The following is a 476,389-nucleotide window of genomic DNA, read 5'->3' on the forward strand; positions in this document are numbered from 1 at the left end:
TCATTGGAAAGAATAATTGCTGTTGTGTTCATTTATTGATGAAAGCGATGCAGCCCTGGTCAGTGGAAACTATGGTGATCGAATGGATGCATAGTCACTTAGACTTTGGAAATTCCCCCATGTCTCTTATGATGAGAAAGAAAAATAGAACAGGACTCGCCTCTCATTTTCTGAACTTTATTAGAGTTACAGAATTAGCTCTGTCTGTCTGGATTAGGCTAGCTTTATGCAAAAAGACTCTTTAGATTTGGGTACTTTTTACAAAGTGAATTCACCGTCTTTATGAAGTTTGTCACTAACACGAAGTGCTCTAAAATTTTCAGGTAGATTAAAATTAAAAGCAATTTTACTTTATGACTCAGGACTTTGCTACCATTGAGCAAATGGTTGCAATGGTAGTTCAGTCCTTTTCCTCCTTACCTAGATGACAAGTTTCTAATATCTGCAGCTTGTGAATGGTTTAAAAATTGACACCTTTTTCTTTCCACTCAACTTTCCACTTTGGTTAAACTTCAGTAAAAGGCTTAACTCTCCTGAGAGGGGTATCCGAGTACAACTGACATCAGTTTTCCCCCATTATTTTGTAGGACATAAACATTTCTAGACTAAATATCCTTTAAAAAAATGGTCATATATGTGGACTTATTGGTGGGTTTTTTTTTTTTGAGAAACTGGATTTTGGCTTTTCATTAGCTGAAAGCCATAATAGTCAAAATAAACATAATGTATGAGTTTGTATGAGTTTAATTTTTCAAATTGAGTTAATGAAGTAAATTCAGTTGTCAATTATGTTCGGTGTTACTGAGATTTACCTGTATGAAATGTAGACTGGAATCAACTCTAATCACTGTGACTGGTCTGGACAGTTGCACAAACATCCTTGCTCTTATTAATCTGGACCACAAGATGGCGCCTTCTGCTGAGTTTCTCTTGTTCGTAGGAAGCTGTCTGCTTCAAGTCTCCTTCCTAGTGTCCGTAACCAAAAAAGCCTCCGGTGTAACCAGAAGGGATCTTTCAGTTTTAGTTACTGCCGTGGTTACAGTTTCACATATAAAAGAATAACGTCTCAGGTTGCTTGGCTGTCATTGTCATCTGTTGCGTGACAGAGGAAGAAGTCCTGTTTATGTCCCGAAGGCCTGCAGCTCGTCTGATTTCACTTTTTTTTTTTTTCTGATGCATCAAATGCATCAAAGTCACGCACAGCGAGAACTTTCTAAATCTGCAAAAGTGGGCAGAGGGAGCAGCGCATGTTGCTTATAGCTGCTGCGGTGCTGATGTAATGTTTCATTATAAGTCCTTAGTGAAAGTCCGGTATTTTACTCCTAGCTTAATCCACAACTGACAATTTCAAGCTCAGCTAAATAACTGGGGGTTTTTTTAATTAATATTTTGTTTCATAAAGGCTCACATTTGATGATGGACAGTTGTCCCAGTTCCTTTTATCCAGAAATGCTTCTATTTACTTTAATGAAAGACCACAAAGGCCCACAAAGGACGGTAAATAGGAAGACGGAATGACGTGCAAACCATATAGCTGAGAATAAGGAAACCAGTCCTTTCTCTTTTCTTTTCTGTCGTGGTTGCAGAAGTAGGCAGTGAGTTTTTACAGCTAGTGCAGCAGTAAAAAAAAAAAAAAGAAGAGAAAAAGGCTGCAGTAGCAGAATAAAAGGATATAGATGTATAAGATTCTTTTTTTTTTTTTTTTTACATTTAATTCAGTACTGTTTTGTGCAATAGCAATTCAGGATGCCAAGTGTTTTGTTTTCACCAAACTGAATTTATGTTAAGTGTTATGGAAATGCTGACTCAATCGGCACAAAAAAAATAAGAAACAGCTGAAAAAAGACTTAATAGATATGTCACACAAACAGAAACGCGCGCGCGCGCGCGCACACACACACACACACACACACACACACACAGTACATCGTCACGATCAAATAAACTTGAGCACAATTTACGCCAGCTACAGAAGAAAGTCAGATGTTGGTGTTAATATTCACTGATGGAAATAAAGTCATGATATAAATGCTTTATCTCTCAAAAAATGGGTTTTTACAGTACAGCTAGGAAACTTTGCGACTTACGTTTATCAGAAAGTGGGAAACTGTTCAACTGTTCGTTTAACTGTTAGATTTCATCAAACTATTTGCTGTTGAATAACAAAGGACCAAAGAGCCCCAACTTGTGGAACCTCAGGCGATTTTGGCTGCTGCAGATTTTACATTTCTCATGTTACAACCACTGTGTTTTATTTCCATTTTACATGACAGAGTAACATAAAGTAGCGTAGCACTGTGAACACTGTTACCCTGAAACCTGTAGATAGGTAAACAGAATTCTCCTGTCTATAATTTAATATAAGATTCACTTCCAGCAGAACAACAATCCTAACCATACAGCCAGAGTGACAATGGAGAGTTCTAGATAAGTAACAATGGCTTCATGATTCAGCAAGGTCCAAACATATATCCAAATGAGAATCTGTGGCGCGGTTTAAAGACTAAAATTTACAGGTGTTGTCAAATACGGATGTAGTAATGTTTCTAGATGGCCATAGTTGATAGAAAATATAATCCTAAAGGTTTCCTGCAGTGAAAGTGTAAATAGACTTAAACTTATATTGGACTTTTTCAGTCAAAGCACTTTACAGTAGGACCACACTCACGAAATTGCACTCAAAAACATTTATGCACCAACACACACAGTGCCCATGGGCACTTTGATGCGTGGAGGCTGGAATCAAAGCTGCAGTCCTCCAATTTCAACTACCGAGCCCCAGAAATAAAGTTCTGTACTTCTCTGTCTCAGAGAAGCTAAACACATATAGACCCAATAGTTTTCAGATTTATATGAAACATTGTTATCAAAGTCAAAATTATGCCCTATTTTGTGTTGATCTGTCACAAACAAGATGCTTTTGACAGATGCTTACTCATTCACATGAAAGGACTTTTAACAGGATAGAAACAATAAAGGAAGGAATTACTGTAAAATGACTAATCCCAAAATAAAGAGCTGAGATTAGCATTGTTGAAGGGATTAGGTAGCATAAAGGTTAGCCTGGAGACACTGATTTGTGCTAATGCTATGGCTAGGTCTAAAACAGGTGACATTATACTCTTAAGTTTACTGCTTTGACTCCTAAATAAGGATGTAAAAAAAATAATAATAATAAAAAAACAAGTGAAATACAGATGTTTTGTGTCTAAGTGTTTTAAAATATTTCAACCCAAAATACCAAAATGGTAAAACCGGGTTTAACGAAGCATGTATGTAAAAAACAAAAAAATGAAGAAAAGAAAGTGAATTTATCTCTCTGTGGTGGTCTTGTTTTCACTTGAACAGCTAAAAGAATGAAATTACATCTAGGGCTGAAGCAGGAAATGAAGAAACAGCTCAAAATAAATGGGTGGGGAAAGGAAAAGAAAGGCTTGCAACAAAATACTGCAATAAGAATATAGAAAACGAGAGAGGATGCTGCAAAACCTCAGCAGGACGTTAGATTCTGTCTCGGCGTAGAAAAATGAACCGAGCAGGTGCAGTTTCGATGTCGAGCTCTGACCTAAATGTGGCGGCAGAAGGGGGAAAATTGTAGAAACAAATCTGAAACTGAATTAGCATTACCGTACCAGAGCCCCTTTCCCCACCATTTCCTTCATGCTAGTGTTTTTAGGAGCAAAAGGCGGGAAAAAACCCAAAGAAAAATAAAATCAGTTATTCAAATCCATGGGGTGTTAAGTGTTACTTTCCACTGTGAGCCGACTGGAGAACGGCAGAATTAAGCCTTTGGCTGAAGACAGTCATCAGAGAAAACCACAAGCCTCAGGTTGTGCCCGGCTCTCGCATGTGCAGATGGGCTCACAATCATCAAATTGTTAATTTTTTTAAACCCCATGTCTGCCTTCCTGTGCTAAAGTGGTTGATTTTCAGCCTCTTTTTTTTCTTTTCTTTCTATTCTTCCTCCTCCAGTGTGAGTGGAAGCTCTGTCGCCTTTAAAACAACACGTGGGTGAAGTCATTTCACGAGAGCTGCGAGTTAAAAACAAAACCGAGAACTTCGCTCAGACGACCACAGGCGTTGCCAGGAAGGCTTTCAGCTCCACCCTGTGGAGTCTCCCACACATAGAGCTTTGTTGAAGCACACCCTTCACTTTTACACACACACACACACACACACACACACACACACACACACACACACACACGAGAAACACCAGAGAGGCCTCTCGTCTCTGTCTTTTGCCCTTATTTGGCTACATCAGGTCTTTGAGCTAAACGGAAAGCATCAGATCAGTAAACGAGGTGTGGAGTACAGGTTTGAGTGAGAACTATTTGTCTCATCAAAATGTCATTTGTGCTTTTTCTGAAATGGACAACACAGAGAGGGGGAAGTAGGAATGTCAGAACGTAGAATGGACACGATCAATAAAGCCCCACGCATGATCAAACCGATGTGTGTCAGAGCTCGCTGACAACACTTCCTCTCTCCGGCAGACCAGAAAGCAGCTATAGAAGCGAGACCAGCTCACCGTACCGAAGGCTTTCGATTTCTTTTAAAAGAAGCAAGGCCTCACCGGTCTGACCCAGTTCAGTCGGGTTTTTCTGGAATACAGTAGAATTGAAAAAAATAAAATTCTGTTTTGTTCCTGGTAACATGTAGGACCGCACAAATGTTTTCTACTTCTCTTTTGTTGTTGTCAAAATCAATCTTTTAGAGTTTTAGGTCAAACTCATTTCCAATTTAGGCCATATCGAGATCATGAATAGCCCACTAGCAAAATGTTAAAATATTAATAAATATCTGTGTCTGGAATCAGTGAATACTTTGTGAAACATGGCAATACACAGATAAAAAAAACAGCTTTGTTTTGATTGATAGAAAAATATTTAAGAATACAAGAGTATTTTTGGAGATTATTTTTTATGTTTTCCTCAAAAGACTTAGAGGGCCACATAATAAGCCGAGGTGGGCCGGATTTGGCCCACAAGCCTCGAGTTTGACATATTTTAGATTATGAAATGCTTCTTAAAATCTGAAAAATATAATTTGGGGAAATACAAAAACAGTTGTCAATGATGATTGTATATATGGGGGGGGGGGAGCTACCAAAAGCAACCTGGTGCTATGTGGGAAAGTTTCAGACACATTAATGTTTAAGTGGTTTCAGGCACTGACCCGGTTTAGGTGGTTAGTAATAAAGTTGAACTCAGTTTTACAAAAACAAACAAATAAATGTGGCTAATCACAATTAAGCTGTGATCTAATAAAGGAAATGATTTCTTTGAGTGTATTTTTTTTCTACATAAATGAAAAAAGATGTTTAAAAGCATCTTTTTTTTTTTTATTTACCAAGGTTATATCTCTGTGTTATTAACATTTGTTTCATAATCTGAAAGATGTAATTATGACTAGAAAAACCCCCCCAAAAAACTAAAAGAAATCATGTAGATGTAAAAAAAACAAAACAAAAAGAAAAACAAGAGATAAAGCCAAACAAATGAACTGGGTCTCTTGAGAGTTACTATGGAGACAGAGGTTCAGAGGTCAGGCAGAGCTAAAGCTGGATTTTCTGCTTTGTTGTTTTGTTTTTTGGGGTTTTTTTGCAGTTTTTAAATAAGTGTATTGCATTACTAAGGACAAGAACTTTCTCCAGCATGAAGTTGAGGTTGGGACGGTAAACAGGTGCAAAATCCTTTGAAGATAAATGAATCTGTTACGACTGCATCATATTCCCTGGTAATTTAAGCATGTTCATTCTGTAAAAAACACATTTCTGGAAATAACCGTTCATTTTCCCTGAAGAACAGGACTTACACTCTGCCACTACACAATATAAAGTTTCAAGCATACAAGGAGAGAAAACCTTTGTACAAAACAATTTACAAAAATCCTTCTGGATTGTACTCGCTTACCCAAATCCATCTTATTTACAACAAAACAATAAAAACAGCTCCTTCTCCTCTGAGCTTCCGTGCAGCTTTAGGGACAACTAAAAAGCAGCTGGTGAGCTGATCCCAGGGCCTGCGAAGGAAGATAAGGTTGGAGTAAATCAGGGATCATTTGGTCGCTAATAAGCCAACATTGAGAGGACATAATGGGTGACATGTCTGTGTGCGCTAGCTAAAACACGGGCAGCACCATTGTGAACAAGACAAAGATACAAAATGGACGCTTGACTGACACCAGCTTTATGTGTATTCCTGTAGTTGAGATAAATGTATTATTCTGTCTTCAGGTAAAATAATAATAATCCGTTGGGAAAACATTCCAGAAATGCTTTTGCAACACTTACCTGACCTGTTTGTCAAATTGACTCCCAAATTTCAGACATGCTGTTTGGCGAATGACGACTGAAAAGCCGGTTGTGTGAGGCACTATTAGGCCAGAATGAAATAACATGTTTTGCTTTTACTGAAGCTGAAAAACAAAAAAAGAAACTCAGAGCCATCCAAGCTCTGAGTCAATGCAATTTAAAAAGGGTTGGATGGAGCGTGGATTATTAGAGGCAGGTAAATCTGGTAATTATCACTTCTCTTCAGCTCACCTTGTAACGGTTTAGGTCTAGGAACTGTGCGCTGAAAGTTTCAGTTTTCTGACAGAATCCTGCTGCTTTTTCTTCCACATTATCCACTATTGCAAAGAGTTCTCAATGTAATGTACTCTAACAAGGTTCCACGGGCCTGTATCACAGATCCACCACAGTAGTTAGCGGTCTCTTTCTATTCGTTGTGCGAAACCCAACCCACCAGGAGTGTTTGTTACTGGTCTCTGACTTTCGCGGTATCTATGTACTCAAGTTTTTTGTCCACTCTTGGTGCCACTCTGCTGCAGTTCTCCAACGGCGAGCTTTTAAGAACTTCTTTCCTCCACTACCTAACCTCCTTTCTATGTGTGTGGGTAAAAATATGGGGTCTTTAACTGTTGCAAAGCGACAGGCGGCCTCTATCACCTCATACATACCCAAAGGGAAACATAAAGTCATGGATTAATAATTTGAATTCTTAGAGACTCTGATCCCTTAGTTGAGTCTAAATGGATTGTTAGGGAGTACCAATGACTGTGCCACAGGTTATTTCTTTGATAAGATTTTTGTTTATAACCTGGAACCTTTCTCCTACTGACGAATGTTAATTTTTCCGACTACAATAAAATTCACACGTCAATAAATGGCCGGTACTGAATACACATCTCTCTGGTTCTGAGCAGATCAGTTTCAGTTCAGTGTACATCTCCTCGATCCAGGAGGGACCCGGGTGGTTCGGCGGCGTCGACACCCAGCTGCAGCTTTCTGGGGGTTGGGAGCAGGGAGTGGAAATGGCTGACGGCCTAGATAAGGTCTATCTGGAGAGGCAGCCTTGGGTTGGGAAATCATCGCTCCGCTGGTCACAAAAGGAGATGGGATAACTTCCTAAATGGCAAATCTATGGATGACTGAACACAGACAAGACATGTTCCCCATGAAACTGGAGTATTCTTCCCTCACAAAGACCACAGAGATGTTTGTCGCGCTACCATCACAAACTCCATGAATTTTATGGGCATTTTTAGGTGGAAGGCAAATACAAAGTAGAGCGAGATTGCGAATTATAGGGAATAATTTTGGTTTTCAAAACTAAAAATCTGAAAATGTATTGTATTCCTTGCTGTTCTTGATGTTCTGTAACAAACCTCTCCAGAGAGGAGCTGGATTCATACTGAGATTACATTTGAGGTTTTAATAAAAGGTTGTGATGTTGCATCAGGAAGCCTCAACTTTGTTTACTTGTTAGACGCATTCAGAAGACAATTTGCTATATTGCAGTTTGTTCAAGACGTCAGATTAAAGCGGTGAAAACAAATAACATTACAAAAAAGTGGGCTCTATTTACTATTTAGAGAACTTCTGAAAGCAAGCAGCTCTATAAAAAGATAGAGAACTAAATTTGGCTTCCAAATGGAACTACTTTTGAAAGCCATGTGTCATTTTGCTTCTACTTCGAATTTCCACACAACTTTGTTTTGATCCAGCCTCTAAAGTCCCAGCAGAATTCATTACTGATTCTGGCTGGTATTATAAAATGTAAAGCACAAAAATTACAATAAAATTGGTTATTTTTGGTATGAATTATTACACCCAGCAAAATGTGTGACTATAAAAGACTGAACTATGATGTTCATTTTATAATTTCTGCAATAAAACCTGTTTTTAATCAACACTTTTTATGTTATTTTGCAATCTGCAGATGTTTTATTACGGAAGCTGCTAGCTGGCTTTTATTAAGAAAACATCCGTTTTATTTTCTGCTTTATTTTTAATGTTTGGCCAGCATTTTTATTTTGTGGGATAAACATTTTAACAGTTAAAGTAAAAAAAAAGAGAAAAAGATACATTACTTTTGTTAACTCCATGAACTGAAGAATGAGAGAAACAGTTTCCTTTAGCTGAAGCTAACAGCTAGCTTAACTTAGCCTTAAAAGCATTAATAGTAGTTACAAGATAAGTTTATTAAATCTCTTGGCAGTTCGCTTCAGAATATTCCAGCCAAGACGTTATCTACTTCAATCAAAGGTATTTTTATGACTTTATTTTTCATATTATTTCCACCTGGCGTGTTTATGACAAACATATCTTTCTGTTCTAGTTCTGAAAGTGCGGCAATAGTGTTTTCAGATAGATGCAACATCACAACTTTTTATTTAAACCTCAATATGTAGTTCTGTGCCAAACAAAAGGTCAATCAACCGTAACCCGGTAGTCATGAACGTTACTCCAGTTCTTATTCATCAAATACCGTTTCCTCACGCATAACTTATCACAGAAAAATGAATGGCTGGATTCTTACGTGCTTTTTATTTATTGTGAAACCCAAACTCTGGGTTTGGAAAGCTAGAAATAAGAAGCAAAAAAAGATATGAAAGAGTTGCCAGGAGAAGTGAGAATAAGTTAAAAAAATATATATATATTGCAAAAGCAGCACAGAAGAAAAAAAGTGTATGGTATAGATTGTGAAGCAGAAATACACACAACTAAAGAGTGTTTCCTGTTAACCATTGCAAAACAGCTGAAAGACCTAGAGTAATGTGTTGCCCAATAAAGCTGCTCAGGGTTATTTCTGTTAAGCTGAGAAAGAGGCCAGTTTTCTTTACTCTGCATATTAAGATGACCTAGATTAGATAGTAAACTGTCAGAGGAAGAAGAAGAAGAAGAAGGAAAAACTGCCATTACTGTGACATACAGAAGTTTTAACTCTGGTTAGTGGAGGATATAAGAAGCATGCTTTTTTATTTTGTCATTTTATAAGTAAAAATAGAGCAAAGGGATCTATCTTATTGCAGCAACATTTTTACATTTAGGCTTTAAGTGGGTGGTTGCTGTTGTAACATCAACGCAGTTCACTGAGAAAAAAAACAACATTCTGGTGAAATGTGACTGTAGCACAGTCACCGTAGGAATGGACTGGTGGGAGACGCTCACAGCCAGACGACCTCAATCAGAAATGACCCGGCTTCACGGTTTACAAAGAACATCTGAAACTTTAAGATCAACCTGATCTATTTTCGTTCATTTAAAACCGCAAACCAACAGTTCATATACGCCGTAATCTGCCATTTTGATTTGTAATGTAGAGATGTCAGACAAACGGTCAACAAATTAATAGTAGTTTTCACGTAAACATGTTTCATTGAGTAACACTGGCTAAGCTAATATTAGTTGTTTAATCATTCAGTCCATCTGTTTTGGTAGTCAATTTAAAATCAAAATTGTAGAAAATTACACCAAACAATCATTAGATCTACTGGTGCTAAAATAATTATGTCTATTTAATATTACAGCATTAGAGTGATAACTATATATAACATTTATTGTTACTTTTGATATGACATAGAATAAAAACCTGCTAAAAAAAGTACAACTTTTTAAGAACTTGCTGCACAGGATATTATCCCAAATCTGGCCTTTCTGCTCTTTATGGGAATGAATGAGTGTTAAAAGCTTCTATATGCTTATAAGTTACTAAGACTACCTGCTCAGGTAGAGTCTGCAGGTGGCTGCTCAACAGACGCACTGCTTGAAAGCTGCATTTTAAGCTGATTTGCTCCTTCAGTTTACACACTTTTACGGAAGCAGGAATACTTCCAAACATCCGCACATCCTCTCTTTCTTGTAAGAGAGGGAAAAGCCTTTCTCCAGCACACAGGACCAAAGTGTGGTCACTCTCACACGTTCGGTGAAATCGGACTAAAAAGGACTTTTAAACCACAGCAACGCAGCGGGAAAAATGTAGCAGGGTTTGAACTTTTTTCTAAATGTCACCAGCTAGGACTTACTCAGATGATCAAATAGTGCTGAAGAAAGCCCACGATTTCAGTCAATCTTGTTAAAATGGCCGCTGAGAAGCCAAAAGGACTTATTAGGATCTGCCTGGTTAAAAACAAAAACACAATTACACTTAAACAAATTCACATTTTTGAGTCCGGTTGGAACGTGTGGCCCTTCAGTCCCTTCAGAAAGGGAGAGATACATTTTATAAGGTGTGTGTGAAGACTGCCTCATCAGCAAAAGAAAGATCTGTACATTTTTGTTGGAAAATAATATGACAAATTACCAACATGAAAACACTGAACAACTCAGAACAAAGACAGTGTTGCTCTAACGAAATGCTCTTTTTCAAGATTAGCATCTCCTCACAGGAAACGCTCCGGCAGCCCTAACTGCAGCATCTCACTCTTTAGATGTTCTGACGGGTCTCATAATATTAAATATACGTGGCACACGTGGAGCAGAGAGTCATAAACTTCAACTTTTAATGTTAACATACATCGGAGACTCGCTCACATCTCCACCTGTGAGGAGAAAGAGAGTCGCAGTGTGTTGTAATCCGTTTCCACTTTGTTCAGAAACAATTGCAAAACTTCAGGCTGAGGATCAGACGGCAAGACCTGAGCGACAAACCAAACATAAGGGGGAAAAATAAGCGGCTTCACTCATTATTTAATTTAGGATGACTTAAAAAAAAAAAGTTAAATGTTCTAGAGGTGGCAGTTTTTTTTCTTTTTCAAAAAAAGAAAAAAAAAACTGCGTCTGCAAAGAGAGCGCCTGTGACTGTTAAACCTCTTCCTGTGGTTGCATCACGTGGCGGTGGAGGGTTCAAAAGGAGAGAGCTTCTTCTTCTTCATCCACTCCTTGGACAGACAAGAAGACACCTGCGAGGTCGGAGGCGTGGGGGGAACCGTCGATTTGAGCGCAGACCGAAAAGACTAACAAAAAAGCAGGGTGAGGTAAAGTATGAGGGATGCTGCTGTTTTTCCATTTATTAATTTAATCCTGATTAATGGAAGAGGTGTTTTTATCTGTCAACTGAGTTTTTTTTTTTTTTTTTTTGCTTTCCTGCTTCTTAAAGTGTTTTTTTTTTTATTTTTATAAATGATTTTGATTGGGCTTAAAGTTAATTTTGTTTTTTTTTACTAACAGCATTTAAGACGGAAACAGTTTGCTTTGATACATTTACATGTCACAGCTAAATGTATCCGCATGATTTATGAAGTTAGCTTACTTTCAAGCCAATGAGCTGATATTTTAAGCCTGTTTTAACCCCACTTTAACTTCTAAGCGCACTGACCAGCTCAGACAGAAAAGCTTACTCATGCCTTACAAAATGGCTTCCTCGAGATAGCGCTTCCTCTGATGGTTTGCTTCTGATATTTGCTTTAAAACGGCTGTAAATCAGAAAAACGCCGGGCGGGGTTCCTTAGGCTGATGATTTTTTTTTTTTTTTAACCACGTTTTCTCTGCCTTTTCTTTTGGCAGCCTCATTTGCATTCGAACCAGCTATCTGTAACAGTAGGCGACGCATGTGAACGTTTTAAAACAAATCAGGAAGTGAGCGCCTTCTGGTTTCGCACTGAAGCAGTTGAGCCATAAGGTTTCTGGCTGGCAGACTTCAGACGTTGGGGGAGGGAGGGAGGTCGGTTTGCAGCTGCGCGAGCGGCTACAGGTGCAGAAGAAGAAGAAGAAGAGGAGGAAGTGGGAAGTGGAAGTGGACCGAAGACCAGAGAGGAGAGCTTGGATGTACAGTGCAGTCATCCATAAAGTAGAAAGCACTACTAAACTCTTCGCCAAAGTGTAGTGTTTCCTACTTTATGGATGAGTGTACTGTTGGCTTCAGGGAGAGCCGAGGAGCCGCCGGCGTCACGCAGGAAGTCGGCGAAAGAAAAGAGGAAGCTGCTTTGTCTCGCGGGGCCACACGTTACCCAGAGTGTCGCTGCAAGTCGGTTCACATGGGCAGAGTGTGGCGCCGAGCGGAGCTAGCTCCTCTTTGTTCTCTCCATTGTCACCTGTTTGGAAACAAAACATGTGCATGGTAAATGATATGCAATCTGTACGCCATAAAATAATAAAGATCAACTGAAAAATAAATCCTGCGTCACGCGTTTCTTTTTTTGTGTTTTTCAAACAACACCAGCTTTTTCTTTCTGTGAAAATATACATATTTTATTTCAGTAAAAAAAACGATCCATATTGAAAGAATTCACCACATTTTCAAGTCAAGAAGTCCTTAGTGTACTACAGTTTTAGGTAATAGTTCGCCAACGACACTGCTTGGACATGCAAAAAAAAAAAAAAAAAACAGAAAAGAAAAGAAAAGAGGAGCAAAATAAAATCTGAAAAATTCTCAAAATATATACAGATAAGCTTCCAGAAAGTGTAGTAAAAAGAATAATAATAAATATTATTATAATAATATATAAAAAGGTTAATCTTACAGTGGTTTCAAACAATGAATGTAGATAAGGAGAGACAGAAAGATTTTCTGCGACATATGAAAATAATGAAATTATAACGCGGATCCCACCGGTTTGTTACAGTACATACACACACAGCTTCGTTCCCGCAGAGGCGTCGACACAGTGGACATGTCTGCCTAAAACTGAAATGTGAGAGCAACGAAAATAAGGCCGAACATGGGTAGAACATGCATGCGAACATCCTGTAAACAACATATTAAGACTAAACAAGGTCTTTATGTAAGGCTAGAAATGATCATCTGAGCTAAAAAAACAAACAAAACAAAAACAAAAGAAAACTTCATCTACATGGGTCTCAGTCGGAGCCAGTCAGCAGAGGAGCCTCTCGTGTTGCTAGACAGCAGGCGAGAGGACCAGACTGGTGCGTTAAAGGCCGTTTAACACATTACAACTATCAGCTGTACATTTCGGCAACTTTCGGGAGCGTCCAACCCCTTGTTAAAACACAATAGAAGAAGAAGAAGTAAAAGAAAAACCCCCACAAACAAACAAAAAGCATTTAGTACTGCCTCTGGCTTGCATCTATCCCGGCTATTCAACGTCTAACGTGTCTTTGACGACCCGCTTTCTGTTTCTGCTCTTGGCATCGTCGTGCTCCCTTTACGAAACCAGGAGAAATTGAAACATTCACAGAACGAACCCTAAAAAGAAAGAGAAAAACAACAACAGTCGGGTGAATCATGCTGCTGGGAATATTCCGCCTCTCTCGTAAAAAAAGCGAAGCACCTAACGTTTTGGCATATTCTGCAGCTTTACGACAGCCAGAATGAACAGGTGCCTCAGCACCGAAAGGAACCCAGTGATGAAAAACATGAGGAGCCGCCTGGCAGCCCTGCGCAGCAGAGATGGAGGGGAGAAAATCAGAGTGAGTGTCGCAGGTGGGGAAAAGTAAAAAAAAAAAGGGGGGGCCTGCTTTGCACATCTGCACTCAAAACTCTTCAATTACAGCTTTACTTTAATACAGCTGCAATAAGCCCTACATAAACAACACAACACGGTTCTAACTCTCTAACACGGCATTATGTATTGCTAAAGTCAAGCTAGTCAGCACTGCTAACCACACTGCATATGCTAATCATCAACATTTACGTTGCAACGCTGCAAGCCGGAGGTGACAGTAGAAACTTATTGCGGAGTCTATCACAGTACGGCAACATCACAAGCCTTCAGTGCAAACGCTCTGCTTCAATGCAGATCCAGGAAGTGATGTTCCTGCTAGCTAACATTTAAGAAAAAAGAAAAAAAAAAAAAAGCATGCTACATTCAAATTAGAATGAACCGCTAACATCTGACAGACGGCTCGCTGTCCCTTCAAATGACATTCTGTCCTTTGCTGTTTGGAGAGGAGTTAAACTGTAACAAACTGACGTGTGGGTAGTGTGTGAAACTGAGATGCCAGGATGACAGATGAGTCGGTGTGCATTAGTGGACTAAAGGTAGGAAGTGTCAGTAGTTGCTCTGGTTTCCTCCACATCTTTTACACTGTGATAGTAGAGAGAGCTTGGTTTATCTTTCTCTAGAAGTTGGTTCTATTACCTTCTCTCAGTTCATTTAAAGAACACTGCAGATTTTAGTGGTAACTGAATGCTAGTTTGTAGTAATAATCAACAGATGCTTGATGTCTGGATGCTGCAGATCTGCCTACTTCTCTCGAACACACCCTAAACATTCAGGCCATCCGGATTTTTTTTGTGTGTGTGAGAAAGGCATCTCTGCTGCGGATTTCATTTATAGACACACAAGCAAATGCCTCTCTCTCGCTCTAAAAAAATAATAAATAAAATATATTTTATTGCAGTGACCTCAAAATGAAAAGTTTTAAATTGAGTACATACCAATTGGTTGTTTTTTTGTGAATGTCCCACTGTAACAAACACATGCAGAGTCTGATAAGCTACCAGAAGCCCAGGCATCATAAACATTTTGAGATTATTTTATTTAAAAATCGGGTGAGAACATATGGGCAACACAGAGGTGAAGTACTCAAATTAAAACTTGGATTTCCATATTTTTTTGTGAGAATGTGCCACTGCAATAAAGGCTGAATTTATTTTAAGACTTTTTATGCCTGCAGGGCCTGAATATATATCTACATCTGTACCTACGCTCACATAGACAGAATCTAGAGGCTGATGATGAACCTAGCTCCAACTGAAACTAAATAACTATTTCATCTTGTGGGACTCGGCCACGTTGACCCAATAATCCCCATGTTGGCTACTAACACATCGATTCTAGGGAAACAAATGAAATAGTGACATGCTTTCACATTCATTCAACCTCAACAATCAGAAGAGCCCTGCTGCCTGTGACAGCTCTAAGCTCACCGGTTAGCTTCCCGCACAGTGCTAACAATTACAAATAAATACGATTTTGTACAAAGTAACATGGAGGGAGAACAGAGACAATATAACTCCGCCCCATCAGGATGGATAGTGCATTTTTAAACAGCCGCAACAGAAAAAAAGAGCAAAATTGCTGGTTCTTTCTGTCGGCTCCAGATAAATAAGGTGGCACCAGCAGATGAGCGCTAAAGCTAACGCCGACCCGGTCGCTGGGAGTCTGGGTGACGTCTGGTCTTCTAATCGACACTGCTCAGCATTAAATAAGTCTAAATCATTCTTACGTGTTGGTATGTTATTGCTGCGTCGTTTAACTGCGACAATTTGATAAAGCGCAAGAATTTAGAATAAATATTTGTGAAGTTTGCTCAGCTCAACATGCATGCGTACATGCTGCAAGAGGATATTCTGCATTGCCGAGTCCTCTATCTTTACTCGCTGGTCTAAGGCAAAAGTTTAATAACTGATGGTTAATGCATCAGTTAGTTGCGAACAGCATTGATTACCACACGAGACTCAACAGTATAGACAGAAAAAAGTGCTTCAAACGTGATACGAGTGTTCCGAGTCTCATTCTTTCTTGCTGGATCCCAGCTTCTTGAACAGTTTCTTGCCTTTGGAGAAAAAGCCTTTCTTCTTCTTGGCCTGCACGGCCGACGCTGAGGGAGCTGGGGTGTCCGGAGGAGAGGAGCGGACCTCCGCTGCAGCTGGATCGGGAGCAGGGATCAGGTCTGGGGTTGGATTCGCGGCGGCTTCCAGCTGCGGCTGCAGGTCTGACGGCTCCTTCCTGTTTGGGTTCGAAGGTTCAGCTGGGGGATGCAAAGCCTCTTCTAGCGCGGAGGGGACCAAATCTTGCGGCTCTGAAGAGGAGGTGCAAGTATCCTAGCAGAGATAAAGCCAAGCTTTAGATGATGAGATGTATATTGTAAACTGTCTTTCTTACTGTTTGTACTGTACTTCTGGATGGGGTAAGCTTTAAAAGGAAGACTGTAAAAGGAAAGGTTTTCACGTGTGTTTCAACAGTTCAGGGATAGATAAATATAGATAGATATAGATGTAAAGCAAGGCAGAAAAAGATAGAAGGTAGAAGGTAAACATAGAGAGAAACGGAGAAAGATGAGAGACTGAGAGAGATATTTGTAGAGAGATAGAGAGGGAGACACTTTATTTATCCCGGGGGTAATCAGCGTTGGTGGAGGATGTGAGGAACTACAGAGGAGGTACCGACCAACTGAAGACACTTACGATCAAGTCTCAAAGTGTACAGATCGTTTTTGCTTCTGCAAGAGGACATGCAGGACAGAGGAGATGCAACAGGCAAAAATCAGACAGAGCAGAAAACAAAAGCACAAAGTAATCATGCACTTTCACAGCGTAAATAAGAGATGGCAATTTTTCATGTTACCGATTTGAAAAGATGGCAATAAAAATGACATTTTTACTAATGTACAGACGGACTGAGGTACCTGCAATTCTTTCCTGGGTTCTGGTGCCGGTTGGGCACTGATCGGTTCTGGAGGAGGAGGTTCTTCTGGGAAGGCTTGCAGGAAGTTGGAGGGCACCAAGCCTCTGTGTCCGTTCAACTCTCCCTGAAAGATTAGATGACATGGATTCTCTCAAAAAGCCAGACTTCAATCTTTTTCGCTGTTCATTTTTATGACAAGGCTGCACAACGTCAGGGAAATATTTAATGGTGATTTTAATACTTCCAGCTGCAAAGACAATATTAATTACCAATAACCCAAATATTTCTGAGGCTTTTTCTTCTCTACTATTATTGCAAAATTCTCCATGAGCTGCAGCATCTCTGACTGAAACAATGCGAACAGAAATATTCCCATGACGATTAGAATCTGATGCTGTTTTTTGAATTTACACATATGTAAATTCATCTTTTCTGATTCCACAAAGTAACTACATAGACTAACTATAAGTTAATTTAACTATAAAATTGCCTTATTTATAAATATTAAAGCTAAAGCGGAACTATTGCACATTTTCTTTTGCACAAATGCTTACACAATCCTCTTAGCTGTTGTACAACTTCCTTCCTTTTGCATTTTCTTTTTAATTTGCAACAACAGGCTCTACAGGAGCTAAAGTTGACACACCTCCCAAAGTTCGGAGTTTTGAAACTTACGTAGAAAAAACCATCTTCGTCCATGTCACCAAACACGTGTATGGTGTCTCCTGCGCTGAAAGTCAGCTCGGCCTGAACAGAAATTTCACAGAGAGGGTTTGCCGTTACTGAATATTTTAAAGGCGTGGCATGGAAAGCAGCTGTTCACGCGCAGGTCAAACCTCTATGTCGGTGTTGGGGGAGCTCTCTCGAGGATCGTAGTCAAAGACGGCGACCATCCTTCGAGCCCCGGAGGCCGGTTTCCCTGTGGCTGCTGGAGCCGCGCTGTGGCTGGGATCTGTGGGCCACACGGTTCAATCAGAGCCGTTATCGAAGAGAATCAGGCAAAATGTTTGTCAGCCCGCAAACACACAGCTCTGTTTGTTCATGTCGGACTCTTAGCATCATGCTACGCTGAGGAAAATTCACTCCACTGCACAATTCACAGCAGGAAGAAACAAGAAATTAGTAATCAGTGTTAGAATTTTCTACTTCTATGAAGAAGTCAACTCGAACATTTGTCAGGCGATGATTATGGACACGAGCAGAAACGGTTGCAGATTTAAGCATGCCACTTGAACTTGGAAATGAAAGGAAGAGATAGGAAGAATTAATTGACATTAAGAACCAGTTGGCCATTCATCCATGCCTTGCAGGTTTGTGGAGGGCAGAGGTCATTGGGTGAGAGGTGAAGTAAACCCTGCTCAGGTCGCCAGTCTTTACCAAGGTTTCTGCAGGTTTTACCAACTAAACTGTAAGACTTTTTAAGACCACTTTGAGAACTTTATGAAAAGTGAAATTTCTGTGATCTTTTGTATCTCTTGGCAGCAGCTTTGGACTTCTCACGTAGCCTACAACCTTAACTCCCATAGGGCCAAGCTTCGTTGCACTGAATGCATGTAGCATCGTGTGGGTTGGCAACAGAATCGAGTCAGTGGCGAAGGCAAACTTTGTCCAGCCATCTGCTGACAGATTTATAGTTACCCATGATAGAAGCAAAAGACCTAGCTAGCTAGCAAGTATTAGCAGACACAGAACACAGTGAGAGATTATGTTTTCACACAACTCAAACTTTTGTCTATTACAAAAGACAGTCTCGTTAGAAAAAACCCATATAGCCACGACAAAATTAAAGTTGTGAATAACTTACATTTTCTTTAATGAATATAAGACTGTTGGAGGCCTTGATTTCAGATTTATGAATTTAAAACTTTTTAAGGATACTTGGACACTGTGATTACCAGACTAATTAACCTAGCCCTTCTTTTGGAGGAAGCCAGAGTACCCAGAGAGAACCCAGGCAGGCAAACTCCAAGCAGAAAAACCCCCAGGCTGGCATTCAAACCTGCTACTAACTGCTTCACCGTGCAGCCCTAGTTGATCATCTTACTGCTAAAATTGCTTCCAGCAGCTGAAAACTGCTGTTTGCAAAACATGCTTTGTATTTTCTGAATGTCAAAATCAGGCAGCCTATAATAAAAAATGGGCAAATCTGAGCTTTGCATTTTAAGCTGCTAAAATAGTGACATTACACTAAGCAGAAAATGTTAAAAAACAAATAAAAAAAAAACAACCGCAGGTAAAGCATGCAGCGCACACTGAAACGCCGTCTCATCATGCAGGCACACCGGAGCTGACAACAAACCTTGACTGGAGAAGTCTATGCTCTCCTCCCAGAGCGCTGCAGACTCCACTGGAAAAATATGGAGAAAACATAAGCAACACTACACAATCATTTTGACGGACTGAGTGAGATTGGTGCTGTTTGAAGTCACACCAGCTTCACACTGAGAGTTAAAGGACACAAGCAACCACATGCTTGGTTGAATGCTATTGACTTCTCTTTGGTCACAGCCGTTTAACTCACATTCTGGCTCAGTCATGGATTGTTATGTGACAGACTGACACTAAAAGATGCAAAAACTGCAAAGTGCAAGGAAAACGATACTTAAGGATGATTTTCATATTCTTTTACAAATAAATCTCAGAAAATTGTGGAAGGGATTCATATACAGATCCTCTGACTGAATTTCACAGGATTTACGGTATTTACAGCGTCAGGTCTTTGGGTTATTTCTCCATCAGCTTTGCACTCCTCAAGACTGACATTTTCCACCCATTCTTCCTTCAAGGTAGTTCAGGTTTTCCCTGTTTGGATGGAGTGGAAGCAGCAGGGCTCACCACGGATTCTCTATTGGATTTAGTTCTTTAGACTTTGAATGTGCCATTTAGTCCATCACTGGCTTCCTGCAGCTCAGAGAATAGACTTTAAAATACTGTTGACAGTTTATAAATCACTGAACTGTTTAGTACCGAAATACATTAAAAGATCTGCTGCTGTTGTAGCAACCATTCAGACCACTCAGGTCTTCTGGTTCTGTTCTGAATTGCCAGAACCAAACATGGAGAAGCAGCATTCAGCTTCTATGCAGCACAAATCTGGAACAAACTTCCAGAAAACGGTAAAGCTGCTGAAACACCGAGTTCCTTTAAACCCACCCGTTAAGTTTGCTTTTGATTTATAATTGATCTATATATTTAATATATAGTTTCTGATGATCTTGATTAAGGAACTTGACAAATTAATGCTCATTGCTGTTTATTAATTGGTTGCTGCATGATGTGTTTTTATGATATAAAGAACTTTGAAGTGCCTTCCTGCTGACTTGTTCTAAACAAATAAACATGAATTGCTGCGCATAGAATAGCATCTCCACATCATGACGCTGCCACCTCCTTGCTCATAGTGAGAAACTGCCTTGTGTTGGTCCATCACATAAAATCCCGATAGACACAGAAGTTCGATTCAGCTGTGACAGACAGCCAGTGCGTATACTTTCATATCCTTTCGTAGACGGCGTGATGGAATCGTGTTGTGCTACATGCTACGTTGTCTGTGTGAAGCTGGCCACAAAACATGTGTGAGTGGGTTGACACAAAGTTACGGGTGGAGATCACAGAGCACAAATGTTTCAATCAGTGAGAATGAAATTGATTTACAGCAGAGGATCAGGACAATTGAAATGTTCTGGGGGCTTATTGGTTAATCAGCAACACCATGTGACATCTTGTGTCAGTCATATTACATGACTGAGAAAATAAATCAGCAACCAAAACAGTGGAACTCTAGGTGCAGAGTATAATAATATATGCCCTAAATGTGGGGAAGATGCATGATCTTTATGGCCATTTCAGCCGTTTTTCTATTTTTTTTTAAATCCCTTGCAGCGGCTGAGTGATAATCACCAACTGAAGGAAATGAGACAAATGTGAAGAAGACAGAAAGAAGCAAACCAGAGAGAGAAGAAGAAAGAAGAGGTGGAAGCCGCAATCTGCAGCGAGACACACCTTTCTTGGATCGTCTCGGTTTCGGCGGTGGAACAGGGCGACGCGGAAGCTGTGCATATGTGCGAGTGCCTTAATGAAGTTTTAGAGGCCAGAAACAATAAAAGAAATGAAATAATAACAATAATAATAAAAAAGAACAGGAAAGACACAGATGTTTTAAAAGAGCAGCCCAGACAAAGCTGACGATGAGAAGCCAGCGAAGAGCCATGTAGACAGTGACAAGCAGCAGAACACACAGCAGTGAGAACAAGTGGAAGTGAAAAGGTTAAAAAAAATCATCTGCAAGTACGGCTCTGGGTAGAAAGCAGGAAACAGAAGCAAAGTGTTAGCTTGATTTGTGCTGGTTTTCTTTCCACCATTCACCACAGACAAACACTGACTCATTTTATTTTTCACATGCCTGCAGAAACAGGGAACATAGATTTTGTGTTCAGTTAGTTCAGCTGATATTATGAAGCCTCCTTGTGGCTCCGAGTCAGTCAGAAGGCTACAGACTACATGGAGCTTGTTTTTCCTCCATTACAAAAAATATGTGATTTTATTTTCTTTAATGAATTAAAATTATTATACCATAAGAGAATATTCCATTTGCTAAAATCCATTAAAAAAAAAAAAAAAAAAATCAAAACATGGCGCCAGATTTTTTTCTTCTGAGCAGCCATTTTCACTTACCACTTCAACATGGAAAGCAGTGACTTTATGGAACATTAGTACAGTCGACACATTACAATGCAACAGTCATGAAGTAGGACTTGAGCACGTTGTCACATACCGATCTTCTCCATAGAGGTAGCCGTGGACAGGAAGCCCTGCTGCAGTAGCTGCTGCTGGGTCTCCTCGTCCTCCACCTGGATCTCAGACACCATGTTACATGGAACGTAGCCCAGACAACCCCCTGACTCCCCCCGGTAAAACCCGTCCGCGTCTTTCTCTCCATAAACCTGGGATGAAGAGAGAGACAGAAGATCTGCTGCAACTTTCTACATCAGACTTTATTTAAAGGCGGAGTATTATGTGTTCTGCAGGTGCATAGTGCCATTATATAGCAAAATTAAGTAACTATGTTACATTCAGTTGTTAGAGAAATGCTAACTATGTCAAATATGACTTCATAATTTGACGCCTTGAAATTGGGTATCTGTCTCTTTAAGAAACTCTTGCTCTTTCTGAAACGCCGCCTTCGAGAAGTCATTACAAAGTCGCTCTTTAATTAACTCTTTAAAGTTTTATCCAGCGACGCACTGAGAAGTAGCTCGTATAATCAGAACAGCAGAAGTGCAGTACCGACAGGGGTTTGCTAAATGCTGCTGGCTAGTCTGAAGGAGCTGAGAGGGGAGGAGCTCCTTCAGCTTAGAAGCTCGGAAACTGCAGCTCAGCTGAATGGTTGCCACGCTAGTATTTCTCAAACATGAACAAAAGAATCAGAGTAACACATCAAGTATGTTTTTGATGAAGGAACAACATTATAACACAATGTAAAGCTCAAAAAAGGTCAATCTTACATAATACCGCCTCTTTAAATGTTCAGGAGGGACTGAGGAAGCTGCACACTTACTTTGATGATCTGTCCCTCGCTAAAGGGCAGCTCCTCCTCTGCAGCATCAGGATTAGGAGACATGGTGATGGGATCATATGGAAAAAGCGCCACAAAGATGCGTACGCCACCGTCTCCTTTTATCTTCGGAGATTCACCTGCAGGAACACAGTCATCACGGGCTGAACTAAGAATTACCGACATTAAAAATATGATCCGCACATAAAATCAGTTTCAATTAACTGCTGTACTTCCCCTCAGTTAAACACAGACATATCTAATAATAACATGTTATGTTCCATCCTCATTTGCTATAACACATTAGCAGATGCTGTGATACTTACACTTCTGATGGATTCTCTTAAATCTAGGTTGTGTTATTTTAAACTCGTACTTCGGAAAACCCTGTGTGGTTTATAAAATGCAAATAATTTTGTGCAGGATCCATAATGTAGTTATACAAACATTTCAAAGCTTATATAAAATGTGCATCTAAGTACATAAGAATATAAACATAAAGTGAAATTCCTTCAGGGAAATGTATAGACTCATATATTTCAATCATTTACCTCTGCCTGCTGACTTGAATAAAGGAAGGTAGTTACACAAACATCAGCAGATTCAAGTTCAGTGCTGAAAACCCAGAGACATAAAAAGCAGCATAGCAGAGCAAAGAAGCTGCATTCATATTCAGGATCTGCATAATTCAGCAGCAGCCCACTTTAAGGAGGCAAACCATAGTTTCTTCAGTGGGATATATTGGAATCAAACTGCTACTGCACTGACACTGCAGAGCCTAACACCAAAACATCTTCATCAATAATATTTCATAAAACACTTTCTGTAAATATGCACCACTGATTCGAGGGTATGTTTAACTTAAAACTCAACTTTAAGGTTTCTTTTCACATTTATAACTTAAAACTCAACTTTAAGGTTTCTTTTCACATTTATAATTGATTACAAAAATACACATTTGTACAAAAACAAGTAAAAGATTTACAAAAATAATAAAAAAATATCTCAATTAAAGCTAATCTAAGGGCTTATTTAACGTTGTGGTTTTTCTTTATTGGTCCATTTAAAGTATTTTTCTTGTTGCTACTTGTGTCTTCCTGGTTTTGTATTTAGTTTGCTTGTTTAGTAAAGTCTGCACTTCATTTAGACATCACGATCCACAATCAGTGATGATTCTGATCTTCTGCTTTCTGTCTACTGTTTTTATAGAGTTCAGCTGTGAAGCAGGAATCGTTGGATCACTTCAAGCTTCGCTCTGCTGAAGAACTTTATGGAAATGCTGACTTTTTGGTCCAGCCGGAGTTGGCTGAAAACTGGCCTGACCAAAAACTCAACACAGAATCTACGGAGCATTATCAAGAAGAGGAGGTAAAGCGTGCTGTTAAATCAACCAGGGTTGATTACCGCCATGCCATGGTGCATTGATGCAGTAATTCATTTAGAAAGGAGATGTTATTAGGGAGATACAGAACAGTACATGAGCTTAAGCTCCAGTAGATCTACACTCCTCTATTAAAACATTTTTCCTCCCATTTGTCTTATGTCTTTCAATTTTCAGACAGGCTGAATTTTGGGTTTGGTTAAAACTAGTGGTGAAACGCGATTGAAATTGTTAATCAAGCTAACTACAAGGACGGATCGATCGCAATTCATCACATTTAAATTGAAGAATATACTGACAAAATAAGCAACATTTTAAATTCAAAACCCTTTTTTTTCTGCTAAAAAAAGGGTTTTGATTAAACAAATTTTGATTTATTAAACAAATAATTTACCAGCAAAATATACAACAAATATCTTTGTTGTTGACAGATGAGTTCAACAACAGATATATTTATTGTTTTCAATTTAGGTTATTCAGCTGTCAGACTGAACACAAAAGTGTTTCTGGAACTCCTGATGACTAATGGAACTTCTTGGATAAAATAATTCACTAGAAATATGAACTGTGGACGCTGACATTTACAGAGGGGACGTCTGTGCTGATGCAACCTGTTTGGAATTGAGATGCCATTTTTACACAGATCAATAAGCCAAGTTAGGCTTGAATGGCTTCAGTGAGGCCAGTTCCTTTCAGCACAAGTTGAACACAGCACCACTCTTTTCCAACCTCCCATCAGATAATTTTTTGAAGCAAAAATGTATCCCTCGCAGGCCAAGAGAAGCGGCTTTGTTGTCTGTTTGCAGACATATCTTGTGCATAAGAAATACAGGTGTACCAGAAACAAAGTACAAAGGTTCCGGCTCAAACCTTTTGCATGTAAAATAACAAAAAAAACCCAGAAAAAATGCAATTAATAGGGCATTCGCACTAGCACGGTTTAGTAAATTTTAGTCAAACTCAAGTTTGATTCCCTAGGAAGTCCGGTTCGTTTGGAAAGGTGTGAATGCATCAAACTCTGATGTGGACTGAAAAAGCGAACTCTAGTGTGTCTACAAACCTACATCTTAGTTTGGTTGAAGTGAACTCTGGTGAGGTTCGAATGCATATGTGGATGCAAACGGCCTGCAGACCACTCAAGAAGCAGGAAGTTAACTATAGCGCAGGGCATTCTGGGTAGCTACAACCAAAACAAACACACGAAGGGAAAAAAAGAGAAATCCTACAGCTGGTAAAATCTCACGCCACTCCATTTTTGTTTACATTTCGTGAAGAAGGAAGTTATGCTCGTGTCTTCTTCAGAGGCTTTTAAGTTATTTCCTTCAGTGGTTCTTGTTGCAGCGGCACCACAGGCGAGGAGGTGAAACAGGTTTTTCAAAGTGTTTGGGTCGTTTGATACAATGCAGTGTGAATCGAACCGTAGCAGCTGAAAAATGCAATAGATGTAATTTTGTTCCCCCATCAAACAGTCTTCCGGGTCATCAGGTGAGAAAACACCCTATTTGTGTCAAAATTTAAATGTAATAAATTCTATGTAATTAATTAATCAAAATTAAAATCTTGACCCTAGTTAGAATAAATGTGTAAAGAATTAATACATAATATATTATTGATGATATTCTAAGTTATTGAGATGCCCCTGCACATTAACATTGCTTAGTTTCACTGAGCATTTGTGCACCTCCCCCACCGGCTGCTACGAGCCAACTTGGCCCAGCACTTGTCCTTAAAAAAGGTAATCAAGCTAAACCACTGATCCTAAGCTGTGTGAGCCTTTTGACAAACGTGCACTTGTTCCTGATCTGCAGCCGCACATCAGAGCAAACAGTGTTTGACCCAAACCAAAAGTCAATTATTCACACTTTGGCCTGCACTGTAAAATTAAAAAAAACACATCCACAGACGAGCGCTTGTTGCTCAAGACGCCACAGAAGATGCAAAAAAGCTGCTTATTTTATACTGAGTCTAAAAAGGAGCACAAGACATGAGGGTGGCGGTGAAAGAGAAATTTTGAAGAGCTTTAAGCTGAACCCGTCTCATTATTGAGGCAAGAATCACAAGCAGACTACTCACACACTTTCACATCCTTACTGATCTCTGAGCTACGAGGGCAGAACTTCTCTCTGATCTCTTCCTCTATCTGTACATGTGTAAAATAAACATCAACCAGAAAAGGTCAGGTTTCAGATTGATTGAGAAGAGAGTGAAGGAAATGCAGTGGAGGAGAAAAGGAGAGGAGAGGTGTTGCACATCTCTAATACAGGCAGCTTCTTTTCTGGTTAATCGAGGTTACTATTTTAATGTCTGTCACTTCCTCCTGTCATGACAAGCCACTTTGGCTTAAGCTGGTTCTCAGTTTAGCATTCTCCACAGCACCTTCTTCTCCGTAACACCACCCTCCCTCCTCTCAGCCCTCCCTTAATGCACAAGGTACTAATCCGACAACCTTCATGTGAGAGAGGGGGAGGCTTGCCAGCTTACTAGCATGTCAGGATCTCTCCATACAGTCCCACTGAACCCAGAAAGGAGGGAGGAGCTGCTGACCTTTGTGCTGCCTGGTGTGCGAGCTCATTGGTCTAGAAGAGAGCTCTGCCTGGCCACCTCTGGATGGGCCTGCCACAGCTGGAGGGATCTGACCGGGCTCCTGTTCAAAACAGGAAAAAAAACCCAAAAACAAATATAAGGAAGTAAAATTCAACACACAAGCCTGTCTTTTGTTTTAAGTCAGCACTAGGGACAGGTTGGTTACTGGTACAGGGTCCGTACGCTTTTCTCACAGTAATATTCAAGCATTTTCAAGGTAACGTTTTCAAACTTTTCCAGCACCGCACTTTGGAGATAAAAAAACGATAAAAATGAAAAAAAACAGACAGTTTTAATTCACTATTATACGACATCATTTACTGCAGTTATTAATAATGCCTTGCAACATTATTAATAACTTAGTTATATCTTTTAATATTTCTATATTAAAATTAACTTTTTATGTTTTTAAATTTCTCTCTCACACCTGACTGATCCAAGAACAAAATGATAATTTAACATAAAAATCCAACAATCCAATCCAGTAATGTTGTTTAACTTATAAAAGAGAAGCCTACCTGAAGCCTACCTTTATTTCAATGATCAAAAAGCCATTGAGCCATTAGGAATAATAAATATTCATGACACTGAAACAATGTGATCAAATCGTGTTACCTTCCTGCTGATGATTAAACACAATATACGAAGAAAGTTAAAACATCAATCAAGATGAGTTTAGTCTGATTTAACGTCAGACAGTGAGAAAAAAATTGCATCTGTCTTTTGTTTTTTAGGTGTATGAAAATATCTGGTTTAAGCTGTGAACAAAGTTGTCCATATTTAGACTTTAAATCAAAGGTTGCACTTTATTAGAAAACTGTGCAGTTTGAATACCAAGCACTTTCCAAACCACCTAGTTCAAATTCAAGTATTTTCATATAAGATTTTAAGCACTATCATACAAACTCTGTTGGTAACACGATGTGCAGAGCTTGTAATAAATTACAGCTAAGAATGAAAAAAAAAAGTCCAACTTGACTTTAGATGATAAAGAAATTGAATAAATGAAAGAATCTTTTAGCAGAAAGACACATTAAAGCAAAGCATATAAAGAAAATAACTTTTTTAGGTAGTTTTTAGACAAATCCTGGATGTTAAAGTGCTGGAAAGTTGCACAAATTAAGAGATATTCCACAACAATGCTAGTAATGAAGTAGGCTTGAGAGGTGAGGTTATCCTCTAAGGATCTAAACAGCCACAGGGAGAGACTAGGGCTGGGTCAACACAAGGACTACGTCCACTGCAGTTACCGCTGCTTCGGCCTTCAGTCCTCTGTGGTGAGGCGGTTTGCCGTGCTCCGCTGGAGCCCCCTCAACCCACCACTCGGAGCTCATCTGCTCCAGCACCACCTCCCCGCGCCCGTACTCGGCGGGCTCTTCATTGTCCGTGCCATACTCCACGTCAATCTCCGTCCTGCGGCCGACCGGCGACCTCACAGTCCGCAGCGTCTTGCTGACTGGGTAGGGTCTTGGCGGGGTAGGGCCATGGTCGGGGCTCTCCACGGCGGCGGTAGCGGCAGCCATCTGACTCCTGAGCATGGCCTCCCTTCTAAGGCGGTCCCCTAGCCCTTTGAGCAACGCTCTCTCTTTGATAGTGGGGGTGAGTTTGGGCGGACAGCGGGCTGAGACTCGCCTGCTAGCGGGACTCGGATACAAGCTTTCGTCTTCGGGATAATTTACAGTGTCGACCGTGTCAGCGTAGCGCACCCTGTGCTGTGTCTTTGGCTTAAACTGCAGGGGTTCTTGTCGGACAGAAGGCTCTTTGGCAAGGGATCTGGGATCCCTGTTGAAGTGGTGGTGGTGGTGTGGGATGTGTGGGTCGGGGGGATGCGGGTAATGGAGATGCTCAGAGTCTCTAGAAAGAATGGACCCTGGCCGAGGCTTGCTGCGGTGGAGTAAAGGCTCTTCCTGACTGCTATCCTCCTCCTCCGTCACCTCGGCGATGCTGAACAGCTGCTTGCACTGCAGGACCTGAGGAGGCAACTTAAGGATCCGTTCAAGAACGTCTTCGTCGCTGTCCGGCGTCTCCAGTTTGCGTGACTGCAGCGGTTGTAGTTGGATTGAGTCAAACACGGAGTGGTAAAGGTGTGGGGTCAAATAATTACCATTATCCAAGGAAAAATAATTTAATAAAGATGTTCAGGCATGCAAAGAGAAAGAAGAGGAAAAAACAACAAAAAGGATTACAAACAGACAAATACGCAACAGAAATGAAAACGTGAGCATAAAAGGGACCTATTATGCAAAATGTACATTTAGCACATTTTTATGCTTCCCTTTCCGTGTCAACATCTTATGAAATCTGCCCACGCATTTAAAATAAAATACCCAGTTGGTCCTTGGCAATAAGTTACAAATTGTTTGGATTCTGGAAAACGAGGACTTCAAAAACCTCCTGATTGTTAAGTCACATTCAACGGGCACTGTGTGTTAACATAGCAAACCCAGCATGTTTGGTTAGGTGGTTTCACCTATGTGTGCGCTGATCAATGGCTTCTGGAACAGACAAGTGTTTTGGTTTTGGTAAGTCATTTGTAAGTCAATCCGGAAACCACTTGCTATATTCTTTTTGGTTGGGCAGGAGGCTCCCCCTTTGCTTTTCAAAGATGAACGGTTGTATAAACGGCCATCTGTTAGCAGCCATTTTCACATGCGAGTGTAAACATTGAGTTGGCGGGGGAAAGTGGCCAGCAGTGGCTTATTTGAATTTAAAGTGACAAGAGGGCCAAAAACATCTTGTTCTGAACTGACCAGGCTAAAATCTCAGAATGATTTTGTCCAAAAAAAAGTAGCTTATCCTAACCTTTTCAAGGAAGCATAAGAGGTCAACTTTAACAAAAAGAAGCACACTCACACCCTATAAAAAAGACAGACATTGTACCTATGCAATAGAAAATACATTAGTAATTAATTTCTTTACCCTGCTGGCTCCCACTGTGTACCCCCTGGCCTGTGCTTCTCCAAGGTGGTCCGAGTAAAGGTCTTCCTCCTCCTCCTCCAGGATATCTGACAGATCTGAACGGCTGTTATCTGCATGGTAGTCGCTGTGAGGCTCCATCAGGCTGTAACTCTGAAGGAAAACAGTAGTGAATTCTGCTGCTTCATGAAAGATGTAACTATTTTAGCTCTAATATTTTTAAATCACTCTGCTGTAGCTCTGGCTACATTTAAACACATAGTATGTATTTTTTACTAAATGTTTGGGTAAAAACTGTTGAAAATCATGAGCTCAGAGGTGTATAAATATATCTTTATGTAAAACAAATAGTCAGAGCGTACCTGCTGCCTACTAGAGTAAGCCGGCTCCTGGTCTTGCCTCAAGAACTCCTCAATGGACACCAGCCGAGTGTTCTCCGGTTCCTCCTCCACCTCCGACTCCAGTGGCGAAGTGCTGAGTGGTCGCAGGACATTAGTGCTCTGCGGGTTCAAGAGGTCAACGATCGGGGCTTTAGGCGGACTTGCGACGCGCTCAGGGGTCCCAAGCTTGGCACAGGGGTCCTCGATGAACTCTGTGATGGATGGGAAAGGACGTATTGTCCCGGGGCTGTCGGTGTCTCTGCGGAGATCCAACACTGCCGCTGGCGCCACAATCTCCACTTGAGCAGGCGGAGGTGGCGTCGCTGCTGCTGGAGACGGCTGAGGTGCTGTGTTGATGGGGGAGGCCACATTAACCTGAGGAGAAGAAACACATTGATGATAACGTCTGTTAATAAGGAGTGCCAATTTTAAGTTTCAGTGGCTGCTTGTCAATCATATGCTTCACATCAATATTTTACTCTAATTAGCATTTTATATGCTTGATATTCACTTTTCCCACAGTAAAACTCAAGCATGTAAGGTTCCAAAGCTATCCAGTGTCACATTTTGGAGATAAAAGCAATACAAATGAACTAAAAAACAGGTTTCAATTCACTATTATATAATTTATTATTGTTATTAGCCTTAATGTCTTGTGATTTTATATACATTCTACAGCAGGAACAATAGAAACTAAAACATATCAAAATGTTATGTTTTGAAACATCGTTCTCACACACACCCTACAAACCTGATTGATCAGAAAACAAAAAATAATTCCCCAATTTCAATAATGTTGTGTAGCGCATAAAAATAAGCTAACCTTTATTTCAATGACACAGATCAATAAGTCATTGAGCAATTAGGAAGTAATAAATATTCAAAAATAAAATTAAAAAAAAATTTGCTCAAGTTTCCTGGCATTTAGCAAATAGAAATAATTTTCCTAATTCAACTGATGTAAAACAAGTTTATTGGAAAGAGTCTTTTGATTATTTTTAAATGTCTGGGTTCAACTGTAAATAACATTTTCCAATTGTAGGCTTTTAATCAAACATTAGATTGCACTAATTCCAAAACTGTGGAGTCTGAATATCAAGTCTTTTCAAGAACTTTACACGAAGATCAAGTACTTTCCAAACCTCGAAAACACCTAATTGACATTCAAACGATTTCAACAATTTCAAACCCTGGACATCAGATTTTCATTCCTATTCTATTGATCAAAAGTTGGCAGAGCATTACCACTGGAGGAACGGCGGAGGCAACGGGTAAGGCGGCCTCACACATAGTCAAGGCAGCAGCAGAAGTCGGGTCGGCCCAGGCTTTCACATAGGAGGCAGATAACAGACAATCTTGTGAGTGGAGAGCATGAGGCAGGTTGGCAGCAACCTCCACTGCGGGGCCAGGCCTCTGTGTGCCTGATGGCAGAGTGTTGGGCAGCGCAGAGACTTTGGCAGCAGAGTTTCCATAAGACGGAAGTGGGGATAAGTTACTGGGGGCTACCGAGGGGCAGGGGAGGCGTGGCACAACTGGGGCGGTCGGAGTCGGGCCTGCCATGACGGCGGCCAGCTTGGAGGGCACGTTTACTGGAAAAGAGTCGCAGGATTCCCCGTGGGCAGACATGGTGCGAACAGTGAGCTCCTGAGCCACCTGGAGGGCCTGGATCTGAGAGGGGCCTAGCAGAGCACTTCCAGCTGTCGGCGACGCCACTTCCAAGACCTTTGACAGCAAGAATAAATTTCAGACTTCATATGCTTTTCCCACAGTAAAATTCAAGCGCTTTGCAAGCATTTTCAAGGTAAGTTTTCAGACTTTTCCAGCACCACCCTTTGGAGATAAAAACAATACAAAAGAACTAAAAAACACATTTCCAATTCAACATTACAATATATAATTTATTACCGCTATTAACAATATCTTGTGATAGTATTCTACATTCTACAGCAGGGACAAGTAAACTAAAATATAACATAATTTTATGTTTTGAAACGTCTCTCTTAACCACACTCTATATACCTGACTGGCCCAAGAACAAAACACTAAATTAACAAAAAAACAAATCCACTAATTTCAATGAAATTGTTTAATGTAAAATATATAAGCTGACTTTTATTTCAACTTCACAGATCAAAAAGTCAATGAGCCGTTAGGGAGTAAGGAATATTCATTATGTTGAAGCAATTCAAACATATCGTGTTAAAGCTCAAATTAAGTGCTTAAACACAATATACAAAAAATGTTAAATAAAAGAAAAAACTGTTCTCACTAAGTTTTCTGGTCTTGAGCAAATAGAAATAATGATAAATAATTTAAACTGACCAAAAACATGAAAAATTCAGTCTGATTTAAGTTCAAGTAGTGAGAAATAAAATGTGTGTGTGTTTTTTATTAGGTGCATGAAAATATCTCATGTAAATAATGTTCTCCAAAACAAGTTAAGGACTTTACACAAAAACTTTCCAAACCTTGAAAATACTTATATTCAAAGATTTCAAGCACCTGTGTGAACTCTGAAAATTAGCATTCACACACATTACATGATTATTTAAAATCCTTGCCTTCTTCTTGTCCGCATATATGGTGTATCCAGTGACCCGGACTCCGTTAGAGGTACCAGCAGCATCTATGGTGACCGGCAGCCAGCTGATGAGAGCGATCCCGGGAGAGGGGCCGGGCTCCAGCTGTACGTCCAGCGGAGCGTCAGGGGGACCTGCAGGGATTAAACGCATTACACCCCAGGGAACAGCAAACATAGTATCAACACTCATGTTTCTGTACTAAAAGCAGGACAAAACAGAGGAGCGATTCTTTTAACAGTAGGTACACCACACTAGTAAGCAGCAAGCTAGGAATCTAAATGCACAAGAAGGATCCAGATACCTGAATTCCCAGAGTGTGGGCATGGAACTTAAGCAAATTTGACAGATTGTTTAGAGAAATGTGACTCAAACCGTTGATCACAGTTCAAGAGCTGGCGGAACACAAGAGGAATGTGGCACCAAACACAAACTGACTTCAACAACAAAACAGCAGCAAAGACAAAGCTATGAGATAATAAGTCTGCTTTTCAAAAACCATTTTCTCAGACTCTTACATTAAACAGCTGATATCCTGAAGCATGTGAAACAGGCTTTGTTAAAATCATATTAATCTTATGGAATAAAACAATCAGTCTCAGTTTGATCAAAAGTCTGTCTTAAGGTGAAGAGGTCTTTTCAGGGAGCTTAAACTGTGTGAAAGCAACATCTATTCTCAGATTCTTAACATTAAAACTTCAAATTTAAACTGTATGATTTGGTTGGATGCAGAGGTCGCACTATTACTTCTTGTTCTCCGTCATCTTGACCGACAGTATAAAAAAAATAATAATAAATAATCGGTCATGTACTATTTTTACCCATCAAATTATAATCATATTATCGGCTATTAAGCCGCATTTTTATGGGGGTTTAGTTAATATTCACCTAGTTGAACCGTGAATCCAGACCCCATCACACATAAAGCAGATAAACGCATCTAACGTTTTCTCCATAGTGATAAAAACTACTGACTGAGGCCCCAATAACTTATAATAAATGAAATTAAACGACTCCACTTAAATTACCAGCACTTCACCTGCTGGGTTCTGAACGCACAGCCTGACAAATTCCTCGTGATCGCATCTACAGAGAAATCTGCGCTAGTTCATCGGTCAGTTGGATCTGTCTGATCCAAAGTGATCAACTGAGCTCTGCGAGTTCTTTTACCCTGTGCAGTCCGGACGTGCGCTTTTACGATGATCTTTTTGTGTGGTTTCTCTTCCCCGAAACGGACAGATGTTACGTATGCTGAGCTCCTCCAGAACGCCACTCTCCTTCTGGGCGCGGGTGGGTAACGTGAACAAAGAAGGCTCCTTTTATTGAAACTACAGGATGAGTTAAGTTTAATTCTTCGCAGCGGCGGAGCCCCGTCCGCACAGGTTCTGCAGCCGCAACGCACTGCGCATGTTACGGTCTAATTAACTTCTGCACCTTTATTTCCTCAAGATAAACTGCCGACTCCTCTGATTAGACTATAAATGGATTAGCACAACATTGCATTCTCATCATTTTTTTTCTGCTTTGTATGCACTGGAGACTGGAATTAAACGAGCCATTTCAACCAAAGGTTTGCAATGCGCTTCCCAACCAGACGCTCCAAAGCGTCCGGTCCATAACTCCCGGTTAGAAAGACACATTTAATTCAGTGTTCATGAGATGATATTCAGAAAGGATTTTTTTATTGATTGATTTCAGTTGCCTCTGCGATGAACTGTTTGTAAAGTCTATAATGCCTGCGCATCTCCACCAGTCAAGGGTGTTAATTGTAACCTATGAAATGACAGACGGGCTCATATTTTTCCGTCGTTTAAAGAAACAACAGGTCAAATTATTTCACTCTTTTTTTCTTTTTACACATTTCCTGATTTCAGACACTGAATAAAGTTAAATAGGAGAAAATTCTCTGAATTATAATTTGTGACCGTCAGCTATTGTGGACATAATTTAAAGAAATGAAAGAGCTTGAAGAAAAGCGTTAAAGTAAGTCTGTGTGGTATTTATCAAATCATATCTCCTTTGAATTCAGCAGAATATCAATATTGCAAAATAAATGAGTAAATGTTGCTCTAAGTAACTGGCAATTGCTGCCTAAAAATATCCGTTATGTGAGCTGAATGTGTGGTGGTTATAAAATGAGTCGTTTTTTAGTGATGCATGCAACTGCACATGCAAACAGAAGCAGTAATCTTGTCTAAAAATCGACAGCAACTGAATCTTTAACTTCTGAGTGAGTTCTTTCAGCTCTGTCATGAACGCTCCCCACCTACAGATGATACATAAATTATTGGATGTACACCAGAGGCCTGTGTCACCACTGATGTGTTGAAATCTGAATTACGTAATTACTTCACAGTGGGATTATTGTAAAAAAAAAAAAAAAAAAAAGCAGTATAAATTCTTAATCTGGATCAAATGTTTGAGCTAGACGATAAATACAGAGGCTTCCATGTGCCCAGCGTTGCATTATTTTGACTTGTATGGTGAATGGGGGGAGGAAACAAATTTAAACAGTGTCATGCATTTGGTCCTGACCTGCCATCAGCGTGCTGAAGCTGATGGTGGCGCTCCTGTGTTCCCGCCGCTCCGCAGGGAGCTCCCACGGCGTTCGGTGCGGCCGCGCCTCCACTTTGACCGTGTACTGCAGGCTGGGCGAGAGGTTATTGAGGCACAGCGAGTAGCAGCCAGCCTTCACCAGCTCACACTCCTCATCGTTCAAGGACACAATGTGCACATAGTTACTGTTGCTGGGCAGCCAGGTCAGGTTGGCGGACGTGGCGGTAACTCTGTCCACGTGCAGCTGCGTGGGCGCCACGCAGACGTCCCGGCCGACCAACATGCTGCAGCGGAGCTGGTCCGACAGGCCCTTCTCCGTCAGGCTCTGGACCGAAACCCGGTAGGCTTTGAGGTTGACGTCGAGCCGCTCCAGCACTGCTTTGGTCTGAGCGCCGAAGGGCACGTTCAGCCGCAGCTCCTGGTCGACGTACACGTTGTAGCTCCACACGTTGCCCCACCCGGCCGGCACCAACGGGGGGTCCCAACCAATGATGATGCTCTTGGCAAGCTGCTTGATGAGGGTAAGTTTCCGTGGGTAAGGCACGACGTCCACTCCGACCTCCTCCAAATCCAGGTCCAGGCCGTTGGTGAGGGGGGCCGGAACAGAAGAGGCCGACACCGAATCCGAGAGGGCGGAGGCGGCCGACGCCTCCGTCCTTTCTGAGGCGCCGACACCCAGGTGAAGGTGGTGCTGGTGGCTGGCACTGTGCAGGCTGCTGTCTAGCAGGGAGTTGTGCGACACGTCCCCGGTCTCTGGGTGCTGCGCGCTCATTACATCATCGTCTGACACACGTTCCACGAAGTTGGAGGGGACCAGCCCTCTCCGTCCGTCCATCAGCTCACCTGGACAACGGCAACGATTAAATATTAAACATCAGGTAAAATCAGGAACATTAAAGGGGCAGGTAAGTATTTCCCAGGCACATGCTTCCATTTTAAAACACGGTCAAGTAACTGTGTTACCCTCAGTTGTTATTAAAAATGCCATTGATATCAATTATGACTTAAAAGAAATTAGATTTTGATATTTAACCCCTTGACATTAGGCTTCTGTTTCTTTAAAAACTACTTATCTTTCTGAAACTCCACCTTTAGGAAGTCATTACAGCATTGCTCCTCTATGAATCCTCTAACAATGTTTCTACCAGCGTTGCACAGAGAAGTAGCTTGTACAATGAGTTCAGTAGATGCGAAGTTCTTCTAAGTGTTTGCTAATTGCTACTGGCTAGTCTGAAGGAGTTGAAGGTGGTGTCGCAGGGAAGGGGTGCTCTTTGAGGTGGAAACACTGAGGCTTGGAAGTTTCACATTAGAATTAAATTATTACCGGTAGCATGACTTTGAAACGGTTGAGCAACCAACATATTGGCCAGCCCTGTTAAGAAGCTATAACAGACAGAGTTACCTTCATAGAAACCATCATCATCCATGTCGCCGTAAACGTAGATGTATTCCCCAGCGGTCAAAGGCAGCTCCACCTCAGGATTATCATTCGGCCCATCATAAGGATTATAACTGTTACAGATAAAAACATCTTAATCTTCAACATTTATCTCAACAAGCTGTTGATGCAGTAAAAGAAATTGTGTTTAATTATTACTTACCTGTATCTGGCAATAAAAACCTGAAGCTTTGCTGCTCCCCTGCTGGCTGTGTACGGTGCCGGGGCCACATCGATGTCCAACTCCTCAACTTCACTGGCTGTGTCCACCTGAGGGAAACAATGCTTAAAATGGGTAAAAGTAAAGGGAATCAGTAATTGACACCTTCAAGGTGGGCAGGCTCAGCAGGAAGAGCTTTAATTTTAAATTAGTCACTAACCAACAGGATATCTGACGTCTTATTTTAAATAGTGGCAGCAATAAAAGATGCTGTATTTGTAGTTCTGTGGAAGATAATCACCCACAACTACTACTGTATAACCTTCATAATCCACAGTGCCGAGTGGATTATCTCACTAAATATAAGCTTTGGGGGCTGACGGGTGACTAGATAAACAGACCACCAACATGTAGGAACTCACTCTGTAGAGCCTAAGCAGCAATCCCCAAATATCTATTGGATGTGTGTGAGCAGACGTAGGACTTGCATAATCAGCTGCATCCGTGCTTGCATCAGATGACAGGCGGGTTCTGGCCGGAACCTTTGTATTTGCACGTTTCTGGAACATCAGTAAATCTGATGCACAAGCGACTTCTGCAAATAACAACAATGGGCGACAAAGCTGCTATTCTTGGCCCACTGGGGGTTAATTTTTGCTTCAAAATATTATCTGATGGGATGCTGAGGAAGACTATTGCAGTGTGTACGTTGTGCTAAAGTAGTATTTTTCCAAAAACGTTCCATGAATGATCAGGAGTTCCTTAAGTGCTTGAAAGCTGAATGAGTATGATAGAACTGTGCACTAATCTGACGGCTGAATATCTACAAGTTAAAAACAATACATTTCTTTATTGTTGGGCTCATATGACTATCTATACAATACCTTAGCAATAATAAAGGTTTTTAAATTGAAATGTCAAAATATGGTTTGATTAAAATGCAATTAATTGCAGATTATTTAATTACCAACCCTTCAACGAGTCCCACCACTAGTTTTAATTTAATTTCACAATTTTTAATTTAAAAGATTATTAATGAAATATAACTGAGATGGAACATGTACAGGACAACATATTTTAACACATTTTTGATAAATATATTTACTTTTCAAATAAAGTACAAATGACAAATATTTTAAAGTTGATGAGCTGCAGCATGAAAAATCAGTACAGTATATATATTGCACTTTTTTAGCCATACTTAAAGTGCTTTCACACTTGCGGGCAAACTGGGAATAACTGCCTTGCTCAAATGTACACCAATAAGTGGCAGAGGAAAGAGCTGAAGTCAAACTCACAACTTTCTAATAGGAAAGCCCTGGTGACTTACAGCCAGTTATTCCAGGTTGAATAAAAAAAAAAAATCCTTGCAGCTTACTGGTATCATATTAGCAGAGGTGTGACCAAGTCACTGCGTTGCAAGTCTCAAGTAAGTCTCAAGTCTCTGTCCTCAAGTCCGAGTCAAGTCTCAAGTAAAGACAGGCAAAAGTCGAGTCAAGTCTCAAGTCAGGAACCTTTAATTTCAAGTCATTTCGAGTCGTTTTTATTTTATTTATTTTTTATAATTTGCAATTATACATAAAATTCAAATAATAGACCATTTGTTCTTTTTAAAATATGTATTTGAGGTTCATTTGTGATCCTCTTATTCATCTGGTATTCTTCAAATCTGTCAGAAGTAAACAGATGTCAGAAAATAAATTACAGCCTTTCATGAATTACATTTGACTTCAGTTTACTCCTTCTATTCATAAATAAACATCAACACTACAACAATCATAGTTTTCAAAAAATGAAATAAGTATAAATGAAGTTATCACAAGTAAACTCAGGAAGGTCTGGTGCATTTATTTTTCTGCTTTTATTTCTAAGTATGTTAGTTTCAGTCCTCCGTAAGTATGGGACAGATATTCTAAACACAAAATTTATTTGGGACAGTCACTGTATTTGGTCTTTTTTTTTTTTTCCCAGCAAAGCTATACTACTTGGAAATGGGTTCTGTGCGACATGTGACAGTCACGCCGGTCAGTGCATTAAGTCAAAAGCAGTTGACTTAATGCACTGACTGCAGTAAACAATATATTGTCAATATAATTTCCCAACGTAGATGTCTTCAAATACACCAACCATCCTTAGATGATACTAGACCCGGCTCATCATCATGATGGGACACAGAGACTCTGTTCCCTGTGTTCAGGTCCAGAATCTGCTTTCTGTTCCGGAGCCCCGCTCACTATCCACCGGCTTCCTGAGCTAACACGGTGCACATTATTTGTGGAGGCATTTGAAGGACCGGATTTATGGTAAATAATCACCAATTTAACCCGGAGTACACATGCTAACACGAAGTTAGCTAAAGTCAACTATCTTACAGCAAAAGAAAAGCGCCACCTACCGATCTTTGTGAAGCTTCAAATGCCGGACAAAGTTGGACGTCGTGGCATCTCCATCCGATATTCTCTTCTTGCATGTTTTACAAGTTGCAGTTCGTTTTTTAGTCGAAAGTTCATAACCTACGTAGCCAAAAGAAATTACTCGCGGAAGCATATTCGAGCGGTTATTTCGTATTTCGTTCCCTGAGCTCTGCAGCTTTGCCGCGTTTTTTTAAACGTCCAAATCCTGTTAATTTGATTGGTTGTGCTGCAGCTACGTACACATACATACATAAGGAGAGAGGAAAACCATAGTGACGGTCTGCGCATATTGATACGGAATGAGGGACATTAATTAATGACGCCACTTTATAAATAATGTGTTTTAAATTTTAAGACTTTGAGTAAAAAATATCAAGTCTTTTCAAGTAAACAGCTTCAAGTCGAGTCAAGTCCCAAGTCAATGGCATTAAAGTCAAAGTCAAGTCCGAGTCTTTGAGCATTTTTTCAAGTCAAGTCTCAAGTCGTGATTTTAACGACTCGAGTCCAAGTCATGTGACTCGAGTCCCCACCTCTGCATATTAGACACATTTAATGGTCTGAACCAGTTTTACTTCATGCAGTTTCCGTTAATAAATGATCTCTTTTGCTTCACTGTGAATCTACCAGAAGTTACAACATCAAAATTGAAAAGAAAGTGCTGGGTACCTCATGCGTTGGGCTTGATTTGTGCGGACTGAGGTGGGTGTCAGATTTGGGGGTGAGGTGCGTGGTTTCCGACTTGGAGGAAGATCCCGACTTGCTGACGCTGATGGTGGGCAGCTCTCGGTGCTTGGTTACGGGCGAGCGCTCCACCCTGGAGAGTCCTGCTGCGTGCGGCGTGGACCCCCTGCGCAAAGCCGCAGCCACATCTAGCAGGAGAGAGAGGAAGAGGATAAAACATGTCCTTGCACGTTAACCTGGTTGTCTGTGACCTGCCAAGTGGGTGAGATCACTGGACGGCATGCAGGCAGCTCAAGGTTGAACATGGCTGATTAAAACGGTGCAGGGGGGGGAAGAAAAAAAAAAATCCGGTCTCCATCTGTCTGAGGTTGGAGGTCATGCCACCTTGTGTCGACGTGTATCACACCAGCCGTGTTAAGGGGCTTAACAGGTTCTAGGCTCCATAGACGTTTAAAATGCCGAGCGGCGACTCTCGCCGACATGTGATGATGGGAAACAAGAGCAGGCCCGGTAAACGATGACGGTGCGGGTGAGATGACGGATCGGAACGTGCCGTGCTTTAAGTGACAGCGTGACGAACAGAGACAAGAGAGCGTACCGAGTGGATCGTTACCCTCCGGGCAGGAGAGAGTGTCACCTCCCTCCAGACTCCAGAAGGCTATTTCACCCAGAGACACCATGTCCAGTGTGCCACCAGTGCAGTCTAAAACACATAGAGAGCACAGAGCAGCATAAAGACACCGGCCAACGTGGCGGGATGCAAAGAGACGAAAGGAGTGGCGCAGATAAGCAGTGTTGTTACATTTCAAGGCAGCTGTGGCTGGAAGTAATGTTAGAAATGCACAGAGAGACACAGAGAGAACGATAAGAGATTATAAGGATACACATTACTGACAGCAGCAGCCATTGCAACAATAGTGGGGGCCTAAAATAGATTTAAGTCAAACAAAAGTAAAAGATGCAAAAATCTTAATTAGTAAACAGAATCTACTTGTTTCTAGTTTATTCTCAGCATGATTGCAGCTGTTCTGTGAAGGAAAATCATCAAAAACACAGCAGACAAGTTAGGGAGAAGATTAAAGCCTCGTAAGGGGCGTTGTTGATTCAATATTAATCCAACCATGGTGGTATACATCACCATCATGATAGCACATCAGCAGCAACAGTAGCACCACAATTGTGCTCAATATGGAGTATAAAGGTTAAAATATGAAAATTGAAGTGTACTTAAACTTAATTCTCCTTTTCTTGTGGAAACTGAGATAATTCACATCACTGTTGAATCATCAATGGTAAGCATATTTGACCCACCTCACCAGTTGGTGATATTGCACAGCAAATAGCTGTTTCCCAACCACCAAAGAACTTAAGAAGATGAAGAAGAAGACAAAGACTACTTCACATCAACCTGTTTACATGCGACACAGAGCTGATACAGTAATGAGGTGGTGAGGACGTGCAGCATCTCGGCCTGCAGGTCGGTAAAAAAAAAAAGGCCCTAGCTGCTCATCTAGCTCATCAGGCTTGCTGCTATTCAGCGCTGTTCTTCATTAGCAGAAAGAGTGGGAAATGGAGGAAGAAGGAGGTTATACCGTAAACACTCAAAAGTCCCCAGAGCTCACGAAAGTGTTCCTCACCATGGCACAAACACACCAAATCAATATCGAGTTGTAAAACATTAATCCAACGCATTGATGAATCAATATTTCACCCATACTCGTCAACCAACACATGGTTATCAGCCTTAATCATAGAAGCAGCCAAGAGGCCCATCGCAGCTCTGGAGAAGCTGTAGAGATGTTCTGAAGGAGAACCTGTTGACGGATTAGTTAGTTGCATCACTCCACAAATCTGTCCTTTAAGAAAGAGTCACATTAAAAAGAAAGACATTGTTGGACAAAAGTTATCAGAAGTCTTGTCTACAGTTTGCCACGAGCTGACAAACGCGTGGGAAAAGGACTAAAGTTCAAAATGCTACATATGACCAAACCTCGTCTTCTACAATAAAATAGAGTGGTGGTAGCTTCATGCTGTAGGATTGCTTTTCTTCAGCAGGAACAGGAAATCTGCTAAGTGTTTTTGGGGAGATGGATACAAGGCGATCCAGTAAACCTATTACTTAAACGTCTATCCTTCAACCAGAGATACAATGAAATGATTTAGATCACATAGCAATAAAGCCACTGAGGAGGAAAAATCTTAAAAGTCCACTAATGATTAAAGCAGGAAGAAACAGACAGTAAAGGAAGACGTTTTGCAGCTCACCTCGTTCGGTAGTCAGGCCCATCCCGTTGGTCAGAACTGAGAGGCTGGGATTGTTGAGTAGGGTGGAACTGGCCAGGTCCACTTTGGAGGCCTGCAGCCGGAACTTCTCCAACTCCTGGGACAACAGGCCGAACTGCTCACTCTGACTGCGACATTTCTCCTCCAGCTCTCGTACCTTCGACTGCACGCAACACAGAGACATTTAGGGGACGCTACAGTAAAAATAACAAACGGCCACATCCACGTTTCAGCATATTTGGTTACCATTTAGTTGCTAGGTAACAGCAAACTTCAATATATTTTATTATGCAACAGACCAACACAACGTAATCCATGTATAATAAAATAAAAGGAAAATGGTACATAACTTGATTCATTTTGTTGTACAAATAAAACTCTAAAACGTGTGGAGTGCACTTATATTCTGCCTAGAATTAATGAGTAAAAAAAATCTATTTGCAATTACAGCAGCAGGTATTTTCGCTACTAGCTTTACACATCTAGAGACTGAATTGTTTGCAAAATAGTTCAGTCAGATTGAGTGGTGAGCATCTTTGAAAAGCAGTTTTAAAGTCCTGCTGTTATTGCAGACTGCAAGTTTAAATCTCCACTTTGACTAGGCCATTCAAACATATAAACACGGTTTATTCTAAAACCATTGCATTACAGCTCTGTCTGTATGTTCAGTTCAGACTCAAATGTTCAGCAGCCAATTTAGCATCAACTTTAACCCAGCTCAAGAAAAAGTATGATGCTGCCACTACTATTTTTCACGTTAAGTATCTTCCATTTAAGCTGATGATCTCTGCAGCTCTCCCAGAGCTGTTTTATTTAGGAGCATCAGTGTAAAAATATAAAAATAAGTAAGCAGATTTCATTTTGTTGAAAAAATTTTATAATTTTCCTTCCCCTTTGCAATTATTCTCTACTTTGTGTTATTATATCAAACACAATTCCAATAAAATACAAATAAGTTTATGGTTTTAACATAGTGACAGTCTGAAGTAACTCCAAGGTTGTGAATACTTTAACAAGTCACGGTATATGTCAGCGCAAAACACATTTTGGACGTGGCAAATTTCACACAACTAAGCTTGTCGCAATAAGCAATAAATCAGTTAATAGCCAGATAAACTGAAACAAACTCAATCATTTCAAATGGCACGGTTTAGTTCTTCTCATATCTCGCTTTCTACCACAGACTGGATGACAAAAGGCTTTTGCAAAGACTTTAGTTTCCATTTTATTTGTTGTTGTCGGGTGTTTTGTTTGTTTATTTTTCATATTTAAAATGTCTTCAAGTTCAAGTTTTAAATGTTCATTAAAACTTAAAGTTCATTGATCTTTGAGAGGATTAACTTGCATTATTATGCCGTTAACATCATATTACTTGGAAATAGTCTCAAAACAACAATATTATTGTTTATCGCAATAATAGAAATTGTTTCTTACTTCTTCCTAAACCTTTTCGAGCATGTTAAGACTATTGTAGTACAAAAATATGTGTCTTTTGCATTCCTTGTTCATGTGTGTGATTTTATACTTCTATCACATTCGAAACAAATAAAAAAAATAAACTTCTGGGACGATTTATCCTCCTGCAAAATTTGTTTTTGTGACGGGCCTAAACAAACTCAACGAACTTACAGGAGTTTTGGTGACTAGACAAATAACTTCAAAATAAAATAAAAAAACACTCTTTAAGTCACAAACACACATGACAAACATTTTAAAGATCAATGGGGAAAAAAGAGAGGTGAATAAGAGGAATGGGACGGTAATGATAGAAAATGTAAGGGGATCTTTGAGAGAGCACAAAGCGAGACATGTTGCTTCAGTCTCACACCCACTAAAACAGAGTCACTGAACAGGGATGTTTGCTATAGCTTTGCAAGGAGGGTTTGGGGGGTAGGGAGGTAGAAGGGGTTTCACACAGCTCAGCTCAAGTTTCTATATGCGGCTGATTTCACTTCCGGCTGTGGTGGGAGTTTTCAAGCGGGCTTGGTCTGACAAAAGCTGCAGGCTGAAACTGTCTGAACAACATTTCCTGTTAGCTCTCACCTACACATATCAGTGGTTACCTAAAGCCCGGGCACAAATCATCTTTTAAGCCCCGAGCGAAAATGATGACAAACAACAATCTGTTTTGTTGTCTACATGTAGCAAAGATGAACAAACACGATAAATGTGGTAAATGTTCTGGGAAGCTCTGTCACAGATCTGTTTCTGACCTCAGGTGATTGGTCTGATTTGAACTAGTTTAGTAACTCGACACTGTTGAACACAAAAGGCGGTAGGACTGTGTGCAGTATTGTGAGGGGGTTAAACTAAAAGCAGCTGAGGCGTGTTTTCCCAATTCAGTGAGCGACGTGGGAGGTTAGGGTTGGCGGATCATTGGTCTGAGGAGGTCAGGAAGTACCTGCATGCAGTCCAGCGTACTCTGGTTAGCAAGAAAAGGAAGCAAAGGACAAACAGAGGTTTACAAACACAAAACACATGCTTGAGAAAAAAAAGGGGATTCTGGAAGGAGCAAAATATATTTTAGTCAGGTAGAAAAAGCAGAAGTTTGAGTCCATGTTGTTGGAAGCCAGAATCACTAGAATGTCTCTTGGCCCTCAGCAGCCGACATCTGGCATTCGAATGAACGAGTTCAAGATCGGTATTCTCTCCAAAACACGTTTTTAGCAGACTGGGAACGGCTGCGTTTTGAGTTGGTGACAAAGCCTGCGCTCTCTGCAGAGGACAGAGACTTTCTCCTACAATTGTCTTGGGTTTAAAAAAAAACAAAAAAACGAGAGAGAGAGAAAGTGAGCTGAGCCGAGAAGGAAGGAAGGAAGCGAGGAACCAATATACTCTACCAGCTCCCTCTGGAACACGAGCTGAGTCAAGTCCTAAAATAAAACACACACTTTCTTTAAGGAACAAACACAAAGCAAAATGAGCAGCTCTGATGACAAACGTGTTCGTTGCTCAAATTTGGACAATGATGACCTTTTGCCTTTCAGTGAGTCACATCGCGATACAAGGACGCAAGAATTTTTCTTTTTTAAATTCAAAATTAGCAGCCAATCAGATGGGGTTCCTAACTGCCTAACGGCTGGCTTGAGTTATTTTTATACAAACTGTATTGCAGTGAAGTTCACAGCGAGTAAGAAAGTCAGTAAGCGACAGAGAAGCCATCTGTTCAATTCAAACGCAATGGAGCATTCAAGAGGAGATCTCTTGTAAAACCGTGGGCTCAGCTCTTTTACATCATTTCACTGCCTTTGTTATTATAATTTTTATAAATACCTAACTTCTCATAAGCACCCCAGGGGTTTGCAGTGGCAATAGAAGTGCTGCATGGTGTAAAATAAATGTGCTTATTTGGTTACATACTGTGTGCAGGAATCACAGTGGCGTTAAACAAACTCACCTCCAGCATCTGAACCACTCCTTCATGTTCCCTCTTGGCAAATAACTGAGCCTAATAAGTATAAAGATATAAAAGTTAGCTGTTAATATGTAAAAGAAAAAAAAAATAATTCGCAGCACAGTAGGCTATGTTGATTGTACGTTTTTTATATGCCCTAAGGTTGCCTCCTGCTGGACAAAACACCACATTTTCTTATAAAACAACATTTATCAAGAGAAACTTTTGTGAAATGCGCAGCGTTCATGACGGTGTGTTTCTTACCCGCTGTAACCTTTTGATCTCATCCTGTTTGAACTTAAGGATAGCCAGTGCCTGCTCATGTTCCAATTCCAGCTGCTGCCTTCGCTCGGCGACCTCTCGCATGTGCTTTAAGGGGGAGAAAAACCCCACAACAGCAACAACAATAAACAAATCCACTTCAAACACTGAAATTGTCTTGGTTAAGATTCAAACTGAAATCACACGACACTGCAAAAACACAAAATCTTACAGAGTATTTTTGGTCTAGCCTCTAATGGCTAGATTCCACTTGATTCCACTTGAAATAAGAACGGTAATTTTTAAGTAACTTTTTCAGCAAGATATAGGAGTTTATTTTAAGTCAATAATTCCTTAATAGCGATTTTAAAAAAGTACTAGTTCCATTGGCAAATTGTTTCATTTATAACATTTCTGGATTGTTTCACTTATAAAAAAGCATTTTCCTCTTGTTAAAAGTGAAATGATTTGGAACTAGTACTTTTTAAAATAATATTAAGGAATTATTTACCTTAAATAAGCTCCGATATCTTGCTAAAAAGGTACCTTAAAGTTAGTTTTGCCTCATTTCAAATGTATTAAGACAATTGCACAAGAAACTAGACCAAAAATACTTGGTAAGATTTTGTGTTTTTGCAGTGAAGAAGTATGAGACGTGCAATGGGACACCTTTAGGACCTGCTCTAGGTTCTCCAGTTTGGCACGGAGTCTCTGGTTCTCTTCGAGAACTGAATTGTGTTGAGCGGTCACTTCAGAGAGATCTTCCCTCAGCTCCTCATTCTCAGCCCGAGTCTAAGAGACAGCAACGCATTAACTGACTAATTCCCAGTAAATTCACTGCATCAACCCGACTGGGACAGAACTGGTTGAACACCGACCTGGTCGAGCAGCTGCGCCTTCCTCCTGAGGAGTTCTGCCTCCTCCTTTAGTTGCTCATTTTTGCCTCGCTCATCCTCAAGCTGGCTCTCCTGTTGGACACACAAGCCCAGTCTTCAGACTCACCTCGTCTTTAAAATATAAAGCAGCAGCTGACGGGAGAACCAAAGGATGTTTTCTTACTAAATCCAGACATCGCTTCTGTCGCTTCTTTACTTCATGCTCAAGATTTTCACATTCTTTTCTCTTCCTGCTCAGCTCCCGTTCCTGGACCAAAAATTATGACAGTTATTGATAATCAGTCCAAAATAATCTCTGAAAGGTGTAATTTAATATAATATATATAACATATAATGCAAGTAAAATAAAAAAAAATAAACAAACAAGTGTCTTGGAAAAGTAATGTTCTTTGCATTTTGCCACTTCAGAACCAGAAATGCTATGTTAGACCGACAGACAGTGGCTAATACGTGTGAAGTGGAAAGAAAATGATAGTTTTATTTATTTATTCGTTTAGAAATTAAAATCTTAAAAGTGCGGCATGCATTTGTATCCAATAAATTGGATACCCCGAACCAATACATTGTAGAATCATCTTTCTCTTGTAGCAGCAACTTGTTTAGACTTTTTCCTTTTCCTTTGCAAAGGTCCAGGCAGAGTGCAAAAGCATAAAATTTCAAATTTTACCACATTAAAATTAGATTTAGGCATGGATTTGATTGGGCCACCCTAACACTAGATGTGGGCATTATCGTTTATAATTTATCATTAATTTTTTTAAATCATGGCAAGAATGTCTAATTTATTGCTGTCTTGATAAATGGCAGTTATTGATGTTATATAATAAAAAAACAAAGTAATAGTTCCTTTTGCAAATCATAATTTTATCGTTATCACAATATCAAAATTGTGCTCCCTCTGACAGATTTTCTTTCATCACTCAGTTCCTTTATTCTTCCGTCGACTCTGACCAGCTTCCCTCTCCCTGCTGAAGAAAAGCAACATGACAAGCTTTCAGATTTTTTTATTTTATAAAATAAAACTCTCAGTTAACTTTAAATGATGCAACGTCTGTGTTGCTCTGTTGCATACAATCTAAATAAAACGTTAAATAGCGGTTGAAACCTGGCAACATGAGAAAACGGATGAGGGGTATGAATACTTTTACAGCGCACGATTATACTGTCATGCAAAACAGAATACATTGACTTTACTTTCCATGTTGACCTCTGATACAACACTGTAGAGGCATTACAAAGCTTACCATCCTCTAATTATTCTAAATGCAGCTTACATGCAGGAGAAGCAGAGCAGAAATCAGCTTATTTCAGCACGGCCACAGGGTCTGAATGAAGAAGCATTACCTATCGACTGCATGGGGGGGAAAGCTACAGAGCACACTGGCTAATTGCTGACCACAAGCAGCTGACTGGAAGAGATACTGCACTGTCACCAGCGATGACACGGCAAGACAATAAAGATAATTAAAACACAATCTGTGGTCCGATTTGGTTGATTGTGTGTCAGTCGCAGCATGAAGGACAAGAATGATGTGTACCGAGTCAGGATGTCCTGTTGTATATAGAGCAGCTATCCTTAAAGCATACACCATAGTTTTCTGCTCTTCCTTTAACTAGTCCAATGGCTGTCCATCAGGTCACCTGTGTTTACATGGTTTCCACAGGTTTCAAATTTAAGACTTTTAAAGACTTTTTAAAGGCCACAGTGAATAAAATTTAAGACCTACATCATGACGGAAATGTATAAAGGAAAATCAGATATTTTTCTATGCTCTCTACAGACTTATCACCCGTAGAGACAAGCTTTTTGCACAGAAATCATTTACCACTGTATGGTTGGCAACCATGCAAGCTAGCAAGGGTATATTAGCTGCAGCCTCAATCACCTTGAATCACAGAACGCAATTAAGATGTCTCCATATCACTCAAACGTTTGACTGACAGAACAGTCCTGCTGGAAAAATTTAAGACCTATGATTAACGTGTTTAACGCCAACTTAAATTTTTTTTTAATTAATTTGAGACATTTTAAGGCCCTAATATTAGATACAGGAAGTCAAGACTTTTAAAGGATGCCCGCACACCCTGGTTTACAGGAATCGTCACCACTGGCAGCAAATGTTTCAGAGCAGCTGCCTGATGTTCAGCTGTGGCCGGCGATCAGAGCTGCTCAAATTTGATCTTTTTTCCAGTCAGAACACATTAAACCCAGACACTAAAAGGTTCTGCTGACAATACTCTTCAGTGCAGATGCTGTTACTGAGTGAAGACAGGTCAAAGTTACCTACTTGCAGTATAGAAGTTGGAAGCTGAGGAAGCTGTTTAGAACTGTATTTTATACAGTACACATGCTATACAAAGAGAGAGCATAACTTTGAGGAATTTATAGGAAGGCTGAGCGGAGTAATGTAAACCTGCCCATTTTTATCTATTTGAGTTTCCAGCCTTTGCAGCAGAAAAATATGGATTTTAAAATCTAATCTTATGTTATAGTAAAGATTTATACTACCAAGTAGTATTATAAAATATGCTAATGTCACTTTAAAATGTCAATCCAGTAATCATTTTGTTTTTGCTTAAAACAATGAAATGTAATACAGAACAGCGAAACCTTATTTTACAGCTAAAACTCTCACAGAGACTGTGTGACATGCAAATTCACTCACCACAAAGGGCAAAGAAAAGATTTTGAATAGTCTGAGCGGTTTTGGTATTAAGAACTAAAGCATGAGGTCAGAGGAAGTGTCCGGTGGCACAGACTTTTGTGATTTTAATCACTCCATCACTTAATAGGAAGCCGTTTAAAAGCACTAGTTCAATACCTGGAAACTAAGAACATGATTGTTACAATAAATGTATAACCATCCACCTGCTTCAGTCTGTGAACAGATCAACAAACAGCATGTATGCAGATTATTTAGTTTGGTTTAAAAAAAGAGCAGATCAAGGTTTGTGACATGTTTGTAGAATGTTGAATTTAAAGAGATAATATTGTAATCCCTTCATTTTCTTTCGAATTCAGACAAATACAAATGGGAAACACGTCATTCTATGGGAGTACATCTTTCACAATCAGTCTTTTTACATATTTCATTGAAGAATTAAAGTGAGTGATAGTGCTATGTTAAAAAAAATCCCTTAAAGAATGCTGGAAATTAGCATAGGCAAACAACACCCTGATTCTACAGCCATTGTGACTACACATGATCTTTAAACAACCTAAACCAGCTCATGCCTAAAAAATTACAAAAAAAAAAAAGTTTTATTTTTTACTCACACAACAAGCAAAAGTAGTCTGCTTTCTGTGGAAGAGGGATCTTGTACAACATCTTGTTTTATTTAAAACATAAAAATGATCTTTCAGATTTGCCCAGCTAGATTTAGCTTGTGTCTTTTCAGCAACAAGAACAAAATGCCATCTGTATATACCGTTGGTTAATGGCCATACTCAAATCTGTTTTTCAGTAAAAATGTATTGTTCTAAAATGTATTGGCAAAAAATGTTGAAAAGTATGTATCATCTTCCTCCCACCTCACAGTGACATACTACTATCACAATAAATCCAAATAAAATGCATAAAAGTTTGTTGTACCAACGTAGTTAGCAACCTTTTGAATCACTAAACTTCTATCTGCTGCTGCAATAAGTTAAGCATTTAACCATGTTGAAGAGGTCCTTAGATTTGTGCTTAGTGCAGTTTATCGAATGCTAACCTATTTGTGACAAAGGTTATGCAAAACAAGCAAGGCTAAATTAAAATTGGAGGTAATGTACAGTTTAGATGAGATTTCTGGAACATGCTCTTTAAACCTGGTCTCAGCAGCATATTCACATTCCCAAAGCACTTCTGCTGCAGTTTGTAACTTTTACAAAAATATGTTTTTTACATATCTGTTAAAACCATCATCATGTCATGACAGCGTAGTATGAGACAGACAATATGTGAACAGACCGAGCTCCTCCGCCTTCTCCCAGTGCTACTATTGCAATCTAAACAAAATTCACCATTGTTAAAAACAGCCAATCAGAGCCAGGAGGAATGTCTTGGCACTGTCAATAATCCTCGCATAAGCGCTGCTCAATTTGGTAACCGCTAGAAACAACTTAGAAAACCGATTATTCGCTAGTTATCGGTGGCCCTGCTAACTAGCCTTAGCATTTGTGGCAGGCTTTGTTGTAGTGTACTAGCTGAAGCGTAGCGGAGAGCAAGCAAGAGAATGCGAATGGCGTGTACACAAGGGTGATTGACAGCGCTAAGACCCTACGCCTTGCTGTGATTGGTTGTTTCTGACCAGGAGTGGTGTATTTGTTAAAATGACAGCAGGTCCATAGGTGGAAGGCAGACAAGCTTGATTTTTTCCATAGATTATCTTGTATTATACTGTCATGACATAGTAATAATTTTAACAAATATGAAAAATACATATTTTTATTTAGAAAGGTTGATGTTTTTGTTGATGAGAACAAAAACAAAATTATCTTACCAGAAACTGTAGTCGCTGCTTCTCTGTGGGTTCCTCCTGGTGGGAGGAGGTCGGGCTAAGGCCCGGTGGGGGCGTCACTTGCAGCCACGACTCCCCCGCCTCTGCCGGAGTCTTCTCACACCTGGATGGAGCTTCATCTAATGCCACACACGGGGGCTCTCCTAAAACCTAGCAACAAAAAACAGCAAATGTATAGTCACTTGATGTAGCGACAAGAGCGAGCAGTGAAACCTAACTCTGCAAGAGGGGCTGGGGCTTAGATCCGAACGACCTTCCAAGTGGTCCAACTACAATCAAAGAATAATCCAGGGGAATCCCTTGAGCCTCCAACATGACTGAGACACATTGGCCGCAAGATTGTCCTCATTAATTAGCCAAAGTGTAGTGACTTGCATGTTTCACTGAGGATATTTTAGCCGGATTTGTTGCTAAAAAAAAAATAAGAAAAAAAGAAAACCCTGATATTATTCCGCAGCCGGAGGTGCAGCTGAAGGAAATATTTGTACTGGTTAAGGATCGGGAATCAGCATCTAATTTTAGAACAAACTGACTAATACTCTGAGTAAAACTGTGCTAGTGCAGCCAAGGCCGTGACCCAATAACAGGATCTAAGATGCTCTGCCACATGCAGAAAGAGAAGCCTATTCATTGCTTTACTCTTTTATTTTATACAAACGGTCTTCCAGTGTGTAGGGTACCGTTTCACTTGAAGCTGATAAGTGATTTTGACTTTTCAGAACCTAATCGGTGATCTGTCTATGCAGTTAGGCGAGGGTATCTCAGGTTTATCTTTTGGATAGAAGACCAGATGGTTTAGAGGCAAATGGCGAAAGGCTGCAGTAAATCCACTGGCGCCTGAACACGAGTCTCCTGCAGAAAGAACAGTTACGTTCTGTAATTTGTCCATTTGTAATTTGCCCAGGCTTAGGTGATTGTTGCAGATTCCACCACATTGTGGATGATGGCGCGGCAGAGATCGCTGTATCCTGGCAAATTTCCCATCTTGTATTTGGTCAGACATACTTACCCCAGTCAATCCTCAAGGGATTCCTACTAAGCTTGTAGCACTTCATACTGTACACACTGATTAGGCAAGTTTAAGTTGGTGCAATAAGATGATTTGCTCTTGCTTGTGTTTTCGGTGTAAGATTACCGCAACATTTTGATTCTCAGTAGCAAGCACATTTTTGCCAGCTTTTTATTACATAATGACCTGCTATTTTAAGTTAAAATAAGTCTGAAATAGGCATAGGTTGGTTACCAGTACTCAGGTATACTAAGGTTTTAAAAACTACAAAACCCTCTAATGTTCCTGTAATGAGACGGCAGAGAAAATGATAGAGTGATGGGATTTTCTCTGGTTGCATGGAGGTGCACTTTGGAGACGTTGTTACAGTTAAAGTTACATGGAGTCTGCATGTCCTCTCCTTGCAGGCACAGGTTCTGCCTGCATGGAGAACCCGTGCCTGGAGAAAGCCTGGGTATTCTGGCTTTCTCCCACTGTCCAAAAACATAACTTTTTGTTTAATTGATCAAAATTTCCCTTACTTACGAGCGTGTGTGTTTGTTTTTGTTTGTCTATTTGTGTTACCCTGTGATGGACAGACACAACCCCCATCCTGTGCACTGCACTGCTGGTGAGCTGGCTGAACAAAGCAAACAAAAAAAAAAGGCAGACTTTTTCCTTAGTTAAATGAAGGACACATTCAGCTGTATTTCTAGTATTATAAAAAAAACAGATAGTCATGAGATAAAAATTAAAAAAGGACCACGTCACTCTTACTAAGTCAATTCTCTTTGTAGTACATTTGAGACTTTTCTCTTTTAAATAAAAAAAATGACTGTGAAAGGAATTAGATTATGTTCTATAGTGTTGTTAAAGTGTTTCCTTGAGTAAAACTGTGGTACTTTCCCCTCAAGGTTATGATACGGTGAGAATCTCATGCTGACCCTTTCCTGTTCTGCTATGTTGGATGTTTCCAAGGGACACCGTTTATAAATATATCATATTCTGTAATCCTCACGTTGTTCCTTGCAAAAAGAGCAACTGTTTTTCTGAAATGACAGGTTCGAAGGGGATATAATCAGTGTTCGGGCACCATGAGATATAAACCTAACATGATTTAGGTGAATAACCTCAGAGAACCAAATATTATGTAAGCTCTTGTTTATACAGTGGTGAGGGGGGAAAAAAGAGCCCGTCTGATCAAAGCTTCTGTCATAAATGTACATTTGTAGGCACACTAACCTCACTAAGATTTTGTGTAGATATAGCTGTAATTTCGGGAATATTCTTTACTGGTGCATGCAGCACAATGTCAGCGTCAAGTTTGTTTAACATGATTATTTTTTAATAGTTTCAACTTGAGTCCCGGGCGTTTACCTTAAAAAAAGAAAAACATCCAAATTTCCCTCTGAAGTAAAATTTGAAATGATCCTTCAGATTCACTTGGACCAGAACAAAGGGATTACAAATAGTTTCAAAAACATGCATCTGGAATGTATTTTGAGGAAATAAAAAAAAAAGACGAGACAAGTCTTACGTTAGTACTATTCACATATGTTTACATTTGAATTAAAAGTCATGCATGGGAATGTTACTATTTTGATTTTATGGGAGAATATGTCATTTTTACTAGTTATCCATTTACCAAACGTATGTCTCCTTATTTTCCTGCTCAATGATCGTTAGTCAATCAATAGAAAATATGTTTAACAGTAGAGAATTCCCCCCTTTTTTTTTTTTTTTTTTTAGAAATGCACTCAATTATTTGACAAATTGAAACTCGCAAATTTTGAAACTGGCCATAAAGAAGTCTAAGAGTGTGGAAAATAGTTTACATTACTTTTGAAATATGCACAGAGACTTCTGTTTCATTAATGTTGGCAGTGATTGTCACAAATATATTATCAATATATTAATAATTCTGTCTTAACCTTAAGATGAACCTAGAAACCAAAACTTAAAACTGCTTTACAGCGGCTGTTCTCCTGCACAAGCAGCAGGGTATAAAATCCACTTGAAATGCAAATATTTAATTACTGCTTATAGATGGAAAGCCAGAAAAAATATTTAAATGCTTCATTTTATTATTAAACAAACAATGGGCTTAAAAAAGGAACCGGCTTAAAGAATGTATTGACAGGTCAAATTTTTATAAAAATAGGACAATCCTCAGCATTTTCATGCTTCCTACATGCCTATCTGTAACTGTGGGATTTTTATAGATTTTGGCCGATGTAACAATAAAACTGGATAAGAGTTATGTTTGCCTTTCAAGCTGAGCTGTGATTATTTTTGTATCATTCTAGACAAGTGCTAAACTAATTTAAAGATTGTGCTTACAATTATTAGAAGCCCGATGAGTGAATCTTCTTTAATCAGCTTGAAACTTATCCACAGAATGTAGTGCTGTAAATAGCGAAACACTTCTACATAAAGCTATTTTTACTTCTGGGATCTTGGAAAAATGTCAGAAGTGATCCCAGTACCAGAGAAGCACTGATCCGATCTTTCTTGTTGGGTGTAATTTCTAGTTTTCCTTCAGGCCAATTCTGATTTTGAAAGCATCCCCAGTTATGTATTAACATAGGATATGTTACTATTCATGTATCTGACTTGCTGATCGTCATTCAGAGGCGATAAAGTGAAAATGTTCCGATTCCAGCATCTGGCTTATTGACTGGTGCACAAAGTGAGCACTGCATTCTTTAGTTTACAATAGCAAATGTAATAAAACTATAAACTTAAAATGAACTCAGGTCGCTTGCCAATAAAAATATCACTTAATGAAGAGGACTAAAGAAATGATGAGTCTCCATTGTAATGCAGAGACCAAAGCAAGTCCCTCTAAACATGGTTGAGGTTTAGGTTCTGGTTGCCCACTCAGTCACACCGATGTGCTCCATGGATACTGCAGAATCGAGTACAACCTGGGCCCATGCCTACTAAAGCAGGGCCAGATCCCATTCAGCAGGCGCTGAATGCCATAAGCACATTGGTGTAATCCCTACAGACTACTGAAACGGGTAACTGGATCACTTCTTTTAAAAGCACCTTAATGGATTGGCCTGGCCGTTGATTGTCTTTTTAATGCGGAGCATATCGATGTCCACCTATCAAACGCTCTGTCGAGACGTCCCGGGTTTGTTCTGTCTAAATTCTGCATCTGGAGGCTCCAAATTAAGACAGTAACAAAACCCCAGTACCTGCCAGGCTGCCCTTCACTAGGCCTCATGCTTTCTGATTTGGAAGAAATTGGCAGTCAGTTAGGAAAAAAGGTAAGCGGTTGTTTTTTTTTGCACAGATTTACAAAAAAAAAATAGTCATTTACAAAAACAGCTAGGATATTTCAATAAAAACCTGCTAAAATGCAAGTTGAAGAAATACTGAAACTTGTTCAAATGTGTTAGAAACAATATTAAGGAAAGAGCTAATGATTTTAAGCATAAATCTAACATCTCACATCTTAAACCCTTTTTGCACAAACCTTTTTCGTAATGACGCTTATTTAGCTTTTTTCCCCCCCTACTTTTAGTCCTGCACAGTTTCGCATTCACACCGAATGGACCCCGTTGGAGTTAGCCAACCAGAACCAGAATAAAACAGCTGACAACTACACAGAAAGAGATGAGGCCTCAAGAGAGAAAAAAAGCAAACCTACCCCTTCAGTGTGATCTGTGGCAACATTAAGGTTTCCCTTGGCCTGCTAGTTATCCAGAGCAGGGCGAGATGGAAAAGTCTTTAGTGCGGCTGCAGTCTTACCTACCATCCAAAACCCTCTCACCGCTGCTACAGCAACAGAGAGCGGATTACTGGACTGTACCATTCTGTTGTTGGAGGGGATTAGAGTTCACACAACATGGCCCCTTTCTGGGTGTGCGCGTGGCATTGGGAGTGCATGTGTGCGTCCCACAGATGAGAGATTACCACAATCGGCATTCTCACTCGAGCTTCACAGGCAGAGTATTTATTTCATGGGCAGAGGAGAAATTTGCAATAACATTATCTGTAAATCAAATGAATGTCTTTAATGTTATGTAAAGTGATTTACATCCAAAGGGAGGCTCCAGCTTTAATACATGTTCCTCAAAAGGACAGCAAAACTAAAAATTTTGAAAACTGATGCGAGTGTTCATGCTTTATATACCAACATTATTATGAAGAGATAGGAAGCAGATTACACTAATGAGAAACATGTCTGAGGTTTTTGTCCACTTTAGGGTTGATACCGGAGTGTGCTGTGTGACAGAAGTGAGTACAGAGAAGATCAGCATCACACGCAGAGAGGATCAGAGTGTATGACTTTGGTAGCTTTGATCAGACCCAAGTTAAAGACAGGGAATCGCCTCATTATGGCTTGTGGGAGATTAGTATCAAGTCCAACGACAAGCCATTACATAACACTGAAAAAAACGGCATCCATGCCAATGTAAACAATGTTTTTGGAAAACCTCAGAGAGCGGCATTTTCCATCACCGACAACAACTTCAACCCCGACTGCACTGCAGAAACGACTGTTCTGATCTGCTCTGTTTGCAAGTGACAGCAATCCAAAACGGTGTCCAATTAGGACCGGACATTTACTGTGAGTACTCATAGCAAGCAGGGGTCAGCATGGAATTAGCTGTGTGTCGTTTTTTTTTTACCTTCTCTTGCCCTGCCTCTTTGGCGTTTTCCTCACACTTGTCTGTGCCATCGCCGTCAGGTCTGAGGCCGGGCCTTTGCCTGGACGAAGTGACAGACAGCTGCCTCTGAAGCCGCAGCACCTCCTTCTGAGACTCTCTAAGGAGTTTCTCATATTCCACCCGAGACGACTGAACAGAGAAATCCTGCAAAGGCACAGGAAGCAACATCTGAAATAATGTCAGAAAAATGGAACTAAATATGAATTATTCATTTCAATCTATATCCTAAACACTCAACCGATTTAAAGAAAAACTAATGATGTCCATTATGGTCAAATCTTTGTTGCTTTTACAGTTTAAAATGAATTAAAATAGCATTCTAACCCATGAAACAAATGTAGATATAAAAAGTTAAGATCAACTTGATTTCAGTTAGACAGATGTCAAAATTGAGTGTTGTTTGATTTGTTTAACGAGACATTCATAGACGTCCTGTCGTCACTGTGCTATATTTGTTCCCTGAAAACCTTTTTTGTTTTATAACCAACAGATGCTCAGATTAGGAAGAATCGGCTCCTATTTCCAAAAAGGCACTGAGACAGGCAGCCTGTTCCTGCACTGTCATCTATCTGTCCTCAGCAGTGACGCAGCCTCTGTAATACAGGCTTAGGTTGGATGGCGCAGTACAAAAACTGTCCAGCAGAGAGCAGCCTTGTGGCAGAGATGACAACTGAGGTTGAATGGAGAAGAGTTTGAAAACTTTGTTGTTTTAGCTCATTCTAGGCCAAATAATTTGACTTTGATTATTATGAAATAAAATGTATGTACCTTAGCTGGTCCGAGTCGTGCCTCGAGCTGTCTGCACTCCTGCTGCAGGGCAGCAATCTCTTTGTCTTTAGAGAGCAGTGCATCAGCATGCTGGGCCAGGTCACGAGCTCGTTGGCGGGCAAAAGCTCTTTTGTACTGCTCCACAGCAGCAGGTCTGATGAGCGAAGGAGGATTCACCTAGATTAGGAAAAGAGAACTTAGTGATAAAGTATTGAATACAATAAAAAACTAATTGAACATACAGTATATATACTTTTAAATTACACACAAAAAAAATCAATATTAGAAGACATGTACATTCGAAATGATTGCATCAGCCAACACTGGCAAAATTTAGCTCCCAAAAAATTTGCTGGATTACTGTCGGGTGTTATAGCAACTGACTTTCCAGTGACACTTTTTCATTTGCAATCAAATGAAAAAGTGTCATTTTTCACGTAGCACAATATTTATGTGCATAGAAAGAAAAAAAAGAAATAACATAATTAATGCTAATTATTTTATTGATCAAATCTGGGTTTTCCTCTAGTCATTTAGGCCATCTTCAAATTTTAAAATGAAGTTCACATTGGGAGAAAGGCTACATTGCCTCTGTGCCTGCTCTGCATGCTTTGTTCGCTTTGTTAAAAACGTCACACAGTGGCTGAAGCATGAGAAATTTAATTTTATGATCAAGTGAATCAAGTGATCAATTTTAAAATCAAGTGGTAATTTTCTTAAGCAGAATTCATTCTTTTGCAAGTTTTGTCCGGTTACACAATTAACTGGAACCTTGTGAAAACACATTACTGAACCGACTTATCAACAAGTTATATCAAAACAGAAACATTAGCCTAGCACAAAAAACGAACTGTTCAACATGAAAACATCATCAGCAGGAGCAAAACGGCGGGACAGTTTTGAAGAATGTAGCCATATGTGATGAGTCAGATAAGTAACTAAACAAGAGAGTGTGTGTGTTTTAGAAAATATAAAAACAACACTTAAGGATCCAACATATGGTGCAAAATTGAACCATTACTTTGCAATAAGCAATTGGTGTCTGTGGTACAAAAAGTGCCATCAGTAAGCATATGCACTGACTGATGGCACTTTTTAAATTTCGTTGTTCTTGTGACAATGACAATAAAGATTTATCTATCTATCTTATCTTCATGGACATTATCAACATAGACAGACAGCTGAAAATGCCAGATAACTGAGAAATTCAACCAAAGACTAAATCTATCAAGTTTGCATTAGATCAAGTGCTCAGCACAAGAGCCAGACTGACTGGCTGTGATCTCCCACAACACAGGTTATGTATCACGAAGACAGTCTATCATATAAAAGTATGTTGACAGGCAAAGCAGTGATATATTGCCATTACCAGATGGCTGAACTAAAATGGGAGAATCTGTAGAGACAGAGGCTGGAAGAACTATAGTCAAATGGGATTAAGACTTTGTGGCAGTCTCAGATCCAGCCTGGCAAATTCTGATGAGTAATTAGTTACTGGGACCAGTAGTCATCAGAGCTTTTTGGGAATGTGACCTTCAAACTGAGAAAGTTGTTAAAACAGATTCCAGGAACACCATCATGGCTAAGCCAAACTAACTCTATTTATAAGAACTTTTAAAACAGCAAAACTGACCAAAGTGTTAATTAGAGAATGGAACAGCTAAAATACCAAGAAAGGTTCTCAAGCACCCAGATAAAACACAGCATGTAAGCTCTGGTTGGCTGGTTTGACTGGTTTTTGTGATGAATAGTTTATTTCTTTGAAGTTAGAAGCAGCCTTTTTTTTAGCTTTTGGTGAGGCATTGTGACAACAATAAGCTGCATTTAATTTTATTTTTTAAGTAAGCAGTAGAAAACAAACTCCCAGCAAAAGAAAGTGTTGATATTTATCAGTGTGGTGTACCACTTTGAGGTTGGCCTCCTGTAGCTTGCGAGCTCTCTCTTCCAGTCTCTTAGCGAGAACAGTCAGCTCGGTGTTCTTTCTCCTCAACCGCCTGACCTTCTCCTCAGTCTCTGGGGCGCTGCTCTTTCGCTAAAAACACCAAAAACAAATATCACTATCACAAAGAGTCTGCAGTGAGTGGTCCACCAGCCAAACAAACAGGTTTTAAGTCATATGAGCTGAGGAGGGGTTTAATATATAGACATATCCTACCAATTTAAAGTCAGAACCCTGTGCTCCCACAGTACACCATAAAGACATCAGGCTAAAATATTTGACTGAATAAATTCCTTTAAAAAAATGAACAAAAAGTGTCGGAATATCTCTTTAAAGTGTTTTGTGGACATGGCCTAGTTTCTACAAAGCTTTTCATCAAGGGTACACACACAGTTATTTTTAGTCCTACCAGCAGGCCATTCTCTTCCCTCAGTGTGTTGCAACTCTTCTCCAGCTCGTCGAGGGCTCGCAGGAGTTCTGAGTTCTGACGCACCAGCAATCCATAGTCTGTCCCATTCTGTGAAAGAACCACAGCAAAAATATTCATTTTAGCATCTACAACCTCCAGTTTTTAAAAAAAAAATAGAGTACAAAACATTCTCAGGGAGGAACCAATTAGATATTGCACTGTGGTACTGTATTGTTAAAATATTTCACAGGTTTTTGCTTTTTTGTCATACCTAAATGTTTCAAGTCATCAAACAAGGGCAATCCAACTATTGACATTACAATCAAGCGTATACAAAATATTTGTAGGACTGTCTCATTGTCCTCTAAAGTAAAGAAGAAACTGTTATCAATCATCATTGACTAGTACTACAGTTGAACAGTTGCACCAATGCAGAAAAAGTAAGACAGGAATTTCCTTAAGCAACAAATATTACAGTAAGAACAGAAACCTTTACATTGCATTTTCTAACTCACCTTTTAATTTTTTAGTTCAATAACAGAATTATTTTCAAGGCTCCAATTGTGTGTTGACAAAGGTACATAACGTCCTAGATCATGTAGATGACAGAGTTGCTAATCTGTTAGTAATTCAGGATGAAAACAAGGCTGCAGAAGAGAACAATGGTCACTGTGCCTTAACATCCCGCTTGTAACTGAGACTGTACTATGTAGTTTATCAGGCATGTAGGGTAAGGTTCACGTTAGACTTTCAGCTCCCCTGCCTCGCTTTTAATGAGCCCTCAGACTCAGATGGACAGGTTGGAAATGAATACAGTGTCTGAGGTAAATGTTGATGAGTAAAAGCAGGAAAAAGGACATCCTCAAAGGAAAAGAGTAATGGACACATTTAAAATGTTTGAAGAACGTAGTCTTTATGTTGCCCATCGTTGGCAGCTGCAAACCACAAATTGATTAAAAACAGGAGAACTTCTGTGTGACAGACTGAATTTTACACAGGACAGGAGCATGCTGATTTCTCCTGGTATAAACCATCAGTAGATCAGCTGTGTTCATGTAAACATTACAGTTTTAATCTTAGCCTACAAACCTGTATGTATTCTAGAAATCAGTAGCATACAGTCAATACATTGCCCAATTCATTAAGGCAAAATCTTGATAAAAAGGTCACTGGTTTGTACATCATTGGAGATTTTGTCACAAAAATGCCAAGGAGCTGATACTTTACTGATGTTGTCATAGTTACTAGAGATGTGGTGTAATGACACAAAATGTACAACACAATCTGCTATTGCTTCAGTCAGAAAGGAAATGTGATCTTAATTCCTCCAAAAATAAGTATGTACTATTATAGTTATGATAATGACACTAATTGCTTATATCTTGTTGACATAAACAAAATTTAACAATGATCGGAATCATGACCAGAAATATTTCCAAACACCAGCCGCCTCTGAAGTTGCAACTTTTAGCCAGCTGACAGAGCTGGAGAAAACTCTAGTCACTTGGATACTTTTGATGGAAGTTCATAAAACAAAAAGACTGTAACCACAGAAATTTTAAGTTGTGATGTAAGTTCTGGGTATGCAGTACTTTCAGCGACTGGCCCAGTGTGCCGACTGTGAACATCTTGTTAGCAGACTTATGATATAAAACAGTTCTAGAAAGTCAACCTCTGATATCCAGTCAATGTTGATGACTGATTCGTTATGGAAAAATCTTGATGCAGCTTCCTGATCAAGATTATGTATTAATAGACTCTAGGCCTATCACGATAGCAAATTTTGCTGAGCGATTAATTGTCTCAAAAAATTATTGCGATAAACGATAATATTGTTTGAAGACCTTTTTATACTGATTTAATGAAAATGACGTAATAATCCATGCGATTTCCTGCCAAAGTTAGATACACAAATAAACAAAACAATCAAAAACAAAAATAAAATGGATTCTTAGTCTCCATTAACAAAAAATGTACTTGATAAAAACTAAACAACATAAAGCCAAAGTGGAAATAAATACTGCATTCAACCAAAAGAGTGCAGATTATGAAGTCTGTATATTATGTTGCCCTTCAGTAATAATTACATTTAAATAGAGAAGATGGGCACATCGACTACCTGATGCAATAGTTCACACTACACGATTTTTTGCTCCTATTTTTCCCCATACAACAATCTTAGAACGTTGGTCTTTCTAAGATTGTGTGGCGTGTTATGGTAGATAGTCTTGCTGCTCCGATCTAAATCAGGGGTTTAACTCCACCTGTTGAATGTGACAGGTAGCCAATCAGAAAGCGTGGATTCTCCTCCACGCTTTCTGAGGGGAAATTACGGAGGGGAATCCCAAACAGCTGACACGGCAACCTGAAGTCCAGCGGACATCGGAGATGATATGTGGAAACAACATTAATGTTTATTCCACATGCAAAGAATATAGAAATGACAAGGGGAGGAGTTGGAGTGAAATTGCTACTGCAGTTGATAAACCCAGTAACTTTTCAGCTGTTCTTCGTTAACGTGACGTAAATAGGTTCTAATGATTTTCATTCAGTCAGGACTTTACGCTGACACTAGAGCCACATGTATTGCAGGTAGATTGTAGTAAAGCATTGATTAATGCCTGGTTTTAAAATTAGTTCACTGAACTTGTAGCCACTATTTTGTGCCCATTGTTGGACACCACAGGGCAGGATCGAACCCGATCGAACCGTTATACCTAGGATTTCTGTCGGCTAATGTGTGGTCTGTCAGGTTTTGAAAATGGGCCGACAATCGGCCGACGTGTAGTGTGCGCTGGGCATTACACTAAGTAAAATGAGGAAGGGAGAGGTCAGTGGAGAGTACTGGAGTTGAGCCTTTTTTCATTCGGTGTCATTAACAGAAAAAGAAAAAGGCCGGAAGAGACGATAATGCCGATAATTGAAATGACGTCATCGATTTATCGTTTATCGCGACAGGCCTAATAGACTCCCTATACAATCTAAATTAGGTGCAAAAAGCATGCAGCCACAGCAAAGACACGGTCTGTCACTACAGGCAGCAGACAAGCCTTCCTTACAACCTTTAAAATCCATACAGACACATAGTCAGCAGGTTTACTTTTGCACTCCAATGCTCTCTGAGCAAAGCTCGGCTCAGATATCTTCAAAGTTTCACTCATTCTGTTAAAATGTGAACAACCTCACATGTTTAACAGTTTGATTTTGCACAGCATGTCATTTCACATTCACATCCTGGAGGAGCACTGTACGAGAATGACAACATTTTTAGGAGGTTTCAGCACCACAGATCGTCCTGTTGCATTAGGAATACACACCAAAGTAAGGCCGCATTATGTCTGTGAGTTAGCCACTCTAATTCTTTAGTACTCTTGATGCTGCAGAAAGTATAACAGCAAACATTCTGTGCTTTTGGTTTGACCACACTACTGAGCACACGGAAAACGTTATAACTGTGATCTAGTGGAGGAAAAAAAAGAGCTCACAATGTATGCAGAACCTACATCTTCAGTATGTCATTACAATGATCTATTAGGACATGAGAAGAAACTACTCAGAGCATTGAAAAGCTTTGAAAAACTCCAGCGAGCAGCATCTTATCATAGGACTATTTGCTCTGCTGATGAGCTGTGCATTTGTTTTCAGGGACACAGAAATAACGCTTATTCAACTTTACTCAGTTCATTTATCACTGGGGCAAGCTACACAGCAACAACACACACATACAGTAGATGGATACTATTAAAATTAAATATTAAACTTAGTATGTTAGAATTGCTTGATTACTAAAAGGGCATAAAAACACCTCTCAACTTAATGGATGAACCAGTCTTAACACAGAGACATATTATATTCTTTTCTTTCTTCTAAATTTAACATTACCAAAAATTAAAAAGAAAGTTTCCTGAAGATATTTTATTTTATTTTATAAGTACAACACTAATGTGTTGCCAAGTAACCATAAATTGAAGTAACAAAGTGATTTAAACTACTGAAACTCTAAACAACTTCCTGTTACTTGTGTCAGCTGTTATAATAATATCCAAGCCTTAACGTTGACATAACATAATCAGACACCTGTCGCAAATAAGTGGTGTTTAAAACTGTAATTAGACTAAATCAAATGGTCCAGGAACTTGCTTTAATTCCTTTCAGTCTGACTTATTTTTTGTTGTTGTTGTCAAACCGTTTTTAAAGTAGCTAGATACCCCTTGACTGTGTTATGGCTTGCAAATTGGTAACAAGATTCTACAGGGTGTTAGAAAATAACCAGTAAACACTGTTAATACTTAAAATCAAGCCAAATTTACTCAGTTGCAGAATTTAATGAAAATACACAGTCAATTTTAGCCGCCAAATTGTTGATAGTTAAGAAGATCTATCAACATAATAAAAATTTATTTAATAAGTTAGAAGAAGCTCATGTCTAAAATGAGAGTAGTTTTCTATCCATTTGGAAGACGTTGTACCAACATGACATTTCTATCTCTTCTGTTTTGATTTGAATGATTCTGGAGTCCATCCATGTCGATTTTCTGTTTCCTGCGAATCATAATGAAATACCCAGGGGCTTTTCCTCAGGCAAGTTACACCACTGCTTCACAGAAGCAGGAAGAAAAAGGCTGCAGGTGGTGAGGTCTGTCCAAGGCCGGCATACATATTAGTATTCAGCCAGTTCTCTCCCACAACCACGCTGTTTTTTTACTTATTTTTTTTACATGGACCTGGCTTAGTAAAGCTGGGCAGATGTAACTGAGTAGCAGGAGGGCAGAGGTCTCCCCACAAATGTCTGCCAGGAGATTGAGCCGGAAGCATGGCAGGAAAAACAGCCTGTAATATTTGGATTTGTCTGCTGTAGCATTGAACACTCAGAATATGCATACTGCTCTGACACCAGAAGCAACCGTATCTGCTGAGGACCCCAAATAATCCGATGAGTAGTGTCAGTTTTTAAATGTTTTAAATACCCATCTCTCTGAAGCCTTAGCATTGCTAATATATGTAAAAGGGAAAAAATTATAGACTGTTATGTCTTTAAAGTAGGCATCTCGCCTGGCTTAGTTGGAGATGCTGGACTGTTTTTCACCTAAGGAAGCTAAAATGCAAGGCAGATACAAAACAGTGTACTGAGGGTATAAATAATAATACGATGACATAAGAGGAAATGTTTCATTTTATTGTGCATTTTTGGTTCACGTAAATGACTAAATAAAATGTATACATCACGATGTAGAAATGCACAGAGCTACAGTCACAAATAGCTGTTCTCTGTCATCATGACTGATTTCTATTTATAGTGATTGTACTTTATGTTGTAGGAAAACATTTATAACATCTGAGCTTTTTATTGAGACTATAAAGCTTTATCATGGAGGAAATATTGACCTTTTCAAAATTTATGAGTCCATAAGCTGTTTTATGTGCATCTTATAGTTTCACTCCAAACAGCTTTGGGATTTTCTGGAATGCTCCTGTTTTGTCTTTGCTATAAAGAAGAGCAAAAGCTCAAAAAAGCAGGCGGACATCCATTTTATCCAATATTAGACACAAAATCCTTAATCTGATCATAAAGACTCTAAATCTCTTTTTATAAAGGGACACAAATTAAGATTAAAAATATTCAGATTTCAAGACCTGCAAGTCTTGGTAGAATATATTGAAGAAAGTTAAAACAATAGCATAACTGATTCTTTCACACAGAATAATAGAAGAATAATAGACCTTTTAGTAATCATTTTAGCACTAACTGTAAAATAATCTGGCTCAAAATGAAGCTTTGCATACATTCTGTGCATTTTGGTCTTCTTTATAAACGTTTTAAGCATCAACATAATGGCAAAACGGTGACAATATTTTATCTATTTATTGTTGCCTGAAAGAAAACAGTGAACTCTGGAGATGCAACAAGCAAAAACAAACAAAAAAAAAGGCTAACAAATAATTTTTTTTGGTAATCTTACATTCAGGATACATTTCCAGATTGTTCCTTTGCTTTAGATCTAAGGAAAGCTTTTGCATGGGATAAAGAAATTCATTGCTTTATAGAAATGCTAGCATCAGCATCTTTTAGTCTGACAGCTAGAAATCCCCCACTGGAACCCTCTGAGGAGTCTGGCAACAAGACAAAAGACAAAGACAGGCAAATAAGCACTCATGCATTGCCATGTGCGCTTCTTTGTTAGACATGATAGCTGAAGCAGCAAGAAGTGAACGTCAGCTGTAATTGTTGAATAGTAACCATGTAGCTGAAGGGTAAAGACGCGCCACATATTAAATTACAGTATCTGGTCTAACTGTGGCTTTCTGGTTCAATTTCATTGACATGCTCAAGAGATTAAATAATTAAATTACATTTCTTTAATTTGTTGTTTAATACAGCGATGTAGATCTCCTAGTTAATTAGTTCAGATGGAGAAAGGCCATTTCAATAGGTGTTCAATGTCTTCTTATGCTACTAGTATCATAGTAACAACACCTACCTATTAAAACACAAACAACAACAATAAATACTGGGGCCTAGTAAAACTCCAGAAAGATCAACCCCTCTGAAAAAACAGAGAGAAAAGAACTACAAAGCTGTTTGTGGTCTGTTTCATTACTACCAGAAGCCTCCCAATACTCATATATAAGTCATGAGGAATCCCTCTTAAGTGTCCTCTCAAATCCCCCCCCCTGCATTTATTACATCTCATCTCTGCAGGGTAGCTGATGCTGACAGATATTGAGGGGGGATTCTCATATGGAGAGAACAAAGAGCCAACATGGGAGTCCCCATTTCTTCCCCCAGGCGTTCTACCTCCAACCTTCCCCGTACTTATCAACCATCAAATGAACGTCTCCTGATTAAGCTTTAACAGAAATTAACATTGCTTTTTGAAATGTAGTTTTCTTGTGCCAAAATTGGAGTATATAAAAGCCACACAGAACACACACAAAACAAATGAATGTTATGTGAATTTACATTTGGAGAATATTGAGTAAATCCCAAAGTCCAACATGCTAATTCAAATTTTAATGTACATCAATGTAATCCAGTTTTCTGGTGAATGTACCAGTGTTGTTTCTGAATTACAGCCTTCTTGGGCTTCCCTTCTCAAAGCAATTATAACAGTGCCTCTTCAACAAAGTAATTAAAACCCATTTAAGCATGTCTTCCCCTTCATCTCACACTCAACATATTAAACTGCCACAGCCTCCTGAACCTCCTAGAGCCTAATAAAGTGCTGGAAGTGTATAAAACGTCTGGGCTGTTGAAATAGACGAGTAGAGAAGCGATGGAAGGGTCTCCCAAACGGCTTAATTCACACAAACCCTCCATAAGCGTCACAAGAAGACAAATCTTGATTTGTTAAGAAAATTACATATGCAAAAGAGCAAGAGAAACACCATCCCCAAACATAAAAGCAGCAATATTTATCCTGGTGTGGAAAAACAGCTTTGTAGAATCAACTAATATTTAAAATTCCCACTGATCATCACAACTCAAATATAAGTGCTTGCGAATCATAGCATATTTAACATCAAACAGAATGGATGAATCTTTTTAAAATAATTAATACAATGTTTTCGTCTAAACCTAAACTCTGTAATATGCTTTTTCCAAGTCATTGCAGCCTCTCTAGGAAACACATAAAAAGGTTAGATTTAGAAAACTACATTTAGAAAACCCTCCTCTTAGCTCTGATTGGTTGTTTCTGTTTCTATTACTATTATCTGTGCAACTCATATCGAATAAACTACAAACTATGGTTTGCAGAGCCAATCTAAGGTCTAAGTTCCAAAGGTCGCAGACCCCAGGACTAGATCACATGTACCAAATTTGGCCTGTAAGAAAATTACGTATGCCTATTGGACCTGGCTTGCCATTAAACACTTCAAAAATGACAAATCCCAAGATGTTTATTTATTTATTTTGAACATGCAATCAAAGGTAAAAACAGGAAATAAATATATAAGAAATACTCACGCCAACTGACATGAAATTTTACACAATTTGTTAGAAAAGGAACAAGGTCTTATGATTTCCTGCCTCTCTATCCTGCTCTGCATCAACATTTCAGTTAGGATTCATAAGCCCTCCTTAATTGTTGATATTCATTAGCATCAGTCAAGCAAGGCCACCAAAATAGCCAAATGATAGGTGGAAAACTGAAGGTTTCTGGGTAGGTGTGAGCCAGATTATCTGTCCACAAAGGTAAAGGGCAGACCTGTTGGTCTATCGTCATTTCACTAGAAGCTGAGTGCAACAAAATCCCACTGGTGAGGTTTCAGCAAATAAACCTGAATGGCAGAAGCAACTAAAACAGTGCACTGTGTTCTCTCTATTAACAAAATATTGACTGGGCCATCCTTCACACTTACTGCTCGCTCCACAGAATGAGAGCTGAGGTTTAGCAGCAGTTCTTTGAAATGCAGTGGTCAAGAGAAAAGGAATAGCAGGTAAAATGAACTCTATATCACAATTGCCTCAGATATGTTGGGTTGATGCAACATCCTAAACTTTAAGACTTTGATATCAGAATAATGTAATTTTAATACAAACTGCAAGAACATGAAGTAGAATGGGAACGTGATGAGCTTCTCCTTCATCTTCTGGTCGAAAAGCAATTACACTCATGAGCAAAACGCAAGCAAACATCAATTTAACCTTGACAGTACTCTGAGCGGAGGATCAAATTATATTTAAATGTCACACAAAGGACAGAGCTCTGGGGATGTGGCTTAACAAGCACTTCTTTTATATACAAAACATCTTCATATCAAAATATTTCTTCCTAACATTTGTGAACTGAAAGTGGATTCTGTAAAAGATGACTAGAAACATCAAAATATGTCACGTCCTTTGCACTGTGCATTAGGATAACAGCTGTCATCATTAAGACAGTGATTGCCTGTCCATCTTGGGCACTTTGGTCACTGTTCAACTTTAATTGATACACTGAACCAAAAGGAGAACAAGGACTTCAACATTCTTTAAATTCCTGATACAGTTTTACAGTGTACAAGTGATAGCCACCAGATTAAATGTACACTGTAAGGAAAAGTGACAGCTGAACAACACTTGTAACCTCTGTTTCACAAAGACTAAGTGCCTCATTGCAGCCAGACGGCAGCCAGACACTCAGGCATGCTTCAGCTAGAATATGGGGAGGAACCATTACCCCAGAGATTCTCTTTGCACTCCACAATCAATTATTTACACCACATAACATGGCTGGCCAATAAAACACACACACACACAGCCGCAGAGACATGTAAGTAAATGTGCCCACCAACACATGGTATGAAACCACTTAGCAAAGATCAGAAACAGAGATCGATCTTGTACACATATTAACCTTTAATGGACTTGTCACAAAAAATGCAAAGGTAAGTCTAAAAATAAATCTGCATCAATGCAAGAATTGTTGCTTCTCTTTTGTATCCTATGATTGTTACCTAAATTTTTTGGGATTCTCTAGAAGAAAAATTATCTGTATATAATAACTTCAACAACCACATGGCTGAAGACAAAACAGGTGAACTGGCTCACTCTTCAAGTCATGTCATAAATGTTCAAAACAACAGAAATATGCATATATACATTTCATACGGACCTAATTTAAATAATGTATAGTAAACGTTTCAGAACAGCAACCACACCTGAGTATCCCAGATTCTACATTTAACTTTTCAAAACTTACCGTGTTTATGCAGAGGAATGATAAAAATAGCTTTCAAGACAATTTCTTAACTCTGCCACACTAGACATGAAAACAGCATGACCTGATGCAGCTTTTACAGATTTTCTGCTGAACATCCAGTTATGTCATTTCACTCACGGCAGGGCTAAGAGATGTCGACAAGGTGAGGGTTGTAGATACCAGGCTTAGAGCCACAGATAATAAACCAGCATGCATGTTTAGTTTGGCTTTCTTTCCACGAAGAAGAACTTGTTCAGGGGACTGGAAATTTGGAATCCATCTTAAGTAAACAGCCTTTTGAAAAACAATAATTGACCAAGTGTCAAAGCTCTTCAGCTTATCACAGTAAAATTATTACCAAAGGTCACACCAATGTTTCTTTAAACAGAAGAACCTAGATCAAACAAAAATAAATAGTCTTGCTGTCATCAAGATTTTTTAAACTTCTGTTCATGCAGGATTTGTTTTTTTCCATTTTAGGGGTAGGCATGCCTCTACAACATCAAATAAAAAATAAAATAAAAATGAAAAACCATGGTGTAGTTTGCAGCCCCAGTGGCAATAAATATAATAAAAACAGAGCTACACCTAAGGTGGAGCCCTGTGGGACACCAGAAATAAAGGAAGTGGATAATAAATGTATTTTTCATGACCTGTAGCTCTTCACGTGTGAAGGGACCAGCTTCGATGTGTTGTCCGAGTTAAAATGTATGCATAATGTAAAGTGAAAACAAGACCAATGCCGACATAACTAACAAAAGCAAAAATATACAGCATGATGTGATTGCATCAAGTTGTAAAAGTAACATCTATTGCAACTTTTGCTGAAATAACAATAGAATTAAAATCTTATGTACTATTGTCTTGAGTTTGATTCAAACTAAAACAAAAAAAGAACATTGTATTATAGAGTTATTTAATATAGTTTGTAAACTGTTGTGTTGAGATCCCAGTAAAAAAAAGCCCAGACTGTTACAGTCACCTTAGCACCATCATTACAGGGGGCTGGGTTGCTTACCTGGCTTAGGTGAACAGACAGAAAATCACAGGTTGTAGAAATAATTTCCCGAATAAAACCCCCACTGTGAAAACACTGCGAGTTGTAAGGAAGCCTTATGGTGCAAACCAGGTGTTAACGAGAGCAGACAGACAACCTGACAAGTAGATAAGGATTGTTCACATTTAGTGGAGTTGTGCATCTTTGTTCCAACAGATAGAAACACATATTTGTATGGAAAGTTTCTCTACTGGTCGACAACCTATGCTACATCTAGGAATGATTATCTTTAAGGATCACTTTTAACTGTATTGCAAAACAAGAAAAAGTTCTTGCGCTTCTAACGCAAACATGTGGTTGGTCGTTATCGCAAAGTGTTCTGAACGCCTGATAAGTTCTTGTATGTAATCCCAGCAATCTTTTGAACATAAAAGATCACTTTTTCAATTTTAGACTGAAAAAGTGTCAAATCAAGGCTAGTTGTGTTAAATTCACAACTAATCCTGAAGAGTAATCTGAATGTGACAACCTCCTGCTGAGGAGCCAACAAATTGCAGACCCTTGCTGTGAAATGACCAAATAGTCTTTCCTAATGTGTCATTTAATGCTTCATCTCACCGGCTGCGGCCACACATTTACTCCCAGGTTGGGCACTGAGAGTTTATTAGGAAGCTTTTGTTTAGCTGCGATTACGTTGACAGGGTAATTAGAGAGACGGCGATGGGGAACACAGCAGGGAATATTGCGCTCAAATTACTAGCTTGATGAAGAAAGCTAGTAAGATTAAGGATACAATGAAATGGTCAAAAAGTGAAAGTGGAAAATCATAAAGAAAATATATAAAAATGCTGCTCATATGGCTGATTTTAATGCTAGGAAAGTAGTTATACTCATCACATTTTGTGTCATTACAAACACAAACTTCAATGTATTTTATTGGGATTTTATGTTTACACAAAGTAATGCATAAGTGTGGAATGGAAGGAAATTTTTTTACAAATAAAATCAAATGAAAATTTTAAAAATATGATGTCCTTGTGTGTATTGTTAAAAGAGAGCCATAAGGAATCATCGTTAAAGTTTTATCCTTCAGCGTTGACGTGACAGCTGCTCCATGTTGATGGGAATTCTGAAAGTAAGCTTGTTAGAGGTCACAAAAGATTTGAAAGTCGGGGAGAGGTCTACGTTCCCGCAGGACGACTCTAAACATACAACCAAAATTACAGTGGTTTAAATCAAAGCATATTCATGTGTCAGAATAACCTGGTCAAGGTTCAGATCTAAATCCGAGCTTTCAGAACTGATTTTTACAAATAGTCTCAGTTTAATCCAACTGGCTTTGAGCTGCTTTGCAAACAAAAGTTCAAAGTGTATGAATACTTTTACAAATACTGTATATTGCACAGTATTTCTCTATATTGCACTAAATTTTCCCAGTGAGGGACAACAAAGGGAATTATATTCTATTCTTCTATTCCATAACTCGCAGATATATAAAAAGTGACTCCACTGGATTCTTCTTAGTCTAGAATGAACTGTGTAATTCTACAACAAAAGAACATTTAGTAATAAAATCAAAAGGGTTTCCCCCGCCAACTCTAGCATCCAGTCTGAGTTGTGCCTTCTTTAAGGACACCCATACGAGTGAAAATAGCTACTAGGTCATCCTCAGTCAGAATAATTCCTGCCAAGTACAACTTTGCTCCAGATAACTTGTCTGCACAACTATACTGCTCACACTACTTCAGTGTAAACCTCATTCAAAGGCTTCCTGGATGCACATTCCTACAACCTTGAGGCATTCAGATCTTATTTAGTGTCAACAGTTGGTGGACATGATTAGATTGCAATGCCAACTATGTTGCTGGAATAAAAGTAAGAGGTAAACTCCCACATCTGTGATGGAATGAAAAGACACAAATGCTGCTTACCTTTCGTAATCCTTCCATTTCAAACCCATGGAGGTTTGCATAAAGTGAATGGTGCCTCTTTCCTAACAGCGACGTCTTTAAATGAGCAGGAGCTGGGATGTCCTTGTCCAAAAGCCCACGTTTCTTATCATCCTGCTCCCGAGACTCTCCGTGTTCCTGCTCGCCGGGTCGGCATCCGAGAGCTTGTGTCTCTTCGGGGCTCTCCATCTCTGTGCGTGTCGGTGCAGGTTCGGGCTGCTCAGGCCGAGCGCACAGGTCATACATCTCTCTATTTAAGCAAAAAGCGGCAGAGGGAATCTGCGAGACCAAATGGGGTCCACAGCTAAGTTTGACCCTTTTTTCCTACATGCTCTCTTCAGGTTGACAAGGATCACGGTTGTCCTGTTCTGCTGAAGTTTCAGAGGTAGTGCATTTTCCACAGCAAAGGTAGAATGTCTCAAATCAAGCACAGTTCATTTCTTGGCATTCTTGTGAGATACTAAACAATATGTCTCATAAATGTATTAATGATTTTATGTAGTGGAGACAGATTTAAGACAGTTCCAAATGAAATAGGAGCTTTAAGCAACATCCATGCAATTTGGAGAACGTGCTGTGACGTTCTCCAAATTGAAGACGTTCAGTTCCATGTTTCTCGACTCGGTTGTTGAAAGCTAGGAATTGATTGTCGTGGCGCTGTAGCAATCTTTTGCATCTTACTTCAAACATTTATCACGAAGCGGAGTACAACCGTGGCTTGTTTCGCTTCTTCTCGTTGCTGTCGTCTCAGAGGTTCGGCGGGGACGAGAAGAGGAGCACATGCAGGCTCGCTTTTTCACCGTGCATAATTTCCAAACCGCACATGCAGGCTCAAATCGAGTCCCAAACAAGGCTAGATTTACACCGGAAAACATGAAAAGAGTCCAACTAACAGGTCTCCATTCCTGGTCTCCATTCTTGCAGCGAGGCTGGGAGGTGGTTGGCACGATGACTCCTCAGCACTGTCGTCATTGACGCGGCGGCCGTGTCACAAAGCGTTTTAATCCAAATTCCACAAGACTCGACAGGGCTGCTTAATCCCATCTTATTTATATCGCAATAAAAGGTAAGGAACGAGGACGGAGGGAAAAGCCAGGGAGTCTAAGACGGCAAGTGTCGATGAGAGGAGGGGGCAGGGAGTACTGCTACCCTCGTCCTATCACAAAAGGCAAGCTTTGAGACGGGGCCCAATCATCACAGCAGCTACAACTCGTTTCCATGGAGATGACGCTGGAATGATGGTGGCTGCCTATTGATTGTGGAGAAGGCAGTGGGCACTGCAACAGAGGGAGGCAGGCAAAAGAACAAGTGTGCCCTGTCCAAACTGATATTTTACTGCAGCTCTTCAAAAAGAAAAAAAACCGCTTATCCACTGATTGAACTCACAGCTTCCTGAAAAAGCTTTAGACATGTAAATGTTTGTAAAGGTGCCGCAAGTCAGTGTTTAAATTACAGCAACCACTCTGCTGTTTAGTCTTGTAGTTTTAGAAGAATTATTTACACTATTCCAGCACAATAAAACTAAGTCAGAATAGTGATTTATTCCTGAACATCATAAGATCCACAGAGAAGAGAGGAGTAAGTCACAATCACATCTACTTGAACTCCCCCATGTTAAAATTCAATAGTTTTCTAAACTCAGTGTTGTCAGTCGTTTCTCACCTTATTTTTAAAGCTGATTTAAAGTATAAAAGCTTGCAAATAATAGAGCTTGATTTCTACCATTCATTCTTTCATGGATGGGCGGGCCGACATACAGACAAGTGATGCATGATCAATCAATGGAAAGATACAAAGGAGTTATCAGGTGTCTGCAGTCGCTCATTCTTACTTTTATATCTTTTACCTTTGTGTGAATATTCATCCTCAAAGTTTATCTTTAACTTGCTGTTGTCACATCTGAATTTCCCCACTGTGGGACAATATATTTATATTCTATTATTTTCTAATCTAATGAATAAGAACCTGCAGCATTAATGCTACCAGAACTTGTTTATAATTTTATTACCACCAATATATTGATTTTGAGTAATTCTACTGATCATTAGTACTTATGAAACCTTTTATTCTTACAATCATTTGCCATCATCTAACTTTAACTTAATTTGACGGCAGATGCATAGAATGACAGAAGGTATTGGAGCTGTCACTTCTCAACTAACCAGTTTACTGTAGTATGTTTATTCATTTAAAAGCAATTTACTATTTCTCGAAGTAAATCAAAGCAACACATTCAAAGCAATGTGAGATTGTTGCAACAAAGTACTGGAAAAATGTATAAAACAATAAAAAAAAAAATATCAAAGACATTAAATCTTGTGAGATTGAGTGACAGCCAGGAATACAATTCGGCAGAAATGTAAATGCAAGAAATATGAAAAGGTGGAGCTGAAAGTTTAAATCTACATAAACTCCACTTGTGACACACAAGTCCTTTGTTTTGCTCCAAGAACACCTTTTTCTTTGCTGCAGACTAGTTCATTATTCATAACAGTTTACCCACAACAATGAGCTTTTCCACCCTCATAGCAGAAAACAAGCCTGCTGTAAACACTTTCAGCTCCTCTTCGGCATTTTTACGGCTTAAATTTACTGCCTGACTGGTAGCAGCACCCACAGCGGCAACTCCACTAGCAGGGAATAACATTTTCCAAATTAACTCCAGCAGCCCACATGCAGGTTCATATTCACAATTATTTTTATTGTCAGATAACGGACTATTCGAAGTAGTTAATACGCACAATGGAAAGTATTCCAGTCAGCTTTTTCCAGGGAGCATCAAACCACAGACACTGCATAGCTGGACAGAAAGAAGCTATATTCAGGTCCGTCAAGATCAGCAACATTGGCATCCTGTCACTCAGACGTATTTTCACAAAGCTGCCTTGACAGACTAATAAGGCAGGTGTCGCTCAAATACAAACATCTTATGGTGAATGGCTTTCTGCTGAGCGCCAGAACACTTGGTATATTTGTTATTTATATTTCTTTGTAAAAGGCAAATCAGAGACTGTAAATGATAGTGGCTTCATTTGGATAGTTTTTCTTTTTTTCTTAGAAGTGGTTCAAGCTTTGATGAAATGCTGAATTTTCTCCTTTCAAATCTCATCCAAAGCAGGCTGACCCACTTCTGCCACTCAAACCTCCACCCACCTCCCTGCTCTCTGCACATGCATACAGATATTAATAATTGCTACATCAGGCATCTTCCAATTAACTGAATCAGAGTGATTTGTGTATTTCTAAAGAATAAGTGAAAAAGTGGGACCAAAAAGAAATGTCTGAAGTAACAAACATAAACTTCAATGTGTTTTGTTTGCCTTTAATGTGACAAAGTGATGCAACCATGAAGTGGAAGGAACATTAAATATGCTAATTAGGGATGCACCAATTGCAGTTTTCTGGCCGATCGCCGATTACCGATCTTTTAAAAAGCATAACTTACCTATTCCAATTCCGGCTAATACCATTTTTTGTCTGAAATGTTGCTCAATATATCAAGAAATCTGCTGAATTGGCAACAATGGGGTGACTATTGTTTACTGTAAATGTGCAGACATGACCTGGTCAGCCAGTTTGTCAGTCAAAAGCATAGTGGTTGAGTTTTAGACCATTGCCGAGGTTGATAACATCGGGGGATAAGATTGGCTTCACATGTAAAAATTGGTCGATCACCGATCTCCCAAAATTAAGGAAATCGGCACCAATAAATCAGCTGGCCGATAAATTGGTGCACCCCTAGTGCTACTCATTATTTGTACAGCTACTATACAGAGTAGTCAGGCCCTGTTACTCTGATACTCAACACAATCCAACCAACTGCTTTAAACCAGGGTAATAGAAAATCTACCTCCGGAACACAATAAGGCCATTACTTAAAACAAAGCTTAAAACAGCAGATTAAGTGTTTCAATGCTCCAAACTAACACAACCATAATATCCAGTTTGCCACTCTAAATTACCATCCAACAGCTTGTGGAGAGGAATGCACCTTCCTGTGAAATCTAATCTTGCCATTCTTGTCGATCTGTAATTTAGGAATCACAGAATCAACACAGCAAAACTCCAAACAATTCATATTTCCTGCCTATTCCTTGCTTTGTTTACACCTCAACAATGGATACGTAAAGATTTCCACATGGGAGACGCACATTTATGCCAATTATTCTACACTACTGTCTAAATTTACAGACCCACATTCCAGTAAAGACCATGAAGCAACTTTCAGCTACACAAGAAACAACAAAAGCTTTTCTGAGAAAGGAACCCTAGCCAAAACATTCATTCCAATTTTAAAGAATCCTGTAATGAATTATCAAAACGGCTGTCAACTTTGACACCTAAAATATAATCTAAAATTGAATTGCATAACCTATTTTGACCTAAAAGTCTCTATCAAGCAGAGCATTACTTAGTTCAAAGCAGTGCATTACAAGGTCTTGTACTGCAGTCAACAATGCAGAGTCGAAAACGCTAGTGAAGAGGTGAGCCAGAAAAGTTAGATGGGTGTGCTCAGTGGAAAATTGCATTTATAAAAACACTGCGATGGACGTTTGGATAAAACCAAGGTAGCATGAAACCTACCAACTGAAATGGTGTATTATACTTTCATCAAAGCAAGAGCAGTTTTTAGTTAACATTTCTAAATAGTGTTTGAAACAAAATAAATTCTTTTAAACCTTCCTTTATGAAAACCTGGAAAACTGGGACATTTAGTCTGAAACAAAAAAACATTTCCTTCTTTTAAAAACTTGCATCTTTACGTTTCAAGTTTACAAGGTTAAGCATAGTGATTATGATTAATCAAAGCACTACTCAGATAAAAAATTTTAATCGACTGACAGCGCTATAATTGTCAATGAACTGCTGAAGTCCGCTTTGGCTTGTGGTTCAGGGATCTTTGGCGTGAAAATTAACATATTCATTCAAAGAACTGCATTAAGGTGAAATCTACTCATCAAATCTAACTAGCTAAAGGAACATTAGATTATGTGGTTTGTATAGAATGGTTTCTCTTTATTGTATGGCAGACAACTAGAAGTGTAAACTCACCTCCATGTTCCTTCTTGAGCATTTGGTCGACTTGTCTGATGAAGAAGACTCCTCCCACAGGGATGGATGGTTATCCTGAACTGCACGGATGGTGTTGTTGGGGCGATGCATTTCCAGAGAGTTTATCTGACCCACACCCCTGACCTCGGTGGAGGTCCATGGCCCAGCAGTCTGTAACCTGCCGCTTGAGAACAGCTTCTTCTGATCAGGTTTGCACTTTTTGTTGTGTGAGGGCAAATCTCTGAGGGATGTTGTTTCCAGCTGTGCTCTGAAGCTGGTTAGGAGTGGTGTTGACTGACAGGGATTACAGCTGTTATCCCAGACCAGCTTCTTTGAGGATTTTTTGGCTACATAGTTGGGTGGTCTTGACCTTGGAGTCCCCTGCAACAGCCTCCCAGGGGCCTCTAGAAGGCGGCAGAGGAAGATGGCTTTCTCTAGCTCGAACTCTCGCCTGTGGTGAAATTTATAACCTGCCCGTTTCCCATTTATCTTTTCATACAGCGTAAGCAGCAACTGCTCCAGCTTTGATTGTTCACTGCCGAGATGAAAGCCGTCTTCCCCCGAGGACTGCAGCTTGTTTTTTATTTGTCCCTCTTTGGCCAGAAGATGTCTGCTTTGGTTTCGGTCCTTTAAGCAAAAACGCCTGGCTGACAGCTCCCTCACGGTCCTCTTATGTTCCCGCTCTGCCTCTCTTCGCAGGCTCCGAAGCTCCACGCCGAGCTGCCCGCAGGCCCACAGTGTTTGGATCTTCTCTGCCTCCAAGTCGGCCTGCAGCCTCTCCAGCTCTTGTCTGTAGTCCTTCTGGTTCTGGCATGACCTCTTGGACAACAGGGCCAGAGGGTTATCCCTATCTTCTCTCATGCTGCCTCATTCACAGCACAACATGCAAGTAGGGAACGAGTAGTTCTATATTTTTTTATTTCTATACAAGAGGGAATGTATCGAAGCAGGAAAGAGCAGCAGGTGAGTGATGGCTGGATGGTTAGCAAACATGCAGCATGCATTTTTTTTTAAAACACTGGACCAGTGGAAAGATGAGACTGTAGAAAATGTGGGAGAAATGGAAAAGTGATGCAGATTAATTTGTAAAAAAAAAAAAAAAAAAAAATCTAAAGAAATCAAATGAAAAATGTTAGTATTGTGATAGTTCAGATAGCTTAGGAATTTCTTCATGCCGTGGCGAGTTATGCAAAAATTAACACAAATAAATAAGAAAAGCCTGTAAAAACTCCTGCTCTAGATGGAAAATCTCCTCTTAAAACCAGCAATCATAGTTGGGTTGTTTACTACTGCCATTGCCTGCGAATATCAGCCTATTATATCCTCGGTGTTACTTTATAAACAGCAGAATGGCAAAAAAAAAACAAAATTACACGATTTAGCAGAAGTCAATTAAATATTTGTATCTTCCGTCTGTGTATCAAGTACTTATCTTTATAACTGCATTAATTATTATGTTATAGTATTTTAGCGGTGAGGATATATATTATATTACTATTTTTAAAAAAGGCAATAAAACCGGGTTTTTTTTAGCCAAAGCCATGATTTTATTCGTCTAAGCCATCTTGAAATAAGAATCTCATACCAACCTTTGCTAATTATCAACTATGGAAAAGGTTTATTGTCATTTTTAAGAAAAAAAAGAAAAAAGACAGAGTTTGGGGAATATTTCTTCATCCAGAGCTCTGACGAGGTTACAGCTCTATATATTTTTTGTCTGCTTCTGTTTGCTTTACAGACTCATGCGTTCATTCACTCTCCTGTTTTATTGGCTTTATCTGTATATTAAATATGTTGTTTCTTTTGTTTGTTTTTCTCCTGTTCATTATCACATATAGGATATTGTATGCCTCATCATACATTATCCTACATGACAGGCTTTTAAGTAATATTTTGCAGCTTATTTTAAGGGATTTCTAGAGTTGCTATATCTCAAATGACTTTTTCTTCCAATAAAATGCACCAAATATAATATTCTTACAAAACCGCCAAACAATTGACCATGTTTTATTTGATATATTCATTGGTGAAGTCATATTCCCTGTAATTGGACTGCGTATTTGTTCTCAAATTTAAAATGTAGCAGACGAGCACGTAGCTGTATTTTCTGACGAAGCAACAAGTTAATAGGCGAACTTTCCTTTAACGGTGCAATGAACCGCGCTAGTGACGCGTCAGTGGACGCTGCTAGACGCTGAGACGGAAACTTCGCTAACACAGGCTAATTAACAAGCTTAACTTTGAAATGCCAAACGGAGGCATTTTGTCAATTAGCTCAATTGTTTAATGTTACGCAGTTAAATAAAATAAAGCGTGTAGTACTTTAGGGTTGGCACGGCTAAATGCTAATACGTTTGATTAGCAACAGTTAGCTAAGTTTTCTAGCTAGAACTTGTATGAAACTCACCTCTTAGCGGACACTACTGTTACCGTTAACTTTCGCCAATGGGGACATCTTCTTTTAAACACGGCTCTTATATCGACATAAAAAGTTCATGCACAAACTCTGTCTCTCAAAATTTGTGTTTAAAGGTCCACAGAGTCATGCACTAAGAGGTTTGTTTATCTGCCTCTGTCCAACACACTGTCCCCGTCCACCGTTATCCTGTTGGCGAGCACCGGTGCTGCTTTCAAGTCTACTTTGCGACGTCGGTTCATAATTTTAATACCCGTGTTCCGTAACATTTTCGTCAATTAATCTCGACTATCATCATTAATACAATCAAGTCGAAATTTCGTGATAGTTTAAGGGATTAGCTTCTTCGCATAGTAGATTTTAAATAGGGTTCTGCATGACTTTTATCCAAATGTACACGTTTTAGTTATGCGTCCCTCAAGAGGTGTTTATATATATTTATGCAATTACATATGACCTCTCTCTAAGGAAAAAAGTTCTAAAAAGTACTTTAAAATTATTCGTCCATGTATTTTTAGCCTTAGTAATCAATTAGTTCACGTTAGATTGTATATACAGCATTATTGATAGTACTTGAACGCAACGCGCTCACAGCATTTATTTTAGTATATGGGACTTGAGTGACCACTAGTGGTTACATTCTGCAATTAAAGGTCAAGAAACAAACACAATATCTTAAAATAAACGAATAAAGAAATAAAATTTGTTGTAGTTGTAGAAGTAGTAGTAATATGTTAAATTGTCATAAATATAACCTAATAATAATGCAGAATATTCCTTCAATAATCCCAAAGCCTGTATTTTTTTTAAGTAGACCATATTTGAAGCATGCTTTATTGCAAAGCCTATTAAAAATGATACTTCTAAACCAAAATTAGAGCAAGAGTTACTTGAAATATGCTAATATGAAATATTTTTTGGCCAAAAAAAAAGCCCAGGTGCAAATTATTATTTATAGAATCCACAGAAAAACTTTGATTTCAATATCCAGGTGTTGGATGACAAGCCTATTGTCGATGCTATGAGTAACACCTGTGCATTATATACTGTAACAAGCCACAATGTTCTAATTGAAAACAACCCATAAGGGGAATCCAATCCGCCTGTGAATTACAATATAAACTCAGACTTTTGTCGGCATCATTTATTATGTTGTTTGCGTCTATACAATATTAATGAATGAAAAGACATTGGTGTAAATTTGTTGTAACTTTAACAATTTTTCCCACATGTTATCATTCTGGAGGAGAAACAAACACAAAAAAGGTCACGGCATATAAAAAAAAAAAAAGTAGTCGGAGAAGTTTATTTAGATTAAAAACTAGAAAATAAGGGTGCCAGATGGAAAGAGAAAAACCAATCCCTTACTCAGTCAAACAAATAAACAGAAGAATTCATACAAAGAAAACCTTATGTAGAAAATGTACATAAAATGCACATATTGTTCACATAAGTGTTTGATTAAATAACAGTAACACAGGGAAACCATGTCACTCTGTTCTCTGTTTTCATAAAACAGCTGCATACTTAGATTACATTACATATTCAGTATGCTGACTCCACTTACTAATGATAGGTCACCTCTGAAAGGTGGTTGCAGCTGACTCTATTTTGGGATGTCAAAGTAAAGGGGCGTCCAAATAAAATAAAACCAATAGAGTTTGTGAAACGTTTTCAAGATATTTGTAAAATAATCCTTGTTTCATTTTTTGATGATTGAACTGGGATTTATTGAGTGCTACAGTTGAATGCACAAATAAGTCGCTCAATCAATCTTCATATATGTTGACATTTAAATAAAATTGGAAATTCACATTTAAAATAAGTACATTCATGTATAATTGTTGGTATGTTTTAATAATTTAATATAAAGTTACTGTGCTGGTTAACCAATCAGAAGTTAGTCTGTTTGATGAACAAAGACAAACCATAGCACAGTGAATATGAAAAAAATAATAAATGGTGAAATAATACTTCCTTTAATTACTTCATTAAATATTTAACTAAATAAAATAAAACTTTATGAACATTATACATTATTTATTTAAAGCATGTATCATAGCTGTATTGAATTATCATATACATATATATTTATAAAAAAATTCTTTGATCGTTAACGTGTGAGAAGAAATTCAAGTAACATAAGAACAGTTCAACTAAAAGAAAAGAAAACCAGGTTCCAACTGCTGTATTTAATCAGCTTATTATCCTGTAATTAGGTCAGAAACTTTGCTGTAAACAGAAACTTGACCTCTTCAGTTGTCACCTTCCGACTTTTATGAAGATATAATCCACAAGAACACATTGTTCAATAAGATTCACATGACCTTGATGAAGTGCTTCACAAAAGGTAATTATTTGGCAAATATGCAGAAATGTATAAATCCTCCAAGGTATGTGCATGTCATTTCAATATCATGTCTAATTCCTTCAAAGCCAGTCTGGCTGCTGGGTGCTGCTTCTATCAGTAATTCAGTACTTTTTATTTTCTCGGTGCTCTTTTTCTGTCTTTATTGGCTTATAATTGGCATATTAGCATAATAAACCCATAGCAGTTTAGACAGTCTGAGCTGTGTTCAAAGGGGCACTATAGGAGTTTTATACAAATAGAGAGCTTCAGGACACAAGCCAGAGTTATCACTCAGTGCCCTTGGGCTGCTCGCTGTCTGATACCCATCTCAGTGCTCATGTGTGGCACAAAGGAGTCGAAAAGGACAGGCAGCCATTAATCCTGAGTCCTGCAGCTGTACTTGCTTTAATTATCTTCTGCCAGTTGAATGCAATATGTTGTCCTAAACGTATTCCTGATAAACATGTAGCCAAGCTCTACTGCAATGACATGAAAAATTAGCTACGACTAGATCACATTTCTGTGTGAAAAAGTGTGAAAGAATACTTGGACAAATTTCAGTGGCTTTCTATTACACCTCCGGTAAAACTAACACAGCACTTTGGAAAAAGAACATCATACAACTGGGTGTGATGTCTGGGTTGGCTTCACTGCCTCAAGGCTAATTGATTGTTTTCTCTCAACCAGAGAAAGAAGATATCCCTCCATCAGTTTACATCCTGAACCATGAATGCACTTGGTTCATTAAGGAAGTCAATGATCCAAAGCATACCAGAAAGTCCATTGCTGAATGGTTAAAAGGTTAAATACCCCACACAAATCAAGGTTTTGGGGTGCCCTTACATCCAATAGAGATGGTGAAGCATGAACTTAAATAGGGCATGTCTCCAAAAATGAACATCATTGTTCCTCAGTCCGTGTGCAAACTGTAATTTTGTGTTTTATTGTGCTTTTAGACTTCTCTCTGAATGGCCTTTAAGTCCATGCTCTTACATGGCTCTTCAGGTCTTAATAAGGTCTTCTGCTTTTGTTCTATGGTTGATACTGCCGGAGAATCATCCTTTCTCCATTTAGGCTCTTTATGTATGAGGTTGAAGAAGAATTGGTGAGTTGAATTCATGAATTCCATTTATTAGGACTAAAATACAGCGCTAGTCCATCATGCTATCATTATAATAGCATGAACAGAGCAAAATGGCCCCCAACAATATTTTCTACTTCTCTTTGTTGGCCTCCATCTAAGCTATGCCCTAAAGATGGGGTTCACTAATGTGTCATTTCCTTTAGCCTTAGCTTTGCAAGCATGTTATCTATGTGTGCGCTGTATGTATATACAAGCATCCAGATGGCTAAAAGCGATAGAGGAAAACACAGTATTATTTATTCTCAACACACACATTTTGCACCAAAACACATTCATCATGAATACAGAGCAAATCTATTTTTGAAACAATACGATTGCTAACAATTTGCCGTAGTATTAATACCTGCATGTAAATGCGTGAAGAGATAAACGTTGCACTTGTATTTGGAAACTGGACCCACATACAATCCAGACTTCTGGACCAGAAGGTCCATATTCCCTTCTGGTTGAAGTTTCCCACAATTTTACCCAAGGAAACTGTGTATTTGAGTTGTTGCTTTAAGATATGACCACATATCTGTCTCAATTTAACTAGAATGTTGACAATGAACCTATCCACATGGTACAAATCCATAAAATCATCATCGTCATCGGTTCCTTCCTGTTTTCAAAGCCAATATTTGGTTAAAGAGGATATAAAATTGGGGCCTGCCATGCAAAGCAATGGCAGGAACCTATTGCTATTCTCCCAAGAAAGGTTTCTTTTTAATATTATTATAATTCTTTATTTTTCATCCGTAACCGTTAATGCGGCTCATACCGCTGCGTGCACACCTACAAATGAGGTATCAAAACGTGCAGAAAATTCACGCCATTGGAGCTATTACTTTTGGTGGGATTTGGGCTTAACGTGGCGACATAATTCGCAAAAAAATACGAAAAAAACCCCATTATAAGTCAATGGGAAAAATCCTAGAAATACCCTATTTTTGAGGATTTTCTGTGTCGTCACGAATTCACGTAGAAATGCCATTCAAATTTCATTTTGTAGATACGTCTGTGATCTCTTCGGAAGTGAAGACTGCTCGTCGATACCAGTTACGGTTTGTCCACAATTTGTCTCTAAGCGACCCAAAGTTTCTCATTTTTCCTAAAATTAGAGTGCGTCTCTCACTGATTAGAGTGAGAGATCAAGACAACTTTTTCACCCAAAATAATTTTGAAATCGCCGTCACGCCCACAAATATCGCACGATTGGTATCAAAATCGGTCCTCACATTGATACGCATGTCTGCTCCGGTAAAATGTTTTCGAAATTTATCTAGACCGTACGGTTTTCTGTCACGGTGCTTCAGAGCAAAGTCATGCGACAGGATTTTCTAGGCTGTCTCAGGCTCTCTCACTAACAGTTCACACCTTGGTGAGAAACTTATTTAACATAGCAACGGAACTCAAGAGGCTATTGGCTGCTGATTAGGACTACAAATACGCATCACTGTAGTTCTATCTATAGTGGAACCCTCAGTTGAAACAGATCAGGACTGAACTGGCCTTTAGAACTACTTGCTGCTATGGGCTGTATATAACTGATTTAACTCAGTAACTGTTACACATGGGATTAGTTTGGAACTTTAAAATGAAGCATACTGAAAATTTCAAAATAAAAGCCTTGAATATTTTTACATGACGTAATTGCTCTTTTTGGCTTTATTTGACTTTTTCATCCAAAGCACTGTTACACATGGTATTAGTTTGGCCCTTTGAAATGAAGCATACTGAAAATTTCAAAATAAAAGCCTTGAGAATTTTTACATGAGATTATTGCTGTTTTCAGCATTATATAACTGATTTTATCCAATGGCTGTTATTCATGGGATTAGGTTGGCCCTTTGAAATGAAGCTTAACAAAAATTTCAAAATAAAAGCCTTGAATATTTTTACATCATGTAATTGCTCTTTTTGGCTTTATTTGACTTTTTCATCCAAAGCACTGTTACACATGGTATTAGTTTGGCCCTTTGAAATGAAGCATACTGAAAATTTCAAATTAAAAGCCTTGACAATTTTACATCAGGTATTTGCTCTTTTGGGCATTATGTGAATTTATTATCCAAAGCACTGATAAACATAGGATTAGTTTGGCGCTTTGAAATGAAGCTTAACAAACATTTCAAAATAAAAGCCTTTAATATTTTTACATCAACTACTTGTGTTTTCAGCATTATATAACTATTTTAACCCAATGACTATTACGCATGGGATTAGTTTGGCCCTTTGAAATGAAGTTTCACAAAAATTCCAAAATAAAATCCTTGACAAATTTTACATCATACTGAATGGTGCACGTCCACCTTACTTAACGTTCTTGGGATTCTCCACATGCTATTGATTACGTTGCAGCGTTCTTTAGCATCGATGCTAATTTCTAGCATGACAACGCCAGGCCCAAACCGACGGGCATGGTTTGGCAGGCCCCGGCTAAATTTCTTCCGAAATTTTCTAGTTGATTTTTAAGCTACTTCTCAGGGCAACACTAGTAAAAATGTTGTTAAACGGTTAATAGAGGAGTGAAGTTGCGAAGAGTATCAAAAAGACCAAGTGTTTCTTAAAGACACATGGAATAAATTATGAAGTCAAATATCTTTTAAGTCATATTTGATACATTTAGGATTTTTAGAACAACTGATGGCAACACATTTACTTAATTATGCTATAAAATGGAACAATGTAACTGAAAAACCCATAATACTGCCTCTCTAAAGATGGTAATAGAAAAAATAGTTTAAAAAAATGTTCTCTCTGTCTGACATAGAAATATAAATCGCCTAGGTAATCCTAACTGACCTAAAACTTAAAGGTCAGCCAGGGAATAAATATCTTGTTTCATCTGAATGTGTTTTACAGTAAACGTTTATTAAAACAATCATTTCTGTAATTTTTTTTTGATAACTTACCACCTTTAATTCCAACAAAGCTGTTGGGAACTTCTTTTAACACAACCCTTAAACCCACACAATATGGCACTTTAGGTAATTTGTATTCAAACAACTAATGGAGTACAGTTCTCTGAATAGGTTTATTCACAGAAATGACCAGAGGCAGGTACGGTGCTGACTTACAGCCTTTTATTCTCTAGACACTTGAGTCTCCCGATTTTTTAATGCTGACCTATCCTGTGAATTACTCTCACTATTCACCATTCTCATTATTGTTCTGTATGGGATGTGGCCCTCAAAGGAGAAAGAGGCATCTCCTTACTTAATTTTCAGCCAAGTACCCTTTGGAGTCTGTAGTTATGTAATACCCACAATGTTTTTGCTACCAAACTGTTTCACAACAAATGTGCTAGATTGAGTTTGTGAGTCTTTTTTTTTTTTTTATGAATCCCAAATTTTATGAATTTGGGACATAATATAGGAATAATGGAATAAGTTCACAATTATTTGTGTGTATCTCGCTCTTTTGAAGTCCATCATACCTTTCCCCACCTGGGGGACATGGAACACTAGCTTTCTTCATGACCCACTTCAAATAATTGTGCAAGACAAAAGTATCCGGATCTCTCACTGTCCTTGTTTGTGTCAATCTCAGATTTAACAAAAAACAAAACAAAAAGGGGTCAAAAATATGTCTTATGGCACAACTTGGTGAAAACTTCACGCTGTGAGATTATAGTACAGGTGATCGATGAATATGCTGCCACTCACAATGATCTGACCCATTGAGATTCTTCTAAAACAGACACCAGAACCCAAGTACAATAGGCTGACTTCACTAAAATACCAGCTTGGTAAAACTGATGCCTTCAGAAACGGTGGAAATCCCAACGGGGACTAACCAGTTTGATTACATCGTGGGTTTATTCTCCAGAAATTCAACGGGGGAAGAGAGGACAGAAGTCTTCTTCTTTCACGTCTTTTATTTATTCAGGTGCTTTGTTTCCCTTTTTTTCTGTAACAGACGAGCACAAATACCCAAGTCCACGGTGGGATGTACAGTCATCTCACAGACAAAGAGACATTTCCAGTCAAAGGTGTGGACTAATACTTCCTCCTATCAGTTTTGTTCACCGGTGGAAATGTGTGCTATGTGACCGGAGTTGAACATAAACTTGTCTATACATGCTGAAATAAAGGATGTGTTCCTGTGATTTTGTGCTGTCATGTGGAAATTTTGTTTTCCTAATATTATTACAAAAATAACTACAGACGCCTTAAGGTTATTGCAATGTAGTTGAAATAAAAGTAATCTGTCTCTTTTGTTGTTCTGTACATTTATCATCAATCTGAGGGCAATAACTAATTTCTTCTTGTAACTTTTCTTTTTCCTCCCTATTGAGCTCATGTAGCTATTTTCTCCTCTTACTCTTTTTGACACGCTCAATAATGGAATAATTACATGGGAAGCACTGATACTTATTAAATGTATACAGTATGTTATAAAATGTTTAGGCTACCAGTGTCTAATCCGTAAATACATTTTGAAATGAATGAGGAATATATCATGGAAATAAATGTATTCTCAGAATAATTTAATTGTAAATTGAATAATTATATTGGATATGTGCTCTAAAAATACCAACAGTGAAATAGTGAGTAAACAGACATTCTACTTAGTTATGAAATGAGACTAACACAAAATGTTTAGACTGCTTTTTTTCTAAATAAAAATCTTAAAACGTGTTTGGATTTTCATTCATTACATTACAATACTTTGCAAAACTACATCTAGTCTGTGATGTGTCGCTAAGAGATAAGGCATAAAAACAAAATTGTTGCAACAAAGCTCAAACTCAGTCAGTGGGCTGATGGAAAGCTTCTCTGAATTCATATGTTTAAGTCTTTCCCCAGATACTCTATTACTTTATGACTGGACTTTCTGCCAAATAAGTTCTGATTTATTGTAGCTCTGTCTTTGTTTAGTATCTTTTCAAGTCTCTAACACGTTTTCTTTCAGGATGTATACTAACTGTCGCAGCAAGTTAACAAGCATAAAACTGTGCATTAATAGATGCAAAGCAAGCACATTAAGGTAAACAACTTCCAATTAAATTGCTGTTTTTTAAAAAAATGTAGGACAAGACACACAAATCTAAATCTATGCGAATGCTAATGCCATTCGCATAGCACGCTAATGCTAATAGCTACACACAAGAAGATTTAGAAGCTAATGGAGCTGATGTTTCCTCTGGTGAGATACAGCTATTAATAGGTAAACAGACTATGCATTATGTCACCTAATAAGTGATTTGATAATGCTGCCATAAATCAAATTTATGTCCCTCGTGTTTTTTATTATGAATAAATAATGATGATAAAGAAGCTGCAACGTTGCATGTGTATACAGCCAGTACATTTTCTCCACAGCTCAGGAAGGATTAGTCTTTGGCAGCAAATGATGAGTTTGCTGCATGAGTCAGAAAAGTGTCGGCAGTTTTCTTCACACATTTGAAAGTAAAGCACTAAAAACTTTTTTTTTTTTTTTTAAACATTTATTTGCTTGTTTATTGCTTTCCATATTAAACACATTTGTATGTTAAGTCTTAAGACCAAAACTGAACATTTCAATCTACATAAAAAAGCAGAAAACTAATTCCAACAACAAAATCAATCAATCAATAAAAAATGGTGGATTAGTTTCTTTAGCTAATAAAGCTAGGCAGAGTTGATGGAAAGATAATTAGCTATATAGCTAAATACAGAACAATTCTGGAGGAAAATTTGTTAAAGTTAAAAAAAACATCTCAAAAGACTGGCAGCTGTAGTTGCAGCAAAAGGTGGTATTTAAATGGAAAAGCTGAATACAAATGCAGAGGCATACTGTTCATATTTTTAATTGTAAAAAACAATACAGTTATTCACTACTTTGTGTTGGTCTATCACATAAATTTTCAGTTGCATAAATTGACGTTTGTAGCAATAAAAAGTAAATATTTTCTACATGTCAGTCATGAGATTGAGTTTGCCTCAGAATCTTCCAATTTGGAGCAGCTCTCTGTAATGTGGGAGAGTCCAGTGCACAAACACGAACCCACAGCGAGTCCAAGCCACAGCCTTGCCTCTCTCTGCAACTGTGTGCTGGGATGAGCTGGACCGCACCTTCTGAGAGCTCCACCTGAAACTGGAGATGCTGGGATACCAGTACAGGGCTGGCTTACATTGTCTTTGTGTCTTTCACGCCCCTCCTGCTTCTTTTAATCTTAGACGGGTACAGGGCGTTAGAATATTAACATACAATGCTGTGGTTTTTATTGTTTTACGTAATCCCTGTCACTGAAGCCAGGTACTTATAGTCATCCAGCTCTAAGTAGATGAAAGACCTAAGACACGTAGTGCTGGATTCTGGAGTTCTCTGGCTTCTCTTGCGTTTGTAGTTTTTAATATTTTCTGTGGGATTTGTGGACTTAAAACTTCCTGCTGGTTCAGCTCTTTTGATTTTGCTTCTTTGTTTGTTTTGAGGAGAGGAAACCCATTTAAAAAATTTTTTTTCTATTTATTATTTTGGGTCAAGATTAATACTTTTACAACAGGTATGTATTATTTTTGTAACTTGAATGTAATGCAATGAAATTTTTCTCATGAGTCATATTTCTGGAGCTGCATTTTCTAGACTAAATTTGTCATAACTGTTTTTCATGATCTTTAAACAGTTGTTCAAATTCTGATTTCTTTTTATCACTTTTTTTGAGAAAAAGACGAGATTATGAAATCCACTTGCATGATGCGCTGCCAAAGGCACTGATTTTCCGCTCAAAAAAAGAGGAGATTCTTCCCATTAACGGTGGCTGGTGTTGATATTCTCCGGTCTATCTCAGACATTAGGGGGTATTTTTGTGGGGCCGAGATCTTTCAGCTATTTCTCAGTGCAGGGAAGTGAGAAGGGAGGGGAAGCAGAGCCGACACAAAAGGCAACATTATTCCCCAGCGGATTTGCGCTACATCCCACCATGAATGGAGTATTGAAAAACATAACATTGGGGACAAGATTGTTTTTCATCCCTCATAACTGAACCATTTGTCCCAGAGTTTCGAGTGGTGTGCTCGTACAGTTTTCAAGGGAGGCAGCCTCGGTTCTCGAGCGCCGGGGTGGTATTAAAATCCCCACCTCCCAATTGGATGTTCGTAGCCTTTGACTGTGTGCCTTTGGGCTTCTGTACCTCTTGTTTTGAGACAACTGCACACCGGATGAACCTGGTTAAAAGCTATTTACAGTCCTTTTGCATCAGCTCTTAGATAAGCAAAGAGTACAGAGCAAAGTGAGGAGGATATTTTAACATCCTCCTCGCTTCTTCCTGCTCTCTGAGATGAGAGGCGCCCCCGCGGTGTCATCGCGGGCCTAAGCGTTTCGGAGGATTCTAGTGACAGATTGCAGGAAGCAGCGTTTATGCCCGACGATGGGGGACCACAGAAAGCAGAAATGTCTTTGTGTGCTACCTAGGCCCGGAATGTCCACTATCTCAAGGGGCCAATATCAAATTCTCCCTTCATCATCCCCTAATACACATTCCTGGGTAAGGTCAGGGGAATTCTGCATGAGCGGAGAAACAAACAAGTCAGGGCAGACATTCACGCTGAGTTTTTGTAAATTACAGCGTGGCTCTCTACGGTCTCTTGGATGTTTGCATTTTAAAGTATCTGCAGGTATTTGCTTTGGCACAAACAGTGGATGTACATTAGACGGCAATAACTGATGGTTCAAACTTAATCAAAAAAGTGTGTTGCACTCCATAATAGATCAGTTGAAAGTGTGTGTCAGATATGTAATTTTTCCCCCTGTTGTATTATCAGACCGCTGCACCCAACTTTAGTGCATCCTCTAGAAGTTCTGAGGAGTTCGTTGATGTTACTATCTGACTGATTACTGAGTGATCCCTATGAATCCTGACATTCCCTTTCCGAAGGAAAATCCCCTGGAAAACACAGACAAAGATATCGGCCTCCAATTGTAACACAAGCCTTCTCCAGCTGCTCGTGTTGCTCAAAACCCCAAACCTCTTTCCCTCCATCCCAGCAGTCAGTGCAATTTAGCCTCCAAATCTGGGTTTGAAGGTGGCCATTTTGTGCACACAACAACAGCACATTAGTCCTGATTGGATCAGGAGTCACCAGCTCCTGATGTAGAGATGTACTCAGAGAACTTTTATGTTCATAAAGTGATCTCTGGAAATGGTGTCTCTTCGAGCTTACTGAAACGACCATCCAAACCCTGCTACATCACAGTGACAACAGCTGCAGGCCGTATCAGATAAAACAATCCAATACTATAATTAGACCACTCCAAACCAGGACAATAAATACTGATTGTTTTTCAGTTGTAGAAAAGTGTCTGCCACGCTTGAGGCTGTTGCAAGTCTGGAACACATGCAGCTCTGGACCCTGGGTGCCCCTGATGAGAGTAACTGAGAGTCTAACTGTGTGTGTTGCAGGCAGATGGTGAGTCAGACAGCCATGCGAGGCCAGCGTGGGGTGGAGAGCGAGTGCAGGTGCTGGAACCCGGCCGTTTGGCTCCTGGTGTCCCTGCTGGCTTCCTTTGTGTTGGTGCCCCTCGGCGTACTGAGACTAGGTAGGTCTGGTGAGGGTCTGGGGTACTCTGGGTTTATCTAAAAAACAACAACTAAAGCTACTTAAATATGTACTAACATGATATGTAATAGAGGTAGCAATATGGTAAAGCATAATACAACTTGAATATTTGTATTTTTATTTAAATGTCTTATGAAATCTTTAAAATGGAAAAAACATTCTTTTTTAAATTATTCACTGTGGTGAAGATTTAAAAAGTCAACACAAAAAACCTATATTATATATAAAAGCAAATCTCTCCTCTTTTCAAGTACCAGCCCATGTGTTGTTTGCCTGCAGTGCTATGAAAAATATTTTCCCCATTAAAGATTTCTTCTGTTTTTGCTGTTTTATCACACTTAATTGTTCACATAGTCAATAATGAGTTAATTTAATAAAAGATTAAAGCTATCCACACCAAATGGACGTTTTATTAAAACTGAATTTCATGGCGTGCCGTGGTGGCGTAGTGGTTAGCGCGACCCGTATTTGGAGGCCTTGAGTCCTCGACGCGGCCGTCGCAGGTTCGACTCCCGGACCCGACGACATTTGCCGCATGTCTTCCCCCCTCTCCTTCCCCGTTTCCTGTCAGCCTACTATCATATAAGGGACACTAGAGCCCACAAAAGACCCCCTGGAGGGGTAAAAAAACAAACAAACTGAATTCACCAGTCAGACTATCTATTGAGATCAACAACCCCGTGTGCTTTCAGAGAATGCAGTTGGGTTTCCAGAACCAAATGGGCGTGGCACGCAGCTCACTGAATTCACTTGACCGATGCCAAGACATGTGTGGGGTATCCCCAAAGGAGCTGGGTTCTATGTTTCAATGCTCTACCATTGTTTCAAATCCAGCTAATGCTTTTAATATAGGTACAGTTCTCATATTCACCATCCGTTACATGTGATTTCACATCAGATTCTGCAGAACATCATATCTCTCAGATAAGTTGGTCACTGGAAAATTGTACGGTGCCTTGCTTTGTGCACAATGTGGACTCCTGTTGTTTCTGCAGCTGTCTTCACGCTGTATAATATCCCTATATCACATTTGTTCTGCAATTCCAATGTATACTGGCAACCATTTGTGACTACCAAGTCGCATCAGGGTCATAGTGTTGGTGTCTGGGCCTTCCTAGTTTGATTGTAAACTGTAATGAACATGCGTAGATCACAAACCAAAGAGAGAATATTAAGGGGATAAGGTCATTAAAGTTCATCTGTTTGGAAAGACTTAAAAAAATCTTTTATTTCTTAGCCTTTGGGAAGACAGCAAACCATTGTGAGAGACAATATTCACAAATGGTGAAATCAAGGAAAAGTTGCTAAGTCTCTTAGGAGAGGTCTGCCTAACAAAATTACTCTAAGAGTGCACTGACGACTCTCAGCAACTCAATACAGCAGTCAATGTTAAATCAGAAACTTAACAGTAAGAAAAGAGACTTGGCAAATATAGCATCCACTTTTGTCAGTCCACTTTGAAATGGCTCACAAACCTCAACCAAAAAAACAAAACAAAGGTTTTCAAGCAGGCTTGTCAAAGTCTGGCTTTAGTCCGACAGAGATGCTATGACATGATGTTAAACAGTCTATTAATCTCCGAAGCCCTCCAGTGTGGCCAGCTAAAACAGTTCTTCAAAGAAGAATCGTTAGTCCAATGGTGGCACAGATAGTTATGAAGGGCTGATTGCTTTTCACAAAACTGCCAGATATGTGTGGGAGGATTATCCCTGGTGATCGTTGTCTGATATTAAAATCTGACTATTTGAAAAGTGCATAATTTAAAAAGAAAAAAAAAAAGCACAAACAGAAGCAATTTTAAACTTTCCCCCAAGCCCATATGTATGTGTATTTACATTTGAACTAGATTCCACTAATTCCATTAGATTTGATCTGTTAGCAAGAAAATCAGCTTTTCTGAATTCATATGAATGACACATGCAGTACTTTTAACTACCTGTAGTGGGAGTAGTTTACAAGTTGCTCCCATCCATCCAGGTACCCAACAACAGCCTATATTCACTTATCCTTGCTGGATCTTGGAGGACATTACTATAGGATATAACTGAAGGGATATTTAAGATTTCTTTTGAGGTGAGACTCATGTCTCCATTAGTGATGGTTGCCTTAACGACGTCTTGGTAAAGAGTTATATATGAAGATTGTTTTACGCTGCATTCATCAAAACAGACCATTATTCACTCACTTCAGCCTAAGCATAATAAGTATACCAACAATCATAATAAAGATTAATTAAATCTAAAGTTAATTATAATTTTTAGATATGAAATTACCCAGGCAGCACAGACCTTTCAACTCATTACCATGTCAGCTTGAGCTGTCCAGTTTTGAGATTATTTGGAAAATATGACAGAACTCAACCTTGTTTCCTGTTAAGATTTAGGAATATATATCTTGACAATTCATTGTAAATTCCATAAATTTATTATTATTATTATTTTTAACATATAACCTAATAAGCAGAAGGTTTTCAAAGGGCAAGGGGGACAGACAAAATATCTTGTAACTCGGGAATCAGCTACAGATAAATTAAAGTGGTGAACCATAAGAAAATAATAATAAAATAATAGTAATAAAATAAATAGAAAACAGAAATAAATGACAGGAATGATCACTGCCCACAGGCCCAAATGATAAAAACTATCAAAAGCAAAAACTGCCACAATTCACTGAATAAATTAAGTTTTTAAAATTTATTTTAATTTGTCATTAATAACTTCAAATTGGCAAAAAAGTAGATTAAACACACTTCCAAATCTACAGTCTTGTTTAAACACAGAGGGAACATTTCAGCTACACTGTCTCTTTTTTTAGTGTAAAGTTAGTAAATTGACGACCATGCTATATAAAAATGTTTTTGTCTACCACAACATAAAACCACTGCATAATAATAAAAAATGTTGGTTCCAAGAATCAAGGCCAAAAACTGGAAATGAATGGGACACATGAGCTGATTATTTGTGAATTTAGGCCGAAAACACACAGTAGAGTCCCTGATAGGACCGGTTGTACCTGCAAGCGAACTCCCTGTAGATGGGAGCCTTTGTGTCTGTGGGTACTGTCTGCCCCCTGCTTCCCTGTCAGACCTGGCCAAAGCCCTGCAGCCGTTTTAAAAGGGGGACACGATCAACGCCAGTCTGTGAAACAACCCATGCAGGGGAAAACCATTTGTTTACATGTGCTGACATCTGCGTACTGGTTTTATCCTATTGCAGAGTCTATAGATGTGAGCCTTGCTGACTTCTATTTTCTATTTCCAGGAGGCATGAAGATAAACAAACGAACTGTAACCAGTAAGTAACATTCAATTATTCATTTCTTTTACACATCATGCGCAGAACTCAAACTCTCATACAAGAATACAAGAGGTGAAGAATAACCAAGATGTGACGCCATAAAACAGCTTATGAAAGCTTCTGCTCAACTCTATTAGCACATTACTCATGCCTTTGTGTCACAAATAAATAAAGGAGGTTGGGAATTGACCTACATAAAAAGTGTAAGAAGTGATTGTCATACAAAGGTCATCCTGGTGTCTTTGTAAAGGTGTCGGAATCTGAGATACTAATCTGAAGGCAGTGGAATGTCCTTCAGCCGAGTTAAGAAACAGCTGTAGTCCAAACATTTTCATTTTTAAATGCACATGAACCAAGTAAATAAGAACATCTGTCATTTTTTAAAAGTTACATATATAATGGCTTGTATTTAGGATGCAGGTTCCTATTAGAAGTGTGTAAAACAAGACAGTGAGATGTGTGTTTGTGGAAATTATGGATCTAATTGGGAAGAGTTGAAAGGATTTTAGTTTTTGGAACTTGAGGTGTCGCCCCCTGCTGACCATTGCAAAGTTTTCAGGTCCAAAGGCCTTACTTACACCATCTGCTTGTTTACAGCAACAACAAAAAAAAAAGTAGAAAGTTTAGTAAACATCATTTCTGGGGCTTCATGTAGCTTTTCAGCTCACACAAACAGGAACATAAATGTAATATTTATTTGGCATACTTCCCAGGAAAAACATGAGCAGTTTTCCTGGTTTTATGGAACATGAGCTTTAAATTAATGCTCCAGAACACTGCTAATCATAAAACAAAAGTACGCCGCTCTTTTGTGAAATAAAGTGTGTAAATAAAAAACAGCTTTCAGTGGTTTTAGTTCTAAGCGTCAGCTAAATAAAACTGCTTTTCACTTTCATCTGTTGAAATCAGTTAAACATGTAATATGATCTCATTCACTTTTTTGTTATCTTTTTGGCTATATATATATATATATATATATATATATATATATACACACACACACACACGTATAGATTTGAGGAGATGGTACGGAGAATAAAATAAAAATGTCAGACTTTCTTGATGGCACTATAGCAAACATTCCTCTTGTTTTATGGAGGAAATTGCTGACTTAGCGTTTTTTTCCATGTCAGTTTAGTTTAATTAAAGATCCTCATTAGTCTTTATGATAGTCGAGGCTATTCTTCCTCAGGTCCACAAACATTACAATAAAATGACACTATTACAAACATTACAAAAAAAAAGAATATCACAAAATACCTAAAACACACAAAACCTAAAACTCATTTCAGCTACCTCAACAATTTCAAAGAAAAATATTAGAAACAAAGTAAGATTAAAACCCTTTAGAGGATCAGCGCAACATATTTAATCTTCAGCGCAGGCTCATTGTGAACAGGCTTTCTGCTGTGGTCTTGGTCCGTGTCTAGCGTTACAGGAAATCAGATACAGTAGATAAAGAGGACATTACCTATGGAAGGCCAATAGCCACCCATCAACAAACAACTGAAGATACCCTCTGACTTTTTGTTTCAGGCAACACGATGCAAACCTTCGAGAGGACGCAGTACCAAGGTGAGTGTGAAGTTATTGCCATAAGGGGGAAAAAGTGCAGTGCGAAAAGATTCATTTTCTACCATGGCAGCGTATCGGTGACTTTCTGACTGGGTGCCAGAAAAGCAGAGTACAGGAAATAGAGCAGTGCTTTGGGCTTAAACAATCTCATTTTCCCAGCTCTCCATTCTCCTAATCCCAAACTTATTTACTACTCCCCTTACTGGTTTACCGTTTTCCCTAATTGCGCAGGGACATTTCGTCTGTACGCAGATGTTCTCAAGCAGTTGCGTGTCACCTTACCTTTAACAATAGAGAGCGCAATGTCTTTGGACACAACCAACTAAAAACATGTGCCGTCTCTTCAAAGTCCAACTGGTGAATGGACGCAACAGGTGCGAGGGCAGAGTCGAGGTGCTCTACAACAGCTCGTGGGGCACGGTGTGCGACGACGACTGGGACATGGTGGACGCCAATGTTGTGTGCCGGCAGATGGGATGCGGAGTAGCCGTCGCCGTGGGGAGCAGCTCTCGGTTCGGACAAGGCACGGGACTCATCGCGTTGGATAACGTGGACTGCCGGGGAAACGAGGCAGACCTGAGTCAGTGTCGTAGCCTGGGCTGGGGTGTCCACAACTGTTACCACTATGAGGATGTGGGAGTTACCTGTAGAGGTAAAACTTGTTCAAACCTCTTTTTAAACAAATAAATTACAGAAGAAATCATTAAAAATGCTGCTTTTTCATTATTATTATTATTATTTTTTTTAGAACCTGTATTATTGGGGGCAAGAGGGTTTGCAGAGCCTACAACACCCACGGTCAAGTCTGGATTACGTAAGTATCATCTGCTCTGATAAAATAGATTTTGATCTGTTGCTGAACGTAAATGTACAAGGTGTGAATTCCTAAAATGAAAATTCATAAAATGGTTGGAAAAGCTCCAGAGAATTTTTATTCAATTCTATTCTGAAAAACGTGGCTATGCTAGCTGAATGTCACTTGCCCTGGCCACTGTAGGCAAAATCTGCAATATGCAACATCTACTCACGTCTAAAAGCTGACAGGACAATAACTTGTGTTTCCCGTCTGATTTTCAACTTTCTTCATCAGATGACCACTTAGAAAAGATATTGATATTAATATGTTTCTTGCAGCCAGATATGCTGGCAGACCTATTTTGTTTCAAACCTTTTTAGTGGTCATCTATGGACAAAAGGCCATCTGTTGCTTCAGGTCAAAGCATCAGCTTCTGATTAAACAAACTGCACATGCACCTGGATTTAATTCTCACTGCACAGATCTGAGCATGTGGGCATTAAGCCATCAAACAGGTTAGCATAAAGTTAATGACAGATGGATCACAGTAGCACTTTGTAAATGAAAAGCTTCATACCAAACCACAAACCTAAGTGTATTGGTTATAGACCAGAAGTACATTTTGTGGCATTTACATATGCAAGTCTGAAAGCATTTTCCTCCATCTGCTTTGGTCAGCTTGAATCTTTTGTCATTTTTTTCCTTTGAGAACTGCCTTGAATTCAGACAGCTTGGTTGGAGAGACTCTTTGTTAAGTCTTGGCAAGTTGTTGGTTTCCTTAGTCCTCATAATACTGTTTGTTCATCTGTGTTTGTAACAGCTTGTTAAGATGGCCCTTAGCGGGAGGCTGAAATAGGAGTCTGGAGGCAGGGGTAGTGCAACCAACCAGGTGTTTTAATCTCCAACATTTAACAAAGATGACTTCCTGCTTACATGGTCATGAGGTGTCGCAGCACCCGCACCTATTACTCCCATCATGTGGCCAACATGCAGGCTTTGTAATCCTGGGCGGTACCAATTAACACACTTCTTAAAAGACAGGATAGAACAAACCACATATACACCAAACAACTTAACAAAACAACCAATCTTCAACACATAAATAACAAACATACTTCATGGTTACATACTCATTGGCTATCTAAAACTACCCTCATATAAATATTAATTTATTCATCATTTCTAAAATACCTCAGGCTTTGTTCCCCCTCTTCCATCTGCACTTGGTCTCTTCCGGAATCTTTACCAGGTGTTCAGGCAGAGGTAAGCCTTAATCTACAAACATTTGTAATACATTTCATAATTACCATACCTACTTCATTTATATTATCCCCCCCAGGACACCCTCAATACCCACTGAGATGCCCTGCATAAAACACCCAATAAAATACTTCAATCTTATTTGTACCCGTCTCATTATCATTTGCACATAATTAAAGTGTTATCCTGACCAGTAATGAAGACCTTCATTACATTTCCTCCCCCCTCTCCATAAGCTCACAGTACCTTAACTTTCAGAAATCCTAGATAAACAGTCAGCTGCAGTGTTGGTTTTCCCAGCCTTATAACATACAGTGAAGTTATATGGTTGCAGAGCAAGGTACCATCCAGCAATCCGTGCATTTGCATCTTTCATCCGATGCAACCACTGGAGGGCCCGGTGGTCTGTTTCCAGAAAGAAATGCCGTCCCAGCCGGTAGTATCTCAAGGATTCGATGGCCCACTTCATTGCTAGACATTCCTTCTCCACCGTCGAATATCTGGTTTCTCTGTCCAGAAGCTTGCGGCTCAGAAACACCACCGGCTTCATCTCTCCATCCACTTCCTGCAACAAAACTGCCCCAAGACCCACTCCTGAAGCATCTGTCTGCAGTATAAAAGACTTTTCAAAATCAGGAGTGTGCAAAACAGAGTCTGTACAGATGGCATTTTTAAGATCTTCAAAAGCTTTGCTGCATTCCTCAGTCCATTGAATCTTATTTGAGGACTTACTCTTTGTCAAGTTATTTAACACAACTGAACGTTCAGCAAACTGAGGAATAAACTTCCTGTACCACCCGACCAAACCCAAGAAGCTCCTCACTTTCTTCTTTGTTGTAGGTACAGGGAAAGTACGAACCGCATCCACTTTCCCCACCTGTGGCCTAATCTTGCCAAAACCAATGATGTAGCCTAAATAGGCCACCTCTCTCTGGGCAATGGCACATTTCTGAGGGTTGATGGTCAGTCCAGCTGCTCTGATGCATCCTAACACTCGTTGTAAATGTAACATGTGGTCCTCCCATGTGTGACTGAACACCACCACATCGTCCAAGTAAGCTGCTGAAAAATCTGAGACATCTCTCAAGACATGGTCCATAAGTCTCTGAAAAGTGGCAGGCGCTCCCTGAAGACCAAATGGCATCACTTTAAATTGATACATACCAAATGGTGTCCTAAATGCAGTCAGCTTGCGGGCCTCCGATGCCAGTGCCACCTGCCAATACCCTTTACTTAAGTCCAGTGTAGTAATGTATCGCGCTCCTCCAACTCTTTCCAACAGGTCATCTATTCTGGGCATAGGATATGGATCAAACTGAGACAGAGAATTCAGGTAACGAAAGTCAATACAAAATCTCAGTGAACCGTCTTTTTTGGGTACAAGAACCACAGGGCTGCACCATTCACTGGTTGATATCTCAATGATGCCAAGGTCCAACATAAAATTGATCTCTTTCTCCAACTCTGGCACCAACCGCTCTGGAATCCTATAGCTCTTTCGTCGAGCTGGAGAATCCTTCTTGAGACAGACATTATGTTGTACCAGGTCTGTAAAACCCGGAACCTCTGAAAAGAGTTCAGGATCCAGCAGAGCTGCAACCTCCTCCTGTTGGGCTGCTAGCAAATGAGACAGATCAATCACACAGAGCTGTGTTTCGGTGGAGGGCAAAAACTTCTCCTTCACCTCCTCATCTTGAACATCACAAATCAAAAACTGCTGCCCTGATCTCCGACGCACCTGAAATTCTTTCAGTAAGTTCACATGAAATGTCTGATGTTTTTTCACTCTGTCAGGCATAAACAGTTCATATGTGACCTTACCCACTTGTCGCGTCACTTCATATGGGCCATGCCATTTGGTAAGCAGCTTGTTATCTGAGGTTGGTAGCAACAACAGGACCTGCTGTCCTGGTTTCAGGACCCTCTCTTTGGATTTCTGGTCATACCATTTTTTCTGGTGCTGTTGTGCTGTCTGCATGCTCTCCTGTGCCAGAGCTGTCATTTCCTCCAACCTCTGTCGCATCTTGACCACATATGCCACGATGTTCTCCTCCGCTGATTCGGGACGTTCCCAGTAGTCCTTCAGGAGGTCCAATGGTCCTCTCACTTGGCGTCCATAGAGCAGTTCAAACGGTGAAAATCCAGTCGAAGCCTGTGGGATCTCTCTGTAGGCAAACAGCAAATAGGGCAACCACTGGTCCCAATCTGCTCCTGTAGTAAAAACAAACTTGCGCAGCATGTTCTTTAAAGTCTGGTTGTATCTCTCAACAAGCCCGTCCGTTTGAGGATGATAGGGGGTGGTCTTAATTCCCTTCACTCCTAGCAACTTGTAGACTTGTTGTAACAGCTTAGACATAAAGTTTGTGCCACAGTCTGTCAAAACCTCTTTCGGTATCCCTACTCTGGAGAACAGTTGTATCAGGCAGTTGGCAACGTTGCTGGCTTTCACACACCTCAGGGGAAAAACTTCAGGATAGCGAGTTGCATAATCGCATATAACCAGGATGTACTTATTACCCGCTGAACTTCTCTCTAAGGGACCAACTACATCCATCCCTATCCTCTCAAAAGGAGTACCAATAATTGGTAGGGGCTGAAGATGGGCCTGAGAAATCTTCTTCCCTGAAGTAAGTTGACATGTTACACAGGACTTACAGAAGTGTGATATTTGAGTATACATTCCTGGCCACACAAATCTTCTGGCAATTCTACACAGTGTTTTCTGGAATCCCATATGTCCCGCCCATGGAACTGTGTGTCCCAGATTCATTACTCTCTCTCTGAATTGCTGTGGTAATGCTAGGGACTCTACTTCCCCTTTACACTGATACAAAAGTCCCCCTTTTACTACATATGTAGCATCCTCCAGAAAGCCTGCAGAGCCCTGTGCTTTTCCTTCCACCTGTGTGACCTTCTCAAACCAACCTTTTAAAGTTGGATCCTGCCGCTGAAGCTCACCCACACTAACCGGAAGATCAACATCTAATAGGTGAAATGGTTTAACAATGTTAGCTGTTTGTTTGACAGAACCTCTCATCTTTTCCCTTCTTCTTGCAGCCCTGGTTTTATAAGGTTTAACTGGTCCCATTTCCCACATTTCTTCAAAAAATGGTAACTCTCTCAAAGTGTTCTGAGCACTCTGAGCCCTTGTGGTGACCATATTGTGCCCTGCTGGCGGCCTTTTACTTGGGTACTCCATGGTTTGCTTTAAAAGAGCCCCAGTCACGTCCTGCGGGGAAAAATTTTCTGGTTGTGTGGGTACTAGTTTGGGAGGATGTAGTTCTGCCTGCTGAATGAGATCTGCAATAATGGGGACATCATTACCCAGAATAACCGCATACGGCAGCATTGCTGCAAGAGCTACTGACATAAAAAATGTGTGCCCTCCCACAGTCAAATAAATGTCAGCTAATGGATATTCATGTTTATCCCCATGTATGCAGCTTATGTAACATTTATCCCCAGTCCACCTTTCTCTAGGTATTAAAGAAGACAAAACCACAGTCTGAAACCCCCCTGTATCCAGCAACGCTGTTTCCCTCTGACCATTAATGAGAACAGGTGCAGTACAAGCAGCATTATGAAGAACAGATTTTGTAGGTCTAGGAACTGTGCAAAACAGAGATGGCTTCGATTGATTCGTACGGGGACAGAAATACTGGGTATGGCCCAGTCCATTACATACGTAGCATCGTATGTCTCGTTTGGCAGAACGAAAAGGGGCATTCTTAACAGAATCAGGTTTATATTCAGGTCTGTATTGATTCGAAACAAAGTGCCTACCACCAGAAATGTCTCTACTCTCCGACTGACCACCACCCCATTCATCCCCAACGGACTTACTTGCATGGGCAAAGTTCGAGTCCCGGCCGAAGGTACTACGTTTTGTCCCTCGTCTAGCCGCCGTGAAGACCTCCGCCAATTGTGCCGCTTTCTCTGCTGTCTTTGGGTCATGCTCCCGAAGCCACACCTCCAGTTCCGGGTTCACCATCCTCAGGAATTGTTCCAGGATCATTGTCTCAGAAATTTCTTTCACCGTTGCTTTGTCTGGTTTAACCCATTTAAAAAACAGTTCCTTAAGGCGCACATATAGTTCTTGTGGAGTCTCACCAGAGAGAATGTTCACAGACCGGAAACGTCGACGATAGGTTTCCGCCGTAATCTCATACTTCTGCAATATGGCCGCCTTGACATTATCATAGTCTTCTGAGTCAGCAAAATCCATCAAGACATAAGCACTTCGTGCCTTACCAGTCAATAGGGGAATTAGCCGAATCGCCCATTCCTCTCTCGGCCATCGGCAGACTTGAGCCATTCGTTCAAAAGTAGTCAAGAAATGTTCGATGTCGTCATCCGGTAGAAGAGGATGCAGCTTAGGTTCTCTGTGCACGCCGAAATCCCTCTCCGGCCCGACACGCCAAGAATGTTGACTCGTTCCGTCTCCTAGATCGTCCATCTCATCCTGAGGCTGCAGTGATCCAGGCTGTAGCCGGTCCCCGTCAGCCTCCTGCCTCAGGTCAGTCACCTGCTGCTGAATTTGGTGAAACTGGTGCTGCACCGACTTCCATCTGTGCTCTTGACGGGAAGTTTCTTTGGCCAGCTGCTGGTCCCGCACTGATTGAGACTGAATAAGTGCTTTCACCAAATCCGCCAACTCTTCAACCTTCTCAGGGTTACTGGGTGCCACGCCCACCTGATCAGCAGATGCCGTCGCTCCCTCATCAGGCTCCAGCTGTTGATCTTGTTTCCGCCTTTCCCTGTCCTTTGTCATCCTCAACTCCACCTTGTGACTCCAGCCCCAAAACTTCTGACACCACTTGTTAAGATGGCCCTTAGCGGGAGGCTGAAATAGGAGTCTGGAGGCAGGGGTAGTGCAACCAACCAGGTGTTTTAATCTCCAACATTTAACAAAGATGACTTCCTGCTTACATGGTCATGAGGTGTCGCAGCACCCGCACCTATTACTCCCATCATGTGGCCAACATGCAGGCTTTGTAATCCTGGGCGGTACCAATTAACACACTTCTTAAAAGACAGGATAGAACAAACCACATATACACCAAACAACTTAACAAAACAACCAATCTTCAACACATAAATAACAAACATTCTTCATGGTTACATACTCATTGGCTATCTAAAACTACCCTCATATAAATATTAATTTATTCATCATTTCTAAAATACCTCAGGCTTTGTTCCCCCTCTTCCATCTGCACTTGGTCTCTTCCGGAATCTTTACCAGGTGTTCAGGCAGAGGTAAGCCTTAATCTACAAACATTTGTAATACATTTCATAATTACCATACCTACTTCATTTATATTATCCCCCCCAGGACACCCTCAATACCCACTGAGATGCCCTGCATAAAACACCCAATAAAATACTTCAATCTTATTTGTACCCGTCTCATTATCATTTGCACATAATTAAAGTGTTATCCTGACCAGTAATGAAGACCTTCATTACACAGCTACATTTGCACTGAGATTAAATTATGCACCAATAGGTTGCATTTAAAGATTAGGTGACTACTGAATGGAGTTGGTTGCACTGGATTTTATTTAGGAGCATCAGAGTACAGGCAGCTGAATACAAATGCATACAACACTATCCAGATTTTTACTTGTAAAATATTTAGAAACTCATGTAAATACTACATGGGTTTTAATTTACTGTGTTGACTTATGAGTGTGGTTAAATTGGAATTTGTGTTCTGGCATAAAAATAACAAACCATACAGATTTGAAATTAAATGCCACCTGCTTTGTTGGATGCTTGTTTTTAAAATGCAGAAGCAGACCATAAACGTCTATTGAAACCTTGTTGACACAACAGGTATTCCCCGCTAAGTCATCACATTTCTTCACAATAAAAAATAGACATTTTAGAGATGTATCAGTCATTGGATTTGGACACATTTAGACAACATCAAAAGGCTTTGGGGATTTGGTGCACTGTATCCCTCTGGACTTCTTCTTGGAAGCTTCACAACACACGTGGAAAGGTCTCTTCAGTTTCAGATTCTTCTCATTGTTCGTCGGGTTTGGCTTTGTTGTGCTGGCCGTGTTATTTTCTTTTTTACATTCATTCCCAAGAGGATCATGGAGAAGCAGGGCTGAGTCAAATTCGGTGTACAATTGATATACGTACATATGACGTATTTAGCTAATCCTCTGGTGACCATCATGAAAGCAAGAGTAAGCAAGAGGTCTTCCAGATTTATGACACTTGCTACCTGATGGACACATGAGAATGTCTATTGTCTCTCCGTTTTGTCTGGGAAGAAACGTAAGGTGATAAAGTTAAAGTTTGGTGCTAAAGTTTTTTTCTTCTTCTTCTGTTCTGCCCTCAGTGTGTTTTGTCTCAGTTTTTTTTTGTACATGTATCTTAGACTCATCTTCTAAGCTTCCAGACACAAAATCTATCCGTTTGGTGCTCCAATCGCTCTAGCATAGAGTAAAATGTTCAGTTAGTGACTTTACTCCTTACTGTTTCCTCCCTCGTTCTTTTGGTTAGGCGATGGCACTGTCCGCTTGGTGAATGGCATGAACTCCTGCCAAGGTCGGGTCGAGATCTACTACCAAGGAAGCTGGGGGACGGTGTGTGACGATGACTGGGGGCTCCGCAACGCCATGGTGGTGTGCCAGCAGCTAGGCTGCGGCAGTGCGGTCTCTGCCCACACAAACTCCTACTTCGGCTACGGCACCGGGCTCATTCTCCTCGACAACGTCAACTGCTACGGCAACGAACAGGAGCTGACCAGGTGCAAGAGCCTGGGCTGGGGAAAGCACAACTGTGGACACCATGAGGACGCCGGGGTCACCTGCACTGGTACGATGCTCTAAGTTATGTTGGAATGGGACAGTAAAGTTATTCAGATCAGTGGAGGGTAATTTACAGTCATATTCAGTAAATTAGAATATGCTCTCCAGTGAGACTTTTGTCAGATTAGAAATTACCTTTGAAAACAGCAACCATTAGTATGTATTCACTTTTTATTAAGTCCACATTTCTGCCTTTGAAATGTTTTTATTGGTCTGATGTAATATTCTAATCTTAAATGTTGTGCTTCCATTTAGGGCTGAAATGATTAATCAGATTAATCACATTCATCATGATTAATCGGTTACTGAAATAATCGTCAGCTGACTTAGTAATTGATTACTTATTAACTGGAGTATATAGACTTAAAAAAGACCATTTGCAGAAAGGACAACATATTCAGAGCATTAATGAAACCAACAGTGTACAAAAACATATATTAATTTTGCATAAAAAACTGCCTGCAAATATGTTACCCAGTTGTGGCTTCACCTGGTTCAAATTCTGTAAAAAGGGAAAAAATAAAAAATACCTCATTATGCATCTTTTATTAATTAGTTAATCCAAAAAACAGTCAACAGACCACACTGATGTTAAGTCAGGCAGAAAGAGGTGTGTTTTTCACATGCTAATAGAAGTACTTTTTCAGCTGCAGAGGCTGCAAATAATCAAGCGTACATTAAAGGAATGCTGCGTTAAACAATAAAATTTTTAATTTCTAAGTTAAAACGAGAATTAAATTATTTGTTTTATTTAAAATCTCCAAAATGTGCCAATTTTTGCATCCAATTGTCAGAATAATCAATAAAATAATCACTTATTAAATAACTTAGTTGTACACCGGTATTGTTGTAGTCGAATCCAAACACAAAAATATTTCCCAAGTTATTTAGAGTTTAGTAAATACTTTATGTAATTCTGTCTGTAAAGTAATTACGTTTTTGTCATCTACATATTTCAGGATTAACTACTGTTCCGCCAGCAGTTACAGAATTACGAAGAATCATCTTGCAAACAACAGGCACCACAGGTAAATATATCATGCACTCTCAATAAACCACCACCAGAGGGAGCCATTTGTCCCTCTTGACTTTAGACAAATCATGGCGAGAGGTGCGGATTCATACAAATGTCTCTCTCAGCTCACAAGAGTTCACACTTACACATCTGACTGTAAATGTAATAGCATGAATCCATATGTTTTAATTTAAACTAATGATTATTAACCATTATTTAAAGTAAATATGAAATATAGAATAGGTTTGTAAGAGTTCAGCCAGCTGCTATCTTGAATGTATCTTTAAAACTTCAGAGTAGTTTCACTTGATTAGGACCATTACTAAACAAACCCTCCCCCACAAAAAAACAAACAAAAATGTAAACAAAAAAAAATAAATAAAGAATATACTGATCCGGAATAATTTTTTTCCTATCTTTCTTTCAGTCACAGAGAGAATTTCAACTACCACGCCTCCTACAACAACAACAACAACAACCGTAACCACGACTTCCCAAACCAAAGGTAATTTTCCATTTTATGTTCATCGTCTAGGAATAATATTCACACTGTATGAATTTATTTCTCCATTACTTCATATTGTAAAACCTGCAACTCATTTTATTGGGTCAATAGCCTATGATACATCATCATATAGTAGCCCATAACTGTGAACTGGAAGGAAAATGATACATGGTTTGCAAATGTTTTTTGAGGGTGATGTCACTGTACAACATGGTAGTGGCTGCATCATGCTGTCAGGACTATTTTCTTAAGCAGGAAGAGAGAAGCTGGTCAGAGTTGATGGGGAGAGGGATGGAGTATATTCATCTAATAGAATATCCCAGTAAAGGTCCAGACCAATGTCAAAGAAGGACAAGAAAACTGCTCTTTGCAGATGTTCTTCATCCAATTTGACTTGTTAAAAAGTTAAAGAGTGTAAATGACAATTGCTGGAAAATTGAAGGGGGTGAATCAGGGCCGGATTTACAAGGATGTGGGCCCATGGGCTAAAACTCGCTTTGGTGCCCCATTCACTAACAAAAAAATACTTTTCTATTGGAAATTATAGGACATTAATAGGTAGTTCTAAAGTATGAAGTGATGATACAAACTGATAATGGTAGGCTTAATATATCACTTGGCCAGTAACTCTGTTTTGTTCTCCCCCCAAAAATGTACCATAACTTCATTTTCAAATTTCTATTATTATTGTTTATATTCATACAAATCCCAAATTATTATTACAGCTCACAGACATGTGCATATGATACTTCTGTATAGTACAATGTGTACAAAAGATGCATAAAAAAACCCCCAAACAACATATTTAAAAAAATTGGTGGGGCCCCTCAAAAATTGGAGCCCTGGGTAGCTGCCCCAGAACCCTCCTGAACTCTGACCAAGGTGTGAATACTTTTGCACTACTTTACACAGATCTGTTCTCACACCTGTCTGTCCGCCTCCAGGCAAACCGACCATCCGTGTGATGAACGGCAACAGCAGCTGCCAGGGTCGTGTGGAAGTCCTTTACAAAACCATCTGGGGGACAGTGTGTGACGATGACTGGGACATGCCCAACGCCAACGTGGTGTGCAGAGCGCTCGGATGTGGTCCGGCTATCGCGGCCAAGACCCAGGCCTACTTCGGCTACGGTACAGGGCCCATCCTGCTGGACAATGTGGACTGCAGCGGCACAGAAAGCGACCTGTCCCAGTGCTTCCACCTGGGCTGGGGTCAACACAACTGTGGTCATCACGAGGATGCTGGCGTTATCTGTGCACGTAAGACCTGATCATTCTTGGAATTTCTATCAGGTTACGGTAAATCTAAGGACTTTTTTCGTCTTTATTGTGAAATTAGCACCAAAGCTGAGTAATAATTTCCACTGAAAGTGCATATTTCCCATCGACACAGTCATTTCTGCCTGCCTTGCTGAGCTGCCCCTCTGTGCTGCATGACTGAAGTTCTCTTAGGAGGAGATGGCACAGAAAGCATAAAAAAATAATAAAGTGAATGAGTCAAGGCAAATCAACCTCACTGACTGGCTGCAGGCCAAACATAGCTGCTTTACAGAAAAATCAGAAGCACACAGGCTCTTCTTCACACACTAAACAATCCCTTGCAAGGTATCTACAGGTCAAATTTAAGACTTTTTAAGATCTTTCTAGTGCCATCTGGAATTAAATTTAAGACCGAAAAAACTATAAACATAGGGGATGGTTGGGGAAACTATCTGCATTGCAATCAAGCATAGTAAAAGCTGTGAACCATGATGGAGGTAAAGACAAAGCTAGCTAGCTAGCAAAGATATATTAGTAGCTAGTTGCTGTCTGGAGTCATAGAAAACAATGAAGATGCGAATCAGACATTTGCCTGACAAAAATGTCTCATTGTTACCCCAGGAGGTGACAAACAGTAGATTATATAGTCCTATCAGGACAAAAATTAAGATCTGCAATTGACATATTTAAGGCCAACTTGCACTTTTTAAATGAATTTGACATTTTAAGCCTTAAAATTTAAGGGATTAATTTTGGACACAAATAAAAGACTTTACGGACACACAGACAGCACGCCTGTGGTGTTATATATATTAAATACATTAGAATTGCTATTTGTTGTTTTTGTGTGCAGGACTTTGTGTGCCATATAAATACATTTTATGCGATTTGAAACCGATTATGTGCGATTATGTTTTTGAAAAGGTCAGCCGTTTAATCTGGCTCTTCTCTCAGCTAGCAAATTGAAAAGATACATGCATCAAACTCATTACAGGAACACCGTTTTTTCAGAGGAATTACTTCATCCAAGTGGACCTTTGCATCATAACGTTAAAGGCAACCCAAGAGGCAAACAGTTTTCCATTATTGATCTGTGCAGTAATTAGAGGAGAGCGCCTTGCTAATGCTTGTGTGACCTGATATTTCCTGTGTACGTCCACTGGGTAAGAGAATCATTCTCCTTTCTCTGCTTTTCTCTTCAGCTCCCCCACAGTTGGACCCCTTGTTTTTAATCCCAATCGCACGTGACTTCCGGGTGACAGAAAGAACACCAGTGACCACGACACCCGCTGAAGGTAGGTACATCTTCAGGTACCTCAAACTAGCATGGAGTACAGCTTACGCGGCAAATCTGAATTGTCTATATCGACCCGTAGGAGCGCTGAGGCTGGTGGACGGCCAGCACCGGTGCGAGGGTCGAGTGGAGTTGTACCTAAATTCGGAGTGGGGCACGGTGTGCGACGACGCCTGGGACCTTCCCGACGCCCAGGTCGTGTGTCGTTTGGTGGGCTGCGGAGGAGCCACGCACGCTTGGGGACAGGCTCACTTTGGACCTGGCACAGGAACGATCCTGCTGGACAATCTGAAGTGCAGAGGCACGGAGGCCTTCCTGCAGCAGTGCTCCCATATATCTCGAAACGTGCACAACTGTGATCACTCCGAGGACGCCGGTGTGACCTGCTCCCTGTCGTGATCACAGCGTGACCTCGCTCCCATCTCCAGCCGTGCTAGGACTTGTACACATTATGTAAATACCAACTTTCACGTCATCGAAGGAGTACCCCATGCAATAATATACACAGTAAAGTCATAAATATTAAGCACTTTATAAATATGATATGAAACTAAATGTACACATTTCAGCAAAGCTTTTAATTGTTTTTTTTGTGCTAATATTTACTATATATGATCCAAGTACTCAAGGAAGCCCATCACTTAAGTCTGTTGAAGACATTGAAGGAAGTATAGAGATATGACAAATGTATGATAAAAGTACAAATGAAAGACTTGGTACTGTATGCTATAAACCAGAAGAATGCAAAACTCTGTCTTGTGAATTTATGAAATATATATGCAATCTTTGTGTTCTGCGCACCCTCATAAATAAATGTAACTAATGATCATTTTTATATATATATAAATATATAACAAAAATAAATGTTCTTATTTTTTGGTATGTATATTTGGTCTATTTGTCAATCTTTCAAACCCCTCTCACATATGTGCATTGTTGATCAAATGGACAGAGAACAGAGACTCCCATCTATCCAATCTGGCAAATGACAACTCTGAGCTACTCGTACTTTTCTGTGGTTTGCTAGTAGGGCTGTTCTTCTACCAGCAAAGTTGAAGAACTTCTTTGGTTGTATTATCAGATTACAGCCACAACCTTCTGTTATTTTATTAGCATTTCAGGTGTAGGAACAACAAAAAGTAGAAGTAAATTGACAATGACGTGTGGTTGTCCAAAGATTCGTCCACGACTGAAGAGAAATCTCAGAGTATGATGCTGCCATCATCTACACACAACAAGTGTCTTGTGTTCTTGTGAAAAATTGCAAACAGGATTTCTTATAGTTTTCTGTTCATAATGGCCGCCTTCTTGCCAGTTGTAGAACGTATTGTTAATGGTTGCTAAGCTGAACCCGTGGATCTCTGCAGCTCCTCTCCTTTACTTCTCTGATCAATGTTCTACTCGTCTGGCCTGCCTGTTTTGTATGACGGACGTTTTTGGTAGATTTGCTGATGCACCAGTAATTTGATCATCAATTAGATTATCGATTGAACGGTTACTTGAGGTCTTCAAAGTTTAGGATTTTTATCTATAACCTAACCCTGTGTTAGACTTCCTCACACCCTCCTTCCTGTCCTCTCTACTGTTCCTTGATGCAGTTTTTTTTTTGTTTTGTTTTCCACTAATGTTCTCTAACAAACCTTTGAGGCCTTCACAAAACCTCTGGATTTATACTGAGATTAAGTCACATATAGTGTAGACTTCTAAAGGCAGACAGTTGAACTTTAATTTCAGGGCATCAGTGTAGTCGCACCTTGTAGACTTTTGTGGAAAATATATATATAGTTTTTAAAGCACGTCTAATTTTTTTTTGCATAACTATTCACTCAAACTACGCTGGTCTTCCACTTAAAAATCCATGGAAAATGTGGAAAAGTTTAAACAATAAAGACATTTTATTTCAAAGTGTTCACTTAAGTCTTAGGCTGAAATCTTCCGATTTTACCTTTATCTGCTGTAGTTTTCAGTGAGTGTGGTTTGTTTAAACCACACTTAACGCTGTAAAGTGAACTGGATATTTTAAGTGCATCCAAAAGTAACTGTAAAGTTTTTTGTAACAATTGATCATTAATGTTTTATTGTAGTGCCTGTTTCACAAGCTGCAAAAAATTGCGTCTGCTGTATTTTAGAAAACCGCAGTGAGCTTCAAAGTTTAAAATGAATCAACGTATCAAAGTTACGTTGCAGTAAAGTCTGTACTGTAATCTCAAGCCAGGACAAGAACTGTGCCAAGAATCACATTAGCAGAACTTTACCAGTCAGCGTGGTTCCCAGTTTACAATAATTGGGATGTAATAATGCTGTGCTAATAACATATTCAGACACTTAAACTGTCTGCTAACTGCTGCGTTTTAATGGTCTGTGTAATTTTTACCCAGAAGTTGGAATTTCTAAGTACGAAGCTGAAAAACGTCTCAAACCCAAAAGAGCCTCTGAAGTCATACTTTTAAATGGAAAACTCCTATATGTCTAGGTGCGTTCCCAACTGCGTTTACAATTTCAGATTTCCATGACAGGATTGTCAACGGGAACGGCCCCCAAAGTTGGGAACCTGATTCTGAAGTAGAAGGACCCCTTCCCTCTAAATTTATTATGGCTGCCATGCATACAAATCACCTGGATGGCTCCAGCTTGAAAATGTTATTTTAGACTTGGACACTTTGTATGAATTTGTATGAATCAGTTTCAGGTCAACGTACTGTACAACGTCTGGTAGTTAAAGCCTTGCAAAAGTATTTATACAATTTGAACATTTTTAGATTTTGTCAGGTAAAAACATTTTTTTCAGACTAATGTAAAGTAATGCATAGTTGTGAAGTTGAAGGAAAACAATCATGTAGTTTTTGTATTTTTTAAGACCATAAATCTACAAAGAGTTGCACGCTTTTCTATACAGCCCGAACTGATTGCCACGAGGACTAAAATAATCTAGCTGAATGCGCTAGTGAGCCATTTTTCCTCTTAAAGGCAAAAATAAAATACGTGTCATATGAATTTATCTTCTCAAACAATAAACCAAATCATGCACTATTGTTTCTCAAACAAACAAAAATAATTAAATGTTTCTAGGTGTTCTGTACATCCGTTTAGACCCTTAACATAAAAAGAGCGATGCATTCAGGTTCCTGATTTATTTTTTTTTCTTTGAGGGTCTGGAGGGTTGATTGTTTTTATAGCTTTCGTCCGAGCGTCGCTGGATGTTTGTGATCCTATTATACTATAAATTTAGATGGACATGGTTAATTTACAAGAAATTTGTACTGTACAACACATTTTTTAAAAGTATTTTAAGATTTTGTCTGTAAAATTTGTCGCCCTAAAAGAAATGACATTCCTGTACTAGCTTCTGATTGGTTGGGGGAAATGGTTGAGGGCCCGCCCCTCCTTGCTACTCTGCTTCTCTGTGAATGCTCAGGTGAGTTAGCATGGGCACCAATGATGGAGGACAAGCTTTTTTTTCTGTAAAAGTCGTTTCTCAGCCATTTGCATATTGCTGTGAGTACATGAGTATGATTGACAGCAGTAACACTTTCCTCCTGGCTCTGATTGGCTGTTTTTGGTCAGGTGCATTGTTTCCCCCCCTCCCCCACGGTAATAAAAGCTCGGGGAGGAGGTGAGGAAGATCAGTCTTTTCACAGATTATCTGTTTTATATTAAACTGTTACGACATGGTGACTGTTTTAACAAGTATGTACTAAAACATATTTTAATAAAAGTTACATACTGCAGCTTTTAGCAAAAAAATAAAATAAAATCCGAAGTATCCCTTTAAAATGGGGTTGACGTCATCATTCCTACCAGAGTTAAATTTAATGCTCATTTTTTTATGAGGGTTTTAGGGACTTTGGGTAGTTAGCATCTTTAAGAAATCCACTCAAGTTTTACTTATTTATTTATTCATTTTTATCACGAGTAGGGCGTAAAATATTCATATTTTTCTTCATATTGCAACAGGGGCGTTTATTAGACACAACCAGGCTTTACATTCCTATAACAACAAAACATGTGCATATCGGTTGGTATGAAGAGCCTCTGTGGAGGTCTGTACCCCGTTCCTTCGGGTTCAGCTGCCTGGGTCGTTACATCACTCCGTGTGGACACGCCTTTTTGGGTGGCGACACAAGCCAGGGAAAGTGCTCGTGTAGGGGGAGGGGTGTCCCGTCGGCAGGCACACAGACAGTAGGCAGCAGCTGCGGCGACAGCACCCGGCACGGTTACACTGCGTTCAGACATCCACATTACAGCTCTCAGCTACGACAAAACACACAGCGGGCAGCACCACAACCGGCCTCTAAAATGGTAGACCGCGAGCAATTGGTGCAGAAAGCCAGGCTGGCCGAGCAGGCGGAGAGGTATGATGATATGGCAGCTGCCATGAAGTCGGTAAGTAAGACCTCTGCCGTAATGACCTTTCTTCTTTCAGTCCCATTTTGTGCGGCAATTACCGGACACGTCCGAGCCTGGGTGTGTGTGAGTAAGGAACGTCTCAAAGCTGCGGGGCTGACCGAGCTCGCGGGGGACGCAGGACCACCGCGCTCCGGTCTGGCACACGTTCACCTTGCCGGATCAGCCAATCAAAATTGGTGTATGAAACTTATGATTGAAGGACACATTTATGAGAAAGACTTGCCGCAGAGAGCGGTAAATCACAGCTAAAATCAGATCTGGGAACACATCATATTGAGCGGGGCTATAAAGGCCCGTCCCTGTTCTGTCCCCCACCCCTTCTACCTCACCCCACCGTTTCTCTCTCTCTGCATATCAGTGATCTGATCCACTATAATGAGATTAAAATCAGTGATTTACTGTAAATCTGCGGCTTTTTGTTGGCGCTGAGCTGCGGTGGATTGTGGCTGTCTGAATACGGACTGTTTGATCTTGGGGCGGTGCCTTTTCCAACAGGATCCTTCTCACACACACATACACACGCACACACACACACACACACACACACACACACCCACACACACACACACACACACACGGCCAGGCTGGTGTGATTTAAGCGCACTGAAGGAGGAAAAAAGCTCATACTAAGACATTAATGTGATCCGATTGTTGTCTGTCCTAATATATATAAAGGTATTTGTCATTACACAGAAAGGAAATCCAAAGTCTCCCATCGAAAGATTTTGCAGGAGAGGGCGAGCTATAGGTGGTACCATGATTTTACGATGATGTGACATCGTAGGATTCGCTGATGGTCGTGTTCCGGTTTCCACGCGACATAATGAGCCGTACATTTAGCTTGAAAAGCCACCGTTGTCTTAGCTGGACGAGGTCGGGGCACTCCGTTGCCGCTGCGCATTTTGCGCATAAGGGGAAAAGAGCAATGCAGGCTGAAGGTTGTTCGCAATCGATTTGCGCAGAACACATAGGAACCTGTCAGACGTGGGTGTCGGTGGACCGACGCCTTTTTCGCCAGATTTATCTCAGTGCAGCCCCCCTCCTTCCCCTCCCCACCACCGATCATAAACGCTGTTTTTTTTTTTGTTTTGTTTTTTTAAAGGACGCTGTGCGGCAGCCGCATCCCTGCGTCCCGGACCTCCTCCTCCTCCAGCAGGTTCCCACACAGAGGCGTGCCGCAGCATCTGCCAGGATGCAGCAGCACAGGCCCGCCCGTAGTGCACCATTTCACATGCAGCTTTTTATGCCAGCTGCACAAAGGCTGCTGCTCACCCGTTTTTTTCCCCGCTCAGCGTGTATGGACACTGAGTTCACATGGGAGTGGACAAAAATGAGAAAACTCTGTGCCAAAGCTCCTTAAAAAAAAAAAGTAATAGTCACAATAGAGTTCTGCGGGATCCCCAGTTTTATTTGTAATGAGTGTAGATCATGTTGGAGCATCTAGAGATGGGAATCCTTCTCACCTTTACACAATGAGAGACTAATTTACAAAACAAGACCACTTTAGATCAAAGAATGAACAAATATCAGCTGAGGCTTCCAGAAGTCAGACATGAGCTGTGAATGGCGGACGTCCATGTTGCTTATAGAACCGGCCTCTAGTGGCAACCAGCAGGGGCCCCGGCTCCACCCGTTCCCATTTATGCCGAGTCAGAGGGACAGAGCTGCCCCTCACCCAGCCAGTCTCTCTGCAGCACAGAGCAACGGGGCGTGTCTCCTGCCTCGCCCATCACTTGAAGGGAATCCCTTGCCACTGCAGCCATGGCAAAAAGCCTCAGTGGCAAAGGAACCAAATAACCAGGTTGGTGGAACATGCTGCACCCTCTGTGCTCTCTGAAGTACAAGGGATTAGGACCAAGCCCTACTAAAGTGGGTGAGAATGGGCTGATGTCAGTGCTGGATTTTAACCACTGGCTTTACAAGATCTGGGTGAATTAGATCTGAGATATTTTCCTGCATTGGTAATTGTTCTAGCCAACATTATTGGATTTTGAGGGCTGTTATTTATTATAACATGCAGCAGTCAGTTTCATAAAGCTAAAAGTTAAAAATTTAAGGCACCCTTAAAGGAATAGCAAAATAAAGTTATGTTAAAAGGTTATAAGAGTTTAATATCTTACATACAGCATATAATATTTATTTAGTAAAACAGTGCATTCTGTTCGTACCAAAAAGTTACTTTTTACCAGTTTGAAATCTAACGATAATGTCCATGAATCTGGAATTACAATTGGGTATAAATCGAGTCTGTAAAACTGAGAAAACTACAATGTCGCCGTATGGCCCTGTCCACACTGGAGCACATTTCTCTAAAGCTAGTTGTCGGTTTCAAAAACAATCTCGTCCACACAGAACCCGTTCTGGAAATGTTTTTACCACAGAGAACAAAATGCTATTCCCCCCTCCAGCCACATGATGGTTAGCATGGAGAATGCGCCCAAAGTCTCCGCGTTGTTAGCTGTAAACGCAACAAGACAACAAATATGCCAAACAACAAAAGGCAAATGGAATCGTTTGTGTGGAATGACAACGAAGCTGAGCTTCATTTCTGTGCAAAACCAATAAACTACAAGACAAATATGTTTTGTACGACTATGACGAGTTTGGGGTTGTATGTCAGGTTAGTGGTTGAGCTAATATGTCAGCGCTTTCATAAAAATGGTGTTTTTGCTGTCTTAGTTGGCTCTGTTGACACAGGGCACAAATGGTTGAAAAACCTTATGTTTCAGAAAAAAAAAACATTCCTATGTGGGCCTATTTTGCTGCTAGCATTTAGCAGCGCAACCTTTAGCAAATGCTTGCAACTAGAATATGTGCAGCATTGGTGTGACGGCTTTCTCAAGTCTGAGCTCTGATTCAGGCGGATTAGCTGTTCTGCACCAGGAGGCTAAAGCTAACGACAAGTGTGAGCGACCAAGACCAAAGTAAACCGCTACTATCTTACAACAGTTCAAAGTCTAAAAGGTCAGAGGTTTATCGGAACACCATTTTACAAACATTTAAACTGCTGTCATGAATATTATCCTCAGTATATTTCACACAGGAAGATCATTAATTGCTCACTGCCTCCTACTTTCATTTCCCAAGTGAAATAATTACTGTCTTATTATATATCTGCATAAACTGCAATGATCTTTTTAAGATAAGCTGTTTTATTATGTTAATAGTACCGCTTTCGTCTTCGGTCTTCTTGAGCTATCTGCTAGCATAATAAGTTAGCTACGGCAACACGGTAATAACCAATTTTAAGCTTTTGACAGAAACTCCCTTTAAATCCCACTTTTCGCTAATGAGATTTGGTGTCAACACTCAAAACATCACCGTATCACACAAATTATAAAAAAAATTAGGCCCTGGGATGCATCAATGACATGATTAATGACTACAGTATAATCGGTTTAGCGACAACATGTAGTATACCTCACGTAAAACCACACATCTGACTGTTTTTTTAGGCACATCCTGGTGCTGCTGTTTGTTATAGTTGTATTGTAGTGATGTGGGGATCAGGTTATCCTGACTGGTACAGATTTCATTTTCTATTTCAGCTCATACCTACAACTCCAATTTTTACAGATTTAGGTCATTTTATTCTAGAACTAAAACCCAGTATTATTATTAAGCTTTAAAGAGTACAAGTTATTGATCACAGAAAAATTGGCCAGTTTTCATCTCTGATTTATTGATTGGTGCAGCTCCGTTTCTGCAAATGCAATAAAATCCCCGCTCCATTTCATTCCAGCCTTGCTGAGTCCATTTGACAGTTAATTTGTATAAAAAGCTTTCAATACTACAGTAGGCTAAGAAGCTATTGCATCATACTACCCACATGGGCAAAGAGCAGCAGCCCTCTCATGCAACTACAACATAAGCTTGTCAGCTTGTCAGTTTTAAAGGATTGTTTTCTTCAAGTTGTGCTAAAAGCGTGTCCCTGTGTTTGCATCATGTGGCCCCCTCCGTTCATTTAAAGGCTCTTATCAGTTTCCTGTTATTGATCAGTAGTTGCATACATCACAAGTAGCCACATCTAGCATAAAAACATGCAGTACATTTAGGCAGCTACCAGTGATAAGATTCTGTTTATCTGACAATTACCAGCCCGATCCCAGTATCCGTCCAGTGTTTAACCAACAGTGCTTCGACGCCGTTTTAATGTGCTGACTCCATTAGTTTGAATTTATGCTCGCGCTCTTGCTCTCTCACACACACACACACACACACGCCGTGTTGGAGAGCTTTGTCTAAGAAAATGCATGTCCCAGATAGCCAGGACTTCCATCATACCTAATGAGCTACACGCATTCTTCTATAGAAGCTTATTGTTTTTATGGTGCAGTAGAAGATTTACTGAGCTGCATGCATTATATAAACGGATATTTAATGTAAGATGAGCTCAGTATGCTGATTAGGTTTTAGATAAATAGACCAATAGAACTGCGCACAGCATATTAAGGCCGTAAATCAAGGACAAATGTATGTTTTACTGATGCTTTCATTTGTTGCCGCATATAAAATCATACCGTCAGCATTTATAAATATATCTCTGCAGCAGATGTGACTGATCTTCCCAAGTCAACACGTATGTTGCAGATGCTAAAAATACGTCCTTCAGAGCAAGCGGGTGTGAATGTTCAGCATTACAGTATAATCCATACAGTAGGAGATGACATCAGCTCAGAGAGAACTGAGGGTCATGACCTGACATTTTATTTTCACTCTTAATTCTAAAAGATAGTAGCTATTTAAATTCAACAAAGCATAATTTTGAAAACAAAATATTTGAGAAAATAACCTTCAGAAAAGCACCAATTATGGTTTTACCCGTTGATACCAAATCCAATTTTTTCTTTAGGGTTCTGACTATGTTTCCATTTCTAAGAAAAAAAACCCAACAAAAACTGTTTTATCCAATAAACAGAACAAAGCTTGATCCCAAGTGAACATGATTACTGCAGCGGTACTAGTTCTAAGTCCAACAGAAACTGAAGAAATCACACCATCTACATTTATGCATCAAAACATTTGTCGTTTTTTAACCCATAGTAAACTATGTCAAAGAACGTGGCGTTTTGCTTGTGTTTTAACAGAAAAAAAAAAGTGTTTTCAGTTTTGATGCATGTAATGCAATAAAAATATACATTTTATGCAGAATTAAAAAGCTTTACAGATGCACCAATCAGATTTTTTCCAGCTGACACCAAATATTTTCTTTCCTCCTGAGAACTATAACATAAAATAGAAACAAATGTTCCTCAGGTTCTTTAATAAAAGTTCTAATTTAGAACATGAAATGAAAGAATTGCAAGACTTTGCCCTTTTATACTTTAAGCATGTGTTCCAAGGCTCTGACTGTAATTAAACATGCTTACATGCTGTTGGTTGATGTAATTTGAATCATATTTTCTATTTGCTTTATTAAAGGAACAATAGATATATCAATATACCTCCATTTAAAGTCTAACAAAAGTGGAACATTCTAGAAGACAATCTTTTGTCAGATATGAAACTGTCATTTTAATGTCTTTGAATTAAAATACAACTTCCATAAATTATTTTCCCCCAATTCTTACAAAGAACGTTGTTTAAGTTAAAAGCATGTCGGCGTTCAGGAAATATCCAATATGTTATAATGCCACAACGTTTTTCCAGTGAATTAAGAAAGTGTAGTTAACGTTAGCTTTACCCTGTTGTCATGCCTACATGATCACAATATGAAAACTATAAAAACCAAAACATGTAACGAAATAAATATTAAATGGGAGATTTATTTTTCTTTTCACGGCTTTGCCTGCCTTGATTTTCTCAGTATAAATGGTCTATAATTTCTCTGCACTGGTGCTGTGTAACACTGAAGTCTTATTTGTTCTCTGATTGCTTTTGCTACCAGCTACAGCTGTTATTTATGGACCCATGATAAGAAGCTAGTTTTTGTTTTTTTCCCCCCAATTTTGCACTTTTCACAATTTCATTTTATCCCATTTTCAGTATTTCCATAAGTGAACATCTTTTTCTTCTTCTGATTCCATCCTTCAGTCTGAGGGATGGATGTGCCAGACTTGGAGTCCCTCCTTGTAAGACAGAACTCCTAAATCTCAGTCTGGTTGTAAAAACAGCCAGTTTCGTCTCAGGAAGTTTCAGAGTGGCTCAGGGATTAGTTTTGACTCATTGGTGAGTCACAAAGTACTATAAAAACACCCACTGTTTCCACCTACATACACATCATCATCAAGTTTATTTGACAAGATCTAATGTCCTAACTTTCATATGAAGCGGTTTAACAGCTGCTTATTTTCTCTACTTTTTTTTCTTCTTTCCTCATACACAAACTCAATCACCAAGAGACGGAGTGGAAATAATTGTGGCATCCTCAGGCTTTTCCCTGACACACCTACCCAAACCAATCACGAGTAGTAACTATAAATAGCTCAGTTGATATCTTTTCTTCACTAAGGCATAAATTCTGTACATAAATAATATGTGTCCGTATTTCCTCTTAATACCATGGAAACTGAAGTGCAACTTTTAGGCACTTGGCCTGACAATTCAATTAATTCACAAATGTACAAAGCAAAATTAAAAACCAATTTAATCTCAAGGCACTTACAAAATATATCAGTTCAACTTTGATCTATTTTGTCAAATGGTGAAAATTTCTTATCTAAGGAAGCCCAGCCATTTGGATAGAGACACTGAATTTGCAGCAATCCCTTCTCCAGTGAGATTAGGTGGTGACGGTAGATGATTGACTTTGCAGCAATCCCTCATATTGATCAAGCTTGTGGATTAGAAAGATATAATTTCCTTTTAACAGAATAAACCACATTCTTTTTTGGCATCTTCAGCACCTTTCAAACATACAGAGCTGAACGTATGTGTAGAGGTGTGTTTGTGTTTAGTGGGTGTATGCGTGTGAATTTGCTACCTGGAGGTGCAAAGTTGTTTAGAAAGGTGAGAACAGTAGAAAGCCTGCACTAATGAGCACCTAATATCAGCAAAGGACTGCTCTAGAAGGCAGCAGACAGACATAAGGCACAATCCAGAACAGCCATATGCTCCATACAGAGAGATGTTATCAGTGAAACCAAAAAGTAGCAACTCCTGGGTCAAAGAGACACTGAATTAGAGAACTCGAGCGCCAAAACTCTATCTTGTACAGTCGCCCTCTTCCAGTCTCCATGGGGGCCCTGCCACCCATGCAAGGCACCAGCCCCTATAATGGTAGCCAGAAGTCAGAGGGACCATGGGAGGGGGCACATTACCACCCCATATGGTGAGCTAACACCAGGGAGATCAATGGGGAGGGATTTCTACCACAGCCCAGCTTTATCCCCGTGTCTTTCTCGACAGCTCCTGGAGGCATAGGGCCCCCAACAGAAATCCACCACTTCTAGACATGGCCAGAGAAACGTCACACCAAGGAAGTGCTCCACTTTAAAAAAAATATCTTACATATGATCTGAAACCCTGAATTTCTACCTTCAAAGCAACACATGCAAAACAAAAAAATAGATATGAATATATCGTATAGCTGGGATGCACACTCTCCAGCAAACAGGAACAAATATCTCGCCTTCCTCTATACCAGTCCAGAGGCCTAGTCAGGCATTCCTTCCTTTAATGAACAAGCCCTTTTTGTGTCTTATGGTTTGACTTAAACATTAGTTGTAATCACAGGAATAACTACTGTTGCATGTGGTATCGTAGCAACAAGGAGCTAGAGAACGCTCTTCTTACCACCAAGCTCTTTGTGGCTGATTCGGCTAACCCTATTCACGCCGTCAGTGACGTCAGGTCGTCCCTGGCGCCTTTGTGCTCTGCTGCTTGAAAAGGGGTTTGCAGAGAGGGTTGTCACATCAGGTTAGAGTAGAAGAGGGTGCAGAAGCAATTGAGCAGGAAACAAAAAGGGAATGCATGGAACACAAAGAAAGGGGATCTGTGGGATTGTGACACGCCTTCATTATGTGGAGAGAAACGTATTTAATGAAAGTATAAGGAGGTATGCTTTTAGTGCTACCCCACTTAGGCACTACAGGGCTTGCTCATACTAAGACTCATGCAGGGATTTATCATAGAGGAAGCTATTGATTGTCCTGCCTGGCCTTTGTTTGTATTAGCATGCAGATGTTTGGAAGTTTGACTGGCCAGTGTTGGGATGAGTCACGGCAGAGCAGGCGCGATTGATGATTTGCATGGGTGAACAGAGCTCCATTGTCATCCCAGCACCGCAGCTTCCGTTGGGGCCTTCTGCTCGCCCTGCAGCCCTCTGGAACAAAGGCAGCCATGTTTGTACTGATCAGTTGTTCAAGCATTGTTTCCCTGACCTCTGATTCTCCAGAGCTGACCCAAACCTGCTGGTTACATTTGCTGCAGGGTAAATAATCAATGGCTCTAACTGCATTTTGATGGATTGAGGTAAAGGATTGCTGAGATGGTGTTTTAGGTAGAACAAATGAAGAGGGTTGAGGAGGACTTTCTCCTTAGTGTTACGCAATTTGTACCTTCTTCTTGTTTGCATTTCCTCACACTTTATGTACAAAGGTTGGCATATTTACGACAGTTGTAATTTTTACAATATCTTAAGAAGTAACCGTCTTTAGACAAACTAATGTAACCCTCTAGAGCTCTGCGAGTATCTCTGTCTGGCAGGTTGTGTAAAAGATTCTTGGAGCAACTTCTAAAGGTCATAAAATGACTTAATTCATCCAGTGTCTTCTAATATACATTGACACAATTTTAGGGCTTTACGCTTACAAAGTAGTTTGTTCCTCTCCAACCTGGTTGGTCTTGTAATGGAGAATGAATGGTGGATTGTTTGCTTTGGCAGATTTAAAAAAGATTACTAGTAAATATGCAACTAGAAATGACTAATCAGTGGTTTTTAGCTTAAAGTAGTTACCAGGCAATCAGAAACAAAAAAATCTTAACTTTTTCAAATTAGTAAATTAATCTTATAACAGCAGAATGATGCAAGGTTAGAAACCATCCAGGGGTCGGAAGGGCCTTCAGTTCTGAGTTCTTCTCATGAGTGCATTGATTCCCTCCAAATATTCTGGCGTTCTCCTGCAAGTTAGCTTCATCTGCTACTCTAAATTGCCTCGGGGTATTTGTTTATGATTGCATGTGTCTGTGGTGGACTGGTCAATGTTTATTTCTATACTGAATGTTTGAGAACTGTTTCTCAAGTCATTTTAGCTGTGACCGTCTCAGATCTGCAAGCAACACAGAGTCATAAGTAGGATAAATGTTCTGCACTACAGCCAACTGCGGCAAAAGAATTAATTGTAATTTTTATTACTGTTATAGAAGGATGTCGGAGGTGTGTACTGTTTTTGTTAGCGTTTAAAGACTGTTTGATTTTATGATCGACAAAAATCCATAGTCATGCTGCACTTCTATTTGTATTTTTTCAGTCATCACTGCACTGGATAAATTGAAAATTTTCAATCATCATTATAGTGATTTAAGTTAAGCTACTAAACGTTTCCTTTAGTGTTGGCACCAAAATGTATATTGTAATGGAATAATGTATGGGACTGTATTACAGATTAACAATACAGCAAGAACATATCTCCGATTTACCATTAGATGTGTTCAGTTATAAAATCATTCATTTATTTTTGCTGTAACACTACAGTTAAAAGAGCCTTCCTACTGTGAAAACATCACCAGACACATTAATTCATAATTCAGCTCTATAGTTAAATGGATACATGCATCATTCTTTTAAAACAAATATTGGATTACATACTGAGCATCATAGACCTCTTACTTCCAGTTTTTTGTATATGGAATTACACCTTCTGGTCAGATTCCCTTTAAACATTTATTTGTTTACTTAATTCTGTTTGGAGTCACAGGGAGCCGGATACATTCTGTAGGCCATAAGTGGGGCACACCCAAGACAGGTACCTGGCCCCATCACAGAACCAACATAAGGAACAACTGTTTACTCCTACACTCACACCTAACCGCGATTTACAATCTCCAGCTGATTTAACAGGCATGTTTGTGTTCTGAGGGAGGAAACCAGGACACCCAGAAAAAACCCAGGCATGAGTGGGGAGAACAATCTAAGCCGATCTCCAAATAGCGTCAACTTGTGATCTGCCATCGCACCCTTTTGAACACTAGAGGAACTTTGAATCTTATTCTCTAAAAAATGTTTATTGGGTTTTTGAATTTGTAAGGAGGCCTGGTTAAGTTTGTTAAATTGGAAAACTTTTCTGGTCACCAGCTGGTTGGTGACAAAAATTATACAAACAGAAATATGGGCTCACCATCTGAGAAGTATTAATATACAAAAGACAGAAATAGAGTTAATTAGAATAATGGTTCTGTGCTCTAAAACTGCCGTAAAATGCAGAACTTTGATATGCATTATCCTCACAAATGTACTTTTACATTCTGCTGTTGGCCAGTCAACATTTAGTTTGCTATTGATGGACTATGCCTCCAAGTTGTTTTCCAAAGCGTGTTCTTTGTTTTATTGGTTTGCTGTTGAGAAGGAGTGATCATTGAAAGTAGCTCCTTTCTAAAAATCAGACAGACTCCTTCGGTTCCTTTATGCCACTGGAAAGGCTGTGGCCGAGTGGAAAAGGTTGCTTGTGGTTTCACCATTCTCACTGATCCCCACCCACCATGCTGCAGCCTTCACTGCATCATCATCATCTGCTCTCTCTGCAAGCAGCTTGTGGCCACTATCTCCTTCAGAGATAGAGAGGCTCTCAGAAACAAAGCAGATTTTGCAGTTACCATGGAAACTAGATTGCATCACAACTTGCTCTTTGCTCCCCCCACACCACTCCCTCGCTCCCTTTTACAATTTAAGCACAACTCAGACTGACAGCTTCTTTATGTATAAAAAAGTGGAAAGAATAGCAGAGGTTGATGGGTGTTGATGAAGGTAAAAGCTTTTGTGTGCTGAGAATTTGTTCAGCAGATGAGGACATGATTAGTCACATGCGTTTGCATCAACAGTGACTGTTGTAGCTGATAGAACAGGGATTAACAGATGCTGTGAGTCTTTCAAGTCAAATTATGCTCCTGCTTCCAAAGGGACTTGTACCCATGAAATGTCATCGCTGGTTCCAGTTGTTCACTGTGTTCACATCCTCTAGAAAGACACTACAGCTCCACCATGTGTTCTGTATGAGGATTTCTAAACCCCAAGACAAACGATGGGTTATTCCTCCTTTTTTTTGTTGAAATAGTAATAGAAATATTAAATTTCAAATTTTCTAATGTTGGTCAATGTTGCACCACTCATGGTGACATCACTTTGGAGTAGCTGTTTCGTTAGTTCTGATTGGTTCATAGCTTTTATGATTGAGACACTTGATCAATTATTCCCACTGGCTATTGATACTGTAGAGCTGTAAGGATTTTTGCTCTTAGTTTTTCTACTTTCAGACGGCTGCGTAACTATGGTAATAAGGTGTTGTTTTTACAACGGGGAGCTGCTGATTAGAACTTCAAAAGCTCAGATAACACCTGAACTATGAACCCGTATCCCACAGAAGTTGAAGAGGAGGGTCCATGAATGCAGAGCAGGACCAAAGAGTAGAGAGAGAAGCAGGAAGTTTAAACCACCTCATCTGTCGATCAACTTTTTACAAGATAATAGATTTTTTTCACTTCTGCTTGTAATAAATCTGAGCTCCTTTACTTTTTATACATAACTATTTCCAATTCTTTAAACCTATATTGTGAACAGTATATCTTCTAGTGAAAGCATTGCGAGGAGAAGTTCCTTGTGACTAAAACGGGAAGAAACAACACACTTTATGCTCAGAAAGGGTCTACAATGATGCCTCTGCTGTACATCCTCAAGGGGTTAAAAAGGATTAAATCCTCTAGCCAGATGCAGGCCGGTCAAAAAAATAAAACCCCAGCAGCAAATAGTCAATCAGGTGTTTCCATAAAGGATGATGTCAGATGCAGAGATTGTCGTCATCAGAATAATTTGGCCAAAACAATGTAGTTCATAATTGTGATGTGGAAGGGCAAAATAGATTGTTTTTTCTTACAAATAAAAACCATACATACAAACATCCACTCTAAAACAATATCTTAAACTTGAAACAAACAAGGTACCGTTCAACCCATTAATGGAGTCATACACTTAAAAAGCTGGCCAATAAAAACAATATTCAGAAAAGCATCCAAGAGAGCTGTGGTAGCTTTGGAGGAGCTGCAGAGAGTCACACACCATTGTTAAAAGAAAGTCCCATTAGTAGTTTGCCCTTAAAACAATGCAAGGGGACTCAGCAAGCATGTGGAAAGATGAGACCCATGTATATTCTCAGCCATCTAAGTCATGTCTCCTGCAACAAGCTTAAATCAAAGGCAACTGGACTTTCACTCACCTCTAGGTGTAAAAACGTCTTCAGGAAAACTGGAAAAATCTGGTTGCTTTTGATTTAAACTTGTTGTGTAAGGAAGAGCTCAGTCTTTTTTAACTGGCATACAAAATATTGTTTGGTAGATTTAACAACCCCACGTTGCCCTGAACACACCATCCCTACAATTAAAGATGGTGGCAACATGTGGATACACTTCTTTGAAGTAGACGGCAAATGGTTTAAATCAAAGCACATAAATATGTGAGAATAAGTAAAATACAGACCTACAGGAATTTGAATCACTGTTAACTGTAGGACTAGCTTTTATATACAGAGATTATAACCGATTGTTTTAGTAATCGATTAATCTCAAAAGATTTGGCACATTCTACAGATTTTTCACATATCCACTTAATTCCTTATTTGCATGCATGTTTTAATCGGTTTCCAATATTGTATAAAAAAGGCTTCATTCCTTTTTTTGCCTAAAATGCAACATAGAAGTCATTTAGTGAATTGGGTAAAACATTATCAAACAAAGGTGTAAATTGTATATTTTGTACAGTTTTGACTTAATTACTCCTTTGAATATTTTTTTTAGCAAATGTTTTTTTTTTTGAGTCCGTACACTGCAATTAAAAATTAATCGATTACTTCAATAATTGATTCATCACAATTATCGTTTCAGCTCTATTACAGATATTTTGTCACATTACTCAACAAAGGTTAACTTCTACATGTTTGTCGTGCTTTTCCTTTCAGGTCACAGAGCTGAATGAACCGCTCTCCAACGAGGAGAGGAACCTCCTGTCCGTGGCCTACAAGAACGTGGTCGGGGCAAGGCGCTCGTCCTGGCGCGTCATCTCCAGCATCGAGCAGAAGACGTCTGCTGACGGCAACGAGAAGAAGATTGAGATGGTGCGGGCATACCGGGAAAAGATCGAGAAGGAGCTGGAGACGGTCTGCCAGGACGTGCTCAACCTCCTCGACAACTTCCTGATCAAGAACTGCAACGAGACGCAGCACGAGAGCAAAGTCTTCTACCTGAAGATGAAGGGCGACTACTACCGCTACCTGGCCGAGGTCGCCACGGGCGAGAAGAGAGCCGCGGTGGTGGAGTCCTCCGAGAAGTCCTACAGCGAGGCCCATGAGATCAGCAAGGAGCACATGCAACCCACCCACCCCATCCGCCTGGGCCTGGCCCTCAACTACTCCGTCTTCTACTACGAGATCCAGAACGCCCCCGAACAGGCGTGCCACCTGGCCAAGACCGCCTTCGACGACGCCATCGCCGAGCTGGACACCCTCAACGAGGACTCCTACAAAGACTCCACTCTCATCATGCAGCTGCTTCGAGACAACTTGACGCTGTGGACGAGCGACCAGCAGGACGATGAGGGAGGCGAGGGCAACAACTAAAGAGTCCAAAACCTCATTCTGCCAAATCAACACAACACGCGCGCTCACAAATGATGACAAAAATAGTAATTGTTAAAAAGTTCTTAATTTAAACAAAAAACAACAAAAAACACACACAAAAAATGATGCGAGGGTGAGGGAACGTCGGCTACCATTTTAGCCGATGGTACCGACGTAGCTGCTGTTCTTTATTTTTCCACAAGTAAAAGCGAAAAGATCGTAGAAGGAGGGAAAACATGTTTAGTTTGAGAAATACGCTATGATTACGTCAGAAAAAAAAAGAGAGAGAAAAACACCCAAGAATGAAACTCCCTCCACGACAGCGTCTGCAGCATTTGCTAGAGTACCGACTTAGGTCACAAAGAGGTTCGTCGTCCATCGCGGTGTGAATAACAGTCATACTCACAACCGCCAGAGACTGACTAATCATGCAAATGAAGCGGAGCTGTCTTAATGTATTCGAGCGAGAGGGAGGAGCATTCAGAATTTCACTCCTCGATGCTTGAGCAGCAAGAAAAAATAAATAGCGCAAACCTTGAATGTCATGGCCTTGCTTAGTGAGAGAGAGACGGCGAGTGATAGTGAGTGAGAGAGTTGACGGGTTCCGGGGAGGAACGCGACCTCGTTAGGGATGTTAGGGTTCGTGGCGTAACTTCAAAGAAAGCGTACCGACATCTTTAGTTGCACCGCATCCACGGTGGTCGAGTGAAAAGCAGGTTATTTCTGCGGTTGAAGACGTAGAAAAAAAAAAAGGTTTTTGTTTGTTTGCTTTGTGTCAGGTATGTGTCCAGCTCAGTCACATGGTCAGTCATACTGTAACTAAAACTGCAAACTTATACAGTAAAAAAAAAAAACGAAAAAAAAAATAGTGCAGCTTGTTCCTCTCATGTGCTGATGTGCTTTCTTAAATAAATGACCCGTTGTTGGACACCTAACTCTTATTGTCAGTATTGTCATTACTGTAACATCTTTGATTGGCTCCTTGTGTTTGTGGGGAAACAATTTGATCCAGATGAGCAAATCAAAAGAACACTGACTGAAATGTCTGTCCGCAGGTAACGCTGTCTTTTCTACGAATCGACAGGATCTCTGAAAAGTCGCATCCTGAACCACAGACGTAAATAACGAACTTATTTGTGAGCAGAGCACACGCATTGTTAAAGCGGAAGTTGTACAAGTAGATTTGAGGTTTGTGGATTAACTTTGTTTTCGGTTTCTTCTTGGTCAAGAAAATGCACTTGCCTACTATACTGTCTCTTCAGTGTGAGATGATAACCGCTCCAATATTCTCCATAAAAAAACAATATTGTGCATGCTGGTGATGTATTTATACAGTAGCTTCGATTTATTAACTTATACTGTAGATGTTATGTATTCATATGAACATGGAATTATTAGACATTAATCAGATTATTTTCTATTTATTTCTCTTTTTGTTGCTATTGTTAGCTAGACCTTCTTTTAATCTGTGTTTTCTTTACTCCATTCGCTGAAGTGCGTTATACCAAAACAGTGATTGTTAACAATAAATTGAACTGTTATGGACATCGCTATGGTGACATGCATTTCTTGGTAAAAAGGGGGAATTATAGTTCTTACTTACATTCCTTTCAGAGTATATGTTCAGCTAATTCTGTATATAACAGACTGGCAGGTTGTTGTAAATGATGATGGGGCAGATGTTGGTAGCAACCTGCATCCAGAATGCATTTCCTATAAGCATCCAGAAGTATTTGCAGTAGAAAAACAGGGGCTTCAGAAATAATAGTTTTGGTTCATAAATTAAAATATGCTTCAGATTTAATGATATAAAGAGCAAAACACTAAAGTTACTTGTAATTTCACTCATAAAAGGCAGAAACTATTTCTTGAAACTCACCTAAAAGTGCAAAAATACGACAGTTTCAATCAGTGATCGCTTTTAAAATGGAGGATATGACTCACCACCCAGAGCTGTATGGGCCAGAGGGGCAGCACAGGACTAAAATAAAGAGAAAAAAAAGAGTTTAGCCAGTTGCACCCAGAATGAACTTTTGATTGCATATTCGCTTTACCAGTCAGTGGAGAGTGGGAGGCTCCCCAGAGTTGTACACACTAAAAGGAAGCGTATTATGCTGTAGCTGCTGGTTTGCAGCTTTCAGATCTGCTCTAAACCAAGGAGCTGTTTTCATCTTATTTTACAGTGGAGTCCAAACTGCATCTGGTCTTCTTTGTTCTAAATAAACCCGACCCAGAACAACATTCTTGCAAAACCTGCCTATAGAAATTGCATGTGCAAATTAAGAGACATAACACAAGCACACACAAACCTTGAAGTTTAAACGGACAAGTAAAAGGAAATGTGCTTGTCAAAAATGTTATTTGCTCCTAAAATATGCATTATATATTTACCACCAAGAAAAGGTCTGATTAGTTCAAGAAAGCTTAAAAGAAATCGTTTTCTGTGTGAGGTTACAAGTCACAGAATATTGCTAGAACAGAATGAAGATCTTGTCAATAACTTTTCCTAATTGAAATAACTACAAGGAGAGAACTGCATGACTGTTCTTTTACAGGCTAGACCAAAGTATTCTGAGTGGATGTGAAAATGTTGCTTTTCTATTATTGCAGTGATGGAGAAATTTTTGTCTGTTTTTTTAATATTTTTATATTGTTCTCCAATGTGTTTCCAATGTGTATACCATATTCTACTAGAATATTAGTACATTCTACTTATATTTTATTCAAAAACAGTCAAACTCACCAAACCAGTTTGACTGCTAGTTTAACTGGTGTATGATAATGTGTTCAAAGATTGGTGCACATTAGATTATAAATCATCCATTTATTTACAAAAACTCTTTGTATCACCTTTTTTCCCCGCCAATTTACTCATAATAAATCTTAAAAGGGGCACACGCATTATTTAGCATTTTGGGGAAATGTGCTGTTTATTTCAGTAGAACAATCCAAATTCTACATGCTGGACCTTTAAATGCCTCAAATATACAAGTTTTTTCTGAGACGTTCTATTCACACTGCGTTCAAAATACAAGAACATCCACTGAAGACTGGGAAGACCAATATGGCTACCAAAGCAACAGGTGCTTATTATTAACGACTACTACTGACAGTTTTTGACTTGTTAAATTAAAGTGACAGAGAGTGCTGTACAAACTTTATTTCTGAACATTTTCTAATGTTTGAGCTCATTAAATTGAGAGGAATACATTATTTCTTTGTAAAGCCACTGGGAATCAGCACAACAATTAGAACTGGTTTCCCGACTTGCAGCTAAAGCATGCTTGACATGCTTGACTCAGGTTATATCAAACAGCCTTATATACCATCATTCCATGAGGGGCTGCATGCTGGCACCCGTCTCTAGAAGTCATTACTTAGCCTTAAAAAGGCTAAAAAAGAAAAACATGATAATAAAGGTTGGTTCTGGAACATCTGGACATTATTGTGACAACAAGGAGTCTTCATAAAACAGTAAAGTTATGGTCAACCCTGAGCATCCTCTGCATGACACAGAAACGGTCTCTTTAATCAGATCTCTTGTAAAACAGACGGCTACAGGAGCTCCTTTCTACCCGCAACCATCAGCATCTACAGCAACTCTTTGAAGAAAATTGTATAATATAAGTTACAACCTTTAATTTTCCCTCTGGGATTAATAAAGTATTTTATATGACAAGAGGTGGTGTACACCCTGGACAGGTTGTCAGGCACAAATACACACAGGACAAACAACCACATACATACTAACAGAAAATAATCATGAGGACTGTAATCAATTCAACAGCAAAATTATTTAATGCAGTCATGTGTTTTGGGGTGACTTCGTCCTTTTACTTGTTTGCTTTTATTGACACTAATTTTGTTCCATACATGACGCTGAGACCAAGCAGCCAAAAATTCTGTCAGAGAATCTACATTAAGTAAAGAGTCTTATTAAGAAGTGCACATTAACCTTTGCAGTCCTGTCAGGATAAAACTGGCAAAATATCAATTTGATTCTTTTTTAACAGTTGAAATGAGGGCAAAATTTTCATCAAACGGTGTCAATTTTTATGTCCGTACCGTGAGTAGTTGAAATTACTGTGGAAGAACAGATAACCCCCCGCCCCAACATCTTTACTAACAGCAAAAGGTTAGTTCAGCTACTTCATTTTTCACTGTAATTGACAGTGCAGACTATTGATAGATTTCCTTAGAATAGATTTTTCCCAAAACTAGACGTCAGAGCAGATAATTCAACTTCCTCTAAGGAAAAATAAATACATCTTATTAAACCAGGTAGTAGTTCCCTGGAATAAATAGAAGATTGTGTCAGTCAAGAACCGTAATTAACTTTTCCACTCAGCAAGGGAGCGGTGATTATTTTAAACAGCTGGTGGGCATTAATTGGTCGCAGGGTAATCAACCCGAGCTGCTGCCACGGAGAATAAACAAGATGCCACCTGCTTTTAATCATTACAACTGCACAGGGATACAGATATCACGCTTTTAATTTGGTCATTGTATGATTAAAATGTCTTTTTTAAATCTAATTTTTACGTCATGACCTGATTTGTTGAGAACCAGGGGCAGAGGCGTGGAGTAAATGGTGACATTTATGAGAAACGATGATAAAACGGTCACTTACAAAAGAGCCAGAAGAACACATAAAGGAACCGAGTACTTGAAGGAACATGACGGGGTTGAACCAGGAGGAATGAAAGCAGGAGAGGCGAATAAATACTAGGAGGTTAAAGGCTGGAGCTAAAGACCGGGGCTGATTAGCTCATGAGTTGCAGGTGTGAGGGCACAAGGGTGCGAGAGAAAGTACCTAACTGTACCTAAACACAAAGAATAATTAAACATAACCAAATATATAAGAAATTACTGAACTGAAGCAAATTAGAGGACTGACTTAATAAAAAAATAAGGATAACCGCTACATGAGATTCGTCTTGCTCACAGTCATCATTCATAGTTTTGGTCATTTGGTCATTGTATCTGTGTTACAACAAATTTGAGTCTCATGAAGGGATTGGTCAGGGTTGTCCATACTTTTCTTGATTTTTTGTAAAATCCTTTTTTGCGCCATCGTCTCCAGAGGTTCCACAGTCGTCCCCAGAACAGAACCATTTTATATCCCTGTTCTCCTAAAGCTCTTTCCACTTTCTATGAGCATATTCTTGCTGTCTCTGCACAGTCTTTAATAACTCATTAGTGCTCCCCCTGGTGGATCGGTTCTTCCTGCTCAGTACCTCAGGTTTATATGTGTGGAAAGGCCAAAACAGTAATAAGAAACAGTTCCAAAACTAAAATACGGAGGTTTGTCGCTCTGGAAATATGTCTTTTAAAGAACTGTTAGACTACCAGCTTAGTTTTATTTCTTATGTCAGAGAACAAGTATTCTAGAAATTACTTGTCTTTAGCTTTACAATGTTAAAAAAGGTAAAGTGGGGGTTCAAAGTGTTTTCATTTAAATATGAGATAATCATATTCACCGTCCACTGCTTAGCAGCTTTTTTTTTTAGGTTGTTTCCCACCAGAACTATTTCTGTGTTTAAGTGTAATGTAACTTTCTTCTTTTATATAAATTTATGGAATAAGTGCAAAGCAAATCCATTCATTCTGATTCTAATAGTATAAAGTCATTCCGTTGGTTGGAACTTTTGCTGGACTCCAACACTGTTACTGATTCAGAGTTTCTTGGAAAAGTGAGCTGCTTAAGATAAGATAATACTGTTTGATATGTGTTTTAAAATTATATATATATTTTTAAAAAGTATATTTTTTAGACTCTATTCCTTAACCCATTATCTAAATCCATCCATACATATTTTCCATATTTTTGTCATCCATCCATCCACTGGATTTTACTGATTTGCATCATAGTCATGGTGAAATGTTGTATTTATACTATAAAACCGGGCAACTTGAGTCTGAGAAAGTATGAAATCTTAATTCTAAAATTTGTAAATTGGTTGTGATTCTACTGAATTGCTTTGCGGGGATGTCTGTGCGAGTGTGTGTTGGCTTTCTGGTAGGAATAACATTAATGTCAGCTTTAGAGCGCTCCGTCACTTCCTGTGTAGGATTTAGCCAGGCACTGGAAAGAGGATTCACACACTTTATGCTTCAGGTAGTGCTTGACTTAAATTTTTCTCCTCACCAAGTAAAAAAAAAAGAAAGAAAAGCAATCACAAAAATCTGAGGAGAATAAAAAAAATCTCCAAAACTTCAAATGTCACTGAATTAATTTCAGGATGACAAAAAGCATTAGGCTGCTAGCTATTAAGCTCTCTCTAGCAAGCTTTATATTGGAAGTTCCTCCTTGAAGACAAACTATCATTACTGTTCAGTCACCATAACAAAATTGCAATCAAAACATACAGAATATTTAGCCATTTCCAAACCTATTAGTACAACTATAATCAAATTGTCACAATTTGAACATTCAGTCAGCTTGTCTGTACACACCAAGATTACTCTAAGATTCCTAAAATTACTCAAGACTACTACAAGAGTGCAATGACAACTTCTCCAGCACAAAAAATAATAAATAAAATTACGGTTTTGAATTGGCCTAGTCAAATCCTGGGTTCAAATTATACTTAAATGCTGCCTTGAATTGACTTTTTCTGCATAAAATGGCTGAAATAAGTGAATTTTGAAAAGAAGCGTGGCCTGATATTCCTTTACAGATTGATGGCAGTTGTTTCTGTAACTTGTTCATAGGTGCAGCACAAGAGCCAAAACGGAAGCCATGTCAAGGGAGGTCTGTGCTGTTTGCACACCATGCTCTCTGTTGTTACAGAATAACATTTTAGAAAAGCATTTCTGGTTTGGCTGAGTGCAGGAAGTTAGGATCTGAGACCAATCCAATTAGCAACCTTGGATCCCTCTGCTACTTTACACAGAGCACTCCCCCGGTTTACGGCCTGGAAGGGTTCTGGATGGATGGGGAACGCCATGAATAATGCAGGCCTGCATTAAAAGCAGGGGGGAAGTTGTGATTCACAGAGGAGGAAAGGTTGACATGCAAAGTGTTTTAGAAACGGGTGCCTTGTAAGCCAGAGTCTGTCCGGTATTCATGAACTCAGCATAAATCATAAGTAATATATAATACGATTCTCCACTGGTAGGTTGATATTTATTATGGCTAATATAGTCACACGTTGTGAAAACAGCTGAGGTTAGTCTAATCATAGCAGACCTACTGCTCTCTTCAGGTCAAGAGGCATGAGGGGGAAAAAAACAAAAGAGAGAAAGAAAATTTTATTTTTTTCTGTGATCTACTCTTTGTAACCCTCCAACGTGCTGGAAGCTCAGTGCATAGCAGAGCCCTCTATAAATAGCTTTGGAGTCAGGAGTCGAGTTAGTGAGTGCATTAGAGAACAGGCACGTAAAGCGAATAACTGCAAGTCGATGTGGAGGAAGAACAAGAAGTGATGGAAACAACCGATCTAGCGATGATATCACAGGCGTCAGGTCTTATTTCACTCAGCGCTGTGAGACGCACACACACAGAATGACACGCACAGCTGGCTCCACTCATGCAGCTCCGCATGCGATTGACTGCAACACACAGATCTACGGGATGGTAGCTGGTTCTGTCTCAATATAGGAGGCCAAAGTATACAGGGTTTTTTCTCTTATACACACCTAAAGAACTGCTTGCTGCAGAACTGAATCCACCAGATGCTTCAGCATAAACGGGCACTGAAAGGCTCCCACTGTTGTTGATCAGAACCTTAACAGTTCACTCAGGTTCTGCTTGTTGGTTTGCTGAAGATTAAAGAAGATAAACTGGGCCAATAAATTAGTGGAAATTGGTGGAGCCACAATGCGACCTATTACCAATTCCTGCCATTCTATCGCTAGTATCTTATGAAAGTCTTTGCACCTCTTGAACTTTGTCACAATTTGTTACACCGACACCACAAACTGAAGTGTATTTTACTAGGATCTAACCTGGCAGACCAACACAAAATATACTTGATCCTGTACAGTTCTGAGTTTGTATGCAATTAGGAGTATCGGGAAAATATTTTTCAGATTCACAAGTGCTGGACATGTCCCTAAGAAGTTGCTCTTTGCCAACAGTGAGCTGTGGAGATTTATTTTTTATTTTACAGTAAATACAAATCCTTTAAAAGAACATCTTTCTGTAGTAAAAAACAAACAAACAAGACTCTGCTTTACGTCATATTAATCTACCAGGGAAACAGTCATGAATTACTAACTTGGACATTAGAATCGCTCTCTGATCATCTTGAAGAACGAGAATCTACACCGAACCCTCGTTTTTCACGGGGGTTGCGTTCCGTAAAGAACCGTGAAAGGCGAAATCCGTGAAGTAGTTACCTTTATTTTTTACAGTTATTATACAGCATAATTAAATACTCTACAGTGAACCAAAGAACAAAACCTGCTTTCAGGCCCAAGAATTTTTTAAACAAACAAACTTTTTAACAAATAACTACAGTAAAATAATCATTTTAATTATCAATAGTAGGACAAATTGTGACTCGCGTATTTCGCTGTTCCTCTGACTGTGACACTGCGGCCTGACTCCGCTCAGGTGTGTTTTTTCGAGAGAAGAACATAGTTATCGGTGTTTGTTGTCGCTCTTTTTTTCTTCTGGGCAAAAACATTTACCAAAATTTGCTGTAGTACGTATATTGAAATACCGTAACGTTATTGGCACACAGGTAGAGAAGAAGCGCGGAGACTGTTTAGCCAATCAGGACGCAGAATGCAATGCACTGTGGAAAAAAAACGGCACAAAAAAAATCCGTGAAGCAGCGAGACCGTGAAAGGTGAACCGAGTTATATCGAGGGTTCACTGTCATTTCAAAATACTTTGGTTGCATTTACTTTGTTGGAATTGTTAAGCATGCAAAAAAAAAAAAAAAAAAGTAAAAGTAAAACAAAGACAAAACATAGGTTTTTCTTTCAATAAATGTGCTAAGTTATTAGTGACATGTGATGAGGTGCAATGCTGGTGAACCACTGACTTAATCATAATCATATTTACAAATGTAGACCATCAGAATGTTATTGTTTACATAAGACAATTTCACGCATGTGGACAAAGCTGGAGGGCAAAAATCGATGGAAAATCAGTTCATATATTAAATGTTTTTAACCATTTCATTGGTGACGTACAGACAGGGGGAGCATGCTCTCATAGAATGGCAGTTAGCGAGAGGTTGCGCAATCCCAGGTGAGGCTCAACCCGCTGCTGCCTCACCAGCTGCGCTTCCGAGCGTTTGAATGGGAAACTGCGAAAATTCAACGATTTTGAAGAAAAAATAATCAAAACTGGTTAAGCTAAATAAAAAAACAAAACTTTGCAGTACAAACCACAAGGTGAAAATTAGCAATCTAAATTATTTTGTCATTATATTTTTCCATTGTGACATTACCTGTCACTGGTAACTATGGCAACCAGTGACAGTTTAAAAGCCCACTGTCTCCTTCTGCAGTCAGGTTGCGCGCGCATCCGTGGTGTTAACAAAAAATCCATCAGACAAGCCCGCTCTGAATATCAAACGAAACTGTGACATCACAATATGGCATCACAATATAACTCCAAAGGCAGAATTCTGACATCACCAGCGATTATATAAGCTCGTCACATCGATCTACCTTCATCACAGCCGTTTAGCAGCCGTTGTTGATACATTTCGCTTGAGAATTTATTTAGCAGTTCACAGTTAGATTTTCAACTTTGTTTGGTGCACATTTCTTTTGGAGATTTACATCAAACTTTACGTGAAATCGTTACTGAGTTTATAGAGAATTGATTTAGCTTACAACCTATAACAAGCAAAGTTTACAATGCAGTCCAACCAGCCTACAGTCGAAGAGGTTACATCCGACAACATTGTCGAAAAGGAAATAGAGCCACCCAAGACACCCAAGCGCAAGAAGAAGAAGGTGTCATTTGCAGTCTGGTGGGAGCTGCACGCAACTGAGGAGCAAAAAATGTCTGCTGAAAATATCCAACAGCAGGACGCCTCATCGGTGACTGAAAATGAATCGCTCGCCAAAGCACTGGAGGCAGTGGATCAGAAAGGGGACAGCCAGCCACCTGAAAGTGAGTCCAATGAGAAGAACCAGGTAACATTTAAAACCTGGTCGGAGGAACACGTCCCCATTGACCAAGAGATTTCTGCAGGAATCATTCTGCTTTCTGCAGGAAAGCAGAATGATTCACTGGTCATTGAAGAAGAGTCCAAAGCTGGAGTGCAGGAGACAATCAACATAGCAGAGAAGGAACAGCCCTCTAAGTCTAAGGAACAGCCACCAACGACGAGGCGCAAAAAGAAGAAAATGATACCACTTCAAATCTGGTTGGAGAAACATGCCATTGCTGATCTAAGTATTTCAGCTGAAAGTACTGGAAATGAAGATGTTACACTGGACACCAAACAGGAATCGATCTCTGTACTGAAGGAGACACCAGAGAAGGAACAGCCCTTTAAGTCTGGTGCTGAAAATGTTAAAAAGCAGGACACTTTTCTGCTTGAAGAAGAAGGTGATCAGGAAGATTCCTTAGAGAAGGAGATTTGCAAAGAGGAACCTGCAATTTCTACAACAGAACTGGTCACTGAAAAGAAATCCATCTCCAGATCACAGGAGAAAGTGGATCAAAAAGGGGACAGACAGCCACCTGAGATTGAGTCCAATGAGAAGAACCAGGTACCATTTAAAACCTGGTCGGAGGAACACGTCCCCATTGACCAAGAGATTTCTGCAGGAAATATTGAAAAGCAGAACGATTCGCTGATCGGTGAAGAAGAGTCCATTGCTGGAGTGCAGGAGACAATCAATATAGCAGAGAAGGAACAGCCCTCTAAGTCTAAGGAACAGCCACCAACGACGAGGCGCAAAAAGAAGAAAATGATACCACTTCAAATCTGGTTGGAGAAACATGCCATTGCTGATCTAAGTATTTCAGCTGAAAGTACTGAAAATGAAGATGTTACACTGGATACCAAACAGGAATCGATCTCTGTACTGAAGGAGACACCAGAGAAGGAACAGCCCTTAAAATCTTTCACTGAAAATGTTAAAAAGCAGGACACTTTTCGTCTTGAAAAAGAAGGTGATCAGGAAGATTCCTTAATGAAGGAGATTTGCAAAGAGGAACCTGTGATATCTACCACACAACTGGTCACCGAAAAGAAATCCAACTCCAAATCACAGAAGGAAGTGGATCAAAAAGGGGAAAAACAGTTATCAAAGACGAAGCGCATTAAGAAGACGCCACTGTTATGGAAATCTTTCCCCGAGTCAGATGCTTGCGTAGATCTTGCATTTTTTACTGAAAACGGTGACATCAATAATGGTCCTCTGCCAGAAAACCAAAGTTATCAGGCAGCTTTGCCCATCAGCGGAATAAAGACGTTTTGGAAAATGCTCCCCCAGTCAGAACCTCGCATAGATGTCAGTTTTGTTGCTGAGATTATTGAAACTCAAAATGTTTCAATGCCGGAACAAGAACGTGATGAGGCAGCTTCCTTGGCAAAGGAAAGTTATTCCCAGAAAACTGTGATTTCTACAACACAGATAGTCACCAAAGAGGACCAAGAAGGGGAGAAATTTCCATCTACGGGTAAGCCCAAAGACAACATCCAAAGAGAGAATTTAACTGAGGTTCTTGATAATCAAACAGCGGAAAATGTTCAAGGAGAGCGTTTACCTGAAATTCAGAATTTGCCCCACTCTTCTGAAAAGTGCATGTGTCTTGCCAAATATAAGGAGTCTGAATTAGAATATATCGAAGTACAGAAATATTTACTGCAACAGCTTGACGAGATGTTCAATATAAATCAAAAACTAAATGCTAAACTTAAACAGCAGAAAGATCTGATGAAGAAAGGACTCTCAGGGAGAAGACAAGTCAAGAATTCAATGGTTTCTGTTCAAGTTCAGACAGATTCACAGGACAGCCCAAAGCAGAAAACAGTCAATGATCAATCTGCTTCAATGCAAACAGAGATGGATGTACAGAAAACCAGCGATCAGTTAAAACCAGTCTGTCAAGCGATTTCAACGCAAACTGAGATGGATGTGCTGAAATCCAGATGTCCCTTGAAACCAGTACGTCGAACAATTTCAACGCAAACTGAGTCAGATGCACTGGAAACCAGATGTGAATTCAAACCAGTTTATCAAACAATTTCAACACAAACGGAGCTCTTTTTATTGCTAAGAAAACAGCCCTCTGAAAAACAACTGAATGAGCATCAGGATCAGCAGGCCGAGCTATTCAAGAAATCTACAGGTAGGAACAGGAGAAAGTCAGCAATTAAAGCTGCCTCTGAACTAGAGACCCTCAGTAATGAAAAGGATTCTGGAGCAAACAGTGAACAAGACATTTCAGTAAGAGAAATAGTTGGGGATCAGACAGCTACAATCAAAAACGAGATTCACAGAAATGAAACAGTCATCGCTAAACCACAGGAGGCGATCGAAGAAGAAATGGTCTCCACAACACAACTAAATGGGGACCATCAAGATGAGAAACAGCCATCAAAGAACTCTAAACGTAAGAATAAGAGAAAGGCAGCCATGAGAGCTGTCTCTGAATTGGAAAACCTCAACACTGATAATGTTTCTGGAGAAAACAGTGAACAACTAATAGTTTCTACACCAGAAACAGTTGGGGATCAGACGGCTACCATCAAAAACCTGATTCATTCAATAGAAACAGTAATCGCTAAAGTACAGCAGATCACTGAAGAAGAAACGGTCTGCATAACACAACAAAACGGAGACCACACAGATGAGAAAAAGCCATCAAAGCAATCCAAACGTAAGAACAAGAGAAAGTCAGCAATGAGAGCTGTCTCTGAATTGGAAAACCTCAAAAATGATACAGTTTCTGGAAACAACAGTGAACATCAAGTAGTTTCTATACCAGAAACAGTTGGGGATCAGACAGCTTATATTAAAAGCGAGATTCACGCAAACGAATCAGTCATCGATAAATTTCAGCAGGCGATCGAAGAAGAAATGGTCTCCACAACACAACTAAATGGGGACCAGGAAGATGAGAAAAAGCCATCAAAGAAATCCAAAAGTAAGATCAGGAGAAAGTCAGCAATGAGAGCTGTTTCTGAATTGGAAAACCTCAAAAATGATAATGTCTCTGGAGAAAACGGTGAACAACTAGTAGTTTCTATACTAGAAACAGTTGGGGATCAGACAGCCACCATCAAAGATGAGATTCACACATATGAAATGGTCACCAGTAAACCACAGCAGGCGATCGAAGAAGAAACGGTCTCCACAACACAACTAAACGGAGACCACCCAGATGAGAAAAAGCCATCGAGGAAATCTAAGCGTAAGATCAGGAAAAAGGCAACAATGAAAGCTGCCTGTGAACTGGAGACACTCAATAATGAAAATGGTTCTGGAGAAAACAGTGAACATCAAGTAGTTTCTATACCAGAAACAGTTCGGGATCAGACAGCTTATATTAAAAATGAGATTCACGCAAACGAATCAGTCATCGATAAATTTCAGCAGGCGATCGAAGAAGAAACGGTCTCCATAACACAACTAAATGGGGACCAGGAAGATGAGAAAAAGCCATCAAAGAAATCCAAACGTAAGAACAAGCGAAAGGCAGCAACGAGAGCTGTTTCTGAATTGGAAAACCTCATCACTGATAATGTTTCTGGAGAAAACAGTGAACATCAAGTAGTTTCTATACCAGAAACAGTTGGGGATCAGACAGCTTATATTAATAGCGAGATTCATACAAAAGAAACAGCGATCGCGAAAATGCAGCAGATCACTGAAGAAGAAACGGTCTGCATAACACAACAAAACGGAGACCACACAGATGAGAAAAAGCCATCAAAGCAATCCAAACGTAAGAACAAGAGAAAGTCAGCAATGAGAGCTGTCTCTGAATTGGAAAACCTCAGAAATGATACAGTTTCTGGAAACAACAGTGAACATCAAGTAGTTTCTATACCAGAAACAGTTGGGGATCAGACAGCCACCATCAAACATGAGATTCACACATATGAAATGGTCACCAGTAAACCACAGCAGGCGATCGAAGAAGAAACGGTCTCCACAACACAACTAAACGGAGACCACCCAGATGAGAAAAAGCCATCGAGGAAATCTAAGCGTAAGATCAGGAAAAAGGCAACAATGAAAGCTGCCTGTGAACTGGAGACACTCAATAATGAAAATGGTTCTGGAGAAAACAGTGAACTACAAGACGTTCCTATACCAGAAACAGTTCGGGATCAGACAGCTTATATTAAAAATGAGATTCACGCAAACGAATCAGTCATCGATAAATTTCAGCAGGCGATCGAAGAAGAAACGGTCTCCATAACACAACTAAATGGGGACCAGGAAGATGAGAAAAAGCCATCAAAGAAATCCAAACGTAAGAACAAGCGAAAGGCAGCAACGAGAGCTGTTTCTGAATTGGAAAACCTCATCACTGATAATGTTTCTGGAGAAAACAGTGAACATCAAGTAGTTTCTATACCAGAAACAGTTGGGGATCAGACAGCTTATATTAATAGCGAGATTCATACAAAAGAAACAGCGATCGCGAAAATGCAGCAGATCACTGAAGAAGAAACGGTCTGCATAACACAACGAAACGGAGACCACACAGATGAGAAAAAGCCATCAAAGCAATCCAAACGTAAGAACAAGAGAAAGTCAGCAATGAGAGCTGTCTCTGAATTGGAAAACCTCAGAAATGATACAGTTTCTGGAAACAACAGTGAACATCAAGTAGTTTCTCTACTAGAAACAGTTGGGGATCAGACAGCCACCATCAAACATGAGATTCACACAAATGAAATAGTCACCAGTAAACAAGAGCAGGCGATCGAAGAAGAAACGGTCTCCACAACACAACAAAATGAGGACCAGCATGATGAAAAAAAGCTATCGAGGAAATCTAAGCATACGATCAGGAGAAAGGCAGCAATGAAAGCTGCCTGTGAGCTGGAGACCCTCAATGATGAAAATGGTTCTGGAGAAAACAGTGAACATCAAGTAGTTTCTACACTAGAAATAGTTGGGAATCAGAAAGCCTCCGTTAAAAACGAGATTTGTACAAAAGAAACAGTGATCGCAAAAGTACAGCAGATCACTGAAGAAGAAATGGTTTCTGAAACCCAACAAAATGGAGACCACCAAGATGAGAGAAGGCCGTTGACTAAATCTACATGTAAGAAAAAGAGGAAGATGGCAACAAAAGCTGAACTGGAAACTGTTGTAAACCTGATAGAGACACATCAAAACTTGATCGAAAACACCAAGACACCAAAAACTGACTTAGAAATAATACCAGAGATCCCACAGACAGCGTTTGGGCAAATAGAGACAAAACCTGGCAAAGTTTCAGAAGATGTAACAGGTAAGGTTCCTGTAGTTTCCACAGAAGAGGAGAGTGGTCTAATGGAAACACAGAGAACATCCCCTCCACAGTCAAAGGTTACACTAAACGAACATGTAATTGAAACAACACCTCAGGAATCAGAAACTCAAGCAACTGACGAGTCTGCTGAGCAGGACAATAACCCTGAACAAGAAGAGAACCCCATAAAAAAGATTCCACTGTGGAAGCGTTTCATAAGGGCTTTATCTCCAACATCTCTGCGCAAATTCAAAGACAGATGTAAAGTGCATCCAGCGTAGACATCACTTTATGTCTCCAGTGTATTAGATTTAAAAGCGGGGTGGGGCCACGTGTGGGTTGGGTGATTGGCGGTAATTGGAAAAAGAGCCACTGTTGTTGTTAATTGGACATTTCAATATTAAAAAGTCAGGACTGCACGGGGGGAAACGTCTCCCCGTGTAGGTGTGGGTTCACTCCGGGCGCTCCGGCTTCCCCCACGTTCAACAACATCAGTACTCATGTTCATCCAGTGTAAGATTTTTATTTCTAATTCTAAACAGAAAATAAGACCAACATATTTATTACTTAAAGGGAGTTTCGGAAAAAGAAAATTTAAACAACGTGGAACAGAAAGAGAATTTTAGAAATCTAAACCTATAAAAATTGAGAAAAAGTTTGATAACTATTTATCTTTTTGGGCAAGATAAATATATATGTATACCTAAATATATATATATGCTAAATATATATATATGCTAAATATATATATATATATATATATATATATATATATATATTGATATAGATATATAGATGTAGATAGATCTCTATCCATATCTAAATCTATATACCTTCTAAATCTATCAATCTATCTATCTATCTAAATATATATAAATCTCTCTCTCTATATATATATATAAATATATATATATATAAATATCTATATATGCGTATGTATAAATACATACATATATAGATATAGATAGATTATCTATATCTTTATCTAAATCTATATGCCTTCTAAATCTCTCTCTCTCTATATATATATATATATATATATAGGTATCTGTCTTTCTCTCTGTAAATATATATAAATCTATATATAGATATCTAAATATATCTACATATCGATATCAATCTATCTACATCTCTCTCTTCATATATATATATATATATATATGTGTGTGTGTGTGTGTGTGTCTCTATAAATCTATAAAAAAATATATATATAGATATCCATATATCTAGTTATCTATATAGATCTATATCTACACCTATATTTATACATAGATATTAAGTATATCTACACCTATATCAATATATAGATATAGGTGTAGATATACTGTAGATATCTATCTATTGATATCTATATATAGATATCCATATATCTAGATATCTATAAAGATCTATATCTATATATATAGATGTAGATAATGCTCTCTCTCTACATCATCTATCTAGATCTCTCTCTCTCTCTCTCTATATATATATATATATATTTATCGATCCATATATATATATGTATATGTTTTATATATAAATACATATATTTTATGTTGATTGTTTGTGAGGCACACCTGTGGCGCGGCGGTAGAGGCAGTTTTACCATCACCTTCATAGTCCCTCTGTTTCTGATGTTCTCCTGTTTTCCCTCCTTCCAGCCTCCAGTGAGTTGAAGAGTTTAATTGCAGAAGGTACAAATGAGTTCCTCAGTCTGTTGGTCCTGAACTTTGGAGTAATCAGTCTCCCTCTGAACCTGCTTTCCTGGATGCTGATGACAGTGTGCAGACGGTGGCTGGCGTTGTCCATAATAGTCCCGAGTTTCTGTAACGTTCCCTTCTCTGCCATTGTTGCCAGAGAGTCCAGCCTCATACCGACCACTGAGCTTGTCTGATTTGTTTCTCCAGGCTGCGAAGGTCTGACTTTGAGATGCTTCCACCCAACACGCCACATCCTTCAATAAGACGCTGGTGACAACAGACTGGTAAAACAACCCCAGCAGCTTTCCACAGATGTTAAAGGATCTCAGCCTCCTCAAGTAAGTGCATCCTGGTTTGGGCCTCCTTATAAAGATAATTGGTGTTGCTTGTGTAGCTTGTTGTCCAGCCTCAGGCAAGATATTTATTGGTCTGCACGACCTCCGCCTCCACCCCTCCTATCAGAACTGGCCGTGGACTGCCTCTGACCCTCCTGAAGTCAATGTTCCTTTTCCTTGGATGTGTTTAGCTGCAGGCTGTTTCTGTGGCACCAGACATCAAAGTCCCTCGCCAGGCTCCTGTACTCTTCTTCGTTGTCTTTGATGCAGCCCATGATGGCAGTGTCATCAACATACTTCTGAGTGTGGCATGTAATATGACACGAATATACAGTATATACATAGACATTATTCTTATGCTACTGTTATGCTGTAATGTTTACATCTTTCACGTATTCACAAAATATCTGAAAACATTGTTTTCCCGTTGATTTTGTTTCTCATATGGAGGCTTTGTTTAAGTAAAAGACACTTTAAGATTATTAGTGGTTTGAGAGAATAAGTAGCTCTCCTGTGAATATTTCACCGATGTGCGATCATCTGAAGCAGCTTCACTGACGCTCTGTTATTAAGTCTGTAAAACAACCATCAAGATCCAGTTTGCTAGGCCTGAGTCACTCACAGGGCCTGGCTTGTTTCATTGCTCTCTTTTGCATGACTGACCATTGCATGAATAACTCAGTGAGAGGAAACTACAACATCGAGAGGCTTGATGTTTCTGTTATTATTAAACACAGCCCAGTGTGACTGATTAAACATCTCAGTGAGGACAGAGACAGCCGATGCAGAAGAGACCTTGTAGGTTTAATTTTCTTTATTTTCCGGTTCAGTGGCTTAAGAAACAAACACATTTTCAGATAAAAATTGGTTGCTTTCCAACCCAGTGACACAACGTTATTGGCAAGGGACACTACCAAGTGGATTTGAAGATGCAACAAATAACAGCTAAATTAATCTGTGAATGGGATCAAGCTGAGATGAGTCCTTCAGAGGAGTGTAGTCACAGCTCAATGAACTGGCACATGGCAGTGGTGCAGAGGTGTTTACACGATGTGCTCGGCTCAGTGCTGTGGACGGATGGGTGAAGAAAGCAGGGGCAAGCCACAGGCCCAATTTGGAAGAAACAGTAATATATCCCCCACTTATATTTACAATTACCAGTAGACAAAACTCTTATATAAAAGTGTGTGTGTGGGGGGTGTGTGTGTGTGTGTGTCGCTGAGTCACTGGCATGAGGACTGAGAGAGGTCAAGCCTGCCTCTTCTTTCTACTTCTTGGCCACGGCTCCTGAGCTCTCCACGTTTACAGGAATGGTGGTCTCAGAGTACTCCAGGGCTGGCTTGTTGATTGGAGCCTCCACAGTCAGGATGCCCTCAGGAGACAGAGAGGACGTCACCTTCTCGATGTTGGCAGTAGGGGGCAGACTAGAGCGGAGCAAAAAGGACACAGTCAAGTTTTGGGCTCTCAAAAGTACTGAATCTTTTCACATTTTGCCCCCTTACATCCCAACCTTCAAGGCATTTTATTATTATTATTTTTTTACGGATGAAAATCTTAGTGTGTCGTCCCACTTTATTATGTTGCCGCTAAATAAAATGCAGAGCTATGAAATACTTTCAGAGGTCAACAACATACAATATTATGCAATCCTGCAAACAAATATCTTTGTCAGAAAACTAACTTCGCAGTACACTGAACTGTAATTGAAACGTGACACCAATAAAGGGCTACAGATACTTCTGCGCAGTACCTATTTCAATCATTTAAAAAGAAATGCAGAGACCTTTAATACAAGAACAACAAGACAGTCAACACTTCACTATGCAATATATTAAAAGCAGTATTGCGTTACAGCCTGTAGGTGGCAGTAGAGCTCTGATAAACTATAGATTCGCAGAGGCAAGGGTTGATCGCCAGGAGGCCTGAAATCTAATGAATCAGTTATAAACTCGGACAGATCTAAAAGTAGACAGATGTAAGTTTTAACTAAAGCTATCAGTCTATTTTTTCTTTAAAACATAAAGATTTGTTGTCGGCTTATTGCTTTGTATTTTAATTATGTCATTATTTCAGATTACAAAGATTCCCAGTCATCCAGGACATGGCAAAACTAAAAAAAGGCTTAAAAATAAAGCAACTTAAGTTATAATTTAAACAGCCCATAACTTGTATTGGGAGCTATTACAATAATTCAATGTTTATGAGGAATTTTATTAAGAGCAGTTACTCATTAAAGCTTTTTTATTTTGAACCTTAAATTTTTGTAAAGATGTAGCAGAGATTAGATCAGTCAGACTGAACAAAACTCATATCTAAGCAACAATTGAATTTTAGTTTTATTTCTCAATAGTTTGCTTACTTAGAAAAACCCATTTAATGTGCATTACTAGCCATTTTTGGTCCTGCAGCTTGAATGTGGTTTAAAAACTTTTTAATCCACATTTTATGTTACATTTCACTGTAACTTTGCCGACCCCCCTCAAAAATTGGTCTTAAGAAATTTTCCTGTTTATGGTCCCCCCCCCAATAATGAGATGGGATTTACGCCCTTGAATTAATGATAGTTAAAAGTTACTTACGTGTATTTTCTGGTAAAGCTTCTTGACACAAAACCATGTTCATCCTTCCTTTCTTCATGCTTGGCTGTGAAACCGACAGCATAATTAGCATTTCGTTAGCTTAATTGTTTATTTTCACCATGTAATTAATGAGATTCAAAAGGTAAATTCTGTTTAATTTTGCTATTCAGATAGTTCTCTTAGTATTGAATGAAATCTACAAATCCTGGGTCTTCACAAGGAGGACTGAAGACATGATTAAGGAAATTAGCTTAAGCTGCGTCTCCTGTTTTTAAATCATGAATTTATGAAATTAGTGTGACAGGCCGAGTTCTTCTGCAGCTACAAACTTTAAAACTTGGTAGGTAGAAAGATGTTTTCTTGCCTATGTAGCTCTTTTAGTAATATGTCAGGGACTGTACCTGAAACTTACCTACACTTACCCTAGCTAATGGAAAAACAAGTTACTGGGAGATATTTTAGCACAAAAAAAGGGATAGAAGGAGAAAAAAAACTACCCTTTAGGGTTTTCTGGTGGTGGTAGTAGAGTCTGAATGTAGACTTGCTATTTTTTTAGTGTCTACGCTATGCTAACAAATTGTAAGCAGGATTTGATACATGGTAAGGCTACAGGCATTGAATAGTTTCTAAGCAGAACTGAAAAGGACCTTTGTCTGCAGATTCTCAAACTGTGGCACGAGGACGCCCTTTTGGGCTTTGGGTTACCTTCAGTGGTACTCAGAAATTGTATTGTCAAACATTTACAATTTTTGAATACAAAACTGATTAATTGTTATAAGGCAAGAAAAGTAATTTAAGAAAAGCAAACTCAAAAACTACAGTGGATAATATTTTTGCTAAAACAGGAGCAGACAGGATGCAGGACAACATTTGTGTCAAGGCACAAGCTAATCACTAGCAAAACAGGCTAGTAAATGTGCATTCGTAAAATTTTATATGTTGAAGCTATGAAGCTCACTAATGCAATCTGTTGAAAAGATTTTATAAGGTCAGAAGTGAAAGTAAACAACTCATTACAGCAGCTTTTGCTATCTTTTTAAATGTGTGGCAGCCATATTGGATTTTCAGGTCAGCCCAGGTGAGAAAGGTTTGACTTTCTTTTGGAAATTCACTTGGGAGGATCTTCCTGTTTTATTTGTCGAATATGAAACATGGAAATGAAATGCATAATTACACCAAAACAATATTAGAATAAGCTTCTACTGCCAGTGGATGACAGGATGTTTTGGCCTTCATTTTATTTCTGTCAAAACATAGAGTTACAAAATTAGTACGAGGTCTGAGATTAACTGGTTTAGTCCTTAGCACTCTAAGGAATAGTAAATATGACTATTTTCAATAGTAACATTCATCTCATCTTGTTCATAAAGACCTTTGCATTATTATTATTAATATTAGAAAAAGAAGAAGTGGTTTTGGCATTGCATGTCTGTGCTGCTTAAACACTGCCCCTCTTTCATGTTTGTTTACTGTGAAAAGGCAGATAAAGGCTGCTGACCTCAGACAGACTCATATCTACTCAATAGGACTAAACTGCTTGATATAAACACACAACTTCAGCTCAGCTTCTTTAGCAGCCATAAGTTGTGAGCAGGCCTACACCCGCTGAGGAGATAATACTTTAGTGTGTGGAAAAACAATTCTAATTAAGCTGATGATGTGAACGTTTAGACATGAAGTGCCAAATTCCCCTGGCATTGAATCACATGCTTTGTTTATCTCTGTTTTTCTGACCAGGTCCAGTGTCTAACACCAGTGAGGCTGGCAGTGAGGCAGTGGGACAGGATCCAGCTGTCCTTTTAAAGTAGCAGATAGCCGCTGTGACTCACAGTTAAGTCGCTTTGCTATGAGGACGGTCCTTTTGGTAATGCCATACAGGCGGCGGAGGGAGCAAGGCTTCGGAGATCAAGGTTATTACGGGATCTTACATCAGCTTTCAGTTTGCTTTAGTGTTTTGGTATGATGGAAGGGGAGCGAAAATAGCTAACTGTCTCCCACAAACTGCATATCTATGGGCTTCTGTCCCTCATGTCGGGGGGAGGGGCAGAATACATCTTGAGACAATATTCTGAGGCGAAATCATGACAGGATGGGTTAAATATTACAAAAGTTTCCTCCCACAAGTTGAACTGTGTGTTGTGATGTATTTAGAAGGATATCGGCCAAAATACTCCTCCCTTCCGTTGGGGTGGGGTGTCTTGAGATAATATCCTGAGTTCTCCTTATCCTGCAACTGGAATCTTATCCCAAGTCTTAAGGGAAAGTATTGTCCTCCTGCAGTTTAACCTCTTGTAATTCTTGCTTTTCCAACTCCTCACATTTTTCTCTGTGAAGAAAACTTTTAAAACAAGCACGCTGAAAAGGAAGGAAAGAAGGAATAAGTGCTCACCAGAAATTTCCAAAACACCGTCCTTGGTCTTCACCACCAGCTCCTCAGGTGAGAAATGGGGGACGTCCAGGGAGATCTTCCAGTTGTCCTGCGTCTGCTTGATCTCGGACATCCCGCTGCTCATCTGCCGGGACAGGGCCCTGGCTTGGTGGGCCATCATGTGGCCCGGGTGGTACATCATGGGGCCGGAGGGCATCATGATGTCCGGGCCCATGAGCGACGGCCTCATGTACCCGGGCCAGTGGGTGGTGGGGAACCCAGGGAAGTCCTCAAACACGGGCGGGAGGCCGAACGCCTGGTCGAAGATGCGGCTGGTTTGGTGCAGGTCCCGGAACGGGTCCCAGCTCGGGGTGCGCTGCATGGTGAAGGGAATGCGTTTCTCGGCCATGCTGTCTGCGGTCAGTCAGAGGAGGCGTGTCTGCAGAAGAAAAGCTCCAAACATGCTCCCTGCCTCTCGGCACAGCACCTTTATACACTTTGAGACACCAGCCCCCCGGCCGTCAAAACATCCCACCCACTTGAGCCCCACCGGCACACCTCCCCCAAAATGCCTTGGAAAGTGCTGGAACCTCTATTTGTGGCAGACGCAGCTTGTAAATAGAATCCAACAGGAGGGCGGTGCGTAGTGTCAGCTGCCGGGGGCTCTGTGGAAATCCTGTGAGTAAGCCCCTCCCCTCTCTGTTCTTCTGAAAGAAACTAGAAAAAGCTGGAGAGACACGGGATTGTTCTGGGAGGAACTAGATAAATTTGCATTTTTTATCGAGGGAGAGAATTTACCTGCATCAACTGTTAATAAATAATAACAATGAAGCCTTTTTAAAGCTAAGAATATAAAAAATATCAATGGAAAGAAAAAGGAAGGATGCATTGTATTCATTTCCAGTGCATTGCTCTACAGACTCAATGCAAGCAGTCAGTCTTTCAGTGGAACTGAAGAGGCCTCTGACTGAAGACTGTTGCTGTATTACAGTCTCATGAAATGCTAACAGCTCAATTTCCAGGCAGCAGAGAATATTATCTGCGCTAAGTCATCCTGGATGAAACCATCAGTTGTTGGTAAGATCTACTAATCCACCTCATTTGCTTCTGCTGCTCCTCTTTAAGTATCTTTGTGGTTGTTTGGTTAAAAAGCCGTACAGAGAGACGATAGAATCTTGCCGCGTTATAAATAATGAGCATTAGTTCATAGTAGTGATGGGATTTTCGGCTCCTTTTCGAGATGCGGCTCTAATGGCTCTTCTTACTGTGGAGAGCCGGCTCTTTCGGCTCCCAAACGGCTCCCCATATATATTTTTGACATTATTAATTAATTAATAGCTTAAACCTAATTTTATAATATTCTGTTTCATTATTGACATTGTTAAGCACTTATGATGAGTAAAAGTGCCGCATAACAATGCTATAGCAATACCGATGCGTGTGATGTCCGCATGTGCCTGTGCAGGTTGTTTTTCGAGCCTGCACGATAGGAAATGCTGACTTTGCACAGTCTGCACTCTGCCCTGGAGCTTGATGTAGCATTAAAATGAGTCCAAATCTTGCTCCGTTTTCTGTCACTCATTTATTTTCACCTATTCAGTTCTCACACTGACTCCCCTTCTTTCTGTCGTGCTTCTTGACCACTGAGTGAGTGTCTGTACATAAACACCTGCCGACGAACGCTATACAGCTTGGCCAATTGGTTTCCACAAAAAAAGTGGAGATAAACTTTTTTTTTTTGAGTGTTTTCCCGCCACATTATTAATTGAAACTATGTGTGATTGGTCAGATATGTGGAGCACACGCTTGACATGAGGGCAGTGGACCGACCGAGGGAAAAAAAACTCTCCGCTCTAGCACTGACAGAAGAGCAAAACGCGCAAGGAGAGGGAGAAGGAGGGGAGAGACAGCGAGGCACCGCAGAACAAAAACAAAAACGATGTGGGGAAAAACTATCGGCTCTGGGACTTGCAGAGCACAAGCACAACGACAGGGAGGCGGAGAGACAGCGATATACTGTAGAAAAAAACCCGGCTCCCAAATAGGATCCTAAAACGGCTCCCATTGTGGAGCCGGTTCCAATCGTTCACTTCAAAGAGCCGGCTCTTAGAGCCGGATCGTTCGCGACCGACACATCACTAGTTCATAGTACTACTTGAGCTTCTCATGTACATACTGTTGCCATTTTCACTGCTAAGAGTAACATAGCTTGCTCTTTTGATTACTGTCCTGTCTTGGCTTCTCTGTATAACTTGGAGAGCTCTTTTTGTTCAGTTTTGCTCATTTTGTGTTTTTCTAATCACCCTTTTCATCATCGGTGCCTTAAGCAGTTTGGGCTTCAGTAGCTGAACCACACGGGCATTCACCACTGTTTTCTTGTTGGGCCACTCTTCAGAAAACCGAACAGACTGAGACTACCTTCAGATTCACTCTCTAGCTGCTATATCCCACCAACTAGCATGTGCCACAAAAAAGAGTTAATCAGTAGAGCATTATGCCTTGAGAAGTGTAAAACAAAAGAGAAAATGCATAACGTAAAAGTTTGATTAATTCCTCATTTGTTTATTACCATGGAGCTTAGTTTGTACAATACAAAGAATGAGCTGAACAAAAGGGGCAATGATATACTTGACACACCGGTTGGGTTAAGTCTGCTTACACTAAGAGTTGTAAGTATGAGTGGAAAAAGACTCCATGAATGGGAAGGAAGACTTAAGTGATTGTATCACCGGTTTACTTGCTGTCCTACAGACGATGCTGTAGTTGTTGTTTTGTCATGGTACATCTTCAGTTGACGGACGTAACTAGCGGTGTAAATAAGATGTGGAGTTTTCTGGTGGGGACAAAAAGATGTTGTGAAAACAAAATGCTGCACCAGAGCTCAAATAGGAAAATTGAGCTTTTTCTCTCATTCAGTTGAAGCAAAAAAAAAGAAAGATGGGCCTGGAGTCTAAACAGGCTTGTTGTGGAATAGTTCAAGTCTGCACTCCCATTTCAAAGTCAGCCCTCGTTCATTTTTTTTTTTTTTTTTACTTTACTTTTTGATCAGCCACTTGTATGTAAACCAAAACTATCTTGTTTGATCATATTCTAATGCATGATCTACCTGCATCGGTGACAAAATGTCAAATAAATTAAACATCAAATAAATAAATAAATAAATAATCCAATAAATAAACATATAAATAGGATAAACTCGAGGTGAAAACATACGTGTGCCTGGACATAATTGAGCAGTTTTCCTCTAGAGCAGCCTGAGTTCAGGCTACAGACTACTCGCTGATCTTTGAAGACGAGGTTTCCACACACACACACACACATATACAGATTAGTAGAAAGAACATGGTTACGGGAGGAGAGTAAAAGTACGTAATACACAGCACCCATCCTCCCCTCCCTTCACACACTCAATGGCACCCTTCTCAGTTTATAAATCCTCTTCCAGGAGAATCTTTTACCGAAGTAACATGCGAAACACGCCTGCTTAAGCTAAATGGAATATACAGTGCATAGTTTACAAAGCCAGAACTTATCAGAGTTTAAATCTATACAGGCATATGTATACAATAAAAGTTATAATCATAAAAAAGTTTTTTTTTGTTCCCTCCAGCTGTCAAGTTCTCCTTTGTTCTAACTTTTGTTGATCTCTGCTATTCAATAAGAAGACGGGTTTGAAGGGATGAGCACATGATGGCAGGGAAAAAAACATCTGGAAGGTTTCCTTTTGGTAGGCTTTGTTTTCTATGTAGCTCCTGTTTGTTAATTTTTTTAGAATACATATATGTTTCTCTATATTCATGAAGCATGTGTTTGTTTACCAACTCCCTTCTGGTGGTGGAGGATGAGACGGAAAGTGCTAACCGACTGTGCGATTTGTTCCTTGGGCTCAGTCAATTGATGCTTTTTTTTTTTCTTTTGACATATGGAAATTGTTTTGTCTGTGTGATACATGATCGGAGACGGTTAGATCCAAATGAATGTGCCGTAGTAAAATACATAATGTCTTTGTTCAGGCTCTGTTCTGGAGACGGTGTTGTCCCTGATGGAGGAGTTTGGACTCTGGAGGGAAGATGCGCAACATCCTCCACCTGTCGGCGTTCAGAAGCCCGGGCTGTCGTAGCTGCTGCGGCTGTAGTAGCTGTGGTGGCTGCGGGAGCGGCTCCTGCTTCGGCTCCAGCTCCGGCTGCGGCTTTTGCTGCGGCTCCGGCTCCAGCTGCGGCTCCTGCTGTGGCTCTGGCTTCTGGTGCGGCTGTAGCTGCTGTAGCTTCGGCTGCGGCTGGACCGGGACGGGCTGCTGTCGTAGCTCGACGATGACGGACTGGGCCGGTAGTACGGGATCGGCCGCTTCCGAGCGCTGGTGCGGAGGGGAAGGAGGGTCAGGGACAAAGACGTCGGAGAAAGACAGCAGTGTGACAAGTTAGAATGAGGGAGGTGTTAAGATATTAGGCTGTTATCCGCAACGTGATGCTTTAGAGACAAGATCAGCAAGTCAAAGTTAGATCCCAGAAACAGTAAACAAGTGCAATTTCTAAAAGAGATGAGCTTTGTGGGTTATAAAAAGCTGATCATCCACACACTCAGCAGCAGGAAAATGCATTTTGTTAGTTAAAGCTTGAATAGATTGAGTTGTTAATAGCAATCATGGAATTGCTTCCTGTAAGGTAATCAGCTGTTAGCTCCCCAAAGAACCACCTTTCTTTCTCTCAGCGGAGGCCGTCACCCATACAGATCAACACTATGGGACGGATAAATGCTACCAAGGAGCATTTTCTTTTCATTCCAGCAGAACTGTGGAGTTTTTAACATTTTAGTTACCGTACATGGGCCGTACATGGGGACTATTCACTCCTGGCTCAAAAATCTGACTCAAAAGATCCGATCGCAAACTGGAAATGCTGACAATACTTTTCAGTGTGGAAGTTCTTACTGAAGTAGACGACTTAAAGTTATCCGTTTTTAAATATGAGGTTCTTTAAGACGTTTTCAGAGTTGTAATTAGGTTGTCGATAGGCTGTTATGTTTAAACAAGGATGAACATAAATTTGCTGGTTTTTTTGTTTTTTTTTCATTCCAGCTTCGAATTTGTTTTGACAGAAAATGCTGACAGCGTTCACATTTAAGGTAAAGATTTAAGGTATTATCTGGAAAGTACACACACACAGTCCAAATAGTTATGCTAATTGCACTAGTTGTGCTAACAGATACTAGAGCAGCTTATGATGTCAATTTAGTAATTATTTTGTTTGTTTTTATAAAATAATAAAATCTAATTTCAGCTGCACAAGTATGTAATGTGATGTCAGGCATTTTCAATAAAATATTTGACTAATTATTGCACTGTCAATAATAACATTTTCAATTAAAGCCAGATTGTATTTTGTTTGTTGTTTTAATATTTATTATATTGTAAATTTAGTTCCAGAAGATTTAAAATATTTAATTGTGCACAAAATCTTTGGTTGGTGCATATCCGAAATAAACATGGATGTTTGCTGAACAAGGGTTCAGACTAACATTTGTTTGCAGTTTATCAATGTCCGAATATTGTAACAAATAGCTAACAGAATGAACTCAGAAATGTTTTCAACTGTTTTTAATTGCCTGTCATTTTATATTAACTCCTGAGTTTGACAACATTTCACATTTATGGGAAAAGTCCAGGCAGTTCTGTGGTTTGAAGGAGTTTTTGTCAGGTCAGAAGGTTTTAAGATGAATAAATGCTCAACAGAACCTTCATCTCCTGCTTCTGATGCTCTGCCAATAACTGAGTAAATAGACCTTGATAGCATTTTAATGTTTGCGTCCCTGCGCTGCAGCATTAGTGCGTGATGTCAGTGGGGTGTAGCCTTAGAACCGAACTGTGAGTTTTGGAAATGTGATGAAGAAAAAGAGAAAGGACAAAGAAAAAAAAATAAGATGAGTCCAGGTTTACTCAGGGGAGCTCTGATGGTTTGATGTTCAGCTGAGCTTCAGGGGTCAGACTAGCAGGGCTCTGCTGCACAGCAACTGTTACCAGGGTAACAAGCCTGCAGCATTTGAATTCAGCAGCATCCCGTTGTCTCCATGTGAGGACCTTTAGGACTGAAGCAAACATGACAAGGTACACTCATTTCACTCATTAAGTCCGTCAACGCTTTCACATGAACGGGGAGAGAAACGGCAAAGTGGATTTAACAGAAGTGGGGGAATCTTCCTTTTTTCCTGCTCAAGTAACGGATTACAAGAAACAATACAATAAGTAGGAATTATGAGAATGAAAAAAATAATGCTTTAAAGTGAAGAAGAAACTAAACATATATGGCAGATAAAAATGATGCCTAACATGTTGTTTTTCTCAGTGAAAATATTTCTAATATTCCTATTGGGACAAAATTCATGGCAAATCTCTGAAAAACACACTGAGAAATCAAATTGAACCAAGAACTCGACATTGATCCATAAATTATGTGTAATAAATTGTTATCACACGGAAAAAATTATAGTACGGATGAAGAAAAGGCATATAAACGGAAGAAATCAGGTGAAATCTGTCAGTATTTAGAAACCAATCCTGCTGCTATGTGCAATTCAACATTAGCCGGTTTAATTTTAACTGGCGACCTATGAAAAGTTTTCTCATTACTGAATTATTACATAGAGTGGTACCATGGGTAAGGTAAAGGAAAAATAAATAAATAAACCTTCACAAAAACCTCTGGTAATACTTTATTTGACGGATTGTGAATAAGACTGTCATGACACCGTCATAAACATGACATAACACCTGACATGAACATGAGTAAGTCTTCATGAATATTTATGACTGTTGTCATAAAGTGTCATTTGGTAAATCATAACACTTTTAATACAAAGTTGACATTATTCAAACTGTCTTCGTTATGACAACTTGACATTAATCAAGAAATCATGATCTGACATAAATTTGTTCTAAAAGTATTACTGATTAAACTTTAGCTACTGATTAAACTTTAGCTTTAATAACATAAAGCTACATAATTTTTAAAGTTTAATGTCAAGTTGTCATAACAAAGACATTTTGAATAATGTCAACTATGTATTAAAAGTGTCATGATTTACTGAATAACCCTTTATGACAACAGTCATAAATATTTATGTCAAGTGTTATGTCATATTTATGACGGTGTCATGACAGTCTTATTCACAACCCGTCAAATAAAGTGTTACCAAAACTCCTACTGTTGCAAAACATACTGACCACGATTCTAAACCTCTCAGTGCCCCAACCTGCACTGTTGGGAAAACATAGCTTCACTATAAACCCATGGTCTCAAACCATTTTCCTCAAGGGCCAGAGATTTTTTTTTCCTGATGTGGTATCTGAAAAAAAAAATTACGCATACATCAAATACAGATTTTAGTTATACATCAGTCAGTCCTGAAGCAGTCGGCCTATTTTTTAATTCAGTTCAATTCATTTATATTTATATAGCACTAATTCACAACAAAGGTAGTCTCAAGGCACTTTACAAAAAACAATAAATTTCAATTCAATCATATTTACATTCCGATTTATCAAACAGTACAGTATGATAAGTTAGGGTTTCAGAGACGCTACAAAGGTTTCTAAGGAAACCCATCGGATTGAATCGAATCATTTACTTGCCACATTCACTCCTCCTGGACAAGCATGCATAGTTTACAGTTTTTCCTTTCTATTTGTATAATCAGGCAAGGTGTCTGATCAACACTGTCCATATTACTGGGTAGTTTATGGACAGATTTACCGAATGACACTTTATGACAACAGTCATAATGATTAACCTGAAATATTATGTTACAAAGTCCAAGTTTCCTCCTTCTAATTCTTTTTGTATGGCATCTCTTGAAGCTGCTGAACACGAGACATTTTCACACATGAGCAGGACATTTTATTGAAAGGCTGTGGATGTTCTATGATACCAGGATTTTTATTCTGGTGATAAAAAGGTGTTACCTGGTGATCCTCCGAGCTTCCATGAAACTGGGGGAATCCCTTCTTCTCTTCCTGATGGGTGAGTAGCTGCGTGAGCGGCGCCGAGCTCGGCTGTCGGTGTCGGAGCGGTTGGCGCTGTCCTTTTCTCTGCATGACAGACACAGACAGTCGGCCGTCAGAGCGGCAGCAGCAAAAAGAATCTAGATGGCGAGTCCTTTGTCCCGCCGGGCTTGCTGGGTCTCACCTGGAGACGTTCTGTCTGCTGTGCGGGGACTTGACCTTGCCGGTGCCCTTGTCTCTGGAGGCCGAGCGCGAGGACGAGCGGCCGCTGCTCCAGGAGCTGCTGCGCTGCCGGAGGTTGGCTTTGCTCCGAGACTCGTCGTTCTTCCTACCTGACACGTGTGAGTGGCGTCCCGGAGACACCGACGGGCTCTTGTGATGCGCCTGACCTCGATTAGAGCGGTTGTGACGCTTGGAGGAGTGGCCACCTTTTGTCCTGAGGGAAAATGCAACAATTTAATTAATTTGCTTTGTTTAGTTTATTAATGGAAATACGTATTCTGTTGTTTTGTTGACTTTCGTGCCTGAAATAAAATCAATAAATCAAATCAAACACACGATCGACACTTTTTAGCCACAATGCAAGCAGCAGATCAATGCAAAAATGTGAATTGACGGAGCCAAAAAAATTTATTAAAAAAAACTCTGTAAATATGTAATATTGTCTCCTTCATGTTTTTAACATGTACATTGTTTTCTTGTAAAAAGCAATATAAAAAACAACAGCCAGAAAAGGAACATTAATATTTACAATAAAAAAATGCAAATAAGAAAATTTCCAAAGAAAAATTAAAGTTAAATTTTTGTGCTTTATGTAGTCCCTCATTTCTCTGAAATAAAATTAGACATGCATTTTCGGGTATATTTCTCCCACTTCTCCCAGTACTGAACAAAAACGTCCATCTGTAGATTCACAGAAAATGTCATTTTTCAACCCTTTCATTAACAGTCGTTCATGTTGTACGTAAATTTTTTCCCCTCACAAATCTATTCCATTAAGTTGCGAAAGTTTCTATCCTGGATACTTCAATTTAAAATCAAGAGGAATAGGAAATTATGAAAACGCATAACTTTGTTACCCTCTTTCCAGAATGCAACAAATTTTAACAACCCTGCGGATGGCTGATCGGTGAGAAAAGGTAGAAAATGTCCAGCAGCGACTTACTTTCGCTGATGACGGGACGTCCTCCCTCTGTGAGAGTGGTTGTGCTGAGTGTGGGCCGAGTCGCTGCTGTGATCGGGGGAGTGGGAGCTCCTTCTCTGGCCTCTCTGGCCGCTTCTCCTCCCTGACGTCTGAGTTAAGGAGCTCTCTACAGCTGCGATCTTGCCATCCACACTCCCAGTCTCTTCAGCCTGGTTCCTGCTGGGGGCGCTGTGGAGTTTTTGCTCTTTTAGTAAAGTAGACTGGATGCCTGCAGAGCTTGCATTCAGCAGACGCAGCTTCTGCAGAGAAATTATGACCAACAAAGGAAAAAAAAGAGAAAAAAAAAAGAAATAGGACAAAAATAGCATCAGAATGTTTTCAGGCTGGTGATAAAGAGCTACGGTTTACTTGCCAAAAGAAGGTAAACATCTAAAAGAAAAAAGATCTAGGTTTTCTCCATATGGCTTATAGATAGTCCTCTATGGTGCAGCGCATGCAATACTTGACATGCAAAACCATAATGAGTTGAAAAAAATAAAAATAAGAATCGCAAAAACAAACAAAAGAACTAGGAAGAGAGAGGGAATAAAGAAAAAGTGAACCAAATAAGTTTTAGAGCAGAGGCAGAAAGTACAGAGCTACAGATTCTGGAGAATAGAAAGAGGACTTCTTCAGTTTTTTTTTCTTTTTTTAAGTAATGGCTAAAAAAATTAAAATGAAAGAAAACAGGAAGAGAAGACAACTTGACGAAACATCACAGAAATGGAAGGAACAAAATAAAGATCACAATTATTGAATCAGTTGAATCAGAAAACAAACTGACTGCTACTCAATTTTCTCTGTGTGTTTCCTGAGAACATTTGCTGAGATGTGAACAGCGACCCATTTTCATTTTTTTTCTTTTTTTTTTAATGGTTACTCTTGTTTAACTCCCTTCTGGTTAACATCCACTTACCAATAAAGTGGTATTCCCTCCTTTAGTAGGTAAGGTATGAAGAAAAGGGAAAAGTGGGGCAACATAAGTGCATCATTAGATTCACAAAATGCAAGAGAAAAAGACACAAAACCCTTCCCTGCCAGTGACTCATGAGACAATGCATGGAAATCAAGAGAAAAGAACTGAAAAGCAAAGAGGAGAAACCACAATGTGCAGGGAGTCCCTCACACAGAGCGTAAATCCTCCGGACCCGGGCGCTTTCCTAAAAATCACGCAGCAGCTGCCTGGTTCAAAGGTGAAATAAGTCTCTCTCTCTGTCTACAGAGGACCTGAAATGTTTGGACGTTACCGACTTCAGCATCTGGGCTCATGGAGCCCCTTAATCCAGGACATTAATTCTTACAAAAACAGCCTTGTTTATTTCCAGAGAGCTGCTCCAACAAAAAGCTACGGAGCATTTCATCCTTACTGATGTTGTCCAAGATTGCTGGAGCTGGCAAACCTCCATTGTAGTGACAGAAGAGTAAAAATGTAACCTTTTCATTGAGCTGAAGTGAAAAGCAATTCTTAAAAAAAATACAGTCATAATTATAAACCACTGTTTACAAGGGTAAGGCTAATTTTATTATATAAAGTTCTGCAAAAGTATCCAAAGTCCTTTGCACATTGTGTCATATCACAAACATAAACAGTTTATATTTGGGCTTTATGTGACAGACTAATGCTAAGTAGTGCACATAAAATTATTTTAGTCGGCTGATCAGATCAACTTCAACATGTTTATGGTGTTTCCTACATGACTTATTGTAAGTTGCTTGCCTATTTCCCTCCTTGCCCAGTTTTTGTAGCTTGAAAAGATGAGCATGTCTTAGCAAGCTTGCCATGTAGTTCAGCATATTTCTTTAAAATATTTCAAATGTGGAAACAAGCATAACAGTTTGTATGCTCACTCCTCAGGTCGTGTGTGTTTTCATGTTTTCCTCTTAAATTTCAGGATGACCGCTGTTTTCCAAAATGGCTGCCGTTTTTCTTTAGACTTAGACTTAGACTGACTTTATTGTCATTTTGCATGCACAGGGTGTATACAGAACGAAATTTCGTTGCTTACGGCTCAGGACAGTGTTTTGAGGTTCCAATGTTGTGAGGTTACTCCAGAATAAAATAAAATACAGTATAAAATATGAATATAAATATGAATATAAAATATAAAGTGCAGGACTGACAGTAAAATGGAAGTTACTTAGCTATGTATATGTGCAATTGTACATTTTAAAGTAATTATTGGCATAGAGATGTTATTTATTTACACAACTTGGATGAACTGTGTGTAACACTATATGTTTTTGACTTTGGCCATCATATTCATACAACTTTAAATTAATAACGTAACATTTCACAGGATCAGCAACAGTCATCTTCATGGTTAGCATTAGCTTCTACTCGTTTTTTATATGTTCAGCAGATTAGCTTTATCAGAGCTACGTTTCTTTTTGGTTAGCTGTGACCACCACTAGTAATATCAACTACTTATCTTAGTGTAAATATATAATATTCTTCACCATAACCATAAATAGAACAAGAGCAATAAAATATATTTAATTTCTATGGTTCAAAATGTGCATAAGTATGTGTGGTTTGATACCAAACACATTCATCTAATTCCAGGGCAATCATGACGTCCATCTTGAAAAGGTGTCTAGCAACCAAAATATCAACATAATTTTTTTTTTATGGGTCCAGTTATGCATAATTTGACACTGAAAGTATTTATCTGTGATGACTGTGGCAACCATTTTGAATTTTTCAGTGGTTAATTGTTTGTTGTTGTTTTTTTTGCTTGCTTTTCCTTCTACTTTACAGTCATACACTGTCTTTCTTTGATAGACCCAAACATTCATATAATATAATACAATGAAGTTTGTGGCTGTAATATGACAAAATGTGGAAAGCTTAATATATTTTTTTTTTTTTAACAAACCCATTGAAAGGACCAAAACGAACAAGTAATTAATGATGTTACAACAGTTTAAAAGACATATGTCCAAACTAAAAGCTGTTGTTTGTTCATGTGACCTTATGAACAGTGGTTCTTTCTATCAAACACATCTGGAACTTTCTTCACTAGTTACTCTGATAATGTTTTGATTGTTTGCCTTTTTTTTTCCAAATAAAAGTTGAACAAAAATGACATAAATAACTCTTTTTTTAAGTAACTGGTGTCCTGAAAAAGCCTGTTTTGAACGGGATGGTTTTGTTCAGAGACAGTATTTGTGTTTGTGGTACTATGAGGTCACAGCCATTAGATTTCTCTTTTTAATCTTAATTTTTATCATCATCGCACCACAAAATATGGTGATAAGATTCTACCCCATACCCATGTGAAGATTGATCCCAAACAATATTGTGAGTTTTTAAAAGCTTTTTCTTTGTTAAAAAAAAAACAAACAAACATTATAAAATCTACTTTGTGGGAAGAAACATTTTACCAACAAGGAATATTATGTCTTTGAAAGAAAATAAATAAATCTGGAGCTTCTTTAAGGGCTGAATGCATCCGAGACTCCATAGGGACCAACTAAGAAACACAAACAATAACTTTGGTCTTTTCAAAGGATTTGTTCGTAGGAGGAAACAATACGGCGATGTCGACATTATCCTTTAAACAGTGTCTCGTATTGTAAGCTCTCAGCAACAATAAAGCCTAGATTAGAGATTCACGAGGGCACTTAGGAACTACAACTCTTAATGCACTCTGCTAGAAAACAAAAGGTAGAAAGAGAGCAAACCTCCAAAACATGTTTCATAAAAAGCAAATTTAGCAGGATCTTCAGCATGCATTATCAACGGGCTGAACAGCTCAGTAAAACTAAAGATAGGACAAAAAGCACCGACTGATTGTTGCAGAAAGAGAAGCCGTTCTCCGCGGGAGAGAAGACAACTAAGCGGTGTAGTCAGAAAATATACAACCACTGGTGATTGTGATGGCGGTCAGAAACTGTCGGAGAAAAAAAATCAATATGGAGGAACTCAATAGACGAATGTACCAACTCACCAACAAACAGAGAAATGCCGGACAAACAGAATGCATTTTACCAAAAACAGAAAGAAAAGTAAAGTAATGGGACCTGGAAGATAAGAGCGGGATAGTGGACGTCTGAATGAGGTTAAGGAGTAAAGAGAAAAACCAGAGCTCTATGTAATCCAATCTCTCACGAGTCAAATCATAATTGATGAAGTCAGACTGATTTAGTTAAAGATCATTGGTCAACAACAGAAAGAGAGAAAGAGAAAGAGAGAGAGAAACATTGACGTCACTCAGGCTAGGGTGCTTGTCACATTCTCATCTGCATAAAGATCACGTGCGTAGGCAAAGCGTTACCTACCTTCCATTTCAATCAGTGACACGTATGCAATATCAACAAAAAAAGGAAAGAAAGAAAAAAAGGAAAAAAAAGGAGGAAGGAATGTTCTCCGCAGCGAAATGGGAAAAAGACAATGACCTCTTTTAGTATCACAGCTACATATTTGAGTCCAGAGACTGAGGAGGAATAAACAAAACAAAAAGTCAAAAGAAAATAGAGGGGAAACAAAAATTAAAAAAGAAGAATCCAGATGGAATTCAAAAGCAAACTAAAACCAGAAACAAAGAATGAAACTAGAGACTACATGATTTGCTGTCTTTTTCGCTTGTACAAATGCAGCCATATTTGTATCAAAACAGGGGAGGGAGAGAGTTAATTAGATTAGTGGAGCGAGGGAGGGGGAGGAGAAGGAAGAAGAGGAGGAGGGGCATGCAGAGCTGGTTGATGTGAAAGAGATGTGGGAAGAAAAATAACAAGAGTGAGACGTGAGTCACACTGGGCGCAGATGAACAGGTAGCAGAGGACGAGGAGGAGGAGGAGGATGGCAGAGTGTCGGAGGAGGAAGTCACTGCTAAGATGGACAAACTAAAAAGAGTCAGCACATTTCAAAGGGACCCCAGTCACATTTTGGCCCCGGAGGCTTCCCCAGCAGCAGCAGCAGCAGCTGTGAACCAGTGCTTCACTCAGGACTTTTAGATGCTGGCCCAGCTCTATTACAAAACCCCTTTTTCATTTAATATGTTTAAAACTATAAGCAGAACTGCAGCAACAAAGAGCAATCTGCTCTCCAAAAGCTTACACCTCAAATGGCTTGGGTCCCTTTTTAACATCATCACTTGTGTTAATAAGGGTGTTAGAAGTCAAAGTTATTTGAGGCTGTGTTCATTTATTTATTTATTTTTGGATACTCCTTAATAAGCAGCGAAAACAGAATTGGCTGCTTTTCAGACCCGTACATCCACCATGCAGGAGGCAGACCGCCGTAGGGAAACTGGGAGAAGCAGTAGCAAACGGGGCGTTAGTCCCTTCGCAAATTAAAAATTAAAAGCAAATAAAAATTGTCTTAGAAAACACGGTGTCATAAAGTACTCTTTAGAAAAGTATAAATTATTTGTGAATCTCTGCTGCTCTGATCAGAAATTAACCCTCTAGTGCCCTCCTGTGGCAGGGAAAGTGTCACACACCCTACTTCAGTAAGAGGACAATGTGAGGCTCACATTTCCTCTACCAAGCTAAAAAGACAAACTGCTTGCATGTTTCCTGTAACATCACACTGGTTAGGTCGTCCTTGATATAATGTCATATTTCACCAAATTATGGGCTGCATGTCTGCCTGAACCGCCAGCTGTAGAGTTCTATACAAAACAAAAAGAATCGTCTTCCAACATGACATCCTTTAGAAGACAATGTATCTATACTACTTTTGCAAGCACCTTATGTTGGTTTTTATTTTATTTTAAGTCCTCCAGCTGTATTTATTTATCAAAAATGAGAAGTTTTCTTTTTCAAAACATTATATAAAATGTGCTACTCTATTTAGATGTGCTGATGGTAAAAGTGGCTCTTTGCACTGTAAAGGTTGGGATTTTCTGTTATCTGATCGGACCAAATTCTAATAAAATGCATTAGAAGTTTGTGGTTGTAATGTGACAAAATATGAGAAATTTTCAAGTGTATTTCTTATTTTTTGCTGTACTGGCAAAATCTCTTATTTTAACATGTTTTAGGTTTCTCATAAAGGGAGTGACTGATTAGCGGTTCTACTTGTTAGCTGCTTCTTAAAGTTCTCCTGGGAGTTTTCTGCCTCCTCCATGGTGGATAGATGCCTCCAAAGGGACCTACTGCAGGAACACAAACTGTGCTGATAGAGAACCAAAAAAATCACGCAGCTTCAGCAATAATAATTAAAAAAACAGATCAAGAATCTTTAGCTTTTTAAAACCCTTCTAACTCTCGGCTGTGTTACATTGTGGCAGCAACAGATTATCTATTAAAGATGCTGCCAGAAAAATTACGACCAATTCACATGCTCCTCTTTCACTCCAGCCCCACTTCTTTAGAGATTTTTCAGTCTTCTTGAACGCATGAATTAGAAAGCGACCGGCTCCTGCCACCTTTTGGAAACGTGCACACTGAACTGGTGAGGTGTAGCAGTAAGGAGGAGCATGTGTTTAACGCCTGGTGGAGTTGTTGGATGCCTGGAAGAGAAGAGGAACTATCTCCTTTAGAAGAAAGACAACTGCATTGACAAGAAGAAACTATGACACATACCCAGTTAACCTACTTGATCCAGTTCCAAAGCATATGAGCGCTTTGGAAGACAGAGAGATTTGGGCATTTATTCATGGGCAAATATTATGTAAACCAATAAGGGGGAAGAAAACATAAAAACAGCAATGAATGAAATAAGCAGAGAGAGGAAAAGGGGGAAAAACAGGAATCAGATGAGACCTTTTAGACACATGCAAGCTGGAGTAGAAAAACGGGGATTTCAGTTCTCAGGAGGAAGTGTTTACAGTGTGTGCAGCCAAGTTTAGAGACATATTCATCAAAGAAATGGTATTTCACAATCAGCTGCTGTTAGATCCCCCAGTGACTGATGCCTTTTAAATTCATTCCAACGTCTCCAGGGAGCCTGCTGCAGTATTAATAATCCATTTATAGGAGGGAGGTCGTTTTCAGAAATGAACACAGGAGTTTAGAGCTCATTGGAGGAAACAAGGACTGGTTGTCTGATACGTGACTCTTTAAGATTTAGGAGCATTCTGTGCATATTTGTGTTATTATAAAGAACAAAAAAATAGTACTTAGGACCCATAAACACAAGTTTGTTTCATACAAGCTTTGCATTTACTGTGTCATATTTGAATAGAAAAGAAATAACAGCAATACAAAATGTATTTTCCCACCTGCAGATTTCTGCTGTTTCATCATCAAACAAACAAGGTTTGATATCAAAAATCAAAGATAAGCTCAGTTAAAAAGTAACCACATCTTAACATTATAAATGATTGAGCAACTATTGCAAACATTCACCATGACGTTTTAGCAAAAACTGCTTTTTACATCAATATGAAGGGACTTCAACCGTCTCCTCTTTGTGGACTGATTTACTTCAGCCATGTTGGAAAGTTTTCATCAATGAATGTCATGAATCCATCAATTACAGCAAACTGTCCAGATCCTGAAACAGTATTGCGTCCCAGATCATCATACCACCCACCATGTTTTACTGTTGGGGTGATGCTCTGTTTTTAAAAGAGTTGGTGTGCTGGGCTGTTTCTCTTCTCTCAATCTTTAAACAAAATTCTCATATCTTTTTCATAAAACCAATTACAGCAATTGGCATTCAGAGTAACTATGACTACTCTTAAGTGCAATGTAGCCCTATACAATGTTTAAAAAATATTTTGTTCTATTACTTATTAATTTAAAGACTCACGTGTTCACTTTGCCTTAATTTCAAACCTATTGTTTTGCTTTTCTTGGTATTTTATTTGTTCTTAAACAGCAAAGTTTTATTATCTCCTTGTAATTGTTCAGAAATTTGTTTGAAAGCGAATTCCAACTAAAGTTAGCATCATTACTATCATTATTACATTGCATTTACAGAAGTTAAAGACTCAGTGCAAAGAGAGTGTTTATGTCAGCTGATCTGTAGTTAGATTTCCTCCATCTCTCCCTGTCCGTCTCTGTCACGTTATTCTCCTTATTCTTTGAGATCTGCATGTTTTATTTAGTATTTATCTGGGCTTGGGTCCCACAGCAGAAGCAATACCCCTCATGGATGTGTTTGCTGTTCCCTATAGTAAAAACAACTTTGAACTTTGCCAGCATTTACATGGCAACCAATGTAAGATAAAACAGATATTAAATAGTCACTCATGGTAGTTATTTATGCATGTAAATTTGTTGTGATATCTGGAGTTACAGCTGGTTGCCTTTCATTAACTCAGCTACACATAGTGCTGAACATCCTCTGATATTGAACTTTAAGTGTTTAAATCTACTAAATGATGGGAAACACAAAGGCATCGGCTTGCTTTGCTAATTGTAGGTAGTAAGAACAATGGTTTTTTGGGTGTGATGTTTTTCCCAGATACAAATTCCTACAACTAAAAAGAATGAAATGAATCATTACTTTTACAAGGTCAGATGGTACTTAAAAAAGTTGAACCATTCTCTGTAACCAATAACTTGAAATCTTTGGAAAACAGAAGGAAGACCAAAATGAAGAAAACTAATTACCCAAATAAATGGTTTTACTTTTAATGTTTATTAATTACTTCTATCCCAAGTCCACAGCTGAAACGATTCATTTATGAGAGAAAAAAACTTATATCTGTCTATTAATAAAAACATATAAACCATAAAAGATTTACTATCCCATTCTGCATTATCTGTTTTTTTGAAACAGCGTTGCATTTTTAGCCATTAAAATATGACACAGCAAAAGTTTTACTTGTTTATTTTCCTCCAATATTTTTAAGACAGCAGCTGCTTAATTTAGAGATTATTATTATTATTATTATTATTATTATTATTATTACCTGTTTATTTAGTACGATTTGTGCGTGTTTAAATTTACCATCCAGGGTATCGTACGCTACTGTACTGACGAAAAGCACAGGAATCTTCCATCTCTTAGCTCCCTTACTGTGTCACTGGCAGAACACTGACATAGAAACAAACACAAAAATAAAAACAACCCAAAAACTACCAAAGAGACAAAAATAAAAAAAACAACAACATGGTGGCAGAGGAGTGAAAGAAAAGGAGCCAGAAACAAAGCAGCAGGAGCAGCAAATTTCACATATAGGGCCTTCTACACGTCAAAAATATTAGTGTTAATAATCTTCAGACCTTGTTTACATCCCAGAAAAACCTGAGAAAAGTTCACAACTAAATCTTCCTAATCCTTGTGTCTAGCTGACGAGAGCTGATGTAAACCAACACGGGAGAGCAAGTAAAGAGCTTTGCATAGACTGTGGCAGAGACCACTGAAGGTGTGGTGGGTGGAGGGCGGGGTGTGGGAGGGGTGGGGTCAAAATAGAGGAAAGTACATACATCATTCCCTTTCTCGCCCTCGGCGTGTGTGAATCTGGCCGCCTTGCCGTTGCGGCTCCGTCGGGTGTGGTCCCCGTTGTGCCACTTGGCGGGATTGTTCGGAGCCAGAGGCGGTGATGTGGCCGACGCCTTCTGTTCGTCCGTCTTGTGCTTGGAGTTCAGTCTGGAAGAGACACAAAATACAGACTGGTTTACAAACTGTGAAAACAAAAAAATTTAACTTTTTCACCACAGGAGAAATATAAATGAATTAAAAGATATAAAATATTTGGATGGGGTAAGTCTAGTAGACTCGTTTCGATTCATTACATTTTCAGCTGCTGCGGTTCACTTTCTCATTGCGCTATGTCAAACAAACCCAACTCCTTGAATAACCAGGTACTCTCTCACTTGTGGCGGTGCTGCACCAAGAACCACAGAAGGAAAAACACAAAAACTTCAGGAGAAGAGACGATCACAACTTCCTTCTTCACAAAATGTCATGAGTCAGATTTTAGCAGTTGTAGGATTTATTATTTTTTATCTTTGGTAAAAGACCACAAGCCATTTCTTCACTAGTGCCAGACATATGTGTTCATTTTGGTTGTATTTACCCAGAATGCCATGTGCTACAGTTTGCTTCCGGCTTTTTTCTGGTCCACTTGGCATTCACATGTGCAGCAGAGTTCACTTTAACTGAAGTGAGACCTACGTTTTTAGGCAGACCAGAATTAGCTTTTTTAGGTCCACATCAGTTTAAGTGTGCCTCCCCACACCTCCCAAACAAACCGGACTCCAGACAAACAAACTAGAGTTTGGTTATAGCGAACCAAACAGGGATGGTGTGAATGCACCGTGAGAGCTGAATTTTAAAAATACTTATTTCACAAGGCTGCATAATGAAGCACAAACTTTCCTAGTGAAAGGTGTAGAAGGTACTTGAATTTTTTTGAAAGCATAAACAAAAACAGTGTGAATGGGTGGTGCAAAAATACACACTTTCTGGAACAGAACATACAGAAGGAAATACGGCTTGCCCAAGAGAGGCACAAAGATTTAACACGCGCTAATCGCAACAGTGTATTTAACAGAACTCTAATTAATTAGCTCTGTACATTTTTCCAAAACGTTGCTCAAGTAAATGTAACTGAGTAAATGTAGCTAGTCATGACAGAGTGGGATGGGTTGCAGCCCCAGACAAACCGAGTGCCCAGTTTGCATCAATTCATGTGAAAATAACAGGATATAATGACGGCCCATGTTTCAAACAAGCAGCACCGAGCATCCAGAGTCTAAAGTGTTCTTGCCAGAGGTGTACGGATTTTGCCACAGTGTAAGATCAACTATCGAGCAGATTTTAAAAGGCTTTTTGTCAAAATCAAAGAAGTGATCTATGTCAGCTTAAAACTGGAATCGGAGGGAATGAGAGGGGTTATTACTGGAAATAAAGGATGGTGAAAATGCCCTTAAAAGAGCAGAAAGGAAAGTTAGAACAGATTTGCTAATGTTTCTGGAACATCACAGTGGAATTTCTTTTACCTGAATCATATTTATCTGGCGTTCTTCTTGTAATCATAATTATGCAGCTTATCGGTGTTAAATTATAGTAGTATTTATAAAGAAACGGGCTTCTTGGGTGTGCCGTGATGGCGTAGGGGTTAGCGCGACAAATATTTGGAGGCCTTGAGTCCTCGACGCGGCCGTCGTGGGTTCGACTCCCGGACCCGGCGACATTTGCCGCATGTCTTCCCTCCTCTCCTTCCCCATTCCTGTCAGCCTACTTTCGTAAAAGGGACACTAGAGCCCACAAAAAGACCCCCTGGAGGGGTAAAAAAAACAAAAAAACAAAATAAAGAAATGGACATAACTATTGTCCGCACACAGACACTATAAAAATCTTAACTGTAAAAGCCTGCTGGCAGACATCAGCTGCTCCGCAAGCTTTTAATGCACTTATCGTGCTGCACATTTACATGGTTGGAGCTTTAGAGCTCACATTTTAAAACCAGAAGACAAGGAGCTCTGAAAACAATTAAAACAAATGATAGACGGAGAATATGCATAGATCGTCAAGCAGTAAAGCTAAAAAATCCTTAATCTTAAACCCGACTTTTTTTTTTGTCAGATAAAGGATACCTCCAACAAACTTTAGGACACTCTAGGAGAGTCAGTATAAACAGAAAAAACAGAGGCAAAACGTACTGTGTCACTAAGAGCTGAACATATTTGAATTAACTTTTGTGAAGGAAATTACAGCAAGTAACTGTCAGAACCTGACAAAAGGGGGAAAAAATTAGATGAAGACTTTTTTAAATGGAATACGGTCAAAGAAGAGAGTGAACTACTCAGTCCAACATAGGCTGAGTAACAATGTGACTGACAATGAATAGTTTTTCATCAAGCAGGAATGCGGAGCGAGATATTGCAAAGTGCATTATTCAAAGTGCATTATTAAAAGACACGTTGAGGAGCCCAATTTGTCTCCTAATCTTTCCCCCGAGGGCTAAGAGTAAATGAGAAAGAGAGAGAGAGGGAGAGACACCGTTGGTCACCAGGGCAACCGCCCAGTCAGACCAATTTCAGAGTGTGAACAAACGGAGCGTGCACGTGTGTGTCAGAGTCGCCTACCTGGAGGGGGATTTGGAGGTGCTCCAAGTGGAGGACAGGGAAACGCTTCGAGAGCTGCAGCAGCTGCCCTGACGCTGTGAGCCCCTGCTGGGGGTCTCACCTGAGGACCTGATGGATGACAGCAGATGGACAAACACACCACACACACATTCACATGCAACGGAACATGTATGCATGCATACATCATGGAGACACACACAACAACGCACACTCAGTCGTCAAACTCGTAGTTTCTGAAATGCTTCACGCAGAGCTAAACACGTCCAAAGTTGTTTTACTCAAATGAAAAGATATAAATGTGCACTTTATATTTGAGTTTGAGTCTTTAATTATGAGTAAAAAGTACCACTATAAATTTATGAGGTCTGTCCATGCAATTACAGCTGCTTACATCTCTACACATCTACATGGCACATGAAATTTATGCCCATGTTCTCTGCAAAACAGTTATTTTAGTAATCGATTATTATTGATAAGATAAACAAGTGGAACATTCTGCAGATTTGTTATTTAACCAAGTTTAATACAATATTAGAAATACATTGAACAATGCAAATAAACAATTAAATTCCTTTTTAAATTAGTAAAAAAAAAAAAAAACTTCTATTGCCTACAATGCAATACTGTAGCATTCCTGTGAATTTGAATCAGGTAAAGGTAAAACTATGCCACTTAAGGAATTCTGGGTAAAATATATTTACAGACAAAAGTGTTTTCATCTTAAATACAAAATGTGTAAATACAGTACATGTTGAACACTTTTGACTAAATTGCTGCTAAAAATGTTGTTTTTCAGAAAATGGCCTTTTTTTAGTCTGAATTCTCCAGTTAACGATTAATAGATTACTAAATTAGTAATCACTCATTCTACTTCAGTGTTTATTTGTGTGCAAAATTATGAAAAGAAGAAGAAAACAAGGTGTTCAGTGAGTAAATTCCCTGTGTGGCTCACCTCTTTTTCTGTTTGTTCTTATCTTTGTGCTTGTTTTTCTGGCTGCCTGACCTGAAATAAAAGTCAGACAGAAGGAAAGGATGGCATGTAGATTAAAAACAATATACCACTTCTCTTTCATTACCATGTGAACAAAAGGTAATTAATGATAGCAATGTCACACAAAGAAGACTGCACTGATGAATGCTAATGCAACAGACTGACAAGTTGGCCAGGTGGTTTTTACTGTACCTGTATCTTCTCTTTTTCCTGGCGTCAGATGCTGACCTGTAAAAACAAAATTATTATGTTAGATTCCAATAATAGTAAGATGTGACACAGATTCCAGGTAGTTCAGGGGATTCCAAACCCGTCTTTTGGAATCGGTTCCAGGATGGAGGATAAAGTTAGACGCTGAAAGACGGTTATCAAACGGTAGTGACTAGAAAGAGCATTCTTAATTTCTAAATCTTTTACTAAAAAATAAATAAATAATCTGCAAAGTTTGGTGTGGATTTATATCCAGCCGTTTCTAATGTAATAAATTTCCAATTCATATTACTTCATATTCTTCAAAGAGTTATTGCAGATGGTGATGGTTGTGGGCAGGAAGGATCTTTTGTAGCAGTCTGTAAAACAGCAAATTTGAAGAAGCCTCTGACTGGAGACACCCAGTTTTTCTAAGACAGTCTCATGATGGTCAAGGTTGTCCATAACTTTCTTTATTTTATGTAAAGTGAAGACTGAACTTTTTGTATTACATGCAAAATGCTTGCACTTCACATTACTCTGACCACACTATCGCCATGGCGACAGTGGTTGCCAGTGAGATATTTTGCAAGAAAGGACAGAGAAAAATTGACTATCTGTAATTATGGACAATGAGAAAAATATTTTTATTTGAACAAACACTGAACATCTGTTGTAATAAAACAAAATACTGAAAAGCTTAAAGCATATGAAAGCAAATATACTGTATATCCACTTGGATGTCTGAATGTAAATGTAGATGTTTATTTAGGAATGAAATTCTTTTATTACAGAGTATTTTCCTTGCAAACTGGGACAGAACCCATCCAGGTGTTTGGTGTGTTTAGTCTCAGATGTTTTTTTAACACCACAGCTGCCGCAGTTCATTTCTTCACATTTTAGTCACAGTCGGGTGTGAAGTGTTTAAATAAAGCTGAGGCTGACCGTTCTTCTGTCCTCAGCATTAAGACTGACACACCACCCTCACATCAGTATCACCTTCATTGCAGTTACCATGGTGATTAGTCGGGCAGGTCTGATTTTTTTCCCCTTAGTATCGCCCGGCTCACCTCCAGCATGCGGCATAAAAAGTGTTGACTTGCTGAAAGGGCAGTAATAAAGCTGTCATAGAAACATATGTGGCTGATATCAAACTCTGAGGACCAGACCGGCTTTCCTCGTTGGAGGAAATCTAGTCGGTCTCTTCCTCAAACACTCTGCTGAAACACTGAACAGTGCGAGAGTGAAGCTGTTGCTCACAGAGGTAAGAAAGCAGCAGGGCTCTACCAGGTCAAGACCCTGAGGTCCTCTCCTCATGTATATCTGATAGCCTCAAAATAGGAAGCCTGATGGGGGGATGGGGGGGGGGGAGAACAAGGCATGTTGCTCTGGCTCCGTTTGTCCGATACATTATTCATACATCAACATCACCTGCAATGCAGAGCATTCTTGGAGCAAGGACGAAAGAGAGGAGAGGGAATGAGGACAACGGCGGGGACGGAGGGTAGGGGGAGGGGGTGTATGGATGGATGAGAGGTGGGAAAGCACAGCGGAGCAGCTCAGCAATTTATAGAAAGGCTCATTTTTCTTGTGTTGTGCACACCCCCGTACAGGCTGGGTTATTAGAGCAACACATTTAGCCCCACTGCCCCCCGAGTCAGGCAGGGAACGAAGCTGGGTGGAGGAGGCCTCTCTACAATTGCTTATTGCTGTTACCATGTCCCAAGGCATTGCACAAGTTGCTCTTGATGAGCTTTTGCTCTTCTTCGGTTTCTTCTTTCCCTCGGTCTCCGTCTCTTAATGTCTTTACGAACGCCTCCCCTATTCTTCTTCCTCCCATCCTCCTACCTTTGATCCCGTTTTTCCACATTTGTCTCCTGACTTCAAACTACTGTCTTTCCTTTTTTAGGGTATATGCAGCTTTCAGCAAGTCAAATTTAAGACTTTTCAAGAGCTTTTTAATGCCACAGTTGGGGGATCTTGCTGTATTACAATTTAGCCTAGCAAAAATGTGAAATTTCTGGACTCTGTTTGTGTCGTCCACTTTAGTCGCTGTCGTTGTTATTCCCATGTGTTTGGTTTCACTCTGAGTGGTAGTGACTTTCGTCTCTCACTGTCACTTGTCGAATTTCAAGCTCATCACCCATGATAGTTACAGAAAAGCTACAGTATGTAGCTATATTGTAGCTACGGTTTATTAGCAGCTAGCACACGTCTGGGCGCAGCTCAAATGTTTGACTAAAGTCCTGTGAGTAAAACAACAACAACAAAAAAATGGGATTAAATAGTTCTTTCATGAAAAAAATTGAAATTATAGTATTTAAGGCTAACTCGCATTTTTAATGAATATAACTTAATTTCAGATTTACAGATGAGTGGACACCCTGTTTTACAAGCCATCTCCAGTTCTCTCTGTGAGAGAGCAGCACTTTCAGCAGGTAACAGGAAGGTTGTATATACTACAGCAAAGGTTTCAACCATTGTCTGTTATGGAACATGTTGGATTTGGAAATATTTCCAAAATTTTGGGAATTAAGGTACATTTTTGGAGTTAAGGTGAAAATGCACATTCTGTAATTTTACATACATCTCATAGTATATAAGAATAAGCCAAAATCAGCATCTACTGATCAAAGTATTACTAAAACATAGATCAGAAATCATTGTGGTTTTAATCTTTCATTTGTCATTTTCCTTTTGTCTTTTCCATCTTTTTTATTTTATCTTCCATCTACCTCTGACCTCTTTTTTTGTATTACTGATTATTCTAACATGGAAACAGCTGGCTGTCTTTTTAACCCAAACCTTTTTCTTCTCTATGTGCTTTTATTATTTTTTCCAGGTAATTTTCTCTGTCGTACTCCCTTCTCTCTCTCACCTTCCTCAGTAATAATTGATACTGCGACAAGTTGCACACGGATCCAAAATATATAAAAGATGGAAGATAAAAGTAAAAAGAAAAAAAGAATTATTTAGATGCGTCTCTGTGAGAATAATTCAGGTTTCTGATAAAAGCAACTACATTCCTGCAGCTCACATCGTTGTAGGGGTAAAAATGTGGTGCAGCCTCGAGTCTTTTTGTGTTTCTGTTTTTGAATGTAATTGGTGTTGATTGTAAATGTGGTGACTGCTCGTCGTCTTCAGGCAACATTTTCCTTCCTCTTCTTCCTCCTAAGCATCTGTTGTTTTAATGTTGAAGAAATTGAATTTGTAAGTACTTTCGATGACGGTTTCCTTTCATGCGTTATGTTCCGTGAGCCAAACCGTAACAAATTTGTTTGTTGTCAGAGACAGTCCTAACTTTGAATGTGCGACGCCTCGGTTTTTATCCCAGATGAGTCTCTAATTTGTCAGTGCTTGGCTCCGACAATCATAACACATGAAAGAAAAAAACTCATGGGATTGTTTTACAAAATGACATTCATTTATCAGAAGCCATTAGAAACCAACGAAAAAAACCTTTTCTTCCCAAGGGGGGAGAAGAGGCATAACCTGGAGGAAGAAGCCCCTGACGTATCTGTCCAGTCAGATCCGGTTCCGACCAGCAAAAGCAACTCAAACACAAGCTTCAGGGAAAAAGACATGCAGCCGTACCACCTTATGAATCCAGGCTTTCTTGTTTGTTTGAGATATGACTGATGACACCTTGTACACACTCACCTGTCTCGCTTGTGTTTCTTCCCACTCTTCTTCTTCTTCTCTCTGCGAGTGGGCGAGGAGCTGCCAAACCTGTTGATGAAGAGAAGGTGAGGGAGGCAGGTATGACACCGGAGTCTCAGGCTGCTGATAAATTCTTCTTTTCTCCCTTTCTTCTTGGCTGACATTGTCAAAAAAAAAAAAGGGAGCTATGTGCATATTTGTCCCATTACTCCCCACCTCCACCTCCACGGTTATGGTATCTGATGACTCATTTGCAATATTCACAGAAAACAATTAGGATTTCATTCCACAAAACCATAGAGAGTAATTGCACCATGAGTAATTATCCTATCAGCAAGCCTGGAAAAGAAAAAGGAAGAGGAAGAGTCTTTAGGAGGGGCTGCTTCCACTCACCGACTCCTTCGACGGCCAGACTTCTTCTTCTTCCTTTTCTTTGGATGGGGGGATGGAGAGCTGGTTGATTTCCTTTTCATTCTGAATGGGCCAGAGAACGGGAGAAAAAAAAGGAGGCAGAGTCAGGCGGTGCAAAAGCATTTACTAGTGATTGTTATTATAATCGTTTTCAGTTTTCAGTATTAGATTATAGTAATTTGGTGTTGTTTTGGCGCCTTGGCAATGACATAACGAATGTAAATTTTTCTCATTTCCTCAGTCCATTCAGCCCAATTGCAATAACAATGCATTACGTCTCTGCAATGAAAGCAAATTGCTTATAAGAAAATGAACTTGTTATTTTCTGTGTGCAGGCTGATAGCAGCAACATTTGCAGGGTTACTCTGAATGAATGTTTCTGCTGGGTTTTCCATTTTATTTTCTCCAAAGCAATTCTCAGAAATCTTTCGTAGGAACGATTTAATTCCTATTCCCTCTTTAGCCCACCTGTCATCACTGTGGTAGTCCTGTTCATAGTCTCCGTCTTCGTAGCCGACTGCGTCTGGGTCATCTTCGTACGCGTCGGCCTGATAATGGAAGTGGTTCACCCTGGAAGAACAGCAGTCAAGGATCACGACACAAAGTGAGCTTTCCAAAAACCGTCTTACTCCTTTAAATTGATGCTGACGTTTGCTGTGTATTCACGGCAATTGTGGACGCCACAGAAGGGGAAACAATAGAAAAGCTAATTTTACTTATGACTCATGTTTGTCAGCGGAGAGCAGACTGAATGATAAAGGAAAGTGCAGCAACAGGCAAACTGTGATAATTCTCCCAGAAACCAATGCAATATTAGCAGGCGAAGTACACTATATTTATCATAACATATTGCTCACTGTGCTATTTAAAGTCTAGAGAAGTTAACTAGGGGTCAGATAATACCAGAAGCCTCATAGTGTGTTTGGTTGCTCCCTGGATAAAAACACATGAAAAGACACATTTTCATGTTTCTAACACTGCATGTCCATAGGTGCAATAGAAAATGTGTGCAACAATTATTTACTCATAATATGAGCATTTCAATGGAGTCACATTGAAATGCGACTCCATTGTCGCATTTCAAATTTTGTTAAAGCTCCAGCTAATTACCAATACCACAATAATGCAAATGAACTTTATCCTAATTTATTCAATTGTTTATTTTAAGTTTGATTCCATTCACATCCTTATGTCATTGCCTATATGTGTGATGGAGAATAAAAACTGCACATCAATCTGGTCAAACCTTCCTCTAGGTGAAACATGGTGGAGGCAGCAGCATGCTGGGGGCAAATGTTCTGGGTAAGAAAAGCTGAATGGAGTTAACAACAGGACAGTCCTAGAAGGAAACCTGTTAGTCTGCAAAAGAGGTTTGCCTTGATGTATTGGACTAATAGTTTAGTCCAACACATCTATAAATTTTTTAAATGGTATAGCGATTTTCAGATTTTTATGTATAATTTAATAAAACATGTTAAAGTTTTTGTTTATACAAAATGTGAAAAGGGGTAATGGTATGAATGCTTTATGTACGACACTTTATGACTCTACCGCTAAAAATGGTCCCAACAACACATCCGTTATGTAACATATTAATTTAAATTTTATTCCTTTCACTGTGGATGAAGTTTTGTTAGGACATTTCTAATTTCCCCTGACCCCACATCTGAGAACATTGCTTTCCAATTTGCGGCTCAGCTTGTGGGATTAATATCTTCCAACTCTTCAGACACACTGCATTGTATTTTCTGACAGATGGCTGCAAACTCCTTCCTGTCCTTCCTGGCTCAATAGCCCCGTTTTCCCTTTAATGCCCCGGTGTAATTGACCCAGCCTGACCTCACCGTGTCAATGCAGTCGTAAAAAAAGAAAAAAAAGAAATAAACACTCACCCATCTCTCTGACACTGTCTTGTCACATTGTAATTAAAAAAACATAATTGATTTTTCTTAATATGGATATGCGTTCAGTTGCTGGATGTGTACAGGTTATCTAGATCAGAGGGATGAGGACACATACATCACCTTGATGAATTGCCCTGCCGCCCCAACCAGTGGGGGAGAGAATAAAACAAGAGTGGAGTAATGAAGAGAAGAAGCTGAAGCGACACACCAAAACAATTTAATAAAGCAAAGGATAGCAATTCCTAAATGACAGCCTCAAACACACATGCGAGCTCTATAAGGCAAACCTCTATATCAGATCTGAATGGAAAGCAAAGAAATCTAGATAATATGTGATGTTGGATATCTAGAGGGGGAAAGCAGAGTGGTTTGTTAGAGAGACATGAGGCAACAGAACCCTTAATTGGCTGAGCATGAATGGGCCCAGCAGGGATGCTGTGAATCAGCTAAAAAAACTACTTATTCTACCCCGACAGTCCGGCTTAAATCTCACTAATAGGAAATGAGAACGAAACCTACAGAGTGAGACAGATGGCTGAGAGAAGCAACCAGCTGTAGGAAATATGGATGTTTCACAATTTATATGGTTGAGTTTAAATTAATGTAGATTTAAAGCTGGGGTATGTAAGTCTTATGAAAAAACTTTTTTTTTGACGTACTTGTTAAAACTGTCACAACATAATGACAGTTTAATACAAAATTCTGTGAAAAAAAAAAATCATTCTTCTCTACATCCTCCCTGAGCTATTATTGTTGTCTGCAGAAATGCCCCACTCCCAGCCCGAAACAACCGATCAGAGCTGGAGGAAAGGTTTTAGAGCTGTCAATCGCGCTCGTGTATGCGCTGGTAAAAAACACTAATGGTGGAGAAATTACTTACCATTTCAGAAAAACTGTTCATCACATGCTAACTAGTGTGAGTACTCATGACAATCTCTGTTGGGGTGAACAAGACATAGCGTTCGGGCAGAGAGAAAAGGGGAGGTCTGAGCAGTGTGTACACAAGCATGATTCGCAGCACTAAGACCCTCCTTCTGGCTCTGATTGGTTGTTTAAGATCGAGCAATTAGTGGGAGAACTGGGAGAATGCAGACAATGTTGATTTTTTTCACAAAATTTATAGCATAGAGAATTTACTGTCATGTTCAAAAAAACCATTTGAGATTAACTGAGGTTTACAGCATGGTGCATTACACTGAGATATAACCATCAGGAGATGGCTACACTGTGGTCATTAAAGGATTGACATGGGCAGCAACAATAATCAGGTAAGATTTGGAGTTTAAACAATACTCAGCTGGCACTAAGGGGTCCAAAGTGTTCAAAAATATCACCAATACTCCATTTGAGCCATCTATACAAGGCAGGAAGAGTCAATGACTCCATATTTCAAAATTTTGACCTTACCATCCGAATATTACAGCAGAAATAGACTCAATGTTTCCCACTGTGGGTATTTGAGCTACTTTTCCCATTCGATCATCTCAAACAAGTCTGCAGTTCTGTGAATAACATTTTTATTCACAGAACTGCTTCTCACTGGACATTTTCTCTTTTTCTCTGCAATCCTGAGAGCAGGCTGTATGTGAAACTCCCAGCAGATCAGCAGTTTCTGAAATACTCAGATCAGCCTGTCTGGCACCTTCAGCCAGGACACGTTCACAGTTGGTTGGTTCTTTCCCATTCTGATGCTCGATTTGAACTCCACCGACTGTAGATGCCTTAATGCCTTCAGTTGCTGCCAAGTAATTTGCTGAATCGCAACTTGAAATTGACCCTCTGTACATGTTATATTGACAGGTAGGTGTCTGTTTCCAGCGGAGCGTATATATAGGGGGAAGTGCGTCAACAATGATCGTCCTGTGTGAAACGTATACAGAGTCCAGAGCATGTCAAGTTTTTCCTTTCATTAACTACAGAGTAGAAAGGTAAGGCACAGTAAAAATCAATAAAACAATGTTCATTTAAACCACCATAATGTTTTTGAGTTGCACATCTCTTTAGTTTTTTTTCTTTCTTTTTTACCAGATCATGACTGATTAGAAATGCTTTACATGGTTTGTTTGCAGAAAAGATTTTACACAAGAGATTTGTTAATGGAGCAGCTCCCCTTTGCCCTAGAGTTGCTTTTTTTAAATAACAGTAATCGACTTTGGGCTTCACTCTATTGGACAGGTCCTTAACACCATCCTCCATGACCAGCTAATCTGGATTTATACTAAATTCAGGATTCGTACACATTTCCCACGGTAAAATCCAAGCAAAAACAATACAAATCGAATAAGAAAGAGAGATTCAATGTACTGTTATATGTTATAGAATGTAAATAAAATCACAAGACATCTAGTCTTGTGACAACAGGGACAAGGGAAGCTAAAATATGACAAATTTTATGTTTTGAAATGTCTCTCACCACTTACACTACTCTGAGAACAAAACACTAACTGAATAAAAAAAATCTCCCGTTTTCAATAACTTTGTTTAACATACAAAATATAAGCAACACTTCATTTCAGTTGCATAGATTAATAAGTATTCATTATTTAAGTAAATATTCATTAACACAATCCAAGCAAATCATGTAAATCATGATTTTCCTGCTCAGATTAAATGCTTAAGCATAATATACAAAGTTAGTTTAAAAAGGAATCTCTAAAAATATTTTTACAAAATTTTCTGGCTTTTAGCAAATAGAAATAATTTTGGCAATTCTAATGGACCTAAAACGAGAAATGTTCAGTGTGATTTAACTTCAGACACTGATAAAAAATAAATGTGTCTGACTTTTAACGAGGTGTATAAAAATATCTGGTTTCAACTGTAAATAATGTTCTCCAAATTTAGGTTCTAATCAAATATTATACTGCACTTTATGACAAAATATCAAGCACCTTGCAGAAATCAAGCACTTTCCAAACCTTGGAAATTGAAATGCAAGCATTTTTAAGGATTTCAAGCACCTGTATGAATCTTGTAAATTAGGATGCTAAGAGAGTATTTTTACTGCAGGTAGGATATTAACTTTTTAAAATCTTTGGTAACACTTTATTTGACGGGGTGTGCATAAGACTGACATGACACTGTCATAAGCATGACATGAACATGAAGGAGTCTTCATGAATGTCTATGACTGTTGTCATGAAGTGTCATTTGGTAAATATTTACACTTTTAATGTAAAGTTGTTTTAAAAGTTGCATTAAATGTCCATTAAAAGTCCCAATTTGCATGATTTTGTAAATAATGACACTTAAATGCAAAGTTGGCATTTTTAATGGACTTTCGGTGTAACCTTTAGAGCAGCTTTGTATGAAGTGTCATTATTTACTGAATGAGACTTCATAAAGACTCCTTCATGTTCATAACAGGTGTTATATGTCATGTCAGTCTTATGCACACCCCATCAAATAAAGTGTAAGAAAAATCTTTTAACAGAACCTATTTTAAAAAGCTTAAACTACTCGTTCAAGGACATGTCAGATGAAGTATGGACTACAATGTGGTCTGTCTCTCTGTCCAGTCAAGAATGAGCTCTAAAAGGCACTATTTGCAGCCAGATGGATTAACTTCCACAATATGTCATTGTGTCCTTCTGCAAACTGAAAAAAGCCGTCTGTGTGGCTTTCCGCTTTAGGCCAGGAAGGCAGCACTGAAACACACTGCCAAAAAAAGCAATTAACAACAATTTAACTGTCTAGTGCCCCTGTGTTCAGTCATTAGTGATGAATCAACTAATTCCCCACCCTGTTCTTAATCTCCTAATTGGTGCCAGGCTCCAATATGCGAGAGACATCTGTCTAGCCAGACAGCCGCCCTGTTAGGCAGATGAACGAGTGTCCTCCACGCTCAGTGCTGCAGTGGTGAGGCGAGAGGTTTCATAGTTCAGCCTTTGTCCCTGGGACCTGGCAGTGATGGACTGTGACCGAGGCCCTCCTCAGGGCTGCAGCACAAAGTGGCGCAGCTCATTCATATCCGTGCTCAGACAGCCGCTCGGCCACTGAAGGATCAGTCCTGTTCTCGTTGCTGCCCAGAGTTATAGTGTGTTATTTTGTGGTGGAAGTTGGATTCATTATTCCTCAACATTTGAGCGGTGCTAGATCTTGTTCCTGCTCAGAGAGCGGTGGTTTGAAGCTCATGTGTTTAGCTACATCTGAAGTACTGTGCTAGGTTAGCTAGCAGGGACTATGCAAAACAGCTGAACTGTAAAGTCACATCCATTACACCGTGTTTCTGTTCTCTAATAAATCCGGTCTCTCTCTAGTATTTCATCTGACAGTTGGTTGTTCTGCGAAGCCAATGCTGGGTCAGCTTCTACATTAATCCTGCACAGATTGCACAGATTTCATGCGTAACTCGGAGTTACTCAACGGCATTCATTCTCTCATTTCCCATTCAGTCTTCAGAAAAATCAATGCAGACAGTAGTAAGTATGAAGAAGGAGGCTGCACATCTATTCCTACTGCAGGGTTTTTTACTGCAGTAGTAAACTACTCTGTAGGGCCCTCACCTCCTCCAAGTTGCATAAGTCACTGAAAAAAATTATGGGCTCAACATAACTGCTACTACTGAGCAGAAATACACTCGAAGCAAGATTATATTCAGTGGTGAGGTTGTCAGGATTTGTTATTTAGTAGGTTTGCGTACAAATATTTGAATGTATAGCATTATTTTTTTCTGCTCAGTAAGAACTAAATTATCTGCCATCTCTGCGAATCTCTCTAAGGGTCATGGTAAAACAAGCTGGTGTTGGCTGTCTCTGTTGGCACAAGATCTTGGAATATTAAAACGCTGCAATATCTTTTGTCTAAGTGAAATCTGTCAGCATGTTGCTTCCTTTGGTGAGATCAGTCTAAGCGATGACTGTGATAAGTCACACCTGTCTTTTGATGCATTTATTTTGAAGCAAAAAAAATGAAGTGGTTCTCAAATAATAAGACTGGTCATTAGACTGACTGACAAAAAACAGATTTTTAAAAATTATTATTGTTCCTACTTCAAAATCTACTTTTTAAAGTTTAAACTTAAATTTGTTTGACAGTGAACAAACTTTAAACACAGTTCTGAGATTTATGAAACATTTATTTTCTGTAGGGAAACATAAAAATGCCTTTTTGGCTTTAGGGTCATCTTAGAGATCAAGATAAAATTATATGAACACTCCTGGACTTAAATATTCTGTGCTGATAAATTCTTTGGAACCCTGTTAGCGATTTGCAAAGTCTTTATGCTGATTTTGTATTGGCTCATCTCATGAGAGTGAGACAGTGAGCCATGCAATTTCTTAAGAAAATTTTCTTATCATGGATTTTGAGCTTGTTTGCAGATGAGCCATTTCTGGATGTGGCCGCCTACAACCTCAGCTCATCTCAAGTCTAATTGGCAGAATGCCACATACCTTTGTCAGTCTTTGACTTTTGCTTTGGCTGATCCATAAATGTCAATATATTCACCGTTGCGTAACTCTGCATGCAGCATAAGCCGCTCCGTCAGCAGCGCTCCACATCTCAACATCTTCTAGGTAAATGTCAGACACCAAATGAGGTGCAAAGGAGGGAAGAATCATTAGCCATGTCTGAGACACAGGATGCATGAACTTCATTAGCAGTCATAAGGTCACAAACAGTAGGTCGACTCCACTCCACCGCCTCTGGATGTGTGATGGACTGGCTCAGAAGGCCACCATGCCTACGCCCCTGCTGTTCCTATTACTCATGATTCGGACGTGCCTTTTTCTACGGTATGTTCAGAGTACGAACACACTATGACTGTCTTCGTCTAAAATCCTTTGCTCCAGATAAGACCAGCTCCCTCTCAGCCTTCTGTGCAAAGCTTGAGTTGTAAAACATGAAAATTAAATGAGCTTTACCATTTTTAATAAGAAGTGTTCAAATATCCAATCAGATACTTATACCAGAAGCTTGCTAATTGATTTAAAACTTGCCTGGTGGCTCAGTAACTTACTAGCAATACGATATTGATTATTAGACAGGTTAATTGTTTTGATTATCTGAAGTACTACGAAACTGGTAGTGGGATCTTTCCTGTTTTATCAACGGTATTCACTCCTCAGAATTGTTTTTTTTAAGCAGTTATGAGGCACGGTGGAGAAACCTGAAACTGCTGCTGCGCAATTTTCTCAACTTGCTGTTGCTCTTTTTAACCAAAGAGTGAGTGAGTGAGTTGATGCCACCAACCGTTTTTAGCTCATCATGAGCAGCTAAAGCCTTTCCTCTGCCTACATCCCCCAGAATACTGTGGGGTTCAGTGAAATTATTCAACTGATATTTTCTACTAGAATAAAACAATCAGTTCAATTCAAATAAAAAATTATGTGATACAATTCTTTCACACCGAATAAAAATGACTCAAATGTATCATTAAAAGACCAAATTAAATATGACATTCATATCCACAATTAGCATACAAAAACGTCTGTGTCTAACTATAAAGATGGTAAAAGAATACTGAACTAAGATTTTTATGTGCTGACATTCCCTCTGATTAAATAACACGTCTAAATTTGCTGATTTGATTTTTTTAAACAATTTCTGCGCTTATTCTTTTGTAATGTCCAACATTTTTCTACGTTTCCACAATGAAAATGTGCAACTAATAAACAGAAAAAATAAAAAGACATTTTCAGAATAAGCTAGATGTAATGTAACTTACACGGGTTGTGTGTGAGAGCCCTCTCTGGTGATAACACCCTCCTTGTCCATCAGCATTTGTCTGAATGTGCTCACTTTTTGTCGGATCTCCTCCTCAGTGTACCTGTAGGTATGAAAAACAGAAGTTACAAAAAAAACATACGTATTTATCTATCATTTACAGTTTTGAATGGTGAGCTCATAAGCAACGACTTTTACTAACAGTAATGATTGCAGCTCAAGCATCGGGAAATATCATCCAACATATTTGCCAGATGCTTCCGTGGTAGTTGTCACATCTCCTGCTTCTACACAGAGCCACAAAAAATGCCAAAGATTTCTGTGTTGATGGACCAATAACTGAGTTCTGCTAAATAATGTTGATGAGTCACTGATGTCCCCTTCTGTCTCTGGCCTGCACAGCGTGTCATGTTTTATTCTGAGAGGAGTTCTCCACAATCCACACAGAATAATGAAAACCACTGCAGATGTACACAAGAAGATTTCTATCTATTATCTCAAAAGTTTAAGGCAAGTTGTGGGTGCCACAGAATTCAAAAATGCTTATTTATCTTGCAGTTCCATTGAGTAAAAAGAATAACAAGTAAATAGTTGTTGGTAAATACAATCAATCTATGCAACCTTGAGCTACATTTTTATTTTCTAAGATTGCTGTGTTACCACAGCAACCTGTTCAGTACAGAGCTTCTAAGATTAAATCATCAACTGGACCATAACTCAGCTTAATGTGTTGCATTTTGGACATTTTAGGTTATTATTCTTGCCACTAAAATTTTCTATATGACCAAGCATCAGTGTGTGTTAAACACTTATTTGCCCAAAAGCACATTCAAACTTTTGGGCAAATGAAATGCTTTTATAAGCTTTGGGCTTTATAAAGCCCAAAGCTTATAAAAGCTTTGGGCAAATAAAGCTTTATATGCTTTTATTTTGGGCATATAAGATAAAATTGGCTATCGGTAAGCATATCAAAAGCCAATTTCAATATGGCCATTGACATTTCTAAAATTTTCAATAGCCATGTACATTCACTGAGAACAGAGTCTTCAAGCTTTTTTTGTTTTTAGAAAAGCTTGAAAGAAGCACATTAATCCTATGTCTTAAGTATACATGATATTATGCACCAAGATTATACACTGAACTTCTTTTTTTTAGGGGTTCATGTAATGGGAAAAGTATAAATCAACTTGGTCATCCTGGGAGCTGTGAAGTTTGAAGTAGGCTCATGAATAATTCAGATGTAAGCTGTGTGAGCTGAACTTTGAAGTCATCCTGAAAGAGTTGCACATCATTGCCTTTAGCAGGTATTGGATTTGTGTTTGTCCTGTTCTCCGGTTGAAGCAGACAGGAAGCCCTCCTGATTCTGGTTCCTTTAGATGCCTGTTGTGTTGGATGGCAGTTTGCCTCTGAACAGTTCATTGTGCAGGACCAGAACACGCCGCTGCAATCAAGCAGAGATCCAAGGAAACCTTTTTTTCCACCCAATTAAAAATTTTAAAGATAATCTGCATGATGTCCAGATATAAATGTCAAAAGTACTCATAACCCCAGGACTTCTTCATATTGTGTTACTTAACAACTCACTTGTAACTTTAATTTTGGAAAGAGACCAACATAATGTAGCATTTAATTGAGATGTAGAAGGAAATGGATAGATTTTGTTATGCCAAATTATTTTGAAAACATGTGACATCTTTTTTATTCAGTTCACCTCCATCCTTGAATTTTTACTTTTGTTGTAATGACACCCACGAGATTTTGGAGCTCTTCTAGCTTTGCACATTAAGAGACTGAACTCTTGTCTCTTTAATATTTCCTTTTCTTAATAGCTTGATTTTCAAGTCTTGCCAAAGATTGTAAATGGTTTTAGGTCTCACTGCAAAAACAAAAAATCCTACAGAGTATTTGTGGTCTAGTTTCTAGTGCAGGTACACTTACTAACTTACAGGAAACCTTTCAACAAGATATAGGAGCTTGTTTTAAGAAAATAATTCCTTATTTTTTATTTTAAAAAGTACTAGTTCTACAGGCAGATTATTTTACTTATAACGTGTCATTTTTCCAATGCTATAAATGAAATAATCTGCATGTTTACCGAATACGTTTTCATCAATTTCAAGTAATTATTGACTTAAAACAAGTTTCTACTTCTTGCTGAAAAGTTACTTATTGGTTAGTTTTGCCTTATTTGAAGTAGTACTAGATATTTGTACTAGATACTGGACCAAAAATACTTGGTACAATTCTGTGTTTCTGCAGTGCTGAATTTTGACTGGGCCGTTTTAACACATGAAGAATCCCTCAAATGTCAAATCTGTGACACCTTTCAGCATCCATCCATCTTCCTATCAACTAACCAAACTCCCTGTCACCGAGTCATGGCCAGTGTCAGTTCTTAACCAGACATAGCATTTTACATACATTTCATAATTATGCCGTACTACATAATTCTGACAAAACTCATTGGAGAGTGGGGTTTTAACTTGTAGCTAACATTTTTGCACAGGAAAGATGTGCAAAAGTGCGATAAGTATAGTACACTGGAAAGGATTTCACAGATATCCTTTGTGAAATCTGTGAAATATATGGACTCACCATGTATCTGTGAGTCCTATTAGCTGACTTGGAAATTAACCAGCGTCTCGTATCTGCATAGAAACAGCATTAGTCTGAGGGGTGGCTGTTTTTCCCAGGATGCAGCAGTGGATAGCTGGTAGCTATCGGCACAATGGCAATGTGAAGAGTGAGATTAAGAGAAGGGTGATGGCCATCAGAAATAGCTGAGAGATATTTCAGCCGAGGGGAAGCCGGACGGTGTGATGGCGCCATCCGGTCCAGCTGTGTAACAATCTCTCAGCTCAGCAGCTGTCGGCTCAGCACAACAGAGAGCCCAGACCAACACTTTATATTCATGGCTTTCTGTTCACAGTGCAGGAGCCATCACCATACATTAGCTGAAGCTCTGCAGCAGTCGCCCTGCTCCGTCAGATCGAAGAAGGGTACACAATGCTGAATATTTAACTCATTGGTACTGGCCAAACACTTAACATGCCTGTGAGATTTCTGCCTTTACGTTGTGAGACTTGTTGGCGTTTATGCTAGCAATACCTACTGGATTTAAATGGAGGCTCCAACAACTGAAACCATTTAAATACATTCGCTGTATAAAAAGAGAAATACAAATGTCTCTCTGACTGTTGGACATTTAATTAGACTCAACCTTTCCTGTTCTAACTCTTGGGAAGTAACTAGTTACGTTTATTTGAGTAACTTTTTGGAAAAAAAATAGTATTTTTACTATGCTGTACCTTGTAAATTTCTGGATTGTCTACCCACTATGACCAACTTCACTGGATGGAGAACTAGCTTGTTTTAACCAAAGATTCACCAGACAGAGACACACATCTGTAGTTTTTAAGTTTAATATATTTTATATTGAAAGAAATTGAGTTGAAAAAAATATTTTGTAGTTATTTTTCTGAATTAATATTTTTTTAAAAAAACGCCTACATCTCCACATAACTTCAAATGTTGCTCCAACTGATGATGTAATTTTGAAATATTAAATTATTGATGTTTTGATCAGTTACTCAGTACTTAAGTAGTGTTTTTACCAAACACTTTTAATTTAGTTTTTACTTTTCCTTGAGCAAAATATGTTGAAGCAGTGTTTCTCTTACTTGAGTACAATTTATGGGTACTCTACCAACCTGGGAAGAGGTACCCAATTCTTTTGTATTTGCTAAGTACTTGAATAATGAAAAAATTTATTTCTGAAAAGTGGAAACTTTCTCTTACATCACTATGGTTTGAAACAATTTGTGAACACTGAAAAGGTGATTTCATGGATTCAAGGCTTCTGATAGGTTAATTTGAGGCACATCACGCTTTGTTGTGAAACATCATTCAGAAATCAGTCAAAATACCCTGTTCATATCCTGGTTCATCCTTGGATATGAACATGACTATCATGAAAATGACCTGTCATCATACTGTTCAGGAAGGAAATGGGTTTAGTGTCTCAGACACAAACGTGCTTTGATGCAGAATGTTTGTGGTTGCAGCATCCTGGAAGTTGAAGTTTGGGAGCAAGTAGTTCTCCCATGCAGAGCATCCATTAACATTGATCACAAAGTGGCTCAAGGTCAACAAAGTCAATGTTTTGGACTGGGTGCCCATCCTAAAGGCCTGATCTAATGCCGTATGATCAAGACGGCCTACAAACCTGACTCAGATTCACCATTTCTGTCTGAACTGATGTGAGAAGCTTGTGGAACGATACCTACTGTAAAGTGTTCGACCCATATCATATAGTTTAAATGGAGAAAAATAGATTATATGTCTGTCTATACGGCATTTTCAAACCATCTACTTTCCCCTGTATAGGCCAGCAGGATCTTGAGCCAAGTATCTTGGGAGCATTTCAAATAAAGTTAGACAGAAATACACACTGAGCTGAGCTCTAAATTAACTTGAGTAAATGGCCACATATGGATGTTTGTCAGATGCTATTAGGATTTGCTCCCTGAATCAACACATCTCTCCAGTGCATGTTTAATTACCACTTCTTTTAGCAATAAAGGTATCCACTTCCCCCCAAATGTGCCATCTGTTCTCCTCTGAAAATGAGTAATTGTTCCCAACAAAATCACATACTGTAAATCAGTAAAATATCCAACTGCTCGTGTCTCCTGTGTATTTTTAAAATTGTGTAAGTACCTCAAAGGAATTTAGTAATTTTACAGAGGCCAAATAAACGATACAAGTCTACAGGAATTTGGAAGGACGTTGATCTGAGAGAGGTCTTCTGTGCCTCTGTAGCCATGAAGAATTACCACGATTAAAGTACTTGATTAGTGTAATTAGACATCCTAGAGCGCCCACAGATTTCCCCCATTAACTTCCAATCCAGAAAAATGAATAGTTGAAGCCTCCAGACCGTTCTTATGATAATAGGCATCGATTCAAGGAGTGTGGGGCAAGCTTGCGCTCATTCAAACTGCCAGTGCCTGTCTGTGATTGAAATCTGATAAGCTATTCTCTGCAAGCTGTCCCCAGACATAGCTGTGCACCTATGAGATTCTGAAAGCATCAGCTGTAGTTAGCGAGGCTGAAATGCTCTGGGAACTCTGGAAGCCAAATCCAACCACCCCCGTATTTCTATTTCATGGATAGAATTAAAACGACCTGCCGAGCGCTACAGTAAAACGGTTTAACTCTCAAGTGGAGAGGATTTTCAATTGATGCTCTCCACACTCATAGATTTTCTAGTAAGATAACAAACCCTGGGCAGACCTGACAGAGAAGGTAGCAAAGAAGGAGCTCTCCCTATAGAAAGCAGCGTCTTCACCTTGCCAACAGTGCAAGCTGATCAATCGCTTGGGCTACACTGTCTACACATTCCGACTGTTCATCTTTCCTAAGACCTCCTTTAACAAAAGAACTGACAACCGTTTTGTCTAGCATTGCCTTTTTTTACTGTCCAGGGCACTTTTGAGATGACAAAATGGCTCTTTCTTTTTGAGAAGAACTCCAGTAAAACATTCATTCTTTGAGAAAACTAGCTCCTCAGTTTCTGACGCAGGCTTTAGTATGGAAGAAAACCTCCATTAGGGGCAGAGACAGCTATTTGCTCTGGCATCAAAGACTCTGAAAGCAGCCTTCTTAATGAGATCTGGGCTTCTCACTTGTCAGTTGTTGCAGTTCAAAAGCATCTTCTCACATGTCTCTGAAGCAATATTCAGTTATGCTGTTACATGTCTGCCTGTATGGATAGACTATCTCTTTTTATACTGTTGTGTATCATAATGTACCTGTCCTATGCAAAGTAATACAGCTATGAGGTGTCTTGTTTATGGAATACACCAATAGTCCATAACTCTGTTCAATCCATCAGTTAAAAATGCAAATAGTAAGGCACTACTGCTAACCTGATAAGACCCTGTTAAGTCCCTTAACCCACAGTGGCACATGGTGTTGGTGGCATGATGTAGTGGCTGTGTTTTTTAGTAGGGACAAGGAAGCTGGTCAGAGTTACTACAGAGGACTTAACACTTGATTTCACCTTCCAGGGGGACAATACAGACTGCAGTTTAGTTGGAGCACAGAAGAGAGCTCATCTAAGAGCTGGGGAAACGGTTGGCACACTGCAGGAGTTCAAACCATGAACATTCATTAAGTCTCAATCAGCAGATAAAAACACCCTTTAAATAATCTGGTCCTGCACATGAGGGGGAACTGCAGAGTTAGTGGGCCATGTCTTCAACACAAAACGCCACGCTTTGTTTACCACCTTGTAAACATGTCGTCGTGTCCGGGGGACGAACACGACAGCATGTCCCTAGGTTATGTTTTTCCTTGCACAGATCGTACCGTGCTCCTCCAACCAGACATCTTTTATAAATGGCCTAATGTATGCAACCTTCAGTCATATTTAATCTGCATTAATGGCAGTATTGCCAGCAGCCGTGAAGCACTCAGTGCACAATGAATGAGGGATGCTGCCAGGCTTTAGATAGCTAAATGAACAGACTCCTTTAATCGCAGAGCCAGTTTAATTGGCTCCCATGGTGAGGCCATCACTCATGACAGACCATTTATCCTGGTCGTCTCACAAGAGAGAAGCAGATTGGTGGTCCGCAGGGGAGGGGCTGTAAAGGGAAGAGGAGTGTCTTAAAGAATGTGGCAGGCATCCAATTTGTCCCCAAACCCAGATCTTCACCAGGACATCCATCAAAAGAAATACCAGGGGTGAGAAGGAGGCTGAATCCTCTGTCTCAACCCCTGAAAACACAACACAGCCTCCATTTTTATTATGCCTAATGTCTGGCACTGTTCTCCTTCTCTATCCTCATATTTCATCCTTCTCTCTATCCCTTAATCCTGTGCACACACACTTTTATTTAAAGAGGCACATTAAAACTGGAGAGGCAGGGGTATCCTTGCCGAGCCAAGCTGGCAAATGAGCGTCCCCCTTTTCACTACAGCCTAACAAGACGAGCCGAGTCCATCCAGAGCTCGAACACTCTGCTAAGTAGTTGGAGTCCTTTCTGTGTGAGGCTGTGGAGCTGGTCAGCCAGGGTGTCTGGTCGGCTTGTATTCTGTCATCATTAGCCAAGCTGCTCTCTGCCACTGAAATGTTTCACCAGACAGCATGGCTCTTTTACATCACTCTGAACCCAGGAGCCGGAAAGGAGTGGACCTTGACAGATGGGGAAAGTGCAAGTCCCCCTCTCAGGCATTCCCCCAATTCTCAGGCAGCCTTAATGAGGCCCCATTGCCTGACGAGAGCATTCATGCTCAAGGAGGACAAGTGAAATCAAAGGACAAAAACTAAATAGAATCCACCACCACCCTTCTGTCGCTTCCCATATCTGTGCGTACCCTCTAAAAATGACTAATTAGCTTGACATTTATTCAATTATTAATTAATTCTCTTTTAATATATAGTAGGATTAGGCAATATTCTATACTTGACAAATGTGATGGAAGGAAAATGTCCCAAGGCATCTGTGGGAAAGCAACCCGTTTCTACTAAGACAGGATCACAGGGCTCGTCATTTCTTATGGACTCTGTCAGCATGTAGTTCAACTCCGAGCTGTGGTTATTTAAGCGGCATGGTGTGTGTGTGTGTGTGGGGATGTGCGGGGGTGGGCGTGTGTGTGTTTCTGTGAATAAATCCATCAGGGTGAAGTGCTGAAATGGTGGATTACGGCTGACTGCAGTCTCAAACATTTCCATGGTTCTTTCTTAGTTTGAGTTGGATGCCGAGATAATAACACAGCCCCGGTCGGCCATCGCTCCTCACCGACTGTCTCCAACGGCAACATCGCCGATTAACATTTGAAAATGTAGATGGTAATGTGATTCTTAAGAGTTGACAGTACGGCATCATCCTATACTATATTAAAAAGGTCAAACGCAGAGCAAAAAAGGCTTTTTTTTTTTTTTTTTTTAACCATAAGGCATTCCAGCACGTTTTTCTCTTTCTAGGACCATGTTGGAGGTAAAAATGTCATGAACACTGAGCATTGCAAGATTCCCTGATGTTTAGTGCCTATAAAACATATCCACCCTCTTAGATGTTTTACCCCTTCATTCTTTTTACAAATCATTCAAGAGCAACAAAATGGTTTGGGTCATTGTCTTGCTGGAAAATAAATGTTCTCTGAAGCAGTAGTTTTCCTGCAGACGGAAATAAATCGTCTTACCGGATTTCCTTATATTTTGTTGTGTTCATTTTACCTCCGCCTCCAGATTGTGAGAACGGACTGATGCAGGCAGATTTACACATGGGTCATGTTCTTTCATTTCTTGATGATGAATTTAACTGAACTCCAGTGATGTTTGGTACCTTAGAGATTTTTTTGCATCCATCCCCTGACTTGTACTTGTCAACAACATTTTCTCAGATTTTTTTGGAATGTCTTTTTTCAGACCTTCCAGACTCAGTCGTCTTTGTACTAGAATCACTTAAGACACACTCACTGCACTCAGGTGATTTCCATTCCACTCATTGAGAGACTGCTTGCACTAATTGGCTGGACTTCTGTTGAGTTAGGCCAGTGATGTTAAAGGGGGTGAATATTAATGCAACCGCAGAGATCCACAGCTCATCTGGGAAATTAGGCAACAGCACCTTAATTAGCTGCTTCCTCCACAAATCTTTGGCCTTTGTGGAAGAAGCCACCTTTTAAATGTAGCTAAAAAGCTGGAATAACTATCAAAGTCCAGACTTAAGTCCAAATGAAAATCTCTATCAAGATATGATGTGGTAACTCAATATGCATCACATGTATTTCTAATACCAGATGTTAAAGTTTGAAGCTGGTATGTGACATTATGTGACTTTCTGAAGAAGTAGAAGAGAAGGCGGGGTTATCAGGACATATTCTGTGACTGCTGCTGATTATAAACACTGCCAGCTACGTTAACCGTGGCCCTCTGGCCAGACAGGAAGCAGCACTATCTCTGGCAGCATAGGTCCCAGAAGCATCTCAACAAATTTCCAATGCCAGTAAAATTACCGTTAAGCTTAAGTTTCAGGCAGACTCCCACAAGAAATAGTAGTTTCATTGCCAGCCATGTGTGGAATGTGTAAAAAGATAAAAAAAGAAAAGGAAAAAAAAAAACTTGTGATAACATTTTCATAGCAGGCACCTATAAATAAACACATGATAAAAAGAAATAGATGCAATGCACCATTTCCTTACAAACACACTGTCCCTTGTGTTTACTTCACTCTACTGCAGTAATTTGCTTTTTTTTTCTTTTTTTTTTTTTACTTTCCTTCCTCTGTGAAGATGAAAATGAGTTTTGGCAGGTAACAGGTTTTGGATTTAATATTTTTGCTGCTCCTCGCGAATTCAGCAGCTGTAAAGAAATAGACCTGTCAGTGTCACGTTCTCTGCTACGGCTTTCGTTGCCTTGCACTCTTGTAATAACAGAGATGCGGAGGAAAGAGAAAACAACTAATTCTCTGAAAACACAAATGTCACTTAGAATCCAAACCTCCCTGCAAAACACACCGACACAGCAGGGAACAATATGCAACGTGAACAGAGCGGCAGAGGTGCTGAAGAAACAGTTTATTCTTCATAAGAAAATAAGTGTCCAGTTCAGTTCCTGCATACGCGACCTTTATCGATCCACCCTTCATACCCTTTTCCCTGCTGTTTTGCTTTAACTAAGCTGTCTAAAACCTTTTAGACTTTAATCCACTGTGCTGTTGGAGCATTTCACAAATTACTTTGTTGCTTTAGTAAGTCGTGTGGGGAAATAGAAATAAAACATAATGCTAAGACTTAAATTATGAACAGATATTAAGTCCAGCTAAGCTCATGTTGGTAGTTTAGCAGGTGGTTAGCCTGAACTGAATAAGGGCAAACTAGGCACACACCCAGGGGACCCATCGTCTTGATTAAATCCAGGACAGCGCTAACAACTGCATAGCGGTGCAGCCCCAAGTTCTTTGCCAAGAATATTTACCTAATTTAAATCTAAAAAAAAAAAGATCTCCCTACTGTTTTTGAATAAATAAATCTCAAAATGGATTCTTTCCTTTTTTGTAACTGAAATAACAGGAACAAATCGATCATAATTCCATGTCATAAATAACTGATGACTAGCAGATAAAAGCAAATTATTTTTACTGATTCAAAATCAGCTTTTCTAGCCAGTTTCCCTATATTGATTAAAAAAAAAGTCTGCAGAAAAGTTCAATCAAATGAATCACAAATGTACTAAATCCTCCCTGGAGCTCCTTTAAAAAACATTTGTGACTAAGAACCTTTGTGCTGGAGGAGGGAGAGCATTAAGGCACCAGAGAGATCCTGAAGGTTTCAGCTCACATCATCAGCTAAAAGACTTAAATGAGGAGATTTGCAGAACTGGAGAACTGCTACAACAATATTCCTGCTTGGTGTATTTTTCCCATGGCATGTGCATCTCTGGAGAGTGAAAGACTCAGTTTTGCATGAGAACGAAAAACGTTTCGCATGAGCGAAATGTTTTTTAGAGACTACTGAATGATGCGGTTTTTTATCTCTCGCACTCTCAGATCCTCTTTTTCTTTTTCTCTCTCTCTCAAAAATATGATAAATAAGAGCAGAACTCTGAACTCTGAGCATGAATTTATTTATTTTACCTTGGCTGAACTGGATTTAGGACTAATTTCTGTTCAGGACAAACTAACATGACACTGATAGTGTCATGTATCAAACTTCTAAACGTTTCATTTGATTCTTCGGTGGTTACATTGCTCATATTAATGGGAGCCGTATTGTCTGTCTGTTCATGGTTTTCACTGGAGCAGACTGTAATTGTGAAAATAAATTTCAAAAGTTTCTTAGAAATAAAAAAGTCTGTGTAGCTTGTAATGTAGTGTTTTTTATTTGTTTAAAAGTGCAGGTTATTTGGTCATTGATAAACATAACAGGAATTATCTTCTGGTACATTTGGCCCATAATGGCTTCATTTGTCATTTACATACTTAAAAAAATACAGTCATAGTTAAAAATGCTCCATTATACATTGCATAAAGCAGCAGTCTCCTGTTTTCAACTCAATTTATGAACACCATTTGCAACATGGTTTATGAGCATTGCCATGCATTTATAGATCATTGCCTGATGTTCATAAATCCTGCGCAAAACAATTATGTAAATTTGCATTGCAGCTAGGATCATAAAAACTATTTAGTTACGGGGAATCACTAAGAACCTGAAGGTTGCTGGTTGGCAATCTAAACTAAATCCCACAATACTGTCTATGAATGGCAATTTTTAACACAAATAAATTCGAGAGTGTATTTCAAATGAGAAAATTATGTCACTACAATTGCTTCACCTTATTTTTTGGTTTTTTTTGCAAACCTCCTACAGCACCAGTTCTGCATAACATTGACATAAATCTTCACTGTTAACAGTGTTGGCAACTTTTAAAGGTCGTTTGGGACTCATCTACTCACCCCTGCTCCTCCATCATTTCTTGGAGCTCCATACATTTCAGCTCCACCCTCCGCTTCCGCTCGTGGTCCAAAATCTCTCTGTGTGGCTTCTTCACCAGGACAGGCTCCAGTTTAAGCTCCTCGTCCTCCTCTGTTCCCGCCTGGCCCTCCTCGGTTTTGGCCTGCAGCACCGCCGTGGCTGCTGGCCCTCCTGAACTTGCGACTGTTCCAGGTTCAGTCCCAGGGACCACAGGTTGGGCCACTGCGTTTACACCATCCTTAGGTGACGGCATCCTTGTCGCGTCATACATTGACTGCTTAAATCTGTGGAGACAATGAGAAAAGCGAAGACATAAGTCCAGTGGAGTTTAGAAGTCACATGTTGTGCTGATGATCTGATGTTTATGAGAAGTATCAGTTTGATTAAACAACCTATTAAGCAAAATTTTATACATTTACAGTTTGTCTGCACAACAAAGACTCCAGGGAAACAGCAACCTACAAATGTTTGGAGACTGTACGGGTGAAGAGGTTGGGATTTGATTCAAATGTCTTTGGACAGGCTGCAGAGCTTCTGCTTGAACTGAGCAGTGTACTCTGCAAACTTTGCACATGTCAGTTTCGAAGTGATACCAAGAAATGCATGTCCAGAAAGAATGGGGGCATCAACTCGTGCTGCATGAGTCAACAACCCTGGAGCGCAGGAAGACAGGTCAGGAAGGAAAGATCTGCTGGAGCATAATGAAACATGGTGCAAGACAAATGGCAGCAGGAAAAGGGGGAAAGAAGTATGGGAGTGGAGGATGAAGAACAGTTCACCAACACTGAACTTGTAAGAAATAAACAAGTGACAGATGACTGTGTGACAGAATGAATGACTTTTTTTGAATATGAATTTTTTTTTTTTTCACCAATCCTTTGCTGGCTCGTTTGCTCACATAGTGATGAAGCTCTCACTTCCATGTATATAATAGTATCTGGTGCCAGTGCAGTGTGGCTCCTGCTCTGATCAAGATGGATTGTTCTTTTAATGTCGGTGCAGGTACATGTAGAGAGGTGGAGGTTTTCTGCATTGGAGTCTCAGATGACACCCAGCGCTGCTATTCCTCTTCTTCTTCTACAACTGATAGCTTCATTTTTCACAAAGGAGATATAAAAACAACCAGGAGATGTACTTCATCACTGCCAAACATGGAGGAGTCAAGAGAGGATGATGGCCAGAGCTTCAGGATGACAGTCTTTTCATCTATTTTGAGCATGAGCGGCTTGTGATGTAGGATCAGCCGGTTATGTGCTTTCGAGCTGCTCATGGTGGTCTTTGACTGGTTAATGAGGATGTGTTTGTGTTTTTCAAGTGCTGCACCCTGCTAAACGATCTGTGGATGCGTGCGTAGCGACGTTGCTGTCGGCTGACAGAACAGGTGGCGGGACAGCAGGAGGTATAGTCCAACCGGAACGGGAATTAAGTTTGACTTTGTTCCTAGCCTTATTTGAACGAGAATTTGCCTCAACATGATTGCCTTAGAGGTTCCACCAGGTTTAAAACATGATCCACTGTGCAACGACCAGGATGACCCTCACACTGCTCCACCTGCATCAGAGGTAGGAATTAAAATTGTAATTTATTTGGAAGGGATGACACACATAAGTTAACATTTCGGCAAATGCACCAGAATTAGCCAAAATGCTGTTTTTAATTTCTTGCCCCTGGACAATGAGTAATTTGTCTTGCTAAAAACAAAGATACAAAACAAAGTTAAAATCGCTTGACTACAAAAATGTGTCATTAAATACAATCAGTAGAAACAGTTAATACAAAACAAAGGAAACTATAATACAATTATTATTCAGCCTAGTTTTCAATACTATAACTGTACATTTTATGCATATTTTTGGCCGTTTTAAATGTTTGCATTTTGTTTATGACAAAAGTAATCAAATCATGGTATAAATGTACTTTTATTAACTTCATGACAAATACCACAGTATTGTAAAGTTGTGGTATTTGTATTTAAGGTGAACATACTACTTCTACCCTGTAAAAAAGCACTGTGAAGGCGTGTGTGTGTGTGTACACAAGTAACCAATATCTGATGTCCTGAGGTCAGTAAAAACTTAAGTCGGATCTGGATCGATATCTCAAAGAGGGGAAAGGAAGGACACAAATAATTAATTTCATGCCGGACATCATGTCCTGGCCCGATGAATAAGCTGTAAGCAACAGATCCCACCATATGTGCCCATCCAACCGTTGCAAACAGGTTCCATTGTAATGAGCTACGATGAAATGAAGATACCATCAGAAATTTGGAGGCCACTTTTGCGCAACAACAGATGTGGGCTCGACGCTGGTGTGTCAAAGCGTGCCGTTTAACTCGAGCAGCCTCATTATTACGTCCCACATTCATCTGTCTTTTTTCACGAGACACGGGAGGAGAAACCGAAAATCTGTTTCCTTTCTAGTTGAAAGAAAAGAGAAAATATAAGCAGGAAAAAAGCGAAACCACACAGTTAATTGTGTTAAAGTCCTCTGCGGGGGCTGAAGGTTATCTCCAGTTGCTGCAGTAATGCTCTTCTGCTATTATAATATCTTCTGCTGCGTGAGACAATCACAACATCTAACCATCCTTCACGAAACATGACATTTTTTTTGTCTCTATCGCCAAGTTTAACAATAAGCTATTTCATATCACAAAGAGATAATATTACAGTTCAGTATTCAGTAGTCTGTTTGAGGATGAGGCGCTGATTGCTGTTCTGAATAAAAGATGGCCTCATTGGATAAAAAGAAGACGGCCGTGCTCAGTTTCCCTCTCTGCTGCCGTGTCCGCGGCGAGCGACATCGCACCTCGGACGACAGAAACAAAGCCTGTAAACAACAGCCAGACACAGTGGGTGTGCCAGGTGCTGGTCTTCAACCAAACGTTGAATACTGGCTGTAATTTCCATTCAAGCATCGCGATCTTTCAATTACATGGTGGCTGGCAGCCCACGCAGTGCTGACTGATCTGATACACACAGTGGATGGATCACACACTTAAAACTCCATTAATAACAATAACAGTCGCTGTGGTCACGAATGGCAAAAAATAAAAACAAAATTCCTAGACACATTAGAGAGCTAATGATGCATCAAGTTAAAATAACATGAGAGGAAATTGCCTATACTTGCGCCCTGGTGTTTTATTTTTCTTTTTAAATGGGGGAATAATTATCTAAGCAATTCGTTAGCAACAATTACAGGACATTATGTTATGCGGCTAAAGACAGAAACTTGTTGATCTGGAATAAAGGATGCGTGTCTATCACAGCATTGAATTTAAAAGAAAGATTTATTTTCTCTTCAAACCTTCAGAAGAATGGTCCTATTAGGGCTTAAACAATTCATCGGATTAATTGTGATTAATAGATTATTGAAATAATTTAGTAAATCATTAATCGCCCACTGGAGTAAACAGTCTCTGAAAAAGGCCATTTGCTGACAGGACAACACACTCAGAGCAATAACTAAGGCAAAACTTTACAAAAAATTATCTACATTTAGCATTTAAGATAAAAACCTTCTTTATGTGTAAATACACATCCTTTGCTGGAAATGATCAAGTGGACACTCAAAGAGCGTTGTTATTGCATTTTACACAATAAAATGCTTATTTTATTATTCACAAAAGGGATTTAATTATTAGTTTATTTGCATTTTAATATACTTTTAAAATTTTATAAATATAAAGCATAATTATAAACTTAAGTGGTTAAACAAAAAACATGCAGAATGTGCCCATTTTTTTCCATCTGTTTAATTGATTAACCATCAGACTAATCGATAGAATACGTAATCAACTATTAAAATAATTTTTTTATCAAGTAAACATAAAGGAGATGCTTTCCCTTTTGTCTACATAATGTTAAAGGGAAAGGTGATAGGAGATCTACAAACTGTAACTAATGATGTTTGAAAGCTGTTGAGAGGTGGACCCAGGTCCAAATGTCTTAGACTAAATTCGGACAGGTCCAGAGGACTTCAAAGGTCCAACATTCAACATGTTGTTTTGGGCTGAACAAAAGCTAACGTTTGTCCAACATTACATATCCGTGATGGACTACAGGTGTTTAGAGTCGAGCTCAAGGCCCAAACCGAAGTCTGGAAGTATTTTAAACTGTTTAAAATACTTCCAGACGTCTCACTTTGCACTCTGCTGGCTTGTTAGTGTAACTTCTACTGGTTTTTGCTTTTGTTTAACATCTTCCAGCTCCATTTTGTCACTTGTTGTAACAACAGGGCAAGTCAAATGCAAATCTTCTGGGATGTGTGATTGATGGAAACAAAGCAGGGAGGAACTGGGTGTGCATGCAGTGCGCTCTAACTGTTACAGCTTAATTAACTTCTTTCCTTCATCAACAGGGTAAACTATTTCTGTTTAGAATTTAATAAGTAGATTAACACAACTTTATATTGTGCGTTTTCATTTTGTTTCCACTGTGCTGTATCAATTGTAAACCTGAATTTCAGGGTTCGTTTCTCACCTTTTTACCAATTTTTTAGACTTTTACTTAAAGGTTGAGAAGATTTCTGGTCGCATATGAAAGAGAAACGCCAGCTAAAATAAAAGTTGCCATCCATTCAGTGATTTGGAGGTGACAGATGTCCGGCTCCAACCCTTCTGTCAAACTCTTCCTCCCAAGAAACACTGAAGTCACTGTTGCTTCCAGAACAACATGACTCAAAAAATATGGTTGCCACCCTTCAGTAGAACTAGCTCCCTCTGTTTTTCCACTCCATCTTGCTTCTTCCTCCAAAACCGTGGATAAATCACTCAAATCATCACTGAAATCCTCATAAATCTGCTGTGTACTCAGCCTTAGTGGTTTACCGTTTGATTCACCCTGAACAGCAACATTTTGTATTTATAGCATTTTGTATTTATAGCATTCCGTGAGAAACATCTGTTATTAAAAGCTTTTGTGAACACGGAACGAATGCGCAGTAGTTCATCTTTTTAAATCATGTAAGTGGTTTTGTCCCTCAGAATTACCGTGCAATAATTGTAAAATGCATCAGTCAGGGAGAAGTTTCGCAATGATGCATAATGTTCCTTCTCTGAACTGTTGGACCGGCTCCATCAGAGCTTCTCTGTATTTGCGCATATGAACAGTGTTTACAGAAGGAAACCCTACGGCAGGATTCTTTAAACAAAGAACGTATGTATGACCATCTGCACAGTAAGGGCCGTCCTGATGGACTTGTTTGTAAACACAGTTTACTCTAAAAAATTATGAAAATATAGATGGCAGTCAGAGATAGTAATGGATGTTCTCTACAATTAAAGTCTGACTACACAGCAGATTTAGGAGTGTCATCCATAATGTAGATCTAAGGTCAAATGTCACTGCTGATTGCTGCAACAGTAGCCTCACATTTGAAATCATTTTGCTCCCATATTTTTTCTTTCTTGCCTGTTTTACTGTCTATTTTACATGGTGTCACTTTCCTCATCACCCCTCTCTCATAGGTTGCTCGGTGTTGTGAACAATCACTCTGACGATTGAGCCTCATTCAGCGGCGAATGCCCCTCGGCCATGATTACAGGGTGGCAGTAAAACGGTTCTGACCTTAACGGAGACTTGCACAGCGAAGCTACAGAAGCCGTTTCTTCTGGATGCAACGTGTCTGCGCTCTCACCAAGTAAATCCTCCCCCGCCTCTTTTCCTGTGCCTCCCATCTCCCACTTCCCATTCGACCTTTCTTCTCTCTAAAATAATCGGCCCCTCTGCTGGAAACGTGTGTTTCGCTGTCAGCCTTTTGGCACCTGCAGGATTTGTTTAGCTCCCACAAGGTCACCGGTCTTTATTCCAAGCACGTTAGATTGCTGTTGGGTGCCAGGAAACAAACAGCCTCAACTGTTTTTTTTTTTTCATTACCTCCCTCCACAGCTCCATTTTTTTGTAGTAGTCAGATGCATGGTGCATACAAATTTGACCAGGGAATCAAAACCACAGATGTGCACTGTGACCTTTTTAGATGTTTGAATCTAAACACACCATATCTGCTGCATATCAAACTTTTCTTCTTTCTTTTTCTGATTTGGTTAATTCAGGAGCAGCTCATCATTTCTCCATTTACTTGACTCTAATGAAAAAAAACATGTTGGAATGAGATCTAATTGTGGTTGAAACGCGCTCCGGATGGAAGCCGGAAGCATTGTGGGGAATTGGTGCAGAATTCCACTGATGGCTTTTAGAACAGCAAACGCCTTTGAGCAAAAGCACTGCAGGCAATGTTGGGAGTCAGGGTAACAAAATAAAACATCTTGAATCAACATATCCACAATTAATTAGTGGAATCAGAGCGATACAGAGTGAGTGAGAGTAGAACAGCATTTGGAAAGCTTTGATGTTTGTTGAGGAAAAACATGTAATTTTGGTTTGAAATACAGAGAAATCCCTTAAACTATTTTACTTTTTGTCATGTCACGACCACAAACGACAACAGTTATAGAATCCAATAGACAAACAGAGTAGGACATCAATCTAAATGACACATGCTGTAGTTTTTTTAATTTCCTATAAATATAACAATGAAAAGTGTGACATGCATTTGCAATCAGCCCCCTCCGCCTCCCTGCTCCGCCCCGTCACGACCCGTCCATTATCATTCCTGACAAATAGCCCAAGCTGAGTCATACCGTACGGAGAGCTTCTCTGAACCGCAATTTAAAAGGATTTCCACAGATTCCCGATTGGATGTTGGTCTGGAATTTGACTGGGCCATTCAACCACACGGCTATGCTTGCATCTCTGGTTGCGTGTTCAGTGTTTACTATACTGCTGGAAGATTAACCTTAAAACACTACACAAGCTTTGAGCTTCAAATAAGTAGACAAACTGATGGAATACATGCTCCACCTCAGATATGAAGTTATGCTCTTCTAACCCTGTAATTCGTTTTGGCTGCCTTGTAGCATAACTCCAGCCTATCATATGAACTCCAGTGAGCTGCCATGTGCAGCGTCTCCTGGGAGAGATGATTAGCATCAGAGTGCTCCTGATGTGATTAGAGGGGTCAGTGGCAGGGGATAGATGGGCTCAGCTCAGTATCCGGCTGTCAAAACAAGACACAGAACAACACAACTTTGTCATTGCCCTGAGTGGAGGCCATTCGAACGGGGAGAGGATCACACTGCCTTACCACTTCCAACTTATCTGCATTTACCTCTCTAACCTTGTCTGTGTAATGGTTGTTAGAGCTTTGATTTTAATGCTATATGAACTACATTATTTGAAATAATCTAGCGAAAATCAACAATAAATATTTTTTTGTTATTGGAAGGTATTTAAAGTATGTGAAACTGGCCAATTTTAAAACGGATCATTACATTTTTTTTTTTCAATTTTTGTAATTATTTTTAAGCTTTTATCCGTATTTAACTGTGTTATTTTTTCACATAAAAATGAAATAAAAAGTGTCATAAGGTGAGACTATAATTTGTATGGAAAATATTGCATGTTCCTTATGCTTATGAAATATTTCTGCAGCTAGTATAGACATTATCATATCGGTCATCATTTACTAAAAAAAAAAAGATTTGTATTTTTTCCCTTAATATTTATAGATTTTAGATAAATTTTCCGGTTTTATCAATTTCTTTTCTTGAAATTGGCAAAAGTGATTCTAACTTTGGTCAAACAAAATGATTTTTGGTGCCTTCATGTGACATGTATGAAAAATGCATACACGTATTTCTAGGATATAACAAAGCTATGTGACGCTGGGTAGCTCATAAGCTTTAATCAGATACATTTCTACATTTGTTTACTGTATATTTATGTGATTATGTGAAACTTTGATTTTCCTGTGATCGTTACGCCTTTCCTCAGCTAACTGTCAGATTGGTCAAGATTTTGTTGATCTACCTCCATTTTTAATTGCACATAGCTGCATAGATCTTGTGTCTCAGAAGGGAAATCACTGAGGGAAATTTACATTTCTGCAGTGAGGGCTAAGACGAAGTTTATCGTTGTCCTGTCATGAGACCGGGTCGATAGCTGTGGGATTCCTGATCAATTAACTGCAAACACTGACATAGATGGATGTGAAATCAAAATGGTTCGCTCAAGTTGACATAGGGAAATGAATTTTGATTAACCTTAATTTAATCTGCTGCATTATGTCAAAAATCAACACCAGGTTGTTAACATATGTACAAATGACCGGCATTCTAGAGCAGAAATGTTCATACGGATGTCAAGATAAGACTTTCAACAAGTGAACTAAACCTGCTTTCTCCCAGAGTGGAGCATGATGTAAGAGAAATATCAAAATTAAATGTGTGTGTTCTCTCAGTATTATAGAGGAGCTGCCGCCAACAGCATCTTCTATAATCTATATAGTCTGCTGTATAGAATAAAATTCATTTTCCAATAAAGTAAACAGCATCTACCAGCAAGACATCACTCACTTGTATCCAGTTGAGCACAGGTTGTGATCGCTCCTTTTTCCAAAATATTTATTGACTCAAACGCGGTTCAGAACAAAACATCAGTGGAAAGTATTGCTAGAAATAAAATGTAGATACATTAAATGTAGAGAATAGATTTGAGCATTTAGGAATATCAGTATAAATGGCTGATTTAAATAACCTGCAGAAATACACTAATGCACAATGGGTTGGTACATCAGTATGAAATGGTACGTTTATGAAATACTGGTAAGCTGGGATGAAATGGCAACATCTAGAAGTGTGTGGCACAACTTAGGAAAATGGAGGAATTAGAGGTCTAAAATATCAATACCAAGTCAGTATCAATATCTAATCAATAAAAGCGTGGTAAGATCAATACTTAAGTGTCAGATTCCCTCTTGAACATTTTTTTATGTTTGCATTGCAGTTTTTCTACCTCAAAAGATTTTGTTTTGATGATAATTTTTAGCACTTTGAAATGTTTGTTGTTTTTTCTGTTGTTACTGTTTGTCATGTTAATGTTATTGAAGTATTTTGTTGACACCTGCAAACTTTGTCCAAAATCTGTCCTAGATTTGAACAAAATAATTTAAAAGAAAAACAAACGAGAACAAAGAAATGTCAGAAGTTTGACAATATGTCAAACTTAAATTCAAAATATGCTATCGGTATCGGTAACTGTCTCGGTATCAGCGATACTGGCCTTGTATTTACTTGGTATCGGATTGGTGCCAACATATGCAGTATCACAAATCTTTAACAGAAATGATCCCGGAGACTTTTAGCCTAAATAAAGTATTTCTACCTTTGAGAAATACTCAAAGGTATTTGTCTTCTTACAAAGTCTTTAAATTGTTTTCTTAGATATTAGCTGACGTTGATTCCCTTCTGTGTTTCCTACTGGGTTTTTCTGAAGAAACACTTCATTGCATTTTCGCTCTGTTCGGCATCACTGTCATATCTTAAACAAAAAAGGAAGCATTCACGCATTAAACTCTTTTTAGATAGTTCTGCATGGTGGATCAAAAATGTACTGTACTTACTTCTTTGATCCCATTAATTTGACAGTCCCAATTACACCGCTACAACAAGACAGTGGAAACTGACAGATGAATCCCAGTTTCCACTGAGCTTTAGTCTTTGTCTTGTGCACTTTCTGTATTCTAGTACACCTTCAATATTTCTTCATAAAATGGAGATAGATCTTTTTGACATGTTGTCTATAAGACACACAAATATGGAGGCTCGCATTCATAATTTAGAATCATTTACTGTATTAAGCCTAATATCTTGGTCTGTGGAAGGGAAGCTGATGTAAAGTTTTCATATATAAAGTCAACCACAGCTAGCTCTGAACCAGACACCGTCTAGGACAGTGGTTCTCAAATGGGGGTACGTGTACCCCTGGGGGTACGTGGAGGTACTGCAGGGGGTACGTGAAGCTTTTCAAAATATCTTTAAAAAATCAGTAGGCTCCTCATAATAAGTCTTGGGAAAAATTATTTTGTAAAAAGTTCGATAAAATATAAATGTGTGTTCATGCACTGAATTTTATATTCAGTATTTAGTTTCAATATCCTTTAAAATAAAACGGTTTGACTGGTTTTATACCTTCCTGGTGGTCACCGTCTTCTGTTTTTCTTTTTTGTTTAACCATGCAATGTTTGCAATATGGATGTATTTGTCAGGTTCACTGATATAAGTTGTTTGGCTTTAATAAATCAGACAGTGATTTTACAGCACTGTACCTCTTTTTAATTCCAAAAATGTTTTGCCCGTGTCAGGGGGTACTTGACTAAAAATATATTTTTAAGGGGGTACATCACTGAAAAAAGTTTGAGAACCACTGGTCTAGGAGACAGCGCTAAACATTACGACACAGCTTATCCATGTCTAACAATGGACTGTATCATTTGCTCTTGCCTGCTCAGCAGATAAAACTTAAGTTGCCTTTTATATGTCAGTGCCTGATTTAACCTTTGGTCTCCAGCTATAGAATTCAATATTCAACCAAGCAGTTTCTGTACATTGCGCTGTCCAAAGTGCCATTAAGGAGCTCACTCCAACAACGAGGAGTCACTGGTGTGAGTTTCACATCCCAGATACGTTTTCACCTCTCATATGACAATGTGAAGAACCTAAAAGTGCTTGATTTCTCCCGTTAAATAAATCCTACTCTTAAGTTTATTTACCATTGCTGGGTTTTTTTTTTTTGCAGCAACCTAAAAAACCAATTCAATTCTATAAATCTTTTCCTTTAATTATATTAATCTCATTCGTCAATTCTGAAGCATCTAGTGATCATAATTTTATATGTGGAAGAGGTGTAGATCTGATAAAAAACCCAAACAAAAACAATGTGTTTTCATCACAGCTGGCTTTTCCACCACAGATTTCAGGCTGCTTTTTAGACACCACTGTGAAGAATGCTCACACAATATCCTGCGGTACTACCATTTCATCATGTTTGTATTCCTGCGTGCTTTGAAAACATCCGAAGACACGGTTTTGATATGGATGAAATCTTCCTCTCAACCACCTCCCTGCTGTTTGTCGGGCACAGAGCCAGTCAAAGTGGGAGCCGGCTAAATCGAGTCAATGCCTGCAGCAATCTGAAGCTAATCTTCAGACTGCTGCAGAGCTGAAATGAGGCTGTCCTCCTTTCTACCTGCCCAGACTGTTGCTGCTATTGAATTGACACAGCACTCAGGAGGACGGAGTGATCAGCTTCCTGATACGAAGTGATGGCTGTCAGTTAGCAGCAGACTGTCGACCCCTGACGTTCTTCGCCCGGGACGTACCTCTGAGACACCTGCAACAGAAGAAGCTTCACTTCTGCTCAGCACAGCGCTCACTGTCACCCCACATAACATCCGCCGTCTCCTAATTATGGTGAAACAACAGCAAAAGTCTCTCAAAACTTTCCAACAATGCCCGATTCCCCCCCCCCCGAGGGAGAAAAATCTGCCAAGAACTGTTTTGCTGAGTGCAGCCAAAGGTTTGAAGCTAAATGCAGTCGCAGTCTTCACCTAACAAGCACCGTCATCGCCAGCACACAGCAGCCCCGAAAACAGCTATGAAAATATGTACGACAATATTTACCCTACGATGTAAAACCAAATTCTGCTTTACTTCAGATTTTGTTTCTAAAGCAGAACAGGTGATTTTTTTTGTGGCTAACCTATTTTAATTGCTTGACCAGTCATATAAATATGATTTAGAGCTTGTTAAAGCGGCAGTATAATGTAAAGTTCACTTTTTTTTAGCATTACATCATGTTATAATGTTATTTCCTCATCAAAAACAAACCTGAAGTGTTGCCATGATTCTTTCATGCATGTTTGAGAAATCCTTCAATTTCCCGTGGCAACCATTCAGCTGTGCAAATCGCCCTGGGGGGATCGAGGCGCAGCTCCTCCTCTTTTTAAGACAGTGAGAACAGTTTCCAAGTGACCGAACTCCTGCCCCACACAGCATCCCTCTCCCACTCAGCTCCTCTAGGCTAGCCAGCAGCAATTAGCAAATACCTGATGGAACTGCACATCTGCTGAGCTTATTATGTAAGCTACTTCTCAGTAAAAAGATGGTAAAAGTGTTGTTCATAAAAAGCAGGAGTTTTTAAAGAGGCAGAGGCCTGACTTCAACATGATAATAAAGTCAAATCGAATTTCTTTTAAGTTATATTTGCTATATACAGCATTTTTATAAGTACTGAAGGTAACATAGTTACTGGATTGTGCTCTGAAATGCCACTAGATGCCTGGAAAATAAATAATAGTGCACTTTGGCAGAGGCTCTGCTACCTTCAAGTGAGAAGAGACTTTGTCTGCAAGGTTTCCAAGCAGACGTTTCCAGATAAGAAGCGAGTCAGGTTTGTTAAAAGTCACAAACTGAACCAGAATTTATTACGACAACACCACTAACCCTGCTTTACATAACAGGACCCAGATCTGCATGAAAATTCACAGTTTGAGATTTAATCTTAGTATAAGAGTGAAAACACAAAAATTACCTCTTTAATCAGAGTTTAGTATTACACAATCACAATAACTGTACCATATATAGACGCTTTAAAGCAGTGGTCCCCAACCTTTTTAGTACCGCAGACCGGTCAAAACTTTGCTAATTTGCTGTGGACCGGGGGGGGGGGGGGGGGGTGCACGCACCGACACCGTGGCTGCTGTTTCTAAATCATTCTGCTGCTTGTGGGCTCAATGTTGGCTCTCAAGACGTAACCGACAGGATCTGGTTAAAGGATTTTCAAAATAAAAGATCCTCCAGACTCAATACAGAAAACGGAAGTATTTAATTCTTTCTTGCGCGGCCCGGTACCTATTGGCCCAGGGGTTGGGGATCACTGCTTTAAAGCACATTTTTTGTTTTGTAAAACCAATACTACTTACACTTTTTTTAATGAGGGATTCTTAGTTTCTAAACAATTTTGCTAAACTCTTGTCTCATCTCATGAGCTCAATGAATGTCTGGTGAGTCCTGTAACTCACATATTGCCCCGGAGAAGAGAATAAATGAGTGGCACCACTGCAGGCTGCACAGAGAAGAGCTCCAAAGAGGCACCAGAGCGTACTGCTGCAGTAGTGCAATTTGGTTGTATTTTTGGCATTTCCCATAGAAATCATCTACACTTGTGAAAAATAACATATATATATATATGTTGAGGAGCAAAGTCATACAACAGCCTCTGATTGTTTCTATGTAGCCATAACCGACTGCAGAGGAACAGACCTTCAGATTAGTGAAGCTGTTATACTGTAATGCTCATCCACTACTGGAGCGTAACATATGACTCAAACTGGAGCGCAGCCAGCAATGAATTTCAGTCCTTATTAAATCTGACATGTTGACTGAGACGCTGCATCCTTATTTATAGCTACAGCATAGAGTGTCATGTTAATATGTACGGCTAACTCCGGTACTAATTGGATAAAGTCTTAACTTTGACATATTTACAAGTTTAATCTTGAGGGAGGGTTTATTTCTACTAAATTTAATGAAAAACGGGGACACATTGTGGGAAGTGGAAGAACATTCAGAGCAGGGATAGCATAAAATGTGGAAATCAGAAGAGAAACGGAACCAGAGAGCGGTCAAAATCAATACTTTTCTTTCAGGATGTGGTGTTGTGCTGATTAGGTTTACAGTAGGCAACAATCCACAGCTAAAACAACGTGCAAGTCAGTGGGAGTAGGAGATTTTAAACTGGTGGATTTCAGGTCAGAGAAGGGCAACCACACACCATTTATCAATAGAGTCTGAACACTTTGTAAAAAAAAAAAAAAACCTGACTGCATGCCAGCTTTTGAAAAGATAAAATAACACCAGGATTCAACAGATAAAGGATGAAAGAATTACACAAAATCTGATTAAAACCTCTCAAACTTTCTTAATAATAGCCATGATTAAACTTGGCGTATTCAAAATTATTTGTCATTATACAAGAGATTAAAATTTCAATCTGGCGCCCCAAATGTTTAAATGTCTGCAAAGCACAATTGGTTTTTTTGTTGTGTTTTTAGAGTTTTTTTGTCTTTCGTGAGGCTTTAACGCAAAGTTTCCAATCAAATATTTCCCCAAATCAATCCAGTTTTATCATACAAACAAATTATAATGGCTTGAATAAAATAAAGTATATCGGACAATATATATTTTACGTGTTAATCTGCAATAATGATTTTTTTCTTTAGCCATAACAATGCATCTGTCGACCCTAAATCAACTTCCATCTTGGCTTCTGTTAAAATATGCCTAATCCAACAATCCACTTAAGTTGCTAACCTGATATGCTAATGCAGTCTGGCTCCATCTGGCCAGCTTTGAGAATTCTAGCTGGCTTATCGTCGCCCTCTGAATCACAACTCTCACAGGTCAGGAACAATGAGCCTGCATGCTAATAAGGAAGCTTAAAGTGAGTACAGAGAACACGAAGGTCATGCACTGACAAAATCTTCAGGATTACTGGCCAAAGATATTTATCTCTTTGACAAAAAAAGTGAACTGTTTACTAAGCAACACAAAGATAAGACATAAGAAAACGTCAACAAAAAGCAGGATTCACAGTTTACTGTTGGTGCCGTTCACACATTACCTTTATAAAGTTAACCATGATTGTCAGAGCTGAAAGGTACAGGACTGTCTTAACACGACGCTAAACAGAGAGCAGCATGCCAAGCTGCTAAGGTGAGAATGCTCAAGTCTGCAGGCACATTGAGGTAAACGGTCACACCGTAACACCTGGAACGCCAACAAAACTACCACAGCAGAGCCTGAGCATAAACAGCTGAAGCTGCGATTCCTTCTAATTAGAGAAAAGTTATCTACTCAGCAGAAAAGCTTAGGAAAGCAGTGAGCTGGTGCAGAACAATTGGAAAGAGTGCTGCGGAAAGACTCATTAGAAAGCTATTGTGTGAGATACAGAAGCCCAGCCCAGAGGAATCCCGTAAACGTTACGCTGTCACAAACCAAGGAGCCATGGGGACAATCTGAAAAATGAAAAATAAGGTGACGCATGTATTCACTGAATTTCAAAATTCTTCACACATGAAAGAAAAAATAGAGGGCTGCTGGGGGAAAAGATAGTATGTCGGCCTGAAAAATTGCAAGCATCCATGATTATTTTTTTTATTCGGAGTCACATACAATTTTATTCAGTCATATTTTTGAGTCAGAAAATATAAAAATCTTGTTTTAGGCATAAATGAATCACAATCAGTCAGTTCTTTGTTTGTCAGAGCAGATGAACATTTTAAAAATGTTCATCTGACAAATGAATTCTGACAAAACAAAACCATAAAAATGGCAATACACGTGACTGAAATTATGCAGAAAAATACTTTGTCAATGTCCTTTTATGCATACAGAAAGTATACAAAATAAAGAGAAACTGATTGACGATAAACGACTAAAATATTTCTGTCAACACATACGAGTGAGGCTAAATAATTGAAGAGAAGTAAAATCTATCCATCCATCATCCATCCTTGTCTGTATCCAGACACAGCCAGCATTAAGTATTTCAAAATAAAATTGGACGAATACCAAAACTAACATCAGGGAGAAACAAATGTGGAAATAATTGAATTACATTTTAGTCCAAAAAGAAAAGAAAGAAAGAAAACTAAATTATAATTACAATCACTCAATAAATTTGGCAAATCAAACCGTTTCAGTAGTAAAGGCCTGATTGCTAAGATAAATTTATGGAAAGAAGATTAGTGCAAGTTGGCAGATGTTTAAATAAATAGACAAAGCACCAAGCATGCTTTGCAAGATAATTAGCAGTATCCTGTGATTCTCTATGAGTTCCTCTTTTAATCCTTGATTGGGTGTTTGAGCACTTCATTCAGCAGGCTTTGGAAAATCAATGGTTATCTCAAATCCAAACTGTGATCCATCATTACTCACCCTCCTTATTAGAACCTGCAATGAAGTGACAATTATAATTCTTGAGACGCGGAGAGGCAGCCTTTTCTCTTTGTCACATCCTAGGTGAGTTTTCTTCCCTCCTCAGCATGTCTCCCAGGCAACCGCATCATTCCATCTTAAAGTAATTTGGACAGTAGCACTTCAATAAATTGAGCACACAGCAAAGCCTTGAAGTGGAGGAAAGAGACACGGGCCAAGATGTCAGTCCATTAAGGTACGTTCCGCTCCGCGTGCCTCTTCAAATCACAAAGCCGGTGTTTGAATGCAGCCGCAGCAGTGATTTATGTGATTGGGCCGGTTTGATCATTTGTGTCTTGCCTACAGTTTGGTTTTTTTTCCCCTGTGTTTGTAGCAGAGATTACTGTATGGGAGTAAGTGGAGCTAGTGGTGGCCACACACTTGTTACGGCGCGCGTGGCAGACCCTCGTCACAATCCTCTGGAGATGACTAGCGTGACCCAGCAGCGTATAGGTTTCCATTTCACGCCCGACTGCGTGTGAATGCAGTCAGCTATAGGAATAAACAGGGGTGTTATTTGCGTGCACGCTGCAATTAAAGATGACGGCTGGTGATAGCTGGAATCAAGTCAGCTTCCATGACAACAATGGAGCAGACAAGCTATGAAAGAGAACAAGTGTCACTGTGGGAGGATTTCAGCGTTGCACGCTGCCCTTTTCCTCACCGAGATAAGATGCACAAAGTTAAACAGAGGAAATCGCTTTGGCTACTGTTTGCTCATAAACGTGTAATTTATCCACAGCGTGGCGACTGGACTCTGCAATGCGCCACCTCGCCTACTTTTTTGTTGTTGTTTTTCTTTCGCTGTCAAGACCTCCGCCTGTGTCACGATAAGGAAGAAACCTCTTTATAGCACTGGGACACACACTGATTAACGAACACTAAAGGGCAGAAAGCTTCTGCTAAATCAAGGTCAAACTGCTAAAAGCCCCGTTCTGACAAGATTTATAAGTAATGGACCCAGTCATCCAGACACGCTGTGAGCAACTACAGACCGACAGCAAAGGAAGGCAGTCAGAGAAAATGAATCTGACACTGATGTTGACTGAAAGCAGCAAACTGTAGAGGGAAGGGTTAGATGAGTTGGTGGAAGGAAAACTAAGCGACTGATAAATGACTTAGACGACAGACACACCTATCACCTATGGGAGGAAGCCGGAGTATCCAGAGAGAATGCACTCAGGCACAGGGAAAACATGCCGTGAACTGGATTTAACCCAGCAGCAGTTTAAAGATTAATTTCTTCAGAGTAAAATCATGCCTCCATGTAGGATGTAACATGACCTAGACCCCTAGGCTGGAACTAGCTTTTGGTTTACTCAAGTGTCTTTTACATCATTTTTAACCTTGTTCACATGACAACAGTTTTCCAAAGTTCCTCATAGTTGCTGCGTTTCCTCCTAAAATTGCGCAAATTGAAATGACAAAAATACAAAATTTCCCGAATGGAAAGACGTCAAATTTGAAAATACAAGTTTGTTTGTGCCATATCGAAACAGATGCATTTCGCAAAACTGCAATGGAAACACTTTTTTCGCATCATACATGATCAACAGGCCGATGTTACTATTGGCAAAAATGACAAAGAAGACAACAGGAAGTATTAAGAGCCTGATGGTTTGTTTTTGTTCTTTTACAGACACTGCTCAGTTACTGTAGCTTCACCAGAGTTCTCACGCATGGCATAGTTCATGAAAAGCTGTGTGTCAATCTAAAGTGTTAAATTCATAACTCTTCTGTAAAATCGCCAAATTTCCACAAAACACTGCATATGTAGTCACTTCAAAGAATAAAGGGCTTGTTGCTCCGTAGCCTGAATAAGACACCGACTTCTCCTCTGATGGCTGATAGCTGATGAGAGCTAGAGCCAAGACTTAATAATGAATATATCTCATGTAACCGTTTGCATCCGTCACTGCCACGATTTTTAATAACTTGTCGCGAGAACGACCTTATTCACGAATGGAAACACCACAATTGTGAGATTCTGTTATTTTTAAATCGGCTGAATAAAGATTCGAGCACAGTTATAATAGAAGTGCAGCTGATGCAGCATGTTTACTGAAATACATGAAAAATTAAGAAAGTATTTAGCTTGTACGTTTTATTTGTTGTTGTTATGTCTGATGGTTATAAATTCTAGTGGTAGATTAAATAAATATGGTTATAGATATAGATTTTACTTCTTATTCTGCAGAGTTATTTTCTGTTTTGTTATAAATTAGCCATATGGCTGTAATCTCATGTAAAAAAAGAAAACTTTTCACATAAATTATTTTGAAGCAAGAAAGAAAATAGAAACATACAAAGGTATGTTGAGCAGTGAATATGGATTGCAAATGTCTTCAAATTAGTTATTCAATGTTAGTGGCACTACTTTCTGTGAAATCAAAATGAAAGCAAAAATGTGGTGGTTACAAAACAAATGTGTTGTACCGAGCATTTTACATTCTAGGAAGATTTTAATCCATCAGTAACAATCTCACTCCAATTTTTTAAAAAGTCTCCATCTGCATCAACCATCTGCACGGGGCCAAATTTGTACCATTCTTGAATTCTACCTAAAATTAGGGCCATATAAAATCAATCCAATGGCCACAAATGGCCTCCAAGTTAGAGGTAATTTATTTGACAGCATGGTGGGAAGTCGGTACCAAAGGAAACACTTTGTGAAAATAAGAGCATGATATATACCTGGCTCCGTTTGATGATATGATGACCCACATGCTTCCCACAGCGATGATGACCATCGTCCTTTACTGCCCTCCAAAGCGCTAAATGATACCAATGTTCAGCTTTTACCTGGACTTTTTTTTAAAGACAGATGTTAGTCACTCAATTTCACCAAGATTGTCAAGGCGAGCTGGGCCACCTCAACCCATATATGTCCGTCTGTCCTCTTACATCTCCATTTGCAGCGCTCCCGGATGGGCAGCAATGCATGAAATGACCCAGTCATGGCAAAAAAGGAGATAACACAAGACAAACCGTGACGCCTTGATGGACATCACCTCTCACAGTTGCCCCAATTTCTCAACTCTGTCAGAGAAAGCTACATAATTGAGCAACAGTGCGGGACACATTTCAGCATTTACAAAGACAGCCACCCTTATTGAAGTACATGTAAAACCATAAATACTGTAGCTCTTTGATATTCACAACATCATTACTTTCCCTGGCAGGATAATAAGAGCTGAAAAGCGTTTACCTTTTCATAGAAGCAGCTGATAGTGGAAAAAATCTTCAAAAAGACTTAAAATCTGCTATCAGGATTATAGCATTCCACAACAAGCTCCAGTTTGATGACAAATCAGAATTTATGTGTTCTTACAAAGATTAGGAAGCAAAGCAAATCATTCAGTGAAAGAGTTGAACTTATTAGTAAGGCAAGGTATGAAGTATGTAACAGTCAAACACTAACTCCACTAAAACTAATCAGCATCCTGTATTTATTTCCGATATCTGCATGTCTTTTTTGGCAGGTTGAGCCAAATGAAGCACATTTCTAAAAGTAGATAGTTGTTACAATCCGCAGTACGAGATGTGTGTCTTATGTCACCATTGTTAATACACTCAGTAGCTGCAGCTTGGTTAATTATGTACCCCACAGTCAAAGGAACTTGATGTGACAGGGGGACAGTTTTGTCAAAATCTTGTTTGACTTTTCATCAGAACAACAAAATTAGTCACTGTGCATTCGCTGTCTTTTTTTTTTTGCTCTATCTAAATCAGTTTGTTAGATGCAGGACTTGAATTAGAAGAAAACTCACATTATGGATTTGAAAGTATTTCCCTGGCTGTCATATTTGTCACTACACTTACAGCTCACTGAAATATTTTTTTTAATCTCCAACAAAGGAGACAATGGTACAAATGATTTTACAGGAATAGTGCTTGTAAAAAAGTAACTATGCTACCTTCAGTTGTTATTAAATGCTGTATATATCAATCATCACAAAAAAAAATCCGAGTCCTTGATTTTGACACTTTGAAATTGGGCCTCTGTCTCTTTAAGAAGCTCCTGGTCTTTATGACACTCCGCCTTCAGGAAGTCATCACAACAACATTTCTGCATTATGCCATTTACAACTGTTATTATGAATGCTGGACTGAGCAGTAGTGCATATGATAAGCTAAGCAGACGTGCAGTTCCACCAGGTATTTGATAATTGCTGCTGCCACTAGTCTGAAGGAGGAGAAGGTCAGGAGAGCTCAGCTTGGACTCTGCAGCTCCAAGAAAGATCTTTATGGAAATAGGCACTTTGTATGAGCAATTGGTTAGGTACCCCTGAATGGCTGTAATGGGCAACTCAAGGATTCCTCAAACATGCATAAAATACTCAAACCAACACTCTAAATATTGTTTTGATGAGGTAAAAACATAGTAACATGAAATAAAGCTCAAAATAATCTCAATTGTTCTTTAGCTTGAGAACATTTGAGAAGTTTGTTCGGGAAGAGTGACAAATGCCGACATTGTTGCAACACAATAGTTAAGGAGTTGGGGTTTTTTTGTCTGTGCCATTTTCATTTGAAATATACATAATTAAAGTAGTAATAATGGACACCATTGTTTTGTTCATTATAAGGGCCTATATATGTACAGTACAGACCAAAGGTTTGGACACACCTTTCTAATTCAATGGGTTTTCTTTATTTTCATGACTATTTACAAGGCAAGAAATCCCACTTATTAACCTGACAGGGCACACCTATGAAGTGAAAACCATTTCAGGTGACTACCTCTTGAAGCTCATCAAGAAAATGCAGAGTGTGTGCAAAGCAGTAATCACAGCAACTTGCTACTTTGAAGAAACTAGAATATAAGGAGTATTTTCAGTTGTTTTACACTTTTTTTTCAGTGCATATTTCCACATGTGTTATTCATAGTTTTGATGCCTTCAGTGTGAATCTACAATGTCAATAGTCATGAAAATAAAGGAAACTCATTGAATTAAAAGGTGTGTCCAAACTTTTGGTCTGTACTGTATGTATGCTTCCATTGTGGGCATCCAGCCACACTGTCTGCTGTTCTTTGCACTCATGTTTGGCAGAATATACGGATGGTAAATGCAAGCCAAGTCTCCAGGGAGCTAGTGACAGCAGCAGAGCCAACTTGTCAGCACTAGGGTGTGGCAGAGCCATAACACCCTCTGTGCGTTGGGGGATTGGGAGGGGTTGGTGCTGCTGGTAGTGGTGGTGATGCGGGCGTCTCTATAAAAGGACTCGTAAAGGTTAGGTGAGTTGGCTCCTTCTCCTCCTATGGGCTCCCACTCAGCGCCACAAAGGTTAGACGGAGCCCTCGACCGCAGCGGAGGTGATGTGAGAGTGCTGGAAATGTCATAGACACCAACGGAGCTCCAGACGAAGTCAATACTGATGCAGCAGCTGCTCCACAGTCCGCCAGAGTCTTTGTCACGGAGCCATTTCAGTCTACGTAGAGAGGGGTTGGAGCAGTGAGGGGATGGTGCCCCATGTTTATCTGCCTGTTATATGCACAGCCACCTGCTTGGTTCTAGAGCTGCAACAAATAACTCAAAGCATTCTTGGAAGGCCACAACAAATCTGTGTGTTTATGACTCTTTACTTAGACTTCAGTCGTAGCCAAAGCGATATAAACATCTGCAGAAACAACAGTCCCCAAGCATTAGCAGACAAAATGCCTAACCAGATACAGAATCATCCTTTCAGTGTCACTTCCCGTCTGTGTTCCCCCATATGGGCAGCGGCCATGATGGGCTTATTAATCCCCTGGGAGGACAGAGGATGAGTGTGTCCAGGCTTTCTTTGCATCTATCTGTGTGCCACCTCTCCTCCCCCCTCCTCACCCATTGCCATCTGTTTCCTGCCCAGCACTCTGGCTTAATTCCTTGCTGCACCCAGGTCTATCCTGCTCCTCTTTTTCTTTTCTTGTTGGCATTTACATGTAACATTTCTGAATATGAAACATCCACGAGTTGTGCCGCACGCCTGTCGCTCTCGTCGGTTACAGCGGCTGGAAAGCGGTTTCTGGTTTCCATGGAGAGTTCAACAGGACCCGAATACAAGATATTCAGTTTTTCTGTCCTGATTTTATTTTCTGTTATTGCGTCTTGTCTTCCAGTTACTAACTGCCCATTTCTGAGTGATGTTTTATTATTGTACATAGGGAGAGGAGATGCGGCAAGCTGCTTTTCTAATCCCCAAAATAATTTGGTTCCCCTGATGCATCTCCTCGGGGCTGTGCTACTAATCCAGCAACAAGGAGAAGTGTGCTCTTGACATTTTGGCTCTCATGGGTGTTTTGCTCAAATTCAGCTAGTTCTCTCATTTCAACCCAGGACAATCCCTCAGCTCTCCTTTGCTGCAGACGTGTTACTGGTACTGATACTGGTATTTAAAGACAACAGGGCTTCAGATTAAACCGAGCTCTACCGGCAGCGACAATTAATCACACTCAGGCTCACTCCGCCCATTTCTGTCCCTTTGCAGCTCAGATGTAGTGTCAGATTCCAGCACTTACCCTGACATTAAAAAGATCGCACACTCATTTCTCTCGGCATTCACTGTGATGTCGTCCGTCTCACGTTTCCCACTTTGTGTTTGTTAATCATATTTACAGCCAGACAAGTCCAGCCCTTTTACCATCTGTCCAGTTCAAAAAGCCTGAACACCTTCAGCACTCAGAATGGCACTGTAGATTAATCCCAGGGCTGTTGAGAGAATGAATAAAAGCATTTTTCTCTTCGGTTACGTGACCTCGTACACTTTCCAACTCCGGATCAGGGCTTCAAAACAACCTATAGTCTTCATGGTCTGCGATTTTTAGATGCATGCCCCCACCGAGTTGGATATTTCTGCTTCTCTCAAATGGAAAAGGCATTGGGCATGAAATTTCCCCTGACAGCTGACTCCCTTTAAAGTCGGTAAAAAAAATCTGCTCTAATCAATCGGACGGGAGACTCTGCGACAAAATTCAGTTGAGAGTCGGGGGGGAAAGGAAAAGAAACGCAACACCTGAGAGCAAACCTAAAAGCCTTAATCAACAACAAAAACACTAAATGTGTAATTACTTGTACAAAATTATCAAACAGGTGACTATTGGTATTTACGCAGCATAACAATGCCATCTATTGACCATTTTGTTCTGACAGAGAGGAGAGAGGACATAGAGTTTTCAAGTAGCAGAGCTTTGGAGGAAAGAAGGGTTTAAAATGCAACGCATCTCTGTTGCTCCCCATTTTTCACTTTAGTGAACAAGCCTCAACCTGACTCTCAATGACAGCCTTTTGCAATGCCTATTAAACCGCCTGGAACACTTTCACGTTTTGTCACGTCACAACTGCAAACGTCAATGAATTTTATTGGAATTTGAAATGACAGACCAACAAAAACAAAAAGTAGCGTAAAGCTGTGAACCAGCTGCAGTTAGAGCAGCAAGCTCTTTTGGATGTGTCTGTACCAGCTTTGCACATCTGGAGGCTGAACTGTTTCCCTGCTCTTTGCAAAATAGCTCAAGCTCCGACAAATTGGATTGAAAAAGCATCAAATTTCAACTTTGGACTTTGACAGCACCATTCTAACTCATGAATATGACCTCATCTGGTCTTTTATTATCCTATTGGACTAATAATGTTCTTTTGAATTGAATTATTTTGTAGTTACTCTCTGAAACATAGTTTCTTTTTTATCTTTTTCTCTCTATATACTGTGTTTTCTTATACGAGAAGAGCCTTACATCGTCTCTGCTCCAAAACAAAAAAGGAACTAATAATAGCACTGCGGCGAATCAAAAGCCTAAGAGGCCTGAATTGCTGACGTAAGACGCCTATAGAGGCTGTAACTTCCCACTTCTGAAAAAGTCCATCTTCACAATAACACTTCTCCAAAATGGGAGCCAGTAGAAATCCTCTAATGGCTACTGGGAGCCCTTAGACAAAAAAGGGCTGTCAGTGTGTCTGTTTTATCGGATTGGTTAATATAAGTGGGCCCCTGTGGTAAACAGCAGCTCCGACTCGAACAAAAGAGCAGCAGTAAAATGTACCACTTTATTTCAATCTCCGAGATGAAGCCCCTGCCTCGTATCGCGTCTCCTTGACAGGAGAGAGTCTGCAGTCTCTCCTCGCACCTCCGTGCCAGCGTGCAACATACAAACCTATTTCTAATTCTACTAGTTACGGTCCACAGGGAGAAGTGAAGTCAAATATTCACAAGAAAAAACAAGCAGTTGGCAAAGGTCCATGAATCTCTGGCGGTCTGCTGGGTAAATTACTGTAGCAATGGTGCTGGAGTTTGGCCTTGCTGTATTTTAGTCCTGGTTATTTCCAGCGCACTCTCTCAGCATTACTGTCTCTAGTTGACCGCTTCATTACTGCAGCTCCTCTTCTTTTTCATCCTAGGTACTCTCTAGAGCCCGATACTGTCATGTTGGGTTTGAATGTTAGCCCAAATGCAGAACACAACCACAGGAGAAGTGAAATCAGTTTTAAATGATTTATTAAAGATCACACAATAATCAAAGAGAGAGAGTCGGGGTGGTCTGGTCCAGGGGAATAAACCGTAATGGTAGCAACAGTTCACTGGGAGGAAAAAAGCAGGGTGGTAAGTTCAGGGGTCGTGGGAGAATGGAAAACTCTTGGAGGGGAAAAAACGGGTAGATCTTACTTGTGGTTGTTGGAGCAGAGTTGTGGAGGGAAACTGGGTTTGTCCGGGGTCTCGGTCCCTAATGGATCCAGGGACAGCGGAGGAGTGCGGCGGGGAGCGGACGGATAGGCTCGGGTGAAACGGAGACACGGAGGAGTGGAACGGCCGCCAGCCGTGGAGTCCAGAGGAGATTTTCAAACAGCAGAGAGGTGAGTCTGGGAACTCGGGCAACCTGAAGGCAACGGAGAAGAACAAAAGATTCACTAGAAGGTTCAGGCAACAAGGAACACTAAGAAAAGCTCAAGGGAGGCTCAGAGGTACCGTGACTGGCACAACACTCAGGCGACGTTGGACTGACGGCCCACTCCTATGACTGCTCCGCTGATGAAGGTGATAGGGAACAGCTGGGGAAAATAATGACGCCACCGCACTCCATCCGAAACCTGTCGCCTTCTGGTGGTAATATGTAGAACGGCGCGCAGGCAACCCCCCCAATAGGACAGAGAGCCCCGGAACACAACAGATACATGCAGATAAACTGAACATTATTCAGAAAAGCAACCAAATCACTGCATCTGCTTTAAACAGCCACATTAACATAATGCATTTTACTTCAACTTAAAGTAAAATGATGCTGATTAACAATATTTCTACATAGGAGACCAGCAGAAAAACCACTTGATGTATTTTTCAGTTACTTTTTGTAGGGATAAAGCCTGAATTTGGAAGTACAACAATCCCTAATAAAGCGCAGAGGGTCTGAATAATAAAAATATGTTTATTTTAATTCTAAAATTGGTCAGAAATGAATTAAACTAACTCATTTACCTCTTACATTTATGTAGATGCACACACGGGACAAACAAAATAGTCCAGTGATCTTTCTTTAATCTCTGGTATAGTTGTTGTCCAACACAAATAGACAAAAGAATAGACTAAAAAAGAAAGGAACTAGGAGAAAAGAAAAAAATAGTATAGAATAATCTTAACTTTTCCTCTGTGGGAAATTCTGGTGTACAAGCAGCAAAAAGTAGTTAGTATTTAACACCCGAGCAGCAAAAACATGTATATTTAACTGCTGAACGAAATCCTTGAAAGAAGTCAATATATTCTTAGCTTGAACACTCGTGAAACACAAGAAACTTACAAATTCACCAGCAACAAAGAAGAAACTGCATTTAAAAGAATAAAAACATTTTTAAAAAGTTTCTGTTTGAAAAATAAGGGGAGAAAAATCCCATTTGGTTTCATTATTAATGTAACAGTCTCCCTGTGTTTCTTTTTTTTTTTGTTGGTTTTATTAATGGACCTGTTTAAAATTTTTATTGCACTCCCTCATATCGGAATCAGCTCAAGTACAGTATGTGCACAGACAAAGGATATGACCTTGGTTTTAAATGCTCACAGCGTACAGACAGAAAGTATAAGTATTTACAAATTAGGTTAAATAAAATAAAGAATAAAAGAAACATAATGTGCATGTATGTGTATGTGAAACCTTGTGGTGCTCTTTAAAGGGGCATGTTATAATGTTATTCTCTCATTAAAAAGATGCCTGGAGTGTTGCCTTGTTTCTTTCAGGCATTTTTGAGAAATCTTTAAATCTCACATGGCAACCATTGAGCTGTGCAAAACACCTGGGTGAACCTAACGCTGTCTTCGAGATGCAGCTCCTCCCCAAAGCTACAGTTTTCAAGCTTCCAAGCTTCCACCTCACAGACCACCTCTCTCCTGGGCCACACCCCTCTCAGTTCCTTCAGACTAGCCAGCAGCAACTAACAAACACCTGGTGTAACTGCACATCTGCTGAGCCCGTTATAAGAGCTACGTACTTCTCAGTGCAACGCTGAGGAGCAATGTTGTGATGACTTCCTGAAGATCGAGGATCAGAAAGAGCAGGAGTTTCTTAAAGAGAGAGAGGCGCAATTTCAAAGTGTTAAATTGCAAAGTCAAATTTCTTTGATGGGACTGGACAGTGGTGCAGTAGGTAGCACTGTTGCCTTGCAGCAAGGAGGTCCTGGATTCGATTCCCGGTCCGGGGTCTTTCTCCATGGAGTTTGCATGTGCATGTGTGGTTACTCTCCCGGTACTCCGGCTTCCAAAACCATGACTGTAAGGTTAATTGATCTTTCTAAATTCTCCTGTTTGTGTATGGTTGTTTCTCCTGTCTGTTTCTGTGTTGCCCTGCAACAGATTGGCGACCTGTCCAGGGTGACTCTGCCTCTCGCTGGAGATAGGCACCAGCACCCCTCCCAACCCCACTAGGGTCAAGGGTGTAAGAAAATAGATGGATGGATGAAATTTCTTTGATGTTTGATACATTGACCAACATAATTGGTCAGAGTGACTGCTTGTGGTGGCTCAATCAAACTGATTAAAGGAGGAGACGACATGAGATGCTAGCCTGCCGTGAGTAGGACTCAGACATTACTTCACCATGCCTAATGTAAAAGCACCCCTCGGCAGATGACATGCTTCGCTAAGATAACCTTCTTTCAGATGCAGAAATAAAACAGTCCATGTTACCTCGTGTCGATCTGATACAACTGCTTAGCCCTAACGCTCATCTTGGATATTTTTCCCCTCAGAGGGTCTGCTGAGCAGTAGATAAAGGGCTCAGTGGGGGCTACCACATTTCATGCTCCTCTCTCCTTGCAAATCAGTCCAATATCAGGTTTGAATTCACAAACTTTGTCTGGGAGACACTGTCTGATAGAGCTCCTAAATAATTCACCATCCACTATCCTTGGCTGATATGTGTAAACTGTCTGAGGAGATACGAGAAGGCTGCCACGCTGTCTGAGAGGGAAACGTCATGTAGGGCTTTCAGTTCCTCTCCTTTACAGACACTGAAAATACATCCATCTTTGCTGTATTCATGTTTTGTAGAGAACTCATTTTGTCTAATTTAACCCAAGTGCACAGCCAGGCCTGTAGAAATGCTGCTGGGGAAATCAATTAAGTTAAAATATAAAAGTCTGAAGTAGAATTGATTTTTGTTTGAAAGGATTAGACTAGGCTTTTGAGAAATGGTTCATTCAAATATTTCTTAAGACGGTGTAGTATGATCTAGAAACACTTGCTCTTTTTCCCCCCCTTAATTAGCTGTCGTAAGTACAGCTCAGTATGATTATGTACATGTATACTGATGCATACAAAGGCGGCAAAAATAAATAAATCCTGTTATTTTTTAGACACTTTAAAAAAAAAAAAATTTGCAATATCTGGCAACTTATTTTTCCCCAAAAAAAATTCAATCTTGAAATATAACACGAAATCCTACAGCTCCGTTATATTTAATTAATGCCTAGCATATGAACTAAAAGGAAACTGTCCAGCGTAAATTACCCTGGATAAACTAATAATTAGTATAGTTTTTAAGCTTGAAGCGGTGAGGTATTTCAGTGCATCAAAACGCAGTAAATTAAGTATTTTTCCATTTATTGCACAAAAAATATCTGATAGTTGAACTTTTTGTTCCATTATGACACTTTCTACCTTGGAAGTTTTCTTGTGAAAGAGCTGTTCAGAGAAGCCCCGATAGTTTCAGCCAGATTTGTAGATTCAGATAATTAAAAGCAATCACTGCCTAGACTTTCCAATGCAAGTGAAAAACCACACACACACACACACAACAAACACACAAAGCCGGAAAAGTAGTTTTGAAATCCTTTTCATAGATTATCTCTGGGTGCGTCGAGATTTGCAAAGCGCCCATTTCTTTGTTCAAAAACGAAAACACATTAATCCTGCTTTAAATGCAGGTCAGATTTTTAATTGGTAACTTTATGTCTTAGAAATTTGTTACCATCTTCTCTTTTATGAATGCATTCTTGTTTGTGATCCAAATAATAACTTTGATATGTGGAAATATATTTTCCTCAGCATACCTGAGCATTTTTAAAAATAAATATCTTCTCCTTGTCACTATTTCCTATTGATTTCTCCATACCAATCAATGCATAAACACTCAGTAAGTACTGAGGTAGTTTACCTAAACAGGTTACCATTCACAGAAACATCTGTTTACAGGTCTAACAAGGCATGAATATTCAATTAACTTTAACTTGTTCATGCAGAGACAGACTGTTTCACCTCTATCCCTCCTCCCACCAGACAGCTGTTTGACGGGCTGTAGAGAGTCGACTAGCTGCTTTGAGCACACACACTTCTGACCACAAGACACAAAAAGCAGTGTCACTCAAAACCCACACGCAGGTTTCGGTTTTACACCGAGGTCCCTCTGCTACCAGAACCCGCTGGTGCGCACCAGCTCTAGGAGCAGGCTGCTAATTCAGCCTCGGCCGGCTCTAAATGGCAGAAAGCGCTGCGAGAATCGCATCTGGCTGCTTTGATGGAAAATTCCCAGAGTGCTCTGCAACGGGAAAAGACAGGAAAAGGTCAGAGTCAGCATTCATCTTTTCACCAGACTCTTTTGCTCCCAGCATCACCTTTTCCTGCTTCTATTCCTGTGTGTCCTTGGCTGGGTTTTTTTTCCCTCCCTGTCTCTCTGGGGTAGACAAAATGAATTCTGCCACATGCTGAAGCTCAGCACTGATGGCATTTGGTCCTCGGCACCTATCACTGAAAACAAACGATGGCTACACAAAGTTCCTGTAAATAACTATAAGCACTGTGTTTGCATAAAGGCAACTGCTTGCTCTAAATGGAAGCTGCGGATATGCAACATGATTCAGATCAAGCACGTAAAGCGCAAACGGAGGCTGTGGAGAGATTATACCAGCCTTCTTTTGTAAATAGGGGTTTTAATGGCTGAACCAGCGAGGTTAGTGTTCTCCAAACAGGCCATTACTGGAGCTCTGTCTCATTTCCTCAAGTGACAGATGCTCCCTGAGTCATCATCTTATCTCTGGCCGATCCTCTTCACCACATCACCCACTCAGGATTATGACAGTGGCAGAGGGGCTGCTGAGAGGATCGTTTCTCCCACTCACTCTTTTGTTTTATCTCCAATATCCATCGCGCTGGAGGGCAAACAAAAACAATCAACAGCCATTTACGGCGGCGGCGTTATTGCACACGTGCAATAATGGCATTCACAAACAAAGTGTTTTGGTGATTTGCGTCTATTGATCTTTTGAAGCAGTTTGGGTCCTGTGCGTGGACTTCAGTGGTCCGTTTGACATGGATTTTTTTAGAATGCGGAAGTTCTGCAGAGACAGATTAGACGGTAAATAGCAAATTTGATCTTTTCTTTAACAACACTGTAAAACCTTTAAGCACAAACAAGTGCTTAAAGTTGTGCAGTGGAGGAACAATAATAATTATTTTATATTATTCCAATAGATTCTAGTTGAATTTCTTATCAGAAACAAAATGCTTTAAGTGGAAAATTTTCAATCCAACCCTGCCAGGGGTTTGAGTAATTTTGCACCCCAAGCTAAGAAGTATTAAAATTTTAATCAAAAACTGAATTTGAGGCAAGGCTAAAGAATGAGCTGAGGAAGGTTTTTTCCTGTAATTCCTCTCAAATTATTCAACACATTAAATTGTACAGCCAAATGTAATGATTTTATATTTAATACCAGCTTAAAGGTTATTATTTTCAAGAGGTACTGAAAAACAAGGCCATTCAGAATGCAGCACTCAGCATACAGAATATGACTGTACATAAGTAAAGGCTATGTTTGCTCACACTGTGACAAAAAACAAATCTGGATTTTTATTTTTTTTAATTTAGCATCATCAAAGCAAAGTGATGGAATGAGAAAAGCAGAAATACAAATAAATGGGCAGCAGTTTTATCGCAACTTTGGTTATATTAAATACAGAATGAGAAGCAAAATGATGTGAATAAAATGAGACCAGATTACAGCGAAATTACGCCATTAACAGCCATGAACCATTTCACATGCAAGAGCCAAGTAAACAGCACAATAAACTGTGTTCACATCACGTAAGAAGGCGTTTACTCAGCTAACAATAAACTGATATATTACAGTTGCTTATGGAGCATTTAAAGTAATTGGTTGGGTTTAAATTTCAGCTTTGTTGCTGTTTAAACAAAGGACAGGAAAGAGTCAAAGATGTAGGAAGGTTGGCAGGGAATACACACGAAATGAATTTTTCACCCACTCCTCTTTGTTCCAAGGCCTATTTGGGGGATGCTAAATGTGTGAAGGGAGAGGGTCATTTTCCGAAGACCCCCCACAAACGCACACACTCTCCTCCTCCCAAGTCTTCACCAGCAAGTCTCCCCAGATGACCCATATCCACATCGTATCCATATATCCCTTCAGCCCCTTTCATCAATAAACCTTTCAACTTATATCATTGTGAAATGTCTAATGCGCAGAGAGTTTTCCTCTGATCGGTTTCAGTGCTTTCCAGAAACGAAGGTTGATCTAACAGCTCCAGCTTCCCTTCTCCCAGAGAGTCGTCTGGTCAAAATAAAACACTCAAAGTAGGACAGAAAGGATAATTGTAGGCCTTTTATTCATCTGGGAAAATGTGTTGTTCTGCTGACCCAGTTCAGAGCTGCAAACTCCTAATGATTCATCCTAACTGCTTCAATTTCTAACACAGAGCAGAAACCTCACCTTAAGGCCTTGGTGTTTTTGGTTTTACTGTGGTTTTATTGATTGAAAATGATTCCTGGTAGCATATAAATCTTGCTTTATAACTGTTGTAAAACATGCTCTGATTACTAATTCTGTGAACAATTATAAGATCGGATTGATTGCTGGACTGTCGCATTTAGAAAGTTGTGTAAAATTTTTCTTTCAGTTCAGAATTGTGTTGCTCCACAACATAAAATCAAAATAAACACTGACGTCTGTGGTTGTAACCTGGCAAAAAAGGGGGAAAAAGTGCATGTTGGCAATTAGTGTAGGCTGCTACAATGCTTTCTAATACCAACATTACTGAGAAAATGATTAATATTTCATAGTGAACCACAGCCACAAGAACCTTTCTGGATATGTTGCATCAAATGTGATTTTAAAGAATCATTTGCACAAATGTATGAATGAATAACGAAAGAGACAATATTGTTTTCTGTGTGTGAAAAAGGCGACAGAGGAACGTGTGTGCGGGCGTGGGTGGGCGTGCGCATGTACTTGTTTAGCTAATCTAGCATATTTACTAACCTTCTGAAGAAGTTATCTGAAAATCAGGGGTTAGGTCTTGAGGTATGTTGTGTAAAATGAGGAAAACAAAAATCTCATCTTCACTATTGTTAATGACTGGTCAGATAATACAATAGGTAAAAAATAAAATAAAGTAAAATCTGCTTGAGATAAGAAGCAAATACAAAGTCCTAATATGGAAGGAAATACAAACTTACGTGTGTGTGGGTGCATGTTCTTGTATGTGCTAGATATAGAGGATCACTGTAACCATTTTCACCTGAAAAGGATGGTCATTTTTTGGAAAGAGAGGACATTTTCCTGGTCTTTACTTTTTTCAGTTGGGATGGGCTCTTAAACTAGTTAGATTTAGAGTTATGATGTGAATTAAGCTCTGGTTAGGGTTAATAGAAGAGGTAATGGCTAGGAGTAGGGAAAATGTCAGCAACTAAAATGAATGGAAGTCAAAACAAAGTCCTCAGCAGGATGTGTGTGTGTGTCTGGGTGTGTGTGTGGGGGTGTGTGTTTAATACCTTGGAGTGAGCAGCAGATGGTTTTGTGTTGGGTGTAGCAGCTGCCGCTGCCCCACTCTCTATTCTTTTCTGTGTCCGGCCCCCACACCCACACACAAACAGCTCCTGAAATGTACACAGCAGTCACCTGACGTAACTGGACGCCAATCCGCTTCATTATTTATCAGCTCGCTGACATGAACGGCCCTGATAAGTCTCAAACAGAGCTTCATACATTCCCCAGAGAAAGGATGAACGTGCACATTGTGACATCGGTCCTAAATCTTCAGGGAAAAAAGGCTCAGAGATGAACTACGAGTCCTGGAATAAAAGGAAAAAAGCATTTAACCGCTTTTCCCCCCCTTCATCCATTCATCTTTGTCTCCCCCTTCTTACTCTTTAACTCCCTCCTTCACCTCTCTGCCTAGATGCAACTTCAAAGCAGCTGTGGAGTCAGTTGGATAGAGGAAGAGGGTCCTTTGGGGGACCTATCGCAAACACACACACACGCGTGCATGCGGTACACACACTCAGAGCCCAAAGATTGCTAACAAGCAGTCAAACCGTGCCCTTTGAGGAGTAACTGTGTGAACGCTTCAAAAGGGCTCGACTCAAAAATGAGCGCAGCCTCTTTTCTTGACTGCATTGACTTCGACAATGTGGCTTCATGTGCTCTTCACAGGACACACGCACCAAAACACACATCCCCGTGCCCACACACAGATGATCACTTGACAGAACATCAGTCTACTGCCAAAAAAAGCAGATACAGAAGTAAAAGCAAGACTAATATTAGGCTTTCCACTAAAACTTCAGCGGACGGTTATTATTTTACGTTTATCAGTGTGAAAAGTTGATTTGAGAAAAGAGAAAAGGTGGTATAAATTATTCAAATCACAGCCTGTTTTAAATTTAATGTAATTTTTTTTCCCCCTGCCTCTTGATGAGGATGTATCTGGGGCGGAATTGTCTTTGATCAGGAGATGAAGCAGACGCTCTCTTGATCTTCCATCTCGGCTTAAATACTCCTCACAGTCGGCTAGCTGACCCGGAACCTAAAGTTCTGTCCTGAAAAGTACTGAGAGAAAAACTCAATTAACCCTAAATTGACTGGTGTCATCTCCAAGAGACGCTGGAGAAAGCGATGTTTTATGAAAGGCCAAAAATAATACAGGATTATGATGGGTCAGGTGAGAGAATAATAAAGGTGAAGATAGAGACTTAAAGAAGAAAGAACTTAATGCTGGACCAATCAAATAGTTTGACAAATCTGATTTTCCAATGGCAGAATTAGTAGTTTTATATTTATTTTAAAAATTAAGGTATTACAAGACAATACAATCTAAAAGTGGAGATTTTTGTCAACATAATGTCACCAATAAAGTAAACATATTGAATATCATCTATCTCTGCATTTCTGTGCAACCCTGGATGCTTTTAGCTGACTATTTAGTTGGTCTGTCAGCTCAGGTAGCTAGCCTGCAGTAATCTGCTTAACTTACATGCAGCTTGTAGTTTATTAACTGTAGCTTTTAAACAGTTTCCTTCAACTGTCTGTATTTTTTGTGCCTTGAAAAAGGTCTAAATACCTCTATCTCACAGGTGTCAAACTGCAGTCCTCAAGGGCCGCTGTCCTGCAGTTTTTAGATGTGCCACAGGTACAAAACACTGGAATGAAATGGCTTAATCACCTCCTCCTTGTGTAGATCAGTTCTCCCAGCCTTGCTAATGACCTAATTATTCTATTCAGGTGTGGTGCAGCAGAGGCACATCTAAAAGTTGCAGGACAGCGGCCCTTGAGGACTGGAGTTTGACACCCCTGCCTTATCTGGTACTCTTATTAAACTCAAAGAAGTGCAGCAAAGCACACTCTGCAGGTCGATGCCTTCATAAAACAAAAACAGTGAGAGTATTTAGTTTGTAATTTTTGTATCTGATCAGCTGATTGACAATCGGTATCCAAACTTTCCTCTGCTCGCTTCATTGGTGCATCTCTACAAAACCCCTCCCGGTCAAAATGCTTATATAAAAAATGAATTCACCCAGCAGGAAAGCCTCCTTCTAGGTTAATACAAGATAATGCGGGTCAGCAAAGCTGTTGGGATATGTCTGAGTGCATTGCTGCCAAGAGTATAATGACTTACGCGGAGCAGTCCCCGGACGGCTCCTTTCCTTTGACAGTAAAAGCTTTAATTCTGAGCCTACATTTCATTTGCTGCTTCTGTCTGAAATTGCACTGCCTCTTCGCTGCCAATCACAGTAATGTGCACTTCAGCTCGGTTGTCTGGGTCTGTTATGCCTTGACCTGGCTGCTCACCCGCCAGTGTTGTCAAATGAGAAAGCTTTTGGCGAGCATCAATAATGTCTTCCACTCGGAAAGCAGAAAAAGCTCTAATGTGTATTATTTCATGATCATTTATTACAGTCCGTGACGGACGTTTCAGTGGTTGCGTCATGAGTTGAGCAGTACAATCCTTTCATTGGATCGTGTACGTGCTAATGTGGTTTCCAGTACAAAAATCCTGCTTCCACATATCAGGCTCTTTAAATTTGCCCAATGGCTGATTTTATTTCCTGTTTCCCTGCCAGCATGGATTTAAAGGTTTTGTTCTACGAGGTGTGCATGAGGCATCACATCAAGCACTGTTGTTGTGATGACGTTTAGCCTCGCTTCACGATATAAACTATCAACACTGTCGACTTGGCCAAATAACACTTCCCAGGAGGAAAGGGAGAAAACACAAAGGTGCTAATTTGAAGCCAGAATATATTGTTTTTCAGTAAACTCACAGCCAATGCTCTGATGTAGCTATTTAAATCTAATTGTTAGGGTTACAAAGTTACAAAATACTGTTTGGATTTTTAAGTTCTGCATTTCAACTGTCCTATTTTTTGAGTGAGTTGGTTATACAGGGAGTATTTTTAATAGTTTAGGAAAAAAAATTGGATTATATGAACAAGTTTGGAATTATTGTGGAATTTCTCTAATTCACCCACAAAAGATCAAATTTATACATACAATACCAAATGTAATTTTATAATTTGGCATTCCCAAATCTTCTAAAGATCTTATCCTCAACTCCAACCTCTCTCTGTGCGACTTTCTAATCATATGGAAATACTTATATTTATAAAGCAGTAGCAAAGTAAATGAGGTGGATTAGCAGCGCTCAACAACAACTGATGGTGTCCAAAATGTTAATAAAAGTAGGTTCATATATTTTAGTTTTTTTTTTAACAAACTCATTTGCTATCTGTAAGTAAAGTAGCTCACAAAAACTACAAATGAGTCTCTAGTTTCACTTCTGTTCCTTCTAAACTCACACAAATCAACATATTTAAAGTACATGTCCTCTTATGCCGTCACCGCTACAAATAATCTGTATCACCCAACTGTCAAGCGCTTGAACAAACCATTAGCGTATAAAAAGACAGCTGCAGTGGGGAGAGAGAGAAAAGAGAGGCTGGTAAAGAGTGGCTTTTTTTCCATCGCAGGCTGGGGAGTATAGATTTGCTCTGCTAACATGTGAGGTGGGTGTAGATGCTGAAGCACCGAACTAAGAGAGCGAGCTCTACACAGTTGTAGAGTGGCTAATGTTGGCAATCTCCACCAGCGTTGAGGAGATTCACAGACTCGAACTTGGAATATCAGAAATGAATCATGCTCTCCAGCTCCAGAAGCTGGCTCCAACAGACGCCGAGGACGCAGAGAGAGAGAGAGAGAGTTGCCTCACGGTGAAGCAGAACGGAACAAAAACAACACAAACTCCCACACTGAATCTGAATGCAAGAGAAAAACAAAACAAACAGCGCTTGGTGATGCATGTGCTCTTCTGCAACGCTGAGAGAGATGGGTTTGAGGAATCAAATACAAACTCCTCAAAGGAAAGTAGGAGAGGGTGTGTGTGATCATGTGTGTCCATGCAGAGGGTGTAGGATAAAAGTAGATGAGATTTATCATTCGTAGAACAGAAGGAGTGGTGTGACAGCAGCAGAGAGACGGCGGCGGGGCAGAGGGGGGGAGTTCCTTATAGAAAACGCTGCGGTAAGCTCAGATGAAAGGAGGTCAGCTTTAACTGAGAAGTTTCCTTTTGAAGTTGCAGATGAGAAAACACAACACAAACAAAAAAAATACTTCAGACCAAATATTTATGAAAGAACTGATTCATTAGGATTCTCCCCGAGGATTTCTGATCCACTCTGCTGAAAGGTAATTAAAGCGAAGTTTAAGGAAAGGAGATCAGGGTGGAATCTGTAAATTGGCCACAGATGATTATTTGTTTAAGTCTTCACCACTTGTAAATCTCAAAATATGCAGCGTTAATGGCATAGACTAGCACTTAATTTATTGTCAACGCACAAAAACACAACAGTGAATTTGGAAACGAAATGTCGTTGCTTGGCTACCAGAGTAGACAGAAAAAATACTGAAAAACTAGAAGTGTGATTAAAAATACATATATACCAGTGTTACTGGTGCAGGTAAATAAATAATAATAAAAAATAGGATAAATAATGCACAAATAATAATAAATAATGCACAAATAATAAGAGACCACAAATGCAGTGGACTCTTACAAATAATTTTGCAAGAGACCACTGCAAAATGATCAGTTCCTCTGATTTTACTTTTTAAAGGTATGTGTTTGAGTAAAATAAACTTTGTTCTTTTATTCTATGAACTACTGACAACATGTCTCCAAAATTCAAAGCAAAAATTTTGTATTTATTTGCAGAAAATGAGAAATAGTCAAAATCACGTAAAAGATGCAGTGCTTTCAGACCCCAAATAATGTAAATTAAACAAATTGATATTTATTTAGAAAGAACAATACTAATGTTTTAACTCAGGAAGAATTCATAAATCAATATTTGGTAGAATAACCATGAGGTTTTCAATCCAGTGGTCTCTCAATTTTTTTCCAGAGCTGTATATTGCTATATATATATATATATATATATATATATATATATATATATATGAGGCAAAAATAAAAACAGTTCAATAAAAACAATATTGAACTGGTAGGACAGTCAGTAAAAATATTGAATTTATCATTTAATTTAGTAACAAGTAAATGTTTGCCAAGACCCACTTGTCTATCAATAAGGTAAACATTTTTAATTTCTTTCTTCCTTTTAATTTGTAAGAGTTTTCCTTTGCATCTCCCTGAACACCCCCTTGTAAAACAAATTAATTGGCAGCATAATGCTACATAAAGGCTACCTGTTGGATGGTGAAAAAAAACTGGAAACTGGGATGGAGGTTCACTTTCCAGAAAGACAATCACCCAAAACATTCAACCAGATCAAAGCGTTTTAAAATGGCCCAGTCAAAGTCCAGACACCTCATGAGAATCTGTAAGCATAATTGAAAACTGGTGTTTTATGTGTCTACTGTGTTGTTCTGTTGGATAAAATCCCAATAAACTATATTGCTAACATGTTAGGTGGGTGTAAATCCCAACAAAATATATTGTGCTGTTACAAAATGTGAATAGTTTATGGATGCTTTTGCTGTAAATGGAATATCAGAGTCGTATGGAATGTATTTCTTGGAAGCTAATGTAAAATATCCATCCAATCTCATTCACCACTTTTGAATATTTCAAACCTCTATGTAACACATAGTGGGGGTAAGCCTCATTATTTGAGTAAAAATCCAGGTTTAAACCTACCGGATTTTCTGCTTAATCCTTTGAACAAGAGCCTCAGCGTCTGAATTATTGCAAATCATAAAGTAATTTTGGAGGCTGACTTTCCTGCAGCTTTAAAATCAAACTCCATTATACAAAACGGCCTTCTTCGAACAAACCAACACAGACCTGATGTGCTGCAAATACCACAACATTCTTTTTCCGCAAAGGCACATAAACTCAGACCTGCGCTGTGAGAAAACGTCTGGCGGTTGCACTTTTAGACTCGTGGTAATCTTAACATCCTTCCTCCGCTCTGCCGCCTGCTCAGATGTGCCCCCGTGTGCTCTCTCTCACCCCTCGGGGCTTCGCCCTTCAGGAGAGCTGAAGTAAGAAGAATTAGGACAGGAGGAGGAGCCGCGTGCGTGTGAGACGACGGAGGCGTGCGTCGACAAAGGCAAGGAGGGACGGCGAGGAGCATCGCTAAGATGCTGGAGAGAGGTGGGGGGTATCACCGCTGATCTGAACGTGGGGCAGGCAGGAGGCAGATGCTCCCAAAGACGAGAAGCAGGATGAGAGACAGGAGGCAGCGGAAGATGGCATTTCTCTCACACCTCTATGAGCAGCAGCATCCTAATGCAAGCTAATCCCTCTATCAGCCTCTCTCCTCACCTGGTCCTATCTCTCCAATAGCAGCACTGTGACAAAATGGAAGGCTGCGTTTAAAGATACGCTCCACGCTTTGGCTCGGCCAGGTCGGTCCGGCACAGTGGAGCTTGGAGTGCTGTGCAGCCACAGGGATCACGTCAGGGTTGTCACTGTCCTTCCTTTTCTCTCTCACACACACAGAGACACAAAAAAAACACACACTCCTGCTGACTTTTTTCTTTTTCCGCTCAGCAGCATGTCGCAAACCAAGCGCTGATTACTGATTCGCTCGTATAAACGGAGGCATGCAATCAGCTGGTATGTAGACGCTGCAGAGAGATTTGCACTGCGTATCCTAATTTCATTTCCAGTTTCTAATGTTATCATCAGTTTTATTTATAAATGATCAGCAAATAAATGTGGTCAGCACATTAGCCCAAGAGAAAAGCACTGACTGTCTGCATTTAACAAGAATCAAACCAAAATTTGTTTTATTTTCCATTATTTTACCTCAGGTGTGTATGTGTTTAGGTGCAGAATTATTTCAATTCAATTCAGAAATACATTATTGATCCCAAATGGAATTTAAATGTTGTTGTAGCTCATATCGCATGTTTCTTCAGAGTTACGGTAGATGGTGATGGCTGTGGACATCTTATCAATGAGAGGAACGACTCACTCATGATTTTTGCAATTCTGTCAGATTAAAAACATTTTGCGTTAGTATTTTATGCCACTTGAAAGAGACAAAAAAGCAATTCCAAGCAAATTATTAAATGAACTCTATTCTCTGCAAGGTAACGCAGACTGCACACTGAAATACTTTCACTTTCAAAATGGCTTTCCTAAAGGGAAGCATGGCGATGGTAGTATCATGCTGTCAGGGGTAAGTGTGCTCCATACTTACTGCTGCTAATATTTACAAAAGTATTTTTTTGTCTCACTTATTTATTTATAGAAATAATTCAGTGGATATAAAAACCTTTTTAGAGAAGACAAATAAAAAAACCATTAGATTAAAGTCTGAAATAATGTGGAAAATGTTTTTAAAAACCTGAAGCTATCAATTAATTATAATTTGTTTGTGTTAGAAAAAAAAAAGAGGCACTAAGCTGAATGTAGACTATGGGCCAAAAGAAAGATGCTGCTTCAATCTACCCAAGATTGAGTTGTTCCTGTCCTTTTATGCTTTTTTGCCAAATATTTACATTAATTAAATTAAAGAAAAAATGTAAACTACAGATTTAACATGATTACATGGTTTTTGACAATTTGTTGTAATTATGTACACACTCCCTCCTGACTACAGTCAAATACATCAATCATTACATATATATGTATACTTGAAGGTGGAGTAAAGGAGAGTCAGTGAACCAAAATCAAATGAACACCTTTCACTAGATGAATGGGACTGCAGTCACTACATAGCAAGTCAAGTCTAATTCCTATATTCCAAACTAAACTAATTTTATGTAAAGTTTTATATTTTAAGAAATTTGGATACAAAATATTTACCTTTTGGTATTTTACTGTACTTCTGTTCAATACGTCGCCCAAACAACATAATACTAAACATGGCATCTCTTTTAACTAAAGCATTAGTGGTGTGTATTGTTGTTGTTTGTTTATTTTTTTAAAGGCGTTGTAATGCTTTTTTTTTTTTTTTTCATGGTACGAGTTGTAGCTTTAAGATACTTTTTAGGAGTCCGGAGGAAGTGAAAAATAAAACCGACGTTTACAGCACGAACCATGATTATAAATTACTCTGAAAAGGCTAAATAAATAAATAAATAAATGTTCCACAAAAAAGCAGAGAGGCAGCTCAATGAAATAAAGCACGCGCCTTAATCCACATGAACAAAAATGGCTCCGGAAATATTAAATGTTCCTCAGCGAGGTGAGACCAACGTACAAGCGCCAGCTGGCCACTGTGTATCGACAGACGGAAATAGGAGTTATAAAACCTCAGCATCATCCGCAGAGCTCGGACAGCCACCGTTCCTCATCGCGTCACTTCAAACGGGAGATAAATGTACGGGGCCGCAACCAGAACGTAAACACCCCTTATACAGCTATCCCGTATTTATGAAGCAAGGAGGTAAGGAGAGAAGCCCGTCAGTCTGCTCCAACTTAATCCTATTTGAGCCTTGTTAACAACTCTTACCTTGTCCCTGCTCCTTTGTCCTGTTGCGGTCGGTGTTTCTGCCGGATATCGGTGTGTATTCTCAGTATATTCGGGTATCTGGGACTCCGGTGTGAGCTGGTGCTGATGGTGAGCCGCAGCTTCGGTCCCTCCGCTCGGCTTGTGGTGCTGAAGTGGACAGCGCTTCGAGCAGCTCCGGGAACAAAACCCCTTTTATGGGCTTCTCCGCCCTCGCCACAGTGCATAGCGCCCTCTGTCAGAGCGGAGGAGCGCCTACAGCACAGAGGTGACATTGAGCACAACGAGTAAATTATTCCTATTTTAATGACACAGGAATATGGAAGCCCGTTTCCGCCACTCTGTTAAAAAAAAAAAAAAAAATTATCTTATTATATATATATATATATTGAGATACTATCTCATAATAAGGAGATATATATATATTTTTAACAGAGTGGCGGAAACGGGCTGCCATACAGGAATTTGATTTTTAGATTTTTTTTTTTTGTTTTGGTTATGCTTAATAAGTAAATCCTTAATCAAAACTACAAAAAACAAAATCACCATTTCCATTGGGACCTAAATTATGATGACAATCAGTCAACATCTGTTATTTATTTCTTGGAGACTAAAACCAGCCAACACTGCCTCTATACCAGTGGTGCCAAAAGTCTGTCCTCAAGGGTTAATGTACACAATGCTACATCCTGCATGTTTTAGTTCTCTCTCTGGTGGTAGTAACAACCTTTTCACCATGTCAATGTTCTTCATAGGCCTTCTAATGAGCCATAATTGGATCCAGGTGAGGATTAAAACACCAGGAAGAGAATTAAAACACGCAGGATGCTGGCCCTCGAGGTCTGACTTTGGGCACCACTGCTCTATACAGCTTGAACCCTTTTTCATTTAATCATGATATAAATGTAAAACTCAATGTGTGCTGTAGGTACTGTCTTTCCATGTATAGCCAGTGAGTTGAACAAAGCTGACAACTGAGATGTTAAAAGGTTGAGATATCGCTTTATAGAGAAACCCCAATCTAAACACTGATGTTTAAGGTTGCAATGTGACAAAATATAAAAAGTTCAAGACGTACGAATGCTTTTATAAGGAGCTGTAACTAGAAGAACACAAAATCATATAAGCAGGATACAAGGCACTGACTTTATTTATGAGCAAAGGGGAAAAATGATGTTTTATATATGTAAGTCAGCCTGAGAATAACTGTAGAAGGCCACTGGTTTAAAACACAACTATAAGACACACAATATACATGTAAAATTAAGTCACCATTGCTACAGTGATTGACAGCTCTACATGTGTCACAGAAATTAATGTATAGTATACTTATGCAATATGTAATATATGTATACGGTAAAACTTTAAGCGTACATCACATTTAGTATTAGTTCTGAGTGAGTTGGAAGTTTAATTGAAAATATGATTTACTTTTATTCACTACAAGCATCAAATCCAAATTCAGGCTTTCAGTTGAGTTTTGTCCGCTATGGAAAGCTGGTTTTGTCATTAATCGTGTTACCTGCTGTTCAATAAACGCTGTCAAAGGCGCCACCTGGAGTTTATTAAGCAACAATACACAAATATATATAATCAGAAGGAAAATATAAAGAAAAAATGAGAGCTTATTACGGGCACAAAGGGGCTAAATCATTTGTCTAAATAGTTATGTATGTAGACAATATAATACTGCAGTAAATACATTAAATGCCTAAAAAATGTGTGTGTATGAACAAATATGTCAATAATTTATAAAATACAAAAAGGATTAAATCTGCATATTACTGATTAAAACTCAAATTTATAATGTGTCCAGGTATTTGCTTCATGTCAACCATTTATAAAATATTTTTTTCTCACTATGTGTCATCAAACGCACTACAAAACAAGATTATGAAATAATTTGAAGAAAAACAATTGTTAACTTCTAATGTCTAAAGAACACATTTTTTTAATGATTTTCACATATAATTATTCACGTATTTTACAAAAATAATTAAGTAATTCCACCTGTTTAAAGTATGTATAATTTGTTATTTTAAGTTATTACAAATACTGTAGTATACCCTTTCAAGGACTTCTATTGAATTGTGGTCTCTGACCCTTTGCACAAAAGTCTTGAGTCCTAGCTATCTAGACGGTAAGATATCTAGCTAGTTAGCTAGACAGATAGCTATCTAGATAGTGAGCTATCTAGCTAGTTAGCTAGACAGATAGCTAGATATGGGTTTTGTTAAACAGTTTAAAAAGGGGTGATATACTTTTTGAACTCCAGGTGGCACTAATTAACGCTTGTATACATAAATTTTGTAGTAGTGTAAAATAAACATGATAAAGGTGGGTCTTAACTGCACTTTTTAGATATCAGGTGCCACCAGAAATCACGCAAATGACTTTTGAAGCGGCTTTCCATATTTCTATCCCTTCACTAAACTGGATGTTCTTTTGAGGGTATTCTTCATTGGTCCGTAAGCTGTGCTCACTACTGCCGCATTATGGGCTGTAAGGAGTGGTCCATAGCAGGAGCAGGATCCCCCTGGGTCACTGCGAGTGCAGCCTGCTCCGGTAGGAGGCTTGGGTCAGTCAGGATGGCTGTGGTTGTACTCAAGAGACGGAGTGAACTCAGAACCACTGGGAGAACAAGCAAGAACAGGAGAAACAAGATTTAAAACGCCGACTTACAGCTTGGCTGACCACATAGAGGGAGATACTAACAAACGGAGTGTAACTGTAGAAGCCTCTGATGGGATTTGTGCTGGACTCACTGGGTCTAAGAGCAGGCAAGGCACAGTGCTGGTCCAACCAGGAGAGAGTAGATCGACACAGGTCTTCCACGCTGGCAGTGGAAACCATCCCATTGTAGGACTCGAACAGAGGCTCAATGATGATACTGAACTGACACTGAGCTAAGAAAGGATACGTTTCAGTACCGGGATTCAATATTGTCAATAAATCCCACCGTATTTACAAACCTGACCATATGTCAAACATTTCTCAGTGTCTAATGACCTACACATCTGGCATGTTGCGCCTGAAGACAATCATTCCAACCAATTCACACTAATTTAACCAACAAGTCAATAATTTGTAGAATAAAGCAGATTAAAAGCAGTTATTAACATCTTAAATCACAGTGTATGGAATAAGATGTACAAAGGTACATTATATTAACTCTAATAGTTTTACCAGTAAACAAGATCACACTGTTATTGTTTATAATTTGTAAATAAATGTTCAAATCAAGAAGAATTTGTTGTTTTGCACTTTAGAAATACAGAAGTAGTAAACCTGATAACGGTGCTATATGCTTTGTCATATTATTAATTTTCTATAATGAGGCAATTTTTTTTATGCTAGTCAGCGTATCATGCAACAAAGCCACAAAGGGAACAGGGCTGTTTTACAGCAGACCCATGCCAAGCTAAAATATGCAGGATGTGATTTAGCATAGCGCTGCAGAATGATTGGAATTTGTTCCAGGGACTTATTTATTTTAACATTTTATTTCTGAATTTCTCAGAAGAAGCAGACAACGTTTAAACTTCATCGGCTTGTCAGATTCAAAGCCAATCAACAACCAGCATCATGTCGGTTGAAAGACCACCACATTTCTTGGCTGGTTTAGTTTCACAGATCTTAATGTTAAATGCCAGAGGGGGAAAAAAAATAAATCAAAAAGTGACCTTGACCATTCTCCCAACTCCCGCAGAGGCAAACTCACATGTGAATTTGCTCGTTTTTGTTTCTCAAGCTATAGATGTTTCATAAATCATCTTACTGCACAGGTGCCTCTGGCAGCAAAGTTTGAAATTCAGAATTTTTTAGCTTCCGTCTTTGATGTTATCTTTGTGGTATGTTTTATTAAATGTATTGAGTTGAGAGGATCCTGAGTTCATTAATATTTCACACTTGGTTTCAGTATATTTTTTTTCAAAGAGTGGCACTGATTTTTACAGGAAAAATGGTGAATTAAATAAAAAGCAATAATTTTCAAACAACGCACAACGGTGTTTAATGTCTGTTTGTTGACTCCCTGACTAAAGAATGAACTTCTTCTGACCTCAAATTGCAATGTTAAATTTGAATCAGAACAAATGAAAGGTATGGAAGCTCAACTGATATTTCACAGACAATTTTCTTTTCTACATTGGAAGCAGTTTCATTTCTAACTGGCATAAAGTCTGTTTATACGTATTTGGAGAAAAAGGCTTGGAACCACATCATCATTTGATATTCTTAAAGTGTCTGCAGCCTGATGTTGGTACTGTCACTCTGCTCTCAGTGGCTTGCCAAGATTGATAACTTTCTTTATTTCAAAAGCTCAAAATAAATATAAAAGTGCCTTTATTTAACTTTAAAACCAAGCAATTGTAAAATGTTTGACTCATACAGGCCACATAAAACTAACTTTGATAACAGTTACAGTATGTGCATATATACTGCTCAAAAAAATAAAGGGAACATTTTAAGTGTTAAACACCTGTTTAAGTGTTCCCTTTATTTTTTTGAGCAGTGTATGTTATTTTATCAGTCAAATCTAGCCAGTTTTTATTTATTTAGTGCCAAATTATTTAAATATTAATCAATTTTTAGAAGTACTTGTCGAATGAAGAAAAAGCGCTAATTTTATACATTCTGACACAACCGACACTTTGAGGACATTTCTGATCTTGACGTGGCCAACACCACTGATCTATGGCATAAAATCTCAATAAAACACTCTCAGGTGTGTGGTGACAAAATACAAATTACTTCAAAATATAAATTCACTTTCGTGAGGCGCCGCGTCGCTTCGCATTTAGTTCCCGAGTTTAAAAAACTCAATTCATCCATAAGGATACAATCCAGAACTTCCAGTTCTGCAGAGTCTGAGCCTGGACGTACTCTCTGAACTTTTGCCTCATGTAGTCAAAGCGCTGCCGTGTGATGGGGACACCTGTGGCTGGGAGCTGCTGCTGGCAAGCACTGTGCAAAACACACACATGCACACCCCGTGAGTCAACAGAGCAGAGTAACCCATCTTCATGATAGTAGGGTAAGAAGAATGAGGAACATTGAGGGGATAAGACACAGTCTTGAATAAGCATGTCTAATGCTGGCTGATTAGGAAATGAGGAAACACACAATCAGAGGCTGATGGTGAGTAAATGTCTCACTTGATGGCAGAGTTCAGGTGCTGGATCTCCTCTCGGAGTCTCTGAACCTCCTCGTGCAGCTGAGCTCTCTCCTGCTGCATCTTACTGATGTACTCGGCAGTCTTCTGCAGCGTCGTGGCTTTGCTGATCTGTGCCAGCACGCAGACAGATTACAACCCGCAACACAACGGAGCGTAATTATTCACGATGTCATTAGCGCTTCTATTACACTGGGAGATGTACTTCATCAGGTCGCTCCGGTGCTCTTCACTGTTCGACGGCTTCATTGGTAAATGCAGTTGCATCATTTATTCAGCGTACCTTTATGCTCGGCTGGGAGCTGAGCGTCGTCACCAGGTTATGTAAAGTGTCGAATCCCAGTTTGATGTTGAAACGTCTCTTTTGCTCGGCAGAGATGTGAGTTATCCTCCTGGTCTCTGCTTGCTGCAGACAGCACAGAAATGTAGATCAAATTTCAAATCTCATTTTCCCAAAACCTTCCTACATGTGCGGCAAAGAAAAAAGATTAGCGTACTCCGACAAATATCAAGTTCTTAATTAGGAAATGTTCACAGATAGAAAGAAACACCTAATTTAACATGTAAACATTACAAACTGTCCCACCTTATTAGACTCCGGCTTTCCTTGTCCTGAGAAGCCGGACTGTGGGGAGCCGGGATTGGAGGCTTTGTCTAGAGGGTTTGGTGGAGAGATTTGACCTGGATGAGCACTGAACCGAACTAAAAAAAATAATAACATTGATCTTTAAATTGTGCTTCAACACATAAATAATATTCTGAATTCAACTCTTAATTATTGAAAAAATTAATCAGATTAATTGTGCTTAATCAATTATTGAAGTAATTGTCAACTTCAATAGTAAGGGAAAAATCCCTGCAGACTCTGAGATATGCTATTTTCTAAAAGAACAAAGTCCTCAGGGCGGTAATTAGAAATATATAGAATTTGCATTTGAGATGAAAAACATTCTTTATCTGTAGATATGTGTTTTTACCCAGAATTCCTAAAATGGCATAGTTTTAGCTTCACCTGGTTCAATTTCTTTTAAAAAAAAACTTCTATTAGGCACTTTTTGTTGAGTAAATTAAAAAATAATCAACAGATTAGCTTTACACTGTATTGATGCTAAGTCGAGCAGAAACCCTGAGATTTTCACATGTTGACGTTAGAAGAATGTTTTTTTTCTCTGCAAGAAAATGTTTATTTTCTTAATTAAAAATTATTTGCATCTTTTATGTATTTTTAAAATCGTACACAATAAGTGGTTCAATGATCTGCAAAATGTGCCCATTTTTAATCTGATTATTCTGTTAATCATGACTAAAATAATCATATGCAGCCTTATTAGAATCAAACTAATGTGATTTGTTGATATATTGCTAGCTTTTTTTCTCTCCACATTTTCTTGAGTTAAATGTTAACATTTAAATCATTTATTTGAAAATTCAGCTTCAATGTCCTTGGAAAAGTGAGATATGTAAGGGCGTACCTGTCAGGCTGCTCCTGTCTGTGGCATAGAGAGGAACAGGTGACAGCTTCTCAGTCTTGGGAATGAGCAGGGCTGCGGTGCTGTTGGTGGACCCGTGGGTAAGAAGAGCGGACACCGCTGAGCCTCTCGAGGTGCTGACGCGCGGCCCGCTGTGTCCTAGCGGAGGCGTCATCACTGTAGGCCAACCAGCTTCAGGCTGCAGTGTCGAGGAAACGCCGCCAACTTGAGCGGCCCGGCTTGTCTGCTGAACAACACATGTTTTCTGATGAGGAAGAGAACACCAGAGCAAATCCATTTGATTATGTCTAAACTAGAAAGTTTTTTTTTTACACATCACATTTCTATTGATGCCACATTAAGGGCCAAAGTACTACAGAACAAATCTGCTGACTAGAGTATTAAAGTGCCTTTTGAGACACTTTAATACTTCAGACAGCAAACAGTAATGACAGGAAGTGCTAACAAATACAGAAAACATAAGCACATAAAATGAGCTGATGAACCTTTGGTGACAAAACACTGTTCCAGCCAGCTATAAGTTATAATCAGCATGGGTGCCTGTATTTGAAATATGTGTTTTAAACAATTCCTGTTACATCTATTTATCTCTGTGCTAAATAAGAAATACAGATACACTTATTAAAGGCTTACCACAAAGCTCTTAGATTTTGACCTCTGACCTTTTGTTGTCATCAGAGAGGTACTATTAAACCCAAGCGTTGGTTTTCCTATAAGAACAGAGAAAATTATGCATTGTGCGCTTCACGATTATCAGACATAAAGCAGTTGTTTGAATTAGCTCACTGTCATGTGTGCTGGAGGAAAGCAGCTTAGCCAGGCAGCTGGTGGGGATGGGGGCAGTGGATTGGGGGTTGGAGGGCAAATCGGGGGACCCAGCTGTCCGCAGTCCTCCTGTCTTTTGCTTGTGTTTCCCCCTGACCCCTGAAACAACCAACTGCTCCGGGACAGACAGGCAGTGGGTCGCTGTGACAGGAGCCAGCGCTGCGTGGACCGGGTCCGACGCGGCAGCCGGGTAACTGAGAGAGTGGCAGTGGGTCTGGGAGTACGGGTCCACTGCCGGAGCGTAGGTATGAGCCTGGTACACGGAGCCCTGAGCTCCCATGGTGGAGGCTGTGTGAGTGATAACGGTAGAGGTCACGCTCGCCGTTGTGTACAACCCGAACTTGTGACACGGCAGTGGGTGAAGGAAAGGAACGCTTGCAGAGACAGGTTGCTCTGCGTTACTGGTGTATGCTGTAGACGCAGATGCATCATGGTACAACTGATGTCCGTATGACATGGCTCCGGAGACCATGCTGGGAGTATGGTACTCGCCACAGTCCTGGCTCGCCCTGGTCTGCTCTGAGCGAGGGCTGGATGTAGAGGACTGGGGTAGACTGTCAGAAGACAGATTAGGCTACAGGGGAAAAAAAAAAAAGATTCGACGTTAACGTTTGTTTTTAATAAAACTCTCCAGAAAGTGCTGTAACCAGCGGAACCACCTGAGCCAGCTGGGTGTCGATAAGAAGCTGAGGGGCTGTCACAACAGGAGATGGAACAGGAGCATAAGCCGTGCTGGGTGGACCGTCAAAGTAGCTACAGTCGGCATACCCACTCTGGTCAGTGGGCTGACCTCGGTAGTTCAGAAAGATATCTGGGACCACATTAACAGTGTTTATTAGACAGACATACTTTCCATATTACAAATTACTTTTATCTGGGAAACATTGAGGTAGGAATGTGACGTTTTATAATGTAATGTTTCCCTTTTGTCCTGAAACAATAAAAATTGTGTTTAAAAAACCCCATTTATTTCCAATTTGCCAGAACGCTCAGAAAGTGGAAAGGTGCCCTCTGGAGGACACACTGAGTATGACAGCATTACTGAAAAGTAATGGTCTGATACTTTCTCCAGTCATTGGTTGCTGAAGCATGCACAAAAAGCTGTGAATATGAAATATCTACACTCAATGTTCATGTTTATTTTTTGTGATGAACAAAATGAGACCCTGATAATGTATTCTGTATGATTCATAAGAAAGAAAGACATAAGCAAATCTTTTGAAACGAAAAACAGAAAAAACCTGTAACGACCTGGCTTCATAAGAATGAGAAACCTGAAACAATACTTTGTCAAAGTGTTTTTGATTAAATTTACCATTCAGTCTTCTTTGGTAGGAGGTTAGCAGAATATTTGCCTTCAAAATATTTTGACAAAAATATATTTTGTCAAAATTTGACCACAACTCTGAGGACATTAAACATTCTTCTTGATTTTTAATGAAGAATCTTGATTTTTATTATTATTATTATTATTATTAAAATTAAATTAATTTTTAAAAATTAATTAAATTTTTTCTGATTAAAAGATTAATTAATCTTTTCTGGTTAAAAAAAAATCTCTACATTTTCAGCAGTAGAGAGTGTTGGGTCAAAACCAACAGGTATTTAATACGCATTGGTTTATTTAATATTTCCTGGTTTCGTCCATCTTGACAACATGTCTAGCTAATCTGAAGAGAAGTAACTGAGGACCATAATGGCGCCGCCACCATTTTTCAGTCTTGTTTCTTTGATAATGTGCTGTGCTTTTTGGATATGCGCCCAAAAGTTGAAGTGTCGCTCTATCCTCCCACAAGAATTTAGGAGATTTTAGACATACCAGAAACAAAATACTTGTTTTTCAACTCTACTTCATCCAGACATCTCATGGTATATTTGAGACCTTTGGGAAAGCACATTGTAGCATCCTTTGAGTCTAGTAAGTGATTTATAAACATCTAAAAGAATTTGAGATCTGCCATTCTTACTTTACAGTTGTGTCCAAATTGTTTTAATAATTAACGGACATAAAATTAACTTTTTTTGTTCATTAAAAAACACAATAATTTTTTTTTTTCACGCTTTCATACGAAAGATGTGTCAGTCATTCTGGAACCGCAGCATGCAAAGCGGCTTCATTTGTTTGCTGTATTGATTGCTTTCTATTTTCAGGCTATTGTCAGAAATAGTAACCGGATATGGGTCACTCTGTCTTTGAAAGTATTCACGCAGGTTTAATAAATAGCTGATCAAGTGTGGTCTTCAGTAAAATTCACTGGATGCTTGTGGTCTAGCTTACTACAAAACTATGATGGTAGCAGAAGGTGTGTTAAAATAAGGAACAACACTTTATGCTGAAACATTTTCAATTTTAAAAATGGTTTTATTTCGTCAGGGAAATGTCTTTAAAAATGTAAAAATAATAATAATAATTTTAAATAAAGCTCTGTGGCCACCGTCCAGATTGGTACTATTCTTGAACAGCAGTGGGAGGCCACACAAAATCCCCCCAGGTGCTGAAAATGGCCTGTGGACCTGCACTTTGGACGCCTACGGTCTAAATTTGTCAAACTGATAAGATCCTTACCTAACCAGCTTCAAGAAAAACAATAGGTAATAATTAAACACTAAGACATCGCATGTTGCAGTTGCACGGAGGTTTGCTGCTCCTCCTGACAAAGAAATGAATCGTCACATAAACAGATGAATAAGAAGGGAGTACCTGGGATGTCCATGAAATCATCCATACTGGGCTGCAGCGGCGTCAGGCCTGGCTGGATCATGTCAGCATTGCTTGTGTAAGCTAATGGGAGAAAGCATTCAAAATTAAATAATTCATTAAAAGGCACATTCCTTATTTTCACACGATGGTATCAATTGTTAAACTCATCACCGTGACAAACAACTTTAAACAGAAATGATTAAATCACTCTGTAAGTTAATTTAATCTATTAGTAAATAAATAACAACATATTGATCGTTACTACAGCACATTTTCTCCCTTTAACCAATCCCAGACTGGATTAAAACACATTAAAATGTTAACTTTGATGGTTTTGTAAAATAAATTCTAAACAGAGAACAGAACCTGCCTTCTTTATCAACTTATCTAGTCCTTGTAGAGGAGCAGTATCCTGATAGACTTAGACTTCTATGAGGATATTTTGTGGCACTATTGTGATAACTATAATTATCATGATGAAAAAAATGTATATATATTTATTTGTAGGAAACTGTATGACTGTGACTGCATGACACAGCATTCATAGCACCTCAAACACAAATATTGTTCTTGAAAAACATTTGAAATGGCCTTCTTCAAACATGGCTTAAAAGAAACTTGACTTCAGAATTTAACACCCTAAATTTGGGGCTCTGTCTCTTAAAGAAACTCCTGCTCTTTCTGACACTCCGCCTTCAGCACATCATCACATCAACATTCCTCTTATCAAGCGTTAACAAACATTCGTCAGAGCAGTGGACTGAGAAGTAGCTCCTATAATGAGCTCCAGAGATTTGTGTTTGCTAAGTGCTGCTGCTGCTAGTTTGAAGGAGCTGAGTGGGGGAGGTGAAGGGGAAGGGTGATCTACTATGCAGAAGTTCGGCTGGGAACCTGCAGCTCCAGGAAGGCAGCACTTGGTTCCCCCCAAGCATTTTACAAATGCGAATGGTTGCCACGGGAGATTAAAGGATTTCTCAAACACGCATGACAGAATCAAAGCTACACTCCATTTATGTGCAAAGATAACATGACGAAAAGCTCAGAAAAGTTGCTTTTACATAATACTGCTCCTTTAAGTTCCTGACTCAGATGCTCCTACCCCAACAGAAGAATCTTCTCTGTTTCAACGATATCCGATGTATTGCCAAGAAGAATCATTAAAACAAAAAAATAACCCACATATTTTGTCTGTTTTGATGCTGCTTTGTCATGAAAAATAAAAGAGAAGATTACCGCTGTCAGTCAGATGGTGCTGGAGATGGTGCGTGTCTCCACAAACTTTGCCTGACCCTTTCTGTGATCTTGACTTTTTTGTGAAGCATTAGAGAGGTAATAACTCCACTAACCTGCAGCCCCACCCGTCGCTTTTATTAAGGTATTTAAAATAACCTAGTGCCAGCTAACAGCACATCTCTGTAAAGCAGTCAACTGTATGGCTCTATCCAAAGAGACAGTCGGACATATTAATCTAATATTAGCTTGTTATGCTCAGTTTTACATTCTGAAAAGGTGGAATGGATAAAAAAGGATTGTTAGACTGCACACGATGCACATATAGTTGCAAATTAACAATTTCATGGAATTCAACAGAAGCCAGTTAGATCATGTTACATGAACATTTCTGTTTTATACTTGAAACATAATGCATAGGCCTGTCAAAATAATCAATAAATCAATTAATAGCACGATAAATTAAAACTAACTCAATAATTTCCATTGGCATGATTTATTGTTTATCTCTTTTTACCAAAAACTGGATGATAAAAGTCTTCAGTTGGTGCTGTCGTCTCAACTAGCCCTTTCTTTTTTTTGAGGGACAATTTTGTTTACAAATACTTCAAAATTAATTTTATTTGTAGTTTTGTTTATTTATTTTGGATATTTAAAATGTCTTCCAGTTCCAGTGTTAAATGTTCATTAGAATTTAAAGTTTATTAATCTTTAAGAATGTGTTCTTGCATTATGATTTTGCCATTACTACTTAAAAATTGTCTCAAACCAATATTATTGTTTATCGCAATAACTTCCGATTTATCATCCTGCAAAATTTGTTATCGCGACAGGCCTAATTGTGCATGACACACAATCACACAATACCATGAGGACCTCTAAAACTTCATCCCTAAACACTTTGTTAAAAAGTCCTTCAGTTTTACACAAATTCCCAGCAAAACATTTCGAAACTCTCCAGATGTGGACAACTAACTCACTGTTGTGTCTGTCGCTGGTCCAGGGACAGGGTTTCTGGGTCATGGTGAACAGAGTGTCGGAGATGTCGGACAGAAGGCAATCCAGGTCAAACATGTGGGCCTCTACGGGGGCGACTTCAGGTTGCTGGTAGGAATGACTGGACCATCTGTCCAGCTTGGCCTGGCAGGTCTGCCCCTTCAGCACAGCAGCAGAAAGATGGAGAAACATTATCAGAAGAACCGACACAAACGAGCGGAGGCCAGAGTGATGCGATGATGGCATGTGACTCACATGCTGCCATGAAAATTGAACTAGGGGTATGCAATATGGATGTAGAATGTTATCACAATATTTTGTGGTGCTATTGTGGTAGTGCTGAAAACTTTGGTAGAAAACTATTTAATACTTCTTTTTATGTAACTGTATGACTGTGACTGCATGGCGAGGCACTTCTAATTCCACAAACACAAATATTGTCCTTGAAAAATATTCCTGTTTACAATAAGCTTCTACTCTGTGGGTAGAGTAGTCGTCTTGTGATCGGAAGGTTGTAGGTTCGATTCCAGCTTCCTCCTGCCACACGTCGATGTGCCTCTGAGCAAGGCACTAAACCCCAAACTGCCTATCAATCTGCGTATCGGTGTATAAATGTGGGAGCATTTGTGAGTGTGAATGGGTGAATGTGACTCGAGTGTAAAGCGATTTAAGTGGTCAAAAAGATAGAAAAAGCCTGATATGAGTTCAGTTCATTTAAGAAGTGTGATTTCTTTCACTAACTCAAACACAGTAACCGCATTTAGTCATATTTATTGATGCAGTTCTTTTTAATATACCAACAATGACTGAAATCTATCATGACAATAATAAATCAAAGTTCCTAAAATCATAAGACATTTTATGCAATAAATTATAAACGATACGATAAATGCCCACCCCTAAACTATAAGAAATAATTCTTAGCTGCAAAATTACTTCATCTCATAATAACAAAAAGCTAAAACTCAACATATTTGAATACATGCATTACAAAAAATATTGACAATTGAATATCCTTTTAGTAATAAAACTACACTTGCCCCCCTTTATAGCAACCAGTTGGTTAGAAACCCTTTATATTAGAGCCTCTGTATTCCGGAAAGCAAATAAAACTTACAGAAAATGCAGCTGATGACTCGATCCGTTCCCTCTGCACACAGCGCTTTATTTCACCCTGACCGTCTTTGTCATCTTCACCCACCAACCCCAGATCCAGAGCCGGTCTTATAGGGAAGCCCAGATTGAGCCGGAAGCTCCTTTGATTACGTTTGAGACATCCCCTCTGAGAAGATTGGTGAGTTTTGCATGCACATGCATGTGTTTGTGTGCGTGTGTGTTTCTGAAGACCATTATGAAGAAAAAAAAAAATCACATTGTCGAAAAACACAAGGCCCCCAACAGGTTATCATTATGTGGTTTCATTTTGACGTCTCAACATTTCAAAACCAGCGACAGGCTTTTGTCCCTGACCTAATTCTGAAAGCTGCACACACGTGCATGCAAACAGGAAGACCCGAGGCCCCGGCCAGTCAAACTGCGCCTGGTTAAATAGGGATAATACACACACACACGCACACACACACGCATGCATACATAGAAACCTCAAAATTTCCTACTTCTGATAGCACGTATTGACATGTTTTGGGTTCCCTGAGTGGTACCTCACAATAAAGACGACGTCCAAAAAAAATGAAAAGAAAGAACAAAGACGAAGAAAAAGAAAAGTCTAATTTAAATTTGCCACAATTATCTCCGCAACAGACACACTTTAATTTTAAATTAAAACATTATGCAAGAATTCATCTTCCATCTCTATTTAATTCAGTGTAGCTTGATTCATAGGTTGAACTTATCACATTTTCAACATGATGTTGATCTATCAATTAACATCATTTTGAAAATTTTGCAAAAAGAAGCCTCTGGTTTGATCTGAAGTCACTTCAAGTGATTAATTTTAGATGCGGCCCGTGAGGAGGAAGCACTGGAGCCAAATTTCAAGTCATGAAACCACAACATGTGGAATTTGCTTTAAAAAAAAAGAAAGAAAGAAGAAGAAGAAAAAGGAAACTGGGGTTGACATCATGACCATTCAAGAAGCTTTATTTTAAAACTTTTGATCTCAAATCACTTAAGTTTTATTTTGGATAATAGGTTTACCTTGAAAGATTATTCATTTTCCTTTATAAAACCTCAAATCAATATATGAATTTCATCTTTTCTTGCGTCCTTTTCTGAGCTGGTGGTCATCTTGAGCAACAGTATGACTGAACGGCCTACCCTCCTCCACATTATGATACAACTTATTTTACCTTTTTTTAAAATGTAGATGTGTCTATTCCTTAAGTAAATAATCAAAAGGAAAAATATTTGACAATTAGGCCATGAAAATCTTAAACTTTACAAAAATAACCCTGTGTACAGGAGGAAACAGAGGTGGTTCTTGAGCACCTCCCTCTGGAGGTTTCCCACAGGGAGGAGACCCAGAACTCAATGGAGGGACGACATCCCCTAAAATGAGCTGGAAGATATCGCCGGGGGAGACGGATGTCAGAGGTCGTCTCCTGAACCTGCGGCCCCCGCGACCCGATCTCGGATAAGTGGGACACAATGGATGAATACATTTTTTTATTTCTGTCGAATAATATCAAGCTACAGCTTTCAGGGTCTTAAATCGTGAAAGCTGGTTCGGAAAATGAAGCTTGAGCACTTTGGGAAACCGCAATATAAGTGGAGCTACAGTTGAGCCAACGTGTGCTGTACCTTATGACAGCGCAAGTCATAACGTGGGCTTTTTTTTAGCAACATTAAATAATATATTTTAAAAGTTGCTTTTTTTATGTTGTTAAAAAAAAACATTTTAACGGATGGAGTAAGGCTTTCACTTGAAATTATGTAGACTCCAGTTTGACGTAATGTGCATACATGTATCTTTACAAAGTGCTTTTTTTCCATTGACATTATTATTTCTTTTGGTTTTTAGAACCTTAATTTGAAATGCATTTAGAAATACAGACAACCAAAAAGAAGAATATTAAATCTTCTACAACTACAGTACATTTTTCCAGACATGGAACAACACACCGCCCTCTGAAAACTTCTAAGTTGGTCAGAAGTTTGTGGCTGTGTTTTGCTGGGACAGCAATGTTGATATTTCACTATAACTATTCCACTTCCATTATCCGTTTTGTGTATCCACAGGCGACATGAATACATTGCATCTCTCCGTTGTGGTGAAAACATATGTACATGTTTTTTGATTCTTTGCTAAATTACTACAAACACCGTCAAATTTCTAAAAAAATTTTTTTATGGAAATTGCATCGCTGGCTGTCTGCAGAAAGGCGTGACACTCTGTCCGTAACAAAAAACAAAAATAAAACTGGGGATGCAGAGAGGGTGTAATCCCATCTAAGCATGGATTACTATTTAAAATGTAAAAAATTTGACATTTTATTGTCTCCATTTATCATTCTACCTCCTCAGACTGGAGTAGATCATGAGGATTCTTCACACACCGATAGATTAAAGCAGAAAGCATCATGAACAATTGTTTTGACTCGAAAATCAATTTTGAATCGAATTTGTTTGGATTCTGAAACACAACTTCTACTCCATAAAACTGGAAATAAAGAAAAATCTTAGCTCAATAGATTTTAGCCAAATTAAAACAGAGATCTAGTAAGATGAAAGACTGCAAAACTCTATTTTGATGAAACGAAAATAGCTGTTTGGTTTCGCTTGTGTGTTTTTCCAGCCTCTGGATGTAACTTGTGGAAGGCCAGATAACACATGGCAGCGATCTTTGACCAGCTGCTGATATGTTCCCTTTTAAGTGCTGTGATCGCATGGATGCTAGGACACAGACTCATTACCGGAGCGTTCTTAATTTTTAACTCAGGTAAACGAAGCCTCTCAGCGCCGGAGGGAAGCTCAGTTTATCCGCCGCCGCTTCATTCAGAGGACTGAGCTGTCATCCATGAGGTTCCCTCCTGCTTCTTCGCTGCCTCGCCGAATTACATCTGCACTTTGGGTTTCTGCATCCTATGGCGTCACGAATAAACTCACAGCACCTCTGCTGCTTAAGTCTGACAAAAGCCCTGCTGCAAGTAGGTCACATAAAAAAAAAAAGACACTACATTTTGAAGCAATTTCACTTGAATGAAGATTAAAACCTCCCTAAAAACGGACGAGAGGTGTTAAGAGTTCCTGGTAATCACTGTGTCAATTACCTACAAATGTCAGGCTCTGACGCACGGCTCAAGTGTTTTTTTTTTGGTTCTTTTGCCCCTGCGGATCCTTTTTTTTAGTTTCTATCTAGTTAACAGAGGGAGACTCGATCCTCATGTTCTTATAATGCATTCAGGTGTGAATAATAACGAAGCAGGTCACCGGCCCACACAAAGTGGACCAGGTCAGGCAGCCGGCTTCAGCCTCGAATGGTCAAAAAAAAATAAAATAAAATCGATATCCCTCTACCTTGATGCACTTCCAAGACAAACAGAAAGATACTCAGAAGCAAGAATAGACAATGACTTGTCAGATCAGATCACATACCTCCTGCAGCATTGACAGGATGTCATCCTTCTTCTTCTGAAGCTGCAAAACAGAAACAGAGAAGCCGTACAGTCTGATTTACAATAAGTGAGTCTGACAGTCAACAAAGAACAAAATTTTTAACCTTTTCAGTTCTTTAATGGCAGTGAAAGCAGATAAGTTTTTCTGCAGAGCAAATAATATGGAGGAAAATACTTAAATAGCCTGGTAGCTGTTTCAAATTTTGCTTTCATTTTTTTCATTCAGAATTAAGAAATCTGAAAATAAAAATTGAGAAATGCTACAAAAAAAAAATACACCATTCCAGGAAAACAACCTTATTCTAACTCAGGAGCACGGAGATGGAAGTGTCATGGTGTGGGGATGTTTTGCTGCAAAAGGACCTGATTGGTCTGTTGGTGATTGGTGATGTGCTTACTCTATTACATTCTGATAACTGACTATAATTTAGGACAAAAAAAAAAATCTCTACAACTCACAGATTTCTAAGCCAAACAAATGGAAACACGTGGAGCCGACTCACACTCACCCTTTTCTTGTAATAAATCCTCCACTTGTGGTACTCCTTAATCACCACTTCAATCCTCCTCTTCCAGTAGCTGCCCTCCAAAATGATTGCCTGTCGTTCCAACACCGGAGAAAGCCAAGGTTTAACAGAGAAGGAAAGCTAAAAGGAAAGTTAACCACGACTCAAGACGCATTTGAATCGCTCACCTCAGGCTTTCGGTGAGCTTCTGTCTCGGAGCCTTCCAGCGGCGTGACGAACCCACACACTGGGTTCTTCCTCTTCTCCACATCTGAGGGTCAAAGATACAGACTTTTCATTAAAGCTACATTTTTCTATTAAAAATGGATTCCTTTATTGGGATCATGTAATATTCTAATTTTAAATGTCATGTGTCACTGCAAAACAGACACAATTTTGCCAACTTTATTATTACACTTGAAATAAGACAAAACTAACTTACAAATAACTTTTCAGCAAGATTTAAGAGCTTGTTTTAAGTCAATAATTCCTTATTAGTGATTTAAAAAAGTACTAGTCCAACTGTCAGATTATGTTACTTATAATATGGGAAAAAAATTCTTGTTATAAGTGGAATAATCTGCCAGTGGAACCAGAACTTTTTCAATTACTATTAATGAGTTACTGACTTAAAATAAGCTCTGATATCTTGCAGGAAAGTTACTTGTAAATAAGTTCTGTCTTATTTTAAAGTGGACAAAGATATTAGCACTAGAAATAAGACCAAATAAGATTTTGTTTTGTTGCAGTTTCGTTACTATAAGTGGAAAATTATCGTAATTAACAGAAATAAAGGCTTTCAAACATCCGTCTGTGTATAATTAATCTATATAATGTTTCCCTTAGTGATTCAGTTCCTAAGATCAGTGGGATTTTCAAGAATAGTCCAATTTATTGAATGCGTCTGCAGATAAATATCTGAAACCTTTCTATTAACATGTAAAATGTGAATGATGTTTGTTAATTTAGTGTCAGATATGTTTGATCTCTCTTTGTGTTTTTGTTGGCCATCTGGAAGAAGCGTTGTATTTTTCATGAACAACATCCCCTGCCAACGGTTCCATCCATATTTCTCAAGCTAAAGCTGCGCATGGATAACTCTACCATGTTCTCAGAATGTTTCCAGTGCGCCGTTTATTCCTTCGTTACATGTGCAGACCGAGGAGCTATTATTACTCCAAGAGGCAAGAGATTCCGGTCCGACCTGCAGGCAGCGGGACGACCTGAAGGCAGAATCCTCTATAAACCACACCTCAACTTTCAGCTGGCATCGCCTGGCGGTCACAGCAAAGCCAAGAAACAAAAATCTCTCCCGCTAAACTCACAATCAGTCAATAATTTCAAGATTTGCTTAAAGGTTATAGATTGCCACCATGTAAAAAAAATCCATAAATTTAATCTTTATATCCATCTTACTTTTTAAAAACAAATCTAATTCCACCGGTCTGAGAAAGATCTAAAAAGAGCTAGCCGTTATTTTTAACAAATTAGGCTAAGTGATAGAGCTGAGGTATGTCAGTCCCTGTTGCTCTGTGACATGTTTGCAGCATTGATGAAGTGATGTCCAGCAGAAATTTAAAGGCAACACCTTTTATGCAACACCTGATGCATTTTTCAGAACACAAAGGCAACATTCCACACACATTCCAAGGACATTGAGGGTTCTGAGTACAGGTCCGTCTGCAGTCCTGACCTGTCCCCACCGGTGAAAATAAGGATGATTCAGAAACATTGTTAAGACTCTGCGAGGTTGCACGTGTTCCTGAAAAAGAAAATGTTTTTTTCAAGTATTATGAAAAGGAGAGGCAACATTTTAAAAGGTAGATAAAAGTGTTTGTTTGTTTTTCTGTGGTATTTGTTATATTCCTGGAATCCAGTATAGAGCATTGAAACAGTTTTCATGCCAATAACTAAAGATTTTTCACCGTTTGTTTTTGTCAAAATTTGGTGAAATTTAAGAGGATTTTATGACAGACAGAGGCCTTGTCATAATTCAGATGAGACGCTGCAATGTGTTCTTAAACTATTGATACACTGATTCACTTTTTTCACTTCCGATACCGATACCAACATCTGAGATTTAGTATCGGCTGATACCAATCCGATACTTCTTTTTTTTAAACACAGACATAAATGAACAGAATAAAAAGTTTATTTGATAAACCTGCACCAGTGCAGCACATTTAAATACACCAACAGCTGGTCAAACATGTAAAAACAAATGTAATTTGTTCAGTCAATACAAATAGTGGCATAACAGCCAATGTAAAATAAATAATGATGAAAGTGAAGCTGACAAATACAATCGGTTAACTATCTTGGTCAAACATGTAAAAATAAACTGCAGCAAACCTTTCAAATGGTTCAGAAAGTTCAATTAAGTATTCTAAATATTATGTAAAATAAATAAAGCATGACGTCGCTCAGAGCACAAACTATAGAATTAGAATCGGGTACACTGTCACAATACTTGATCTGGATTTTTTTTTTTTTTTACAATATCGGGACCGATATAGATATTAATATTGGATCAGTGTATCTCCATCTTAAACAGACTGCTTGTGTTGGAAATGTGGCAAATTTCCAATGTGACTGAATTAAATGGGCCAAAATTCCTCCACGGTAAAACGAAAAAGCAAAAGCGGTATGAATAAAATTGAAAACGGGAAATCGCTTTTCACAGCTATCTGTTAAATGGTGACTCCGCTTTTATTTTCCTAATCTGACACTTTGAAATGAGCAGCAGGTGGGAGCAGAAGAGAGGACTTGCAGACTCACACTGAATGAACCATGCTCTCCATATTGCGTTGTTCAGACGGATCTTATCCCTCCAAAGCAAGCGCAGACCCTTGAACGACTTCCATTTGGGAGAGACTATTTTCCCGCTGTGGTGGAGCAAAAAAAACAAAACAATAAAACAAAGAAAGTGAAATATGAGTTACATCTTAAAGAAGAAGAATGCTGAAAAACAAATTGTTGCCTGACTGTCTCGCCCCTGCGGGAAACCTGTCCTGAATTTGACTAATAGCACCCGATTGACTGCTTTCTCGGTACTCAGACAGGATGTTTGCCTTTCTTTTTTTCCTCTCTAAGATCCCTCTGCCTGCAGAGAGCTGAGAAGAGGTCTGCTAATGTGAGGTGAGCCAGGTGTTGCTAGGAAGCCCAGCGAATCATTATCAACATGCTTTTAGTGGGTTAAAATGTCTGCGAGATATTTTCTGAAAACTAATTTATTCTGCTTTGTATGCAGGAGAGTGGATAGACTAAACATATTACACATTACAGTTGATTTTCTGTAATATTTAAACTTTTCGAGTAAATCTATATTTGGAGTTTAGCATTTTCTGCAAAAGATCAGCTGAATTTCTTATATTAGTGACTGTAATATGTCGCTGCATCATTAAACAAGCAGTTGTGAGCCTTAAATTAAAGAAAAGAAATTAAAGGCAGTGGGCCTTCATTACATGACCTTTTCCCCTTTGCCTCAGTTTCTCTGTAATCTTTCCATTCCTGCCAACTGGATTCAAAGTCCAGTTTACAGTGAAGACTTTCCAGGCTGTTGTGTAAGAGACACATCTACAAGCCTCAGTTATCAGTTTTAAAGGGGAAATCTGTTGGAAAACATACTTTTATGCAGACTTTCTTCACTGCAGGCTGCTTGAGGCGCTTTAATACATTTGTAATAAAGCTTGGAGTAATTTTTAGTCTGCAGAATGCTTTCTTTATTTCATTGGAAGAGCTGAATTTAAAACTGAGAATGCGTGTTAATAAAGCGGGTGGCTCAGGTTATGTCAGATTCAGCACTAAACTGCACAAAAATCACTTTTCTATGGTCAATAATCTGTGAGCTCAGGTTCGTTGTTGACCCGGTCCCATGACCAGGCTGCAGAACTCACCTGTAAGCCAGAGACATGCACTCGAACAGCCGGGTGAGAGTGGGGTCGATGCTCAGGCTCCCCGAGTGGTACCGGTAGGTCTGGCACCACGTCCTGTTCACCGTGTCGAAGTCGTACCGCTGCGAGCCGCCGCTCTTCCTGCGGCTCGCCGCCGAGTCGCTGTGCGGCGACGACACCATGAAGTGTCCGCTGTGGATCACCTGGGTGCGGGCGAAAGAGCCGGGCGTGGGTCCGACTCCCGCCGGACGAGCAGGACCCCCCTCCGGTTCCGAGTCCGACTCAGAGGAGTCCTGCAGTTGGCTCCGCGTGGCCGAACACACGCTGCCGTTTCTCGCCATGGCATGCAGCGGCTCTGCGGGTTTCCACGCTCCCCCTCCAGCCCGCGCTGGATGATTCTACCTGAAGAGGGTGGACTCCTTCCAGCAGCGGCGACCGCACACCTCTGCGTTCTGGGTGGGAGCACGGCAGTGTCAGAGCAGACTGTCGGCGTGTCAACTTCCTGATCCGTAAAGACTTCACGCGAAAACAACTCGGAGGATCTTTAAGAGGGAAAGGGTTCAAAATGCTGCGGCATTAATTATTAGTCATTTTCAAAACAGTGTCTCAAATTCGGACAGTGCTATGCAGTCTATTTTTGGCAGAACTGGAAAAAAAAAATCTAATCGTCTATAGAACTATCGCAGTATTTGACGATAATTAAATCGTCCAGTAGTACATAGAACATATTCTGACTTACCGGAAGAAATTTCGATAGGAATGGGCGATATGGACTTAGAATTTAATCACGATATTTTGTGATATTTTGATAAAGGTAAAAGAAACTATTACTCATTTTTAGATACTTGTATGGCTGTAAATGCATGGCACTTTAAACACAAATATTGCTCTTGAAAAATGTTGCCATTTGAAATGGGCTTCTTCAGGATGTCACTTTCTTAAATAAGTATGATTTATAATACCGAACTGCAAAAATTACCTGGATTTAATCAGATTTTCAAATTTACTGATGCTCTTTTGGAACAAACAGTGAAGAAAATAGTAAAAATAAAATTCAGTTCAGTTTAGCTAGAAAAAATAAATATTCAGGCAAATTACAGAACATTAGTAGGTAGGCATACACATTTGTAAGTACAAATTGATGGAAGTCTATATGGTGATTCCAAAAAGATAATTTTCAAATAGTTATACGTCAATAAATAAATCCAACATAAAAAAAACATGCAATGTGTGATGCACTGGTTCTTTAGTTCCGTGCTCCAAATTTAACAGAACTGTTAAACTTTCACCTGCTTTTTTTTTTTTTGTTTTGAATTTGTTTTTCCACAAATTTTCTGATTCTCAACATATAAATGAATTATGAGCTACGGCTGAAAAGAGAAGTTATAGTCTCATATAAATATTAGGAACTCTATGTAGGAAGGGAAAACAGTAAATGCTACAAAATAAAGTTGATGTAGAACTAATCTAAATCTCTTTTAGCATGTTCACCACTTAAATTTATATTAGCCTTTTGTTATCTTGCAACAGATTAAAGGCAAAAGGGACAAACTATTTATCAGAACAATTTTTTACCCTTAACTTTTTTTTCGTGTTTTTTATGTGGGATATAGTGACATCTACAGGCAAGAACTCCAATTAAAATCCAAATATATTACTCATCTTGTTAAACATTTATCACTAGATCTATTCTGACATACCAATGAGGCAAACAAGTGGGAGGAACAACCTCCAATATCTTTATATGTAAAATGTCCATAGAAAGAGAAAATTTAATTTACATTTGGGTATCAAATTGTTTATTGAACAGTATTTCCAGCTTCACACTACAGAACATCCATTACCAGACCTTCTGAATCTGACAAACCACAACCACTCAGCAAGAACTCTGTTCCCTGGCCAGCGAGGGGGGAAGACATGAAGACATGATGATTGGAAACCGGAACACAAAAAAAGCTATTAAAGGAAAACTCTGATCAGGTCACATTAAACGTACACAGCCGAGTCAAGTTCTGCAAAATCGAGAGCAATGATGGTTTCCGACAACTGTCATGATGATGTCCAGACAAATTTGAATGATCTGGTTTATACTAAGCCATAATAACAAAGCAACCGCAACATAGCGGCTGCTGGCAACATTACCACACACCAACTCAGTCTCTTTGTGGTTTTAGATCCATCCATCACCGAGTGCTTCACTGCTTCATACCACCGTCCTTGTCAGATTGCACACTAAGAACTATGGCAATCTCGTTCGACACTACTTGCAATTAACAAAGCTTTGCAGATCTTCTAGGAACTTAATGTACTCCTTATGCTCGATGGCTGTGCTCAGCTCCGTGAGCTCATCAGCAAAGGTGTTGTCGACCCCGCGGTCAGCCAAGAAGTCCATCATGTGGTCATACAGAGCCTGAAAACAGACGTATCAGCTTGAAATGAATGTTTTTCAACATACTATGCAGCAGAGTAGGTATGAGTTCACTGTTTCTGCTCATACCCAGTCCAGAGAGTCTGTGTTGAGTGTGTAACTGGTCTCCTTCCAGTCTGAATCTCCCTCTGGCTGGAAGCTGACCTCCCGGATGGCAAAGATATCGCTCTCCTCCTCACCCTCACCATGGCTCATCTACAGCGCGCCCACACACACAAAAAAAATCAGAAGTTGTAAATAAAAACTAATACCCAATACAATGGCTTCTGGAAGACTTAGTGGGTTAAATTTAAGTCTTTTCACACAATTGTGATGCAAGTTTAAAACTTCCATGACTTGTGAAGAATACCCAAGTTAAATTAAAAATAACTTTTAAGTTAAATACAACTTTTTAAAAATACTGTCTTATTTTAATATTTTAATATTTTACCTCATCTTCAGGAAAATGGCAGTCAAACACAAGGGAGTGTTTGGCCCCCTGTTTTGTAACTTCAATGACAAAGTTGGGTGTTGACACAATTTCTGGCTGTAAAATGAAAACAGAGTTGTCATGAGGTAAACGTTCATATTCACAGATAACTATAGGATTCTACATCTCAGGTGAATAAGGAAATCTAAAAACAGCCAGCAATTACTACATCAGGAAGACAAAAAATTATTTGGTTCACCTCATCCTCAGGAGATTTCTGCTGCTGTCCCTGCTCCACCTCCTCCTCAAAGTTGGGAGGAATACTGTTGTTGACGTTGAATGTAACAGTGATTCTATAGTAGGGGTGGAAAAAAAATAAGGCACGTGATTAACATTAAAAGAATGACTTTTCCCAAACCTACTTTTTTTTCCCTTTAAACTGCAGCTAATGCTTGCAGTTCTTTCTGTTTGAAAGCACTGGTTCCAGTGGACCACCAACAGCACCAATTGAGCCGAGTCAGAGGAAAGAACTACTTTCATCAGAAAGTGGAGGCAGACGGAAAGAAACCAACAACAACAAAACATTTACATTGCTGTAACAGCCATAAAACTGGTTCAATCATGAAGTTGGTTTAGTGGAAAGACATTTAATAGAAATATTGGCTTCCTTACTTTTCTCCAGAAAGTTGTTTCGTGAGTTTAGCCTCTGTGCCGTTCATCTCCAGCTCCCAGCCTCCTGACATCTTAGGGAGAGATTTGTTCTTCTGGATCTTCTTCTCTTCCTTGATTTCATCCGACAGGAAATCACCAAACGCTTTGTCACCTGTTTTAAATATGTAACAGATAAATTAAGATAGTCAGACTGACTCGCTACTATCAGACTGTTGTACTCCCAGCCTTAGTATTTGAAAACAGAACAGCAAAATTGTTTTCATTCTATATTTTTTGTGTAATTCTATGTATTCAAATTGAAATATGACATAAAAATCTGACATTACATTATAGCTGTAAATATCTGTTAATTTAGGAAGAGTGGAAGGATCTTTTTCATTTTTAAATAGAACAGCTAGGTCATAAATGTTATGATAATCTCTTACTAGCCCATATCTACCTGTGACTGACTCAATTCAGGGAAAAAATAGTGTACATTATTATAAGCCTACACTCATCAGGCTAGAGAATTAAGTCAACCTAATTTTTCTTGATCAGATGCTCAAATACTCTAAATTTTCTAATTTTATATATTTTTATTTAGATATATTAGGTGAACCAGAACTAATTTTCAGCCAGTAAATGTGTCCATCCACCTGCTACCTATACCCATCATACTCTATTTTGAGTTGACAAAAAACACTGAACGATTAACGCCAATTGCCTTGTGATTCCTGCATTTTCTTAAAACTACTACCATTATCAAAATATGATTGTATTCATACTAATGTGCCCTTAGAAAATAAACCAGAACAAGTCTGATCAATGCGTCTATCCAGGATGCCACAGATGCCTTACATCACTTTCAATGACGTCCTTGTAGTGACATTTAGCATCACCAAGCTCTTTACTGTTGGTACATAATAAACCATATAAACTTAGTGCTGTACTTTTCATTTTTAAGCGTTTACAGTTCTAGCTAAAAACAACAAATTTAAACATCAAGGTAAACGACAGTTAATTAGCATAAGGGCGCTATTAGATTTTACATGAGACAAGAACACAAAAAAGGTTACGTTTCTGGTGTTTTTAGGAGCCCCACAGATGGCATTTAATTAGGCTCCATTATTTTAAGTCTTTACCACAGAACTAAATAGCCAATTGGTTGGCTAACTCAACTAAATTGGTAAAATCCATTAACGTTACCTTCCGTGTGTAGTCCTCCACATCCACACGATACTGACGGATTTAAAACTTTAGAGCTCAACAGCTTGGGCCTGTATCCCGACGAAGCTCCGTTGTTATTCAACATCCATAGTGAGCGGGTGAACGGCCGAGTCGTAGCCGAGCCTGGAGAGCGCAACGCCGGGTAGCTAAGAGGCAGGGCTCGCGCAGCTGATGGAGCGGCTGAAGAAAGGCGAACAGCCGCTCCCACCGCACGGACAACCGATTTCAGCATGGCTGTGTGGATATAAGAAGCTCTTCAGAAACAGGATAATTACGCTTAAGACCAAAGAGACCTCTGTGAGCCTCACAACTCCTGCTGCCGCTACAAGAAACACGCAACACGTGTGGAAGGACACATTGACCTAGCTTAACTTTGACGTTTGCACCGGAAGTAATACTTTGACGATAAAAGAGAGATTTAAAAAACATTTAGTTTATCCAAAATTAATCTGAACATATCAGCAATTTTCAACTTATCAATAAGGAAGAAAAAACAAAATAAAAAAAAACTTTATTCAAAAAGAATAATCATTTGATCAGCGCCCCCTGTGGCTACAATATATACTACATTAAGCAGTGCTTCTGCTCCGCCAGGATGGTTTTATAATTTTCGACCATTCTCTCCTTCAATCAGTGACTTAAAATATCCAATAACAAATCAAATCTAGAATGTCTGCTCGCATTAAAACTGATATGTTTCCAACTTGGTCATGTGTCTGATCATGAAACAGTACCATCACTTCTTACAAGATGCATGATGCAATCCTTGTTCATGTTTTATATTATGTAACTTTTGTACTTATGATTGCCAACAAGAGTGACCAGTTATTGAATTTTAATATAAATCATATTTTTTGACTAGATCTAAAATAACTAATCTGTCTCAGAATTGTGAGACATTATTCCATAACTATGAGATACCCAAGTCAAAAAAGTGTTTTCTAATGATGACAGTGAAAAAAATGAGACATTTTCCCATAAATATGAGAGAGACACATTAAAAATATGTAATATCTTTATAAAAATTATGATATACTGTCTTATGACAATAGCTAAAATAAGGTAAGAAACTGCTTGGAAAATGTATGTCAATATGTACAGGGGTTTATTTTTTTACAGAGCTCTAGTATCTCTTAAATATAACTAAATTAATAGTATCCCAATAAATTTTGCTTTGAGGACATAATTCAATACTTTCACATAATAAACTTGTGTTTTGAACAATTGAAAACATCTTTTTTATTAGAAACAACTTTGGTTATGCAAGACTATAACAAATTCTTATCATATACAATAGACAAATTTATGAATTCATTCAATACTTGCACTTGTTCTTACAAACTGCATGCATGCACATGAAGTATTTGCTGACCTCAAAAGCTTCACCTCTAGTTACAGACATCAGAGTAAGAGTGATTCCTTAGAAATTCAGTCAAAATAAAAAATTTTCTGCAGGAACCTCAAAATACATTAACTACAGCAGTTGGAATTTGATGCATTTTTTCAGGTTATGTATACATATATATAAATATATATATTGTACAAACCTGAGTCCACAGTAAAAAATAAAATTGATATTTTTCAACAAAACCTAGTTTAGATTTTTTTTTCTTTTTTACTACTATGTCCGTGCACTGCATACATTAGATGTCTAGCAGCTACAATAACCCAGCATCTGTGTGTTGGCTAGGTAACAATCTGTCCCAAAACACACCGAGGAGTAGAGCATGAAGAGAGAAGGCATGCCACGTCCTCTCACATGCAATGTCACACGTTTAACATGCACGAGCCAATGTAGCAATGCCATCAGCATATGGAAATATTTTCATTTAATTCAAATGTGAATTTTTGTTCTGTCGAACAGATTATGACACATTTTACTGTCTTTGCAGAAAATTCTCAAAGACTATCCTTATAAACCTAAAACTACCTGCTGAGAAAGTTGAGGACATCACTGATCTTCAAGCTAACGTTTTGATATATACATGATATATATATATATGATTGCTATAATATAGCCATGATTATAGCAGTCATTGCTATAATCCAGTTGCACTGAAACGTGCAGCCGACGTCCAGAAGTTTGGCTCTTCTGATTCCTGCCAACTGTGCTCCAGTGAAGTTATCTGTGTCCCTGACTTGCATGCAGATCCTGAAAGAGCTGAAGTAGATGTCATTTTAAAAAAAAACCAGAACAAACGTCGTCACGTGGTGCCAGAGCCTGCAGGAAGTCAACAGACGCTGATTTGTACAGCTGCAGTGAAACATTCTTATCCAATGTCAGCTAGGAGGTAGTGGGCCCCAAAAGGTTTACAAGTCCCTCATTTATTCAAGAGTGCAGTCCTGTTAGCTCCTGGTGAGGTGCAGCTTGCGGCCAAAGTACTCCGGCGCTGCATCCAGCAGCCAGTCTGCGTCGACCAAACACAGGTCTCTCATGTAGCAGCGGGACGTGTGCAGCAGCTCGTTGAAGACCACGTACGCCGGCTTGGCCTGGAACAGGACGGAGGACGGGTGGATGGCGACGGCCTGATGGGTGTCCAGAGCCAGGTAGCTTCCGTCGGGCTGCAGCTCGGCGGCGTTGATGAACATCCCGTGGGCGAGGCAGCGGCGGACGTTCCCCGTGTCGGCTCCGCAAGACTCGAGCTTCAGGTTGAGCTGGGAAAGACAAGTGCTTTGTTAAGTCAAAAGATCAAGTAACAAGCAAAATGAAAAACAAATCACAAATTTCATCGCATTTTAGTCTAGGAAAACCTGACTTGTCTTCAAAGAAAGAGAAAAAGAAAATCACAATGCATCCCGTTAAAACATACTTTTCTGACACACAAAGTCTTTTAGTCATGGTTTCTCAAAAAGGAATCATCATTACTATAGTAATAATAACATAGTAATGACAGTGTATGTAAAAACAGTTGCTGTTTTCTTCTCAAAAATGCCTTGCTTATGAATGTTTATTAAAACAATTACTCTCCCCGGAATAAAAAGTAATCAATCTCAATATTTTGAAATTTTATGAAAAAGTCTGAATTCTTCTTTTTGTTCAGTTCCCTGAATCCTCTTCAGTAGATGTGAGACCACTAATTGGCAACATTAAAATGCGGTTCACAAATTGTGGATAACCGGGCAAGAGGAGTCAGCATCCAGACTGTCATGTAACCACAAGTATTGTTTGCAAGCATAAAGGTTTTGAGGTAAGAAAATGTGTTGTTTTACCATTGTACATTGTCTGTGTGTCCTCCATTAATACAATCAACTCCATAAAATCCTTCACCGCTCTCTTCTGTTACCCACAGAGGCTAGTAGTAGAAGAGAACCTTTTTTTGTCAGTGTACTTTGACTTCACTCCCATACACCATACATGTAGCGGCAGCTTAAAGTGACTTTTTAGGGCTGTTGACAGTTGGAATAGAGTTTCACTTTTGTGTCATTAGTAAAACCTTTTGATGGATAACATACTGAGGTGCAGCTAAAACTAATGACAAGAAAAAACATGACCAACATTATCAGTAAAAAAGTGAGACTTTCAACTGTTTCCACTCACTACTAATACCATGTTTTACATAATTTAAGGTATTCTGGTGACATAGTAGAAAGGTAACATTTATAGGCACGTGTGTCGTGACAAAGTGACAATGATGGTTGAACTTTTTCAACTGGTGAGTTGTTGCAAGTGGTTAATCGTGATTACGGTTTAATCCCTAGGGTGGGTGCCGGTCTGTTTGGTATCTATCCTACTCCTCACTTCTCCTGAATTTCACAAGTACAGAAATTTTAGAAGCCCAATCTGAACATGGAATCTTATTTTAACAACAAAACAGGAATTGCACAGTCCACATAGAAATAATAAAATAAACTACTGAAATGTAATTCTTAGATGTGATTCTGATAAGCAGATTTGTACCTTCAGACAGATTTCTCTGAGCTGAGCCTGGACGTCTTTCACCAGGCCCATATTCCTGCTGTTGACAAAGTTTTCCCGACACCACTCCTACAACACAACACAATTCAAACTGGTTAGAGGTGGTCTTTCTGGACATTTTTGGGAGAATTTCTCCTCGTCACGCCCACCTTGTTACCGCCGACTTTCTTGAAAGCTCTGTAGATGTTGAGCAGAGTCATGTGATCTCCCTCGCTAGAAGTAAACTTCTTGCGTGCCGCGAGCACCTCGTCCCGCCGGGCCGGAGGGTTGTACAGGACGGTGTCCACCGACAGCAGAGACACGATGCTCAGGATCTCCTCGGAACAGGAGAAGTCCGGGGACAGCAGGATGGTCTGCGGCAGAGAGGAACCCGCATGAGGAAGCGGTGAGATATATTTGCTTTGAATTTTGTTCATGTGATGCCGCTGGTTCCAAATGTTCCCTCATGTTTGCTTTAAGTCTACAATAAAAGTAGGGCTGAAATGATAATTCAGATAAAAGGTGATTAACCGAATATAGAACTAATTGTCAACTAATTTTGAAAATGATTAATCGTTAACGGGAGTATATAAACTCAAAAAACATGTATCTGCTGAAACAACATGCTCAGAGCAATAATTAAGCCAAAACTGTCCAAATTATAAATATGTTTTGCATTTAGGATAAAAAAAAAAAAGCCTTCTTTGACTATAAATATGTTCTAACAAAAACTCCCACTTTGGAGTTTTTGTTAGAAAAGCTTCATCTGGTTAAAATTCTGTGAAAAAAACAACAACCTCCAATTGAGCACATTTTGCTATCCGATTATTAATTGGATAAAAAGCGTGAACTAAAGGAATGACACATTGCTGCATTTTAAGCAACAAAATGTTTATTTCCTTAATTAAAAAGGAATTGAATTATTTATTTGCATCTTTTAATGTACGTATTTCAAATATTGCATAAAAAAGGCTTAGGAAGTTAAATGAAAAATCTGCAGAATGTACCAATTTTTTTTTAAATTCAATTAATCGATTGATCATCAAAATAATTCGATTAGTTAAAAATAATCGTTCATCGCAGCACTACAAAAAAGCACATTGCACCTTGGCATATCTGGGTTCCAGAGGGAAGCTGGCCATCCTTTTGCCCAGAGTAGTGAGGAGAACCTGCCCGTCCTTCCTCTCCACAGCTCCCAGCAGCTCCAGATGGTCCACAGCAGAGCGGACGGCCTCTGGGTGAAACAGGGACACAGCGATACAAACAGATCCACTGCATAAAAAACAACAACAAAAACGCAAATCTCTGAACAGGAATAACTAAGCAACTGCTTCTTACCTGGAGAAGGTTTGGACATAAAATCAAAGTTCATCACATCAGGAATGCCCAGCGCCATAAGCTGCAGCATCACACCAGCTAAATTGCACCTGGAGGATATAAACACACACAGGAGAGAAAAGCTGCAATAGAAAAGCCTCTTCCATCAGTCTGACCTGAATAATTCAGAAATTCCAGCAGAGGAGGCTCTGCATCCTACCTCTGGATCTCAGGCACAGTCATGGGGGTGAAGTTGTCGAATTCCTTTTCGGTGTAAAGCCGGTAGCAGAAGCCGGCGTCCTCCCTGCCAGCTCGGCCGGCTCGCTGCCATGCTTGAGCCTTGGAAACTCGCTGGACTGCCAGCACCTCCAGACCGCTGTCTGACAGGCAAAACACATCGGAAGCAAGGAGGTTATGTGACATCATGTGTATTCTAAATACTGTGAAAATATACAAATTAGTGTTGGGCAATAAATCAATTTTATCTAGTTTTTGAATTGTTTTTAAAGATTTAACTTTAGAAAAATCTGGATTTTTTTTTCCCCACCAATGTTTCCATTGTTTTTGATGTCCGGGCCATCACCCTGTTTGACAAGCATGTTTTTACATGATTCCAAAGTCTATTTTAAGTGCTGGAAGTTTTAGATGTGCTGAATTTGACTGAACCGAGGAGGTGATTCAGCTGAGACTGAGGTGTGCTGAACCAGGGATACATCTAAAAAGTTACAGGACTCTGGCCCACAAAGCCTGGATTTGGAGGTCCCTTCTCTAGATGTTCAAAAGTGATGGACCCAATTCAGGGGGTTGAATATATATGCAAGCCCCACTTCTTTAAGAAAAAATATATAATCTTTAAAAAAATGCAATGACATTTCTAGTTGTAAAGTGATAAAATATGGGGAAGTTAAAGAGGTTATGTATGAAAACATGCATCAGACTGAAGCCTCTCACCTGGATTGAACCGTTTGGCCTTCACCATCCCCGTGTCGATGACAAATTTGATCCCAGAGATTGTGACTGACGTTTCTGCGATATTGGTGGCGAGGATAACCTTCCTGCAGCCCTGCACAACAACAAAAAGCAGGAACCGTTGAGTGCTTCAGACGTCACAGCCGGCTACCTGCGTGTTTGCCGTCTGCTTTACCTTGGGCGCTGGCTGGAAGACCCTGAGCTGCTGTGCTGGGGGCAGCGATGCGTACAGAGGGATGACCACCATGGGGCCGCAGCTATCAGGAAGATGCTTTGCGATGTCTCTGCACGTCCTGGCCAGAGCCTCGATCTCCTCCTGGCCTGTCATGAACACTAAGATATCGTGGGACTGCGGTGCTTCCTGCGAATAAGCAGCACGGAAAAGCTTGTCAAAATGAATCATCTAACAAACCAACTGGGTTGATTTATTTTTTCCTGCCAACAAGTCCTGATTTATCATTTTTGACCGGAGTGTGAAGGACAACCTGATGGATCTGGAAGACAGAAACGAGTGCAGCCTGCAGGTAGTCCGACTGGGGCTGCTTGGTGTAGTAGATCTGAATGGGATGCTGCCTCCCCTCCAGGTACAGCACAGGCGACTTGTTGAAGTACTCCGAGAACAAATCCACGTCCATCGTGGCAGACATGACGATGACCTGCAGAAAGGAGCTGCTTTTCAGATGCTTTTTGACAAAAGGTACAAAAAAAATAAAAAAAATGACGGCGGGCATCTCACCTTCAGGGGAATCTTGTTCAGCTCCCTGCGTCTGCACTGAGCGCTCTTCACCACGCCGAACAGCACGTCGGTGTGCACGGTGCGCTCGTGGGCTTCGTCCAGGACCACCACGGTGTAGCGCAGCAGCATGGGGTCTCCGATGGCCTCGCGCAGGAGCATCCCGTCCGTCATGAACTTCAGCTTCGTCTCGGGCGAGGTGACATCCTCGAAACGCACCGTGTAGCCAACCTTAAAGAAGTAGTACACATGCAACAGTGAGACTTCAAGAAAACAGTAGTGTGCTTAAATATTAAAAATCAAATCTGTTTTTATCTGTAAACTGCCAAATTGCATCGTTATGAATAGATGTTCAATATTATTTCATTTTAAAAAGTACTTATCGAGTGCAGGGATGGATAGTTATAGAGATTTTAGCAGTTTGTTGATGGGTTTTATTAATACATTCAGGCACAACCAGACCTTTGAGAGAACATTCATGATTTTGATACACCCAAAATGAAAATGAGTTTGACACCAGGGTTTCCCCCAGTGTATTATAAGCCTGGCGGGTCACCAGGCTTTACTTGTGCCCCCACCAGGCTAAAGCATTTCTTATTTATTCAAGTCTTTTTAAAATGTTTGCATTTTTTAAGACTTTCTAGTTGGTGTTCATGTATTAATTTTCCAATCTTTGAACAACACATAATTATCGAGTGATATTTTAAAATTTCCTGTTAACTTCAAACATTTTTTAACTCAAAAACACAGCGGTGGATGAACGACTGCTGAGCGCACAACCACCAGGCTTAACAAGTTTTCTGGGGGAAACCTTGGACCACTGTCCCACAGCATAATGCTGCCGCCACTATGTTAAACATTGGCGATGGTGTGTTCAGGGAAATGTGCAGCGTCAGTTTTCTGCCGCTTAACAACACATCCAAGGAGTTGTGATTGCAACTATTAATAGAAATTCACTTGGTATCCAACCTACTCCTCTCAAGAAAACATTCACAAAATAATTTTTTTCTTGTAATTTTCACCAATAAACTTTTATCAAAAAAATAAAAAAAAATATGACCAATCATCTTAACATTTTCTGACAAGTCAGTGCAACTCAGCTGAATTTTGACCAAACGTTTTAGCCTCCCGACTGCGATGTGCCTATACTGTATAAACAGTTGATGTTAACTAGAATGACCAATGCTGAATTCTTCTTTTGCACTTTGACAACTTCTCAGGACAAGATTTCATTTGTATTAGGGTTACCATTGCAAAAACGTACTTTAAAGTATTTTTTGCACTTTAACTGTTTCTATGTTAAAATACTGTCTTGTTTTGTGTGCAGCAATTTAAAGTTTTTTTTAAAAGTTAGTAAAAAATAAAGTTTAACAGAATTGCAACTTTATGAGAAAGGTGGCGTAAAATCAGTCATTTTTGGCGACAACATTTACAAAACAAATCGTCACAACATCGTGGAGGGACTGCTTAAAGTAGGCCAAAATACGCGATATGACAGCAACTAACACTAAATTTTATTTAGGGGTATCAGTGTATAGAGGAGTGAATATTTAACACTGTAAATCTTGAAGCACTACTTTGTGTTGATTTGTCACTCTGGTTATATTGTAAAAAAAAAATAAATAAAATAAAATGCAATACCAGCTTCCCAATCTGAGTCCTCTTCTCCTCGGACACCCTGGCTGCCAGTGAGATAGCAGCGACCCGACGTGGCTGGGTGATGGCGATCAAGCCCTGCCTGCCGATGCCGGTTTCAAACAGGTACTGGGGGATCTGAGTGGTTTTCCCGGAGCCAGTCTCACCTGAAACAATGGAATGGGTCATGTTTAAAATGACAAACACACAGGAACTACATTGTCTGCGCGAGACATGCGACGAGGGCAGGAATATTTCCCCAAAACTCCAAAAAGTTGAAAACAAATGAGCATTTAGCGTTTTACTCGTTCGGTGAGCGTAGTATAAAAGCCAGCAGCGGCTCTGGCTGTGTTTTACCTATAACAATAGCATTATGAAGCGGTCTCAGCTCGTTCACTAGCCGAGTTCTCGCCTTGTAGATTGGAAGCTGTTTCCTCTGGACGTCAATCGGTGTGGTCACATTTCCCTTTCTGGGCAGCAGCATTCCAGGTTTATTCTTCTCCAGGCGGAAAAACACGGACCCCGGCTTGAATTTTTTAGCCGGAGGAAGGTCGGGGTCATGGGGCATGGTCTGGAGGAAATAACCGGGATAGGAGAACCTCGGCGGCTTCTTGTTTTGGTGAGCAGATACGTCGAAAAGTTTCCTCGTGCTCGCTGACTGGACGCGCGAGCGTCAATGCGGATGTTTTGCTACATCTGCAAAAACGTCACCACGTGGTCAAATTCAAGCGCACACGTTTGACGTCACCGGCTCGTTTTTTTTTTTGTTTTTTTTTTTTAAATCTTTTTTATTATCGATGTCCTTTTAAAAGTCGTTTATTTAAATGCAGTTCTACTAAATACACACACATAATAATAAAAATGAAGAGGGGAAATAATTAGGACCACATTCACCAAGCCCTGACTACATATTAAAAGTTATATTTATATATATATATATGCATATATATAATATTAACCTTTATTGACCAGATAAACATGGGCGTTTTCATGGTACTCTAAATAAACGTGTTTCATCACATGCATAAAAGTATCACAACGTTCCCTGTAATGCTAGCCAGTAATAATTTAAACATGAGCACCTCTTAAAGTTGTCCAGCAGAGGGCGACATAAACCATTGACAGCTATGACGGATTTAATCAGTATTTACTGTTTTCTGTCAAACGTGTCAACACTGTATACGGACACAGAGACTATAAATCATCTCTCTTTTTTCCACTTTTCCTGCACTACAGCCTTTTAACATGATGTGTATGAATGGGTCAGGTTCACATTTTCCGCTCTTTCCTGCTTCTTCCTAAATACCCTTACTATATTTGAAATGTCTTTTGTTCATATTTGTATAAACAAATTGACAGCATTTTGTGGATTTTACAATGCTTCACAAATCATTTAAACACAGAGTGCATTATTTTTCAGTTTTAGTCAAAACAGTTATCATAGTCTCCTTTCTGGATTACTTGTTTGAATCTGCTGTCATCTCCCCTCTACACCCAGTAATATCCCATAGTAATCTCTTTTTATTTGTGGAACTGGAGTGCTATTTGCTACATATTGCTGTGTATTTTTATTACAATAAAGAAAACTAACCTCTCTGAGCATCTCCATGACCTCAGCATTCCATAATGCGTTTGTCAGGGCCGGGTTTGTGGGCCTGGAGCTCCCACAGGATGTTGGCCCTGCCATTTTGCACCACCTTTGACTTTGTAAATGTACAAGCATACTCAACACATACTCCCTTGTCAATATTCCTGCCATTTCATAATAGCATTCAGTGATAAAATACAGAATTGTTTCCTATTCTCTACTTCATCACTGAACTTTCTTCAAGATGTCCCCCTTCAGCCTGGGTGTCCTATAAGCATCCTCAGCTGAGCTGAGACACCATGCTGCCACATTTTGCACAGGTAGGAAAAAATAAGGACATAAATTAACACTATACTTTCTATTTAACCTCCATCACATGTTGTTACTCTCTGCTTTGCCTGATAAACCCGTCATCAGTTGTCTTAAGAAATGAGGTGTAAAAATTCCTTAAATTCCAGAGTTCATTTGTCAAACCTTCATTCAGAGCAGCGCTCCTGTTGAAGCACGCTCCGCCATCCTTCACGGTGTGACGCTCTTTTGTCAGACTCACTGGACTATTACAATTGGAGGAAATGAAATGGTTCATGCACCAACATGCTTAGATATTCCAGAGAAATTGGTGCTTGCAACCAGGAAATTGTGTAACAAATTCCTTTTAATTGGCTTAAGCAGAAATACCTTTCTCTCTCCTTCCACGGCGTCTGCCGATACGTCAGTGTGCTTCATTCTGCTGACCTGCAATCGATTTCTTTCTCTCCACATTACTGAACAAAAGCAAATGCTTCCCTGTTGAGGTTTAGTTAATAATCTCCTAGGAGACAGAAGCAGAGAAGGTTAGACCTGGAAGTGAATTAAGATAATCTCTGTCTCACTGTGTCAACAATACACACACACACTGTTTATATTACATGATCTAACCGCCTCTGAGCTTTGTATGTGATTCTCCAAGTTTACCTGATGTTTGTGTTTCAGTTTCATCCAGAAATCCTCTTGGTTCGAAGCCAAAAGCTGGCAGGATGTGGCCTCTTGCGAATATAAACTAGAAATTCATCATCAGGTTCAGTGTTTTCATCAATTCAACTTTGACAACGCAGTCATTTATTTAGCATAACAATATGATATATCCCACTAACAAACTAACAGGTGCCACCATGAAGATATATTCAGCGGTTTAGCTGGTGGCTATCATGTTATGTCAGTGTATGAAAGTATAATTGTAACCAGGCTATGATCTCTTAAAGTGTTTCCAATGTTAACATACTGACTTTTTTAAAGTACTTTTTAAGTACTGTACTTTCTGGACTATAAATTTCAGTTTTTTCATAATTTGGCTGGTCCTGCTACTTGTAGTCCAGAGCTACTCATTATGTTTTTCATCTTCATGCTGCATTTTCTGACTGATGTGTCCTGTGGTGCGGCTTACAGTCCGGAGAATACAGCAGTCTTTACCCATATTTGGACAAAACCCTTGGGCTGCAAACAGTCTCTGGAAAAGCAAACAGTCTCTATTGGATTGAAAAATGAAATCTGATGTTTAAGTCCACAAATCAGACGGTTGTCAACCATGAGTATTTCCTGTTGCAGAATAAAGCTAAAGGACCAATGGCTTGCCCTCTCAGCTGATCATGTGACTTCTGATGTGATACTTTATGATGAGTGCTACTGATTGTAGACCAGTGGGTATCCTGATGAAGACGAGCTGTAAAAGAAAAAGATAAAATGTATAATCAAAGACCAATCTCTGACGACTTCTATTGGACGTTAACAATCAGGCCTGATAGTCCGGTAGACTCAATCCGATTTGGGGACCAAAGTTGCAACATTTGTGCCATTTTCAGCTGATGCCATTCTCTTTCACACTATACTGTGAAAAACAAACCAAACACTTTGGATTCTTGGTCTTGGGATGAGTAGTTGAAGATGTCCGGCAGATTGAGATAACATGAATTAGAACATGGTTCACTTCATGTTGCCACAGTAGTAAGTAGTACAATAAGTAGTAAGCAAAGTAACATCATCCACAGCTCTGTCACTGGGTTTGTAATTGGCAACTGACTGGACACTCTGCCACATCTCCCTCCAGATATGATCCTTGTTTCTCATTCTGAAGTCTTTCTTGGTCACCTTACAGCTCCACGTCCCCCGCGACATGAAGGCGGAGTTCCTGCTCCTCAGAGGAATCCAAGACTTCTGCTTAGCATACACTCTTGTGCATTTTTCTGTGCTGACAGTGTCTGTGCAGTACTTGATGCAGGACAGCACAGTTGCAGCCCACTCCTCCTTAGTACTAGACTGTTTCTGCAAAACAATCTCGACTGAGAAAAACCACCTGTCGGCCATATCTTCTTTTCCCTTCATAACAGAACCAGTAGTAGCTCTTGTTGCTCTGCTTGAGCATTATGACTGTGGATGTAAGAACAGCTTAAATCTCACCACACATTGACTGCCTGTTGTTGTTCTCGCTCGATTTATATCAATTCCCCAAGTTCTGCTCCCAAAGTAATGCTTTAAATAATAATAATATGTACTGAAAACACAGACTAAACAACACAGGCAAAGATAAAGGCAGACATGTAAACACAGAGAACTACATGATTAATATGAAAAAATTCCAAACAAAGCCTCGGCCCTCTGAGCGAGTCCTTTATCGGCCCGTATCCCTTTAAAACAACCGCCCTTTGCACCAGATTCTACAGATTATATTGTTTTTATTAGAGCATTTGGAATCCAAATACTCCACTAATTTTGGATTATTGTTTAGATCGACATTAAACCCTTCTTGCAATCCTTGTAAATTCGCTGCAGTCCCGCCAAATCCTTCCAAACATGCTTTTTGGGGGAAAATTTCAAAACACGTTTTTCCCGTCTTAGAAAAATCAACAGCTTTGCCCTGATTTGGAGCTGGTTGTTGAGCCCAAATGTCAAAACTCTGTGGACAAGCCATAAGTCTCTATCGTTGTGGGAAATATTTCCCTTAACATCCCATCTTATTTTCACTCATTCAGTTGTTGCATAATTCCAAGCTGCCACTTCACACATCCTGTGAGGGAAGATTAGGAATGCAAAGCACCTCCTGAAGAAAAAGGAATGTAAAGCTGAGTGAGAAACACTCCCCTAAACACACACACATACACACGCCGACACATATACAGTCGCATAGAGTGAAGATAAAAATTTAAGAAGGCTTAACTTCTGGCAAATGGTGACAAGAGAAACGGAAAACAAGCTTAAATGCACGTGCTGTGTTTGTGTTTATCTCCGGCTTGCATGCAGGAAGAGCGTCTCGGTGGAAATGATAAGGTTTGATTGCTCTAAGTAAGGAGGAGGTCCGGTTCTTAGCGCAACAGCTAAAGACTGCTCTTAACTCGAAGAAGTCAAACAAATGTCTACTGATTTATTTGTTGTGTTAAGAGGATGCACAAAAAAAACAAGAGATGCCCAAAAAAAGCGGGAAAAAAGATGATCAAACACAACTGTCTGAGGAGACGGTGACCCCGGCGAGTAGAGAGGGAGGGAGGCAGAGCCGAGCTGGAGGGAGGAACTTTCTTTACTTCATCTCATGTAGCGTGTCAGACGTTAGCAGAGGAGTGTCTCTGCAAGCCCGGAGCCGAGGCACAGACTCAGAGTGAGAGAAAGAGGGATATTTTTTTTCTGCTTTCTCTTTTATATACATATATGCGATTCAAGTGAGAGGAGAAGACCCTCCTGTCTGTGGGTCAGCTGGTGAGAAAAGATGAAGAACCAAATCACCAGCGCCCTGTCTGACTTCTTCTTCGAGTACGAGACCCCTCGCCAGGTGCTGGTGAGGAACAGGAGGGTGGGAGTGGTGTGCCGGCTCATCCAGCTGGGGGTCCTGGTTTACATCATCGGGTAAGACACTTAAAGTCATCTCCTCTTCTCTTTGCTTATCAGAGCAGTGAAGATGTCATGACCTCTGAGGATTTTTTCTTCTACTTTTGGGTTTGAAAGTAGGGGGACTGACTCGCTAGATTGACTGAAACAGAGAGGTTTTGTTTGCAGTGAACCAAGTGTTTGTGTGGGAAACCAATATACTATGGCTTACCACGTCCTGTTGACAGAGCAAACACTCTTTAACAATCGAAGAGCCTTGACTGGCAGCCGTGGCAGAAGATCCTGATGAACAGGACAGATAGTTCCTGTCCACTCCTACAAATCCAGACATTAAAAAAGTGCGCGTTTCTTCACTAATGTTTCCTGAGCCACCCTCCACAAACATGCTTTGACACGCAGGAGTCTATTAAAGTAGCTCTAATGGGCTTATTGTTTCCAGCTATGATCAGTGGTTTGTGGTCTTACTAGCTCAAAATACACCTGTCTCATTTACAGCATTTGCACAATATATGTTTTTATTTGTAGTTTGTGCATCTGAGCAGCAGAACCTGCAGGAGCGAGTGTGATGAACCACACTCAGGCATATGCTACAACGGATAAAGATCAAGCGCTGCACAATTTGCTGCCAAACACTCCCGACCTGTTATCTGCTCAGGGTGATGTTGACAGTCCTCAAATATGAAACTCTGAAAGAAAGTGATATAACACGGCCTGTTGCAGAATTTACAACTTTATAGTGTATCATCTATTTTGTGTACCTTCTTAATCCTAGCAGATTTATGTTTACTCCCTGCTCCGGTCCTTATCTCTCTCTTCTCAAGCCTTTTCCACACATAGCCAGATATCTGGAAAACCCCCCCAAAATTATGCAATTATATCTTCAATGCACACCTCAACTCTGTTTAATATAATTTTAAAACAATTATTAATAAAAACTCCAATAAAAAAGGTGATTTGAAAATGTTCTTACTTGCATTTGCGTGTGTATATTAGAAACCGGAGATGTGGAGGTCCGTGATAATATCTGGTATTCTATTACCAGATATTATACAAATACCAGATGTGACTGCCGACGTCACATGACGTTAGAATGGATTGTTGTTGTTTCGTCGTGCAGTGGAGGAAAATTGACTGCCATCAGAGAAGCGCTGATTTTTATGTTGGGTCAGACGCTTTTTGCTTGTTGGCTTCTTACAAGCCCAACTGCTCCAGTTGCAATGGAGGAACAGTTCTGGGAGAGCCAAATGTTTTAAACCAACTGTTTCTCCCAAAACGGAGGTACGATGCCATTCCACGTTTCTGGTTTTGGATCAGACTTGGACCCACGCTCTGTTAGTATGGCCTCCTCTCAAAGCTGAATCCAGTTACTAATCAACCACTGTTTCTCTATCCAGTCAGCAAACTCCCTGGTATTCATGCTGCATTCCAGTTTTAGTCATAACTGGGAAATTATGACTTCCCAGTTGCAAAAAGCTACTGGAATTCTCTCCTAAGTTGCATTTCCCACTGGGAAAGTGGGAGCAACTCTGGCTAGCCCTACCTAGTTACAGCTTGTAAGGCCGACCTCGCAAAATGGGTCAGCAGTCGTAATGAGCTGCGATGTTTATTTTACAAGATATACTTGCAAGAGTGTATCTAAAATCAATGTCACATGTAGCTTGTGCATTTCTAAATTGAAGAAATTAAGCTTCAAGAAAATAAAGTTGAAAATGATGCTCATAAGAGGGACTGCGAACAATGCCTGAGGGAGTCACCATGTTGAAATTCAAACTTTTCCAAAATCTGTTGCGTTAAACTCAGCTCTGAATTTCCACTTCCATTGGGTTTCAATACATTTTTTCTTCTTACCTCCAACCCTTTGTTTTCTCAATCAAATTTTAAGTTTCTTTCTTTCTTAATTAAAAACTTAAAACTCATCTCTGCTCTCTGCGCTTGGATCTTTTAATCAAACCATGATAATATTTTGTATTGAAATGGAAGAGATTAACCAGCAGTGACAAAACCACTGCATCACCGTGTTGATCTAAAACCATCTGAGCAAGAAAAACAGAATAGGTGTGTTTGAAAAAGGAAGCTCAAAATCCTTAAAATAGCTCTTAATTGGATACATACAAATTCACTAACACCACGCATTCTGTACCAAATCAAAACATGAAGCTTGACAAAGCTTATCTCTACAAAAAGTGAAAGCAAGCAGATATTGGTGTTAGAAAAAAAAGGGGGCTGCATTTTCCTTTACGAACTCAAACATCTACAATAAATCAGAAAAAGGAAGACTTAACTTTCCTTTGAACCACTAAATTAATATTTACTTGTATAAGTGCAGTAACAATGAGCTCTGTAACATATGTGATTTATGGAGTCTACCAACTTCTGAATCCTGAAGATGTGTTCCAGGCCAGGATCATTGTAATACTCGGCTTTTCTCAGTTTTGCCTCAGAAACAGCGGCTTCTGTATTAGACTCATGCTCACAGTTTGGGCCAGCCACTCCACAAAAAGTAACCTTGTTGGTTTGCAACCAAGAGACGTGTTGTTTACTAGTGAATTTGGGAGTTGTGGTTTTGTTGAAACACCACTTTCAGTCACATCATCTACTCAGTCGAAGTCGACATCAGCCTTTATTTAACCAGGTCATTGAGACCTTGAAGGTTGACCTGGCCACTTCAGAAACACAAACCACAAATAAAACAGTCATTTTACATGTAAAGTGCAATTTGTTAAAAACAGTCATTTTGACAAAGCAGTACAGCTGTGTGCATTAAAAGAAGATGACCTACAAAGGAATATAGCAAATTACAGTTAAAAGCTGGTTAAAGTGTCTATTGAACATCTTTAAGACATGCGTTTTGTCTTTTACGTGAGAAATAAACAAAAGTTTTAAATGAGACAAGTTCAAACCTTTTTAAATTTGTTTTGGTGAATATTCCAAGCAGAATGAGCAGCAGAGTAACTAAAGGTATGCTTTTCTGAGAACCAAGATTCTGTTTCTCCTTTCTGCAGGTGTAGAAGCAGACTTCTAGGATGTTCTCTTGTGTTCTCTCTATCCTTCTTTGTCTCCTCTATCTCCCTCTTTCCCTTTGAACCTTCCTTTCTTTTCCATCTCAACGTCCATTTCATTTGAAATAAACCCTAAGCAATTTCTCAGAAAGACATACATGTTATAAAAAAGAGGCATGCTTATCTATCATCACATGTCGTTTCTCCATCAGTAAAACTGTGGCGTACCTCGGTTTCACACAGATTCTTCTTTCACCCTGATAGTCTTTGCTGCTTTAGTTCCAACGGCGGTTTTGTGTTTTATTTATCAACTTTCTCGTTTAGATTTCAATTTGACATGGTCTTAGATCATTTTATCTGAAGATTTCCTGTATTTCTTCATATGATTTCCTCCTCTAAGACCAGGATTTTACTCAGGGTTTGCGCTTCATTGCTTCAAAACAATGACCTATTTTACTCAGATTTTTCAAATAGATCTATACTAAAACCAGCACAAGCAACAGCTGCTGACTTCATTGTTGCGTAAAGGCAACCTGTTTGAAACCAGGTTTTCTATGGGAATTAATGCATAAACTGCTGTTTTGACTAGGCCCCTTTCAACTAATGATTTAATTCCACAGAATCAGCAACATGCATAAAATGACAATTGGTTTAGTTGGTTTTCTATTACTCTACTACACAAAATTGAGGTTTGGCATGTAGGAATATATCCAGGGTTGCTGGTGCCTATCTCTAGCTAAGTTCCGGGCGAGAGGGGGGGTACACCCTGGACAGGTCGCCAGTCTGTCGCAGGGCAACACAGAGACATACAGGACAAACAAACATGCACACACACTCACACCTAGGGAGAGAACAATTAATCTGACAGTCATGTTTTTGGACTGTGGGAGGAAGCCGGAGTACCCGGAGAGAACCCACGCATGCACAGGAAGAACATGCAAACTCCATGCAGAAAGACCCCAGCCGGGAATTGAACCCAGGACCTTCTTGCTGCAAGGCAACAGTGCTACCAACTGCGCCACTGTGCAGCCCATGTAGGAATATATGATTATTAAAACATGACAGCTAGTTTTGACTCACGTGAGATCAGTAGAAAGATGAGTGAAAAAAAGGAGAAACCGTTTCAATTTGGTTTTTCTGTGTCGCGGGCTGGCCATGCCTCATTCCAGTTCTGTCACCAGCCTCTTGCAGCCTATCAGGCCACATTAGAGCCAACGGCGATGTCCCACAGAGAAGATGTAATTAGAAAGCTGTCCTGCATCTCCTCTTCAGAATTTAGCGGCCCAGAGAACAGGTCAGGGCGGCGCCGGGGCTGACAAACACAGTCTTGTCAGGAATGTTCATGTTCATATTAACCTCAGGTCAGCCTCAACAAGTAATCAGTAGAAATTTGAGAGTTAGAAACAATACGTTGTTGGCTTGTGGCCAGATTGCTGAGTGATGAGACAAATGAAGAATTTCTGCACACTGCCAACTTTTAAATGAGAAATATCAAGAAGTTGCCAAAAAAAAAAATCATCAGCAAATCGATACATCTTTTTGTGAATATCTCTCTTTTTACCGCTTTTTATTCCCACTTTAATTTTTAGTCCCATTTTCAATGGACAGACAAAGACAAATCAGACATTTTACAGAGTATTATGGCACTTTTATGACTGAAACTCTTGAATTTAGATCCAGTGTGAGAGCTGCCCATCTATTTAAGTCCTATTAACAGAGTCGTAGTTACCTCTTAAAGTAAAACCCAATGTCAGTCAATCTTTGTTTGGTTTTTTTTTTTTTAGCTTGCATCCAATATTTTCTTGCTCTTTCTCATCAGTCTTACTCACTGTTGGAAGATTAATCTCAGTGCTGCAGATTGGCTAGAAGAAAAGCTCCCACACATCAGGAAGCTTTCTTTATTGCATTTATGTTCTCTGTCCGTCAAACGCAAATCTCAATTAGATTAGCATTTTCCACAGCTTCCATCTATTATTTCCACACTCATTTAGTTCATTAGCTTGTATATTTTTTTCCCCCATTTTCCTTGTTAATAGCCTCTTGTGCTGAACTTATTTTCTTGGTGTACTCAGAATTACACTTGTCTGTAGCGCTCCACTGTCTGAAGACAAATGAACACCGTGATGAAACATACGTTGTCCTGTGGGCGTCATGCCAGTGGGTAATTGCTCCTCACACCCAGCGTAAAATAGCTCCACATGTTCGACAGAGGATTTCTGTGTGGATATGATATCTTGATATCCAGGGCACGCCAGCTGTTGCCTGTCCCTCTCGGTGATCTTATGCAAACACAAAGCAACGCAACATGCCAGGAATCATCATAAACGCCTCAAATCCTGGCATTAATACTGAAACCTTGACAACAGAAGATTTCATCAGCACAAACCTCGCATATTAAAGAGGCGAAAGAATAAACAGTTAAAAACAAGATTTCTGCACCGGCTTTTATATTATCTCAAGAACCTCTGTTATAGAAAAGACCAGAGCCGGCCCAAGCCTCGATGGGGCCCTAAGCGAGATCTGGTTTTGGGGCCCTCTAGTTCTGCTAACATTGTGGACTGGCTGCAATCAGCAGTCCGATCATTAGATCATTCACACACCTGCCATAAACTTATTGCGTCTCTGGCAGTGCTGTGTACATTATATACATGTAGAATATAGGATACATTTATTGGCCAACTGATTTATCGACCAGTTGATTTCTGGGCGCCTATTTCCTTCATTTTGGGGGATGGTGATCAGCTGATACTTACACGTGAAGCCCATCTTATCTTATCTTCGTCAGCAAAGGTTTAAAAATCAGTCTCTGTCCTCTTCTGCTCTGCAGGGAGAGGTTTGACTGACAGACCGGCCCACCAGGTCAGGTCTGAATGTTTACAGTTAACAATATTCACCCCACTGTTGCCAACTCAGTGACTTTCTTGCTATATTTAGCGACATTGCAGACAAAAAAAAATCATATCAGCCAAAATCAAAATCGGCAGGTCAGGCTTTTTAAAGATTGGTAACCAGGGCGCATATCTTTTCGCATCATTAGATGTTGATAAATCTTTCTGTTCTGATCTAGATAAAATTCTCTTCAAGTTTATGTGGAAAAATAAGGCCCATTAAATAAAAAAATCTGTTCTGTCAAACTCTTCAGCTGAAGGAGGTTTAGATGTTTGGACTTTTACTGTCAAATGTTAAAAATTAATTGGATTAAAAGATTTCTAAAAAATAAAAAAAAATCCAAATTCCATGTGGAATATTTTTCCAAATCATTTGTTCAGTAAACTAGGGGGTCTAAATTTTTTATTGCGTTGTCCTTTCTCAGTTGGAAAACTTCCAGTCAAATTAGCTACATTTCATCAGCAGGTTCTGTTATGTTGAAATCTTCTATATAAACACAACTACTCTCCTCATTACTGCATCATATGGAACAATGCTTATATAATACATAAAAACAAATCACTATTTCTTCATAAGTGGGTTGATAATAACATTAATTTGATAAATCAGTTACTCGACAGTAATGGTGAGTGGTATACCATTTTATGAACAACAATGACAGACAGATGTCTCAAAAAGAATTTGAAGTGGTCATTACAGCCGTTCCTCATAGTTTTCTCTGTCTAGCACAAACCATACATCCAAACAATCTAAACCTTCATGAGTCAATTCCAATTGAAGGAACTAATATAATGAATAAGAAATTTACAAATGGGTTCATCAGAACTCACTTACAAACTTTCTGCACTCCCGTAAGTAAAATTATTTGAGCAAAAAATTGTGGAGTGCAATCTTTTTATTGCCTCATAAATATGTAATTACTAATAGGATCAAAGAAGTTTTATTTAAGATTTTACATAGATATTATCCAGTTGAAAATAATATTTGTCGCTTCTCTGCAGATGCCAGCAACAACTGCTCTCTTTGTCTGTCAGAAGGCGAAAGTATTGAACATTTATTTGTGGAATGTTCTCACACTACAATATTTTGATCAGGCGTGCAAAAACTCCATACAGAAAAAATAGGAAAAAATATTGTTTTATCAAATTTACATATTTTACTCATCTTTAACAATTCAACTTTTTCTTTAGATGAAATATATTTAGTGAATCTTATTATAATCCTAGCAAAATATTATGTACACAGGATGAAATGGAGTTGAAAAAATCCCCTCTTAATAGTTTTCAAGAAACTGACTTAAAATGTATATTGCCTCTGTTGAAAAACTTAACTTTAATAATAAGAAACTGGTAAAAACTTTAACTCTTTTCCCAAAATGTAACTTCATCTCATAAGCAGATCCCTCTGTTATTTTCTTTTCTTTTTTTGTTGCTTTTATTGTTCTTTTTGCTGTTTGTGTGTTCGCATGTATTTGAATATATTTTTGACACTTTTTGTTATGAAAACCTAACTGAAAAAGTACACATCATTTTATTTTACCAATGTATAGATATTTATTTAACTTTTGTCTTTCTAGACTTTAACATCAACACCCTCAGTGTCTGTAATTATTCTTTATTTGTTTTTTATTATTATAATATTTTAATATTTGTCTTTGAGTTAACATCAGTATGTATGTTGATGTTATTTGTTTGAAATAAAGTAAAAAACACAAAAACAAACTTTGAGCAGCATTGATTCGTAGCGGTTAAGACCCTCCTCCTGGCTCTGATTGGTTGTTTTTGGCCCAGGGAGGAGGTGGACGAAATCGATTTTTTCACCGATTAGCTATCACAACATGGTGAGAGTTTTAATAAAATATAGGTAAACATTTCTTTTTGTAAAAGTCACATACCCCAGCTTTAAATATAATGCATTTTTGTAGTGTTATACAACTGGTGTAATAAGATTCAACTGTTGTAACTCTCAAACTTAATGTCTGTTTAACAAAATTTTCCTAAAGAATGTTTGAGCTTGTGTAAGAAAGCGGGGCAATAGACTAGCTTGAAGAACTGCAAGTGGGCAGTAATTGGTCAATAGCAATTTGTATCTAAACCAACTCGGCCTAACGCGGTCTGGGCAAGCTCTGTGTGCGGTGGCGGTATTCAGTACGATGTGGCTCCAACCAGAATCACTTAGTAAGGCCTGACTAAAGTAAAACAGAAACAAGCCTGATCAAATGAAAGAAAGGGACAAAGGAACTAGAATCAATAAATCAAACTCCAAAACAACCCCGGACATTACAAGAACTAAACTGTGACCTCTTAAAGCAATGTTGTGTGGTTTTCTTTACAGAAAATCAGAGTAAGGCATTACATGACATTTTCTAACGTGATGTGCATTCTAGGCGTATATTTTCAGCAGATAATCAAACCCATAGTGACTTGACATTTAATCTAATTAGCTTGATTTAATTAAACAAGGGTTGCCATCTAACTTTACAAGCTTCACCTGGTCCATTATGAGGCAAAATTAAACATGAACAAAAACATACTGAGAGTGTATTTACTTTATTGTTCAAATAATTTCTTAATTTCCTTTTACGTGTAAGCAATCTTCCAAAATGCACTCTTGCATCTGTGTTTTCACATGTGTCCACATGTAGTAATGTGCACGGTCTCCTTTCTGATCTCTGCAGAGACAAAGTTCACTTTCTGCATGAACCACTTGCACTCGCTCAACAGCTTCCTGGAACGCTTTATGCTTCTTCTTCTTCTTCTTTTTCTTTTAAATCATCAACTGAAGCTAGTAGATGTCTACATTTTGAGAAACAGCTTGTCAGATTTGTCCTTTTCTGTGGAGAGAACTAGCTGACCCACAGTGAGCTGCACACGTGTCCCCTGTCAGACACGCTGCCGGCTGTGCAGAGCGTCATGCTTCAATCACTCATGTATATAACCTTGCTGTTGGGTTTTGGTTGGACGGATTGAGCTGGAAAGTGGTTGAGGTGCTGACAGGACTGATGTGTCTTTCACAGGTGGGTCTTCATCTATGAGAAAGGCTACCAGTCCACAGACACGGCAGTGAGCTCCGTGCTCACCAAAATGAAGGGAGTGGGCTACACTAACGTGAGCGGGATTGAGACCGTCTGGGACGTGGCCGACTACGTCTTCCCTCCTCAGGTCAGTAAGCGGTCAGCCGAAGCCCGGCCGGGTCATTTAGTCGCTGCCCATTCCAGCTATCTAAACCGCTCCAGTTTTTGCTTTTAACCTGGAACAAGTCAGGGAGCATTGTTTGGACAATCACTCAGAAGGGGATGAAGTCAGCATTGTTCATAAATCAAACTGTCACACAGATGAAAAGTCAGCCTGACTCTGACAATAAATGTCACAACTCTTTGCTTTCAAAAGGAAACTGCATATCAGTTAAGGCATGACAGACTTTAAGTCATACTAACTGTCAAACAACAACTTACATTTCTGTTATCTATGAACACACTGAAATGATACGCAGACAAAAAAGTAGCTCTATAAATTTAGTACTCACGCGGTTTGAGAAGTTTGTTTTTTAATGGTATTGTGTGCATGAACTAAGTACACAAGTCGAAAGTTACACTGCGGTTAACTACATTTGTTGACCTAAAACCTAACCCAGGATTATAACTTGTGGGAAAGAAACATAAAGACATCATAAAGGTTGCTTGGTTTGAGTTTTGGGTGAGGACATTTTTTAAAAGTATCACACAAACAAGATGCTACCAACTTGATGAACAGATCTTTTTTGTGTGCTTTGATCAAGTAGGAATCAATTTCCAGCATGACGTGTGGAAAAAAGAACTCTTAAATGGTCATTCTTTAGGTTGCAATAAACTGGAGAGGCAACTTTTAGAATTTTGTAGCTAATTTCTAACCCTTTACAAAGCTTTGACCTTTGTGAGGATTAGAGGTGACGTCACACAGTGTGTGACAGAGGGCTCCATATAAAACAAAGTTTCACCATTACTTTTAATAGAAAGGCACAAATTGACTTCAGATTTCAAATTCAGATTTCAAATTGTTGTTGTTGAAAAACAACAACAACAACAATAATAATAATAATAATACAGACCTTTGGGCACTTAAATGCCCAAAGGCATTTTGGGATTTTGAAAATGCCTTTGAATAATTACCAGGTTTTATACTGGTAATTAGCATGAATAGCATAGTTTGAATTAGAAATTGTGAGCATCAACAAATTCTCTGATCAATTCTTGGAGTCAGGACCAACTGGGGATCACAAAACTACAACTGTGAGATCTTGAAATCATCTTTAGAATAAAACTAAGCAATAAAAATGATAGTTGCAAAAGCTACTATAGATAGGTAAGGATAATGTTTCACTAAGACTCAGCACACGTATGTAGCGCAGGGCTACATAAGGTTTCCAAAATGGTGGATCATGATGGGCTTTGGCTATTGATTGAAAGGTTATGTTGAATCTAGTCACTTAAAGTTTTTGTATATAAATCTAAATTTAAATCATGTTAAGGTGTTTCTATTAAAATGTGAGTAAAGAAAACATATAGGTTAAATTTGAACTGTACTAAGAATGAGTACTCAGGTTCTCAAACAGCTTAAAGACTCAACTCTATCAAAAACATTTGTCAATGATTCTCTCTCTCTTTCTGAAAAGAAAACTAATTCTTTTTGAGGTATAACTTGAATTTTTCAAATACTTATATAAACTATAAGGAAATGCTTGATTCATTCAGAAGAGAGGTCCAGGAAGAGATGAAGTCTGATACATCAAATTGCTAGAAAACAACCTTATCACAGACTGGAATGGAGAGAAACACCAGTTAGCTTAGATGGTGTGTGCGTTTGTTTGCAACACCTTGTGGGGACCATTTTCCTGACACATACTACATTGAGGGGACCCACTGCTCCTTGTGGGGACCGAAGCCTGGTCCCCACAAGGGGAAACTTTGTTTTTGGGTCAGGGGTTAGATTTAGGACTAAGTTGTGAATTGAGTTTTGGTTAGGGTTAGGGTTAGGAATGTAATGGATAGGGTTAGGATAAGGGTTAGGAAAAGATTACGGTTTAGGCTGTAGAAATGAATAAAAGTCAATGGAAAGTCCTCGTAAAGATAGCCACTCAAAGATGTGTGTGTATGTGTGTTGTGAGGGGAGGAAGCGGTTTCTCCCTTTTGGTCTTCATTTTTGATGTGTTGAAAAAATCTTGGGCTGCACTGTGGCGCAGTTGGTAGCACTGTTGCCTTGCAGCAAGAAGGTCCTGGGTTCGATTCCCGGCCGGGGTCTTTCTGCATGGAGTTTGCATGTTCTCCCTGTGCATGCGTGGGTTCTCTCCGGGTACTCCGGCTTCCTCCCACAGTCCAAAAACATGACTGTTAGGTTAATTGGTCTATCTAAATTCTCCCTTGTTGTGAGTGTGTGTGTGCATGGTTGTTTGTCCTGTATGTCTTTGTGTTGCCCTGCGACAGACTGGCGACCTGTCCAGGGTGTACCCCGCCTCCCGCCTGGAACGTAGCTGGAGATAGGCACCAGCAACCCTCCCGACCCCATTAGGGACAAGGGTGCACAGAAAATGGATGGATGGATGGATGAAAAAATCTTTCTGGCAGATTACTTTATTAATGTGTTTAAAATAAATCCAGCTACATTTTTGTATTTTTTTTTGTTTCAACTCGATTCATCTTTGGTTACATGAGCGTTTCGAAACCCTCCCGTTCCCGCAGTTTTACTCAAAAACACTACTTGTGCCACCAACCCGAGCGTGACATGAGCGCACATCTCCATGTGAACAAACAAAAATTTATGGTGTGAGCTTTTAAATCTCACACACTCTTGCTCAATAGTTCTGACAGGCGCTCTACTCTCACGCACTCTTGCACCGCCTGCTCTGCACCTTATGTCTGCGTTTGCAACTCGAGTGTATGCAACTGACCCACACCGCCAACCAATCACAGAGTCTTCCTTGCAAATACTGCATTTGCTTGGAAGAAACAAAAAGAAAAACAGTCACAACCAGCAAATAAAAAAAAGAAACCGCATCAAGTGGCAGAAATTATGAAACAAATTGTAGCATTTAAGAAAACAATACAACATAATAAAATAAATACATTTTGAAATGTTTGCACCCCGCCTCTCGCCCGAAACGTTCGCTGGACATAGGCACCAGCACCCCTCTTGACCCCACTAGGGACAAGGGTGTACAGAAAATGGATGGATGGATGAAAAGTTTGCTATGCCACTGATTCGTTATTCTGAATGGACACATTGTGTCTGCTGGTCCCTTCCTCATTGTGTTCCCATTTGGCTTTCTCCTTTATCTCTTCACACTGACTCAGCAATCACCAAACACACCAAAGTTGACCTTGTGATGTCAGCAGGCACTGAAAACTGGAGAGAGGGGGGAGAGTTTTGCCATGTGGTTTCTTAACACTTCATCATGACAAGCTCAAAAGAGAACCGTAGTTTTTGTTTCCATTCAGATCTCACGGTAAGAGGAAGAATGTCCGCAGTGATTTTCCTCAAGGTCTGCTGCATGCGCTCCAAACAGGAAACTGAATTCATTCATGTTTACAAGTTTCAGTTTCATAATCATAAACATTTGGCTGATTTCAAGAGTACAGTCTGTTGAGTAGGAGAATATTTGTCCAATGTAAAATCAGCTGGAGAATTTAACAAATGTATAAGCTCCTTGTGTCCATTGTAGCCTGAAGTTGTTTTGAATATTGTTTGAAAGTATTCAAATAAAAATGTTAAACTGTCAAATTTCTCAAAAAGATGTGAGATGAAGATCTGTCAAGTTTGTTCAGGTTTACACTGTTCATGTTGGACCTAGCTAAAAATCTCATCTAATACAAGGAAAACAAACACCAGAGGTGAAGTGGACTGAAAAGATCGTATGATTTAAAGTCTTTTTCCCCAAATCTGGAAAGTGTGGCATGGATTTGACATGAAAGTGCCTATGAGTTAATACTTTATAGACCATACCTTGAGGTAATTACTGCTGAAAGTGCTTTAGTGTGTTTCTACTAGTTTTGCACATTTACAAGCTGAGACTTTAGCCCATATTTGCAAATATTTCCCATATGATCAGATCATGTTCTTCCCTTACATGTTTGCTATGTCTCCTATGTGGCTTGTAGAAAACTGGACACAGGATTAATTTTGACTTTCTTCATGCAAACCGCGGATCTCTGCAACTCAAGAGTTGTGCCATTTTGTGTTGGTCTATCACAAACAATCCCCAATGGATGTCAATATACATTCAAGGGTTGTGAACACTTCAGGCGATATCTTGATTGCATTCTTTATTCTGCAGTATAATGGCAGATATACCTTCACATGAAATATTTTATTTATGTTTTGTGACTCTTTTTGAACTTTTAGGGAGACTCATCTTTCGTAGTGATGACTAACTACATCATTACCGAAGGTCAGAAGATGGGAAAATGCCCAGAGGTATGTGCTAAGCCTCCCTTCTTTCTTGCTACTGTCCCACCTGCTGCCATTGGTCTGTCCTACACACTGCCATAAATAGTAAAAGAAAGCCTGAATCGTGTCTCATTCCAAGACTGTTTCTGTAATTGGTCATTTGTGTTGTTGTTGTGTAGCAGGAAATACCCGTGTAAACCTAATGGCTTCAGTACGATGCAACACTAACAGGCAGCACAGTATGGGAGATCATTTTAACCCAACGGTGTTGCTCTGTTTTCTTCTTCATTGGCTGTCTGTTTACATTCCAACATGTTATATGCAAACTGACCCCATTCTCTTGTTCCCTTACAGCTTAAAGGGATGCACGACTGCACATCAAACGCAGACTGCGTAGGAGGGAGTTTCAAACGTACGGGACACGGTAAAGTCTGAGTAACCATCTATGCGGAGCTCCAATCAAGCCTCGGTGGCCTCACGGTATCGCGTTTTGATTTTGTATCTGAAAACACATTGCTTAGTGATCCTTGGAGGACGGCAAAGTCTGATGTCTACTGAGTATTTGCAATCTAGGAAGGGGCTTCCAGTAACTGCCAGAAGCAGAGTTGCAGGGGTCATGGGGCCATGGGGTTAAAACCAACACTCCAAGCCTTAGCAACCAAACATTTGGTGTATTTGCTTATATTGTGACCTAAAACCCCGACCTAAAGCGAACAGACACCAGATTAAGGCTGTGCGTCTGAGCTGTCTCATTGCATGACAGCAACGGGACAGAACATGAGAGCACCGTTGATGGGTCCAAACAACGGTTACGTAAACGTATTCTTCTTTGTCAGTCTCCAGCTTTTTATTTCGGAGTCTTTCCACTTCTCCTCGTCCCACATCGACTTCAATAAGAGCAAAGCTTTAGATTTGTCCTCTTCAGACCCATCAAATTCACTTTGAGGTGGCAAAGTACCTTTAGAGGTGACAGGCTGGTGGAAATGTATAAGCTTACGGGAACGGGCCCCCGTGGCCAAACAGGTCGGTGAGTTTCAGCCAAAGGTCAGCGATTGCTCCTCGCGTGCCTGCCGGAGAAATGTCTGCACGTTTCTCCGGATGAGAGGACGAGATTGCCGCGAACCAATCGCGTGCACAGAAGTTATATATTTACATATCAGAATCAGGGGCAAGATAAAGAAAAACATCTACTTCAGCATTTGCTCTGCTTCACTTTCATGTCCCGCTTTGCCGCTGCTGATGTTAATCAGAGATAAGGAGAAGTGCGGAGGCAGAAGATGTTTTTAAAACACTTTAATGTCAAAAGCGACATCCGTTTCTGTTAGATGCTGCCTCTCAGAGCGTGAGATGTACTTTTTGCCCCATTCTTGTTCCAATTCGAAATTCTGTCTTGATGATGAGATTTTACATGTTCCCATTTTAAGGACAAATGACTGGAGTCTGTGTCAACAAAACACAAACCTGTGAGGTGCTAGCATGGTGCCCAATTGAGGATGACCACACTATTCCAAAGTACGTTGGATCTGCGATCTTATCCTGTGACAGTTTATAACGCTGCAAACTGTAAAAGAAGTGTCAGCATAAAGAAAATGTTTAATTTCATTATGAACATATCAGTCTATTCAGCTAATGTTTGAAGCTAAGTATGAGTTATGATCCCTGATTCAATTTGTGCTTAAGCAATTCCTCCTCATAATTGAACTGAAATAAAAAGATGTTTTAAATATATATTTTTTTAAAACAGCAGAAACACTGTCTAATTTTCCTTTCTTTTTCTTTTCCAGTCCTCCTCTTCTGATATCCGCAGAAAACTACACGCTTTTCATCAAAAACTCTGTAACCTTCCCTTTATTTGGCGTCACCAGGTGAAAGCTCACACCAAATGAAAACTAGACAACAAAACTTACTCCTAATTCAATATTAACAATCAACAGGCTTATCTACAACTATTGAAAAATCCTAATTGAGCTCTGTTAAACGTGTGAATAGTTCATTAGTGGTTTAATTCTGTAAAATTACTGTAATTATAAAACGTTTTCAGTTCATGAATGCATACGACCAAGCTGAAGTGGCTTTTATGAAAAGCTGTTTTTACTAATACTTGAACTGTTCGCAGGAGTAACTTGGTGGAGGGAATTGATGGTAACTACATCGGCAAATGCCTTTTCCATCCAAAGAAAGAACCGCTCTGTCCAATATTCAAACTGGGAGATATAGTTAAACTGTCTGGCTTCAGCTTTGAAAAATTAGCCCAAGAGGTAAGTTTCAAGCAAAGTATCTCTGCATTAATTGATAATGATTTTGCGTTATTTAGTTGTGATGAAGCAGGTTTATGTTTTGTGAAATCACAGCTGCAGATGTATTGTCTGATTATGGATGTTTACATTTTTTGTCTGCTTGACAGGGAGGGGCTATTGGCATTGTCGTCGACTGGACATGTAACTTCGACGTTGATGTAAAACACTGTAAGCCAGAGTACAACTTTCACGGTCTCTATGGAAACCCAAGTGAGACAGATAGCGCCAGTGCGTCGGTTGGGTATAACTTCAGGTGATAGAATACACCGAGTAGCAAATTTATGTCAGTTTTGGAGACTTCAGATGACAGTTATTTCATCTAGAGATATGCAATTTTGATATTTAAAAAAATAATTAAGTCTCTGTGTATTTGCTTACCTTTCACAGGTAGTCACACATCTTAAACTTTTTTTTGCATTTGTGCAAGTTAGATCCTCAAACTACAGTGAATTACTTAGTCATTTTGAGGTGATTTTATTTAGTAGGCATTTTGTATTTTTCCTAATTTATCCGGACACGCCAAAAATAAATAGTTTGTTACATTAGTCAATAAACCGCATCATGAAGACTGAAGGAACACAAGTGGCAGGTCAGGGAAAGCATTGTGAAGAAGTTTAGAGCATGGATAGATTATGAAACAATATCTAAAGCTACTTTCAGCAGATAACAGGAAGGTTAAACATACACAAAACATGTTTTCTGATTCCTCTGTTATTTATGGAACATTCTGAATTTAGAAATGGTGGCAACTTTTTTAAATCCCAGAATTAGGACCAGGACTCTCTGGGGGAACAGACAGTAATGCTAATCAAGCTAATATTAGAAACTCAAGCTAGTTTAAAGAAGTCAACTCTGCAATGACATTGTACTTTTTTATATGTATTTATATAAAACTACTAATATTTAATAGTACAACAGGTGTACCAGCCTGTTGTCTGGTAGGTTCTAGGATTTTTATTTTATTCTAGGAAAAAGGAGGGTTTTTTTCAAATATTCAATTAGATGAACCTTGTTTTTCCATCACCAACTGCTCATTTTATGGACTGGACTTAAGTCATTGTTTGCTCCTTATGTTATTCTGCCTCAGATGTGTTTAGTTTGAACTTTATGATGTTTGCTTGTCTCGGGCAGTTTAACACATTGATTTGTATTCCTTATTCGTTTAGAATGCTTCATTTTGTTCTGCGGCTTCTCTCGTGCTCTATTAAGGCGCTTATTGATTGCAAGGGTACTATTTATACATCCTTATATTTTTCAGTCGACCCCTATGAGATGAAGTAGAAGCAGTGAGGTCTTATTCTGACAGTCCTTGTGATCGTCTACAGGTATGCAAAGCATTATATGGAGGATAAAATTCCCAAGAGAACCCTCCTTAAAGTTTTTGGCATCAGGTTTGATGTCATTGTGAAGTCACTGGTGAGTAAAATAAATACTTATTTTCATTGGTATGAATTTAGCATTAATAAATAATTTTAAAAAAGCGAGCTTTGTATGACTTTAGCTGTGTCCTTTAAAGGCAAGAAAATTTGACATAATCCCAACACTCACAGCAATAGGCTCAGGCGTGGGGATTTTTGGAGTGGTATGTTGTTGCTTGGATTATATTCCACATTAATAAAGTATCCATCAACAATAAGAGTCACTCACAATCTAAAAATATTATTATTTTTTCTCTTTATCTGCAGGCAACTGTTGTTTGTGACTTGGTGCTGCTTTACTTGCTACCAAAAAGGGAGTTTTATAAGAACATGAAGTTCAAATATACAGACACACAAACACAGGTAAGTTCTGTTTCTTTACTTTAAACACAAGATGGCAGCAGAGAGACTGTTACTCACACCAGCCCTTCTTGGGAAGTTTTAACGGCTAATTCTTTTCACTGTTGGAGACGATCCTTTCTTCAGCTAGGTTCGTAAAGTTTGAGGTTCAAGAAGAATCAGTGAGTTAAATTCATGAATTCCATTTATTAAGACTAAAATGCAGCGTTGGCCCGTTGTCATGCTTTCCTTATGGGAGAACACAGCAAAATGGCACCTAACTACAGTTTCTAATTCCTTTTATAGGCCTCTATCTAAGCTACGCTCTAAAGAGGCCGGGCCCCAGTGTGTCATTTCCCTTAACTTAAGCTCCGTTTATGCGTGCAGGGGTGTGTGAGCGTGTGTGTGTGCAAGCATGCAAACAGCTAAAAGAGATGGAGGAAAACAGAATTATTCATTCCCAACATCACCTAACACCTTTCACCTTTTGGCTGTTGAGTGTCACATACACTGATCAAGCATAACATTATGACCACTGAGATTAACCCTGGTGAGCTCTTTTTATGGCTCCTGTAAGTGGATGGAATAAATTAGACATCGATTAAAGCTACAGTATGTAACTTTTATAAAAGATATTCTGTACATATTGGTTAATACTGTCACGACAGTATGGCATGAGAATGATTATCTGTGAAAAAAAATTGAGCTCCTCTGCCTTTTCCCAGTGCCAACTTGAAACAACCAATCAGAGCCAGAAGGAGGGCCTTGGCGTTGCCAATCATTGCATAGGCACTGCTCACAACTTCTCTTCCCCAGTCTCCCTTGCGCTGTGATAGACTACTACAGCTTCTCCCCAATAGTATAGTCTGTCAGGAATGCGCAGGCTAGTTAGCATAAGCACCAATGATGGCAGATACACAGATCTCCTGTAACGGTAAGTTGTTTCTCTGCCATTGAGATGTGAAAACACAAGCATGAGTGACGGCGCTAAGACCCTCCTGCTGACTCCTGATTGGTTGTTTTTGACTGGGAGCGGTGTATTTCATCTCAAACCAAAAATGGTTTGAGATGTTGACTTGGCCGAGTAGTTAGTTCCACAAATGTCAACCCAATCAACAGTATGTGAGATTGTTGATAGTTGAATCTACTGCTTGCAGCTGTGTAGATATCACAGTGCACCTTTAGGGGTTTTGTGGAATCCATGTCAGGGATTGTTTTTTACCACCAAAAGGGGAGCAAATATTCTACTATGGTCATAATGTCATGTATCCATCCATCAGATTAAGGGCAACAGGTTATTGCTGTTGGTTCTTAACATCGGAAACCGCTAGAGCTGGAGAGCCGCATGCGTTATATAAAGCACAACCAGTTATCAGACACGGTACTCGCATGAAAACCTCCCCTAACTGTAAGTCTTCCCCCACACAAGCATCCACTATCCCTAAGCTTGATCCCACCTGAAGAGCTCTCCTCTCCCACCCATCCAAAAGCCTCATCAATAGTATACCTCAGGGGCAATCCTGGTTCTCGAGGGCCGGTGTCCTGCAAATCCAATAGCGGAATCACCTCCTAAGTGCAGTCAAGTTCTCCAGAGTCCTGCTAATGACCTCATTATTTGACTCAGGTGTGTTGAAGTAGAGATACATCTAAAAGTTGCAGGAGAATGGCCCTCGAGGCCTGGAGTTGCCCACCCCTGCTCTACCCTGAAGTCGCACCACTAAAACAGGCAGAACGTTTTGTATTTACAGCAGGACAATGAGTCTATTGATTTAGACTCTAACGCCTATTACACCCTTGAAGCAAATTCAAGACAAGTTCAAGACGAAGACAAGCCCAATGTGAGTGCAAGGTGAAACCAGGACATCAGAGCAGATTCTGTTGATTTCCAGATGTATTCTGTAAAGGTAGCAATGACGAGGCTCACAGTAGAGATCTAAATGGTTCCTTGTTCTGTTGTTTTGCTTTTGTCCAGCAGGATCCTGATTCAGAGGCAGGATCCACAGAGGCTGAGGTATCTGAAATGAGGATTATAGACTGTAGGGAAAAATAAAGCCTTGTTGATCGCTGAGGTCTTTCCCCTTCCACTCTTTAGCAGAAGTAATCTGGGAGCAACGAAGGCAGCGCACAAGCTGCTTCATAAAGTGAACTGCACAGAAACAACGTCATGGGAAACGGAGGAAAACACACGCACACCAACTCTGGACGGACCTCTGAGAAAATAAAAGACATTGTTTCTCGCTGATCCTCAGCAGCATCTTCAACCAGAGACCTCCTCCCACTCAAAAAGCCAACATGACTGACAGTAATCATTACCGTTTAATGTCGAGGCATCTATTTCCAAGCTGTATGTGTATGTTTTATTTTTTTGGGTGTTTGTTGTTCCCAAGAAGGGTGTAACCTCCACAACTCGAATCATGTCTGCAAACAAACGGTTGAGAGAAGAAGATGCGGTACGTTGGTGTTCTGTGTGGACAAATCGTTCATCACCTCCGTCAGAGTCCCCGTCACTCCACATAAAAAAACAGACCAAACTTGTGTTTGCATTTGCCGCCACAGCGATTCACCCCATGTGTACACATGTGACGAAGAGTTGAACTAAATTAAACAAGTTCTTCAACCGTTGTGCTTTTTTGCTTTACTCACACAGCAACAGGCAAACGTTCGGGTGTTTATAGAATACTTTTAATGTTTTACTGTTGAGTACAAAAAGCATGCAAAAAAAATAGCTTGTTTATATTGGTACATATTTACATTGTAACTGCATTCCATGGGGATGTGCCATGCTTCCATTTATTGGAGTGAGTACATTCAGATGTGAGCCCGACATCAAACAGAGAGCAGGCACAGACGGCAGTCACAGCAGGACAGCAACAAAGATGTTAAAGGGATAGTTTGGATTTTCCTTAAAGTTCTGTGACGTTTTAAGCGCCAGCTCCCTTACTTGTTTTAGAAATATGTCATACTGTAGTCAGTTTGTAGTAAGTGAGAAAGGAATGAGTACAATTCAGATTTAATGACTCGCATGCTGCGCTTCCATCAACTATTGTGCAAATTGGAATTACAAAAATTAGTGAGTTTCGCAAAACTGGGATGGAAACATTTTTCACATTACATAAGTAACGTGATCAATAACCAGATGTTATCACGGGCAGAAAAGACAACAGGAAGTAGGAGGATGACAGCACAGCATGTTTTTTTTAATGACTTATCGGGTGAAGAAACTTATTTATATGTGATATTAATTGTGTTTATTTAATGAAAATGCAGCAATTGCGAAATTGTGTTAATTCAACACTAGTGGAATATCGACAAAGTTTTGTGCACATTTGTAATTAAAATGCAGCTTTTTTAAAATTCTTTATTATTTTCTTCTTACTACAAGCCAGTACATTAAGAGGTTTTAGTTTAAACTGTGAAAAGTGGCTCATGTACACAAAGAGCATCACTTAAAACAGTCACATTTATTTAGCTGATTTAAGCAAATGAAACAATTCATACGGAAACTGTTCATACCTGTGGGATACATTGCTATGCTAGCAAATATTAAAACTTATACACTTAAAAAATGGTAATTAGCTTAGATGGAATATGGCTGCAATACATCTGCTTCCTGTGCTTTTCTGGTGGGTCAAAGATGATCAGAAAACAGTTGCATCTTCAAAATATAGATTTGAATATGATGCAACTCATGGATGTGAGTATTTTTAGTTTGAGTTGTTTTATATAGAACATTTCAGCTGCAACTTTGGTGCCCATCTGAATAGCTATTAGCAGCTCTTTCTATATAATTTCTCTCCATTATGGATAACGGAACCCTTAATGTTAACAGCTTTATATAGCAAAAAACAAACAAAGCTGTTCCTTTAAGATAAACACCAGAGTTCCCAAACTCCCCAATTTGTATTGTTAGTGTATTCCTTTAAATATAAATTATCATAATACCAATAATTGCAATGGGAATTGATTTTTTTAGTCGGTGCGCCACCAATGGTCTTCCTGTGTGAAACAAGTCCTAAGGAACCCCATAAAGCGTCACTGTCAGAGTAAAGTAATTGAAATAAAGGTAAATTTATTGAAAAAGGTAAAGTTTTATTGTGCTTCACATGAAGATTTTCTAGATTTTTACGTCTTCCATTCTGAGTTTGTGTTCAACACAGGAAAATTATTGAGGCCGCACTGCCTTCCATCTCCATTTCTTGTGTAAATACTCATCAGCTTCTGCGTAAATAAAAGGGATGATGGTTTTCATCGTTTTAAAATGGTGTTCTCTTGACACCTTTAATACTTAAGTTGTTTTTAAATGGTTAATTTGGCTCGACTCCTCTTGGATTAATCTGTAGCTTCAGACAAGATGGTGAACAAGGAATGCAGGAGGTGAAATAAACGAAACAGTACATCTCAGAGTCATGTTAAAAAAATGCTGTATTTGGATTCAATCACAGAAGAAGATCCCAAACTCAATGCTGCCCCCTCTGGCTGCTCCTGTACTCTGCACCCTGCTCTATGTTATAATTGACATTTCAGCAGGAAAGACAAAAAAATAAATAAATAAAAGTTTGCCCTTGTTTTACAACATTCACCTTTTTCCCTAATATGAACATACACATCAAAAACAGCAGTTAAAATGCAGTGTTTTTGCTCTACTTTGTTTTGACACAAAGAAAAAGCAGTTTGCCAAATTTTCTCAAACAGTGGATGACATAATTGCGACATGCAGACTGATCGCAGAAAAAAAGCACAGTAAATATGGTCTTTTACAGGTGAACCATCAGCTCGGAAACTGTACATAATGGCAACTGTATAAAATGGCAGCCTGTAGACAAAGCTGTGTGTTTCAAAGTGCAATCATTTCGTTTCAATGTGAGCTGTGTTTCCGTTCTACTAAAATATAGATTCAAGAGAAAGCAACATGAGTGATCTCTGGCAGTGCAACAAGTCAAAAATGTGTGGACAATTTCACAGCCGTCTGCATAGAAACATACTACTGCAGATTTAGAGAAATGTACAAAATATAAAAGAATTATGTGAATCTTAAAAGCAAATAAATACAAGCAAATACATCACAGCTGGTCACACTTTTTGGTTTCAAGAGCCCTTCTATAGAGGACACCCTGCAAGCAGACACACAAACTCAAATTAAAGGTCAAAACTGCAAACACATTATACATTCTCCATTACCCGCTTTGTGATAAAATGGAGTGTCTTTAAAATCTGTGTAAACCCTTGTGCATAAAAGTACAGAAATCACTTACAGTGTGTGTCCTCTGTTTTCATTAATGCAGATTTCTAAGGTCAAGATGGAGGAACGTGAAGGGCTGCACTGGATATTAGATGGTTCTGGCCTGGAAAGAGTTTTATTCTTATACGGAATTGCTTGAAATCTGTCCAGTGAAATGAAAGAAATACCCAAACGATGCAAGAGGGATGTCTCGATATGGATCTTTTGTCCCAGAAACTGGTGAGTCATTTAAAAATTGACTGTGAATCGGTTTTAACTCACAGCGACTGAAATACTATCCCAGTCTCAATATGCTGCTCCGGCGAGCTTAGCTTGGTTCCGAAGGGCTACTAAAATCATCTGACAAAGAATCACCTAAGATGTGTAAATATTTATCATTTGTTACTAAGAAACGTATCCGACTCAAATGCGTCTTGCTCGTGCTGACGGTGCTGCCCTGTGGAGCAATTAGCTCAAGAGCAAGGCTAACGCTAGCATGCTTGATATGATTTGTCTAGTAACATATTTCAATGCTTTTCTGGTTAAATATCTACAGCCAAAACTTTGAGAAACAGTTCTCCTGCTTTATAAACCTATTTTTTTAATGTCAAAAAATTTAATAACTGGTGTTTCAGCTGCTTTTTGTGCTGCTCTCTCTCCTGAGGACGGGGCGGGTCACGACTGAAACACAAAGGAAACCCCAACAAACATTACAGTCTCTCTTTCATGGCATAAGTTAAGATAGAGTGAAAAATACTTAATTGTTACAGAATACCCTGATTTTCTTTAGATGAACAAAGTAATGTTTAAAGTATAGAACAAGGGTTTTTTTTCCCACAAGCCTTTCGCACTAAAATAAAACTTTAAAAACTGGGTTTGCAAATTGCAGCTGCTTGTTTCATTGGGCTGCAGCATAAGACTCCGACAGCTGTTGGGGGTTTATTTTAGTTTGGGACTGATGCAGGTGTTATAAAAATAGATTGGTACGCAGAGCCGATCGAGGGATTGGATTAGGACATCCCTACTGTACAGCTGAGTCCGCAGAGACTGAGTAAACTACAAGTGTCGGTTTCTAAGTCAGTGCCAACTGTTCTGAGTAACTGTGAACTTTACTTATGAAAAAATCTGTGCATTTCCTCTTCTGTCACGCTTTATGAGGCCGTAAAGCTCACGACCTTCACTCATCTCTCTCTGTTATGGTTTATGACATTTTTTTTTTTCAAAGGTCAGCCAAGCAGTTCGGTAAGGGAACAGTTTTTGAAAATGACAAAGCAACATATTTTTCTCGGAACCTCAGAATGATCTGGTGATGCATGTACAGATAATTTTTTTGTTTTTCTTTTTTTCTTAGCAAATACAAAAAAGAATCTTAATGAACTGGCACACGTTTAACCATTTGCATACAAACCGTTGAACCTGAAGGTGACTTGCTTCCCATTTTTTTTAAATTAACGTTAAACAAAAAATGCCCTTCACTGAATGTCCAGTGGAAAAAAAGAATCCTGAGCAAAAACGCAAACAAATTTCCATATATGTATGTATCATATATTTACAGTTTTGATAACACTCCAGGAGTTCTCGTCTGCGTTTCTATCCACCTTTCAGAATGCCGCATTTTAAAAGTCCTCTCTGTTATTTACATTAAAAGCAGAGATTGTGTTTGACAGCAGTGATAATCGCAGAGTAGGAGCAGAAGCGTGAACTAACCTGCCAACACTGGAGTCACTTGATGTCAGACAGCAGGGGGCAGTGCCATTCAAAATGTGTGCATGCATAGCAAAGCCAACGTCCTTTCTGTCGTAGAGCTGGTCCATGAAGGCAGAACGGAGGCTTTTCATACTGCCTTCCTTGTAAACGTTACCGACGGCACCGGTGTGAGAAAAAAAGGGCTGCGACAGGAACAAGGAATCAGCCTCTAAAATTAAAAAGACTGATCAGCAGTCAGAAGCCCTGTAGTTCACTGAAGAGACGAACCAGTGTGGTTAACATGCTAGTCAGAGAGAAACTGTTGAGTAGATCCTGTAGATGATCTGATAATGAGCATGCATGGAAACAAAGAAAGATTTCCTTTTTTTTTTTTTACTTTAGTGTGCAAACCAAGTGGACCCAGTGAGAAAAAAGCTGTTCTCACTGGGTCAGCGGTGTCACCTGTAAGCTGTTGAGCTCAGAAATCCAGAATGAACAGAAGAAAATGAAGAATTTTCTAAAATCAAGCCAAGTTAGCATTAGCATCTGCGAGCGATATTTCACATTTATAGATCCATTTATTTACATGGTTTACTGTGGCACCGATTGGAGCTGGGTGAAGGCGTGGAGCACACAGTGGTCAAAGCAGAAAGCTCGGCTTCCCGTCGCGCCTCAAGAGAAAGGCTCGTCTTCGTGGAGGTCCTCCAGCTCTCCTTCTCTGGGCCCGTCCCCCGCGCTGCTCTTTCTAAACAAAGAGACAGAGAGGAGAGAGATCAGCAGGGGATCCTGTGCCTCTGATGTGGAGCGGTCTATATGAACCCCCCCCACCCACAAAGCTTATGATTCCAGCCTGTGCAGACACAAAGAGAGAGGGACAGAGAAGCAGCTGCAGCAGAATGATGGAGGTGGTCTGCAGGAACAGGACAGAAGCATCTCTGAGATGACAGCTGGAGAGAAGCAACTGCAAAACCATTCACATCCCATGTCATCGTTTTCCACCTTATGTCACCTTGCAACCGAAGATGTCAGTTTTGTGATATGATGGACCAAACAAAATAGTGGACAAAGATCACATAGCTGGAAAATTACACTTTTTTATTAGTTTTTATTAAAAATCTTAAGAGTGTGGCTTAATTTTTTTGTTTACTCTGATCACTTGACATAAAACCCAGCGCAACACTGCCAAAACACAAACTCTTACAAAACTAGACTGCAAGCAGATTTTCAGAAACATACATGAGATTGTGTATGTTAACCTGGCAGATTATATCTTATATCTCGCTGAAAAGCTCCTTGTGAGTTCCTTTCATCCAAGATATTTGCACTAAAACTAGACCAAAATTGCTTGGTAAGATTTTGTGTTTTTGAAGTGAACAGATTAGCTTCAGACAAACGGCTATAATTTCTTTATAATTTTATATTCATATTTATTAGTTATTGGGTTTTACATTTATGTCTTGATTAAAGACGATTGCTTTGTAGTATCTCTTACACGTGCCTGAGCGGCGTATCAATGGGGTGGCCAGGCAAGACATTTTTCTGTCACCCAAAATCCAAAAAATTAAGTTTGTTGCTGCAATGTGACAAAAAGCGCAGAGATTCATGAGACAGATAGAGTTTGCAGGCTCTGTAAGTGAGCGCCGAGCAATCTAAGGTGAGGATAATGATGCGCGGGCAGATGGGCCACAAAGGGATTACCTGCGTGAAGGGTGCAGTTTTAAAGAGGGCCTGAAGGGCCACGAGTCCCTGCAGGAGAGTGGGAGAAAAGACGGAGAGGTCACCGATGAGTGGGTGGAGTCATGCCAACAGGTGACGAGGTCCCCACCCCCACCCAACATATTGGATTCATCAACCAACAAAACATTTAAAACGCTTCAAAACCTGATGCCACTCGAAGTGACCAGTCTGAAGCTTTGCATGACTAAAAGGGTTTTAAACACAGACGGACAAAAGAGGTAAAAATAAGATCAAACACTTAATGCTTGAGGACGGCTGAATAAAAAAAAAAATAAACAGACTATCTGTTGAGCTGATTGCATCATGTTGTATTTTCAAGTAAACATGATGGCAAATAAGATCAGGAGGCCAAGATGACAGGAATCATCCATCTGACAAAGAGCAGGGCAGCTGAAACGCGACTCAGCCTGCACATTCTGGCACAGTAAACTGGATTTAAATGTAATTTAAAGAGGCAGTGTTATGTGTTTTCCAGCCCCATAGTTTAATTCCATAACACAATCAAGTAACTATGTTACCTTCAGTTCTTATAAAACTGCTGTACATAGCAAATATGAGTGAAAACAAATTTTACTTTGTATTCTAAATGCCTTGAAAGTGGACCTCTGTCTCTTTAAGAAACCGTTTAACCCTTTAACAACATTTTTACCATCATTACACTGAGAAGTAGCAGGAATAATGAGCTCAGCTGATTCAAAGTTCCACCTGGTGTTTGCTAATTGCTGCTGGCTAGTCTGAAGGAGCTGAGTGGGCGAGTAATTGATTTGTGAGGCGGAAGCTTGAAAACAGCAGCTGAATTGTTGCCACGGGAGATTACAGGATTTCTCAAACATTCATGAAAGAATCAAGGCAACTCTCCAGGTATGTTTTGGATGAGGAAATAACATTATAACATCATGTAAAGCAAAAAATCAACAACAACAAAAAAAATACATTTTACATAACACTGTCCCTTTAAATAACATTCCTTGCAATTTGCAGGAAATTATGTGTATTTGTTTTTAAGCTGATGCTTAAGTACCGTAAAGCAGAACTATAGAGAGTATATTAACGCCTTGATTCTTTTCCTGTCTGCCAGCAGGGGGCAGATTTTTTTCACTTTTCCCCACAAAATAACCTTCACCTCTAAGTAGCAGCTCTCTGCAGCACGGGGCAAGCTTCAGCCCAGATAGATAAGACAGCATCTCATATACCCACCACAGTTAGAGATTACAGAGCTGCTGAGGCTCATCTCCCTGATAAATAAACCAGAACCCCTCACACAGACCGCTGTTCCAGGGGCACCATTAGACCAGCGGAGGGCAGCTACGGATGTTCTGTGTATGTGGAAGCTGCATGGTAGGATGAGGCTATCATCCCTCTGTTGATGCTTTCAACTCACAGCTCAGGAAACCCAAGGTCAGCATCACACCCTAGTTTTTAAAAAATTTTTTTACGGTATTCTAAATCCTCCCGTGTCACTTTGAATCCTTCTGGCTATAAAAGCTGGTGACAATTCTTCAAAAAACACGTACTTACAAAAGCTGTAAGCTCTACTGCATAGAATGAAAGACTGAATTATGGTGCTATGGCAACACAAAGCAGCAGGTGCTGCAGAGAAGACTGAGAGCAAGTTAACCTGATAGAGCAGATAGAAAATAAAAGGGACCCGGGTGAATGTCAGAATTTCAGACTACGGCGGAAATGGGAGCGGCTCCTTGTGTTGGTTCATCCTCGAGGAGGGGATATGGAAATATTAAATATGTAGGAGCTCTGGTGATATTTGCAGACTGGACTGTGTGTTCTTACATGAGCAGACTGCCAGGTGCAGACATGGATCTCTCCTCTCGCCTGCTTGGGCACTCAAAGGGGTTGCTGAACGAGCGCTTCCTCAACATCGCTTTCACCAAGATCTGAGGCAAACACAGGACGAAAACCGTCATGAGCGAAGGCTCCACTTTGATTTGAAGCTGACAGAAGTAAACAATATGAATTATTTAGTTCTTGAGGGAGGGGAGACATGAAATTAGAATCACATTATGAAAAATGTTCAACATCTTGGAAACAAATTATAAATGTGTAGGCTGGGGATTGTGGATTTTAAAAAAATATGTCAGAGTTTCACACATAAAAAGCTGTTGAGGGGGAGTATTATATGTTTTCCAGGCACATAGTGCCATCTTACAGCACAATGAAGTAACTATCTTACCTTCAGTTGTTACAAAAACGATAAATAAATCAAATATGACTAATTTGACTTTGCAACTTGATGTCTTGAAATTAGGCTTCTGTCTCTTTAAAAACTCCTGCTCTTTCTGAAACTTTGCCTTCAGGAAGTTATCACAATTAACCCTTTAGCAACATTTTTAACAGCGTTTTACTGAGAAGTACAGTAACTCATGCAATGAGCTCAGCAGATGCACAGCTTCACAATGTGTTTGCTAATTGCTGCTGGCTAGTCTGAAGGAGTTGAGTAAGACAGTCGCAGGTGAGGGTTCCTCTGTGTGGTGGAAGCTTGGAAACTGCAGTTCCGGGGAGGAGCTGCGCCTCGAAGGCGGAGCTAGGTCCATCCAGCCGTTTTGCACAGCTGACTGGTTACCATTCGATTTCTCAAATAAACATGAAAGACTCAAGGAAACACTCACAACATGATGTAAAGCTCAAAAAAGTTAATTTCACATAATACTGCCCGTTTAAAGACACACTCAATAATACACAGGTGAATATAATAAATAAACAGGAAACAGAAAGTTCAGATAAGATAATATGTTCCACGTGGCTGTAAAACACACACGGTGTGTTTTGATTGCTAAAGTTACTAGAAACCAGAGTTGTTGTTTTTTTATTCTCCAACTGCACTCAGTCTGTTTCTTAAATGTTTCTCAAACAGCAACCTTATTCATTTAAATGAGTTACTATCTAGTTATAAATCTTCCCATACTTATATTTACAATGCAAATGGAGCCACATTGTAGAAGACCGGTGCTATTTGCAACACATGGATTATGTGCAAAGTAAAGTCTGCTGACAGCTGTTATTTCTGACAGTGGTTGGAGCTGTGGGAGTAAGGTGATGGTTAGAAAGTTTCTATTCCTCAATAAAAATAAAACAAACCCCACCAAACATCTACATTGCTTAAAAATTTAGAAGAACCACACTGGATGCGATTCCTCCATCATGCAGTTTTAAACTATACTTAAAGTTCTGATGAGAGCAATGATCTTGTTTGGATCTGAAGCTTTTTGTGGCGAAATCTCTTTTTCTTTACCTCGGCTGCTGCTGCCTTTGTGGCTAAGTGGACAACTGCAACCTGATGCAAAAACAGGCAAAAATTCCTCCCGCTTGCTGGACGTGATTCATTTCGTGCAACGTGAAGTTCAGAGAATCCATATAAATTTGGATTTGTTTACACACCAGGAGAGTGATTCCAGCTGATACGGTCTTTAAAACATCCGCACAGGAAGCCTTCTGGACTTGTATTCTGTCTTATAAAAACACCCTGTCCTACTTCTTTGCAAACTCTCCATGTGTCTTAATAACGTTCTGTACTATTCTGTAATTCTACTGCTCTGTTAAACCTTGCTCGGATTAGGAAAGGTGATGCTGCTCTTAGTCACATTTCTGCTGAAGACCAGCGGTGTTTCTTACCACAGCGGAGAGGCTGGGGACAAACTTCACAGAGTTCTGGATGTCCTCCTCCGTTACCTCCACCATGGAGCAGTGCTCCTCCTCCAAAGGCAGAGGGTCAGTGCCTCCCTGGGTCACCCACTGGTCCATCTACACACACACACACACACACCCACATATCCCCAATAAACACTATGTATCCCACACTTGTCATTACACCTTAGTTCTCAATGGGAGCTTTTACTTCAAGTGTTATGTGATGTGTTTGTTTCATGAAGCAAAGACCTAAACTGATTTTGATCTAATTTCTACCCAAAACATGTCAACCGTATTCTGGAACTAGATCTTTACATGTATTTTTTCACAAGACTCTGGATGTGCAAAGCTTGTAGAAACATACTCCAAAACACTCACTGCTGTTATGTGTCGTTAGTCCAACAAGGTACTGAGTCGGGAGGAGCCAAATGTAAAAACATTAGAATCATTCATCGTATTTTCTGCGCTTTTTGCTAATGCACAACAGAAGCAAAACCAAAGTTATTATCTTTGGACCCAAAGAGTCAACACACAGCTTCAGTTATTACAGCTGGAAACAAGAGATCAGGCCCGAGATCTGGGAGGGGTGAACTCAGATCTGAACTTTCAGAGACACATAAAGACAGTTAAAAAGTCAGTCTTCTATCACCTCAAGAACATTTCCGGGATAAAAGGGCTAATATCCTAGCTAGATGTAGCATTTGGTTGCATTGGTTACTGCAACAGTGTCTTCACAAGTCTGAAGACAGATTACACCTTCTGAGAGACACGGTTTGAGATCATCTGAGGTATGAACCAAGTACAAGCTGCCTGTCCTTTAGTTCGTCTATGGAGCACTTGGTTCTGACTGGTTATCTTCAATGAAAAACACGGAAGATGTCAAAGGAAAGTGTCGCCCCTCTCAGTGCTTCATCCTATGTTTTTCTGACGTGTGTGTGTGTAAGAGAGAGTGTGTGGATGTCTCTGCACAAGGACACACATGATGTCTAACAGACTCATTATCTCCTTTTCCATAAACACAAAGCATCTCTGGTGAGAAAATGACTCGGCGTCGTGGTCGGATTGTGTCATGGAAACATGTTGGGGGGGGGGAGGGAGAAGTATCTGCTATCTGCCCCGCTTGTGACCGGCCCCTGGATTCAGACTGACTCAGTTTTTAGTCCACAGGGACACACGGCTTAATGAGCCCCACTGTTCATGTGACAGTAAGTTGGTGGAATCGAAAGCCAACGTGCGAGGGTAAACAACGCCACGCTGAACCCGCAGTCTTTTCACACGTCTGAACATCGACTACTGCTGCCACAGTACCTTGAGCTCAGGAATGGTCATTCTGGTGTCCGGGTTCTTGTCCAGCATCCGCAAGATTAACGTCCGCAGCTCTTCGCAGATGTTTGGTCTGCCATGAAGAACGAGACTCGGTCAGGTTTTTGGACACTGCTTCGTTTATCCGCACAGACACTGAGATCATCTGACATCGTTTTTAAAACGGCTCCGGGTGTTTTTCAGGATTTTATGATTAAATTATTAACAGTGCATTAAGTAGGTAAGATGAAAGTCCATGCTTAATTAAAACAGACTGGGAACTGCACTTTATCAACCAGCACTTAAAAATAAACACTCTCCTAAATGTTATCTAAGCTGCCGAAATTAAATATACTACTGTACATAAATTCAGCTGTAATAAGAGTATCAAGTATTTACATGAACAATTAAGATAATTACACATTAGATTAAACAAAATTGAAATGATCATTTGAAAGTAGAAGAAATAATCATGGCTACTCTAAAATATTGACTTGGTAAACTTCAATCCTTCAATTTAGGGTTTCTATAGATAATTAAAACAAATAATAAAGGCATAGTTGAATTAATATAATATTTATAAACATTTTATTACACATCAGCTTATTGACAATGTTAGAAAACAAATTATTTCTAAATTATTCACAAATCCATTTCTCAACTGCTTTTCGAAACACTTTTGCTAACTTGCAAGTGTTGCGGTGGTTGTAGCGAGCTGTCGCCAGTTGGACGTCAATTTGTTCTAATGGTTTGTTAGTGGAAATGCTTTATGTCCCCATATGCATACTTTCCCTGCAGGCACATCATTGTGGGGGAATTTCTAAAGCAAAAATGTAAATTACCTATTGAATATTCTCAATAAAGTGCAATATTTTCCTCAGCTAATAACACAATATTTAAAATGCCTAAAACTAAGAAATAATAAGTAATGATGCAGTACAGTATTGACCAATTTAGAGATTGATTAACCCTACCCAGGCAGTCTGGAAACAAAAACTAAGAAAAACTGAAAAAGTGAGGTGTTTAAAAGTGAAATCAGAGGTCGCAAAGAGACGCGGGAAGTTATTTAAAATCATTTTTTCCCCATAACATGTAGAGACACAAATAGGATTTATTTAGCCTGCAAGAAAGCAAGAGAGAGCAAAACATTCTGCATACATCAGATTTAAAAAAAAAAATCATTTTCTAAGGAAAGCTCAGGATGTTTTTTGTAATGCCAATGATGCTAACGTTGCTAATTGCTAAATTAAGACTCTAAAGATTAAACTAAATGTCAATTCAAAACATTTATTCTTTGCCTTACACTCAATCCTTTCTTGCATGAATATAGTTAAGTTGCCTCTGTCCATAATATGCACAGTATACACATATTGTTCTTAAAAAGAAGATGAAAGTAGCAGGTCAAAGCTTTACAAAAAAAAACCAGATATCGGAAATCGGCCACAAAATTCTGATCGGAGAATCTCTAATTGTGATTCCTCTAATTTTAAACGTTCTAATTTTACTTTTATTATAAGAAGCAGTTTTCACAATTTATTAAAAAGGGCTCATCAATTAATTTGTAACAATTTTAATTCTAAATTCAGTTTATCCAAACAGAAATGACTAAAATTAAACACTAAAATTACTAACGGTTTCAATCCGCCTGCGTTTTCCAACGTACGCGACACTGAAAGAGGAGAATGTGATAAAAATGATGTTAATCAGGAAACCCAGTCTCTGTCATGGTGACAGTGGCGTGACATTATTTGTACAAACGGCCCCATCACCGCTCAGAATACGGCACCATTAATTGTTATTGATTTTGATAGCATACAAATGATGCGATTACAGTCTGCGTGGGGGGACGGGCGAACCTAATGCAAGAGCTTCCTGCGCAACCATGACTCCAGTAAGCATGACGGTTCCTTATTAACAAAATAACACTTTGTTCTAACACAGCCGCCCGCCTTCCATGTTTATATTTTATCAGTCCGTTCGTTCTGCGGACGCTCGATACGTGGCTTCATGCGTTTTCTTACTTAATCACCCAGGAAGACCTCTGTGCTTTACTTCATCTTTTACTTGAAAGAAAGCTGAGGGAAGCACCGCAGCTTGTATGTTCACATGCTATTGTTGCAGTCTACACGCTTGTTTTGATGCCAAACCGGTGACTCCCTTTCATATTCCAGTTGTTTTGATTTGTGTGTGTGTGTGTGTGTGTGTGTGTGTGTGGGGGGGGGGTTTAATGCTAAAATTCACAATAAGAGGTAAAATAGCAGCACAAAGTGGACAGAAAAGGTGTAATCAACTCTGCTATTTTCTCTAAAAAGGTATGAAAAACGTCTGGAACAATAAAAAAAGCTCACGTTTCAGGAAAATCCACAGGCTTGGTCTTTATCTTATTGTGCAAAGCCAATATGTACTCGTCAATAAATGGGCACTGCAGGTAGAGGAGAACAAAAACAATAACAAAAACATGAGTGAAATCCACAATGCAGGTTGCCTGAATCACAGCTCTGGCAAATTCAATCTGCTTCTCCGAAGACGGATCAGACAAATTACAGCTGCAGCAATCAGCCTCTGGTGTTGATTTAAATGAACGAGCGCCGTATCAGACGCAGAGAAGGCGGCACGCTTTGTTCCCACAGAGGTGTTGCTACAGAGGGAGACGGCTTTCGCTGTTACAACGCTGTTAAATAAGCGAGAGACAGAAAGTGTGCACACTTGCCTTCCCAAACACAAAGCAGTACAGGGTGATTCCCATGGCCCACACATCCAGCGCCTTTAAAACAGACAAACAAAACAGGAGTTTAATGCAAATGTGAGCCACACAGACTGGAAATCACTCACACAGCACTGAAACCTAACGGGAGATTTATGGAACGTCAGGTCGTTTTATTTTAGGGCGTCTTTTTCAGAAGCCTTGAAAATGGATTTGTGCTACAATTTAGCAGAGGGACTAGCTGAGCCACCTCACTCTTTGTGCCTCTGCCTTGGTTTTTCTCTACAGGTAATCCTTACCAGGTAGAGCTGTAAAAAAAAGAGAGTTAATTTTTTTAATTTGTTTTGTGAGACATAATACGTTTAAGATCACCCGGCTAATTTTGACTTCAGACAAAGACTAACTAGAGTTAATTTATTAAGAAAAGAAAAGCTTTCCAAACCAACCTGACCTTGCAGAGTCGTTTTAAATCAGGCATCTTCTTCAGTCCCTCTATTTGATTTAGGTACAGATACTGACCAGAGTTTAAATTTACGGCCCGAGCCCAAGCAGAGATTTGGGCCGGGTTGGGACAGAATTATTTGTGGCACATTTAATAACCCTGCAATACCTACAGCACAGGTAAAGTCAAGCGAGAATGAACGATATAAAGTTGCTTTAATCTACTTATGATAGCGTAATTGGAGGAGCAGGTTGTTCACTCCGTTGAGGAAATAAAGAGAGGAAATAGGGTGCAGAAGTTAATCAGACTGTAACAAGCGCAGCTCCACCCTGCTCCGCTCCCATCAATCACACATCCCAGTAGATTTGCATCTGACTCACCCTGCGATAAAACAAGCAACAAGATGGAGCTGGAAGACGCTAAACAAAAGCTAAAGATGGGGGAAGTTCTCAATAACCTGTCGGGCTGTGGAAGAAAAATTGTTTTATTATTTTGCTTATGTTTTTATTTGATTCTTTTACTCATTTAACCACATTAGTATTGTTCAACCTGTCATGAGTATGGAGGCTAGAGAGTTTCTGCAGAACCACTCAGAGGGGTCCCTGCAGCAACTGCAGCAGGCTGATAGCAACAATGCCTCACCACGGTAAGGAGCCAGTATTTGTTAACAGATAAGAACAGATAGTTTAGGTAATTATAGTGTGATGGAATAAACCCCGAGTCTTAAGTTTCTCTGTGGAATGTCACCAGCTCAGAGTTTTAAGAAATTGATGCATTTGTGTGAAGTATTCTGGTTTGAAAATGCTCTTGTTATGCAAAATTGTTCCATTAGCAAACCTGATTTTTGGAAACTCACATATTTGAACAAGAAGACGTTTACCACCTAACTGGCGGTTAGGGTACACCCTTCTAACTCTGTTATCACACAAGTATAGGTTGTACTCTCCCTTCCTGTTATCGGTTAACTTGTATAAGAAAAGGTGTAACTGTAACTGAAGGTTCAGAACTCATTGCAGCTTGCCATGTGCTGTTCCCATCCGCGGATGCAATAAAGAATTTGCTCTTTGCCATTTGCCGAAGTCTCAGCCTGATCTGTTACCATTACAGATGAATTTTTCCACAGGGCTCGGACATGTTCAGAGTGTTTTAGATGCAATCTAACCTCCAACACTGACGGGGACACGCTGGTTTTCCAGCTCAGAGGTGGATCTACACGAAGATTGTCCTGGAGCTTAAACTAAGTGCGCTTTTGGGTTTTAGGTCAGAAACTGATGTTCTGCTGTAGCATTCCTTATTCCATCTATTACAAGCAAGTCACACGTTTCATTACGCTCCTTTTCTGAAATAACATTTAGTTTTATATTAGATGTAACAGGAAGCATTTCCAGTCAGTCTACCAAATATTTTCACAGAAGGGATCAAAATCAAGCAAAATGTAAATAATCAAGCATTTTGTTCCTGGCCCTGAAACGTGTTTAAATAAACAATTTTAAAAAAGACATTTCTGATTGTTGAGTCATTCTGAAAAGACTTCGGAATATTTTCCGGACTGAAACATGACTGTTACTTTGTTTCTCGTTTCTTTAGCTACGTCAGACTGAGCCAGGATTTGTTGCTTGTTGAGGCTTTTCAGACTATTTCATGTTGTCACAGGATCCGTTTTAGTGTTTTGTTGATTCTGCAGCTTCGGTGCCAATCAGGTCTGCGCATGTCTAATAAAACTAAAATAAAAATGTGGTTAACAGTTACTTCATGGCATTGCTTGACTTTCTTTTTCACATACAGTCAGGTTAATTTGCATAAAGTTTTTTTTATTTAATAAACAAAAAATCAATATTTGAAAACTGAGTTTTGCATTTATTCCGGTTATCGTTGCCTGATATAAAAATTTGCTGATGATTTGAATCATGTAAGTTTGGCAAGAAAGCAAAGGGGGTGACGGAGAAAATATTTTTTTCTTTTTTTTGCAAGACTTGATTAAAGCACCCTCTCATTATCTACTGCAATTTGTCATAGTGTTATATTCATCATGTACTTCTGGGAATGAAGCATAAAGGGCTTTAGTGACATACAAGTGTTGGATATTATAAAACTCACTTCAAATTTTTACATCCCCTGGAAGAAAAGCTTTTCTTTATCAAAACCTGAGAGAGTGCAAGAACAATCAGGAAGGAAGAGGCACTTGGTCCCTGAAACCTTGACAAAACAGCCCACTGAAGCACTTAAAGTGGCTCTTTTGCCCTGGTGGCGTTTTGTCTGCAATCAAATGTGCTATTCTAGCTCCTCTTTAATATACATACACAGCCCTTCTCTTAGGTTTTACGGAAACCCACAGGAGGACGGCGCGAAGAGGGAGGCAGCTGTACAGGAGCAGGAAGTCAAAACTGACCGCATGAATACAGCAGGACACTCATAAAGATCAACCGCTTTGAGTCTGGAGGCGATCGTGTTCACATGTTGGCAGAAAATGTTAAGCCTATTGAAAACATCCAAATGCAAACTGATAGTTATGACAATTTGAAAAATATGAGAAAGCTGTTGAAAACGTAAACAGAGTGAGAGTGAGATATTTGAAATGCATTTTTTTTACTTCCTATTGCATGAGAACATAACTAATCAACGGAAACTTTATAACAGAACTTGATATGAAATAACAGAGGAAATGTGAGGGAGTTCAAGGAGTTAAAGACATCTGCAAATCGCTGTGTTTTGATACTAGAATATACACATAGAATTTATGATAATTCATGTTTAACTTCATTGGATTACACCGACCGACTTTCTCTTCAGCTGTTTTGAGCTGTGCTGCAAAACCCATAAAAAGGGACAAAATGACTTTAGCTCCCCTGTAGTGGTTTCTTGTCATTTTAGAATTGGTTTAGGCCCCACCTTTATAAATTTAAAGCTCTTTACACCCCCCCAAATATTACATTACAAACAGATCAGAGATTGTTCAAAAACACTGTAATCTACTTCTAATAAGAAACACAATACCCCCCAAAAAAGATCCAAGATTCAGTATTTGTCTACGAAAGCTAAAGCCTTCCAAACTCCACTCTTACAGATCTTTTAAAAAGCTACATTTAAATTTTAGGACTAATTTCTAGACATATTTAATTAAGTATCCGCAGTCTTCATTTAACGTTCTCTTTCTCTCATATTCCCTTCAGAAGCAGTGGGTGATTATTTAAATTTACCACGAAAGTCAGACTTATTTACCCAAAAATGACACCCAGAAAATAAAGAAATTAAATTCCGACCCAAACGCACATGCACTACACTTCAAATCCACTGATTCGACTCACTTTCCCACTGAAGCTCTTGCACTTCTCTGACAGAGTCTCTGGCGCCATGAAAGCAGGAGTCCCTGCAGTGCTCGACAGCAGAGCATCGTTGCCCTCGAACTGGTTGCTCACTCCGAAGTCAGCTATCTTCACATGGCCGTCGTCTCCTAGTAACAAGTTGGACGGCTTGATGTCCCGGTGGACGATCTTCTGGTAGTGCACTGAGGAAAAAGGAGGGGAGAAGTTAAAGAAGCCGTCCCGACAAAATCAAGCAAAATGCACCTGGTGTGTAATAGTTCAATAATATGTTTGTGATCTAACAGTTTGAATAGTGATTACATACGGGGCTACGCCGTTCCCTTAAAAACTACATTTAATTTCTTGCTCCAGTTTATTGAATTCCTGCCATCTTTTTTCTTTTAAATCCACCAAATAGTCTCCCAGATTGTGCATGAAAACGATAATGTTTCTATCAAAATTCTAAATATTTTCAATATTGCTTTGCAGTTGGCAAACACCAATAGATGGGCATTAAATTGTTCATATTAATAACCCAAATCAGCTGATCAGAAACTAAACAAACAGACGTTTCCCCACAAAAACACGCTAAGCAGCGACGCCACGAAACGGCTCTGAAATAAAAATCCTCTGTGATCTGACTTTGTTGTTACCATTTTTATCGCTGTCGAGCAGATGATTTGAGTTGCACTACCTGTTCACTATCCAGGCTTACCGCTCTTGTTTGTCCGAAACTAAAATGGCACCAGTGCGCTGTTCTAAATTTAGTAGCTTGACGTTACTGGCAATCACTGCCATACCACGATCTCGCTCATTTTAAAACTAACCCAGGTATTTAACTACAGGCGGACCTGAGCAGTCAACCACCTCAATAGCTTTGTTTCTATCAGGTCCTTATTTTCTGCATGTAATTATATGTGCTTGAGTGTCAGTTTTGTTCTGATGAAATCAACAATGCAGATTTGCTATTCTTTAACCACAACCCACTTGGGAAAAAAAAACAAAAAAAACAAAGAAGAATCTGAAGAGGGATAATTAACAAAACAACCCATCAGAGAGAGAAGTAGTGATTATTCCCCAGAGGAAAGCATCACCAGCTTTGATTGCCGCTTCATAAGAATGATGGGAGGACTGTGAACCAGGGGTCATCTTTGAGTGAAAGTTAAGTACGTCCTCAAACGTCTTCTGGAATATAGGCCCTGAATGCGTCCCTGATGGGATAAGTGGTCTCTACTTGTTGTGAGGAGGTCTTCCTGAAACAGGGGGCGCTTGACTTCTCGACTATTAAATGTCGTAGCGCTCACAACGGTCAAATTAAAACGATGCCATCGGGAGCCCCAGCTCCGACTCACGGCTAAGATTCATGGAGGCTGCAGGAGACATTTTAATGCACTTTAAGCACTAAAACTACAATTCAGAAAATTAAAGGCTTGAAGTTTATTGTGCCTGCCAGAGTTCAGCATTTATATTGCAACAAAGCAGAGGGACACGTTTCCCAACAGATTCTCTTTAACTTATCTGCCAAACACAGGCTTTGCACTTCTTTCAGTGCTTATACCCTGCTTTATCTATAGCAGACCTCAATGCATTTTATTTGGACTTTCAGTTCAACAGACTTTAAGTCATGGTGTCAAGCTTCTGTCTACAAAGTACTGTCACTTTTAGAAGCATCTCTGTTCCAATGTAGCTGATTCAAGTCTGATTGGCACGTTGTTCAAACGCGGTTTGAACTGAAGGAGATCGTCTGTAAACCTCAATCTTTAAAATCTTGCCACAGATTCCTCAACTGGATGAGGCTGAGACTTTGACTGGGTCGATTGTAACTCGAAATGTGCAGTTATCTTCACCAGTGGTTTTAAACTGCATTCCTCGAGGACCGGCATCCTCAAGGAAACTTTTAGACGTCTCTCTGCTTCAGTGCACATGGCTCCAATATCCAATATGGATTAAATATGAGTAGTCAATGTATTGGACCAGTATTGCAAATTATGACTTCCTTATTATGCCGTCTGCGTTCTTTATGGTATTTATAATACAGTAATTTTGTGCAACTCGAGTCGAAACTACAAAAATGTGGACTCTTCTGACTTTTGAAAACGACTGGTTGCAATGGATTTTCTTCAGGGGTATCAGAGTAAAGCGGGCGAACACAAACACATGCCTCTTTTTCTGATTTCAACTTGAAATGATGATTTTTCTTCTGTTTTGTAATTATGTACAGAGTTATGTTGGTTTTGTACTATAGGCCACATACATTGAATGAATGCATTGAAGTTCTCTGGTTGCAACAAAATGTGGAAAAGTTGAAAAGAGGTGGATACTTTTGTAGCAATCAGATTGTTCCTCGTTTGGAGAACTATGGCAGAAATGTTAACGTTAAGGGAAACATCTTTTAAACACTCTTCAAAAGACATCATGACATGCTGTTGTCTACTCTAAAAAAAAATCTGTGTTTAAAAAGATTAACTTAACTTAGATGCTTCGATGTGTTCTTTTGTAGCATTTTTGGGAATTCAAAAAACTTGATTTTTTTTCTATTGCAATCATCTTCAAGATTTAAGGCGCTAGAGTGCTGGTAAATACTCCACACAAACCAACGTGACGTGAGAAAAAATAAAAAAAGACAGCAATGTCCTTGTGGATGAACAAGCTCTATAACAGCAAATAAGTGAAATTGTTCCACTACAGCGAAAAGGGCAGCTTGAGAAAAACTGTTGGACCAAACTGTGGCTCAGCGATGATCGGACGGACAGACGGACATAAATGCTGCCAGAAGGCGAGGCGAGGGAACGGCGGCAGAGGCTCAAGAACATTTTGTTCCTTTATGCAGATCAAAGGAAGACACCAAATAAAAACAAAAAAAAATTACAATCTATTAACATTTTTAATCACACTTTAGCATTATAATGTGCATCATAACAAGAAGTATTAAAACTGATGGTTTACGCCCAGGAGACGCTCTGATACCCAAAACATACACGCATTAAATACTAGCAACTTTTGTCATGATTTGCAGACTTACGGTACTCAATGCCCAGGATGATGTCTCTGAAGTATTGCCGTGCTTGCTCCTCTGAGAAAGGAGTTTCTGTTGGCACCTCCATCACTGGACTGCAGATTCACACAGCCGGGCAGAAACACAAATTCAGACATTGCTTTTAAAACTGGATTCAGATTGAGGAACAAAAACAACGAGTTAATGTCTGAAGCAAAGGTGAGGCGACAACACTGAATGTGATAAATAACACATTATTTATGTGTTATTTATCACACCCAACAACCTCTTTATCCTCAACGCTTTCCTTAGACACACAACTTTATGATCAAATGGCAACATATGACCAGTGGACATAAATTATGCTGCATTCCGAATGGAGCCGAATCAGATCAGAAAACTGCATTTGAAATGCTGGATGGATAAACTGAACCGAGTTTATGTAAAAAGCAGACGTACTGAATGTACCAATGAAGTACTAAGTACAAACGTAAATATCCGGGTCATTTTATTTGTTCTCCAGGCATTGAAAAAAACTAAATCACATTTAGAAAAAAAAAAAAAGTACCACTCATGTTTATTATTGTTATCAGTTAAACGATTCAGAAACATCACGACCCGAAGCCCTTTTCTAGCCGGCTGGCTTTGGAAATAACTGTGAAAACCCCCAAGACTGTAACGTCTTCCTCTGAAGTCTGAGATGGAGGAAAAACTAAGGCACGGTGTTAAGCTTAGAGCAATGAGCGCTGCAGAGCATGGGATGGAGAAATGGAGGAATGAGGAAGAGACGGAGGAGAAAGACAGAAATCAGAGGACATGTTCTCTACTCACCCCTTACGCATCAGCTCAAACACTATCAGGAACAAAACAAGGGGACAACAAAGAGGATACACGTGAGGTGGAATATTTTTACTCATTAGCTCATTGTAATCACTTCTGCCCAGCGAGATTACATCCAAACTTCCTAGTAGCCGTCGTCTACCCAGCCTAGATTTAGCTCACGAATAGTTTGATGTTCAGCAGGAGAACTGCGATCTGGGAATGCTGAGAGAGGATTTCACCTACGTACTGTGTGAACCCTGAGGTGGTGCAAAAGACATACTGGGTTCTGAAGAAATTACACAAACACCTGTCCAACTGGCAAATGTTGCTGAGCAGAAAGCAGATAAATTAAAGGAAAATCAGACATACCCATGTAGAGGTTGTCCTCCGATGGATCATCAAGCACCTGCAATATTAAGTAGGTGAAACGGAGAATGTTCCGTTATTCAAGCCAGAATAACACATTGTTCAAAATGTGCAGAATTTAGCTTCATCAAACTGTACATTTGGATTTTTTAAAAATATACTGATGCATTAGGCAGGGACAATGGACATTAATTAACATTTCTGTAAGTTCACCAAAAGTAGCCAAAAAGGCTATTTTTCTTGCAGCATTTGTCTTGCTGAAAACAAACACAAAATAAGGCTAAAATGACTCAACTACACACATTTTGTGAATAAAAATACATTCAGTACAAACAGTACATATAAACTTTAATTTTTGTTCATTAAAAGGAGTCAACTCATGACCAGAGAATGCTCAGACATCTCCAAAACAACAGAGAAAATCCTTCTTTTATTCTTTTCTTTTTATTCTTTTACAGTATCAGGTTGAGATATCAGCGACGCTCTTCTACATCTGCTGTGTGTTTTGGCTGTGTGGTGCCTCAGGGGTCAAAACTAGGAGCCTTTCTCCTCTCTCCGTGTCTCCTGCCATTTGATTTCGTTTTGAGGCAATTTGGAATTTGATTTTGTTGTTATGCTGACGACTTTCGAGTTTACATTCCCGGACTTTGTTCTTCCCTTGTTACGATGTCTAAATAAAATCAAGGCATGGACGGATTGACCGAATAAAACCGTGCAAGTATAGAATGAATGAGTGCCGCTTATCTTCACGTGCATGTCGAGTTGCGTTCTAAAATAAATGGGCGGTGGCTTGACCACAAACAGGATAACGTGGGCAGACGTTTTAATCCCGTCCATTAGGCTGCGAGCCTCAGACTGCCGCATGCGAGATGAGCTCTGATAATGACAGTTTTTCCACTGAGCAGACAGATTTTCTTGGATGCAGATTACAAACAGTTGGCAGCAGAGGTCAGACAGTCTGGACAGATTTCACAACGGTGGTAAATACGTGATTTTAATGACGGAAACTGGGTTTCGTTCTGTTATCTTCAAAGGGATTATGGTCGGAAATAGTTAGTGACGCAACGTTGTGATTCTGCTGTAGTTTTAAGTGTAGTTGCTGTTCTTTATGCCACTGCTGAATAAAGCAGTTTTATAGAGGATGTTGTAAAAATTTGTCTAACTCTTGAACTTTCCCATTTTTTTGCCACAAGAAAAATATTTTCTTGGGATTTTACACGATAAAAACACAAAGTAGCCTACAGTTCTGCCTTTTGAGGAAAAGTTACATCATTTTAAAATTATTTCTACAGACAAAACTGAAAAATGTGGAAAGTATTTTTATTTAGTCCTTCTGGGGCAATACTTTCTAGAAGAACCATTTAGTGCAATTACAACAGTAAAAGGTTTCGTCTCTACCAGCTTTGCACAGCTGGAGTTTGGACCTTCTGACCACAGCTCTAAACTTCGTTCTCAGTCTTGAACACGTCTTTCTGTATTTGCTGTGTGTCGTATGTGGCAAATTACAAATGAGACATTTATTGGCTTTCTTTCAACAATGTTTTTCATTGTGACACTTTCCCAAAAATAGCCAGTTTTGTGGACTTTCCTGTTAACAGTTTCTGTCGTTGAAGATCTCCTCCTGCTGGGTTACCGGGAACGGTGTCATTTTAACCAGGTTTTAACCAGGTTGATGCCCGGATGCTAGTATAAGTGCTACATTTCATTTCAGGGCATCGTATAAAAGGGGCTAAATACTGCTTTTTTTAAAAAAGGGATAAGTTGGGGGTGATCATTTATCTTATCGTTTCGTATTTATTGCAATAAATGTCTTATTATGATAATATTTCTGATTTAATGTTGCTACAATAAATCAGAATTATTTATTGTGGCACAATAAATTCAGATTAATAATTTTTTACCCAAAACTTTTCATATTTTGTAGATTTTTAATGTTACAATTTTTTCCAATGTCAAAAAAAAAAAAAAAGAAATATGATTAAATGCAGTTATGGTGTGCAGCTTAGTGAAACAAATCACTTCTTTATGTGTATACGTTCTTCAACAGTAGTATTTGTCTTTATGGCACCATGTCAGCTGCGTCAGCCATAGAGTTAACTAAAAAAATAATAATAAATAGGTCTTATCAAAAATATTGTGCTAAAACTTTAAGTCTATATCACCCATTAGCTTGGACAAAAGCTAATAGAAGGTGTGAATGTTCACATAAGTGTGAACATTTTCATACTTTGTGTCAGCCTGGCACTTAAAATCCCAATAACATTCGCGGACGTTTGTGGTCATAATGTCATAAAGTGTGGCAAAAGGTCAAAGGCGTAAAATACTTTTGCACTGCACAAAGCAGAACTCACAACACAACACTAAACAGATGACATTTTATCTCTCGACGTGAGAAGAAGCAGAACCCGCATCTAGGAGCGTGCATGTTTTCATCACAGTCACAAACTATCATCGCATCGGAGAAGTAACAACATTAACGACGGCTCACTTCCGTTTACAGTCGCTACATCAAATAATTGTGGCAGTAAAATATAATATACAGGACTTCTGACTGATTACTAATACGCATGTAGCTCCAGCGCTGACATGTCGAAATGTGAAAATGGATTACGCTTTCAGCTGGAGCTGCGTTTAACCGGCTGCAGTCCAGATGAGAGGCAGACCTGCTCTTCACTGCTGCCTCCTCTTCCTCGCCGGCCCGGAACGTCTATCCTGTTTTTCTGTGTGAGATGAAAGGAGCGGGTCGCCCTGCGTAGAGCTGCTAGGGAGCGTCTCCAGCCGCAATCAAGGCCTTATTAATAGTCTGTCCCTGTCACCAGCTATTTACAAAGATATTAAACCACTTTGTGCTCTGAGTCACTCTCCTGTGACACCAGCGTTCTGTTTCCTGCTGGTCTCCACCTCCTCTGCTCCCCGTTTCTCCTCGGGGGCTCAGTTCAGCTCCATGTTCCTTCATTTCCTCCCTGCCTGTCCCTCATCAGCATCTTTCCCCAGTCTCTCAGTGTCAGCCTCAGTCTCACCCCAGTTAACCAGCTGTACCAGCAAACTGCGGATCTTTTCCAGCACACGGGTTCGTGGGCCGCCTTTGTGACAGATGGCAAATACAGAGGAACAGAAATCTGGTAAGAACGCAGCTGCATCAAGTGTTTAGCTTCAAGTAGGTGGCTCTATAAATGTCAGACAGAGACATCTCACATACTGTTATATATTAAAACAAACCGCCAACGTGTCTTTATTTCTTTGTCTGTCTAAGATTCTTTTACAGTCTCAGGCAGACAAAACTCCATGCTGTTTCTGTATAAATTGAGAATGTATAACTTGCTATAATGGGAAATTAACAATGGAAGCCCAGTTAAATGTTAAAAGCTGAAATTAATGGCTGGTGGAAACTGAAATCTTTAAAAGTTGTAAAACGATGTTAGATCAAGTCATGTTTTTTGTTTTGAACACATGAACAAATGTAGTTTACTTACATCAATGTCATTACTTTCTGCTTGTTATTCTCCCTTGTGGTGAATTTTGACTGAATCCCTAATTTGCAGTCATGTCTAAAACACTGATCAAAGAGTCAAATAAAGACCCAAAATTTAATCAATCCCAAAACCCAAATCTGTCAAAACAGGAATATGTAACTACATGCGCTAAAACCCAGTGGACCTTCATCCTGTGCAACTCAGGAGAAAATCTAGATATGGGAAAAACAAGTTCATGCACTGATTTCTTCACATTTGGACAAAAGTCACATCCAAATGCTGATGACATTTGTGAAGTCAGAAGATTTTTACATTTGCTGACAAAGTAACAGACAAGATATTAGTGGCTTATGACTCTAAAGTTGCTTAGCGGCTTTCTATTGGTGCCATTTTGCAGTTAAAATAATCAATGTGGGCTACATTTGATCACTTCTAGTCCAAAATCTAGAATACTTAGAAATATCTATCAAACAATGTATGGAATGAAATAGCGATTCATATTTCAACAATAAATAAAGCGTTTTTTTTTTGTTTTTTTTTACAAGTTAAGAATTATCTATATATTCATCTACCTATAGGGCTGAAGCAAGGCGGAACAGGATAAATGTTTATTATTTCATGATTCTTTTCTGAATTGACTCAAACAGACGTCCTTATATGCATGAAGCATTCAGCTCAGCAAGCGGCCTTGAGGCTGACAATCCAGCCTCGAACCACAAACCGCACATGAAAAACAGACTCACAATGGACGGCACAGCCAACAATTTGCTGCTTCAAGGTAACGGCTCACAGTTTTCACAAAGCACAGAGCACAAGTCACCTGAGTTAAACATCCTGGTAGCTGCTTTTGACTGGAACAGAGGCCAGCGCCAGTCAAGGACACCCGACACTGGAACAACTAGTTCCCAAAATTTGCAGCTGAAGCCACAAGGAAACTCCAAGGTTTGCTTGTGTCTGTTTAAATAATGTTTACTGACATGGCCTTGTGCAAGCGCTTTCAATAAGCAAAGTTTTATTTACACAACACATTATGCTTTTTCAATATAGCTGGAGACAAAACCATTACCTAGAAACGTCCCTTTGCAAAGTGAAATCCGTCAATAGCTTTCTGCAAAACTGCTGGTTACTGCAGGGACTAAGATGGGGAAAAAAAAAAAAAAAAAAGAGTAATGACATAAAATGTGCTTTGGTTTTTTTTTTTAATGGAGTCCTTTTTAATGGATAAGAGCTAAACATGCTGGTGAGAACAGCACAGGCTCGTCTGTCTCTTCCCACCATCTGTGACAAATGACCAAATCACTTTCATCAGCTTTAGTCTGTTCCACTTGGCGTGGGCTCAGTGTTTAAGGGACGGATGGAAAGTATATTCATGATTAGACGAGACTGGAGTGAGGTCTCCTGGAGGAATCAGCTGGGTACCTCTAATGTATGTGATGGGGGCCCGAGCCACACCCCATTTAAAAAAATGACAAACAGAGAGGGATGGAGAGGAGGCGAGGACTAATTTCCTGCGGCCATAAGGAGTGTGAGAAAGCAAGGGTGGACAAAGGATGGAAGAGATGAAAGCGAGGGTGTTCTGTCAGAGCTAGCACATGGTGCAGAAGCACTCAACTTTTCTTTTTTTTTTTGTTCCTGGAAACTCAGCAGTCCTGGCCCTTAATTCAGCCAAGCGAGCCAGACTGCTTCCCTGCAGCCCGACTGCCCAAGCTTAACTCCCAGCAGCGCATCAGTTGCCCCCGCCATCTGGGCTGGACTGAAAACACCGATGATATCACCAGAGAGCGGCGTGCGTCTTGAGTCACAGTCGTCGATATCAGCGATGGTCTTTCCAAAACAAAACGCCCCAGCGGAACCTGGACGTCTGTCAATTCTCGAAATCAAACGGAGTTTATTTGCAGGATAGAAGTGTTTCTTGTCCAAGAATAAATCAACAAAGGATTGAGAAATGTGACTGAAAAATAACCCTGAAGCATATTCCCAGCTTGTTCTACGGCACCACGGGGATTTAGCCACCTTTTCAGCTAAAATGAAAAAGTGTGAGTCACAGCACGCTGAGGGGAAAGGTTATCTGAAGACAGCACAGTGAAGGATAATCCTGACCTGAAAGGATGCTAAACGTGCTGAGCATGTCTACTAGCTGTCATTAGAGAGGCAGATGTGAAAACATCCACACAGAACCGCTTCTTAGCTCTTCATTTTTCTACTTTAAAATTCAGCTAAATGAAAAACATTGCAGAATGTGATTTAATGAGGTGGTTCAATGAGACTAAACCAGAATTCCACAGAGTTTTTGGACATGTCAAACAATTCAAATGCATTAAAGTTGCAGTTTTACCGAACATATTACGTGCCATTACTTCAGATGTTACTAAACTTTACTCAATCTCATGCTACAGCATGCAAATGTTCTGTCAGCAACGGTGACTTTCTCATACTGAATGCTTTATGTGGTTCCAGCTGCAGAACAGAACAACCTACTTTTTTATATATATATATATATATATATATATATCTTTTTTATACCCCTCCAGAGGGTCTTTTTGTGGGCTCTAGTGTCCCTTATATGACAGTAGGCTGACAGGAAAGGGGAAAGGAAAGAGGGGAAGACATGCGGCAAAGACCGCCGGGTCCGGGAGTCGAACCTGCGAGGACTCAAGGCCTCCAAATATGGGTTGCGCTATCCCCTACTACGCCACCGCGGCACGCCCAGAATGACCTATTTTTTGATCAGCTATATTGAAACCACTTTGAAGCACCGACCTTCATTCCCATAGGGTCAGGCGATCATTAAAAAAAAGACGATATCATGGCTAAACATACACTATTTTGCACAGTAGTACACCAGACGGCACATTTTACACCCTTGATCCCAACACACCAGCTATATACAAAGCAGATGGAACCGATGTTACGAAAAGTTTTATGAAGTAAAGAAATAAAGCGCTCATGTAAAAACCAGTTCTAGATCAACAAATATAAGCGGCAAGATAATAAAACAGAGCAGCAGCTTAGGTTCTTCTGTTAGTGAAGCTAGCTAGCTGTTTGTGCTAGCATGAGTTAATACATTGAAGTTTAAATGTGCTTTTGTCTCTCAAGGTCGTTTCTCAAGGTTTGTTCTGTTGTTCTTGATTGGTTGTTGCAAATAAGGTAGAGACTAGTCTTCTTGTATTAGCTATTTTGGGAGGGCTAACCCTAAAAAAGTGACAGTGAATCATTTAGATTACATTTCAGTGCTAAATGCTTTTGTTCTTTAATCAGGCTTAAAACTCAGCACACCTGTACACAGAACAAGGATGTCGGTTTCTCTATCCAACAAGTGGAGCAAAGGCTTCAACAGATCCGTTTCAAAACGTTTAGCTTGATGCTGCTAGCTTAGCCAAATGATGAATGTTGGATTCACTCCTCCCATTCCGCTAGGGGGCTCTGTAGCTGTTTTGCATTGGTAGTGGAGGGGAGGTGAAACAAGAGAAGAAACTTGCGGCAGGCCAGTAATACACCGAGACTGCCGTTAGCTGAAGCTAACAAGCTGAAGCTACAATAACATCATATTCTACTGGCGTTCATGAGTGTTGCCCAACGTGGTGAGTTATTAATGCTGTAAGCTGTGGGGAGGTGAGTTTTTTGTTATCTGTTCTAAGCGTGAACTTGCTGAATTTGCTAGTGCTAATTAGCCCAATGCTAGCTGTGTTTGCTGCGCTGTGATAGTTGAATGCCGATGTTTATTATATGACAAAGTGTTCTAAGAATAATCTGCCTTATAACTGGTTAGAGAAGCCTAGCTAATAAATCCGTGTTTAAGTTTGTGTTGATTGAATTCTGCAATACTAAGTATTGATGTTTTGTTTTTTACTTTATTTACAGTTTAACCCACAGGTGTCAAACTCCAGTCCTCAAGGGCCGCTGTCCTGCAGTTTTTGGATGTGCCACAGGTACAAAACACTGGAATGAAATGGCTTAATGACCTCCTCCTTGTGTAGATCAGTTCTCCAGAGCCTTGCTAATGACTTAATTATTCTATTCAGGTGTGGTGCAGCAGAGGCACATCTAAAAGTTGCAGGACAGCGGCCCTTGAGGACTGGAGTTTGAGACCCCTGGTTTAACCGGACAGCACGTCCGTGTAAAAGCACTCGGCAATAAAAATAAACAACAACAACGACTATCTTGTGTTCTTTGTAACAATGAATCCAAGCCATTGACAATGCCTTCCAGTACAAAAAAATCCTTATGAAACAAAGACAAGTGAAGCAACCAATTACAAAAGCAGAAAATTCATACCTCCACCAGCTTGACAATGTTGACATGGTCTAGTTTTTTAAGAATGGCAATCTCTTGGTAAACTCTTTCCAAGGGTCCTAAGACTTTAGGCTGCTCTCCTTGGGCTGCCTTGGGTCCTCTTGGGGGAGGGCGACCTGCAGAGCACCACACACTCCGGATTACACACGGTCCAACTTTATTGTCAAACATTTAGTTTACAAATCCTTAAAGCTACAGTATGTAACTTTCATTTTTAAAAAAAAAAAAAAACAACAGTTTTACCCATTTGTTAAAACTGACACCATGTCTTGACAGACAGATAATCTGTGAAAAGATCAATCTACTCCACCTGAGCGACTACTGCTGCCTGATCAAAAACAACCAATCAGAGCCAGGAGAGTCTTAGCACTGTCAATCAACCTCTTGTACTCGCTACTACTGTGCTAATGCTGGAAGAACAACTTACCATTACAGAGAAGTCGTTCATCCACTGTCATTAGTGATCTTGCTAACTAACCTAGTGTTCCCAAGGCTAGTTAGCAGCCAAGCCTTGCGCTAGTTAGCAATGGGAGCACTGAGAAGTTAGACGAGCTCAATTTTTTCACATTATCTGTCTCATACCTTACTGTCACAACATAGTGACAGTTTAAACAAATATCTAAAAGATAATTTTTTTTTTTTTTTTTTAGAAAAGTTACATACTGCAGATTTAAATGGAACTAACTCACGTGGAAAACCACACTGCTTCATTAACCTCTTCTTGGACAACACCTTCATGGCCTAGGACAGAAAGAAGTCTGATCAAACAGCATGACCACATATCCAGGAATACGTCATAAGCTCTACAAAAACAGAAAAGACAGATGTATAAAAAGCAGCGGAGGGGGAAAAAAAAGAAGACATTTTTAATTAGATGAAACTGCATAACAAAATCTTTAACTACTAAGGGTGTTCTACTGCGGATTTCAGCCGAGTTGCAGCACAAACCAACATCAAAGTGCAGAACATAAAAATTTTAGGGATATATCTGCTACTCTCCTTTGCAACAGGCCGGAGAAGTCTACAGCCCCTGAATTTTTAATACAAAACCAGCATTTACTAGCTTCCAAAGAGAGCCGTGTGTGAGCGTTTTCCCTAAAAATATATACAAAAATTGATAAAACAGCTGAAAAAGAAAAATGTAATTATTGCAAATCTTTAAGAAAGAAAGAAAGAAAAACAACACTGGCACATTCGTCAGCACATGCTGCCATAGTGACTTGGTGATTTTATTGTCAGCTCATCGGAAAGGTGGAACGTGTTCCAATTCGATAACACAAAGCGTGATGCTCAAGGGTCGCTCAACGGCCTCTGCGGTCGTCATGGCTATGACTGTGCAGAAAGCAGCTTCGGCAGGAAGGCAGCCCCCTCGCCTCTACATGGTTTCCATGGCGCGCCGCCTGCGTTCCTCATGAACATCCTCTTAAAAATAAAACATTGTCCGTCTCAATTCCTGAATCAAATCTGTCTGCACTGGGAGGAGAGGCTCATCATCACCAATATGAGACAGAAGTTTTCCAACAAAAATGCGAAAACATGATTAAATGTAATCTTTCTGTAGCTTAATATCAACCACAGGCTAAGGAGGTAATGTGAGTGGATTTTGGCTTCGATCAAAGCCTGGGAGCAAGTCGAATATGCATGAAGGGTCCAGTGTGATTATCCAATTACTTCCTCATTAAGCAGAAGATGTCTCCATCAATCACATGTGTAGACTAGATTAGGCTAGGCTAGACAAATGAGATACAGAGAAATGAAAGAAGCAATCTTTACTGAGCTAAACAGAACTCCCATGGGGGGGTTGTAAGATGTGTGTATTAATAAAGGCAGAAACTACAGAAGCCCTTTGCTAACAAGATACACAGCTTATTTACTCAGTCAAAATGGAAGTATTCAGTCACTTAGACAGTGCAACTTCTTTGTAAAGGTAATTTATAACCTCACTTGGATGTTGTTTGTAACACCAGGAGTGAGCTGTAGATAGCTCTAGTGAATAGCAGCAGCTGAAAAACTCACTTTTCAACTAACTTCAGCTTTTACTGACTAGAAGAAGAGCATCAGCATAATATTGAGCCAGAGTGACCAGTGATGGCAAATTTACCGTCTCATCATGGAGGTTATGTTTTACAGATACAAAGCCAGCTTTTTCTTGTAAAGGCGTGGCATGGTGTTGTGCAATTCAACGGTACAAATGATAACCGGAACCACTGGCGTGTGAATTGTCCCCCTCACATCATCGGCTAACAGCAGAAACCTGAACGCCACAGCTGTTAATTGCTGAGAACTGACAATATTCGCAGGTGTTGACAGACCCAGAAATCTGTTGGGTTTTTTTCGTCCTGTGAGAAAACCACTCACTTTGTTTTAGCTGAACAAATTGCCGTTTCTCAGAAGGACACTCCTAAGCATTTTATAGATTTCTTACAATATCTTATAACTAAATGCCATCGCGGATATAAGAATAAACTTCCATCCTGTTGAATTGGCAACATTTTCCAAGACATCCAGTTTTGACCCATTCTGTTGTTGAGTTTGAAAGCCCTTCAACTCAAAGCTCCTTCTCTCAACTAAAATGCTCTATTTGTGCCATTAATTCCCACAGTTGGATGCTGTTATGCTGCTTAAGAAAAGGGAATGATAAAATTAAAGGAAAGCGACTTTTTTTTAATTTGTAAGTGAGATTTATAGTTTTCACTTTTTTCCCCCCTCGACCTTCTTTTGGAAGCAAAGCAATCCTCAGGAAACGAGTTAAGACGCAGTAGTGTGCCTCATCATTTACTTGTCTTAGAGTACAGTTTCTGAAGGCCACAATGTTAGCCTTGTGGTCAAGTTTATACTATATTGTGCATGTTTTTGATCATGCCTGAAAGAAAACGCTGATGTACTGGCCCAAAAGAGATTTACATATTAGTTGCACTAACGTGAAAATCTGGAAAAGCAGACAGAGTAAAATATCACACCAGTTGTTCCTGCTTTTGCAGTTGGGGGTTTTTTCACCCACATATGGGTAAAATCCAGCTCTCGTCACGACGAGCTGCTGCAGGTCTGAGCAGCTCTGTCGTATCGTAATCACAATCAGGAGTCAAAGTTTGTAGAATAAAGATCTTTTTATGCCCTTTGGTTCAGGGCTCGCGCATGCCTTTACATAACCGCTCGGCGGCCGACACTTCTTGCGTGTTTATAAGCTTGAATTTTTATACTGAAAACCGTTCAGCCGTGAGCTTCCACTGGCTGCAGTTCAAAAGTACTTCTTAAATCCATCCAGAGTTGGCAGCTTAAGAAGACGTAACTCACCGAGAGGCTTTCATTGTTGCTGCTGCACAGGACAGCTTAGCTATGTTAAGGCATCAGACGGCTTACATCTGCAGATCGCTTTGCTTTCCAAGGGAACACATTACCTTGACGGAAATGTCGAAAAATGACCTTGCACTGCTGCCTCGTATGCATTTTATTTTTGTTGTTTTTTTGTTGACTGACCTCAGAGCAGCAGGTGTACAAAGCATAAGTAGCAAGGATATTTGAAGAAAGAAAAAAAAATACATACATACATATATATATATATATATATATATATACGCTGATGTACTGGCCCAAAAGAGATTTACATATTAGTTGCACTAACGTGAAAATCTGGAAAAGCAGACAGAGTAAAATATCACACCAGTTGTTCCTGCTTTTGCAGTTGGGGGTTTTTTCACCCACATATGGGTAAAATCCAGCTCTCTTATATATATATATATATATATATATATATATATAAAGATGCACTTCAACTGCCACCAGCTTTTATTTTAGGTTCAATACAAGGGACAGCCAAAGGAAATAAAACTCAATGCTAGGCAACGGGATAAAAAAAGAAGAAAAAAACCCCAAACACAATCGATACCAGCGGTCTTCTGTCAACAACTAAAGGTGAAGGTTTGATGACGACCACAAAGCAAGCGGTCCGTCTACGAAGCCTTTCTGAGACACAAAACCAGACTTACATAATGTTTGTTGTCATCTTCGTTGTAGGCGAGCTTGACCACGCCATAGGAGCCCTACAAAATAACAACAAAAAAACTCATTAAATACGGACCTATACAAAGGGGACATGCAGCAATCGTTCCTTGAGCTCCACATTTCTTTTAAACCCATGAGAGAGACTGCTGATATTTCTAAAGCATCACGTCAGAGAGCAGACGGTAGCACCGTACTGACAGAATGTTTACAAGGCAGCGCGGCTCATATTCAGAAACCACATTTTTATTCTTTGGCAGCTCAGAATAAGCTCATCCCACACAGACGAACACGCCAACACACACACAAAAGAAACATGTCCTTTTCTGACATGTTTCCTTCTCAAGAAACATGTCAGCATGTTTTTTTAGCAGGTTTGATGCGTTTGAAATTTGCTACAAATTATTTGAAAAGTAAATGACCGTCTGAGATATTTCCATCAAAAGCACCAAAACAGATTTCTAGAAGCTTCGAGCATCTAAAAAAAAACAACCTCTTGCATTGGCGAGGTCCTGCTTTTATTCGCCGTGATTATGAAGCGTGCTGAAAGCAAATTACCTAAATGTCCCTGAAAAAGAAAATGCACAATTTATGTTTGTTAGAAATTACTTAGGGGAATTAATGCAAGCAGTGAGATACTAACAAAATAAATGTCGTGCTTTATTGTGATAGCAGAATAAATGCAACAGTTGGTTGGCTGAAAATTTTATTTCAGCATTAAACTTATGTTGCTCCAATTAGCAGACAATACGCCTCCACAAAAAAAAAACATAACGCACAACCCTATGCAACATCTTCATGAGATTGTTAAACAATCTGAAAGAATCGCCAAAAACTTTTTGAAGGAAGAAACTTGAATAAGATAGATTAAAACCAAATTTAATTTCCCTTTGGGATTATTAAAGATTTGTTTTAATTGAAATGAATTGAAAAGGAGAAAATAAAAAGAACTTGTAAGTTTATATCACGAAAGCACAGCCCTAAAAGTTGGTACAAACTTTTTAAGAACTGAGAAATGCATTCTCTCTGCTTTCGAATTTCTTATGAAGTATTAAATATAATGGCAAGAATGAAATGTGTTCTTTTTGTGGCCACTTCGACAAAAACTACTTCTTTGTACTTTGTGCGACAGACGTCGTTTTTACATGAGGCATCTGACAGACCGTCAGATGTAAACAAAACGTACATTTTTGCAAACAATAAAGTTAGTGTTATGAATCAAAGGCAACTCTAAACTGGCGGGTTTTAGCCTCGATTTAAAGAAACTCATTGTTTCTGAGTCTTTCCCCCACACATCATACACCCGGTATAAATCTTGAAGTGACCGGGTTATTTTGGGTCTAAAGACTAAAGCTTCAAACTTTAGCTCTGACCCTCTTTCTGTTGCCTGTGACTCATACAACCCTGTTCAGTATGTGGCTTGAAAGGTTTTCCAGGAGAAAAAAAATGAAAAGAAAAAATAATCTGCACACTCACTCTCTTAGGCAGCGATTTTATTGTACGAAATGATTGTATATTGAAAATGTCGGTTTTTAGCTGAATTTAAAGAACAGTCTTTGTGGCGCTTCTTATGTTTTTAAGGGTTGACATTTTTGAAAGAGAAAAAAAACCAACTTCACCTTTCCAATCTCACTCTTCAGTTTATACTGGTTCAGCTGGATACAATCCTGGAAGGATGACAAAAGATGGAGAGTTAATTATTAGCGTTATCATCCTTTGCAGTTATTATTTGCAGCATTTCAACCAAAGGAAAAAATATATATATATACTGTATATATTCATTGGTACAGAAGAAAGAAAAAAACACACATTCCCTCTGGGTGAGTGTGTCTCCACGTGCCCTGCAAGTCATTTACTTCTGAGACGCAGGAAATGATGCAGTCTGTAGTTTCTGTTTACTGTCTGCAAATCCATTAGGGTGCTACTGCTTAAATGGCTGATTTGCAGCTCCATAGCAACCGCCGTACCAGCACGGAGTCAGCCAGGGCTGCGGCAGCGCAGAGCAGACCACAGCGGGACACAAGGGGACGAGGAAGAGGGAGGAAGAAGAGGAGGCGAGAGGAAAGGTGAGGGTCTGGTGGTGGTGGTGGTGGGGAGGGAGGATATTTTGTCAAGAGGCTAGTGCTGAGAGTGCAGGACTGCACGGTAATGAGCAGAAAGTGAGCAGGGGATTTCTGACTGAAGAAGGAAGAGGTGGAACTGTAGAGAGACGGGGCTGAAAGCGGCTTTCTGGTTTCAGCCGGGGGCCTAGCCTGGAGCGTTGTTTACATGAAGGATGGAAGGTGAGCGCAGAACTCAAAATACTCATTATTTGGACATGGAGCCAGCAGGCAGCGTAGCTTGTCTCGTAAGAATGTCAAATTTAGATGGATTGCTAATCTGGCTATTACCTTCTTATGCAATTCCGCTCAATTCAAATTTCACTTCACAGCCCAATCTGGGTTTTCTCCCATTCACTTGGATTCCTCTGGTAGAATTTCAACGGGACCGATCAGCGAACAGAAGACGTTATAAAAAACAACGCTTTAGAAATGACGCTTTAGAAATGTAGTTTGATTGTAGTTTTAGCGATGGCAGCAGAAGAAGTGAACCAAGATGGCCGTTTTTGGCCACGTTTCCAAATATTGAGCTAACATTAACAGCTGTTCGGCTCAAGACTTCTCTGTTCGCAGAATGTGGCGCCGAACAAACAGAAATAATGACATGTTGACAACCGTCAACATCCATGTAAATTTTCATACACACAAAAAAACATTTAAGGACTTTCGACGATGGTGTCTTTCAAAAACTTTCCAGGACCTTTAACTGTCTCTTCTTTTTTTTTCAAATTCACAAGCTGTCAAGAATGTAAAGGACTCATGAAACTGTATGTAGTTTGCTATGACTGTATGGCTGCGAATATAGCACAGGAGTGAAAACAGGATATATAAGCACCTTATAACAGCACTGCTTTGATTGGTTGAGGAGAGATGAACAAGAATATAAAAAGTAGGAGAAAAAGGTGGAGGGGAGTTGTAGACATGGTGCTTCACTTAATACTCAGACAAACCATTCAGAAAGCCTCAAGTACATCTGACACATTAAAACGCTTCTCACAAAAATCCAACTCTAGTGCTGGAATGAGTCGCTGGGGATTTTTCCATCTTTTCTTTAATGTCAGACAATCTCTTTACTTTAACACTGAAGCCCCACATGACTCACGGGAAGCATGCTTCGCAAGAGCTTTCCACATTTTGTCGCGTTTAAAACAGAAATCCTCCATGTATTTCATTAGGATTTTATGTTATACACCAACACAAAGTGGTGCTTAATAGTGAATATTAAGGAAACCAATATTCTGTTTTAACACTGTTTAAATATTAAAAGGACTCACTTTTTAGCCCGCCTCTATTCATATGATTTATTTCAGTCTGGAGAGACTCAGGCGGAGAAAAACAGCGATTAAAAGGGTTTATTGACATGAGTGAATTAAAGTTCTTTGGTGCTCGGACCCTGGCGGAAGACATTTTGTTGTGAAATGCAATAAGCTTAGATGAGCATTTCCAATGCTGACTAGGAATGTCTTCCTGTACACTGTTGATGGAGGTCGGAGAAAGATGGAGGCCCGGAGAGCCAAGAGCATGGAGATGGAGAAGGGGTGGAGGTGGGTAATTTTTAATTTTTTTTCTCCGAAGAGTTTTTGCGGCGCTAGTGGCTCGTATTTTTTCGACAGTAGGCAGACAGGAAGGAGGGTGAGGAGAGGGGGGAAGACATGCGGCAAAGGTCGTCGGGACCGGGAGTCGAACCCGCGACGTCCGCGACGAGGACTAAGGCCTCCAAACGTGGGGCGTGCTAACCCCCTGCGCCACCACAGCACGCCCCGTGTAATTTTAATCTGCTATAAACACAGCGCCTACTCCATGTTGCTCTGATTAAATGTTCAAGAATATTTTAAGGCATGTTTTATGGATTAACGATGTGCCCGATTGTGCTAATGTGCAGATTTTCTGCAGCTGGTTGTACCAGCCCTGCTGTTGGAGCTTCAAAAAATATGACAAAAAGATGAATCTGTGTTTGACATTTAAGTCTAGTGAGAGTAAAACTATTTCTTCCATGGTCAGAATGAAATAAAAACTGCAGCACTGTCACATCTGGAGCGGGAAGCAGATTTATCACCGTTTAAATCAATGCTTGCTGTACAAACGCAACAAACTCGCCTTCTATATGGATGGCGCTATACTGTAAAAAAAAATCTGTAAAAATGCCTGTTTGTTTAGTAAACAGTGGATTTGTCATATTAGTGAATCTACAGCTGGATTTCTTCTTTTGTTGTGACAATGTCACGGGGTGACTTAAGTGGCTCAGACCTCTTAATTTGTTTCCGGTCTGTCTTGTGCTCCCACAGCCATAACCACGTTCGGCACATTACAGTCTATCTGTTCCCGCAGCCCTGGATTAATCTCCTATTTCCTCTGGATTATCTTAATCCCAACTTTAATCCACTGAACAGCAAAGTTATTGTGTTTGAATTTGAACCCAGTTCCCTTTGTGGCAGGAAATGATGTGTAGACCGTGTTTACAAAGCTGGGTAAAAAAAAAGAAATCAGCAGTTAGGTAAGAGATGTTAGCATCTTTCTTCAGATGGCATTATGTGGGATTATCTAAAGATTTCTTCTGTTTTTAAGAAGAGCTGAGACACAGGCAAATCATTTAGACCTTCTCTTACAACAAATAAAAACATTAAGCACCTTTTTAAAGCTATTAAGCTAACCACATATTCCCCTCAGGTTCCAAGAAAAAAAAATGGCGTAATCGCTGTTTGCGCAGACAGGAAGTGTTGTCGCCTTCCTCTGTAAAGTGTCATTTTTGCAAATCCAGTGAGAGAACTAAAATATAACCCGGTTCTTCATAAAGTCTTAGTAAGAGGAGGACGGGAAGGGACACGATGACAGCTCTGCTCATCTGTGGCAGCAGTCTGTTAAATTCAGAGGGCTTCCACATCCTGGCAGATCTTATGCATTTTTAATGTTCACGCCGAATTGAAAAATGCAAGAGGATGATGGATATGCAGGAGACTCCTAGTGCCAGATGATACCCCTTCTACATTACACGTGTAACCAGCTACTACTCTCCATATGCTACACATGATATATCCCGCTGCCAAACACTTGAATAAACAGCTTTTAACAAATATATATTTTTTTGGTTTCTAACCAGACGTTATCTTAACGGCTTGTCGATGCTAACACAGATAATTAGCAAAACAACGGTTTTCTTGTTCCTTTTTCTCATCCAAACCGGATATATGAAAATTATTAGAAGAAATTATGTAACTGCCTACGTGGTGCAATCCCACTATCACATCTTCCACTATAAACCATAGTCTGAATCACCTGCTTTTTATTGATTTGTCGCCTCTACTCTTTGTCCTGACTCTGGCCTAGTACACACACCTGGGAACACAAGTACATATCAACGCATTTTGAACTTTCATAAACACAAAAACGTATTACTTAATATCACTAAAACAAAAATGTCCAAACCAAAGAGTGAGGAAAAAAATGTTTGTGTATTTTTACTTAGTAAGCGTCTGGTTTCTATTGTAATCAGGTTCCACTTGGAATAAGTGGAACTTTGAACCTGTTTGTACGACTGGATTGAATTTCTTCGTAAATGCCTTGAGACAATCTCTAAGGATCAGCGAAGGTTTGTTTTTGCCTTGTCGCGCTGCAGTCAGCTGTCGGCTGGCACCAAGTACCGGTCTGGTTCTGGGGAGCAGGGAGGTGAGATCACATATAGGAGCTCATTTATCAGGTCGTTATACAGGAAAGCTGTGAGCTGATTTCAGGGATTAGATTTATCCATTTCATTAAAAGAAGTGTCGAAACTCCAATAACTGTCCGCTGTATTTAAAATGCATTCACAGCTATTTGACTAAAAAAAAAAAAAAAGCTCAGTAAGCAGCTGTATAACAGCTCGAGTGCACTCACAATGTGTCAAGTAGCTGTGGCTGTTTGGATCGTGCACATCCTGCTCCGTTATGAACGCAACACTGGGTTTGTCATTTCACTTTGTTGAAACGGTGAAAAACAGGTGAGAGGAAAGGATTCAGGTCAAGTTCTGACTCTGAATGTTAAAGGGGCAGAATTATATATTTACATCACATTCACACTGCCATTTTATAGCACAATCAAGTAAAACTTAGCTTCTGTTGTGTATATCAATATATATATATATATATAAAAAATAAAATTGACTAATGTAATGTTTCAATTGTTGATTTTCTGTTTTTAAGATGTAAAACACTTTGAACTACCTTGTTGCTGAAATGTACTATACAAATAGAATTTGATTTGATCTAATTTTTGATTCGCAATTGAACGCCTTAAAATTGGGCCTCTGTCACTTTAAGAAGCTCCTGCTCTTTCCGACACACCGCCTTCAGGAAGTCATCACAACATTGTTCCTCTATTAACACTTTAACAGCATTCTTAGCGTTTCAGTGAGAAGCAGTGTTTTATATAATGAGTTCAGCAAACGCACAGTTCCACCAGTTGTTTGCTATCTGCTGCTGCCACAAGTTTGAAGGAGCTGAGTGGGGGCGGAGCTGTGGGGGTGGGCTGCTCGGCTGGAAACTCCAACTCCAAGGAGGAGCTTTGTCGAAAGCCGGTGCGTTTTCCACAGCTGGATGGTTGCCACAGGAGATTAAAGGATTCCTCAAGCATTCATAAAAGAGTCAAAGCAACACTCAAGGTTTGTTTTGGACTAACATTATAACCTGGTGCGATGATCAAAAAGTGAATTTTACATAATACTGCCCCTTTAAGTAAAACCAAAAAAGAGAAACCTTGTGTCTGACGTCGACCTGTACCATCCCTCAGAGGTTTCTATTCAGATAAACAGAAAAGTAAAAGCCTCACCTGAGAGTCTGATATGGACACCCGTTTCGACTCCACCGTGGGCCTGCGAGCCCCTCGAGGGGAGATGTGTGTGTAACCTCCCTCTGACCCCGTCGACAGATAGGTGCCCCTCTCCTGAAGGGACAGCTTCCTGCCGGACAGGTGAGGTCGCAGCACCTGGACCCTCTTGCCTTGAATGCCCTCCTGCTGAGCCTTTCCGTTCTTCACGCCGTTGGCAGACGAGCCTTCGGGGTCTTTCGTCGTCATGGCGGCCATGATGTCGGTGAGACTGCTCGTCTGTTTGGAGGAGTTGGGGTCCAGCCTCTCGCAGCCCGGGTCACTGCTCATCGCCATGGCGTCCAGAGGGGGGTGATCGTGTACCAAGAAGCACCAGGCAGCATCAATGTGACCTGGGCCAGCCTGCGGTCCTCAGCTGAACTGGAATCAAATAGGAAATAAAATATGGTAAGGGTTTGAGCTGGGCGATAAATTGATTCAATTGATAAATAAAAATGTTTGTTTTAAATGTTGGAAAATCTGGATGATTTTTTTATACAAATGCAAGCCATAGTTTAGAGTGATGTTGGTACGCCCAAGGCCGCCATCTTTGTTTGATAAGCTTATTTTACAACTTTTATTTATTTGGACTTTGAATTCAGGTCAACTCTACGACAGAACATTAGGGGCAGGCTACAACTTTTTTATTTATTTCAAGAATAAAGTCATAATGGTACAAAAAATGTTTTTTATAATATTACAAAAATGTTTTTTGTACATTGACTCTAGTGTCATTATTTCAACACTAGAGTCCAAATAATGACAATGATGCAAAAGATTAAAGTTGTAAATTTATGAAAACAAAAAAAATGGAAAATGAGAAATGGCGTTTTACAAGTTTTACAGTAAAGAAAATACAAAATTTTCTACGACATCAACATCATACAATGGTGTATTAGGGCCATTGTAGATTTAAAACGAAAAAAAAAGACAAAACAGGAGTACCGGTAATACATTTTTCACAAGGATTTTAAAAGTCAAAAATTTGTTAGAAAAGACTCCAAAATTTTGAGATTAATAGAAATTTTTGAGGAAAAAAAACTTGGAAATTGCGTGAACCACACAGACCGAGCTGCTTGTGTCAGATCATGATAACTCTATCCAAGCTTTCTGCTTCTGGTAAAATTATAGCTGTATTCTGTTATTATAAATACTTAAAGAAAAATTCTCATAGCATGGTCTTAATACCCGCAGAAGGGATGATAGGAGTAAAAGCCACTTTCTAAAAATATTTTCATTCATTTGTCATTTCTTTAAGTTAGTAGAAAAAGCGCAAGAAAAAAATTTATTCGATAAAATATGCCGTTTGTATATGAATAAGTGCAAGAGATCTGCACCTGCAGGAATGACTCAAATCTCAAAAACAAGTTTGTATACATTTACAAAATTACCGATTCATTTAAAACGCTCTTCTAAAATGCCTCGGTGCCCGTTGGTACCAAACTGTTCACACAACTAAAGCTCAACAAGTAAAGCTGATCGAAGCACCAACGCAAACCAGAGGCTGGAGTTTAATTAAGCGGTCTGATGCAAATAGGAAATGTCATCTTCTTGTGTATGTGGGTGGCCTGGTGGGTCAAGTTTCTTACTGTAGACATGTGCTCATTAATTCAAACAAATGTCAGAAATAATAAAAGCAACCCCTTTCATTGAAAAGCTGATTACACGTTATGCCTTCGGTCATGACCCACTGTACCCCTGTGAAATACACACAAAGCCAGACTGACATGAAGCTTAAATTTGGCTGAATAACCAAAAATTTGTTAAGTGCGTTCTAGCCTTTCATATATAAAGAAAAAGATGTCAGAGGGGGGAAAAAAGTAGTAAAACTCTCTCCAACATCTGCTTCAGGTTTTGGAGGACAGAAGTCTCTGTTACCTACGTAAGCTTCTAGAAAAGAAACCCAAAAGTGAGACAGGGAGGCTGAATGCAAGGTCACCTTGGAGGTGTTCGGGAAGTGGGCCATGTTGCAGAATGCTATTCCTGAAGTGTGTCAGAAAGGTACAGTCACACACAGCAGTGATGTGCTCCTGGATCTCAAGGTGGTTTGCAATTCTTCATCCACCTGACTGTCTTTTCTACACTCACTGGCGATATGAATCAATTGCCAATTGTGATTAGTTTTATCACAATATTACGTTGTTACACTATTGTGATGACAATAAGAGTGACAAGAACTATTATTTACTTCTTTTTTTAGGTGATTATATGGCTGTGAACGTATGACAGCAGTAACAGCCTCACAAACACACGTGTCTCTCGGAAAACATTCTCATTTGTAAAGCGCTTCACAAAAAGAAGTATGATTTGTATCACTACATTGCATTTAATATTTTCACATTTATTTGATATTTATTAATACTCTCATTGAACAAACAGTTTAGAAAATAGCACAAAATTTGACAAAATGAACAGTTCTCTCTTTTTTTTTAAAATATGAAATTTATCATGAAGGCGATAAATTAAATTTTTGATCATGACAAGAAATTTATTCCGATAAAGGACAAGTGATACTAACCAATTTTATTATTATTTTATTTTATTTTATTAGGTACATTTAAACTAATATTTACACAAATGCTCACTAAAACTTGATAAAAGGTTGGAAAATGTTATCAAAAATATAAATAAATTGATTAAAGCATGTTCCATCAGGACTTATGCTGCTTTGTGTAGTTTAGGGCTGCTTGATAGTGGGAAAAAAGAACATTACGATATTTTCATAAACTAGTTTATTTCGTCTTATGATCTTGCAACACTCCTCCATGGGCTGCCACCTTATCGTGGTGGAGGGGTTTGAGTGCCCCAATGATCCTAGGAGCTATGCTGTCTGGGGCTTCATGCCCCTGGTAGGGTCACCCAAGGCAGACAGGTCCCAGGTGAGGGACCAGACAAAGTGCAGCCTGAAGACCCCAATGATGAGTAAAAACATTGGACTTGGTGTTCCCTCGCCCGGACGCGGGTCACCGGGGCCCCACTCTGGAGCCAGGCCTGGAGGGGGGGCACGATGGCGAGCGTCTGGTGGCCGGGCTTTTACCCATGGAGCCCGGCCGGGCTCAGCCCGAAGAGGAAACATGGGCCCCCCCTCCCACGGGCCCACCACCCGTGGGAGGGGCCATAGGGATCGGGTGCACTGTGTGATGGGTGGCGGCCAAGGGAGGGGACCCTGGCGGTCCGATCCTCGGTTGCAGAAACTGGCTCTTGGGACGTGGAATGTCACCTCTCTGGTGGGGAAGGAGCCGGAGCTAGTGCGTGAGGTCGAGAGGTTCCGGCTAGAAATAGTCGGTCTCACCTCGACGCATGGCTCTGGTTCTGGAACCAGTCTCCTTGAGAGGGGCTGGACATACTTCCACTCTGGAGTTGCCCAGGGAGAGAGACGTCGGGCAGGAGTGGGCATACTTGTTGCTCCCCATCTCGGCGCCTGTACGTTGGGGTTCACCCCGGTGAACGAGAGGGTAGCATCCCTCCGCCTACGGGTGGGGGGACAGGTTCTGACTGTCGTTTGTGCTTACGGGCCGAACGACAGTTCAGATTACCCACCCTTTTTGGAGTCCTTAGAGGGGGTACTGGAGAGTGCTCCTCCTGGGGACTCCCTTGTTCTGCTGGGGGACTTCAATGCTCAGGTGGGCAACGACAGTGAGACCTGGAGGGGCGTGGTTGGGAGGAACGGCCCGCCCGACCTGAACTCGAGCGGTGTTCTGTTGCTGGACTTCTGTGCTCGCCATGGATTGTCCATAACGAACACCATGTTCAAGCATAAGGGTGTCCATATGTGCACTTAGCACCAGGACACCCTAGGCCGCAGTTCGATGATCGACTTTGTCATCGTTTCATCCGATCTGCGGCCGTATGTCTTGGACACTCGGGTGAAGAGAGGTGCGGAGCTGTCCACTGACCACTACCTGGTGTTGAGTTGGCTCCGGTGGTGGGGGCGAAAGCCGGTCAGACCTGGCAGGCCCAAACGTGTTGTGAGGGTCTGCTGGGAACGTCTGGCGGAATCCCCTGTGAGACGGAGCTTTAACTCCCATCTCCGGCAAAACTTCGAACACGTCCCGGGGGAGGTGGGGGACATGGAGTCTGAGTGGACCGTGTTCCGTGCCTCCATTGTCGAGGCGGCCGATCGGAGCTGTGGCCGCAAGGTTGTCAGTGCCTGTCGCGGCGGCAACCCTCGAACCCGTTGGTGGACACCTTCGGTGAGGGATGCCGTTAGGCTGAAGAAGGAGTCCTATCGGGCCTTTTTGGCCTGTGGGACTCCGGAAGCAGCTGATGGGTACCGGCGGGCGAAGCGGCATGCGGCTCGGGCGGTTGCTGAGGCAAAAACTCGGGCGTGGGAGGAGTTTGGAGAGGCCATGGAGAAAGACTTCCGCACGGCTTCGAGGCGATTCTGGTCCACCATCCGGCGTCTCAGGAGGGGGAAGCGGTGCAGCACAAACACTGTTTATAGTGGGGATGGTGTGCTGCTGACCTCTACTCGGGACGTTGTGGATCGGTGGGCAGAGTACTTCGAAGACCTCCTCAATCCCACCAACATGCCTTCCACTGAGGAAGCGGAGCCTGGGGACTCTGGGTTGGGCTCTCCAATCTCTGGGGGCGAGGTTGCCGAGGTGGTTAAAAAGCTCCTCGGTGGCAAGGCCCCGGGGGTGGATGAGATCCGCCCGGAGTTCCTTAAGGCTCTGGATGTTGTAGGGTTGTGTTGGTTGACGCGACTCTGCAATATCGCATGGACATCGGGGGCAGTTCCCCTGGATTGGCATACTGGGGTGGTGGTCCCCCTGTTCAAAAAGGGGGACCGGAGGGTGTGCTCCAATTATAGAGGGGTCACACTCTTAAGCCTCCCTGGCAAGGTCTATTCAGGGGTCCTGGAGAGGAGGGTCCGTCGGATAGTCGAACCTCGGATTCAGGAAGAGCAGTGTGGTTTTCGTCCTGGTCGTGGAACACTGGACCAGCTCTACACCCTCGGCAGGGTCCTGGAGGGTGCATGGGAGTTCGCCCAACCAGTCTACATGTGTTTTGTGGACTTGGAGAAGGCGTTCGACCGTGTCCCTCGGGGAGCCCTGTGGGGGGTTCTCCGGGAGTATGGGGTACCGGGCCCTTTGATACGGGCTGTCAGGTCCCTGTATGACCGGTGTCAAAGTCTGGTCCGCATTGCCGGCAGTAAGTCGGGCTCGTTTCCGGTGAGAGTTGGACTCCGCCAGGGCTGCCCTTTGTCACCGATTCTGTTCATCACTTTTATGGACAGAATTTCTAGGCGCAGCCAAGGTGTTGAGGGGATCCGTTTTGGTGGCCTTAGGATCTCATCTCTGCTTTTCGCAGACGATGTGGTCCTTTTGGCTTCATCAGATCGTGATCTGCAGCTCTCGCTGGAGCGGTTCGCAGCCGAGTGTGAAGCGGCCGGGATGGGGATCAGTGCCTCCAAATCCGAGGCCATGGTCTTGAGCCGGAAAAGGGTAGAGTGCCTTCTCCGGGTCAGGGGGGGTGTCCTGCCCCAAGTGGAGGAGTTTAAGTATCTCGGGATCTTGTTCACGAATGGGGGAAGAAGGGAGCGGGAGATCGACAGGCGGATTGGCGCAGCGTCTGCTGTCAAGCGGGCGCTGTACCGGTCCGTCGTGGTGAAGAGAGAGCCGAGCCAAAAAACGAAGCTCTCGATTTACCGGTCGATCTACGTTCCCACCCTCATCTATGGTCATGAGCTTTGGGTCATGACCGAAAGAACGAGATCGCGGATACAAGCGGCCGAAATGGGTTTTCTCCGTAGGGTGGCTGGGCTCTCCCTTAGAGATAGGGTGAGAAGCTCAGTCATCCGGGAGGGACTCAGAGTAGAGCCGCTGCTCCTTCACATCGAGAGCCACATTGAGGTGGCTTGGGCATCTGGTCAGGATGCCTCATGGACGCCTCCCTGGTGAGGTGTTCCGGGCACGTCCCACCGGGAGGAGGCCCCGGGGAAGACCCAGGACACGCTGGAGAGACTATGTCTCTCGGCTGGCCTGGGAACGCCTCGGGATTCCCCCGGAAGAGCTGGAAGAAGTGGCCGGGGAGAGGGAAGTCTGGGCCTCCCTTCTGAAGCTGCTACCCCCGCGACCCGACCTCGGATAAGCGGAGGAAGATGGATGGATGGATGGATGGATGGATGGATGGATGGATGGATCTTGCAACAACACTGTCAGATCTTATTGTTGAATAGACTTTAAAACAAAGCCATAATCAGCTCCATCCACTATTAGTTCTGTAAAAGGTGTGCTGCTGTGCGACGCATTTAATAATACTGTAGTATTAACAACTATGCAGAGAAAGTCCGATTTCAGCAACAAGAAAAAACAAAACAGTGCTTCATTTTCCCCCGTTGCCAGAAGACAGCAACACATTCAGAATGTCAAAATGGAAAGAAAAACTGCATTGAGCCAAAAGGTCTGGCCTTCACCAACAGTCCCTGTCGCTTCAGCTCTGAAGCCTACAGGCTTTCTGTAGACAAACAAATCATTGAACCATCCGGCATCACAATGGGAAGCGCCACATGGTGGGAAGTAAAACCATTTAATGACATCAGTGATGCAACCTGACAGCGACTCTGTTGGCTCATGTGACAAAATGGCCGCTCTCATCCATTACTCAGACAAGTTTAATGACTTGAAAGGGATGTCATGTGGAGAAGTGCTCGTCAGGCGTCAGGGCCACGATCGCCCTGCGGCACATGCGCACATCAACGTCCGCCCGATTCGGTTTCCGAATGGCTGTTATTTAAATGATAGGCATTACACGAGCGGGAAGAGTCCTTTTAACCACCTGCAGCGAGGGGGAAGTGCATTGTCTGCGTCCTGACTCATTTGAACGACAACAAAGAGGAACTGTCATATTTTGCTAATTCTCATCCCAACTGGTGATTATGCGTCTCCTGAAACAGGCTCTCGCTCTCTCTGCTGTGGTTCCACTCAGCGAGCTGCATGTGGGAGCGATATCCTGGCAGCAGTGGGCGGCGGAGGAGAAGTCCTGCTCTGGTTATCAATTTTAGCTGCGCTGAGAGACTTTCTATTGGTTTACACAAGCGCATTATGCAGTTTTTTGGGGGGGGGGGGGGGTCCATTAGGACTAATATTTCATCTCACATGGGACCTTTGTATATTTGCAGCTTCAATCCACCTTGTCAGATAATTGTTTTTCAGTTGAAATGGACCGGCTGTGACGTTCGCTCTGTCCCAACGCTTCACCGAGGCTCATAAAAAGTATGAGAGTTTGGTCGTTTACTGCAGTGACTTTCTAGATTTGATTAAAAAAAAATTAAAAACTGAAGAAGCAACTTCTGTTTGTTTATTTTGTTTTAATATGAGGTGATTAAACTCAATCTTTTGCATCAATTCAATGCCAATCCCCCACAGTTTATGGCACTGGAGTTGAGCCAACAACATTTGTTGGTTTACAGAGCATATTCGCCTCAAGCTTTGTATTCTTTCTTCTAGGGCTCTTGAAAATGTTCCTGTTGACATACAGCATGTAGCAAACACCAGAAACAATTACAGTAAGAGGGATAAATGGCCTGTAGCCACGAGGAGAGATAAATTGATTTAGTTTCCATTTGTGAGCCACTTTTACTCCTAACCTGCTTTCAATCATCTTTTGGCTGTGTGCTGACATCAAATCCAGCCATCCTGGTCCAAATTATGGTTTGAAATGCTTAACTACAGCAAATAAATCAGTTGTGGGAAACAGAAAGTACACCCTCCTTCTATCCTAAGGTTTTTTACTCATCAGATAAATCAGCCAGTCCTTATGGGGTTCAAGAATTAGTTAAATAGAACCTTGAGATAATTAACCTTTTATGTCCTAAATTTTAAATGTCTGCTTGGATATTTTTGCTTATTTTAATTATATGCAGTTCTTAAAATGTCCTGTGAGTAAATATATTTGCCCATTAATCCATAACTTTCAATATCTAGCAAGTTATTTTCAGAATTTATTGTCTATTAAAAGAGCGCCCCTCAGAATAATTTCACTCCCTGGGATGAAATTATAGTAATAACCCGATATTAGCTGGAAAGCACAATGTTTCCTCTTTCATAAACCGCTGGAATTTTTCAGATGGTGCAAACTGTGGAGGAATTACGGTTTAGGACTCAAAGGTGTAAACAAAGATAGGAAAACCTGCTTGTGTAAAACTAAGTACACCTCATGATTCAGCAGGAACTTCAGGTCACGGGGGCACCTGGCTTAAATAAATGAGGAACACATGATGGCACACAGATGAGGAAATGTCCCCATTTCAACTAAAGCAGAGACAGCGGAGCATCGGCCCTCAAGGGCTGAAAATTGGATTCACTGCTGCAAAGTCACCTCTCACAACAATTTCATTTTTACTTTTTACGCTGCGCCACATTATTTCAGTCATGTTTAATTTTAGACATCGACTCTTGACTGATGGCCCTTTCCTTGTTCATTCTTGTCAGGATTTTGGGTTTTAATCGTTAAAGTTTCTCCAATTTGATTTTTTTTTTAGTTTGTACTCAGCTTTAGCAATTTTTTTTTCCTGTTTCTGTCTTGCTTTTATTTAGATTAGCTGTTTATTCACCTATGTTTAGATTTTTCTGTTAGCTCTTTCTTTGTATTCAGTTTGTTATTTTCATTTAGGTTTATCTTCTGCCTGTCCCTCAGTTTATGTTTACTCATCCTCTGCTCAGCTTATGCTGTTAATTTCTCTCTCTCTCTCCCTCAGCCTGCCAGGCTGTTCTCTTCTCACAGCTGCACCCTGTTTTGATCAGCCAAGGTCTCTCTTGTATTTAGGATCACTGTTTTCTTTCTCTCATGACTAGATCCTCCTGTTGGCTCCCTTTGCCTTCAAGAAACTCCCAATGTCCCGTCTGTGTTTTGGTCTGATTCCTACATGTACTGTGACACTTCTGTTATAGATTTGAGATGTTTGGTTTCCTGTCCCAGTTTGATCAGAGTTTTAACTGCTGGACAGCTGGCTTAACATTTAACTTAAGAAGACTTTGATATAAGCAGTTCGTAGTTGACTTGGGGACTTCAGTATATCTTCTCACCATCATTTTTGACAGATGATACGGCGTTCCTTTTTGGTAACACGCTACGTTTGTTTTTTTTTTTGTTTTTTTTGGGGTTTTTTGCAGAGAGCTGTGCGTTGGTCAGTCATCTCTACTTTGGTCGTTTTGTAATTTTTGTGATTGTGTGCAACTCCTACAGTCAGCTGCAGCTATAAAACAATAACTTCTTGGTTGTGTGAGGTGTTCCTTTTGGTTTTCTTCAGATACAGTGACATGTGCATCTTGTGATTTCTTCTTGTTTTGTAATGTTGGACTTTGAACTGTTTAGAAATTATGTCACGATTCTCAGACGGAAGTAATAGTTTCTGAGGTCAAAACTGATGTCTGCTTAGATTAGATTGAGAGCTTTATGATTTCTAAGTCATGTCTGCATTAAACACAGAAAACCACAAGATGCAGGGAATATGCTCCTGCAGTGCTACTGACAGGCTGTGAACTGTTGATGCAGAGCAGTGTGTGTATTGATGGGCACCATACTGTGGCTCCATGTTTAAGATCAAATAAAGTGGAGAACAGAAGAAGCAGCAAGCACCAATAAGAACAAGGCTCTCAGGATTAGTTGTTAAGATAAAATAAAGGTTCAGGAGATTATTTATCTGTGTAAAGAGTAAATTAAAAGTAAAACGTGAACAAATTTAAGTAAGTAGTTAAGCAGACAATCTTTAGGTACAAACAACAATAAAATTCAAAGAAAGGTTATGATTTGGTTCAAAAAGTAAGTTCTTTGTTGGGATGTGTGAGCATCAGAGTTTGACTTGCAGACTTATCTGATGTTTGCCTGGAAGCTGAAAATAAACAGGATTTCCTCAATTTGAGTGATTTCGTCAATCCTTCAGTCCTGTGATCATTCATTTGTGTTTGGATACATGCTTTTAACAGAATGGTTGGATTATATCACATGTGGGGGGAAAAAAAACACACTTTCACTAAGATGAGGTCATTGTGTGTCAAATAATTATTTTCTTCCATATAGAAACTGTAAAGACAGAGTTGGGTGCAGATGCAACAGTCAGAAATTTGTATGATTTCTGATGGCCAGTTTTTGAACAGCTTTGACCTGCAATACATTTGACAACTTTGACTGATTCAGAATGCTTTTTAATAAATGTATTACAACAAGATACATTTATTGTAGGATCTCTGCTTTGTTCAGTATAATCCAGCTCGGTCCTGAAAACGTTAGCTTGTAAGACGTAGGAAATTTGTGGCTTACAAGCTAACGCGATGACACTTCTTCAGTAGAATTGTTTGCTCGAGACTCAAGCTTCCAACTTTTCACTATGCAAATTAGAAGCGTCATGATCCACAAAACTCAGCTTTTGGTGCGCTTCAATCAGGCAAAATGAATGAAAATTTATGATATTTTCAATTCAGTCAGCAGTAAAATATTATTTTTTCAATTTCTGAAATTATTTTGATTTTATTATGTTCTAAAATTCTGTAATGGATTGGTGACCTATCTAGGATGTACCCAGCCTCTTGCAAAATGATAACACCAAATGTCTATACATAAGCAGGTCTAGACAATGAATGAATGGACGGATGTTCAACAACTAAAATAAGTTTAAGGGTAAAGAAATGTTGAGTTAGTTGAATTTTTCCTCAATTAATAAAGTAGTGCAAGCAGTCTTAACCAACATCAGGATTGACAGATTATACCACAAAATAGCCACTGAAAACAGTCAATGTTCAGTTCAGTTGTGATTTGTCGCTTGGCACAAAAGGGCAGACCAGCCAGTCAGACCTGTAGACAATATTTGTGTAAATGGGACGCTTATGTGATGCTTCGATTGTCGGACAACCCCATATTTGTTATTGCAAAGGTAAAAACAAAAATAATTCTACCTTTGTTCAGGTTGTTTTCGATAGACTTGATGTTAGTGAGCATTCCCCGAGTTTGAGAAAGGCTCTTTTAGCTCTCTACCAACTTCTATGTTCAGTTCGTTGGTGTATTCTTATGAACAGGGTAATGATGTTCCACTAAAGTGCATCAGTCCATCTGGAAAAACAGCTTTATAAGTTGTTTTGAGGCTGAATTGTTTTCTTTCACATATAATTTCCAATAGCAACTAGTACAACAGCAGACATAACAACTAATCATTAAAGGACACAAGGGCAGTCAGATAAATATAGTGAGATTTGCTTCCTACAGGTTTTACAACCAAAGAGATTACTATGCAATAAAGTGAGTCAAGTGACATAAAGCTACAAAGTCTGTTTTAAAGACGGTGATGTAGATAGACAGGCACTGAAAATATGTTTCTCTATGCTTCAGAGGACACTACATCCCAGTGAGAATCATGAATTCATCCACACTCAAAGTCCAGTAAATTGCAGTCAAGCAAGAGAAATTAAATGCCAAACATTTTCCCTTGAAGTTGAAAGTGCCCTCTGAATCGTTGAACTTTGATCGGGTTTTGGGGCTTTGGAGATTGAGCTAAACGATAAACATTTACAGTCCCTCCCATGCGAAGATGCTTGAGCACATCAGGGAGCCTGATTGCTGTACACGTTACTCCCTGGTGCCCCGTTTGCACTGACTTCAATATTTATGCCTGGAAAGTCACTGTATCAGACTTTAACAACACACATACCCTGCTACATGTAGCATTCACAGAACAAAAGCAAAAGGGGTTAAAAAGATGATCAGAAAATGAACTGTGGCAATAACCAGACATTTAATTAAGGAGCAATAACATCAGACTAAGTTTATTTGAATATTTACCAACTTACCAAACAACAGCACACTCATAGATCTATAAGTTACTGACAGAAACATCACAAACCCGCAGGTACAACACATCATTTTCATCGATTCTGCGACTACAGACGTTTATTGCTCAGCATCCAATATTCCCGGTGTTAGCTGAGTGATAGAGGTACATCAAAGCATAATCAGGGAATAAGATTTCATTGAAGTCAACACACTGCTGCTGCAGGCTATTGCAGACTACCGACACACTGGTTCCTTGCAAAGACTGTCATACCACTTTTTCTCATTTTGTCATATTCCAATCACAAAGCTCAGTGTATTTTGAGAGAAAAACACAAAGTAAGATATCATTGTGCAGTGGAAGGTAATAGGTACAAAAGGTAGTAATACAGGATTTTTTTGAAATATCCTGCAAGTAAAAATAGTTCATGCTCAGCCAGGCTGAATGGAGAGCATTTATTAACATAGCATTATGTGGTAATGCCACAGGATTACCTTTAGATTTAGGCCTGGACTTTCACTGGGTCATTCTAAAATATTAATATGTTTGGACCGTTACATCTCAATGCATCTCTCCTGTATGAGCAGTATGGTTGTTTTGCTGGAAGGTGAACCTCCAGCCCAGTCTGAAGTCTGTCACCGTTTTGTGTCATAGTGGGGATGAAGTGTTCATGTGGACGTGAATTGTTTTATGTTTTGTAAAACGTTCAGATTTGGGTCTCATCTAACTAGAGCACCCTCTAGTCGTCCTTTTCCACCAGCACTTGCTCAGTGCGGGTCTACCGTTAGGAACGATTACATGGAACCAGTCCCTGTTTTAGAACTTTTTTTCACTGTGGTTAAAAGCGTGCCGAGACAGCATTGGCTGAAAGCAAGACGTCAGAAGACTGTCAGTTATTGGCTAACGGGTGGAATCAACAGTTGGGTCACAAGAACGACTCCTTTAAACCTTTTCTCCATGGCCAGAGTCGACTCCATTCACACATCCTGAGCGGTTCTCAACGTTTTTTGTAATCACCTCAGAGGTAACACAGATCAAGTCATGTACAACACGCAAGCTATTTGATTGGCAGCGGACTGCACTCTTTGACTGGCACATGGATTTTGGAGAAACTGGAAGCAAAATGGGGTACACCCGCAAAATGACATCATGGGAGCGTGGACCACAGCTTTTGCGGGCTCACACCTTCTAAAACAGACTGCTAATGGAGACACCCAACTTGACTAGAACCAGGAAGGAACCTTACAATCGTCCAACCCACCATTTGTAAAAGCTCACAACGGGGATTGAATCTTACAAAAAAGCCACAGACTGAGCAGAATGTCCAATGTAGCTTCCATGTCGTCAATGTTGCATTGCTTTCATGCCGCGCACAGATCACACCGTACTACTTTTCAGACTCTGGGATCGCCCACTTCTTGACGACCCGACCCAATACAGCAGTTCCTCAGTACAGTTGAAAGTACAGTTGTGAAAAGTCGAGACATGCTGCTAAGTGCTAGTAAAAAAGGGCCATAACATATTTGATGGCTTCTGATTGATTTACAAATTGCTTTCCAATTGCCACCCCTGTGTAAAGGTCCATCCTGTCAGTTGAGGTGTACAACCATGTTTCGACAGGCTTGCAGCTGTGACATGCTTTTTCCATTTCTAGTTGCTAGACTGAACAGTACACTGTGAAATGCCAAAAAATGTAAAAGTCTACTATGCTTTAGGGGTGTTCACACTTCTATATTGAAGTGTGAAAAGTTTTTTCAAGGTGGTGCAATATGCAGCAAAGGCCACATTCAGCTCCAGCCATCAAATGTTGTCTTTTGCTTGTTATTGCAGAAATTGGCTCCTAGAAAAAAGAGTTTTCCCTGCCTGAAGCTACGTCCTCCGCGTTCCCTCAGGTTGACGGGGTCCTGTCACATTTCATCTCGCTCAAGTGAAGGATAGGTCACATTAAGTATTCATGGGGAAAACAAAGTGCTAGAATACAAGGAGCGGACGAGTCAGTGGGAACGTTCACTTGCTGATCTTGATGGATGATGCAGCAAGACTAAAAAGAGGATTTGCATAGCTCCTCTGCATGTACACGCACGCACTTACAGTTACACATACACCCCCCCACACACACACACATTTGTACAAATTCTTAATTTTTCTGGGATTTCAAAAGGATTACCCAAAACATTCACACTAGGACGAGGTTTTCCCAGTGTTTCTCCTGGCTGGTTGCAATTATGCTACATCACTGTTGACTGGGTGAGCCTCATCCATATGGAGCAGCAGTGTGCAGCAGCTTAAGTCAAAGAACCCATAATCCATCACACTCTGAGCAACAGGCTCTTTTGCTCTCTCTCCCCTATGGTCTTTGGAATGTGATTGTTTATTTTGTGCTAAAGCCAGTTCATTTTTAGTGGCAACAACAGAAGCAAAATGACACGTCAGGATCCAGAACGGCTCACCAGAACAGCAGCCCAGACGTTACGAGAGCACAGCAATCACTCACTGCAAAGCTCTTCTGGACTCTTTTCGGAGCAGTGATGGTGGAACACGGAGAGACATGGTGGGAAGGGCTCAAAGTGGTTTACTGTCAAAACCAGAAGTTTACATACAGTGAGAAAAAACATTTTTCACCGTCTTAAAAATAAAATAAATAAAAAATTCAGACCAAACATCACTTATTGTTTTGTATGTTGCTTTTAATTTATTTTTTACACTTTGTGCAGCACTTTGTGACCCTGGTCTGTGAAAAGCGCTATAGAAATAAAGTTTACTTACTTACTATGTTTGGTCTGATCACTAGGTCTGTTAAATTAGCAAAATAATTTTTATTTGTCAAATGCCACAATAAAATAAAACAAAATCTGAGTTTTACATATAGAATGACTACTTTCACTTTAAACACTGAAGGAAAGCCCAGATGATATTACTTTCAATGCTACTGGTATGTTAGCTGCCATCATACAACGCTTGATAGAGGAATGTTGTGATGGCAGAGCGTCAAAAAGAGCAGGAGCTTCTTAAAGAGACAGAGGTCCAATTTCAAGGCATTAAATTGCAAAGTCAAATTTCTTTTAAGTCATATTTGAGATATACAGCATTTTGTAAAAGTTACTTTGTTCAAAATAAAATGATATCATGACACTGGAAAACATAATATTGCCCCTTTAATTAAATGCAGAACCCATTTGTGTTGTAGAGTTCTTTGAGATTACATAAAATAAATAAAAACTGTATTGCTATGAGACAAAAGAGAGAAATTGAATATCATTTAAGGAAGCCGTGGGGGTGACTCAGACTTGATGACAGCGTTGCTGAGTCAGTGCTACTTAAAAAACACCAAGACACTTTCTATTGAGTTAACCTGTCACATACTAATCCCTTGAACACTTTAATTCAATCAGCAGGATTAGCTGCTAACACTATGAAACACAGTTGGATCTGTGAACCTGTCCAACACGAGGTTTGTGAATCCAATCCAACTGATGCATTGGACCAATGCAGCCATTGCTGCTCCCCAGGCCAAACAACACGCACCAAGTCCATGAGCTGTAACCAATCTGACTGAAGCGGAAACAGTCTGGGACAACAATCCCAGCCAAATCCAGGGCCACTCTCTCTGAGCCTGGCTGCCTCAGGCGATAATAAGCCCGGGATTACACAGGATGTACGAGTGCAAACTGGCAAGTTGAATGAGCCAATTATTTCTCCTCTGCTAGCGCTGACAATGAGCCTGCAGTGTCCGGCATGGCTGACCTCCCTTTAGTCTAAGAAATGTCTTCTGACGAGCTTCCTTTCCGACACAGAGGGATCTGCTTCGCGTCGTCTTGCACCCTCCACCTCTTGTCACGAAAACCAAAGAGTCGCTCGATTTTTACCCGTGGTACGCCTTGGTTGTGGAGTCGGCCATCTATTTTTAGAACCACCTAGTGCTGGTGTGTGTGTGGGGGACTGCATTTTTTTAATTCAGAGAAACATAATATTTTTCATCTTTATTTGACCGTTAAAATTCTCCCCGAGAAGCCTGAGACACCTGAATGTAAATACCTTGGATGCTCCGCTGTGAACCTGCAGAGGATTAATCTGCTGCTGTGGAAAATGAGAAGCCATTTATCTCTCCCCTTGGGAGTAATACTCTAAATCCTTCAGAGAGGAAGAACATCCAATTGATCTCTATGCCTTCTCATCACTTGCACAAACCTGTGGGCTACTAGGAAAGTCCTGATGCACGGCGGCTGCTGCTGCTGGCTGAATGTTTCTGCCGTCTAACCAACTGATAAAGTGCCTGGGGAGCCATGACTGTGTAGGCAGCAAACCGATTCAGCTCTCGCTATCTTTTAATCCTGGAAGAAAAAAACAACCCGAGCACGACCATAACAGAGTCGGTATGCATACAGGGTAAAATTTGTAGACCAGTTTTAAAGGTGTAGAAAGGCTGGCATAGGAATAATAGTGATATATGTTAATGATCTTACATAAACATTTTATTCTGAAATGGTCAGAAGTGCTGTGGTGACTAAACCTGTACACTATTCTGAAAGACATTTCCTCTTTCCTTAGTCTGTTTTATATAGGGCTGAATATAAAATATCGAATAATCGATTATTGAAATAACCGTCAACTAATTTAGTAATCTGTTAATAGTTTGTTGAAAGAATACATTCAAATTAGTTATTAAGCCAGACTGTACAAAAAAATACACATTTTCCTTTTAAGATGAAAAATATTTTGTCTGTAAAAACCCTGAACTTCTCTAGTGCCCGTTTAAGTTTCACCTAATTCAAATTATACATTTAAAAATATATTAAACACCATTTGCTATTCAATTATTAAATTAGTCAATAAAAAAACCCAAATTGGTTTGGTCTGATAAGTAAAATCAGGCCAATATTAACAACAACAGATAGCGTATATCGATATCTGTTCGAATTTTTAATATCGCTGCATCCCGAAAATGTTCAATTCAAAATGTATTCCTCCTCTTCTTGTAAACCCCTGATGCTCTGGGCCTAAAAGTAAATTAAAGTTGAAGTTAATTTAACCATAAAAACAACCAAAGTGTACATAAGAGGCATTCATAAAGCTTGATAAAGTTTTGTGGCTCTAGAGAAATTTTATTTACCAGGGTCAAGGGGTCAATCTTTAATGCCATTTGAGCTTCTTCTTCAGCTGTAACTCATGTTGTAAGGCAGACTTTCATTCAACAATAACTACTGTGAGATCTTAATATCACAGGCTCCCATTACAGCACACCCATTTGCAGCTTCTGACTATAAACAATGTTTTAATTAACCTAATTAGCAGCATGATTGATGTGGCTTTTTGATCTACTGATTTGATTCTAATTGTTCGGCAGAAGTAATTATTGCTGCTTCTTGACAACTAAAAACGAGCTGCGTCCTCAACTTCTCCTCAGTAAATCCCAAACTAATCAGTCTTTCTCGCAGGATTTAGGAAAACAAGGCAAATAGTTTTAATCCTTATCTCTGTAAAACAGGTTCCTGAATGCAACTCCGGCGGTTTGAAAAACCTGAAGACACTCTTGGGAAAAAAAAAACTAATTGGATATGTGATGGGGCTCTTTGTTTGAGGAAAAGGTCGCAGACAAAGGAGTAGAGAGGCATCGCTGTAGGCCGACTGCTGGTATCAGAGAGAGGAATGTTTAGCCCACTGGTCCTTTGATGACTCATCTAAATAATGGCAATCTCTAAAGAAAGCTGTGCTTGTTTTTCCCCTGCTTCCACTGCTGCTGCATGAAGCAGAAAGGTTCGAGTCAATTTCCACATGCTCATTAAATTGAGAACAAATTGTTGATGTTTTTTTGAGTTTATCCTGAAGCATAGTAAGCAGCTCCAGAACGCGCTCCAATGAGTTCAGAGACTGCAAATCCAGCTCTTCCTCGTTTGTTCAGCCCTTCCGTCTCATCCTCAGGTTTACTACAATTTGTTTTTTTGTTTTGGTTTGGTTTAATCCAGCGAGTGATTTTAGCATCTAGGTCACAAAATGCCCCCATGAAGACAGGAAGGTCAGAGTTGGATGTATCCTAGCCATAATCTACGGCTTCATCCAAAGCAAAGCTAGAGTGCAGCATTAAAAACCCGACAAGATGCCTTTAATAGAAAATGTCAAAAACTTAGCAAAAATCACAATGGTTCAAATATTAAGTAGCATAAATGACTGAACTAATGGACCTGTACAATAGGAGATGCCAAGGAATCTTAGCAACTTGCTAGATCATAAAGATAAGATCTTTGAGTGCTGCATCATTTATTTAGTCATCTCTTGCCAATCTGTACTAAATGTTGACTTCTACAAAACCAAATTTCACCTGATTTTAGTCCAAATATCTGAATAGTTTTGTTGTCCCTTAGACCAAACTTTAAAAATGCTCACTAAAGCTAACAGTAATCCAAGAGCACAGATTAACACGGTGTAACAAATGTACAGAGAACAAAGCTAAAGCGTCTGGAAGTTTGTAAAACATCTAAAGGACAAATGAGACGCAACAATTGGCATCTAAGATGAAATTTTGAATAAATAAAGCTTCTTCTGCTGCCAGTTGTAGTCAGACTACAATTCCAGAACAGCGCAGAAAAAATAAAATAAATCGATGTCATTGTTTACAACTCCTCTTTCTGTTCACTGATTGGCCAGGATGAAACTCATTCAGAATTTGAACTCCATGGAACGAATCCCAGACAAAGCAGCGAAGGGAAATGTGAATCGAGTGGAACTGCGTAAGGAAATGGCCAGGCAAACCTCCTGCGATGTGTGAAGATGTGTCCTCTATGTATTGTTGATCTATGATTTTGACTTACAAAAAAATATATATTTCATGGACTTAACCTTATATTTTTCCCCCACTTATAATCTAGGGCACAACATTTTCTCCCCTTCAGAGGATTATTGACAGATGTTTGCAAAGTATTCTCAGTATTTCCAGTAGAATCATTCTGGTTATTTTCTCTCTGAAGGATGAAGGCCAGCTTTTTAATCATGAAATGTGGGGAACGTAAGCAGATTGAGCTGTAAGGCCTTTTCTTCATTTTACAGAGATGTGAAACACCACACTAAGTAAAAAAAATAAAAATCTCTTACACCCTACCTCTGTAAAAGCTACAAAGAGAAACGTTGATGAAGGCTGAGGCCAAGGTTGGTCGAGCTCCAGAATCGGAACGGATCTAAAGAATGCCTCGCTCCTCCGAAAAAGGTTTCCGTCTGAAAAGGAGAGCACTAGTGTCGGCAGGCTCCCAGTCATATTCAGCTTTCCACTCCTTCAACGATTCAATAGAAAAAGACCAGCAAGCTCATCCACACTGAAGGGTATTTATATGGAGCTGCTGCAAGGACAGAAATGGCACAGCGAGCCATGCAGAGAGAAGCTGAAGAGGGAGCAGAGAGTGCAGAGCTCTAAGATCCTTCCTCTCAGCTGGCAAAACCAATTGTGATAAATAAAAAATAAAAAAACTTATCAGAGCATTGAGGGTTGAATTCTTGCCCAGCAACAATTTATCTATTAAGTAATTGCAGGCAGGAGCCACCTACAGCTCTAGTTCACGGAGGTAGAGATATTCTACACATTAGTATTTACTGCTGACAGCCAGACTGCTGCCTTATTTACTGGACTGTATGCAGTGCAGGGCAAATGTTGACATACCCTCATCATTCTGGTCCTTCAGTCTTAGAATTTTTAATAAGCCCTTTTTCTCAGGGTGTAACGGTTATACAACAACCACCTTTAATGAATCCTTTAATGAATAAAAAACACACACACACACAAATTGGGTGTATAAGTTTGAATTTCTTGCTAGTTTTTTGAATCTTCAGTCTGATCTATTTAAAACTCGATCAGATGTCCCTCAGTCTGCTCTGGGTTCATTCACACCAGCCCTGTTTAGTTTGCTTTAATCAAACTTGTTCTTTTGCCTAAAACGTCTGGTTTGTTTGGGGAGAAAACTCTGACGCAGGCCAGAAAAGAAAACTCTGGTCTTTCTAAAAATCTAACTTTGGTTCAATTGAAGTGAACTCTGGTTTGAATTAATGGCAGTTTGAATTAATATGTGAATGCCAAGTGAACCAGGTACTACACCAAAAGCAGGAAGCGGACTGTAGTGCAGGGCATCCTGCGTAAAAACAACCAAAACAGGTGCGCAAGCCGGAGAAAGGACTCATGATCTTTTGCCAAAGACAAAGAAGAAATCTTAAAATCTGACGCTACTCCATTTTTGCCTACATTTAGTGAAGAAATTTGCACTGTGCTTTCAGAGGTTTTTATATTGTTTCCTTCAATAGTTCTTGGTGCAGCGCCACCACAGGTGAGGAGGGGGAACAGGTTATTCAAAGAATTTGGCTCATTTGACACAGTGCAGCGGGGCAAATGTACATGCTGAAAATGGAACAAATGTTGCAATTTTGGTCCCCAATCGAACCGGTTCTACCAGACCGTCAGATGTGAGAGCAGTCTTTTTTTTTTTTTCAAAACCACTTTGGTTGTGTGTTTGCAGTCACTACAACACTCAACCGTCTCCAAGTTTTAACCTTCTTGATCAGAGTTCAAATTCAGGAATTTGTAGATTGTCCTCCATCGTTACTTTCACCTACTCTGAGCACCATCAGCACCACCAAAAGCATTTTGTTGTCACAGCCAGTATACTTCAACTTGAAAGTCACACTTTGACTCCTGCCGACAAACTTCTTGACATTGTGGCCAGTCTGCGTCTCGGCTCCTGTTATATGAAGGGTCAACAGTTCATGTTAAATGGCTGAAACTTGAGCACAGCTGGGAGTTGCAGCAAAACACAGATCCAAAAAACAGATCAAAACTGGTTCAGGAATGGATACATCTGGGTAATATTTAGGTCTTCAGAAGGGCCCCGAACCCAACTCTACTACGAGGCTGTTTATTTTTTATTTTGCTTAAAAACGTTAAAAACAAACCATCACAAATAAACTCTAAACTTCCTTTATGCTGTTGGCTACAAAAAGTTAGGTGAAGATTTAACATCAGGAACATTAAATCAAAAATTGGTGTAAGCACATGCATGTATCTGAAATTGTATGAAAAATTTAGACCTTTTGTAAAGAGAGATCTACAATCTACAATAAATCCCAACTTTTTAAGTAAAATACAGTTTGCTGAGCAATTTCACTCCAGATAAAAAAAATTGACAAATGTTTCATTAAAAGGTCAATATTATTAATTAATATTACACCGACAGCGATGAGGAGTGCGTGAAAACCTTTCGCTGACACCACAAGTTCAGACCTAAACATGATGGCACAGGAAGAAAATGGAGCAGCATAATTACTACTACTCACCCCAAAGGAAAAAGAGTGTGTGAACGAATTTTTAATCAGTTCTCTAAGCGATCAGCGATTTTACTTTAAATTATAAACTCCAACCCGGATGTGGAGGATTATTAATACTCACCCTGATGGGACAACAGGAACCACAAATCTAAAAAAAAAAAAGAAATCTATGTATTTAAGCAAATAAAACTATGCAGAACTGACAAAGTCCATGCAGCAACCAAAAAGAAAAACCCTCCACAAGGTGCAGTAATGCAGAATTTGAAGAAACAAATTCCAAGAAGAGATGGCTGCAGCTGCAAAACAGTTCTGTTTTATGCTGTTGCATATTATGTTGTTGCGAGTCAATGCTAGTCAAAAAAATAATAATAATAATTTAAATCAACCTCTCTTTGTGCAGATATGTGACTAATCATTTTTGCTTCCTCTATCTAAAAAAAGTAAAGAGTTTCCCAAGATCAAAGCAAGTTAAACACACTCTCCTCAACTGTTTGTGTGCAGGCTTAAATCTGCACATCATCCTCCTTTTTGGAAGAACATAAAATCCTGTTTAGGTGTGGAACGATTGTGCAAAAGTGGAGAGAAGGCAGAGTTTGAGCGGTCCAATATGCCCCAAGGGGGGAGAAAAACTGTGACAGGTAGCGAACAGAGGAGAAGCTACTGTCTGGGGAGACGGTTCGGACAGCACACATTAGTTAGTTCTGCTGTTATCTAACAACAGCAGATGTCTGCAAATATCCGACTGAACAGCATCTGGAGCTCCCGGAGGAAAATCAGACATTCAAGAAGTGCTCCTCGTTTCCTGTGGACTGGGTCACATTCTGTGTCTTAACACTGAAACATCTGGGTCATAGATGTGGCCCAGTGGACAAGAAAAACTTTTGTTGAAAGAAAGTCATATAAAATCTAACTTCAATTTCTATGGCATGGATGCAAAAACCTTTGAACACCGCACACTTGAAATAATGTCAGCCCCATGGTAAGGTATGGTGGTGGCAGCATCATGCTACGGAGGTAGGGAAGCTGGTCAGAGTAGCTTCACTGAAAAAACTGTCAGGTACTTTAGGTCTAGTTTTGTACACTCGAAATAAGACAAAACTAACTTAGAAGTAACCGTACAGCCAGAAATAAGAGCTTGATTCACGTAAATAATATCTTAATATTCTGAACTAAAGTTAAACTAGAGGCGCAGTGAACAAACATGCATGTCCATTCTCAGTCTTTGGTTTTCCTCATTTCTGCTCACAAGCTGCACCGTTTAGATATTCCCCTGAAATTAAACATGTGCTGATGATATTAAATAACCGGTGCAGCTGGTACATCATGCAAGCAGGTACCTCCAATACACATGCTAATGAAAAGTGGGGAGAAGTGTGTGGGCGTGTGGTTGCTTGACTGCACTCGATGAGGTTTAAGTGAGAGATCTGAGAAGTCCCTAAATCCTTGCTGGTTGCGTTTTGAATAATCAAGGCTAAAATGAAGCATAAGTGCGCCTCACACAAAGCGGAAAAATGAGAACCTGGAAATGTATTCATGCGTGGATTCGCTCTCTCCGGCTACACCTTCCCACCCCAATAAACTGAAGCTTACAGTGATGCTCTTAAAGCCAAGCTGACATCAAAAATTATATTTTCATCAAGAAGGTGTGGAAATATGAAAGGTAGCATTTAAGTGTAATAGCAGCCTTATCTCTTTGACATTAATTGTACCAAAAATCAGGGTTTTGTTAAGATTTTTTTTTTCTTATAGTTAATATTTGTTCAACTTTCATTTAAACTTGGTGGCTTATTTCTAAATTACACGATAAATATTAAGATAGAAGTGGCTAATCTGATATAAATTATAATTGAATGCTGCCCTATGTTGGAGTTGCATGTTTTCTGACACAGAGTCACCAAGAAACTGTCTGAGGCTCTATTTAAAGGGCAAATTCCCAAATTTAGGAATGCACCTGGAGAACAGCAACAGAGATAAATAAAGACAAATGTCAACAGCAAATCTATTCCTGCAACTGTGTGCAGAAGTTGTCAAAAATGCTTACAATGCAGGTAAACTAGGTGTATTGCTTAACGTATTTGTGTTCTCACCTTCAATTCGTCAGATTAAATTTAGGTTGCTGAAATGAGGGAGTTAAGGAGGCACGGTTAAAATGGTGCGACTAAAACTGCTTAGTTGTTAAAACTTCCACCAAAGTGGAGACTTGAGAAAGGTCTGCATTTGTGTTTGCGTGTGTAAATAGGAAAACGAAGACGGTCGCAGTACAGTCTGCATCAAATAATGCGCCAATATATCCACATGCTTTCATTGACATAATACCTAACCGACATTGTCCAATGTTTTATTAACTTTATGTGCCAATATGCTACTTTAAAGTAGTTTAATTCAGAAAAGGAAGTCATTATTGTTGTTTTTTCTGGATAAAACTCCCAGACTAATTAGGCAAAACTAATTGGAGACATTAATCGTAATGTGTAGACCAAGACCTAAATATTGTCTATATTTATATGTATTTCTTTATTGGAGTGCAAAATCAAAATGTCTGGTCAAACAGGAAGGATGTGCAATTAAAGCAGGTCGTTGTTGACGGGAGAGGCGAAAAGCTCCAGTTTGCAACACGTGATCCTCAGTGGAAACAAAGCAGTGGAGAACAACTTGTTTGCATGGAACATTAACAGACTGCTGAAGATGGCTGCTGCATGCTTTTTGTAACTCGAGCTGCCTCGTTTTCACACACAGCCTCATAAAACAAATTATTTTACGTAAAGAGCAACTGCAGGCAATGTGTCATCTGTAGAGTTTATGGAGAACAAATCCAAAGACATGCAAGAGTGCAATTTCTGCTTTTCAGTTCAGTTAAAAAATACTTTCATTAAATTTAACATTGTCGCAACTCATTTTTCAACACAATTGTCTCCAACTAGTCATTGTAGATCCTCGCAGCTTCTCCTGAAGTGGACAGTACTACAGTGAAAATTATAGTTGTTTAACTGCTTCATTAAGAGGAAACTCACGGTTGCCCATCATTTTCTTGATTTTTATTTGTTTCCTCAAGGAATAATCTCCAGTGGCTCCACAGTCGTCCCCAGAACAGAACCAGCATTCTTCATCTGGTGTTTGTGCCTTTTTAAGTCCATGGCTGTCGTGCAGTTGCCTCAGCAAGTGATTGCACAAGATAAGCTAAGACAGTCTGGTCTTAGCTTGTCTATCAGATTTTACCTCATTTCACAGTAATAATCCCAGAACAACCTGTGTAAGAGTTAGGATCAGCAGGATGGTGATATACGGAGCAAAAATCGAGAAAGATCTCCACGCTCCAAGGGAAATAGTTGGAATGTGATTTCAAAGAATTGTTAAATGAGCAAAACCTTTTTGTTTTACAGTATTTGCTACATTTCTGAATATTTTCTGACTGCTCGCAGTAAAATTAGAAAGAAAATGTTTGAATGCTGTTCCTAATTCTGATAGTGCTTAAAAAAGGAAGCTGAATTTGACTAATATTGTTAACCTCTACCAACTTAAAGCTCAGAAATCATCCACCAGACTCTTTATCCGTGGATCTCGCTCATAGCGGTAATATTTTTAGTCTGACGCTGCTGGGTTCTGAACTGGCTAAAGCTTAGCAGTAATCATAAAGACAACTGAGCGCACCATGAAAAATATAAGTATGGAGGAGCCTCTGCATTCTGTTGTTCTCCACACTCGTGTCTTTCAACCCTGCAACGGCAGAACGATTCCATAACGGCCGAGTTTCACAAACACACGCTGAGAGCTTCCAGGAACTTGGGGGCCGATTCCGCAGAAGAGAGGAGAGGAGGCAACAGGAGTTGCAACAATAACAAGAGCGGCGACAGCGAGTGTACAGCTGCTCTTTGGGGTCAGGGATGCAAGATTGAAGATTGTGAGACTTTAAACACAGAAATGTTTGCTTTGGATACAGCAGGCATGTGCTTCTGGGAAAGCACACTTCAGTTGCACATGGCAGGTTGTCTTCCTACCTCTGCTTCAACTGCACTGTGTCAAACAAACCAAACCCTTCGAAAAAAACCTATTCCCTCCCTCGCCTCTGGTGGTGCTGCACCAAGAACTATTGAAGAAAACGACAGAAAAACCAAAGAAGAAGACACGAGAGCAACTTCCTTATTCCAGACATGTTAACAACAATGGAGCAGTGTCAGATTTTAGCAGTTGTAGGATTTCTCTTTTGTCTTTGGTAAAAGAGCATATAGACATGTGACGATAATAAAAATGAAAATGGTTGCCATGCAGAGTAAAGCCAAAGTTGACACCAACCAGCACAGGGCGATGTTAGGCCAGAGTCCAACTCTCGCTTGCGCAGACTCATGTGGAAGGAGCTAACCTTTACATAATATGAGTGAGAAATACTCAGCCCTGCATGTACAGCTGTCAAGACAAGTGAAAAAGCAGCTAATCTAAATTAGACATAACTTTAAACACACCATCTCCACAGTCAGACACGGTGGTGGCAGCATTATGCTGTGTGAATGCAAGATGCCAAGAACAGCAGATCCTTTGGGAATGAAAGGCAAAACAACGCACAGTGCTGCTCAGGATTTTTTACATAATGCCACTGCACAAATATCGAAGGAGAAATCAGTAGATTTCTGTTTATGAAGCAGATTTGCTTAAGAGGCGAAAAGATCTCGAAGGTGTCGACACTTCCTTCTTCTTTAAAAGACGGCTTCAGTTGTGTGAAGAGAGCCGATGCCGTGTCACAGCCTTCAGCACATACAGCAGAAATAATAAAAAGGAATAGACCGTAACCAGCTTTCAGCAACAGCTTCCTCTTGTCTTTTTTTTTTTTCCCCGTTTGCCTTCTCTTTCTACAAAATTGCACCATTCTGCAGCAGCATTCTGCAAATGTGCACAAGGCCAGCGGGACAAAATAAAAGCCGCTTTACTTGCTGCCAAATTGTTCCAGTTGGAAAAGCCGTCTAAAGTTCATGGAATCCCATCAAGAAATCCTTTTTTTTTTTTTCCTTTTCACGTTACGTCTCTCTGTGCCGTCTGTGACATTCACGGCCCATAAAAAAAAAAAAACTGAAGGCGAAGCATTTAACGAGTCCAAAAGAGGGAAGTCGAGCGGCTGAACGCCCAACAGCCACAAACGCATCGGCAATGTTGCAAAACGGCCTCTGAGCAGCTCAGCTGAACTCATTTGATGCACGGCCTCGGGGGATGGAGGTTGTCACCCTGCCAAGCTGGTTTTCTGTGTGCGAGAGCAGGCATCATGTCACATTCTGCTGGTTCTGCTGGTCTGAGGAGCAGAACAGACGCGTTATGCATTACATGTCAGCCATGAATGCTGCCCCTCCTTCAGCCCACCCCGCTTCAATATGTCTTATTATAGGCATGCAGAAAAATTAAGCATCTTCCTGTAGAAACAAGCATGTTAACGTGTTGAATGTTAAGTACTTTGATTTTTTTATTTACAATAACTTAATCGAGTCTAGCAGTTGTTGTGCCTGGTAAACAATAGTTTACTTTAGTCAGGAACATAAATTGGTTGCATGTAAAAACAAACCAAAATAATGTCTGTAGTTACTTTGACATTTTTTGGACAGATACGGCAAATACAATTCTCAAACTATTAGCACAATCTTCTGTATGATTCTAACTATGTTCATCAGTTCTTTATGAATGTTAAATAGGTCACATTTTTAAATCAAAAGGAATGTCAAACTTATTCCAATTCGCCATTTCCAAACCTCTGAAGCAAAAGAAAAACTAGTCCGTGGCTGAATTTTTTTTTTTTTTCTCCCCTCGGGGAAACCCCTTGTTGACATGGATCCCATAACCAGCAGCTCATCTTGCTTATACCTTAGGCTGGCTCTGCTTTCATTTTGCAGAACGACTGAGCACCACCCTGCAGCCCTGAATATATCAAACCTGCAGAACCGGTTAGATGAGCCCCAGTTGAGATGGACATGAAGCTTCAGCCTCATCAGTGTGATGCAAATGCATCGTCCACTGTGGCTTACAGTTATTTCTCAAAGAAAAAACAAAACACTTTGTTACAGTAAGCGCACACCACAGAGTTTACACGCAGGAGGCCCTGTAAATGTGCACATCAGGGCTTACATCTATAAATTATTTCAGCAGTACCTTTATTGCCAGCCACACACACACACACACACACACACATACATTCAGCAGGATCCCTTCATGCCAGGTGCATGACACAGATCCACACCGTGCATGATGTGTTCCGGTGCAGCCTCCGGGACTCCGCTGCGCAGAAAGTGGGTACAAACTGCCGAGAATCCCGCCTCTTCCCGGTGTGTGCGGCGAGTGAGAGCCAACCGCATTACATTCATTACCCCCAAGAAATGTGTGCAAGGTGCAGAACGCGAATGCGCGGGGAATTTATTAAAAAAAAAAAAAAAAAAAAGAAAAAAGTTTCACTCACCCCCTCCAAACGGGATCCTGGAAGCTCTCCACCGGAGGGGATCCGGAGGGATGTCCCGTTAGGATTGCTCCGCGCCTCTCCTCACAGCCGAGCTGGGCAGCGGATGATCCGACGGGCTTCGGAGCTCTAGGTGTGTGGCAGGATCGGCTCCCGACAGGAGCTGCGTCCCATGCTTCACGCCCTCTCTGCCGGAAAACACGGACACGGCAGCCTGCGCGCCCCCTTTCCCGGCGTCTGTTTACATGTATGAGTGAAGCAGGCGGAGGGATCGCTACGCTCGGCTTTGTCTGGTTGCTGCACCGCCGCAGCGGAGAGGTTCGGAACGGCACCGGCGGGGAGGGCGGGGGTGACCCACGAGCACTTTCTGATGGAGTCCGGCTGCTTTTGTCTCGCGTCGGCAAGCGAACGGATCCCCACAACTTTTATTATTCGAACAGAAATCCACCCGCGGGTCCTAAAATCCGCCCACTTCGCGCAGCGTTATCAACCGAAGACGAGCGCTGCTGTGAAGCACCAAGGATTCGCGTCCAGCAATAAATCGGCTCGGTTTCCGTCTAACCAAGCACGTGCGCTGAATTTCATAATAAGCTTTAATGCCGCACGTGCCACGAAGTCCAATCTTTCATATCGCGCCTCCATTAAACACTGGACTACACTGGTTTAGGGCAACCAGCGCCCCTAGCGGCCAGCTCCCGGCGATATTTACAGAAAGCCAGGATTCCAATGAAGTTCTGATTAGTTCTGCAGAACCAGGAGAATCAAAGCCCAATTACTGAGCTGTGCTGAGCCAGCTGGACATCATTACCCCCCAGGAATGTGTGCAAGGTGCAGAACGCGAATGCACCTGGAATTAGGCTCCGTTATAACAAACCTGGCTTTAACTAATCAATGTGTTTAAGGTTCTCAACAACTCATTCAATCAATTGTAGAAATGATAGTTTACTGTCATTTCTATATATTTTTTTTAATATAATGCCTTGAACTCCTACAGTTTTTTCAACAATAATCACTGTATTTTATGCGACAAAGCAGCACATAATTGTACACAATTAGTATGACGAACTATTTGGTGAAAGAATAGAATAGAATAGAATAGAATAGAATAGAATAGAATAGAATTACTTTACTCATCCCAGCAGGGAAATTATTTCGCAGTTACAGCAGCGTAGAGACAAGACACACAACATCCACCACTGAGTAGCAATTGTAGACAAATAAAAATAAAATATAACATGCTGTCAATATAAAAATCAGCTTAGAGCAGTCCTTGCAAAGATTCAAAATGCAGATACAGTATGTATATGTAAATATATGTACAGCAAGTGTGCCACAGTGCAGTTGTGCAAAATCGGACTGATTAGTGCAGAACAATGATTTAGCTTTTATTGTACAGTGAGATGGAATGTGGCAGGAAGGATTTCCTGTATCTGTCCCTACGACAGCGGAGCTGGAGCAGCCTATGTGAGAAGGTGCTCCGCTGTCTGTCCACTATGTTGTGGAGAGGGTGCTGTTTATTGTCCATAATAGTCAGAACCTTCTTCAGTGTCCTCCTCTCCACCACAGTTTCCAGGGACTCCAGCCTTAGTCCCAGTACAGAGCCAGCTTTCCTGATGATTTTGTCCAGTCTATTGGAGTCGCTGGCTCTGATGCTGCTTCCCCAACACACAGCAGCAAGAAGATGGCACCGGCAACAACACTGTGGTAGAAGGTCTCCAACATCTTGCTGCACACATTGAAGGATCTCAGGTTCCTTAAAATAGAGTCTGCTCATCCCCTTCGTCAGTGTTAGATGCCCAGTCCAGTCTGTTGCCGATTACAACTCCCAGGTATTTGTAATCCTCCACCTCCTCCACCACTTCCCCTTTGATCTTTAGTGGCCGTGAAGGTATCTTCTTCTTTCTGAAGTCAATCACCATCTCTCTGGTCTTACTAATGTTGAGCCTCAGGTGATTCTGGTCAGACCACTCCACAAAGCCGTCCACCAGTGTCCTGTACTCCCCCTTCCCTCCATCCCCTATACACCCGACAACCGCTGAGTCATCAGAAAACGTCTGTAGGTGACATGACTCAAAGTTGTACTGGAAGTCAGTGGTGTACAGGGTGAAAAGGAAGGGAGAAAGCACAGTTCCCTGTGGAGCTCCTACGTCACTGACCACCACATCAGACAGGGCACTGCCCAGACGGACAAACTGTGGCCTGCCTGTCAAGTAGTCAGTCACCCAGGAGATCACTGAGTCGTTGACACCCATCCTCCGCAGCTTCTCACCCAGCAGCAGAGGCTGGATGGTGTTGAAGGCATTGGAGAAATCAAAGAATGTGATTCTCACAGTGTCTCCTCCACCATCCAGGTGCGAAAGTGCTCGTTGCAGCAGGAAGATGACGGCATCGTCAACTCCTAAGTGGGGCTGGTAGGCAAATTGCAGGGGGTCTAGAAACGTCCTCACCCGAGGCCTCAGCTGGGCCAGGACCAGTCTCTCCATGACCTTCATCACATGGGATGTGAGAGCAACTGGTCTGTAGTCCTCTGGGTCGGCTGGCCTTGGCTTCTTGGGAACAGGAACCACATTGATGTCTTCCACCGCAGCGGGACTCTCTCCAACCTCAAGCTCAGGTTGTACATGTGTGCCAGTACAGGGGCCAGCTGGATGGCAGGTCTTCAAGATCCGTGGTGTAATGCCATCAGGTCCTGCAACCTTCCCCTGGTGTAATCGCTCCAACTGTCTCTCGACCTGGCCTGTAGTCACCGTTAGCTGGGGGTAGGTGTTGTTGTCTGCAGTGGAGATGGGACAACAACACCTACCCCCAGCTAAAGGGGATAGTATGATGTAAATTTCACGCTATAGCCTATAAGTCTTCTAGCCTGTTCACTCTGACACTCCTCACTTAGGTCTCAGAAACCGTAACAATTAAAAGAAACATTTTTGTCCTTATTTTTAATTAAACGAAATGACATCAGACTTTTACATAGCGCTTCAGGAAATTACAGGAAATCCATTCATGCTCATATTCACACGCTGATGATGACAAGCTACTGGATTGTAGCCACAGTCTACGATATAGCAAGGTTGCTATATGGTGTCATTGGCCCTTCTGACCAAAATCAGCAGGCAAGGTGGATGAAGTGAAGTTGGGTTAGGGTTAGATTTGTCTAGAGCTGTAGTATTATAAGCACCTACGTTATAAATTGTTCATAACTTACAGCTGCATCAAAGAACTACAAAATGTACAAATGCAAACCTACCAATATGTGATATGTGGGTTACTCTGGAGGAGTAAATAGTGGAGTTAGCACAAAAATTATTTAAAAAAAAGTTCCAGGGTTGTAAATACTTCTGCAAGTTACTGTAAATAGTTTTGACACATAACGCGGTTTGTAAGAGCTTTGTCCTTTTCGATGACCCGGTTTCAACCGAGCTCCAGCCGTCAGCCAGATGGCCTCATATCTTTTCTCTAGATTACTTTGATCTACAGAAACGTTCAGGTCAACACAATGGCAGCTGACAGTTCATATGAGGTTTCCTTTCTTTTGTTTTCACAGTGCAGTGCATCATGACCAGACAGCTAAGAGTTTTGTGGTTTCATCTGATGCTACTTTGAAAACTTAAGACAATGCTGCTACTTTTGTTTTAAACTACTTTAAAAAGAAAAGCCTTTCATCTTACAATCCTTTTTAAAAACAACAAAATGTCCTGTTTTGAACTTTGACCTTTTACCTGGCCTGTAGAGTCTGGGACGTGTCTTTTAATGTTTGAGCGATCACTCTGTGTTTTTTGGGGGTTTTTTCTCCAGCAAGAAATCACCTAAATGCTTCAGACCGGCATACTGTTAAACTAGTCTTTTACATTTTGGGAGATTTTATTGAATTTTCAGAACAGAAAAAAAGCACTAAAAATACAAATAATATATTTTTAGGCCTCTGGCAAACCTCTGGTGTAGACAATGTACGGCTGCATGGACATGTATATAAAAAAAAAAGAACTAAAAACATAAACATCTTGATCTTGTTGCTCCTCACAGTGACAAGGCACAATGAAATCTTTGTTGATTCCCATATGACGTCCCATATGTGTGCTTGTCGTCTTAGTAGCGATAACTCTTCCTGCGTGTGTCGTCGGTTCACCAAGCATGTCTGAGCTGTGTGACAGCTGCAGTGGATCGCTGACAAAACAAATGATACCCACCCTCCTCTGTCAGACCTACACTTGTTCAACCACCAGAGCATAGATCCCACGATGATGGAGTCGATCTCAGAGTAGCCGTGCGGGGCCCTTGTTGTCGTGAATCATCCTCTAAATAAAAAAATAAAAGCTCAGAGATGCTCCATTCTGAGAATCCCCGCCCCCGCCCCTGACTCAGAACACTTTAATTGCATGTTAATTAAGCTGTTGTTCCGAAGAGCATAAGCTACTTTTCCTGGTATCATCCACAGTACCTGGAATGTTTCCAACTCCTTCCTGGATGTTTTTTTTCCATACTTCCAGTTTAAGTGTTGGTTTCTGATCATCACTTTGGGTGAAAGCTGTATGGGATGAAATTTCACAAAAGCCACTATTTGACCATTACATTTCAATCAGCCACTTTTTAACTTACTGTCAGTAAACGAGTGAAGAGCAACTGATTTTGAGTTAATACTTTGACCCGAACAGTGTCTGGTCATGTCAGGGATTTATGATCAAATCGTCTTTTAGACGAATCCACTGCTTAAAGGAACAACGCTACTATCCGTGATCGGCGGTTCAGTGAAACTGCTTCTGCTTCCCAGATGTTGACTTTTAATCTGCCTGCATTAAATGAGATAACATGGGCGCCATGTTCTCTGAAAAACACAAACTCAGCTCCCTCAGACTAGCCAGCAGTAATTAGCAAACCTGGTGTTACTGCGCATCTGCTGAGCTCATTTTACGAGCTACATCGCAATGAAATGCTGGTAAAAACACTGTTAAAGGGTTAACAGAGGAGCCATGTTGTGATGGCTTTCTGATGGCGGAGATTCAGAAACAGCAGGAGATTTTAAAGACACAGAGGCCCAATTTCAAGGCGTTAAATTACTAAGACGAATTTATTTTAAGTCATATTTGATACATACAGCCTTTTTATAACAACTGAAGGTATATAGTTACATAATTGTGCTATAAAACGGCATAATGCTGCCCCTTTAAGACTATGTAGCAGCTTTTTTTTAGGAATATAAGAGAAACAGAGGTTCGCCAAGCTTCTAATATCAAGGCATAAACTAAACAGGATCAAAATCATTGACATAAACAGAGTTAGGCTCCTTTTTGGTTACTGCATTGTCTGGCAGTGCCATTCCAAAGCTACATTTATTCATAGTCCAGACTAGTTTTATGGTCGCAAACACAATCAGAGCAGAGATGTCCTTTACCTTCAAAGCCTCTGACTTTTCACTAACAAGAAAACCTCCACCGCTAACACCTCCCTTACACACCAACACCCTTTATTCACACTTAATTTGTACTTCTGCTTCTGCTCTGCTTATTGAAGCTATTTACCACTTACGGAGCGAGTCTAGACCTCGTTAGTTTCAGCCAATTGCTCTTTGAATAAAACTGTTAAATGACACAAAACTCCACCATTTTCTCCAACGTGACGAGCCGGCATTCTGCGATAACTCTCCATTATATCAGTCGATTTTTTATCTTTAACACCAAAGCAGTTGGGCGACATGAGCCATGGCTTGCAGGACCACTTTCCCATCTCTGGCGAGGACGTGTTAAAAGTTCATAGCAAGTTCATTCAGTTCCTTGGCAACCGCCTCAGCCTCGCAGCACACCAGGCGGAGAGTCCGTCCTCACAGCACAACAACCCAATTAAAGTTGCTTCCTGCCTCGACCCCCCAGGTGGTTTGGACGCTGGTCCTCTCAGAGCCTGGTGCGCTGTAAGCAGAACTGGTTTGTTTTCATAAGGAGACGTGGTGGAAGCCGTTCGAAACACAGCCATGTATGAGCATGCTGAGTGGGGCCCCGTGGGACCAGAGAGGCATGCTGCGTAGCCAGATCATTATCAAAGATGTCCAGCTCAAGGAAGGAAAGTTATCTAAAAAGGAGATGTGTAAGAGAGAGAGAGAGAGAAAGAAAGAGAAAGCTGCAGTCAGTTTTAGAAAAAAACAACATGTTGGAGACAGGGCCGGATTTACAAGGCCGTGGGTCCCTGGGTTGGAGTCGGTTTTGGTGCCCAGTCAGCAAAAGAAAAAAGATTTTATAAATGGAAACTACAGTTCATTAATATGTCATCCTTTACATCAGCAGGTATGAAATGTGACACAAAATTATTACCAAATCATTAATTAGAGTGGCGACCACACTATTTATATATGAATAGGGAATGGGAGTAGATAAATTTGTCATTCCCACACCTTTTTGAGCTAAATGCATTCTTTTCTATGTCTAAATACTGAATTATTACATAAAACATGAATTGGATGACTCAATGTCTTGTCCTCACTGTATGTATTTATGCATAATTGGATGTATAGTTTTTCTTTTTTCCTTTCTTACCTACAGATGGGTGTAATATGTGTTTTCTTTTTCATGTGGCTCAAAATATGGAAATAACTGACTGGCTGATGCATGCTAGGCTGAACACGTCTCCTAGCCATTAATAAAAATCTCAAAAATGTGAACACATCTCACTTAATTTGGGCCTGTAAGTTTTATATAAAGTACAATTTTTGCGAAATACGCATTCATTAATACAAAAAATAACTAAGCAAATCGAAACATTTGCTCCTGGGCTAGTGCCGTTGTAAGCCTGTTCCACCCGCTTCGGATGTTATCATCCCATAGAATGGTGATTATCAGTGGTTATCAGCCCCATTGAATGGCCTCAGTTGGTCCCTGCTCTACCTGCTAGCAATGGGGCTGATAACCACTGATAATCACCATTCTATGGGATGATAACATCCGAAGCGGGTGCCTGTTCTAATGTCTGGCCCAGATAAGAAAAGTGTTTAAAACATTCCAAGAAAACTTCCATCTAATTTCAGCCTTCCCTCTTTTCAGATAAAAGTATCTCTTCAGTGTTTTTTTTAATGTATGTTTCATTAGCAAATCTGACAGATTCAATTTAGATGTGGAGAAAATATACCCCTGAAGGATTTAAGGCCGAGTTAGAAGAAGAAGAGTTAATAGCAGGCTTAACGAAACAAAATGAATGTTGACCTGGGTCATCTCAGCTTGCAGACGTTCTTTTCACGTCATTATGAAATGCAGTGCAGAAAGGTTCATTTTGGTACTTCACAGCCTAAACATCAAGTATTTTATTGAGATGTTGATTCCCAACTTGACACTCCAACAAAAAGTAGTGTCAAGAGGAAATTATGTCAAATTAAGATTTTAAGAGTATTTATGTTCAAACTACTTGTAGATTTAGGATTAAAATAAGTTAGTTTTTATATATACACTGCTCAAAAAAATAAAGGGAACACTCAAATAACACATCCTAGATCTGAATGAAAGAAATATTCTCATTGAATACTTTGTTCTGTACAAAGTTCCATTTGCACAACAGCAGGTGAAATTGATTGTCAATCAGTGTTGCTTCCTAAGTGGACAGTTTGATTTCACAGAAGTTTGATTTACTTGGAGTTATATTGTGTTGTTTAAGTGCTCCCTTTATTTTTTTGAGCAGTATATATATATATATATATATATATATATATATATATACATACATATATATATACATGTATATATATATATACATATATACATTTACGTTTTGTAGCGGTGTCAGTCAAAGTTCTGAATTGAACCTGCTAGAGAATTGGTGGAGGGAGAAAAAGATTAGAGGCCCTTCAGCTTTGAAGAATTAGAGTAAGTCATTTTTTTGTCATCGGAGTAGAGGGGGCTGAAAACAAACACACACCGCACTTTTCAGATTTTTCTCTATATAATTCCCTTTCTGCTTCACAATGAGGCACTGCTCTCTACTGCTCTATCAGACAGAAACTTCCACTGAGGTGTAATTCAGAAAAAGTCCAGGCCTCATAAAGAGTCTGGCTCTCAGGGAATATTAGTTCTGTCCTCTAGTTGTCTCAGCTGCTGTCATTAGTCTGCGTGTATATTTTGCTGGGACGGCGTCCCCCGCTGGCGTCCCAAATCCAGCGTCCCTGTGAGGTTTGGTGTGGAAATAACAGCCCAACACCACAGAGAGCTTCTACTCCGTCTGCGGGCCCCCCGGAGGCCCCCGCTTCTTTCTGCGAAGCCTCTCTCCTCTGGGAGGATGTGACAGCGTGTCATTCTCTCATGTGGGATCCTGACACAGCATTAGCCACGTGGTAATTGGTAGTGGGATAACTGTGTGAGCATGTGACTGGATTTCATTAAGATGTCAATTAACCTGAAGTGACAAGAAATGGCTCAGCTGCCCCCTGCTGGTTATATTGTTACTGCAGGACACAGCTGCGGCTTAATCAGCACACTTTTTCTTTTTTGGGAGAATAATCAGCTCATAATAAGCATACTGACAGCAGCAATCACTGTGTGGCATCACAGAAGGATGGACTGTGGGTAAACATCTCCCTCTGCTGGAGGAACACCGGTACTGAGCTTCAGTTGTTTTTTTTTTTTGTTTTTTTTTAGCGTGCCAAACCAACATGAAAATGTGTCCGGCATTCTTTAATTTTCTCTCACATACAAAGTATGATTTTAAATCACTGTAACTAATGATTATTTAAGATTAAAGTCACCTCTCATGGCTCAGCTTCTGTTAGAAAAAAAAATTAATTGCTCACTTGTATGAGAAAAACAGAGATCAAGTAACTATGTTGGCTTCAGTTGTTCTAAAAATGCTGTAAATAGATGACTTAAAAGAACATTTGACTGTCATTTGACACCTTCAAATTAGACTTCTGTCTCTAGAAGAAAATCCTGCTCTTTCTGACACTCCACCTTCAGGAAGTACTCACTATAGTGCTCCTCTATTATTCCTTCAACAACATTCTTAAGTGCGTTACACTGAAAAGTAGTTAGTACGACGAGCTCAGCAGATGCGCAATTCCACCAGGTGTTTGCTAAATTGCTGCTAGCTAGTCTGAAGGAGCTGAGTGGGGGTCGCGTTCTGTAATGCAGAAGTTTGCGAGCTTGAGATCTGCACCTCAAAGCAGCACACGCGTTTAGTTCATCTGAATGGTTGCCACGGGAGATTAAACGATTTCTCAAACGCATGACAGAATCCAAGCAACACTCCTGATGAGGAAATATAACACGATGTAAGTTTCAATAAAGTTTGACATAATGCTGCCTCTTTAGTGAACTTTTTAAAAAGGTTTTTAATAATTTGCCCCCCGCCCCCATACAAATCCTGTAAAGTTCAGTGAAATACTGTATTCCTCGTTATTTACTACCTACTTTATTTCAGTGTGTTCATCAGCATGAATAACTTCACCCACCTTCAGAGCTAAACTATAAATACAAACGCTTTAAACCGATTAGTTATGCTAAATGCTAATTTGTTTAGATCACTGAGGCAGCATAATGAACTCAAGGGAAAAGCAGATTGTTCAGCTGTCAGGGGTTGGTAGTTTGACGCCCAGGTTCTGCCGTAACGATATGCTGACATGCATATTCCAGACCGGAAGAAACATCTGCTAGCCAGGTTTCCAACAGATGTGAAGGAGAAATTACTTTGAGCAAAGACTTTAATCACAGCACTGGAATCAGGAGAGGAAAACTGGCTCACATTTGTTGCTTCTGTTATCAGGGTATTAAATATGAGCCTTCTTTTCATTCAAAACTACTTTATTAATCCAAAAGGGAATTTGATGTTGTAGAAAACAGATGCCTTGCATCTTTAAAACAATAGTCAGTTTCATCCTCAAAAATAATGTAAGGACTCAGAAGGCGTAGCATACTTGGTCATATTCTCCATAAGTAAAGCAGAGATGCTGAAAAATCTAAGTCAAGCACCTTACAACATGCAGTGCCTTTTAATATTCATGACCTTTGAATAATATGCTGTCACATTACAAACAAATCCATATTTTACTGAATGCATCTGTATTATTAAAAACCTCCTTACAATCAGTTCCACTTTCATAAAGTGGAACTGATCGTAACATTGTCCTGATTTAAATAAATAGTGTAATACGCTACTTTGTGTACGTTTTTTGTTTTGATTACCTGATTAATAATTGAACAGCAAAAGGGGCTTAATTTGAGATTTATTATATTTACAGAATTTGAACCGAGCGAAGCTCAAACTATAGGCTGCCTGAGGATGTCTGGGTAACATATTTACAGGCAATATCATTTTAAGCGAATGTTGTTCTCTCAGCAAATGGTCTATTTTTGGAGTCTGTGCATACCAGTTAATGATTAATCGATTACTAAATTAGTTGACAATTACTTCAACAATTGATTAATTGTGATTAATCAGCCCCAAAACTATATATATATATATATATATATATATATATATGCATGACAAAGAACACAACCTCTGAATAAATAACAAGATAAATAATCTTTATTTCCACATCTCTGTTGTTTATAAAATTATGTGTCCACAATTAATATTAACAAGGCAACACAGAGAATCCTTTTTTTTTTTTTTATTTCTCAGAGGTGAAACTCAGGCTCTGGAGACGCCTCGCCCGTCCAATCGGGAAAAATTGGACACAGCCGGATTGTTCTTGACGCCTTTCCGGTTTTCAGACCGAAGTCGGGACTTAAAGCGGAAGTGCCGTACAACGAGTTACGGGTAAAGCGTGCGGCGGTTCTCCAGAGCCCGGTTCCTCACCAACAATGTACAGTCATAAAACATCAGGACTTCATCGCTGCTCGGCGTAAACCAGACACGGCTCGTGAGCAGCTTGGTGAGCGTTCCCACACCAGATAGCCCTCGCTGAAATGATCCACGTTATTGCCACTAACAAACATAAGCATTATTCTTCTCTATCTTAATTTCATATCTTTGCTTTTTTTTTTTCTCTACAGTAAAGACAAAAAAAGGGGGGGGGAAGACACTAACTGTAAAAACCAAACAAAAACAGTGAGGAAATGACCTTGTATTGTACACACACATGAAAAAACAAAACAAAAAAAAACAAAAACAGATCCTTAGCCATGTGCTCAACGGAGACGTTAAAAAAACAAAACAAAAAAACATTTTCTTGCAAGTCTGTCTGCGGTACGTATGATGTAAGAACAGAAAAATTAAATATTACATACTGTATAGGTTATTGTTACAGTAACAAGGTTCCATGCGATCGTATTCTTCTCACCTATACAGAATGGAGGATTCAGTAGTAAATAACAATGCTATACAGACCCATAGTGCCAGCATGTCAGAGACCTGCACTGCAAAAACTCAAAATCTTACTAGGAACTTTTAGTTTGGTTTCTAGAGCGTCAGAAAGTGCATTTGAAATAACAAATTAAAAGTAACTTTTCAGCAAAACATAGTAGCTCGTTTAAGTCAATAACTCTTGAACATAAATTTTAAAAAGTATTAGTTTTAGTGGCAGATTATTTCACTTATAAAAAGAGGTTTTTTCCCCCCAAGTTACATGTGAAATAATCTGCCAGTGGAACTAGTATTTTCAACAATTTTAAGGATTTATTGACATAAAAGAACCTCCTATGTTTGGCTGAAAAGTTATTTGTGAGTTAGTTTTGTCTTATTTCAAGTGTACTATATTTGCACTAGAAACAAAAAAAAGATTGTAAGATTTTGAGTTTTTGCAGTGTGGAGACCTGGGGACCTGGGTGGGTGTGGGTTGGTCCGCTGGTAAGGACAGAGGGCGCATCATTCTAGGGGTAAACCAAGGTGGCTTTTACTAAGAAATTAAAGAATAGGTTTACCCTTTTAATGCTGCGTCATTATTAACTCAGTTCGCCTGGCCGTCTTCTGCATTAAACCGATCCCCTTAGGTTTTTAAGAGTGATCCCAGGCGAACACGACAAGCAGGGAACATCCTGGAGTTGATAAAAAACAACAAAAACTAAAGAACATTCTCAAGTGACAAAACAGTGAGGAACAGCAGACTGGTGTCTCAGGATGGGGATTCCCTCCAGTTCGAAACGTCCCACTGATAAGAGGCATTCAGGACCGGAAGCAACAACAAAAAGAAAGAGAAAAGGATCCACACACTCCGCCGAGTCCAACCGGGTCAGTTTAGTTACACAAGAAAGATTTTCATCAGGCTGTTGATCCCATTAGAGAGCTTTGCAATGTCGAATTTACCAAAAATCTTCAATTCGTGACCAAGAAAAGAGCATCTTGTTAATTTGTTACAGAAACCGAAGTATTTCTGATCTAGTTTGTAGTACAAATATCTTAGTACACTTGAAATAAGACAAAACAAACTTACAAGTAAATTTTCAGCAAGACATAAGAACTCACTACAAGTCAATATTACCTTGATATTGTTGAAAAAGTACTACTTATAAGTGAATTAACCTGCCAGTGGCAGATTATTTCACTTAACATCTGACACTTTTTCATCAATATTAATTAATGACTTAAGACAAATTTCTATATCATGTTGAAAATTTACTTGTAAGTTAGTTTTGTCTCATTTAAAAGTACACTGAGATATTTACAGGAGAAACTCGACCAAAAATGCTTGGGTCAGGTTCAGTAACGTTGCAGTGTGATCAAAACTGGGGACCCGACGCCGTGTGGATGGGTATTCAATCAGCACCCCACTGACGTTCTAGTTCTTAAATGTGCGTTCTCTACCTTAACAAAGAAACAAGACCCTCCCCTGAGAAACAGCCCCACCCACAGAGCACCGAGACCCTCTGCCCCCACCCCAAAACAAACTCCTGCAAAAGCAAGACTTAAAAACACACATCAACCCCACTCCCACCCACCATTCCACGTCGGTTCATTCAGTCAAATACATTGTCTAGTCTTTTAAAAAAAAAAAAAAAAAAAAAAAAATCTGTGAGTAAACCGCAAAAGCGCTGAGAGAGCGAGCGGAGCTGAGGAAGCAGGACACGGGGCGAGCGGACGTTCATTCGCTCACAGCGAGGAAGGGGGAAAAGCTCCATGGCGACACATTCATTAGGGCCACATCATTATTTTGGATGTGCAGTGGGCTTTATAAGACACGGACGCTTCACATAGTGCACAGTGGAGACATTCAATCAGTTTAACTCATAAAAAATGGGGTATATTTAGATTTTTTTCACATAAGACTAATTTATCTCAATAAAGCTGCAAAGGAGAAAGCTTGCAGAAAAACGTTAATGTTTTATCTCTTTGGTGAGATCTTATTCTTACAACTTATGATCGCCTGCAGAGTTATTTTTTCACTTAAACTACAGATGAACTGAGGAGAAAATTGACTAAAATTGCCCAATTCCCATCCCACTGGTACCAGTTCTTGTTGAACTGTTAATTCAAGCCAACAAGACTTGAATTACCAGTCTTGTTGGAAATTCAAAAATGTCGACTCGAGAGCAAGACTTTCAGCAGAAAACAAGAATCCTGAGCAGAATATGTTGAAGTTTTTCCGTTTTTATATTTGCTTTGCTTTCCACTTGTAGCTGTCATGGAAGATACAAAATTTTGGACGTCAGGGTTCAGCTCCTCTATAACACACTAAAGCTAGCTATGATAGCCGCTAACAAACTATGGAAAATGCTAGCTTTGTAATGAGTTTGTCAATGTTAGCTATTTAATGAGTTTGTCTTTGTTTTAAAACATCTGTAGTCAGCGATGTCACCTCCATTTCTAATATAAACTAGAATAAAGCTAGCTAGAACTGATCACCCTATATCTTTTTGTTGAACAGAAATTTGAACTGGGAAATTTTGGTTTTGGTAGGTAAAGCTTTACAAACAAACCCAGACATCAAACATCTGGCACAAAAGTCTGATTAGTGCATCTTAAGCTAAGCTAATCGATATCAAAGGCTAACACACTTAGCTCCTCTGCTGATGCTCTATTTCTTCCTGTTTTTAATGTAGAAGAGTCAGTTTGGCAGCTGTGAAAATGTTTACGGACAGACGGACGGACGGTGTGTGGATGATTTTAATGAGGCAGATTTAAGGCTAGGACTTGTATTTTTTAAATTTAGCTTTGCTGGGGATCGTTCCGTTTTGCCCGTCGCGTCGGCTGACCTCAGCTCCTCGAGTCAAGAGCTGATAGAAGCAGCTAAAGCGGCATAAAGCTATTCACACCTTTGACCCCAACCACCCAAAAATGGACCCCAACCTGAGGCTCAAAGCTGCCTCATCAAACAGAGCATAAGAAAGAGAAAAAGAGAGAGAGAGAGAGGTTGTAGACGAGGGGAAGCCTAGGAAGAGTTTGCTTGAAGCGTACACACAAACGGCGAAGACGAACTGGGAGTTGTTCTGATGAGACCGTGCTCCTGCAGCTGTGTGGGTGGTGGCAGCGGCGGGCTGCGGGACATGAACACGGTGGCTCTCCCACGCACACTCAGCCTCCAGGTCCTGCCTCTCCTCGTCTTTTCTCTCTATGTGTATAGTCTCTCCTCCACCTCTCTTTCAGACTCTGTGTTGAATTAGTATGAAGTTCCCCTCCTCCCCCCTCCACACAAACCCCCTTCCCTCCCTCAAGATCATTTCTGCACCTCTCTGTTTGTACTGTACAGTGAAAAAGAGCAAATGAGCAGAAATGGTGTTAAGAAGCCCAAGGCCGTTTTATCCTCTTTCCTTTCTTGTTTTTTTTCTGCAGTCATTTCTCATCGTCGTAGCTAAAAAAGAAAAGTCGTGCATTTGCAAGCACACACTCGGACACACGCAACCCCCTAAACACTCGTACCGAGCCGGAACATAAACCCTCTCTCTGTTTCTCTCAGGTCGTTTTTTTCAGCGGCGCCGTGTTTGGACATGCGGGGGTGGGGGGGAACGAGGGCCGGGGAGAGAAAAGGTTCCTAGCTCATAAAAAGGGAGAGTGTAGCTGTGTGTGTGTGTCTAACTATGCGAATGCGACAAGGGAGAGGTCTTAGTTCTGCTGCCATCTCCGCCGATATTTCTTCTCCTCGTCATCTGCCGGGGAAACACAAAAAAGAAAGAAAACATGGTTTAGAGAATGAAATAGGCTGTTTATGTTAGTCCGATTCTAAAGCAGAGAAGAAAGAGAGAAAGGAGGAAATAAAGCTGCGGTACCTTTTCACAGAAGGTGAGATAAACATTTATGCTGATATGGAAAGCAGGGGAAGAAAGAAGCAGGACAAAAGGATCAGAAATGTGGAAAAAGCTGCTGAACATTAGAGAAAAAAGAAACAAAACAGAACCAGTTTAATAAAAACTGAAATTCATGAAGTGGGTTTTCCTACACTTGGACCCCAACTTACCTTCTAAATGGTTCCTGGACATATATTTCAGTGCTTCGTCCAGAAGGATGACAGGAATGGAAATCTTTAGGACCATGATCCACTGGGACCAGCGCAAAGGGGTCACCTGGAAGATCAGCTGAGGGGCAAAGAAAACCCATTCAGAAATATTTAAAATGAAACTGTACGACCTGCGGCCGAACAATGGGGACTTAAAAGTTTTATCACAATTCTTTTTGGAATTGTTGTGATAACGATAAAGGTGACGATAAGAACTATTTAAACCTTTTTTTTTTAAGGTAACTGCATAACACCAATTCAGACAGTTTTTTGGGGTTTTAAACATCATTAACTGGACTATGTTATGACAGTGACAAATTCAGATTCTTGTCATAGTATTAAATTTATCCCAAAAAATGATAAACAATATGATAAATGGCCACCCCTAGTAGACCTCAAAATATTGAATAGTTTTGTTGGTCAGTTTTTAACATTTAATAATACAGGGGTGCTGTGGTGGTGCAGGGGTTAAGCACAACCCACATACTGAGCGGGCGTCCTGAGTACTCACCGGCAGAGGCTCGACGTACAGGATCAGGAAGTGGAGGGACAGAGACAGGATGATGGCTCCCAGCAGCCAAATATTGACCCAGGGAGGCATCCTGAGCAGGGACTGGTTCTCAGACAAACTGCCAAGACAGAAAAGAAAAAAAGCTAACATCGTTCTAAGAAGTAACACGCACAACTATGAGGCGCGGTTCTACAGTTATTTCTTTGTCTACCACAAAACAGCTAACTTGAAGCTAACCGTTAGCTAGGGCCAGCCAGGTGGTATTTGTTTGGTTCACTGTGTTGAATGGGTAAATATAATTTATTGGCTGTAATAGCAATATTAATCAGGGTTTCTGCAGGTTTCACCGACTCAAATTTACTACTTAAGACTATTATGAACTAAATTTAAGACCTGGTATCTTAAATGTATCTATGCGCATCTAAAAATGTTCAAAAGAAAATCAAATGCTTTATTTATTTTAAAGATGTATATCTTCATTATAAAATGTAAGACTTGTGACTGAAATATTTATAGCCAAATTAACTTTCTTAAACAAATTTAAGACATTTTAAGGCTGCAATGATAGATACATAAATTTATGGATTTTTAAGACTTTTTAAGATTTCACGGTTATAGATGTTGGCCCAAATGTTCAAATCGCTGCATCCCCAATTATTTAAGTTCATGCTAACTTGATTATTAGGCATTGTTGAGTTTGAAATTAGACTACATCTGTTTCACTTTGTATTTTATTTTCATTCCCCCCCTACACTTAAGGTGTAAAAATAACAATTGTCATAACATCTAGTAGTAAGATGGTGTGTTGGAGCATATCAAAATTGTAACACAAATCTGATCAAATGCACAAATTCTACCTCCAAAAATCCATCTATCCTGCTTCCTTAAGTTAAGTAACACCAGTTTTTATAAGGAGAAACAGTAAAGAGCTGTCAGTGCTGTTGTTATCCACACTGTAGCTGAATCCCTCCTTCAAAGGGCTTGTTGTGTCGCTGGATAACAGTGTCTGATCCCTTTAATAACAATCTGACAGCCCTGACATTCAGCGCCCGTCTGCTCGGCCTCTACGTCAGACAGCCACTGACCTGTTGAGGGCGTTGAACATTTCGATAGTGACCAGCACCGACAGCGCCATGGTGGTGGGGTAGCGGGACTCAAACACCTCGCAGTCGATGTCCTTGAACATCGGGTTGTCCTCTGTGCACTGCATGAAGTGTCGCTGTGTGCAAAGGGAGAAGAAAAGAGAGGTTCAATGCGAAAACATGGCTGGAGATTCAGAGATCAGAGGTTTGCTGCAATGGGCAAAAACCTGTAAAAACAGGCTGAGCTCACCAGCTGGTAGAAAGACACCTGAGGGCCCTCTTCATCAAACAGGTACCACCATGTGGCTGCACTCACTGTTCCAAGGCCCACATATCCTAAAGGAAAATTATAAATCAAGGTAAAAAATAAAACAAGTACAACAAAATGAGCCATAGGAATCCATTTCTCATCGTCTCAGACGTAACGTTACCTCCAATGGCGAGGTATCTGAAGAAGAGCCAGCCAGAGATGAGCGGCTCCTTTGGGTTACGGGGCGGTTTGTCCATGATGTCCAGGTCTGGGGGGTTGAAGCCCAGGGCGGTGGCAGGAAGCCCGTCGGTCACCAGATTCACCCACAGCAGCTGGACGGGGATCAGCGCTTCGGGGAGACCCAGGATGGCTGTCAGGAAGATGCTGAGGAGACAAAGCAGGTCAGGTGAGGACCGGGAGGGCCGGGCGGTGCGGCTTAAAAACAAATGGCGTCCCTCTCTGGACACTATTGCTGGAAGAACAAATCTAGATTTTCCGAAAATTCAATCTTCAACCACCAAAAATTGAGTGCAATGGATGCGGCGTCGAGCCCTAAGTGGAGTTTTTCAGGTTTCAGCCTCACCACACGACTTCTCCCACGTTGGAGGAGATGAGGTATCTGATGAACTGCTTCATGTTGTTGTAGATGGCCCGGCCTTCCTCCACTGCAGCCACGATGGTGGAGAAGTTATCGTCGGACAGCACCATCTCAGACGCAGACTTAGCCACTGCCGTGCCGGAGCCCATGGCGATGCCGATTTCTGCCTTCTTCAAGGCCGGGGCATCATTCACGCCGTCTCCCGTCTGAGAGAAACACAATTCGTTACATAACACGAGACACTAATTTAATAACAGCTCCAAATTAAGGGAAAATTATTATTTTTTTGCTGCAAAACACAAACTCTTTAAGTATTTTTCACCTAATGTCAAGTGTATTAAAATATTTGAATTAGAAAGTAGAGATGCATAATATATTGACACTAACGTTGGTATCGGCCAATATTAGTAATTTTTTTAATGTGTTGGTCCAATAAATAAAATTGGGTTGATAACCGATATTTAGTTCCACTTTGTTGCCATTTGTTTCTGGAGGAGCAGGGAAGTAGGTCGGTCAGGTGACATTTGTTTAGTCATGTGACGGTGACAGTGTCGCAGCAAAGGATTGTGGGGAGTTTAACTGGAGCAGAAAAGCAGTTGTGTCATTTTTTTCAAGGTGTTGAAAGGGTGGTAAAGTATATATAATATATAAGACTTCAGCAAACACAAATGGAAGAAAAGTGGATGAAATGGACAACATTCAAGACAAAAGACAGCAACAAAAAATAAAGAACTAGACAAACTAGATGGGACAAAGGTGAAATAGAGGAATAGTTCCCAAGAAAGGCTGCACAGTGGCGCAGTTGGTAGCACTGTTGCCTTGCAGCAAGAAGGTCCTGGGTTCGATTCCCGGCCGGGGTCTTTCTGCATGGAGTTTGCATGTTCTCCCTGTGCATGCGTGGGTTCTCTCCGGGTACTCCGGCTTCCTCCCACAGTCCAAAAACATGACTGTTAGGTTAATTGGTCTATCTAAATTCTCCCTAGGGGTGTGTGTTGTGTGTGAATGGTTGTTTGTCCTGTATGTCTCTGTGTTGCCCTGCGACAGACTGGCGACCTGTCCAGGGTGTACCCCGCCTCCCGCCTGGAACGTAGCTGGAGATGGGCACCAGCAACCCTCCCGACCCCATTAGGGACAAGGGTGAACAGAAAATGGATGGATGGATGGATGGAGTTCCCAAGAAAAAGTTTTATGTCACGTAGAATGTGAAGTGTTCATGTACATTGTGTATGTAAACAAATGTGAAAAATACTAATAAACAGTTAAATGATAAATATATATATATAGTATATATAATATCTACAATATCTGTAAATATCAGTTAACGTACATAACTGCAATATTTATATTGTATATCAATACGGGTCCCAATCGATGCATCCCTTCTTGATATAAGACAAGTTAAAAGTAACTTATCAGCAAGATATATACAATTGTTTAAGTCAATAATTCTTGAATACAGATTTTCTTTAAAAAATTGATATTACTGAGATTTTTTTCCCACTTAAAACACAAAAAATATCTGCCAGTGAAAATTGTACCTTTTTGGAAATTTATATTCAAAAATTACTGACAAGAGTATTTATCTGGCTGAAAGGTTACTTTTGTCTTATCTCAAGTATATTAAAATATTTGCAGTAGAAACTAAACAAAAATAATCTAAAGATGAACTGCAAACAAGATATTTTAAAGCTCCTAAAGCTGAGCCGGGGGAGACATCTCGCTTTCAAACAGAAGAAGCTAACAACGTCGGCTCGATTAAACTCCGTCGGGGTTTATTCAGATCTGGACACGAGACGGATCCGTCAGTGGTGGCAGGGCCTTGAGAGCAGTTCTGGATTTATGGGAGAACTGGACAACATCTGACAGCCAAGTGGTGATATTGTTGCCTCGTCGCCTTCCCTGGTGATCGGCTTCTCTTCTGAGGCGCGTGTCAGATAGGGAGCGGCGAAGCGAGTGACAGATATTGATGGCTCAGTCTGAAGGCGCAGCCTCAGTGAGACCGCCGTTTCTCCTCCGCTGTTTAGATGTTTGTTACACAGCCGGCACACACTTTTGTGCCAGGCTGCAATTTTATCTTTATTTCTTTTAATTATGAGAACAAAATCGTAATACTACCAGAATAAAGTGGTGCTTTATGTGAACATCATGAGAAATAACAAAAGATTTAAATGAGGAAGTTATGTGTTTTGTCAAGCCTGTCACAATTAAGGAATTAGTGGTATGATAAATTAATTTCTGTTGTGATAATTAACATTTTTTGATGAACAATTTTGTTTACAGAAACATCATAATCCATCTTTTTTATTGTTTTTTGCTCCATGTGGTTTTTCTGTTTTGTTTGTTCTTTTTAGTTGTGTTTTATTTACGTTCCAATGTGGGGTATTCTTTAGAAAATGTAAGTTTATTGGTCTTTGAGAGGACGAACTTGCGTTATTATACCATTAATAAAAATATTGCTTGAAAATGGTCGGAAAAAAAATATATTACTCTTTGTCGCAATAACTGTTAATAATTCAGTGATAATTTATTGTTGAAAATTTGTAATAACTAAACTTTTTTCCTCATTAAAACAATTTTTTTTCTTTTATGACTTCTTTCTGTTAAAGTTGCATCTTTATTCAGCTATCATTATGACTATATGCTCATAATTAAAAAAGTCCAAGATACTCCGTCGTCCAACTCACAGAAGGAATGACTGAAATAAAAGCCACTATTGGGAAATATTTTCTGTCATTTGTAATTTCATTTTAAGAAAAGAAACCAAAAAATTTGCGGAAATTAGATTGCGTGAAAAAATCATCGATTTCATTTGTAAGCCTCATCGCTCGTTAACTTCTCACCATGGCTGTGATCTCGTCGAACGACTGCAGGTATCCGACTATTTTGGACTTGTGCGCTGGCTCGACGCGGGCAAAGCACCGGGCGCGTTTCACCGCCTCTCTCTGCTCTTCGGTCGTCAAGTCGTCGAACTCGCGGCCCGTGTACGCCTTCCCCTTTACGTCCTCCTCCTCGCCGAAGATGCCGATGCGTCTGCAGATGGCCACGGCCGTGCCTTTGTTGTCTCCCGTGATCATGATGACGCGGATGCCGGCCTCGTTGCACAGCTTCACCGAGCCGATCACCTCCTTCCTGGGCGGGTCCAGCATGCCAACGCAGCCGACGAACGTCAGGCCCATCTGAAAGAAGGGAGAGGAGAGATGGGAGAGGCTGAAGGGGCTTTCACTGTATGGACAGACGGAAAACCAGATGGATGAATGATTAAAGCATAAATGAATGGATGGAAAAGAAGGAAACCAATAAAGAATCTTCTATATTGCAGTCAAATGTTAATTAAACTGAGCATTTTTATACTTATCTGGGCATGAAAAATACTTCAGTTCTTACATTCCAGACAATTCCAGAGTTTTCAGGAAACTTGGGAGTTTTGTGCCCAATTTTTACGGTCCTTAAACCAAACCTGGAATCAAGTGAGACGACCAAGTTCTACAGAACCACACAGCTGGCTGATCCTGAGGAACTGCTAGCAGCAGGAACAGCTAGCATGAAATCAGCTGACTAGCAACAGCTTGCTAACAAGGTAGCCATTAGCCTGTGTCATATATTCAAAGTCATCTCCAACTTTTAAAAGCAGGCATTTTTAATAGGACTAAAAGGATTTAAAATATTTCTAGAAGAATAAATTATGTGACTGTTTGACCAACATGTGACCGCTAACTCAGCCCCTCCATGTACCTCGTATTCTGCGAACTTGCTGGCGTTCTCCAAGTCCATGTCCTCTTTGCGCGGCGGCGTGTCGTGGGTGGCCAGAGCGAGGCAGCGCAGGGTGTCCTTACCCGTCCCCCACTCCCTGATCTTACACATCAGCTGCTCGCGCAGGGCTGGCGTCATGGCAACCTTTGTCGTTCCCACACGCAGGTAGTCACACCTCTCCATCACGCTTTCAGGAGCACCCTGTGATGGGGAAAAAAATTAAGTCAACAACAATTTAAACAAACAAAACATGGAAGTTAGAAAAAAAAATTTTTATACTCAGTATGAAAACACATTTTTAAGCACTAACAGAATTAGAGATTTTATCCAATTGAGAATATTCTTTGTTCTCAGTATGGAGAATTGTTGCGACACTCAGAAGGAAACTTTTATAGAGTCTAAATTATATCCAAGAACATATACACACACTATGCTTATGTCCCCATACCTTAATAAACATCTTGCTCTGGGCGCCTGCTTTGACAGGAGTGCAGTAGACGGACATGGACTTGCGGTCACGGGAGAACTCCAGAGTGAATTCCTTCTTCATCAGCTGCCTGATTACCTGACGGCGACAGCAGAGGATGGAGGAAAGTGAAACAAAACAGGAGAAGAAGAAGAATAAAGAGGCAGAGGCTGAACTGAGTAAGCATAAGGATCAGTCAGGTTAGTAGCTCGAGAGTCGAGGCTGAGCTCCTGGCAGCTTAACGACGGGAATTCACAGGTGAGAGTCGACCGGCTCGTCCTCAAATCTGACTCAGGATCATCAGAAAGGACAGATGGAAACGTGGAAACACTGCAGTCAAATGTTAATTACTCTGCAGACTACTATGTTCTGTATTTTATTGGGTTTTTATGCGATTGGCCAACTAAAACTGTCATTCAATCATTTTACTGACCAAAATCTATGTGAGCAAAATGAACTAGGGTTCCAACTAACGATTATTTTAGTAATCGAGTATTCTGACGATTAATCAGAGTAAAAAAAATTTGAACATTCTGCAGATTTTTCTTTAACCAAATTTTTGTTTTACAATATTATTTATATATAAGAAAAGGCAAATAAACAAATAATAAACAAATAATTCCTTTATTGAATAAGAAAATAAACATTTTATTGACTAAAATGCGATACAGTCCTTTAGTGCAAAGGACTGTGGGGAGTTCTGCTGATAGAAAAATACTTCTAACATCGATATGTGAAAGGCTAAGAAGTTTTCTGCTCGACTGAAGGTCCGTACAGTGTAGGGCTGATCTGTTGACGAGGTTTCCATTAATAATTGAAAAGCAAGCGGTGCTTAATAGGAGATTTTTAATTTTTTTTAAACAGAATGTTAACCAGGTCAAGCTAAAACTATGCCACTTGAGGAGTTCTTGGTGGAACTTATCTACAGACAAAGAAGGATTTCTCTATAAATGCTAAATATATATTCTTTTATATAGTTTTGGCTTAAATTCTGCTCAGAGTATGTTCTTCTTTTCAGCGAATGCCCTTTCTATGAGCTTATTCCAGTTAACAATCAATGACTAAATTAGTTGACAATTATTTCAATAATCAATTGTTTCAGCCCTAACATGAACATGCCTCAGTCTGCACTGTGATGCCTTGTCCTACCAGTAGGGGTCCTTCTAGTTACGATCCTGTTTCGATGAGCCTGCTAAGGCTGACCGGATAGGATAACAGATGTCCAACTAGATCACTGCAGGTGATGAACTTGAACTGGATCCTGTAACCTGCCGCTACATCACATCAACAACTGGATGTTTATCTGAGCTCCTCTTTGTTTCTTGGCTCTGCACCTTCCAGCAGAAGCCTAAAAAAACATTTTAGGCAATTTTATTAAGACATCACTTTATTGCAGAAAGTTTATTTGGAGATTACAAAATAAAACATAAAAAACACGCCTCCCTAATACTTGTTCTAACTTCACTCTTCTCATTAGAGCGTTCGCCGATCGCCGCGGTCCAAACAGTGGTGGGGGGAAGGGTAGAGGGACGTCTCACCAACATCGGCTCATCGGTCTGTTAACTGTTAATCGTTAACACAGCAGGACCCTTTGACCATTCCCACATGATGAACTTAAACTACTCCAGGACGAAAGCAGCTGGGAGATGTTCTCACGGGCAATTTGTCCTAAGACATAAGCAAACGATCACCGACACACCCTGAAGTCAAACATGTGTCAAATGACAACAACGTGCTTCATTAACGAGTCTTTGTGTGAGGAGAAAGCGACCTGCTGACTTTAGTCTTTAATTATCCACCCGGAGTTAAACAATACTTAAATGTGAAGCATGATCTGAAATAAATATGCGGAAGAGAGCCAAATTAGAAAGGATGGATGCCATTAGAACGCCAAGCAGATTAATCACAACCTCACAAACTGGTGTTGCTGTGGATGTCAGAATGAAAACTGAGGAGAAATAACCAGACGTGCGCAGGGAAGAGGCTTCAGCAGCTGTTATTGGACAGTTAGCAAGATCTACACCCTGTTTATAACTGTCACTCTAATAGCCTGAAGCGATAAAGGAAAAGAAACCAGAAGTGATATGTGATAGTCTTGGTTTATTATCATAATAACGGTGGAAGGTTTGCAGTGAAACATGACAACCTCACTAGAATATCAGGAGTTTTAGCATGTTCTACCTGCAGATTGAAGAGAGAAAAAAAGAGACCATAACACTGTGAAGTATGGCAGTGGCAGCCTTAGGTTTTGGGGCACTGGTGCATTTTACAGTAGAAGGACATCATGAGTCGGCCTGTCGGGGTAACAAATTTTACTGGACGACAAATTGTTATTGTCGTTTAGAGACCATTTTCCAGTAATGGAAATGAACACACTGTTAAAGGTCAAACTTTAAACTCTACAAACATTTAACACTGAATCTGGAAGACATTTGAAATATCCAGAAATAAATAAACAAAACAACAGAAACAACAAATAAAATTAATTATGAAGTCTCTGTAAACAAAATTGTCCTTCCAAAGAAAGGGCAAGTTGAGACCAGAACACCAGACTAAAGACTTTTGTCATCCAGTTTTTGGTAGAAAGAAAAAAAACAAAAACGATAAACCATGCAAATAAAAATTATTGCGTTTGCTTTAATTTATCATGCAATTACTTAATTTCTTGTTTATTGCGACAGGCCCAATTATGAGGGAAAACTTCAACACATCTAGAGAAAACTCTGACTGACGTAATCAAGTTAAAAATGTCTTTAAACCAGGGTTGCCCCCATCTGATATTGATATCAAAAATTGGTCCGATAACAGCCAAAAAACAAGTACTGAATTCTATCGACCCGCATCTAAAATCTTCAATACAAGCACGTGAATTGAAGCACTTCGCTCCAGCATTTAGTCCGGCCCACATTTCTATCAAACATCACTTGCATCCCACATGCAAACTCACTGGTTAATAATAAATGCACTTATACCAGTTATTGTTGACTATTGTTCTCTATTTGAGCAATATGACTTGATCAAGTCTTTTTTAACATTCCACACAACAAAATAAATAATAAAAGTATATATGATTTGAGATGATATTGTATTGGGTCAGTACTGGTATCACATCAGAAGTGAGGAAATTATATTGGGATGCCCCCACTTTAAAAAGTAGAAAAGGTCAGATAAACTTTTAGCAGTTTAGAAATGGTAACATTTTAAAAACTTTGTATACCCCGACCTCTAAACCTGAACCCAATGCTCAAAAATAAAAAAATCCAAGGTCACCAGTGTCGAATGAGATGCTGAAACATGCACGACTGAAAGCGCACACAGCTCAGTGGAGATGCTGCAGTCTCCACAAAGGGAAATCTTAGCGGGCTTACCGAGTTGCAGGCACCGGCGCGCTCCACCTTGGTGAGTCCTGACAGGTCGGTCTTAAAGACGTTCATCTTCTCCACCAGAGTGGTGAGGGCCGTCTCAGTGGCCTCCCCCACCTTCTCATAAACCCCTTTACTCTGCAAGAGGACAGATTAGCGTTAAATTTCAACAGTCACAGAAAACAGTCAAATGCCGTGCTAGACGTCAACAAACAGCCTGAACGTTTAGTCAACGATGACCCTAAAGCAAATACCCTTTGAGCATCTTTTAAATATGGCCGACAAAGTTTGAGCCCAGCATGAAAAATGTTTTGGCTTTGCCGGCTGAGACGAGGCACTAATGGTAAACAGCACACATCATTTATCTGTGAGAGGCCATAGATGGCAGTGAAACTCCTCGTTTCTCTCTAGTATTCCCATCTTCCTCCTCCTCGTCTTGCTCCTCTGTCCTTCTCACATGGGCTAGCACGCTCATCTTAGCATTTCTTTTAGAAATGAGCCAAACTGGTGGCAAAGAGGCTATTTCTGAAAACTGAAATCTCGAGGGGATGGGAACAAGATGAGAACCGCTTTGTCCCTGGCCTCCCCACTCAGCGTGGTTACCATGATAACGTGGTGTTGACAAAGAGGTGAGAAAAACAATGTGAACCAGGGAGAAGACGATACGCGAGAGTAAAATTAGCTCGGAGGAGCAGAATGCTTGTACAAGAAAGTGGCCCGTGTTCTCCAAATAAATTACCCTCTCGCAACACTGGATGTGGACGAGAGAAACCTAGAGAAGAATTCAGAACCCTTAAAACTTTTATTTGCATTGTTATTTCAAAAACAACCAACGACTGTTTCAGCATTGTGAAGTGGAAGGAAAATGATGGACAGCAAGTTTGGGGTACGTCTCTACCAGGCTGAAACTTTTGCTCCTATTTCACCGTGAAATCACAGAGATCATCTGTGTATTTAGTGTGGACTTTGAGCCATTGTAACACAAATATTCCTGCACCAATAAATTGCCCAGACAAATAAATTGGACCTGATTTCCTTTAGTTTGGGAAAACAATCGGGTGATGATTGAATGTAAAAAAAAAAAAAGATCTTATCTACCTTTGAAAAGGTCTGAAAGTCACCCACTGCCCTCTTTTGCTCTGTGGTGAGAGCAGGTGTGGTGAACAACAGTCAGCACACCGTTGCCAAATTAGCAACTTTGTCATTATATTTAGTGATTTCTCAGGCAAAAATAAAATAAATAAATAAATTGGTAAGCAAAATCGGCAGGTCAGGCTGATCAGCCAAATCCCCCCCCCCCAAAAAAAACTGCAACTGGAGGAGCAAGGAAGTAGGTCGGTCATGTGACATTTGTGACAACTAACACATTGTAGCTCTGGCTGTATGTTTATGGTCACTGGAAGGTGAATTAACCCCCAAATGTCACGTCTTTCGAAGCCACTCCCAGGTTTTCCCTGTCCTAAACTTCATCACTCCACTTCTCTGATCGGTGCTCAGTGAGGCAGCTTTGTCTTGATGTGTTTGCAGTTCTTTTAAAGTTTTTATTTCATAGCCATGGACAGTGCCAAGTAATATCTTGGTGTATGGTTTCATAACCTAACCCTTATCCACAACTTTCTGCCGGACCTGTCCGCCAACTTCCTTGGTTTTTTGATCCTGACTTTTCTCTAATGTTCTCTAAAAACCTCTGAGACCAGAAACAGAACAGCTGGATTTAAAATTAGATCAAATTACAGTCTAAGTATTTCTAAATTAGGTAACTTCTGAACCCTGAGCTTTATTTACTCAGAATAAACGGGGTAGATACAACATTCATTAAAACCATGTAGTTTTTCTTTAGCTTCAGACTTTGCACCACTTTGTGTTGCCTTCCCCGTACATCCCAATAAATACCATTAAGGTTTACCATAAAAAATATTTAAAAGTTCTGCGTTGCAACTCAAAAAAACTGTATGCAAATGACCTCGTTGTAGTCCAGCGAGGAGTCGTTGCACATGGAGCAGATGGTGGCCAGCTCCAGCAGACCGTCATAGTCCCCGCACTGGACGGGTCTGTTCCCTTTAAGTCTGGGAGAAAAAGAAGCAGTCAGATGGCGGGAAAAAACACTTCACATAAGTCAGAGTAGGTTTAGCCGGCAGCTGGTCAGCACTGCAGTGTCGAGAGGAGAAAACGGTGGCCGTACAGCGGTAAGCATACATTGTGTGCCTCTGTCACGCATCACTGATGACTGCATGGCGACCGTGGATCCCTTCCCTGTGGAGGCTGCAGCCGTTGCTAGCAGAGCTCCCACACAGAAACCCACACTGAGGCGTTATGAAAGCGTCAGGTTCACACGGAGCGGCGCGCTCGCTAAGCAGTCGAGCAAACAGCATGAGCTGCTGACATCGTTCTCCTGTCTAATGGACGGCCACCTACCTGCACACCTCCACAAAAACATGTTCGCCGACATCAAAAACAGCCCAACAAAGCAGAAGCGTCTTATTTCGTAGCTTATGGATATAAGTACAATAAAGTTGAGCCTTAAAGGAATATTTTTTAAGCTAAAAAGAAGAGGTGTTTTGTTTTTTTCCCCCCAGGTCAATCGCATTCTGCAAAACTCACATTTGTCCCTCGGGGGCATATGTAGACCCAGTGATGGAGAACTCGTGCAAGGGGCAGCTTGAATCCTCCACTTTGTCTGTAACGAACATCTGTAAGAGGAGAAACAGTTAAAAGATGAGTCGACAGAGAAAAGCTGAGTTTTGCCCTTGTTATGTGGCTGCAAGGTGTTTTTAAAAAAGTCAGATGAGTTAATCTGTACAAATCTGTGTGTGACAAAGATTTAGTTTTGTTTTCTGTATGTAGTTATTCAAGCACAGCCACTTATCATCTTTGGTTATTTTTAAAGATTTCCCCCTTATTCACTTCCGAGACTTCCAGCAGACCAGATGATCTGTTCTAAGAATCCACAACGACTGAAGGGAAATTGATCTTTCAAGGAAACAAAACAGAGACATTCTAGTTTGTTGTTACAGGCAGAAAACTGACAATGAAGCAGCAATGAACTGGAGTTTAAACAAATATTTAACATAAATGTGTATATATAGAATGATATTACGGTGGAGTTACACGTGAGCAAATTTAAAAGACTATTTGCTTCGTTCTTATACGGATTTTGATATTATTTGATTCTCTACTTCCTTTTTGTAGTTTCCTGCAAAACGCAGCTGATTTAGGTTTTTCTATAGCACAAAGTGATTTGTTGATTCATTAAGTGTACACATACATTCTTGTTGCCGATTGTATTTTTGATCAAATTAAAATTTTCCCGGTGTGCGGCAAAATCATATTTCGATTTTATCTGTTGTCTTAACTATCCAGTCACGTGTTGCTAAATTATTCAGCTAGCTTTTTGCAGGCTGCATATCCAGCCTCTTAATTTACTTCCTACTTCCTGAAATCAGTCTGCCACACACCCAACTTTAAAATACATTTTGTATGATAAAAGATGCAAAGTAAAGAAAATGGAAATGATCAAAAAGTACCGTCAAAGGGGGTGAAATTTTGACATAAAGGTTTTCACACGATAAATAAAAATGTCAAGGATCAAATTCCTTTGTTTGTACCAATACCGTCACTGCATCTTGTGTTGCGGCTTTTTTTGCAGGCACTGTACTATCCCCTCACTATTTTTGGACGTCAAAAACGCCTACAAGCATCATGGGAGTTGCGGTTCTCAAAGTAATTTGTGAGACACTCGTACTTGAAACCTGCTCCAGTGAACTGGTGAGATTAGAAAAAAAGGAAAACGTTCCTTTGAGGAAACAAGAAAGAAAGGCATTTTAAAAAACGATTATCAGTAATATTGAGAAAAATCAGCAAACATGAATTGAAAACATGTCTGTGACTTCTCTGATCAACTGCCAGGAAGTTACTAAGTTAGTTATTTGGTCATAATAATTAATTAGTAGCTTTGTTGGAAACACCTGTGGGTGTCTGATATTTAGCTGTTTAGAAGGACAATAACTGTAATGACAGGCTGTCAGACAGGAAGGCAGCGGTTTCTCCCTAGAGCTACAATTTAATGCTACAGATGAGCCTTTACAAGAGGAAATCATCTGAACTGGCTCTCTGCAGCAGTCAGCACATCAAGTGGGCTGGAGTAGACGAGATAAAACACAGCTATAGTCACCACATTAAATTAGGATCGCACTCTTTAACACGTTGTGGTTTTGTCAGATCTGCAGTTGTACAAACGTAACATCTGATGATGATGAAAACCAAAGACTCTGTTTTCTAGAAGAAATCATTTTTAAACAGAAATTTCTATTGATTCATCTACCATTCAATGTACTACACAGAATATAGACTCAATACTTGATTATTCCTCTGTTTGCAGAAAAATAATGCTTTTTTTTCCCATCCACACTTTTTCCTTCCACTCAACTTTTCCCTCAATGCAATCACCTTTTCTACTTTTAGCTTCAATATGGAGGTTCTCAATGATTGAGTCAACATGGCCGTAACTCAACATTTCACCATTAAGAACCACCAGTGCTGCAAATATATCACCACTAATGCTGTACAGTACAACACTGTTTGGAAAGCATTACCAGCTAAATACTGAATTCCAGCTGTGATGAATTAATGCTTTGCATGCCAATAATGGATTGTATCAGCTGAATGTAGCCTCACTGCTCTAGATATCCACAGTAGATGAAGCACACTGATGTCAGATTGCTGCAAAAACACAAAATCTTACCGATCTTTTTTTTTGGGGGGGGGGGGTGTCTAGTTAGTGCAAATATCTTAATACACTTGAAATAAGACAAAACTAATGGAGTAACTTTTCTAGCAAGATGTGATGTGTTATTCTTTAAATGGGTCGCCGTTATCTGAAAGATGAAACTGTTGGGGAAAAAACAAAGAGTCAAACAGGAGTGATCTTTTTTCTTTTTGTTTTCTCCTCGCTAGACCGTCTCCAAGGAAACGAGGCGCAGTGTGATCCATGTGACTCAGTAGTAGCGGCAGAAGTTTGTTTCTTTTTTCCACCCTGCTCACTTCCTCAGACGTTACATAGGGATGCACTGTGAGTAACCCTGCTTACAGTAATGTGTGTGTGTGTGTGTGTGTGTGCGCTTCATGTGTATAAAAGTCGAAAGAAAATGGGAAATGCAGTGTCAGGATTCAGAGGGGAATCCCTGCACATGAGGGAATCCCCCTGACCCCAGCAGGGGAAACAGAGGGATGTCTGGTCCTGCTGGGAACTGGAGGAAGAACGATGGATAAACTACTGCAGTGAAAAAAGCATAAAACCAGAGGAAGTACATAGTAAACATGGCTGGGGAGGAGTTAAGTTACCACAAAAAACTCTATCATCAGGAAACAGCATGCGGAGAAGAGAAAAAAAAAAAGAACAAGAAAGAGGAAGCCTAATTTGACTTTGTGAAAAGGCGTGCCCGCTTCTCTGCAGGCGGGGAGCAGCGAGCCGGGGGAGTAGAGGTAGAAGCAGAAAGTCAATATTTACTAGTGTCAGCCCGTCTTCAGTCTTTTTCTGGGACTGGAAAGCTTTCAAGGTTGTGGTAGGTTCACTCCCCCGTGCTCCTGCTGCTGCTGCAGGGAACTCCCTGCTGCTACGCATTTATCCCACAGACGCTCCACATCATCTCAGGGGAGAAACAGACTGCCAGCCACTGCAGGCGTGCTCTGTAGAAACCCCCCTGATTACACTTAAAAACGCTGCAACTTATATTAGTCATCGATTATTATGACGATTAATCGGACAGGTTTTTTATTTAACCACTTAAACCTTGTTTATACAATATTTGAAGTACCTTAGCGATACAAATGAAGAATTTTTTATAATAAGAACATAAACATTGCAATAGCAAAAAAATTATTTAGTGTAAGATTCATCACGGCAAACTTGCATCTGAAGCTAAAAAATACTTCCAACACCAACAGGAAATTTGTCCCCTTCTGCTTGACTGGTCGATACAGTCTAATGCTGATCTGATGACATTTTAATAATTTTACAGAATTTGAACCAGATGAAGCTATAACTATGCAACTATTTACAGACAAAGCTTTATTTTTTATTTTTTTTAATTTAAATGCAAAATGTATGTATTTTTGGTACAGTTTATGGCTAATTGCTGCTCTCAGTGTGCTGTTCTTTCAGCAAATCCAATTTTTTCTGTTTTTATACTCCAGTTGACAATCAGTTACTAAATTAGCCAATAATTACTTCAATAATAAGTTCATCGTGATTAATCCAATTAATCGCACCAGACCTAGAAGCGAGGTTGAATTAATTCACCTGTCGAAACGCACATAATATTTGTAAACTTTATAGCTGCATTTATAATTAAAATGACAGACCTGTGTTTTTATTCTTTTATTGAGAAAAAAACCCAGTAAATATTGATACTGTCAGACAGAAATTTCATATCCAAAAATGTAACTTTTCAGGTGATAACAAAAAAAAAAATTCTAAATGTAAATTTTCACTGTCTGGTCAAAGTCTCGTGCTTTTTGATATTTTTTAACTGGATATTCACCAACTTAACATCTAAATGCAAAACGGGACGTTAGAGTTGGTTGTTAGAGGAGGGTAAAAAAAATTAAACGTTAGAAGAAAATGAAAAAGTAGGTTTAAAAACAATTACACATGCTAGGATTTTGTTTTACACAGAGAACATTTTGTTAGCTCTGGCAATTCAAGTACTCGACTCAAGACAAGCTATGATTAACTACTAGCTTAAATGTTTTCTTATGCCAAAGTTCAATTAATGATAAAACCACATCATACAATTGACTGAATAAATACAAATGATTCCTCCATTTATTTATGTATTCCTCCAAACATCATGGTGCTTAAATTTTGGTGCTTCACACTGGCCGCCGGTTCTTATGCGACTGAGGTGAGGGATGAGCTACGGGATGAAAGCACAAGGTGTTAACTGAGACTGGGATATGTGCAGAGGAGCCAAGGCAAACAGCAGAGCTGACATTTACCCTGCGCTTAGAGTAAAGTCATTCTGCGAGTACCACACACACAGGCAGACAAAGGGAAAGGGTGAGGCTATGTGCAAGTTATGAATATTTGTGGATAAGATCTTTCAGAGTTTGTAGTCTAATGTGGTTATATATGCACCGTTTATTCAACCATGGAGCGCTGTTTGTTCAGGCAACGTGACATTTCAGAGACTTTTACCGGGCCTGTGTGGAAGCTGATTTGGCAATACAAAGGCATTGTCGTTGTCTGTAACTGCTTGAGCTCTACCAGCAGCTATCGCGAAACCTGGCAAGTGGAGATAAACCTTAGAACAACAACAAAAAAAAGGATTTTCTAGTTTTAATGGAAAACGTTAAGAAAGAGGAGGGTAAAAAAACAAAATTAAACGACAGAAGAAATGGAAAAAGTAGGATTAAAAATGACTACCTAACCCTAAAGAAGTTCAGCTCCCAACATCCTTATGCACATTTCCCAAGAGTAATGTTTCCCTCGTCGGACCCAAACTGCTGACAAAAATTTGGTTCGGATGTTCAAGAACAACCCAGGAGCCACCAGGTTTAAGTGCCAGCATTCAGTGGAAGAGAGAGAAAGAGAGAGAGCTGACCGAGAACTAAGTACCTGCTCCAAGGTCAACACCTTCAGGTCAAACTGAAATGTGTAGCTTTCCATATGGACAGGCCAAATACCTCCAAGATTTTACGGAGGTGAAGAGAAGGGTGTTTGGAGGAGTCCAAGCAGGGCTTTTTACCCATCATGCTTTGAGTCTGTTTCACTGTCAGCTCTAGCTGTTTTACACAAAGGGAAGGAAGGAGGTCTACCTCCAAAATGTTTCACTTCAAATCAACACCTGGAACAAACTGGAAAACAAACCCAAACACAAGCAAGTCAACACTAAGCTCAGAACGGACTGAACCAGAACCGTGACCAGGTCTTGCCAAGCTCTACCATCTTAGATAAACATATATTATTTTTATCCTTTTTAGCTAGAAGATTATCAACAATAAATATCAAACTTGTGCTCCACATTCTTGTTTTCATACAAGGTATTTGCATGTTTAAGCTGGACAAACTTAAGACTTTTAAAGACATTTTTAATGCCACCTTGAATTAAATTTACAAAGGAAAAAACTGTAAATATGGGGAAAGGTTGGGAGATTCTGCTGTCTTATAATCAAGCATTGCCTGAATTGCTATATTTCTAGAACGAATATTTTAGCTAGCTAGCCATTTTAGCTAGCTAAAACAGGTAGCTGGCAAATCCTGCTAGCTATATATCTAGCTAGCAAGAATTGCTAGCTAGCATGTACGAGGTTAAATATTCCTGAAAGGACAACATTTAAGACCTGCGATTAACGCATTTAAGTCCAACTTACATTTTGTTTTTCATTAATTTAATTTAATTCTAGATACGTAAATTTAAGGCATTTAAAGGTTGTGCGGACACCCTGTCACAGCAGCTGGATTTAGCATATGATGTATTTTAACATGAGCTGGACACCAATGTTGAATCTATGTAAACTTTTCCACTGACTACTTACTCTGCAGACAGACATCTGGTTGGTGGTGAGGGTCCCCGTCTTGTCAGAGCAGATGACAGACGTGCAGCCCAGGGTTTCCACTGACGGCAGGCTGCGGACAATCGCGTTCTTCTTGGCCATGCGACGCGTGCCCAGGGCCAGACAAGTGGTGATGACGGCGGGCAGGCCCTCGGGGATGGCAGCCACAGCCAAAGCAACGGCGATCTTGAAGTAATAAATCGCCCCCCGGACCCAGGAGCCGCCGTGGACGGGGTCTCCGAAGTGGCCGATGTTGATGACCCACACGGCCACACAGATCAGGGAGATGACCTTCGAGAGCTGCTGGCCGAACTCGTCCAGCTTCTGCTGCAGCGGCGTCTTCTCCTGCTCCGTGGATGCCATCTGGTTGCGGATTTTACCGATCTCGGTGTTGACGCCCGTAGCGACGACGACGCCGATGGCGCGGCCTGCGGCGATGTTGGTGCCCTGAGGAAAGCAGAGAAACAAGCAGGAGAGAAATAGTAATTTACTTTTATTACAGGTAGCAGATTACAAATGCATAATATCCCTAAGTGTTTCAGAAACTTTGTTAAAAAAATAAAAAAGTAAGAACTGCAAAGGGTTTACTCACAGAAAACAGCATGTTCTTTTTGTCCTGGTTCACAGCTCTGGGGTCAGGAACCGGGTCAGAGTGTTTGATGACGGACACAGACTCCCCTTAAAACAACAACACATTACTATCCTGTAATGGATTTCCACATAGATGTTATTAGGTATGCACAATATATAGCCAATTTATCAATATATCATCACCACACGCAGTATGCATAATGCTAATAATTTCAGTACAATGCTTCCAGGCGATTTACTTAATTGTTTATCTACTGCGAGTCACATCGTTATAGCAACCTTCACCAGTATTAAAGCACGTTTTCCTAATATTGTGCAGCCCATGAACGCACCATTACCGTGCCATATCATTAGGTAAACAACACTTCACACAGATTACCACGCAATATTAAACTGGACATTTGCATATGGCAGTGATTGGTGTTTGGTCAGAGAAGACTAGTACCTGTAAGGATGGACTGGTCCACTCGTAGAGTAGTGGACTTTATCGAGGTCACTCTGATGTCAGCAGGCACCTTGTCCCCAACTAAAATATTAGAGAAATAAAAAGGAAAATCAATAAAAGGATGGGGGGGGGGGGTAGCTTTCTTGTCCTGTTGTCTTTTCTGTACTTGACCATGCATGTTTATTTTCTCTCACTGTTTGCTTTTTCTTTTCCTTTTCAAAATCGGTTTACAGAACCACATCTGGAAAGAGTTTGGAGAATTGGTTTAGTGAAATGGAGGAAAGTTATAATTTGTGTTTAGTGGGAAGGAAAATGTACTTTTATGATAAATTATGTGACAATGCTGACCTCTAATTGACAATGTTGAAAATCTAAAAAGTTTTATTTAAAGCAATAAGTGTGTGTGGTTTAAAACGTAGAAATGGAGGGAAGGTGATCTCCAGGTGATTGGTGTAAAAAGAACCTGACTGTAGAGCCTTTAGTTTCTGATTGTCTGGACTTAAGATGAACAATTTGTAGCCTACAACACTGTTCAATTAGGTAATAATAATTCTCATTACAATTAACCTATGAATCCATACGGTAGTTGTGTGTTCTCTGCGCCCACTTTGAGTACATTTACAATAATGTAGAGACAAACAAAAACACCCCCAAAAAAAGTTGTTGAAAAACTATAAAAAGTCCAACTTGTGTTACGTTTCAACACTTTTTGTGTTTTTATAGTAAAGTATTGCTATGAAGCTCTAATGATAGTTGGTTCTTTAAACTCACTTTCCTACAAAAACTCCCTAAAGGAGAATGTTCAGGTTTTCTTTTATTTACTTTTAATGAAAATTTTGTGAATAGAGTACAATTTATTATTACCAGGATACATGGCTATCTGCTCTACAACATAAGCCCCTACTGTAATTATTATATGACAAATAAATAAAGCTAAATAAATAAAACAGATTGAAGTTTAAAATACTCAATCATAAGCTATAATTAATACTTCTTAAGAATCAATCCCAAAAAGGGCTTTCAATTTATTTTCAAAATCAGGAGTGATTGATAGAATTTCACTTCTAATTTTTTACAATCTGAATAAATTTCAGTGTTAAGTGCCTTTAGTTTCACTTATTTTCATACAAATGAGAGCTGGTGTGACAAACAACATTACTGTACACCAGTGACGTGCGGTGATGTTTATAGCTGGTGAGGCACCAACTTAATCATAATCAGATTTACAAATATAGACCTCTTGCATGTTATTGTTTACATAAGGAAATTTCGCGCATCCGGACAATGCTGGAGGGCAAAAAGACTATTCTTTTACATGCATCCATAGCCGCGCTTCCGCCTTAGAATAATTCTGTTAACTCAATCAAACTTGGACATGTAGATATTATTAATTTTGTGCTGTGCTCCACAGCAAAGGGAAAAAACGTTAAAGTACAACTCAAAACCACGTCTTTCACGCTCTCTGTATCAGTGCAGCTACAGGCAGACTCGTTCCCATAGCAACTGACAATGCCACAAAAAAAACACAATTATTTCCCACACAAAGAACAAAACATTCAGTCTGTTGCAGTAGTACGGTTTTAGGATTAATGTTTATTTTGCGATTATTATTAAGTGATTGCTGTGGTACGAGGAGAAAACTATAAATATATCGCTGCACTTGACTTTACTGTATTTCTAGCTCGCTGTTACTGTCTCTCACTCTGCAGTTGTGGAGTCACAATGTCAGGGATCATGAGCGCCCCCTGCCATGAGGCAAGAGAACTGCCTGCCTCACCTCGAATCTGTTCTCTGCCGTTTATGATCGCTCCTCAGCACACGAAACACGTTGCACACACAGTTGGTGACAAAAAACACTGTACATTATATAAATAAGCTAAATTATGGAAAGTCAATTCATACATTAAATGTTTTTTAGCCATTTTATTGGCAACGTACAGACAGGGGGAGCATGCCCCTATAGAATGGCAGCCAGCGCAGTTAGCAAGAGGTTTATCAATCGAAGGTGAGGCTCAACTTCCTACTGCCTCACCGGCTTCACTTCCGAGCATTTAAATGGGAAAATGCAAAAATTCAACAATTTTTAAGAAAAAATAATCAGAATTTGTTAAGCTACATGAAAAATAGGTACTTTACAGTACAAACCACAAGGTTAATAGCAATATAAAATAGCAATATAAATTATTTTAAATTATAATTATATATTATTTTTCCATGATAACAGAGCCTCACCTGCCTCCCCTGACTGCACGTCACTGCTGTGCACACACAAAAAAACTACTTAACAGGAAAAAACAATTTCCAAACTGATGGTGGAACATTTCCTGTAAATAAAAACCTTGGTTTGTCATTGCAGAAAAATGTATTCAGTCTTTTCACAGAAGGCCAAAAAGTTCTTTCAAGGATCTCCCAAAACTGTCAGAATTCAGTTCATTAGATTTTAAAAAACAAACCACTGAGTTCCTGTGTAAACACAGTAAAGAGAACATGCACTTTTAATAAGGTAAACACTGGGCTGAACCCTAAAGGAGAATTGCAGCGTTTCTGGTCAAACCGCATTAAACGTCCGTGTTCAGAAAATATATCGTTGGGTGAAAAACACAGATGGGTTCAGACCAGGATCAGCCTCAGGTAAACAACAGCTCGATACAACCTTGATGGAGTCACGTTGCTGTTGCACAAGAATCGATGGTTTTCCCCTCCCTTTTGTTCTCTCTTTACTCCCTGCACCTCCAATGCAACACTTCCTCATACTGTACATACATACATATGTCAGACACAAACTGAAAAGTTGGACTTTCTGTCTATTAACCCTTCCTTATAAAGTTGCTATTTGATTCTAGTCCAATAAAAAAAATGTTAATAGAAATAACATTTAATGGAAACATTTTCATAAGTGAGAGCCACTGCAAGTTTGTGAGATCTGGATAGATTTACAAATTTAAAAAAAAAGAAAAAAAAGTTTTTCTTCTGCAAGTAGAATATGTTTCTTAAAGTCTTGTCCATTTGCTTTTAGCATAACAACTTCTAGGAAGTAAGTATAAACTTATATTTCAAACAAAGGATATGAAGGGGAATGCTTTAATTTTGCTAGTCATGACTTTTTTTCAACATGCTAACAGTGAACTGTTAACAGTTAGCTGCTAACCGTTAACTACTAACAGTTAACTGCTAACAGTTTACTGCTAACCGTTAACTACTAACAGTTAACTGATAACAGTTAGCTGCTAACCGCTAACTACTATCAGTTAACTGATAACAGTTAGATGCTAACCGTTAACTACTATCAGTTAACTGATAACAGTTAGATGCTAACCGTTAACTACTATCAGTTAACTGTTAGTAGTTTACGGTTAGCAGCTAACTGTTAGCAGTAAACTACTAACAGTTTACTGCTAACAGTTAACTACTAACCATTAGTACTTAGCAGCTAACTGCTACTTAGCTGCCAACAAAAATTAAGTAGCAGTAAATTAGCTGCTAACAGTGCCAAAGAATAATTTTAAAAGAAAGAGAATGTTGAAAGCATTGGGAATTCTAGACTTGACTGAGATTATCTTCAGTTAAAGTGTGTAAACAGTGAAATCTTTAGTCATATTCAATAAATCAGAATATGTGTTCCAATGAGGCTGCTTTGTCAAATTTGAAAATCTTTATGCAAGTATTAAATACACTTTTTTTAAACCCACATTTTTGTATTAAAAATCCTTGTATTACTGGTCTGATGCAGTGGCAATTCTAGCCCCGTCTCGGCACCCCTGAATAGGATTGCCACCCATCCCGGAGTCGTCCCATATTTAATGACTTGTTTTCACGAGTCATTAACCTGAAATTCTACCTTGATAATAAACCGGTTTTAGGTTTATTAATCCTATGAATTTAGTAAAATGTTCTTCAAATGACTGGAAATGCATAGTTTTGAGTATATTTTATTTTAATTTCCAGGGGAGCAGACCTCACTAGGAATGTGTCACTCCACAGCTGCTTGTGTCTCAATGTTGGCAGGTATGATGTGGTCTTGAGATTCTGTGTCAAACTGAGTTTATACACCTCTGGAAAAAATTAAAAGTTTCTCTGATTTTACTCTTTATAAGTATATGTTTGAGTAAAATGAACATTGTTCTTTTATTCTGTGAATTACTGACAACATGTCTCTTAATTTTGTTTGTGAATGTATGTAAATAAGCAGTTAGGTTTAGAAAACCGTACCAACGAATATCTTCTCATGGGTCTTAGCCCGGCTGGGGGCTAAGCACCCCTAAAGGTCCGATCCTAGAATCGCCCCTGGTCTGATGTAATATTCTAAACTTGGATGTCATGCTTTCATCAACTGCAAGCAGAAGAAAAATTAGCATAAAAGACAAATAAAACCTCGAAAACCTCAGTCTGTGTTCTATATATTGTGCTTCACAGTGATGGTGTTTCTGAAATTAACGTTTTCATGATATTCTAATTTATTGAATTTGACTGTAAATGTGAAAACTTGAGAAAATCAATTATGGTCCTTTGTCGTGAGCTGCATGTATCTCTAGACCTTTTAATGAGGATAATAAGTGACATTTTCTCCAGCAGTAGGAGCGATAATTGCCTTTCTATTTTTAATGAAATAATTTAGATCACGTTTCACATATGGATACTGTAAATTAACGATCATCATAATTCGACACAGTGTTTTGTAAGAACACTATCTTGTGTTCCTTAACGGTTTTACTTCTTACTTCTATGAGACTGATGGTAAATCAGGGTGAGAGAGGTGCTTTGGGAAATGTGTGCGGGGGTGGGTGAGTGTGTGTGTGTTGTGTGTGTGTAGGAGATGGTTGGAGGCTGCAGGTTCGGTGTAGCCGGACAGGCCGAGGGCAGTAAAGACATGCTGTTCAAACGCCTACCTTCTCTTTCTGCCACAGGCAACAAGAAGAGATTTTATGCTTATAGAGCTTTGCCAAGCTTTAGCTAAAGGAATAAATGATAAAGAGGATTACTGCACTCTAGTTTTAATTCGGCAACTGGAACATAGCACATGCTTTCCTAACAAAAAAACAAAACTCTAAAGCCAGTTTTCCATCCATTCAGCAGAACTCTGAGCTAAATCTAACGGTCTTGCGTAAACCTAGTGGAGCGGGGATCCTGCTTCACGTGTGGGGTCATCGTGACTTGTTTTTTTGGACAGACGCCGCGTAGGTTTCCCTCTTTTGGGTTCCATATAAACTCCCGGGTAACTCTTGACAACCTGACCGCCGCAGTGAAGCCATTCAAACAAGAGAGGAAAGTTCCAGCGGAGGCACAAATCAAACCGCGTCGTAACCGTGCCTGGCACGCTGCTGCACTGTCAGCAGCGCTGGTGGAAACTTGAGTAAATATATTTATGCTCTCCTCTCTCCTCAGGAACACTCGCTCGTTTGCTCCTTTTCCGAAGCCTCCATACAGTTTATTCTGAACCACCACCTCTCCCCCCCACATCGGGTTCCTGTGGAACAACCGCAGAGTAATCTGTAGCACAGGACAAGGCGGGAAAAATCAGTAGAGTGGAGGAAAATGATGTGTTTTCTCTGTCACCTTATCCCAACAGGATTCAGAGCGCCGCACATCCCCGACGGATGTTTTTTGAAGATTACTTTGGAGGACGGACCTCAGATGTTTACCCCTGTTTAAAACTGCTAAGCAACAGCATTATTTCAGTCGGTTGGAACTACTCCCTGCATGACTTTGTGCATTTCACAACTCTGCAGAAAGGTGCGCATCATCATTACTACAAATCACCAGCAAGCTTTCTCGATAGAGTGCTGTGAATGCTACCTCCAATAAAAACATTCAGTGACAGACATAAAAGAAAAGGGAACTTTCGTGCTGATAAGTTTTGGGTTATTGTATTTTGCTACATAAAAGCATCCCTGAGGTACAGCAAACTTGTGCTTTTATCATCTTTTGCATTTAAGTTTAGACATTTCAGAGTAAATCTAAGCATCTACATTCTGCAGCAAACACACATTGAGACTTTTGTTTGCTTGCTGAACTAACTGCACCACTACATAACAGCTTAAAATAAAAATATTTCTGTCATTTTTCTCTATTTTTTCACATGACTTCACCTTTGTTCCCTGCCATAGATAATTAATGACTGCAGGGTTTCCCACAGTGTATAGTAAGCCTGGCGGGCCGTCAGGCTTTACTTGGGCCCCCACCAGGCTAAGCTTTACTTATTTGTTTTTGCTTTTTTAAAATGTTTACAATTTTTAAGACTTTGTCGGTATTCAAGCATAAATCTTCCAAGAACACATAATTATCAAGTGAAATTTAAAAATTTCTTGTCAACTTTAAACATTTCTTAACTCAAAAACACAGCAGACCACTGAATGAATGACTAGCACCCAACCACCGGGCTTAGCAAGTTTTCTGAGGGAAACCCTGGACTGCTTATGAATGAAAGGATGGAAGAAATATCTTGAATGTTGTTATATATCTTGTCTATCTCAGGCAGGGTTTCCCCTAGTGTATTATAAGTCTGGCGGGCCGCCAGGCTTTAATTGCCCCTTCTCCAGGCTAAGAGATTCATGAGATTTATTTTATATACCAGTAACAGTATTAGCAAATGCGTGATAAGGTGTATGAAAATTTTATCACACCATCGGCCAATCATAGACTGGTCTTTTTCATCCAGTATTCCCTGCAAATACTGAATTCGCTTGGACAAATAACAACAAATCACAACCAGTTAATTGAAATTCTGCACCAAGCAGCAGACGTTACTAAACAAAGAAAATCCGAAAGTAATATCAGAATTCCCACAAGGATATTTAGTTCAGCATAAAAACATTGATCTCTGTCCATTTTAGGTAATTTTTCGTTTCGTCTTTCTACTACAGGTATGATTAGTGAGGATAACTCCACTTAATCTCTAAACTCTCCATAGTTCTGCTAATCAGAGATAAAGTTCAGCATCAAGAACTTATTCAACCAGACACCAAATCAGTTGAGAATAATCCCAAAAATAAATATTTGTCCTCCTGCCCATTCCTGTAGTTGAATCAAGGTTCTAGCTGCTGGTCACCAGCAGTAACACACCACCCCTTCAAAAATCAACTAAAAACCCACAACACCTCTTAAAGCTCAGTGACGTAGAGACGGACCGAGCAGAGAAGTGCTGGTGACAGCACTGGTAATGATGGGAGGTAAGGCAGGGGCTGAGCTCAGTAAAGCTTTACCTGTGAAGGCTTGTCCTCGTATGACTGAGTACACATTCATGTGCGATCAAGGACGCTGGCTGTAACAAGCCCGAATTCCAACTAAGTGTTGTCGTGAGAAAAAAAAAAAAAAAAGCAGAGTAAAACATGCTCAATGTCTACTAACCAGTGTATAAGGAGAGATTTATTTCTCTGTGGTTCATTCCTGAAAACTAACGATGCCAGTGAGGGCTTCTCTAGGAGCGATTTGATGATTTTTTCTTTCTTGATATTCACTTTTTGAACCTTGGTGTTGAAACCATGGCAGCAGCTATATTCCTTCTCCCTGCCTCTCTGTGTTGTAATTATGAATGAACACCCTGATCTCTCTCTCTCCCTCTCTCTGTCTCTTTCTATCACACACACCCCCACCCACATCTCTTCCCATAAATCATCCCAACAAATCCCCAGCCAGGGAGAGCCCAGGATTACTACAGTCCCCCCCCCCAAAAAAACAGCCGTGTTGATGCTGGTGTGATCTCCTCGGGGGCATGTGTGCCAGGAATACACAGATGTTGGTGGAGCTCCCAAGTGACAAACGAGGCTATTTTTAGCGCAGACTGCCCACAAATTCACGACTTTACAGCAGGGGAATTGCAATGTGTGTGTGTTGGAGGAGAGTGGGGCAGAGTGTGAGTGGGGAGTTAACAAACATCAAGCAGCGTCCAGGTGGTGAGACTGAGCGCATGGAAAGCAAAAGAGAGCGAGAGAGAGAGCTGTGGAAACTTAAACCGGGTCTTAAATAAGAGCAGAGACTGCAGCAAACTTCCACACAAACAGATACAGCTGAACGCAAGACCTGCACAGTTACAGAAAAGTTATATAATCCAGTCTGAGATATTCCAACAGTCTTTCCAGGCTGAAGAATGAAAGGTAAAGAGTGTTTTCTGTGTATGTCAGTAGTAATGGGGCCGCGCAGGCAGCCAGGGGACAGCAGCCTGTCTGTGTGTGTGGCAAAGCGCAAATTCATCTGAGGAAGTGACAGTGAGAATTCAGCCTCGGCTAACCTGCCACCTCCACTATGTCTCCGGGGACTATGTCTCTGGCTTTGATCCTCTGGACGGCCTTGCGATCCATGCGGTACACCTTCCCCATCTCCGGCTCGTACTCCTTCAGAGCCTCGATGGCGCTCTCTGCGTTCCGCTCCTGCGCAGCGAACGGCAAAAAATATAAGAAAAATAAAAGGAGCAAAAGGATGCATCAGGAGGAAATTAGCATTTTCTTCTTCAAACTGATGTTCACGCTAAATGCGCTCACTTAAAGGTCGTTTTGTAAAAATGTGCTACGGCCAAAAAAGATATTTGCCTTCATAATGAGAATTCTATAAATTTCTCAGCATTTTGTTTTAAGATTAAGCATGGTGAGCATGAATAAGCATATTTTACATTACTTTTACTAGGGATCTTGAATAAAAGGCTTTCTTCTTTAACTTCAGTGAAAATTAAGCGGGGTGACATTTTACATGATCATGTCCTAACCTGACAGACATGTCACATCGTAATGGGCTAACAGGATAAATCCCAACCTGTAATTAACTGGGATGCACAGGTTCGTAATGGTTATAACCACTTAGGTATGTGAATATGTAAACGGTCATGAGAAAAACAAAGTATGCTCTCTATGAAGTCTAAAATTCAGGACGTAATAAAAAATACTCTTAAAGTTCTGAAATGATCAAAACCTAAACTCCAGTGTACAAAACCATTATATATTTATTATCTAGAAAGTCAAGGATTGAAAGATTCCCTAATCATTATCACCATGCTTGATCTTTGATTACCTGAGAAATTGGCTGTTGTTGAAACTGCAGCCTGTAACTTTTATAAAAACACTTCTCTCTTTTATTTTTACACATTTGTCAAAACTGTCAATATGTCATGACAGTATAGCATGACAGACAATCTGTGTGAAAAAAAAAAAAAAATCAAGCTCCTCTGCTTTCTCCCAGTGCCAACTAGAAACAACCAATCAGAGCCAGGGGGCGGGTCTTAGTGCTGTCAATCACAATCTCGCTGCTCATCCCTTCTTATTGGAACGTCAACATTATGTTTTAGTTTTAACACAACAAATATATGGATCTGTACATTCCAGCATAATTAGCTTTAGTTTGGTTATAACCAGGGTTAGGACATTGTTAAATTTGCATTATTCTGCAAATTTCTGGCTTTTTCACATGAAATGTTATACACAGACTGCATGAAAAACATTTCTCACCTGCCATACTCCAATAACAGCGTTGGCAATGAGGATAAGCAGAATAACAAGAGGCTCTACAAAGGCGGTGGTAGTTTCCTCTCCCTCTTCAAACAAAGCCAACACCTAGAAGAACATACAACATAAGTCAGCAAACATTTTTCACTCTCCGGTCACATTTTCTCCAGACGCTGGCAGAACGAAACAAGTCACTCAAAGAGGAATCTGGAAAAAGAAGCTCAAATTAATATGCAATAATAACCAACCCCCAGTCCGTCCAGACAAATGCCAAAGCCCCCGATAGCTAACATTTACGTTTCTAGTTAAAGCTTGATTGAATTAGCTTTTATCAAACATGTCTGTTAGCACACATTTAGCTAGCTTAGGTTATATACCAACTGACTTCTCATTTCTCCTTTTTTTTTAGCTTGGCTAAATGAACAACAGGTTACTGTTATCTAACTATCCCAATGTTTTATTCTTTTGCTAGTTTGCCTTTGATAAAACTATTATAATTTATAGTAACTTCCTTTAAGCAACAAAGTCTCAGTTTTCCTTTTTTGTAGCTAGAAACAAAGGGGGAAAAAAATACAAAAAAGTACCGCCTATGACATAAAGTAGTTTGTTTTTTAAAAAAAAAAAGTAAAATAAAATTTAAAAACACAGTAAGAAACAAGCTTTTAAAAACATTTTTGTTTGTCTAAATGCAAAAATAAAAATGTAGACATCTGAATAGGCTTAACAGATCCACTTCTAGATGCCACATTGATAGATTTTGCCCAAAAAACAACGGACACAATGAGAAGAATACCCCCCCATTTCAACTTTACAGTTTTAAGAATAACCACAAAACCTATAGTTCCAGAGTAGCTTACATTTTTTTTGTTGCCCCTTTCCCACCTGCGGCTGCACACTGCCGGCCAGCTGGCTGAAAGAAGTCTACTGCACTTTTCGCTTGCTTGTAAGAAAGAAAATCGCCTGAAATCGCCGTTTATGAAAATCGCAGACAGTCATGCTGTGGAAAGTCTGTGACAAGAATCAAAAATAATCTCTTTTATGCTTGCAGAAAACATATTGTCAATAATTATTGACAATATGTTGATAATCCAGCAGCTGGATTATTGCAGTTATTGCATTTTTGTTTAATTTTTTAAAGCAATTAAATCGTGTCAGACATTGTTGTTTCAAATTTCTGTGCAAATACCATCCAACTGTTTTACTTATCCCAGAATGTTATCATACCAAGAGGTTGTCATGCCGACTGGGAATCAAGCTGAGCGGTGCATTTGATTAACAGCACCTTTTTTTTTTTTTCCCAGCTTATGGAAGCAGTCAGGCACGACTTGGTTTGCACAAACACTGTTTCTTTATTTTGGCTTAGTTTTGTGCAAATGCAGAGACGGCATCATTAACATTCAGTCGGCATTGCACTTCTGAGTGCCTGGTGAAAAGAAGTTCAATTTTCTCTTGAGCTCTTTTTTTGTTTGTTTCTACAAACGTGTGATTTTAAGCACCAAATATGCTTCCATTATTTATTTATTTATTTATTTATAATTTTCATAGCCTGAACGGCTCAACCACAAAAGCAATACAGTAATAAAAGTGGATCTATGCCACGGCGGTCTCTATGGGACCCATCAAGTGACAGCAGAATATATTCTCTGTGGAGTATTGAGCACCGGCGCGCGCCGGCATCACGGCAGCCTGAGCTTGGTCGATAGCTCATCTTTCCCCCCCATTTGGGACGCTAGGTCTCTCTTCTGACCGAGCTGAGATTGGAGGGCAATGACGGCAGCCCTCGCACCGAGAACGGCTCAAAAGGCGCTCGGGACAATCATCATACATTCAGAGGCCACCTTGAATACTTAAGTGCTTTCATCTCACTGCTAATGAGTTCAAACAAAGAGAGAAGTAGGGTTGATTTTGAGGTTTTGACATTTACTGAGGAAAAGTGGCCTGAAATTTGATTGTGTTCTGCTTCGTCACTTGATTCCTAAAACTAACTCTGTTCTTTCAGCTCTCATCACACCAAAACTTAATGCTCACAAACAAACAACTATAGTCCAGGGTTTTCCCCAGTGCATTATAAGCCTGGCGGGCCACCAGGCTTTACTTGTGCCCCCACCAGGCTAAGCATTGCTTATTTATTTAAGTATTTTTAAAATGTTTGCATTGTTTAACACTTTAAAGATGGTGTTCAGATATTAATCTTCAAATCTTTCAATAACATAATTGTGAGATGATATTTTCAGATTTCTTGTCAACTTTAAACATTTTTAATCCAAAACCCAACGGACTGCTGGATGAATGACTGCTTAGCACCCAAACACCGAGCTTAGCAAATTTTCTGGGAGGAACCATAGTAGGCATAAAGTGTCTTTTCTTTTGCATGCAAGCAAATTCAATAAAATTGATTTGCTCATTACTTTGACCTTAACTAGAACTCAGAGTTAATAAAAAATAAATAAATAGCTTTGTTTGTTAGAATACTGACAAAAAGTGTAGGCCTCTTCCTGTATTAGATGAGACTTTTAACATTAACCCGAGCCCACATTGTGAGGCGGTGCTCCAGTTTTAATTGTGTGCGGTGGTTAGGGGGGTTGCTGTGTGGTTCCTTCCAGTAAAACCTCTTACGGGGTTGTGGCTTACTTTAGCGGCTTAGTCAAATAAAAACTGCAAACAACACACAGGAGATGCACCAATCAGTCGGCCAGAGATATAAATCTGAAAGTTTTTCCCTTATTTGGCTCTGATCTATGATCAGTAGGTCAAATCCTGAAAAAGAAGTTTTTTCCTGCAGGGTTGGGATTATAAGCTTAATAGTCATTTATTTTGTCACTTCCTCTTGTATTTTAAAATGACTACTTCTGTCAAAGAACCTTCTTGTTCCCCCGGTGTTTTTTTTATTTTTTATGCATTGATATCAGAATGTGTCAAAAGTCAGAACCAGCAGGTCAGACTTCAGAGAAACAGAATATCGGTATCGGCCGGTAAAAGTCTGATCGGTGCATCACTGCAAAACAGAACTAACCAAAAAAGAAAAAGAAAAAGAACATTTCTAGATAAAAGCAAAATGAAATCCTGAAATAAAATTGTAAAAAAAATATTCTGAAGATTTACACAAGTATTTAGGCGACCTGACCAGATCCATTTTACTTTAATGATCTTCATTGTCGTGCAAAGCAATGGAGGCTGGAAAATCTCGTGATCCCAATTTGAATTTATTCAAAATTGCAACCAAATGACTCCAGGTTTAGGGTTTAACTTTGACTCAGCTCCACTCCGCTTTTGCCACTCCCTGACCCCAGTGGAAACATACAAAACACTGAGGAAATAGACTCTTGAAAGAACTATAAATAACTCAATCAAAAGCAGAGCACCGAAACGAGAACTCTTTAAGAAGCCGATCAACGGCGACGTAGTTTTGAGTTTTGTTTTTGTGTTTCAACTAAAGCCTTACTCCACTGAAACCACAGTGACCTAGAACAGCAGCGCCTTTCAGCTACAGCGTTTCTCTACAAACGCAGATAAAAAGCTCAAGTCCACGCACTGACGAGAGTTATCTTCTGTCATGAGCGTTTTTAGAGCGATTTTCCGACATCCCAGAAATAGCAATAGCAATTTTCATCCCAAGACAGCGGGGAAGTGCTGCAACAGATGGAAAAAAGTCATTAAACAGGCAGGATTCCCTCCCTCCAACCCTCTGTGACCTTCTCCTCCCTCAGGCTGTAGCCAGGGTCACAGTTTGAGGCACCACAACACACAGAGTTTTGATTCATTGTTTTGTTTCCTTTTTTGGCAGACGCACTGTACTTGTTCCCTGCACAGAAATCACACCAGACGGACTCAGAAGGGCTCACACAGAAAGACTTCACATGTTTCCACATCGAAGGGGTTCGCTTCATACGGCGAGGGGAAAATTATTTGTCATCTTCAAACCTTCTATTTTTGGTCACATTTTAACAGATCAAACACATTTTAATATAAGAAAAGCATAAGTAGATACAAAATTCTGTTTCTGATTTAGATTTCATCTATTAAGGGAAAAGGAATTATACAAAGGTTTTATGTGTGCCACATTGATACCGTTGAGAACATATATTACACAGATTCAACTGAACAGGTACAACTATAACATTCCAGATACACAGCTCTGGAAAAAATTAAGAGACCACTAAAAATGATCAGTTTTCTCAGATTTTACTCTTTATACGCATTTGTTTGAGTAAAATGAACTTTTGTTTATTATTCTATAATCTACTGACAACATGTCTCTGAAATTCCAAGATAAAATTTAGTATTTATTTGCAGAAAATGAGAAATGGTAAAAATAACAAAAAAGACCCAGTGCTTTCAGACCTCAAATAAAGCAAAGTAAACAAGTTCACGTTCATTTAGAAACAACAATACTAGGGTTTTAACTCAAGAAGAGTTCAGAAGTTATTTGGTGGCATAACCAGGTTTTCAATGGGTTCAGTGCAGTGGGCACTTAATTATTTTTCCAGAGCTGTATTTACAAAATGTGAAAAGGAAAAGTGATTTTAATTCATGATATGAAGGAATGTTGTGAGACAAAAAATAAAAATAACTGGCATGGAAGTTAAGCAAACAGTGGATTATATCACTGTCAAAGTCAATGAATCCTGGTATTTTTTTCATCCTAAACAATATCAAAAACAGCACAAGTAAACGAAGAGTGACAGTGCGATTGTAGATTCAGGGTTCTTGGAAGCCAAAAGAACTATTGCGCTTCTTTGGGGAAAAAAAACATGCAAGACAAATGCAAACATGTTTTCCCCCTTTAGAGAAGGTGGCTCATGTGCCAATAGGAAAGACCAAGCTGTTTGAGAATGCGTGGGAATGCTTCACCAGCTAAGTCAGTTCTAAAATTACAACAGATAAATGAGGGTGATCAGGTAGAATGTGTATCAATAAACCTCACAGATTGAAAGACAAAGTAGTAGTAGCGGATAGTAGAGATTTCTTGCTATTTTGTGGTTAATTTTGTCTGTTTAAAAAATTATATTTCAAACATCATACTTTTTTGGTTAGCTTACTTCATTATGTCAGGCAGGTTCTATTCAATGATTTCTTGATTCTGCAGGTTGGATTGCAAAACAACCTGCAGTTTTATGAGTCAGTTTGGCAACTGACTCATAAAAAATGGTTATTTTGAAGTAAAACATGATTTAAGATGGAGGTAAATTATATTTCCATATAGAATAAAGTAAAAATTGAAAAAGAAAATTGTAGATATGTGTAAAGGGGTAAAACCTTTTCACCGTTCTGTAGGGTTCTGAGAGTCCCAAGAGGAGAATAAAGTGGCTAATAGGGCAGTCTTTTAGGCAGCAATTGTCCATTGTCCAATTAGGGTCTCAAGTCCCACTGGGTTTACATTTACAATGAAGACAGAGCAGAAATAAGGAGCATGCCGGCGGCGTTTTAATTAGCTGGTACTCACAAAGGAGACGCAGGCAGCTAGCAGCAGGATCCTGACCAGGAGGTCCTCAAATTGCTCCACCACCAACTCCCACAAGGATTTCCCTGAAACGTGCAAACGACACGTCACACACATCACATCGAGATCAAGACACAAGATCGCCCAGAAAGGCAAAGCGACGTGTTGACATTAGTTCTGAGATGATGATGATGATGATAATGAGCAGCTGGAAAAGCCAGGCTGTTTACAAAGGAGTAGTGCTGTGTGCTGATGGGTGGGAAACTCCTGCAGGAAACAACCCTAAAGTTTACCCGCAGGTCTATATAAAACAAAAGATCCATACACAGGACACTCAATCAGGTAGTAAAGGGAGGAGGGTGGCAGCTCATTAGAAGAATCAATATTTACCTTCTTCGGCTGGGAGCTCTGTGGACGTCGCACACCATCGGTTGAGGAAGAATAAAAAAACGGCCAAGCAGGAGAGGGCAGCGGAGGGAGAGAAAAACAAAGAGTAGTTAATGCATTTGATTACTTCAGTGTGACATTGAGATGCTCACGCGCATACAAATTGCTCTGTAGGATTGTTTGGGTCTGATTAAACGCGCCACGGCACGAGCTGAGGCGGAACAGTCACTTGTTGTTTGCTGTGGATCCGAACCTGAAAGCAAACCACCGAACTTCTCTGGGGGAATTTTAAAACTGAAACCGTGATAGATAATCAGAGTTGATAGATAATCATGGGTCGATTTTTCATTTTTAGTTCAGTCTGATTTTCTTGGCGAAGAACTTTGATGCATCTGGATCCGTATGCAAAAGCAGCAGCTAAGCATAAATATAAGCAACCGTCAAAAGAATAAAATGCGTGGCAGGCTCTTAGTTATACTTTAAAAATCAACCAAAAATGAGGGAATTACAAGATTATATCAAAGCATACGTCTTTTAACTCATCAGATTCTGATTCAGTTGCATCAAAACTCATGCCATTTAGCTTTGAGAATAAAAAACACCTCTATATATACATACATACAGAGAGAGTATAGAGTCATGAGGAAGATAAAAAAATGACGAAATAAAAAAAACTATTCTAAGAGCCAATTTTAGCAACTAATCGTAACTAAAACCAAACTTGAAACTAAATATCAGTTCTGCTTTACATCCTAGTCAGAAATCCTTGGTAGGTTCAAGTCTATTGTTGATTTTAAGGTATAAAAACATTTTAACATTCCCACAGTTTAAAACCTGCCAGAGAAATTGGTGGACTAAATTCAGTTTTCACCACCAATATGGATTTTAAAGTAAAAGCACCAAAGTGGTTTTCTTTCAGTCAATTATCTGACTGAAAAAAAACTACTACACTTCTTCTCTTGCCTTCAAAAGGACAAATTCAGCTATAATATTTTTATGTCAAAATATTTAGACAGTTATGGGACATGAACTAAAGGAAATCTGCAAATACTTGAGATTCCCTCTAAAAATGCTCATGGCTACCACCTATTTTAATAGTTCAATCACCAAATATATCACACTGTGCATTAATACGTACAGTGGAAACTGCCTGAGGGCTGCCGTAGAGGCTAGCATTTTTATTTGCGTTCTTGTAGGTACAGCCAAGCAATAGCAATCAAAATAAATGGAGCTCCTGAATTGGCTGGCGTCTCGTTGCATCTAGGTATTTCACTTTCCCACACTGCATTTTCTGTGATTGCTTTAGATTTGCAGTACATAACTAAATCTAGACGTAGGCAAATGTATGTTATGTCATAATGTATTTATTACATGATTTGTTGTATTGTATTTATTATGTAAAAATTTTTGCGTAAATGCAGTGAAGTTTTACTGGTACTACTAAAACCTTCAGTACCATTTCCATACTACAAGTAGGAAAATAAAAGGCTAATCAACTGATTGGTGCACAAGCAATTAAAAAAAAAAAGCCTACAACAACCTAAAGTGTGGATAGTCTCTCTTGAAATTTTAAAAACAGACACCGACGTTGCACAATAAACACCGCCTCGTGTTTGGACAGAAAACAACTGATGCCTTATTTTTACTTGAGACAAGTTGAGCATCCCATCCACTCTCACTTGCTAACCAGAACTCCTCGCCCACCACGCGCATGACTCACTGGTGTGAGGAGACGGCACATCAGTCATGCTTTAAAAACACTCCAAATGACGAGTGCTGCTGATTGGTGTCACCACAGCGAGTCCGAGGCGTGATTAGTCACCGTGTTTGTCGCAACGCAAAGTTATGACTGAGCAAGTCCCACGTAACAGCCAGCCTCCGTTACATCTGCCTGAGAAAGAGAGGCTCCGGCCACATGGCGCGCTCTTTAATTCGTGCGCACCAGAGTCGAAGTAAGCAAAGGCTGAAATTACGGCGTCGATTGGTGGGAAAGCGAGTATATTTAGAAGGCGCTGGGCTGGAACATTAAATGACGGCAATATTCTCTCCTGTGGAAACCTCGTGTTGTGACCACAATTGTGACCCTGTACGGAGCGGGGCTTGGAAAAGAGGAAAGCCCATGATGTGAGCCCACGGCTAAAAACAAACATGGCAACTAAATCCACTGCAGCAGAGGGGAGTTACTAGACTTTAGGGAAGCGTTTTAAATAAATGGGTTTTCTTGGTGATCAAGAGGAAAACAAAGGACCACAACTATAGAGGTTGAATAGCATGAAAATCAGAAAACAGAAAACATGTACTTCTGGTTCTTTGATAGAGTTAACATTACTAACTCAAAAACAATTTGAAAATAGGGAAATTATAACTTGACATAGGTTGATGCCTTTCTAGACCAAAACAGCAGAATTTGATGAGATGCTTTTCGACATCTGGCCAGCTAGCATGTGAATCCCTAAGAATTATTCTTAATACTGCTGCAACATGATAGGTTAATCTTTAATCTGTCATTTTGATTATGATCCACTTTAGCAAAAACACTAAAACACTACACTAAAAGTACTTTTTCTGAGCTGTGTTCCACACCAATATAATCTAGTTACTTAGCTAGGTTACCTGCTCATGTAGCCTGCAAAACAGCAATGTTACTTGTAGACAAATTCCACTTTTAAAAACAGTGTCACCTTCATCTTACTGTGACTGGTGGGTAATAAAACCAAAACTTTTAGGCTGCACCAAAACGGAAACAGAATTTCTCTTTCGTCTAAGTGTGAAAAAAATATCCTTCTGTAGCAACATGTGGGGGAGGGTTAGAGCCACCTTGCTCTATGAGTCCATCTCACCAGTAATACTAAATCAAAAATGTTTAACAAACTTTGTAAACTTTGATGAGAACCAGCTCATACCCGGTTAAAGCTCGATTTTACGCTAATCGCATCTGTTTGGTGCCATATAACCAAACTACCTCATTTCAGCAAACACACCCTTCTGCGGCAACCAAATTTTCCGCAACGCACACCTCTGAAATTTTATAATAATACGGACAATTGTGTACATAAACACATGGCGGACAAGCAAGAGTTCACAAAGACATCCACCTTAATGATCCCGTCCATAAAGACAATAATACCTCCACCACAGTCGCAGATGCACCACCTTCCTGCTAACAACTGTGTTTGTTTGTTTGTTTTACTTCTAAACATGTTACGATTGCCATATGCCTCCTACACTGCCCCCTAGAGTCTAGGAGAATATGGGTTGCTGTAGCAACGAGTTAACCTGGTAAAAAACCAGCCCCTTGTTCTACACTATTTGCTTTAAAAGAGAAAACCAAGCTTACAGAAGATGGAAGGCCTTTTATTTTTGTTTCTACACTATGACATGTTTCTTAATGAACTGCAACGCTTCTGAACTGCTGAATTTGTTTTTCTTGTAAGCAAGGATGGTAGGAAGAGTATTGTTCTCAGTTTAGCCTGTAGCAAAACTAAGAGGTTTGATGCAACCCAAACAACTCGCACAGAAAAAACAACAAGCGGCGCAAAAAGCATCAAAAATGCATTAAAGCTCGACACAATGACACGAGAATGTCTCCGGGCTTTACTGCAAATGATCTGCTGAATTATTAGTACCGCACTGTCTTTTCTGAAAACAACCCTCATCTCTCTCTCTCTCTCCTCCAACAAAAGACCCTCCTCAGCCTGTGTAATAAGAGCCGATGACTCACTGTGGATAGCTTTTCAAACCTGCTGTCTGGAGGGTTTCCAGAGTTCAGATTGGACACGGTTGAACTCACAGGGGACGTTGGACTGCGGTGTGCCAGCAGAAGTGGGAGAAGTGGCTTCTGCTGTTTTCTATGCTCCACCAGTCTGACATAAGAATGTTCCCCATTTCTGTTCCTGCCTGGTTGTGTAATTTCTTGATGGCAGCCAGCTCGGCTCCAGACAGAGATGGGATGGGTAAAAGGACGAGACAGATGAGGGTAAAAAAAAGTGGGAAGGAGGGAAGTTAGAGAGAGGGGAAGGGCTGGAGGTGTCGGGACGGGGTTCCCCGGCTTCCCTTTGCCAAGGATTCCCTCCCAGTCATCAGGGCTGCGTCGACCCGAGGCTTGCCAAGGCACATTCCTGAATACTGACTTCACCTCTCTCCCTCGCGCTCTCCATGTCCCCGCAGAGCCGCCGCCTCCTCCTCCTCCCTCGCAGGCCAGACAATGAATAAAAAGAGGCTGTTTACGCACAGCAGAAAAATTGAGCAGCGCCAAGCAGAGGGGAGACACTTCCTGGAGACAGTTGCCAACAACAGCAACAGGGAGACTGTTTCATTGTCCAGAGAGTACGAGGAGAAAGAAAAAAATGTAAAAAAGACAGGAAGCTGTCCATCACAACAACCATGTGGCGAACATTATGCTGGATAAAGAGTTTAACGTTCAAGATCCTTTCTATGGTCACAAAGCAGTTTTCAAAATTCCACTTAATATTATCATTATTAATTCTATTAGGCCAGAAATGCATCAATAAGCCATTTAATATGATCATTTTTTAATGATCAGATTAAAATCAATGATAGGCCAATTTTTCTTTGACCCGATCAATGGTTAACCCATTTTGTCTTGGTCAGATATGACCATTGATTGGCTAATATTTCCATGAGCTGATCTGATCAATGATTAGCCATTTTTCCTTTGATCAGATCAATGAAATCTGATTGGTGAATTGGCTTACGTTCTCTTTTTGGCTGTGATCTGTGCAAGTATAAATGAAAAAAAAATTAAAACAATCTGAAAATTGTTCGCCCCACTCATTAAAGGCAGAAAACTCAATTTTTTTATTTATTCACTGCATCAACAAGCAGCAGGCATTCTATGCACTATTTCCTCTCATTCTAGTGTAAAACAAATTACTAGCAGCATTTGCTTTCATGCATGAAAGAGGATAAACTTACAATTTATCATTTTAATACCACCTCCACACCAGACCCTGCAGCACACTTTTATTCACTTGTTTTAAAAATGATGACAGTAAAAACTCTGAATGGGCCAAAAATGGAAATGCCTCGTTAGTAAACCAGAAATCGGCATCGGCCAGGAGAAACCCGATCGGTGCGTTTCCGATCATGACCGAGACCACAGAGTCATTTCTAACAAGCCAGAATTCAGGCTGCCGTGTGAAAACTGCAAACACAAGAAATGTTTCGCCAGTTACCACAGCGACCTGGCTCAGAGCCCGTCACGACGTAATGCATCAGTATCTGTCAAAATGTCCTAAAAAAAAAAACAAAACGACGACTCCTGTGCAGAAATAGGGGCTTTGATACAGCACACCACTGTAGGCAACATGGTCCTCTTTCTAATGCAGATGAATCCGTTTCTGACTCCCCTCCTCGATCTGCTGCTAATACACCTTCAGTAGCAGCATGGAGGCCGACACACCTCCACATAAACAAGCCAACAAGTCCAATGAGTGGGGAAGCATATTTATAGCAAGGAAGGAACAGTAAGCTGAGGACTTGTGCTTCAATCCACTAACCATAAGAGCGTAAAACAGGCCTATAAATATCATGATGGTAACCCCTAATGATAGCTTCCTATATCCACTTAATCTCTGAACATATTCCCCCACTGGAAACAGTCTGAACGCATTAACCGTATCAAATGGGAATGATAAATGTACCTCATTATCAACCTTAACGTTATTACGGAGTGCACAGAAAGCAGCACAGACAAGAGACATCAGTCGTGTCATCAAGTCACTGTTTTTCTTGGCTGCAGAACGGCAACGCGCAGGACTTGGCCAGATTTAGCAACAACCTTGAGTTTTGGATTTTGTTTAATTCTCAAGCAAATAATTGTCAATCACTTCAGAATTCTGTCAAAGTCAAAGGATTTTAAAATGGGGAAAAAAAAATAAAAATATTAACATTCCAGTGTTTTTATGGCCTCAAACCAACAAGTGTATGATTTTATGGTTTAAAAGGGACGTAAAGACTTCCAAAGACAACAGAGTTGTCAGACACCTTAAGAATCCTGGAAGAAAATACCCTGAAATATTAGGACAACCTTGTTTAAAAGTCTGCAGTCTGTTTTGAAGAATCTTCAGTCATTACACCGGTTAAATTGATGGAAATTTGTCAAAGTTGGTGCATAAAAGTTATGCACAGACATTCAGATGAGTTCAAGAGGACTGAATGGTGCTTTGACTGTGCACAGCTCAACTACGGACGCAGAGATAGGAAGTTATAAATAGATTTAAGGAAGTGCTGGGAAAAATGTTCATAGATAAGCTACTGTCCCTCGGGTTTGTGGGACACGAGATCAAAACAGAGTTTCTCTGGGATTGTATTACATATGAAAAGAAGAAGACAAAAAACAAGACATGTAGCCAAGACGGATGATGTTCGCTCTGATGCAGATCAGTTCCCTGGTTCACCAATTTGGATTAAAATTTTTTTATATTAGATTCATTCCTACATTTATACCTTTATAAAAACAATATTGTATTCCGGAACTGAAACCATAGCATTTGTGTAGTTCTCCCCCCCGCCCCACTCTTTAAGCATTTTTATGAATTGCAGAGCTAAGCAGTAATATAAATTTATTTTTTCCATTTATTTCAATTGAATATTATCAATGTACTAAAAGGATTATTACACTCTTTTCCACATTAATTGTGGTCCAGATCCCCGATTTGCCTGTTGACCTATTGAGACTCTTATTTAATTAATATCCCTCTTGCCATTTAAAGCAAAAATGCAGAACTGCTGAACATAAAGCCGTCTTTAATCATGATTTTACTCAGCAGTCTGTTCAGAGTTTCACCAATAGTAGATTTAGCAGTCATGACAAAAGATGACTTGTAAAAAAAAAATACCAAGCAATGTGAAAATTTCCACTTTGATATGGACAACAACCTTGAGTTGATGACTGTGTTATTTTATTCAGCCATTAGTGCTTTTCTGGAGTTCATTCACTGTTGGACAGACATACGAGACAATCATAGGATCTCATATTAATTAACTTGTTGTGATGCGTTTAAGTTTTGCAAGATTTTTGCAAGATTTGCAAGAAAGTCTTTCTTCTTGCAAAGAAAGATTTGCAAGAAAGTTGTACAGCATGTGCCAAGCACACGAGAAGTGACTTTTTAGAAACTTTCATAGATATTCAGATTAATTGTGCAACACTTGGACCACAGACTGTCCCTCAGTGGTGGCTGATAGGTGGCTTTAAAAGAAGAACTTTTGTGTGATTTCAAAGCAGAATGATACCTGACGGATAAACTGTGCATTAAAGTTTTGGACACTGCTGGTTTTAGTCATCTGCATATACAGTTTCAAAAATCTGGGCGTTTGCAGAGCGACCTGGACGAGACTTGTGGACAGTAACGAGGGTGTGCAAATATCTATGCGCTTCTTGAATTTCTGATTAAGGAATCCCACCATGTCGTGGCAGAAGGTGCCAAATGGAGTTTTGTGTTAATTTAGTTTGTTTGACACTTTGATAAAACCAGCATTAAAAACCTGCTGACATCTAAAGATTCTGAAAGGATTCACACGCTCTACAATAATTTTTTCATTTCATTGAGGCCGATTCCAATAACATGCACAGTTGGTGGGGGAAAAAAGGGCACCAAAGGAGTTAATGTGCTGGAGAAAACCATTTGGTTTATTTCAGCTATGGATTAACTGATCTATTTGATATTCTGGTACAGATACAAATATTTTTGGGAGATTTCAGCTAACATTTGAGATTTTCTGTAGCCAATTAGGACGGCAGATGACATGCTGCAACTGTTCATTGGCCGGACCGTTTCTGGCACCAACAATCTGTGGTCAGGGACAGATACTGTATCTTCCCCATCAATCTGCACAGAAAATTGCATGCTGAAAGTATCCAGCAGAATCACTCACACGGTCCACTTGTGACTGCGTGCTGCTTTTGTTTGCCTTTACAAACGGTGCATTTTAATGATTTAATAATCTGGTGCAGATGAGTCAAACGGCAACTGTTTACTCAAGTTGTGACTGTTGTGGATTCACAGATAAGTACATCTATGAGTATAGACATCTATAGTACATACATAGATAAGTACATCTATAATCTTTGCATCCATGCAATGTTCCACACATGTGGAATTCTCTGTAAAATGAGCCCAAAATGTCACATTTTATCCCCACCGCCAAGTTAGAGAGGAAAAGGAAAATGTGCTGTTAACAGAACAGGACATGCATGAGGTGATTAGCACAGAGCTGATAGCTCGTCGGGACTCGAAGCTTCCTCTTCGAGGTCACAGCTGTGCAAAGAGTCGTTTTATTTTGGGGGGGGGGGGGGGTTTGAATAAATAAAACAGGCGAGGATGAGGATGGCAAATAGCCATCCAGTAGACAACACACACATCTGAAAGCTGCGAAGAGAAAAAAGAAAAAGAGAAAAATCTGCAATCCCCAAAACACCGGCCCCCAAAAATATCTGTGTTAACGCCGTGCTATTAATACGGTTTATTCTAGGTTTGGAAACCAGAGCGACACTTCTGTCCAATCAAAAGGACCGATCAACAGCCCTGAAACAAGAGCAGCTAGAGAGAAAACTTTGTTACTCTGGAATCGTGGTTTGAAGAATCACAAATGGCAGAGGCAGTGTGCAGCAAAAGATGCTGGCCAATATGGTTAAGATTATTTGTTTTTATTCTGTGCTTTACCAAATTCAGTTTTGCAGTGGGGCATAACTGGGAACTGGACGAAGACGGTTTGACACACAAAAATCTGGAAGATGTGACTTTTATTTTTTTTTAATCCGCCCCACTTACAGCTATGTTTTGAATCACTTATAGCTGTTTTAAAGTTTTGCACTCCTACAAAGTAAATTATGTGCATGTTGCCATGGCTTCTCCACTATATTTAGGTCTGAACACAGGAATCAGATTTTATTCAAGTCATTCTAAAGTTTGGTGTGGAACTGAAAGCAGAACCCACAACCAAATCTCAAGCTTTTGTGGACTTTCCCAGGTTTTCTTTGCAGACTGCTCTGTATGGAGCTCCCTGTACCTGCTGAGGTAAAGCCTCCCCACAACATCGTGTTATTATCACAAAGACGTATTATGTGGACATTGTGGTTTTCCACCATACACAGCATGTTACATGTAGCCCAGTAAGATTAATTTGGGTCAGGACCAGCCAGAGTACTGCTCTACATGTGACTTGTGGCAAAATGCAAACTACATGTCTTGCAGCTTTCTGTCAGAAAATGCTACAACTCTTGCTACTCTTTTGTCAAGATCAGGTCAGATTGTTCCACCTTGGTCGTGGATGGCGGCAGCTCCTCCAGAGTTACCATGGCCAACTTGTATGATTACTGCGCTCCTGTCAGTTTAGGTGAGCGGCCATGCTTTGGTAGGCGTGTGGTGCGCTTTTTAAATTTTTTGGATGACATTCAAGGCTGGGACTGTTTAATAACCTGAATCTTTTTTTCCCCGACCTTTGTGCCGGGTCACTTGGTCTTCATGATGCCGCTTGCGTTGTAAAACGTCCTGTAAAAGTAACATCTATTCACTTTAAATAGGCTGTCGGAAAATCACATACTGTAGACAATCTTTAAAGCACATATTTTTAATTTCTTACATTCAGTTGCTGAATTTTCGTCAGATATATATCTTTTTAAATTTTCTGCTTAGTTATTATGCTACAATAATTGTGTTTAGTATTTATTTTCACTAATCACCGAGTGGCGGTAGTCCGATTTTATTATAATGCTGTACAAAGTGTGACTAAATAATTACAATAAAGAGGTACCGTATTAAATCATGCACCTAACTGTTAAACATATTGAATACATTTCATTACATATTTAGATATATTGCTCATTATTGATTCTTCCATGCAACAAGAGAAAAAAAAACACCTGTAGGACCGTTTCCAGCCACTATCAGTTTGCAAATATTATCAACTGGAGCTTAGTATTATCCAAATAAATCCTAATTCTTTTTTCCCCCAAATAACAAGAAACATTGCCTATGATCACTTTTGAAAGTGATTGAATACATCTCTAAACCCATGCATCATTATCTCTAATTCTTTATAATTATCCAAAGTAAACTTCCATGTTCTGTGGTTGCAATTTGACAAAATAAAAATAAAAACATCAAGGGATGTGAATAACTTTGCATGCATTTCTGAACAAGCTGAACTAAAAAAATAAATAAATAAGTAAATGCAATGACTGAGACTAAATGAGACACAGGCAGGTTTCATCTGTGGGACCATCTGTGCTGCAGAGCTCCAGCGATGTCCAATTAAGAGAAAAAAATAATAAATAAAACCAGAACATCACACGTCAGTTCGCACGGTTTCCATCTGCATGCTAAGTTCGCTCGACGCTTTATTTTGGAAACATTCATATATACCATCTGGCTCCAAACATACCCAAAACATTTTCTCCCAGAGCTCATCGATCTGCACAAAAACCTAAAAACACCCAGGTTGAATAAAACACCCCGTCATACTTTTTCTCTGCAGAAGACCGGACTCTGACTCAACATCATCATCATCATCAACAGCATAAGGCTATGACAGATGCAGAGGTGGGAGGGAAGAAGTGACAAGCTAGAACAGGACCACAGCTCCTTCTGAAGCCAAATACACACAAGAGCCCACTAGAAGAGGGAAGTGACTCAACCCCCTGCAAAGAGCTTCAAGTTTAGTTTTCTCTAACCCTAACTGTCCCTTTTCAGCCCACAAAGTGCCAACACTGTTAACGCTGTTTCACCAACTCCACTGGACACCTTTTCTTTTTCTTTTAGCAGCTGACAGCCTCGCGGTCAGAAGCAATGTGCAGTCGCTCTGCTGTGAAGGAGGAGGAGGAGCAGCAGGAAGCGGCACAACGTATCTCGTAGTTCAAACTTGAGAGCGATAAAGTCAGACCGCACTGATGTTGAGTTGCAGAACAGGAAGAGAAACGACATCATGACAGAGATCCCGCCAGGCTACTAGAGGAAGTTGTAGTTATTATTTGTGGCAGAAGCTAAAGCATGCAGAGTCCTGTAACATTTCAGAAGTGAAGCAGGGAGACTTCAACCTACAGTCCATGATGAGAAAACAGGCCAAAACCCATTATAGGAACATCTGAGAAGACTTTAAATTGATGCAAGCAGCGACTTGGTGGCAGTACAGCGCAGCCTTCCAGTGGATGCAAAAGTTTGAAAGTTCGTCTTCATGACGTTTTGATGCGGCTGAAAGTTAGGCATCGGCCTAAGTTTCACAGAACAGTAACCTGAGAAAAACACCGCAGTTAAATTATATTTACAGAAAAAAAACCTGAACTAAAATGCATAACATTATCAAGTTGATTTTAAAAAAGCAAAAAAACAAATCATCATGCCCGTTACTGCTAAAACTTTAAATGCACAAAGAAATCAGGACAATTATTTACTTATTTATTTATTTTGTTACTTGATTGGTGGTTCACTAATAGGAAGCTCAAAAATTCCTTCTTTTTCCCAATCAGTAAACACACCATAGGTGAGTGTTACTGATTCAGAACACCTTCTGGTGTGACCTGGCTACTAAACCTGTCAATGTGACCAGAGGTGAAAATTAGCCACTGGGTTATAATCTCATGTATTTACATGTAAATGTTTACCAGTACGTCTTGACCCCTTTAAAAAAAACACACACACACAAAAAAGAAACTAAACAGCTGTAAGCTTCCTAGTCAGCAAAGGAGGAATACAGGGACCAAACAGCTAACTCAAGTTAACTAGTTTCAGGGATTTCAAAAAACGTCATAGGAAGTAAGAGCTCTTCGCAAAGTAGCTGTAATGTCTAAAATATGTCTAAGCATTTCTGCAGTTCATGAGAAAAAGATGTGCATAATATATTATTTTTTTAGTTTACTAAACCATTTAAAATTTCTACAACTGGGTTTATGTGAGTATTGACTCACTACCGTTAGCTAGTCTGCTGTTAGCTTCAGTATTAGCATACTCAGGGGACACTGTATTTAATTTCACTCCCCTTTGGTTTAAATTGTCAATGTGGTGTTTTAGAACAAATTAAATATAAGATAAGGTGTTCCACATTTGTCCACAGCACTTATTTCCTACTTATTATTATAAATTGGGTATTTATCTCGAGCAAAACCAGAGATTGGAAGTTGGACACAATAATCTAATCATTACATCTCTGGCTAAAATTATATAACATATTGACAATTCCAATTACAACCATCACAACTACACCCAACTCTTGATTATAATACATACAGACCATCAAAAAGCTAAAAACAACACCTGTTAAACTTAGTCACTGTTTAAGTGAAACAGCTCTACTTTAATGAGAATAATAGGTGGCACCCCTTTTATTTACACACAATGATTGTTCACAGTTCTTGTAACTGGAACAACACCAGATAAAGTCATATTTGCATCTCATTAAATGGACTTTAAACCATAGAAACAGTAGGAAGGAACATATTTGCGACTTTGAAACCAGTTTCACAAACCTTGGTACCAGTAGATGAACGCTGCCTCGTTAATGGGAGGAGCTCCTTTAATCTTCACATTGTGACTCTACATGATGTTTGGAAACATTTCCAAACCGTTTGTGTCGCCAGCTAGCTGACCAGCAGTATGCAGCAACAGGTGGGGGAGGGTCAGCGCTGCATTACAGTCAGCTCCGGTTACCCCGGCGCTTTCTCAGGTACCTCATGTGTTGACTTAAAACGTTAGAAACTGTTATCTACCGCCCAGCAATCGCTTCATGCCTACTAGAAGAGCTTCTATCACGACACAATGTGCCTGACCCGACTGTGTTGTACAATCCGTCTTCCAGTGGAAGGGTCCAGTTGAATTTTTACAACACTCCAAAATCTTCATAACTCCTCAGCTATGCACAGCGACGCTGAGAGGGAGGAAATTACGATATTAATAATGACAAACACTCCTCTCTGGTGCAATAACATTCAGCCGTGTGAAGAACTGAAGCCGGGATGCAGGGACCTCTATTAGGGAATTCTCCACTCATCTGAGCGTCGCAATCATTTAAGGACGGCCGTCAGGAGACCCGATGCCAAGTTCAGGACAAAAAAGGCTGATTTCTCAAGGGGGCCATATTCCTTTTTACTGAAGCGCTTCGAAAATGAACAGCGCACCCTTGAAATAAGGGCTGTGGGTACACAGAACACAATCACACACAACAAAGCCTCCTTCCTGCAGCGAAACAAAGTGTGTGAATCAGTGTGTGTAACTGAGAGACTACCTTCCCTCTCTACTACATCAGAAGCAGCCATTTCTCAATGAAGATGCTAAAGTGTCTGGTAAAACGAGGCACTTGTACACCCCGGCAGAATTAGCGTTTCTGCTAAACGCTAATTCTGCATTTAGCAGAATTAGCTAAACGCCTCTTTGAACGAATGACACTGAGAGCAGGGAAGCTCCTAGCGAAGCATTAACTGTAAGCGTGAATGTGAATAAAAGGCTGGCTGATGTTGTGGCTAATATCATTTTCCAATATCATAGGGAAAAAATCCAATTGTGCGCTTGAAGATGGGTGGACTGAAGGGGCCTCACTGTCACAACAAAGGAAAGCACCGACATGAACCCACAGAGCAACGGCGTCTAAACATCTTTCAACAGCATCACATGGAGGGAGGGGAAATAAAAACACACCAAAAGCTGATAAATGTGAAAAAGATGTTGCGATCTGTCTTCTTGGAGTGGAAATTCTGACAAAAAGGAAGCACACGAAACTTCATTTCAGCCTTTGCTTTACCTTCAGAGGTAAGGAGGCAAGATGTGATGATGAGAGCTATAAGAGCCCGCTTAACGAGACAGCTAACCGCTTCCAGACTGCGGCAAAGGAGGAAAATCCCTCATCCATCCCCGAATACAGAGAGGCAGCGAGGAAACCTTCTCCAACACTGAGGAAGAGTACAGCTACTTTTCTCCTCTACTGCTCATCTCGGTGCGGTTTGTGTGTTTTTAACGTCATCAGCTACAAAACGGCTAAAAATTCACTGTCCTGCAGTTCGAAATCCTTTTATGGAATTTCGAAAGGAAGTGTTGGAGTGAGCAACGTTTTCTCTTTCAGCATGGAGCATCGAGTAATCAAGTAATCCCCCCCCGTTCCCAACATGTTGCTGTGCACTGCTGGTCAGCTGGCTAAAAGAAGGCTGTTGCACTTCACCTCATCGCGAAATTGGACGATGCATGACCAATCAGATGGCCACAGAGTGTAAAAGGTATTTCTATTCAGTGCAACAAAGCTAAAAACGTTCACCATTTTCACTTCATTCTTCAACACACTTTTTGTTGTGCTTCACGAAATAAAAACGTAGTAGTTGAAATCCCTTTATTTGTTCTTAGTTTCAAAACTATCTACTTGGTAGACATCATTAAAGGGTTATATACTTATTTTATGTAGTGTAATCCTTCACGTAAAAATTCTGAATTGGTCAAAAATTTTAATCGGCAGATAACACCTCACAGAGAACAGGTATTGGAATCGGCAAAAGAAAAGAATGATCGATGCGTCTCTAATTTCCACTTGTGTTGTGGAAACTAAACATCCCTCTAATATCACACGTAATGACACAGACCACGCTAAATAAGAATACTCACTTTCAAAGGTTGTACCAAACACAAAGCAGTTGTTTTTTTTAAGTGCAGAGTCAGCTAATGATCACTAGATAAAAAAGTGATTGTTTTAATGGAATACAGTGTTCTATCTTTCCCCCCCGATTTGAAGAAATTATACCTTTCAGGATTAGCAGGGACAGGAACTAATTGTGCTAGTTTCCTGGTATAAAAAGAAAAAAGTTTGCCACAGGTCAGCAGTGGACCTCTGGAGGATTTAAAATGTCACATGGCAAGTCTGAAAAAAAGCACGATGCACTTTTAGAGATTCCAGTTATTCATTTATTAAAGACAGGAGAAGTCTATTCAGCTCTTGCTTTTGCTCTGATTAGCCACTAGCTTCAGCCATAATATATATATAAATAAAAAATTTTTAGGGAGTTATGGTAGGGTATTAACTGCTCAAAAGCTTTCAACAAAACCCAATTTTTATGAAAGTGAACTACTCATTTAGCGTTTATCAACTAGTTAACTTCAATCAAGCCGAATGCAAAATCGATCCGTTATAAAAAGACAACAGTGCTGCTGCTATGGTGACGGATGGACAACATGTTTGACTTCAAAGTTGAACAACTTTGAGCCAGCCTTGCAAGGGGGTGGTTTGTCCGGGCTGTAAAGGAGCCTGTCACTTGCAGTACCGACACATTTTTGAGTAAATTCCATCACACTGTGAAACTGTGGCATTTTCACTTTATAGTTATTGCTGCAAGAGAATCCAATTATGGTGACAGCATAGTCTTCAGGAGTTCCCAACATGCTACTCACTCCCTGCAAACTGCTGTGAACAGATGCTCACCTCGCTTCATCAACAAAGCCCTGCGGTTTACCAGCAGAGGGAAGGGAGGCATTGAGCAGTCAAACATCAGCTTAACAACCAGAAGTAAAATTGGAAAAAACAAATTCAAGCCACGCTAATGCTGTTTTTAAACTCGCTTTGGCTCGCACATGTACCTGAAAGGGAACAAGCGGGGTATTCCTTCCCCCCTTACAGTGTTTGCCTGCAACGCGCTCGCACAAGGCAGGAAGTTCACAGCTAAAAGCGAAAGAGATGTTATCTGTGGTAAGACGTTGCTTTTTTTTCTTTTCTTTTTTTTTTTCCATGAAGTCATCACAAGCCCCTGGGGTTAGAGAGGAGGCCGACTCGCAACAAAAGGGCTAGTGTTCAGCCCCTGCACAATGTGCCACTCTGCTCCACGGCTTGGCCACACATGCAAATGACAGGCGGGGGACATAAAGGTGTGTTGATGTCAGTTTGGAGTCCAAAAATGCATCAAACACCAGAATGGTGTTCAGGATGATGAGGGGCTGTGACTAAACAGAATCCATTTACCTACACAGCTGCTTTATTACTATTACTATTATTATTATTTTTAAGGACCTGGAAGTAGACAGTGGGGCATTTATCACCCTTCTCCCTCTCCCCTCCAACCTTTTGTGGTACAATGTGAACTGGAAACATGTGCAGAGCAACTGTTGAAAGTGAAAACAGGTTGTTCAGGATCGCCTGTTTCATCATCTGATGCATTTCATTTAAGTCTTCCAGGAAGCCTGAGGCAGCCTGCTCGGCACTTCCTGATCCCAGCCTGCGTTGTCGGACGCAGCAGCTGTACCCACCGACAAGATCCGGGCCCTGGGGTGGGGGGGCCTGGGTGACGGAGGAGTGGGGGCACGTCCTCCACGACGAGATGGAAGCTTGAGATGATGCGTCCTCGCAGGGGATCCGGTATGACCAGACACTGACTGGACGAGATCTCAAGTTTAACCAGTGCGCTGCACGCTGGAGGATTTCAAACACAGACCTGTGTGCTTCACTGAATGTCCAGCTTGTATAAGTGCTAGAGGGGGAAATTGTGTTTTATTCATTTTTTTAATGTTTTCTTTGCCTTCCTTTTCTTTTATTACCCGCACTACCTGCCTCAGCTTGAAAATATAACGTCGGCTGAGGGATTTCCTGGCGAAGGAATCGACACGAGCTCTAGAGAGGCAGAGCGGAGGAAAGAGCGGGTTAGTGTAGGTGTAAAAACTTACCGTTCGGTCCATATTTCTGCAGACTGGCGTGGACCTGCTCCAGGGTCAGTCCGGTGATTTCGTTCACGCTGAAGTTCTCTAAAACTTCGCTCGCAGACTTAGTGTGCGCATTTTCCATCTTGGTCGGACGAGGCTTCAGATGTTCAGGTCCAAATGCATGTAGTTGGAAGTAGTAAGGTGCGCGAGGTTGATCACGCTAATTTGTTGTTTGTTTTTTCTTTTCTTTTATGCTTTCACCGGGTGGACCCTCCCGGCCGGTCGATGTGGCTCAGTCACCTGTTTTGTCCCCCTCCCCAAACCTGAAGGGAGAGCGAGAAGGTGGAAGAAAAAAAAAAGCACACGTCCGGAATCCGCGGTTCGGTCGCTGTCGTCCTTCTGCAGCTGTGTCACCGATGTTACTTCATCTCCATCTGAAGGTGTGCTGTGGCTGCAGCGCCGCAGACCGCCTCTTCGCCGCTCAGCCCTGCCTCCTGCGCTCCTATTGGCTGCGTCTACCTGGGCGCAGGGTGCCGCTGCCTGCTGCAGCTGCTTCAATACAGACAGGCTAAAAAAAAAAAAAAAAAAGAAGAAAAGAAAAAACCCCGCACAGCCTGAGCCAGATTAGTTCTTGCTGCGGGAGAAGCGCTCAGTTATATGGCTGTGAATTCAACAACCTCCAGTTGTCCTTCGAGCAGAGGCGAATCCCAGGTTTTCTGGGGCCGTTTTACCAAGTTCAAACTGCCCCCCCGCCCATCAATGCACCGCTAACAAATACAGTAAGTTAGCAACAGTAAGGCGTTGCTTAGCGCTACTCTAACCGACTAATTTTACTGCACAGTATAAAATAAAAAAAATAAAATTACTAGAATAAAGTCATAAAATTACAAAAATGAAGTCATAATATTACATACAAGTAAGAATAATGTTAGGAAAATAAAGTTTACGAGAATAAGGTCGAAATATGACTTCATTCTGGTAATATATTGTGATATTGTGATTTTACTTTTGTAACTTTATAACTTTCTCGTTCTAATTTTATTTTCTTAGCGTGGCATTAAGACTCCGATCATAACTAAAGTTACTCATCAGAATCGCTTTGTGTTACTATTTTTGTTGTCTTACTTGATTAAAAAGCTATTTTACTCAGGGAGTTAAATCTCGCGTCACAAGTGTAAACAGTGGAGAGAGAAGTGATGCGATTTCTAGCTGAAAATACAGGCTGCATTTTGAGTTTGTCAGCTAAAGATGACAATATCAGGACTGTTGACATTGTCATCTCTGACAGAAATGACAATATCAAATATTATAGATGATAAAGAGTAGACTTACCAGCTGATTGCTGACTTTCACATTGCAATGTCTGATTAAATGACAAGCAACACGTGAAAATGAATAACTTTTCATATTTTTAGGTTTATATCAACTAATATGGATTAATATTTATTGTAAACTGTCAGTTATAATTTTTTTTTAACAGTCAACTGTTTTTGTATAAAATCAACATATAACCACTGCATAGACTCTTTCCGTAATGCATTGTGGGTATAATAATAGTCTTACAACCTATCAAACTATCTAAGTTTAAAAAAATGCTGCATCAAATTTAAAGAAACATTTGGAACAAGGCACATTCAAACTGATAGAGTCCCAAAAGATGGTGCAAAGCAGAGAGCTTTAACTAAAATGCAGGAAGTCCTAAACAACTAAAGTTGGACTTTGGTGCAAAACCTGCGAGTGGGAGAGAACTTAGGTCATCAATACACACTTGAACTTTTAGGATTTGAAACATCTTGATTTGCTCTTTCTAGAAATGTTTGAAAATCCCAAATCCTAAAATTATAAATGCTGAGATGTATTTATTTATTTTTATTTTTTTATATTGTTTTGCAGTTAGTAGCCATGTTGCCTTGCAGCAGGAAGGTTCTGGATTCAAATCCCAGTCATCTCCGTGTGCATCCACAAGGACCACTGCTATCATCAGAGACTTAAAGCGGGGAAAAAAACAGTGACACTCCCTTACAGTCCAAAAAATGATAAACATTACAAACAATAACGTAAAGCATTTAACGGTTTGGATTTGAGTTTCATCTTTAGACACGAAATATTAACACCTACCAGAGTTATTATGAGGATATAAAAAGCCTGTTCGCCGACCTCTGCGCTGTCATCACTACGTAATCGTCACTATGTGATTTTGTATTTACCATTCATACATTTTATGGGTTACTAGTAAGTCAACACTTGTTTTGCTTGTCCCTTACATTCTTCACTTTAAATTATTTATTCAGTACACAGTGATAAGTAAATGATGAAGGCTGTGGCGTTCACGTACTTATTTGTTGTAGTGCTTATCTTTGGAGCACAGCAATTGGACGCAGTTTTATTTGGAAGGTCAAGACAATTTAATTGGTGTTTCTGACATCCATCCATCCATCCATCCATTTTCTGTTCACCCTTGTCCCTATTGGTGTCAGGAGGGTCGCTGGTGCCTATCTCCAACTACGTTCCAGGCGAGAGGCGGGGTTCACCCTGGACAGGTCGCCAGTCAGTCACAGGGCAACACAGAGACATACAGCACAAACAACCATGCACACACACACTCACACCTAGGGAGAATTTAGAGAGACCAATTAACCTGACAGTCATGTTTTTGGACTGTTGGAGGAAGCCGGAGTACCCGGAGAGAACCCACGCATGCACACGGAGAACATGCAAACTCCATGCAGAAAGACCCCGGGCCGGGAATCGAACCCAGGACCATCTTGCTGCATGGCAACAGCGCTAGTTTTTTTTTGTAAGTTTCTGACAAGCAAATACTGAAAACTGTCAGTTATCAACTGACAGTTGATACTCCAACTAGATCAAGTTTTAGTTGGAGTATGCATGTATGAGAAGTAACTCAAGATGGGTAAATTACATCGTTACATATTTCTGAATATGTAACGTGAATAACACAAGAATGAAGCGTTAGTTGAGGTGAGGTCTCATGCAATCTTTGGTCTGGCTTTGCTTACTCATCTTGAGAGTGATTGGACTGCAGTCAAAATGATTTTCTCTTTCCATCATTCCTTAACCTCATTGCATTTTCAAATGAGGTCATGGAAAGGAGCTCAGAAATAGACAGGAGGTAATGTTGTTTTGTTTTTTTGCCAGTGTAGCCGTACCCAGTAGTGCCAGTTACAAGCGCACTAGTTTTTACTCAAGCCTTCAACGCAGCCCTGAGGCCATCGCTGCTAGGATTATCATAACAAAGTCACCAAAGTCGGCTTGATTTTCAATTGAAATGCTTAAAATCAAGCAACGAGGCTGTTTTTTTCAAGGAAAAAAAATTGAGGGTTAGCGTTAAGCTGTCATTTAAAATAAAAAAAAGAAGCACACCAGAGTTTGAAAACAATTCAGAGGAATCAGTCAGAAATAGACAGAGTGTAATCATTTAAGATAAGAAAAGACAGAGAAGACTACTTATACACAAATGGATAAAAAAAATGCTGTTTAAAACGATACACAATATACTACTTATTTGTCAGAAATGATAAAAATTGGTAAATATCAGTAAGAATATTTCAGTTCACTATTTTGTCCCTGGCGAAATTCAATCTCAACCTATTCTTGTTTGCACGGCTTCCAAAACTGTATTTCTACACCAGGCATTGTTTATTGATCTTACTATAAGACTGGGGGTTTTCCATAACAGTCTATTTGTTTTTCACCCATCATATTCAAAGTGAAAGAGAGAATGTCTGTGCAGAAGTCCACAGGTGTGCAGAGAGCAGCTGAAACACTAGCTGTTAAATTTCATGGCGTTCAAAAACCCATCGCAAGTTTTATGAGGCAGGAGCGCAACTTAGCTATGAGTTAAACAGACATAATTCACTCAAACTGCACTGAAACATGTTAGTAGCTGGATTATCAACAAGTCATACCAAAGCAAAGAGGAAACACGCTAATGCTAAGCTAGCAGTAGCAAGATGCGAGTCATGAAATGTTTGAGTTAAGAATTGTTACAAGCAGTGATCTTTTTTTTTTTACTTTTACTACTTCTACTGAGTAGTTAAACAGCTGGTTTCCTTCACCTTTTCACCTCATTGGTTCTTCGTTTGACTGATTAATATTTTGGGTAAAGAAGAACCAATGAGGCTCTCAATGATTGATACCTATTTTCAGTTTTTTGATTTTCTTTCAAAATACCTACTTACTAATACCAGCTCAATTGTGCAAACTTTTATTGTTTCATTCAACAACCAAATGTAATAACAAAAAAATACCCATTTAACCAAATGTAACACAAAATGATGGAATTCTATGATTATCCCCATTAATTTATCAAAGTACCGTATTTTCCGCACTATAAGGCGCACCGCATTATAAGGCGCACCTTCAATGAATGGCCTATTTTAAAACTTTTTCATATATAAGGCGCACCGCATTATAAGGCGCATAGAATAGACGCTACAGTAGAGGCTGGGGTTACGTTATGCATCCATTAGATGGAACTGCGATAAAGGGAATGTCGACAAAACAGTCAGATAGGTCAGTCAAACTTTATTAATAGATTACAAACCAGCGTTCTGAAAACTCCTTTCATTCCCAAAATGAACAGCTGTTGCTTCCTCCACTTCCGCACCATTGATTGTTCATGTTAAATTCTCTCGCTGCTGCTCTATGGGCTCTTTGCACCTCAGCTTAATGATGAACATCGAGCCGAAGCCCCGACAATAAGCTGGAGAAAGGTTTTAACATGTTCGCCTCGTTATACACAGATATGAAGGTGAGTTTTACTTTCTTTAAACTTTGTGGCTAACATTAGCTTTAGCTTATGCCGGACATTTTTCTTGTAAAAATGTGCTATCTAAGTATCTAAACATTTTTCATCATTCATTAACGGACAATGTTTTTACCTTATGTTCAAGTATATTACGTGGTTTATTGTCGTTAGTGTCAGAGACCAAGTAACGGGGATTTTACGGTTCAGGCTTTTTGCTTCTGAAGCACAACGAGCCCATAGCTTAACATTAGCTCTGGTGTCGGAGTTCTAGTTCAGCTGACGGTTCAGGCTCAAAGTTGTTGCTTTTAGAAAAATATGGCCGTGTTCCTTAAGGTTTCCGTGTTATTTCGCTTTATTAGTTTTGCATGCTTCTTGTGAAGCAGGACGGTGTTTACAGCGGTTTGTACAGGCGGATCAGTAGCTCGGCTGTCTGGCTCTGGTCTGCTCTCTCGTTCCGTAAACTCTCTTTCAGGCTGAATACAGAAGTGATTCCATGGAAATAACACAGGAGGCTCTTTTACCTTCTTCTTTAGACTGAAGAAGTTGATCCGGAGTGACGTGAAGGCTGCAAACTTTGCTGTGCTGCGTCAGCTTTAACTGGTAGCACGAATATTTACAAGCCATTGTCTTCTTAATTCAGGATCGTTTGGAAATCCATGAAAACTTAAAAGCCCATTATATTAGGAAGACAGCAATGTTCATAGTATTGTTTTATTTGCGTCTGAAATAAGACTTTGTCTTTTCTAGCTGTCATGGTAACTCAAAGCGAAAAAAGAGAGCCGCATTTGCGCTTGCGGTTGTGACGTCAGCGCGGCAGGTGCAAAGAGCCCATTCCCATATTCTACTGTGTGACTGATCGCCTTGAGCTTAAACTCTGCGTTGTAAGCATGTCTCTTAATAGGAGCCATTTTGGGGTCTTTACACAAAACCCAGCTTGCACCGCTGGCTGCATCGGCGGCTGCTTTCCCGTTTCTTCTTCTACGGGGAAAATGAAGTTGGCGTCTGCTTTCCCGTTTCTTCTTCTACGGGGGAAATGAAGTTGGCGTCTGCTTTCCTCCGTTTCTTCCTCTACGGGGAAAATAAAGTCGGCGTCTGCTTTCCCGTTTCTTCTTCTACAGGGAAATGAAGTTGGCGTCTGCTTTCCTCCGTTTCTTCTTCTACAGGGAAATGAAGTTGGCGTCTGCTTTCCTCCGTTTCTTCCTCGGCGTCTGCTTTCCCGTTGCTTCTTCCACGGGGGAAAATGAAGTCGGCGGCTGCTTACCGTAGTTGCGAGACCTGTTGTGGCTCAATATTGGTCCATTTATAAGGCGCACCGGATTATAAGGCGCACTGTCGGCTTTTGAGAAAATTGAAGGTTTTTAGGTGCGCCTTATAGTGCGGAAAATACGGTATATGTCTTTAGCCTTTATCGGATGCTTCTTACACTGAATACGAACAAAGAGAAGAGATCATGCCAAGTTTTGGTTCTGTTCTTGTTAAAAGGAAAGAATTTCTTTCAACAGTTGCCTCATGCTTACCTTGGAACAGCGATTGCTACAAAACCATTGACTTTATTAAATCTATTGCAAGCCAGCTACAAACTTACGTTGTTCGTAGGTTAACAGAACAGAATGCGTATGAAGAACTTTGTTTTTCAAACTAATGCTGCAAAGAACTAAGGCGAGCTGGAACTCATAGAACAGTTCTTAGTATATAACTTGTATATTAGGAATTTTTAACTTGTACTGTAACACAGATAAGTAGCTTGAAACAATGTTGTTTCCACATCCAGGTTCTCTTCAGAAATCCTGACCTCCTCTCGCAGAAATCCTAAGTTAACTGGCAACTTTAAATCCACCCACAGATGTTACTTATTGCATCCATATTGTTCTGTCTCGATTCTATGTTCAGCCCTACAATGGACTGGTCAGCTGCTGATATTTTCATTCACCAGTTACAGCAAAAATAAAACCTGAAATACAACTTTAAGAACTGTTTGGTATAATTGTACATGTAGTTCTTCCTCTTTCAAAGAGTGAGGGCATTTCTTAGCTACAACCACAGCTTGAATCTCACGGCACACGAGAGACCAAGAGGAACAGAAGTGACTCAACCACGTGGCAACAATGAACCTTAACATTCATTGGCTGAAAATACTGCATCACCTCTACCACTGTTGAACAACACACATGGAAGCAAATGGTACAATATTTGCTTCAACTGGGAATTTGAAGTCGTATGTAGCAAGGGCGGCTCTGGCGTTAGCAGTTTGCTCTAGCTACAATGTAGCTTCAGCGATTTGGAGATAAAGCTCTACAGAAGGACAAGCCATTTAGCATCTACTTGTGACTAATTCAGCTGGGCCGTAAGCTTTTTCTTCTATTAGCAATGCTAATGCTAGCAACTAAGGCCGTAAAAACGTATAAATTTCACTTACATCTAAAAAACTGCCAAAGTACAACATGTTGAGAGTGAATATCAGCAGTGCATTAAGTGTTTCAAAAGCAGTTCAAGATGCAAACCATATTCACAGAACAAAGCTGAGGAATCTTCACTGTAAACTAAACAAGACCTGGCAGTGCTTGCTGGGAAGTGAAATGGATTGCAAGGTGCACAATAGGAGGTAAACAAGAACATTTGCAACTCTGACAGCTGAGCTCTCTCCGTCCTTGTGATTCTGCCAGTTCCCTCAAGGAGTTTTGCCAAGAACGTCCTTGTCTGGTCCGTGTTGTCTGCAGTGATGTTGAAAAGTAACCGCTGAGAAGTGAGGACCAAGGCTGAATCCCGGCGATTAGGAAGATTTTTGGTCCCCAGCCTGGACTGCGATGTGAAATGATCATTCAATTCTGCCGCAAGTAGAAAAATGGAAACAATTTTTCCACCACATGGCATAAAATCCACAGCCAATCAAAGAATATTAAAAACAAGCTCCCACTTCTTGCTAAAAATTTACTTGTACGTTAGTTTTGTCTTATTTCAAATGTACCAAGTTATTTGGACCAGGAACTAGACCAAAAATACTTGTGTTTTTGCAGCTCAGCATCTCCTGCACAATTCATGTATTTAAAAACAACCCAGTAAGAGAAGAAAACGAAATCATTTATTTTTAAAAAGGTGACATCACCTGGTTGCACAACTGTAAACCAGTTTACAACCGCAAACTAGAACTGATTCAACTAATGATTTGATTATTGCATTCATTCCTGTATGATTGTTTTTCACTGTAGTAGCAGAGGCCAAGTAGTTCTGCAGATTCATCAGAAGATTTATCCAACCAATTGGAAGTAATAGTAAAAAAAATTTTAAAAACGTGCTCCAGATTTTCTTTCCCTCTCCTTATCCTGGATGTGAGGTTACTGCAGCACTATTTCCTCACTGCATGCGGACTTAAAAAAAAAAAAAAGGGTCTTCAGTTGGAGATCACCGGTGCTAGACTGGGACCTCATATGCACAAAGGAACATCATGCTCCAGATCTGTCCTTGCTCACAGCTGGCCTCTTCTCTCACAGCAGGAAAAGTGGAGTATTTATTTCTGGAGCTTATGTAACTTTCAGAACTGCTGTCCTGAGGATGGTACCTGGCTCCCTGAAGTTCCCGGAAGCCAAACGGGAACAAGTCCCCACCTCACATCACTTTGGACAGTCTTTATCTCTTGCTGACTCAGAACTGCAATGAAGAATCAAGGACTACACATCACTAAAATAGCGATCCAGTTGAGAAATCGCCTCCAGCAGTGTGGAACGGCGCTGTGAGAAGCGTTGTCAGTGTTTCTCAGGACTGACTGAAGTCTTTGAGTTGGACATAAAGAGAGAAACCCTGAAACGTCAGAGCTCTTCTGACAAAAGGAAAACCCCACCCACTCTTTTCCCGTCTCTGGCGCACACTGGGGGACTGTGCTGGTCCGAGCACCAGCCACACAACATTTTCCACTCAGGACTGCCGGCCGGCCGATAGCATTTGCCTTCCTCTTTTGCCTGCAGCCTTCATTTGCATGAGGAAAATGAGCCATGGCCTCTCAAGCAAATAAACAGACTTTCTCTTGACGCTCTCCGAGGAACGAGAAGCACACAGTAGTGAAACAAACTATTTCCCCTTTCAACAGCTTCTTCAGTTATTTTTTTTTTTGTTTGTTTTAGATCATCGAACAAATTACATCAGACAAGAATAACCTAAGCTGGGCAGTTTTCAAACAGGAATTTTGTTTCTCAAAATAAAGAGATGTCCTAACAAACTGTTAAAAATAAAAGATAATGTCACCTGCCATCGGCAGGCCTTGGCCTGATTCCTGCCATACTTGCGTAATCAACAGAACCTGCTTGACAGCATGAAGTAGGCTTGAAGATGTGAAAATGCAACACATCGTGATCTAAAGAAATTAAAGCAAGTTAGAAAGTAATTTCTAAGGGTTTTTTTTGGATACCAGGGATTCACGCTACAAAAACACAAACTCTCACCAAGTCTTTTTGTCCAGTTTCTACTTCATGTATTTCAGTACACTTCAAGTAAAACAAAACTACTTTAAACCTACAAGAAAGATATGCACACTTGTTTTAAGTCAATAATTCTTGAAAAAAGGTGTTTCAAAAAGCCCTACATTCACTTAAAACACATAAAAAAAATGTCTTAAAAAATTTTAAAATCTGCCAGTTGAACCTTTATCTATACTCAAGAATGTTTTTACTTTAAACAAGTGAACTAAAATATATGAACTAAAAACTAGACGAAAAGATTTTGTGCACAGTGAGTGAATCCAGTAACGGTAAAATTGCAGAATTTGGCATTTCGAAGATAAATGTGCTTAATGGAAAAAATTGTTGATTTTAGAGTTAAAGACTGAACTTACAACCTGCCATGGTGCAGCCTCTGCCCCCGATAAATACATAAAAATTGGTATGTATTTACTAACTTTATGTATTAAATATATATGCTTTTTTTTTAGGCCACCCTAAAATCCAGTCTGGCACCCTCCATGGAAATTTTCTGGGCGTGTCACTGGGCATATCCCTTTATACTTGGAAACAATCCATTGTTTCTGAATTAATTCTGCATAAAAGATGTGGCCAGAATCTCCTTTTTTCTTCGGGAAGGAGCTTTAAAAATCAGCCAGCCTTTCAACAGAGCTCTGGCGCCGGTGTTGAAGACAGGCAGACAAAACAGCTGCTGCTGCTGCTGCCACTGACTTTGTATCAAGGAGATAATGGTGAAGTGAGTCACCCCTAAGTCCGAAGCAGCTGTACCTGACAAGCAGCCCAAGTAGCAAGTGGTCCCTATCCAGCCGCTTTCATCATTAATAAACCTCTCCCCTCGCCTGCCGTCTCTCCTTCATCTCCCCCCCGTTTGGGGGTCGGGGAGCTCCGCACATCGCTGACAAAGTCATCATTTCACAGTCTGGCACAACAGGATGCCACGCTGGCTGTCAAGCTCGAGACAAGAGGAGGAATGTTTTACGTCAGGGGAGTCTGGACTAATGTGCTTGTTATATTAACTCTGTATTTTTAATTCTAATATAATAATAGGAATTCTCAAATGGCACTTTAAATGGCACAGCGCTTTCACTGAAGCACTAAGGAGATAATTACTTTCAGAGCGTCAGGAAGGACTGGCAGCACGCTGTTTGTCTGTGCAATTATCCGGCTGAAAATAAACGGATAGATGGACAGAAAGTTGAGAATTAAACTGGTGGAGGATGTTTCCTTTTGAAAAAGAAAAAAAAGAAGGAAGAAATCATCCAGCTTTTAAATTTAGTTAAACTTAATCAAATGTTTCTAGTAGAAACTGAAGAGCAAAGAGAAAACATTTTAAATGATAAAGTGGTTTGTCTTTGCTTGTTCAATCCAAAGTTCTTTAGGAAAAATCAATAACTTGTTGTCACGTTTATGCATCATAATCTGTTACTGTTAAGAGCAAAAATCATTTTAGCATCCAGGAGGAACCACCATCCAAAACAAAAAACAAAAAAAAAACTATGAACAAAATCCACAAAATGAGCAAATCAGAACCAAATCTAGAATAAAGAATCAAAAAATCAGTATTTCCATGTTATCAAACGATACCAGTAGCAAAAAGATTCATTTTGTTTTTCAAAAATCTGAGCAACTTTTGTATTTTCTTCCTTTAGTGTTTCCACGGACAACGGTGGCTGATTATTCCAGCTTTACGTTGGTGGAAGATGAGGTTGCTTTTCTTCCCCACAGCTTCCACAAAAGCTGGAACGCCCTTTTTTTTCCTTCTCCAAAACATGCAGGTGTAAAAATATTCAGAGATGAAGGCTACATTTCTATTAGGTTTTTATTCATGTGGAGCAGCGTTTGGAAATGTGAAATGGGCCTCTGTGTTATTGTCTTCACCAGCTGAGAGTTTCGCGTTTCATCTCCCGATAGCAGACAAAACCGTTCCCTCTGACCAGGCTTACATCCAGTTATCCTTCTCACACTCCATTCTGCCGACACTCATTAACAAAACAGCAAGACGCCTGAAAATATCCGCATTTTTTAGGAGACTGCGAGTGAGAGAGACTGACATGCGATTTGGGCCAATTCCATATTAATCTGTCAACCCTTTTTAGGGAGGCATTGGGGTGTCATGGTGGTGCTCAGGTTGCTACAGGCTGCGTGTTGAAATTATTACTAAACTAAACTAAATTATTACTGAACTAAACAGCCGTTGCGCCGGTTCAAAGTCAAGCTAGTGCTTAGTGTGGGTTAGACTCCACAGGGACTGGCTCTCATCCGTAATCCAGTCCACGGTGTTCATAGACCAGAGCTTAACATGTTGTCATGGAGAGGAGGCTGTTCTCTGGATAGTTTCAGACCCACAGCTGGAAAGTGATAAACATATACTTTAGTCAAATCCACAGAAAAGTGTAAATGCTTTTGTTTTTGGTCAAAAAAGAAACAAACCATTTGAACTCAGCATTGCTCCCCTACTTCCTGTTCAAAACTCACAACCAGTTTCATCCTCAGACTGTCGAAGCTACCTGTCGACCTGTGTAGTTTGATATTTTAAAACATAGAATCTGAGGTTTTGACTAAACAGGACATTTTTGGTAAATATTCAATCTAGAATAAACACATCATATTTCCCTCTATCTTGGTATTTATGTGCATTCCTTTTTATAACTTGCTTCTTTTTTCTAGTTAGTACTTATATAAGTAGTTAAATAACCCTCTTTAAAAAAATCAATCAGTTGCATGTTATCTTGTATAGAGGCTGTATTTCGTGGGTGATTATTAATGTTGCATATTGTCAAGTCAAGTTTATTTGTATATCACATTTCAGCAACAAGGCAGTTCAAAGTGCTTTACACCACAAAAACATCATACAGCCATCAATTATGAAATGAGAAATAAACATAAAATTTTGTCAAATCAAAATCAGCAACCAAATATACATCAAATATGTTGACCAATGCTCCATTTACTACTTGTCAAAGGTCAATCTACACAGGTGAGTTTTAGCCTTGATTTAGAGGAAGTCTGTGTTTCGGCTGTTTCTCAGTTTTCTGGAAGTTTAGAGGAGCGTAGAAACTGAATGCTGCGTCTCCATGTTTGGTTCTGGTTCTAGTGATGCAGAGCAGAACAGACCCAGAACCAGAAGACCTGAGAGGTCTGGAGAGTTGGTACAACAGGTTTTTAATGTGTTATGGTGCTAAGCCATTCAGTGGTTTATAAAATAACACAGATATTCTCTCCCAAATGTGACCTCAAAATCCAAATATATATATATATATATATATATATATATAGAGAGAGAGAGAGAGAGAGAGAGAGAGAGAGAGAGAGAGAGAGAGAGAGAGAGAGAGAGAGAGAGAGAGAGAGAGAGAGAGAGATAGATATATCTATATCTATATACTGTGTATATATATATATCCAACATCTAATATCTAATATCTAGAAAGACTATATGCCTTGGTGGAGAGAGAGAAATTGCATCTCTGGGTTTCCAACCCTGACTTGATCTCAGATCAGCAGACGACAGCAGATGAATTTATGATTAAAGAATTTCATATTACATTACACCTAATGTTAGCTCCCTCTAGAGCACACAATTATATTTCTATTTTGTCTTCATTAACCCATTCTTTGGTGTTTCCATTTGCTGAATGACAAAAAAAAATACCTTCAGTTTGATGCATTGGTCTCAACTAGCCCCTCTTTTGTCCCCCTAAGGATAATTTTGATTACAGAGACTTCAGTGTGCATTTTCTTTGTTGTTTTCAGATGTTTTGTGTATTCATTTTCAATATTTAAAATGTCTTCCAGTTCCAGAGAGAAACATTTGTTAGAAATAAAAGTGTACTGATCTATGAGAGGTTGTACTTGCACTATTATGCTGTTATATTACTTGAAAATGGTCTCAAAACAACAATATTATCATTTGCCGCAATTTCCTCTGGGACAACAACAAGGATCCTCTCTTATCTCTCAAAACATTCAGAATTAAACTAAACTTTTACACTGTGATGATATATGTGACTGAACCTCACAACATCTGACAACCCACTTTTTACACTTGTCACTATTCATTTACTATTTCCTCCCCTAAGGCGACGTTTTATTTTGAAACGAGCGCACACTCATCATCATCAGCATCATTATCACCGCCGCCACCACATCCAGGCAAGTGAAGTGTTTGCTGCTCCGTCATTTTGGACAGGATGAGTCACTGTGGGATGACTGGACCCGTCTTGTCAGTCAGTCCATCTGTAGTGGAATCAAATGGGATGTGTGAAGCAATTACCCGAGTCGCCGATGATGTCAGTTTAATAGATAGCTCATCGCAAGACCCAGGCTCGACTTTTTTTTTCTTTTTCTTTTGTCACACAGAACCAAGCAGATGAAAGAAAAGTGAAAGATGGAGAGGATTTCACTTGATTGTCCCATCTGGCTCTGACAGAAATTGCTGTTCTGCAGCCGATAGGAAAGATTTTTTTTACCGTGCCATGAAAGCAGAGAAGCCAACACGGCTTCTCTGCTTCTCTGTCACAACGCCCCAGAGCTCCTCCCACAACTCAGTCTGACCAAAATCAAATCAGGGCTCTCTAAAGCTCATTGCTCCGGTTAAATCAGTGCCCAACAGTCCTTTAACCACTCCGTGTGCTCCATCAGTGTGACATGTAGTTAAAGAAGAGAGAAGGAGAAACTGCCATCCGCACACCAGAGATCACAGGATCAATTTCAGCCACTTACAGACAGAAGGAATCGATCAAAATCAAGAGAATATCGATTTCTATCCAGATGTGGAACATTGTCTTTGTTTTAGTTTATTTTTCTCCTTCATTTGGACCAGGGTTCTAAGAGTTTTGGGTTTTTCATGTTAGTTTTAGTTTCACTGTGACTTTTCATTTGCTTAATTCAGTAAGAACACACTTGCTAGCTTCTGTTAGTTATTATTAGATATTGTTTAGTTTTTTTTTAATCCTTTGGTTTTGGTTTTGTTGCGTTTATGTGTATGTTGATTGGGTAATGAGTACTCAATACCATTTTAAAAAAAACGTATTCAATTACTGTCGAACAACCAACTGACTCTGGTGTTTTCCCTCCAACTTTTGCTGTCGCCATTTTGCGGACTAGTGTAAGTGCCGTCAGGAGGAGTGTGCAGTACCGTAATTTGCAGTCAGCTGACATAAATTGCTTGTGTCGGAGAAAAGTAAAATCTATTTCACATCAGTTCAAAAGGCTGATGTAGCTCCAGGTAGTTGTACTTTTTCCCCCATTAATTACCGCTTTGATTTAATCCAGTTATTGAAAAATGTTTTCCGGTTTTAGTTAAGCCACAACAACCTTGGTCTAGACACCTTTTAGACAGCGTTTCTGTTTTGAGTGCTTAAAACATTACATAATCAACAATTATGTTGATGATGTTGAAAAATAGTCCCAGTCCAGAGCTGTAAATATAGAGCAAGATTTACTCTGAGGGAACCTGATTTCCCAAAGCCACAAGAAGGAACAGCTTCCAAGAGAGTGTGTTAAAGAAAAATAGGAGAATAATATATGGCCTACTAGGCTGTAAAAAAGCTCTTGAACTTTCAAGAGTTTGATCACAGATCTGCGTTCCCTTTACGTCCCACAGTTATAAAATCACACTCCAGTTCAGGTCTGAGAAATTATGGCTGCAAATTAACAATGCTGCAGTTTCTGACTACTACAGCAGACTTTCATTTGTCTTGAATAGCTTCCCATTTTGTCACATTGCAATGAGAAAATGTTACGTGTCATGTTACAGATTAAAACCGTAATTACAAAGATGTTTTAAATGTAGATGTAGAGTTGCTGTATGTAACTGTTTGAAAGAATAGGTTTTTTACTTGTTTATTAAAACTGTCACCATTAAAACAGACAAATAATCAGTGAAAAGACTGATCTCCTCCAGCTCCTCCCTGAGCTATTATTGCTGTCTAAAGAAATGCAACATCCCTGACCAAAAACAACCAATCAGAGCCAGGAGGAGGGTCCAAATTCTGTCAATCAATCACATATACTTGCTGCTAAATGTGCTAATGGAGAAGAAACAACTTAACATTACAGAAAAACCATTTATCTGCCACAAGAGATTGTGATTGCCAGCGCTAAAACTTCTACCTGCTTTTTTTCATGAACGTGAGAAATTGACTTTCCACGACAGAATTACATTCTGTCGTGGAAAGAACAGAATGTTCTTCTGTTCTTTTCAGAAGAACAGATTGTTCTCTACCTGATTGTTCAGAAGAACAATGTAACTTGTAATATTGTTTCAGGTAAACAATATTACCTGAAACAAGTAATATTGTTTCAGGTTTATTTTTTGTAAATAAATTTTAAACTATGGGCTTCCCACCCCACCCCTCTGATGGATCCACCCTCTTTTTCACAAATATTTGATGTTTTTCTTAACTTTAAAATGCAAAAACAGTTAGAAAATGGTTTTCTTTAAAAATTACAACAATGGGGTGTGCTGTGGTGACGCATGGGTTAAACACAACCCACATATGGAGGCCTTAGTCGCAGGTTCGATTCCCCTTTCTCTCGTTACCCACTTTCCTGTCAATTAACTATCAAATAAAATCTAAAAAAAAAATTTAAATAAAAAATTACAACAAATTTCCAGGAGTGCATATTTAACAATAATAATATCTCTTTTTTTAAAGGTCATGTAACATTTGAAAGTCTAAAAAAAAAAGTCTTATTTAGCTGTACTGAGGGCGAATATGGCATAATATGGCCTATTCCTTCCCCAATTAGATAATTATTGACACAAATCAGTAAAAAATGGTCTGTCTTCACCTGTAGGGTGCCCCAGATAAAAAGTATTTGCCCTTGCTATCAACAAGTTATCTACTTCAACACTAGCCTGAAAACTGCTTCATCCTTTTGTTCTAGCTACAGTGGAAACTTATGGTTTTTAACTCGAATCTCTGGATATTTCCTCTGCATGTCTTTAAAGCCGATGATGTTATTAAAAGCACGGATGACCTACTCACACAGATCCTTCAGTCTCAGCCGCTTTGGCACGAGGAAGAAGCTCCTGGTTTGACATGAGCCTCACATCAGTGAACTCCAACATAAAATCCTGCCAGCTGGTGCAGAGATCTCAGAACCGTGCTTCACTGAGTTATACGGGTCCAGATAGAGCAAGTTAAGACACTGACCTCCCACCAAAATAACCCCACGGGTTCCTGTCTCTCACACGCATTAATGACCCCACACTTCTGATTTTTCAGATATGTGACCATTAGGAGCCATCAGGGAAAACATTGCTTAAAAAAATAACAATGTATTTTACACCTTAACCAGCATATGTTCTAATAAATATAATATTTTTCCATCTCATTAGCAATAATTTTAAGCTTTAAACTAGAAAATGTTACCCCTTTAAACCAACTGAGGAATATGCTAAATTATAATTAATTTTTCACTCTCAGCAATGAAAAAGTTTAATCAATAGAGAGGAATTATTTACTATAAACAAGCTCATATTTCTTGCTAAACAGTTGTTTTGTCCTATTTCAAGCGTACTAAGAAACTAGAACTTGATTTGTGAACTTGATAAGATTTTGTGTTTTTGCAGTGCTCAACTTGAACTTTCACCTAACCTAACATGCTGCCTAACTAGCAAGTTTTCCCCACTATAATCAAGAAGTGGTATAGTTAAAGGTCAGTTATTCATGTATTAATCCATTCTGCTGTTCATCATACAACAAAGCACACAGCAACAAAGGCACACAGGACAACCAGCCACTCACACACCAACTGACTCCTAAAGTCAACTTATACGGACTATTCAATCAATCAATCAATCAATCAATCAATCAATCAATCATTCAAGTGTATTGTATACTCGTAGCACATTTCAGCAACAAGGGAGTTCAAAGTGCTGCACATCAGAAAAACACAACAATAAGAAGTCAACAATCAAGAAATCAGCGACAAACATTACATTCTGACACGTGCCATTATCAAGATAATCAATGCATATCTATTTGACCTATAACCTGCCTTGTTTTTTAGTCAAAGGCAAGAGGAGAGTACCAGGAAAACCCACATGCACACACTGGATGAAAACATTAAGACTTTAACTACGAATTACAACCAGATTCTACAAGGTGGGCCATAAGTTTCCATACATATGTTATATTGGACAACCGTTTTTATTTTTGTGGGACTCTGTGTAATCGCTGCACGTCTTGGACCACTTTGTGGTTGATCTGCAAAATTTCCAGTTTTCTGAAACTTGTAAATAAGTTTTGCCACAATGTCGTGTGTGATGCTCGTTCCGTGTTTTCTGTTAAAGATTCGTGCAGCCTCCAATCCAGCCAATTCTTTGCTCTTTTGTCAAACGCATCTACTTAGGTATCTGAAATATAAAAGAAATATACATTTTACATTCTCCTATGCATGGAAACTTATGGCCCACCCTGTATTTTCTGAAAGAAAAAAAAAAACAATAGTTTGTGGCAATTACTGTTTTAGAAACTTGATTGTAATTTTATTGGAAAACTTAAACTCAACTATTGCCTATATAAGAAGTGTGTCCATTGTTCTGGAATGAGCCGATATCATTTCATCTCTCATCCAAAAGGTTTGTCCCACTGCTTCCTCCCAATTAATCGGTAATGAAATGTGGGAAAAAGTTCCAACAGATGAAAGAAGTAATAATTTTCACAATGAAAACCTTCAATATACTGAATAATCAAATTAGTAAAGCGTACTATGTTTCGCTCTCACAACGGTTCTCTGCCTCTTCTAATTGTCTCTCCACACTAATCAGCGTCAAGGATCAATTGGGCTATCAAAGAAAACCGAGTGTGAGCTCCTTCACTCCTCCCCAAAGGAATATTATGTAAATTACCGATGAAAACTTTTCACATGATAACACACACAGAGCTCTACAACAAAACAGCCTGTCACCTCCTGTCAAACTGCTACAATTACCAATTAGTGACCTGGGTAATAGAAAGCAAGCATAGCGGAGGAGAGAGAGGGAGGAGCAGGTGATACAGAAAGTCAGGATGTAAAATTCAAACAGAACGTCCACTTATGGCATTTATACCAAATAGAAATATAGAAAAATAGATTTAATAACATCCAATTTGATTGTAAATGTAAGAGAAGACAGTGAAATTTAGGTTACTTTCCAGTAATCTCTCCTCCTTGTGATGGGAAAGGAACAACTCCTTGTTAACAGGAAGTAACCTCCGGCACACAGCTCAATGTGAGAGACTCTGAGCAGCCAACACTAGCAACCAAATGTGAGTTTGACAAGACAGAGAGCAAGTATGTAGAATTAATGGTGGTGATTAATTTTGTCCCCGGCTTGGTCAGGGAGAAAATTGTTTAGACCTTTAGACATGAAGTTGCCGTGTTTAAAGGGCTAAACCTCTCCTCGTTTTCTCCTTGACCTCGCCTCGCTGTGTTCCTTGGTTTCATGAAGCTGTGTGTTTACTAATGCTCTCTAACGAACCTCCGAGGCCAGAACAGCTGGGATTAAATCATTTATCAAAAGCACTGAATAATTTTTTCACCCACAGAGAAGGAAGAGGCTAAATATGACAAGCTAAGAGCTAGCTTAAGTAGCAACCCGACATTAGCAGTAACGCAGCTGTAAAAGTTTGGTATTGGTGAATATTTTGTCGTCAGTGTACTGTTAGATGTAAGACTAGAGACGCCACAATGTCCTCAAAATTAGCTGCTAGCATAACAATGACCAAATGTTCAAAAGACATGAAAATGAAAAAGTTTAGATATCGCAGACACATTTAATAGCTAATTTTGAGAGAGAAAGATTAGTGTACAAATTGAACAGAGCCAGATCATTTGTCAGTGTGTCCATTCTTAAAATGGAGAGAAACACGTTGTTGTACGTTTGCATTGCTAATTATAGACAGTCTTGGTCGGTGAGCACAGCAATTAGCAAATTCCACTGGTTTTTCCTTTCCATTTATTTTTATTTTGAGGTTTTGTGTTCTTCTCAAGCTTATTGCTCTCTGATACAGTTTACGACCTGCAGGGCAAATTCAATTAAGCGTTAGTGTATTCTAGGTTTTTGAAAGTTATATAGGAAATATAGCGTTCCCAATGAAAATGGTCGTCTCTTTTAACATGAATATGAATATAGCCAAGTGAAAAGGGATTTACGTGAAATGAGTGGCGGTGTTCATTTAACAGTGGAGTCTATTTTCCTAATCAGTGGACCACCAGAGCTCAGTTTCAGGAGGAGCATAGTCGAGCTCAGGAGGATTAAATGTTATTTTCACTTTAAATAGGAAGAGTGCTGAGCGCTGCCTATTTTAAGAGTTTCCAAACCAGATGCCATATGATTCATTCAACAGGTTTTGTTAATTGAACAAGTTTAGCCCGTTAGGTCAGGTCTGGAACTTTCACCTAAGAAAAAATGTGTAGTAGTAATGGTTTCTTGCTTGAACAAATAATTGTTTTGCTCTTTGGTAATTTTGGAACCATAAAGGAACTGACAGTAAATGTAAATTAGGATACATAAAGCCTCAAAAATTCTGTTTTTGCTAAAAGCTTTTAAAGAGATTGTTTCGAATTTTTGAACCAGGGGTTTTTCTATAAAAAGTTTGAGCTACGATGAACTTCGGCCATATCGAAATCAATTTATTTTCCAAAGATGCAATTTAAAAAGGTCTTTTGCCTCACGAGTTTTGTGATCAACAACTGGATGTTACTGGCTGACAAGACGATGATGACAGAAAGTGGTAGGCATCGGAGTTTTTTAATGACATCGCGTGAACAAATTTATTCACACGTGATTTCAAATAAATTTTTTTATTTAGTGGAAACACAGCAATTGCTAAATTGCGTGTTTTCGACATTTGTGGAATACCGACAAAGTTTTACAAACGTTTGTAATGGAAACAGAGCTGGTAACTTCGGCCAGATAGCGTGGATGTTCCATTTTAAGTATTCCACACTGGAAGATCGATGGTGCTACGTCGCCTTCAGACTCCAATTCCTGTGTAAGTCATCATTTAACCTCACAATGCAAACACCACAGTGGTTCAAAGGTTCACAAAATAGGATTCCCATCAACAGTTTGGAGTTTGAGCTCTGGTGTTGGTGTCTCTAAAACTAATCATTAGCTTCGGCCTCTAAGACCAACACTGTTGAGTTTTATACTGACAGGAGATACAAATAGCCTTTTAAAAATGTTTATATATATATATATATTTAGGTTTCATATTTCTAGAATCTGCTGTTAGAGGTGTTGGAACAAACTTTTGTTGGTCTTTTTTTGGGTTATGTTCTGGTTTGTGTGGGTGGGGAACAAGTAAATTTTATAAATTGTGAGTCAGTTTAAAGGGGCGGTATTATGTAAAATTGACTTTTTTGAGCTTTACATCGTGTTATGATCAATCAAATTTTATTTGTATAGCACATTTCAGCAGCAAGGCATTTCAAAGTGCTTTACATCATATCAAACACAGAAACACAATGCAACATAGAATCAACAAACAAAACATGACATTAAGTAAAGTTCCATCATTAAATTTGTAATTGATTACGTTTCAAATACAATCCTAAACAGGTGGGTTTTTAGTCGAGATTTAAAGGAGATTTAAATGATGTGGGTCAGCTGAGCTCTCTGGTCAATGCTGGTAATCATGTTGTTAAAGGGTTAATAGAGGAGGTGGAGTTTCAGATAGAGCAGGCGTTTCTTAAAGAGACAGAGGAGTTTAAAAAAAGGCAACTTGAACATATAGCATTTTTAAAACAATTGCTATAAAATGTCGCTATATGCCTGGAAAACACATAATACTCCTCCTTTAAATATATCAATTTCACTTAAAATAACCTGAATCTAACAGGTTATTTTCATTGACACAATGTGCAATGAAAATAACCTGGACTATTTTCATAATCCAGGCCCAATGCACCAATGAAGGTACATTGTGCTTTCACATATACAAGCATTTTGCATAAATGCTTCTGAATCTTCATCACATGCTTTACTGAGATCCAGATAACTGCAGCATAAGCAAGATGCAAATCCTACATTCGCTCCTGCAAGTCAAATCCGAAGCCTCCAGGCTCATTGCCTAATTCAGTTGAGGACTCCTAACGAGGAAGCAGCTCATGTTTGAGTTTCTTCTCCGAGTTGCCATGGCAGACTTGGAGTCACCGTTGATCCGGCATCCCACAGGAGAATTTTCTCTCCCAGTGCGTGTGGATTAGGACCGCTGTGTCCAGCAGTGGTCTGGCTCTCCTCTCTCTGCCTTCCACGGTTCTTAATGAGGGACAGATGGCCCTTTCTCATCAGCACCTCTTTCGCTCGCAGTATAGCAGAGCAATGGCCGCATAATGACCGGCACAGCACGTAGCTCTTCATAGCGGAGCTTCCCTCCTAAGTGGAAGTGCAACGGTGTTGTTTGTTTTCAACTCAGGAGGTGACTCAGGCTTCTGAGACTGACTCCACAAACTGTGCCACACAGAACAGATGGGCGAGGATAGTAACTCTTCAGTTCAAAAATCGACACTTCCCCTTTCAGAATAAACGTGTGACCTTATCGAAGTGGGCTGAGAGAGAGCGACTTCCTCTCCTGACTGACAGAGAACAGAACGAAGCCAACAGACCGATGTCACTGCTGGATGGATTTCAGCGTGAGATTTTGTGAGGGAGTTCCTCCTGGTTGGTTGAATACCTGTCGGCACATGTGAGAACAGGTTTTTCCTGTAATCTAATCCCAGCCACCTTTGTGAATTGTAAGGCACATGAAAGCACAGTACAAACAATTGTCTCTATGATGTGACAGTTTCATTCAGCGAGACAATTATAAAAATAGAAAAAGAAATCTCATTAGTGAAAGTGGCTGAGATGTCAGAGCCCGTTTTATAAGCAGCAGACGCCTCGGTATTCGCAGGGGGGGTTAAGGGTCCATGAACAGCTAAAATTAGCCAACACTTGAGATCCCCATAATCCTTAAAAAATGCTTATATTTAATAGCTCAAACACCAAATATACCTTAATATGCAATAATACGCACAGTTGAATAATTAGATATGCTTTATGAAAACATCCAACTCTGAATGTCTCCAAGTTTACTCTGGACTCATTTATAGAGTCGCATATTTCCATGTGCATTTTTGTTCTTATTTCAGTTTATATATTTAATTTATTTTTTTACTTAGGTCATATTTAAATTACTTGTAATTTCACACTTTTGCTATAAATTTTACATCACTAATTGTTATATTTATATATGCTAATATTTAACACTTTGGATAAGAGCAGCTTGTTAACAGATAAGAAATTTCCCCGAGGTTATCAATAATATTCTGATTCCGATGGTTGAGAAGTGGAATTGAAATAATGCATGGTTTAAAGCATATTCATGTGTTATAGTGGCCCAGTCAAAGTCCAGACCTAAATCCAGTTAAGTAATCCAGTAATTTGACTGTAAAGTTCATACCAACACACAAAGTAGCAAGATGTTTCTACAGAGTTGGGGGATTTCTGTGGTTGTTTCTCCCTCACTCACCGACTTCCTTCACTGACATTTAAAAGCACCCACACGCAATACTTTATGAAAATCTATGAATCATTCAACATTATCTGCAAATTATTTACATTCTCATCTCCTATATATCATTTTGTTGAATCCCATTATTCAACCTGCATCTAGAGAAACAATGAGCACCGTCTACTTGTCATTGTCTGTCGGCGGTTATTTAGATGTTGTGTGATTGTTTGTCACAACTGACATCAGCAGCCTATTGTGCTGGTTTGGTTCCAAACAAATTTCCCTTTCAGCATCATAAAGTTTATCTCGCCAAATTCTGCAGAACGACAATGTGTGGCAGGACGAGGGCGAAACTTGTTCGGTAAACTGTGAAATAAAACAGCATTTAAGTGTTGCTTCATTTTTATGTAGCAACACATAAGATGTGGAGAGATGTAAGCTGATGTTTCAAACTACAAGAATGGCATCAGTTAGAAATAATCAACTCAATAATCTTTAAAAAAACAAAACAAGAATTGGTTAAACAATTTGATATTTCTATAATCTGCATACGGAGAACCTTCATTCACATGTTTTGTCCTCTACTTAGCTTGTGACAAACAGCAAATTTTACTTCCTATGTCTTTATTCCAACAATCACTTTCTCCTAATCACTCTCCTGCTTACTGTTGCTGTGTAAACTAGGTGTTCGTTAGCCTGCCATTGCCTTCTTGTGCTATTCATCTCGACTCAAGCCTCACTTACAGCTCTATCAGGGCTTCCTCCCGTTCACTTAGATTCCCTCCAGTTGATTTTCAACCAGGCCAATCAGCAAACAAATGGAGAAGTTCTGAACAATGATTGTGATTTTAGAACTGTAGTTTTAACAATATCAGTATGGTAGCTATGCTTCCAAATATTGAATTAAACACCAACAGCCGACTTGGTTATTTCTCTCTTCACAGTAGAGGAGAGTTATTTACAGTGGAGGCAATTTCTGGTAAGCTTCATAGCGTCGACCTGGCGCATTACGGACGTCATGATGTTCAAAGATTTGAATACCGTTTTAGAATATAACCTTTTAGAAGCTTTAAACCTCTCCAAAGCTAGGGCTAGGTTTAGCCTCTGGTGGAATTTGTCTTTCTAGTAAGCGATTTCCTTTCAGGACGTTTTTTGCAACAATGCAGTAAAGAACTTTCTTTCCTCAAAGTTTGTTCTCAGCTGTTTAGAGAGCAGGCCTTGCTCAGCCATAACTGAGACTTTCTACTTGTGTTGCTTCATGATCTGGCCTGTCTGGTCATGCTCTGCTCATCTTCTCTCAGGGATGTCCCTCTTCCCCCACTGCCTCCATCCTCAAAACAGGCCCTGCTACGGCGGTTGAATTTTAGGAGAACAGGGGAAGATTACACGACCTTGTGAGGCTCTAATGAGCTGCCACGCTGTCAGACGGATAATTAACCGTGATCATTTGTCACATCATAATATCACTGGAGGCTCCCCTGCAGACTCATAGGCTGACATCTGAGTGTTATGTCGCCACGGCTGCAGGTGGGAGCAGATGGAGTGGAGGAAAGGGGAGAGGAGAGGAGGAGGGAAATTGATGGAGGTCGGCGATTAGGCCAGCGGATGTTGATACTTTGGGGAATGCTGCTCCTCTGTGAAGTTTCAATCTTTTAATAGTCTCTGTAGTTTTTGCCCGGCAGGCTGTTGGGATTCCTGACAGACACCTCATTTCTTTTTAAGATTTCCCTTCCGCGTTGTCTTTTTCTCTGTCGAGAAAAACCAACATCGCGCTACCGAACTCTTCCTGTGACTGAGCTGTTCAAATAAACACATGCAACTTACTCACTCACCGCTCTGCTCCCTCCGAGAGTTCAGTTCACTGCTGTGAGACGTGAAAGACTTTTGTGATGCAATGCTGGAGATCAAAGCAGCAAGGAATGCACCAGGAGAGCACCTGCAAGAGGAGGGATATGTAGGCACAGGTAAGGTGTAAACAGATTCCAGATTCCTAAAACGTACACGCACACACACAAATTGGACAAACCACAAGAAGAGTTCACATCACGTCTGTAGGAGGTTCGAAATGAGCAGACTGTCCAGTTCACCAAGCTAGAAGCTTAGCAGGAGCTTTCTTAGCTTTAGCTAGGCGTCCCTGTCACACATGCCAACATGTCTCTACACACAGTGGGTCTCCATCAAGAACAGCAACCACCTTCCCTCTCTTAAACCGCAGAACCGGCACAAGACATAAACAAACTAGGGTTCTCCCCCAAACTATCAGGGTCCTCAATGCTTGAATTCCAACAAAGGTCAAGGATTTTTTATATTTGTCTATTGAGAATGAAAATATTATTACAATTTATTGTCATTATTGGTCAGGAAAGTGATGGACCTGAATGCAGAGAGGCAGATGCGGGGAGTAGATTAGGTAATTCAATGGCAAATTAAGAACAAAAAACTTACAAAAGCCACAAGGAACACAGGGAGCCAGAGCAGAACCAAAAAAAGGGCAGGAGATGAGTTTCAATACTGAGAGAGTGAATGCTGGAATAATAGAGCAAGGCTGATTGGATAACAGGTTGCATGTGTGAGGGGAGAGAGCAGAAGACAGAACATGCCATGAGCAGACTGAGAGAGAGAGAGAGAGATATCATTGTGTTTCAAAGTGAAAGGTGTTCAAAAAAAGGAAAACGAATGAATACCGATAGAGGTCGATATCAGTTAACCATTTCCTGGCTTGGTTTGCTATACTAGGGGTTTCTGTGTGCTGCAGAGGCCATGTAATTGTTTTTGTTTGAGTTCGCAGTAAAACGTGACAACCAAAACTACACAAACACATCACTCTATCTATGTTAACACTGCTGAGTAAAAAAGGTCAAGATGAAGATCTACATGTTTATTCTCTGCTCTTTGGCTCGAACGTTATTTGCAGCTGTGTTGTAGTGTGTTGCAAAAACGGTTACATTTTCCAATGAAAATAGGCAGGTAAATGTTTTATAGTTTGCAAAAAATTGTTTTACAAATAAAAAATTCAGAATTTCGGTCACTTTTTTCCTTCTTTAGCTTGATAGCTCTAACAAAATCCTTCCTAAGTCACTTATTATAAAGTATAAAGTCCAGTTGTGTGTAATTTAATGTTTAATTTCCCTTTGGCATAAATGAAGGAATTTTGAACTGCAATTGAATTTGAAGTAACATGTCAATATGAGATCTAGTTCAAGGAGTAAGATTGTTATTTGTGAGAGCATTGTTCAGTTTAATTTGCTGTTTAAGACATTTAAAACATAGATAATGTTGTTCATCAGTGCACAAGCATTGGATGTTTCAAGTTTCCACATTCTACCTAAAACACACAGGATTGCTACTGGTTGCCAAACCGGATAAGACGTCGCAGACCGCGTATGTATGTGCATGTGCTAAATGCGTACTGCGAGTTTCAAGACTCTTAAGAGTGTGAAAGCAGCCCTCTGGTGCCAAACCCTGCACATATTGTACGTCAGTGTACTCAACTACACAGCCTATAAACCATCTGAGAGGAGCAACTGAAAAACACAGCACATTCTGAGCGGAGAGGAAGTTTATGTAGGACAGAACATGCCATGTCATTTGAGCTTTCAAAAGATATGATGCAGAGAAAAAGCAGAAAAAATTGGAGCGAACATTGATGCAAATGCATATATGGGGAGGAATGGGATGCTGTCAGAAATGTAGGAGAGCTTTACTGGAATTTTACCTGAACTGACTTACTGAAAAAAGGAAATTATGAAGATTGGGCTTCCAGGATTTGCACAGGAGTTATCAGATTCGCAGTGTCCAGTATATGTGCAGAGAAAAGTTTCAGGGGTGATCATTGGTGTGTGTAAGAAAGTCTCTTAAAAACAGCAGAGCAGTTGAAAGGTGGAGATTGGACCATCAGGGCGAGGTCAGAGCATCATTCATGTCAACTTTAACAAGCAGAAAATCAGTAGATGTAGTCGTTCGAATGAAAAGAGGTCCAGAATGGAGTGCCTCATTATGTGTCTGACTAGGAGAGAAATTACCCTTAATATGACCTGACATCCAGTCTGCCCTGTTTCTAAAGTTTGACATTTTTAAATTAGGACAAATCTCAGAAAGCTGTATCATTTTATAAAAAGATTGGACAAGAGTTTTCAGCTTGTCTTGTACTCAAGTTATATTCTGGAGATGCATGACATACAAATACATCCAATATGCCCCAAGACAGTATACTTTACTGGACCTTGTTTGGTATAAACTGGTCCAAAAGGGAAATCCAGACATCCTTCTCTCCCAGCATCTCTCTTTGGTTCACTTTGGGCTTAAGAGTCACCTTAGGATGTTCCTGGACCAGAAGGCAGATTTGTCACTGTAAGCTTTCTGCAGCAGGAACATCATCTAGAACAGGAGTCTTCAAATCCAGGCCTTGAGGTCTGGTGTCCTGCAACTTTTAGATGTGTCCCTGGTCCAACACACCTGAATCAAATGGTTGAATTATCTCCTCAGTATGCAGCCGAGTTCTCCAGAGTTCTGCTAACGGCCTCATTATTTGACTCAGGCATGTTAGAGAACAGACACCGGACCTCGAAGCCTGGATTTGAAGACCCCTGATCTTGAGATTGTGCTGTACAAGACTACATAAAAAAGGGAGAACATGAATGAAGAAGGGCAGGAGATCATTTATCATGTCTTGACAAATGATTTAGACTGATATTACAGAATGTTGTGGGTGGGAGCCTGTCTTAGATTATCTTGTCCCAGGCAAGGCTGTTAGTTGGTCTGCTGTCGATCGTGATCCACAAAGGAATGTCGTCAAACTGGAAAAAGGGGAGCTTCACATTTCAGCTCTGCTCTGTCTTCAACATGACAGGTTGGAACAGACCCCTCATTACAGCAGGCAATGCCCTGATGTGTCTACATTATGGCCTACTTTATAATGTACGATGATTAGCAGAGCTTGGTCACTTGGTGCCTATTCTACTCTTGCCACTTAAAACACTTAGTTTAAGTTTCAGACAATCCTTTATTTCTAATTCCTCTTAGGTTTATGTACATTTTCCCCCTTTTTGACCATTTGCTGTTTAAACATCAGTCTTGCTTTTTCACAGTCCTGTTTTAAACATTTTCTTTGGTCTTCTATCTCTATTTTCATTGCTTTTCATTTTGGTTCTCACTACCTGCATTCCTTTATCCCATATGCAGTCACTGGTCATTCTGATACAAGGTTGGACTCGCTTTTGCTTTCAGAACTTGATTCAGAAAGGTCTCAGAAACATTCACCAAAGATTCTGGTCCATATTGACATGTTAGTATCACAAAGGTGCTGCAGAAAGCCAGGTTGAGATGATTTGAGCTTTGGCACAACACATTATCCTACTGGAAGTAAAACAGCAGGTGAGTTTTTTGTTGATTTTTTCTCCTCCATTTATCATGAATGTGTCATTTTGAATCTCACATCCTCAACGCTCCCACCTTATTTGCATAGCACATTTAAGCAGCAAGACAGTTCAAAGTACTTGACACTATAAAAACAGGATACAGTAACCAATTATGAAACAGCAGTAAACATTACTTTTTGTCAAATCCCATCAAGTGATCTTCAGGTGATGGAAGGCCGTCTTTATAACCGTCTTTATGTGGCCCTACACTACATCCAAATGTCATGCCTGATCTCTAGTTTTTAGCTGTAGCAACTGAAGCAGTGCACTGACTATAGATTGTTCCTCTTTAGGAACACAGATAACATTTTAAATTTTGTTTCTGTTTGTCTTCTACACTTCATTTAAGAATCAGAGAGTCAGTTGCATTCCTGTAGGAGTCAAGTTCAAACAGAAAGCAGCGCAACTCAAAAGTACACGAGACACTTTCCAACGCAGCTGCACTGATTTTGCTTTTTCTTTACAAAAGCCAGACCGGAGAAAGATTTGGTGGACTTAAAGTTGCATGTCAAACTGGATTAGCTCAATCTCCATGTTCCTTCATGGTTGCCTTCTTTGCTGGCCGTTCGTTACGTTGTGCTTTTGCAGCTTATTCCTGCTGCTGTCCACATTCAGATGGCTGATGTTGCTTTTCCAGCGACGGCTCGGCCTTCTCCACCCACTAAAAGGGTCATTTTTACAGAAAGCAAACAGCTCGCAACATCAACATACCTACGTTTCCTGCTTTTGTGGACACTTTAGCAAATATCAAACACACTTGTCCACCCACATGTTTACAGCATTAATGAACACGATAAAATCTCTCATCACGCATAAACACACGAAACCATCCCAAGCGCTATCTTTCCCCTGAATTATTTCCATCTAGGTCAGATAATTCCTTCGTTATCACGCATCGAAGCAGCTGTCCAGCATCAGAGTGCTCCCAATCTCAAGTTGGACCACACACCCATACACACACACACACGCAAAAAAGGCTGAGGTGTTAAAAGTTAGAAGGAGGTCTCATCACCTTTGTGAGAGTTGGGCTGTGCAGCATCAACCCCGCCCCCCTGAGAGCAGCCACTGCCCACGTTACAGCCTTTAAATAAAACACTGCCCTGATTATACCGCAGTCGTACCGGCACAGAGCTCCATTTCAGACACATGCAGCAGAAGGCAGGTTGCCCACATGGCCTAGATGTGAAACGCAGCACGGTACAAGAAATCACAGAACATGGGACAAGATGGTAAGAGTATGGGGTCTCGCCAAACAGCCTATCCCAGCTGCAGCTTCCCAGTGCTGGTGAAGATGTTGCCTTTCGGACGCGTCACCTCTTTTGTCTCATTAAAAGCACAAAATGTAAGTGTGCTGAATTGATATTTCACGTGAAGGACCAGCACAAAGTAGTGCATAATTATGAAGTGATAGGAAAAAAGGCATGGTTTTTAAATAATTTTATTATTATTTTCTTTTTACAAATAAAAATGTGGAAATCTGTGGAAACATATTTTGGCAAAAACAGCAGATCTTTTAGGTACAGAATAGGATTAGGACAAGTGAAAAATAATATGATTAAAGTCAGAATTATGAGACAAAAAAGTCAGAATTTGCTTCCATGGCCCTAATTTTCCACGTTTAGTCGACGTCTCTTACCAACCCTTCACATCAAGAAACAAAGATTAGTTTCCCATTCTTCTCAAAATAAATCAATCTCAGTCAGACTGGATGGAAAGCATGTGTGTACAGCAACTTTAAAGTCTATGCAAAGATTCTTAACAGAATATATATGTCTGGGCTTTGATTGGGCCATGTTAACATTTGAATATACTTTAATGTAAAACATTCTTCTCTAGGTCTAGTCTAGACATGTATCTGGTGTTGTCCTGAAGGAACTCTACCCTCCGTCCCACTCTAATTGTTTTGCAGCCTAAAATAGATTTTCCTCCAGCACTGAACTGTATTTAGTTGCAAACATCTTCCCATCTACTAGGACCACCTTCCATATCCCCATTGGAGAAAAGCATCCCCACATTTCACTTTTGGGATGGTTAATACAGAACAAAGTAAAATGCTGTTTTTGTGCCAAACAGAAATATTTACACCCAGAAAATGTTACTTTGTCCAAGCAGATCACCTTCTGTCACATGTTTTGCAGTGTGGGCTACATGGTTTGAGTGTGTAAGTTAACGTTTAAGTCTTTCGCTGCATCTGTCAGGGTTTCTTGATGGATCATCCCACGTTCAGCTCCACCTAACTCCCCATCACTAGTGAGCAGTCGGTTCTTATGGAGTTCTTGTCTTTCAACAGAAACAACTTTACCGGAAAAGCAATTAGGTAATTTACTGCTCTGGTGGACGGTAGATGCGGCAGTCTGTAGGACATTAGTTGATGGCTGGTCAACCCAGAGCATGCTCATCATTTGCCTACCAAATATTGGAGAGCAGTGTCAGACACTCCATGCAAACAAGGCTGAGATAATATGAGCAGAGGCTGGCACACACCCTGTCAGGATGTATAGGACAAGTGTTATGTGTGACAGATCCCACTGAGAGATGTCTAAACTACCAGGGAATATATGTTCAATAGCCACCATACACACATTCTGCTTTTAATTTCCTTTTATGCAAATGGAAGAAAAATTCATATAGAAAATGGTGTAATACTTGTAGAAGAAGTTCTGCACTCGTTTCACTAGTTCAAAAGTCTACAGTTAGAGTTTGAAGAGGTGAACTTTGGGCTGAAGTCCATTACAAACACATATATTGATGAGGACTTTGCATTTTACAAGCAGTTGCCAGGACACCTTCTGAACCTTCTTCATTGGAGCAGCACCCTCATATTTGCAAATGAAACAAAAACACATCCATCAACCTGTCACTACTTGCGAACGAGACACCAAGATACTCAAACTCCTCCACTGGAGGCAAATGCTGAGCCCCAGCCCTGGAGAATCTAGACGAACTGGTTCAGGTACGCTCCAACACTAACGTCTGGTCGTGAGATGTGGATATATGATGTTTTTGCATAGCAGCTTCCTCCGCTGTGTTGTCAGGCTCAGACGTAGCGATAGTGTAAAGAGCTCCATCAACTGGGAGAAGCTTGGAGTACAGGCTGTGGTCCTCCCTAACCCTTACTTCAGCATGTAACTTTTATAAAAAATCTGGGGGGGATGAGGTCTGCATGTTAAGAGACAAACTGTGGAAGAAAATAATTACAGCCAGTCAAACTCTTAAACAAAAACAACCAATCAGAACCAGGAGGAAGGTCTTAGCTCTGCTAATCAACCTCATGTACACGCTGCTCAATGTGCTAATATCAGAGAAGCAATATACATTTCCAGGAAAACTCTTTATCTGGTGTCATCCATGGTCATGCTGGACAAATCTTAAGATCCTTCTTGAAGAGACAGAAATATTACAGAGAAGATGGGTGACTTGGTTTTAAAAGTGTGACCATCTGTAGAAAAGATATTTAAAGCTGAAGCAGAACTGGAAATCACCCACAGATATGCCTGAAAACATGATCCTCCTGGACAGGTGAATCCAATAGAGATGCTGTCTGTGACATGAGACGGACTTAACCAATGCTTCACAGCCCCCGTTAACGTCGAGCAGCTAAAAGTGAGAAGTGAAGACACCTTCCCCTCAGAGTATAGCAGACGGCTACAAGTGTCTCACTGAAGGCATTTGAACCAGACACACAACATATCCTCCAGTTAGAAGTGGGTTTTCGTTTATGTCCTATGAAACAAGGTTAATTGTTATTAATTACTCACAATAAATCACTCTCCAGAGAGAAAATGAAACAAGGTTAGAAGATAATGTGTGATTAATCTGTCACGCTAAACAACCAAATATTTAAAGGGGGTTTTCATTACCTCAGTCAACCTCATCTGAGCTAACTCCACAGGATGCAATGAGAAAATGTTGTATTCAGTGATAGCGGCCACGCCGTCAGATACCCCCTGTAGCTCCTACTGCTCTCTAATGCAGTTTCTGACACCAGTAACATAAACAGTCCAGGCGTGAGGACTCTTTCCCTTCCAGTTTGCAAAATGACATGTCAATTAAAGTAAAGACTATGGTCTTAGGCAGATCATGATCCACCTTTCCTTTTTTTTCTCCCCTCCAGGGGGTCTTTTTGTGGGCTCTAGTGTCCCTTATATGAAAGTAGGCTTACAGGAAAGGGGGGAAGACATGCGGCAAATGTTGCTTGGTTCGGGAATCGAACCCGCGACAGCCACGTAGAGGACTGAAGGCCTCCAAACATGGGTGGCGTTATCCCCTACGCCACCACAGCACGCCCATAATCCACCTTTCCTAGTGGAGGCAGGCTGCCAGGAGGAGGGTGTGGATAAACACACACGCAGGTTTTCTGCTACTTTCACTGTGGCCAATTTCCTCCTCAGGATCCCAAGCACATCAATTCCAAATAGCGACATAATTGTCGCACATGGTTTGCTGTTGCTCTCAGTTTAAAGGTTTAGAACGTTTTCATTATTCTAGGTAAATTTAAACAGGAGTGTGTTTAGTTAGACACAGGATTGTAGTGCGGCATCCCTAATCGGGACATTTACAGAGCCCATTCTGGTAATTATGACAGTAGGTCAAAGTGCAACGGCATTAAAAATGAGTCTCTGTTGTATTTGCAGAATGAGAGACACCTGTCCAATAGGCGTTGCTCAAATGTGATCCTGTTCTTACTATGCAAATTCCCAGACAAGCAGCTTGCAGCTCTGCTGTTTCTCCGTCTCTCTCTCTGTCCTCTGAAAACGAAACAAGTCTCGCAGAGAGCAACGTACCAGCCCACAATTTAACTTTGGAGTTCCCAGAGTCTAATCTAAGTGATAATGAGGAAGTGTATTGGTTTGATGATAAGGATGTGATTAGTCCTCCGATGAAGCAAAGATGAGAATTTACCTCTGAAGCCAGCTTTTCCTGGAACAAAGCCACAGTTGTAATTAGACATAAAGTCTCAGAAGCAGAGGTGGAAACAGGAGGCTGGAGTAGTTTTTGATGCGATAAGTCCGCAGTAATAACACGCAACACGTGAAAGATGCAAAGTTTTAAGTTGGGCTGAAAAGATGTTTCTTGCTTATGCTACTTCTTATTGTTTTCACATTTCATCACGTTACATCCACCTTCTTCAGTGTATGGAATTAAGGGTTCAACTAATAAGTAGTGAAGGTAGTGAAAGGTAAAAGTTACATTTTTGCAAATCAAGTTTAAATATTGTGGCATGCCCTTTGCAACTTAGACAGTCTGCTTCTCAAAGAAAGAGAAAAGGAGAGAAAAATAAGAAAGAAAGAAAAAGAGAAAAGAAGTTGTACAAATAATTTTTTTTTAAATGTATAACCTTATTCTGCTTTAAACTCCTTCACAATGCTAACCCTTGACCTCTCTGCTGTGGTCCTTGGTCTTCATTATGACGTGTCCAGTGATGTTCACTAGCAAACCTCTAAGGCCGAACTACACACACTCTGAGTCTATTAAAAAAACCAGGTGATGTCTGGAGACAACTGGATTTTATTTAGGGACATTCAATTAAAAGGGAGAGAAAATAAATGCATGCCACACTTTTCAGAGAGTTTTGTTTCCACTCTAAGTAGTACCTTTTGTAAAATCCCTGTCAATAACACTGAAGTGTGTGTGGATGTGACATGACAAAGTGCAAAAAGTTTAGTGTAGGGCTGTCCAAAGTGTGGCACGAGGGCCATTAGTGGCCCATAGACTGATTTTGTTCGGGCCCTTCAACTGCAGTTCAAGAATGATACAAATTTTATCCATAGAGGACAGGTGGGGATTTATTTGTAATTCGGCTAAAAAATTTTACCCACATAATTTTCATACAACAGAAAACGTTTAGTACAACACAAAGTATTCGTCTTTTTATAATCAAACTTTTGTAACCACATCTATCCAGACACTTTGCCACGATAAAATCAGCTTTTATTTAATTTATTAAACTCGATTGAGTATAGCAAGAATTTGAAAGGATGAGACCCAAATCTAGTCCTTATGTCTGAGATTAAAAACAATTTGAAAACTAGATGCTGTCCCTTTAATACAGCAAATTAATAAACAAATCTATTTTTTTTTTTACATTTTGGGATCTACAATAAATAACAACCTCTTACCTACAAAATAATTAATAATCTAACAATTTTATTTTTTATTTTAATTTCATTTTCTTGGCCTGTGAGTACTTCTGACATGACGATTTAGGCCCACGTGACAATAAGGTTGGACACGCCTGGCTTAGTGGGTGTGAAGATGTTTGCAACAGAGGCATTGCCACCCTCTGTGTTGCTCTCACACAGGTGGGCCTGACACCCGACTCCTACAGCAGCTGCCACTGACAAAGCAGCAGAAAGCCTGCCTCCTGCGGGGTGAGTGCATCAGCAACGGTGATGATTTGGAAGCGAGAAGTCCCAAACGTAAGACAGTCAAACAGGATTTCGGTTTGTTTTTCAGCTAGCACAACACAAGAGACGCGGCAACTCTGCTTTGACTGCTTGTTTATTGAAATGTCTGCTTTCAAGGCAATTAGCAAACAGACGGAGAAGTTGTGAACAACCGCAGATAAGAAATATACCTGGTGGTGGAGTTGGGGATATGAGCTTGCAGCCATGCTTCATAGAAACATAATAATACTGCATTCCTGGTATTCTGGCTGGGCACTTTTTAGTGTTGATCAGGTTATAATGCTGATCAATTTGACTTTTAGAATTTATTTTGATGATCTGCATTTGTATGATTGCTTAATTTGATTTAAAATGTGCGCAACACGATGGGGATCAGCAAGTGAAGGAAAAGCTGTCTAGGAAATCTATATACAAGAAAAAGAGAAAGGCAGCAATGTACGCTGCCTTTGAGCTGGAAACCTTGAAAAGTCAAAAGATTTCTGGAGAAAACTCTGAACAACAAGTTTCCGTGACAGAAATAGCTGAGAATCAGACAGCCACCTTCACAGATGAGATTTATAAAGATGAAACTGTGATCTCTAAACTGCACCAGGACACTGGAGAAGATTTCTGAAACACAACAAGATGGGGATCAGCAAGTGGAGAAAAAGCTGTCTAGGAAATCTATATACAAGAAAAAGAGAAAGGCAGCAATGAACACTGCCTTTGAGCTAGAATCCCTGAAAAGTCAAAAGATTTTTGGAGAAAACTCTGAACAAGAAGAAGTTTCCATGACAGAAATGTCTGAGAATCAGACAGCCACCTTCAAAAAAGATATTTATACAGATGAAACTGTGATCTCTGAACTACACCAGACCACCGAAGAGGAGTAGGTCTCTGATTTTGTCTTCTGGAAAATACAACAAAATGAGGATCAGCAAGAGGAGAAAGAGCTGTCTAGGAAATCTGAATATGAGAAAAGCTGCTGGAAAACTGGCCAAGATGGACACTTCTGAAACTCAAAACTCTGCCAAAAATGCCAGTGATGTTTGTTTGTACCGCTGTGCTGGCCATTAGGCATACCAGGCACCTTCCCAGTTAGCCACAGTCTAGCAAAGCCATTGTTTTTTGTCAAATGTGCTGTTGCTTTAGGTTTGAATAATAATACAAGAGGACATTAACTATTAACCAGCTCCCTTTCATTCATACAGAGGATCCATTGTCAGTCCAGGCCATTTGGTGAGAAAGGTTCCTGAGGCGGTTGGTGGTGGTAAGTGGGAAAGGGGTAGAGAGGGTTCAATAAAAGTGAGGGAATTAAAATATCAGCTTTCATGGCCTTGACTCTACTGGACCATCCACATTCAATCTAAATGAGTTCTAGTGCAGTGAACTCTTAAGAACATTACATCGCTGCACGCTAATATAGCTGCAAGCAGTCCACTGCAGCACATTGCTGTGCAGCAAACTGTGACCTGAATCTGGACCAAAAGGCTGCGGCGTGAGAGGAGCCATGAGCTGCCGCACTGCCTGCAGCCATTTTGATCAGGTCGGAGTTTTGTACCAAAGGGAGAAGCATATGCAAGTTACTTGTAGCAGTGTCACCTTTCTGATGGTTCAAGAATACCTGAGCTAGCACAGAGGTAATGCAGAGTCTGCTGCTCAGTTAGGATGAACTCTTTAAGTTTTAATCAAGCTCAGCAACGTTTCCAAGTGAGACTCATAAAATGATGTCGTTTTTACACAGAAACGGGTGAAGAATTAATCAGTTGTCCAAACTGAGCTCAGTTATTGAAAAAAATTATGTTTAATTATGTTTTATGACCTCAGAAGAACTGCAGAACACAATCAGGCCAGCTAGGTGTAAATTTAGTATTACTCCCCAGTAGGAGCAGTTTAAACTACCAGAAGAAAGGCTCTGCACTATCTCACCTCCTGTCTTTATTTCCCTCCATTGCTCCTCGTCCTTGATGTCTTATCTATAACTTTAATAAACTGCAGCAGATTTGAGGTACAAGGAGTATCCAGCCAGTCCTCTTGGTTCTGCTGAACAAACTTTGTCCCAGTTGGAGGCAAACCTCTTGTACTAAATGTCTTGTTTTGATTTTCCTTCAGCTCCAAATGTTCAGTTGGCAGTGTACACATGAGTAAAGTAGAAGCATACAGGTTAATAAGAAGTACTTGAAAACCTTGTAGGATATGGAAAATGCTTAAGGAACCATTCCAAATACATTTATTCTTCCTGTAATCATATCTTTCCAACTTTATTGAACTGTACCTTTCGCTTCTTCCTCAGGTACGCCTTTGAAATATGAGCAGAATGAGGATAGGGTGGGCTTGTTGAAAAATGCATGAATGCCTTGGTAGTTATAAAGTCCCACTTTTATGCATAAATGCTGACAGAAGAGAAAAAGTTGTATCTATCAACAAAAAATCTAATTCAATGAGTTTGTCTTTGAAATAAAAAAAAACTTTTAATTTTATCCCATATTTACTGTACTCTTCATTCTGTTCTTTTTGGAGGAAAAAATAGGATTGCCAGTTGGTCTTGGTTGAAACACAGCAAACCAGCTCTGGTTAATCAGGAATCTTGATATGTTTTTCAATTTAAACATGTACATATTTTCTGTCAAGAATATTCCTTATCAGTATCTTCTAATCTGGGAAGTAGAACAGGAATCTCATCAAAATCATGAATCCTTGTGGACAGCAAAGTTGAATATATGTTTAGGTTTTAAAACTTTTAAAGCCAACCTAAGCCAACACATTTACACCATTTATTAAGATGGTGTAAATTCACACTTACACCATTTGAATAAATCAAAAAAGGATTTTTTTTTCATTGAGCTCAGGGAAACCAGCACAGGAACAACTAAAGAAACAGAAAATTATTGGGAATTATAACAGAGGGGTCTAGGGCAGCATGATGGAGCATACAGCAGGGAGTGGATGAAAAAGAGGAGCTTAAATAATGTGGGAAAAGTGGAAATGACAAAAGGAACCAGAAGGGCTATTTACAGAAGATGGATAGAGCTGGGGAAGGGAGCAGACAGAAGCAAATAAAGAAATGATAGACAGCTGCGATGAAGAGTAGAATGGGTGATGGTGAGGTGAATGAGACATGAACCTAATATACCAATAAACAGGGAGAAAGAAAAGAAAGTAAAGAATCAAATACAAAGCACAAACAATTAGAATAAATGAACTGACAAGGAAACATCACAATTTTCAGTATCTTCTAATCTGGGAAGTAGAACAGGAATCTCCTCAAAATCGTGAATCCTTGTGGACAACAAAGTTGAATATATGTTTAGGTTTTAAAAATTTTAAAGCCAACCTAAGCCAACACATTTACAAAATATAAGGAAATAATAAAATTATCAAATACAGCAACTCAAAAGCAGAACTTGAGGGGAGTCATCTTAGGTCCCTCCCATTGAAGCATTTGGATATGCACATTTTCAGACACCACACAAGAAAAAAGTTCTCCCCAGATGATGAGTCAAGAACAAGCTGCAAGAACGGAGTGACATTACTTTTCTTTCTGCTCTGGTTGAGAAAACTAATTTTTCTCAACCTTGTGGACAACAAAGTTGAATATATGTTTAGGTTTTAAAAATTGGACAACATAATTTTTTTTTTTCATGTTGCAGAGTATGTTTAGACAGGGGGTTAAATGCCAGAGGCTAAATGCTAACGGCAAAAAAAAAAGTTAAGCGTAATGGTAACAGGCAAGTGGATAAAGGTCAAGGAACGGTCTTGGATCACTCAAGTCCAAAGACAAAGAGAAAATGGAAAATGAAAATTGGTGAATGTTAAAATTCAAGTGTCTAAAGGCCAAAAGCTGCATGCAAATTCTAAAATCAAAGCACAGATAGGGAAAAGGAAGTAAAAACTAACCAGCAAATGTTAAAAGCAAAGGTGAAATTGCAAATGGCAAAGGGTAAGTGGTCATATTGTAGTTAATTTCAATAGGCACTATAATCCAGAAAGTGTAAGTTGCTGTTTTGTTAAATTATTTGGGATATTTCAAATCTCTGTCAGTTTCAGTAATAAATATTCATTAGAATATAAATGTGTATTAATCTTTGAGAGTGTGCTCTTGCGTTTTCATGCCACTACCATTATATTACTTGAAAATGGTTTTAAAACAACAATATTATCGTTTATCGCAACAACTTCTGGGACAATTTATCGTCCAGCAAAATTTGTTATCGCCACAGGCCTAGCAAGCTGTATGTTTGACAGAACACAGCTGTGGCAAAATCTCAGAAACTTGAAACAAGAGGCAAAAGTACCAGAAATTGGCAAAAAGTAGATCAAACTAAAAATGAAACAGGAAGTGGAGAAAAGTCAACCAAAAAAAATCACAACCTTTTTTTTTCTTTACTCACGTCAGTATATCAAAAGTTGAGAGAGAGAAAAAAAGTGCGATTAAAAAATGAGAAGAGAAGTAGAAGAGGCGGCGCTGTCTTACCGGAGTAAATTCACCTGGCGTGGGCAGCCGTCTCTGCAGTGTGGAGAGACATAAATCCTGCATAAATACAGCAGCATTCGGCCATCTTTCCGCACCTGAGAACCTCCTCCAGGAAACACGATGACAACACGCAGGCCTCCTGAGTCCCAGACGAGCAGTGAAGGGTGATACAGCTGGTGACAGTGTACCCCGAAGATAACCCTCACTTTGTCTTGGTAATCAGCCCTGAAATGTTTCCACCCTTGAAAGGAGGAAGCATTAATGCATACCGTCCACTCTGAATGACATTTGTTTGAAAAACAGGAGACAAAGTCACGGATGGTTCACTTCAGTTACGAGAATTAACAGATTTCATCTCCAGGAGTGTTTGTCTTTCAGTTGGAGTAAATCTCAACCCTCTGCAGGGCTATTAGGATTTAAGCATCAATGCAAAACATAAAGGAATAATAGTAATTTTGAACAGCTATTTTCCAAACTAAGAAAATCAAGAATTTCCTGTTGGTTTTAGAGACAAGATTCTTCAGAGGTTGAAGAAAAATTAAAGGCTATACACCGCGTAATGTAAATATGAATCGAATACAAGTCTGACTCTGAACTTCTTAGTGGTCTGTTCATTATTCTAATAGGAAAAGATGCTCACAATAAAGTTCAAAGAAGTAAAATATTTGTTTTATTAGAAAAGCTGGAAATGTTTTAAAAACTAGTGATGGTGAGATGAAGCCTCATGAGGCATTGAACCACTTGAGCCAATTGGTTCGAGAAAGGGTTCATTTCTTGAGGCTTCATGTGCACACGAAACCACCTACTGGCCAGGTGTATAATCACAGCCAGCTGTATCTTAACACGTGTGATGCATTGAATTTTTGTCTATTATGGCTCTTGAGAAGGACTTCACAAAAGGTGTAGGACGAAATCATTTGTCTACATAAATTATGTATACACATATGTGTATAATAAAATATTGTTTGAATGCATTCTCTGTGTGTAATTATTCCCAAAATAGTAGTGTCATGTGATATGGCATGTTGTGTAATAATGTTTTTCTATAACTCTAGAAAAATGGCCTGGACTTAATCAGGCAGAGGACAGTGAAAGTGCTTGTGGAACCAGGGAGGGGCAGTGAATAGGCTAATGCTTGTGTAACTTGGATGATTTCATGCATTTTTATTAAGAAACAACAATTTCTCCACAGTTTTTGGTTTCAAACGATTTCTCTTTTTTGACACTACATGGATGAGGTGTTATTATTGTACCCCAACTCCTTGGAGCACAATAAACACCTCACCTTTACAGAAAATAAGAAACAGTGAAAAATACAGTTCCTCATAAGCAAACATAATGCATTTGCAAATGTTCAGTTCACCTTGCCTTGTTAGGGCTTATCAATTCGAAAGAGGAGGGGAAATCCTCCTCTTTCTCGCCGGCTCCATCCTTCTCCTATCCTGTCCTCGCGCTCCTAAATCTCTCTCTCTCTCTCTCTCTCTCTCTCTCTCAACACCAAACTAACTGTCTCAAACTAAATAACCACTATCCAAACTCTGCTATCCAAACTATCAAAACTCTATCTACTCTCTCAACTGACCGCAACTCGCCTACAACAACCCACATTTTGAATGGAGCCTGTGGGGTTTCTAAAGCTGTCAAACCCCGCGCCAAACTCCGAGCCACTTCCCGAAGCAGTCACGTGGTACAGCCGGGCAGCGAGGCTTCGGACGTCATCGTTTTCGGCTCCTCCCCTAAATGAAGCAAGCCTCGATACGCGCTTTACGGAAACGCCCCCTCCATTACTCGACACACGCCTCGAAGCCTCGGCACATCACGTAACATCACTATTAAAAACCTTATGCGGGACTCCCAACTTATGTATCAATAGTAATATACAACTAGTCTCCAAAATGATCTTAAAGCTGCAGTGTGTAACTTTTATAAACAGCATATTTTTTGCATGTTTGTTTAAACTGTTTAATCCATGGCCAAGGTAACTAGCCTTAGCATTCACAGTGCTAATGTGCTAATGGGCAGCAGCACAGCAGAGAGCAAGGAGAGGCTGTGTGCTGCGTGTACACAAGCTTAAATAAATGTCATGTTATCCTTGTACATGTGCAACATGTCAGTTTCTTTACTAACAATCACAGATAAAAGTTAAGAGTCCTTTACAAAGGTAATAAAAACTCCACCTGTTAGCAGCCAAGCGAGCCTGGTCTGTAGTGGACGTTTTCTACAGAGGTGCCTGCTATTGTTAAATGCCAATTCCGTTTTGCAGTGCTCGCATCTTATCTTTTCTATTTCGTTTAAAATAGCCTCCATATTTTTGTCACTTTCTTGGCGGCACTTCTTTCTGTCCCTCGCTGTCTCCCCCATAGCTGCTAATGGCACTTAGCATTCCTCAACATGAACTGCAGGTGTTTTGTTAATTCGTGCTACCCATAAATCCGTCCTACCTTGCGCACATCGATGCTACGTCACATATTGCTTACTCAGCAGATTTCTTATCCATACATCCATCCTATGTGTGGTAGTTTTGTTTCATGTGTTTTATTTTGTCGAAGATTAAGGTAAGCTTTATTTTACTTATTTTATTTATACCAGGCTTTATAACCTTGTCCCTATACTTTAAAATATTTTGGCTTAATAACACTCTTTTTATTTAACTGTGCTAAATAGAGCATGTTGGTAACAATGTGAGATTGAAGCTGTGTAATATTAGGCTATATTAAGCATATCCTAGCATTTCAGAGACCTGTGCAGTTCGGTGGACACATTGTGGCTGCGCTGCATTTGATAAAGTCTGTCTTACAACGTATTAATGCGCAAAAAAAAAAGAGTTGCGAGGATCTGTATTTGTACATCTGTGTTTAATTTAATTTCAATAAAAACCTGTTTCCCCTGTCTGATACTGTTTTATTCTTACAAACACCTCTCTATTTAAAAATATTTTTTAAAATATTTTTAAAAAATATTTTAAAATATTAGGATATTCTATATTAGGATATTCTAATAAAAGCATTAGAGCACACATCTATGGCTTTTTATTTTAAACGGGAAGAATATTCAGATGAAGGAAGTGATCTTCTTATGGTATATAAATTGTTCCAATGCTAAGCATAACTCCACTTCAGTCCCGCCCCGTCACTCAAATAATGTTATCCAATGTATTAAACATTAACACAACCCGCTATAGTTTTCTGTTAGTAAACATGACGGTAGGAGTTTTGGACTAAGGTAGGAAAATCTGACGAGGTAGCTCTGATAGTGAGAACACGGGGACACAGTGCGCTAAATTGTAAAACATAACTTAATGCAGCCTGGAGGCAGACAATTTGCCTTGAAGGAATTTTAATAATCGATGTATCTGAATCATCCGATGAATCGTCACAGCGCCGAACCAACGGTTTTTAGCAACGGTTTATTGCATGGGCTCTCCGAGGACATTTGTCTCTTGCACATCGGCTCTGACCCAGAATCAGCAGCTCGGTCCATCCTCCCATGTCCTCGAGCTCATTTGCCAGTTATTGGCCCAGCTGGGAGCCATGCAGGGGTTGCGGATAAACACGGGGCTTTCCATTTAACACACAGGCGGGGCAGTTCGTCTCCTCTCGCGTCACATTACAGCCAGAGTCATACGCGGCTCTCACCGTAATGTCCGCGATTAGTTGACGCGCTCTGCAGCGGGGCTGTCATGTTGAAAGCCACCGCCATCTATTCCCGTCCGCTTTCTCCCGCTGCCACAGGTGGCTGTTCCAACCCAGATAGAGGAGAGGCCAGAAATGAGATCAAAACCAGCGAGCTTCTCTCTCCCAGCGCAACCAGACAATAGGATGTGCTAAATACGGGGAGTACGCCTTCGCTGCGTCTTATTCTCACAGGTTTCTTTCTTTCTTTAATTTTTTTTTTTTTTTTAAAGCGCCCAATTATCCCCGCGCCTCAAGAGAGGTGACAACAAAACGGCCTCGCGTCCCCGGAGGACGTGAAGAAGTAGGTCTCATTACCATTACGACAAGGTCAATGAGGGAGTTTCCTTCGGCGTGGGAGCGATTCCGTCAGCAGGGGTTGCGGGTGTGGACAAGGTCAAAGGGGCAGAAGGATTCAGCGACAGGAGGCCGGGAACCGACCAGAGAAGCAGTGTGGTGCGTGACCCCCCCTCTCCCAGCACGTAAAAACACCCGGTTAATGGAAAAGAGCAAGAGAGAGCGTGACCGTTTGGAGACGTTAAAGAGACTGAGTCCTTTAGAAGGAGTTCATATTTTTAATTTGACCTAAAACACAGCATGAAAAGTAAGCTAGAGAGGCGACATGGGAGCCATCTGATGAGTGACGACATCATTTAAAGACACTGAAGAGCAGCTTGAAGATACAATCATATGCAGCCTTCATGGGAAATTAATTTGAGGATTGCGTGGATGTGAGATGAATCAATAGAAACTGCAATGAAGTTTAAAAAAAAATTGAGGTTTAGAGTGAATTCTTTCCAGGCAATAAATTATGAAGTCAATTTTCTTTTAGTTATATTTGATATGTAAAGCATTTTCATAGCAATTCAAGGTAACATTTTCTTGATTGTGCCATAAAATGGAACGTTGTGCCTGGAAAGTACATGTTGGTTTGCGATGAAAAATCAGACAGAATCCAGAAATTGTAGAGCTTTGAATTCCCCCCCTCTCTGTGTGCAGTTCTTCAAACATTTCGTTCCAGTTCACATGCATTCAAACAACAGGAGGGAGTGACTCCGTCTGACCTAAACCACCTGGCTTTTAAAGCATTGGCTCCTACCTGGACTAATTAAGGGGTGGAGACAACATTTACATTTCCAGATAGAAAAAAACATTTGTACTAAACTATATTCCTAGAATAAATATTTACATAATTACAAGTAACAACTTCAAAACTAAAACAAGAACAATCTGGGCCCAAACAAAAGCCAAAAAACGTCTCCCCTCCCTCTCAAGCAATGGGTTTTCCCAGGGAGGCTGATTGAAAACACCAGGTTCTTGTCAGCACTGCTCATGGGCGCGCTTCCATGGCAACACATGACCAGGTGAAACTCAAAGACAAGAGAGAATGACTAAAACAAAATATTAAATAAAGCAAGTTACTTCCTCCAAACAAAAGCAATACATTTACCAGATAAATTAGAATATAGGAAGTACAAAAACAGCACCTGTTAGGGAGGGGATAAATCCCTCACAATACATAAAACTGGCTACGTATTTTCAAAGAGCCAGTGTTTTGGGATCATTGTCCCACTGGAAACATAAAATTGAGTTTAAGTGTCAACTCAAATTATAGCAGAGTTTATGTTTGCACCGTAGAAGTCCTCGCATATTTGCACGCATCTTTCCAACGTCTACTCTCACTTATCCTTGCGGTGTCGCAGAGGGGCTGCTCCTCGTTTCCTCGGTCATTCTGCGAGAGGCAGCATACAGCGTTGTCACGTTGCCAACAGGGAGACAAACGGAACAAGCAACCATGCAAGCAACATTCATCTGGACAGATGGGCGAAACTTTGTTGTTAAAAGGGAGAGTAACCGTCAGAGTATGGCAGAGCTGCTGCACCGGGGCATTAAATTAAGTTTGTAAGGGGAAATGACCATGACGGTTTATTATAATTTCATTTTTAAAATGATCAACATTGGTGTCCCTAATGAAATTCAGACCCCGGATACTTACTGATGGCCAGCTGTCTGGGATTCTGTCCCCCGTATTGTCAGCAATCGCCGGATACATTTTTGTCATGGCTTGAAAAAAATCATATTTTAGGCCAAGCACATCGTTTTGTGGAGCTAACAAATCTGGGTTCTCCCCTTTTACAGTCCAGTTGTTTCTTCCAACCCAACAAAGTTAGGAGAGATTGTACTGGCTGCTGCAACTCTGCAGCTTTCTATCTCACTGAATTAAACTTCATACAATCACAACGCAAATGTAGATTGTGTTATTGATGAAACATGCAGTTTAATT

At 39.8% G+C, this 476,389-nt stretch overlaps 11 protein-coding genes and 2 long non-coding RNA genes across 29 annotated transcripts; 4 read left to right on the forward strand and 9 right to left on the reverse strand.

Annotated features, from left to right (window-relative positions):
* Window positions 1-11,383: 11,383 nt before the first annotated feature.
* tspoap1 (TSPO associated protein 1) lies at window positions 11,384-79,652 on the reverse strand. Its single transcript, XM_028031342.1, has 33 exons — window positions 79,450-79,652; window positions 77,043-78,082; window positions 59,362-59,469; window positions 58,917-59,045; window positions 57,014-57,190; window positions 56,207-56,389; window positions 50,558-50,725; window positions 46,236-46,319; window positions 46,055-46,144; window positions 45,846-45,968; window positions 45,180-45,284; window positions 44,919-44,969; window positions 44,362-44,394; window positions 41,504-41,684; window positions 39,837-39,941; window positions 39,224-39,426; window positions 36,147-36,253; window positions 35,948-36,057; window positions 34,525-35,388; window positions 31,972-32,123; window positions 30,656-31,132; window positions 29,393-29,785; window positions 29,034-29,183; window positions 27,365-28,153; window positions 26,076-26,175; window positions 22,154-22,290; window positions 21,371-21,539; window positions 20,599-20,667; window positions 18,896-18,943; window positions 17,433-17,548; window positions 17,272-17,343; window positions 16,598-16,720; window positions 11,384-16,013 (listed from the first exon to the last, which is right to left on the reverse strand). The coding sequence occupies exons 2-33, from the start codon at window positions 77,901-77,903 to the stop codon at window positions 15,702-15,704; spliced, it is 6,789 nt and encodes a 2,262-aa protein (XP_027887143.1). The 5' UTR covers window positions 77,904-78,082; window positions 79,450-79,652; the 3' UTR covers window positions 11,384-15,701.
* LOC114153074 (uncharacterized) lies at window positions 56,020-57,004 on the forward strand. Its single transcript, XR_003597271.1, has 3 exons — window positions 56,020-56,145; window positions 56,266-56,423; window positions 56,736-57,004. It is a non-coding gene; the product is annotated as an uncharacterized LOC114153074 (long non-coding RNA).
* A 9,106-nt stretch (window positions 79,653-88,758) lies between the features above and the next one.
* LOC114152503 (scavenger receptor cysteine-rich domain-containing group B protein) lies at window positions 88,759-109,815 on the forward strand. Its single transcript, XM_028030411.1, has 12 exons — window positions 88,759-89,421; window positions 91,318-91,454; window positions 94,735-94,767; window positions 96,307-96,345; window positions 96,695-96,997; window positions 97,094-97,159; window positions 104,921-105,235; window positions 106,188-106,256; window positions 106,671-106,748; window positions 107,693-108,007; window positions 109,210-109,302; window positions 109,384-109,815. The coding sequence occupies exons 2-12, from the start codon at window positions 91,322-91,324 to the stop codon at window positions 109,698-109,700; spliced, it is 1,761 nt and encodes a 586-aa protein (XP_027886212.1). The 5' UTR covers window positions 88,759-89,421; window positions 91,318-91,321; the 3' UTR covers window positions 109,701-109,815.
* Window positions 109,816-113,433: 3,618 nt separating this feature from the next.
* Window positions 113,434-129,015, forward strand: ywhag1 (3-monooxygenase/tryptophan 5-monooxygenase activation protein, gamma polypeptide 1). Its single transcript, XM_028031705.1, has 2 exons — window positions 113,434-113,684; window positions 126,812-129,015. The coding sequence occupies exons 1-2, from the start codon at window positions 113,598-113,600 to the stop codon at window positions 127,466-127,468; spliced, it is 744 nt and encodes a 247-aa protein (XP_027887506.1). The 5' UTR covers window positions 113,434-113,597; the 3' UTR covers window positions 127,469-129,015.
* Window positions 129,016-145,674: 16,659 nt separating this feature from the next.
* Window positions 145,675-150,399, reverse strand: hspb1 (heat shock protein, alpha-crystallin-related, 1). The gene is made up of 3 exons (XM_028031145.1): window positions 149,851-150,399; window positions 147,462-147,525; window positions 145,675-146,306 (listed from the first exon to the last, which is right to left on the reverse strand). Exons 1-3 carry the CDS (start codon window positions 150,236-150,238, stop codon window positions 146,150-146,152), a joined length of 609 nt encoding a protein of 202 aa, XP_027886946.1. The 5' UTR covers window positions 150,239-150,399; the 3' UTR covers window positions 145,675-146,149.
* A 1,971-nt stretch (window positions 150,400-152,370) lies between these two features.
* Window positions 152,371-237,051, reverse strand: srrm3 (serine/arginine repetitive matrix 3). The gene is made up of 14 exons (XM_028031143.1): window positions 236,795-237,051; window positions 196,229-196,531; window positions 184,762-184,863; window positions 176,659-176,760; window positions 176,173-176,253; window positions 175,780-175,848; window positions 172,123-172,158; window positions 171,892-171,942; window positions 170,940-171,047; window positions 168,333-168,495; window positions 158,988-159,265; window positions 158,007-158,258; window positions 157,784-157,909; window positions 152,371-154,183 (listed from the first exon to the last, which is right to left on the reverse strand). The coding sequence occupies exons 1-14, from the start codon at window positions 237,016-237,018 to the stop codon at window positions 153,928-153,930; spliced, it is 2,151 nt and encodes a 716-aa protein (XP_027886944.1). The 5' UTR covers window positions 237,019-237,051; the 3' UTR covers window positions 152,371-153,927.
* LOC114152959 (uncharacterized) lies at window positions 220,583-221,219 on the reverse strand. The gene is made up of 3 exons (XR_003597249.1): window positions 221,068-221,219; window positions 220,768-220,978; window positions 220,583-220,682 (listed from the first exon to the last, which is right to left on the reverse strand). It is a non-coding gene; the product is annotated as an uncharacterized LOC114152959 (long non-coding RNA).
* A 725-nt stretch (window positions 237,052-237,776) lies between the features above and the next one.
* Window positions 237,777-258,671, reverse strand: mlxipl (MLX interacting protein like). Of its 6 annotated transcripts, none has more exons than XM_028032314.1 (17): window positions 258,183-258,669; window positions 257,065-257,171; window positions 254,475-254,557; window positions 254,290-254,379; window positions 253,761-253,802; window positions 249,191-249,365; window positions 246,981-247,061; window positions 244,939-245,090; window positions 244,241-244,853; window positions 244,088-244,164; window positions 243,437-243,698; window positions 242,551-242,618; window positions 242,248-242,370; window positions 241,948-242,075; window positions 241,633-241,756; window positions 239,557-239,686; window positions 237,777-239,422 (listed from the first exon to the last, which is right to left on the reverse strand). In XM_028032314.1, the coding sequence occupies exons 1-17, from the start codon at window positions 258,518-258,520 to the stop codon at window positions 239,274-239,276; spliced, it is 2,742 nt and encodes a 913-aa protein (XP_027888115.1). In that variant the 5' UTR covers window positions 258,521-258,669; the 3' UTR covers window positions 237,777-239,273. The 6 variants fall into 6 exon arrangements, 5 of the variants coding, with proteins under 5 accessions (XP_027888115.1, XP_027888111.1, XP_027888113.1 ...); XM_028032310.1 differs by having other exon boundaries at window positions 242,551-242,666; XM_028032312.1 differs by having other exon boundaries at window positions 242,551-242,666; window positions 243,437-243,677; window positions 258,183-258,668.
* Window positions 258,672-259,955: 1,284 nt separating this feature from the next.
* On the reverse strand, window positions 259,956-263,269 carry c1qbp (complement component 1, q subcomponent binding protein). The gene is made up of 6 exons (XM_028032308.1): window positions 262,874-263,269; window positions 261,689-261,839; window positions 261,276-261,369; window positions 261,038-261,133; window positions 260,677-260,802; window positions 259,956-260,589 (listed from the first exon to the last, which is right to left on the reverse strand). Exons 1-6 carry the CDS (start codon window positions 263,124-263,126, stop codon window positions 260,440-260,442), a joined length of 870 nt encoding a protein of 289 aa, XP_027888109.1. The 5' UTR covers window positions 263,127-263,269; the 3' UTR covers window positions 259,956-260,439.
* Window positions 263,270-264,103: 834 nt separating this feature from the next.
* Window positions 264,104-272,011, reverse strand: dhx33 (DEAH (Asp-Glu-Ala-His) box polypeptide 33). The gene is made up of 12 exons (XM_028032389.1): window positions 271,801-272,011; window positions 271,450-271,610; window positions 269,812-270,039; window positions 269,561-269,731; window positions 269,251-269,436; window positions 269,058-269,169; window positions 268,327-268,486; window positions 268,128-268,216; window positions 267,896-268,023; window positions 266,960-267,163; window positions 266,793-266,879; window positions 264,104-265,549 (listed from the first exon to the last, which is right to left on the reverse strand). Exons 1-12 carry the CDS (start codon window positions 272,009-272,011, stop codon window positions 265,241-265,243), a joined length of 2,046 nt encoding a protein of 681 aa, XP_027888190.1. The 3' UTR covers window positions 264,104-265,240.
* Window positions 272,012-276,451: 4,440 nt separating this feature from the next.
* p2rx1 (purinergic receptor P2X, ligand-gated ion channel, 1) lies at window positions 276,452-296,860 on the forward strand. 10 transcript variants are annotated; one of them, XM_028030718.1, is made up of 14 exons: window positions 276,452-276,901; window positions 285,788-285,932; window positions 290,145-290,216; window positions 290,544-290,601; window positions 291,614-291,701; window positions 291,974-292,054; window positions 292,306-292,447; window positions 292,594-292,739; window positions 293,812-293,902; window positions 293,988-294,068; window positions 294,172-294,267; window positions 295,992-296,081; window positions 296,216-296,254; window positions 296,336-296,860. In XM_028030718.1, the coding sequence occupies exons 1-14, from the start codon at window positions 276,765-276,767 to the stop codon at window positions 296,342-296,344; spliced, it is 1,275 nt and encodes a 424-aa protein (XP_027886519.1). In that variant the 5' UTR covers window positions 276,452-276,764; the 3' UTR covers window positions 296,345-296,860. The 10 variants fall into 10 exon arrangements, with proteins under 10 accessions (XP_027886519.1, XP_027886517.1, XP_027886518.1 ...); XM_028030716.1 differs by having other exon boundaries at window positions 276,453-276,901; window positions 290,544-290,613; window positions 296,339-296,860; XM_028030717.1 differs by having other exon boundaries at window positions 276,454-276,901; window positions 290,544-290,613; window positions 296,219-296,254; window positions 296,339-296,860.
* A 1,787-nt stretch (window positions 296,861-298,647) lies between these two features.
* camkk1a (calcium/calmodulin-dependent protein kinase kinase 1, alpha a) lies at window positions 298,648-365,296 on the reverse strand. 2 transcript variants are annotated; one of them, XM_028030712.1, is made up of 17 exons: window positions 364,648-365,296; window positions 337,124-337,540; window positions 331,844-331,891; window positions 330,212-330,265; window positions 326,915-326,966; window positions 326,208-326,341; window positions 318,463-318,499; window positions 318,103-318,124; window positions 317,299-317,387; window positions 314,280-314,479; window positions 310,539-310,592; window positions 310,177-310,250; window positions 307,835-307,922; window positions 306,512-306,640; window positions 304,673-304,776; window positions 302,846-302,893; window positions 298,648-301,892 (listed from the first exon to the last, which is right to left on the reverse strand). In XM_028030712.1, exons 2-17 carry the CDS (start codon window positions 337,454-337,456, stop codon window positions 301,820-301,822), a joined length of 1,539 nt encoding a protein of 512 aa, XP_027886513.1. In that variant the 5' UTR covers window positions 337,457-337,540; window positions 364,648-365,296; the 3' UTR covers window positions 298,648-301,819. The 2 variants fall into 2 exon arrangements, with proteins under 2 accessions (XP_027886513.1, XP_027886514.1); XM_028030713.1 differs by lacking the exon at window positions 302,846-302,893 and having other exon boundaries at window positions 364,648-365,295.
* A 12,245-nt stretch (window positions 365,297-377,541) lies between these two features.
* Window positions 377,542-431,926, reverse strand: atp2a3 (ATPase sarcoplasmic/endoplasmic reticulum Ca2+ transporting 3). Of its 2 annotated transcripts, XM_028030786.1 has the most exons (22): window positions 431,479-431,926; window positions 414,842-414,859; window positions 414,455-414,537; window positions 409,015-409,119; window positions 407,808-407,946; window positions 399,584-399,664; window positions 399,140-399,225; window positions 398,530-398,994; window positions 392,596-392,684; window positions 391,958-392,060; window positions 390,001-390,132; window positions 386,615-386,731; window positions 386,149-386,367; window positions 385,257-385,592; window positions 382,402-382,622; window positions 382,000-382,202; window positions 381,819-381,904; window positions 381,572-381,705; window positions 380,487-380,604; window positions 379,937-380,054; window positions 379,749-379,779; window positions 377,542-379,628 (listed from the first exon to the last, which is right to left on the reverse strand). In XM_028030786.1, exons 1-21 carry the CDS (start codon window positions 431,594-431,596, stop codon window positions 379,775-379,777), a joined length of 2,976 nt encoding a protein of 991 aa, XP_027886587.1. In that variant the 5' UTR covers window positions 431,597-431,926; the 3' UTR covers window positions 377,542-379,628; window positions 379,749-379,774. The 2 variants fall into 2 exon arrangements, with proteins under 2 accessions (XP_027886587.1, XP_027886586.1); XM_028030785.1 differs by lacking the exon at window positions 379,749-379,779 and having other exon boundaries at window positions 431,479-431,923.
* Window positions 431,927-476,389: the final 44,463 nt, after the last annotated feature.

Source organism: Xiphophorus couchianus, chromosome 11 (genome assembly GCF_001444195.1).
Source record: "Xiphophorus couchianus chromosome 11, X_couchianus-1.0, whole genome shotgun sequence".
NCBI classification, from domain to species: domain Eukaryota; kingdom Metazoa; phylum Chordata; class Actinopteri; order Cyprinodontiformes; family Poeciliidae; genus Xiphophorus; species Xiphophorus couchianus.

Bases quoted from the DNA above. Each gene is read 5' to 3' on its own strand.
- tspoap1 (XM_028031342.1), bottom strand. From the start codon at position 77,903: ATGAGAGAAGATAGGGATAACCCTCTGGCCCTGTTGTCCAAGAGGTCA. The intron at 36,254-39,223 runs GTACCCAGCACT...TGTTTCCCTCAG, and splicing joins AATCAAGCCCAACGCATGAG to GTGGACACAGCCAGTGAAGT. The intron at 29,184-29,392 runs GTACGCTCTGAC...GTTTTCCTTCAG, and splicing joins CTTACTCTAGTAGGCAGCAG to AGTTACAGCCTGATGGAGCC.
- LOC114152503 (XM_028030411.1), top strand. From the start codon at position 91,322: ATGGTGAGTCAGACAGCCATGCGAGGCCAGCGTGGGGTGGAGAGCGAG. The intron at 96,346-96,694 runs GTGAGTGTGAAG...GTCTCTTCAAAG, and splicing joins CGAGAGGACGCAGTACCAAG to TCCAACTGGTGAATGGACGC. The intron at 96,998-97,093 runs GTAAAACTTGTT...TATTTTTTTTAG, and splicing joins TGTGGGAGTTACCTGTAGAG to AACCTGTATTATTGGGGGCA.
- ywhag1 (XM_028031705.1), top strand. From the start codon at position 113,598: ATGGTAGACCGCGAGCAATTGGTGCAGAAAGCCAGGCTGGCCGAGCAG. The intron at 113,685-126,811 runs GTAAGTAAGACC...TTTTCCTTTCAG, and splicing joins TGGCAGCTGCCATGAAGTCG to GTCACAGAGCTGAATGAACC.
- hspb1 (XM_028031145.1), bottom strand. From the start codon at position 150,238: ATGGCCGAGAAACGCATTCCCTTCACCATGCAGCGCACCCCGAGCTGG. The intron at 147,526-149,850 runs GTGAGCACTTAT...TCGGTTTCACAG, and splicing joins CGGTGTTTTGGAAATTTCTG to CCAAGCATGAAGAAAGGAAG. The intron at 146,307-147,461 runs GTAAGTAACTTT...GCTCCGCTCTAG, and splicing joins AGCTTTACCAGAAAATACAC to TCTGCCCCCTACTGCCAACA.
- srrm3 (XM_028031143.1), bottom strand. From the start codon at position 237,018: ATGCACTGTGGCGAGGGCGGAGAAGCCCATAAAAGGGGTTTTGTTCCC. The intron at 171,048-171,891 runs GTGAGCCACACA...GTCATCCATCAG, and splicing joins AAGAACAAACAGAAAAAGAG to GTCCTCAGGTGAGACCCCCA. The intron at 158,259-158,987 runs GTAAGTCGCTGC...ATTTTCCCTCAG, and splicing joins ACGTCCCGTCATCAGCGAAA to GACAAAAGGTGGCCACTCCT.
- mlxipl (XM_028032310.1), bottom strand. From the start codon at position 258,520: ATGGCGAGAAACGGCAGCGTGTGTTCGGCCACGCGGAGCCAACTGCAG. The intron at 242,371-242,550 runs GTGGGACAGTTT...TGCTGTCTGCAG, and splicing joins GAAAGCCGGAGTCTAATAAG to CAAGCAGAGACCAGGAGGAT. The intron at 242,076-242,247 runs GTACGCTGAATA...GTGCTGGCACAG, and splicing joins GCTCCCAGCCGAGCATAAAG to ATCAGCAAAGCCACGACGCT.
- c1qbp (XM_028032308.1), bottom strand. From the start codon at position 263,126: ATGCTGAAATCGGTTGTCCGTGCGGTGGGAGCGGCTGTTCGCCTTTCT. The intron at 260,803-261,037 runs GTAAAATATTAA...GGCGCGCTGTAG, and splicing joins GCCATTTTCCTGAAGATGAG to ATGAGCCATGGTGAGGGTGA. The intron at 260,590-260,676 runs GTATGAGCAGAA...GTCTGTTTTCAG, and splicing joins ACACAGACTCTCTGGACTGG to GCTCTGTATGACCACATGAT.
- dhx33 (XM_028032389.1), bottom strand. From the start codon at position 272,011: ATGCCCCATGACCCCGACCTTCCTCCGGCTAAAAAATTCAAGCCGGGG. The intron at 269,732-269,811 runs GTGAGATGCCCG...TCCTTTCTGCAG, and splicing joins TGAACAAGATTCCCCTGAAG to GTCATCGTCATGTCTGCCAC. The intron at 267,164-267,895 runs GTGCAATGTGCT...TCTCTGCCGCAG, and splicing joins TGGAACCCAGATATGCCAAG to ACCATCCTGCTGTCCCCGGA.
- p2rx1 (XM_028030714.1), top strand. From the start codon at position 276,765: ATGAAGAACCAAATCACCAGCGCCCTGTCTGACTTCTTCTTCGAGTAC. The intron at 294,069-294,171 runs GTATGTTGTTGC...CTTTATCTGCAG, and splicing joins GCGTGGGGATTTTTGGAGTG to GCAACTGTTGTTTGTGACTT. The intron at 296,082-296,215 runs GTGAGTGCAAGG...GCTTTTGTCCAG, and splicing joins AAGACGAAGACAAGCCCAAT to CAGGATCCTGATTCAGAGGC.
- camkk1a (XM_028030712.1), bottom strand. From the start codon at position 337,456: ATGGCGATGAGCAGTGACCCGGGCTGCGAGAGGCTGGACCCCAACTCC. The intron at 310,593-314,279 runs GTGAGTCGAATC...TCTGTTTTAAAG, and splicing joins GCAAGAGCTTCAGTGGGAAA to GCGCTGGATGTGTGGGCCAT. The intron at 310,251-310,538 runs GCAAGTGTGCAC...CTCTACCTGCAG, and splicing joins ACTGCTTTGTGTTTGGGAAG to TGCCCATTTATTGACGAGTA.
- atp2a3 (XM_028030785.1), bottom strand. From the start codon at position 431,596: ATGGAAAATGCGCACACTAAGTCTGCGAGCGAAGTTTTAGAGAACTTC. The intron at 409,120-414,454 runs GTGAGTACCAGC...ATGTTCTTCTAG, and splicing joins TAGCTGCCTGCGTCTCCTTT to GTGTTGGCTTTGTTTGAAGA. The intron at 399,226-399,583 runs GTACTAGTCTTC...TGTTGTTTTAAG, and splicing joins GGACCAGTCCATCCTTACAG to GGGAGTCTGTGTCCGTCATC.